Source organism: Lichenostomus cassidix, chromosome 4 (assembly GCF_008360975.1).
Source record: "Lichenostomus cassidix isolate B80296 chromosome 4, HeHo_3.0, whole genome shotgun sequence".
NCBI lineage: Eukaryota > Metazoa > Chordata > Aves > Passeriformes > Meliphagidae > Lichenostomus > Lichenostomus cassidix.
This window is the reverse complement of record NC_139484.1, coordinates 24,716,653-25,264,302: the sequence shown is the minus strand read 5'-3', so window position 1 is coordinate 25,264,302 and position 547,650 is coordinate 24,716,653. Positions and strand designations below refer to the sequence as shown.

General features: G+C 39.3%; 5 protein-coding genes and 2 long non-coding RNA genes across 9 annotated transcripts; 2 read left to right on the top strand and 5 right to left on the bottom strand.

Annotated features, from left to right (window-relative positions):
* Positions 1–9,255: 9,255 nt before the first annotated feature.
* SEC24B (SEC24 homolog B, COPII component) lies at positions 9,256–56,167 on the bottom strand. 3 transcript variants are annotated; one of them, XM_085058376.1, is made up of 24 exons: positions 55,874–56,167; positions 49,765–50,469; positions 41,686–41,871; positions 36,747–36,851; positions 33,691–33,771; positions 31,557–31,738; positions 29,822–30,006; positions 28,564–28,666; positions 27,574–27,700; positions 26,837–26,946; positions 25,791–25,903; positions 24,286–24,404; positions 23,835–23,890; positions 23,309–23,515; positions 22,804–22,927; positions 22,026–22,184; positions 21,431–21,604; positions 20,672–20,782; positions 19,276–19,451; positions 17,570–17,707; positions 15,352–15,456; positions 14,217–14,309; positions 12,648–12,751; positions 9,256–11,460 (listed from the first exon to the last, which is right to left on the bottom strand). In XM_085058376.1, exons 1-24 carry the CDS (start codon positions 55,992–55,994, stop codon positions 11,346–11,348), a joined length of 3,699 nt encoding a protein of 1,232 aa, XP_084914502.1. In that variant the 5' UTR covers positions 55,995–56,167; the 3' UTR covers positions 9,256–11,345. The 3 variants fall into 3 exon arrangements, with proteins under 3 accessions (XP_084914502.1, XP_084914503.1, XP_084914504.1); XM_085058377.1 differs by lacking the exon at positions 36,747–36,851; XM_085058378.1 differs by lacking the exons at positions 36,747–36,851; positions 41,686–41,871.
* A 42,282-nt stretch (positions 56,168–98,449) lies between these two features.
* Positions 98,450–396,785, top strand: COL25A1 (collagen type XXV alpha 1 chain). The gene is made up of 39 exons (XM_085058375.1): positions 98,450–99,527; positions 100,046–100,115; positions 244,906–244,950; positions 247,037–247,044; positions 277,497–277,514; positions 294,967–294,993; positions 295,159–295,185; positions 307,264–307,335; positions 308,203–308,310; positions 311,152–311,187; positions 322,571–322,597; positions 325,033–325,077; positions 334,822–334,875; positions 336,441–336,467; positions 338,798–338,842; positions 343,192–343,224; positions 343,380–343,415; positions 347,242–347,286; positions 358,418–358,480; positions 358,986–359,054; positions 359,960–360,004; positions 361,975–362,019; positions 362,561–362,638; positions 365,592–365,615; positions 366,514–366,558; positions 368,127–368,171; positions 368,464–368,544; positions 369,313–369,375; positions 370,971–371,021; positions 371,386–371,412; positions 373,500–373,580; positions 375,440–375,475; positions 376,349–376,402; positions 380,854–380,907; positions 382,059–382,085; positions 382,821–382,874; positions 388,227–388,304; positions 390,186–390,224; positions 391,544–396,785. The coding sequence occupies exons 1-39, from the start codon at positions 99,135–99,137 to the stop codon at positions 391,577–391,579; spliced, it is 2,211 nt and encodes a 736-aa protein (XP_084914501.1). The 5' UTR covers positions 98,450–99,134; the 3' UTR covers positions 391,580–396,785.
* A 5,304-nt stretch (positions 396,786–402,089) lies between these two features.
* On the top strand, positions 402,090–415,953 carry ETNPPL (ethanolamine-phosphate phospho-lyase). The gene is made up of 13 exons (XM_085058373.1): positions 402,090–402,265; positions 404,055–404,173; positions 404,336–404,495; positions 405,368–405,442; positions 406,917–407,010; positions 408,029–408,145; positions 409,857–409,939; positions 410,438–410,663; positions 411,539–411,693; positions 412,092–412,181; positions 412,408–412,538; positions 413,414–413,481; positions 414,366–415,953. The coding sequence occupies exons 1-13, from the start codon at positions 402,210–402,212 to the stop codon at positions 414,495–414,497; spliced, it is 1,506 nt and encodes a 501-aa protein (XP_084914499.1). The 5' UTR covers positions 402,090–402,209; the 3' UTR covers positions 414,498–415,953.
* Positions 415,954–418,213: 2,260 nt separating this feature from the next.
* LOC146438085 (uncharacterized) lies at positions 418,214–439,947 on the bottom strand. Its single transcript, XR_014851662.1, has 3 exons — positions 439,838–439,947; positions 432,131–432,244; positions 418,214–420,784 (listed from the first exon to the last, which is right to left on the bottom strand). It is a non-coding gene; the product is annotated as an uncharacterized LOC146438085 (long non-coding RNA).
* A 7,556-nt stretch (positions 439,948–447,503) lies between these two features.
* Positions 447,504–451,606, bottom strand: OSTC (oligosaccharyltransferase complex non-catalytic subunit). Its single transcript, XM_085058371.1, has 4 exons — positions 451,348–451,606; positions 451,045–451,138; positions 449,293–449,490; positions 447,504–448,166 (listed from the first exon to the last, which is right to left on the bottom strand). The coding sequence occupies exons 1-4, from the start codon at positions 451,484–451,486 to the stop codon at positions 448,148–448,150; spliced, it is 450 nt and encodes a 149-aa protein (XP_084914497.1). The 5' UTR covers positions 451,487–451,606; the 3' UTR covers positions 447,504–448,147.
* A 2,857-nt stretch (positions 451,607–454,463) lies between these two features.
* RPL34 (ribosomal protein L34) lies at positions 454,464–457,932 on the bottom strand. The gene is made up of 5 exons (XM_085058372.1): positions 457,866–457,932; positions 457,213–457,286; positions 457,017–457,116; positions 456,181–456,284; positions 454,464–454,590 (listed from the first exon to the last, which is right to left on the bottom strand). The coding sequence occupies exons 2-5, from the start codon at positions 457,275–457,277 to the stop codon at positions 454,506–454,508; spliced, it is 354 nt and encodes a 117-aa protein (XP_084914498.1). The 5' UTR covers positions 457,278–457,286; positions 457,866–457,932; the 3' UTR covers positions 454,464–454,505.
* Positions 457,933–458,540: 608 nt separating this feature from the next.
* LOC146438082 (uncharacterized) lies at positions 458,541–545,150 on the bottom strand. The gene is made up of 4 exons (XR_014851661.1): positions 545,047–545,150; positions 466,443–466,554; positions 460,447–460,528; positions 458,541–458,658 (listed from the first exon to the last, which is right to left on the bottom strand). It is a non-coding gene; the product is annotated as an uncharacterized LOC146438082 (long non-coding RNA).
* Between the last annotated feature and the right edge of the window lie 2,500 nt (positions 545,151–547,650).

The following is a 547,650-nucleotide window of genomic DNA, read 5'->3' as shown; positions in this document are numbered from 1 at the left end:
TATTGCCTTTTTTTCGAGGACCGCGACTATCCGCTGCTCCTGGGTTTCAGTGAAATAAACACATCCAGGTACCACAGAAATGAACATCAAAGCAACAAAAGAAAGACATTCTTGTAGTTCGTCAGTTTACAGTGAGGGTTTTGTTTACAGCAATAGAGCAATTAGCAAAGCTTAATCCTTTCCTGTTCAGCTATTTGTTGGGTATCACCTCCATGCCCACAAACGCAGGTTTTCATGTTCCCTACAAACCACCGAAGCACATCAAACCTGTGGCACTTCATTAGGGAAACACCCAGGAAAATCTTGTATTCCTCTGCTTTCTCCACGCTTTAATGATGCTCCTCCTAAGCATTGCTCCACAAAACAAAACTTTGCCTGGTGATGACAAAAGCATCCTAGTAAATGGGCTGTTGTAGATCTGAAAGTGTCACTGTAATGGAAAAACTCCACAGCTGCAGACTTGATGGTTCAGGGGGACAAAATAACACCTCACTTATGTTCATCTTCTGAGCTCTGGAATGGAAACCTTCAGCAGCTTGGACCTTAGGTCGCATAGACTCACATTTCAGGGTCACTGTGGTCTATTAAAGTGAATGTGATCCCAGGAAACAGTAGAGGAGCAGTTGCACTGTTAGCAGGCAGTGACTCCCAAAGGCAATTTGTGATACAAGCATTATTAATATTTACCACAGCAAAAATTAGTCAAATTTTACTGGAGTAATTTTCCTTCAATAAAAGAGTTAATTTCTCAACCTTATGTGCCTTATTATGTAAATTATATTAAGATCCACAAAGTACCCAAAGGTTGAATAAGGATTAAATGGTTAAATATATTAAATCAAAATGTAATATTTATGGTTTTATCAAGCAGAAGTAACCAGGTCGTAGCAATTAGTTTATTTTTTTTTTGTTTTAATACTTCTACTACATAATGATGGCTTTATCAAAATTATCTTCTTTGGGGAGGAAAAAACAATGCCAGTATTAGAAAACAGATAATTTAATTTTGGTCATTGTTTAATGCTATATTTATTCTTTGTACTTTGTTTTAAAATGTTGATAGGAGCAAAGAAGTACTGATGCTCACAACAACTTGTAGATGTTGGCTTATGCAGGGGACTGGGAATCAAGGCTCATGTTTTTATATACAGGCAAGAGAAACAAGAGAACATTAGTCACTGCCAAGTTTAAAAATGTGACTCTGACGCTTTGAAAAACCTATCCTAAATATACCTTTCACCCCTGTACAATTCTCTCATGAGGCAACTCCTGCATTGCTGGCTAAGCAACGTGTTTTGTGTCTTACCGTTTCCACTGAAACTACTCACTGTCCACTGTAATTTAGTTGGGTTTTTTTTCAAATGATATCTCAAAATGCATTTTCTTGTAGTTCACTCCTAAATTAACAACATATATAACCAACACTTGACAAAGAAAATTCTACAGAAAACTGTCATTGTATTTATCTGTTCATAGCCACTAAATAAACATTAAAAAATGCTATGAAACATCACTGTGGTCACAGATACCATAAAAATGCCTATAAAACGGAGTGAAAGGCTAAGTTTTTTGAGTGTAACTGCTAAAACAGGGTCTCAACTTGAAGTGTGTTCACTGGGGACAACTTTTAGAATGACTTGCTGGTTCCCAAATTTTTGCCTGTTCCCCACACCCCCTCCCATGTTTACAGCATAGTTGGTAAGAAGTTGCTGAATTTTATTAACTTGCAATTATCTTTGAATGAGTTTTCTTGTTCTGTGAGATGCAGATTTACCTCTTCCCTTTTTGTATCTATGTGCTCTGCCAACAGGAAACAGCACTTCAAGGGAAGTGACTTAGGCATGCACAGCATTAGGGTTCTCTTCCTATCATGCAGATGTGACTGACCCCAGTTACAGTTAGAAAATTACTAGGAAAACAAGCAGATCATCACAGAATTAAGAGCTGTGCTTCAAGTTAAATTCTCATGCACACTTTTTAAAGGGAGTTCTAGGGAAGCATGAAACTAAGGAGAAATATGAAGGACCCTGCCTACAGTGCTGCCAAGTGGCAAAGTGTCTGTCTTGTAATTTTCATTAATTTCAAAATAAACTTTAAGACAGGACAGAAGGACTCAAGTAACCTTCTGAATCAAACACATCTTCCCTGGGCCAAATATCAAGTTCTAGAAAAGCACCCTAACTCTAAACATGTTCCGCCAACTGGATTGTCAGAAACACACACCCACAAGAGCAGAGATCTCTACCCTGACCCCTGGGAGGAACGTGACTGAAGGTGATGTGCATTATATTTCAAATACATACAGAAAGGAAAGGCACACAGACTAATTACTTGGTGATTACTGGGATAAAATTTTCCAATGCATCTTACTTGAAAACCAACAGCTACAGGTTTTTCTTCCAACTCTTGTACACTACAGTTCAAAACAGAAAATAGAATGGCATGGAATATAACTATTTGATGTATCTTCCAAAAAACATCACTATACTCAGATTTATCTTGTGTCTGATGATGAAAAGCTGCTGCAAAATCTCTCCTCTTCAGCAGCAGAGCTAAGATGTCAAGCCTTGGTTGTAGAACTCCAGGTAAGATCTTTTACAAGTCATTAGTAAACAGCCTGAATTTTCCCAAAAGTCACAAAAATGAAACTCAAACTCCTATGTTTCCATGAAGAGGGGAGCACATATGTATTCTTTTGCTCCTTCTGGACATGGTATCAGCACTGTGCCATTCAACATAAAGACAAACTTTTTCCTCAGGAAAAATTATGTTCCCTCCCATGACACAGAGCAAAAAATCTGTCTTCAATGTATAAAAAAGAGCTCATTGCAAAATATTAGCTCTGCCAGTACTAATATACTAATCCTCCTGCTCTAGTAAAGAAGGAGTGAGATGAGACCCATCACTGCCTTGCAGAGAACACAAACAAAAGGTCTGTTTTTTTTATAGAGCAGGGGATCATGCCAGTAGGATTTCCTAAATAAACTGTTGACACAGCATGACATCACATGAGAAAATACCTGGACTCCAGTTACAGAGAGGAATTCTTACTCAAGGCATGAGAAGTGCTTAGAGGTGGAGGATCATAAATTACACTCTTATTGCAGAGTTGCCAAGCTGTCTAAATTGAACTGAAGTATTAAGTCAGCACAGCAGAGACCCAAATCTCGGTTAAAGGGAGATGGCATCATTCAGTCATTTCTTTTTCCTCTCCCTTCTGAGTCTTTTTACTGCGTGTCCTCTTTTGCTTAGACTTTCTTATAGGCTTTCCCTGGCTTGTAAATGTATCTTTGAAGTAGTTGCACAACTGTGGATGGAGGGAGCTGGTCAGATAGTTTGGGGACAGGGCAGAAATTCCCCTCTGGACACCACTGCACAGGGAAATCAGCCTAATCTGCCTAGAGAGCCACAGCTCTAGGGAGAAATACACAACAAATGCGCCAGAAAGATATGGGTGGAGATGTCCCATTTAGACTTTCAATTCTGGAGCCACTCCAGGCCCAGCCTGTGCTCAAGGCATCTGTCAGCAGAGAGCAGTAGCACGATGGAAAAGTTCAGCTGTTTTCCCTGGATACACAATCTGCATCAGCCAGAGCTTTGGCCATTTCCAGGCTCTGGTTCCTTGTGCACCACTCTGCCACAGAGACAGAGCTCAAGTCTTCAGCGTGGCACCTACAGGATTAAAGAGATCATAGAAAGTGGTTTTCCCCACTCAGGCAGCCTTAATGACTTACACTACACCTGAAAGACTGATGGCTTAAAATGTGAGAACATGCAAATTTAATGTCATTGGTGCTGGACAGGAAGCAACGACTTCAGAACAGAGCACAGCCCTTGCGGTGAGGGCTCCTCAGTGAAACCTCTGCTAAGCATTCAGTGCTAGTAACTGAGAGTAACAGCTATGCACTGTTCAACACACTTCACTCAAATACACACAACATGGAAGGAAGGGGAAAAAGGGGAACTGAAATAAACACTTTTCAGTTCAAACCTGCAAACAGCAGTAACAAATTACTCCTCAAGCAAACATAAACATTCATTGTATTAGAGAAAGTAATGCACAGCCCTAAAGCAGGTTCTTTTTGTTACTTTGCATTGTCCTTTCTTTCACACTAGTCATTGCAAATGACCATTGCAAAGGAGTACAAACTCCATGAGTCACAATCATATACAGTCTAAAAATTCTGACATCCCGTTTTATGCAAATACTCGGGGTTCTGAGCATATGCTCCAAACCCCATCCCTTCCCAGGACATTGTACTCCATCTGCCTGTTCTTCAGAGCATGTTTGTGCATGGGTTTTTGTGGTAATATCCTTTGTTTGGGTAATAGTCCTGTCTTCCTTCAAGGTGATATCATGATGTTTGCCCTGTTACTGTTTTAAGCTAAGGAAGAAAGGCTGCCAGAAGCACAGCAATGTGATTGAGAAAACGCTGGCTCCTAAGCCATTTTACATTTGATTTATGTAAAATTCACAAGTTGAAGCTGAAGGACATTCCTAGAAGTCCCAACTCTTATTTCAAGGAGTCTTGCAGTCATGCCTAGACCTTTTCTACAACATGCACTTTCTACAAGTATCTACAAGATTTCAGTCACTTCAACCTGGGTTATTTTTTTAAATCCTAAACTTTGAAGGAGCTGAAAAATTCTTTCTCCAGTTTTAGGAAACTGCCACCAAGCAGGGCTGACAGTTCACAGGTTTCTGGTTTCATTTTTTTTAAACTTCTCCATGAAGCTGTAGCACAGAACTTATTTTTTATAACACACACACTTACTTATTTAAAGGCATGGGTATTACTGGTTAACAAAGTTCATGGTAGCAAGAAGCTAGGATGAAAAAAGTAGAAAAGGGAAAAGATTGGTGATACCCACCTTTATGTAAATCAGTTCATACAACACTGTGAACCCTTGCATAGCACCCGGCACCTTACCCCAAATATAATTCTAAGAGGTGTGGAAGGACAAATGAACATGCCAACAGAAATTCAAACACACTGTGAAACTGAAAGTCGTAGAGAGATTACTCTCTAATTAAGGAGGTGACCTAGCAGTGTACTAAAGAAAGAAGAGTACAGGGCAACTGGCTACCTCCTGTTCTCCCCATTTCAGGAAGCTACAGAGCATTTGGAATCTTTCAGAAAGAGGAAAAAAAAAAACTTTTCTCCACAGGTAATTAGATTGCAAAACCTTTCATTAGAAGAAATTAATTCAGTCTAAGGTCAACAATACTCAGTTACTCCAATGAGCAAAAATGCTGAGAGGGTTTTACACGTCCAGCTGGTCTCCAAGTACGTAAGGTAGAGACGCATCTCAGGGTAGGACAACTTACACTCGAGGGATTTCTCATGTTTCACCCTGACCATTGGATACCAGTCACTCTTAAAGGAGACAAGATTCTGGAGCAGGTGGATGGGCAGCACTGCTCGATGATCCAGCTGCAGCTTGACAGCACTGGAGCAGCTGACAGATCCCTTGCATGCTGCTTCTCCCAACATCTGCATTCCTCCTGCAGAACCGATCCATCCGCACTGCTGGAGATGCCACAGTCCTTGTTGCACAGGCAGTTTCCACTCTTCTTCCAGGAACTTAAAAAGTTTCAAAACATGTTTGGAAGGCAGGAAGATTTCATGCTTGCTGTCCAAGAACAAACTGCACTTCCACGTACATAGTTTTGGTAATTAGAAATAATAACATGGATGAGGGAAAAAGGAAAAGTTGGAATTTCAAATGGCTTTTTATTTTGAATAAACATTTAAGACTCTTTGAAATACAGCCATAGTAAGAAATTCCTAAACTTGATCACCTGGATAGAAAAGCACCACTGTCAGAAGCTCTGCACATGCTCAGTAAGCTGGATGAAGACATCCAGCACATATACCAGTGATTTCAGTTTTACTTCTGGCTTCTCCTAAGCTCTAGTTCTGATAACAAAGGCATTGTATTCTGCCACCAAAAAGGAAACAGCAGAAAGAATTCCTTAGCTACAGACAACCACTACATAACTTTTTTTTCCTTTCCTTCAGCATTAGTTCATCAGGTAATTTTTTGCAATATTTTGTATTCACAGAAGCTGAGATTTAAAGCCTGCAGAACTTTTTGCAAGTATTGTATCTATAGAAGCTATTAACAGAAAAAAGTATTTTCCTAAATGTCACTTTCTCCACCCAAATGATGTTAACATTAAAATATTTTGTTAATTTTTAAAACATATTTTCAAACAATATAAGAATAACATTTCTTATGCCTAGCAGATTAACAGGATGGTTAGTTATCACCAACTCTTTCTCATACTTGAGGATTCTTATGCCAATAAACACTTTACTCAAGAATCTCCCAAGGCCTCAGTGTCTTAAAAGTGGAGACTTTCTACTCTTATTGATAAAAGTATTATACTACTTGCCAGCCAAATGGTGCTTCCTTCCAACACTCCTGACCTTTGTAAAATTGACACTTTTCTTTTAATGGTAACATGATTAAGGGTGTAATTGGAGATCTGTATTTGATGCTACCTCTGGGGTAGGGGTCTCTTAACATCTGAAAAAAAATCAAATAAAAGCCATGCATGTAGCTTTAAGTAAATATAAACCAGAAAATCATAACAGTAAACAGGTGCAAGAAAATGAAATCTTAATCCTTTCTTGTTTTAAAAAAAAAAAGTGAAATATTTCCAGGAGTTCTGCCACCTCCCCTATTTATCTTCTGTACAAGTGTGCACTGACTAAAATCCTGTGCATGACTGGTACTTCTTATTAGGCAGACCTTTTGCTAAGGTCTGCCAAAGGAAAGTAAGAAATATTTTTTTCTAGTTATCAAAACTGTAAAGGAAAAGACATCAAAGGCCCTGCAGGTGGATTGAAGAATAAAATGAAGAAAGATCTATTATGTAGTTACTTGAACTGTCATTGCTGTTGTAATTATCTTTTACATGATGCTAATCATGTGAGAATTCTCTTGCTACACTCAAAATGAGTAGAAATGCCTCTGAATTTTCCATGAACTGGAATCATCAGTGTGTTGTGAAGAAAAATAAAATGTTCTGAAAATAGACTTCAATCCCCGTTATTTGCAAAAGTAACCACACTCTTCCTGATTCCTGAATCTGGACGTAACATCACATCAGATTAAGTAAATACAGGGAAGACTGATTGAAATGGTTTTCTTTTTTTAATTCTAGAGGCTGAGAGGTAAAATTGCATCAATAAATCCTTACAGTTTCCCCATTCCCTTTAAAATTCCCAACACAAGTCCACCAAAGATCCTGGCACGCCAAAAATCAGAAATATCTGTGATTCTGATTATATCCTACCACCTTTATAAAAATCTGAGATGCAACATGAAATGTAAAACCCCCTCCACCCTTTTCCAGAACTAAATAAATTACCAGAAAATACTATATAAAAATTTAACATGTATTAAAATATGAAAAACTGCTTTTCAACAAAACCACACTTAAGTAATTTTTACATAGTAACAGATACATTATTTGAGATATTGGATAAATTCATTGCCAGCTAAGTCTCAGACTACCATGCTCCCTTCTCCTGAAACTGGCTGCTGAATTTCTGCAGGGTTACATCCTGCCTGCTTTCAGAATACAATGCAGAGACAAAATACACTCCAAATCTAAAATCAAAACAAGATCTTTCCAGACTCTAATGCGTAAGTTAATACTTCTAACTACAGAAGTCAATGACTGAGGTTGCAGTTACTTCCTCATTAACCCACTTGTGTCCCATACCTTGAAACTTCATCATAAATTTTTTCAAATCTACCTGGTCTGAAAAAACTTGACTCCACATTTGGAATTACTGAAGAGCTCTTGACTCTCAGGATTACTAACAACTGATTTTGGCTTTTTACAAACACCAGCCATGACAAAACTATATTTTCAGTATGTGACAAGATTTACAGAAAGCCAAGGCAAAACAAACCACTGCAAGAGCTTCAGGGGCCCTAATTTCTCCCAGAGGAACTTCCATACTACTTAGTTGGTGAAAGAGGTGCAAGATGTTGCATTTAGAACTAAGACATGGAAAGGGATGCCCACTGTCAGTATTTAAAATACTGAGAATTTGAACTGATTGCCTGAAGACTTAGCTGGGGCTGGGTCACAGCTTCCCTGGGAAATCTTACATTTCTAATGAAGTGGATGTCATTTATATTTACGCAGTGTGGAAGACACTTTTGGAAAAGTTCAATCCCTAGAATGGCTAGAGAGCTACTTTGGACAGTTCAGCACTTTATTTAAGCAGATACAAAAGCATGTCTTTTACCTCTTCTCCAGAACCTAAGCAGGCAACAAACTTGTTGAGCTTTGCAGTACTTCCCTTGATGGGATTAATCTTTTGCTTTTTCTTCTGGTACAGTGGTGTGATCCAAGCCACTCTAAGAAAAACTGCCTTTTAGATCACAGAATGCTTAGGCTTGGAAGGGACCACCAGCGGGCTTATCTGGTCTGACATCCCTGCTCAAGCAGGGTCATTCCAAGGCACATTGCACAGGATTGCATCCAGATGGTTTTTGAATTATCTCCAGTGAGGGAGACTCCACACCTCTCTGGGCAACCTGCTCCAGTGCTCAGTCACCTGCAGAGTAAAGTTCTTCCTCATGTTCAGCAAGTTGAACTGAACATCAGTGTCCTATTGCTTGGCACCACTAAGCAGAGCCTGGCTCTGTCCTCTTGTCACTCTCCCTTCAGGCATTGACAGACATTGATGAGATTCCCTCTCTGTTGTCTTTTCTCGAGGCTGAACAGGCCCAGCTTCCTCAGCCTTTCATCCTAAGAGATGCTCCAGTCCCCTCACCACCCTTGTGACCTCTGCTGGACCAGGAGCACCATGTCTCTCTAGTGCTGAGGAGCCCAGAACTGGACACAGAACTCCAGATGTGCCTCACCAGGGCTGAGCAGAGGGGCAGCATCACATCCCTCAGCCTGCTGGCAATGCTCTTCCTAATGCATCCCAGGATCCCACAGGGGCACCGCTGGCTCCTGGACAGCTTCTTGTCCACCAGGACCCCCAGGTTCTTCTCAGAGAGATACTCTTGCCTTGCCTACAGATATTCTGTTGATCAAAAGACTAAAATCAGTACCCTGAATCCTGAGCTGCTTCAAATTCAAGATATTTTCATGAGACTGTCTTTTTAAAATTTAAACCCAGTATCAGTCAGAATGGACATGTGCTCTATAATTAATTAAAAATAACTATATTCTCTGTGCTGTGCAGTAATTTTACTGAACAAATAGCTCTCAAGATGTACTTTTCATACTTTTTATATACAAAAACTATACTAGAAGAATAAAGCTTTAAGAAATGATTTTACAGAATATGTTGCAATTAATCATGGCATAACATGTTCCCAGATAACAATACCAAACTCACAAATCAGAAGCATCTGTCATGGAGCATTTAAAATGCTAACATGCTCGTCTCATCTTTGCAAATACAAACGGTTTTTAAGATGCCCCACTCTTTAGCAGCACTTAGCTTTCACCCAATGCACATTAATTTACAAACAAGCACTGAAATCCTGAAGGTCTGATTTCGGGACAACATTCAGCATTGCCTCAGACATTTATTACATGATAAATTAATTTACTAAATGGAAGGTTTCTCTCATGTAATTCTTTGGGTAACTTAAACACATTTAGTTAAGGACAACACACAAATATAACTTATAAGGTAACTTCTCCAAACAATGAGTTTGTGCTAACATGCAGAGTAATACTACTTTGCGCAATTTAGCTGTTGTAGCTTTTAAAGCACTTGCAAACCATAGCTAGTACATTTTCTCCTTGGCTATTTGATTCAGGGGCTATAGCAGTTAAAATACAATGTTAGCATTTTCAAGGCTACATTAAATTGTAATCATACTAATTATAATTAACTTTTTTGTACCCAATTCTTCCATTGTAGTCACATTTCATTAAACCAAAGAGATAAACAAAGATAAGAAGACTAAGTATGAGTGATTGTGCTTTATGCATTAATTCTAGTGTGTCTCTAAAAAAAAAAAAGCCAAACAAAACCATCCCAACTCTTAACAACCAAATTAAAAAAATCTGTCATAAATCTATCAAAAAGCCCAAACCATCGAGTTACCAAAACATTAGCAAGAACAAGGTTTCTGAAATATGCAAGTATGATTACATTTTGAATTTTGTCATTTTAAAGCCTTTACTTTCACTGATGTAAGGTAATTAATTCTTACATCCCTTCTTGTTTTTCTTTAGATCACAGCAGAATTCAAATCTTCAAGTGTGAGTGATTACCCACACTTACTCTAAATGGCAGACAACACAAGTTACAGAAATCTGGACCAAGACTATAGTAGTTACAAAATGCAAAACAAGGTTAACAGATATGCCTGCTTTAGGATAATACATAAGAAGGGGTTTAGGAACTCTATATCAAAGCTAATTTCAGATTATGCAGTGTTCTCTCCTCCCTTCCACAGGTCTGTGAAATAAGGTGGTAAACATGTTCTCTTCAATATTCAGTTCAGTAAGAGTTTAGCTAAAATTTGATAATAGTTGCATAAATATAAAACCACATGATAAAGCAAAATATTTTAATTAGTGAGCCAATCATAAATAAATTCACCTAAAATTAACAGAAGCAGCAGCTGTATTCCTTCTACACTGATACGTTTTTTATCATGTTTTAATAGTCAACTTCATTGTCTAGCCTGGGACAAAACAATTCATCATCATCAAGCACTCAACAATTCTGCACACCGAGCTAGGTCTTTTTTTTAGTTACATTTTTTACATTTTCTTTACAAATGTAATACTTATGTACATTATATATTTTATTTCTACAATTGATTTACTTTACTGAAACTCTACAACTTTCACAGGGAATTTGCTGAAGTCTTTAGTAAATATCATTCCTTTTAAAAAGAAATTCATATAAACAACCAACATACATCACTGCCCTTTGACATCTCTGTTAAGGATTTGGATCTGGAAAGGCTACTATAATAAATGTAAGAAAAAAGGCTTTACTTAATTGTACATTTTGTTAAGAAATATCATCCCACATAGCTACATAAATTCACCAGCTTGCAATAAACAGAGCACCATACTGCTGCACAACTGGAAACGTGTACAAACCAATTTTAAAGTTTACTAGTGAAACAGCTTCATCACTCGTAGCACTTTTAGACCAAAGGAAATTGGCAAAGTTCTTTTGGAAATGTATACTCCTTTAGCTGTAAAGCTTCCAAAACAGTGCTGGTCACTGTATATTGTGAAGAACAAGCATCCACTTCTGTAACTTCTCATATGCTTCTCTTGGCCCATGCTTCTGTCTGAAGTCAGACTTTTTCCTCTACCTATTCCTTGGTCACTTACAAATTTGCTGTTGAATATTAAGTAGGAATTCATAATACGAGAAAGCTGCTTCTGTCCGATCCTCAATTAAATGCTGAAAAAATTCTGTTTTGGCAGGGTTCTCATCTCTGAAAGAAAAAATGAAGGTATTGAGCAAAATCAAACTTTGAGCAAAAAAATCTACTTCAAATTTAAACAGAGGGGTAAGTTCTAATGAATTGCTTACTGTAATTTGGAATATAAATGCAGTCCAAAGATACTACAATTGCAAATAATTTGAAGTCTAGAAAAAAAACTTGAAGTTTGCAATACAGAATCAAACAACAGTATCTTTTAAAGTATATAAAATGGTGGAAAAGCAGGTGAAATACAGCACTTAAAATATCTTGTAGAAACACAAAAAAGGAAATGTAAAAATTCTTTTGTTTTTGAAGCTAAAAAATGTGCTGGTGACAGTGAAAAAATGCAAAAATTACATCTCTGTTTACATGTAATCTCAATCTCCTCCCCACACTTTCTTACTTAGCAACAGAATAGTAAAGGTAAACATGTCAAAGACCTAGTATTCAAAATTATTGCCCCTATGAAAATCTGCTGTGACACAGTCCTCTGTTCTGGTAATGTGCAGCATGCAGCAGAAGCTCTCATATTCCTTACAGGCTCTCAGAACTTCTTGCAACTCAAGCAGCAGTCACAAAGCCAACAGCTCATGAGCTTCATGTATTTCAGCATAATTTCTCTGAGCAAGTCATCTTACTCTGTAAAAAGTGATCTCCCATCCAGCTCAGTAAAAGGAGTACTCTACAAGTGAAATATAATCTCAAGTATAATAATTTCATAGAATTTAAACCTCCTTAAGCAGGTCATGGCTTGAAAAGGCTTCAGAACTTGCCTCATCTATCATAAATCAACTGCTGTCCGAATTTTGGCAACAAATACATATAATTATTAAACCATGTACAGATTACTAACTTAAATCTTTTTTATATGCATATAATGAAATTATAAAAGCTATACCAGAAATTTAACCTGGTTAACACCACTGATCATAAGGACATCCACTGCAGTTTAGTATACTCCTAAAATAAATATATGCAACTAATTCCTACCAATAAAACTATCAGCAACTGAATTTACACTAGATTCAAGGATAACCTTTATCATTAGACAGTTTTAGATAACAGCATTGTAGCAGCTGGGAAGATAATGTTACTCAGTTTCTTCCAAGACAATATACTCACTTTTCATCAGTCTCAATTAGAAATTGTAAGTACAAGTTGCTAGTAACAACACAGCACATAACAGAAATACTTACTTTATTACTTGAAGAACTGGACTTAAAGGTCTACTATCTCTAAGCCAAGATATAAAAGATCGGGTCCTTTCTGAAGAAGGTGCATCCACCTCAGGAAGCTGTGTCTGGTTGAAGGTAATTAAAAGAAACCACCGCCTTTTATTATCAAAACTATTTAAAAAAATAGATCCTGAAAGTCATAACATGAGTAAAGCCACAACTTCTATTAAGAAATTACCAATCATGTATTTACATACACAGATGTTTTTCTTCAGCTTAAAGGGCAATATTTCATAGTATCTGTGGTGCACTCCCATCTAGGAAGGAGTACATCTTTAACTTAAACTGTGTTTGAAGGGCAAAAGATTTTAGACAGCAAGGTCGTCTTTTCAAAATGCTGCTTTTGCAGTCTTCTTGCCTGTATCTTCCTCTGACAATCAAGTTTCTACATGTTGCACTTTGCACTACTGAAGAAACAAGAAGTGAAATCTGAATTTTAGGTAAGTATCAATGGAGAGATGCTAGTGGACTATTTGTTTAGGGAATAAGATGAAAAAATAGATTTAAAAAGACTTAATTATCATCCCTCCTTTATCCAAGTTCTTCCTGGAAACTCTATTAACTAATATTACCATCATTTACTGGTCAATTTATTGACCACAATATTACTAGTCATAGGGGACAGTTTTAAATTGCTAATACATGCAAAATACAAAACTCTGAACAAGCAGTCCAGTTTTATCATAGTCTTATAGCTTGCCACTCTTAACGTGTTTTTGTGACTTTTCTCCTTGATACTATGCAACCATAAGCAGAAAATATCCACCTGTGTGTTTCTATACTAATATATTTTTGGTACCACCTGGATGTAACCATTTGATTCTGAACTTTCCTGGAGTGTCTTGAAAGGGTCCATCCTTACCTGCCAATTGTTGACATTATGGAATCACTACTCACTGAAGCAGAGACTTCTCTTTAATTGCTGCTCTGTTTCACTAGGCTATAGGTACAGTTTAATATAAAAACCTCCTCACCAAAACACACATCCAAGGGTCTTTGATGTTCTAATAGCTAAAAGTCTCTCTTTTTAACATTGAGTCAAGGCTTGGAAGCTGAGCAAAACTTAATTCTTACACTTACTTACAGGCCTATTGTGTCATACCACAGACATGGTATCTTACACCAGATTCAGAGAATACATGGCTTCTGAAAACTACAGCATCAATAAAATAGTCTTAACCACTAACACATCTGAATAGATAATTTTTATATTCATCCTGTGAAATTACTTCCTGTTCTTGTGAGTGCACATGTACTTCCATTAAAATTATAAGAGCAGTTAGGTTATAGAGCAACTGTTTGGCACTTCATGAATGCTAAAATTTACATATTCACATTCTTTCCTTGAAGATATCTGACAACTTCTATCTTGCTCCTACGAAGCTGACAAGCAGTTAGAAGGTACCTAATTTAAAAAATCCCAGTCTAACTCATAGTTACATAATTAATAACTGAAAATGCAGAAATACATAGATTAAATACATATTCTACGTGTAAGCACAATACAGCTCAACTCATTAAAATGCCTACCATTTTCTGTGGCACTGATGCATAGTTGGGGTATCCAAGGACATCTTTTATGAAGTTGTTATCACAGTTTTTTCCAATCCAAAGGTAAAAAATCTGTAAGATATCAGAATCAGTTTTAGTAAAGGCCCTGCATACATTTTAGAGAAACAGGTAAGTGGTGATGTAACAGGAATAATAACAGAATAGTAACTTTCATGCAAACGAATCACTTGAGTGCTCCAGTTGCACTTCATACATAGATGTCTATATCCATAAGTAAGCGTGTCAAAAATCAGTACACTGGTAATACTCAGAGGAAGATCATCATATATATATAGGTAGAATTCAAATACACAAAGAATGAGGTTGCAGGACACATTTAAAATGGAACAGTTAATGCAGTAACTTCCCACGTTACCTCCTCAAAAGAAAACCCTCAAATTATTTGCAGTCACAGCACTCTGCTGGTTACTGCACACTGACTTCCCAATCTAAACAAGTTGTAGTAAAGCATCAGTTATCAAAGCTTATTGTAGTAATTATTTCAGAGGTCTGGAGACAAAAGCTAGTTTCATATTCATATTTGGCCCTGAACTCAGGTTTAAAGCACCTTCTATATTGCCACTGGTAGAGCATAATGCTTTATCCAATTGAGTGTGTTTTTGTGCAATTTCTACAAATACTTTAAGGTGTATCTACAGATTTTGTTCATTCTCCAATCCCCTCACACCTGCAACTCTTAACACAGGTCACAAATCATAGACCCACTCTTTGTGTGTAACTGAGAATGTTCCTGCATCAAGTGTTTCGTTAAACACTCTAGTACTATGCAATTTAACAGCCATTAAAAGAAGTTTCGGAAAATAAAAATATATTAATTCCAGAGAAAACACCTTGATGTGAGCTCTAGGTATATTGTGATCAGTCTTAAACGAAAAAAAAAAAATCAATCAACCTCTATAGCCTCAAAGATACTTCTCAGATCAAAATATGAAAGCTTTTCACTGGAACAGAGATTACCACCAGGTTACCTGGAATGCTGATTCACAACAGTATTATTGCTGAGAGCTGACTGGTTTTAATAACACAGCAGGCATTAACTTTTTGTCCTCCCTTAAAAATTTTTAAAAAAAGAATGTGTAAAATTTTAACTTACTGAACCACAATCCATAAGAAAAGCTCCTTCTCTTGTCAATTTCTCTGCAGACAACTTCTGAAGAGGTGGCTGAGGAACAACTCTGTCATTTACATGTATTGTACTCTGTAACAAAAAAACCAATACTCAATAAGACTAGAATTTTACCATTAAAGGTAAAACAAAACAGAAAAAAACAGTGTTAATCTCTAATAAAATTTTGAGGATTCTCATATAACAAAATACTATGTTAAGCCTAAAATGTTTATGTACAAACCGTTCTAGAATGTTACTTATCTGAAAGGCTACTTTAATGCCTTAAAACATCATAACGCAAGTTAATTTAAGTTGCTTATGTAACATTTCTGATGCTACAGATGTCAACATTTCAAAAGAAATTCTAGTGTTGACACTTAAGTTTTCTACAAACAACTTCTATTGTTTTTTTTTTATTGCATTCAATTTCACTAGAAATGTTGCAAGAGCAGAAAACCATCAAATTCTACTCCCTATAAGGAAGGGTTCAGTATTTTACCGCATTCAAATAACAGAGTCCCCTCAGGGCACATCCTGCTTGAAGTGATCCTTGGGTTTGTCCACAGAGCACTATGACTGATCTGATTTAAAGAATTTGGCTGTTTGCACTGACATTATTTAAAAATACCCCACCTTCCTCCCCAGCAATAAACCAACCAAAAACAATACTAAAAAAAAATGAACCCAACTCCGCAGTATTTTCAGACTAAAGGAGCTTGCCCCTCCAATACAAAACCAGGCCAGGTATCTCAAGAATCCCTGAAGCATTCTGCAAATAATATAGGGAAAAAACACTCTACTGACTAAGCACATATCCATGTAGTAAAAGATTATTTAAAAAATTACTACTTAAAAGAATTCATTCATAGCAGCTTTTGGGGATTTATACATAATTATGAAAATCAAGCAACTGAATTCCACTTGGGAAAGTTCCAGGCTTTACTCAATACTCTCAAGAATCAAGTGTTAAGAGAAAGTAAAACCAGGAAAAACATTTTAAAATAATTACGTAACATATCACAGAGTTTTTTAAAGAAACAAGAAAGTAAAGAGCAGCTTTTGTCACAAATACTTTAAACTGAAGTAGTTCTAAATGAGAGGTTAGCATTCTGTTATGATTTAAAATCTGGTTTGTCAATTAATTTCAGTAGGTAAAATAAGCCCTAATTTTTGTATTATTCTCCTTGAAATAACTGAACTGAAAACCTTTGCTAATAAAACTGGATCTCCTAAAGACACTGCTGATTCTTTAGAGCACAAGCACACTGAACACAGTGTTTCAATCTAAGTGCCACAAAAAGAATTTAACAAGAATAGTTGAAGTTGGCATCTCAAAGACTGGGAGGGGTGGAGTATAAAAAGAGTAACTAATCAATTCCACTGAAGTATACTGAGTTTAGACTCACCTATTTGAGTTCATGAAATACCTTAAAAGGAACTTCAGGACTACAAACAGCTCAGAGGTTGTGCTGCACAATACCACTGCCACAAAAACTATTCAGTTTACCATATAATCTTGGTCACTCAGAAACAAGCTCCTACATATATTTTTCCAAAACTAGGCACTAAAAAACTTGTAAAATCTTACTTATAAACTCCCTTATTTTTGCAATTATAATTAACTTTGACCTTAAACAAAATCCCATATTGCTTTCTACTATTAAAAAAATGCATCCATTTCCTAGGCTTCATCTGTAAAAGATGAATTAATAAAACCTGGTTTCATATATGAAGTACTTTCCCAGTCTGATCATAACCATCTAGAAGTACAACCCTTTTTTATCCACTTCAGTCTGAGAAACCACTGGAAGGTTGTTAATGCAGGTAACTATATCTGATTTCTGTATATAAGACCCTGAATCATCCATCAGATCTTCTACACCCATTTACCCCAGCCAGTTCTACATAATAAAAACACACTGAAGATGTTTCCAATACATACTGTTTTCTTTACTTTCTTTGTATAATAAAAAAATGTGGAATTACTGTGATCATTGGAACAAGATAAGGGAAAACAACAGTTGTGCTCCTACCACACTACTGTACTTGCAACTCAAAACTTGAAAATGTTTTTCTTGACTTTTTTATAACTTAAAGAAACTGCTCCGTCTATATTACAATCACATAAAATTACTGCAGCACAACACCAAGTTCAACAGGCCATTAAAACTAGAAAATGCTATAACCAGGCTTCATACATTACCTCATCAGTCAACTTGTCTATTCTGTACAAGTTGGGATGTATCATCTTCATCAAATGAACAAGAGGCTGGCTCTTCATCTGGCACATTGCATAGACACGATCATCCAAGCGTGTACTTGTGCCTGTTCTGAAGGCTTTCTGCAAGAGAACAATGTTACTACTCAAACAAATCCCGTATTTTATGTCACATGTAAGGGTGAATTTCAGACTTTTCAAAGTGTTGAGCAAAGGTGGCAAAGCTTTTGTAAAGAAATGTATCTTACTGATAGAATCTTAATCATAGAGCTTGAGCAAAATATTTTAAAAATGTAATCCACTGTCCCTCTTTACTGATGAAGGAGAATAAATTTCTCCCTCAGTTTGTCTAAAATCTGCATGCAGTTGGGCCAGCATTTTTCACTTCTATTCTTGACAAATGCTACTGGTCTGTGAAACTCACCAATGCAAGCCATCACAGGAAAGATATGAGAAAAATAGAGTTCAGGCAATATACTTACAGTGTACAAGATTAACTCTGATTTTAGAATAGTATGGATTTAATGTTAAGGAAAAGCTTTGGAAGGGAAACATTCATGTTTTATAGCAGAAACTAGGCTCTCATAGGATAAAATTCTTTATAACTCTTCCCTACTGAATTTCTCATATCTCCTTTAGAAGCAAATGGTAAACAATTGCTGTGAGAAGCAACACAGTGAAAATAAACATTATATTCTGACTCAATGGAGACTATTCCTATAATCAAAGTTCATATTCACTTCTACAACAAAGCCAAGTACATCACTCCTCCCTGGCTGCCACAAGTATTTTGGTTTTGGTTTCTCTAAATTCCGGGTTTAATTATTGTTAATAAAGATAAAAAAACCAAACCTAAACAACTTCTCAGCCACTCCTATTTCTGTCTTTTACACAGATCTTCTTGATAATAAATAATCTTTTTCCCTACCATTAACTGCATTTGTTATGCAGCATCAAAAAATCATTATCAGTGTATTAGAGATTGAAGTAATCACTAAGCTAAAGAAAATAATATCGTTAGATCTCTAACAAAACTTATATAAAGGTTTATTCATCCTAAGAGAACCAAGAACTGTCAGACATGAAAATCTTTAAGCTATGAGATTTATTCATAACAAAACCCTGTAGGAAGCTCTCTCCTTATAAGTATGATGTTTAGTAATCCAAACAAAGATATCATTAAAAAAACAAAAGTAGTAATTACTTTTATGTGAACTTTCAGCTATATCACTTGAGTTTCTGTAATAGATTTCACCATATCACCATGGAAACTCATTTTTCTTCTTTGAATTTTAAAGTACAAAAAATATGTATTGAAAAATACTTATTTTTTGCTTTATAAAATAAGAATGAAAAAGTACTAATAAGCAGTTTCCAACAATCTTTATGGGCTACACCAATTAGCTGCCAAAATCTGAGCAATACTAATTGTAAATTAAGTATTTATTTTCATTGTAAAACAATGTAAGACAAAACATAAGAATCAAGTAAACTAATAAATGGCTCAGACATTAAAAATTTGAAGTAAGCTATTATAGTAATCTTCTACATTAAATTCCTGTCAGCATAAAGATAAACCAGTTTTCATAATTTTAGAGAAGTTCAGACATTGGCTGACCTAGAACTGAAGAACTGCTCAAATGGAACAATGAACTAAAATATCAAACAATAATCCACTTGATGATACATACCTGTTTGAGAAGAGCCAAAATATAGAGTGGAAAGAGCTTGAGGGAATTTGGTGCTATCAGCATGGACTGCTGCAGATTTGAAGCAGTTGACATGTATGCTGCCAAGGAATCCACCACAGCATTGACTAAGGCATCTCTTGCATCTGCGAGACTGGATGAAACTGAGCGATCCACAGCTGTTGGGTTACAAGGATAGAGGAAGTTACTAGAGATGGCCTCACTCATTCCCTTGAATTTTGAAAATTTTAGTTGCACTTCTGGGTTATGTTTTGAGATTAAAAAAGTCCCCCAAACCACATCTGTGGTCCCAATTTTTTTCAGGAGTAAATTAGATGACTATCCACACAGAAACTCTCTTTCACGATGCTGAAAAATATAGTGCAGTTAATTTTGGCTTCATAGTTTGTAGTCTTGGAGAATTAAAAGAAATTTTTTAAGCAGTCATATATAGTTGAGTCTAAATATAAACCCTGTTTTGAACTTTATACAGACAACTTAGCTATCGTTGATATTCTGTTGCCCAACTTCCAAGGTAAGATTTGCAGCAATTAATTTTGAATTCCCCCCCTCCTTCAAGAAATTTCTTCCATTACTTCAGTGGCATAATTGTGATTAGTGTAAATGCAGCTTCATCTTTCTCTGCTGAGCAAGGGCTGCAAATCCTCTAGGTGGAGGAAGCCACCTGCTGGACTGAATGTGTATTTAAGAGGAGATCACAGAATGGGGTTTCGGTTGGAAGGGACCTTAAAGATCATCTAGCTCCAACCCCAAGAGGTATAGTACTACTATTTATTTCTTCTAATTGATTTCACTATTAACATACAACATGTTAATTAACATAAAAATATACTAAAATGCTGCACAGAGTCACAGACATTTAACAGAAGAGCTCAGTCTATGAAATAGCTACTTATGACCCACAAGCAAGGGATAGTAAGAATCGTCAACCAGGCAGCAAAAGCATAGGACAGAAAACCAGCATCTCAGATACGCTGTTGCCAGAAGCTCCCTTTTAGTCTCCAGCAACTCACTAAACTGAAGCACTCCGTTTCTTAAGTAATCCTACATGGTTTAAGTTTGACTGTACAGCAACAATGGTGATGATACAAAAATGAGAGTTCTGATCCAAGTATATTATGATTCATTGTCCTTTACAGAGAACAAGGTAAGACGGCTCCTTTTAAAAGATTAAAGTCAAGTAAGTATTCAGAACAAGGAATATTTCAGTTCACAGTTTCAGCATCTTTGATTATGTCATCTTTTACACTCTCAGGCTTCAGTGTGCTGCACTCCAATCTTTTTTGTATATCCAGGCTCAGTTCACTACTTCTTTTAAATGGCTGGTAAAATTAGGAACACTCAAAAACCCATTTCAATCTTCCTGGTCTGTACTCACCCATGTTTGCCAAGAGGCACACGACTGCTTGTACATCTGCTCCTGCATACACATCAGACAGGGAACTCACTACGGGCAAGCAAAGTGTGTGCACTCGAATTCGACGTTCACCTAAGAGAAGTGGAAATCATTATGCATTCTCTCCTGGTAGAAGTAAACAAATTCAGTCATTATAGCCAGCATTTCCTCCCACCTAAGATGCATCCATTCTAGAAAACATAGCAGTCACGAAATTGCTGCAACAGTGTCTCCCATTCTGGTCTCAACCTGTTCAAATTCTGCTCTAAAGCAGCACAAACAGGTAAAACAAACTAGCAACATCCACAATAAGTGTCCTGATCTTACAAATGTAGTACGCTGACATACATCCCAAAATTTTGTGGGATCTTCCACCACAGAAATTAGCTGCCATTCTTTATGCTCACCCAAGGTAGTAGCAACTCATTCCAATCCATCACAAGTCTGTGTATTTGGACAAAGTGCCTGCCAAACATGTTACTGCTTGTAACAATGGCCAGACTTGTAAGTAAAAGAGTCTTGCTGAATCAGCACTATGTCAGATGGAAATAAAATTTTCCCATCAAAACAGTGTTTACAGGGATTTTCATTATGTGATTAACTACTAAGTAGACTTACTAGCTCTGACAAGATCATCTTAGATTATAGAGCACAGCAAAAAGCTGTAGAACTAACTACACAAACATTACATTATAAAAAGAAACAAAAAGCCCACTGACCAATTAATTTGAATTTATTTACCTTTGCTGGAAGTATACAAAAGAGCTGTTTGAAAACAAACCAAAGATGTGTCAGTCAGACTTTCCTCTATGGACATTTGTACTGCAAATCCAGCATCAGGATTGACATTGGCAAGGGACAGTAAATCAGTAGATCGTACAAAAAAATTCCCATGGAAAGTGTGTATTGAAAGACCTAGAACCAGATTAAATAATTCAGAGTGAGGTTAAAACAGCATGGAAAACACTTACCAGTAACTAAAACCCACACCTCTGAGGCTAGGTTTAAGAAAACAGTAAAAATTCTATCATGTAGAACCAATTCCATGAATCATTAGATGTTTCAGCATGATCCTGTAGAGTTCATGTTCAATTCTGAACACTCCAAAGTGAATGATGCCCTTATACACTACACGTCAACTTACAGTGAGATGATACCATCAACCAAAAAGACAAACAAAAAAAACAAACAGCAAAAGCTAACTTAACATAAAGAAGGTAATTTACTCTTCAAAGACAGAGAAAGAACATTCAATTTAATGTTGCTGAAGACGCACATTCAAAATGATCACTAACAAACACCAACCTTTCCATATGAATTAGTAATTAAGACATACCTTTTGTACATCTTATGCGCATAACTGCTTCAAATCCAATCTTTCTTGTAAGGTATCTTTTCAGGTCTTTTTGCAATTTTTCAGCCTGAGCAGGATTATGGGTACGATGAAAAGATGGATAGTAATAGATGCATCCAGCAGAATACTTGGACATGCAAGCTGTGAAGTAAGAAAAGTTATAGTTAAGAAGTACAACTAATGTGAAGTCAGGACATAAAAATCACGTCAAGACTTCCACAAGCCATATCTATGTTCATCTTCTTAATATCACCCACAACTGTGAGACAATGAGAACTGGCCCAGACTGAGGCCACTGAAGACAGAAATTCATCACCCCAGTACATAATGACCTAATTCTACAGCAAGCTCAGTAAGCACTCTGCCTTTGACAGCTAAGACCGAAGTGCCTGCAGAAGTATCTAATGGCGTAGAGGCAAAAGCAAGTGTGTGCAGATACACATCTTGGATAATTACTAGAAGACGAAAACTCTGTTCTACCCCTATAATTATACTTCATTTATTCCTTGCCATGTTTCTGTTTCCTGTTCCTGAGCAGGAGAATACTTCTCATTTAAAACTTTGAAATCCTAAAATAAGTTGTCTGATATGACCAATGTAATACTTCTGTTCTTCCATCAACTTCAAGGTCAATTCCTTTGCAACATGAGCTGCAATTACATAAGTGCTAAAATAATTACATGATTTCAGAATTCCTGAGGTACCCTGTCCTTCTGAAGAGAGACAACAGCACAGAAAGAGGGAATGATGAACTCCTTACCAAGAGAGGCAAGATCAGAATACTGTGAACTTAAGAGAAATAAATCCACCGCAGTCTGCTGGCCGGAGCAGTCCAGTGCCAACTTCTTGTAAAAGTCTGTTGCTGGACCAAGATGCTGGACCACCTTTATTGAATAAATCATACAGCAAAGAGTTAAGACAACAATCATGCTTTTCATACTTCATGAAAGCAAAGACATACTATTCAGCAGCATCTGAGTAACATACATCTCAGTAGTAACTGAGTTGCAAATATTTGCAGCTTCTTTTGCTTGCCAAGAAAAATTATGAACCAAAGGCCAAAAGACAGCTCCTGCACTTCAAAACAAGTAATACCACATACACATGTATAAACTAGTGATCTTAAGTGCATAAACACAGATATAATTAAAATTTAGTGAACTCCTATAAACAAAGACCAAACACTGATCTGCAGAACTATGCAAGTCAGAAAGACATGGCCAATCTTTAGTCTCTTGCAATGAGTAGTAAGGGAAGTTTTTTACCTTTGTGCTTGACCTTTGATTGGGATCTTCTCTGGAATGCAAAAGCCCTGCTCCCAAAGATGGTAACTGAGTTTGAAACACAGAGATCCGACCACCCGTTGGAGACATCAGTTTAAATGCAGCCTGAAGAGCAGGGCCCAATGCACTGTGTGTTTCTCTTGTATTGGTGAACATATTTGGTAACGCATTCAGAAGATCTTTTATAAGCTGCAGAACAGATTGAAAGATGTTTTATGAGATTTTGCAAGCTTGAGATTTTCTACTGTTTCTAAAAAGCTGGAATGCCATGACTTAAGTGGCAGAATTGGTACCAAATATTTCAGTTTAATTTTAACACACTAAAGAAAACAAAGCTGTAGTTTTTAAAAGCTATGGTGTATCAAAGAAACAACACGTAATACTTCCATAATTAAAACTAGCACTGGAACTACATTATGAAGATAACCTTGAATTCAAAGTTAAACAGGAACATCTACTTTGAATATTTAACATCTTAAATTTAATGATGTATTTTGAGCAACCATACCTCTTTGCTTTCATGGAGATTTACAAGTAAACTATCTGGTGTAGGTAAGAAAATATCTGTAGAGAGAACAGAAAATAAACATTTTATTAAAGAAAAAGAGAACACTAAAATAGAACAAAATATTTCACTGCCCCCTGCTACACACACCATGAAACAGTTTACTTTTCTAACGTGTGTTACAGAGTTATACAATCTATACAAAGCTTGTCTTATTCAAAGCAAAATGAACTTTTGAATCTCATATTTTAAACACCACCTACTCTGTAGTTAGTGCAAGACTGTTTTTCAAAAAAATATTCTCATTCAATAACTCAATTGAGTTATTCAAATTCTATTCAAATTGAGTAAATTCTCAACTAATACCAAAGAGTTGAGAGATTCTAACCTTTGTTCTAGGAAAAAATAAATAATAGGTTCTCAAAAATTCAGCTTCCATTTTCTTTTTACTTACCATCAATATCTGAGACAATCAGCATCTGAGGCTGTGATAAACCTTCTTGCAAGTTGTAAAACTGAACAGTGCTGTCAAACGTTATGAACCCTATTCTTGTTCTTGAATCTCCAGGCAGCCTGAAGCATTAAAAAATAAACTATTAAGCCCTAAATCTCTCTCTCAAGACATACAGATACTCAAGGCTCCTGCTGATGTTAGCAGAAACTCAGTTCATATGTAAAGAAGTGAAGGGATAACATAAGAAGGAAGACCTGAAACATGAATACTAGTAATATTCCCTCAACATTTTCTGAAAACCTGGGGTAATGATACTGTTTATAAGACCAAGTGTTACAGATAAGCACTCACTAACATACTGATGGTTTTGCTCCAAGAGAGAACTTAATAGGTTCATTTAAATATGACACTGACACATGAAAGAAGGCAGCCTTCTCAGTTCTTTAATAAAAACCACTGCACTCTGCTCTTCCCTAATTCAGAACCCCCATTCACTAATGTAGTTGCAGAGTACTTATACCTCTAAACCAAAACCCAATGTCTCTACAATGCAACATACTTATTTCTCATGAGGACCATATTTCAATGTATGGCATTAAAAATACAAAATTAAAGACTACATGGGATTTCTCAAATAAAATATAAAAAACATCATGAAGTGCTGAAAACCATGACAGTGACCAAAAGTAATAGAGGCAAATATTGTTGTTACCATTTGGGTATATAAACTAAGCAGACACACTGATTCTCCTGTAGACTTTGCATGGGATTTAATGGATTTTCCTAAAATAATTAAGCATGTTTCTGAGAATCTGTTGACAAACTAGCCATAAAAATGGAACAAAGAAAGACTGAACCAAAACATGGAAGTGAAGATTTTTATTGTTCATGTTGATTTCTTTATGAGAAAACCAAGTTCCCCAAGAAAAACTTGTAAAAAGGAAATTTCAAGGCAAGACCTCCACAGGATTAGTTGTCAAAAGGAATGAGCACAGTGAAGGTTATTAACCCTCGCTCAAAAAGCACCACCAACAATCCCACACATGCTGTATCAATACAAAAATGGAAGCAGACAGCAATTGGCACAGGCAGATCTCAGTAAGTGTGAGCTAAAAAAACTAAACTGACAACACAATTCACCTAGGCAGTCTCACACTTGTAGTTACACCACTACAGTTTGCAGCACCTCAGACATTTCAGCACAAGAACCAAACAATTCAACCTCTGTGATTTATTATTTTTGTTGGTCTTGGCAGGGGAGAAGAATGGAATATAAAAATCTTTGTACAATCAACATGTTGCTAGAAGTTACAGGTAAATATGCTTTGCAGATAAGTAAGTAAATTATATGCAGATACACATGCAGGGAAGAAATTCCAGGCAATGGAACTTCTGCCCTTTAGGGATAGAATGTTTAGACACTTTGAAATTTCCTTCAAAATTTGAAGTTACTATTCTTTGTAACAACATGTTAGCTGTTTTGCAAAGGTTATTTATACTCTTACTTGTCTAGGTTTTCCAGCAATGACTGGCAGAGTATTGTCAAATATCCAGCCTCCACTGCATTATGAGACACATCTAAAACAAATAAATATACCGCAGGCTGAGGAGGACGAAGCTACAAAGTAAAAAAAAATAAAAATAAAAAACACTCAAAAATCATATTCAAAGAAACGTTAAAAGTGATTAGTCATTAGAAAGGGCAGTGGGAAAAGGGAGTACTTAAAAAAATGAAAAGTATACATTATGCAATAAAAGTAATTTACTGAGCAATATGTGGATAGACTTAACCACAATCCCCAGTGGTTAATAACTGCCATTTGTAATAAATATACAGTGTTATACATCAGAGAAGAGAAGGGTATTTAAGTCCCTCCTTCTAAGAGTCAACTCAACATGATGAAAGATATGCACTTCCATCTTCTAAATTCCACTGTTCTTTCAGTACATTGACAACGTGATCCATTAAACAGGATTCAAGCATTCTACCTACATCTTTTCCCCACCTGTGTAACAAGCTCTGTTTATTTGCTGGTATATGTTTCTGCCACAATGTTTTAATTCAAAGACAAGAGAACAATTTATTTTTGCTGCTGCTAATAATGTCATTATGAACTAGGCCTTTTCCCAGGCAGATAGGACCAGCATCACAGCAATTGCAAGCTGACTCCTAGTAAGAATCATTTGTTGACAGTCACTAACTAGAAATTTGAAGCTGAGCTAATTTGCTCATTATTCCATTACCAGCCTTTCAAAACCTCCTAAAAATGAGGGAGAAAGGCAGAAATTAGGTTGCATTAGATTCAAACCTGATTGTGCCACATTAAACTACTCTGGATGACAACACACATTGAATTACCTTTAGCTGAAAAGCTTCTGGCTGTTTACATCAGCCAAAACTCAAAACATGATTTTAACTGTTCTTTGGGGTTAACAGGAGCTTCACAGGAAAATTAATACACACCACTGGAGCAATATGCAACATTAATTTCAAGAACTATTACATTAATATGCAATTCCTGTTGAAGTTACCATGAAAACTTTTTTTTACCATATAGTCTGAGGAAGCAATAAATTCCACTGTAGAATTTTGCACCTCTGGCCGCTTGTGAGGCTCTCCATAAGACCGTGTCAGAGGATTATACATAAATTCTTCAGGAACTATTAAAAAAAAATTCCCCCCCAAATACAGATTATATTTTCGTCAGCAAATCAAATAAAACCATTATTGCAGCTACAAGCAAAGTAATGTGGGCACATTTCAATTATTGCAACAGCAAAAAATTCACGTTAAGGATACATAAAACAAAAGAACATTTCAAATATCTCAAGCGTATCTTTAACAAAGTTAAGTAATTGGAAAGAAAAGGTTTATTTCAAACAACAATATATCTCCAACTATAAACAGCAATGAAAGTAGAGCATTTCACAACAAGCAGCAATCAGTACTGTTTCTCAGGACCTCTGGCCTGGATTGCAGTTGTAGCTGTCATCATGTTTCCATTTGCATATTGCAGCAGTGCTCAGTGGGATTAGCTGATTTCATTATACAAGTAATCAGCATAATATGAATACATTTTCTTCATCTCCCAGAAGATCGCACAACAATCTTTTACTTCAAGAAAAGACACAGCACATCTGACTTAAGATGTTTTTTAAAATCTCTGGGTCATAAGAACACTGTCACTTTAGTCTACATTTCAATCTAAAGTATCCCATGGACTGATAAGATGCAAATACTTGAAAGAGATTCTATAAACACAAGCATTTCCTGCTACAGTCACTTACCATCATTAACTCTATAGCACAGGTTGCATTTCCACCGCCTTTGATCAATGAAAGAAACAAAAGGGTTGATGTAAGTCCTGCAGGATCTGCATCTCACTATTGTGCTTGATGTTATTACTGGTAATTGCTAAAAAGAAACAATGAAAAGCTGTCACAAAGGTATATAATACATTTTATGGAAAACATCCCTTTGCAGTACAGTTCATAAAAGCTTCATAAGACTACATTTTCCATCATCTTTCCTTTTAGTTGTTTAATTGGTTTTCATAGTATAATTATACTGCCTATTAAAAACAACCCCCCTGTTATAATCAAAAGAAATAACCTGTAATTATTGTCTTAATCTAATCTCAAAACCAAAGATGCAGTAAGATCTTAAATGTAATTAAATCACTACTATGGCAAAAGGAATTATGAAAGATAGGACAACTTTGAGCAACTAAATATGAAATATGACAGACAGCAAACCTTACAGAGAGAACACACATTTTATAAAAATAAGTTATACCAGGCAGTTATTCACCTTTTTACATAAATGCTAATAAATTAGATGGAGAGGATTGCTGCACAGTTCTGAACATAGCCTCAATCTTATATTGTGCTTACATTCCATTGACAGCAATTATCAGGCCAGTTGCACATTCAAACTGAGCACCTCTCTTCAGAAGAGCTCTGTAAACACCTTTTCAAAAGGTATCTGACAGCTGTAAGCCCAACACACAGAGCAGTAATTCTGCAGAGAACTACAGGCAAGCAAAGATTTCCAACAAGAAGAAAAGAATTTTGAAGGACTTCTCCAAAGCTTCTCTGTTATGAATTTCAACAAAGTAGCAATTTCAGTTTTTTCCCTCTCCTCCTCTTTAAGTCCCAAACAATTTTTTGGTACTTCTGTTAAATTTAAGACTTTGAGTTCATTTTTTTATTGTTTGAATGAAAACATAATAAATGCATATATTAAATAAACACACTAAAAAAACTAAGATACTTTACCGTTAGGTCCCTGAAGGGATGCAGCAACAAACCCAAAGGGAGTTTAGCTTTGTTTAACAAAGCCTGTGTCTGTGGAATATTTGTCAATGTACATCGAAATGAGCTGGAAGGAAATAGAAATATTATGTTGAAAATGAAATTTTAAAAGATGTTGAAAATACTGTGTTCACACCTGATTTTACGGAACTCAGAAATTTGAGAAATCCTATGTTTTACAAAGATGATTTAATTAAAAAAAAAAACAAACGCAAAAAGATTTTAAAAAAGTCTTCCTAAAGAAACAAACAAAAAAAAAAAATACTCCCCTGCTTCCCAGTTTAGTAGTTCAGCAATGCAAGTACACCAAAACTAACTTGCAATCAAGAAACAGAACTGCTCTAGGTACAAAACTCAATGAAAACTATGTATTTTTCTGCTCATTACAAAGATTTTTCCAGTGAAGGAATTACAGAAGCAACACATTATTTACTAGCTCTCAGAATGTCATATTTACATTAAAAAAACAGTAGAAAAGGATCCCAAATACTGAGAGTCAAAACCTTTTGTTTTGGGTAACATGGAGGGACACAAAAAAGCCCAATGCACAAATAATGCTGTCCAAAGTGTTCCAAACCTAAGAATGATTTCTAGGCCCTCAGTTTTCTGATTTCTCTTTTCTAGTGGGACCATGCACTGTCGCTACAGCAGTAAGGATGCTGAGTTGCTTTGGGGTAATGAAGAATATTTATTTTGGAATTACAAATAAAATCTTTGGGGAATAGCACTTTGATTTGTACTTAGCTGCACTTGACTTGGGATAGCTGATAATGGTAATTAGAGGTAAAAGGATGTATGACTGCAGAACCACAATAGTAAAATATAATTTACTAAATGTATTCACGGACAATCATAATACATTTGTGGAAAAAATCCTATGAAATATTACAAAAATATTCCATGAAACATAGTGAATAACATTAGGGTATTTATTAAAAGGCCTTTTGTTTTAAAATGGGTAAAACAAAGTGAAGATAAAGCAAAATTCTTAAAATATTAAGAAACAAGCTACACTCACACTGCATATAATGTACTCTGATGCAGGACAGTTTCAATATCTTTGTAAGGATTCAGAGGATAAACTTATTTTCAACTGGAAAGGGTTTTATTAGCTCATGACTAAGATTTAAAGTCAGAAGTCAGTTTACATACTTTTTGAAACTTTAAGTAATTATTGCCCACTGAAAAATGTAAGACACTGTCCCAGACAGAGTAAACTTACTCTGGACTGCAGTTTAATTTCCTAAGATCAGAATTCAAGTTAGGCACAGGTGCTGGAACTGAAGACACCGGTAAAATATTTCTATCATGTGTAAGGTTTACTGGTCTCAAACTTTCTGGCTGCTGAGAATGCTGTAGACTTAATCCTCCTAAGGAAGAGGACAGCTGGTTCACACCTGGATATTGCTGAAAAAGGTAAGAGCATGACAAACAGGTAAACATTCAATCATGTTAAAATAACAACCTTCAATCTTCTAATAGTCCCCTCCCTTCCAGACACTTATTAAAAAAAAGATACAGCAGCTGTTAGTAGTAAGCCCAGACAAACAAAAAGAGAGTCATACTGTAGAAATTTAAAAATGCTAAGACACACCTTCCAAATATGTATCATTGGACAAAATTGAAATTCATTACATAAATCAACACTGGAAGTCACACATAATCCTTCAATCTCTCCAGGCATAAGAAAACAGGTTACTAAAAAAGGCTGACACAATTTCTCTCCCACTCTTCTCTGCAATTTAACTTCTGTTACAGTAAACTTTTCCTAGTTACAGACACAGCATTTAAGTATTCATTTTTAAATTAAAACAAAACACCACAGAAGAGACGGTTAGGTTGGAAGGCACCTTTGAAGTCTGGTAGTCTAACCCCTTGCTCAAGCAAGGCTAACTTCAAAGTTAGTTTAGGTTGCTCATATAGACTTGACCAGCTGTTTTAAAAATATCTAAGGATTGACAATTTCACAGCACAATCTGTTCTAGTGCTTCCCCACTCCCATCCTGAACAATTTTCTCCTTATATGTCCAACCAGAATTCACTTGAAGCAACTGCTGTTCTTTTACTGTGTGCTCCTGAAAAGAGCTTAACTCCGTGTCGCATTATAGTAAAGATGAAGCCAACCCTTTCAATTAAAAGAAAATAAAATTAAGTGAAACATTTCTTCCAAGTCACATTTTACATTATGTCGTGACACTGAAAGTGTTCCTGGATATTATATGCAGTAAGGAATTTTGATCACCTCCCACAGCAGTTTCACTATCTTTGTGAGCTGGCCCTTATTTCAGAGAGCAGCATTTGTGTATCAGCTTCTTTTTCTAGACCCCTTCACACATTCATTTCTCTGCACTTCAGCATTTGTGTCTGGCCTCAGTGTCTGGCTCTTCTTTGGGGTGTTCACATGTACAACAGGAATCAGGTAATTGTACAGAGTTTCTTGGGTGTTGGGTGCTCTCTTTTACCAGGAAAACAGAGCAGATGCAGGCAGCCTGCTCCACTACACACACCCAACACATGCTCTGCAGAGCTCTTTTATCTGAACCCTATGCCATGCCTTGCTCATAAGGTAGCTTATGATATCTCATATTAGATAGCTTGAGAGCACAGGCTATAGTAGTGCTCTGGTAGATGCTGATCAAATACTTCATTATGCTTCTTCATGGTTTACTATCAATAAAGTCCAGCTCTTTCAAACACCAAACTCTGTGGAGGTTGCTACTAACTGGTGAAGCAAACTTGTTAAGCTGAACTACTTGGAGGCACACTTAAAATTTTCATTCAAAAGCCTTCCAATAAGTTTAGAACCAAAGCTATGGCATCAATATTATACCTAAAATTTATTGTCTCAGAAATTATAAAAATAGGAGGTATGAAAATAAAGAGGAAATATATCATGCAGAAAACAGTGTTCCCAAGAAGTCACTTCATGAAGTAATTTTAAAATTAAAAATACAAGCCTGTGGATAGTGCTGAAAACCAGGATGGTGTCCTGGATTACTGGGCTGCACAGGAGTAGGCGGTGTTGCATTTTGGTAGCCAGGCTGCAGTGCTGGATATCCATAACCAAAGGGCTTAGAAGCTTTTGATGTTTGGAGGGCTGATGGAGCAGGAACTGGGCTGCTGGTCACAGAACGTGTCTCTGGAAGGACAGAACAAATGCCACAGGTATTGTATACCTTATTATTTCCTTCTTAATTTAAACGTAAATTCCTAAATGCTTTACAAACAAAATTTCCACTCAAGTTTTTTCATTATCCATCAAGTTATTTTTCTGCACTGAAAAAAGAAATTAGCAAGGTAGGTTACTTCAATAGTAATGACAAAGACAATGTATATGGAAAGATGACCAAAGACTTGTGTCACTACAAACAAAAAGTAACTTTACAAATAGAGGCAACTAAAAAAAACCAAAACTATTTCAATTGAATAAAAAAAGAATAAACCCTTAGAACTGCATTTCATTCCAATATATACATTTGATATAAACCCCAAAAGAGACCATTCATGCTTAGTCTCACCTGTACCACTTCTGAATGACTAGAATCATTCTATGATACTACAATTACCTCATGGAAAGCTGTGTCTACAGTTAAGAATGGTTCAGTTGGCTTAGCCTTATGTTTTGACAGTAGTCATAAATGGTAGAGGAGAAACTAAGCATGGTATTTTTGAAGTTTGTAACTGATGCAAGTTTCTCTTGTACATCCCCCTCCAGCACAGTTTAGTTCCACTATTTTTAAAGGTCAAATTGAAACTAAGACATAGACCTAAATCCACAGTGAATTTAATAGCTGAAAAGAGATGAAACTACTTTTTAGAAACATCTACAAATGTGAATTAAGTTTTAGAAGAATTAAAGCTTGGTAAATTCCACTGAGAAAAGTGCAAACAAAGAAATAAAGCACTCAAGAAACCAACTGCCAAGAGACTATTTTTGGCATGAACACGCCATCAGGGGAAAAATCCTCAACAAAACAATTAGAAAAACAAAACCAAACAAAAAAAGCCCCAAAACAAACAAGAAAAAAAACCCAAAAACCCAACAGAAACCAACCAACCAAAGAAAACGACAAAAAAAACCCCAAACCAAACCAAACAAACGAAAAACCACCACACCAGAAAAAACAACTCACCAACCCAACCCCCAAAAAAAAACCAAACCAAACAAAAAAACCCAAAAAACCACCAACCCAAACAAATAAGAAACTTAATGTTGACACTGTTTATCTTTAAGGAAAAAAAGAAGGAACCAGTTAGTTTTACAATATGCCTTCAGCAGAATCAAAATGGGTAATTATCAAGCCAGAAGTTAGAATTTGTACTCCTGCTAGACTCTATGTGGATAACAGTATCAGCTTTTTAAGTGAGAGACATCTCACTTTAATCAGGAACCCATCAAACTAAAGCAAACTACTGTGACACTTTCAGGGGCCAGAACAAGGCAAAAGAGCCAGAAGGGCAGGCCCTCCAAATTAATCCAATTATCATTTCAAATACTGACTACAATACTTTGAAAAGCATCTTTTCCACTTGCTTTCAATATGGCAGCTCTACAGATTTTAAGACCAAGACAGTCAGCCAGTAGGCTCATTTAGAACCAATCTGACAGTCCTGATATTTTTAGAGCTAGGAGTAAGCAAAATAGCAGCCATTTTCTTTAAATGAAGAAAAATAGCAGAAAATAACGTGATCCAAGCATCTCTGCAAGCTGATATTGTTGATCTCCCAAAACTTCTGTAATGTGTCAGCCACTATTACCAGCTCCTAATGTCAACAACACAATCAGGCATACAGGATAATCTAGAAAAAGATGCTGCTTTCACACTTTGCATATTTTCAGCACTACCCTCAATACTACAATGGGAAGTATGACATGATTCAGGGAAGTTTTATTAAATGCTTATATGAACTGCAGTGTTAAAACTGTGGAAAATGATTAAAAAAGGCATGCATGTTTTCTCTGATGATTTCCTCTGCTCCTTTCATAGGCACTGCCTTTCATCTACTTGTTAATTAACAATAAACAACATCAGAAATAATAAAAAAACACATTTAAGTACCTAAACAAACAATCCTAAACAAACTGCTTACCTGGATAGCCACCTCCTTCCAGGGCATCATAATTGTTCAGAACAGGAGAGGCACTGCTTGTAGTAGAGGAACTATCAAGTGCTAGGGAAGGAAAATATTTTAACTTTAGGTATGTCAAAAATGGCAAACTTTTGATAAATAAGAGACTGAGATTTTTTTTTTTTAAACCTTTGTAAGAAACTGTCAAGAAAGATCCTGGAAAAAACCCACACCACTTCAGCCCTAAGACTTGAAAACTATTACCACTGTAAAGAGGAGAGGGAGAAAGTCTAATCAATATGATATTAAAACCAAGCAAACACATGCCCAACAAACAGCAAGAGAGATCAACGGAAAAAAGACAAAAACAATGAAAAAAGTTGTTTCTTGAAATAAATATTTTTCTTTTACACCAAAACTTGTTTCTATACTACATCATTTGAAGCCATGCATATTTTAAAGATAGTCCATTCATGACTTCCTTTACAACTGCAAACAGAAGATTTCTATTGTCTTCAGTGATTACCCACCATCCCCACCTTCAAGCCAAACTCTCAATTACTTAATTCTTCGCTCCCTTCTATACTGTTCCAATTCACAGCTTGCTTTCCGCTCAATCGGAAGATTTTATTTTCCATTATCATTGACAAGAGGTCTCAGCTTCAGCTGGAATAAACAATTACTCTTGGCTCAGCCAAAAGTAGCTAAGCAAAAAGTAACTATGTAAAAATAAGTACCACAAGTTAACTAGACAGACTCAAAGAAGCACAATGAGCACATACACAGTTGTTAGTACTGACGAGACTCTTATTACTTAATTTTTCGTTCAACCTATTGAACATATTGTGAATATTTTATTGTAAAAACTACTGCAAACAAAAAATTTTAAAATCTCTTCCAATGCCATTTTACATAAATTTCCAAAGAAAAAAGAGCCAAGAAGATTAGATGTATCTGCTCCTTAAAATGCCAAGCCATGAAGTGCGATAGGAAAGAGTCTATTTAAGTACTAAGAAAAAAACTCAAAAATTATATATATAATTTTTGTGGCAGAACAGATTCAAAAGATTCACTAATACTGTTCTACTCAGAGGGATCAACCATGACCAAAGTCAGTGCAAAGCTGAAAGCATTTCAAGGGAGAACTTTAATGGTTGAACATTTGAGATTTCCAAGTAAAGAGACTCCTGTATATGAAAACATAACATCACTGACATTTGGGACACAGCAATACCATGGCACCATCCTGACAGTAGAGATAATTTTTGAGCATTTTACCTTTAAAGCATTCAACTAAGAAATAGAAAAGCTATTTAAAAATCCAGAACACTAACAATAATCTATTATTTAAAGGAAAATTTAATGCTGTGACATTCATATAATCTCAGTTTTCAGCTTTTCACTGTAAATCTTCTTTTTTTTTTTCAATCCTGGAGGTTATAAAAGAATGTAATTGCAAGATTTTATTTTCTATTCTAGAAGCTGAAGGAAACAAGATGTATGACTTTTTTCTTACCCTGATCAGGACTAGGGCCTTTTAAAGCTTTGCTAAGACTTACTACAGAAAAGTCAAAATACACTTTTGTTAGGTCAGAAAAACAATTAAGAAGTTACACAAACACAAGCAACCAGATTTCCAGCACCTGTTCTTCATAAAACCACTGTGACAATCTGAGCTAGAAATCTGCCTACTGAAATCTGTTCAGGATTTGCATTAGCTCCTGGTGACCGGGCAATGAACAGGACACTGCTATATTAATCAGGCAGCCTCCGTATCAAGCCTGGGTGCCCTTCCACCCTTTTCCACAAGATACATTTAAATGCAAGGATACCCCCAAGGCTACAGGTTTTAGCGAAGTACAGAACTTGAGAGAGAATGATGGTAGGGAGTATGAAACTTTGTTTAGGGTACAAAGGACAGAAAGGTTACAATTGGTAAAAAACTCCAATGAACATCCTTTGACTGAAATCTCTGTACATGAACCCAACACAATGTTCTTAATTTTAAACTGGATGTGATCATTGGTTTGTTCCATTCTTTATATAATTATTATGAATACATTATACTATTTTCAGAGTATTCTAGGTGATGATTTAATTATTTTAATAAAAATGAACTACATGGCACTGATTTTTTTCTGACTAGTTACAATATGAATTATAAAACTAAAGAAAAAGCTACAGACGTTTCCAATTCCCCATCAATACTAAAAGCAGGCAGTAGTATATCAGCACAAGGCATATGCTGTTACTTCCATCTATTAACAAGAGTAGTAGTCTAATGTTTATCTCAAAAAGCTTTTTATACTGTTACCACTCAGGCAGACAGTAAAGACTTCCCTAAGTTTGAAGAAAAAAGTTGCCGTATTTCAAGAAACTAAACTGGTGAAAAACATTAAATTCACAAAATCAGGTAATTCTGACAAAACAGGCAGAATCCCTGCAACCAAGTACTTAACAATTCAATCAGTTAGAACAAACTGCTTCTTAAAAGAATGATCAACAAACTTTGTAAGTCTTCCTACAAAGCAAGCAGATTAGAACTGAACCTGTGTGCCTGACCATTGAGATATACACTTTAGAAGAAGAAAAAAACCAGCAGAGATTTACTGTCATAAAAAGCACACTTACTACCTCTCAGGATTTACTTTACTACCGTAATTGTATGAGTTCCTTATGCATAAAATGAGAAACAAGGTAAACACTGTTTAATATACTGATACAAATGGCTTCTGGTTGGTTAACTTGATCAATTATCAGTCTAAGTTCTACAACTAGTTACCTTCAGCTAGAACTCAGTGCAAATTAAAATATTAAAAATATGAGAGTTGCAAGTTGTGAATATTACTTTATTACATTCATAAAACATCTGATATTAATATGACAAAAAAGGACCCATTTGTTGGTCACTACTGAAGTCCTTTTTGTATACTAGTAACAGCTGGGAAATTTCAAGTTAACTTGATGAGTCAGAGTAATGCTTCATCTTAAAGGAAGAGAAAGTTTCAGGGGATGGAAATATGGAGAAAACCTTGAGTAGGAAGAGAACAAGATACTGGTGTAAAGCTAAAGCCAACCTGCTTCCTCATCCTCCTCATCCTCTTCCTCATCATCTGAACTTGATGACAAGGGAGCTGGTGCAGAGCTAGCTTGATTATTAACATATCCACCATACTGCATGCCTGTGAAGTGGAAAGCACAAACATCAGAGTCAGACGGACAGGAAAGATGAGAAACGAAAGTCACAAATCATTGCATTAAAAGTGAGAGAAATTAGCTGCTCTGGAGAAAATCCCAACATGCAAAAAGTTAAATCTACAACCCTAGAAGCAGTTTTTAGTGGGCTAGTTCAGCAAAGTATTAGTAGCACATGGAAGTTAGCAGAAAATTTTTATTGTGTATGTGCATGTGTACCAGGAAGTTAAACTACACACACTTCCTGCATCTTTTGAATATCAGTTTGTCCAGCAAAGTAGTTTCATAAATTAATACACAGTAATTAAGGAGTTATTTCCACCTAAATTCAAATTATGTTACGAAAATGTTTAGTATTAACTTTTGATACTTTTGCTTGGCACAGCTGCTCCTTTCAAGACAAGAATAATTCATGTTGGAATTCTGTCAGAAATGAGTGAAATATACTGCTGTTGCCACATGCGAGAGTACAAACACACATACAGAGAGCCCAACACAATCAGGGAAAGTAAAGCTAGGTAAAGCTGAAAATTTGGTTTGTCTTATATTTAAATGAGTGCCTAAACTCAGGCTTGTAAGCACGTAATTACACCATGCACTCCTAGAATCTGGTGACAATGCAACAACTATTACTGCTGTTACCTCCACAGCACAACCTATTAGATTTTTTTTTTTGTTTGCTTTTACAATATCTGCTCTAAACATATGTGAACAATACACGAAAGCAGCACATAAATATACCATTTTAAAACAGAGTAAAGCATGAAGCAATAATTAATTTCCTACATTACTTGTTATTGATGCAATTTCAGCATCTCCAACAAATTTTATGCTTCTCTTGTGACAAGGCAGGGTTAGCAAGGATTTTAAATATGCAGTCAGGCAGTGACATCCTAAATAAATGCAAGTGGTCACTGTTTTTCTCTTAGCAATCTAATGGATTGCTATGACAAGAAAATATCCTAACTATTCAAAACTTCTCATATTTTTGGGAGTTTGGGGTTTCTTTCCCGTGTAGAAGTACCGTGGCACACTGAGTTGCATTCTTTATTTTAATACTATAAAGCACTAGAGAAGCATTATGCATAATCTGAAACCATTCATGGTAACTAATAATATCCTCATCCATTACTTCAACCGACTATATCAACCTATATTTTATTTAAAATATGGTCTATAAATGCTGTTAGTTTCATGGCTTTTTCAAAAAGCATTAGCAAATGAACCCAAGAGGAGCACTTTAATTTCACTTAAAAAACCCCAACAGAATCAAGGTGAGGAGCATCTACTCAAATACTGGAAGTAAAAAGAAAACAAAGTAAAATTATATAACAACATTCTTGAGAAGGTGAACTTGCATACAGAGATTACTGCAAGAATAGACTGGCATTATATTCCTTTATCCAGTGCATTAATACTTGTACAAGTCCAATCAAACTTCCCCATAATTCAAGTAGTTAGAACAATGAAAGAAAAATCATCCCAAGCGCACCTGAGTAGATACAGTGCTTCAGTTTTTCCAAACTGCTAAAATACAGGGCTAATTTGAGTAATTTCTAGTCCCATCTTTTACGAGGTTTACTGGATGCACTTGATAAGGAGAATACAAGAAAATCATTATCTGTGCGCAAGAACAGACTAGAGCTAACAGACTATCTTTTAGTGTTTTCTCAGGCCCGGGAGAACTATTGAGGAGTTAGACAAAATAACTGCATCATCATGAAAGAGAGAGAAAAAAAAAACACATTGAAGTAATTAACATGCAAGTAAAAGTGAAAAAAAATAGTAAAAGTCAGGATGACAAGAAGAGCTGCACTGTAACAGCGAGAGCCAAAGTAAAAGTAGATGTGCCCAGTGTGAGAGTGCAAAGACAGACCTCTAACAAGTATGTATATGGATAGGAAGAAGAAAGGAAGGTATCTACCTGGGAAGTGCATGCCAATGCAAAAATTCCAAGCATGCACAGATGAGAGAAAAGGACTGAATTAGTCATTCTATAATGTTCCTTTAAAGCCTTCATACTATTTAAAAAAAAGAAGCACAACAAAGCTTCTACTGCTAAAACTCCCCCTTTTTCAGTTACTGGTCACATACATTAAGAATGCAGGTGTTCGGAAAGAAGACAGAAGCAAAGTGATTGAAAAAATATGCTAGTGATACAGAAATTTAGGAATCATGAACTATATCACTATGAATGCTGTGAAGACATGACTGCTTTGACTCTTACCAGCCTTATGAGTTCGCATAGATTTATTTTCATTGCCAACAGTACTACAAAGGTCTGTCTGCTTTTAAGAATCACCTGTGTTGCGCTAGTACAACTGTCCAGCCAAACAAAGCCTGCTGAGAATAAATCTGGACAGCCTAATTTAAAAAGTCATTTTCGGGGGGGAAGGTCTCCCATTCTAGTTCACTGCCCAGCAATGACCATTGTAGGCCAACACAGGGAAGAGAGCAATTGAGGACAGAAATGGGTGGCTGCAGACAGCAGTTCCAAGTGTGCCTAATCGTGTTTTCGGCTGTGACAACTCAGTTGTGCTTAGTATCTTTTACAGATTTCATAACCATGTTAAAATTGCCCACTGTGAAAACTGCAAAAGCTAATTTTGAAATCATTATTTATTTCAAGTCAGGTTATTCCATAAATCTGGCTTAAAATGCAACCTCAATTTAAATCATCACAAATTTCTTGCACTGGAAATTTCTAAACTCTGCAACTAGTGTGGTATAATAATACTGCACTCTAAGGCTTTATATCCCACTATAATTTACAGACATCTAGAAATGTAGGTGGCAGGACACAGAAGATAAACTGGGATAGCAACTCATTTGCCTGTGAAATAAACCAACTATTTAGGCATTTTAAGTTCAATCACCCATACCATGAAAGCCTTTGAAACATAAAGTTCACATTAAATTTGTACAGACAGTTCTGTAAGATTAAATAGGCTTTAATGCATTTTAAGGTTTATGTTCCATTAGAACATAGCCAAGTAAACAATTAGAATTTTTTAGTTTTTTACAGGAATGCCCCAAGAGTAGCCTAAAACAATGAAATCCTCTTTAAAAATTAATTCAGACTGGTTTTTTTCAGAATGCTTTCATGTAGACAATGGTATCCTATAATTAAAAAAAAAAAAAAAAATTAGTCCATCTGACCTCTCCATGAGAAAAACACTTGAAATTCCAAACATTCAGTACATGTATTCATGCAGGTTCTTTTCCACAATAAAGTTACTACATTTAATTGTTCATTAAAAAGTTGTTGATAAAAAAAGCAAGAGTACATTACTTATTTCAGACTCCTCAAATGAAACTCATGAAGAGTCTGAAGTCTTCCAATATTCATGAAACCATAATCTGAACATAGAAACTTAAATGTGTGATGACATGTAAATGGACAAAATTAGATCAATACAAACTCCTGACAACTTAACTTTATACTGCCAACATACTGTTTGTAAAGTGTGCTCATTCAGCTACTTACTGCATTGACCTTCACTTAGTGGAAGAATTTGAATGTAGGGAAGAGTTCAGCAGCCACTGCACCGATTTGTAGCTGCTATACCAGGTGTTCACAAATCTCACAGGTATCACTTCCAGAACACACATATTGGACATGAAGGCATTCACAGGCAAACAGCTTAAAATCTTTTTCTCATTAAAAACATGGTTTGCAATTTCTTTGGAAGAAGCAGAAGCAACACTTTTTTTCTAGCAAGCACACCTACAATACAAAGTCTATCTAGCACTAAAATCAACTATAAAACTGTGTAAGAGCTGCAGTTCCAAAATTTGACATATTTTCCTTAAAATTACACACTACACAGGACTTTATAGCAATGAACAATTATTTTTTTGCCTCTGAGATATATGGAAGTTATTAATGGACAACCTGTATTGTCCGTTCCACCAGAAAAAGGAGGAAATAAAGGAAAAGGGGTAATTTACTTGTTTGTGTCAGAGGATTTTATAATTTAAAAGAATGCACTGTGACAATGACAACCCATGCTGTTGACAATTATTTTGAACACTAGAGGTATCACATTGTTCTGGACAAAATTAATGCATACTTCCACCCATCACACAGAGTTCTTCAACCGTAAGATTTCAAAATTCTGAAATTGCTATAGAAAATATGGCCAAAAAAATTTCATGCAGTCAGCTAGACTTGGAATACTAGATACAGAAACATGTAACAATCAAGAGGCAAGTCAAAACATCAGTGTAAAATTAAATTTAATTGAAGAAGGCTCAAGGGCCAACTGATTCTTTGTCAAGATGTTGCCAACATCAGAGTAGGAAGGACCTTATACAGAAACTCCTTTTTTCCCCCTCAAGAATTCTTGCAGCAGCTTTCCATAGGCACTTACAGCTAGGCAACAGGAAAACAATTTTACCAGTTTGAAGTTAAACTCACTGCTTCTGCAAACAAAATAGCAAATTTCTACCTTACACTTCATTTTTCAATACTGACTAATTACAAAAGCTAATTTTAAGACCTTCTTCTAAGAAATTAAAGTAGTGAGCAGCTTTTTAGAAGAATAAGGGTGCTAAAAGAATGGGTACTAAAAGAATGAGCAAGAGACATGTATGACTGCCAACAAGACAAACAAGCCAAAGACAACACATGGACAAAGCAAACACAAGCACTAAGAGAAGCTAGAACCAAGGTGACACCACTACTAAGGGAGCCTGATGAGATGCAAGAAATGCATTTCAGTCAAACACAGAAAAGCAGAAATAAAACTTCCAGCATTCATGTGTGCACATGGAATAGAGCAGAAGTCTCTGCTGTAACTTCCCATTCCCTTTTAGTACCTTCCTGCAGGGCCAGCTCTGGTGACTGTGTAACAGATGGTGAAGATGGTGGCTGTGAAGACAGGCTTGAAGCAGGTGACCTTACTGAAGACATCACAGCAGAGGAAGCAGATGTTCCAGCTCCAGGCTTGGTAAATGGAACATTCTGGCTCACTGACTGCACGGGCTGTGAAGAATCAATGCCACCTGAAAACAGCAGAGAGCAGGAACCCTTTGTATGTACTTGCACAGACAATTACACAACACAAGCAATCACATTCAATTTCACAGTTAAGTACAAAAAACAATACAGTACTTCAAAGAGAGATGCCTGCAAACAAGTATCTATGGAAAGGCTGGTTGCTTTAAAAGATTAAATATCTATGGTGCTAAAACTCCTTTATAATGAACAAACTGCTCTGACAACAGCAAAAAAAGGAAAGCATGATGTAGTAAGAGCAAGACTAAGATGAAGCTTATTTTTGATACATCCCTACAACTCTGTGCTTTTACAAGTTACTCTTCCCACGTAAGTGGAATGTAATTCACCTGAAACAGGCCCCCCTCAACATTCCCTCCACATGAGGAAACCTTGTACAGTAGACCAATATTATGCCTCCCTTGCAGTGCTGGCACTTTGCAATTTGAGTACTCAATGATGAGATCCATATTCCAAGTAATCTGTTTCAATCAACACTGCGTATTCCACAAAACTTCTGATGTGCTTTAGATATCTGGACTAGATATACTCTGCTTTTAAAAAAGCCAGATTAATGCTTTGAGAGATTTGACAGTCACTTCAAACTCCTATCAGACAAGGACAACACAACTTCAATTAAATTAGCTCTTAACTAAGGGCTGTTCTTTGCTTACAAATTGAGAAAATTTGTACTATGATTATTTCTAAAAATACCCTGAGAGACCAGGCTGTTAATAATAAGAAGAGAATGGAAATGGTTTTACCAAAAATACCCAGTAAACAAACACAGATATTAGTAGAGTACTTGCTTAAGTTACAGAATTTGCTAGAGGATGCAGAGGTAATATTAACTTTGCTTCTGCGCACACATCTGTGTAGTTCATACACTCCCTGACTCTTCCTTGAATAATGGAGGTCATACTCAAAGAACTTTAGGGGCAAGTTGAGGTTTCCTTTAGAAGGAGAAAAAGAAGAGGTAGCTTAAAATAATCCTGTTTTTCTTATTTACAGTAAAAATTAACAGCACATATCTTTACTATCTTAAGGGAATTTTTATATATTTTGCAATTTGCAAATCTAATGTTGAGCATACATATGGCTTTTTTGCAAGTCTTACCAAAATCAAAATTATGTCTTTTTCCAAGGTACATACAGAGCACTTTTTTATTGCACTGTACTTGCTATAACCTTTGCTTCTACACAGTCTTGCAGATTCCCCATGACATCAGCACCTGTCAGCAGGAATTTTCTTATTACAGGAGCCAGAAGGCTTCCTCAAGCAAGGTATGCAAGACAACAAGGGAAGTTCTTTGCCACATTCACGTGCTTACCCAGTTTTTGTAGCAGAGCTGTTTGTAGGATGACAGTATTCTCCACATTCCAAGCCAATATAGCAATACTGGCAGTATCAAGCACTGCTGTAGAGAATTCTAAATGCTGTAATGTCTGTGTCACATGCTCAAAGCCAAAACCAATTTACACCTGGATTAGCTAAAGATGTAATACCTTCCTGCAAAGTACTAACATCTATTATCAAACAAAGGTTATCCAACATCCTTAAAAATTATGTGAATCCTATAAAAGGACTGGAAAAAAAGTTTTAAAACTCTGAGAAATAAAATGTATTTTTTTCTTTGTACAAAAATCCAACCTGCAAAATTAAATGCTAAACTTTATTTGGAGACTCTGTAAAGGTTTTGAAAGCTGTAAGTAACCAAGACCAAAGGAAACACTTGGACAAAGTTAATATTTAAAAACACATTTTTGGTAACTGTCATCACATGAAACAATCTATGCTTAGAGAAATAATGCTATCACATGTTTTTCCCTCTGGCCAATGAGAAGATTGCATTCTGTCATATAAGTAGTGATCATTTTAGGACTGCTTATTTTAGCTCAAGACAAAGCTGGACTAGACACCAGTTTAGAGCACAAGTTTCGCATCAACTTATCCAGGACAAAAACAATCAGGCTATGAAATATTCCCATCAACTGATGTCATGAAAAGTCAAGAGTTTTGTCAGGCTGCAATAAATATAAACACATCATCATGAAATTGTTACTTAATTTCTAACTTGAGACCCAGAGGTCATAGTTTAAAAGTATCACCACAGCATCTTCTCAGAATGTCAGAAGAGATGGAACAATCGTCTTTCTTGAGTTGTTCAAGGTGCAATCTTGATTTCTTGCCCTCACAACCCCACACACCCCCTGCACCCACTATAACACAATTTCTAAGGAGAGAGGTACCACCTCCCTGCAGCTTGTTTTTCAACAGCATAATTTGCCCCGAATTTCAGTACTGGCTGCAGTCCTTCCCCTTTTTTTCAACCACACCTATATTAGAAGATTTACAGGATTATAGCCTACATTCCTAAGGAACTGGGGCAGCAAGGACTTTACATCCTGATCTGACATAAGGGGAAGTATGTGCATGAGATAATGAAATTAGAGTGTCTCCTGTTCAAGCATTGTCCATACCAGGATTCAGAGAAACCCATGCCATACAGCCACAGGAGTTCTCCAGCTCCCTCTCCTGAGGGAGGAGTCCTGTAAAATTTAGATATCCTTGCTGACATTCATGCAAACTTAGAAAGCACCAAGAATAATCAGAAGGCTCACATTTCAATTGAAATAAGCTGGAAAAACATTAAAGAAAGCTACTGACCTAGAAAGACAAAAAGCCTAAATACTACAAAGTATGTCATTTACGTAGCATAACACTCCTGGACAGATTTTTACCAACACTGTTCTGCTGAAATATAGAATTTACAGCTAGAAGAGGGTGATTTTGCAGGGTTAAACTAGTTTAAACCACCAAGGAAAAAATCTTGAATTAGAGATATTCATATTCTACTTTATTTGTACTTCCTAAAGCAAAGAAAATTATTCTCACTGGCTATTACTTTTCAAGAGCATTCAACTACCAGCAAAAAAAACCAACTCCCCTTAAATTTGTTTTTTTCTAGTGAAATCTCAGCAAGCTTTGCTGAAAATATTTCAGCTATATCAGAGAGGGGCTGCTGAAGTTTTAGGAAGTTACTTTGTTGGAGTTCTATGTCCTTAGTACATGACATACAAAAGTTCAGGGTTTCGACCTTAGTAAATTCAACATGATGGAGGCTTTGCAAGGCTATGCATAAAATTTGATTTTAAAAGAAACCAATTTAAGTCCAGTGGTGACAATTTTTTTTATTCAAGTGGAAAACAATTTAGAAATCAAACAACTTCTGAAAAACTCTTACCAGCATAAGTTTCCTGAGTAAATCCTGTTTGAACACACAGATTTTATTAACACATCATTCTTCTACACAAAGGTTTCATTTTCCGCACAGAGAGCTTTCAGTGCTGACTGTACAAAGCTACTTTTGAAAAATACATTAAAACTCTAGCATCCTGACTGACAGCCTTTCTGCAATTTGCTTATTTATAATTCAAAGATTGTAAGGGTCATCTTTCACAGCACAGGGGCAATGACAGCAAACTGCCCTATATGCACCCTGATGCATAAGAGGATACCCTATTCTAGTTTCTTTACACAAACAACCACAGAAAGTACACTTAGGAATTTCAGTGTATTTTAATTTTTTTTCCAAGTAGTTTAGCTAAAAACTATGCACAGAACAGATGGCAACTGTTTCCTATCATTGTTCCTGAAGAAAGCAGGGAGGATGAAATATTCAGAAAATTTCCTTTCAACAGATCTTTCACTATTTCCTTATGCTCCTTGTGTATTGTATTCAGACACTTTCCAAGGATGTAAAAGAACTGCCACATAATTTTCAAAATCCAACTCATTTTTTAAAGGCTGAAAAGAAAGAGAGTACTATAAATAAAATGACTCCATCTGAAAACAGTAAGACTGCACTGGGAAATTTAGAAAGCATCTCAGCATCTCAAAAGCAAACCAATTAAGCCAGAATCAAACCATTATTATAATTACTTTACAATTTTATTATTATGCATTTATTTGCAATTTTTTATATAAGTATTTTACTATTCAGGTGTTAAAGCAATTGGATTTTCAATATACTTTAGCCAAAGATATTGAATTCTAGATTAAAAGAAATCATATATAATTGGAGGCAGTTTGTTTAGCCCCAAACATCAAAAATGGTTTAAAGTGTTCAAGATTTAGTAATAAAATTGTCCAGCTCTTCCTTCAGCCTTGCTATCAGTTGCTACCTTTATCTGCTTTTCCTCATCAGCAAATACAGAATCATTCATGTGCAGAGGTTGAACCAGGATTCAAAAGGAAGAGAAAAAAAATATTTTCCAGGTAATTCATTTCCAGAAACCTGTCCACTGTGCAATGAAGCACAGGGCATGCTTCTATCAGCAGCTTTACAAGCCCAGAAAGAGTCTGAATGTGGTTTACCTACTGATGCTACAGTCTGGCAAACCAACGAAGGACTGCAGTACTATTACCCAAGAGTAACAGAAACAGTGGATCAGTGTTTATTTTTGTAACTGCAAAGCGAGTTTCCATGACACAGCACTACCACAGCCAATTCTATCGTTAGTTCTTTGAAATTCAAGTGTAATATTACTACTTTTTCTTGAGACCATGTACTAACTCAATCACCCCTTCAGGAGCAGAATTGAATGGTTCAAAAACAAAACTACTTCTCATCCTCCTCTTCACCAATGGAACAGAGGTCAGATCCACTGTTTCACCTTTAAAATAGCTGCTAATTACAAAGAAAAATTGCTATGAACAAATCATTTCAAGACACCTCCACAGGAAACTAAATTAACCAGCACTGAAATTAAAAACTTCTGTAAATTAAACACTAACAGTTTGAACAAACAAGAAGTTGTTTTTGTATGCCTACTGCATATTGTACTATTCTGGAATGATACCTGCATTCTGTCAAGTCCAGCTGCAGATTCTGTGCTCAACAGAGTCAACCCTTTCAGTCAGTTCTTGAAAGAATTAATTTTTATGCTCAACCACAAAATGCCAGTAACTTCAGGAGCTTTTCAAGGAGCTCCCTATTTTTCTTTTTTGAACGATATTTTGTTTCATGATTTAAAATACTGGAGAAAATTACAGGGAGCACTCATCAGCACAGAATTCAAACCTACTAATATTAAAAGTAATAAAACTGAGCTGAACAGGACTTTCTACATGCTAGTCTGGGGGCGGAGGGGAGGAGCCAATACTGAAGCTTAATTCAAACTGTGGATTGGATGAGCTTCATTTAAGCTTCACTGCTTTTCCCAAACAAAGCTTTACCAAAGCCAAATTCTTTCTGAAGACCTTGTCTTAGAAAACCTATGCTACAAGGACTCCTAGAACAGTTTCACTGTTACACTATCATCTGAAATATCTAGCATTAAAAATGAAACCTACAGTTATCTAGTATCTGTCTTTAGTAGAGAAAGCAAGCTGCAGTCTGGCACTGCTTACAAGTCCAAACCGCATGAAGTCAGAAAATTCCCAGTTTAGAAAGAACATCAGAATCTTTCTGCACAGACTATTGTATTCTCATCTGCAGAGCAGGATGTTTCAATGTGAAGGTACACCTGTATCTCCAATCTCTTCCACGCTTCCTACTAAGCACAACCTCGTGAACTAGCACTCAGTTTTCCTATGAAACAGAAGCTGCAAGTACTAGTGAGGATTGAGTTTACTTGCTCTCAACTGGCACCTTCACTTTATAGCTGCAGCCATACTAAAACCATCAAGTTGTTGCTAACAAAAATCAGCTACAACTTCTTAACTCTTTCAGAAGCTTATAAAAAAATATTCATTAAAAGAACCCAAATTGATTCCAAACCCATCCAGGGTTTCATTTTTTTCCTGAACTTTGTGAGAAAATGCATGTTTGTTTGTTAAGATCCAATTATTATGGCTAGCAGAGAGATGCCTCTGCCTGAATTAAGGTGCAAACGAGATCATATACCGAAGTCAATCCTACGAATTTTATTTAACAGTAAACATGAAGGAGAGAGAGAATAAAATAAAAAGAGAGGGGAGGGGAGAGAAAGAGAGAAGGAGAGACAAGTGACAGATTAAGACCCATCAAGAGAGTACCTGGCAAGGGGTAGACAAGAAAAGTACCTCAAATCCAGCAGACACTGCCAGGCTGAGAATGAAACATGCTCCCATATCATTGGGAACTGCCCAACTGCGCATGATGCAAGAATTAAAAGGCACAATTACATATGTGCACTGTTATCAAAGGAAGCAAAAAATTCAAGATTGGAGTGCTTCAGGAATCCCATATAAGAGATGAAAGCAATGAGTTATACATAGAGGACTTAATTTTCATGAAGGAAATCCAAGCATTCATGGTGGATGTGACTGTGATACAAGTGTACTGACACATCTTTAGAAGATGCCACCACAGAAAAAGTAAAGAAATACCAACATCATCCAGGAACACATGGAAAAAGTAAAGAAATACCAACATCATCCAGGAACACTGTACAAACACATCCAGGAACCTGCAAATGTGGCAGACATTGTATTTGTGAGCTTTCCCCGTGGAGTGCAGGGGAAATGGTACCACAGAAACCAAGAACTTCTGAGGGCCCTGGGCTTCTCCAAGTCAAGGTAGCAGAAGACAGCTTGGGCCTTGGCCTCCAGAGCACCCTGTACTTCCTGTACACATTGTACGTGTGTTTGTGAGTAAAGCATGTGCTGTTTTATCACCTTAACTCATAATGAAGTTTCAGCAAATGCCATGGGCAGAGGGCAGCCACAAGCCAGCTGACACCAGGCCTGGACAGCACGTGGGGATAATGGATTCATATCATGAGGTGTCTCATGCCATCCAAATGGGACAAAACTCTATGGATTTTCACTGAGGAGGAGAGGCCACCTATACTTAACTCAGATAGGGAACATATATAAATTATATGTGTTCAATAAATAAATATCATCACCTGGGAATCCAGACAGTGTCCTGTTGGTCCTCTTCTGGTCTTCTTGGTGGTGGCAATCCCACACAATAAAGTTCAATCGGTTAATTCTGTTCCAAGCACTTTCCCTTGGATGTAGGGGGGAGGTTTTACACTGTCTTTTGCAACACTGTAGATTATGCCCAGTCCTTTGGTGGAAGGCCTCAGAAATGAGTCTAGGGCCACCTCGGGGGTCTTTTTGACCCCTTTCAAGGCACGAAGCTGCCTCTCACATCAGTGCAGTTAAACCAGTCATGGCTCATCAAAACGGATGAGGACCTTCAGGCCTAAGCGTGACAGCTGTGTAAGGAAGGACAATTGGCATAACAGAAAGCACCATCCTGCCTCCACAGGGTCTGCTTCTTATCTGGCTCAAAACCCAGCTTGTAACCTCTGGTGGTGAGTGTTCACCTCCTTTGTCTTCTGTGGATTGAAGGCTTTGCCATCACACACCACACCCCCAAAAACTCTCCTCCTCCTCCTCCTGGGTAAAGTGTGTAACCTGGCCTCAGCAAAGCACCCTGCTGCCTCCACAAATGGCTGACTCTTTTCAGTCATTACCATGAACATTTCAGTTTCTCAGTGTCACTAGGGCAAAATTTAGAGAAACAATTTAAACCGTGACTTAGAAAAATTCTCCAGCCAGAAAAGAAAAAAGTATCTTTGTGATTAACAGACATATTTCATAAATTATACATAACTTCGGAAAGGCATGAAAAAACTCCCATCCAAGGCCACTTACATGAAAAACATATCAATGAACTAAAACCATCCCCTAAAGTGTATTTTTCTGTATCTCTCAAAAGAAAGAAGTAGCTGCTACTGTAAGGACTGCGATAACCAAATTAGAAAAGCTACAAAAATGAGTGACAGAATTCAAAATTACATTACAGAATCGCACACAGTGAACAAATACAAGCCAACAAGAGCACACGATTACTTATGTTTCCCAGACAAATCTGAAGTTCACTATCTTTCCAGTAATACCATACCTGTATTTATTTGGTTGTTTACTTTAGTAACCGATCCAGTGAGATTCCTGCTGAGGTTGTCTTGCACAGACTGAGCAGATGAAACAGTTGATGAAGTTGTATTATATCCCACGGGAATGTGCTGTTGAAGGGAATGAGGTACTGATGTGCTCTGGTTAGAAAACACATTTGTCTCTTTGAACTGTCCAACAGCAGGTAGACTCTGAGAGGTAAATGTCTGCCCATACACACTGCCAGCAGCCATGGCAGGATAGGAAACATTAGGATACATGGCACCAGAAACCACAGGCATGGCGTAGTGATCAGAATTAAGGGGAAATCCCTGAGATGCAACTGAAGAGCTGACAGAAGTGCTGTAGTGATTATCAAATGCTGAATATGACTGCTGAGCACTCATATGCAAGTAGGATGCAGCTGATATTGCTCCTTGAACAGGTCTGTCACTGGACCCCCCTGTATGGGGAGGAGTGTTGTTGTACAACTGCTGTGATTCCTGTGCATTCAACACATTGCTACCCACAGATGTCATAATGTTTTGTGCTGGTGCTGAATAGTAATTAGGGTAGTAACCGGCTCTATACTGATTATCCAGATGTGAAGCAGCAGCTTTATGGGGCACTTGGGAATAGTGTCCTGAAGGCGCACTGTAGGTTGGAAGATGTGAGCCATAGCCAGAGGGGACCTGCATCTGACTCTGCATAGGACCTAAAATGAAGAGAAAACGTTACATATATTAAAGGTGCATCTGCTACTAGAGCAAATGGACTCTGTCCTTGAACTAACAAACAATTGCTTTCTTCTTTTCTGTCACTATTTTTGAGTTTCACTCCCATCAGCAGAGAGAGAATAAACCAAGTATAACAGATGCAAATACAGTATTTGAAGTAATTTGCAAACACACATGAAGTAGCAGAAAATGGATTGCTTCCACTCTTGAAAGAAGTTTCTATGGCAAGATTGTCTGCCCCATTTGCATTTTGATTATTTTTAAGAGTTTTTAGGAGGCTAGTACTTTTAAAAATAGTGAGAAACAGTAAGCACCAAACTGATGTTTCTAAGTGATTGAACACAAGTTTGCCTTACAGAAACTGCCTGAATATGGAAACCCAAAAGCTGCAGTCAAATCAGTATGCCAATACATAACAATATAGGTATTCTTTTTCACAAGTCTTCAATATAGTAACCAAGATAAAGAGTTGCAGGGCAGTTATATTTGTCTTATATGTTCTTACGTATCATGCTTTCTGGAAAACTGAGGTTCTCATGAAACTACAGAGTATTTGACAAGGCACATCATTTTCATTTACTGCCTGATACTTACATCAGGTGTAAGACATGTTGATATCAGAGAAACTGACTTATCGCTGCAACTGGCCCTGCAACATTAGAGATTAATTACATACTGGCCCAGCAAGGGTCAAACAAGTGCTTGCTTGCTGGAAACCAAACTGATTTTCTCAGCAACAACTGCTCAACGGGAAATCTCGAAGTTCTTCCTCACATTCTTTTCCTTAACCCTATTTTTATTTTTACTGAATCACAAACACTTTTGTCTGGATAACTTGCTTTCTTAAAATTATTACACTCTATTGCTTACATCACACAGAATGACTATGCTGTTATTTCCCACTCCTTGGTCAATAAAAACACAAACACAGCACTGTCCCACTCACAAATTAAATGGCAGCTGAGGTAATAATGAATAGTTCATTCCCCTGCTTATATTTACAATGATTACAAAACTTAAGCATTACTTCTCTTGCCTTGAAATTCTGAAAAATCACTGTTCTCCAAGAAACACTCAGATATCCTACAATTAACTTGCAAGGCAAGTCTAATAATTAATTTGTTATCAGACCCCTATAAGCAAGGAACATACTGCCCAAAATTGCTTTCTGATAAAATTAAAAATAAAAATACCCTTTCATAACTGACGGGTAGTTGAGCAGAAGAGAAAGGAGTTTAAAAAATGCAGAACAGTAATTCGGTCTGCTGGGTCAAAAGACAGAGAGGCACTTGGGAGAAAAGCATAAAGAGCTTAAAAAAATATATATATCTTGAGTTTTGAGGAGAGCATGTAACTATGCTTCTGATTCACCTTTTTGTTGAAAAGGTGGAAGCTGCTTCATAGAGTTCCATAGCTGTTTCTCTTTTAAAGGAAAATGAGTTAGCAAGTCATTAACAGCTACATGAACTTCATCAGACTTTTGACCTGCTTTTTAAAGTCTGAAAAAGCAAACCCAAAAATACATCAATAACTTAAATATGTCAAGGCTTATTGCTTCAAGCAGCCATTTCACTTAAGGTGGCAAGAAAGATATTTTATCTGAAAAGCCTGTGCATCTGTTCTACTAATATATGCAGATTTAACTAACTGAGCAGGTGTAATTTAGAAACTGGTCTAGGAGCACCTGACTTCTAAATAAAAGGTTGCATATCAAATCATCTGCTGCAAAGTCTACCAGTATCTAGCTCTTGTTTGAAAACACACACCATAAATAGAGATTAACTTACCAATACAAGGTATCAGTCTCTACACTATAGAATGCAGAGTCCTTTTTATTCACATTTTTAAGCAGAAACATCTATAAACACACATATGAAAACCTCACTGAGACAGACAACATCAGAAAAATCGTATTTTTGATTTTTAACTGCACATCCTTTGAAAGCAAGTACTACAATTACAGCTGAAAGATTATTCCCATTATCTGAAGTGAGCCTTTTGTGCATTTGATTACAAAGAATATGAGTAGAAAGTAATTTTTGCACTGCAATTAGCTGAAGCTACTAATGGTGATTAGATAACTGGACAGTTTGCAACACTGGAAATCGGAATACATCTTGAGTGTCATTTTGAAAGCTGGTTAACTGCACAATCTGTCCTGAAGTCGTAGGTACTACCTCCCTTCAAAACACCTGACAAATACCTCAAAATATTCTGTGAAAGGAGCTGAAAACCTGAGCTGCACAAAGAAGGTGTATTTCTAAAACATCATCTCTAGAATGAAAGCAGTGAACCTCTCCTTCTATGGACAAATCAGTACTTTATATAATGTTCTAATGTGTAATTACACAGACGTTAACAGGTGAACCCCAAAATCTTAATGCTTTTTAAGGGAGAGGGGAGCCACCACACAAAAAACTCCAAACTCCCACAAAAAAAGCAGCAGTGCTATGGCTATACCACTGTATAAATTAGTAAAGCTTTGCTTGCTAATGCCTTGTTTGGTTTTTCTGTCTGTGCATTCCCTCAGCTGCATAATTCAACCATCTGCCACACACCCTACCTATGGAGTCTACGGATGCTACAGCACCAAACTTCCTTTCTATCCAAAACCACCTGTGAGCTTTCTGAAACTTTTAACATCCTTTCCCCACCTCCACAGAAGACTCCCACAGCTTCCTCACCTGTCTTTCACTCCATGGGGAGGGGGAAGCCCCACTGTCCCTTGTTTGCTGCTGGCAGACAAACCAGCTGATCAAGCTGCTGCTGAGCTCTCACAACAGCTCAGCCACAGAATTGATGTCTCCTCCTTCATTCACACAGCTTCCCATTTTCACAAAATATTCAGGAGGTTCCCATCTTTCACATCTCTATTCTCTTTATCAAATTGATTGAAACTATCCAAAGATCCAAAGTCTGAGAAGGGATGAAAAACAAGGCTAAATAATGCAATAATGAAAATATTTCTTCCAAAATGCCAGTAGAGATACCAGTGGAAGCCTTACAAACCAGCTGTAGACAGCACTAGACAAAACTCTTCTAAAGAGCCACAGGAATTCAATACAATTATCCTTTCAGTGCTGCATTTCAATACATTAAATTGTTAGCTCTGAAGTCCTCCATCACTACTGAAGAAATGTATCATCTTTCAGTACTGATTTAACAAGAACCATTTCGTTATGCTGAAATTAAGAAATAGGTAATTTTCCACTAAGATACAAACCCACTTGTAAGACTGCTACAAAAAAAGCTTTTCAAACTTGTGAGAGACAAGGAAGAAAATAATACCATACATACAAGAAATTACTTCAAAAAACCAAACAAAACAACCACCCCTAAGTTAAACTAAGGTCTCCAAGGAGCTCAAATGGACTTGGTCATTGAACCAGGCCAAACTTACTAATAACAAAGCTGAACATCCTTTTTAATATCACCATATGTACAACTGGTTGCTTGCTTTCTGCAAAAAGCAGACTCTCTTTCATCAGATTACAGCAACTACAAAATTCTACCTGAAAAATTCAAATTTTAACAAATTAAAACACAGAGCACTCTAAACATCTGAAAGGATACACTGGTGTTTTCTTTCAGCCAATACCGAAATGGCTCAGTTCACTTCAGTACCTTAAACTCCACTACAGTGACATAAAATTAAATTTTAAAAGCAGAGACAATTCTCTTTGTGAAATTTAGTCTCTATTAGACAAAACAGAAATTTCCACTAGCCTTTTTCTGCTGCTATTCCCTTCTATTTCCCCTCCTGTTTCCATTAATAGAAACCCACAAAATCTCAAATCTGTGTTACAACTTCAGGAGATTAGTACTCAGACAACAGACCATTCTAAAAATTTTGGAATGCTATTGCTAGATGTCACAAAATGAAAAATTCAGAGCTACTGACTAAAGTCATCAGACATCCAAAGGAACACAGAAATCAAAGTTATGCAATAAAAATTCAAGTTTGTTATTGAACAGTGTATCCATTTCTCAGAATTAAGAGTGTTTGGCAGAAAACAAATGGTCTATGCCGTGGTTTTACACAAGCTGTTTCTAAAAATATTAGCAGCAACATGGAATTACTTAATTAAAACAACAAACAGTAACGATGGCTCTTCAAAATTACTACTTCATTCAGCTAAGAACATAAAGAGAAGATACGATGTCAGTTTTTGTTTCTGTAAAACACACTTCCAGCTTATTCACGCTGTAGCACGGTGTCCGGATAATGGCATGTTTTTTGATTAAAAGCCATGTAAATTGGCATTTTCTGAACAATTTTTACAAACCCCAGCATGACAATACCAGTTTGAACACATCTGAGGCATCAGTATCTCCTTAAAATCTACCGTTTAATTACTTTCATTTTCTTCAGTGACTGCCTCAACACCTAGTTAATAGGCATTCAAGCGCTTAGCACATAACTACCCCTTTGGACATGAGAAAAAGTCACAACTCACGAGTAAAAAATAGTGTAGGTCCTTACCCTCCATACTGATCTGTTCAGAAAACACACCTGTGCAGAAAAAAGCCTGACTACAAAAGATTTAAGAGTACGAGCTGGAACTCTATGCAAATAAGAGGCCAAATTTAGATACCAAAGGAACATTACATGGAGAAGATGATTACAGAGGGATTTTGAAGAGTTAACGTGGTGTGTCAATAAAGAACTGATTTTACAGCGCACCAATTTAAAAATGCGGAAGTGTACGCTCATTACTTTCATTCATAGTACAGTCAGTCTCACTACCTCTCCACCTGAAATGGGAGTCAGTATTTTGCGACTTTAAACTATTCTGCCTTTGTTTTTCAGTGACCCACATTTCACTGGTCCAACGCTGGCTGTTCAACTCAAACCCCAAGATCCGGTTCCGTGAACGCCTACCCACCTACTACTTTTAAGTTCGCACACAGCTACAAAGTATGTACTCTCGCCCACAATACGCGATTTTCTGCCCATTCTCAAGCACGACAGCCAGCCTCGAGGCCTGGAGGTGCCTCGGCCTCCAGAGCCTTCCTGAAACGCCACAGAACAGGCGCCACAACACCGGGCAGATCCAAACCCGCGAGGGGAGAAAGGCGCGGATATCCCCTCCCTCGCCCCTTTAGCGAAGCGCGAAGAGGCTGCGCCTTCTCAAGTTCTCTCCGCACGCAGCCGCGGGGGCCAGCACCTTCCCCGAGCGGCTCCGCCGGTCCCGCTGCCTTGCAGCCGGAGCCTCGCTCCGTGCCGATCCGCCGGGCCCACGCCCGGCCCCCGGAGGCAGGCAGAGCGCGCAGGCCCCCGGAGCCCACAGGGGCATCACCCCCGCGGGCGCGGCCAAGCTCGTCCCGGGGACCCCGCGGGCGCCTTTCCCCGCCCGCCCGGGCCCCGCGCAGGCCCCTCACCGTTCTGGCAGCGCGGCGCGCCGCTCGCAGGGGCCGCGGCCTCCAGGGAGCTGCCGGGCCCGCCAGGGGGAAACGCGGCGGCGGCGGCGGGCCGCGGCGGCAGCCCGGCGGGCGCGGACATGGCTCCCCACAGCGCTTCTTCACCGCGTCCCACAGCCGCCCGCTCCTCTTCCTGCTCCTCCTTGTCCGCCGCCGCCCCGATCCGCAGCCGGGCGCCGAGCGAGGGTCGGGAGCCGCGGGAGGGCCCGAGCGCCGCGCGCGCCGTCGCGGCCCTGAGCGCCGCCGCCCACAGCGCCCCCCGGCGGCCGCTCCGCCGTGAGGCCGCGCCCCGCCCGGCTCTGCGCGGCCCGGCTCTGCGCGGGCACGGAGGGTGGGGGGGGCCGAGCGGGGAGGATGGGGTGGGCCGAGCGGGGAGGATGGGATGGGCCGAGCGGGGAGGATGGGCCGAGCGCCCCGGTGGGGGCTCACCTCAGCCGCTCCCGGCCGGATCAGCCCGTGTGGGGGATAAACTGCCTGCCTCGACCCGGCCGCTTAGTTTGTGACTCTGTGGGCAGGCCGGGGGAGGGTGAGGAGAGGCTCGAAGGAGGTGATGCTGCACCCCTGCTCGGCCTTGGTGAGGCACATCTGGAATGCTGTGTCCAGTTCTGGGCTCCTCAGCACACGAGAGACACGGAGCTCGTGGAGCGGGACCAGTGAAGGGCAACAAAGATGACTGAGGGACTGGAGCATTCCGTATCAGGAATTGCTGAGGGAGCCGGGCTTGTTAAGCCTGGAGAAGAGACAACTGAGAGGAGATTTCATCAATGTGTATAAATATCTAAAGTGGGGGGCCAGGGGAAGGAGCCAGGCTCTTCTTGGTGGTGCTGAATAAAAGGACACAAGGCAACAGGCAGAAACTGATGCACAGGAAGTTCCACCCGAACATGACAAACAACTTCTTTGCTTCATGGGTGACTGTGCACTGGAACAGATTGCCCAGAGAGGTCGTGGAGTCTCCCTCACTTGACTGTCAGGAGATACTCAAGAAGATACATCTGGACTCAGTCTTGTGCCATGTGCTGTAGAATAACCCTGCTTGAGCAGGGAGTTTGGACCAGGTGAGCCACTGTGGTCCCTTTCGATCTGACTGATTCTGTGAGGCTGTTCGTGTCCCTGCCTCAGGGCACAGACATGTACATGAACAATACAGACACCTCTCATCATTTGGCTTAAGTGAGACATTTTTGTCTGTAATATGTGCTATTTGAGGTATATATATACCCTGGAACACACAAAGATAATGTGTATGTTCTGCACAGGGAAAAAGGCCTCACAAGGTGAGGCGAGGTGAAAACTCTCCCTCTGTAATTATTCTTGTACAGACAGAAAAGCCTCACTAAGATGGGGTCAGCTGAGGCAAGGCTTTTCTTTCAGTGTTAGGAGTGCACACTGTATTCTGTCTGTCTCCAGTGTGGATATATGCTATCTATAGAGACAGGCCTTCACAAGGAACAGCGAGGTGAGGTAAGGCAAGACTTTTCAGTCAGTGTACAGAATATACACTGCATATTCTCTAAACAGGAAGGCAACTGTTGGAGAGCCACTGCTGTGGTTTAACCCTAACCAACAACTGAGCACCACACAGCCCTTTGCTCACTCCCCCACACCCCATCCAGGTGCAATGGGGAAGAGGATCGGAATTCTAAAAGTGAGAAAACTTGTGGGTTAAGATAAAGTCTGTTTAATCAGTAAAGCAAATGCTCTGCATGCAAGCAAAGCAAAACAAGGAATTCCTTCACCACTTCCCATGGTTCAGCCACTGCCACCTCCAGGAAAACAGGGCTCCATCATGTGTAATGGTTATTTGGGAAGACTAACACCATCACTCTAAATATCCCTCCCCTACCCATCTCTACATTCTGACCATACTGCCACATTGTATGGAATCTCAGTTGGGTCAGTTGGGATCAGCTATCCCAGTTGTGTCTCCTCCCAACTTCCTGTGCATCCCCAGCCCCCTTGCTGGTGGGGTGGTGTGAGAGGCAGAAAAGGCCCTGACACTGTGTAAGCACTGCTCAGCAGTAACAAAAACATCCCCGTTTTATCAACACTGTTTCCAGTACAAATCCGAAACACTGCTCATACCAGCTACTATGAAGAAAATTAACTCTATCCCATCCAAAACCAGCACATCCTCCACTGTTGGCTGCCGTTGAAAAGGTTTTCTGTTCAGTTTTGCACTTTCCACAGTCAACCACACACTAAACTGTATTAATTTTGACTGTTTGTCTGTATCTATCACCTATCTATCACCTGTCATTCATTCAGACACTACTCAAGACTGAATTAATTGCTCAGGTTATTTAATTAATTATCCAAAAAATCGAAAGCATGATAATATACTGGTGATTATATTGTCAACACTAAATCCAGCAACACTGAGTCATCTTTACTTGTTGCATACATTTGACCACTTCCTTCCCTGTGTGTATACTCTTCTTCCTACTGGTTATTATGCATGTCTGTCCTTAAATACTTTTTTAATTACTCTGCCTGTAAATTTTTTAATTACTACACTCAGCATATGGCCCAGCTCTGATTGTTACAGTTATTACAAAGCACACAAGGCATCTTTTAATATTGCAGGAGCTGACTGTACTGGAACGTTTCTCAGATTCACACCCTATCAGACTATGTATAAGTGTCTTGCACAGGCTTCCATTATTCCTTTGATATATTGTAGACCCATTTCTGAAAGAAAGAGTTTTTTCGTCATGACATAATAAACTAGGGCAGTAAATAATGGGTCCAAAATGCAGCAATGTTCAGGTGAGCTATTAAGAAATAAACATTATCTTAAGATACTAAAGGACTAAGTGGCATGGGAATGGTGTGACATTGCTGTAATTTAAAGACTCTTAGCAGGGTTTACACAAACATCTTGACAATCAGCCTGTCAACCAGCTTTGGTGCAAGTGACCTCTTGAAGTCCCTTCCAGGGCTGTATTGTTCTCTCAGGGTTAACAAATTCTGCTGGTCAGGTTGTTCTTCCTTCTTTGTAACCCATGATTTCCCTGCTTCGTACTCTATCCCACACAAAGTACTTGTGAGAAATGAATGCATGACAGCAAAAGAATTCAGAAATATGGACAGCCAGTTGATTTGTCTTTTCATTTTCAGTCCTGTTCTAGAAGGTGTGTAACTGCTTCCTTGTACTACAACTATATTTCGTCACAGCATGCAGCACATATGAATCTGTGTTTTGACAAAGGTTTATTCTTTCCAAAGTCTTGTTTCTCTGCCTCCTGGTACTGTGAAACCGTAAATATATCCTATATCACAATCTTTGAAAATTACACAACAATTTATGATCAAGCAGATCCATTTAGCACAATAGATCATTGTGCTAAAAGCAAGAGGAGGCAACTGGGAATTTCCCCATTTTTTGAATGCTTTTACAAAACCTTTTACATGGCTTAATCAATTATTTTCTACAAACAACAATGGCACTGTGGTTAAACCCATTAATTCATAGGAAATCCAGATGAGTTGGCGGCTAGAACAGAATCCCCCAATGGAAATTCACCGTAAACTCCAACCCATTAATTTTGTTTTCCTCATTTATAATGAATCTGAAAGCATTAGCAAGAAATGAGTATTAATGTCTGCTTTTTATGCTACCATGCAACAAATAACACAGAAGCTGTCTCACCTAGGCCATTGCTTCCATCTAGTCTAGCAACAAGCTTATTATAGGAGTAATAAATTCTTTGGCCAGTTGATGAGACTTAATTACTAATAGATTTATTTTGACCTTTCGTGGAGCAAACAATGACACAAAAATAGTCCCTCTGCCATTTGGGTTTGCAGAGCAAATATGAAAGTGCATCTTGTTATCCATAACCTGGTAAATGAGGCGTTAAATGTCCAAACCTAGAAAAAAAATGTTATTTTTATGAGGAGGAAGACCTGGGAACAAATAATTATAAACTGAATTAGAAATAATTTTGAGCTTTAGCAATAACTAAGCCAAGTTTCTTCCGCTTTGTCACACACTTCAGAAGGAGAATGACAAAATTAGGTGCTTTTATAACCTCCATCAACAAAATATAGCTGTGGGTCACTCTATCTCACTAATAAATTTCTAATTATTGTCCTGTATTTCTAACATTAGGAACTGGGCCACTTCAGTGCAAAGTAATAAGGCTTCACATTTTCACAATAAGAGTCTCCAATTGTGTTAACATCATTGTATTTACGTAAGTTGCCTCTAGTCACTGCAGTGTGATTGCTTTCCAGAATGAGAAGGGCAAATCAAGACTCTTGATGTCACTGTGAAGTGTGCCTCTGCTTGGGTGACCTCTGCATCTGGCCAAAGGATAAATCCCTGCATCTGCCGGGTGAGATCTATGCTATACTTAATTTGCAGCTGGCTAATTAGTACAAGAGGCCCCGGGGTAATCATGCTCCACTTAAAATAAAAATCTTTTAAACTTCTAAAAAATACCAGAGAACAAGATATCAGTTATGATGCTGCTCAGTTTTCTTACACATGTACAGATTTACTTTTCATATAGTTTATTTTTTAAATTATCCAGATAACTCCAGAGGAGTTTTGTGTCTCAGCAATGAGCAGGACTTCTGTTTGTCTGCCTGAAGCACTTGGCATGTATTCTGGCTGGGTGCACAAGACTGAACTGTGCTTCATTTTTGTGCGGGCTTTTTTCCCTTTTCCTTCCTTTTTTCTTTTTTCCTTTTTTTTTTTCTTTTTTTTCCACTGGGGTATTTACACCTGTAATGGAAAAGGCTTAAAAAACAGCAGGATCTACCTGGCTGTGGTTTCACCAGCTCTAAGGAAAACCTTACACTCACATACTCTGTTTGGACATCATGTTTACCAATCATTATACAAAATATAGGATAAAGGGGTCTGCTACTACCAGCATAATGGTGGTGAGCCAGCCACCTTTGACTATCTTGGCATCAATAATAGTCTAACTGTCATCATCCTAATGTGGCTGTAAATGATGTAAAAGAATGATTTCACTCTTTGCTGGACCAAGACAATGAGCTCTGCTGACTGCTACAGCTGATAGTTGCTGGATACAGCTAATCGTTACGGGCTCTGTGTCTGAGACTAGAAGTCAGAGTAGTTCCATTCTGTAACCCCTAATGATGGATGTCGTCTCTGATCATACTCTAGTCCACAATTTCTGTGATACCTCTTCAAATCTGGATATATGACATAAATTCTCACTTAAATTGATGCTCTTGATTGGCAATTATGCCTGGTAGCATACAGTGTATATAAACACATACATCCGTAACTAGACTTGTAATATTCCTGGGAGGTTTCATCAGTTGCAAACTTCAGTCTATGGCAACAGTACTTAGAAACCACCAGGCAACGTATGACTAAGGAAGAACCTCAGCTGTATCCTGAGATCTAGATATTTTCATGAAATTATCTTCAAAGCCAAGCTCTAGCCACAAGCTTTCATATGACCTTGGGGCACAGCTAAACAACAGCTAGGCAGTCTGGGAAATTTCTGTGGCTGGTGTGCCACATCCCAGCTGTAGAGGTATAGTGGTGCCGTGATCCAAACAGGCTGATTTAAGCTCATGAAACCTTTTCAGTTTTCAGCTATTAAAGTTTTATGGTTTTCCAGTAATTTTTATAAGACCTGTAAAACTAATAAGCCCCTGTAAGATCTTTTACTCTGGCAGTTTGATATTTTATAGGTTTGCCATTAAGAGGGAACAATGACTTATCTAAACCGCTGGAGCTCCCCTTCTTCTTCCTGTGGCTCCAGATGTGCCACTTGCTCCCAAAGCAAATCTTGCCCTCACTTCTAAAAGAGAAACACTCCAAATATGGGAACTTGTGTGCAAAAATAGTTTTCCTGGATGTGTATGTCACTGGTCTCCAACGTATCTTTCATTACATAGTCAGTAAGAAACCAGCTGACCCAACCATAAGACTTAGTCCCTCCTTTACATTATCTGACTGCACAGGCTCCACTGTTTATTCACATCACCAGTCCTGAGGAGCTCAGACACATGATAACACCCTTGGCTTCAAAGGGTTTCTCATATGAATAATGGCAATGAGATAGGCTCATGTGAGCTGTAGATCAAACCATCCAAAACTAAAATAGAAGATAATTAAACCATTGAAGCACACTTAAAAGTCCCATGCTGCGGATTAGAAGCTTAATGCTGTAAACCTCAAGGACTTTGCAGTAACACTTTATAAACTCTGGCTTTCTGTGTACATTTGAAACAACATAAAAAGCTGAAATTGTATCTATCCTTATCTGAAGAGACTGTTTTCCTCTGAAACTAATTGAAAAATTCCTCTCACAATATGTGGCACAATTTGGGAAGCTTGTCATGCCAACTAAATATCATGGGCAGTGGCTGACCGAGGCCAGATTCTGCATTGACTGCCTTGCCCTCTTGTGAGACCAGCTGAAGGAAGCACATGAAGCTGTACATTGTGGAAAAAACATTGCTAAAAGGCATCACATAAAGTGACATATTTTCTCTCTACAGTTGCAGTACCCCGTTAAGTACTACTAATTAAAGGTCGGACTATTTTCATGAGTAGCTGTGCATTGTTTTCAGCCAAGGGAACGCAGAGAGTGATTTTCAATGTGCAGAATGAATGAATAAATATAATCAATAAATAAACATACAGATTGATTCATATAACATTATATGCACGGAAAAAATTAAACAAGATGATCTGTTTCATTTTCAAGTGCAAGCTAAGTAGTAGCATTCATGGAGTAAGTCATGTGAACTGCCCGTCTGAAAAAATGTTTCTGTGCTTATAGTTACTCTGACCACCTTACCAGCTCAGCCTTACTTTGAGCTTTTTGAATGGTGGCTTTTTACTGTTTGTAGCTTGTTTGCAGCTGTTGCCTCCTAATTTAATTTCATTTTTCATAGTGGGTGAAATTCACATTTTATTTTTACACCTCTGACTTCTGTTGAAACATGTGGTGGCATTATCATTTCATGAAATTCACTGAAACAGGAAGCAGTGGGGTGAGCACCTCTGTTTAGCACATCTTTTGCTAAGACAGCAGTATTCATGACCCCACAGCACAAAATTATAAAAATAACAATAAAAGTAAATGACTTCCTTTCAGTGATAAAGTGCCTACATCTAAATATTTTTTCTAACATAGACTGTAAATTTTCATACACAAAGAACAACTTACTTTTGGTGTGATGCTTTTGCTTTAAAAAGAAGTGAAAGTAGGTCTTTTCTACCTTATCTTTTAAGAGCAGCTTGTGCTGTGTGGTTTCACTTTGTACTAGAAATAGTGGCAGATTCGAATCACACTTGCGGGAAGCATTTTGTTTACAGGAGAAGAAGTAGCACAATTTTTGGGTGTTATTTTTTAAGGCAAACTACTTTTCTGCGCATGGTTGCTGACTTGGGTCAGCAAGACATTGCTGCTTCTTAGTCCACGGTGAGAAACATGTCCATTTTTCTCCTCTTCTAACCTCTATCAAATTGCTTTTATTGTAACTGAGATCCCAGTTTGGGATTGGTTCTACAAGAAGAATATTTACTGACAAATTATTTACTTAGCTGCAAATAAAACAGCTCTGGCCTGACAGCTCTTAGAAATGTGATTGAATATTTTTGGTTTAAAAAGTACTTCCTTTAGCATTTTGCCTGCTGTGTAATGCAGTATAAGAAAAGGTGTTGAAAGGAACGGTAGCGTGTGAAATGCAACTCAATGATTTATATTGAGTTCAGGTCCCCTCACCCTTTTTTCTCCTTAATGTCAAAAAGCCCTTTTTTTCATATCAGTGTGACTCAAAAGATCTGTTTATTTATTTGCATTTTGGCCAGATGATCAAACCAGGAATTTTCTTGAATTCCATTTAGTATTTAAACAAGTCTTCTGCTTCAGAAACATGTGTCCAAAGTTAACCATGTGTCCAATGGCCTCTAGATTAAGGATGTTAAGCATAAGACTGAATATGTACCTGTGTAGCTTCTGAGGACAAAATACCTCCAGAAAAATCTACTGGACAGGCCCCATTCCCCGAGTTTGCTTATTCCAAAGAGTGTGGGATTATGTTTATAGGAGATAAATTAACCTGATGCATTCTGAGGTCTCTGAAAGTGGGAGTAATCATGTTTGGAGCTGTTCAGGAAGTAGCAAATGCAATTGTTCAAGTGTGTTTTTTTCTTCCCAGCTCTTTTCTTCCCAGCTCTAGGCTAGACTTGAACAGTGCAACTGGTGGTAAATTTAGCCTTCCTGTTCAAAATTCCATGCTGTTAGATTCCTGTAGTTGTGACAACTTCTGTTGCTCCTGTTGCACGGTGTTTGGTTTTTACACATTGGTGTTGTGACGCAGGAGCAAAATCTTATGTATGTGTGGGGTGGAGAAAGCAGAGAAATTTGGGAATCTCTTTTCCCTACTTCTTGGAGACCTGTGAGCAGCTAAGAAACCTGTGCTGAAAGATTTTATTTTACTATTCCCCAAGTAAACACATTCATGGAGAGATCTGGTCAAGCACACTGGGAACATAAATAAAGTGCCCTCTGAGAATAGTTCCAGGCATTTGCATTTTCCAGATGCAGGAGGTGTTACCAGCAAGGATTCTGGTAGTTTTGGGCATGAATCTGTCCACAGGATTCACATTTAATGTGCTAAGGCCATTAGTTCTTAAGGTTTTCAAGTAGAAAATGCACTGATTTTCAACAAATGGCAGGGAATAATACTGAATTTTTTTAAAATAATTTTTTTAAGCTGATAGTTTATGTTCAGAATTTAAAAGATAATGTGCAGTTTACTGAATTTTTTCCCTTCCATCAGCATATAGAATGTCAGAAGTAGTGTACAGTATGACAAGATTACTGACAGTCATATAAGAGGAGAATCAGTAGGATGTCCCAAATTTTAAATAATATTTGAACTGAAGCAACATCACCAGTGAAATTGGTTACTAATGTTATATATGGGCTTTTATTTGTCTCATTTGACAGGTTGCACAATACTTCTGAAAATTGATTGCCGTGCAATCTCTGCAGCAGCTTCCTTCCATTTCATAAGGACTCCAGAGATAATCCTGCTCCTTTTGTGCAGGACTGCATTCTTTGGGCTTTGAGGAAAAACAAGAGAACTAGTTTAGATTCAGATTTAGATGGGATTTATCTACCTGGAAGAATACAATACAGGTAGGGAGACAGGCAGAGAGGATGAAGGGCTTTTTTGGCTTTAACATATCAGCACTTAACGTGTTTCTAATTCTTGCTTCAGACTGATGAGATATTCAGTTATTTTCAGGACTTTTTTTGAATTCTACTTATTTAAGGAGCACCAATATCCAGTCCTCTCAAAGATTTCATCCCCTGGTTCTTCAACAGTACTTAGTCTTTCTGGGTGCAAAGATAAAAGCATTTTATCTGCCTTTTCTACTTTGCAGTGAAATCAGTCTACAGTTTTCCCCCAACATGCTTCATCTTCTAAGACTTTTTATATCTATTTGTTAAAAAAAAAAGGAAAAAAAAGCCGGCAACTTTTAAATGTAAATGGTGAATTTTTTGAGGTTCACGTATTTGGCTCTGATTGCCTGGCCAATGACTTTAAGCTGTGTTGTTTTTCCAGGCTGCAAGACTCTTGAGACAGAGCCTATGCCTCCCTCCAGGTATTGTAAATGTCAGTCACACAGAGAGTGCTCAATAAATGAATAATGATGGTTTTTTTACTGCTGTATGATGTTTCCCTTGCCAGAGATATTATAATGGAGCCAAGATCAAAATCCATATGGAAAAAAAAAAGAAGTACTCTGATTTATCTGTGCAGAAAACAGGAAACCGTGCAAGATTGCACTCCTGCACAATTTCAATGTTACTTCTTTGCTTCTTTTTTGACCTCTGGAGATTGAATACTAAGTCTGGTTTAATGTTCTTCAGCAGGCTTCAGAGAAAACAATACCAAAGCTCTAAACATTTGCAGATTGAGGTATTGCAAGCACGGATATAATGACCAGGATTAGCAGTGAATTTAGTGGGCAAGTTCCCTTCCAAACAATTGACTTGACTTGACTCTGGAAAGTCCCGAAACATGTGTCTGACATTTAGTCTCGATTTCAACAGGAGTTAAGTGGGGTTTAAGCTGCTTTGAATATCCACTGTCTCTCAAATATGGACTTCTTGTGCTGTGCCCAGAAGTGGCCACAGGGAATGCAGTGGATGTCCAGTGGCTCAGAGGATTACCCCTTCCTTGTGAGTGTTGGAAATGCTGTGCTTGGTTCTGCACACACTGATGAATCCAGCTCTAGCCTGCTAGCTACAGATGGGAGCTGCAAGGTTAGCAGCATCTCTCACCTCTCTGCCACTTCCATTGTACTGAAATCCTCTGCATCTCTCTGTTCTTTCTACAGAAAGTACTGAAGCATTCCCCCAATTCTTTGTCTATCTGGAAACTATCCTCAGAACTTCTATAACTTCATGCAGCACCTTTTCCAGATAAAGCAGGGAATACAGTCTTCATTATTAACTGCTCAGAAAGTAAGTTTTAATTTAATTTTTTCATTTCATCTGATAAAAGTCGGGAATGCAGTAGTGTTAGATCTGATAGTGGATTCAATTCTCGGAGAAACTCTTCCCACAGAGGACCCTCGGACAGGGCTGTTCAGCGAAGTCTATCCTGCCTTTTTTGTCAGGAAGGATTATGACCCTCGCATTGCCAGGTCCTGTAACTCAGGGGCAGCCCACACTTCAACAAAGATAAATACTGCTTTTTATTACCAACACCTGGTCCCAGCTGATTCCTTTTACTAAACAAGCACCCGGAAATGTAGTGAAACGGTGGAATACACAAATTTCCCTCTCGGCTGCCTTTCTCACGGAGCAAAGGCAGGACGGCCACTAGGAGATGCTGCTGTACGCGGAATGCACCCTCCGCTGCGGGAGACAAAACCGAAGAAATACTTCAGACTGAGGCCATGGCACTTTTCTTTTTTTTTTTTTAGGCATCTAGAGGGGAAATTTGAGACAGAAATATGTACAAGACTGTTGTGTTGAGTGAAACACTAACTCACAGTTTGCAGTAATTTGGGAGGACTACTTTAGCACTTAAAAAAGGCATTGCCTTTTAGTTTGATAGAAATTACTAACGCAGGAATTTACATCTCTGATCTAGAATAATGACTGCTGGGATTTGGGTAACAAAAAGGTCTGTGTCTCTGTATGTGGAAGACTTTAGCCCACTCAATAATATGACTTCAACATATATTGACAAAAACCTTCCAGGATAAAATGAAATTAAAATTCAGGGATGTAATTAAACAGAGAAATTAGAAATCCACCTGGGATTCAACTGAGGGGATTTTCTGTGTCTAGGAAGAAACCTGATAGGTTTAATGGTAATTCCAGTTCAAAACTAAGGTGTTAGAAAAGCTTTTACTGGAGCTCTGCTGAAGTTCTTCCAAAATATGAAGATTAACTGAAAACTCCATTTTTATGTTTATATTTGCTTGTCACTGTAGCAAAACTCCAGCTGCTGTGTGGCTTTATCACCCTGCACAGTGACTGGGGATGCTGTGAGTGCTTACATTGGTCATTTGCCATCAGATAGTATTGTTTTCTGCTGGCTTATGATGATTGCTGCCGTAAAATGAAGAATGTGAAAATTAGTAAAACAATGTCAAATTTGTATTGTCCTTTGGCAACACAAATGGTTATTCATCTGCAGAGAGCCTAGTTATCACTAACAATCTTTCTCTGTGCCTTTCTTGACATATTCACTAAACTTTGGGAATTTTTGTGAAGGTTTTTTTGTTTTCTTTAGTTTTGCTCAGGGTTCTTCAAGGGATGGGTGGGAGAAGGGATTCTTTTTAGGAGTCTGTTAGACATTTAAGTCACTGCAATTCTCTTGCTCCTATTTTATAACATAAGGCTAATGTCTTCATACTTATGTGTTTATTTTTAGATACCCTGTTTCCATATTTAGTAAATGCAGTTCTCAGTATTGCAGGAAAAGAGGCCATTTATTTGTGTATCTAAATATATAGAATTAAAAATCCAGAATAGTATATAAATGAGCATCTCAATTCCCAGTTAGGCTCAACTGTCTGTTCATTTAGCTCCACCCTCATCCTCCCTATGGAAATACTTAAAACAAATGTGTACTCTTTAGAGTGCCATTTTAGAGGACATTATCCTGTGACTTTCTCCACAGTTTCCATCACTGCTGCTGCCAGATCCCACTTGTTGCCTCTGCTGAAGGGAGGCCTGGCAGCCACCCTCTACCCTCAGCTGCATCTACAGGAAACAAGGCATTGATCTATGAAAACTAGCAGCATGAGAGGCAGGGGTGAGATGTGGGGAGTGGGGGTCTGAAGTTCCAAGGCAGATGGGAATCAGTTTGGTAAAAGAGACACACACGCTACATGATATATTTGATATTTTTGCGAGGGTCAGCAGCAATCAGGTGTTACAGCACAACTCCAGGCCAGCCTTGCCAATAAACCAACTGTAATTCTGTGGGGCTTTGCAGGGAGAAGACAGGGAGTTAAATATATACTGAAAGGATAAAGTAACTTTAAATGGGTAAGCTCAAAAACTTGCTCTTGAGCAGAAAGCCTATGCTGATAAGTCCTAAGCTTCCGGGAAAAGTATGACTTGTAGAACAGGCAGCATAATGAAAACTAGTTTAATTTTTGTTATTTCTTTTCTATAAGGTTTGCAGGTATTTCTTGTATGTGAAGTGTACTTGTGAGGCTTCAAAGTGTTGCTGTATATATAAATAGAGGATAATATAAATATTTCCTTTTTTGTTTTCTCTTTAGAAACTGGTTGGAAGATTGTGCTATTTTCTTCAGCTGTTCCACTGGCAGGACCCAGCTGAAGCTGCCATTACTGCTTCATCCTGCATTATATCACTGTCTGGTTGCTTTTTAGGGGAAAGGAAAGGGGATGATCTCTAAATACAAATAGACTGCAAACAGACTGGGTCCTGCTACAGGCAGCATAAAGTCTACTTTAGGCTCAAGTTCCTGATATTACTTTACCATAAAGTGGGTGCAGATGTTATTGGTGAGCAGAGGAACATTGGAAGCCTTTCAAAGGAAATGCATTTAAGTAGGGATTTGGAGGAGGAAGTGGCAGGAGCTTTTCACGTGAGAGGTTATGATGAAATGTTTATATTTGATCCACAAATGACAGGACAACATTCAGAACAGTGTCACCAAACAAATCATAGGATATTCAATCTGCAAGTGTCAAGCCTGAAAAGTCCCTTGGCTGCTTGTGAGAATTTCACAGAGAATTCTTATAAAAGTTAACCTTAAATGTGTTGCCTCCTTTGGAAGGAGGATTAACAGTGTTCCTAGGAGTATCAAAAGTAGAAGACGTACTCAGTTGGACAGGAATCTTGATGAACTAGTCTACGGTCTCAGGGAGTGAGAAAGAAACTAAAGATAGTGGTTGATGCCAATGCTGCTCTTCTTGCAGACAGGTCCATTATTCATGTTATATGAAGCCTTTTGCATGAAAATAATTTCAAAGATACCACTGAGGAAATGGAGACCCCTTTAATGTGAAGATGATGGTATTTCCAGTGCTCATCAGAGCAATCAGGAACTTCATGGTGCTGAGTTTGGACAATTTTCCTATGCCTGATACAAGCATGACAGCACCACTTTAAACTTTCTAAAAAGTGCCTTTTCCCTGGTGATTAATTTGCAAAAGAAAAATACACAGGCTGATGGAAGGAATAAAATAAAATGTAAGAGGAAGTAAGGAATTAGAACAGTTAACTGGAGATTCTGGTCAAATCTGTTCTGCGCTACTCTCCCATTCTCCACTGTTTACTTTAACTGCACCCCACCACAAAGTTCAGCTCAGTGTGTATAAATTTATAGGGAGTCTCTTCTCTATTTTTAACACATGGACGTATCTAAACATATTTTCACAGAAGAAGGGGGAATTTGTTCTTACAACCACTTTTAACATTAATGGAAGCCCTGCTTCTCTGTCCTTCAATTGCCTTGAGACTCTCCAGATGGGGTCAGATCCTTGTCTCCTATCAGTTTTCTACTGACCACTCAGCTGAGTGAGTTACTGCAGGCTTATGCAAACAGGAGAACTGTGGGACTGGGCCTTTTGGTTCTCTGCATATACCCTGCTGTGTTGATGATTAGTCTTTTTAAAATCAAGAGAGATGAGATAAGAACAGTAAGCTCTGCTAATACAGCCAAGTTGTGTATAGACATTGGGTGATCCACTCCTCTTAAATCACTGCCTGATTCCTTCAATTATTCAACAGCTAAACCCAGAAACTAATCTATCTATGGCCAAAATATTTCTCTTCCTAAAAAAGCCAGACATATGCAGATCTGTGGCAGTTTTTGCTGTTATGATTTTAAGGTGATGTCTTCTGAGTAGCTGCCATTTCTCATTGCTGTCAGAGCAGACTAGTAGTTCAGACTGTTGCTGCTGGCACTGTGCCTTGTTGCAGAAATAGTTTATTTGTATAGGTTTCTGATTCTTCATATGTTGGAGACCTAATGCATTTTATTCATTCTTCTTCTGGCTGAAGGTAGCCAGTTCTCATTCTCCTTTTATAGTCTATATGTAGTTAACAGCTACCAACTGCTCTCATGGAATGAGGATGAGGGTTTGTAGTAATTCTCTCCTCTACTACTGCAAAGAGCTCGCTGGGTCTGTGCCAGCTTTTTCAGTGCTATCCCACTGTGATCCCATCACTTGTGTTTCAGATCCCTTGGTTTCTCCTTCGCTATCTGATTCTATGCACTTGCTTTCTGGCAAGCTCTCTCAACAACATGATACCAAGGAGTGAAGCTAACACCCTCCATGCTAGTTTTTTTTAGGAAGACTTGAAAGAGCTTCTTCTGTCTTGACAGGCCAGCATCCAAAAAGAGGGAATGTTGGCAGCTTGCTCTTGGACTGGCCATTCTGGGGAAAGAAGCTTAATCTCACTCTTAATTTTTATGCCTTTTACAGTCTCATGTGTATGGAGTTTTACTTCTTTTCTTGGTGGAATAGATTACGAGCTGTTGATTAGGCAGAGACTGCATCACAGTTGGTTGAAAATCAAAGGTCAAGATTTCCAAAACGTTAAGGAAGATGAATAAGCAACATGCTTCCTTTGTAATTGTCTGAGCTGCTGGAGCAGAGAATGTGTGTAATTTGGGCCATTTATTCACATTCCCAAATATGACCTTTTGAGCTAACTTTAGGTACTTCTGCAAAAAATCTTGGCCAACTGTCAACAACATAATCAACAAGCAGTGAAGCTAGTTCTAAGTAGACCACCCTGAAATAGTTCTGCTTTTGCTGGCAATTTATATCATTCCCCCCTGGATCTCTCCCTTGAGCAGAATATCCGGTTGGATTTATTGTGGCTTCACCACAAATGTGGTAGCAAAATTCACTCTAAATTTTCTCATGAGGAAGGAATAAGACACAAATGAGAAAATAAGGTGTTACAGATAGCATAGAGCTTGTTGAGCTTGTTTGTAACCTTTTTCTTGAAAGAAAACATCTTCCACTATCTTTAAGCCCTACTTTTTGAATTCTTCATCCTGCAGGACAGGCAAAACTCCGCTAGGCATAGCTATTAATAAAGAATCAATAACAAATATTCTGACTTTACACAGAGAATTTGAAAAGCAGTGTATCTCAGTTGCAGTGGAAAGAAAAAATATTTTTAGAGGATATTTAGACTCCTGTCTTACAGCTGAGAGCTGCTTACCTTCTTTTATGGAAGACAGGACAGCACTGAATTCCTAGCAAACCCACAGGATGGCTGTTAGTACAGATGCTTCTGATGCTTTAGAGCAAGGGTACTCCAGTGGGCACTCTGGCATGGGAGAGGATTTTAAGCACAGCTTGCCCAGACCTCACTGAGGTCTCAAACTGACGTGGGAAATTTTTTGGTATTGGTATTTACTGCCAGACCTTACAGGTCTCCCAGGGGGCAGCTGAAGTTCACTGCCTCAGTCCCCAGCTGTGGAGGTGACATGTGGTACTTTTTCAGGAACCAATCTTCAATAAATCTAACAGCTGGCCTGTTTTGGGACTCTTCTCACAGGTCAGAGTTGGGAATGTACCAATATTAGTTTCTCAGGAGTCATGAAGAATTGTACCATTTCATTAAATGGTGATAGGTTTTGTAAACTAGATCTTGAAATAAAATTTAATCTTCCAAAAGGTTTAAATCAGCAGTGGACTATTTACTTATTGATGAGTATGATGTAGAGACATTAGTATTAAGTGTTGAGGGGCATTACATGACCTTTTGTTTACTGCTGGATGGGAAGCATCTATTAAATAAAACCTGTGATGGAAAGGTTGAGAGTCAGATGACTGGAATTTGGTGCTGACACTGAAGAGATAATGAAAACAAGAAGGTATACAAAGAAAAATTTAATAAACCCCGTGATAATGAAGTTAAGTACTAGTGTGGTGCATATTCATACATTATACTCCATGAACCTCTAGTGCTAACCACTCACAGACAGAAAAAAACACTAGTAGAATGTGAGGAAGCAGTTTCAGTACTAATAGAAATTGCACCTCAGGTGCAAAATACTTTAAAAAATAGATATATGTGGGAAAGTGGTGTTATTTGCACTAAATATTTTTACAGTAGTGCGTGTTAAAAAATAATGACTTTCTGCTGTAAGGATAGCTGGGTTTAACAAGAAAATCCCATAAAATATTGCCTTCAATTAAATTGGTCTTCTAGACACATGGTACAACTTATTTTGTGAACTGATTTTTACCTTTCTTCCTGCCTCTGATTAAATAAGATTTCATTTTGGTATCTTTTGCATCCACAAAATATCAAACCTGAATTTACTTCACAATTTCATGTTTGTTTCTTTTCTATTCATTTACAGCTGAGTGATAAGTAGCAAACCCTTTTTTTGTCCCTATTTATTTCAGTTCAAATAGTGTGGTGGATGTTGCAGGTTCTCACCACTCTTGGCACTCTATGTGCAGAAAACAGACAAGGATCTTTGCAGGAATGCATATCCCAGTGTAGAACACATCTGCTAATGTGATTCAGGTGCATGTACTCATAATATAGGAGAGTAAAAGGAAGGGAAGGCATTCTGTTGGCTAATGGCTTTTGCTGGCTTGGTAGGACTGTGGTGGTTTCCCACTTTGTTAAATTGTTAGCTGGTGTTTGAAAGGAATGGAAACTCATCATTCCAGAGGTTATAGGAGAAAAAGAGGAACCTGGATTGTCTCATAATGAAGAACAGTGCAAGGAGCAGGGTGAGCTCTTGAGACACAAACTTGTGTCAAGTCAGCAGACAGATTTGGCTGAGGCAGTATTTTAAATTCACAGTTGGCTACTGATTATTTGAGAGCCTTGTCCCAAAGACTGAAAATACCAAAAGGCTCCTGAATAAAATGCATCTGGAGAAGAAGAACTGTTCAGGATACTGGTTGCTGTAGGGTTCAAGGATGCATTATCAGTAGGTCATTGTTTCATTTTCTGGTGTAGACAACTGCTCTCTTGGAGGCATTTCTGTTTGTATTCCCTCTAGGACCACAATTTTTCCTTAAAGAAGGGTTACTACCAGCACTGTCTGCACAGCTTTAAATCTAAGCAAGAACAAAATATATTGAAATTGTAGACCTGTTAGAAGGAGTCATCTATTTCTTATTTTCAGGGAGTTGGACTCACTTAGGGCAGGTCTGAATTGGTTTTGTAAATCTAGGAATTAGATGGATCTAGAGATACTGTATTTTGCTTAATTTCTTCCTACAAGATGACTTTTACAATATTTTGATAACATCTTTGTATGGAATAAATTTAATTCCTACCTAAATTAATTTGGATTTCAATTTGTTAGCACATTCTTCTATTGAATATAAATCAGAGAAATGGATTAATCAGTATTAATGTTCTGTTTTCTAGCAGTGTAGGAAGCTAACACAATAGTGGGACAATGAATGACTATTTCCCTGAAGTTTTTTGAGATCCCAGGGCTGGACTGTAATCTCCTCAAGGTTTAACATGCATTTACTAGCAGAGTAAGTTCTAGCCACAAAGCATATGATTAAAAAGTGCTGAAAGAAATGTTGATATTTAATTTCCTTTACATTAGCAGTGGAATTCCAAAAAGAAATAAGAGTTCAGAAACTGAACAAGTAAAAGGCATAGTTGGGGAAAAGTTTCAGTTTTCTACTGTGCATTTGATTTTATTTAAGGGAATGTGATTTAGTTATGCATGAGGAGTGAGAAGGCAGCAGTACCTCTCTGCAGGATCTTGGAGTAATTGTGCCCTGCTCCTGGGCATGTCATTGCCAGATGAGTCAGTGGCAAACTCATTGTATTGCTTTTCTCTGAATTCTCTCCAGTTGTGGTCTGCAGCAAGCTTGCTAAGCAATAGGCAATATGATATCCATGTATGTTAGCCAAAGCAGTAAAAGCTGATGGGAATGAGTTAATACAGCATGAGTGAATAATGTCGGTGAAATTGAGGTCTCTGGTTTGTGATCCCTGTCTGAGTTGACAGTGGCAGCTAAATCCTAGCTGCCCCAGCTGGCTGACCTGCCCTTTTTTTGCTGCTGCTGTGGTAGTAGTGATGGAGCTGCTGTACCTGCTCCTCAGCAGCAGTGCACTGCTCAGTATCTTAACATAAACTAAAACCAATGCTGCTTTATGTTGATATATTGTGCACTGTGGTGTCAGTGGAGCTGATGTGTTGCCTGCTATGCTATCTCTGCCATTGGGGCAGCAAGTTTTGACAAAGGGACAGAGAGGATTTAAGAGGTAGCAAAATTTTGTATGTCATTACTGCACATGCTGGGAACTGTGTACCATAGTGCTAAACTGGGAAAATGTAAACTGTGAGAAGAGGGGAAATATAATTCCCTATTAGTGCCATATTAGAATTTTATAGCAGTCTTACATATTCACAAGGCTCCCTACTATCTTTGACTTTAACTGTAGCTTGATAGTTTGAAATTATACAGTGGAATTCCACTTGAATTCTGGTTTCCAAAGGCAACTGGCAAGGCTATTAATTTATCAGACTCTTTGCCATTTGCTTGACTTCATCACAAGTGTTCACAACATTTTGCAAGGATACCAAATACAGTCCTAGCTTCAAAGGGAGCAATAAACAATCAGACCATGACACAGAATTAAATCAAGGGATGGATGCAAGTCTTTTTCGACAACATGGTATACAGCTTGCCACAACTACATTATCTGAATGAGAAATTCTGTGGCTGGAGAGGAGCTCAGGCAAGCTCAGGAAAGAATAAGCTGACCCTTCCAACCTTACAGATTAACCATTTCAAGAAAACCATCCAAAGACACACTGTCTGAGAGCTGCAGCAAATAGAAAGGGGTCCCAGGCCAGAGCAGGACAAAAGATGACCAGAAATATGGCTTCCATTTCTTGCACCTATGTTTCACAAAGCTTTAAGGATCCCAGAAGTTGAAGATTCCACAGGAGAAGACCGCTGTTTTTCCTTCACCCTCAGGAAGTAGGACAGAAAGTATCTCCTTGCGATCCTTCCCATGAGAGTGAGTCTCCACTTTTGGTCAGTGGAGACACAGAAGAACAAGCAAATAAGCTTAGGTTGCAGAGGGAGGGTGAGACCCTCAACAGTCATAATGTTCTGAACTGCTGCCTGTGCATGGAATTTATTTTGCATTCCTTGGAGGTGTACAGAGATTTTAGCAGTGCCGTTTTCTGCCTTTGAAATTGAACAAAACAAAACTAAATGCAGAATATGTGAGATCCAGTCCAATAGGCAGAACGACTGGGGTTAGTGTGGGAAAGCTAAATATAGACAGTGCCTCTAATCAGAGTTGGAAGGCCAGAAATGGAGCAGTATGGCACACAAGATGCAGAAAGACATTCAATTAACCTTAATTCAAATTCAAGGTTTCAGTCTGTGCTGCTTTGCTGGCTGAGAGTGTGCGTCAAAGTACCCATGATATTTTGGTGAGGGCATTGCGATCTGTTGAGATTTTCACAGCCCACATCTAAAATCTATTTTTAGACTTCAGCTCTTAAAGGAGAAAAAAAAAGGGCAAGCTAGGATAATTTTCTAACCAAGTCTTAGAAAAATATTCATTGCTAGGCTGACAACCTTAATGGCCAGTTACGGATGAGCTACAAACCCCGGAAAATGAGGCTTATAATGGAAACTGCAATTCAACCATGTAACGATAGCATTGCAGATGGGATATGGTAACACACAGCCATTCCCTGCCTGACTGAACTGGCTGCCTCAGAGTTCTGAGGAATTTACCCACTCTGTACCCATCTACTCGGAGCTGGAAGGGAATCAGCAAACATCTCCTTAGATGCTAAGCTTCAAAAATGTCAGTGTATTGAGTAGTATCATGGCTAATTTCAGGCCTTGAAATAGGAGAAAGACATTTGGAATAGAGTGTAAATAGTTGGCAAACTACAGAATAGCTTACTAGGAGAGACAGGAAAGGAAAGAGGAAAGAAGCATCACTTCAGTGGCTTAAACCATGGCCATAAAAAACAGGACAGATGTTTCCTATTGGAGCATCCCCTTATAAAACAGCTTCATCCCTGCAAAGCAGCACACTGCAGCTTCTATATATAACTGCAGAGTAACACAACATAGCTGAGGGTTTACAGAAGCTTGTTTACTTGTAAAACATTAAAGATAAAATCAGATAGCTAGGAGCAGGTGGGATGTCTCTTGATAAGCACCCAATATTTCCATGTACAGCAGCACACTGGTTTTGTATACCTTCTCAGAAAATGCTGTTACATTGTGCAGCCAGTGATGGTTGTCAGTTCTGATTGCTACTTTTTGCATTTTATGCAAAAGCATCCAGGAGGTTGAGATTTAGGCCATCCAAGGCCAGATAATTGAGGGCTAATGTAGTCTCCATATCCTTAAATCTGTTTCCATGCACAAGTGCATTATGGTGTTTCATTACCAGATCATATAACAGTGTGATGTGACAATGTGACATACTATTCAGCAAAACAGGAAATGTTGAGAAACCTTTCTGTGTTATTCACATCAGCAGCTTTCAATAAAAAAAGTGGCATGGCCTCCATGATGGAATGAGAACAGATGCATTAGTATTCCTCATAGAGCATCACTCTTGTCATTATGATAATGACAGATTTTGCTTGCTTAACCTATCACTTATAAAAAGAGCATGTTTGTTTCCACAGAACCAGATTGTTCTCCCCCCACATGTACTCAAGTAAGTGAGACAATTCCAGGATTAAGGGTCTCAGTAATGTCAGTAGGATTAAAGCGAACATTTTTCAGAAGTGACTGGGATTTGTTAAAAGCCTCTTTCTTTAAAAAAAAAGTTATTAAAAAGAAAGGGTTATTTTTGATGCATTCCACCAAGCACAGTTTTCACTAGGTTCATCCCATACTGCAGTGCCTGAGCTGCAAAATCTGGATCCAGATTCATGGCTGGACCAAAATCTCAGGTCTTCTGCCCTTCACAGAGAAAATAATTTGTTTTATTATTTACTATTTATTACTATTTACTATTTATTATTACTATTTACTATTTATTTACTATTTATTTATTATTATCTAGTTCTATTTTATTATTAGATACTAAGTCCAGGAGCAGGACTTAGTATCTGTTGATTAGGACTCCTTCTCCAGATACACTTTCAGGTACATCATTTCACTTGTATTTCAGTTTCACCATTTCCAGCAAAAAGGCTAAATAAACTTTTGTGTGTGGTGAAAGGGAATCATATCTGTGGGATACATAAAGCATATTAGCAGATCTATATTCGAAGTGGTATTTGATAATATAAAATATTACATCTCAGAAAAAAGAAAAAATTGCCTTGAGGATACTGTCCCAACCTTATAAAAAAGTCCAGACTTATTTGTTTCACAAGCATTCCCATTCAATCCTTGTTAATGACTTCTGTCCATGAGGTCGCACAGGCAGCTCAGTCCCAACAGGGTATCAGCATTTGGAAATGCTTTCTCTGACTGCAGTTGGCTTGCAGTGCCCCTTGCTGAAAAAGCACTGCTGTGCAGTCAGCAGGGGCAGGCAGGATGGTGCTCGCCAGCCTGTGAATTCACAGCGCATTAGCTGCTCTCCATTAACTCCTGGAGTAAATGTGTCATTGTGCTCACAGGAGCATTCTTAGTACAGATTAAGGCTATCCACACAGGAAGCCAGTGTGGAGTAGCTAGGGCTGTATAAATTCACACCTTAGCTTAGCTGGTACTAAATTTTCCCTGTAGACAAGCCTGCTGTCTATCCACCTATTTAGTTTATGTGGATTGCAATGCTGCTTTTCCTCAATTGCCTCATTTCTGAATATGATTGTGGCTCTATCTTCTTTTTGTCCTTGAGGGTCATATGTTGTATGCTACCCACCAGGCAAACCTTCAGTTCCTGCAGCTGCTCTCACATGTAGTACCAATGGTCTCTGAGCTCTCAGCACTAAGCTGGAAAATGTGGATGCCGTAGGCTGACAGCTCAACTTAAACCCAATGCCATATTTCCTACTGCAGCTGGTATTCCCTCTGTGGCCATCCTCCTCCATCCTTCACAACCAATTTCATCTTCATCTGCCTCCTCTGCAGCTCTTTTTAGCTGGCTAGTGTTAGAGCTGTGTGAGAAACACAAAGTCTTAATGCAATCTAAGCATGAACTCACTGATCCTGTATTCCGAGAGCAACATGCTCAGGCGACCACGTGGAACTGTGCCTGAGCAGAGCTTTTATAATTTAATTACTCATTTTACAATTAGCTCAGCAATTCTAAATTGTGTGGACACCTTTGGCTGGGTATAGAGCTAATCATTGTAACCCAGAAATGCTGTAAACTTGCACCTGCTCTGCCTCACTGCTCGCTTTTATGCTGTTGCTCAGGCTTGTTGCCTGGTGGTTGCATGGTAAGCTGCTTGGGACAGGATTGATGTCCTTTATACTTCATCAAGGTCTGGGAGAATGGGGGACCCCTATCCTGTTACACGGGGCACAGCCGCAGCACAAGTGATGGTGATCGTGATTACAGCTGACAACTGAAATAAATGGTGCTCTGCAGACCTTGTCCACTTCAGCTGCATTCACATGAAGGGCAGAGAATACAGCCATGATCCCAATGTTGAAAGCTAGGATGAAACTGGTAGTGTTGCAGTTGTATTTTCCCTCCCCTTTTAGCAACCAGATTACACACCTTATTAAGAACATTTTCCTGCATGCTTCACGTTATTCCTTTGCCTTCAATGGTGAAGGAACGCAAGAGCAAGCCTAGCTTTTCTATACTTTTTCTCTTCCTCCCTTGCTAAAGTATGTGAGACTCGATGTCTAATCCATGCAGTTTCTAGGGCATGCTTCTCAAAGAGAATACACCATTATTAATAGAGGACATCACCAAAATGCTTGAACAATGCCCCATTGTGAAAATGGAGAGAGGTTGTTGATGGTTCAGCTCCAAGCCTTGAATTCTGTCTGCTAACCCCGCAACTGACCCACGGGAACCTTTTCTCCTTTCCTGCTTCCCCACTCTCTTCCTGAAGAGTCTTTGTTGCCTTTCTGTTAATAAGGGTCCTTGGTGTACTCATTTGCGTGGTGATTTGCACTGCCAGCTCACAGATAATCGATAGCCAGGAAATTGCTTGAGTTCCAGAAATAAAAAAAAAGAGGGCCCAGAGACCTAAAATATTATATTCAAGGATATGCCTTGCAGAAGAGAAAGAAAACTGTTCCCCCTCTGCTCTCAGCTTTTGCACTGTATCTCTCTCAAATACAGGGTTATTAATTCAGTAAGTGGGAAATTCTTCTCAAAATCCTCTCTGAAAGCTTGGTTAGGTATATGGCCACTTCCCTGTAACTCAGGCAGGATTCTAACTTTTTATCACAAGACCATGATAAATAATGGATTTTAGGGGAAGTTAAAATCATTGTTAGGAAGTCTTACTGCTCCACTACCACAGATGGAAAGCTCTTTAAGATGGACATCTTGTACTGATTTCCTTGCTGAAAACCTTCATAAATGTGGACTTTGGCTTCCTACCCAGAGCTTTGAAGAAATTGCTCTTATGAAATCTCTCCTCCCCTCCCTGAGAGTTCATTCCCCCTCCAAAGCTACCAGTGTCTCACTGCAAGTAAGTTTAGCCAGGATGTTTGGCAGACCATATATTTTGAAGAGGGTGCACCGAATTCTCACTTTTGACCCTGCAGGTCTGCACTCAGGCACTAAAATTACAAGCTGCCTTAGTAAAATGCAGTTTTCAAATACCCAAGTGAAAAGTCTGTGTGTGTGATGATTCCTGGTTTCCAGTAGGTCAAGTTGGTAAGACTTATGATGGTCTTAAGTTTTAATTTCCACGTTTCAAGTAAACACTTATTACTAGTTTTGTAAACAATGTGATAAGTGTATTTCTTAGCTTCAGCGACTTAAACTTCTTTGATAATATTGGCTTTTAATTTATTTTTTTATTTTTAAAGTAAGTATAAGCAGATTAACTACTGCCAGTGTGAATGTTTGGATTTATTGATTTGACAGGTTAATATTGACCTCTTGTCTTGGTCAATATTTGCCTAGGAGGTTATTAAATCTTAGTGTCTGTTACAAATGTCAGTACATATATTGTAACTAGAACAGAAGAAAATTGTAATGCTAGAAGTTTTATTAACCAATAATGAAAGTTTGGTAAAACTAATTATTTTCAGGTTAAAGTCAAATTAATCAAACCACTGGGCAGCTTTTTAAGAGTGGCCAAGCATCTTGACCTGCAATTTAGAGATGCTTAGTTTCAATTTATCTAAGTTTAATAAAGGTAAGCATGGCAGGAGGGGGAGAAGAACCAGCCAAGATGATTGATTTAAAGTGAAATAAAACATTTTGTTTAACCACAGATGAATATATTTGTTTGGATGTGGAAGAAAAGCCCACTGAAGGAATGAAGAGAAAACCACAATTATTTTCCTCTCACTTCAGCTAACAAACAGAAAAAGTAATGCTCTGAGCAGTGCTTGTTATTGCATTCGTTATATTTCACTAGACATATCAGGAAATTTCTCTACATTATGGCAGTCTGACTTAGATTTTAAGAAAACAAGGGAAAAAAAGACAGACAAACATTTATCTCAAGGGAGGAAACAACTGATTCAGCTGCAGCCAGCTGTTTCCATACATTTAGCAGAGTACATTCCTCCAGGGCTCCCACACTGCTGACCTATAAAAGGTGAGTGCAAGTAACTTCTCGAGGTGTTGTCTTTCCAGGCTAGACACAAGACTGTTAACAACATGAAAAAGGGAAATAGCTTCCCTTGTTCTCGTTGCTGGAAGACTCATTTTCCTCCTTCCAACAGGTTTCTCACAGCTCTGCCACTTAATAAAAAAGGGAGATGGTACTGGTCCCCATCACACATTCTTCCCATTTCTCTGGGCATAGGTATTTAACAAAAAGGAATGTTCCTCTAAAGTTTTGCCTAACTCTTCTCTGAATTACTGCAGGATGGCTCATGCCATTCCGCAGCTGTTGTCTTGTTTACATAGCATGGTTTAAATGGACATTCCCATCATGGGACATATGGAGCATGGATGTTACATACTGCATTCTAGAATAAGGCTAGTTAAATCCCACTTTTATGGCTTGTGTTTTTAAGTCCCTGTGAGACTTTGCTGCAGGAGACTGACAGGAGGGACAGGTGTATCATGGCTTCAGCCTGGTGACAAGTTTTCACATTCAGCTGCATTCTTACAGCAGCAAAGGACCGAGCAGCTGGCAGCCCCTGAGCCTCCTTGCCTCTGTAGGAATGCCTGTGGCAGGGACAAGAATGTGCTGCGTCCCTGCCCCGTCACGCAGCTGCATTGCAACACAGGCACGGCTGCTGATCCTGCCTGTCAGGTGAGGCCTCCCTTGGATGCAGCCTCTGCTACCCTCATTTACCCTGAAGGTGGGCCTGGGCTCCTTACCTGGAGAGAAGCTGGGCATTTTAAGGCAGTGAGCAGATCTCATACCACAGAATATGCAAAAAATGGGGCTTGCTGGAATCAGATCTGTTTTTGCAAACAGAAAAATTTTCAAGTTTTGAAATGGAATGAAAACTAGACATAGTTTATCATGTTTCCTTGTTTGCTTAAACAGAGATTTGAATAGGAATATATTACACCAGTTTTTGCAGGATACAGTGTGAAAAGGGTCCTTTGGAAGCCCATTTTCCTGTGAGCCAGGCAACTCCACTAAGTGAGCATTCCTAGATATAGACACCATTTGTGTGCCTATATTAGGAAGCCCTTTTGAGGAATAGGTGTATAATACAACTAAGAAAGCCCAAAAACTAATAAAGTCTGGGCTTCTTTTGGTTGCATTGCAGCTAAGGGCAACAAGAAATTAAGCAAAGGACTAAATCATGCTTTGTACTACATGGATGTGTTAGGGAGGCAAGTACAATCTCCCCACTCCCTTTCTCTCCCTCATGGTCTGCAGAAATGTTCCTTCATAGTTTAAGGGCAGGAGTTGGCACTGCTGGCCAGGATGAGATGTTTCTGTAGAAGCATAAAGTGAGGGTCAGCAGGCTGGGCACTGACAGAGTTGGCACAGGGAAGGCTCCCTGCAAGCCACTTCCCCCAGCTTTCACCCAGGCTATCCCTACTCCATTTCTTGTGTGTATTTGTGGTGCTATAGCAGTGAGCAGGATGAAGTACTGCACTAGATCCCTGTCCTAACTACTCAGGCTACGAGCCCAACCATAGGAAAAATAGCCAAGAAAAAGCAGAAACCAATCACCTTCCTTGGCTGTAAAAGAGGAATGGTGTGAGAATCCAGGATGAAGTTCCAGCCCCACACCCCATCACATCGGCTATAGCCAGCAGGCAAGCTCTCTTCGGAGTCTTTTCTTGCAGGATGTGTTATAGGTATTTCTGCATACAAGCTATTTCCTCTTTTTTGTTTTCGCCTTTGAAGGTCACTGTAAGGGTGAGCTGCGTCATAGCACAGCTCAGGAAAGGCAGGTGCTACAATTGCCTAGTCTAAAAAGTCAGGCAAGAGCATTAGCTCTTTTGCAAGAAGGGCAAGCATCTGGAATCTTTCTCCTTTCACAGTAATCTCATTTGCTGTGGCATGATTGAATTCAGATCCCTGAGTTTTCCTTGAAGACTGTCTTCAAGTACCAGCCAGCTGATCTGCAGCAATCTAGAGGGTAGGTGACATACAAATCTCCTTCATTTATGGCCACCTTCCTCCCCCGCTCCTCCAAAATCATATTCTCTCCCTCCCAACAGCAGCAGTGACGGATGCATCCATCCCGCGGCAGGGAGGACAACGCGGGGCTGGAGCTGCGGTGTTGCCTGGTAACCACCTGGGCAGAGCGCGGCAGAGCAGGCGCTGGAGCCCGAGGTGCCTCATCTCTCAGGCAAGGGGTACCTCGCAGCTGGCCTGAGGATCAGCAGTGCTCCACGCGGGCCCCTCCTGCACAGCAGTTTCGAGCTGGGCCGTCTGGTTGTAGCGTTTGAGAAGTTTGGCTCCTTTTCTCATCTCTGCAATTGATGTTGTGCCCTTCAGACATGGCTTTGGAACAGTGCAAGTTCATAAGCACGATGTGAGCCTATTCTGTGCAGATGGATAGGGATCTGGCCCTGCACCCTCAACACTGTGGCAGAAGGGCTCAATGGCACAAGAAATCATTTATTTATGAAAACATTCCTGTTTGGTTATATTTACCATATAAATTTTCATGATGTTCTGGGAGCCTGTTATGTGATATACTTAAAATACCTTTTGGGATTGTGACATATTTGGATTTGGTCAGATGTGGAGCTTGGCTCCAGATCAGAATCTCACTTACATTAAATCTACTTGCGGTATGAAACCCTAGAACTGGGATTTGTATTCAAACTAAACAATACTAGAATCCTACAAGCAGTTCCTGTAAGAGCCCAGCTATATTTGGTGGCTACCTGAGCAGCTGAGGCTTTAAATAAAGCCAGTACTACTTGCTCGACTTTTACCACCATGATCAGCTGTCTTGTTAAAAAATAAAAAGAAATCAGGCTTATTTATCTTTTTTTTTTTTTTTTTTGAAACCTAAATGGAATATATGCTTTTCCCTTAAAAAAAAGAAGGAAAATTTGGCCACATTTTGGTTCATATAATGGAATTAAATTAATATCTCTTTCTAAGACTTTCCTTTCTCTGTAATTATCTTAGCCATGAATGAGCCGACAAGTTAAAGGGAAAAGATTTCCAAAGCAACATGAAGTAGCATGTATTTGATGGCGTTGAACACTGATACCAAATTTGTAACTGTGCACATTACTGGCTTAAAAATCAGAAGGAAATCCAAACCAGAATCAGAATGTAGCAGAACATTTATTTTGGCACACTGAACATGAAGGCACATATTTAGAACAGCTTGCAGAGGAAGAGTCACACCTTAAAAAACAAAGCCCGTGTTCACACCTTACTTGTGAAAACTGGACCTAAAAATAGCACAATGGTTTCACTACATTAAGCATTCTACAGCACATGGAGCCATCAAGAACTTCCTTAGTTCCTGGAAAATTCTGCCTGTTTAAGACCTGTTCCTTGCCGTGATCCCTTCAAAGACACAGGTCAGGACCATGGGTGCTTCTGACACAGCACTGACATTGTGCAAGCTTCAGGGGCTTCCTCCCCAGCTTCATCCCCAGCCACGTCATCCCATTTTGTCCCAGCAGGGAGGCATCCAGCCTTGTGCACCCAGATTGCCAAAGGAACACAGTAATGGAAGGTAATCAGGCAATTCACTTGGAAAGCACACTCCTGGTCTGAGCTAGACCATTAACGTCTGCCCAGCCTGACGTGGCAGCAGCTGCTGAGCACCTCTTATTGTAGCTGTAGTTAGGGCCACAGCCCAAAGGTGCCCCTTTCCCTTTCTGCCTCTCTGTTGGTGATCTGGTAAAGCCTTAATTGGTTCCTGCCTTCCCTCTCTATGCTCAGTGCCGCTGTACACACTGACATGTTAGTGAAGCTCTGCACTTGCCGATGAAGCACAGCAGGCAGTATGGAAATGCTCCGTGCTCTTTTTGACAATTATGCCATTTTATTTAAGAGTGCACTGACTAAAGGCTCCCCTGGATGTTGTAGATAATAACCCCATATTCCATCCTGGTAAATGAGGAGAATCCATCTCATTTCCTCCTGGTGCTGCTTCCCAGGAGTTTCTTTTTCCCAGTCTGAGCTCCTCACACTGTCCAACAGGTCAGGCATGATGAGACTCTGCATAATGTTCAGACAAACCCAACCCTTCTGCCTCCTGATGTGGAAGAGGAGTCTGCCTGCCTTAGTAAATGTGTTTGTGGTATCAGCAGCAATGAGAACAAACTAGAAGGTAAATCACCTATTTGACCAATGGGAAGAACTCAAAAAGCACAAATGTGGCAGGTCTTCACAAAAAGGTGATGAGACTGGCTCTAAATCTTCACAGCACATAAAACCAATTTATTTTCAAATTCACTTATGGTTTGAGACTTTACTACTCACATTCTCAAACTCTTCTGAGATCTGGCAGGCAAGAACTCTTCTCACTCTCTTTCTCCCCTCTGAAGGAGCTGCCAGCTTTGGTGCTGTCTTGCAGAGAAGGACCAGAGGAAAGTGGAAAGGACCAGAGAAAGCCACCACACAGCTGTGGCGGCTCTACAGCAAATGTGAGCCAAAACTCTGTTGGTGCTCGCAAGGCCACTGTTAACAGGAGAGGGGAAAAAAATAAGAGCAAAAAGCAAACAGAAGTGTGGTAATTTCCCCCTCAGCACTGAGGCTATTACTGGTGTCCTTGTGTATGGCTCACACAGCTCCTATAGTATGTACACCTTTTAAACACTATCTTCAAAGTCCATGTTCCCTCTCACCTTCTACTGCTGTAACTTTTCCAGATGGAATGATACTTTATTTAAGCACTCCTACATTACACTATCAGCTACTTCTCTCACCTGGGAAATAAAGGTTAATTGGCCATGTACAATTACTGATTCATATCACAGGCACACAAGATAGCCAAGATAAACTAACAATCATTGCAAAAAACGGCAATGACTGTACTAGAGATGCCTTGTAATCCTCACACAAAACTAAAGATTGTGACCAGCATACTACCCAGGTAACTGTGACCTGTGAAGTCATACAGACATTTCTGGACACTAGCTACATGCAGTGAAGGAAGTCATATATGATAAATTGCAACATCCTCAAAATCTCAAACGTTAAATGCCTTCATTCTAGCTTTCTAAGCTATGGCTAATATATGCTCAGACAATTTTCCTTTAAAACTAAATTCCATGCAAGTGACCTATCCTCCTCCTCCTTAGTATTCTGTTTCATTTTGTTAGCAATTAGTGCTATAGAGAAGACATCTTTAGTCCAGAACAGATTTCCAACTCATTTAACAGTTCATTGTTGGATAATGTAAAAACAATTGAATCAAAGACTAGAGCTAAATGGTTCATCTGAGTACAGAAATGCTGTTTATTATTTTGGAGATGCGTAGAAATGGCACTTGATAGCTCAAGCTGTCATTTGAAGAAGGAAAGAGCACATGAAGCTGGGTATTAATTCCTCATTCTGCCTGCCACAAACAGCATCACTGCCCATGGACTGAGACTGAACTTCATGGGAAAACACTTCCTATCCCAAATGGACCCACATGAAGCCATCTACTGCAACAGGGCCGCCCAACCCTACAGCCCACAGCACTTCTCTGTCAGTGCTAGAACTGTAACTTGTGAAGTACTTAAGGATGAAAGACACTGTGAAAAAAAAAGAGTTGTATTTTTCAAGCTCAAAGAAGGCTAATAAATAAATGAATCTTTATGGGAGTCTTAGAACATCATATGGCTTCAGGCAAATACATGTTCCTTTTCAGATCAAAACAGAGGGGAAGCAGTTTTGGTCTCTGAATGAAAATGGGTTTGGAGGGGAAGCAAACAGCATCTCTTAAATGGAAGCGAAAAAGAAAGCAGCACGAAGAGCCATATGCCTGGCATCAGTGAGAGTCCTCAGGAGGGGAGGGAGGGAGTCATGTTAGAAGGGTAGGATGTGGTCTATGCTTGTGGAGATGGGGAAATAAGAAAATAGCTTCAGGAGGTGAGAAATGTCAAAGAAATAAAATAGGTATGCTAAAAGAGGTGTTAAAGAGGATTATTTTCCCTCAATGTATTCCCTGAAAGCCTATTTAATATTAATGGAACTTGAATACACAGCTCCTGGGAAAAGAACCGTAATCTTTGCAGCCTTAAATAGGATCCTACAAAATTCAGATCAGCACAAGAGGTACACAAAACAAGTTGCTTAAGTTCTAAAAAAATGCAGACTTTAGATACACAGAATAAGCCATCAGGAAAACAAAATAAGACCAATAAAACAGAGGAAATGAAGAGATAGTTGGTATGACAGTCATACCCTAAATTCAGGTAACTTCTTTGTCTTTAGTAGATCTCATGGACCTGTATCAGTGACATTGGATGTGTGGCCCATAAGGAGCTCCGGCCAACAGATAACTGCAAACATGTCTCCCTTTCCGTCAGCACATCATTGTTTCATATAGCAACCACCAAAATAACTCAAGAGACAGCGTTGCAAACATTTGTACTGAGCTACAATCCTTCTCCAAGTGTTCAGGAAGATGTAACAGGTCCATCTGCAGTGGGTATTTGGCAGCGGAGCTCTACAAAAACCTACAGATCATGGATGGGGTGGTGTTGCAGCTGCAGTTGGAAAGGGGGAAAACTGCTGGAAAGAAGGATGCTGTCTGTGAACTAAGAGGAAAATGATACAAACTTTTAATTGGTGGAGGATCACAGGAGCCACGAGAGGAAACAGTGAAGGTGTGACAAACACAGAGGGTGATTTTGATGGGTCCCAGCTCTTGACTGTAATAAATCAGTACATGTTAACATCAGATGTGGCAGAAGTAACATTGGGGCAGACTCCTTTGAAATACCAATTGCTTAAACGTGTCCTGATTCACAGTGGTATGAATGGCAGCAACATCAGTAAACCTGCCCACAGCTTATTGGCATTTCTTTGTCAATATATCTTTTCAAATCAGTTTCTAGTGAAAAAAACAAGACAAAAACCAAAACCCAAACAAATCAGCCTCCAATGAAAGCACTAGGGTAGCATGCAGCTCCCCTGAGAAGCAGAGCAAGAGTTTGGTTATGGTTGAGTGTTGAGAAGCAGCTAGCCTGCAGCACAGCTACCTAACCAAGAGGCTGCAAACACCCTCGGACTCTCATATTGGTCCAAGAAACTTTACATCACGGCTGTAGCTCATGAAGTTTTACAGCTGATTTATAGTGGTTTCATAACTCCTCACTCTTTTATAAGTGCATGGGACACTTCCTATAAATACGGATTGAGAAGAAGGCTTTGGAGTGTTTTTTACACATTGTAGTCACATATAGGCATGCTATCACTTGAAAAAAATAAATTTCCCTCTCTCTACGTGTGTATATATATTTATATATATTCCCCATTTTATTTTAAGCATATGGACTGGTATTCCTGTGGGTAAACCACCTAAAAATTAGTTCCAGAGCAGACACATTAATGGAGACTCAAATAACTAAAATCTAAAGTACAGCTGAGGAAACTCTGGCAGCAAAATATTTGAGCATTGCCAGAAAAAGTAGATTCCCACCTTACAGCCAAATTTCATTACCTTTTGATGACCAATACTACCAGTTTGCCTTGTTATTAGTAACTTATAAGTATTTCTTACATGCTGGAGATTAAGGTATTGTTGCTTGCAGTCATAACATATAGAACTGTGATGCTGTGAGATTTCAGTGGTGGAGCTGGGGTCAGCTGAGCTGGGGCGTTTCCCAGACCTGCCCACATGGTTGTGATGGGGCTCATCAGGAGCAGCACGGCCTGGCAGCCCTGCTGCTGTGGGCTCTGCTGCTACCAGCCTGGTTCTGTCTCTCTTCATGTGGCACAGAGCTGACAGGTGCTTGCTCACAGCCATTAAAGATTCCAGGAGGCATTTTATAGATGACTGAGAGTTGTAGATGCCTATTTTCTGGTTTCCTGAGGGAAGCTGCTCTGATGCTGGATTTTATATACATCACAAGGTTCATTGGAAAAGGTATCTTCACTTCCTTTCCGATCAGTTTTGCAAAGCGTCTGGCGTGCTTCATGCAGGCTACAGCTGATTTCTTTGGAAGGGAGTGATTCCTACATAGGATTTACACATGACAGAGGGCAGGCAGAGAGAGTATTGAGGGCCAGGCTTAATCCTCAGCTGTGCTCCAGCTGATATCAAAGAGCTTTTATATTTAATAAGTCTCAAGTACTTACAATCACAGAGGACAGACAAGTACAGAAAAATACAGCAGAACCAAACTATCCTCAAGGGCAAGATGAAACAGAAAATTAAGAGCCCAAGATTTCTTAAATGAGTAGAAGTACATATTCAATAAAAATGAAGAATTATACACAAATCATCCTGCTGTTTCAGGAGGATAGTTAATCTAAATATGATGTCAAGAAAAAACCACTGGAGTACTGATGTTGAGTAGGTATGTGTCAGAAAGAAGACATACAAGTAAGTACCCCGGGAGAGGACTTCTTCCCAAACCCTTTTTTTCCTCTCTTTGATTCAGGAGACCAAACCCCAAAATTAATAGATCCTTCTCCAGAGAGCCTTTCTGTGCTCTGCAGCTCTGCTCACCCACCTGGCCTTCCACATCAAGCAGAAAATACTTTAGCTGCAGTGATCAAAAACATTCCCTTTCCTGCCCCACTGGGGGAATGCTGCTGCCAAAGCCACTGGGGTTGTTTCTGCCCCTCTAACACAAGCACTGTTTTAATTTTAGACTTAAACTGTTGTTAACCAGAAACATCAGAAAGACGTGTTTTTAGAGGTTTTAACCAACCCAGAACAAAGTTCTCAGCTGGAAGACACTCTTTCTTGAGTCCATATAACACTTTCTTACTACAAGACATTCACAGCACTGTGTGCAGGGCAGTCTCTCCACATGCGAGAGGCACCTTCTTCATCTTGAGATCTGCTGAGCCCAGACAAGATGTCTTTATTCTGTCCTCCAGTTAGCTGGTAAAACACAAGTCTTAAAGTTCCTATATTTCCTCACAGTCTCTGTATATATGAATATCAAGTCTTTTGTGCCGCTGTCAGATCTCTTATGCCCCTCTGCTTTTTCACCCATAATGCTACCATACCCACCATCAAAGCCTGTCCATTCTCTTCTCTTGGCCCTACTTCTGGTCCCTCAAGAAAGAGCCTTCAGGAGAATTGTCCTCAACTATAAAATGCCATACTAAATTTCCCTCCTTCATATTTCCCTCATTGTTGCTTTCTGCAATTCTAATGCAGGGTAACCTTCTTCTCCAGCTTTCTCCTTTATCAGCCCTCACCAATATTCACATTTGCTGTCGACCTTACATGAGCAGTTGCCAATATATTCCTGCTCACCTACAAAGACAGGGTCTCACAACTCCCCAAGAGACTGAGACAGAGAGATCATTTAACTCACACGTGACTTGCAGTTGACTGTTTTTGACAGTGCAGTCTTGCAGTCTTGGAAATTTAGAGGAGCAGGAAAGTTTGTGTTGATGTCTAAACAGACATCTATAATGCAGCGGTGCAACTTTCTGGAAAGTGTACCTATGAAGGGCTCTGGGTGAGAAAGAAGCATAGCAGGGCTGTGGAAAATGGAAGCCCTGCAGAAGAGATCCAGGACTGAGGAGGATGAGTAGTTCTTAGGATGGTAAATTGAGACGTTACCTAGTAGTCCCTCTCTCCCTTAAGTCAGTACTGACTGGGTTAGACCTCCATAGCCAGCATTATCATCAAAGACTTACATTTTCTTATACGCACAGAAAACGGGGGAGACAAAATAGTTTTACTTTACCTTTGGAATAAAAATAATACAAGTAGTGTAAAGAATATGACAGCTACAAGAAGTCTATGACAGTAATTTGAGGAATCTGTGCCCCTGAACGATTCAGTAAAGTCTCTGGCAGCTGGTGGCCTGATGGAGCTGAGATGATGCAGACACAGGGCTGGGACCTGTAATCCCAAGCAGCCGGGCTATTTTATAGTGCTTAATCTTGTGAAATCTACGGGAGAGCTATGGAGTCTTTAGCTGATAGTATCTCCTGACTGGCCTCTTTTATCTCTCTACTTGCAGCAAGGAAAAATGTCCTAAATATTCATGATCAGGTTTCAGACACTTTTCTGATCACCTGCTTAATTTTTTAGCTCTGCAGCTCTCGGAGGCTGTGCTCAGACATCTTAGATCTGTAATTTTCTTAATAACAACTTAATTTTTGACTAGAAATTGCAGGTTCTTCCCCATCCTCCTTCTCTGATAATTTCACATGGAAGAGATCACAGTGCTGTTCATAGATGGAAAGACATGAGAAAGACATATCTAACACTGATTTTTGGTATCAGCCTCAACGGTTGACCATCCCATTCCCTACAAAACACCCTTTCAAAGATTTTGCAATTTTTCAGCATTCAAGAAATTGAGCTTTTTTAAACTCCTTTCTCTCTGTAGAGAGAAAGGGAAATCTAGATAGTTACAAAGCCAGGAGCTCTGGAAAGCCTGCTGACCATCTCCTTGTGCTCCCACTCTGCAGAGGCAGATTGAAGCTCATTGCAAAGACAGGGAACTGGGCGATCTGGCAGCTGGCAGTTTGGTGGGGATAAAAGGTGTAAGAAAACCAGGATGTCCCCCCAAAACCTCTGAAAAAGAAGTGAAATCCATGACACACACTTCTTTCACAGCTTGTAGTAACCCTGTTGTGTAGATTTTGTTGTGCACTTGCAGGCATCTTAATATTTACTTTGTTCTGATCCGGAGAAAATAGGCAGTTATTTTGCAGATGTAGAAAAGCCTTTAAGAGAAAGATTTTCTGTTTGTTTGGGTTTTTTTGTTGGTTGGTTGGTTGGCTGGTTTTTGGTGTGAGTTTTGTGTTGGGCTTTCCCCCCCATGATGCAGTTGGGCATTTTTTCTTCCCAGGAAAGGAGAGCCTATATACAACTGATCTGAGCATGATCAGGACAAAAAGATTTTTCTTTGGAAATTTTGCATGAGCAAGCAACAATTTCCCAGCACACTGTATGTCCTTCAAAAGTTCATTAAAATCTTCAGCTGCTAATGGCAGAGCATTTTGAAAATATACTTGAATAACTGTGGAGGGGACCACCACTGATAGATTTAGTCAAATTACGGATTAGCTCAGGAAAAAAGGTAACAAAATAGTGATTTATGTTGATCGAAGTTTGATCTGTTTGAATTTTTTGTATTTTGTCCAGAATCTACCCTCTGACTGAATTCTGTTTGTCCTTAGAACAGTAGGATAAATTTGCCTGAGATAAATCGTCAGATCTCACTGAAATAATGAGAGAGTCAACAACCAATAGGAAAAGACAAGTCTTCTGAGACCACCACTGCCTTCTTCAGGCCTAGCAACATAAAACAGAAACCTCAAGAGGTGTCAGGGACATCCTGATAGGGATTTTCATTTGATAGCATCACAGTAATTTGGTTAAAGAGAGGGAAGGGCATGGCCCTGAGCAGAATTGTGGATGACAGTGCAAAATGATGGACTGATAGTCAGATATGCAGTGCTTATAAGAAGAAATTTTATTCCAGATAAATTACTTAGAATATACTGATTCCAGACTGGGGGGGGGGGGGCAGAATATCAGACTTTGTCTGTCTTTAAGTCACTTGGAGGACACCACTCACTGAACTAAGGGAAGAATTTCTACTGCACCTATCTTCTTCGCCCTCTTAAAATCCCTTCAGAGATTTAAATTCTGCTTGCTTCCTGGCTCCTTCCTTTTAATTTGGTAATCAAACCTTCCTCCTTCTGTCTTCTTCCTTTTATTATTCCTAATTGTTTGTTCTACAATAATCTTATCCAACTTTGACCCACAACGTCTATAGATTTCAGAAACTTCAATCTGTTTTAAGTATGTAAATCACTGGCAGTGCTTATAGAAATGTCAGTTTATCTGAATTATGATGATTCTATATTTGTATTATGATGATTCTATATTTGCCAATATCCTGCAGGAATTTTACATTTCTAGTAATTGTGTTGGGGCATAAAAATATACTCAGAGTTACTGCTGCCTTTTTCAGATGGGGTTTCCACTGAGATGTCTCAGCAGTATACTCTTTATTGTAATAATTTCTCTGAGAAAAAAAAAATCTCTTCTTAAAAGTAACCTCTTCTACATACAAGAAATTTGGAATTAACAAGGTGAAGAGTATTTCGCTGCTGTATAATTAGCTTTTTGTGCTGGATCCATCTTGACCCTTGTGTTGGCATTTTTATACCCTCCAAATACTCCAGCACATGTGAAAGTTTACTTCCATGACTAATCCTATTGCTTTGGATCAGACTACACACGTGAGTGAAGTTACATGTTAATATAGGACTTTGCAGGCTCAGAAACTCTTAGTCCAAACTTTGTCCTCCCAGCCTTTCACTACGACCCAGGAATTCCAGTGGTGTTCATTCATACACAAATAAACAGACCAGGGAACCAAGGGATATTAATTGGCCTGGATCCAGGGCAAGGATGTCTTTTTTTTCCGTCTGAGGTTCTCAGGTCTGGTCTCCTTGTCCTAATTTCTGATGACGGCTCTCCTTTCAGTAAAATTCTTGCCAGAGCTTCCCAAGAATCAACTGCCTTCTAAAGCAAGTATTTGAATCTATGAAAAATGTAAGACAGTTGGTTTATCTGTTATGAAGTGTTTTGTAACACATTCATGTGAAAAATGCTTGTGAATTTTAGTAAAGAATGACATACAGGGTCTGAATTTTGTCTTGAATCAGTTTGAAGGTCTAGGAGAGCTGGTTTCATCATGTTGAAAAAGGAAATCCTGTGAAATATATTAAAATCCAGATGTAAGTGTTTTTTTAAATTTTTTTTATTTTTAATAACAGGTTTGCCAAAATACCAGTAAGGTTATGAAACTAATAAACTAAAGCTTATGCTCATGTGACTCAATTGCCTCTGGTCTGAAGATAAGTCTGAATTAAAGATTCAAATATATGAAGTGTTTGTACAGTAGATGTGAAATGAGCATATCTAAGTATTAAATCACAAGCAAGTGTTATCCATCTGCTAAGTATATTAATGTGCTGCATCATGTATACTGTAATGTGCTTATATTAAATTTAAAGTGACAGAAGGCAATCAATTTGGATATTTAAAAGTGAAATGCTTTTCCAACTTTCTTCCAAAACAGTGAAGTAAGTTGTTTTTCTGGTGATTCTGAGCTATCTTGGCAGATATTATGAGCAGGTTGATGAGAAATACCATACTACCTAATCTGCCAGGGAGCTGAGAAGTGAAGCAAGCCCCAGAAGTGCTGGATTCTGCTTCCACCTTACATTTTTCCCATATAAGTATAAAAAAGTTGAGTAAAATCTCATTTAGGGTGCAGGATGCACTCCAATTTGAAGGCTTAACTGAGCAGGAGAGAGATGAATGGAGGAAGAAGCAGAATGCAGATATAAGTCGACTCCACATGGAATGAATAATATATAAGCTCCGTTTGAAAGCGGGAACCTTTGCAGAAGAAGGGTTTGCATAACCATTATTAACCATTCAAGTGTTTGTCTTTGTGTGTGTCGCCTTAGCTCTAACTTGAAGTCCTAGACTCCAATCCCTATTCCTATTTATTCTCTGCCTTCTGCCTTTCCTGATCATATATGCAATATATATCACAAATTGAACATGGCTCGTTGTTTCAGTAGATGAATGCTTATTTTTCACTCATCTGGTTTTGCGTAGTTTTAGCCACAAGTTTATTTTGTGTCTGGTAAAGAAATCTAGTAGTGGACTGTGCATTGGTCAGCCAGAATACAGCATGCTGTAGACATAAAAATATGGAATGAACTCCAGACACTAGTCCTGTCTGGTGGAAAATTGTTGTCCACAAACACCATCCACATCTTCAAACACAGACCCATGAAATGCAAACAGTAGCATCTTGTGTCAATACCTTTGGCCTGGTCATACACAAGGTCTGATGAAATGTGGCTTTAGAGATTTGAATATCCAAAGTGAGAGCACTTCCCTCTTGGTGGGAAGTGTGGCTGCCTCAGGTCTGTGTGCATGAGTGTTTCAGCAGATCTTACTTAAAATTCTTCTCCTTTTGGTACTGTTTGAGTCAGAGTGCTGCAGATTTGCCATTTTTTATACTGTATCTGTACATGTAATGGCCAGCTCAAAATACCTGGTGTGCAGTTATTTCAAGCTGCTATATTCTGGCTACCAGACACAAAATAGGCTTTTAAAGCATTTTAAGTGTTTTGTAACCTAAACCTGCATGGCATAACATCTTAAATGTGACCAGCAACATCTGAGATACACTTCTTGGCAGCAAGCAGTTAAATTACTGCTTGCCCATACAAACTGCTGTCCGGTTTACTCCTGGAATAGGAGTTCAACTCCTTAGACCAAGTTACTCTCTCTAATTCAAAACCTATAAATGTTCACCAATAAAAAAGGCAAAAAAAGAGTGGCTTTTCTTAAGACAGAGAGAAAGAGAAAAAAAAGAAACCCTGTTCTTCCATTGCATGGATAGCATTCTCAAAAGTGCTACAGCAATCTGGTTTTAATCTTAGTTATGATCCTAAGTAGATGCCTTCTTGACTCTGGCATCATCATAGCTTCAAAATAAGAAGCAGGCTCACTGGCACTGAACATATGCATGTCCTGGATTCCCTCTGCCTCCTGCTTGTGGAAAGCTGGCAAAAGCAGCAAATGCTGTGTCTTAACACTTTTTTCCTCTGGTTTATTGTGTTTAGATGGGACAAGCATACTGCAAAGCTGCTGGTTGTCCACTTGATGGTATCAAGTAACTGAGCATGGGAGGGTATGGCTGCTTAACGCTCTCGACTCGGGCAGATGTGACTGGAGATTTTTATAACAGGTAAAACATCTGCGTAATGTTCTTTGCCTACACAAACAAGTCCTGTGCTAGATTTAATCAGGCTGTGCATAATTTAGCTTGCTACTTAGATTCCACAGTCCAGTCTGGTCTATTCTGGACCAACATTGCTGTGAGGTGGATAAATAATGCTCCATCAGGAAAATCACCATGGTTTTGCCGCAAGCAGAGGACACTGCTAATTTGCATTTTCAGAGACTCTCTGTTATCTGTTTCTAGGTGAAAACACATTAGGAAAAAAGCAATTGGAAATAATTTGTTCTCAAGCTCTGTCATTACCAAATAATTTCTATGCATTGAAAAAAAAATAAATTAGCTGACATCTTTCCCAGAACCAAGCTTTAGCAAAATGAAAAATGTAACTTTAAGCTGGAGCAAGGAGGAAGACCTGACACTGTTCTTCATCCTCTCACTCTTCTTCATCATGTTTCTCTTTGTCTGGGGGTATGTTTGGACAGACCCATGTACACACAAGCATGAACCTCATCTCCTTTCGGAGGTGAGACCAGGCAGGGCTAGCATTTTGCCCCATTGTAAAAGGAGTATGAAAGCAATCTCTTGGATAATTTCTTAGAGTTCTGCTTTCCCAGTTTTGGACTCCAATTCCAGTATGGCAGATTTTTCTATTTGTCCCAGACAGAAAAAAGAAAGGTTTCTCATCATACTTCTTCAGAATAAGAAACATCTAGCATGAGATTTGTTATTCAGTAGGAAAATGGCTTTGCACTGTGCCCCACAGAATCATGGTGATCTGGCTCATTTGGCAATCTTTCTGATGGCAAGTACGTGCAAATCTAATGTAACAAGGGACTGTCTGTCTCGGGGTATTTAATTTCTGATGCAGAACATGCCTTATCCAAAAAACCCCCAAAAATGGATGGCATGCTGCTGGGACAGAAAGATGCTTGGGCAGAAAGATTGCATCATTTGGCCAAGCAAAACATCGAGCCAGGTCTCACTGACCTGTGGGTACAAGGTTGTCTATGCCCCATATGGGGCACTGAAGCAGCCAGAGGATGTCTGTATCTGCCCTGAAATGAGAAGAGCTGATCTCAAGAGGAAGTTTCACCCTGGCCTAGATGAGCAGCACCCACTTGCACACCACGCAGGCAGCAGAGGGTGCGGGCAGCCGTCCTGCTCCCAGCGGCGCCTCGCTAACCGCCAGCATAGAATGACAATCATATCTTGAGGGTTTGCAGGGTTACTCTGCTGGATGTCACCACGAGCAGGGGTGACTAATGGTGCTGGCTACTAACACCAGGGGGTAATGTGAAGCGCTGGAGCTGGCGCCGATGGCTTCCAGTGCCTCGTGGGCTGCCAGCCACTCCGAGGCGGCCTGGGCAGCTCATAGCATACTCAGGGAGCCCATGCTGTGCACCAAATAAGAGCATGTGGGTATTATTTATTTTCTTCTGTCAGTTTATTAATTCCAAATAGTATTTCAACTTCTTATTGCCAACAGATAGTCTGGGAGCAAGTCCTTGTTTTGAAAAGTGCAGTTGTTATTCACAAGTCCTGACCATAAGGTATGTGCTGCTCTGTGGAATTTGTTTGCAAACTGTCCATTGCAACTCTTAACTGTTTATTGTGAAGAAACTTTCACCTAGGGCTATGTAATCATGATTCTTCTCCCTGACTATAGTACACAAAACTTTTTGTTTAGAAAGTGGACACAAATGATGAAGAATAAATGACTAGCTGTGAACTTCTGGTACATTTTATTCAATGTCTAAGTAATTAGAGGGCAACCCACAAAGCTTTTTGGATCCACATCTTCATGGCATGAATCCACATTTGGATCCACATGTTCATGTGACTGCTTGAATACTTGGGAAACAATAGGTAATAAAACTGCACAAATATGATTCCATAAGGAAACTTGGTTCATAGTATAAACCAACATTCTTAGTCTTGTCTGAGAAGTGCCATAGTTGGACAGATCTCTTTCTCATCCCATATGTCTTAATATCTTGTAAGTAGTCAGTGTGCAAACAAGTAAGTGCCAAAAAGGATGAGCTACTTGTTCTTTCAATGTCTGGTCCTGCTTTAAGAACTTTCTCTGGTTCAAAATGCGTACCGAACACAAGAACTCTCGCACAAAAGTGCTATATAGGAGATCCACTGTGGTAATGCCAAGATGAGAACCAAACCACAGCAGGTCAATGCAGCATTTGGAAGGTAAGAGGCAGAGAGGAAAGCAACAGGAACCATCAAGCTTCCCATCAGGCCACACCTGCAGTTCTCTTGATGTTGATGCTCCTTTTCTAGTCACCGAAACCAGGCACAATGAAAACTGGCCAGTGTGCATGGAACAGTGAAGAAGCAACTTGACAAATAAACAAGCAGAAAGAAAAGTGGCTAAAATGAAACCTTCATACAAGGGACGTTAGTGCATGCTGCTTCTTTGGAAGCCAGCCCTCACGTCGCCTGCCTGCGACGGTGAGTTATACACGTTTATCCTCCCCACTCTAAAAAAAGAACGGGACAACGGAGCGCTCCCGTGCTTTATGCCCGCACCGGGAGCATGACAACCCAGCCATAAACCACTGTAAATTTGCCCGGTGTTCCAGAGCTTCCCCGGCGGGGCTGGCAGTCCCTTGCAGCCCCTTGCCCGGTACCGCCCGGCGCGGGCGCCCCTCCAGAGGCCTCTGCGACCCTCGCCCTCCTAATCTACGAGTCTGATGCCCTGCACGTCGTGCACACATTATGCAAAGAGAACTCCCCGCGCCCCGCAGCCGCCCCTCTGCCTAGGTGAATAAATTATGCCGATGAGGGCGGGGATGCGGGGCGGCGGCTCCGCGGCTGACAGCGGGGCAGCGCGGGCTGCCTGCCGCCTGCGGGCTTCCCCGCCTGGCGCGGCGCGGCTGCTGGGCGCCGGCAGGCAGGTGGAGCGGGAGCAACAAGTCCTCGGGCGGCGGCGGGGAGGGGAGCGGGAGAAAGAGGGGGGGCGCTTCCCGCCCCGCGCCTGAAAACCTCTCTGACAAGTGGCAAAGCGCTCGCAGAGCAGGCTGCTCCCTCCGAACGGCGGCTGGGAGCCGCGGGGGCTCGCTTCGCACCCGGTCCTGCTGCCGGCTCGTAGCTCGTCGCCCCCGCTTCCCGCCGCCGCCCCAGGCGCGGGGTGAGTCGCGACCGCTGCCGGGCGGTGCGCGGTGCGTGAGGGCTGCGGAGCGCGCCGCCGCTTCGCCTTCAAAGTCTGAGCCGGCTGCGGGCTTTGCTCCACTCACCGCTTTTTTTTTTTCTTCCTTTCCATCGGTATTTTGCCGTTTTGTTATTTATTTTCTCGTACTTCGTTGCTATTATTTTTGTTACCCTTGTTTGTAAACTAATTGCCTCCATGGGGGGCGGAGGAAAGGAAATCAAAGCTGCCGCAGCTGAAGGGTGTGCGAGCACGCTGGGGAAGAGCCGAGGAGCCGCAGGACAGGATGGCAGCGGGAAGCCCGGCGGCAGCGGGAAGCCCGGCCTCGGGAAGCCCGGCTGCGGCGGGGAGCGCTGCCCGCGGCGGGCCGGGCCGGTGGGCTCCGCGCTGGCCGCGCTCCTCTCGGCGCTGGCCGCGGCCTCCTGCGTCTACCTGGGGGTGCGGACCAGCGACCTCCAGGCCAGGGTCGCGGCCATCGAGGGCGCCCGAGGGAGCTTCTCTGCCGCCGCCCCGCTCCCGCCGCTGCCCGGCTTTTCCTTGGAGCAGCTGAACGCGATGATGCAGGAGAAAGTGGAGCGACTTCTCGCCCAGGTGTGCGGGACGGGGGTGGCCGCTGCGGTGCGGTGTGCGCGCGTCGGGCATGGGGACGCTTGGGGCGGCCGGGGCGAGCTGCTCGGGTGGGAGGTGGAGGGGGAAGCGGGGAAAGTGAGCCCGCATCCCCGGGGGGCGGCGGGGCCGGGGCAGGAGCGGGCCGGGGGGCGCCCCGGGCTGCTGGAGCGGGCGGGATGGGGGTCGCAGGGGAGCCCCGGGCTCGCCGCCCCTGGGGCGCTTTGCTCATCTGGAACTTGCCGCCGTGCCTGCGCTTCTCCACCGCGCGAGTCGAGAAGGCAGAAAGGCGGGGCAGAGAGCCCGGGGTGTCGGGCTTGGCTTTGCCCATCTGGGGCTGGTGAGGTCAGTGAGACACCTCAGGCCATCCAAGCAAAGAAGGCACCGCTAGTCGCGCAGCCTCTGGCACAGCGGTAAATTCCAGTTGGCGGCCGCGGTCGGGAGCGCTGCCTGCGGCGGAGCTCGCTCGCCCAGTGCCCTCATGTTGCTTCTCTCGCCCCTAGAAATCCTACGAGCACTTGGCAAAAATACGAGTAGCGAGAGAAGCGGCTCCAGAGTGCAACTGCCCACCAGGTAACAGACGCAGCTTGGAAATCTCTCGCAGGCTTGTAATTCTGAGGTGTTTGGTAGCCCGTGTGTTTGAAATACACCTAAGTCAGATCCAGAGCATGTCTCCTCAATCAAAAGCTCATCCTTGGGTGGAAAAGGTGTAAAGCCCAGAGTCATTTGTTTTCACTGTGGCCCTAGATTGGAATTAATGCTGATAAAACCCCCCATTAGGCTGGATGTTGCCAAACAGTAACACTTAGGAAGAAGTTAATGATCTACTCTAGCAGATGAATATATTCTGTCTTAAATGGGGTAGTACTGAATCAAGGCATTATGTGCTCAACTTGGGAAGTAGACCAAAAGTTCCTAGCAAAAATATGGAACAATTTATAACATGGATTGAAATAGGTGTTCTGTTGCAAGTTAGCAGTAATATATACATGAGCTTTTTTCAGTCTTGTTTTTCTGTAGTCTTGCTTGAAAGCAGTTTCCCTAGGAAGGAATTGCAGGTTTTTCTTACTGAAAGTTCAAAACTGTGTGTGTTTGTGCAAGCAGGGATATTGTTTGACTTTGGAAATGGGCCCTTCTAATACTGCAGTCAGGTGTTTGTAAATTCATGCTCCAATGTTTCCTGTGGGCTTTGTGCCCCTTTTTGGGTAGTCTGATAACTGTCAATGTTGTTTTAGCTTTAGAAGCTTCTTCTAATGTATGTCCAAGTTCATTTAGCATCTTAGAAGCTCAGAAAATAATGCCAGTGTTTCACAGGGTGACGTAGGAATGCCAGCAGCATCCTCTCTGGTGAGGCACATTAGATGCAGAGGATGCTTTACATATCCTCTGACTCTCTATGAAAAACAATCTCCTTTACAGGTGGAATATCGACTGTGAACAGGACATGAGCTGATTATGCTTGCCAGCAGGATGTGCCATAGTACTCGTGTATAAAGTAAGGAGCTCCCTAGTTTAGGATTTAATTTGTGCTCTTCAGTCTGAAAGGAGTACCGAATCTCAAGTGTTAAAGCTGTCTACAGTGGTTGGCACACTATTTTGCTGATGATACAGCTGAGAGCAGAGTATTTACTGGTTGGTGTAGGAGTTGCCATGGCTATCATGGAAAGGACAATATATATATGGTTAGACTGCTTCAAAAGAGTGCATAGAATTATTCAACTCCCAGTTAGTTTTGGTAGGGAGCATTGGTTTCCTGCTCTAGTAGGAATGTATTTTTTTTTCCTTCAGGGCTAATGTAAGCAAACTGATCTTATTTTTTCTGTTGCTTAACTGCAATGAATTACAAGATGCAAGTCTGTGCACAGAAATGAGAATTACTCATCATGTTGTTTGCAGAGATGCATTCTGTGAGCCTGAAATGATGTAGAATTTGATGCTAAGCTCTTGCCCTTTTTCTTCTTCCTTGTTTAAATCCATCTGTTATGATGTTTTCACTTACTGTTTTCCTACTAAAGGTCAATATCTACTTTTTCATGGTTGGTGTTATGTGCTGCTTTACTTCTTCACTACCACTAGAGCTCCACATTATACCAATTTTTATCTGACCTTTTCTCTTAAGTATATTTTATCAAATAGATAATGAGCAACAGAATATTTCTCACATGCATTGTAAAAATCCTTGCTACGTGAAAGTTAAAGCGATTTTGGAAACATTTTCAAGGGAGCAAGTATCATAAGACCAGGAGATCTCACAGGAATCATTGCAAAGTAAAAAAATATAAGTTGCAGAGAGGAGGGATTAGAAATGTGATATGGAGCTTTTCACCTCTTGGTAGCTGTTTCAATTTGGAAGTAAGTCTTGTGACTGAAAGATGTTGCCATGTGGTAGCCTCATTTTGCAGTTGATGCTCTCATGCTTGTTGCCAATGGACAGGTGTCTACCTCAAAATGGCATCATCTTGGGAGCCTTGTCTGAGAGAGCAGGGGCTGAGTGGCACCACCACCTGAGCACAGTGCCTTCCTAACAGCAGGCATTCGGCAGAGCAGGAGGGGATGGAGCAAATTCATTTGTTTCTTCATTTGGTTCCCTCTGTTAGAATTCCTTTTTGACTGCACAGGATGGGCTTTTGTTTTAATCCTTAATGCTGCTATTACAAATAGTTATGTTCAAAAAGGTATTTGTTTTAACAGGAAAAGCATAATGGTAACTCAGTGGTTTTTCTCTTGCCTGCTATTTGCAAAGCCAGAGTACATTGCCTCTTTGCCACATGGTTCCCTTTTGCTTCTTTTTTCTGCTCAACTTATGCATTCCTTTCCTTTGTGTCTGTAATAATAAAATACATGTCTGTTAGAGATTACTTTGGAAGGCCCTCATGGTACAGAGGTGATTTTTGACATGTCCCTATGCTGTGAGAAAAAGTTGCTACCAAATGGCCACCAGGACAGTCTTTATAATCCTTCTTTTTAAAGGGAAATAAAGATTGTTTAAAAGTAGGTTACATTGTTCTCTACCAAAAGAAGATAAATTCAATCTGCAGACAGGAGGGTGAGAATGTGGCCTTTGGTTCAAGATTAAAGTTATGCAACTGGTGTAGATGTCATTAGCTTGAGATTTTCATCCCCTTCTGGCTCTCCATGGTCGGAGCTGCACATTCAAAGGGAAGTGGGTTTGAATGGCTCAGACACCTATGGAAGGTATCTGCAGAGCAGTCCATGCGTAGATCCTTTTAATTCAACAGTAGCCTTGAATTTTATCTAGAGTGAAGAGTAATCATATTTCTCTTTAAAAACTGTTTTCACTAAGTGTGATTTTTCATATTCTGTTCTCTCTTATTCTGTTTGCTTATGAAAGAAATGTGAGGTGAGATGATGTGTGAATTTTGGTTTTAACTCTGTGCAACTAAAATCAGATACCAAAGATTTTGTAAATATTTTAAAAATTACAGTAACAGGCATTCTTCCTCTTCTTAAAGCAGAGTAATAAAGTTTGAAAAGTAAATTTGTGCTGACATCCCTCTTAAATTACCTCAGCTCTAACAAGGCTACCAGTGTCAATCTTGTATTTTGAACTGGTGCTGCAGTCACTGCTGGTAGTTGGCCTTCTGCACATAGGACTGGGGGGGGGAATTGACTGACTGAAATAATTTTACGTGAAATAAGTTAATTTTCACTTGCTAGATGTTTTTTTATTGTAAATTAATGTTTTTCTACTTTAAAAGATGAACAGAAAGTGTAGGTGTGTAGGTAATTATTTCATACTTCTGAATCTTCCTCTAAGTGGCTTTGGGAGCATAATCAGCTCTTATGAGGAACAGTCAATCGCCATGCTGGGTACTTCTTACTAAGTGCCAAGAATTACACAGTTGTGGAAAGAGTAACACATGCAGAAAGCACAGGGATACTCCCCATTCAATAGAATTTAAAGATTTTTTTTTTTTTTGTAGATTCTTTCAGGTTTTCCTCTTCCCAAAATTATTCAAATATGAATGTAGCTGTAGACTTCAAAGAAAATGAACATATGCTGACATGTTTTAGTGATCTGATCCTTTATATACTGGAAGGGTCAAGTTCTGACACTTGCACACACATGCCATGATGTCTCATTGTGTAAGTGGTCCTTAGAGCCTGCTCTTGGAGTCAGATAATGCAGGCAGGAGTAGCAATCAAATCTAGTAGTACAAGAAGATCAAGCTTTTTCAGCAGGAAGGCTGGCAAGTGATAATGTGCAGTTTTATATGTCCCTTTTGACCAGGGACCAGTTTTAGGAACCAATTGTGTTTCTTTTTTCCCTCTCTTCTCTTTTGAGGAAGACCTTTATAATGAATTTATTCTTTAAAAGAATACAGTTTTTTTAAATTCTGTGTTGACAAAGTATAAGTTACATAAGAAATGTCTTTTAACTCTAGCTATAAAACACACTGTGTATGTATGTTCACTGTAACTTGCACGTAAAGTTATGGGGTCTGTAGGTTTTGAGATTTGTTTTGGGGCTTTTTTTCCCTCCCCAGAACATTAGCTGAACTTCAGTGTTGGGCACCTGTCAAAGTTGACTGCAAATTTGCTTTAGTTTTTCTTCAGTGCCACAGGTAATGTTTCTTTCTTTGTTCTTTCTCTTGTATTTTTCCCATCAGGAAATGCACATTTTTCTTCCTCTTGTGACTTCAGTGCCTTCATAGACTCTTTCCCTTTCTGTAGCTTCAAACCCTTTCCAGGCACAGACACTCTCATAATTCTTTCTTTAGCCAGCTATTTTGTGCTGTTTTTGTAATCATGTCATCTTGATTGTCTGTTCCAGTCCTAGAGAGCTTTATGGTTTGGCATTTGAAGTACCTCCTATTTCACGATGCAATTTGCTGCCATCAGGTTTGTTTCAGTGTAGTTGCGTGCGTATAAACATGCTCATTCAGGAGATGAAATGCCATAAGCCAAGGGTGTTTTTTTTTTCTGGGGAATATAGAATACCAGTTGGTTTTATTCTTGGTTGGTTACAGTAGTTCTAGTGTGAAAACGGTGTTCTACAGCTACAGTTCTTCAATGAGATGATGAGTCCGCTATGTGTATTTTGATAGCAGCATGGATGGCAAAAATCAGTGTATTTTCTTTGAATCCCTGTGCTGTTTTTGTTGTCTTAAGCATCTGATGTTTGTTTTGACATGCAATGGAAGTACAATTTAGGCACTCTTTCTTATTTCCACATGTTCCACAAGGACTGTTCCCTGGAGCATTTCAATTAGTGAGCCTGAAAGAATGGAGGAGAAAGCAATTCTCAGGATTAAAAGAATCATGAAATAGGTATCAGCAGTGTATTACTGTTTTAAGTTTTTTTTTTTTTATTCTACTTACAGTGAAGCAGTCCTAGAAAGATTGAAAAGGTTAAGAAAGAAAAGAGGAACTGACTTACGTGTTTACCGGTAGCTAGACATAAGAGAAAATGCAGATACATAGAAAGTATCCAAAGTGATTTTTTTTCCTGTTACTGAAAATTTCAGAGTGTGCTATCTGAACCTAGCTCCCAGCACTACTTATTTCTGCCATGTCTGTATCATCTATTTGGTGAATGCAATGCTCATCTCTAATTTTGTAATTTTTCTGACAGGTCTCTGAGTCCCCCTTTCATACCTTCAGTGGTTTGATATTTTTCATTTCAGTTACTAGATCAAGATGTTTATTGATGTGCAGCAGCATGCGACCTTCTGGGTAGTCTGTCTTCTTTGGATGACTGCTTAAAGATACTGTTTCCTCCCCACAAAATAGCTAAATATATATTTTATTGGCTAAGAGGTGACCTTTTAATTCCCTTCCCTCTGGGAAAGGAAGTAGGGTGTGCAGCATGATGAATGAAACATAATGTGGCTCGGAAGAGAACTGATTGACAGCAGACTGCACCAGAGTTCTATCTTCTGTAATACTATTGATCTCAGCAGTGCTGTAGCAAAGGTTGATTTGACTGCAAAAGTGCTGTTAACAAAAGCTTTTTCTTTGACTTGAGTTGAATAAATTTTAACTTGTGCAGTTATGTCAAACAAGGCACGATAGAAGGAAGGCTTAATTATCTGCGTTAACTGTTCTTATAATATATGAGATTAATATTATATTTGTTCTTATATATGTTCTTATACTTCGTTGCATGTGGTGTTGGTCCATCTCAAACTGCTGCTGTGTCAAAGCAGTTCAAGTGCTGTGAGTGTTACAGTGGGAGAAGAGGCTGTTAAGCCCACTTCTGGAGTAAAGCTTGTAGTGTTTGTGACTGGGTTTTGGTTTTTCTTTTTTTTGTTGTCCTTCTTAAATTGTGAAATACGTGCATCTGTTTCCTTGAAGAGTCTCTAAAGCTTATATAAATGAGCTCTGTTTAGTGATACTTATCCCCTGTCCATTTCCTTAAAGGTTAGTGGGTTCTTAGGAATGTATTGCCAGAAGAGCAGCACGGATAAACCTGCATTACAGCACTCCTCCTCTTTCTCACTCCCTTCTAAATATACTGGCTGCAGCTTACCTGTCTATTTTGTCTGTATTTAGCACAGTAACAACCAGCTAAATCTGAAAACAGCATGACTGACGGAAGCTGTTTTTAAAGGGCTTTTTATGTTACCAGATAGAATCATATAATTAATATCTTCAAGCTACCAACCCTGTGAAACCATCCATCACACTTCAATGCACACAGACCTTGAGTCATGTTGCTAGCTATGGTCTCCTCAGGAAGGCTGGTCTACACAGAGCACCTCTCTGCCTCATCAGTCGATTCCCTAAGTCAGCCACAAAAAAGGAAATGTCTGCTTACTTAAAACTACAAATAAGAAGTAAGAAGGCATAGAATGATACAAGCTGAGAGAAACACTTTTCACTCAATACAGCTAAAGCTGCAGCCTGCACTTAGAAGATACACACACCAGTGAACATGATGCTGAAGGCTTGTTTTTTGGAAGCTTGTGAACTGTCATGTTTTTACAGGTTAGACCTACAGTAGAACAGGGCCTGCTTAAATTCATCTGCTTGGGACTTTTAATGAGATTAAGTTAAGCAGAACCAGCTGTTTGTGAGAGCTTAATCAAAATAAATGTCAAGACAAATTTTCAGAACAGAGTGTCCAACTTGAAAGTGCAAGGTTTGTATATACCTTTCATGTAAACAGTGCTTTTTTTTTTTGTTTTCTGATGTAGACTTGAGCAAGTTTAGAAATGCTGGTCAGGTTGATACTCCAGGAGATCATCTGATGCATGCTACTGGGCTCTGAAGCAAATATATCTAGGCCATCACTGTAGAGTGTTTCCTTCCACCTGGTTCACAACTGAAGTGTGTGGTCATGCATGGCTCAACAAGTTGTTTAATCTGCCTTAATTTTGTGATTAAATGCTGCAGCCTCATGTAAATAGTCTCCTTAGTTAAAAATAAGTGCTGCTCTGTAAATAGGTGAACGCATAGTGCAAGAAATTGCTAGTGCATAGACATGCCTAAGGTAAAATAATCTGCTGTTGAAATGTTTCTGTAAGTTGCCTAGTTTTTAGCAGGCAGACTACAATTTTCTTATTTGTGAAGAAAACCATTTCCACATCCATCATGTTAATGAAGAAAACCTGATCATTGTGCTCTGTTTAAAACAGCTATTAAAATATGTTAGGACAGTCTTGTCTGTGATGCACACTATGAAACTTACACTATCTGCTCCTCCGCTGTTCTTGTCTAGGAACAGATGATGATGGTGCCTTTTAAACTTTTTGAAGAATTATGATGTTATTACACAGCAATCTAAATTTTTTTGCTAGATGGAAATATATGTTCTTATAATTACCAAATATGGGAAGACAGCCCTTTTTAGGGCAAAGAAACAATAAATGGAATGAAGAAATAGTGTAATAACAGAGGTGATAAAACTGGGATATTACTTTTTATTTTAGAATCCTCTGAAAATTAATACAATGATTTCAGTGACTTCTGCTTAGACATGCTCAACCAAGAAGCACTGCAGCTTTTAAGCAATTATATTTCATCCTACACTGTCTTTAAAATTGGTCAGGTGGTTGACAAATATGAAGAAAGTATAGATTTTGTTTCTTAAGGTCATAGATGGAGGTCTATTAAAATCAGAGCTTTTAGGTTAGTTAGGCATTAGAATTATCTTAGTTTGGTTATGCAGGAATATAATCTTGCAATTATTGTGTTGGGCAAATATATCTGAAGATTTCTTGAATAATTTGTGTATTTTTTTTAGATACTTAGGAATTTAAATTTAGGATTTTGGCAATATGACTTGCAAATTTTTTTTTCCCATAGATGTTTACCTTTGCTGATTTATTTTGGTTGGGATTACAGTGGAGAGTGGATCACAGATTAACAGATTCTTGGGGAGGCTGGAAAGGTAACTGTACATTGAATAATGATGGACTCTTAAAGAGTCTCTAAAAAGCTTTGCTTCCAATTCTGTGGCTCTTTTTCAAGTTCAGCTGAAGAAGTACTGAGAAAAGGGTGTCAAAAGATCATTCTCTTTGATCCTTGGTCCACTTTTTAGTGCAGTACACAGGACTGTATATCAGTGTACTTATATAGGAGTATGATGTTTTTGGTAGTTGTACTCTGATGTATCTTGGACACACAGCAGGCTGCCTGCCGAGTCACAGTGCTATAGTGTACAACACAGCTCACCTTAGCGAGGAAAACCTGCATACAGCCAGGGGGCTGATCCACTGCTCAGGTACTGCTTCAGTCTCTTGATACCTGGGATGTGCTTCCTCTGATCAGCAAAGATTTGTGGGAGGGAAGTGTTTTTCCTGTCTCTTTTTCTTTGTGGGTTTTTTTTTTGTTTGTTTGTTTGTTTTGTTTTGTTTTTAAAAATAAAAAAGAAGTTCATGAACTTGGCACTTTCTACCCTTGTAAATAGTTTTCATTCTCCTAGGATTGAGGGGCTGTAAAATAGAAGCTTTAAATCTAATGGAAGAAAGACTAGAAAATAAGACTTAAAATTGTAGTTTTAAGACATTTGCTATTCTACCATTTGCAGTTTATGCCATCTTAAGAACACCCCCACACATTTATTTATCTCCCATTTGAGTATTTTCAATATTCCTTCTCTGAATATAAAAGCACAGAAAAAAAAATGCCATGAGTATATGTTAAAGGTTTAGCTTGTGAATTAGGTTTCTTTGATAAGCATAATCTTTTCCTCAGCACACTGTGCTTCAGATTATGCTGGAAAGCTGCTATTTAAAGGATCTTTTGTAAAATCAGGCGTGGGGAGAAGTGGGGCCTGTATGTTTGAGGAACACAGAAGAAATATTGAAAACAGGAAATTGTATTGAAAATTGGAGACCAAAATGTCTTATCAGAGGTGTGGCTGCCATTGCAGTGGTGACAGATTTGTGTTTGCATATCTGAAAGCAGAACAGCATCCTGTAACTTAAAGGACACTTAATAAACTCTCTAAAAAGGTATTTATGGTCAAGGTCATAGCTGGCTACAAAGGTCTTGCTTGTGCTGGTATTACAAGTTGTGTTGCTAGGAAATGCTGTAAGGTTTCTTATGTGTCCGTGCCTCAGCTGGATGACAGTAGGGTCCTCACAGAGGACTGCAGTGCTCAAAGTTGAAGTGTATACATCTTAAGTGGAGGAGGTATTTCCTTTAGCTGGAACATCTAATAATCTCTTAAGAATATGAGAACCAGCTGCTTGAAGGCACTTCTCCTCTTCCTCCCCACCCTGTGCCCTTAGTATCTGAGCAAGTTCCTGTTCCTATTCCCTTGATCTTCTTAGAGGAAGCCTTGATACCTGAGCATAGGAGTATGGCCACAGGGGATTAAAAGGATAAACTCCATAGCCTGTGCATTAATATTTTCTTCTCCAGTCACAGAGCTTACATCCAGATGATGCCCGATGGCATTGCTGTGACAAATGCTGTTCAGTGTTGGCTGGAGAGTCTCTGTACTGTCAACTCTTCTGGTGCTTTTTATCAAATGTTCCTTCAGTGTTTTTAGTGCCACTGCTCTTCTACTGGTTACTGCCAGTTGAAGGGAGACACATGTTGAGAACCATCACTTCAGCTTGACACAGAGGTGATTAATGCACTATTTATTTCTTACACTTCACCTTTCAGACAGGATAGCCTTCTCAGTAAAAATAATTTCGAACTCCTAATTTGGTCCTTGTACCAGGAAATGTGCTCTATGCACACAGACTCAAGTGTAGACCAAAGTGGGGTCACTGTTTGAGGTGGTCCTTATAGCAGTGGTGAGCTTGAAATCAGCTTTTATTTGTTCTCTGTCCTGTTGGATGCTTGACAGTTTGTGCTAGCTAATGATATGCAGCTCAGGGAATGGCTTTTGTTACAAATGCAGTGGTATCACAGAAATGGATCATGGTGTTTGCTGTGGCCATCTATACGTGTTCATGAAAACATCTCTTTCCAGTAAGGATCATTTTGAATGTTTCCCAAGTGGTTCCTGTGAACAGGCACACAGAATACTGATGAATCACAGAGACTGGAAACCACAGTGGTATGGCATCAGTTTCAAATGAACCACTGCTTAGACAGCCATTGTCAATACTTACTTAGAGCTGGGGTCTTTGTAATGATGACAGCCATGTTTGCAGAGGACTGGAAAGGTTTCTCTGTGGAGGTGAAGTGTTTTTTCCAATGCAGCAAGCATGTAAGTGCACTGTATTTCTTTAGTGTAGGGAGACTACTCTTAAGAAACATTTGTATTTAAGTCTGACAGTTGTGGATTTCACTTTAGGACAGCTTTGCATAATTCCTTAGTTTGAATTCCAGGCTGAACCATGTCCTAATGTGTAGTAGAAGGACTTTTTCTTACCACATTCAATTAAGAGGCTGCACATAAGCCATTACAGTGGCCAATTAAAAAGAAGTGTGAGCCTTGAAATTTGAACCAAAAATAAGGGAAAAATAGAGGAAGACTGAAATCCTCACTTTTTTTCATCTCTTAAAATTGTTTTGCTGCTGCAAGATGGTATTCTGATGTATTTCAAATAATTACAGCCCATTTTGGCATAATAAGGAGAAATTTATCTGTTTTCAATGTTTAGTATAACAACAGGGACACTCTGGAAACACTCTGGAAAAAAGCTCTTTCACAGTGAGTTTAAAGAAGTGCACCTTAGAGGAAATGTTGTGCTTAGTGAATTAGAGCAGAGACAGCTAAGTAACAGTTCTGTATTGTGACTGTATTCCTACACAGGATTGTAAGGGTGGGATAGAATTTCTTCGTATTTGAGAGTTCTTCCATCTGTAAAATAGAATGGATGTAAATATATTAACAAAAGTGTGCAAATGACGAAGTAGTCATAATTTTGAATAAAGTAACTGTCTAGAGGAGCAGAAGTTTATATGTCTCCAATACATTCCTTGCTTCTGCTGTCCATTTTTTTAAATCTGCCCTCTCTGCTCCATTTTGATCCATACTGCAGGACATAATCATCTGGGTTCACCATGTGAACATAGTTGTAAAAACATAAACCTGTGACTATAATAACCTTCTAGGAACTTTTTTAAAGTATGTTTTTGTTTTAAAAGTAAACCATCCCTGAAGATTCTTTTTAATTGAACAGGTGGGCAATATCAGCTCAAATCACCCATAGACAGAAGTAGCCACTTCTGCTACCACAGTTTCTGATACCCAAACAGTATTTTACTTGTAACTGAAGGTAGATGAAAATAGGCTTTTAACTGGTACTCTGACTGACAGTAATCAGACCTAATATGTGCATATACATTACTTCAGTCACATATGCTTCACTTTGGTCACATATACATTACTTCAGACACATTAATAATCCGAAAGATTTTAACTGAAATCAGTAGTTACTCTGAAATCTGAGAGCACAGTGTGGCCTCAGTGTTGTTTTTTTCTCTTCCCTATTTTTTTCCTTTGGATCCTTGTGCATGCCTGTTTGAGTATGCAGCCATTACCATCTACTTTAGCTTTGATATGTAATTCTTTTCCATGATACAAATAATGTTTTTTATTCATTTGCTATTCAGTTTATTGTTTAGTCTTTCCAGTCTCTGAGCAAGAACATTATGTCTGTGTCTATTTCTAAGAATACTGAACAGTTTTGTAATACTATTCAAAAGAGTTCTGGCTGCACTTGGGGATAATCTGAACAGTAAAAATTATTAAACGTACTTATCTTCATGGAGAAATTACATATTCTCATCTCTTAATTCATAGTTCCCAGACCAATGAGTATTATTCTGGGGATTGTTCACTGTTTAGAAGTGATGAGATAAAGCTACTAAAAATTGTGCAGAAGTGTTCAGAGTGCCAGTTCTGAGGGATAGGAAAGAAAGATGGCTATATACAGCTGGACCTTCATTTTAGTTTCCTTACCAACATCACTGAAGTCTGCATATGCATAAGTGTGTTTCTGCTCAAACAGATTTTCATACTTGGACAAGAGGTGGTTACTATGCTTGAAAATTCATTATTTGCTTATCCCAAATGTTCCCTTTCTTTAAGCTGAACAATGTAAGTGACATCAGCAGCTCCTGGTAAATCTTGCCCTTGAGACCTTTCACTGTTCTGCTCACAACTCATCCTACCTTAGTATCATCAGCAAACTTAATGCACGTTTGATTCCTGCATCCAGATAATTTGTAAAAACATTGGGATTGCACACTTTCTCTGTAGCATCTGGGGGAGGTTATCTTAGGCTGGATTTTGGTGTTCTGGAGGTTATCTCAGTGCTTACTGCTCACTCTGAGCAGCGGGTGACAGCAGGATATGTTGAAGTGTCATCTGCTGAAAGGGCTCCTCAAAACTTAGCAAATGTCAGTTCTGTCAAGAAGGAATAAAAAGTGACACATCTGTGGGGTATCATGTCTGAAGCACATCTAAGATGTATACTCATCTAAGATGTCCAGATTTAGTGGCTTAAGTGACAGATTATGTGGGGACTTAACCAGTGGCACAAGATGGGTAAGTATCCTTTATTTCTAGGTTGTTTCCTAGATGATGCGTATAGTCAAGTAGTCATGGCACATCCTCATCTTCTGGGAAATGGTGAGTGAGGAGAAGGCATAGCCTGATTGTTGTGCTGACAGAGGGTGCTAACATGCTGTGTGGTGCTGACAAGGGATTTACAGGAATATGAAGACTAGTGGGAACTAGCAGTGAGATATTCTCTAAGCAAAGCACTGATTTTACCTCCTTCCAATACTGCATCACTCTCATCTGGTCTGGCTGTAGGAGTACACAAGCAGAAGCACAAAAACAGTGCATGTGCTGGCTTCCTCTGTGTTAAAGGCAGTGTTCCTTGAAACCCATAGAAACTATCACTCTCTGTGTTATCTGTTGAAACGTGTTAGATTGTCAAGGCCAATGGTCTGTAGTAGAAGTTAACATTGAGGTCCTAAAGGCACACAGATGGGCTTGAATAATTTCAAAAGCTGTTCTCATCCCTTCTTGTTTGATCATGTTGCTGTGAGTGCTTTCTCTCTCATTTCTTGCTTTGTGTAGAGCAGGAGGGACAGCAACTGGGGTGTGAACTCTGATGCTTCCTATGGACTGGCATTTTGCTGGAAGAAAACTTTAGTTATAGTCCTGATTTTTTTCTTTCCCAGACATGTAGTTTATATGTTTAGCTTAGTAACCTAATGACCACATACTGACATAAGTAATTTTCCTAAAAACACTGCAAAGTACAACTACTGATGTACTGATCAGCAGCAGGCAAATCATGTTAATTTGCATTCATTAAATATGCTTCATCTTCTGTGTTTGTCTTGTAAAGTGTGGGACTTGACAGAAAAAGAGTGGTGGGTACAATAATACTGTTTTGCTGTTAATCATACTTTGAGAGGGACTCTGATGATTTAACTTAGTTACTAATAAGAGCACTTTGGATAGGGATTAATGCAGCCAGAATTTTTCTGATCCTTTCAGAAAATGCCTGCAGGTTCTAAAGAACACTTACCTTTCAAATGAAGACAGCTTTCCCCTCAAATAGACATCTCTAGCAGCATGGTTTAAAGGCCATTGAAGGCAGTCATAAAGAGAGAATGCTTGGGCATCTGAAAGAAAGATGGCAAAGAAGGTTACTCACATCTCTGTATTGCAGTGTTCAGACACGCTCATATTTTTGTTAATCTGTGATTTGTCAGCTGAACCCTATGAAACTGCTGAGTAAAAGTGGCTCAGACAGGACTTTGGTGACACAGCTTGAAGTCTGCAAGGAACCTGCAGCGACCTGTGAGGAGAGGTTCATGGAGCCCCTTTTTGTGGCCGATGAACAGATGATTTCCTCCAGCTGAGATTGTGCCGATTATCCCATAGCAGCAGCAGCACTCGTGTCCACACCGAGTGGGGTTGCAGGGCTGCTCCATGTTGGTAGCATACCCTTTCCATAGGCACAGCAAGGGGGCATTTACTTGTTGCTGCTTTACTGTCAGGTGCTTTGTTGGGAGAATGACTGCTCTTTTATGAAGTGGTGCTCTTAATAAAACAACAATTTCACAAGGAATAATATTGTAAAAATATATATCTTCTAAGTAACTGGCCCCCATCTTCTTTCTGAAATGCAGTCAGAAGGAAGGTTAGAATCAGTAGTTCCAAATCCCAGATTTTTTGTGTTTTGGTAAAATACAATTTCTTTTTTTTTTTTTTTAAATTGTGCTGTCAAATGATTGAACTGAATAAAATGACTTTTTTTCCCCCAGAAAAAGTTAATTACATGCTCTTTGATTGGCGAAAAAGGTACTTTAATTTTCCTAAACATGCTGCAAAATGCAACTACTGATGTACTGACCAGCAGCAGGTGGCTCATATTTATTTGCATTCATTATATATGCTGCATTTTACCTTTCAATCAGTTTTAAATTGGGTACAAAATATGATCCTATGACATTGGTCTTTTCAGAGTCTAAACATGCTTCTTGGTTTAACTGTGAAGAGAAAGAATTCATTACTTTTTCTGCTGTCAGTTAGGAGCAGTTTCAAACAATGACATGGAAGTTAGTAGTATTTTATGCTTACATGACATACAAGCTAGTATGATTTTTTTCTTTACCACAAGCTGAACATCTGTTATTGGGGCCACTGACAATATTTTTTACTGATAATACATCAATATTAATTTGATTTGCCCATTCACTATGTGCATCAGGAGTGAGAGTAAATATAAACCTAACTGGTTTGCTTGGTTGCCAACAGCTGAACACATTAAATGGAAACAATGATTAATTTTTTTTTTCCCAGAAATTAACTGTAGTATCAAGATGTACTTAGAAGTATTTGTAGATAAATTCTCCTTCTAATGTGTTCTCATATTTAGTGTATTTTTTCAGTGATTGCTGTTCCAAAACTTGGAGTTTGGCAAGGACATATGATTGTGTATTATAGATAAATAAATGTTTTTTTCTTAAAAAAATTCCTGAACAGACTATCAATTTTTCTTTTTTTTTAACAGAAGAACTAGGAAAATTCTTATACCTTTGGAAGTTATAGAACTCTTACCAAAAAATTGGAACTTGAAAACTCTTAGAACCTTATTTGCCAGGAAAGGGAATTGAAAACCACAGAAAATTTGTCTATGAGCAAATACCTCTCTTGACATGAAACTTTAAGAAAAGCCCAAACAAGCCAAACCCAAAAAAGCCCCCATTTTTACTAGAAAGCTTTTCATTAAAATTTTGATAAATGGCTGAGTGAAACAAGAGATTGGCTATAGGCAAAAAAGTGTCCCCCAGTGCTGTACAGCATTCCTAGATGCTTGTGGTCTTACAGGATATCAAGGGAGTGAAGGCAAGGAGTGCTCAGAGTTTTATTACTGTTTTCTTCTAGCCTTTTTACAGAAGTCATTGACCTTCTTATCCAAGTGTGTCCTCTTAAGTTGCAAGGAAAACCAGTTCCTTGCAGCTAACTTTGTGAAATTTTATCTTACTTCCATTAATACTGAATCAGAAGTGATTTTTCTCTGGACACTTGCTCCCTCATTACTTGATTTGGTAGAAATATTTTAATTCTACTTGAATGAGAACTGGATAAAGTTTCAGTACTTCATATGATGAAGTAATTTTTACAGGGTTCTTGGAATATACTGCAGTCATTGAAAAATACTGGCCTTTATTTATTGGTGTCCTTTGCTGTTTTGTTGTTGGGCTAATGAATCCAGTGTTAAGGCATTACGGATTTAATGGTTGATGATGGAGTACTACCCATACTGAAATACTTCATTTTCAAGGGTTACAAATCTGCTTTGCACAGTGTACAAGGTCTGGGTTGTTATTGGGCTGAATTTCCAGTACATTGCACTTACTCTAAACTCCTTGTATTCCTACTACATTTAACAGCTTAAAATAGCTCAGTGCTCTGTTCTTCCTGATATACCTGGGGTACTATACTTGTTAAACTGATCCTAATTTTGAATTAGAAAATGTATTTGCTTAAGCCAATGTAGTTAAGATGCATGGGAGAAAAAGTGACTTTGAAAACACTAATTCTTTGTCATCCATACATGTGTTTTGTTTGCAGATGAGAGACTGATTTTTCATTCTGTTTGACAGCATTGCAACTCAGCTAACAAGTGAAAAATAAAGCTGTATTCAGTGTAGTTCCCTTCTCCTTGCTTCCCACCAGGAGCCACTTTCAATAATAACACTTTTGAGGTAGTGCTTCTGATGAACCAGGAGGTAGAACAAGGCATTTGCACTTTTGCTGCTTATTTGTTTTCTAGGGAGATTCATCTTTGCATGTAGAGATGGCTGTTGAGATGTAAGGATATGTAAGCAGGGAAGAAAGCCTTGCTTAATAAAGTGAGACATTTCTAAGTTACTTTCTTGTTTTCCATTAACATAATGATTTGACTCCAGTTTCTAGGATGAAGGTGCAAGTTCCCCAAAGAGATGTATATTGCTGTTGGCTGGATGTGTTAATAGGGTAGGTATTACATATATATGAGGTGTTAGGTGCTTAGCTACTTGACTTGCCTGTGCAGCCATACAAATATATTGGCACGCTCCTGTCCATGCATATATGCTTATAGCCCTTTTTTTGGGTTCAAGAATTTAGATTAGCACTTTAATCTCTGCTTGTCACATGCAGATTTCTGGGGTTTGTAGTCAATCCCAAGCAAAGCATAAATTAAGCGGTGTGCTGTTCTGAGAAATGACAAGCAGCATGTATATCAAAACAGGCTCTATGTGTGAGATGGTTCTTTCTCTCAGTAATGTATCATTTTCAAAATTTTGTCCTATTCTAGGAAGCATTTAAATGCAAATGTGACTCAAATGAGGAGAGTCCAAGCACAGCTACCACTGCCATCAGAAGAATGCCTGTAGATAGAAATGGACTTTCTGGAGTGGTGTAGATGAGAACTGATACAAGTGAGGTGAGGAGTAAGGTTTCAGAGACTTGAAAAGGAAATTAAAAAAAAGAGGGAAAACTAAGTGATGTGCGATTTCTTGTTCTCTCTGCTGAAGGTAGTAATCACTGGAACTGATTTTGTTTGATGGCTATAGCATTTCCATCACAAGATATCTTCAAGAGCAGACTTGTAAGTATCTGTCAGGAGTGGCGTGACTTTTGCCCTTGTTTTACGGACTTATTTTACGGAAGTTTAGTTGATCTTTGGAAATTACTTCCAGTGTTGTTTCTCAGTTGTTCAGATCCTAAACACCTTAAACACCTTAAATACTGTTTCATTGTTTGTGGTACATAACATTGCTTCATCAGCTCTTTTCATAGGTACTATTGGAACTGCAAGACTTGTTCACTGCCATCTTTCTGCTTGAATTCAGTTTAAAAGATAGGTTGCCTCTTGATGTAGATGATATCAGAAATGTATATTTTTATTGTCTCACATTCGGAAAGGAGAGAGAAAACTCAAAAGTTGGGGCCGAGCATGGCTTGTCTATGAGAGAAAGGTTGCAAAGAGGCCAGAGATTGGCAGCATTCTCTTTTCCAGTTTTCTCTTGTTGCACAGAGTGGTAGTATTGAAACATTACAGTCAGATGATTTTATTTCATGGTAATTTTCTTAGTTGCCAAAATAAAAAATAAACTCTGCTGCTAACTCAGTTTGGGGGAGAGGGGAGTACTTTTTGGACATGTATTTGTTTTAGTAGCAGAAACTCAAGTTTTATAGACCTGCTTGCCAGTGTTGGGTTTCTTTCTGTTTGGCCTGTATGTGGGATTTTTTGGGTAAGAGTTTTAACTTCAGTTTTAGTGGGGCTGTGTATTGCTTTAGTGATATTTTTACGTGTGAACCAGGCAAGTATAGCTCTAGTAAGTACTTAGTTGGTAGACTGTCAAGTTACAAAAGCAAACATGCCACAGGAGATACGACAGCAAGTTAATTTTCATAGTGTTTTTCTCTACTGTGCTGTTGCTGACTCAATATGCTACGGTGGTGTTTAGAGGAACTGTATAAAGTTGGGTTTTTTTTGGTTTGTTTTTTTTTGTTTTGTTTTTGTGTTTGGTTTTTTTTTTTGCAAAATGCGTATTGAAATCGTGATCACTGACACAGCAGCTGTAATTCTGCTTCTAAAATAACCAATAAAATGTATTAATAAGAGTTATGGTAGAATATACCTCTCCAAATCCTCAGTACTTCTGAAAATATTAGGAAATGTGTTAGGGGAACACTTGGGCAAGTCATCCTTTTTACATGTGTATAGAACCTGGAATGGGTCTGCTTCCTGTATTTCTTTAGTTCTCTTTCCACACAAACTTTTACCTGTGTTGTTCTTCACAAATTAATTAACTTCAGTGGGAAGTTTCCTGCAGGATTTGCCAGACTCTGAGTGTGATGTGTTTTTCCTCATTTCTTCCCACGTCTTCCTTGCACCTTTGAAAAGCTGGTGTGGCTAGCTAACTGCCAGAGTGGTGGATGAATGCTCCTTAGGTTCAGAAAAACCAAGGGCCTCACAGCAAGGGGAGCCACTATTTAGTTTGAGTCACAGTTTGATCAAGCTTGGTGCTTTCAGTGCCTTTTATGAAAAAAGCTTGCAGTCAAAAACATAGAGCTGTTGGCATCGTTTCTGTATATATGAGGTGGCAGCAGTGATTAAACAAACATGACTTTAAAGTGTGGCTGAATTCTAAAAACGGACTTGTAAATTAACGCCTTCACTGACTGTTTGCTCTCTATGTGTACGAAGACATGAAGTATAATAGACAGAAGAGACAAAAACACGATTATTCCTAGTCCTGTCAGCAGCAGAGTAAACTGGCTACTTTTTCTCCCTAAGCGTCGTCAGAATTGTGTAAGTTACAAAGCTAATGATTCTTACCCACGCTAACCCTCACAAGCCCATGTTACAGAGGTCTCTGCTAATTAAATAACTGATACATTTGGGTTCACACAAGCTGCATGACAATAATGTGCATGGAAATGGGAATTATCTGCTGTTGTGATTTTTCTTTTAAAATTAGTTATAGACTATTCTTCTTAATAAAATCTGTGAATTTGCTGCTATATCTCTTAGCCAGGAGCAGATCTGCAGAAAGACATAGACTGGATACAAATTTGTTTATGTGTAAATCAGAAAAACAAAATGGAAAACCTCACTGTTGGCTGTGAGCACACAGCACCTTTCAACAAAATGCACTTTCAACCTCCACTAGTTTTCTTTTTGGAGTAAGGTTCAGGTAGAGGCCATGTCTTTTGTGGTGGGCACTTACAGTTTAGCATCTAAACTAGTACCCAAAATTATGCTTTAAAATACTTTCACCTGAAATAAGCATTATAGAGGTGGTTGGTGACTGCTAAAACTTGCTATTTGTCAATCAGCCAGCACATAGTACATTATTTTTGAGAAATTGTACTTACATTGCTGCTGCAAACTCTAGGGATCAGGATATCCCTATAAACCAAATAAGCATTACTATGTGCATATCTAAAATGAAGCATCAAGACCAGGAATAGTTACATTTCAGGCCTGGGAAATATATTTGGGGATTTCATTAGAAATATGCGATTTGAAATCTAGATGCCAGTTTGTAGACTAGCCTTTCTATTTTGAGAGAATGATAAGAATAATAGCAATTTTTGATGAAGTTTGAGCTTTGCTGTTGCTAATGATTATGCCATTGTTATTTATGCCTGTAAATGAAGGTTTTAAAGATGAAAAGAGATGAAGCTTCAGAGGCAGCTTCTGGGACTCCATCCTCAGAGGAGTAAATCTGAGATCGGGGCGGGTCCTTGCAGGACCCTGCTGTTCCTCTCACGGGTTTCTCTCTCAGTTGGTTTGCTTTTCAAAGGAGAAAACTGTATGTATTACACTAATTAATATATTTTAATAAGAGGAACACTATTCCCCCTAGTTCCTCTGAATTAAAGCCCTTCCTGGTAACCTTGGACAAAAGAAATGCTGTAAATGTTTTTATTACAAGTGATTTTGTACAGGTTTTATGGGATTCTCATTACCTCCCTTTCTCTTAAAAGTAAGATTAACATTTCTGCAAGGGAAGGCCTCCATTTGGCCTCATTAAGTTTGCTTTTTGCCCTTGGTACCCCTGTGGTGATGGGAAACTTGTCTGTAGTCTTTTGGGGATTTGTTAGTGTGAGGGGGAAAAGAGGAAATGCCTTTGTGATCTAGATTCATTCAAATGGGAGGGTGGCTGTTTCTCTTCTATGGAAGTGCAAAGGCGCATAAAAATTACTTGAATGTGTCAGTTAGGGGGCTGATTTTTGTAACCAGTGGATTATAGCCTACCTTAAGATTTAAGCAATTTAACTTCTTAAACAAATTATATAAAGGCATATTTTAGAACAGCACTTATTATTTTATATGATCTTAGAGACGTGAGTCTAAAATAAGAAAATTCTTAATTGTGTTGTAACAGTTTTGAAAAGGTAAGTAATGACTTCAATGAAATTGTTGTGAGAGTGCTTTTGTAGCCATCAGCAGTTTTGGTGTGGTTTCAGTGTTGGTTTTATTTTGTGTTCCTTTTTATTTAGAGCAGACTTTTGATGATATTTAATGAATTCTGAAGAATGCAGCAGTTGCTGATCACTTAAAAATGAAACAGTTTCTCACATCATAGCTGTGTGCTACAAAGGAAACTTTATTATGTCATCAGTAACTTTCTGGGTATAGGAAATCTTGGTGGGTCTCTCTAAACCATCTCCTGATCCCAGTAAATATAATTGGCAACAAGCTGCTGAGAGAAGTTCTCAAAGAACAGTTCTGGCTGCCTGGAAAGGTAGGAATATCTTAGTAGAGAGGTGGTGTATTTCCAAACACCATACTGAATTCTGTTACCATTTCAAATTCAGTTTATATTACTAGGCAGTTCTTAAGGTGCTGTTTCCTATGTAGAAGAGATTACAACAGTGATTAACAAGTGATATATCAGTATAGCCTAATGTAAAGAGTATTTATTCCTTTTAGTATTATTGTAATGCTTAGGAACTCTGCTTAAGACCAAGATTTTGTTGCCTCAAATATTGTATCAAGGAAATGGAAAGGTGAGTGAAGGGAGAGGCAGTTTCTATTCCTGATGGTTTACAATCAGTGTGAAGAGAAAAAGTTCAGTGCAGACTTGTGGAGACTTTAAGAAAGATAATTAGGAAGCTTTGCTGATCATTGAAAATGTCCTACAAAATGGCAGGGGGAGGATGGAGGAAGCTATTTTAAAAGGTACTGTTTTGAAAACTAGAAATAACAAAAGTGGGCAGACACTGCTATTTGCTGTTTCGGCATCAAGACTGATGTTTTGGAGATGAGATTATTTGGAATGTGGAAGAACTTGATTGGTAAGCATTGATATGCGAGAAAAAGAGTGCCAGCAGAGATGGAGAGACAGGACATTTAGGCATAGAATTCTATACAGGTCTTCACATCTCCCTTGAAGCCAAGATGATGTGCAAGGTAAGTTCCTGGGTGACCAAGAATTTGTACACTACTTTTGGATTGAGAGACATGGAGAGAAGTCTTGTGAGGGAAGGATGAGGATGCCTGTTCTTATTCTGAGTTGAGAAGTAAGAGATAGCTAAGCGTATGTTACCTGTTATCCCTGGACACTGATATGATTTCAGTGTGGAATTCTCCATCTTGGTCATACTATTGAACTGGAAATGCTGGAGACAACTTAGAATATTCATGGAAGTAGAAATAGTAAAAACCAAAGAAAGAAAACAGAGGCTTCCTCAGCCAGCCTGGCTTGAGTTGCAAAGAATATTTGAGCATCATTTGAACTGAACCTTGTTGTCTTGAAAGTTGTCTGTAACAGATGGGTGCTTTACCCAGTTTCATGGGTTTGGTTTGTACAAGTTCTGTGTTTTCATAATACTCATGTATTTTAACTGGTTTTGATAAAGTTACTACTTTTTGTGTAGTTTCTAATTCTTCTGAAATGCTGCATGGCCAATAATTTTAATGAAAGTAGGAGAACTGGAATTTTAAGTAGCAAGAGAAGGTTGTATTTCTGAAGCTGTTTTGGAGAAGCAGCCTCCTTCTCACTGACTTGACTGAAAAGGGCAGTAGGTGCTGAAATCAATGTACGAGCACCTCCCTGCTATGTGTGAAATGTCTGCCTTATGAACACACACACTTTAAAAGTCTGTTAAACCAGCGCCAAAATGTAAGAGACAAGTATCTATTTTTTTACCGAATATATGAAAAACACACTCAGTTCCCCTTAGAAGTCTCATGCGTGACTGAAAATTGCTATTCCATTGGCAATGATACTTTGCCTGTAGCACAGCCCAGTTGTACCAGACTTAATGACAGAAGCATCAAGCCAAGAGCATTAAGTCTAGACTCTGAGTATGTTGGACTCTTTCATTTCCAAAATATTAAATTGGTCAATGGTCTGTGAAGACAAACAAAAAATAGCTGCACAGATAGAGCATGGTTAGGACTTAAAATTTGGGCTATTTAAGTCAGGTACTATCACATTACCAGGCTCTGCTGAAATGAGTAAATCTCAGACGTCTCCATCCTGGTGACATTGTTCAAATTGAAAATGCCACAAATGTCACCATCTGAGCATAATGCATGAACGTGGAGCTTTAATTACATTTCTTAAAAAATGAGTTTACAAATGATCAGATTTGCTCGGAATTATGATGAAGTCCTGCTGCTGTTCAAGACCAAAATGAATCATCAGTTTGTTTGCTGAATATTCACACATCCTTCAAGCAAGAGACAACATGAATTGCTCTGAAACAATAGAAGACATTTATAATTGGAAGATAGAATGCACTTGATAGTCTGAGACACAGTGATGCATAGGCACAGGACTTCAAGCTACTATTTCAAGGCTTGAGTCTTTAGAGCAGTTGCAGAAGAAGAAAGATCTGTGTTTGGGGCTTTTTCTGTTTTTTGGGGGGTACAAATATGGCAGAGCTTTGCAGTGGAACTGCTGTATACTTATTAATTAAATTAAGGGCTGTAGAGTTCTCAGAGTGGGTGGAATAAGAGGATTTGAGGAAACTATAAGGAGTTGTCCACCCCCTGCAGACCTCAGATCCTGCATTTATTGCATTCAGTATTAAAAGCTTCTAAAAAGCACTTTTTGTATGAGAATGAAATTGCTGTAAGACCTTTTGTGGGGATGCATGCCCACATGTTGGGGTTTTTTGCCTGTCTAGGAATGCTCTGACAGTTTAAACTCGCCAATCTCAGTCTAAATCTAAGTTTAGCAAACTTTTGGTGAAGAATGAGTTTTGATTTCTGAGGTGAGTTTGTGAGAATGTGAGCCAGTGTGTATTTTTAGCACAATATGGTATTTGCAGCTGAGATTTTTTTGTTTGCTCAAGCTGAAGTTTGAATCCAGACTCTGGGATTGGACCCTGGCCAATTAATTCCCCCCAATCTGAAATAAATCAGCACAATTATAAAAGGCTGACATGATTATAAAAAACGAAACCATCCAAAACGAATACAGAATTTCTAGAAAGTGTTACTGGCATTTCATTACACCTAAAGTGTTTGGTAGCTTCTGATATTATGATGGGACAATTCTTCTGACTTTGCATTACAAGATTATTTTCATCTCCCTCCGAAAAATGTGTTCAAGAGTTATTTTCATCCTGTGAAATGAGAAGTTGATGTTAGCAGTAGGGGTAGTAGGAGAGGCTGTTGTAAATACAGATGAACAAATGAAGAGAAGCTAGAGGGGAAGGATTGTGTCAATGACTTGTCTTGTGATTTGTGAATGTTCAGGTTCATTTTGCTTCTTCACACATCATGACAGTAAGCATGAGTAAGATGCTATTTTATTTTTGAATTTTGACTTGTTTTCCTATGTGTAATGGCAATTTCAGTGAAAGGGTCATCACATAGTTCTCATACCTTTTAAAATGTCTCAGCAAATCAGGTGTCTTTGAGCACATTCCTCCACAACTTGTGTGTTTTCTTCAAAACAATGAAATGTATTTCAGGAAAACTGTTTGCCTTTCCATTTTACTCTCGTGAAGGTGATGGAAAGTACTGTAGGAGTACCCAACTGCAAGAGGCCAAAACCTCCCTCAGCTAATGCAGTTGCCCTAAAACAGAATGATGCCCTTGGAGTTGTGTTGCAGTGAACCAGATGTGTTCCATGTAGAAATGTTTCATTGGTCCCAGTTCCAGCACTAATCTTTCCCAAATTTGAGATGTGTTCATGATATGTCATGTGTGTGCTTTGTCTGATAGGGCTGCTCAACTTGAAACTGTTTATAGATAAAACTGCTATTTGTGAACAGAAAGGAAAACTCGTATCCCTATCTGCAGTTCCAGATAAAACTCACAGGCTGTGAAACATACCAACAAGCAGGAATTCTGCACACCTAATCTGGTGTCATCACTGTCTGATGCACTAGTTTGTGCCTCATAGAATATTAATACCAGCATTAACTCAGGTGTGTGGATTTCACTGGCATATATTGCTTTTTCCAGTCTGAGGGTTGTTTTTCTGAGAGATGATGAAAAGCGGGTAAATGTGCCTCTGTTCAGCCAAATTTATCCATAGTGGTCTTTTGGCTGGCAAGGAAAATGTTTTAAAATTGAATCTTGTGTACAATTATGGGTACGATTGGGTGTTAAATAAGGGCACTCAAAGTTAAGAGGGAGGGGTACCTCGTGGTACCTGCTCAAAAGAAAAAAAATCCAAACTAAATAAGACTTTTTTCTCCATCTGCATGTAACTGCTCCTGACCATTGGCCCTAGTGCTGCCACTGAATGATGTGATTGCAGAAAGTCACTAAGTGAACTGATTTTGCAGAAATGCCCAAAATACAAGAGGTGTTACATCTTTCTGTCTGTGTATGTATATTTCTGTATTGTCTGCTAGCGAAGGATAGTTTTGTTATTCCTCCAAAGTGATGTGAACTTTGGAGGGGAAAAGAAGTCCATTACTTGCAGAATTTTTTTGGAACACCAGGTCTGTACAGTAAGTGGATTTGCTGTGGTTCTTATTGCCCACACTAATGTGATAGCTTTTCTACTGGTTCCAGATGTGTAAAACACAATATGGGGTGGGAGGAGGAAAAGGTATAATGAAAAACTTCTGGATTTCCATATCATAGACAATTGCTGTAATTTTGCAGAGAAAGCTCGTGGATGTTCATATGATATTTAATGGAAATGCAGTTATTTGATTAGATCTCCTCAAGGGATATAGAGGAAAGAAAAAGAAGCTGATTCTGGACCCTCCATATGGGCCACATGAGTGCTACTAGACAGTTTGCCCATAAAAGCAACTTGCTTGATATATGAAAAGGAAGATTGTAGACAAGAAATTGTGCTGTAGGTGGAAATGCATCTGAAAGGATTCCTGAAGTATGAAACCATAGAGAAAACTGATGACAGTTATCATCCTTCCCTCCATGCCAAGCTCTCCCAGTGAAAGCAGAGCTTTCTGGACTCTGCTCTAACAGAGATGATTATCTTAATTCTAATCTGATTGTAGGTAACTGCTAATTGTCCCTGATGCCCAGAAAGGTGCCACCATTTCTGCTGTCATATCTGTGTCTGTAACTTTGGAGTATTGCCATGTGTGTCAACAGCATTAATCTGTTAATTTAATACAGTCTAAAGATTTTGCCAAATATACACACTTCAGGAATACTGTTGATCAGTAGCTTAAATATTTAGATTAACCTGTGCCACCTTGTAAAATCTGAAAAACTCATTGGTTTCCACACAGATCAGGTTAACGTCAAGAAAATTCAAAAGTACATTTCCCTAAATAAAAGCTGAACTGAATAGAAGCAGCTATAATACTCCATCAGTCATATGGAGAGCTAGGGGAAAAAAGACTTTTAAAACACTTATGATCCCTGAGAACCATGTGCTTTCTTCTCTAGTCTTTGGAGACAGGTCTACTTAGGTTTTTGGATAAGTTGTAATAAAAGATGTAGATGCAGAAAATATCTTGTATGAACTCCTCAGCTTATTACTGTAAATTCATAACTGTATAGTTGAGTTAACCACTGCACGTATGTCTTATTTTGTGGATTAACATATCCTATTATTAACTGGGGAACGGGTAGAACGTGTTTTTTTCACTTGTATAACTGCAGGTGCATGTTAATAGCTTTAAAATGCTAAACTAAAACTTGAAAGTGTTCTTAATGGTAAGGTGATTTCCTTCTTAATTGCATTTCAGACAGAGGGCAAAAGTTTGTCTTTGAATTTCACTATGAGACAGCTTTCAAATGAAGTTTAAAAAAAAAAGTCACTCTTGAAATGACAGATGACAGGACTCTGTTTATCATCATTTAGGCAAATGAGGCTGGCTTAGTGACACAAATCTTTGTAATGGATGTAAAGGGAATAGTGCAGAAAAAAACCCAAACCCAAGTGGTGCTATGAAAAAAGTGATAATAAATGGTATAAAACTGCAAAAGTTACTTACTTAGAAAATAATTTGGCTGTAAATGGGATGCTTTTTATATTGAAATATGTGTGTCCTGAGATGTTTCAATGATCAAACAGACCTTCAAAATACTTTATCCTGGCAAATGAAGGAGTTGGATACAGGCTGCCTCTCAGATCAGTTTGTGTGAGATGTTTCCTGCCTTTACTTTGACAAATAAGAGGGGCTTGTCAGAGGTAATGCTTTCATCACTTCAGACACATTGTTATTCTAACCATCTCAGTCTGTGTGCTCTTAAAACTGAGTCTTTGGAAATAATACGTGGTTTTAATAAATTTTTAATGATGTAGCAGAGAGCAAAATAACCATAGTTTGTCTTCATTAGCATTCTGTGTGGTAAGTATGAATTTTCACGGTATTGACTAACATGGCTCCAGGGAATTTCCTTTATACTTGTTGGTTTTACACTTCAAAAGTGATAGGAGTCCCAAAACTGTTTCAGAAAGCAAATTGATTGTCAGCATTTTCTCCATGGAGGATTAAGCTCCTTGTTGTAAGAGATGGTGTGAGGATGCAGAGCATAGGACGGACAAAAAAAAAATTGAAAATGTCTCCTAATTGTTTAATAGCTTTTGAGGTGTATTTTTTTTTCTGTAAGTTTTTGTAGGAAAAAGCTTTAGGGATGCAGCTAAAGGAGATTATGTTGGTATGGTGGCGTCCTTTACTTCACAAATATGAAATTTCAACCCTTATAATGAAAAAAATCCACCTACAAAAAAAGACCCTTAATGCAATAATTAACAAATATGTGCTTGTTTTCCCAAATTTTAAGTTTATTAGCTCTCTCTTTTGTTTTCTTTCTATATGGTTTATGGGAGATGGGGAAGAAGGGGTGGTTACTTCTGTAGCTTGTTGCATAAATTTTAATGAAAATAATTTTCAGATCAAGTTCCTGGCCCTTATAGAAGAATCTACTGCAGAGAAAAACAGAGACTTCAAATGTTGAAAGGAAATGGGCAGTCTGTACCGTGGAGGAATGAAGCTGTTCAAGTCCTCAAAGGTCACTTTAAGACCCTCTCTAAATCACCAGCAAAACAAAGTCATTCTTTGGATCCTGAGGCTTGTGGGATTTGGAATTTCAGGTGCCACTGCTCAGGGTCTCAAGTGGGAAAGCTGTCTTTTTCTAAGAAATGAGAAAAAAAAATGAAAATTTATGCTATAGTTAGACATCAAGGATTGGCTGAATCCCCTTACTAAAAGAACATGATGTTTCCATGAAAAATCAGTAGCTAGCAATTGTGTGTATTTGGTCACTGCAGAAGCCCAAAATATGCTTTATGGTTTATTATTAATAAATCAATTTGCATCAGTTTTATGTGCACCAAACAGATTGCTAGATTTCTAGCAATCTAGAAAGCAATGTATCATATTTATTCTGACATTGTTTAAGGGCACTGACCTGTAATTTTTTTTCATGGGAAGGAGGATTGAGGAGAGAATAATTAAGCAGGACAGTAATTTTCAAGGCTATCATCTGATTAATGCTGAATTATCTGATGTGTTGATGTCTGAGGTCACATCTCCCTTTTTAGAGAGTATGAGCATCCAAAAGTGCAGTAAGTTTTTGGTAGAGTTTATGAGGAGAAACAGTTTTATCTTAGATGTTCAGTTGGAAATTTTTAGTTGTGGTAATTGCTTGCAAGAGTATAAAAAAAAAAATTGAAGAATGGGTTTACAAAAGCTGGACTGAAAAGTAAGTGATGTTTTTCATGCAAATGTATGTGGGGAAGCAGTTTGTTGCTGAGCATTGCAAGAGAGTTATTGAGATGAAGAGACTAAAGAACTCCTGTGGTACTGGATGTGGCTGCAGGTATGTTTATTTCCATGCTCCAAAAGTGCCAGGAATTTATTGCAGGCTTAATGGGGTTCTGTATAGCCTTTCTTGACTTCTGTAGCAGGAAGAACTTGGAGATTTTTGATACTTATACATGTGTGGGTTCTCCTTCCCTTCAGCTTTTTCTCTCTCACCTTTTACTCTCTAATTGTCTGTTTGCACACCCATTTTTATGTAATGGAGCTGTAGAAACAATTGCTACAGAAGCATATTACTCGACGCACAATTATTTTAGTGATGCTGAAAAAATAGACATAAAGCAGAGTTCAGTTTGTGACTGGCTGATGGACTTTGCCTTTTTGGCTGAAGCAGAATTACAGGGCAGGGGAATGAGTTAGGAGAAGAAATTTTAAGTGATAGTGTGACAACACATACACAGATTTGTGTGTTGACTTGGTGTTTTCCACTGAAGTACTTTTGATGGAGTTTTTTTTCTAGTTCTTTTCAAGGATCCAGGCAAAACAGCTCTTTTATGGTTTGTATTTAGGACAGGTTATCAAACTAGTCAAGCTGGTTCATTTTTTTACGCATAGCCAGACATCTGCCATGTCTCCCTTGAGAGTGTATTATGGAAAGCATTTTCCAAAGGGAGCTAGATCTTTGTGCCTCCTGAAGCCACTTAATAGTCTTTTTGGCAATGATGAGCAAACATGTGGCCATCTTTGGTGAGGATGTGAGGGTTTCCCTGTGGATGTATGCAAACCCACACTTCATGTTAGTGTATGTCACCATAATGGTAATTGGAGTGATTTGTGTGTGTAGGTATTGGGGAAACCTCCACTGTTACAAAATAATTCTTGTTGTTTTTAGCTTTGATCATAAGCTATTAATAGGTTTGTGGCTGTTGTACAAAAGTAAAGCACCTGCTGTTAAAAATACTAGCTAGAAATGAGAATGAAGATCAGTATTAAGCCCCAGAGGGCTTGTGGGTTAATCATGCTTCGTGTCAGTGAGCTGTACACAGGGCACTATTTTTTGGCTGTTGGCTTACAAGAAAAGCAGACTGATGGGATGCGTGAGAAGTGTGTCTCAAAGACATATGGTATCCCACTTGGGTGCTTTGGAGCAGTGATGTTTCTTCAAAATGTGATACGCTTGAGAGAAAAAGCAAGACTGTGTTAGTAACACTCGGGATGAAGTTTGTTGCCTGTATGTGTTACTCTCTGTTTGCAGAACTGGAATAGTTCAAAGGAGGAGGATGCAAGAATTGAAAGGAATAAATACTACTTTGTGACGACACATATTTTATATAAAAATTTATTTTGAGGGGTGGAGTGCTAAGGTACTGTGGAAGCAAAGTACAATTGTTACAGTAAAGAAGACTTACGAGCCCAACAGAAATTTAAACAGGTAAATTATTGATATTGGTGCACCTGTCTGGGGGTGAGATCTGAGTTATTGGGGTTTTCCTTATGCACCTTGCACAACAACAGTTGCAAAATATCTCCTGTATTGTAACATAGAAAATAATCTAATTGAATTAAGGCTGTCTGGGAGCATAAAGGGTACTGAAATTTGGGGGAAACACCAAGGTGCAAGCATTATTTTTGTATATTTATATATTTATAGCTGCTTGTTTTCAAGGAAGGAACTGTCTTCAGAGCAGCACAATGAATAGAGTGATATAATTACATCTTATTTTGCAGTCAGTGTTTGCTTTTTTTTTTTTTACATTGTATAGTGTCGGAAAAGATGAACAGGCAATTTGCCTGTATTTGGGGAGAATATTGCATAAATGTGCATATTCCCTTTAGATAGTGAGTAATTGAAATTTAGATTTCATTTTGAGCAGTGTGCTGTACTATGTGTACTGCAAAATAGCGTACAGGTCAGTGCAAAAGGCTGTAGGTATTTTCAACATCTGCACTTTAAAACTCATAAAATTACAAAACTAATTTTAGTTCCTGTCGAACCAAAGGTAGTGTTCAATTTTTGTGTTTCTAGATGGCAGAGTAGAAGTGAAGTTTCACTTGACCTGGCATGGTTTGTGTGACTAGAGGCCGAACACTTCATTTTGGACATTCTCTGTCCAAGTGAATAAAAATGGAGATTTGACCTGCTGAGAAGGCATCTCCTTTCACCTGATAGCTTGGGCTTTGTTTTAACTGCCCTGGAAGTGCTAGGTGGAGCCCAGGTTTCCCACGTATCCACAGCACTCTGACTGAGATATTGGGTAAAGAGGGAGCAATTCCAGCCAGGTTTTGTGACACTAGCTCTCAGTTTGTTTTATCCCAGATGAAATTAGTCAGTGAATTTGACCTGGATTCCTTAATCCTTTCAAGCTAGCTGAAACCACATTTATTGAAGGAAAGCCTGCCTGCTCAAGCCAAATGCCCTTGTCTTGATTGCAAATGGAGAAAAAGTAAGAACAGTTCTATTAAATAGTCACAGATTCGTAAGATCAGCTTCAGCACTGCTGCCATCCTGTTAGGAGGGGGAATTGAATTGAGCAGGTTCTTATCTAAATTTCCCACACAAATTCTCTGGTGTAGCCCATGGTGTATCTACTGCTGAAAGCACTGTACTATTGAGAGCTAATTTTCTTTATTTAGGTTCAGTAGTTTGCTTATCCTGCTACAGCTGATAAATTCACACACAGACTTGAGCTTTGATAAGCAAACCAGGAAATATTTTAAATCCTGTGGATGTGGAGAATGACAGTATTGCTCTGTTCCATGATAGTTGAGTAACAGAGAATTTATTGTGTTTTTGAAGTAAATATCCACTAACTTTGCAGTTGTGATCCATGGAGGTGTGTCTGTGTGCACATATGCATGTATGTATGGCATGAACATTGTTCCCCTTTTTTCACATACTGTATGCTAGGATTAGATTCCCAGCTGAGAGCAACTGAGATATGTCCAACTTTAATGATGCTGTACTGATTTAAGTCAGCTGAACTCTCTCTTAAATCACTGGCTATTTAGGTCATGCTCCCCTAATTTTTAGTTGAAACTTATTTTTTGATTAATGCTACCACAAAATTGTCAGGGACACCTGGATGTATATACTTGCAGTTTATCATCACCTCAGCTAAGAGTGGGGACAGGCATTGCAATTTTTGAGAGAAAATCCTAGAAGAAGAGAAAGGTGGAGCACCAGAAAAATCCTATAACTGTCAGTAGACAGAATTCCCCCTGTCTTTTAGTAGGAACGGAATAGCTTTGCCCTTGTGACAGTGCCTGGCTGTATTTTAGGTGGAAAATTCTGAAATGTTTACACCTTGTCACAAACCACTTCTGTGGTTCCATTACAAGAGTAAGGATGTAGATAAACTTTTCACCTTGAGTACCTAACATGAAGCACACCACTCTGTATTTGGACACTTATGTAAGCAGTTGATTTCAAAGTGTTCCTATTGACTTCAAAGGAAAAATGTATCTTTTGATGTATACTTAGATGCCTAAGCGTAAAAACTTTGGCATCCAGAGTTTTTAAAGGACTACATTGTCACTGATGTGTAGCACATATATATATTTACACTTATATGGGAACAAAAAATTACTGTCTTCCAGAACATGCCTAAACAGATTGGAGGCTGAAGGCAGACTAGTTGAGTGTGGGAAGATAAAGCTTCAGATTCTTCTACGAGCAATGTAATCTCTTATAGGGACATCAGAAAATTCTCTTGCATGGGAGGAGTCAAAAGAAAAGGCATGCATTCTTGATGTGGAAAGCCTGCTTGTGCATTTCATGTTGACCTCTTTCAAGAGCAGTGTCCATACATAGAGGAATGCAATGCTGACAAGTTTAATAAAGTTTGTCTGAAGTGCTCTAAAAAAAGTGGTTGGAGGGGGAGAATTAAGATGCAAGATCTACTTTTTCCTCACAAGTACCTTTATCAATTTTTTTTTTCTGTCTGCCATTGGATATAAGTTAAGGCGATTCCCACCCCCCTTCTCATTTTATTTAATTTGACTACATAACACTTGCGCAATAAATTCTGTTGCGGTGAATTCCGTTTGACCCAGCCCTGGAAATGCTTGTATTAGATGTTCTCTGGATGGTACCCTGATTAAATTTAATAAATCAGTTCCTCTGCTGTAGCTAAGGTATGCAGAAACTAGACATCTATGGAGAATGATGTCTGAAAGGTCCTTTTGTTTTGCAGTCCTATTTGATGTAGCAGTACAATGCTGCCATAGCTTTTCTCATCTGTTATATGGAATGTATTTTTTATATGATATCTCTTATCTGGTCAGAAAATTGAATTGAATGGAAAATGTAAATGTTAGGAAAAGAAGTGCAATTGCAGCATAGAAGTGTACCACAAAATGCATGTTCCAAAAAACCCAGGTGTGACTACATGGAGAAACATTTGAATTCTTCTATTTAAATCTAATTGAAATGCTTGTAATGTTTAATTATGGTGAAAGAATTAAGTACTACTAATAATTCAAGATTACTGCTACACTCTGCAATCTGAAAGTACTTTGGAAAAAAAATATTCTGATACATTACATATGTATGTGCTTTCCAAATATGAAATGGGAATATGGACTTCAATTCACACATGAAGTACCTCTGCTCATCTGTCCAGTCAGATACTGTGTATTGTTTGCTGAGAAAGTCTTTTGAGTGGATCTGTTCTCATTTGCACTATTTTACAAGCGCTAGCATTGGCCAATAGCACCGTGGAAAGGCATCATTGCGCAAAGATTGTCTAAAAGTCCTTTTCCTACCACTCTTGTGATTTCTCTTGTATTCCAGAAACAGTTATGTCATGACGGAGGCTAGCTGTTCAAATGAAATGATCCTCCTGGAGCTGGTAGAAAGAGCACTTGCCTTACATTGTTGTTATTGGAGCACTGGAGAAAGGTCAGAAAAGACGAGGGGGAGCAGTTGGCCTGGGTTTGCTTTTAGAGAAGGGATGGAAGTTTTTTCCTCATATAGAACAAAAATTGAGTTTATTCAGTATGTATAACCATGGTGACAGCAGTTTTAGTGATGATAATGATAGCAGTAAATATCCAAAGTCTGAATCACAGTGTGATTCAGAATGCTTTATAAAATATATGTATTTCATTACTCAGATGAGTCAGCCAACCTTTTTCTGTGCTCTTACATGTACATATATATATATATGGAGAGAGATATAAGCTTACATGTTCCAAGATTAATTAAAGGCTTTTCAGTGGTAAGGGTAATGATCCTCTCATGATAGTGCAGATTGGGCCATGGGTAAGGTGCAGTGGCTGTCTGGAGGAATTGGATAAATGCCTGGCAAGTGAGGTGGCCTGGAAAAGGCAGGGGGATTTTGAGTTGGGAAAGAGTAGGGAACCAGGCTCTCTGGAGGTATACACCCTGCTTTAAGGAGTTACAGGTATGAGCATGGGGTCTTTGCATAGTGTATTCACCTCTTCTCTTGCATTCACTGGGTCGTGGGTCTGCTTTGGACCTTTCAAGCCATGGAATCACAGTTCCCTGCTTTGCCTGTAGGCAATGTCCTGCCTCCACCCTGAAGCCCTCACAGAACCTCTTGGGCTGCTGGGGAGGAAAGGGGATGTGGGGAAAAGGGGCTAGAGCCATAGCTGAGTTCTCCTTTCACCAGAACAGGAGGGCATCAGGTAGAAAGGGAGAAAGGTCTGTTGCAGGGAGAGCTAGTAAGTGCTGTGTCCAAAGAAGGGAGTTTCTGTTCCTCAGGTTGCTGGGCGGAGAGCAAAGATGACAATTATTCCTGCTCTGGAAAAAAAAAATAAAGGAAAGAAAATAACTTTGAAGCTTCAGGAAAAAAAAAAAAAAAGAAAATTGTTTCAAATCCATAGTTGTGCAGAGTCTAAATTGCACTCTAAATTGCTACCTGACAAATGGCAACCCTGCCATCTGTACAGTTTGCCTGCAGGCCATGCTGCAGAATGGCTTTGGGAAGAACTGTGAATCATCAGTATTAGCACTTGTAGCTCTCTGGCTACTCTGAGTAAGAAATAACCCAGAGGAGCTGTGTGTGAGGTCTTAGGAAATCACAGCATCTCAATCTGCAGCCTAGCACTTTCGTGTAAGGAAAGATCCTTTTTTTTTGGGTTTTTTTTTTTAATTTAACTCTTACACTGGTAAGAAGATGCATTTTCTTTTCTAGGATGATGGGAGACTATGAAATAAAGAACCCAATGCAATTTTTTCAACAGCTTGACTTCCTAATGTGCTGTCAGAAGTACTTTGATGTATGGTTCATCTTTAATTCAGAAATGATTCAGAAAAAGTGTCCATCTACTTTTTATGTTGTAGTGATACTTGTCCAAATAGTCACCTTCAGTAAACCAGTATTCTTATCTGTCCAAGAAATAAATCACATTTTAAGTAATTTTTTTAAATGTACAACTATCTGGTTATCAATTCAAGGAATGGAGGTATTGTTATCATGCTCCCAGGACTGTTACAGAAGTTGTAAGTAAAACAGAACACAATCTAAGTTGTTCTTTTTCCATGACTGGCTTAGATCATACTGATTAGAGTTTTTTAAGGCTGATGTGTTTTCCAGAACGACAAGGACACATGGGTCCTATGGTAGCTCTTTACAGTTTCTTTTATCTGGACCTCAGTTTGCAAGAATCTGAAACTACGTCAAGTTACTTTTCCCCATAGTGAAAATATGTTTAATGTAACAGCTTGCAACAGTGTTAGCATTCATTCATTCATTAACCTCACTGCTGTCTCATAGTTGAATTGGAGTGACAGAAACGAACTAAGTGTTTTTAATTCTTTCCTGGGGCTGATGATGTTGAACAGGAAGGATATTAAATGTCAGATTATCACTTCACACAAATTGGAGTAATGTCACTGAAATCAAAGCACCAATTTCCACCTGCTGAGTGTGTTTCCATAGTGTGTCTATACTGTGAATATGAGCATTAATTTCTCCACTACTTGCCTACTAGTTCTTTCAATAAATTTTGATTTGCAGTTGTCAGAAAGGGGAATTCTTGCCTGACAAATAACGAATTCTCATGAGCTCTAGCTTGCTTTGCATGGGCTTTCTGTTGTCAAGAAAACTGTGATAGTTTGGGACTAACAATCTCTAGAGTCTTTGCTTATTCAAGTGTTGATGTAATTTGATGAAGAGTTTCATAGGATGTGTACTAGTTACTAGTATCCTCTAGCTTTTTGAATTTATGAAATGTACAGGTCCAGTGGTCCAGTCATCCAGTGATGACTGTTGGCAGAGGCTTTTAAAGGCATGTAGGAAGTTACAGCCATACTGGGAGTTTTAAATCTCAGTTAACAGTGCCCTTCCAGCCTCAGTTTTTTGGCAGTTGGAGGACCAGAGATCTCTTTTTGAGAGAAAATTGGTTTTATACGTCACTTATGCAATATATTTAGCATTGCACTAACCCATTTTTGTCAATAACAAAAAATGTAGCCAGTTACATGTATGCATCAGGTAGCACTCTGACAAGATGAAAAGCGGGTGCCATGCCAAAAGTTCAGATTCTTTGAAAAGACTAATCCCATTTTGAGTGCACATTCAAAGCAGTTACAGGCAATTTTAACACATTATTCTACAATGACACCCTTTATTTTGAAATGTAAACTGTTCGAGAACTTAAACGGAGAGTAGAGTAATAGTTTTTAGATGACTGAAAAATAGCAGGTTGGTAGGGTTATTAACTTGTGTCAAATGGAAAACGTCGACGTTTTATTTAGACTTTAACTGTGACTGCAACTAGAACTGGTAAAGCCTGCAGAATTGTGAGCCTTCAGGTTCTTTTTCTCTGGACCTCTGTTAACTGTTAGCAAGTCAGTGACATTGGCAGTGCCCAGGAAGCAGAAGGTATGTCTGTCTACAGTTGGATGGAGCCATATCCTCTGTCACTCCAGCAGTCTATTACTTCCTCTTTCTCACTTGAGATTGCAATTAGCACTTCTTAATGTCTTTGAAATATTAGAAGGGGAAACTGTGATGGATAGCAATGCAGATGCTTGAACTTTTGAGGAACATTCTTTTCATGTAATGGTGGTGTCAGCTGCTTCCTTGGCTCTATCTGGTTAATATTTTTTCTCTTGGTGGATTTTAAAAATGAATGCACACTGAAACGAAGACATCAAGGTTATTTTAGGGCTAACCTCAGTAGAATAACTGGGTGACTTAAAGTGCTTAAAATGCTTTGTTCTTTAGCGATGGACAGAAATTTCAAGGCTTACCTGTCAGTAATCATCCTGTCAAATATAATATATTACAGTAGTACATATAGTGTGGCTATTAACTCTTGCATCAAAACCCATTCTACATGTGAGCAATTAAGAAAATCTCCTCTATGGTGTTTTCATGAAGGATGTGGTTCCCTCAGCTCTGGCTTTGTTTGTCAAGCTAGCATTTCTTGAAGATCTATTTAACTGAGTGCCTGCCACCTTGGTTCACAGAGTGTAATATGCCATCTATACATGTTCTAAGAAAATCATGAGACTAAAATATTATTTTTTCTGTCAGTTAAAATTGCAAGTTTCTTTCCAATATGTTCAATAAAATTGTCTGTTCAAAAATATAATTTATTTTTTAATAACTTGGATTTTAAAATCAGATTTGCTTTTAACAGAAACTAGCTCAATATAATGGCAAGATGGTCAGCTACTGTAGGCTTCTAATGAGGTGCTTAAGGCTGTAATTATGTATTTTTTTTTGAGCTGAAAATTGCACTATGGGCACTTTTACTGCAGAGATGCTTTTAATCTTTGAGGAACAAGACTTGGATAATGAAAAGGTGATATAGGAATAATATAAAACTTTTTCCATGAGGAGCAGGGCAGAGGTGTTACAAAGGCTCAGGGTGAGGGGGGTGATGAGAAAACTAGCTAGCAGTGTCTTTAATGAGTTGCTCTGGCTGCTGATAATATTGAAAGACATGAAAAGGCATCAGATCTTTTTTGTACCTTAAAAGTGACTGAATAACAGTCATCTTTTGTTGATTTAATTGGGAAGGCCATAACCAGTTTTCAAACAAACCCTTTTAAAGTGACTTAGAATGTGACAATGTGGTTTTGACAGGGGAGGTGTGAAAATAGATTTTTGCAGGGGAACTGCTCTACTTAATGTCAGTGCAGCATTGTCAAGTGCAGTGAGACTGTAGCATAATACTCCGCTGGTGCTGGGTAAAGGTTGGATCAGGATCATTCTACTGATCTGTGAAAATAACAGCCATAGCTGCAGGAAAATGCAGTCCTTCAGTCCTATCCCCATTAACTGTATGGAAATATTCCTACGGAATAACAAAGCTTAGATTGACACTGGACTATTTCATATGTAGAAAAAAGAGCCCCTATAAATTTTACTGGGCTTGGATATCAATGAGATCTCATTACTGTCCCTAATAGCACTGCATGTTAATCTAATGGTTAAAGAAAGGGGATCCCAAGCTACCAGGACAGTAAATCTTCATAGCTTAATATTGAAGATGTCAGTCAAGACCCAAGTTTAGGAAGAGTAAAAAATCATGGCCTAATATTCTGTCTATGTGGAATTGAATAATTTTGCCAAGTCATTGTCCTTGGGAGATCTAAATATCAGCTACATTATTTGAAAACTGCCAGATCAGTAAATAGTAATAATAATGATAAAAAAGATAAATGCATTGTCCAAAGGGGATAAATGTGTTGGGGTTTTTCCCCCTGGGGAAAGGTTTGTTGATCTGGGATCAATCTAATTATTGCTTTGGGGTTTTTTGTTTGTTTTGTTTTGGGTTTATTTATAAAGCTCAGTAAAGTGGCTGTCAGGCAAGGTAATTTTTTTAATATAGCCTCTGCTTTACTTGTTCTGTGAAGTACAAGATTGTTTCTGTTACTGTTATAACATGGATGAATCATGTGGAAAGTAATATAGAAAAGAAATTGTGGTATCATGGCATAATTCCTGGGTGCATATGTAGTCCTGGTCCTCTGTCTCAAAAAGGATGAGGTAGAACTAGGAAAGTCCTCGGAAGGAGTGAAAGGCTGGCCAAAGCTGTGGAGCTTGTTCTGTGCAGGGAATGACTAAGACTGTGTTGAATGAGGAGTGTGTAATGTCTCAGTTGATCCAGAGAAGGGAAGCAGATAATGACAATTCAGTTGTTTCGTTAATGAAAGGTCCAAACTGCCTTGCTCACAGAAAGCAGACGTAAATGACTTCTGTGCAATATATGGCTTGGCTGTGGAAGTCCTTGCCGCAAATGATGGATGCTGATGGTGTACATGGATCCAGAAAGGATCCTTATGAATTTATAAAATAAATGTTTATGTCTTTAGGCATAAACCCTTGCCTCAGAAATTGCCTGAGCTGCAGCGTTGCTGGGACAGTTTTCTGAGAAACATCATTATGTGCTACTGCCCTGTAACAGCTATCCCCAAACATCCTCCTGTGGTCTGATAAACAAATTCTCGTAATGGCCTGAAACTAGTGAAGTATCTTCAGAATTGCATGGCACATTTAAACTTACTCCAAAAGTTTAGAAAAGACACCTGTACCACCGAGAAAAGTACACAGTCAAATTTAGAAAGCTGCATTCTACAAATAAGTTGATTAATTTTCACTTCATATGGTGCTTTTTTGCTTTGGCTTTAAAGAGCATTGGAAAAATGAGTGAGCAATGTTAACACTGGCTACACATGGACTTCCCAAAGAGCAAACGATCAAACTGTGCTTCTCGTCTCCCATGTATTCACACAAATTTCTAAAATTTACCCTATAATACAGGGTTCTAACATGATGCCTAATTTTAGTAGTGTGTCTTTCTCTGCTAGGGGCTAGTTTGGTGAGAAACAATGCATTAGTGAAATTGCTGAAGGAAACAAATCTTGATTCCTATTATGCCTCTTTTTTTATTTCTAGAAGTGGTTGTAATTTAAGAATAGGACAGCATGAAAAACATAGTCCTACATGTCTTCCATGCAGAGAAACTAAGTACCTGCATTAGGCTTCTGCTTGAGTTACATATCTGAATAATTTTGTACATCTTGAGATAAGTGTCGTGACAGGAGGCACACAGGTGAATCTGTGTTGAATTAGAGAATTGTTGAATTTTTAAGTTTCCTATTTAAACTTCATGTTGGAAATTGTGTGAACCTGCGTTAAAGCAGAAGATTTGTCTACACACTTAAAATGGTTCCAACTCTGAGGATATGAATTGATCTCCATAAATTAAATTCTATATGATGGACTTCTATTTTCTGAATGTAAACAGTTTTGGTACTTAGTGAGGTGCAGCAATTAAAAGATTAAAACTTCAGTACTGGGCAATTCTTCTTTAATGCCCTAAAATTCAGTGTTTGTTCCCAGTTAATAAACTAAAAATTTGAATTCTGCTTTTAGAAGCAACGTCTTCTAGGGCTGTACAAAAAGAATTTTTTTTTTTCAAGTAATGCCATTTATAATGTACAGAACTACAGAATAAGGGAATAATTAGGTGATCTGCTATGGAAAATAACATTTTAGATATCCCTGCTATGGAAAAAAATACTTTAGATACTCCAACAGGCAAAGATTGATTTTATCTAATATTTTTATTCAGTGGTACTGCTCCTATATTGCAGTATTTCTCTTTCTATATTTGAGGGAGGGGAGGAACTTAAAAAAACCACCAAAGCCCCCAAAACCCACCCCCAACCTCTCCTATACTTCTAGGCTTTTGCAAATAACACAACTAGCTGGTTACTCCCACTAATTTAAGCAAACAGTAATAATATTTTTTCATAAATCAAAGGCAAGACTGTCCTTAGGTATCACCAAAATAATTTGAAATATCTTTATCTTTGAGGTCTTAAAACACACTGGAAAGTGAGATAGGATTTTTTAAAGGTGAAGTAAGAATCACCAATGATCAAAAACCAGAAAGCAGTAAATCTGCAAATGTTTCTTTTTTTTCTCTATGACAGAATGTACTGTTGAGGAGTTGCATGACTTGAGTTTCTAGTTGTTAATTTAGATATGCTATGTATTAAATTGGAAAACTACACGGTGCAGAAATGTTTCTGCTCATTACTACCATCAGAATGTCATTGAAAAATATTGTTTATCTTTTTTCCCCCCCCTCATCTAAGCATTCATGGATTTTAAAGTCTTGATTAGATGTTTTTGTTCTAGGAAGGAAAACCCAATTTGAGCTTTTACATCACTTTGATTACTTTCTTCCTTAGAAATTACACCGTAAGTCAAGGATTTTTATTCTCTTCATTTTCTCCTGTTGAAGGAGAGATTTAAAACAAAATAATAGTAATTAAAAACTGGAACATATATTTTGATTGGGTGGATTTCCCAGCAGTTGATGCACTTCAGTCAAGATCAAACGACTTTCAAAAAGATGTGCTTTATCTCCACTAGAAATTACGGAGCTGTTCAAAGCATCAGCTGGTGAAATTCAAGGGGTCCAATTAGATGGTTAATCATAACACTTTCTTCCAGGTTTCAGTGTCTGGATTTATTGAAGCTACTGGGCTCTTTATCAGCCAGTTCAGTCAGATTTCGTGAAAAAGTCCATAGAATAGACAATAAGTCATCGTAACAGCCATAGAAACATAATGCTGGGACAGAACTCCTCGCAGTGATGCCCCAATTACAGCCTGAATAAGGATTTGCTTTCTGGAATAAGACCTAACAAAGTGTGAATTGTGCTGCATAACTGCGTTTCCAGTGCAGGGTTCGGCAGGAGGTCAAAGGATGAGTGCCATTCACATAAATATGAGTGCGAAGTAAAGGAATTAATTTTGGTTAACTGTGCACAAAGGAATCAATGGAATTATTAATCTCAGCAAGCTATTCATTGCTGTTTACTCTTGTAATAGCTATAAACCTTCTCTCTCTTTTTTTTTTTTTCTTTTTTGTTCTTTTTGTTAATTGAAGGGAGAATTCCAGCTAATGGAAGTCTCGAGGGTTTTTCTCAGAGGATTTTTGAAACATACCTTTGGAAGTGTTTGACTTTGGTTTGGTAACAAGCGAAGGCTTCTAGTGTGCCATGTTCAGACAGTAAATGGGAGAGATCTTGAAAATAGTTTATTTACTTTAACAGGTGAATTGGTATTGTTCTAGGAGCCGGCTTCACTCTCAACCCCAGAGTTGCTGCAAAGTTGGTGTATGATTTGAACTTGTACCAGTGGTTCTTTTCATAGCAGCCTAGGGTAATCTAAATGAGTCCTGAAGGACAGTTGTATGACATACCTCCACTTCTCTGTCACATTTTAGTTGACAGATCTGCCTCTCTAGCTGACCTGTGTGCAGTTCTCGGAAGCACAGGTGTACCCTTTAGTAGGCTGTTCAGGTGAATTTAAAATGTAGGGGTTTTTGTCTTTAGAATGGTGCCTGGATTTAGGAATGCATCACTAGATTTAACCTGAGTGTGCTAGAGCATCTGAATGAGAAAGTACATCAACGTTGTGCACCTCTTGCCTGGCAGTAATCAACTGCATAAACAGTTTGGCATTTCAGCTGACCTGAAACGGAAAAAAAAATGTATTTGGAAATGTGTAGCAACGTGCTGAATTAGCTGGGGCAGCTCAGTCCACAAGGAACTGAATTGTAAGTGTGTAATTTTACCTTGAAAGTACCTTTACTTCATTATGTGTAGCTTACTGGGCTATACTGCAGATCATGATGATGCCTTGTTATAACTGGACATACTGAAACCTGATGTAATCAGGCCAATATAGTGTTGAAAAAACTCAGAGTTAAATAATGCTGTGTGCTCACCCTACAAAAGGGAAAATTGGTTCCATCTGCTCAAATTAAATGTTGATTTAGACCTCATTTTCTGAAATGTAAACCATGCTTTTGAAAGGATTGCTTGGTAAATACTTTTGGTTTTATTACATGGATTTAGAAATAAATTGAAGAGAACTTCAGGTCTGCCTTGTCTTCCTCTGGAAAAGGTTTCATTCAAGTGAGCGATGTATTTCAATGTAAGTATATACAATACAGCCCCTTTTGTCAGCTCAGCACTTTGTATACCTGATTAAGGGCTATTAAACTCAAATTTGATGCACTGGCAGAGTTAGCTGAGTCTTGTTTAACGTAATTAAAATTCTGTGGTCAACTTTTTTCCCCCTGCATTCCACAGCCAAGAAAGCCAATGTGTTCTGCATGAATGGCCTTTGTAGACAATCTGTTTGTCTCTACTGAACTGCTTTTGTTTTTAGTAGATGTCTTCTGTATGGTCATTTCTGAATGTCTCTTCAGTGTGAGTTAAACTGCTAATACAAGTACCTAGAGTGATCTGGAGGTCTGTTCAATCTCAAGGAGCCTTAAGGTTCAAACAAGGGTCTACTGAAGAGCAAATCAGTTAATGGTTAAGACAAAATGTAGTGAGCCAAATAAAGAAACTACAGTTCACATAGCTGACATCATCCTATAATATCTCCCAGACAACACTGTGCTTTTCTAACATGTTTGATCCTTTTCTTTCTTCTGTAAGCACAAAGATTTCAATTGACTTGAGTGCTCCAGAGTCCAAATTCTCAAAGGTATTTGGGTACTTCAAGATACACATAGAAATGTCTTGGGATTAAAAAATAATGCATAAGCACTTAATTCCCATTTGTGATTTTAAGGGCACTGATTTGCATTTCTAGATACTGAAATACTTTAGAAGTCCAATAGGCAAGCAGGTTTTCCATTTTTCTGTGTGGTCTCTCAGACACCCATTTGCCTGCAACACAAAACATCAGTGTGGAAAGAGGTGAGAAAAAAGTGGAAGCTGAAGAGCTGATGTTACTGAGCTTGTTTACCACAGTGAGCAATCCATTTGACACGTCTGGTGCTTGTTTATGGAGATGTGATGTGCAGGATGAGAAACTGTGACTGTCTGATGTTTAAAACATGATGGAACACTTGATCTCTGACATGCTTAGTGTTTATGTTGACAGCCAGCAAATAGAGAGAAGTCTCAGACATTGCCTTGTAGCACAGCCTCCTCTTGGATACTCCTAAGAATCACTTATGAGGCTTTTACCAGCTCTTGGACAGCAAAGAGGGGCTGTCTTTTCTCGCAGAACTACTCTATTCTCCCAAATGGTGGTGAGGTACTTCTCAGTGAGCATGCTCCTGCTGGGGTTTTGGTTTTTTTTTTTTTTTTTTAATTTTGTTTTGTTGGTTTGGATTTTTTGGGTTTTTTTTGTTGCCTGGATTGCACCTTTGAAGAGAAAATGTTCTAAAAATGCTGTAGGAAGGTAAAAATGTGGCAATTTCTTTCCTAGTAGCCTGAATATATTAAAATAAAGTATTTCTGAGTTGAGGTATAAAACCCCACCTGTTTGTCAAGCTGCTTCCTCTGTGGTGTTTCCCAGGCTGGGTGTTCATACTTTCACTGACAATGGCTGGTTTTCAGCCACTGAAGAAGCTGTGCTGCTCAGAAATGTCAGCCTTGGAGAAACACACAGTTTGAGGACAGTCCTGCCAGTGTGTCTGAAGAGTTCTCACGTGGCCACAGATTGCCTTATTTTACGTCAGGGAGGAGTCCTTTTATATGTAGTGCTCTTGGTATCAAAACTTTGATCAGCTTTTACATTAGCTTTGTTGTGATCTATCATGATCATTTAACTGTCATTTAACTTCCACTGTCATTATGAATAGAATGTGATTTTTATGCTGGTTGCTTAGGCTAATAATGCATCATTGGGATGGTAATGATTAAGTCCATGTCTAGGCAGTGCAGAATGAAGTCTCAGAGCAGTGCTGAGTTACACTGCATACAGCTATCTGGAAAATAGCTTAGGTATCTGTTCCAACTCTTGTAATGATATGAATATATTTGGAACTGAATTGATATTGATAGCTATTGTTCAGCAATCCATTATGTTACAATCTCTTTATGACTTGGGCCATATTTTGTGTTATGAGTACATTTTTAGAGTCTTATTAACTTTTTCCTTGCTTATGTCATTAATAAGCATCATGGTAATGAACATGTAAGGTTTCTGTATATAATAGAAACCCAGTCAGAAAGTACAGAGTTTCAAGGAGACAGGAAAAAACATCCAATGGGAGCCTATTTTCAGATTGTCTTGCTTCTCTGGAAACAAGCAATTTGCTAGTTTGAAATTGCAGTTGGTGTTGAAGAGAAAGTGCATTTAGGGAAATATGTTTTTTATTACAAGTGGCTTTGCATATGGGAAATTGGAAAATATTGTTTTCAGTGATTTCTCACAGTAAATCTAAATGCTGTGGGGAAGAAAAACAGATGAGCTATCAGTTTGGCATTCCTGTAGCAAATCTGAAGGGAAAGTTCAAGTCACCAACACAACTGTGGAGCTTACCAAAGCCCAAAGGGTGATTAAAGCATTTCAGCAGTATTTTGCTTAGGTAAGTCTGCCAGTTAGCTACACTGATAACACTTCAGGAGGTGTGGTGGTGTGCATGGGGGTATGTGTCTGGGGCTGGGAAGAAAATCTAGGGAGAGGCAAAAGAATGTATCAGGACATAGGATCAAGTTCAGTGACTTGTATAGGACTGCTTTAATAATAATCATAATGAAGTTAATTAATTCAGTCTTTGGGTCCTCCTAGGTAGTGATATAATAATAGATTTTAAGGACTGGCTCCTGCTTTGGTCAATGCAGAGAATTTATGGTTTTGCTTTTAAATTCATCAGTTAGGATTGAGATTCTGTTGCACTAAGTCCTGTCTAGCAGGAGAGAAGTTGCTGCTTCTTAAAAAATTCAAGTCTTGCTGTGAATAACTGTGCTTTACATTGCTGCTTTCTGTTCTTTGCTGGCTAAACCTGGACTGTTTCTTACCTCTTAATCATTACAGACAGTCAAGTCTCTCTTCATCTGTGGGTGAAGATAAAAAATACAGGGTATAGATGGATGTAGAAATTGTCTTCTAAAGATCAATTCATGTCCACAGCCATTGCTAGCTCAGATAAAATGCTTTTGCAGAAGCAGCACACCAGCATTCCTCTGCTGAATCAGGTGTTATGGAGCTCAGTCATTGGGATGTGCATATCTCATTCTTCAAATTGAAATTGAGTATGAAATGAATTTATTTGTACTGAGTACAGAATTTATTCAGAAATTCAAGTACAGCTTAGACTCATCAGCAGATGGGACAGTGTGTGGATATCAGCACAGATATTGGGAGTTCTCCTCCTGTGAATGTGATGATGTGTTCAATCTGCTGGAGGATAATGCCATTTGATGTAGTTTTGAACAGTTGCAAGTATTATTCTGTTTACTTCAGTGGCAATTTCAAATTTAGGATGGAGACAGTGAGAATCCTGAGCTTCTTGAAGCTTATCTTTTGTTTATTCCCTGTGGGTCTGGAGAGCACTGCAGGGGAAGCAGTGTGGGAATGTCTGCTCTTTGATTCATTAGCAGTATTCAAATTATAGCAGCTGTGAAATGAGAAGGGTAGGTAGGATTCTGGTTGGTTGAACAGCCCTTGATTACTTCCCTTAATAGTACTGAAAGCTTTATGATTCCAGGTCCATCTCTGAGAATAGGGAAATGTAAATATAACATGGGATGATTGGATCCTATCAGCCTCATATGGAAACAAGTGACATCAAAATGCAGGCCTCTTCCTGAGGAGAGCATCTTAAATGGGAGAACTTATCCCATGATGCACTTTGTAAGGCCTTCATTAGCTGGAAAATCCCAGCATATCTTAAACGTGACAAGCAGAAACATGAGTACAGCCTGTGTATATGGAGCTGGACTTATGTGAATTCCTGAGTAAATGGTTCTGTGTATAACTTCACCTAAGTTATGCTGGGATGCTGCTTTTCCAATTATGTTCCCCTTTTGAAATTTTCCTGATACTTCTGTAACTATTTATCAATCAGAAGCAACCATGTTAATAACAGCAACCATGATAATAACAATGATGATGCTTAATTTTGAGTAACCATGGGAAAGGACACAATAGCAATGGTGTTACTATTGCCATTAGAATACCCTGATGGTTACAGTTTGGCTTGTAAATATGGTGATGCCCTCACTGTACGATGGCAGCTGTTTTTCTTAGGGAATGTCATAAATTTCGGTTCTTATTTCTTATCTGAGCTCAGTTATCTTTCACAATTTCTTTCCTTATGAAGGGAGATAGAATCAGAATTCAGAAATGAAATTTTAAGGCAAGTTAATTGGTTGGAGCTCAGTTTTTGGAAGGAGGCATATGGTAACTTTATGTTAAAATGGGAAATGAATGGAAGGATATACAGTCCAGTTGGGAAACCGAGAGGGAGACAATGTATGCTTTTGCTTGGTAGACACTTGGAAGCTTCTTGCCGATGCCACAGCAGAGCTCAAACATGAGCATGTGTAAGAAAGGGAGTGGCCACTGTTTAATAGTAAGACCTTGAATGTCCCTTCTGCTATTCATGCAGGCACTGATATTATTTACATCTCTATAACCATACCTTAGGGCTGTGCCAAGATTTTAAGTCTCCCCCCTCCAGCTAATTGATTATCTGATGTGAGCTCCTTTGGCTTGGCAGTATCACATATACACAGAGTGAGGTACAGGGGCAGCTGGCATGCTCATTTCTAATTTCAATGTTTGGCAGCTTCCGATATCAGCACGGGGCTTACTGAAATGCTTGGCACTTCACCCAAAAGCAATGAAGTCTTTCACTTAACCCAGTGTGAGGGTAAACAGGATGTTAGCCAGAGTTGCTTTGGTGTCAGATATCAGATAAGGGTAAAACACACAATAATTGATGGACTAAATTAAAAGTTCCTCTTTTATGATTTCAGTTTCTGTTTACATTATTATTAATCCATTTGTATGTTTTCTTTGTAGTGAAGTTGTAAATTATTATGTCTATAGGACTACAAAAACAATTGAAGTATTTCTTTAATATAAAGCTAATTTCTTCTTCCACTTGACAAAGTGAGGAGAGGATACACATTTTCCCTCACAGTACACATGCTGTGGCTTCAGAATTCTTGTCTAACCTTGTGCTTCTTAACTTTTGCTTCTGTAGACCATTGCCAAATTTATTTTATATGAAATGCCAATATAAAACTAAATTATGCAAGGAAGAGATACAAAAAGTATGGATGCATGTAATGGCACAGAACAGAAATTTGGTTTATCAATTTATGAAGTATTTACCAGTAATAATAAAAGTGATTAAGAAAGTACTGGCAGAGGTGATACTTAAAATTGCTTTATAATGTAATTGTCTTGGTGAAGACAGAAGGTATAATTGGTCTAATGTGGACTTCCAAGAATTTGGTAAGGACCTGAGATATTGCTAATTTAGCTGTAGAAGATTCAGTTAGTTCAGGAAATGTATGTAGCAAAGTACACAGGAAGATAACAGAATTTTGCAAATATGTATACTGTAAACAGAATTCTACTGTTTTCATTCTATCCTCAATGAAATTTTATTTGATATTTTCATGAGTAAAATTAGCTCAGAATACAGATTTCTGTCTATAGGGAGGAAAAAGAAATTAATATCATAAATCCAAAGACAATCAGAGAAACATCTATAAAGAACTGAATGACTGTCAGCACTAGAATAATAAGATAGAGATAAAGCAGTCTATTTCAGAATGAAAAGTCACGCATTTGAGGACTAACAGTCAACACAATTTCAACTGCAAGATGGGGGATCAGTAGTGGAATCCCTGAGAAAGGAGAAAAACTTAGATTTTATTCAGTGAAGGACTGAACCTTCAATGTGTCATTTCTGTATTTAAAAAGCCAAAAAATCACTCCCCCCAAAAAAAACCCCAACAAACACAACACCCCTTCCTCCAAAAAAAAAAAAAAAGAAAAATCTGGAGAGAATACTAGTGCCATTTTGCAGGGTATGTTGCCAAAGCCTTACCTGGAGTATTGTATTCACCATGTTCAAAAAGGTGAATTCGTGCTGGAGCAGGGGCATAAAAATTGCTGTAGGGAAGAGAGCTTGGCTTATGAGAGGCTATAGAAACTAATTTCTTTGGCCTTGCAAAGTGAATATGAAGAAAAATGCTTCCTGCCTATAAATGAATTGAACAGGGCTATTCACCAGGGAAGAAAAAGATATTTAAGCTCGGGGATAATGTTGGCACAGGAACAAGGAGGTATAAACTGTTTACAAATGAACTGAAGCAAGAAACCAGGAATCTGTCGATTCAAAGAGTTTCTACATGTTCCTTCAGTAGAAGTAGGTCTAGGGAAAATAGAGTAACTGGACTAGGTAGGTAGATTGCTTTATGGCAAGGTTCTTGGGAGCCCTGAGAAATTGTATGTGCTTGACAAAAAGGCATACTGAGCCAGATGAGTTCTCCTAAGTCCCAGATTTTAACTGTGAAAGTTCAGGTCTCTGTGATCAAGCGTGGCTTGATTTCTGTGATAAGTCTAAACAGATAAATCCCAGGCCTCCTGTGTCTGGGATAATTGCTGATAAACAAAACAAACAAACAAAGACCAGGTTTCCATCTGTTTTCAGTGTCAAATGCTTTCTTTGTCTCTGGCCTTTGTACAGTGTCTACTTTTACATGGCCTGCAGCCAGATCTCCTTAGTCTGTGATTCTGTGACCTTGCAAAGTTAGCTTGGTAGTATACAGCTGGGAGGTTTCCAGGAAAAATCTAGTTTTTGATAGGGTATATTGGCACTTCAGTAGGTGGCACTCTTCACTTTGGGTCTTGCCTTAAATCTGATTTTTCCTTAGGAATGAAGAGGTTGCAGTTTTGCCTGTGGCCTTAGCTAACTACTGTTTTGTCAAGTGTTCTTTGATCTCCCTGAATTCCTCTCACTGTATTGTTTCTGTGCTCTGAATTTTTCTTCAGTGAAATATTTGGAGTAAAATCATCCTAACACTGGAATTAAATCAGAAGAGGACCCAACAAATGGGACATAATCAACTTCCTCTTGTGCGAAGGTTCATCTTGCAATAGCTCAATGGTTTCTGTTAAACAGTTCCAGATGGATTTGGGTAGAGCTGAACTGTAGTTGTCATTACTCCTTGAGAGTATTTTGTGTGCTGTCCAGGCTACTGTGATTGGTGCCACAGTATTCAACCCATGGTACACTTAAATCTTCGTGTTGGTGGTCTGTAAAGGAGCCAGCCCTGTTTATTCCCCTTACACGTGGGGTCTTGGTCTAATGTAACTTAACACAAAGGAAAGTTTGTAGTGAAGCTGCCTTTAGAGCACCCCAAACACATGGGCTCCACCACACCATTTCCTCAAGCTCTAATGTTCTGGACCATGGTTTTTCAGTGCACTTTTCAGGAAATGTAGAAAGTAAGAAATAGGACTTTCAAAAAGCCCTGGAGAAGTTCCACAGAATTTTTCTGAAATCTATACAAATCTTGTCCTATCAAAAGAAAACTGATGCACACCTCAGTTTCTTCGTTTTCTATTTCTCGAGGTTTGGCCTTAATTGAAGTTCCTGATCCCTTTGCTTGATTCTCACCCAAACAATTATGTTTATCTCTCTTAATCCTTGGTGATCTCACTCTGTATTTGGTCCTCTATTAAAGGACCAACTTTTTCCTTGAAATAGGAGAGGAGGGGTGAAAAAAATGAAAAGAAATAAAAATGTGGCTTTTGATTGCCTTGTTACCTTTGACTTTTAAAAACATATCATCTTCACTGTGTTGCCTCTCTTATGTTTTGATGTTATTCTAAATCTCATTGGATGGCGATATATAATAGTAAATTAAGATTTCAGTTTGTGGGGACATTTAGTCCCTTTTCTGTTTTCAGTACAGTACAGTTAGACAAGCAGAAGAAACAGTTTAACTTATTAAACTGTTCTTCTGGTTATAGTCAATGATAAGATCTTCTTAAGCCTTGTATTGCATATTCAACCCTGAGGCATACAGTAAATAATGTAATAAGTTGGTGTTGATGAAATGGCCATGTTTCCCAAGATGATCAATCTTTATTTTCTCTTCTACACTGCTGCTTGGTGTTTTCTGTGTACTGACAAGCAGTTTTCATAAAGGTGATAGCATGAACTGAGCTGCATTCTGTGAAAGAGAAGACTCTACCCTGATGACAGCTCCTGCTAAAGTAGTACTTCCATGACTCTGTAACCTCTCAAGAGTGGTATTTATCTTGTTTAGAAGCTCTTACTTCAGAGAGTATATGACTTGAAACAGTTGTACCTTCTGACGTGGTTCTAACAATTTTCAGAGGTCTGTGCCTTGAAGAATGCTTGTCACTATGTTAGAGTTTGTTCTGAAAGCCTTCATGTTCTTTCTTGCTGGCTTTGCCTGTGTCTGGTCAGTTATACTGTAACTTCTTTCATCTCCATATCATTCATTTTATTATAGGATTAGGTTGATGACATGAGAGGTCAAAATTCTTTAATCTTCCCCCCTCCCCTCAAGCTTTGACTTTGTTTTTAGAAAAGTTTCTGGGATATCTGTGCGCTCTCACCAGTGATAAAAGCAACACAAAACGTGTTGCTTGCTGTGTGGGTACAAATTTTGCCATGGCTGTGGAAGTTTCTCCTTGATGTGCCTTTTGCTGTTACACAGTGACAGTGGAATTTAGGCTGTATCCTTGTAGCCATCAACTTCCGTACAGAGATTTGTATTGCAGCTCTCTTGTGACTGATAGCTATTGTAGCATGCACTGAAAACATGCTGACCTTTAGCAGTTCCCCCTCTGACAGAACAAAGGGGATGTCTGTTAACTCCAGCCTGCTGAAATTCTGCATTTGCTTTTGAGCTGTTTCAGTGTATAAGTGTAGATTTAAAAGCTTGGAACACATTTTTAAGAACTGAGTTTCTAGGACAAGAATATCTATGGAACATCTGTATTTTTTTAAATCATTCTGTGGCTGTGTTCATGTAATAACATATTTACATGAGCAGCCCCTTCTTTAATGCTGTCAAAACATTTTGACTCTCATCACTCTGACTTGTGCATTGAAAAGATGTGCTTGCTGGAAAAGTGTAGGAATAGTGCCCTTTGCAAATGTTTGCCCAGATCCTTTAGCAGTAAGCAGGCAACTTCCCAAAAGTACAATGTCAGCTTTTGTTGTCAGGAAGTTTTAACCAAGCAAATGTGGATAGGGAACTAGTCTGATTTTCTTTAAAATTACGAGTAAGTGAGGATTGAATTAAATCCTTTTTGAAAGGAGTAGTTTTTGTTCTAGGTTTTTCTTACCCTGATTAAGATGGTTAGGTCTGTTGGCAGCAGTGAAAGAAGCCAGTGATTTTGTATCTTTTCTCTCTGGTGTAACCTTTTTGAATCACTGAATTATAGCGAGTGGTTCCTTCAAATCCTGCAGAATCTCACTGGAATCTCTCTTGGTGGACTGTGCTTTTCAGTAGATTGAGATGTAATCAGGTAGGTTTGAGGTTTTTAAAACCCATTTTCTTGCAAAGCTAAAGGTGTCTTAATAATTGTGATTCACTTGGAAGTGAAGTTAAAATTAAGTAATATTTTTTTATCACTTTTTTTCTAAATTAAAGTTTATCTGGTTGCAATCTCAGTTTTCAGGATGAATTTTACTTTCATTTAGGGTTATAGATCTCTGAAGGAGCTTGAGTTGCTTCTAAATTGGCTTTAAATAGACACGATTAAGTTTTGGCTGCAAATTAGTAAGAACTTTCTTGTCATTAAATCAAAGGTTTGGAGTGGTCTTCTAATTAGAGTGTTTGCATAAGAAATCAAAAATTGTTTTGAAATGGAGTTTGTTAGGTTTTGGTGGTAACAGTACAGCATTGAACTTGATGACCTGAGAGTGCTCTCATATTTTTGTGTTCCTAAATGCATCCTGTTGTAGCCTGAAAGTACAACTTGACCTAGTTATCAAAGTAAACTGTTAACTGGAAAGGATGGAGTAATTCCATTTCCCAGGTTTTAATTGTGTGTCTGAAGTGTGGGGAGCTTACTTACTGAAGAGCTTTCCTGGGTGCTTTGTAAACAACAAGAAAATTGTGTACACCTTCACAACTGCAATAAAACAACTGGAAGCAAACTTAAAAAGGAAGTAGAACTCAATATATGGAAATATGGAATATTCTTTTGAGAAGCCTAAATAAGTAGCTAAATGTTCTTGTCTTAATTTTGTGTGGAAACAAAATGCTGTTGGAGATAAGTAAATACTATTGAATATAGCTATCTATATCTATATCATCTATATCTATGTATATATATCAGTAATAAATAGCTGTTCCCTGGTGGATTTTAAATATCCAGGGAAATCTGACAGTAGTGCTTTATAGTTTGTCAGATTCTGAGAGGGAAAGAGGTAGGAGTTTCCTTTGCCAAGGGCTATATATCTACATTGTAGCCGAGCAGCCTTGTTAGTTCCCTGGAGATGTAGAAAGTGCCAGAAGAGTCACTTTATCACATCATTTGGGGAGAAAGAGAATTTTCCCGAAATTTCCTCACAAGACTGGATGGGTGCCCTTAGAGGATTTATGTGTCTTACAATTATGTCCTGGAATATTGGCCAGAAACATGCTTTCAGTAGGTATCAAATTGCAGCTATCAGTTCCCAGTCATGGATCTGCTCCTGCACAACTGAAGATTTTTTTAACGAAATCAGAAATAGTTTCTAGAAGTAATTATATGTGCAGATGTACACACAGTTCTGTTGACATATTCACTTAAATATTAAATATAATAAACTATATATTTATAGTTTTTATAAATACTAAATAAACTTTAAACAGTATGTGAATAATCACTATAAATGTGCTAGGCAATACCTGCATGTTGGGGATTGTCATCTATTAGATTTATAGAACAATGCACAAATGTTCGCTAGACAGGGGTGTGAAAAATCAGGTGGCATTTAATGAAGGAATTAGATGAATGATTCATTGTGCTAACAACACAGAAATAGGCAAGTTTTGTTTTAGTAGCATGTTGATATTTTAAGTGGTAGCTCATATTACTGGACAAAGAAATTATATCTAGTTCCAAAATCTGTATTCAAACTTTAACATTAAAGTGTAGGCTTTGAAAGGTGATTTAGATTAATCAGATTTGTGCCTAAACTGTGCTTAGTTTAGTAATGAAAAATAAAAACCTGTTTTATTAATCTGGTCTGTTTATGCTATTAATTTGACTATACTGAGGTGTACTGTTTAATGTTAGGAATGTAGTGCACAGAGAAGATAATTTCACATCCTCTTTCTTCTTTAACTTTTTTTCTGTGCTTGGTATGGGAGAGCTGTCTAATAGTTCTGTTTTATTCACATGCATCTCAAAACTGAGGTATGTGCAGCAACTTCCTCTTTTGTGCAAGTGGAATGCCCTGGGACAGTAAATTGTGTAAAGGTATCCCTGTAACTCACTGAAGGAAGCTTAACTTGCTGGAGTCGATGGCACTTCAGTCAGTTGCTTATAATAAGTAAGTGTGGGTGTGTATTCTTCCAGAAGATATGTATTTACTGTACATATGGTATCTGTAGAGCACATAATTCCGGGTAAATCAGACTTCTCCCTTCAGAGTAAACTTCTGGGTGACAGCCAAGGTGTGCAGTCATCTTTATGTTGCCGATTTAACCTTGTTAAAGGGAAAGGGAAAGCTGCATGCCTGTACTGCTGTCAGTTTTCCTCTGCCAGGCTCTCCAAGTCCAGCATCATGTCTTGTTGATCCAGTACATGTACAGTGTTTGTTCTGTTTACAGTACACATTAATTTATCTCCACATGTGTATTTCACTGCCAGAGTAGTACCCTCAACTAGCTTTGCATAGGTGACTCTTCAATACTGTCTGCTTTGACTGGGAGTGAGGGTACACCAAGAAGGAAGAGGAATTGGCTGCAAAGATGGGCACTAGTCCCCCTGCCCCCCAAGCTTAATAATAAAAAGAATATGGACAGAAGCCAAGTATATTTTGTACCAAATTCACTTCCTCTGCAGAATACAGTTAAATGAAAAACATCTGGAGTAGCTTGTTGAGTTGATTTTGTTCTGTGCTTTGTCCTGGTAATGGATTTGTTTTCAGAACTGAGCATTCTGCATGTTTCTTGGTGGATGCTAGTAGGCTTGGAAATATCGCAGCATGTGGAACCCAGTAAAACATGAATTCCGTTTGTTTTCCTTGGCTTCTGTGTGTCATGATGTGTTCAAGATGATAGGGCCTGGAAAGCTGTACATTTTAGTTAGGTCTCAAGTATGAATCCTGAGCCTTGTCTTCGTGTTGCAGAGGAAGTCTGGTAGTTGGAGGAAGGCTGTTCACTCTGTTCCTGAGGGTGTACTGTGCAGCCTATGTTTTGTTTACATTAGAGGTATGCTGACAAAGCTGCTGGCTCTAATATTGGGCTTAATAGTTTTGTTTGGGTTCGCAGCTGTGTCTCTTATCCTTTCACTCTGCCTGCCTGCAACTCTTCACAGAATTATATACTGCAGGAGCAAATTGCACTCCAGTAATGCTGCTGAGGCCAGGATTCTGGTGTATTTCTGTGTTGTTCACAGAGTGTGCCGGGAAGGTTAAAAAGATGGAGATAAGTGGATGGGCATCTGTGTGCTCTCATTGTTTTGTGACCATTTAAGGAGTTGTGAGCTGAAATGAGCCCTATGACTGTTTTTGTTTCAACCTTGTTCTTGAGAAATTAGGGTTGGGGAAATGGTGAAGATGGGGTTCCTTTACCTTATTCAGCTAAGATATGTGGTTCATAAAAATTAACAAAAAAAGAAGAAACAATAAGATATAAGATCTTGGACGGTGAATGAATATGGAATAGAAACCCCTGAAATATGTGGCTTCACTTCTTAAAAAATATGTTAAAAATTCGAAAACTAGTTGCTTAATACTTGTATTCTAAGAAAGGCTGCAGTGTTAAGGGATTGTGTTCATATTTGAGTAGTATCAAATGACTCACAGAAAAGGCTGATGGACCAACATTTTTACCTTACTTAAAATTACTTACTTTTCTAAATAAATATGAACACTTTTTGATCTAGTCAGCAGGTCAGATTAGAGCACAGGTTTTCCAATCTATTTACATGGACCTCAGTGCAAAGCTGACTGAGGTCACAAGTGAGGTGTGCAAGTCCATACCCTTAACTGGTGGTCACAAGTCACTGCTTACAGTTCCCTGATTTGGAGGTAGGGATTTATACTACATGGAAAAAGGCAGTGGTGTTTTCAGTGAAACTACATTATGAGTAGCTTTCACTTAATCAGCTCTTAGTTTCTATCTATTGCTCTAATTCCTGGAAGTTTGATGAAGGCATTTTATCCAGCCCATCCTGGTTGATTGGCTGTATTGTGTCTGGGATAGTCTTTCTATGTTGGTCGCAAAGGAAAAACAGATTTAGAGTTTGGGCACTGGCGAAGCTTAGGAGTTTGCTTGTTAGTTTATGAGTACATGGTCTCTTCAAAACAGTAGCCTAAGCTCATTTCACTTTTCTTTGTTTCTTGTTGGGTGATAAATAAAATCTCTTTGGTGGAGAGAAACAGAGAGAATGAAGACACATTGGGGTTCACAACTTTGCCTGTTGAAGTTCAGCACCCAAATCTGATAACTGGGATTCTCTTGTGAGTTTCCCACAGGGTGTTCTTCCTGCCAGCCTACAGGGTCATATGAATAATTGGGTATTGCAGTGAACATTCATCTAAATCTGCTCTGCTCATATGAAGAGTAATCTGAAAGGTGACTTCCAGTCAGCTTGGTAGGTGTATGTACCTACAGTGAGATTGAGCTCTCCAACACTTCTCTAGTTTTCATTGCCCCACCAACGCAAAACACATGGAGGGTAGTTGAGGGTTGGGTTTGCTGTGTGATGGCTGCTGTCTCTGCAGACAGATAAAAGCCCAGTAGCACAGTTTTTCAGCTGTGTGTTGCAAACAGAATGGTTTGGCTGGCTGGTTATAATGGTAGATGGTAGTTATAATGGTGACACATGTCCTTACTGCTCCCTGGTGCAAATGACATTGGTTCTGACTTCCTGTATCACAATGACTCCGCCTGCCCTCAACACTGTCACCTTCTGCACCCCTGCTTGGGTACAACCCTCATTCCTCATTTCCCACTTCACTAAAGCATACTGAATAGAGGCTGTACACAAACCCTGTATGGCACGAGGTCTGCAATGCCTTCTAGATTTATTTTTCTATCCTGCTGTAGCTGCATTAGCTGCAGCTACCACTTATAGACAAATGTTTGTGATGCAAAGATGTGACTACATTTTAATGGCCACTCAACTGGCATTTCTTGGAAAAGCCCCAGTGCTGAAGTGAGACGATGCCAATTTGTACCAAGTGTGGATCTGGCCACCATGCTCACTTTGGCTTTGAGCTGGGAGCTGTGTGAAGCATGTTCTTTCCAGATGGCAAAGTGTGGCATTTCTCCCTATCATTAAGTGGAGTAGGTCTGTTGGGTAGAGCTCTGTTTACAGTAGCTGGAAATTTATGTGGAGAAGATAGGTTCAAAAGGTCTGCAAACATCGAAGCAGAGCTTGAGTAATGGCCCCTTGTGGTTTTCCTGTGTAATGGCACTATGTTTTTCCAGGCGTTTAAACTATGGGGAAAAACAGAAGTCAGGCTTCTGTTCAGATAACATTTTAGAATTTCTTTCAAGCATTGATTTTGAGCTTGTTCAGCAAAAATCAGTTATTTTTCAGAAGCTTAGTTTCTGGAAAATGCTTGAATGAGGTGTGGTATAGAAATACAATTTCAAAATGTAATGGTAATAAACGATGCCTTATTTCTTAGACTTACATAAACTTTTATCTACTTCCTTGAAGTTTGGATGCCAGCTTTTTGTTCCACAATTGTTCCACAATGAGCCTCTCTTAATGTGGCTACAGGTTGATACCACACAGTGTTATCAAGCTTCATTAATTAGCTGCTTTGACAACTAATGCAGCAGATTGCCCCAGTTTGGACGGGTGCTTAATCACACTGCTAACCGTAAGTCCATGGTAAATCCCACTGCTATTACTGGGGTTTTGTGAACATCACCTTGTATTATTTGGAGTTAAGAAACTCTTGTACTTCTGCAGATGTTTTTCGGACTTTGGATAGTGCCTCTTCAGACTGCAGCATTACTGTTTTGGCATGGGGAATTTTTTAAAAGCACAAGATATTAAGCACAAGATGAATATTCTGAAGGAGGAAGATTTTTTTTTTCCCGTTTGTAGCACTGTAATGTTTCCTGTAATGAATCTGCTTACCTGGCTGCTAAAGAAACGAAATATGCTGCAACTCGCAACTTATTTTTGGCACAGGTGCAGAATGGTTATGGGCACTGGCCACACACTGACATGTCAATTGGCATTCTGGCACCCTTTGGCTGTTATTGCAGCTGCAATGAGACCTACACTTTATCCCAGAAGGGGCAGTTACACTCCATGGATTTGTAAGGGAGCCCTGCTGCATGTTTGCAGACAAATTGAAGTTTCCCTCCTCCATGTAGCCTCAAGGTAGGAGAAACAGACAGGAGAGCAAGCCATTACAGCAGTATCATAGAACATGCTGAGTTGGAAGGGATCCTGCAGGATCATATAGTCTAACTCCTGGCCCCGCAGAGGACATCCCAAGAGTCACACTATGTGCCTGACAGCATTGTCCAGATGCTTCTTGAACTCTGTCAGGCTGGTGCTGTGACCACTTCTCTGGGGAGCCTGTTCCAGTGCCCAGCTGCCCTTTGGATGAAAAACTTCTTCCTGATATCCCACCTAAACCTCCCCTGACTCAGCTTCATGCCATTCCCTTGAGTCTTGTCACTGGTGACAAGGATGAAGAGATCAACGTCTGCCCCTCCTCTTCCCCTCACAAGCTGTAGACAGATAGGAGGTCTCCCCTCAGTCTCCTTCAAGCTGAGCAGACCAAGTGGCCTCAGGCACACTTCATACAGCTTCCCCTCAAGGTCCTTCACCATCCTTGTGGCTCTCCTTTGGACACTTTCTAATAGTTTAGTATCTTTTTTAGACTGTGGTGCCCAAAACTGCACACAGGACTTGAGGTTCCCAGTCTGTACACATCCATCCAGGGTTGCCTCGTCCCAGGTTGCAGAGTCCAGGACTTGCCCTTGTTAAACTTCAAACTTCAGGTGATTGCCCATCTCTCTAATTTGCTGAGGTCTCTGTGCAGGGTTTCTCTGCCCTTGAGTTGTGCCTGTTTAATGTTTGCAGCAGCATGCTGTTCTACCTACCCTAACTCTGCCTTTTGTGTTTTGGGCAGGCTGGTGGAGCAAAGTGTTTTCAAAAATTCAGAGGCCTCACTGGCTGATGCACCCCTCATAGCTGTCTGTATAAGGCAGTCAACTTTAAGCTCTCAAAGTATTTGTTCCCAAGAGTATACAGATTTCAGTATTACAGGAGAGTAGAAATTTGCCTTTTAGCTTGTGGTTTAGGGGTGACTAACATCTAATTCTGGTAAACAAAAAAGTGCCCATATTCATTACTGACTTAATGCATTTCAGCTGCTCTTCACATAGCTCAATGTCTTTAACAGATGGTTGCTTACAAAAAGGCTAGACAATGTAGAAATATGTGAATTATATTTGAAGATAATACTGTAAGCATGTGCCTAGTTGGAGACTGTGGTGAAAGGGATCTCCTTACCCAGAAATTATCCCTACAAGTATCTCTGCTGAAGGTGGAATCTGCATTTGACATGGTGAAGTATGGCTGTGAAGTTGCTACATCCTGATCCTGTTGAGCTTCCCAAGTACATCTAGTTTTTCCCCAAAGTTTTGACATTGAAGCCTGTTCAGTCTGTGCTTTAAGTAGTCATGACTGCTTTTGGTTATGACAATACCAGTACTGCACATGTATACTAAACACCAAGGGACTGTGCAGGAGAATTATTTTCTGCTCGGCCCTGTAACACCTCATTAGAATGGGGTTGTGGTCCTCAGACTACATGCCAGTACATCCATTTTATTACAGTGCCAAAAAAGAAGAGAAAAAACCCCGAGGCTATCTTACTGATAAGCTTCTGAAAGCACTACCTGACTTTCAGAGAAGTATTTCAACAAGCATTGTGGACCTCTTAAGAAATTTCCAAATAAAACCAGACTTTCTTAAACTTACAAAATGCATTAGCCACTTAATATTTAGTTCACTATCATCCTACAAGCAATATTCCTTGAAGTCTTACTACTGGAACTGATACATTTGCTTGGTGACAGGACCACAAAAGCCAAGAAAGCCTAGCTTGCCCTTTCTGGGGTGTGTTTGAAAAATGAGGGGCATGGAGAACAGGGTGACCTGGCTGCTGCAGAGATAATATACATAATCCTTCCAGTTTTGCCATGGTTTGGTTATAGTCTGTCTGAAAGAGATTATTGCAGGTCTCCTTAAGAAGACTGATTATTTTGCCACCTTTATTCTAAATAGCTAATTTTCTATTGTTTTCATAAAGACCTGAAGAAGCAGCTTCTGCAGTGTCTTCTGTTTGTAAAAAGGCATGTGGAACAGCTGTCTTCTATGGAGTCTGTACCCTGCATCCTTTTAAAAGAAGGTACCTTCACTGGTGCAAAATCCAGGCAGCAAACTCTACATGATGTTGAGCAGTTTGTTGGGGTCAAACTCCTCATTTCTCTCTCTTGTTCCTCTGATGACATAATGGTGAGGGGACAGCAAAGTTGGCAGCTGAGAAAATAGTGGTCTCGTACAAGGCCTCCCATATCTGTTACACAAGAGGTCACTAGGCAGGTGACCTCTGAAGTGGGAATAGGATCCAAGAAGGCAAATGGAGAGGTAGGAAAACCTGGCCTCACTCATTAGCTGGGAAATGGGAGCTCAAATATGAGGTGAAGGGCCCACAGCTTTCTTGCCTAGTGTTTTACAGGAATGTGAAAATGATGGTTTCGTTGGTCTTTCTTGGTATCTTCATATTAGCAATCTTCTCTTCCTCTGTTTTCCCTTAGTACAAGAAATACCTGGCTTGGTATTTGGATAAAATGCTTAATTTATGAGGACTCATTAATTAGTAAGAGTCTGACAGCTCTTTTTTATTTCCTTTTAAATAGCTCGTGCATTTCCTTATCTCTGCAACAGAACTGTCATGCAGAAATAGCCAGACACACAAAATGAGTCACAATGAAGTGAAGCCCACTTTGGCCTTTCTTTCATAAAAAGGAAGGGATTTTAATATAGAACATGACCAACTCCATGTAAGCATAGGAAAGTCAAGGGAGCCTATAGCCTCTGTAATTAGCTCAAAACTGCTGGTGGGCTCCCCAAAGATGGTTGGTGGAGCACAGGTTAGCACCTGACATGCAAGAAGAGATTCTGAAATCTCAAAATACTAGTAAAAGCAACAATCCAACATTCTGTCTTAAATGTGACCCTTGCCCTGCTATACTTGCCCCTTTGCCAAAGAGATGGAAGAAGAGGAGGAGAAATATATGTTATCATTAGGATTTTTTTTAAAGTTGTTTTAGGTTTTCAGTAGATAAGACACCCAAATAGCAGGCCAGGTCTTATATGTTAGAGTATCAGAGACAGATATTAAAAGGGGTTCTAACAAGAAGGGGATACATGGAAGTTCCAAACAGGATTTAATTTCTGCAGTCCCAAGAAGATGTAGCAAATGGTTGGGATTGTGACAATCTATCAGTGGTCTTGGATGCCCATGGTATAACCAGGATGAGAGCAGGATGCATAGTTGAACAGAACAGGGCTTTGAAATCCGCAGTGCTGGCAGGAGCTGTCCAAACAGTTGTGGTGTCAGGTGCAGCTGGAGGCAGCCATGGCAGTGGAAAGCAGTCTGTGAAGTGGTGCAAGATGTGTTTTTGTCATTTTGGAGGAATTCCCAAATAGCTGTCCAGCCCATGAAGCTGGTAGGGCGCAGATGGTGACTGCTGCCTTTGGTGGTCACAGCCATGGCAAATGCTGACTTGGAATGAACAGAAAGTGCTAACAAGGTATGAGGAATGACAAGAACATGCTTGTAGGAGAGTGGCAGAACATGTTCCTAGTTTGTCAAAGAAGAAATTCTCTCTTGTAAATGAAATAAATCTCTAATGGTAGACCAAGTTAATCATGCTGCAACATATTTTTAAAAAAGTCCAAATAGTTATCCAAACAAGACAAAGATTCCTGGAACAAAGGCCAGTTCACAATTTGTGGATCTCTGAACACACTGCCAGTTGTCAAAGTAGAGTGTAGTGGAGGAAACAAAAGAGACCCCAAACACTTGTGTGTATGTGTGTGGGTGTGTATTTTCTTATTTTAATAGAATGGTCACTCAGTGACCTTTCTTGCTGTTCCAATTCAACTTTTATTACACTACCTGTTCTGTACACTGTGCCAATCTTCTGTGGTGTGTGGAAAGATTGGAATCAGTGCAGAAGTGAACACTTATCTGTCCATGTCTATTAAAGCATCTAATAAAATTGCAAAGCTTCCTATCCTGAGTTACAGGAATTAATGGACGTGTGCCAGACAGATACTGTTGCAACAAGTAGTATAGGGATGCTGAGAGTGTACCTCCATTCCCAACTTAGTGTTGTGCCAGGGATTTGCATCAACTCTGGAACATCTAAATACAGTTTTCTGCTCTTTGGAGTTGCTGTTCAAACTGGTTTTCAACTTCGCAATTCTTCTGTTAGTGCCAGCTGCTCTGAAGAATAAGACTGGTTTTATTCAAGTCTGGCAAAGTCTCTTTGATTAAAAATTGCACAACTTTGGTGTATTAAACATTAAAAGAAAAAACAAACGAACAACACAAAGCACACACAGCCAACCACATCTGAAAATCCAAACCCAAGCTCACTCTTAGGTTAAAAACTCATTTTAAACTGACAAAAATGTTGTATCATAATTGGATTTTCAGCAGTATTTGGGATCAACAGACTTCAACTCTTGCAGTTAAGAATGGATTTGTCAAAAATACTCGTTTGTAGAAAGGTAGTTAATGGTAGTATTTTCCAAGTTAGACTAGTCTAACTGGTTTTAAGGACTTACAGTAAAGGCACAGTGTGGCATAGTAGGACCTATCACCAAAGACAGTGTGCTAAATATTTTTTTCTTTGTTTTGAAGCACTTCTTTGATTCACTTCTGCCTTCCTGAGTGATTGGTGTTGGTGGTACACTTCCACGGGCAAGCTAAAAGGGAAGTAAGGATAAGTATTGTCTTTGAAAAATTTCAGGCATAAATTTAGTCAGCAGTGCCCTTTATCTTTGAAAGAAGGCTAAGCATTCACACATGAAGCCTCAAAATCAAGAATATATGAAATGTATATAGCTTGTGTCATCAGTCTTGCTGATGCAGATGAAAAAAAGTTTCAAGTTGGCTTTGCTTCTTTTTCCTTTTGCATTATTTATGAAGTTAGGTCTGATGATGATTTTGCAGTCTGCGTTTGTAGTAGATGCCTGTACATTCTGCTGGCACTGTCATTAAACAGTGAATTGTGTTATCTGGCACACCAAGCTCTGAAGTTTTAAATTATTCAAAAATGTTTTTGTTGTGAGCTGGCACATTCTCATTAGCATGTATCTGGTCAGCCAGGCTGAATCAGTCATGCAGGGAAAATTTGTGAACTGCCAGGCTTGTCACCTTGTGTTAACTCAGAAAAGAAACTTGGCCTGAAACAAGTATTGACTGGGAAGTGTGTGGACAGTATTGATAGCAGATGGTATCAACTCCATTATCTCTGAAGGAACTCGGCTGCACGTTGATGGGCCAGGCTGAAGAGCAAGGACATGGTTATGAGATGATTTTGTTACTCATTTGAATATGCAGAGATAAAGGAAGAAGAACTTACTGCCTTGTATTGCTGAAGAATAACTGTGAAAACTTCAGTGATGTAGACATCTGTCACTGATTGGTTGAATGCAGTACTGCTCTGGAGAGGTGATCGGCACAACTGTGCTCCATGTACCTAATTCCTCCTTAATATTCTGGAATTGAAGAGAATATTGCTTACTGTTTGTATTACTTTAAATATGAAAAATCCCTTTTATTCTCGTAACTTTAATCTAAGCAAGTATTTACATGTTTGTTTTTGGCAAGGCAATGAGCTCAGTAGCCAAGTCTAACTTTAATTTGCATGAAAATTGAAGGCATCACAACGAGGAAACAAACAGCAAGGCTCTTTGCTTTGGTGCTGGCTTTCATGACGTATAGTGATATTGATATATTTGGTATAGAGGATCAGATGTTGGGTATTGTAAAATCCAAGAGTGGTTTTACAATGATATAAAGAGGGGGAAATAAGAATTTTATCCCAGAGACTACTGCCCCCAGGACTTCCAGGATTTTCAACTAAAATGAACCATAAGGATGATGAGAGAATGGTGTTTGTGTAGACATGTAATACTACAGAACAGAATTATGCTTTTTGCACAGTATTTTGGTCTGCTGTGAGGGAAATGATGAAGATCAGAGGTTTTTTTTGTATACCACATCCTTTTTTTTTCACTGCTTCAGACTTCACTTGGTAAGGCTACACCTGCAAATAACTGAGACTTAATGCAAGTTTGATGGCTGACTCTGACAGAGCTTGATGTTTTATCAGCAAATTAAAGCATGAAATTTAATCTTTATTTTCCTTCAGTAAATAATATTTCTGCATTGCAGAGTTGTGGCAGCTGCCCACAAATGAATCTTTGGTCTGTTGTCTAGACTTTGCTTAAGCTTTCTTTCAGGTTACGTGGGGAGCAGTTAAATGCTTTCTTTCTACAGCAGTATCAGGGGCTATAATAATCTTTTTCAGGACCCTGATTAGTATCACAGGAGACTGAAAGCTATGTCAAATAAGCCAAGAAATTTTATAGGGGTGGTCTCTGTGGGTAGGAGGTCAGGTCACTGGTTCAGAGGTGATAGAAAATCCATGGAAGGTAAAGTGGAAGAACTAAAGACTGGATATCCATAAGAGGGAATGGCTTTGCAATTGGCAAAGAATGGAAACTAGGCTTGAATTTCTCACCCAAGATACTTTCTTCTGCTGCTTATTCATTGGTTATAATATTGTAAATAAACTGAACAGTACCAAATAAACAGCCAGCTTCATAGTTACACAATTCTCTTTACATTGGGTATGACCCTGCAATATTTTAGGCTTTGACTTATTTGGTGGGTCAACTAGCAATTTTATGTATATTAATACACATAATATTGCTATTTTTTAAAAATACAAGAATTCAGGTTATTTTCCTGATCAACCTTAGATGCTTTTTATTCTGTACCTGGAATAGAGAAGTCATCACTTCTCAGACACTGCAAGCGACTGCTAGAGAGTATTTCAGATGGCAATTTTCCTGATTTGAAAAAAAGAATAAAATTCCATAATGGTGATTTGGCAGTCTGAGGAAGCCTCAAATATGAGCTGCCAAACCGAGATGGGCTTTTAATAGGAAGAAAAATATTGAAGACAGAAAATTAGCAGGAACCTTGTATTAGATGTCCACACCAGAAAACGTGACCTGACTGGATTTGAAAGTAAGTAATTATTGCTACTCTGACAGACAGTACTCATAAATGGAATAGCATCAATATTGGCTCAGTCACTCCAGCTTAATATAATGGTGCACATGTTTAAAGCTGTAGATTAGTGTTGTGTGCCACTGTTAAATGTCTGACAATCAGAGTCTGTGTCATAGTGATTTTTATGCAGAATGCTGAGCAACTGATCACCTATTACAGCTCCATTGCCTTGAAATTAAATCAATGCTGCCAGATGAACTAGCAGATTACTTGAGAAAATAATCATGTAGGTCCTTGGGTTTTTATTATCCCCCTTTCTGCCCTGCTTTGAAGGTCCAGGAGCTGAATCATGAGCTGTGCCAAGGCAGCAAATAGCATTTCAGCTGTTGGGTGGAGAGAGAGGTGTTCCCTGTGTGTCTCTGGAGACCATTTATTAATGCTTTTTTAAAACATCATGAGAAGTTTTATCTGGAACATGCCAGTAACTTCACATGCAGTAAACACTGTCAGCTGTTCTGCAGCTCTTTATAATACTTCCATAACATTTGGATATTGAGGAAAGCTCATAGCATGTACTCATCTGTAATGATGAGTGACCAGTTCTTTGGTTTCAGAGAGCTAAAGAGCCATGTTGAGGGTTGATTCCAAGCAGTTTTAAGTCAGAATCTGTAAGAAGTTATGGGTGCATTTGTTTTATTGTACATATGATTACTGGTAATATCTTGTTCTGCTTCTTTCATAGAAGCCTGAATATTGTAAAATAGGTGTGTGAGTACACATACAGGATAAGGATTAGGCTAAAAATCAATATTGTGGTTAAACTAAGTAGTTCAAGTACTTAACAAAGGAGGTATGTTACCATTATGAAAATGTCATGGATGGCTAAATCTTTATTGGATATGAAGTACATAAATCAGAAGGCTCCCCTGACCTTTAGTTTGGTTATGGACCTTTTTGTTATATTAAGAATAAATATATTAACGTTATGGAGAGAATAAAGAAGAGAGAACACGTTTTCCTACATAAAATAACATGACTTTTTCATTTAAACATCAATCATTCTCAGAGCATTAACTAGATTTTATCAGATTGTTTGACCTTTGCTGTCAAGGGAGTAAATGTAATTTTACTTCTCCATAATGAAAATAACATCAGGAAATATATGCAAGAAGGCTTGTTTAATTTCCTTCTCCCTGCATTCTTTCTCTGGAAAACTATGAACTGTTGTCTCAGTCCTATCAAGCATATTTTGCTTGGTCTCGACTTTAAAATATGAACACATTTGGTTTTACTTCAGGATAAAAAAAATTAAGTTGGTTTTAAATGAGGAAAACAAATTTGTATCTTTCACCATTTAGGGAGTGGAGCTAAACTACTTGTTAGTCTTATTATTAGTGTTTGTAGATTTATGTGAATGTCTGTATATGCATTTTATCTTTAATACATTAATATGAACAAGAGAAACTAATTTACATAATGGAAAATTTAACTAAGTGATGAATCTGTGTTCTAGAACTAAGTTTCTCTTCTTGCAAAGGAATATATCTGTGAGAACCTGAGTGCAGCCTGAGAGAAGAGGAGAATATTTGTGAATGCTTATGTCTTGGAGCAATTGAGAGAATCCTAAAATAAAGTTATAATTAAAACAAAAGGGGAGAATCCTGGAAGAGTTTCAGGGTCTTCAGAGAAGTGGAATGGGAAATCTGGAAGAGGAGATGCTTTTGAAGTAGACATACAGTTAATACGAAATCTAGCTAGTGATAATGAGAAGCAAATGTATTCCCAATTCCTGGTACTCTATGGTCCATCACGAGTGGGAGCAGTGAAAATGATCCACTACACCTTTCCTCCCAAACACCTTCTTGGAGAGCGGCACTTGGCAGTACCAGCCAGATAGCAGGGAAAGCACAACGTCTGTTCACTAAACATCTTGTAGATGTATACTGGGCAACTTCTGGTGTTAGTGGGTAAATGAAAAGTGCAGAGAGAACAATTTAGATGTTGAGAGAACGTTTTGCTCTGCAGTAAAAAGAGCATGTTGTAAATACGTTTGACATGGTGATTTAGTATTAGTTGGCAAATATATGGCGCAGAGGAGACTTAACAGCTGCTTAATGGAGTAATGTAACATATCCAACAGAGTGTATGACTAAGAAAAACAGGAAAATGAAAAGTGTGGAATGAACAATTAATATTCTGTCAAATGCATCAAGGGATCAAATAATCTCAATAAAACCATTGAAGTTGTATTACTAATTGTGGTGAGTTAGTAGCAAAATTCCCACATAGCCACACTCTCCACACTCTCCACACCTTGGTTGGAAGGGAAAACCAGGAAACAAATATAAATCAGAAAACTTGTGGTTCAAGATAAAGGCAGGGGGATTTCTTACAAATTACAGTTGTGGGCAAAAAAGGACTTCCCTTGGGGATAATTAACTAAGTGCCAATTAAATTTGGTTTGGATAGTGAGAAAGAAATAAATGTTAACCATCTCTTCCTGTTCCCCAATCCAGACAACTTCAGTCCTTTGCACTCCTCTGCATGGCCCAGGTGGCACAAGTGGGATTTAGGAGGGGATATAATCAGCACACAGCAGTTCTTCTGTCCTGCTCCTTCCCTCACACTTTTCTACAGTTCCAGAGGCCATTTCCTTCAGGAAATATCTGGGCATGGAGCTCCTCTATGGGCTGCTGTGTAGATGTCTGCTCCGATGCCTGGAGCACCTCCTCCTCTTACTTTAGCCTATGCTCAATTCTGTGCAATTGACTTAGTCCACTGTGTTTGGATTTGATGATCTCAGAGGTCTTTTCCAATGTAATTGATTCTGTGAAATTGTCTTCTAGAAAACTGAAAGGAAATAGGCAGTCGGGAATAGAGCTGTTTTCAGTACCATTTTTGGTATTTTTAGTGTACAGCTATTTTGTGGGTATGTCATAGAGGGTGAAGGAAGAGGGTTTTGTGTCAGAGGGGACAGAGTTTTTGTTATTGTATATATATTATAAAGGAAGTGGTTTTGGCATTGTATTACTCGTAGCTTTAGTGTTTTACTGATGACAGAAGGGTTCATAACTCAAGAGAAATGTTTCACCTTAAGAAAGTTTTGTGGTCTTAGAGACCCTCATGCATTAGCTGACAAGAGTGAAAACACTGACTTGCAGGCACTCACTGCTTTATTCTGCTTGTCACTCGAGACCCTAATGCTCCAGACACTGCACAAAACTTTAAGAAATATTGTCATTTTGAGGATCACTTGGCTTCTAAGCTGCACTTTGCAGACAAGTTTTCAGTGCAAAATGATTGCTCATATGGCAGCATGTTTCTGAAAAAGCTCTGATTTATGGATTTTGTTTTTACTTTTCTTTAGATACCAAGCTGGAGACGGCATATAGCTGGTCTGGCTTTGGAAGATACAGGAAGTATTTATTGTAGTCCTGGTATCTCTTACCCCAGTATGATACAACTTTTATAGATCAGGAATGTGCCAGGAACATCCCTGGGCAGGGTCCTGAACTTTCCAGGGCTCATTCTTGCTTCTTCGTGTCAATAAACTAAAAGGTTGCAATGCAGTGTGATCTCAGCCAGCTTTCCTGAGCCTCACCACTCTGTAGCCCTGCGTGTTCTCTCTACATCTCTAGCTCCATGGGAAAAGAGAATGAGAAGAATTAGATAGTGGTAAAGACAGAAAAAGCTTTAACAAGAGTTTCAGAGAGAGTACTTAGTTGAATGTCATTTTTTGTGGTGTAACTCACAATGGGGTAATTGCATTTGTAGCTCTAGATGAGTGCCTGTTAAGCCTTTTTTATGATATAATGGAATTATATGTGTTTAATAGATGTTACAAAACCTCCCAGAATTTCTTGGATGTTTTTTGAGACTGTAAAGGTTGGGATGGGACTATTTCTTTTGTCTGGCTATAATTTATAAATCAATTCAAGAAAGGGCATAGAACTCTTTACTTACTTCTCTGAACTAAAGACTCCTCAGGACTTGAGAGTCTTGGTCCTTCTGTACAGATTAAAATCCTAGACAGTTTATGGTCCATGAACAGTGATACACATCTCGGGAATCTGCTGTGGAGATAGATGTGTGAGACAGAGAAAACATTGTTTTCCTTGTAATGCTGCAGAAGTAGTTAGTGTAGACTCATTTTTGAAATGTGAGTATAGCAGAGGGCAGTGTTCTACCAAGAGAGTATATGTGGCTGTGGCTTTGTCATCCCTATTTTCATTATTACTTTAGACCTAAAAGTTTTTTCCCCACAGAGGTAGAACAAGTTCAGTAAATGGAATCTTTGATGTTTGCCTAGTTGATGGTACATGGTATGTATTCCTTAGTCAACATAAGGTTGGTAACTCCAAGGGCCAAGCAGTAAACTAATGAGAAATCAATGCAGTCTGTTCTCTGATGTACATTGAGAAGAGATTACTGAATGGGAAAGATCACTGTACCAATTTCCCCTCCCATTGGTCCAGAAGTTCTGCTCTGATTAGATAGCCACTTTTGTCCCTGCTGTGGTACAACCAAGAAAACCCCAAATAAATTCAAGAGGACAAGCGTATTGGTAAACTAGAGCTTAGTATTTCAGTTGAGAGCCAGAAACAGAAAGGCTAACAGAACTGCAGTGAGCATGCTTATGACACTCAAATTTTACTGACTTTGGAGTCAAAACCAAGGCACAGAAATAGTCTATTATTCAGTGAGAAAGGTGTGTCTGTGTGGGAACTAAAGAAGTGCATTGCAACAAGATTGGCAAAAAGAAGCTAATGAGTTTCAGCTGTATCTAAAAGAAAATCTTTCAGGTTTTGAAAATCAGCTAGTGATGGATGGATGGAGGCTGCAGCAATTGACATAGTGGTGGTGCCAAGTGAAACACATTTGTTACCAACAGGGAATAAAATATGTGCTACTGAAACTCTTTAGCACAGCTTGGAACTTAATATAAATAAAGTATATTTTAGAATTATGCCAACAGTCATTCCCAAGAAACAATTTCACTCTCTTTGATACTTTTTTTTTTGCCCTCTCCCTTCTGAATCAATCTGTGCATACATACATTTTTATATTATGTTTTAATAAAGAGTTTCAGTCAGATATGCTACCTATTACCCATCCTCTACCAGTCTGAGTTGGCACTGCATCCAAGGATATGGCAGAAACACAGGCTCTCCTGAAGTGTTAGGAAGTCACCATCCAGTTGGTTGTGGATAATCATTAGTACTCCAATTTTTTTTTTTTTTTTTGTAGTGTAGAGGTGCCTAGAAGCTCCAGTCATAGGGTGGCAGAACTCTTGTCAGTCATGGCATGAGCATGGCATAAGAAGATGGTAGATCTCCTAGAGAGCTCGCAGTATAAGCTTCCATACTTTGGTTGTATTCTTTTTGTTAGAATTTGCTTTTCTTTATTTTATTTTGCAGGATTCTTCTCCCCCCTGCCCCTCCCAGTCAGAATAGGATTAAAAGAGAATAAATAATCTAGTGCTGTCAGATATTGTATTTCATCACTGTTTCACCTAAATTTGAATTTCACTCCTGGTTGGTGCACTGTGATTTGAAAAGATGGATATAGCAGGCTTAAATCAATTAAGTAACGTGCTCAGTCTCCAGGGTTTTGGAGGGGGAGAAATAGTAGACAGAAAGGAAAAGAAAGTCTTTTTTCCCTCCTGTACTACTTGATTGCTCTTTTTATGGGGAAAATACATACATAATTGAAGGAGTAAAATAACCGAAATATGACTTCAACTCTTTAGTAATACAATGAATTTTTAAAATGCTATGTAACATGCAGGTTATATGCAGTATTTGCAGCGAAAATGTAAAAATCAGGACAAGAACCAGGGCAGTAATTATGGCAGTTTCAGAAGCTTTTAAAATCTTATTCCATGGTTGGTCTCTGTGTGCCCAGCAGCTGAGACTGCTCTCTGTTGGTAAACACGTGTTGAATTTGAATGGATTGATAAAGCTTATGATTAATTGCTGTTCTGCCATCCAGCAAGTAAAGTTTCACGTGGAATGCTGTCAAAACTATCAGTCTACCAAAGGCTGCTAAAATGCTACCAATGTATTTTCTCCAACAAATCCCTTAGCGTTATGAATGGGTCTTATGCTCTGCAGATATTTGAAGCAAATCTCTAACAGATAGACTGAAACCTTTGAAGAGATATGACTGAGCCTAGTCTGCAATAAATCTTTATATTACTTAGGCTTTACTTTTACTTTCAAGAGGCTTATTTACTGATTAGTGCTTTGGATTGCTCATTTACATCTGTGAAAGTGCTACATAGGATATTGATTGCTGTAATACTGCTGATCTCATGTTTTCTAGCATTTACTTTAGCAGGCAAATATAAAGTGATGTCCTTTTTAAACAAAGGAACGTGTCAGATGACCATGTGAATGTAGAACTGGATATTGTGCTGGTTCTAGATTGTGGGGATGCAGGCAGAACACATTCAGCAAATTTGAGCTGTCTCATGGAAGTGAGCATGAAGCAATTACAAAATTAAACATGAGATCTCAGTTCTTGGAGGAGATACAGAGAATGATGTTGAGTGCCAATAGTGTGATTAAACAAATATATCTTTTTTTTAAGGTTTGTATGAACTTATGGAGCTGTGAGAATTTGTATTTTTGTGACTGAGAGCACTCTTGGGAGGTCAGAAGTGTCTAAGAACTTGAGGAATTTTGATTTGAGATGCTAATTCTGTTATTCTAAAAGTGAAAATGTAGGGGGGGGAGGGTGCTTTTAGCCAGATGCCAGCTTAGATGGTTGCAAGCTCTTATTTGTGTTTGCATATCAGCATTTCTTGGAATGTTTTGTACCTAAAACTTAGTGGGAGTTGGGAAGGAAGGATGTGATACAGGGAAGACCAACAGATTTATAGCCACATTCTGCCATTCTGAAACGTTCTGAAACATCCAAACATTCTGAAATCCTGTTTGTCCTTCATGGTAGTAGTTAAATGTATCTGCTGCCATATTGATAGAACTGAGCTGATTCACAAAATGAACCGTAAATGCTCCACTTAGAAGAGTTAGAGGGGAAAGAGGAATAAAACATCATATAAAGCGATGTTTTGTGAAAAATGAGGACTAGCTGATGGTGTTAGTGAAAGTAGAGCAAGATGTGTTTTCTGCTACCTCCAGTCCTTCTGTTGTGGCCTGAGGAGAAAAACTTGGCAGCTTTTAGGACTTTGGAACGGGGAGTAGCAACTCAATCCACCAAAACTAAGGAACCAGGTGACTGAAAAATAGTACTGAATAATGACTCATAGCAGTTGAAAACAATTCTGACATTCTTTTCCACTCTGAAGCCTGTTTTTATGGAGCAGTTTTAATCCAATATGTGAGCCAATTCATATATACAAGTTTGGAACTACAGATGCAAAAAAGAAGCAGAAAATGTCAGGAGTTTAAACTTTTATAAAGGCTGACAAGACAGAGAAGAGAGAGCAGTTGATAAGGGCAGCAGTCTTAAAGAGGAACCTTTTAAGCAAAGATTGCCTGAAGATAGTCCAGAGATAAAAAGCTGATTTTTAGGAAAAAAAAAAAATCATACAATGAATAAATCTTTCCAAAAGGAAGGGAATGGCTATTTTTAACTGCATATAAGAGCAAGTAAACATTTGCACTTTAATATTTTCATGTTCAGTTTGAGTGATTATGCATAAAGACGCTACAATTGCATTAGCATTTTACGGATGCAGATTTCTAAATGTCACTTTCCTTTCCAAAGAACTTCTTTGTTATTAATTGCTTTTAGTTCGAAGACCGTGAGATGTATCTCCTGACATTACCTATAAGTACCGCTCAAGATTAAATACAACTAAAAAAGAAAATGGATAAAGCATTTTTCATAGTATATAGCACTGTCAACCTTTGTCCCAACCAGGTCTTACCTGAGCGATCAGTTAACCTTTGCTTTTATACACTGCTTAGCATTTTTCTGTAAAAATTTAATCTTTGGCCTCATAGGAAATGACATACTGAATTCTTGGACTGAATGCAGTATTTCGTGATTCCATGTTCTCACTTTTGCAGTGTATGGATTCTCCATTAAACTCTCCAAGTAACCTTTTCTAAATTAAGTTGTGCAGTTACTAATTCAGCTATCTCCATTGATATATGCAGAAGAGTATTACTAGTGACCTCGCTAGCTTAAAAAAAAAAAAAGATGGACAAAAAAATTTGGCTGTTAGGTAAGAGAAAACCAGGTGCCCAATCATAGTAATTTCTCCAGCAGTTCCAGAGATTTTCTGTCTAGTGCTTCTGGAATTCGAGAGATTTTACCCTCTTTTATTTGTGGTTCTCTAGGGGTGTATCCATTCTAATGACCTGGTGAAAAAAAAAGGTATTTTGGAGGTATTTGCATACGGTCATTAAGTTGACTGTGGGACTCTTGTTATAGGATATGCTTTCCTTCAATGGTTACATTGTTCCATAAGTGGCAGAAACCCTGACCTTATCCTAGGCCATGAAACCATTTAATATGCCGTTATCCTGTGACCCAGTGTTCCCTGAAGGCTGGCAGGTGCTCTGCTCACCCTCCTTGCTGGAAAAGATGCTGAAGTAATTGTGAACAGAAATGTATCAGACATGATTCAGAAGCCAGTTGCACTGAAACACAGCAAATGTGAAGTACAACCTCTCATGCAAATTCAGTGCCCAGAGGTTTCAGATTTAGGAGCTGATTGTCTTCTGTTCACCAACGCATTACATAACTTCTACATTTAATTGGAGTTACCTGTAATGTTAACTTTTGGTGACTAGGAAAAACCCAATGCTTTTACTAGGATATTTGGGTCTTTATCTCTTTAAGTTTGTCATCCCTTTCCAGATTAGAGAAGTTATGAAGGGGAATAGGGTGGTTTTGCCAGCAAACTGTCACATAATGGTGACATTAGCAATATCCTGTCAAGAAATTACTGAATGCTTTCTTGTGTTGTGAACTTGTGAGCTACAATGTGTATAAACTTTGCCTGTGCTGTGTTAGAATAAAGGTTGGTAATTCATAATGCTGAATTGCTCAATTTTTGGCATGGCAAGCATTTTGAGTTGACGGAACAGATTGCTAATGCCTTCAAAATAAAAAGAGGCAATTGTCTCGCTCAAAAACAACTTGAGAAAGCATGCTTAATTTTCTAACAGTTACAGCTTGTTAGTTATCTCTTCTTCTGAAATATCTTCCTTGGAATTCAAGTTTTTGCAAGCAATGCTGGGATGCTACAGGCAAAACTCACTAGCTGGAACCAAAAGTTCAGTATAACAGAGAGTTATGAAAGTCACCTTTGCTTTGCAGGTAGGATGTATTTTAATTATCTATACCTTTAATCCAGAAAGTTTAACTTGAATTCCTAAAATAAAATGAGAAATGTTTCCATATAATTCCCAGTTAGAGCAAAGAAGATTAGAAGTTGAAAAGATATCTGATATCTACAGGTAATAAAGCTAAGTGTTGGGGGCCTGAGGTTTTTTTTTGGTTGAGCAATTACTCATTTGGCCTAGCCTGAGAAAGCCATTCATCATAATGACCATTTTTTACAGTGTCTCCTTTCCTTTGTAGGCTGGCCTGCAGAGGTCATCACCTCATCATTCAGGTCAGTGGAAAGGTCACATGTCTCCTCTTGCTTCGCTACTGGCCAAGAGTGCAAATTGACACTGGGTTAACAAATGACCACTCTGCTCCTAATTATAGGAAACGTGGCCGGATTGTGCCAATGGACAAGGTTCAGACTTATGGGAACATACTGACAGTGGCAGGAGCTGTGCTTAACAGCTAAAACAACAATGTAAGCTGAATGAGTTTCACTCTCACCTGAGCAAACCTAGAGTTTCTTTAATTATTCTTAAATATGCTTTGGCAGTTTCTTCATGTTTGGTATAAATATAGTACAGAGGGAAAATACCCCAAATTCAAATTGCTCATAGTTTCAAGTTTTAGTTTGTTTTGAGACTCTGACTCCTTGAAGATTTAAATATCATTATTTAAAAACTTTACTAAATCATGCCATTAACAACACTTGTTTTTTCACATTTATACTATCTGTGTGGTCATGTGGTGTATTCGTCTTAATATCTTAATGACAATGTTTGATTTTAGTAACATACCTGAAAAGAGGGTATTAATCACACAATATCATTGAGCATATGAAGAGTAAATCATATTATAAGCACGACTTAAAGGAAAAAAATCTAAATACCACTTGTTTATGCACTTGTTTCTGAGATGGCATAAGTTCACGTTGGTTTTGTTTAAGCTTTTGACTGATGGAAACATATGGTGGGAGGAAAAAGAAGCTCAAGATTTTGGGTCATCTTCCCGAGGTTGATTAGATGATCCCTAATCCCTAATTCCCTGTATCATATGTGCGCCTATCATCATGTTTTAGGAACGTAGTTTTCCAACAAATACTCACAGTTTGTAAGGTCAAATCCTGAGCAAAGCAGCGTGGGAGCTTGTGACAGCAGTGTTACAAGAAATGTTTTGCAAACCGTGTCTGACTGTCTTGTGTGAAGTGTGCCAAGGTGGCCATGTAGGGGCAGCGGGAACTGGTGAGCAGGTGGGTGGGAATGCTGTCACTGTGGTGGGAGCACAGATCCTGTTGGAAATGTGCTGCTGGTTCTGATCCTGCAACTTCCCTGTTGGGTGCAGTTTTACTTTTACTTGGCTTGTCCTTTTATTCCCTTTGCAGCAGTTGGCTGATAGTTAAGACCAAATTGCAGTTTAACTTATTATATTCTTCGGGGAGCTAATACAGTATCCTGTCACCTGTAAATTGCCTCAGCGTGATGCAAGTTGTCATTTCAAATGGGAATTTTCCTATCTGAAAGGAGCTGTGTGGATTAAGATTCCTTTCATTACCTTGAGAAAACTTACAAACGATTTTTTCTGTAGTCTACTTTCCAGGCTCTGCTAGGAGGAAATGCATTTGTAGGAAAATAGGCTGCAGACAATATGTGGTATCAGGTGCTTTGGCAAATCTATTTCTATGCTTCAGGGTGTATTTTTGTGTCTGAGTGTTTTTAAGTGCCTGTGAATCAGTCAGCATATTTTCATCTTTTAATAACCTTGCAAGCTTGGTTTTGAATTATAATCTACTTCTTATTTCTGATATTTAAAGTTACTCTTATAATTCAGTGAGTTTACTAGCTGGCCTGGCTGATTTTCGTTTCACATCTGTTTGTGGCTCTGACAAGACCAAATCAGTCCTATTTTTGCTTCAGTGAAGCCAGCAGAAGGACAGAGTAATGAGAGTAAGTGATTTTTGCAGAGACTTATCATGCAAGCTTTATGCAGATAGGTTAGACCCAGGCTCCAATGCAATACCTAATGATTGTGCTTCACAGTAATCTGTGCTTTACAGAAAAGCTAATGATTTTGCACAATGGATATGCAAGTTTCTCCCTCTATATCTGCCTCAAGATATAGAGAAGCTTCAGAGTTATGCTTAAATGGGTCAGAATACACATCCATATTATTATTTTTTTTTTAAATCCATGTAAATACCCTGTGATTTAGGGCAGTCATGAACATTCACAGGACACTGTAAATGTAAAGGATATTTAAAAAATGAAGGCGGGGTGAGCCTACAATTTTTTTCACAGGCTAATTCATTGCTTTGTGGTTAATGGCTAACTTAAAACTTTTCCTCTGAGCAATCCCAAAAGTTCCTGTTGCAGGTGTATGTCTCAGTGAAAACTCCAAATCTTAGACCCAAGTTGCTGCTGTTTTAGCGTTTTCCGTAAGAAGCAGACCTGGTAGTACTTTTCCATCCCTAGCATATCCAAATTCAATGACTGCTGCTTTTGTATTCTGTGCATAATGCATTGTGCATTATGTATTGTAGTGAAGAAATGTTTATAACAAGTGAATTTGACTTACTCCTTAAACTCTAGGCTGCATGAGTTGTTCTCTGCATGTGGGTTTTTTGGGGGGGAGGGGCTTTGTTTTGTGCTCCTTGGTTTTATTGCTCTCACATCTGCTGCTGTCTGCTGCAAATAGCTTTGCCTCTGCTGCTGTTTTTCTTGTAGATCGTTCTTAGGTCTGCCTGGCCACATTCTCTGTCAGTCAGCTCAGAACACTTGCAAAGACCCTGTGCTCAGTAAACCTGTGATTCTGCCATCTGAGGTGTCGTTTTCTGTGTTTACAGAAGGGTTTTCACTTCTATGCTCTTCTGGACTCAAAATCAGACTTGAAGTCTTCTGTATTTACCTTTGTTCTGGAACTACCTAAGTTAGAGTGCAGCCAGAGCACTTTGCACAAGGCTTGGGTTATTTCTAGGCTTCACAAAAGATGATCAAACTAGCTTCAAATCTGGCAGCTGAGTAGAATGATCTGTGCTGTGGCTCTGTGCAGCTTCAGTTATAAATAGATAAATAAATGTACCCTCAACATTTAGACCTTCACTACTAGTGCAAAGCTACTTGTATTTGCCACTATTCTCTTCTGGTTTTCCTTCTTCTCCATTCTTCTCCCGTAAACAGAGTCATCCCACACAGTGCAGCTGCCATGTTTCTTTTACTGCAGAAACCAGGAGAATAGGGCCATCACTCCAGACTTTTTAAATGTTAGTTTCTTTCAGTTCCTGTCTTCTCAAGCTGTTTCTCTGCTCTCCAGGTCAACTTGTTCCTAGCTTTTAAAGGTAGGTAGTATTTTGGTTCTGCATATTTAATGAAAACCATCTGTTAATACCTATTATCCCATCCCATGTCCTCCAAGTGCTTGGAGCTGCTGAATGTACCTCAATTTTGCCTAAATACCTTCTTCTGTAGTGATACTGAGATACTGCAAAGAAATTGTGAATCCCATTCTGTTCTAGGAACAGATTTTAAAGATTTTGCATGTTCTTATTACATGTATGGTTGACCCAGCTAGCAAGTCAAGCAATACCCTCTTTCATTATAATGCAAGCAAGTGCATGTGCAATTAAGTCCACAATTAGAAAATACAAAGTTCCTAGATATGCCTGCATTTCATTGAAATGAGGCCATTCGTTAAAACTGAGATCTTTGAGATTAGAATGCAATTAAAAAGGTTGAGTTTTTTAAATGTGGATTCGTAATTGGATATACAGTCTTCCACTCCTGGGTCACCAGTTCAGATCCATCCCAGGTCAGTAGTCACTGAATCCTGGTACCATCTAACAGCTGGTGGTTTATGTGAAATGAGTAGCCTGTCTTACTTCAGTTTGTACTGAACAGGTGTCCACATTGCAGAAAAGTTACTACAATTGTTAGCTTAGCTAACAGTCTTTGTATGGGAGCAAAAATCTGTGGTGTTGTAAAATTAAACTACCCTGCAGCCCTTAAAAATTATTTCTCCAAACTGGCATTGAAATTTATTAGTGGGCAAAATGATACAGTTTATAATTTTCATATTCTTTTCTTAATTTATAAATAAGAGGAGCTAGAGCACTTATTATGGTTACCAATATGTCTCTGTCAGAAAAAGTACAGAAACTGTACTTCTATAAAGAAAGAAGAGCCTCATCTAAGTAGCTAAAGATCAGAAAGCACCTATTACCAATAAAAAGATTTTTAATGCTCTACAACATTACTATTAGAACTTTGAAAAGCCAATGAATTAAAATTCAAGGGGTTTCCTTGAAATTGTCTACTGTTCTATGTTGTAGTTCTCATCTGATACTGTCTTCCAGATCCTTTTTCCCAATCCCAGACTTGTGTTGCAACAAAGTTATAGTGATATTTGAGCTTACTGAAAAGCAAGTACAGAACATTAAAACATGGTATGTTCAGCAGATATACACCCTGCCTATAGGTGAGAGAGTCTTTGAAAGATGAGAATCTAAAAAAAAATACAAATTAAAACAGCCACAGAGCTGGATCATATAATAGTTTTATCTTGCTCACCTTTATCCCTCAACTTAGGAACATGACACACAGCCTGTGAATTTTTTTTAGAAGCTTCTTTTTCAGTGAAACCCCCATTACAGCTGGGAGCCTCTTCTCTCTTTCCCCTATAATTTTGTCCCATTGCAGCAGACAGGAGACACAGCGCTCGAGGAGAGCACTGAGAGCTGCTGAAGGGCTGGCAGGAGCTGTGCTGCCCCTGGAGCGTGCCCTGGCTGAGTGAGGCAATGTGCTGCTCCAGCCAAGGCCATCGCAGGGTGCCAGCAAACATCACCCAGCTCTGCCCTGCCTCCAGCACACACCATGGTGAGTCACACACCAGGGTGCTGTGCTGGGGAAAAGGAAAAATGTCAGGAGGGCACGCAGTGAAAGGTGGCCTCACAAGGGCACAATGTTACTCAGTTTTTCTTCAGCCTAACAGGTGGCTTGTCAACATAACTGTAATTTTATATAGAGGTATTCAGAAGCTTTAGAGACATAGACTATGGCATTTCAGTTATGTCCATGCCTTTGATACTGGCGCTACAGTGTTGGGAATGGTATGGCACTATTTAAACTCGGTGTATGTCAGTGTTGGCTACATGGTTGTGTGCCTGGTGCCAGCTCAATACTTTCTTGTGTCAATGACTGCTCATGCTGTGCATGTAAAAGGCAGCTGGAGTAGTAAAGCTTGGGTTTCGCAGATTTGTTGATAATATGGATGAGCACCGTGTTACAAACATCACAGTAAAAAAAGCCTCTTGCTAATGCATGACGTTCCATCAGCTGAACAGAGGAGTTTAATAAGTAGAGAGATAATCACACATGGTTTAAAGTATCACCTTTGTTAATGGTTCTGGTCCATGGTGCCTCTGAGTGTGTGTTCTATTTTTGTTGTCTCTCAAGAGGATCAATATGACATTATTACATTCTCTGAAAGTTTAGGAAGAAATGAGAACACTTTTTTTTTATCTGAAGAGTGGCTTAAAAGAGTGTTTTAAATCCCTGGACTATAACAAGCTAACTAACTTGAAATCTGTAAGATTTTTTCAAATTTGTAAATGGTACTATCTTTTATTCATTTTTCATTCTGACAGATGATTTCTTTCTCATCTCATTTAGATTGAGTAGCTCTACTGACTTTCCTAATTTGTATTAGAATGCTTGAAAGGAGAACATGATCACAAATAAGCGCTTTTACTTCTGCCACATTTTCATTCCTGTGATAGCACCAAGGGTCTTTAATGTGTTTAAAGTCTGATTACATCTCTGTAAAAGGAACTGATTAGCAGTGAGCCTGATGTTGTTTCCTTTACGGTGAATAGAGGTTTTTTGCTGGTGATATCAGAGGCACTTGATGCAGGCTATGCTGCTGTGCCTTTTTTATGAAGAATAAACTGTGAGATTTATATTCATTACACTCTGCCCATCAGCCTGAAATAAAATCATGTTCTTCTCTGATTTCTGCCAGTAGGTGTGAAAGGAAGGGAAACGAGCTCTGATAACTGCTCATCAAGATGTCTGTGGCAAAAACAGTTACTTACCTGTTTTAGCATGAAAATTTTCAATTAAATCTGAACTGTGAATTTCCTTGTTTAGTTGAAAGTCCCTCAATAACATTAATTTAACTTAAATTTTTATTTGCTTTATGGTTGTTGTAGCCTTAAAATCACACTGCAGAAAAAATACTCTTCTATAGTAACGTCTTAACTGTAATTACATTGGATTGCTAATTTATAGTCACTGAAATAATAAGTAATCAATTCTAATGCTTAGTTTTTTATTTCATTTGCTCTCGAATTTTGCTTGCTGGGTGGCTGATGGTCTTCTGTGAACTCTGTGGTTGCTTCTCCCTTTTCACTTGCAGCTGCTTCGTTTGATGCCTTGGAAGCTGTAAGGAAAAGAAAGAGCAGTGATTGCTTAGATCTTCCCCAGTGTTGCCTGCAGCACTAAGAGCAGGGAACTGACATGAGAAACACTACCAATTTGAAATGGAATGAAACCTAAACACCTACTTATTATCGAGTTTAGAACTTCAGAGAGGAAAAGACTGGGCTTTCTTTGGGTATACTAAAAGAAGAACAGATGGGAGGAAAAAAGAGCAGTGTGAGGGTACCTGAATATAGACAGAAAAGTCAATCTCCTCACTGACTGGGGACATCATGATGTTTCTTCCTGTCTGTTTAGAGCACCCTATTAAGGAGTAGGAATGCCAAGAGGGAAGATGAATGAGTACTTTGAGCCTGTGTAGTGGAGCAGTGCTCAGTGCTGTCCTCTTACTCTGTTGGTTATGCAGCTGCTCGGCAGTGTGAAGAGGAGGATGTTGTAGTTGCACCCCTGCCAGTGGATATTCTCTTCCCACTGTGTGGAGTGGCCTGAGTGCCCAAAGACAAGAATCAAAACTGTTGAGCAGGAGACAGGATAAAAGATAGATACTCATTTTGACCCTTATGATACATGCCAGGGTGGTGACAAGTTCTAGTGTTGGACACTTTGTCTAGTGTTTGCTGCACAGTGCTAGGATTGCTCTTTGCTATTCCAGTCAGACTTTTTTTGTCCAAACTCTAGACGTGTGTTTTCCTACCATAGCTGCTGGATTCTGGGCTTTCAAGTCAGCAGAGATCAATATTAATTTAAAAGGTTAAACAATGTGCCAGTTAATGAATTTGGGTGTTATAGGAACAGAATCACAATGTCATCATTTGGTGCATATAATAGCAGGCCTTTAAATGGAACAGATATGCTTTTAATAGGTGGTCACATCTGGAATTATCGATAATGTAAAGAAATAAAAAGCTGGAGAAGTACCAGTTTCAGGTGAGAGTGTGAAATGAATGATCTATTGTAGCTTTTGTTCACTGACTGATCAAACTGTTACTTTCCTCCATAAAAGAGAAAGTTGTGCCTGGATGTTCACCTTGTGCTAGCCTGAGGTATATTATTTGAAGGCCACTTCAGCTTTAGTGAAAGAAAAAATGCCATAATGGAGAGCTGTGAACTTAGAGATCAAACCCCCTGAATTGTTGACATTCCAGTACAGCAGCTTCTAGAGTAAAAGATACTGGTTAAAAGATACTAAGAACAGACAGAGGATTACAGATTCATGATTTATCTGGGAATTGACAAAAAATTGACTCCTTTGAACAGCTGCTGTGTGTAGCACTAACACAGGAAATAATTTACTGTTATTAGAGCAATCAGGAAAGTTGGAAAAAGGAAAAAGTGCAGTCCGTGAGATCAATCATCACAGTTCTTCAGAACTGCAGTGGTTGCCTAAGATTGTGATGTAATAGGCTTGTTTTCAGACTTGGCCTTTTCATTGCACTGCTCACCTAGAAAGGCAAACATGATTAAAGGAGATATTTAATATATTTTATTGATAGGTTTTTTTTTTTTTTGTTTGTTTTTTCGTTGTTGTTGCGAAGACAAGCTGTGATATGGGCAGGTCTTTATTGTCTGTTTAAAGTGATGCAGAGAGTTATCTTCCTAATCTCAGACCCTTTGGGAAAACCTGTAGGGACTGTTTGTCTCACATGCTGGATCTTAGATGATGCCTTCAGAAAGAATGGCTCAGTGCTTACAAGCTCCACCTGAACATGAGGAAGAGCTTTACTGTGTGGGTGACTGAGCACTGGAACAGATTGCTCGGAGAGGAGTGATATGTCCCTCACTGGAGATACTCATGAACTGTCTGGATGCAATCCTGTGCCACGTGCTCTAGGATGACCCTGCTTGAGCAGGGAGGTTGCACCAGATGAGCCACTGTGGTCCCTTCTAAGCTGTCCAGTTCTGGCATTCTGCAATGCCTTTTATTCAGTCAAAAGCAGCTCCCTGTATGCACTGAATCTCTTGTGAGAAGGATTATCACAGAAAGAGCTTGATTATTAAGATAGTACAATAATAAACGGCAAGCTAAGGAGTAACTCTGTATTCCCTCTGGTTTTCTGCCCAACAGATATTGATAAGGACTCGTGTTACTCTTTGGTAATGGCTAAAAACATAGTAACACCTAATATGTGGGTGCCATCCAGCTCCTCCACCTCCAACTGTCCTTTCATCTTATGCATCTTCTTAGTGAAGGTTGGAAGGGAGTTTGACACTTATTTGTCTGTTTTATATATTGGGGACATAGCCACCTTTTTTGTGAATTCAGCATTTCATGTAGACTGTCTTTCTTAGTACTGTACCTTAATCTGTATTAGTCACATGGACTCTTCTCAGTTGGGATCATTAGAGGATTACCCTGCCATAAATCTACTGTAGCAAGTGTTTCATGCATAATCACTGGTAGCAAGTACATCCTGTACAACTGTTGAAATAAAAATAGGTCTTGCTGTCATAATCCATTCAGCAGAAAAGGATACTATTCAGGTTTTTTCATTTTAACATTTTTAAAGACAAAAAATTTGAACATTATTTCATGTTTTAAAGGTAAAGGAAGTACTAGGGGAATGTGTGTTTTCCTTACCCAAGTGAAAACTATGGCTCAAAATTCCTTGTGCAACTGGTTAGTGTGCACTACTATATATTGAATATTGTATGGGTGAAAAATGACAGTGTGGAGGGACAGAAGACAGGATGACTGTCATCACAGCTATCAGCATCTGATGGATTTGGCTTTTAATGCATTATCTACAAATCCATGTGTTTTATTGAGAATGGGGAGAACCTGAGTGGGTTGCTAACTTTCATTTCACCCCAGGAGGCTGTTGAAATTTAATTTATTTTCTCATATTGGTGACCTAACTAATAAAATTTTCAGTCTGTGTGACTATATAGTTTTCACAGACTTCTTGGTCTTGCTTGTATCTGAAAAGCTAGGAATTTTTGATGTTGGATTTATCAGTGTTAGCCTTTGACAAAGAGGATTTTGTAAACAAAGCTGTACTTAAATCCCTGCGGCAAACATGAATGAGTGCTTGAAGTGGGGTTTGACTGGAAGGTCATGAAGACATTTTTTGACTGCTGAACTGCATCAAGTAATCTGTGTGGCTTTTTGAAAGATATCTGTACAGTTCTTTCATCTGGTAGTCATGTTAATAGTAATAATATTATTGGAAAAAATTAAAAAACAGAGACTGGACATATTTTGAAAAAAGAAGTATTAGGCCTATGAATAATTGTGATAACTTCTTTAACGTGTTTCTCACTGTGTGTCTGCAGTGTGGTGTGTATCAATTCTTGCTTTCAGAGCTGTGTTCATCTGGTACTCTGGTAATGTCACCTCAAACTTCTCTCACTGAAACAGTTTTTCCTTGTCTGCCAGGGCTCAGATAAAAAGGTGTATAACTGAAATTTACACTTAATTTTGTCTTTTACTAGTTTACAGTATGGAGTGTGCAGTTTACAGTTACATGGATTCTGTGTGAAGTCCTGTCATGTATTTTGTAGGCCAGCTTTGTGCATCTGTATGATCTGATTACTGGTGTGGCATTACTGGCAAGATGCTGTTTCAGAAAACTGAGTTGAACCAATGCTTACATCTAAAGCTATCTCTGATGCTGTAATACTTTACATTACAATATGAATGTGATACAAAGTACAACTTCAAGGTGCTTGGAGATAGATCACAGATGCATGAAGATGCCTAGCTGCATTGTTCTTCAGTTGCTTGATCTTTAAATACCTACAGGTCAGAGGAAATGAAGATATGTTTTAGTCTTGTCCATGTTTGAGTCTTGGGAAGCCCACTTCAAAAGCTGGGTCTTAAAAGGTCTTTGCTTTTATCTGGAACACACAACCCCCTTTAGAAACTGTCTTTATCTTTTTGTTTCACTTGACGCCTACACATAAGCTGAGCCAGTGTGCTAAATGGAGATGTTTAAATGTTTCCTTTCATGTGTTTCTGATTGGATTTTTTTTTCAGAAGGGTCAAATTAGCACTTGCACACTCTGATCTGTGACAGTGACAACTGACAGGACCAGCCCAGTTCTGTCTCTTCAGGCAGAAAGTTGGAAAAGCATCTTTTTAAATATAACCCTTATAAAATTTCTTACTCTGAAAGTGCATCTCCTAGACATGTTTGTGTTTGCTTTCCTGTGGACTGTTTTCTTACCTTAAATGTAAGGGATTTTGTCCATTTGGTAAGATCATATAAATATAGTGTCTTTTCAATAAAATTTGTGGGGTGTATATAGATGTGTCTTTGTATGAGAGAAACATCAGATAGAAGGGGTAGGTAGTGGATAGCTCCCAGAAATTTTTAAATGTTTCTTTTAACCTTATATAGAAGAATACTTTGACTTTTTTCCTATTTTACCTATTTTCCTACTATACTACCATTCTAAACAGAATTGCTTGGGAGGACTAAGAGTAGAACTTAAATCTGGAATTAATATGTGTATAGTATTTTTGTACTTCAGCATGAGTTTGAAAATACATTAATGAAATGAGAGTAACAGCATGAAGTAACTGGTTCAAATAGTGCAGGCAGGGTCAATGGAATGCTTTGTTTAGAAATATTCTGTTAGTCCATACAATATTATTCATGTAGGATCAAACTTTGCTACCAAATGCTGCTTCTCTTTTCTCTGTAGCAAGGGCACTTCACTTATGAGTTACAGCTGTTGAAGCCAGCTCTTACAATAACCAAATTTGGTGTGGTGGTAGGATGTTTAAAATTGATACCTAAGCCTGAATAAACTTTCTGGAGTTCTAAAAATTTTACTGGATTATAACCTGTTGTTTTATAGCATGAAAAGTAATTTATGGTGGTTAAAATAAGTGATAAATGGGAGTTTGGAATGTGCTGCTCCTGGTAGGCTAAGGGTTAGCTGTGGAGGTCAGACAAGCTGTACAGGCAATCTTGCCTTTTCTTTAGAATGCCTCAGTGCTTCCAGTTTGAAACAATCCAAAAACCCAAACAGGTCAATTGGCTCCGAAAAAATTAAGAAATGGATTCAAGGGTCTTTTATTTTTTCCTAGTGTAAATTTTAATTTTACAAGTATTACTGCCTTTTGTTGTGAATTTCCAAGCCTGTTGCCCGTGAAAGCATCATCAAAATAAATTATGGACTTAGGTTTTATTGAATGCCGTCATAGTATATTAGTTTCTGTTCGGTAATTGTGGGGAGAAAAGATCAAGTTCATCCTGTGCGCTGCCTTTCCCAGGTGGGATGGCTCTCTATATATGAGCTGTCCAATTTTGTTTAAATTTATAAAAGCGCTACTAGACTTTTTCCGTTTTCATTGGTAATGAAAATCCATTCTGTGGCTTTTTCCTTGTTTATCTGTTTCCAATAGTCTTTGTGGATTCAGTCCTTAATGATAGGCATTAGAGAAGAGCCACAGATAGACAAACTGGAGCAGTTCCTTGTAATGACAGAGGATGACTGGATTAGCTTGCCGTGGAGGATGGGTAGCCAGCCTTGCATCCATGATGGAACTCGTGATCGAGTCTCTGATGCAAGCTATGTGCTCTTGAAAGTGAAGGTCTTTCCTGGCAGAGTATCACATCCAGAGCTACCATCACCAAACTAAACTGCTGTTCTCATTTGCTCTAGCAGAACTGGCAATTAGTCAATTTTGAGACTGTTATGAGGCATGTTGATATGTCTTCAAATACAAGTATTTCTGCTTCCAAAAAAACTTTGATGGATGCTGCATTTTTCTGGGTGACTCTTGATTTTTTTTGTAGGCCACATGGGCATAAATTATGCTGCACCATCATTCTCAGTGCATAGATTCTGCAGAAGGAAGCTGTTGATAAATACCTAGATAAATATATTTGTACTTATTAGGTCATTAAAATAATACTTTAGGTGATGTAGCAGGTGCAGTTGAATCAGTTTTATTTGTATTTAGTTTTGAAGCAGTCATGTAATTTAGTTTCTTTACAGTGATTAAATGTTTCAATTTAACATCTGTATTACTTAAAATAAGATGTAGTCCTACTGATACAGGGAAGTACAGTAGAAGATGGAAATACTTTATTTGAGAATTAAATGATTCACTAAATTGCAGAGTTTAAAATTAGTTTCAATATTTTAATAGTAACATTGGTGGTGTAGCAATTATTTCAAAATGGTGTTTGATCTGCTGTCTTATGTATTTGTTACATTATTAATTCCTGTATTACTGAAGCTAGTGGAATTCTTTGTTCCATTCTTCAGTGCATGATGAGAAGTCTGTAAAGTTTGAGGAGTCCTAACTAATTTAACTTTTATCCCAGTGGAACATCTTCTCTAGGATATTAACAAAATAAACAGTGAGGCTAATGAATTTTCCCCTAAGTTCATTATTAAAATGATTTCTTAATTGCAAGTAATTATTATGCAGCCAGTTTTACATATATGGTAATTATGCTTTATACAGAACATTTTATGTACTATAAAACAAACATGCTTTAAAGCATGCACCATTATATCTAAATGCTAAGTGGAGAGAAGTATCATATGTGGAATAAAGTAGCTTACCCTATAAAATATGTTTTAATTAAATGCTGAATAACTTAATTGCTTAACAAATGTGGGCTGAATATGACTTAGTTCTGACCTGAGACTCTTCTCCAAATACAGTATTAACCACCAGCAGAATCTGGTCTTGAGTCATAGATCCTCCAAGACTGTACCTAGCAATATTTATATTAGGATTCTTGCAGTCACAGCAAAACCTCATCTCTTTCCATGGCTCCTAAAACAGAGATCCCACCCATCAGCTTGTCACGGTCTTTGTATTAAACAGAGTGAATTGATGAAGATGTGGGACCTGCACACAGCATCAGGAGCCAGGGGCAGTTCCAGTTTTGCTGACCAAAATGGCCCAGACAGTGAAAGTTAACAGGCTGTGTTTTTTCTGAGCAGATGTGGCTATTACTGGTGTGGATACCCTCTGAGAACATTTCCCTCTGGCTGTTCACAGACTGTGTCTTTGGCTTTACTGAAACTGAGTTATTATAGGACCTGGACACCTGTGCTGCAGTCAACAGTTGTTTGCCTTCTGCTTGTGTGATTCCTTGAGCAAAGCTGTGTTTCTAATATTGTTTGATCACTTTTACTGAATAGCAATGTTTGTTGTCAGGACAGGATTAGTGCAGGCAGCTTCTGCCAATCTGCCTCAGCTGCACTGCAGAATGACACTTTTCCAGGACTCTGAGGGCAATCCATTCCTCATGCCAGTCATTGGCCTCCCTGCTCAGGCTGCCAATAAACTCCAAATTATGATGGTGGTTTTTGTGAGGCTAACAGGTGTTCCTGAGGAATTGGACCACCAAACCATTTGACACAGTAAGGGACAGAAAAGACTGAATATTACTCTATATGTAAATGTATTGCTATGTATATTTAGTGTTTATTCACCATATTATGAGTTTTCCAGGGAATGTTTTAAATTGATACAATAAAACATCGCAGTTGGTTTTATATTATGTGTAAAAACTCTAAGGCTGAACTTGTGTGACAGATACTTCCTGTTTGTGAGCAATTTTCCCCATTTAACACACTGCAGGAATAGGTTTGATACCAGGAATGCACAATAGTCATGAAAGGCTGTTTTGTAGCAGCCTACCTGTTTCCTCTCGTGAGTTTTCCTGGTGCATACCATCCCTAGAAATGAAAGCCAATGCATATGGACCACCCAAAGAGATGTTTCTGTGAGTTTCTGGCAAAGGGACGCAGTGCATTGCTGGCCACGTTCTTCCTCAGATTCCTCCATTTTGCCCAAGCATGGGATGGGCGACAGGCTGTCCTGTGGTTTAGGACAGACTTGGACAACACATAGCCCTTGGTGGTGTAAACCACTTCACATCTGATAGCATGGTGTTCTAATGTTTGTTTATCACTTCATTGCTATGGCATTTTGAATGTGTTCCTAATTTCTCTCACAGCCCTCTCGTGGGCTCAGGTTATCACTGTGTATTTACATCAGCCAAATGAACTGCCAGCATGAGTCAGAAAAAGTGCCTTGAATATTCTTGTCACACTTGCAGTATGGTAGAGAGAGCTGGAGGAGTTGTAGTTTGGTCTTCGGGAATTTGTACATTTTGTGTCTAAGTCATGCTTGGCCATATGAAGCATGTTGTAGGACTGAAAGATTAAAACGTTTGCTTTTGAAAACCTTCGGTGAGTTTCTAGTTAGAAAGATTCCACAGCCTCACAGAATTTTTCACTTAAAACCTCAGTTAACTGGCGACTGAGTTGCTATGAACAGCTTTGGGTGTTGTCCCATTAATTTGTAGCTGTCTGATAGGAAGATGACAAATTGTTTTGAATGATGCTGGATTATGTGACAGTGAAGTTGAAATCATTTAAATGTGAGAGTGATGATACCTGTTAAGAAGTTGACCAATGCATGGCAAAGAAAATAGCCATTACTGAGTTCTTTTTTTGGCATTTCCAAATCTACTCATTTGGTTCAAGGGAGTTTGCCCACTGCTGTCCTCCATATGCCACTTGGCAAACAGTTGTTTGCAGAATGTGAAGCCATAGTACATTTCTTTTCTTTAGGAAAGAAATAGAAAAGCCAGTTTTGTCTTCATTTTACCTACCCTGAAAATCGGTGTAGTAATGCTTATGTCATATGCAACTGGGACATTGCCTTAGCTGCTTATGTACTTTGAGATCTCTGGCTGTAGCATTTGCTGCATAGTGGTATATGGTTTCTAGTGAATATTAATATAAGGATTTATATATTTGTCTGTGACTTCAGCATACTGTGATGGTTGTTCCTTGGAGGTTTAGAGTACACTTACAGAAGTTATTTCCTTTTTTGGCACGTAATTACATTTCCCCTGCTCATTCTCTTTTTGAACTGAACTATTTCTGATGCATGCTGTTAAAATAAATTAAAAAGTTGCAAAGATGTTTCTTCAAGTAGATATATTTATTTTTTTGCCAAACAAAGTACTGTTTCAAAGATTCACTCCTGGGTCTTATCCCACGCAAAAGGACTATGTCATAATTCCTTGAGTACACTGAAAATGGGATTTTTAGATGTCTCAGAAGAACACTTAGGAGGTATTAGTTGATTAACTGAGTTGAGTAGAACTGCCAAAGACTTTTGAAATTCAAGAAGCCAATTTTTTTTTTTTTAAATTTTATTTTTAGAACTGCACTGGGGTAAGCCAATTTTCAAAGTATTTGCAGCAAGATTGATCTTGAAGTATATAGTTATCTTGATGGTTCATGAATGAACCTTTGTTTTCCCAGCTTTTTGTATTAGGCTCTAGTGTGAGATGACCGGAAGCTATATTTCATCTTTCCCACCAGAATTCATCTATAAATGAGATTGTAACTTATATTTTGATACAGTATATATTTAAATGGAGGTGATTGAATTATATTTTTATCATCTTGTAGACAAATGAAATGCTCTCGATCATGCTTTGCTTTTCTTGTTGTTTTGGTCCTTTTCTTTCTTTTCTGGTTGTGTCTCTTGCTGGGAGGCTGAATGCAGAATTTGACTGAAAGAGATGCAATTTAAGTGTTGTATTGCACACATTAGTCTTATGTCTCACAGTACACTTCAGGTTTCTTTATGTATAGCACAGATTTATGTGTTAGGTATGATAGCTGGGCAGTGGTTTGTTATCCACATGCCTCTGTGAGGTTTAATAAGGGAAGGAATGTTTTGACTTGACTATGCAGCAAGAGTGCTGACTTTTATGCTCTGTGTTTGAAACCAGAAAATCTCTTTGGTCACACAAGCTGCATGTACCTAGAAAACAGCAGGTTCCCATGCTGGAGAAGCCTTTAGTGGGGAAATGATCAAGGTCTACTGCTGGTGAGGTACCTCTTTTGACTTCAAGCCCATGCTAACAGCTATGTGAAGTTTAACAGTATGTGGAGGTGTTTATTCTCTTTCACTTCTTCTCCTTGTCTGTTACACTGTGAGTGGACTAGGAAGGCTTCCCAAGAGCAATCTGCTGGTGCTTCAGCACAAGAAGAATGTACTTTGCTCAGATGCATACCTGAGTCAAATTTCAGGTCTTTGACTCAAAGACAGGCACAAACATCCTATAGAGTCTTTCTGCCCAGGCTGTGCAATCAGTACCTCCACGCTCTCTGATTTAAACCTGCCTTAGATAAACTAATATGAGTCCCAATTGCTGCTGTGTACTGAAGAGTTGCATGGGTCCCTCAGGTTTGCCTTTTTGTTTTTGTGCCGCATAGATCTTTCTAACCAGGAAACACTTGTGGGTGTTTCCTGGTGTTCTTTTTCTGCATAATCCACCACCAGAAATTCTATTTCATACTATCTCTCTCAGACCCAGTTCAGCTACTCGAGCTGTGCAGTCTAAGTTAGTCTAGGTTAGATTGAATGTCTTTCTGTTGCAGCCTTCCTCAAACCTTGCCTTCCACTTAAGCCACAAAATCGTTGCACAGACAGCATCACAAAGGCCAAAAAGAAACCTGTTCAGGGCAATCTAACCCATATTATTTACACAGTATGCATGAGGTAAGCATATCCTTGTGAGGTTTTTTAACAGGTTTTGGAATTTTTCCCATAAAAAGGGAGAGTTTAGCCCGAAGTGGCTAAGCAACTGTAAAAATATGTTTAAATAGTCAATACAAAGGACATGGCAGTTGCAGAAGAGATTTAAGGGCTTACAGTTATGTTAAAACCCACAGATTTTAATGTCTTTAAAAATGACACACTTTTTCTTTCTCCTGGGATCCATTGTGGCAAAATGATGTTCTGACCTCTGGGCTCTGATACCTCAAAAGGCAGTTTGATCTGTCTGCTATTAGATCCTTCTCTTCATTATTCTCACATAATGAACTGTTGCAGGAAGTAACCAACTCTCTTTAGATCAAACTGCTGATCTGAAAGGTGACTGGAAAATCTTCTGTAAATAAATAAAAGGAAAAACTAAATACCTTCCTTTAAGCAAATAATCACACTTACTTTTGTCAAAAGAGTGTATGTATAGAGCCAAAAATATTTTAAAAACATTTTTCAGTATCTAGCATTTATTTTACCATAAGTGTAGAAAAACTGCAGACATCCTTACTCTAGAATTACTGTTCTTTTCTAAGTACTTATATATCTTCTTAAAAACTATACATGGCAGACTTTCATAACAATACAATACTTCTAGTTACCTAAGAAAATCCCTTTTTTATTGTTTCAGATAGGTTTTAAATAGTCCATGATATGAGCATCACTCTTACACACTACTGTTTATCTATTTACTTGTACTTGGCCTTGCATGCACACATTTCAAACGAACTTCTGAAAAATAAACCAGTTTTCATTATTTTTGGTCAGGATTTGAATTCTCAGGACAGTATATAAGCACAGTTCACACATGGTCTTGTTTTTGAAGCTGTAAATCTCTCTGGAGTGATCTGGTCTCTGTGGCTTTCACCAGCTGAATGGAACCTTGTTTCTTCTGAGCACTCTTTTGTGTTGGTTTTATCATTATGTGCCTCTTACATGTTAAAAGCTTCTTGTACACAAAAGATGAATTTTTTCTGTGGGACTATTCCATATGTCAGAAATCATTGGCGAGAAATCTTAAAGTTTGGAAAAGTGTGCATATATTTTAAGGGCAGAAAAATGAAGGAAATGATTAAAAGAAACCTGAGGCAGAGCAAGTACATGGAGAACTCTCTGTGTATTTAAGGGCAACGGTTGTGTCGGGCCATGGTATGCATCACTGCTGCCTCTTGACAGGTTCACCGTGGAGAGACACAAATTAAATTCTTTCAGTTGCAGTTTTGAAGCTAAAAGTGTTTGACTGGTTCAGCCCCTGAATGGTGTTTAAGGAATAAAGGGAAAAAGAGCAGGAAGTTCTAATTGGCAAATTACTTCTTGTTATTTAGTTTGGCTTCCAAATTGGAAATTACGATAATGAGGAGCTTTGTGGGACTTGCCCTTGAAGAGGACCAGGCAGCTTTTTGTTCAATTACCATTTAATGTGAAGATATTCAAGGAACATATTGTAGCATTTAAGCCATCACTTTCTATTAAACAAATATTCTAAAGTAATGATTTTTAAATCCCTCTCTGTGGATGGCTTTTGTGATTTTAAGATGTCTAAGTGAAGTATAGATTGCAAACAAAAGCTAAAAGGATTTTCTTGTTATGTAATATTTAGGAAAGTGACTTTCCATATATTTCTCAAGGATCTGACTCTGGAAATATGTATGTTAAATTGCCATTAATGTGTGAATTTTACCTTGCAGATCAAGGTTTGAAAATTGAACTGTTTGGTGTTACTTACATTCATTAACACAAGGAAAAAAGTCTGAAAATAACAAAAAAGAAGATGTGGAAACTTAGTTCTCTGAGAGACTACAGTGAGAGTTCTTATTTTCTTTAAACATGCTACTAGCAGTAGGATTTTGGATATTTCTCTGTTTGTGGAACAGAGAAAATCCAGTTTATGGGTCCACAGACACTAGACTAGGATTGTATTCCCTGACATGCTTTCATTCTCCCTCTTTTGTGCTTTCTTAGTGCAAGTGACTTATTCAATTTTTTATCTTTGCAATGTTATCTACTTTTATTCTGTAGAGGAGGCTGCACACCTGCTTGGTAAAAATCTAAAGGTTTTTTACCTCCTGAGCAAGGAAATGGTGTAGGCAAATCCGTTACCAAGTTTGGTTCAAATTCTAAAGGCAGAAAGTATTTAGTGATGATGCTTCTAATGGACCACTAAATAATTTTATGCTATCAAGAACCATTTCACACATGCACATATTTTCTTGCTTATGGTTCCGTAATTGACCCCACTTGTTAAGTTGCAAGCTCAGAATAAACAATCCTAGCTAGCTGACTTTTCACTTTTCCATGTTCACATTAATTAAAATAGTTAAGTAGAATACTGGAAGAGAGTTAATTTGTTCAGCATGTTTCCTTCTGAATTGGTTCCTTTCAACCCCAAATTTAGCCTAAAGCAAGTGCACTTACTGCCATTTTTTTAAAACCTCTCAAAACAGAGGCATGTGATGGCAACACAATTCCTGAATTCCAGCAATGATGCTGGATGCAGTTCTCAGACTGTCTACTATTGTTTTGGTCTGAGTAGATGACCAGTGGATGATTCATAGCCTCACCCTCCTGTCCAGCACAGAGAACTGTTTGAGAGCAAACACACAGGCAATTTACTCCATGGTTTTTCTTCTGTTTGAGCTGATCCAGGAAGAAAACCAATTCATCAAAAAAATCCAAAACAGTTTGTTGTGTACACTGTTACACTTCTGTGTTAATTCATGTGAGCACACAACTGTGGAGCAATGTGTATAGAAATTCACATGTACATGCATGTGTGTGTACACATATATGGTACTAATGAAGGAAACATCAGCACATTATAGTAGTATAGTACTTAATTTTCTGGTGTCATGGACAAAACCATTATTTGGAATTAGGCCCTTAAAAAATACTGTAGTTAATATCAAAGTTTCATAGTAAGGCCATGAAGAGGCTTCTAGATAACCTATGCTGACCTCTTCCTGTATATCACAGGGAATACCAGAGACCATAATGAAAATATTCCTCTGGAAATTGCATGCTGTAAGTGGTAAGCAAGAGTGACAAATGCATTGGTAAATCTCTGAGCTTGCTGTATTGTTCAGGTTATATAGAATATATATATCCCAGTGACCCCAGGGAAAGTTTCTGTTCTGTTTTGGAGGAGGGAATAAGAAAGCAGACCAAAGGCCCTTGCTCATCTCAAACAGGGGAAATCTTTTCATATTGGAACAGTCTCAAAATCAGTAATGCCTTGAACATGTGAACTGGTCACATACCAGTCAGGTATCTCCCAGGCGGGTTCCTGCTGCAGTTTTTGAACAGTGGGGCACTTTATCTTCCATCTGCTTTGAACCTTGGCTAGTCTCTGGTGGCCCTTGGGAAGACCTGCCCAAGTAGGGTGAGCTGACCTTGCCAACATCTGGCTGAAGCCCTGGAGCATGAGATTCAGCCACACTGACTGTTGCAGAGTGTTACTAGCATGAGGAGGTCAAAGCAGCCAGTTTTATTCTCCCCTTTTGGCACTTGCTAGATGGAGATAGGCAGGGAGTGTCATAGATCATGAGGTATCAAAGCTAAAAGGACAGCAGCGTCCCTGCGGCAGGGCCCCTCACAAATAGACCATTGTTTGGGTTTGGTATTTCTTTTTCTCCCAGGAAGTAGAGGATAAAAATGTCTTAGATATTATAGTCTTTCTTAGAAGATTCTTGTTAAGGTCTTACAAAGTTTAACATATATGCAGATAAAAGTAAGGATGAGTTTAAGTAGGCCTTGTTTTAACATACATAAGCTGCTTGAGAGATACTGTGTGGGGAGTTGCCAATTTAATTTGTCTTGGCAGTTCTTGCTACCAAATCTTGGGGCAGCCTTGATTATGAATATGTTCTGCTGTGGAACACAGTCGTGATTAATTAATGACACTAAGGACAGAACATCAAAGTACTGCTCAGTTATTCCATCTCAGACGTTACTGTATCAACTTCCTGGTGATATGGCATTTCTAAATATTTTTTTTATTGATAGAATAGTTTCTGTTTCAACAGAAAGAAGCCTAAAAATAACGGGGGTATGCGTGTGTGGGTTTGAGTGGTACTCTAAGCATAATGGGTTTAGACGTCTTGGGTGGTGTGTGGAGCACCATCTAATCAATAAACATACTGAAATATCTTTCCTGTGCTCTCAGATATCCTTGTGGCTCTTGCTAAAGGAAGAAGATTGAGCTTACTAAATAAAAATAATTCTTAGTATTGTTTTGAAGTAAATTTGTTATGAAATAAATACATACTGGTTGCTTTTTTTGTAGACATGAAAGGAAGAACAAGGGCTAATGACACTTAATATCACAGAAAACTAGAAGCATAAAAAAAAGAGGCTTAAACATTGGAGCTTAAAGCTGTTAAGAGAAGTGGTGTCTCTCTGTTTTAATTGCCATCTTTTTATTACTGAATGCCTGTCAGGAAAATGTGTAATAGTGAAACATGGGGCCCAGTACAGAGGAAATTCATGCAAAGGAAGTTGTCCAAAGATGAGTAACACAAAACAACTCCCTAGCTTTAGCACTTCAGAAACACAGTATGCATAATTATTTTTACTGTGCTGTTTGTTTTCCATTGTAATCCAAGACATGATTATAATATGTCTTGACAGTATAATAGATAGGATAGAAAAATGATACTTTAATCCTCTATTTAAGAATCACTTATGCTACATGCAACTTTGGTTCTTGGTTTCTTTTCAGAAGTAATGCATGCGGAAGATGGAATATTTAATGCTTCTGCTGAAACAAAGGTGAAGCAGTTAGATTGTTGTCATCCTGGTAGAAGATTTCATGTCTCTTTTGAGTAATTCTGAGATCTGAATGCATAATAAGTAAGCAAATGATCAGGTATCATTATGATGGTATCTTTGAGAGGTTCATAGAAAAATTAGTGCCCTTCATTCATTTATTTATCTTTGTCCTGTGAATGTTATAAATGAAGATGGTTAATTCTTCTATCAGTAACCCTACTTCAACTCCAAAAGCAGCAGCCCTGCAAACATTGTAAATGGAAATTCACAGGGGCAGTGAAGCAACAGCACAATGTCTCACACAACAGGCCTCTTGGTAAAGTGAAAGGGCTGTCACTTGTAATTTATTGAGTGAAGTACACCACAGTTTTGGAGCCAAGAGGATTTTTTTTTTAATATAGCTTTAATGATGCTGTATCATCATTCATAAAATCCTATCATTTACAATGTGCTACGTAAGCTTCTGGCAGGGAGGGAAGGTGCAGAGGAAAGGTAACATATTTTGTGCTTTCTATTTTGGGTACTGCATTTTTGTATTACTTATTTTGCTATTGGTTTTCATTGTCCATCTTATTTTTATTTGCTGTGTCACTGAGAGTAAATTCCCCTTTCCTTTTGTCATGCATTTTTATTGATTTTATATGTCTAGTAATAACACATGAGTACAGCCATAAATGATGGAAAACCAAGTTTTTTTTAATAAATAAGTAGCTAAAGTTTAGTTTGTCTTTCTACTGATGGTTCTTACACTCTGAATATATATATATATTAAATTAAAAGATATACTAACCACCTTCCAAAAAATCAACACTTGGGTTTTCTGTCCTAAGTCCTAAAAAGTTGTGTGGCTTAGTCAGATAGCTTGGTAGATGGAAGAAAGAGCAAGGAGTATTTTCATCCAGGAAAATCTCATTGAACCACCTCCTCTCTGCCTTTTTGGGAAATTATTACATATCTATGTAAAAGAGGAGGAGAACAGCACAGAGAACTGCAAAAATAGTAAATCCTCTTGGGAACAGGCTTATCCATATTTCCGTATTTATTCATATTTCCTGGAGGTATGTGGCAACAAAAGACAGTCAGGAAGCTGAAGCAGTTGCAGGAGCCAAGCACAAAACAAAACCCAAACCCAACATAATATATACCCTGTGGAAGGGTTTAATTACAGACACATTCCACCACAAAAATACTTCACAGATGCAGAATGCCTCCCTGTGTTGTCACCATGTGATTTTTCATCAGCTTCTGCTGACCTTTATGTCACCAGCATTGCCCAGTGCCTCATGAACACCAGAATTCTCCACCTTGTTATACTTCTCTCATGAGCCATAATTAGCTGAGAAGTAAATACAGTAGGATGGTCCTTTGACTCTTCTCAGTCCTGAGGGTCCCAGCTCAGCCCTGTACTGTCTGTATCCACAAACTTAGACACAATATTATGTTAGTTCTCCTGCACTTTTCTGCTGCTTTTTAAAATTTCTTACTCTTGAAGAGATGTACATTGTGTTGTTGTTATTCCCTGGATTGCATTGTTGAAGAACACAAGGTTTCTATTCCTTGTTTTTTATTTTCTATTCCTTGTTTTCATTTTTAATGCATCTTATGACTGCTGTCTGGCTATCTTCCTCACTTTGAGGTTCAACAGACTACTCAAGAAAATTAATTTTTCAGTCACAATGTAATGCTCTGTTGAATTCATTGTTTGAAAATAAAAGTAAAGAAAATACTGAATGCTGTACACAAATGCAAAAATGATTTTTTTTCAAACACTATTAAGAATATTAGGTCTATGCAGTGAAATATAATAATTTTTTAATATCCTGCAAAAATAACAGTAACGATAATAGTAATAATTGAAGTAAAGCATGTATTCTAAGGAGCTAAATAGGACCACATAGGATATCATGGTTTAGAGCATCTCCTCTCAACTGCTTTTTTCCATAGGAATCAGATCACGAGCAATTACATTGGCTTTGTTTTTTAAATGCATTATGCTATTTTTTGCCTTCTGATATCCTCTTTGGCAGTTGTTCTGAGTAGGGATTGAGAGTTCAAAGGAATATAGAGCTATTTGTCAAAGCAGATCTTAGTGATGCAGAAGAATTCAAGAGTGAAATAGTTTTTTCTTGCTGCTACCCGAACAAAGATACACAAAGAAACTGTAGCATGCAGCATCCTGAAATGTCACACAGCTTTATGTTACCCTGTGATTATTGTGTTAAGCCAATACTGCAAAGAGAAAGAAAAAGTGCCAGAACTCTTTAAACTTAGGGATCTTACTGTTCACGTTTTTTTATCCTGGTTAAATTGTTCTTTAGGCCAGAGTTTTATAGTGAGAAAAGTTTGTAAACTTTGCAAAAGCGTTTTAAGACTGCTGAGGTTTTGTGTGTGCTTCTACAGACAGTTTTGCCTGTTCACATCTATGTGTCAGTACTTCAAAGTGGAATTGATTTTAGACAGAATATAGATGAGGTAATGGAGTTGCCTTCTTTTTTTGACAGCTCCTTACTGGTGTGTAATTGCCCAGTGCTTTGTGTTGACCGAATTGCAGCCTGAAGTGAAAATGTCACTATAATGTGATGGCTGTGTAAGGTGGTAAGGACAGCTCTTTTCTTCTGATAACAGGCCATATAATTTCATCTGGTGAATACATATTTAGACAATGCTTGATGGCTATGTGCATCAGTGTATAACAAAAAAAAAAAAGTCTTACCCATAATGGTTAATTCATCTCACTTAAACATTTATATTTTCACCTTTTCCCAGCTCTTGGTTCTAGCCATGCATTTTTCTGCTGGAGTAAATGGCTGTCTAATCTAAGGAGTCTGTTCATGTGTAGCTACTAATAAACCATAATCAGGTCACATCTTAACCTTCTCTTTGATAAAATAAATAGATTAAGTGCTTAAGCTTTTCATTCTGAGGCACATTTCCAAGCCTTGACTAATACTATTTAGCTGTTCTCTGAACTGTTTCCAAATAGTCAGATTCACATGTTAAAATTGATACTAGTACTGACCTCTTAATTGCAGTAAGGATCTAACTAATGTTGTATGAAGTACAAGCATTACCTCACTACATGTGTGAGCAAGAATGGCTTCAGTTGCAGCATCTGCAGATGCTCCTCTTGTTTGGGTTATTAACCACAATCATGATGACCTCTTTGAATTCATTGCTGTCTCTGATAAGGCTATCCTGCCACAACTCTGCCCCTCATGCTCTGCTGTGAAGACGTGACTTTGCATTTGGCTGTGGTCCAGGTTTTTCTCAGGAAAAAAGTGTCTGTAGACAGTTGTTGATTCAATCCATTTTCACTTAGTACCTGGGAGCTAAAACTATGCCGTAACATAGAGGTACTCTAGTTGCTGATTAACACTAGCAAATTGATTTCTTTAAAGTGCTGGAAAGTTCTGTGTGTGATCTAAGCCAGTAGGGTCCAAGAGAAGCCCTGCTAAATCAGGTCTGGGAGATTGCTGAAGCCTTTTTTATATTTAAAGCCAACTGAAATACAAGGCTGATCACCACAATGGGAAGTTCTCATTTCTAATTGAAATGGTTTTGTCAGTGCTGAGTAGCAATTCTTCATAAAGTTCAGCAACAGCAAAAGAAGTTAGCAGATGCCTGAATACTGGATATTCAGAAGCTAAATTGACCTGATTCATTGACCTGATTCTGCTGACAATGAGTTTGTGCTCAGCTTTAGAGAAGCTCGCTGTGGTCAGTGGCAAAGGCAGTTCATCAGGCTCAGCATGGAACACCCAAGCATGATGGATTACTCTGAGAAGCACAGATCGAGTCTTACCCCTGCAATGGATTCTCTCAGAGCCAGCTCCTGGATCTCTACCCTGTACATTAGACCTTTGACCTTTTGAAGATCCAGCCTGTGCTGTAATTTGAGAATTAGAGGTTTCTCCTGACATTTATGCCATGTTAAGTCCTTTAAAATCTATCTTAAAATGTTCAGTGATTATTAAAATCAGTCTTTTTGAATACTTAATCTTGGCGCAGGGTGGGCAAATAGACATCTGTACACATGTTCACATGCAAACATTTCCAAGCATAAATATACATGTGCATGCAGTGTAACTTCTGAAAAACCCACCACTTTTATAGCCTGGTGCATTCTCAGCTTCACTGATCCATTATAATGCCAGTGGGTTCCATGGACAGGCTTTTGTGGAACTGTTGTTGTCATAGCACTGCGATTATACTGTATTTGATATTCTCGGTGTGGGCAGAGGTGACAATGACTTTGAAGTAAACACTCAATGGTGTTTAGTCAGCTGTGTATTAAATGTTATGTATCACCATACCTTATTGTTTGGAGATTTACATTCTTGCCAGTACTAACACCCAGTGGCTTGGCTTTAAAAGAAGATACAAGTAAACAAAGCATATTCACAGACCAAAAGTGGAATGTGTATGTGAAATATTTGTTTGCTTTTCATTCGTTGGAGGAGGAGAAAGCTTAACAATTACAGTAGATTGACATTAATAGGTGACAACATGAAGCTGTTGGTATGTGAAACTGAGATGAAACTAAAGGTACTGATTTGTTCAGATTTAATAATCTTGCAGAATTGAGGTCTCTCTTTGTTTACAGGGTCAAAACCAGAGCCAGCAGAGTTCCTCATCATCTTTGTTGAAGGATTTGTTTGTGTTGTAGTGGAATTTCCCTAGTTTTTCCTCAGCTAGAATGAAGAATAACTTTTCATTTACATAGCTAATAGCAGGGAAATATCAGCAACAGGAGTATCAACAAAATTTGAATATAGATAGAGTGGTCTATACATCATCTTAATTTGGATGGAAGACATGCTTTTTTTTTTTTAATTATTAGTGAATGTACAAAATCTCATGTGTGAAAGACTGATTTTCTGAACTATGACTGTCTCTTCCAGTGTCTCTTACTGAAAACATCAATCCTCTCTCAGAGAATCCAGTGTGATGTGGCTGAGTGAAACATTGACTTTTTGATGAAACAGAACTGTTTGCTGTGTTGATTAGCTGAAAGCATAAAATTTTACTAATTTCCTCCACTTAGCCCTGAAACCATTTAAGATGATTGTGCATTGGGACCTGTGCTTTCCTTCCTTGGATTGAGCTGGGAAAAAGGGGGTGCTACAGGTGTGGTGAGTGGCCTGTTCTGTGAGGGTGATGTGCCCAGATGCTGCTGGGGATGTGAGTGGACTACCTGTGAGCAGTGTGGTGAGGAGCTGGGCTGCATCCCTGCACCTGGGGCTGGGCAGTGACTTCCCTTGTGGCTTCTGAAGGTGGGGGATGGCTGCTTTTAGACCCAGATTTTGCACCAGACCAAACTGCATGTGGATAGAGAAAGGCCAGATGAATCTGAAATTAATATTTTCTGCAGTCTTTTGAAAAAACATGTGTTTTCTGTGCATTTTTTTGAGTTACAATAACTTCAGGTCTAATTTTTCCAGCTCAGTTAGGAACACAAATCCAATTAGGATTTAAAAATACGTGTGTCTTGCATCTGGAGGAGTTGATCTGTCTCTTCAGAAGAGATATACCCCCTTTTACGACACCAGCTTCTATCATTTGAGGCTTGTTCCCTTGAAGTGATACTAACTAGTGAGGAGAGAACTGCTGCTGCTGCTCCTCCTCCTCTCTAGTTCACAGATACAAGTAGTGGCTGGAGCTGTAGGCTTGGCTTCATTTGTACTTCAGTTTGAGTTCTGGCTAATGAGCTGAGTCTCCTCAAGAAGATTTAGCATCTTGCACTTCTGAGGTGTGCTGGCTTTTGGAGTAAAAGACTAAGATGTCCAATGACACTCTGTCCTCGTCCCTCTTTTACAAAATTATATTTTATATAAGTGAGTGACGAAATACTAACTCTCAAACGCAGTGAAATTTGCAGAAAGAGATAATAAAACCCCAAAATGTTTCTGCTTAGGAAACTAAGCAAAGTATAATGCAAGAATGTATAGTCATGGATAAGCTTCTGAATAATATGTCTGAGTAAGAAATGCTTTCAAAATTAATGTCAAAGTCCTGCAAACTCCCTTTTCCATGGCAGTGTAGGAATACATGTCCAGTAAAACATGTGCCAGGTATTAACACTTTGTTCTGATCCTCAGCAATGTACCACATTTTTTCTGACAGAGGTTTCCATTGTAGTGTTACATCCTGAAGGAATGTGCTCTCTACCACTGAGGGTAAGGTACGTGTTAAATAGATTACAGATTTTATAGCAATAGATTTTTATCACTGTGTTCATTAATTATGCAGATGCATCGAAGTCTTTCCCCAATGGATAGCTGTCTGGTTTGTCTTCCTTCTCACCACCCAGGAATAATCAAGGAAAGCTTAGGTTTTGAAACCCCTTGGACATACCTTATGGAAAAGAAAAATTATTTCCATCAACTATACTTGAGCTCTTCTCAGAAAGTATTATATGCTTTTTCCCCCCCTTTTTCCCCCTGTTTTCATCAGGATACTTTTTCCTTGCTTTATCCTAAGTATAGTCTGAGCTGTAATCATTCAACTATTTGTTCTGAGCAGCAGTAGTGGAGAGAATAATATGGCCAATTTGCACATGGGTTTCTTGCTCTTTTTCTATAGTTCTGACAATTTACTACATGGACTGCATTTGAAATGTAAGCTTTCATAGGGTCCTTTATGAACTGCCTGAACCTGTGGACTTGATAAAAAAAAAAGAGAAAACTACCTCTCTTTCACACAAAGTTTTCTTCCTGTGCTCAGTGGTAGACAAATACTTGTCTATGTCTATGTCATATGTCATATGAAACACCTGAATAATGCCCTGTTACACAAATGGCAAACAACAATCCCTTACATAAATCCCCTTTCTAGAAGAAAAGTGGCATTTTGTAATGAAAAGTGTTTGAAGTAAAAGAATCATTCACTAAGTCTACTAGCTTTTGGTTGAGTGTTTCTTGGTGTTCATATATGTTCTCTGTTAAGAACCTTTCCCTTTTGGTTGTCATGCTCATAATAATGATAGCTTCTGACTTTACAGATAAAAGGGACAGGGTTATTTTTATTTTTTCTTTAATGTGGAACCCAAGGCTAGTGTCCTTGGCATACTACGTGGCAAAAATAGTAGCACTAGTAGTTCAAGTGATTATGGACGCTCTGAAGGTTACCATAAGGTTTGGAGCTTCAGTAATATAGAGAAGGAATAGTGAACCATCTCTTTTCCTTTGTGCTTTGGCATATTGCTGCCAGCTTTTATTACACTGTTCCTGAATAATTATTCATTCTTATTTTGCAGCACTAAGATCTGTAGAACCAAGTAAGTGTAGTAACACTTAGTAAGAATATTTGAAACATTTTATTCAGATTTTATTTGGCATTTGGCGCAAGGCAAAGTCTACATGCTTTGGTATGAAAGGTGCACTTGCGTGCTCTTAATTATAAAATACTTTGTATCACTCGAGGGCTCAGAGCACACAGTATATGATCACATATGTCTTACTCCAGAACTTTCTTCTCTGAAGAATTACTTAGGCCTTTTCCACACACTCTCTTCTAGAAATCAGCTGTTTTCCCAGTGTATCTTTATTGGAATTGAGAATTATGTTTTCATACTCTCTGCTGTCTGTATGGTAGGAAGGACGATGATCATCACCTTCCCAGGTACACAGTAGGGTTTGTTAGAGAGAGGTGATGTTATGTTGTTATGATGTTATGAAAGTTGAGAAATTCTGGGAAATCATTGTTTTCTGAAGGATAGATAAAGTATCACTTAATAAATTGACAGCAGTGTGTTGATAGTCGTCTATTTACTTATTAATCAGAAGATTAGCAGTTACATGATCCACCTAAGAGCAGGCATAGAAGACAGAAGGTTTGAATTTGTCGCTATCTAGGGCTACAGGGCTTAATATGAATTATGTTCTTATTGTGATGTGCTAGAGCCAAATACGATAGAAGTATGATTGTCATTATCAAAATCTGTTTTATTGCAATGCTTCAGTAAAATATGGCAGTCCATGCAACGTGTGATCATCCTCCTGAGGACAGAATATGGTCCTGAGACTATGTATGCATCTTGGGTTTAGATGTCACAAACTATTTCAGTTTCTGATTATCCTGGCTGTAATCATAATCCTCTTGCTGTGTGTGCATGTGGACATATAGTTTACATTTACTGGTGAAGAAAGTATGCTCTCCTTGCTGCACACATTTGGTAGTTGGTATGTTAATGGAAGCCTTTGTATAAACTGAGGGGAAAATATGAGTCACAGTTTCCTTTCTTTCTCTCCATATACCCTTTACAATAATAAGGCATATTACTATTTAATATAGAGTGCTCTTCAGAATCGATAGTCCTTAGCATATAGCTTCTTCCTGCCCTTGCTGCAGTGTAAATTACTTTCTCAGATTATCAGAGGGAGGATGAAGGAAATAAATTAGTAATGAAACAGTTAAGCAATGACTTCTGAAGTGTTATGCTCTTGCTGTGTCTGTAAAATTCAGGAAGTTGTAGTCCCCATTCTCTAATACCATATCCAACGACACTTGTTGGACCTCTGATTAGCCTACAAAAGAGTGAAGAAAAGCTCTCTGCCCTTGTAAAATGCTTTATTGTTTAGTCTCAGCTGACTTTTACACCACAGGTGGTGATCTTGTAGGTGTCAAGGTATATTTCAGATGTATAGATATTGGCATTTGTATTGGTGACCTAGAGACTCTTCTTTCTTTTTTAGCTGAGAGGTGTAATACTCTGCATGCAAATCACCATAATTAAAGTGTGGTGCCCAGTGAGTATGTAAAGGAGCAGCAAACAAAAAGTATCCTTGTAAAAAACATTACTCAAATTACTCCTTTTAGGACTAAACCAGATTTTTCTTCCAGTTCTGTGCATCAGGATGAATTGCAATGTGTGTGGAAAACCATATGCAGGAGTTGAGCAGTGCCTGCAGCACCTATGGCTCAGACTCACTGTATTTGATGCTCAGCTTCTGGCATGACAAATCAGTCAAAATACTGCTTTGTATGCTAATGAAAAATATTTTACAATACATTTGAAGATAGATCCATTAGAAACTTTCTCCTCAGCTTGTTGCTTAGAGTCTAAATCATCATTAACATCATAGGAAGCATATTTTATTATTCCTAGAAGAAAGCATAACCTGAGGTAGCACAAATAAGGTTGCTGAGACAGTGTCATCTTCTCAGTTCCCACATACAAGAAGGTTAAAGATAAGGCCAAAGGCAAAGTGATTATTTCCACTACAGACTTTACATGAAGGAAGAGGCTTCCTGTGTATCTGTGTTCTCATTCTACATTTTCATTTAGAAAACTTTTATCTATCAAATCACAAAAGAATGTAACTGATACATTGATTCTACCATACTTCCATTTGAATCAGAGGGTATAAGGCCTAGACAAAGATGTCTGTGACAGAGTCTTCTGTCATAAACAGAATCTTTTTTGGTAATGACAAGGACATGGAACAAAAACCATGAAGGAACTTAGCCTTTTCACTTTCTGTGCTTTGCTCATCATTGGGGTAAGTGCAGCTTTCATCTGCAGTTAGCATTCTGGTGAATGCTAAAATTGTTCTTATTCTCCCTCTCACTTCTGTCTTATAACGTGCTTACTGAAGGGGAAACAAGAACCCAACCCAAAAAAGCCGATAGAAATGCACACAGAATGCAGACATAAAAAGTATTTAATGTAAGTACACATAAGGTGGCTTGGGGGGGTTTGATGATGTAGCAGTTATAGCTACAATTAGTCTTTCACTATTTTTTACTGTTCATACATAAGCTTTGTCATTAATTGGAAATGCTTTTTAGACATCAATAATTTTAAACCAGATTATAGACTCTTTATTCTTAGTGTTGAATAGGAAGTCATTCAGTTGAGTGATTTTATTGAATGTGCTTTTGAGAAGTAGAGACTTGGAAATATATTTGAGCAAATGGTGACAGACATAAAATAAATAATTCTCTTCATTGTGTAATATTGATGGTTTTCAAAGGAGTTTAAATACAGAACATGTTTGGGTTTTTTTTTTTAATTGGTGTCTGTTTGGGGTTTTTGTTTCTTTTTCTATTTTTTTATGGCTGAAGAATTCAACTGAAAACTAGATACATAATGTTTAGAGGTTGTATGGTTTTTTTTTTTTTGCCAACAGAAAAGGACACTTCAATAAATCGATACTTTCCATAAAGTAAAAAACCTTCGTATCACCGTGGAGCATGCCAAGGAGAAATAAAGCTGTGATCGTGGAAACTGCTGTGCTGTAGTTCTATGTAATATCAAGCAGGGGAGATCTGTTTTGCACATTCATGGCAAATCTCCCCTAATAGCTATGAAAAAACTTGGTTCTTTCATCAGGGGTTTAAAGAAGGAGTTGTCTTCCTGTTCTGTTAAGAGAAGTTTTATCCACCCTTAGTTGTTCAGGGATATACATCACAGGAAAAAGATTACTCACAGTTGTCCAATACTTCTATTACATTTCCTTTTAAAAATTTGTCTTTTTGTTTTCTCTGTTCATCCAGTGTTAAAAAAATACAGAACTTCAAGTGTCATCTTGTGAACTCATTTATTTTTCCTGTCTTGCTGAGCCATTTTTTATTCATAGGTAAACTTGTGAAATCATTTGACTGAAAGAAATGGGACATTTTTTGATAAATGTGGTTGTGAACCAAGAAACAAAGTTCATTGTGTGTCTTGACTAAATGCTGTAGTCTCCAGAGTTCTGACTTATTTTAGATGTATGGTTATCTTAACATGTAGCCTCACTAAAGAGCTTTTGTGGAGAATACTGTCTGGCATTTTGGATATGCCTTCAGCCTCAGTAAGTGATGATTCACCATGGAGAAGACTATTCTCCACAGGAGTGTTTGACAGTTGATAAAGCAGAACCTTTGGAGAATAAATTTTTAGTAATTTATGAGTGTCCTTTGCTACATTGGTTGCCACTTCCTTTTGAAAAAAAAGGAAAATAAAGGTTGAAAATGATAATTTATTTTCAAGTATGGGACTCCAGACTTTCAGTAGTAATTTTTTACAGGGAGCAGGAGTAATTCCTTACAGAAGTTGAGATTCAAGGGCAACAATACCTACTTAATAATTCAAAGAAACTGATTACAATATTGTTATGACCTGAGAAATGAACTAGTTCCAAGTATTTCTTTTTGTTAAAAAAGTACTGGTTTTATTTTGTTACTAGGATCAACTGAGACAAGAGAAGTGGGAAGGGTGAGAGAGCAGATACTGATAGCTTAATGGGGCCAGAAGGTACTGGACTTGCTGAAATGGAACTGTGAAGGAATTCTTTTTGCTACTAATATTTTATTTTAGAAAAATGTTTCTGGCCTAGCTGTTACCATGAGAGCTGTACAGCTTTATGTATACATAGCCTTTGATGGAATTGAGAAAATGAGCACTCATACCTTAGGAAAGATTTTATAACCACTATGAATAATTGCTATTTAAAAGATTCTCTATTACAAGAATTTTTATTGCTGTCTGTTTCTTCTCTTAGGACCTGAAGTGAACCTAAGTATATTTTATTCTAATATACTTTGTGAATTTTAATATATGAGATTTTATTTTGCCACCCTTTTATTTTTAGTTAGAAATATGAAATACTCAACTATAAAGCAACCAGAAAAATAACCAAATTAAAAGCTTGAAGTGATAGTTGATTTGAGACCTTATATAATTCTTTGTTGTACTTTGTTGCAGGGGTTTTTTTGCTGACTGACTGACATGATACATGGATTCAAGTTAACTTTCTTTGTTTTGACAGCTTGAATATGGTTTTACTGATCCACTGCAACAGTGGTACTGCTCCCATTACAAAAAAATAAACAAACAACCCTGCCAAAGACACACATACACAAACCCCCAACGAACCAACACCTCCCCCAAAACAATCAATCAATCAATCAATCAATCAATCAAACAAAAGCCCTACAACACAACCACCATCAGAAAAAACCCCAAACCAACCTCTCTGTAGTAGCCCTCTCTCTTAACACTTTGTCTTTCCTGGTGTAAGAGGTGGGATGGTGATGAGCAGGATGGCTTGGACGCTGAAAGAGCAGCACAGGAGAGCTTTCTGGGCTGTCACTGGGCATTAAGCTGAGTTCTCCTGTGCTGGACAGACCTGCTGGGAGTGGGCAGGATGCCTGCCTTTCCACTGGCTGCCAGGCTCAAGTGGTAGTGCCAGCAGATCTCTACTTCCTGGGGCTACTTTCGCAGGTGGTGGGAGGGTTTGTCTCTGATGTCCATAGCCTGTGCTGGTAGTATTTTCTGTCCAAAAGTGAGAGAGAAACAGTACAAGATATATTCTGCTGAAGATGTTTGTCATTTTTCTTGCTTCTCTCTTTTGCCCACTGTTTGCCAAGCTGCCTGGACCCAATCCAGTGTTTAATGAGCTGTAATGGGATGGAGCTTCTTAGCCTGGCTTTTTCGTTTTGCAGTTCTTTGAAGTGTTTACCTGGGAAACTCTCTGCTCTGATAAAGTCCTTAGATCAGCAAGGGTTAACAGACAACTGCTGAGGCCAGCCTGTCCTGGAGCCTCGTGGGGAACTACTCTTGAGCTGTCTAGCTTCTCTTGACTATATGGAAATTCCGAGAAATGAAGACCTTGTTTAAAGGAAAATATTGTCAACATACCATTGCTCAATGGCAATTTTTTCTGAAGGTCTGTGCTTTGCTGCAGTCACTCAGACATGCATGGTGTCAAAAAATTTGTGTAATGAAACTTACAACTGTTGAAGCAACAGGTTAATTATTTCCAGAACCCAGATGACAAACGATCTCAGCTGTAGACTCTTTTTGGCTGCATTCTTTTTGCAGTGGATGAACAGTGCAAAAAGAGATTGTATTAATTGCTGAATGACCTATTCTCTCTGAAGAGAATGCTTAGAGGAATTGTAATTGGAAAGAGTACAGGAAAGGAAACGGTGATGGGAGATCATGACCAAGAAATGTGGAATAAAGTTCTGTTAATGAATAGAATCTAGGCTATCCGGGCTTTTTGGTGCGGTTGGAAGGCAATGAATGTACAGATACTTCCCTGCAGTTCACCTTGTGACAAAGCCAGTGGAAAATAATAGGGCATCTGCAGCTGGTTTCTTACATTGGTTTTGAAGGTGTAGTTAACAGTCACAGCCAGTGTTGTGACAACTTCAGATCCTGAAGTAGCACATCTGACAAAAGGTTGGTGTTGGGCGACAGTCCTCGATGTTCACGTATGAATGTAAGTAAAGACTGGAATAGAAGAGCTCTCTCTTCTTGCCAGAGAAGTATTCTGTGCATCTTGAAAAAATGTGTTTGTAGCATATTCACTGCATTTGCTTAAGCTATGTCAGTTTAACCTCCTTAAAATTTTAGTTATAAATTAATCTCTTTAACCTGTAATTTGATCTTCCAGTTAGTATTTGACTGGATATAGAAAACTTTCAGTGCCTGGTTACTGTAATATATGGGAAAACATAAAATAAACTGAAATCTTGTAGATAACACTGTCTGGAAAACAGAAAACTGTCCTAGACTGCATCTGGACTAATCTGTTCCCTCAAATTTACAAGTGGAGCAGAGTATAAATTAAAACTATACAGAATTTTTCAGCACAGCCAAACCAAAAAACCCATGACAGAAAAAAAAAGCCTGAATTCATCATGAGGTATTAAAACCAAAGAAAGGTTTTACGGAAGAGTCCTGTGTGAAAAAAATCAAGAGTTAAGTAGCAAAATGCTGCAAAACTTGAGTGTTTTCTTCAGCCTAATTTGCTTGCAGTTTCAGTGACTGAGCTATAATTTCTTGTTTAATGGAATGACTTAAGAAAGGAAGAGGATTATGAATACAAGTTGAAAATCTCTTTTCAGTAACATTATTGCCTTGTCAAGCAGTAAGACTGTATTTATCACACTTTCTCCTTAGAAATATTATCTGGGTGCTGAAAGGTACTGACTTAAAATCTTGCAGAAACAGTCTTGACTAGCATTCTAATTAGGACAAGTTGTGGCTATTTTTGTGAACAGGGAAAATTACTAAAAACACATTTCCAATTGGAAATCAATTTTTAAAAAATAGATTTTTTTATTTGATGCTTTATTTTGTAGAGGAGCAACTTGTTGATACATTTTCTAGTTCATTTGGTCAACTTGCAAGCAACTGTACCATCTGAGTGTGGCATGGTATTTGTGATTTTTCTTTGTTTTTTTTAAAAGTAAGCAAGGAAGGATATTCAGATTGTTTTTGCTTCTTTTACTATTTGTTGCGGGAGCAAATTTTTATTAGCTCATGGAAACATTTTGAGCAATTCTTTTTGAAATTTAGTAAACATTTAGAGTTCTCATCCCATTAGAAACTGAAAGACATCAATGAAATGAAATGTGACAGCTTAATGAGGCAGTATCTACTTCACCTGCTAGTCATTTCTTTCCCCATAAAAAACATCAGTAAGTCTCAGACTTGAATAATTTCTTGAAGCAAGCTTTATTCATGTGTTTATTCTATTGGTAGTGTCTGCTTCAAAATACCAGAGAAAAGAAAGAATTGAATATTATTTATGCTACATACTAGCAATATTTTTTGAGGAAAAATGCTTGGCAGGAGGCTTTGCTATTTTATTTTTTAAGCTTTTCACTAACAGAGTTTGAGCATCAGAAAGACAAGACTTTTTGGTGTACTTCACATGAAGGCTGGAACGGGAACTAATTCCTGTCTTTTATTACCTTTGAGGTGGACTTGTGTTGATATTGGTCCTGGATTCGGTTTGGGTTTTTTTTTCTTTTTTTTTTTTTTTAATGGGTAAAGTAATCAAAAGTCTGTCAAGTAGTATTTATGATTTCTAAAGTACATGATTAATTCCTTCACTCTGTGGCAGAGAAACCATTAGTTCTCAAGCATGTTCCATAAAGCTATCAGTCGTGGGGCTCTCTATCTATTGATAAAGCATGAGGTTTGTTTGGTTTCCAGATACTCAGTACTTAGTTGGAATGTCACACACTGTAGGCAGCAAACAAAGCATACAATCCTGTACCTTTCCTGTGCAATATGACTTCTGCAATGTCTGGAGGTGATTAGGAATATGGAAAACAACTTCTCATGAATATGACCACATCTGTCTTTCTAACCAAATTCTCCTATGGGGTTTGAAATTCCTGTGTTCTGAGCTCCTTAGAAACCCTTTCAGTAACTGAAGGATTTTTCAGAGCAATATTTAATGGGTTATGTGTAAAGAAAATGTCATGTATTGCAGCAAAACAGAAGGGAAATAGTGTCTCAGTCATCAGCTACAGGAGCATTTCATGCTTCCTTCCTCTGTAAAATCAGTAGGAATTTTAACTGCAGTTTTCCCTTGGGCAGATACAACCAATTGCTTGATCTTTATTCTTTTTTTTTTTATATTTCGTTTCCAATGGTCTAAGATTAAATAACTTCTAAGTCCAAGTTCTCTTCATTTATCTTGTGTATCTTAATCTGTGACACTCAGGTCAAGTGGAAGGTTAAGTTCTATCATGGAATTAACTATACTCTGAGACAGTCTTACAGTGATTAAATACTACTGTAGATTCCTTCTATTTCTGCTCAGGAGTATGTGTGTAAAATAAAGCTCTGATTTAATTTAGTATTTTTATTTCCTCGTAGTCATAAGAGCTCCTGAATGGAGGGATGTGCTGCAAATATCAGGACGTTACATCAGTCCTGAGTGGCCGGATGCTCTCTTACTGTAATAGCTGCTCATAAAGAAAAACAACAGCTTGTTTGTCATGAGTTATGCACACTGAGGGCTCTGACATGGAAGGCACTTGAGTTCCAACATGGAATTCTGCTGTTTTCTACCATTTTTCTGATTTTTTTTTAGGTTTTTTTTTTGCTTTTGTTTTTTTTTTTTTAGTTTTCAGTAAAAATTAGGTAGCCAAATAAGCTTATATCAGAAAATCCAAAGAAAAAATGGGCCCTTGAGGTACTGTCAATTTCCTCTGTGGATTCAGCTCTAGCATTTCAGTGAGTGACAGAGCACATTGTCCCACGTTGAACATCTTACAGCAGGCAAGAGATTAATGTACAACTTCTGTGATTGCTCTGAATACCAAGGTCCTGGTATAAATTCAAGAATTCATTTTTCTTGAGGTTGAATATAAATTCTAGAATTAATTTTTCTTGAGGTTGAGTCTAATGCTATTAACATTAAATTGACTATTTTGAATTAATTTCCTTGTACTGGTGTATAAAGGAGAACCATATGAGATTGCCTTTCTGTCAAACTTTATTACAAGGGCCTGGATGTGCCCTGATAACATTCTTCTTAAATGTAAGTGAGACTGGAGCTTCTGAGACTATTACTAGTTTTCACTGGTCTTTGATAACAGAACTTCTGAAGAGTTTGTTGGAGGAAACAGTACATATTTAATAGTGTTTAATAGTCCAAAAGGTTAGGCTTCATGTCATTTATTAAAAAAAAAAAAAGTAGCAACTTCAGCATACATTTCCAATAAAGTGAGACACAAAGAACTGCTGGTTATAAATTTTTCACTAGGGAGAGAAAAGAAAACTCCATCAGTAGCTCAGTCAGCCTGGTGTGTGTGCAGGGAAGGCCCAGGAGAGGCAGAAAGAGATAGCCAGATGTCAGTTTGGTGGGGAAATTTTTATCCATTTCTGTTCAGGTTATGGGCTGTTTCATGAGAGAATGAACGGTAAACATATGGAATAAATTACAGGGAAGTCATTTTGAAGCTAAAAGAATAAATGAAGTCAAAAGACACCTAGATTTCTTTCTAGAGGAAGGCAATATTGAGGGATGTTGTGAGAAAACAGGATGGCTGAATTAGCACCATCCCAAAGTAAGGAGATATTGAGGGCCAGCTGGCCTTTTAATCCTAATGTTTCTGTGTTTTTTTCTTTTTTTTTTTTCTTTTAATTCCTTGAATACTTGTGTTCTGAAGTATCCATCTCCAGCCTGGTTCTAGGGAAATGAAGTTAAAATATGGACTTCGTAGTGTTCTTGGTTTGGTAATGATTGTATTGCTATGGACAATAGAGTAGAGAACATTTCATTATTAGTTCACATTTTTATGGTCTGTTGAGATGTCATGAGTTGTGATATTAGTTTCAAGATATGACAAAACTGACAAGTGAACTGAGACTAAGGTTATTGTCCTTAGGCAACTGAAGGCAACTGCCCTTCACAAGTAAAGTACCATTCCACATCAGGCAGAGTGGTGTAGGGAATGCTGTGATGTATGGGATGGCTAACAAGAATGCTCAGTATGGTGATCAATTATTACTCAAGGAGAGAGTAGGGCCATTTTAAAAACCTGTTCTCAGTGTTATTTTGGTCCATTTTGAAGGCTACCTATTTACGTATTTCATGCCTTTGGTTAACATCTTCACAGAGAACATTGGTTTGGTCTGGTCCTATTCTGTTGAACATAACTAAAAATAAACTTTCCTGTCAATGTAATTTACTCCTGTCTGAGATCATCCGAGACTTATGTCTTAATTGTACTTTTTTATAAATGTGATGTGGTGCAAATGAGGCAAAAGGAAATACTCTCCTTTCCTGCTTGGGGACCATCTCTCCATGGTGCTGTATGTTTCATGACCTAACTTCCAATAAATTTGTAGGGGGCTTAGTTTGCAATTATCGCCCTCACAGTCCTGTGCTTACGGCAGAATCAAAGAATTGATTGAGTTGTAGCTAAGAGAAAAAGCTTCTTCACGTTTAGTGTTACAATTATACAGTGTTCTGTACCATGGTTCTCACATAAAAATTGCAGAAAAACAAGTTGTTTTTTTTTAACTAGCTCAAAGGTTATTAAAATCTGAACAGTTCATTATTGCTCTAATGTCTCTGGTTATATTTTGTTTTCTACCAGAAGCCTCTCTTGACTTGCAGTATTTACATTCAGAGCCTTTGCTTACAAATGGAGACTCCCCAAAGTAGGTGATCATATCCTTGTCTGACTGTGCTTTTGCACTGACAAGTGTGAAACAAAAGCTTTAATACAAATAATACAAGTAAATGCACTTAGTGTGCATTGTAAAATCAGGAAATTTATGTTGATACTTAAGTACTAAAAGATCTCACTGTATAATTGTTTTGAAACAGAGTGAAGAAAACTTTATGTTCATGTGGACTACTGTATCTGGCCTCTTCTCCCATCTGGCCTTCCTTCCTTCAGTCTCATACTCCAAGGGCCTCACACAGTTGCTTTCCTTGCATGTAATCTGGCCCTTGAGCTTTATTATTTTAAATTATTCTTCACTTACACGAGTCAAAATCTGGAATTCCACTTCCAGATGTTTTAGATCAAGAATGAGAGATAGGAATAAAAGAGAGATTGGTGGTAGCAGAAAAAAGTCAGCATCTCACTGCTTTGTGAGCTGAAGCATCTAATTGTAACTAGAGGGGCAAAGTAAGTTAGGTGTCAGAATGTGTTAGTATTTCTTTTTGTTGGTACTAAGGCAGCAATAAAAGTAGCAGTCTTACATGATGATGGGAGAATCAGGAGTAGTATTTGGTGTTTGTTGACTAAAGGAAATAGGATTTAAATGTAAATATCTCCCTGGAAGGAGACACTAATTATGTGGCTCCTTGGAAGAGGAGTTCAGAAAAGCTTTGTTAATTGTTTGAATACAATTCATGCCAGAATCAGCCATTTAAACCATTATTGCCTTTCCCTCATTGGTAAAGCACTCCAAAACTCCTGATGAAATTACTCACTTACAGGTGCTTAGAGGCTGCCTGTAGCCTACTGAGGTAATTTGTGCAGCCAATGATGGCATCATGTGTGGGGATGCTGAAGGCACATGATCTGATCGTGGGCAGTGGGAGGGAGGGTCAGATTCCCTCTCTTTCCCCCGGAGGAGGAAGCAGCTGGGAGAAGATTGCCGAGGGTCCAGTTGATTCACTTCTGAACCCACTGCAGTGAAGTGCCTGTGGGAAGGTGAGTCTGTAGGAGAGAGCGGATGGAGGGCAGGAGCAGCCGGGTCCTGCTGTGCCTGCTCAGCCAGTGGGACTCAGCTCTGCTGCTCCAAGGCCATGTGGCTTCCGAGTGTGAGAGCATGAGGCAGCTGCTGAGGCGAGCAGGGGCATAGCAGTGCTGTCAGTGGCACTGGGGCAATGACTGTGACAGTGCCACTGACAGTGGCACTGGGGCCACGGCTCTGCCCAACTGCACTGACTCTAAAGCAGGAAAAAACTTAGCTGTCCTCCAGGGGAACTTCCTCTTACCTTTGTGAGGGTTTAAGTACAAAATACCATCCCAATGCAGGCTTGGCCTTGGGAGAAGGCAGAGATTGAGGTTACAACTAGTTATTAGTGTTCCTGCAGAAGTGAGGGCTTATTCTGTTGAGCACCTGGGCAAGTAATAGTCCCAACCTTAATCAATTAATCCATTTTATTTTTTTTTCCCTGTAAAATAAACCAGGTGGCTTGATTCCCAGTCGCTTGGCTTTGATCTTTAAACTATATGCCTTTTCAGACATACGAGTCTGAGTACCCTGTGATAGGCAAGCCAAGTGGATCAATGGAGCTGTGTGTTTTCTGGAAGTTGCTGTTAAGTTGTGGAATAAAACACAACTTATTTTGAATTGACGCAAAAAATATATTTCTGCTTCACAGCGAGGAATGGAATTGGTTGAGCACTGGTTTTGCTTCCAAAAGTACTCCTGCTGTACTTCAGACTTCTCCCAGTTTCCAGGGAACCTCGTGCATTTCTCTCTCATTATATGTATAATGTCATATATGTGTGATATTGAAATATGGCTACGGTATTATCTTGTCTAAAGATTAGCATGACTGGCTTAATGAAATGCTTGTAATACACTTGCTTTTCATTAAAAGCTTGTTCTTGTTCCTTTAATGGGTATGTAAACAGCACCAAAATATTGCATCTCTCTGTCTAGACATCAAAATACTGGATTTGGACACTTCATGCTAACACTGAAGTTGTGAAATGAGCTCAGCACATGCTATCCAATAAGTTAGTAATCTCTTTTTCTGTTAGGCTTACCTTTCCCAACCAGGCAGTAGAATCCTTTGAGCTCAAAGTGAAACTGCTTTCCTACTGCCTGCCCACCTTCCCCCAGAAAGGGAAAGTATTGTCAGTAGAGCAGCCGTTACATAATACCCTGTAGACAAAATACTGGCAGCAGCACATTGTTCAGTAATCTGACATGTTCCTTTGCCAAACAGTGATTTCCATGAAAAAGCTTGTTGGCATAAGGAACTTGATGCATCATGTCACTTTATCCCTGTCTCTCCCTCCCCGTATGTATTAAATTTCTTACAAACAGGTGAAGTGATCTGAGTGAGATTAGCCAGTGTTCCAAGTTTGCTAAACAAAGAACTGGAAACAACAGGAGTGCTTTCAAGTGATGGTGATGACGGCTGGTGTAAATTTGGGATCAAAGCTTGTTTCATACTAAAAGAAAAAAAAGTTTAATTATTATTGTGAAAGAAGGAGAAATGGAAAAGGATACCTATTCTGGCATGCCCAAGATAATTAAATTAGATTCAAGCATACTTGCTTTTGCACATTAGGAAGAATTTCCCTAGCTTGGAGCGCAGCAGGTGGTTCCTCGTGTCTTCTAAGTCACTTCCTTTGGATGAGTGGGCTTTGACAATATATTTTGAGAGAACAGCACTAGCAAAAGGTAATGCAAATCAGTGGCAGCTAGGTCAGTGAAAATTGTAGGTGTTCCTTTTATTCCCTATGGTCTTCCAGGTTAAGCAAAGCCATTCCATGTCAGCTACAACTATCACTTTGTGATTTTTCTGACATAGTCAGTTGCTTGTGTCTTGCAGAGCAAATGTCATTTTTAAGCAATGTAGCAGCAGTGCATCTGCTTTAATAAAAGCAGTGTGCCATAAGTGCAGGAATTTTTTCAGGAAGCACATGATTTTGATGGAGGACTGTAAATTACTGTTCAAAGCAAAGAAGGCCTAGGTGTACAATTCATCATAGAGTGATGCAGTAGCACTGCACGGAGGAGGTCTTTGGAAAGTCGATAGAGCATCTGTCCCTCTGCGGATGTTGTTTCCTCATTGTTTCAAATGAATTTCATTTACTGCTCTAAGAATGGCATTTCTTATTTACTTAGGATAATGTAGTATCTATTTAGGGAGTTTGCATGCCAGCAGCATCCCCATGATCAGAAATAGCTCCTTGCTGTGAAGTATTGCTGCGCTGGTGGTAAATTCCTGTGCAGAACTGCCAATAATATGAAAAGTAATGAATATCTTATGTAAAGCCTTGGAACACCTAGAAAGGGAATGACACTATGACTCATCAGTAAGTTTTTTCCCTAGATGTTGTTTCAAGTCAAATGACAGAATTTCTGTTTGAAGTAATTAGATCAGGAAAACAAGTGCTTGTCCTCAGGAAGCAAACCTCAGGCTTCAGCTGTGTGAAGAGTGTGGACCCCACCTTTCCACACTGGTCATGTGGTATTTACCTTGAGCCCAGGCTCTGTTCTTAACCAGGTCAAAGGATTTTAGTATTATGAACTTAAAGAAAGTAATACATACAAGTTTCCTCTTTCTAGAGATTATTTTGTGGGAGTTGTGTTGTTAATTCTGTATGCTTGATGCAATCAGTTTTTTTTCATGAGCCCGTACCTAAAGTAAAATTTCCTCAGAAGTTCTCCAAGTTATGAATAGACAAAAGCTGCAGAGCCTAGAATTAAAATATTATCAGATTTTTTTAACCATTTTACCTGATTCTCTACATATGGCAAATATAAAATTAAACTAAGTAATATTTATTTTTTATCTCCTCCCCCAAAGGTCTTGAACTGTAAAAGATCTCTCATAATTTTAAGTTAGTGCTTGGTTTTGTCTAGTTTGTTCACCTGACTTATAGATGATCCATCAAATAATTTTTGTGGGGTTTTTTTGTAGAGTGAATTAATACTACAAAGCTTGCTTTGCCTTGTGGCTTATTGGAAAATGAAGTATCACAATATGCATGCAGTAAAAATTAGTAGTTCTGTCTGACTAATCTCTGAGCTATCAAAACTTTTCAAGCAGATGGCATGAAATGTATTACCAAAGCCCATGCATTACTGCTGAATGATGTAAATTATTTAATTGAACTCTGACAACTTGCTAACCAAAGCATAAACCTTACCTTGTGCACTAGATACACATACGGATTAAGATAAACTCTTCTGTAAGTAATAATAAATGAAAAGGGATTCCTATATATGTTGCAGGAAAAGTTATAAAAATATACTGCTAATATTGTTTAAAAGCAAGCCAATCAACCGCTATTAGCGTACCATACTGCATATAGGTGGTCCAGCCTCAGGAAACCTGCTTAGTGGATGTGGGAAAGGCTGTGGATGTGTCTACCTAGACTCCAGCAGAGCCTTTGACACTGTCTCCCATAGCATACTCCAGGAAAAGCTGGCAGTCCACAGCTTGGACAGGTGCACTCTTCACTGGGTTGAGAGCTGGCTGGATGGCTGGGAACAGAGAGTTGTGGTGAATGGTGCCACATGCAGTAGCCAGCCAGTCACAAGTGGTGTCCCCCAGGGATCAGTGCTGGGGCCAGTCCTGTTATTTCAGTAGTGACCTCTTACTTTTTTCTAAGGTCTTTAAATGAGGTTTGATATTGTTTCTCACTTATGTAATCTGGTTTGTATTTATGTATTAAGTACAATAAGAATATATTCCTGTAGGGGAGAAGATAGCTGTGCTAGCTTGTTACATAACTGACCTTACAATAACTACAATGAACAGTTCAGAAAAAGTAGTGAATATAAGTTATAGGGTTTCTCTGTGTATGACAAGGTGCAGTTTCTATGCGTTGGGTTGCTGAACATACAGACTTAAGCTTGTTTGCTGAATGGTTTGGTTGAAATAGCTGTTTACTTCTTGACAGGTAAGGAAAAAAAACCTGAGAACATGATATATGAATCCTGCTATGAAGTATAAATAAAAGGAGAATTGGAACTGGACTTTTCATAACCTCTGGATAATTGCTTTCAAAACCAGAAAAGCTTTTAATTCATATTACTCAGTGAAGACTAATGTCGCAAACATCTATCCTTTATTGGGGTTTGGTATTGGATACTGTGGATTACCTTTACACAGAGATGTAATTTGTTCTGAACATTCTCTTTCTGTAGCTACAGTGCTTTGTCTCTAAACATGCTGTTCTGCCTTCTTTTCCAGCAATGCAACCTTATAATGTTTTCAGCTCAATACCTGACTTCAGCTGTCCTAGCAGATAACTGGAAAGCTGCACTTGATAAAGTAGGAGAAATGTAATAGCAATCACAGTGTTGACACAAAGGTAATGAAGGGCACAGTTTTCTAGAAAATGGAGTCAAGTAATAGCAAGAGGATTAGAAAACAGAGGGGCATGCAGCCTGCAGAGCTCCCTTGAGACTTTTTCTCCTAAAACTACTTGGAGAGATGAGCACTTACTTCCAGCCACGTTCATGAGTATTTTTATGAATGCTTAAAATGCCATTATGAAGGAAATTAAACTGAAAACATAATTAGTTTATGAAATAAAAATAGAAGAATAAAATGCAGGTTCAGAAAAGAACCTGCCAGAATCACTCAGATACAAGTCAGGCTATATCTAAAGCAATATGAGTATTTCTTTAAGGTGAGAATTGATTTACATTTTCTCCTGTTGCTCTTGACTGAAGGATATTTATATCTCACAAAGTATTTAAAAGATAAACAGAACAAATGCACGAAAACAGTTTTTTAAATCCGTCTGTAATATGTTCTCATGCTGTAGGATGAAAGAGGATAAAATTTATATTTTACCAGGCTTTTTATCTCTGTAGCTTTGTTCCAACAGAATAGTGTTAGGGACAGGTATTTCAAAGCATAAAATATGTATGTGCTTCTTAATATTTTTATTGAAACTTCTCTTTAGTTTGTGGACCAACAAGTCTGTTACAGAGTTTCTAAGAATTGAGCATTAAAATGCATTTTCTTTTTTTGGGGGGAACTATTTTTAATTGCTTGGTGTTTCTCTGTATTGTTTCTTTCAAGCAGCAACAAATGGTGAATACATTTCCAGAACTGGCATTCACTGGAACTCAGAGAATCTGACATACACAGTGCTGAAGCTAAGCTAGGTTTCATGGAGAATGAGTCTGATGCCTTAGTAACTCTCCAAGTCAAGAACACATGCATGTTCACAGTTGGTTGCTGTCACAGGACAGTCAGGAAGGTCTTTTGTCTCTGGACAAAAAAGTGACCAAAACCAGAGAGGACATTCAGTTGCTTAGCATGCATTGCCTTCTTCCCAAGCTTTTTTTGGTGGGTTTTTAGTTGTTTTTTTTTTTTTCTCTTTTATTTAGCCTCTGCTGCTGTGGCACTGTAAGTAAATCATTCCTTGCAGAGGAAGAGAGAGAAAGCCTTCTGATAGAGGCCAGAGTCAGTTCCTTTTAAATGCAGTATAAAGTAGATTCTCTGGAGAAATTTCTTGTGTTATTGTGAAGCTTCTAGAACTCATAAAATAGCTCTAATAGCTCTGGTTTCTCAAAATAGCTCTACTGTGAGACTGCAAGGTATTTGTTTGTTTTGTGGGCTAGGTGCCAGGTTATTTCTGAATAGAAACACGTTTGAAGAACAGCTTCACAGGCTTTCTTAGCCCTCACAGGACATTCTGTATAAAAGTGCAGTCTCCTCTCTCTCCACATTTGTTAAAATACTTTTGATTGACAGTGAATTTATTTGCTAAATTTAGAGGAAATAATTTGCTTTTCATAAAAAGAAATTATCGTGTTTCTCAAAGCCCATCCATGTGCAGAGAGAGCTGTCACTTTCCACAGCTTGCATTGACATCTTTTCCCAATAATGATTCTTCAGGAGTTCTGCCCACCCTGTGCCAGGAAGACTTGCTTTGAGCGCACCTCGTTGAAGCTTTGGTTTGGCTTTGTGGCTGGAAGGTTGAAGGTAGCAGGTTGGCTGAGTTATCTGCAAGTTGTGTAAAACCAAGATAAATTGTGTTGGTTGACACTGGTCTGTGGGACTGTCTGAGCACTAGGAAACATAGATGTCACTCAGCAAAGAGTTGGGAAGGTACTTAGGTTTTATTGGTGGGGCATGGGGGGAAAGAGCTTGGCAAGGCTTTAGTTTTGAGGAGATACTTCTGAGTAAGAAATGGAAAGTTGTGCAGACTTTGATTTAGTCTGTAATGTAATGCTGATTTCAGTTTTTTGCATTTTTCAGTGCTAGTCAACTCTGACACATCTTTAGAGACAGGCCCTTTCTTATTACAAATTATGTCTCAGGAAAGATAAAATTGCCTACGCTAAAACCTTTTATTCAGCATTAGTGGTTTTCTGTTCTGGTAGAGGTGCACTTTGTCAGGTTTTTGGGTTTTTTTTATCAGGGGGAAACCTTGTTAATACTAAAGAAATGTTTGTAATAAAGAGAAAAATCTGAAAAGAGTGAAAATTTGTTTCTCAGGAGGGCATAGCCTTTATCATCAGAAAAACCATCTGATAGACCCTTTGCTGACTGTGGAGCCATTTCTGAAAGCTTCCCTCCTTCTGGGGACTGACTGTCTGGTGTGGCAGAGCATTGAAAGGGAAACCTCTCAAAGTGGGGACAGCAAAGATGGTGGATTAAGTGGTTTTTAATTGCCCTAACACAAATAAGGAGGATATTTGGTACTTTATGAGGTCCCTATACCTTTCCATTTGCAACAGAAGTACCTTCTGTGCAGTGGCCTTTGTCCATGCTGTGCATACAACAGTGACTGGTACTTAGTGCAGATAAAGAAAGATTGATACAGTTATGGTTGTCAAAGCTCTGAAAGCTCCACCTGGGGTTTGCAGACCCTGCTTCAACTGTGGCACAGCCAGAGAATAATGTGTCAGGAGTTGTTGAAGATGGGTTGAGTTGTGAAAGAGAGTTTTTTAATCAGAATCCATCATGTGCTCTGTTACTGTGCTTCATGGGAAGACTTTTTTGCTAGTACCTCAGTACCTTGTCTTTGCTTTTATCTGCTGACCAGGCTGATGCTTTTGCATGATTTTATGTGATTAATTTCTGGGAGATGTGCCAGCTGTGCCTGTAAAAAGTTTTCTATAATGATATTTTGAAAGAAGAAATAGTCAAAGGATGGGATGACATCAAAACAAGGTTTTTTAAAGTAGTGGAAGAACACTACTGAAGATAGGATGAAGATATGATGAAGGGGATTCAGTCAAAGTTGACCACCCAAATTGGGAAAGTCCTATCCTGCTTTTACAAATTTAGCTAGTTGCCCTAGATAACCAAGTTCAACTGTCCATAAGTGTTTGTGCTGAACTATAATGATGTATATAATTGACCTTATTCCATGCAGTCATCAAATTCTTCCATTCCAGCAAATTCAGTGAAAAACTGAGTACATAGATATCATTAGTTATCCTAATAACTAACCTTTTTTTTTCCTGGAATGGGAAAGGAATTGAAGTCCAGACTATGGAACTTGCACTGTAAATTTTCTAAAGGAGAGTTATTCATAAAATGAAAATATCTGAAACCAATTTGGATATCTGGATTATCTTATTACTAAAAAAAAAAATTTAAAAATCTTTAGAACTTGGCATGTAGTGATATGTAAGAGGAGATTTGAAACATAAAATGAAAAAAGTCTCTTTTCATAAAATGCAGTACTTTGTTCTGTGTTTTTAAAAAATATCTCTAAGTATGGCAGTTTTGAGTTTTGTGCTTTCATCCCAGTATAAGCCTAAGCCACCCTCTGATCAAGTAGTTTGCCAAACATAGTTATGTTTCCATAATATTCTGGATGTGTGCCTAATCTCTTCTTCACATATGACTCCTGATTTTTACAGAGATTGACATAAAGAGGTGTTTTTGAAGTACAGAAATGTAACTGATACCCACATTTCTTCTTCATAGGCTGTTGACATCCAGGCAAAGGGTCTTATTTCAGTAATAACCTGAGACATTAGGTTCTTTGGCCTGTATTTGAGCACCTAGATAAATGCCATGGCCCTCAATACCATCAGGGGTTCATTAGCTTTCAGTGTTTATGTTAGCAAGTGTTCAGATTTTGGGCTCATTTCTGATGTAAGATATTCAACAGCAGAGTGTTGTCCTTGGAAAGTCTTTTACTCAGCTTGCTACATGCAAGTCTGGTGACAGACTCTTCAAGATAAGTTGAAATGCATCAGCATGTTTGAGATTGTAACTAATTCAACTTAATCAATTTCTAAAGAGTGAAATTAGTTAAATGACTGTTTTAGCTAAGGAACTGTCATTTGTCACAGAAGGTGGAGTATTTTGCTACCCATTATACTTAGGCTGTGAAAAGTTGACCCAGTTGACCCTACAGTAATTTGGTGACCTCAGAAATGACATGGAAGTTACTCATGTCTTTCTAAAGCTCTTACAAATACATGCTGCAATTAACTAATTTTTTTCCCCTCACAACATCAAGAAATTAGGAAATGATTCTACACACTGGCTAGTGCAGTTATAGAAGGTATTTTTATTCTTTGGGGTTTTTTTTTTGGCTAGTATGTGTGTTAACCTTACAAAGGATTCTTCAAGAATACCATATGCATTGGTTTTCCCAATGTGGAAAGTCTTGTTCTGTGTCTGTCTGCATCCTTTTGCCTTCACCACTCAGTACCTCATACTCAACCCAAAATAATCACTCATTTGAGTGATGTTAGTTTTAAAAGCTCAGATGATGTTGATTGAGAAAATAAACTTTCAAGTATAATTTCAATGTAGCGTATTTTTCTAGACATTCAAGCTGAAGTGTTAGTATTTCAATTGAAAGTGACAAGGAAAGTATTTCTTTGGAACACTTATGAATAAATTACCACAATGGTAACACAACAAACTAGACATGAAGGAAAGTGTTAATTTACATTTCAGTGATTTTAAGGGTGGTATTTTAGTGGTTGCCTCATATGCCAGAAATGCGCCTTTTAATTTACTCTTAGGTAAACACAGATGAGTGGGACTTTTTTCACCACCAGTTTTCACTAATTTCTGATGAGCATGGTTAAGTTTGAATGATGGACTTGTTACTTGCTGGGCTAATCAGTGCGTAAAATCACTTGGAAAACTAAAAAGTAATTATGTGGGGTAGAATATGGAAGGGAAATATAAAGTAATAAAATAAAGTTAGGAAGCTGTTTGAAGATTAAAGCTACAGATTAAACATTCATGAATAAATTATCAAAGGCTTTATCAAATGGTTAAACTTTGGAAAAAGCTTGACAACACTCCCATGTCTGTTTTTCTTGTTTGTCTAGAATGCTTGCTGTATATAACTGCAAAAAGACTTTCTTGTTCAAGAGAAATCATTTAGTTTAAAAAAATTCTGACTTTCTCCACAAGTGATTTCTGTCATTTAAAGGAAAGTTTTGTTTGTAAGAGCATACACCTGGCAAGTTTTCAGATGTAAGGCACAGGGCTCTGCATTTTCTTTTAAGATTTTTTGTTGTTAGCCTTTCCAAAAGAGAACGTGGTGTTAGTGTGTGCAGACTTCATCTGCTTGGGTTTTTATGAGGCAATTTAAGTACAATTTTTTTTCTTTCTTTTTTGTTTTTCCTTCGTGTTTTTTATTCTTCTAGGAACTTTTATGAAGCAGTTCTGAGTCTTTATATTATGATAGTAATGTACTGAGTTGCTAGACACCGCAGTAGTCATGGGAGATTAGTGAGGTGGCCACTGGGAGAGAATCCCACCCCACGTTGACATTTGATCTATAATTCATTTATTTGGCAGGATAGATGCAATAGGTACAGTGATCCCTATTCTACAAACATGCATGTATCACGGATTAGAGCTTCAGTGCCACATTTCATACCTGTCCTGTGGCAGGGGAATGGGATGCTGCCTCAGCCAGGTGACATGTGAGGTGTGTGGATCACAGCTCAGCTGCTGCGTGTGGCGGTTGTTCTCATCAGACTGAGATTCTCATCAGATCCTGAGAGGTATCCACAATCCAGGCATTGCATTGCTCCCTTCTGACCACTCTGCACACCCTGCGACCATTGTCTTAATTTTTTATTGCTCCCTGCATTAGATCATTGGTGCAGTCACGTAGCCCCAGGCCAATCTCTCTGACTTCCTCCTTCCTTGTGGCTAATTAGTGGTTGCTGCTGTGGTTTCTATCACCCTCTGGCTGCCTGCCTATATGTGATATAAGAAATGTTGCCCTTGTTATCCAGCACATGCTGGATTCATCTAGTCAGTTTGAGCTGGGCAGGTTTAGTTAGGTCTCATTTTTTTGGGTGGTACCTTGGGTATGTTAACACCAGGTGTGGTGTGCTGAGTAAATCAGAATTCTGGGCAGAACATTAGCTAGAGAGGCTAATGGCAGTTCCACATTAAAGTGGTACAGGTGCCCTGTAGTTATGGATATTGTAATAAAGGGAGTATTCTGCACTACCCATCTGTGGTTCTGATCTCCCCATCCCATCCATTCCAAGCTCTGTGTCCTCGTATGGAAAGGAGCCACAGAGCTCAAGCAGTTGAATGGTTGGGAATTGGATTGTCACAGGTGTTTTGTAGAAGCTTTTTTCTTCTCAAGTGTCTTTGCCTGAAATATAGTACTTCCCCAGTAATTGAGTTTTGGCAAGGGGAAAGGGTGCCTAAAACAATATTCTTTTATTTTAAGACTGACTCTGGAAGCTGGTTTTGTGGTTTTTGGTGACTTGGATAAATTTCTTCTAGTGATTTTAAGTTTATTCTTTTTGGGTAGGTAGCAATGGTAAATTGGCTGAAAAACCTACAGAACATCAGAGAAGTAGCTATTAATTCAGTGGCACTTGGCTGAAATCCTTTCCAGAAAGCAAGACAGTATCTTTCAGTGCTGACTACTTCTGTGCTGCCAGCTTATAAAGTCATTTTCTCAGGGACCTTCTTGCCTGTAGACAGAGATGTAATTAATTTGTTCTAAGTGTATAGTAATGGTCTGAAAACCACAGTATGCCTATCTTCTTCCTAACCCAATATAAATATATTAAATACACAGTTCCCATATAAATATTGAACTATATGATTCTATAGTAAAGAGTAATTTGGACATATTTCTACTAATTCTCACGTTTTTGAGACTTAAGATGATTCAGGAAAGAAGTGTAGAGTTTTTTGACCTTTTTTTTGCAGAATGTACCAATGCAGTAGGTACCAGAAATCTTGCAGATCATATTCAAGAAAACATTTTTTTAAAATTGGTGGAAACTTTCCTAGAATAAAGCTGACTTTGGAAAGAGACAGAAATGCTGATTCGGATTCAGAGGGGAACTCTCAAAACCATGATTAGAATTTTTTTTCTCCTGTACAGTAGTACCTTAAGCAAAGAGAGAAAATTCAGACTTTTGATTTTAGTGGGGCTCTGTATCCAGCTCCTGTAATCCTTGTCTGTAGGCCTGTATAAATGTTTTCCTTTACTTCCTTTGAGATGCTGAGGAAGCAAAGTACAGAAGAGGGCCTCTAGGTCTTAACCACACATCCTGTACATGACAAATGAGCAGCCCTTAGGTTATTTCCACTTAGTCTGGAGTCCTGTCCTGCACCTGTGCAAATGATAGCTTGGGAGGTGGATCTGGAGTAAAGCACTGGGTCAGCATGTGGCAGTGGATCAGGATGGTATTACTGAGGCAGTGTGTCTGGATGTTTTGCAGCACTTTTGTCTGCACTGATGGTTCAGTTTAGAGATATCAGTTAAAATTCTTTTCAGTGCTGAAAAGCTGTAAAAGTGACAAAAGTTTTGAGTAGTCCTGAGGGAGCATTTTGACTCCATGTATGGGACTCACACTGGAAGGTTTCATAGAATTTGAGAATAATACCCACAGCATGAATCATTAATGCCATCGCTGAGTTGCTGGGATCCAGCCACGATTCCTGCATTTCTTGAATGTTGCTACTACATCAGCTTCTCAGGACATTTTGTCCAAACACCAGGAGGTTGACAGACAGGCCCATGTTTGGCCTGCAGCATTACTTACACTCTGGTGCTGTCAGTGATGAAACTGTATAGCATGGACTTAAAGCTGACTATAGGTGACAGCAGGTGTTCCATTACTCACTGTCTGATAACCCTTTTCTTGCCTCAACCCCTGCTGACCAACACAATGCAACACACTGTTCCACTGGACCTGTGATTGAATCTGTTTGTGGCACTCAGATAATGCTCTCTAGGTCCCTGAAAAATGCTGGTGGGGCCTTTTACTAGCTCCTTGAAAGATCCATGGAGGTATTGTGATTTTCTGTATTGCTTTGCTAAAACTGGATTTCCTAGCATGGAGCAGCAGATGATGATGAGCAAGTCCTGGTTTGCTCTTTTGAAGTATGTTAATCAATTGTCTCAAGCTGCTTAGCACACATCATATTTACCAGCATCATCCAGAGTTTGGGATGGTTGTGCCTGGGACCTGGAGAGGTTTTACAAGCAGTTTAGAATCGCAAAGAACAAATAAATTAAGAATGTGGAATTATCTCCTTCCATGATATTCTGGCCTGAGTGTGTGCTAGCAGCACATTACATACATGGTGTGCAAGGAAGATTTCGTATGGTAGCCCACTTAGCAATTTTTAGGGCTTATTGGTGCTGCATGCTGTAGACCTTTGCAAAGACAGAGGAAGCAGCCTCTTGTCTCACTGTGAACAGCTTTCAGGTGAATTTAATACGTGATAGTGTACCCCCCACAGCAGGATCTGTAGTGGAAAGTTACCCCTTAATGGTGTTTAAAATATTGGCTGTTCGTGGTTAGTTATATTTGTAATATATGTGCTGTTTGTGGTTAGTTATATTTGTAGAAAGACATATCTTCTAAAAAGATATTTATGTAAAATAATTTTGGTGGATTTTTTTAATATGGATGCACATAACTTTTTCCTACAAAATGTGCGTCTGATATGGTCACAATATTTATGAATTTTTCTGCATGAAATTATATTCAAACAGTGGATTTTGGTTGGCGTGGGAGGCACAGAGCAGATTCTTTCTTGTTCTTTATCCAGGACTGTTTTCTAGACCACACTGTGTTGGTTATTTTCCCCATTTTTGTGAACCAGACAAGATGCTGTATATTTCATAGAATCGTTTTGGTTAAAAGGGAACTTTAAAAGTTATCTGGTGCAATGCCCCTGCCATGTGCAGGGATATCTTGCACGAGCAAGGGAGCTTGCACTTGGCCCTTTTGAACCTTGTGAGCTTCCCTAGGACCCACTTCACAAGTTGGTCCAGGTCCTGCTGAATGGCATCCAGTCCCTCAGGCATCTCAATTCCACTGTCTGTGTTACTGATGAAGACATTGCAACCAGCTTCTTAATGTTCACAGTCCTTTTGTCCATTGTGCAGAGTATTACATACCTTATTTAGAGACTGCAGGTTCAAGTATGTGAATGGGCAGTTGTATTTCATTTATGGTTCCACAGGTATTGTATTTTATTAGTGTTGCATTAATAAGTGTAAGCCTTGGGAAAACATCTTGGATCACACTGCATTCCGTGGTGGCTGAGTAACAAGGAGATATTTGGAAGCCAAAAGACTTCTTTCTGGTTGTGAATACAACTGGGAGCTATTGCTGTGGATGACTTTTGTCTACTGTTTCGAATTTCAAAGGCCTTTTGCTGTAGTCGATGTAATATGTGATCTTTGATCTAATAAATGAAGGGGGATCCTATTGAGGGGCCTGTTAAATTCAATGTTCCATTCTACTTGCATGCTACTGTTGCTGTTTTGTCAAGCGGGTTGGCTGTTCATATCTTGATTTTTCTCAAAAACACTGCACTGTAATAGTCTGTAAGTTTGTTAAGCACCTGTTCAGGATAAAATGCTGGCAGGGTACACAATAGAAATTGCTTTATAATGTGACCTATGAAAAGGGCTGTAGAAACACATTACAGTGCTTTGAAATTGGCACAGTCCTGTGCCATTCCAGCTTGCTTCCAAGAAAAAAATACCATTAACTCTGGCAAGATAATGTGCCCAGATATGAAATCCATCACCTTAAACAATGAGAAGCTGACATAGCATTGTAATTGTACCAGTGTGGGCATTGTGCCCAGCTGCAGATGTCTTTAGAGTTCATTGCTTTAGACAGGAATAAAGTCCCAGTCTGCACGTTTGCACGTGGCTGTTGTGGAGTTGGCATGAACTCCTGAAGAAGAGAGCTGGCTATTAAAAAAACAGTTATGCCTCCCGTAGCGATAATGTTAAGTCACTGATGTGAAAACATGCATAGCTATCTGGGCTGATACCAGCTGTTGCTCTGGAGCAGGGGATGTTTAGATGTGGCCTTTTAAAGCTCTTGCACTGCTTGGTAAATGATCCCTCTTATTAGCACTAGTGAATTTTGAGAAGTAGATCTTGACCTTAAAATATTTGAAATATATATTTAAAAAGATTTTAATGTTGAAAGAGGCAACTTGAAAATACTATGGGTTTGTGGGTTTTTTTGGTTTTTTTTTTTTTTTGTTTGTTTAATTGGCTGGGTTTTTTTAAGCTTTGAGAGTCTTGTTTAGATTCATTAAATACCAGTGTGTATTTCTTAACCCTGTTGTTGTAAGGTTAGGCTTGAAACCTGTCCTAGAGACTGCTGTGATAGAGCAGAAACTGTACATTTTAATTCCAGAAATACCCACAATACTGTGAGGAGATTAAGTATTTGCAGGCTTGAAACGTGGAGTAGTGTATTATTAGTATGAACATTCTGGATACACAGGTGTTGGCCTTGCACTGACAGAAACAGTAAAAAATGTAGCAATGTAATTTTATTCTCATGCATGATAATCCTATTAAATAAACATTTCAGATTCAGCTTATTATGGTTTGTGAATACAAAACACTTAATCTCTTCCATAATGTAATAGTTTGGATATTAGAGAAGTAGAGACAATCCACATTGGAAAATAGAAAGTGGGTTAGATGCTTTTAATGTTACTTGACTAAGATTTTGCAGAAGGTGGCTGATCTAAGAACTGACAGTAAATCTCCTATATCACATGCAAAGCATGGCAGTTGTAAATACTGAGTGATGCATGTTTCTATTTGAGCTTTTAACTTCTTTATTTTTCCAGTTCATTTGGTGATGACGTGATCCTGAGAGCCAGAATGAGTGACTCCTGATAGCAGGAAAACAGCAAATTACTGCAAAGATGTTAGGTGTATTGAAAAGTTTCAGAATATTCACATATGCAGCAGGATTCTAAAGTAGATACCATTTTCAGTCTCAATTTCTTTAGGCTTTGAAACAGAGTTTTTGTGTTGAGTGAGAAAGTAGTTTGGACTCTTAAAAATTTTCAGTATAATCCTTTGATATAATGCTTTGTCACTGTGTTGATGTGAAGGTAACAAAATAAGGGTTGTGTGCTTGTCAGATTTTCATTACTTTAATAAAAAACCCCAACAAAGAGCTACTAATTTCCAATACTACACATTATGTCCTTTTATCAAGAATTCCCATTCTTCAGGCAGGTATTAACTGAAGGAAATTTTCAACATATGGTTTGGCAGTTGAGAAGATAAATTGACAGTTGCATGTGATGTTCTATGAAATGTGAACATGGGTTAAGGAGACTGCAGCTCTCAATCTGATTTTTTTGGTTATTTGCATATGTGACAGCATCTTGAGTTTGAAAAATTAATTATGTAAAAAAGGTGTGATGCCTATGCACTTTACTGCTTTGGTATATCTTGACAATCTCATGCAAGGAAAAAGTGTTGAGATAACTTTGGACAACTGGCTAGCATTTTCATGGTGTAAATGTGCTATGAAGCACACTTCCAGATGCAGACAGGTGCTCTTAGGTCTCATGGAAAGCAAAGAAGTGTCTGGAAGATGGCTCTACATGGAACAGCAAGCAAAAATGAAGTAGTTCAGAAAACTGAGACTGAGTCTTAATATGGATGGCTAGAGGAGGCTGTGACGACTGTTTGGATTTCAGGGAGAGGGTGGAACAGAAAAATACTTGCACCTTTACTGTAATGAAAGAGGCCTTTGTACTCCTGTGTACTATTTTCTACACTGTTCTGTCTATATGGTGCAAAATTTCTTAGTGGGGCAAAGATATTTTCATAGCCATGACTGAAATTTTCAGCTCTCTATGATGTATAAAAAACACAGTGATCAAGATTTTACAATTCATGCTTAGCAAATTACTTGGGTACCAGTGCTAATTCAGTACATCTTGATTTTCTGTATGATAGATTCACTGTGAGGGAGAACTGCACAACAGCACTGAACAAACTCTTAGAGTTGTTTATGCAGTTTAGAAGACTTTGGAAGGTAATTTCATTAATCCCCTGCTGATCCTGCTCTGAAAAATCTGTATTAGCCAGGGAATATAAATACATGAAGATTTCCAAAAGCTCCACATACCTGCAATTTTATGAGTGCTAGCAAACTGTTTTCCATATTCAATCTGTTTCTTCAAGCAGAATTAATAACCTGATTTCAAATAGCTTTGCCACTCCAAGCTGTTTTTCCTTAGGTATTTACATAGATTGCATACACTTGCATAGTTTAACATAACAATTTTTGGATGCACACTTCCTGATTATGAAGAAGAAATAATGACTTAATAGCCTTAACATCTATAGCAAAACTCTTCAGAGGAAATAAGTTTTTGCTATGCATGGCAGTCTGACAAATGAGGCAACTACTTACGAATTTGTTGTCTCAGTGTTTCTTTTTTACCTCAAAGTTATCTGGTTTTAGCTTACTTTATTTTTTTCATGTATTGGATGGTGAAAGTTACATTATTGTGCTTCAGAACATGAACTCAGTCTTATTTAAGACGGACAGTGTACCAGTGGCACTGCTAGTAACAGCGACTGGGTTTTATTTAAACATTTTGTTCTCTAGATCTCAAGTGCTTTATAGAGGAAATTTTAATAGCCTGTATACTAAACACGTTTTTGTTGAGTTTTATTTTTAGAGGAAAGTTTGCTTATATCTTGTTATACCTTAGAAGAGGTAAAACAGTAACATCTTACTGAAAACCTGAATAATCAAAATCAGGGTTTGATCATAGGGTGCTAGTTGCATTTACTGATTGTTCCATTAGTGAAGAAACAATCTGTTTCTTTGACTATTGTGATAATGAGATACCAAAAGGCAAAAATCTTCTCTTTCTCCTCCCTTTCCCCACCAAATGTTTGGTTTTAATAGGTAATAGCCACATGACTCAGTATCTGGGTGTCAATGTGAATTCAGCAAGAGTTTCAGAACTTAAGAATGAATAGGCCACCCCTAGTGAACTCCTGCTGAGCCTCTAAGTGACCCTGTTGCAGATATCTGTCTTCTCAGCTCTCCTCATCCAAAAGCACCTTTAATGATACATGCCTGACATCACACCAGTGTCTGAGTGATGTTCTTTTGTACAGGAATTAGTACAATTTTTCAGAAGGATAGATCAATAGCTAGAGGTCTGCATTTATCTAATAAGTGAATATTGCCCTAATTTTAAATTGTTCGTGCATTTGTTGCCTCTAAGATTTCTCATGACAGTTTCTGAATCTGTCTGTCGTCTAATTCAATCAAGCTTATTTGGACTAGAGACTCATACTCACTAATAATGCAATTTGTGGTGTTTTTTACCCTGATAGTTTTTAATTCTTAGCTTGGGCAACATGAATTGTTTGCTCTCACCAACAGCTTTTATAAATATATAAGTGAGGAGCTGCAAATAACAGCAGTAAAAATCCTTTGCTTCTCTGAGTTTCTTAGTGTGTTATAGTGAAATTGCTAAGCCTTATAATAATATGTTTAATATTGGCTGTCTTTTATTTGTGTGTGACTTAGCTGGAGACCTGGTAGACTTTCAGATCTGCCATTGTGTGGACCATGGGAAGGGGCTGCCTCCCCTGGGTCTGCCAGACCTTGCTTCCTTGGCTCTGTGTATGTGTGTGTGTGCTCTGGGGCTGTGTGTGAAAGGCCCCAGCAAACAGGTGCCTTTCCAGTGTCTCTTCAGTTTGGATAAGCTTTTGCTGATTGCATTCACTATCCCTTTAACTAGGGTAGATATTGTAGTCTTAATGTGGCAGTGATGTTTGGGCTTTGATATTCAGCATATGGTCATGACCTTGTACTAACATCTGAGAAATATTGCCAGACCCCCTAGCATGCCTGCTCATGAGTGGCATCGTTAGTCTGTGCCTTTATCCAAGAGAAATTATTCCAATTGCTGTCTGGCTTGCCAAGTAGGTTTATATGCAAACTATAACATGTTCCAAACATCATTGCCAAGTTAGTATTTTGTTCAGGAACATATGAGTTCATGTCACTGATTTTGGGATCTAAGTAAAGCTGTCGCCTTTTTTTTTTTTTTTTTTTTTGCCTGAGAACTCTACACAGATGTTTTCACAAGAAGAACACTGGACACTTTTAGCAGATCTGTGGCCCTTGCTAGGACATAGTTGTAGCTGTAAGGGGGTATGAGGGTGACTCACTTCCTGATTGAGACAGTCCTTGAAGTTTAAACTTTAAAAGAAGATTCTTAGATTAATTCTTAACCTTGACAGGGGTTACAAATATAACTTTTTATTATATGATGAATATAGCATTTCCTTGCCTCTAGTAATATGCAACACTTAGTCATAGCAAAGTGCTAATGTCTAACTTCTTGTAAGTTCTACTCTCAGGATATTTAAGTACAGCACCATATAAATTTATTAAGTCTAGCCAGCATTTTAGACGTAATGCAGAACCTAGTGCTTTTCAACATCCCATTCTTTTAAGGCTGTGTTAAGTCATGCTGTCCAGTCTCACTAAGAAAGATGTTTGTAAAAAGTGGTTTATTCCTTTTGTGACACATTGCATATGTCACATCTGGGCAGGTTAAGAATGTAACTCTTGCTCAAACATCTGTACAAGGAACAGCCTTCCACTATGGTCAGCTCCCTGAAGGTTCAGATGTGATGCTGAGAGCCAGGTTTTCAATAGTTCTCCACATGTCAGACTCCTTGCAGCTTGACTTGCAGGTAAAAAGCCAAGATCTCATTGTTTCAAGCTTGTTATGCATTACTGTCATTTCACTCCAAATGCTGTTGCTACTTACTGGCTGTGGAAAGCTCAGTTGTGTTTTGTAGATCGAAGACCAAAAGCAGATTGCCCTGTTTGCAGTGAGGTGTGTTTCCTTTGCAGCTGGGTTAAATTCATCCCCGCTCATGCATGGACACAATTACAAACTATGCTGCTGTCAATTAATTTGATTAACTCAATCGACTTAAGTCCCAGCTTTTACTCTGTGCTAGTAGTAGGAATGAAAAAACTTTATTAATGTCTTTATTCTACTTTCTGAAAACACTGTGAGTAAATTTTGCACCTAATCTTCACGTATAAATAATAATGGGTTATGTGTAACTGGTGTGTTATCATCTTATTTACAGAGCAGGATGTGTAAACTATTACATGTTAGAGGACAGTCAGTTTTGTAATATATTACCAAGAATATCCATTACATTGCTTTTACTTTGAAACTGTGCCAAATCTCAAGATACTTCTTTTAAATTCAGCAGTTGTCCAAGTAAAAGCCTCATAGCTTCAGGGGAAGATTTACCTCAGTCAAAGCTGATAAGGCCCTCTGGAATTGCCTTTAAGTAGAAAGCTCTTCTCTGTGTGTACTTGATTCTGTGTGTATATTTGTGTGTCTGGCAGTCTAAAATGATAGATCAACTCCATGTGCTTTGCCTGAGATGGAATTTTTTTACTTGTTTGTGCTGCTAGTCCATTTTCTTTGTACGGGTAAAGGAGGAGCTATATAAATTAATACGAGCAGTCATTCAATTTTTGGAGTCTCTAATTATGTCATGAGAAGGATCTTGATAAAAGAAAAGGGCACAGGTTCCACCTGTGAGAAGGCAATAATAGAGTAGCTTAAGTTCTTTAAGTTCAACATGAGGTTACAGTTGGCTGACAAAGTTACAGCATTGGATGGTTTCCAAGCTACCGTAGATCCAGCTGGTCACAGAGAAGCAGCTGAGAGCATCCATTCTCTTGTGCTCCTTTCTGCAAATTTGCTGTATGTGAGTTGTGTATTAAGATTTATATTTATATTTATATTTGACAATTTCTGAAACTTAAAAATACTTGGAAAGATACAACTAAACAAATCACTACAGTAGTATAAGAGACTTTTATCTGTTAATTCTTTAATCTTACTCTGAACCTGACCTGGTACAACTTCCCTTGGTTGATCTTTTAAATTATGAAAGAGACCTGCATGGCAAGAATAACCCAAGTTCTGCTTGTTTTGGCATGTGCTGGAGTCCTCTTTCATTGTCATTATGCACTGCACTCACATCTCAACCTGAAGTAATGTCCAGTGGATGAAATACAATCTGCTGTATTTCATGAGTGTAGTCTCACAGGAGTGTTTAAAGAATGGGAGATTACCCTTTCTTTGAAGGTTTTTTGGGGGAAAAACTCTTATTATTTCCAATATTTGCTATTGGAAATAATCGGGGCTAAGGAGCAGGACATAGCCCAGGATAATAAAAATATTTTACCAGTGTCTGTCGGGTTGAATGTGTGTTTCCTTAGGAACCAGAGCCTGTATCACTGCTGCAGTTCACAGGCAGCTGTAAGATGTAAACCAAACTGAATATATTGCTTCCTATTATTTTTGGTCTTTTGCAGTTGTGTACCTCCTGTGTTAATGCAGGCAAAGTGTTTTGAAGCATTTGTCTGCAGTTTGTTGTTTTCCTCTTCTCTAGGTGAATGGTGCATCAAGAGAGGGAATGTTTTTGTAGATTATCCGGGAGAAACTGACATTTATAGTTTAGCAGTGAGGCAATCCCAGCACAATCTTTATTTATGTATTTACTTTTCCTTGTAAGCAATAATTGTGCTGCTTTGCTGCTGTTATGCAATAGAGACTTATTGAACCTTTTAAAATTACTTATTATTTTTTTTGTAATTAGAGCTAACTTGTGCAGCTGTCACTAAGCTCCTCGTCAGATGATATATTTATTATACTAGAAATGAGAGGAGGCACGTGAGTAAGACTTTGAAAGGAATATGCACTGCTCAGGGTAGGGTTTTATGTTTAAATGGGTGATCAGCATGTGTGTGAGATCAAGATGATTGCAGCACCAGTGCCTGACTAGTTATGTGTTGCCTTTAATCCTGTGATATTGTATTTCATTGTCTCCCAGTACACTACTGTCACAACTGAAATAAAAACCCTCTAAATTCAATGAACACTTTAATCTGTCATCATAATCACGAACTCTTGTCAATCATGGCTTAAAAGTTAAGCATGCGGATCAAATCTGCAGTAAGAGGAGACACCTGGACTCCACAATGTAAGCGGAGATAGTCTAGGATGCTAAAAATTGGTTTCATTTGCACTGTACAGTTTAAACTGAATATGATGTTAATGTTGTTATTCCTCATCTTTAAAAATTTGGAAAGGTTACTCAGTGACTTTTAAAAAGAAGAAATTTTTTAGAATAAAATAAAAATGATATGACAAACTATGTGATGGGAATTTTACTTGTTCATGTCAATACTTTGGATTTTAGGTTTGGTCTTCAGCTGAGAAGAAAAATCAGAATATGTGGAAAACTTCAGTACCTTACGAAAATATCCTGAGTTTTACAAATGGCATTAAAACTGAAAAAGACTGTAGTCACTTGAAGGCACTTTTATTAATTAACATCTGCACTTGCTGAAAATTGTAGCAACACTCCCATTCTGTGATGAGCATTCAGAGTAATCTGAATTGTGTTCCTTAGGTAATTTTATTTTCATTACTGCCAGTGAAAATAACATCACCAACTGTGATCATGGTTGTGAGGACTTATTGTTGTTTTCATTGCCTCTCCCTTGCCATTGTGAGACAGGGTTTTCAGTGCCTTACCTTTTTGCCAAAAAGCAACTCCAGGCTGTTGTTTTTTCTTTGTAAGCAGGACCAGATGTTTAAGAATGAAAGCTAAAGGAAACGTATTCTGGCTTTACTTTTTCTTTGTGAATTAAGTCTCACATAGCTGTAATTTGGAGTGAAAGATTGAGATTTAACCTTGACTGATACCAGCTCTATGTGACCTTCTGCTATTGTCATGTGTGGGGAAAAGATGACAACCCAACTTTCACAAAGTGAGTTACAAGCCTTGGAAAAATCATCCTTTTCATATGCTTAACACATCCCATGTTTGCATTGAGGTGAGCTATCCCAACTGTTCCAAGGCAGAACTAACAGCCTGTGTTTCATCTACCAAGAGTACTGAGAGTGTGTCTAATCCTGATGTGGGTGCTTGAGCAGGACTTTTTTCCTGCTGTTGTACCTAGCTGCTGCTGTAGTGGGCCTGGCAGCTGAGAGCCATATGGCCAGCAAGGAAAAAGGATGGGGGAAAAAAAAAGCAAAATCAGCAAACAAAGTGAGATTGATTAAATGTGAAGGGAAAAGGACCTGAGGAATGTGATGGGAAGTTATAGCAGAAGGAATAAATTGATGTAGGACTTGTGAGGGAACAGAAAAAGCCTTTTTAAATCTACCGTGGTGTGGGGATTTCAGCCCTGGTAGGTTTAAATGTGGTATGATCACATCTAAGCCTGTGATCATACCACTGTGACATGGGAGAGGTGTCCTTTTGTCTTCAGGAGACAACAGATGTACATCTGTGGTTGCTTGAGGAAGCTTTGAGGCCATGGCTTTCCTCAGGTCTGAGTGAACCTTCAGAGAAAGGGATGACCACAGTTTCCCATGCACATGCAAGGCCATGGAAGGCTTAGATGAAAACTCACTCAGACTGAGTGTGACTCGACACAAGAAACATGAAAGCCACAGCCAGGATGGAGGGTTGCTCCGTACTTACTGCATGGAGCCACAAGCAGTGGTTCCAGAAGGGCAACCAGCCATTCTCTGGGGTTGAGGAAGGTACTGACCGGCGTGGAGAAGTCCCCATTTCTCAACTACACTACCTGGAATGCTGTAGTCCTTCTCTGTCCAGACCTGTAGCTTGCATTACTGTGTAAATAGAAGGGAAGGAATGACTTATTCTTGGAAATTATTATTTGACCCTCCGCTTGAGACCTATTGTGTCCAAAGCACTGCATTTGAGAAGGATAATATACTTTACATTGTTGTTTTGTTACAATCAATTGTCATTTTCCTGCGGGTAGAACTTTGACACTGAGATATAATATTACTTCCTAAAGGTGGGTGGAGGATTAGCTTTAAAGGACTTCTAATTCTGAAGTTTTTTCTTTTATATGACTACAGTTTTACCATGTAGTTACTTAAACATCTGGTTAGCTGTGTCCCCTCAAACAGTGTCTGAATTTCTTTCTAAAGGTAATTTAAATACTGTTGAGGGAAGAATAATTTAATTCTGATACCTTATTTCTTATTTCATCCACATTATTATCTGAAAAAGTTAAATAAAGCTTAAATAGTTTTTCTCTATATGACATATGCTTTTTGCATCATAGAGCCAACTATTGATATGTCATGATAGTAATACAATGGAATGGACACTTGAAATGATAATACTTTCATGCCTTGGTCGTATAGAATAGCTATCCCTGCATGCTTCAGCTGTCCCTCAGCAATATTTGTCAGCCAGGTGATAGCAGCTATTTCTGTGTTTCCAAGATGACCATATGTGCTTGGAGTGTTACATGTTCATTAAAATAGTTTAACAGCCTTACCAATAAATTTAGTCTGTAAGAACCATCCAGCTCAGTCTCTTTCTGACTACTTAAGCTAAATAGATCATAATTATATCTGGATGTAAATACTGCAATCTGACATGCATAATTTCACTGGTTGCCTTATAAATGTGAATCTTCAGCTCTGACAGTATTTTAAATATCATCAATTACTTGTGTTCTGGCGGTGATGCAGTAACCTGTAAAAAATGCAAAGTTCAAGAACCCATTCTTTCCGCACTGTAAAGTCTTCCTAAAATGAGCTCACGTGATCAGCAGTGTTTCTTACCTCAGTCCTTCTACCCCTGAACAAAAAAGAAAGAGAGAAAATGTCATTATGATTGAATTTTGGGACTGCCAACGCATTGTGAGACTCTTGGGATTCAGTAAAGTTTTGATATATGTGTGAATAGGTCAGTGAAGGCACTCCTAAAACTACAGCTGTGCCCAAGGACATGGCAAAAGTGTTGGCATATGTAGGGATGAAGTATAATGCAAAATATGCTGCAGCTCTGTTAGGTACACCAGTGGTTCCACTTTTGCTGGAATGTTTGTCGCTCCTATAGAACATGAAAATAACAATAATGTAAAAATGCAGAAAATAAAACAATGGGAGGAGGATTTGCAGGTAGAACAACTTGCTCTCACACCTCTTACCTGTGTTAACAAGGTCATGTGTGGTATCACATGTGATAACCCCCCTTATATTGTCACTTTAGGAGAAGATACATGCATCTGATATTTTATGTAGGCTTCAGATTGCGATGGAAACTGGTAACCAGCAGAGCATCTAAAGGGGGAATATCCATTAAGAACTCAAGCATCCAGCCCCAGGGAGCAGCACCAGAAGCATTTCCAAAGCTCTCAGGCAGCTTCAACCCAACAAATTATCTGAGAGCTTGGCAGGGAAATTCTGACTTCAAACACCCCAGTGCCTGGATCTGAATAGAACCAAACAGGTGGATGGAAAGCTGGACATGAACTAACAGTGTGCTCACAGCCCAGAAAGCCAACTGTGTCCTGGGCTGTGTCTTAAGTGTGGCCAGCAGGGTGAGAGACCTAGAGGACTGTGTCCAGCTCTGGGATCCCCAGCATAAGGACATGGGCCTGTTGAAGCAAGTCCTGAAGAGGCACCAAGATGATCTGAGTGCTGTAACCCCTCTCCTGAGAGGACAGGCTGAGAAAATTGGGATTGTCCAGCATGGAGAAGAGAAGGCTCTGTGGAGCCCTCAATGTAGCCTTTCAGTACCTAAAGGGGGCTTATAAAAAATGAGGGAGAACAAATTTTTACACAGGCAGATAGTGATGGGACAAAGTGCAACAGTGTTAAAGATGAGATTTAGATTAAATGTTAGGAAAAAATTCTTTACTGTGAGGGTGGTAGAACAGGTTACCCAGAGAAGGTGTAGATGCTGCTTCTCTTGAAGAAGAGAGGGCTAAGTTCAAGGCTAGGTTGGATGGGGCCCTGATCATCTGATTTAGCAGGTGGCATTCCTGCCTGTGGCAGGAGGATTTGAACCAGATGATCCTTAAGGTCCCTTCCAAGCCCAGCTTTTTTATGATTCTGTGAAAATATATCTGTGTGTGTCTGTGTGCAGGTCTGGCTCTTTCACAGGTGACAATAATGGGATTCTTCCTTAGTAGTATCTGGTACTAGTGAAGTCATGTTATGCTTGAAGTCTCTAGTCAGGTGGTATTTAGTATGTACAGCAACAGTATGAAGAATCTCACTTAGGGCAGTCAGGTTGCTTTGCTTTGGGAATCAGACAAACTCATTTTTGACGTTCCCTCAGCCAAGTTGCATAATAGCTTCTGACATATTTCCAAGCCCTGCAATGCAATGTTTCATGGTGAGCCAAATAGATGATGTACTGTGTGTGAAACAATGAATGTTATTTACCCAGCTGAGGCTTGAAATGAGATAGATAATTTTATGAGGTAGGAAGTTCAGGCAGACTGTCACAGACAGACTGAGGTACAAAGACTGACATGTCAGGTGCAATGATTATGCAGAGTGGGAGGAAAGAAGAGTCAAAGTGTTACATGAGTTTAAAAAGCTGAGAAAAGAGGGAAGAGCAGAAAAGGCTGATGAAGTAGCCTGGAATAGATCCATACAGAGTTTATAAGGACATGCCCAGCTTTGGAAATCTTCCCTTTGATGGCAGTGCTATGAGAAGGGACCATGGATGTGTCTGTTGAATCTCATGTTGCCCAGACAGACATCCATCGGATGAATGCTCAGCTCACTGGGATGTTTCAGTGCTCTTTGCTGTTTCCATTTACAGCTTGGAGTGATGGAGCTTGAAATGCAACCATCAGCAGTCATTTTACCAGTGTTAGAGTTGAGTCAGAAAGGATGGTTTGGTTGGTATAGATCAGCTGACTTCTGCATATTTTAATCCCATGATTTCAGCAAGGCTGACAGTTTCATGCCTGCTGATACTGAAGTATTTCTACTACCTTCAACAAAATTGCTGAGGATTTACTCTGAGAATGTGATTGGGTTAATTAATTTTTCTGACTTGACAGGCAAAACCTTGTGTTGCTGGGAACTTCGTGTGAAATGGGATGTCCTTTGAAATAGCCAGGAAAATACTGTTCTTCTCATCTCCACATGGAATAGTTGTTACCTTTAGCAGTAGCTATGTGTGCATGTATGAAACAACAAGTGAGAAATGTCCTGGGCGTCAGTGAGAGAGGGAGCAGCATTCTGAGCTCTTGTGTTACTCTTAGATTGGTGCATGGTTTGGTGAAGGAGCTCTTACTTGCACTGATGATGAACAGCTTTTAGAGTTTGTTATAACCAAAGATGGCTAAATCCTTTCCTTTGGACTTGATAATGCCACTGTAATTCTTTCCAAAATTAGGACAAACAAGACTTTCTAGATCAGCTGGTGACCAAATGGCAAAGCATTTGATGTTCCTAGCAGGTGCTGATGGAGGGACTCTAGGTCTCACCCACTAAATGTGGTGGGATTTTTTGCTTTTTTTTTTTTTTCAGTCTGCTGCTTCTGAAATGTAGATTTTGTTTGCTGTAAATGTATAGATAAATTTAAAGAGTATGGGTGGTTTTGTCCATTTTGCATGAGGTGGGAGGGTTTTTTTTTGCTATTTGTGGTGTTTTTTTGTTTGTTTGACAGACTCTTATGGTAGGTAAGAAAGGCAAAACTTTTTGAGTGGCTGACATTTTGTGCTTGGGAAGATAAATTGAGATAAATAATTGGCATTTAGCTTCAATTAGCTTTTAGTTTATTTAAATTCCAAAATTCCCTTTATAAATATGGAATAGCAGTGGCATTAAAAATCTTTCTAAATCTTCTGTTGATAAGAATTAGATTCATAGATGGTTTTGGAAAAATAAAATAATGTCAAGTATCTTGAAACTAAATTAAAAATGAAAACCAGGTGATCTGGCATTTTACTCTTACTCCCTACCCGTAGCTAAATGCAGTGATCTTAGAAAAATTTTGCCAAAATTGGGTACTATAAACAAGCTTTTACTTATTGCTCAGTATCACTAGTGTTTATTATCCCAATGCGCTCCACTGAGACTCAAACTCCTATTTTTCTTTCTAATATTTGTATTTCTAATATGAAAATATACATTAAAACAAAATACCCTTAAAATACTCTGGAATAAATTCAGTTCAGAATGGATTTCTGATACTCTTGAAGGGACTTTTTTTTTTTTACCCCAGGCAGGAAAGTTCAGAGTAGTTGTGTCATATTTTGAGTGTTTTGTGCAAGCTGTAAAAATCTGTAGACTTGATGTAAGCTGACATTGTCTGTAATACAACTCTATCCACTGCTCCTTCTGCTGTGATGAGTCTCCACCAAATCCTCCAATTAGTACAAAGTTATAAAATTATAGACAGATGGAAAATTAATATTTATAGAAAAATGCTGGAGGTTTTGATAGCTTGAAACTCTTGGAGCTACAGATTATATGTTAGCAGTTAAGATTTAGAGAAAGCAGCCTGTTCAGGAAAACATGAAAGCTTGTGTACTGCTGAAGCAGTAGGTCATCTAGCAATGACCATAAATTTCAGCGTTAGTTTTCTGTGAATTGAAACCATCTGTGGTAAACAGTTTAAAATGAATTCGTTTGTATTGGTAAAAAGTAAAAAATAGATAAATATATAGAAACTATTTCCTGAAATGGTCACCAAAATCTAACAGAAGTTTGGAAGATCCATCTCTCATCTCACATTTAGAGTTTTGCAAGTGCCACCACCTTGACAGACTTGAATTGTGCACAAACCAAAATGGCTTTTAATAAGAGGGAGAAATGATGAATATCACCCAGTGGCCCTTAAATACTGCTGGTCTGATGGTCAGGGGCAGTGGTATGGTTTCATTAATACTGATCTAAGTGCAGGGTAATTTTTCTAACCTCAGCAGTGTGGTTACCTTGGAAACATAATAATTGCAATAATTTTTCTGACGATTCACACATCTAAATCTAATAATCTTTGAATAACAGCTTAGAAGGGGTCAGCACTTGATTTCAGAGGAGAGAGCTGAACTGGAGCCTGTTTTTTGCTGTCACTGTACAGAGCTAAACTAGCAACTTAATGCTCTATAGAAGTCTGATTTTCTGGACAGATTTAATTCCTTCCTAAATTTCATAGCTTGAAGTGACCTTCAGGGTTTTCTGTTAATGACTTTAATGTGTTTTGCTGGTCTGTAGCTGAAATTTTTAGTTTCAAAGTGCTGTTCCTTTCTCAAAAGCAAACCTGGTAGTATACTTGTTCATGTGTTTGCACACCTATAGCACAGTTAAGGTTTTAATGAAATAAAGTATTACCACCTTCTTTAGCAGAATATTACTGCTGTATGCACAATGACATCCCAATACCTGGAGAGGAACCTTTAAGTTTGTCCTGCACATCCATGTTCATGTTGAGCCCAAATTGCTCTACAGCTGTTTTGTGAGCTTGGGTACAGCCCAGGAAATCTCCACAGAGAGTCTCTGCAGGGCTGTGTGCATGCAGGGGGACTGAGAAGTTTCAGTGTTGGTTGTGGGGGGGAAAAAGGAGGTACTCATAGAAACTTGTGTCTGTAACATGCTATTTCCTGTGTAAGAAGTTTCCATAGACACCTCTGGCAGAGGCTGGAGTGTTTCAGGAGGAAATACTTTTTCATGACACCAAAATATTCATGCTATTAATTATGACTATCCCATGTCATTCTTGCCTTGTATACTATTGTTGTCTTAAACTTGTGTTGCATTATGCCACTACTGTAATTATTAGAACAAGCAAGAAGGGTTTTAGTAAAATTTCAAATACTCTGATAGGAATAAACCTCTCTACATTCAAGAGAAGAGCTGCTTGCCTATTTCCTTCCTCCCTTCTCCTCCCTTCTCCTCCCTTCTCCTCCCTTCTCCTCCCTTCTCCTTCCATCTTCTCCTTTCTCTTTTCTTTTTTTTCTCTTTTCCCTTCTTCCTTATTTTTTTCTTCCCTCTTCCTCTCTTTTTAAATCAATAGTATTTTATTTACCTGGAAAACTAATGCTGTGTCATATATATCTTGAAATTGTTTCACTGATGTTCCTTTTCAGCATCTTAGTCTTTTAAGCCAGATTGCTGCAAGTATTTAATGCAAAGCTATTTAAAAGCTATGGCAGGATACTTCAGATGGTTTGTAAAGTTTAAAGTAGCAGACTATTTGCACAAAATCACCTGTGCATCTCCTATCCATTACAAACGGTGAGATACAGCCGCAGCAGAGGTACTTGTGCTCCTGCATACATTGCTGCTTCTGGAAATTCCACCCTTGTGCTTGCCTCTCTTCGGCAGCTTTGAGAGTCCCACCTGTGGTTCTTTTTTCAGAGCAGCCATGTTTTGGGACTTGTGTCACCCCCACAGCTGCTGCTTCTCCTCCGAGCTGTACAGGGAGAAGTGCAAGTGTGCTTTCCTGGCATTTTCAGGAACCAGTATGTCAAGGTCACCAAGAAGAGGGGGGAAAGTGTCTGCAGTCTGACATCTGAGTGCTGCAGTTTTTAGAAAAGGATATTGAAGGCAGAAATGAGGGACAAAAAGGACTTTTCCTTTTTTTTATCAGAGGCGACAGCAGATGCTGGTTGTATTATGTAAATATTTGTGGAGAAGGGACAATGAGAAGTAAAGATTTCTCAGCAAAAAGCATTCAGTGACGCAGTCACTGTGTTATGGCTAACAAATATAACCTGGAGGCAAAGCACCCTACACTCTGTCTGGCAGCAAATGCATTGTTGTTAAGTGTTTAGGGATGGCAAGCCTGGTGATGATTTCTTCATCTCTTGAGTGTTTTCAGGTAGAGGCTGAAAACAAATTCCAGGGGATTTACTCTTTTAAATAAATACTGATCTTTAGGCTTAATACGGGAATAATTAAATAAAACTAAATGTCCCACAATGTATTGGGTTTAGGATGGCTGGAGGAATGGTGCAGCAATTCTGAGAAATACAGGGAATTTTTTGAGAAAATAAAAGGGACAGTTTCTTCTCAGGTTCATGGTGGAAAGCATGAGAATTAATGGGCTTCAGTGCAGCAAGCTGGAGAGAAAGAAAAATGTTCCACTTGTCAGAACAGTGAAGTACTGGGGAAAAAGAAACACCTGTGGAAGTTGCAATAACAATTTAGATATGGTTAACTTTTTTCTTGAAGAAGAGGGATGAACTGGATGACCTTTAAAGTTTCTCCCAGTCTTTTTTCAGGGAGCTTGGATTGTGATTACCGTAGCTGTCAAATTCATCTCCAGCTTCCTAAATCTTGCTAGGGTTATCTTTTACCCCTGCTCAGCCAAAGTCTCTGAACTTCATGTAGTACCTCAGTCTAATGCCCTTACATCCAAACAAATGATATTCTACATGTAATTTCAAGAAAGAAGTTACAATCCACCATCTTCTTTTTAGGTCCTCCAGGGAAAAGAGGTAAGCGGGGAAGAAGAGGAGAGACTGGTAAGTTTTCAATTTTGTAAGATCTGTTGGCATTTGACGTCTGTTTTTGTGAGGATGCATACCCAGCATGCCTTGATTTTTAGTTGTATTGCATGTGTGCTCTGAAAAAGAGTTCTGAAACCTCTCTGGTAAAATATTGTGACCCTTGGCATATATCTGGTGACCTTCCAGATATTTTTCTAGTCTTGGGCATCCTTAATTTGTAGGCACACTTCATCATGCTCTGTGCAGTACCTTTGGTAACACATTTGTGACCCTCAAACTATTTAGGGGTGTTCACATACTTGCACAAGTCAGAATAACTCCACTTAAGTCAGTAGTTGCAATACTATGTCAGTGTTACATCAGGCCCCTTGGTTTGAGGAGAACAATTTTATAAGGAAATAAAGAAGGAAATAAAATCCCTTATGTCAAGAATGTTGGTAATTAGGGATATAATGTGATAAGTGGACTGCTCTGTATGAGAGAAGTTGTTTTATAGAAATGAGCAGTTAAGTTCTAACAGAAATAAGAAAAACATTTGTTGGTTGGTTACCCTGTAGAAGGGAGGTTGCTGTTGATAGAAACCTGCTGGTGGTGTGTAGCTTGAAATTCCATTTGAGGCAAAGTTGTGCAATGCTGAGTATCTCTTGCTGTTGACATTCACAGGAATTGAATCAATTACCTTTTGGGATTGAGTTTTTCATCAAGGTGAACTTTCTGGAGGCAGTGCAGCAGAAAATGAGCATTTCTATTCTCCTTGGCTGTGTTGTCTAATCTGCCAGCTAGGAAAGTCTTCCAATCATCTTGATCTCTCTAAATCTTCTGTAGCCTTTCTCATCTATGTAAATGATAATTTATCTGGCTCTTAAAACTATTTCCACATCTTCCTGAATCACAAAACTAGCACCAAGCCCTGACAAAGGTTGATATAAATCACCTTGGTGTTTCCTTTGAGTGTTGGCTTAGTATTTACTTCAGAGAAAGAGGCTGTGATACAGAGGGAAATTCTGTGGTCAAAGATTGAATTACAAATGATCCTGGAAATTACTTTGTGGGATGCTCATTGATTCATTTTACATCTCAAATAAACACAAGTTAAACTATTAATAAAGGAAATGGATCTCTCATTTAAAAACAGACCTGCACCTTAAAATGCTGTTTGAGAATGTTTGCCAGAATAAAGAAATTAACTTAATTGCTGGACAATAAAACTTGCATTGTTAAAACCAAAAGGCTGTCAATATTAAAAGCAATCTCAAAGTACAGCTGCTGCTGGTTTATACTCCTTTTGCACTTCACTTTATTCAGAAATTAGAGAGAGGCATAAAAGCTTAATGAAATGCCATTGATTTGGGAGCTGCAGCTGCTCAACTTAATAAGACTGAAATAGTAGATTTGATTTGTGGCCCTTTGATAATGTTTCCAAGAACTGCTAAACAAAAGTCTTTGAGGTCTAAATAATTGAAAAAATGTGCAAATATCAGTTCACGAAGTGTGACATTTTAATGGGGAGCATTTTATATGTGTGCCTTGAGAGAGGAAGGTGATGAAAAGAAAGTTCAGCACTGTCAGGTGGCCACTGAAAACTCCCCTCTCAGGGAAAGCTGGAAGTCTGGAAGATGGTGGTACATGTATCCTTGAAAAGGTGCCCAGGTTAAATGCCAAGGGTATTTTGTGCAATTTTGCAGCCAAGCTCTGAGCAAATGCTCACTGTGTGGTTAACTGAAACTGGTGGTGTGGCTACATGTGCTTTATGTGGAGACTGACAAAATTTAGTACACGGCTGGTATTTTTGGACTGGCATGAAATTGCATGGAAATGAATGGAGAAGCAATTTTCATAAGATTGCATGACTGTAATTGAAGATTTGTTAAGGTAAGTGCATGCATTTAGGCAGTAGCCATATTTACAAGTTTCAGAGCACAACCAAAGCTCAAGATTACTTGAATGGGAAAATGTGTGCCCTGTATTAACAGTGCTGCTCAATGACAGCCCTGAGGTCTTGTGCTTGACTGTATGTTTGTGTCTTTCTTCAGCAACTTCATAAGCTTACGTGTTCTTTTTTCTCTTTTTTTACCCTTTTTCCCCTCTCCCCCACCCACAGGACCTCCTGTAAGTACAGAGATACATTGTTGGTTCTTCCAGAATCAGGGAGAAATCTGTTAGATCCTGTTAATTTGTCAGCGTGATAAAATGGTCATGTATACTCAAGAGGGAATTTTGATATTTATACATACACAGTATCTTGGAGCTGAGTAATTTAATCAGAAAGTTCCTTAAGGAAAAAAGTCTCTAAACCAATAAAGCTTTATGTTCAGCGCTCCAGACTGCCATTTGGATTCACAATTCCACGTAAGTATGTTATGTTCATTTTGCCTGTGACTTCATAATAGATATTTTACTGCAGTATAAAAATGTGTGAGTATTCTGTCTTAAGCCCCAACTTGGCCACTTTTGCTGGGTAGTAACTTTCTCTGCATTAATCACAAAGTCTTGAGGTACAAGCTCCCTGTTCTTTGGAGGCATGCAGGCTTTCCAGCACATTTCACTGTAATTGCTACTGAAGCCAGTAAGTGTTTGTGTAAAATTATTATTAAATAGTATTTTGAATTTGGTAAGTCGATTGAATCTTGTGCTAAGTCTCCTTGCAAGAGAACATTTTCTCTCTTCTGGGGTTTTGAGGTTGTTTTGGTTTTTGCTTGGGTTTTTTGTATGTCTTTTGTTTGCTTTTTTGGTATATACCCAGAGTGGGTCAAAAGTCTGACTTGAAGGACAGAACTAAGCCCATATATCTGAAACATTTGTATTTATATTTGTATTTGTCATGCCATCCATGGGCATCATGTGCTGTAAGAGTGTGACTTCAGCTCCCCACTGTTTCAGTATAGGTACATTAAAAAAACCCAAACAATCAAACAAATGAACCAACCCCCCCAAAATAAGTCTTAATCTTGGCAATATTAGCACAAACCTGAAGTGGGTTCCAAAACTGAACAATATTAAGAAGTATCTGACTTTAAATTCCAAGTTTTATACTTGAAACCTACAATACTTCATCTTGCTGACAGGCAAAAATGTTTTAGGTTGTTACAAGGCATTAAAAAGTGTAATTTCTCTTCCTAATTCCCTTCTGTGTTTACACAGACACTGGCTAGGGGCAACTTTTGTGAACTTAGGTATTGTTTTCACCTGGGAGACTGTGGTAATAGTTTTCATTTAAAATAACAAATATTTGTACATCCCACATGAAACTGCACGGAATTAGGTGTTGCTGTAATTTCAAAGGCTGCTGCAGTGCTCTGTTTATTTTCCTTGCACATGACTACTGAGTGGCACATGTAATAGCAGTCAAAGGCTGGGGATTTTCAACTTTTTAATGATCATTTACAGCAATATCAGGTTTCTTCTTTGGCACCTATGTTCTAGTGGAATCGAACACTTTACTGCCTAAGCACTAAACCTTTATTTTTTTAAATTAACTATGTATTGCCCATCAGTTTACTTGGATAATTCTCTTCATAAAAAACAGTATTTCAGTGGGCATCAGAAGTAGCCAGTAGCCTTTTAATTAAAGGGTTTATTTAAGTTAAAACACATGATTTCATTTGCCAAAGCTTTGTTTCTTCACTGTGTAGTACCTATCTCATATTTATTGGTTGGAAATATCATCACATACAAAAAGAAAAAAGCAAGACACAAATTATAATTTCCTAGTAATGTACTCTGCATGTTTGTTATGTCGTATGTCATGACTGTGTTGTTAATGTGTCATACCATTTCATCTCATTCAACCAGGGTCTACCAGGGCGAAATGGCTATCCGGTAACTCATCATATATTTATGATAGCAATTTATGATTACTCTAAAATCCTGTTGGTATATTTTGTTTTTTCTTTATTACTGTCAAAAGGACCCTATGCAGGACTTTCCATTAAAAACAAAGCAAAAAGCCTTTGACATGTTTCTGAAAAGAACCAGACTATTTACAATGCATAAATGAGATGCACTGTGTTTTTGCTGTTGTACATATTTTGTTTTGAGTTTCTTCATTCTTGCGTACAAAATTCATAATTAATTAATTAAAAAACTTATTAAGATACTGCATCTCAATTTTCCATATTAGAAAGCTGTAGTGTTGCCATATGGAACCTCTGAGTCCTTTCTTTTAAATCTGTCCTGTTTCACTTGACTGCTTTGTTCAATGCATTTTGAGCAAAGTGAAATATTATGACAGAGATCTTAGCAATTGGCTGCAATGACTATCACAGAGTAATTTTTGATAGTGGATGCAATTCATTTTTCTATAATTTTCAGTCATATCTTTAGGATTTATTGCCTGAAAAAAAATATGAAATAATGCATCTTTCTAAAACCTAATAATAATAGATTTCTTTCTAGTAGTCGGGCAACCTATCTGCAGTGTCTCATTCATTGAAAGAAGTATATGCCTGCTGTCACGTGGGTATTAGAAACCAAGTGACTTAATGTGATATATATGTGCACAGCATAGTGACTGTTGAAGTATAGGAATGATCTTACTTATAGCACTTGACAGTGTAGCTTAGAGGGCCCTCCCATATTGATTTGCCTATGTATTTCAGACAAAGTATTTAATTTTTCAGTGAGTTTTAAAAAAATTTCCACTGGTAGAATATAAATTGCATTCCTTGAGCACTTGCAGTTCGAGGACAACTTAGTAGAATTACAGACTCTCAAAATGGTTCAGGTGAGAAAAAATATTATTGGATCATTTAGTTCCAATCCCTCTGCCATGGGCAGGGAGACCTTCCACTAGACCAGGTTGCTCAAAGCCCCATTTAACTTGGCCTTGAACACATCCAGGGATCAAGAAAGCTTCTAGGGATGAGTCATTCATAGCTTCTCTGGACAATATGTTCCAGTATTTCACCACTCTTACAATAAAAAATGTCTTTCTTATATCCAGTATAAACTTACTTTCTTTTGATTTAAAATCACTACCCCTTTTCCTGTCACTACAAGCCTTGGTAAAAAAAAAAGGTATATTTCTCCACACCTTTTTTACAGGCCCCCTTTCAGTACTGGAAGGATGCAATAAAGTTTTCCTGGAGCCTTTGCTGAACAACCCCAACTCTCTCAGGCTGTCTGCATAGAAGAGCTGCTCTGTCCCTCTGATCACCTCTGTGGTCTTCCTCTGGACTTGCTCCAACAGGTCCATGAGTTTCCTTATGTTGGAGGCCCCAGAGGTGGACACAATACTCCAGATGGGGATCTCACAGCAGTGGAGCAGAGAGGGAGAATCAGTTCCCTCTACCTGCTGGGAGCACTTCATTTTGTGCAGCCTATTTCAATGTTTGTATCTGGGCAGGTTCTGTAGTTACAGAGTGGTGTCACCAATCATCATCCAGGGTCCATCTTTACAATTACTAGCAGCTGATAGTCAGCTGGTGAGGAACTGCTTATTGGTATCAAGAAACCTTCTTGGATGTACTGAAACCATTATCAGGTTTCCAAGTGCACATTCCAATTAGTTTTAGAGTGATTTATCTGTGTAGGTGAGTACGAGTTAGTTTTCTTGAAGAGATTCTTTGTGGGATCTGAAAACAATGAAGGCACTTCAGAGCCATGGTATGGGAATTGCTGGTCTAATAGCAGTGTTGTGATGGACAGACTTTAGTCTGAATGCATTTCTCTGCATGTGTGCATCCGTCTGTGCGTGCACAGGCAGATGTGAGCCTTCAGCAGTGCTTACCACTTGATTGAGCACTGCTTCTTCCTGCTTGAAAATGTCTGGGAATAAAATTTGGCCTTGCTTCTTGAAAGTTGTCGCATGGCTGGATGTTTCAACCTTTCCGGTTACAGTCATATCCTCCTGCTTTGAATGGGAAATGCATAACTGCAAGTGCAATGTACCTTAAAAGCATTTGTACAGCCCTGTAGAGCTCTGTGAGAAGGCCATTAGTGCTTGAAGTTATTTCTCCAGAGTCCTATTTAACTCCTGTAGAAGCCTTATTGCTTTAATCTGTATTGGATTTTATGGGATATTCTGTGAGGATAGCGAGGTATATCTGCCACATATAACCTAAACCTAGTGTAGCTCTCTCTCTCAAAAGCAAGCATCTGTTTTCTCCAAGACTTAACTTTTCTTTGCCTGTGTTTATTCTACTTTTTGAAGGTGCTTTAGGAATAAATAATTGTAACAGTAAAAGGAATTACAGTGAGAAATCTAAGTTCCCTGGAAGATATGGCATCAAAAATCAATAAAATAAGTGGGGCTTACTGCTAGTGAGTAACACAGTTATTAAGGGGTTTATAAAGCCATGGTTAACTGGTTATTATTTAAGGCATCAGGAATACTAAAAAAAGTGTACAGTGGTACAACTCTTTTTTTTTTCTTAATGGCAAGCTTTGTATAACAGACAGTGACCAAATTTAGAGTTGTGACTCTTTCAACTTGAGGTTAAAATTAACTATCACATCTACTCGAATAAAAGAGGGAAAAGAGTGCATAAACATTAGAGAATGAGATGACAGGCATTTGTTTCAGGCATTTTGTATGACAGTGTCACTTTGGAAATAATGCTAGAACTTGGAAAAAAGTACACCCCCCCCCAAAAAAAAAAACAAACATCAAACAAAAAACCACAACAAACCCTCACCTCCAGAAATTATGCAATGATAAAAAAAAACCTACTATCTTGTGAATGCAGTGAGGAGGCTAAATACACAAACCATGGGGTTTTGTAAACCTCTGTAGGTTGAACGGGTAGCAGTTATTTACTGTTTTCCATTGAAAATTGAATTTTTTCCCTAACACTTTTCCCGAGCTAGGGCACAGATCAAGCTCAACATCCAAGTAAATCATCCTGGAAATTGTCACATGGGTGGTGGTAAAGCTGCACTTCTTCAGAATTAAGTGTCAGAATGTGGAAATACCCATAGAGCAATTCTTCATATAAAAGAGAGGAGTAGGGAAATCTCTCCATGATGTCAGTCTGCAGCGCACTTTATATGTTTACAAGACTTTCAGGAGGAGTGGATGGTCATGGCTTCTCCAGGTGACCATGTGCCTTGTATTAAATCCCATTTCTCCTAACATCCTTGTTTCATCTTCTAGAAAAGTAGACAGATTCGTCTCTTGCAGAAATAGAAAATGTGTCTAAATTGGATATTGTTCTTCTGTAAGTGTCAGATATCATCACTTGATAAAACCTGAAACGTAGATCTTTGAAATTTCACCTGTCAATTAATTTAAAATTTTCCTAGCTCTGCAAAGATTTACCTCAAGATAACAAATGGGCAAAGCTTAGGACTGCAGGTAGAGAACTTCAATTCTTCTTTAGCCTGATATAATTCCTTCTAGATTACAAAATGTCTTTGTCATCACGCTTCTGATTTTTGCACCCCTAAAAGCTTGTCACAATATACCATAAGAAAAGCTGTTACCCTGATCTGTAAGGGATTTCAAGTTGCTGTTACAAATCACTGCTTTCTCCTCACCTCATTTTCTGTTCCTATATCACAAAAGGCAAAGAGAATTCCAGGTAGAGCAGTGAAGGTCTGTGAGGCATTTGATTTGGAAGAAATAGGCCTGGTGGGGAAGAACATGAAAACCACCCCTGTGAGAAATTGGGAAAAGGCATTTTTTTTATCCTGCTGTGTTGCTTTGTCTTTGATGGTGCTTCATATTTTGTTTTCTTCTGTTTCTCCAGTTAGAGATGGGGCTGCCTAGGCAAATGTGTAAGTAGCAGTGCCTCTGGATATACATAAAATCAATCCCATCCAAGTGCAAGTTTTTCAACCTCAGATACAATGGCAACTCAGGTGCTGTAAAACAAATATAATTGGAATAATCAAAAGAGAAGAAATGAGCAAAGGTCATGTTTTTTTCAGCTGTGATTAAACACAGCTGTGATTAAACATGGCAATACTAAGCATTTTTGCAACAGCTGTTGTGTTTCTAGTAGATGGTCAGATCTCCTCTTTCTCAGAATTGTACAAAAATATAACTGTCTAAGCTCAAGGAGAAGCTATCTCAATTCCTGACCTTACCCCGAGGATTTGGCTTGGTGATCCTATAGAAATTTCCCACTCTACAGCATTTTTTTTCTCAACAAGTGTCTTCACAGACCACCTTTTATTTTTGGCATTTGCCCAAAGTAACTCTTAGGCATATATCAGCAAAACTTTTGCAATAAATTTCAGGTTTGGTAGTGAAACATTGATAACTATTTCAGGTTTTAATTTTTTTTTAAAATGAACAGAAAATTCAAAACATATGGAATCTCGACAGCTTATTTGTACCACGATTTTAGTATGTGTTTCCTTGGTTTATATACTTTATTCTTGTATTCAGTCACAGCAGAGGTGATTGACTAAGGAGACATGGGGTTTTCATTTGATCCATTTGCCTCAAACTCCTTGGTTGTTCTCAGAGGGTGGAAAGAGATACAATTGGTCAGCTGTCCATCTTAAAAGATTCCTGAGTTTACAGAGTTCTTTGTTTTGAAATGTATAAAATAACAGTATCCTCAGCAAACCTCAATACTATTCCCAAATAGATGCTTCAGCTTTAACAAGTGCTCTGTAAGCTTGCTGCCATGAAGGTTATCTTTTTAGTATTTCTGTGCCACGAGAACCAGAGGCAGATGTAAAAATGTAATTTTTGTAAACACACAGTAGGTGAGGACATACTGATAATATGTAGCAAATAAACTGCCAATTTTTCCTACAAATTGTGGGAGGATATCTAACTCTGCATGGCTAAGTACAAACCGTGGCCTTTGTAATTACATCAGTCACATTCCTACAATCATGGGTTTTTATGACCTTTGTTTCTATAAATAATATGTAATACAATTCATGAGTTTAATTTTTATGCCAATATTTTCACAGTGATTGAAGACAATTATAAAAGATGGCTCTAACAGAAAATTTTGAGACCTCTTCAGATTATAGTTGCTAATAATTTTGTGTCACAGATGTGAAGCTGCACTTCAGAACACATTTATTAGTCTCTTGCAAGGCAGTTGCCATTTTGAAGGAACTGTGGGCTGAATCCTCTCATTCGTTATATTTGTGTAATGCTGAGTGCATAAATAAGAGAAGGCAGTGTTTATTTCTGCATTTCCCTGGAGGGAACTGAGAGAGCCCCAAGCTATTCCTTTTCTGTGACTATGACAGTGAAGGAACAACTGCTTCATCTGCAAAAGCCAGCTATATAAAAAGATATCTGTACCCTTTTCCTCACTGATAATCATAAAAATAAATTGCCTTTGATAAGCTAAAGGAGAAAGTTCACATGGTGACTTAAGAAAATTACTTGTGCTGCAATAAATGCCTGCTTAGATAGGGTGTCCTGGTTTAAACTCATTAAACTTTCTCAGTTATTTGAGTCCATTCTATACATAGAATTACAAATAAAGATGTAGAAAACTAACAGAAAAATAAAGCAACATTATTATAAATAACCTCAGTGTATGATTAGTAATACAGACAATTGTTACCATATGCTGGAACCACCAAGACCATCTTTGAACTAGCAATTTCCATCCCATATGCACAGACTCTGATATTGTAAAATCCACATCTCTGCATGGGACTTTCTAGATGTCAGTGTGTGATTAAAAACTGAGCACAAAATTCCAGGATACTGAAGGCTAGTGTGAGTCAGGACAGCTTTGATTCACAGCTGACATCAATTCAAAATGACACAAAACCATATATCAGATAAATAAAGATTTATAGCTGATGGTAGGTAGATAGGGTAGGTATAATTTAAGAATTAAATGTATTTTTTCAGTACTTCCCTCTGCAGACTTAGCAATTGCCCTCTTCTCTTTCATAATAAAGTGTCTGTAGGTAGAGAAAGGAATTAAGCTGCTTTGTCATTTTTTTGACAGCATACATACATTTCTGGTCTCTCTGGGCTACTCCACTGAGTTCAGCTTGGCAGCATAGCAGGTGCCACGCAGAAGGCTGTGGTTAACATCTTCACATTTACACTTTGACAGGCTTAATTAATGCTTGAACTGTACCTAAGATCATTCATACTTGCTTTTCGTCAGGCCTGCCACTTGAAATTTTCCAGTCATTTCCTCCCAGTGCACGATGCAGCTTGCTGGTGTAACAGAACAAGCTTTATTTATGAAATAAACCACCTTGGAGCAAAATTTTCTGTTCCAGAAGATTTTTATTTCTAGGTCTCATTTTTCAATTTGTGTTTGACAGTTGCATGTGGATGTAGAGTGATTAACCAGTGGTGGTTAAAAATGCCTCTTGGAATTTGACTAAACTACCACTTTCTCACGAGAAGCTTTGAAATTCAAAGGCAAGGTTAAATCAATTACAGTAGAAAAACTGTATTTAATTACTTAATGGTTGGACACGATGATCTTAAAGGTCTTTTCCAACCTAAATGATGCTATAATTCAGTTCATATCTGTCAGAAATGCAAAGGCAAATCCTAAGCCTCCCTGTAAGAATTTTTAAATCATCAGTTCCTTCCCATGGAAGGGGGGTTGCAAACATGATTCTGAGAATTTCTTTCATGCTGGATTTTCAGTTTTGATTTATGATATACTGAATGATATGTAAAACTGTACTACCCATACAGCTCCCAGATGACTAATCCTGTGTAGGTGTTTAAGTGCATTGTTAATCCTAGTTGAGGTCAAGGGGTGTGAAATTTCATTGAAGAAACTTGTTCCTAAATTGCTAGACTAAATGGTTGGATTCTTTGATTTCCAGAAAGTGCAGGGTGGAAGTGTTTCTTGAAGCACTTCTGCTTCCCCCTGCAGTCAGTGTTCAGATTTTGTTTAGGAGAGAGGCGATACGAGGAGAGGAACATCTGGTGCAGGCAGGTACCTGAACTGGCTCTTCCTTACAAAGTTGAATGAGGAACTATTTCCCTACTGGGAATCAAGGTGTTTTTTGATATGCCTGTAGTGAGCCCCACACTGGTTAGCATCATTCAGTAATTACACCAAAAATGATTTAGCTAGTTTTTGTCAAGTTTAATAGTTTCTCAGCTCTATGGTTTTGGATTCCTTTTTTAATGCCATGAGTTAGCTGGTAGATCAAAGCCTTTAAGTACTTTATTCCTCTATTATGGGTATCTTCAGATAGGCACATTTAGTATGCATCTTTGCCTCTTGAACCACAGGGATAATTCTAGGCTGTTTCTTGGACAGTTCTTATTTTAGGTTTTTTTCGCTTTTCTGTCAGTGCATATCAAAACCAAGATTAGTTAAAGTTATTTCAGAAAGCAAACATAGCTGTCTGGAAGGAAAGATGTATACAAGCAATGTGGAATGTCAATTGGAAGGTTTTTCCATGACTGTGTAGGATACAGATGATAAATCACCATCACAAAATGGTTTTGAAATTTTTTTGTTTGGTTTGGTTTTTGGGTTTTTTTGGGTTTTTTGTTTTTGTTGGTTCCCTCTCCCAGCCTGCGCAGGAACTGCTTAAGGTAAAGCAGTTAACATTTTTTATTTTTGCTAATAGTGAGATCTACAAAGTACTGATAATCTAACAGAGAACCATTGAGCTAAAAATTCTTTTTGAATTGTTTTGTTCATGATAGCTATTGCCAGTGTAAATGTGAGGACTTTAACCCTTTGCTGCTGTGACTCATGAAAAAGCATCATGTGCATGAGCACATGAGTTTGATGTAGGAATCTGTTTCTTTCTGCAACATGATATTGTAATGAAAATAAACTGCTGTTGGAAGGCTGAAATTCTAGCAAGTGAATAAACTTAGGAAAAAAATGGAAATTTTTTAAAGTTACACTATTTTTTCTGTGACAGTTCTTCATTTTACAGATCTGTTGCAACTAAGATAAGCCAAGTTATGGGTAGATTCTTCTAACTTCTCAGTACACAGGTTTTTGTGAAGCAGAAGCTGTATCATTATACTGGACTTTCAGTTCAGTTACATTCAATTACATATTTAGTTCAGTAGTATTAGATATAGGATCAGTAGTACACAGAGGCTGTTGATTCCAGCAACTGGAATGATCTTAGTTTGCCACTTGCAGTTAGTTTCAGAGGGTGATATTAATAATGGTACAGTTTTCCATGGGTGAGAATGAACTTTGAAAAAAGGTACTCCAAAAGAACCAAGAGTAGCATACAGCAGTTCACTGACTTTCATAATGCATAATCTAAATGTAACAGTATTTGCATTCCTAGTCATTGAGAAAGTGCAATTGTAGCTTCCTTTTTTAATAGGAAAAAAGCACGAGTGAAGCCTGTGGTTTTCATTCAGGTACTCTTGACTGATTAGCCAGTCTCCAAAGAGAAAATGACCTCAACATTTCCACTTCCAGCTGTGTGGATCAATTATCCTGATTTTTTCTAATCTGCTCTGGATACAATAGGAGATCTCTCATTTTAGGTCTCTGCCCGTAGGGTATGTTAAGTGTAATCTGGTATTGCCATCACATAAAATTTTTTTCTCCCTAGATGGGAATACAAAGAACCACTTTTTTTTTTCTTCTTCATGCTGTCACCAGCTTCTGCAAAAATACTTTTATAATCTTGAAAACCAGTTGTGTCAGAAGAAAGTAATGAAAACGTTTTATTTGCAGGTATTCATGCATGGGTCACAAAATTTAAAAAAATAGTCTAGAGAGTCTGAGATTAAATGAACTAATGAGTTTGATAAATGCTTGGAAATTTTAAAATTGTTTCACTGAACTATATTCTGCCTTTGGACTCACCTGTTCAGCTCTAGTGGACTTCAATTTACCTTGCATAATTTGACTGAAATTTGGAAATAGCTGAGAGGAGTGCATGATTTGCTGCAGTATGGCTCAGAAAGGCACAGGTATAACATATCTGGATTTTCAAGTTTTTTTCACGGGGGGGTAGCCCACGTTCTGTTGTAGGTCAGATTTCAGTAACTTTTGCTTCCTTGGTTAAATGTTTGGTTGTTTGAGCTTACTTGTTTCTGTGCAGCAGTTGTCAAAGAAGAAGGAAAGATTTCTCTTTGACTGTGCAGTGAGGCACTGGCTGTACTTGGAGTTTAAAGGGAATTTAGAATCAAAGTATTTTGTGTGACAGGCCATTAGGGCTGAGGTCTTAGATTGATGGGACAGGGTATTTAGATAGTAAGTGAAGTACTATGCAGCTACCCAGTTAATATATCTAATAAAAGCACGAACTTGCAAATAAAGATGTTTAAATAAAATACTTTACTTTAAATAAAATATGCCTGTCTGATCACTTCACATATTTAATGAATTTTTTTTTGAAGTCACAATAATAGAAGTTACTCCTGGAAACTGATGATGATTTGTGTGAAATATTTTTTTTTCAAGAACCGGGAATAATCTTTTCTTGAAATACAAATTCTTTTCCTTGCTACATCCCTCTTTCCTTGTTAAATTTGGGAAATAGAACAGTGGTGCATCCCTGAATTCTCCTTTTTTTCCATGATTGAAATAATCTTTGTAAGTATGCTTCTTATGGTTTTTTCCATTATGCTTTATGCTTTTTGAGAATTTACTGGATTCAAGTAACTTTGGAGGGTGCATAGTTCTATACAGCACCAACCATTATCAAGTGATTTAGGCTGTATTGTGTTTAGAACACCAGTAGTGTCTCTACAATAGCTGCATGCATATTTGTGCCTTTTAAATCTCATAGTCACATGCCGGAAGTATCTGAGTTGACTTGCATATACAGAATTTTCTGTTCCAATAATTGACCACATATGGCAGCCTATAGCTGAGAGCACCTGCTTTGGAGTTTAAGTTTTAATGTAGTGTATCTGCACAAGTTTTTTTTCCTTATCCTGGAATTCTTCAAACAAAGCTTTCTTCAACCTCATGATAGTTGAAAGAGATTGGAGTTTTATCTCTGTGTTTATTTATACATGCTTCAGTACCTTGGCTCTTATTTTGTTCTTTTAAACCCTTTGTTGTAACTGTTCTCTTTTATGGAGATGTACCCACTCTGGTTGATGCTCTTCATTCCAACTCAAAAGAGAAGTATCTCTATGGCCGCTGTATTTTTTTCATAATTCCCTGGGAGACTCATTCAGAATATTTTCCTTTATAGGCAGATAAAAGGAGTGTGATGGCAGGATTCTTCTATCCTAATGGAGCAAAAATCACTTTATGTTCTTGCTCCTGAGTTTGTCAATCTTCCAAAGGTGATGTTTCCACTGAGGGAAGGTGAAAAAATTGGTCTCTGAAGGTTACATCTATATGTCTGTGTTACGTACCCACTATATTTTTATTTTTCCTTAATAGACCTTACTCCCCCTAAAAAGAAAAGATTTATAGAAGCCAAAAAACAAGTTGACTGAAAGAAGTGAAATGGATTTTTTTTTCATATTCTGCAAAGCCATCAAAACACAGGTAATAAGAAAGATTGTTCTTTAACAGGGTCTCAGTGAGCAAATGGATTTGCTTCTGTGGTGGTGTGTGGAGACCGATTCTTCAGAACCATTCCAGAAGAACAAAAATCTAATTCATCAAAGTCATCATGCCACAGCTGTTACAACAATCTATCTCCTACTGAATGCTAGCCAGCTAATTTCTGAGAAGTGACATTTTTCACAGTTTATTGTTTTCTCATCAACATGGCACCAGCCACATCAAATATATTCACACATTGATGTTGGCATTGATGAATTAGCCATGTGCTTTCTATTTACAGATATAGGAGTTCCAGTTTCTTTGGGTGAAAAGAAAAGTTTTAGGTAGAATATAGGAGCTTTTTCTCTGGTCTGTGTGTATGTTTTCATGTTCAAGTACTTGTTAAGCTGTGCTGGAATTCAGTAGTATAACCAAGTATTTTTATAGAAACACATAGTTCATAACTTCTAGTTATTCATAGTGAATAACTTCACGAGTCTGTTTTAATGAATTATGGATAGGTGAAGCATTTTGGGTCCATCCTTTACCATAACTTGAACTATGTTGCTCTTACTCTTTTTGGGGTCAACAGTGGTTTCCCTCTGCAGTAATTTATAATACAGATATGACTGTACAAACGCAGTAAATGCTGGTAAGAGGCACAGGCTGCAAGGAGGAAAACTGGAAATAACCTTCTTGCTGGTCTGATGTATGAGGACAACAGAGGTACTCTAGAGTTTGGGATTCACAGTCATACAGGGTCCTTTTTTATATATATATATATATTTGCAATATGTTGCATTTTCTATGCAATGTTGGCCATGATAAACAGAAGCATGTCCACCCACAGTCTTTGAGAAGAGTTCCTTCCAACTTGGACCTGTCCCGCTCTTTCTCATGGTTTCTTACATATTAATTTCAGCATCAAGAGCAGCTATAGTTCTCAGATACTCAAAAAATGCATCTGCACCACAAGAAACTGCCTTTCAGATCTCCTAGATAAACTATAAAAACAAAAACTATCTTGGCAATTATTTTTCAGCTGTGAAATATGCTTTTGTAAAGCTGTGGCTGTAATTTTTCTTGCACAGAACTCTTTGTACTCCCTTATTGCTACCATATGCAGAGTTTTTTGTAGTTCAGCCACTCCCTGAATAGCCAAACTCTGAACAATTTTTTCTTCTTTAAATTGCTTACTTCTAGACATAACCAGTCCATCTTATGATTGTGAAGGAGTTATTAAGAGTATTCAGAATGCAAGGAGGGCTCCCAGCTAAGAGTCTTGCATTGTAGAGTGAGCACTAATGTGTAGTGCTCCGATAAAAAGTTTTGGAAACTGTACCTGGCACTTCTGGTTTATTTTGGAATATTTAAAACTGTTCCTCATCTTCCATATTATTCCATTATTAATAGTTTTCATAATCTAATTTAGCTTAATATGGACACTAGAGCCACTTAATTAAATTCATTGATTCAGGTCACATGTCCTTTTATTTCTTAAAATTCAAAGGAACTAAAAAATATGGAAAACCAAAAACATTTTCTTGTCTGTAACAAGAACAGCAAGATATGTCCTAGACTCCTGCCACTTGTGCTCAGCAGATAACAATTAATACTGGCTAATTGCTTTACATGTGCATGCTGCATATTTTTCTGTACTGAAGGCATTGCACTTGACAGGTGGATTAAAATATCAATTTGAATAACTTCTGATTACCTTTATGTTCAGGAACTGAAGTTTCAATGCTGAGAACCTAGTTTAGGCATGGTTCTCTCATAACTTTTCTGGCTAATGGAGCCTTAATCATGGTGCTGCAATTCATCACTCTCCAGGTTTTATCAGGACCTGGCTTCCAAGACTCTTCTGTGCTTCCACACTATGCTTTGAGAAACTTGTTGGTTTGATAAAGGCAATCTTGTACGAGTTTTTTAAATGAGAGTTAATACATGACTTGCAAACAAGTGAGAGAATGCTGGGATTACAGGATAATGCTATCAAAGTATTAAGAAAGCCTTTCCATGAAAATGAAATCAGTGAGGTGTATTTGGGAGGGGTTGTAGTTCAGATCTTGAATGATTAATTTTTCCACTAGTGTTTTGAATGTCTAGGAAAAGCAAGATGTTCCTGAAGGTTGAAGGTGATAAAGTCTCAAGCAGTTAGGATGGCATGTGAAAGTTTCTGGTCAAGAAAATCAAGCAGCCTAACAGAACCATGAATTTTTTAAAGAAACCCACTTCATTTCAGCTTCTATGTCTCAACCTCAGAATAAAGTTATACTTTGCAATCTCCAGGTGATGATCCATCTAGCTGAAGTTTATGTCCCAGGTAGTGACTAATACAAACTGCTGGAGGGAAGAATTCAGGAAACTCTGAAATTGACTTTTTGGAAAGAGCCTTGTAGTGCTTCATTTGTCATTGTCAGTAATTTTGCTTTTTGCAATAAAGGGGTTTTAGAAAGGCTCAGCTCATCTTTCTTGTACTTTTGTAGTTTGTTCTTTTTACAGTAAATTTTTCTCCTGCCCAAACGATCAGGATTATTTGTTTTTTGTTTGGTTGTTTTTTTTTTTTCCCAGTAATGTCTGGATTGCTTGCCAGAGAGTTGTTGCTATTTAATTTAGTGCACTTTTCTTCTCCCAGATGTGGAACAGGTGACTTCTGTACCTGGGCTGTTGTCTCCCAGTGATCTTAACAGCAATCATTTTCAGTAATTGAAAAAGAATGAATAATGTTTCATCAGTAGGAGAAATTTAGCTTGTTGATGATCTGATCATGCTCATTGTTCACAGAAGCTCTGAAGCAATATTTCACTGAAAAGGAATATCATCAGACTTGATAGGAATTATATATCCTTGCTAGGAATTCTGTATTAAATCTAATAAAGTCAGCCTTGATAAACCTATAATTAAACAAAGGGGAGAAGAAGAAAGAAACCCATCATTTAATGAAAGAAATCCATCATTCTGATGGTATCAGGATGAGGAAGCTTAACAGTGGTGGATTTTTTGACTTCTATCAATTTAAAACTGAAACGGGTGTTTTGAAAAGGTGATGTGTCATCTTTCACCTCACCAGAACTTAGTGGGGATGATGTGCAAACCTGCTGTTTGAGACAGATTTTATCTCTTTTTTTTTTTCCTCCCTCCACATAGGTATTTTTAAGCTCAGTCTGACATAGTAACTGGCATGCAGCTCATAAAGCTGCTGTATATGTGATTTTTCTTTTCTCCTGAATCTCAATTGTATGTGTATTAATGTAAGATATTTTCAGACAGCTGCAGGTAGCAATCTAACACTCAAATTTATGGTAAATTGTCTGTAAATGTGGAATAACTTTAGTCGCATAATTTTGTCAGAGTAAGAGTTTCTGAATTCTGAAAAAGACAAACCAAAACAAAATAATAAAAAAAAACCAAACAAAAGAAACCCTTTCTTTTATTTAGGGTATGTTTTTTCAGTTTACAAAGAAGGATTCATACTTATTTTCTCTTTATTATATGTACTGGTTCACAACTCAGTGTTCTGATAAGTATTCCTTAAATGAAAAACATTGCTGAAATATGAATGGAGAAGTTAAGAGTAAGAAGATAATCCATACCTTCTCCATTTTCTTTCCTTGGCGGATTCTTTTATCACACAGTAAATTCCAGCATTTGATATCTTTCCTTATCTTTGCTTTTCAGTGAGAATTTTTTAAGAAATGGTTATTATATTAAAGCTGCCGAAAGTAATAATATTGTCCATCTTTTCAACAGAAACTCTCCAAAGGTTTCTGATATCCTTGCTTACATAGTCGTGTTCTAACAATAACCCCTAAAATCTGTAAAATGTTTACCCACAGAGCAACACATATGTAAAAATATATTGCTTAAATGGAAAACAACTGATTTTGTAAAAAATTGCAAATCTGATTAAAAACATTTTTCTCTGAGAGGGATCCTAGTTACAGTATTCTTGAGGTGTGGAAGCTACTTGGGGCAAAACCAGACTGAAATGGCACTCATACTCTACTTCCTCTTGTGTGTTGTCTCTGTCCATAATAGGGTTATTAGACAGGTAGTTAAGTGCTAAGTAAATACCTGGGTACTATTCAGGGAAAAAAAAATCTACTGTACAAACAACTTCTGAAGATTCTGAAAAAAAAAAAAAGTGTGTAACAGTGTAAGTAAATATCCAGTGTCATGGTCTAAACCCAACTAGCGACTCAGTGAAAAAATATTTAGTGTACATCTGTTTTTGTATAAACCTACTCATCCAGTTCTTCTTCATGATGCATTGTCTTGTCTAGTTTTCTAAACTGCGTTACAGGGATTGTGTTGGGGAAGACCAGGTATATGGTGCTTCTTGTCAAAAACTACTTGCTAATCTGTAGTGGCAGTTATTTTATAGAACAGAGCAGAAGGTAGTTTGATCTACATAGCATGGCTCTGAAGACATTCAGGTTTAGCTTGAATTCAGAATAGCTTGAATTCAGACTAGTTTAGCTGGACATTCAGACTATAGCTTGAATTCTTTCTCTAAAAATGAATAAAAAAATTAAACTGTCTTTATCTCAAAAGAAAATTACTTGGAGTATTCCACGAGGCTTCCAGTGAATGTAGTGAATTTCAATAAATATTTTCATATATAGGATTTTTCTCAGTGCATCCTGAAGTAACCTCATGTACTGTTTCAGCTTATCTTTCTCAACCAGCCTGTATTTGTTGTGGCTATTCTAATCGTTTTCATTTCTAAAAAGTGCTTTTTCTTTATTTCTAACACTAGATATATATAATTGAGGAAAGAAGGAAATTGCCATGTTTGGCTGTTAAAGAGTCAGTGTTTTATGATGAAGAAAGAGTATTCTGTTTCACAGTATTTTTTTCTTCTGGAAGGCAGTGTATTTCAAGCAAGTTTTGCTTTCTTCCTGTAATCTACAAAGCAAATCCCAGAAGGCATTTTGAGACTTCAGACCAAATAGCCCTGCTACAAATGGAGTCATGGGAGAAATTCCCATAATATTATAAATAATTCCCATATTATTTTCCCCTGTAAGCAGATGCTTCTCTGCAGCCCGCTGGGAATTTCTGATATTTCTTTCTGAGACTCTTTGAGATGCTACATATAGTCCTTTAATTCAAGTAAAGGAGCTATGTAGCATGGGTAAACAGTGGGCAAAAGTTAAAATACCTATCATTATAAGGGAGCACAAACAGTATTTTTTTCCTATGATAGAGAAACATTCCCTGAAAACTGCTTATATTCACAATGCAACACTGATACAGGTGCAAGAGCTGTTGATTGGCCCCTTTAAGCCAGTTTAACCCCATAATCTTTCTTCTACAAATACTAGCATAATTATTTTCTATATTCATTCATCATAAGGATAATTAAATTTTCTGTGCTAAACTTGCAGCAGACCTAACAATTAAACTTCACTGCTGTCCCACAAAGTCCTGTGGGGAACTTTATATACTTACCATGACCTCTCTATTGAGTGTCTTAACTGGTAATATCTCTGGTTTTGAGAAGTAGAGTTATTCATAGCCAGATTTCATCTCAGCCTTCATTTTTATACCTCCAGCAGGCTGCGTGTATAAATATTATTAGGTAAATATCCTGTAGCAGCCAGTGCTAGAAAAAATCTGGGATAACTAGTTACTTGGAAACACCTGGATTTTTGGGGTATATAGTACCATATTTAAAAATCTGCTAAATAATTATGAGAAAATTAGTAAGTGCTTTATGTGCTCTGCATGTGGGATCAAGAGGCACAGAGAAAACATAATAATAAAAGCTATACTGTTCTAATGCATTGGAAAGTGTTGCTTTCTTCTTCCTTGCTACCAGGGAAGGACTGTTGAGAGATAACATTTGAAAGATACTGCAGGTCATCCTGACAGTCAAAACTTCCCTAGGATGTCAGCACATTCTTAGGTAGTGGTCATGCAGACAGCCAGGATACTGATGACCCATTTTACACTCCCAGCATGTCATCTACTCACTCATGATGTGACAGGAAACCACAGTAAGAGCTGGCGGGAAAGAGAGGTAAGGCGTTTTATTCCCATAGGGCTTCCCAGACACAGGAACTTGTTATTGGATCTGACAAGTAGGTTAGTGCACAGGCTTCTTACAAAGCCAATGCTGTACCAAAAATAATGAGTTTGACAATGTGTGCATCCAGCTGATGTCCTTGGTCATGTTAAGTATGTCTGGAATTTTTGGCAGAGTCCAGGATTTAGGGTGGGAGAAGACAGATAGTTAGGGAACTCACTAGATGATATGGCAGCAGTTTTTCATTATAATGAAAAACTTACAATTTTCTTGATAGCTTGTTGAACTAGCTCAATATGTAGTACATATTAGTAATAGTGCAGAAGGTATGAATATATACTCCTGAATGAAATAGTCACCAGAACCCCTGCAGACCTGATTTAGACTTTTACACCAATTGTTAACCCACAAGCCAAAGTAGTGCTTAGGAAGGGGGCTAAATGCAGCAAGGATAAAAGAGATGAACATAAAACCAGCAAATATATCATGTGCTGTGTTCTCAGCAACAGGGATACAAATGCAGCAGTGTTGCAGTGAACTAGCTTTGAATTTATAATTTCTGTTCCAGAATTTTCCCCCGGCTAAAACATCCCATTGGTTAAAAGTCATGTACCGTCCCCTACAATACTGTTACTGGTTTGTAAGCCTGCCCTTCACCCTAAGACCCTTCCTGATAGGTCCTCTGGGTCTGGACACGCCCCGCGCTCGCCGCCCTTTTAACACCGTGCAGAACCGGGCTCGGGGCTTCTGGGTTTCCGGATTCTAGGATACCCTTTCCTTTACCTTGTCCTCCACCCCCGTTCCTATAATAAACCCTCTAGAATCCCAAACGCAGGAGTCTACGCCTCTTTCGTATTTACTGCTTTCCTAAAGTGCTACCGTTCTCCTGGAAGCCGCACTCGCCTGATTGCTTCATCGCGGCTGCGCGCCCGGGCCGTGTTCAGCGCTGCCAGCCGCCTTTCCGTTGCTGCTTTTGGGGCAGCTGGCAGTCTTTCGGGGTCAAAGCAGCAAATGGTGCGTTGGCCGGGAAACGTCACCAGACGCCTGTCTGCCACCAGCTGCAGGGCGCTTCCTTGTCTTCCCCCTCCCCTTGTCTGAGCAGGACTGCGCAACCTGTCCAGTCGTCTATCCCGAACCCGTTCACCTCGCCCTCTTTCGCCTCCCCTTCTCCCTTTACGGAACTAAACCAACATGGCGCCGACTGCATTTCTACTCCAAATAGTTTGTGGCAGCCCCTCGGGGCAGCTTCTTCTCCCCATAATCCCTTTCGCTCTCCCGCCACTAACCCTTCCACCTCAGCACCGGCCCCAAACCCTGCCCCCTCGGTGTCGTCATTCCCCGCCCCGATTGCGTCAGGGGGCGGGGTGGCAGCGAGGGAAAACTCCACCCTTGAGTTCCCCGGCCCGGGTTCCAACACTGCGTCACCAGCCGGGGCCGGAAGTGCAGCTGCGGGGGGGGGCGGGAGTGTATTTCCTGCGCCGGTACGTCATAGCCTAGAGGGCACCAATCCTCCCCCACAGCATAATCACCCTAGCCAACCAAATGCTGTGAGCTGGCAGGAAATTCCCTTCAGCCTCATTAAAGACTTGTGCAAAGCAGCTAAAGAATATGGGAAAGATTCAGCAATTTTTCAGTCCTATTTACAAAGAATCTTAAGCTCCGAGGCAAAGTGTCCCCATGATATTAAAGCAATTATAAGAAGTATATTAACAGATGCCCAATATGAGATGTGGGAAGAAGCCTGGAAGGAGAGAGCTCAGGCTCTAGTTAGCTTATATAAAGAAAACCCTGAGCGTCAAAATTTGACACTTGACTGTTTGTGTGGGGAAAAAGGCTGGGAAAAGCCGCTGGATCAAATTGCTGCTTTGCCCCCCTCTGTGTTATCTGACCTAGCCAAAGCTGCACAACAAGCCCTAAAGCTTGTCCCCACTAGCTCCACATCATATTTACCTTATACCTCGATCACACAACGCCCTAACGAAACGTTTATCGAATTTATTGATCGGCTTACTATCGCTATTGAAAGACAATTTGTGGGAGAGGAGACCCAAAAGCAAGTTTTATTAAAAACTGCTATGCTTAATGCAAACGACCATTGCAAACAAATTATCAGTGCCCTCCCTCCCACTCCCCCGCTCACTGTTGGTAGGCTCATCAATGCCTGCATGCGTGTTCCTATAGCCCTAAACTCCAATACCCCTTCCAAACCACCCCCGGGGACCTCTAAAGCTTTCCCTGTGAACCAGAGAAAGCCACCTAAACCTCCCCCCACCCCGATTGTCTGTTACCGGTGTAATCAACCTGGTCACATTGCCAGATTTTGCCCTGTGTTCCCGCTATCTACTAACGACAGTTCTGTGAGTTATGTGCCTGCAGAGCAGATGCCATCGCATCCAGCATATACCAAGCAAGCCTACCAGCCAGGACCAGCGCAGCAGCCACCACCTCCTACCTGCGCGTTCCCAGCACCGCCACCTCCTGCTCAGCCAGCTTGGATTCCACCTCACACCACAGGAACCCAGCCAAAAAACTGATTGCAGAGCGCGGAGGGACGTCGCGTGTAGACACAAGTAACGTTGCTGCCACATTAAACGAGCTCACGGCAATGACATCACTAAAAGACAATAGACTGGACCCTTGTAATTCGTTACAGGCCTGGTGGACTGAGCAGGTTAACTCACAGAGGCCTTATGCTACTTGCACATTATCAAACCAAGACACGTCTACATCAGTAAGGGGGCTAATCGATACTGGAGCAGATGTTACCATCATATCCAAAAGCGTATGGCCCTCACATTGGCCCTTGCAGAACACCACACAATCCATCAGTGGGGTGGGGGGGCATTCCTCTGCACAACAAAGTGCGGAGAGCATCGTCATAGTAAGTCCTGATGGCATTCCTGCCCAAGTCCAGCCGCTGGTAATGGATGCCTCATTCAACCTTTGGGGCCGAGACACCTTGTCTCAATGGGGGACTCAAATTCATATCCCATCTCTCAAGTCGGATTTTTAGCTGTGGCCACTGGTGAGCGCGCTATTCCACGTTTGAATTGGCTGAGTGAAACACCCGTGTGGATAGACCAGTGGCCTATTTCAAATGATAAATTGAGCGCTCTCGAGTCCCTTGTAGAAGACCAGCTAGCCAAGGGTCGTATTGTACCAACTAATAGCCCTTGGAACTCCCCCGTTTTTGTCATCCGAAAACCTAATAAAAATGAATGGAGGCTTCTTCATGACCTCAGAAAAATTAATGAAGTTATTGAGGACATGGGTCCCCTGCAGCCTGGAATGCCATCAGCGACTATGCTCCCCCGGGAGTGGAAGCTAGCAGTAATAGATATCAAAGATTGCTTCTTCCACATCCCTATCCATCCTGAAGACGCCCCTAGATTCGCTTTTTCAGTGCCATCTCTAAACCGTGAAGCCCCTATGCGCAGATACCATTGGACAGTTCTGCCGCAAGGCATGAAAAACAGCCCCACCATATGTCAATGGTATGTAGCCAAAGTTCTCACCCCAGTCCGCCAGCAATCCCCAGGAGTGATGCTGTACCATTATATGGATGACATCCTCATTTGTGCACCCGATAATGAACGTTTAAATGTTACTCTAGCACTAACTTTTCGAGTTCTCCAAGAAGCAGGATTTCAGATACATCCGGACAAAATACAGCGCTCCTGCCCTGCTAAATACCTTGGTGTAGTAATCAGAGAACGAACGATCATGCCCCAGCAGCTTTCCATCCAAGACAATCCAAAGACCTTGCGAGAATTGCACCAACTCTGTGGATCCATCAACTGGGTTCGCCCACTGCTGGGGATCTCATCAGAAGATCTAGCCCCCCTGTTCAACCTACTGCGCGGCAGCGATGACCTGGACTCTCCACGCTCCCTGACACCAGAGGCCCGAGAATGCATCGCACGTATACAAGATTCCATGACCCAAAGACAGGCACACAGAGTCGACCCACGACTCCCATACCAGCTCATCATCTTGGGAGAAAAACAATACATACATGGACTGATCTATCAGTGGGACAGTGAGCTGAAAGATCCACTACTGATCATTGAGTGGGTCTTTCTGCCTCACCAAGTTTCAAAAACTCTAACAACACTACAAGAGTTTGTATCTAAAGTGATTATAAAAGCCAGGTCCCGGCTCCGTGCCCTGGCAGGCCAGGACTTTGCATGCATCCAAGCTCCATTCACAAAAGATTATTTAGAACACCTAATGCAATCTAGCGAAAATCTACAATTTGCTCTAGAGGGATACTCTGGAAAAATTCATATTAGCCACGGAAAACACAAATTGTTCAACACCAATTTTAAATTAATTCAAAAAACAAAATTGGCAAACACCCCTATTAAGGGAGCCCTAACAGTTTTTACGGATGGCTCTGGGGCTTCTCACAAATCTGTAATAACATGGAAAGATCCTAAAACACAGCAGTGGAATGCTGATGTTGAGCAAGTCCCCGGGTCTCCGCAACTCGCAGAACTAGCGGCAGTTGTTAGGGCCTTCCAAAAGTTCCCAGAGCCCCTAAATTTAATCACAGATTCTGCCTATGTTGCTGGAATTGTATCTAGAGCAGAAAATTCTGTACTTAAAGAAGTATCCAATTTAAAATTATTCAAATTACTTTCAGAACTCATAGAAGTTCTATCCCACCGAGAGCAACTATACTTTGTGATGCATGTAAGGTCTCATACCGACCTGCCAGGCCCAATTGCCGAGGGCAACAAAAGGGCAGATGCTTTAGCAGCCACAGTCATAAAGCCATCCGTCCCAGACATATTCGAACAAGCTAAGCTGAGCCATCAGCTTTACCATCAAAACACCTCAGCCCTTGTAAGAATGTTTCGGCTAACCAGAGAAGAAGCTAAAGCCATTGTTAGCACCTGCCCTTCATGTTGTAAATACCAAGTTCCCTCCTGCAACCAAGGAGTTAACCCCAGAGGGTTACACAGCTGCCAACTTTGGCAGACAGACGTGACCCATATTCCAGAATTTGGCAGACAAAAATATGTACATGTCTCTATTGACACGTTTTCAGGAGCCATGTATGCCTCAGCACACTCAGGGGAGAGGGCTACGGATGTCATCAAACACTTCCTTCTAGCCTTCTCAACCCTAGGTGTGCCAGCAGAAATTAAAACAGACAATGGCCCTGCTTATATCTCAAAACAATTAAGGGAATTTTTTACAAAATGGGGAATTGGGCACTCCACTGGAATCCCTCATTCACCCACGGGACAATCAATTGTGGAACGAGCCCACCAAACCATCAAAAGAGTCCTCTCTCAGCAGCAAGGAGGAGCAGAGATCAATTCACCTGTTGCACGTCTCTGCATGGCTCTATTCACCATCAATTTCTTAAATAACTCCTTTGCTGAACCTGCCCCCCCTGTGTTCCGGCATTTTGCCAATGATGCCAGGGCAAAATTAAAGGAGCAGCCACCAGTGCTGATCAGAGACCCTGAATCCCGACAAGTCAGAGGCCCTTTCCCGTTAGTAACCTGGGGTAGAGGGTATGCCTGTGTATCCACTCCTGCAGGCCCCCGGTGGATACCCAGCAAATGGGTGAAACCACACACTCCAGACCTTCCAGGAAAACAGGCGCATTTTGCCAAAAGCGACTGTCTTCCAGATTGGAAGACACTCTCCACTGTAGCATGGAAAAGGAGAAAAAAGAAAAATTCAGATCAAAAACCAGATAATAACCCAGATTCCTGGATAGAAATTCTACAAGCTGACTTATTTCCCACAGAAATTCCCCTCAGTCCGAGTGTGTCCTGCATCTCCCTGAAATTTTTGTTTGATGAAGCCTAACATGTAAACTTCTCTTTCCCTCCCTATACAGAGATCCCTTTTTTCCCCCCGTGTTCCTTATAGAGAGTTCCCATTTTCTCGTTTGTTGTAAACAGAAAAAGAGGAATTGTTGCAGTGAACTAGCTTTGAATTTATAATTTCTGTTCCAGAATTTTCCCCCGGCTAAAACATCCCATTGGTTAAAAGTCATGTACCGTCCCCTACAATACTGTTACTGGTTTGTAAGCCTGCCCTTCACCCTAAGACCCTTCCTGATAGGTCCTCTGGGTCTGGACACGCCCCGCGCTCGCCGCCCTTTTAACACCGTGCAGAACCGGGCTCGGGGCTTCTGGGTTTCCGGATTCTAGGATACCCTTTCCTTTACCTTGTCCTCCACCCCCGTTCCTATAATAAACCCTCTAGAATCCCAAACGCAGGAGTCTACGCCTCTTTCGTATTTACTGCTTTCCTAAAGTGCTACCGTTCTCCTGGAAGCCGCACTCGCCTGATTGCTTCATCGCGGCTGCGCGCCCGGGCCGTGTTCAGCGCTGCCAGCCGCCTTTCCGTTGCTGCTTTTGGGGCAGCTGGCAGTCTTTCGGGGTCAAAGCAGCACAGCAGTGTGAGCAGTCAGCCCTGAGGGGCCATATGCTTGGGAGAGGCAGCCTGGAGAGGGGTGGCTGTGAAGCTCCAAGGGGGGGAAGCCTGGATGCATTTAAGAGAAAGCTTCTCTTCAGCAGACATAGTGTGCCATTTGCATAGAGTAAATACCTGAGAGCTCACAATTTCAGCCTAAAACATTAATAGCAGAAAAAAACCTACTCTGCCTGCTCTTATTCCATTGGTAGTGAAAGTTAACTTGACTGCTCATTGTCAAAAGACATAGCAAATACGTATCAAATCTAAAATTAATCCAGCTTTCTTTAGCCCGCTTCTCTCTCCTCTGATCACCTAAACAGGCAATTGATTGATACAAGACCAATTACTCAGGTACAACAGTATCCATCCACTTTAAATCCTTTGTATAATTTGGACTCATGTAACTGCAACAAAATTCTGGACTCTGAAGAAAATAAGTAACTTGTACTAGTGAGGAAAATTCCCATGTTTCCCAAGGGAAAAAAAAAGAAAGCAGGATAAGGGACAGAACTTCTTAGACAAAGTGTAGGTGGAAATCTTTAGTACCCCTGGGAACTATGTGAGCTAAATTTTCTTATTAATATTAATTTCTGTAAAGTTACTTTAAATACAGATTAGTTAGGAGATTTTTTGTTGCAACCACATAAATAAATAGGCTAAGTAAGTAGCTGTTTTATTTAAAGAAAAATACACAAGCAAGATGCATTATTTCATATGTTTGGTTATGTTGGACCACTGTCATTTGCCAGACTAACAATTCCTTCACTGCACGTTGAACTTGTCTTTTGTTAAACACCAGCTATTGCCTGGCTACTTCCCACCATGCTGTTTTTATTAATTCTGTCTTAGGTCTGCTGCTTTTGTTGTTTCTTTTCTGTGCCTTCATTCTCAAAATATCTTTAAGGTATTGCATTTAGCTGCTGAAATAGAGTTACTCTTCTTCTGAAGTCCACACTATTCCCCAAGTCTATTTTTTTTCCTCATCTTCAGTGTTCCTTTGATTTAACTGTTCCATTTTGTTTTGACTTTTGATTATCCCAGGGTCCGATTGGTATGGATGGAAAGCTGGTAGGTGATTTGTTCAAAACCAGTGTGATTTAGGTCTTTCACATATTCCCTTCTTCACTTTTAAAAAATTACTTATGCTGAAATGTATATTAATCAAGTACTGGTTTCCTTCAGCATAACTTAGTTCAACTCTAGTAGCGTGGATTTTTAACAAGATGCTGAAAAGCTGCTTCAGTCTTTTGTGTCTCTGCAAGGAAATGGAGTTCAGCTCTGCTGCACCAGTTTCCTTACCCTTTTCTATCTGAATAAGGTTGGAAGATAGATGTTCCTCCTTGGGTCCTCTGTCCAAGGGTAGTGTGGTGGTGTCTTTTTAATAGCAGGGCATCACTTCTGATTACATTTCTGTGACTCTTGCTGCTTTCCTTCTTCTACAAAGTCTTAATTGTGTTTTAATTTCTGTGCCTGGAATTCATTGGCTGATTAAATCTGAATAGCCTCATGTCTCAAAATAAATGCATTTGTATGATATTCCAGATATTCTTTAGGGGATGTGCTGCTTGAATGAAGTTAGAAATAACCTATAATTTTATACAATGCATTTGTTAGTGCATTTGTACTTGTGTGTATATTTGTATAGCTTTTATGTTTGGATGTATGAGCCTGGATGTTTATGTTCCTAGCTCTTTAAAGATTAACACCATGGCAAAGGTGTGAAAATCCAGTTTCGGCACTTTCTCATGCCATTGCTTTTGCTCCCTGTCTTTTCTCCCTTCCCAGGGCAGCCTTTTTCCTGATACCCTGGATACCTATTTTCTTTTCTATCCTTTTACTTACTACATGCCCCATTTCCTTTACAAGCTCAACTTGTTAACTTGCAGCATCAACTTTCATTTTCTTCTCTGCTTTTCCTGTGCTTCTTCTGGGTTTCTTTCTGCTGTTAAGTAACTTGTCTTTAAAGTCTGCAGCATGCAGTCAATAGGCTTTTTCTTTAATCTCTTTTAGGGGATTGATAGCTTACCTGTTGACTGCACTTCACACCATGGATATTTTATTTTTGTTTTAGTATCTTTTATGTATCAGCAGGTAATATTAATTTCAGTTGCTAGGAAGGGATTAACTATCAACAGTAGGAGACCTTCCATCATAGCAAGTAGAGTAGGTTGCCAAACATAACCCCTTTGTTTAGCTCATTTAGCTAGTAAATAGGAATAAAGAAGGGAAAATTGTTCTGGAGATTTTACTGAAACCATGACGTATTATGCAGTTATACCCACTAGTAATTTAAATTAAAAAAAAAATAAAATTCAGCATTCAGTTTGGATAATCAGGTACGTGAGCAATGATCCAGAGGTTCAAAGCAGCAGCCACCAATATGCATCTGGTCAGTCAGTGGTTTTGGGACTGGTCCCTAAATGCGTGCAAAGACAGCAATTAGTTGGTAGTTAGAATCAATGAATCAATTTTAGACTATATAACAGATTTGAATAAAGAGATGTTCATTAGAAAAGATCAGAGTAATTCTGACTTTTCAGTCTTGAACAGTATTTTCTCTTTGTTGGTTGTCTAAAATTTAGAGAAAGACTTCCAGCTAAAACATTTTAATCCACAAGTAACATGAACTGGGGGTGATTTATGCTGCAGTGAACCAGACTGATTTCAGCAGTCCTGGGGCCATTTTGGAAACACAACCAGATAAATTGAAATTGAGTTTGCTCAAATGAGTTATAGTATCAGATTGAATTCATGTTGGAGGGTTTTTTAATGAACAGCAAAGTAACTCATGGAGCTTTATTCCTGACCCTTTCACAACATGTAAAAAATGAGAGAGGGCAAAATTAAAAGCCCCTTTTTGTCCCACAATTTGAATTGTTGTTGCTGACAATAACCCCTTACTATTAAAAGTGTCGGTGTTGTGATGCTTTTGTGCCCAAACCTTTGTAAGGAGAGCTGATGAAGTTCCATAATTCAGTGCTTGCTGCATCCTCTGGGTAGTGTCACTTACTGGATCACTTGGGAGAAGGGAAAATTCTACTGTAACTGGCTAGTAGGGCAAGGAGTAGATAAAATCATACAGAAATATTGAAAAATTGGGAACCATTATAAAACCCATAAAACAATTACTTTTGCTAATGCAAAGTTCCTTCCATGCTAAAGGAGCTTATAGCCAATGGGTTAAAAAATCCTGCTATGAGTACTTTTGTATCCAGCATCTGCATTTATAGCTAAACACAGGATAATTGCAATATTGACAGCATATATAAACTAAGAGTAATGCAGCTGTTATATTCCCGAAATTCTCATAGAGTTTTCTGTCTACATGAAAAACCATTGTCCTGTAAAAATTCATTTTCCATCTTTTTTCTGTATTGCAGACGTGAATGAAGAGTAATTATAAATGCAGTCTAACAGAAAGCCAAACTAGTAATGCTGTTGAGAGTGAGAGTAGAAAACACTTTCATGGAAGCATGATTCCAACCATCACATTCAATTCAGGATATGTTTGTGTTATATGTGTATGTGTCTTGTATGTTGTACGTATAGCATTTGCCATGTGGACACTTAGCAGCCTTTATGTCGTAGATTAAGAAAAAGGTCACTTTTCAAATCTCATTGTTAAAATATTTATGCATATATTCTATTTATTTGCTTCCTATTGCTTTAAATCAACTCTTCATTAAAAAATATTGGTAATTTCAGACCTCCATTTAAGTTTTAGCTTTTTTAATATATATATGTTGGAGACAGCCTTTAATGATTTGGACAAAATCTATTGCAACTTTAGATATTCTTGTGAGCAAATATATTGTGAATTTTATGTATAAAGTTTGCATGCATAGGCCTCAGTTTAGATAATTTATACAATTTTATTGTACTGGCTGCCCAATACTGCATCAGTTAGCAATTCCTGGTGATTTTAAGATCAGGTATAGTATATAATAGCTTAAAACCTGCTGTGAGGGGAAGATTGAGGTAACGTCTGAGTGCTGAGGAGTCTCAATCATATTCTTTAACCCAGTGTGATGTGCAACTTCACAGAGCTCACTAACTCAGAAAGTTTTACTTAATATTTGAGCTGACAAACCTCAGTCAGTAATGTTTTATTTTTTTTTAACCTCTGTGGTACTGTTTTGTTCTAAGGAACGAATGGAAAACTGCAGCATCCACCACAAGGAATGCTTTAGGCTGCATTCAGTGTAAAGACTAGACAGCCACAATAATTCTGTATTTTTAAATTATTCTTCTGTATATTAAAAAAAAATGAAAACTTTAATGCAAATTTTAATGCCTTTTTCCTGTTTTTTTAATTAACACAAAAAGTTTTATTAGTTACTATAAAAAGCATTGCTTCAGCTGCTTTTCTTATTGATAGCTCTTCCCAGTTGAAATGCTTTTGCCCCCCATCCCCTTTAAAATCCCACCAAATCAGAGGATGATTGAAGTTGGAAGGGAGCTCTGGAGGTCATCTGGTGTAACCTCTCTGCTCAAGCAGACCTGTGTCAAGCAGCTTGCTCAGGATGATATCCAGATGGTTTTTGAATATCTTCAAGAATGGAAACTCCACAATCTCCCATGTTCCTGTGCTTGGTTAACAGCAAAAAAAAAGGTTTCCTGATGTTCAGACAGAAAGGTTTCAACTCTCTGCAGAAGTACCTTCTAGCTAAACTGAAGTGGTTTTATAATATTTAAAAGAAGGCTCCACGCTCAATTTCTTGTCAACAAAAGGAAATGTAGTTTCAGTTTAACTGAACTATTATTTTAAGTGTCATGAAACATCAGAAGCAAAGCTAGCCCTAGGAGTTTAAAGGAATCCTCTCTTTCTAGGGAGAAAGATGTAATTATTTTTCTCTGGCAGTGTGAGCTGATTGTCTGGGTCATGTTGCTTATAGTCACAGCTACTGTGCTGTTTGCTAAAATAATTCTGCTTCATGCAAGTAATTTCTGTTAAGGGGGCTAAAATAATTCATGACTTCCACTTTCCTGGTCCAGGGAACCCAAGGATAGGAAGTCTGCTCTGTAAGGGCTTGCAGCAAGAAGAAATACAGTTCCTCAGTGTGCAAAGGGTACCTCTCCAGGTCCCCGGGGAGATCTAACAGGCATATTGGTAAATAAGAGAGAGGAAATTTATCAGTGTATCTTCAACTGACTAAGCTTCATTAAGAACCTTTCAGACTTGCTGGTTTAAGCATTGGTTTCCACTTGCTTAAAACTGTGGTGCCTGAAGAGATGGCAAAAACTCTGCTGTTTGTCCAGGCATTTGTTCTTCCAGTTCTGAGACTTTGTTCATTCAGTAGGCACTAAGAGTAAGTAATGAGCACCCCCTTGAAACATGGAGGTGAGCCATAATAGAGAAATAAAAGAGAAAAAAAGCACAATACCTGCTTCTGAATCAGTTCAGCACTTGTGGATACTTTCTCACTTAAGAACTGTTAAATTAGTCTTCCTGTCATTTCTACATTGTTATGACTATCTAAAATAAGAAGTTTCTCAAATGCAGTTTCAATATGTTGTTATTGATTTCTAGAATCAGTTAGTTGCAAGAAAGTTCATCAGTTTGAAGTAAAACACTCAAATTCAATATACACTTAAGAGTTCAAAATATGACTTAAATGCAGTTACTCTATATTTTGTTAGCTCCTTCTTAGACAGTACTGTAACTATTTTCTACTATTTAAGGAGTTAATCCTTGTCATAACTTTTCATAATCTTTTGTTTTTCTGGTTTTTTTTCAGGGTCAGCCTGGTCCTCAAGTAAGTGCCATCTTATTTTCCTACATATGTAATGGCTAAATACAAGGCCCACCATGCTCAGGTTGTCTACAAAGTATTTGAAAATATTATTTGATCTTACTGTAATAAGATAGAAACTGGTAACCATTGCATAATTCTGTAAGACAGATATTTCCCAAGAGAGAAATATGCCCCCTCCATATGGTTGAGTTCCCTCAGCTGTCTGACCAGATGGTGGGGTTAACAACATAATACTGAATAAAGCAAATCTCCTAACTATGGCTTGAAACTTTGCCACCAAACTTTAAAGCAAGATAAAATAACTTAGCAAATGTGTAGCAAATGTAATACTTCAACTGCTTATTAATCACATGCTAATAATGTTACTCTAATCCAGGCAGCCCTCAGTTATTTTAAATATTGCACTGCTAGCTATTTTGATTAATTAGATACACTGCGTTGAATTAGTTCTGCTTTATTTAAGAATAGTAGAACTTTGTGTTGTGAGCTGTAATTGTAGACGTGGAAATCCAGGGACCTAACTTCAGTTCTAAGGGAGAAAAAGACCAGCAGAAAGGAAACATTACATATAGTAAAAATTAAATGTGAATCACTTGAGTGCTATAAAAACATGGAAGAGCAAGGAAATAGGAAAAAAAAAATTAAAAGCCAGTAACAATGCCATACTTAATGAAATCATTTGGGAAACTCAGCCCTTTTGTATGCTCCGTACACTTTGTGCAAAGTATGCTTTGGTCTGTGGAATTGTCTTAGCACAAGTTAGTTGCCTGAACCAGGATTTCTGTGATCACCTTTTGTATTTTAGAATCATAATTGAAATTTAAAGATTTACCGCATTGTTGACGGTAATTTTTTTAAGTTAAGATTTTCATTATGAGAAGCAGACATTTCTTTTAGATTTTTTTAGTTTCTAAACATCATTTTCTGTTGAAAGACAGATTGATTTACAAACCCCCAAACCACTTGGCCTGAACGCACAGTATCCTTGCAGTGCCAATTTCCATTTAACAGAATTGCATAACAACTCCATATGATACTGGAGATGACCACCCCCCACAGCACTGATGTTTCACAGTAGGCTCTTGGTGTGTGGACTACTCAGAGAGGTATCTTCAGCCTCTGTGCTGCTGGAGGTCAGTGAAGGGGGAGATTGTAATCCTGTGTGGCACTGTAGCTCTGAGCAAGCTCTGCTGAGGACCTGAGGCTGATCCTTGAGCCTGTGGGCTGCCCTGTGGTTGATGTTAACTTGTGCTGCCACCCGTGTTCTTTCCTTCTGGGTTTGGACCCCCACCTCCCACATTTCCATTGCTCAGAGAGTGTCTCTTGCCTAATGCTTGTAAACAGCTGCTCAGTCTTTGGAGCTCATATCTCTGCACGAAGTGCCCTGGGGTAGCTGTAGGCAAGGAACCACCATGGAGATGGCAGCATTCGGTGCCATTTCAAGGGCAGAAAGGCAGAGAAATCTTGTCATGGGTGTAAGAGAAGTGAGCTGCAATCCATAGGAAAAACCCTCTAAAAATGTCCCCCAGACTGTTTTAAGAGAGAATTGTTGCATCTTGACTTCAGTAATTCCTCACAGTGGAAATGCTCACCTCTGGGTCATCACCATTGTTATCATTACCATTTACCATTATTCTTAATAATGCCTTTTCCTCCTTTTCAGCTCAAGATGCTCTTATTGTGTCAGGAGAATATGTGGTTACTCAGTCATTTCATCTAGCTGATTGAGCCCAGGAATAATTCTTTGGAGAGTGCTGGTGGGGAAGCCACAGTGGCATGAGATAGTCAGTCGTGTTCAGGTTTAGATCAAGATGCCTAAACCCAGAAGCTCGTGTGTAGGTGTTGGCATGGGAGGTGTGTAAGCACTCTTTGCAGTCAGTGAAGGTTAAGCCAATCCTCAGTCCACCTAGAAGCCTGTTCAGCTCATGGCAAACTCCTTGGGCTCAGTTGCATTGCCTGCATCAGGCATTTGTTGCTGTGTGAGCTGATCCAGCACCTGCAGCCACAGCCGCTGGCTGTTTGATGTGCACGGGCTGGAGCCTGCATTGGACCGTTCTTGTAGCTGTCAGTCACGGGCAGCTGTCTTGGGTACCCAGAGAACCTTTCACATGACACTGTTGCACACATTCTGCCTCCTAATTCCATGTTCTGGCTGCAGGCAGCTATTGAATCAGATAACCATGCTGCTGAATTGCTTTCTAGCTGATGTTGACATCTACGTGTCTCAGGCAGCTACGTGTCAGCTGTACATTTAGAAGTGTTTCCTCTTAAACTGAAACTTAGATCCAGACCTGAGCATTTTTTAATATTGAAAAGCATTTTTTAGTATTGAAAGCTGCGTTTTTAAACATTGAAAGCTGTGGTTGAAAATCTCAAGACTTTTAGAAACTGAAGTATCCACAGAAAGCAGAATCTGTTCACATACAGATAAAATAATTCAAACCCCCTTGGTGTGTCATTACGTAATGCAGAGATTTCAGCCTATTATGATTGTCAGCAATTTGCCTGGTCTTAATGGTGCCCATGAGAAATTGAAAATTAAAAGTATTGGTCAGTTCAGTTAAAAACTTCCTGGCTTCAAAGAACAAAATTGTTATGCTGACTGGAGAAGCACTAAGAAAGTTACGGGTGTCCTAGCCATGCAAGTCCACACTAATATCAGAAAAAGATTCTAATCCTTTCTACACTCAGTGTTTTACTAATACCTATATTTTTTTGCTATGGTTTTCCAAAAGTATGCACTAAATTTACCACCCATACAACTAATTACTGGATACAAATATAAATCTGTAATAGATCAGTAATACCTTCTATAATTTTAACTTTGAATTTTTTATTACTTATTTTTTTTAAAAATCCATGACAAAAGATAATTTTGCTTCACATTTTCCCATCTTAACTAACAAGAAGCTTTATTACAACTCACAGGAGCTGTTTCCTTTTCTTTTGGGTTTTTTTTTTGGTTTTTGGTTTAGTTTGGTTTGGTTTTGTTCTTGGGTTGTTTTTTTCAGAAGAAGAAGCTTATGGTTCTGTTGTATCTCTGAATAGTAAAGACCATAATAAAAAAAAATGAAAGAATTTCTAGCCTAATCTCAAAAAAAAAAAATTAGGTCCTTCTCATGATTTTGGTTTTCTGTTAAAGAGAAAGCTATTTTAAATACCATGAAAACTGTGTTTCTTTGTAGAAGAGCAAGTAATAAAATATTTAATACTTTTGCTGAAATCAAATTTTGGCATTTGAATGACCCAAAACAAATCTGCTTTTTTTAATCTGGAATGTAAGTATGTATTTAGATTATTTTCAACCAGAAGGGTTCTTTTCCCAATAAACCTGTACAACCAAATTCTGCCCATACTTTCTCTTTTTAAAATAATAGAAGTATTCCTGCTTGTCAGAGAACAAGGCTTAGCTTCTAGGCTCATGTTAATTCCATAGGAAATGTACTATCTGGGTAAAGAGAGAAAGCTTGCTATTTCAAACTTTTTTTGTTGTTTAGAGGCAAAGCTCATGTAAATACTAGAAGCCATGCTTTTAATACTATGGTGAAGGAAGACAAAACAATCCTTAAAAATTTTGCTGAACTACAACTATTACAAACCATAAGTGTGGGACCAGGATGGTGTTTCAGTGTGGCTTTGTCTCTGCTAGCCAACTATTTTCTCCTTCGGGGCAATATCTTCTCCCTGGCCTATCTCTAGCACAACGTACTTTGTCTCTCATGTCAGCATACATGATCACTCTCTGTGTGGGACTTTGAGATACAGCAGCCCCACAGATGCTTCTCCTTTCTCTCTGGCAGCCATCCAAACCTGCATTAGAAATGGACAAAATATTAATGATTGATACTTGTTTTTATGAGACTCGTTTTCCTTTATGTGACATGTCCATGGATGTGACATTGTAACAGCCTGAAATTTTCCAGTGCTTTGTGCATGATAAAGGGTTTCCATAGTGATTGTGGTGACAAATGTATGTGTGTCTCTTTTTCACCATCGAGCATCAGGGTATGTGACTGGAGTATTTTTAATTTCTGATGACAGAGATTCTGATTCATGGTTAAACTGGCTATTACTGGCTTGTGCTGTCAACAGCTGGTGGGAACCATTCTAACTTTTAGTTTTCTGGTTTTTGTCAAAGGACAGAGAAACACAGCTGACTACAGGCCCTAGTTTTGAGTGGTTTTGGAAGGCAGCAGTCTAGGGAAGATGTTTATCACTTCCTGGAGAACATGGTAGGGAGACTCCTTGATCTTAGAAAAGAGTTGAATATCAGGCAGTAAGAAGGATCAGAAAGGGAGGATAAAAAAATGTATTTTAATTTGTGCCAAGTTTCCCTTTCAGTTTTGTAGTTTGGATAACTGTCTGCGTTCCATGGCCTGTTAAATACTCCTCTCAGTGTATGCATTCAGTAGAAGGGAAGTTGATAACATCAAGTGATCATGTATGTGTTTTTATGGCTTTTAAAGCTATGGGCAAGGTATATAATGTCCTAATGACCAGTGCTGCACAGTGGTCTCTACTTGTCAAATGGTTAGATTTGGATATGTTTCTTTTGTTCTGAACCACTGTAAATTGAGATGTAAGCTCCACGTTCCTTTTTTCTAGCAGTTTGCTTTCAGGAATGCCTCATGACTCTTTACTTGCGTGGAGAGTGGGGCAAGGAGCTAGAAATACACTTATGAAGGGCAAAATCAGCTTAAAACTGAAGAAATAGCTCATCACATTCAGATATCCAGTGCAGTAAAGTTACTCCCAGTGGTTGTACCCAAGCCATCAGCTGTTCTCACTGTAGAGAATCACCTTGTGGGGTGTTTCTTCTCCTAGAAACTGATACCCTATGCTCCTTTGTAAACTTCTGATTCGGCTGAAGGATTGTATAACTAAGTCTGAATACGCAAATGTTAAGCTGCTTTTGGGTTACAAGTTGCAGGTCAGATTCTGCTGCCAAACTTTGACAATTAGTTTGTTAGCATTAGGTAGCAGACTTGTAAAAGTGTGTTTCTTAATTTGTACAAATAATAAAGATAAATCCTTGATGCCTTTGCTACTAATAACATTCTACTATAAATTATGAGATCAGAAATTAATTAATATGAGGGCATCCCATAAATAAAAAAGCTTGTACTGAATTGCATATGTATTTAGCAGGCAAAACTTTAGTTTGCTTGCTATTCTCCTTTCTTAAATGGTAATAGCATTTGTGAACACTATTGAAATGGTGAGATCTTTTTAGGAAACAGCCCATGTTGATTTGTGAACATGAAGAAACAAATGCCATTGTCATGGCTTTTCATTTTTTGTCAGCTGCTAAAATGAACCACATCAGAGAATGTAAGAGGAGAAATCATGCTCAATACTTCATTTACAGTATTCCAAAGTGTTTATGACATGAAAGATGCCAGAAATGTGTCTTCTCAGAAGAAGATAAGGCATTTGTTTTTAAGTATGATGCTTTCTCAGCTTTGTATGTAATAACATAGAAGTTAATTTTTTTAAAAGGCACTGAAAACAACAATGAGCATTTTCAAAAGATAAAACAACAAACGAAATTCATGTACCATTTGATATGGTGCTCTGCTTCCAACATATTTTTTTACTTGTCTTTTCCCACCCTTTTGTCAAGAATTGCAAAGGAGCCTCTAATGGCAGATTGATGACTTCCCTACAGTGCCCTGCTAAGTGAACTTAGTTGGGGATAATTAGACTTTTTACAGCTCTGCTCATCAGGCTCTGTCAGACACTGAGAGGAGGGCAGACTCCTACCCCAACAGTGCTACTGTGTTTTTTACTTACTCTGGTAGGCATGCTTTTGAGCTACAATTTCAGGAACTATCTGGTGCTGAAATTGCAAGATGTTCAGATGTTCCATAGCACTTCCTGGAACTGATAATTTATTTCCAATTTTTGTGCTTGATTCAGAAAGTATCGGAGTTGGATTCTGTTAATTTTACAATTACTGATTCAGTCTAGGTTTTGATTTTCTACAAACACAAAAATAAGAATATTCATTGTACAGAATCCTGTGAAAAGGGCTCTCATGCAACATAATATCAGCTCTGGGTGTCCTTGTAAAATAAATTGTTTTCTCATGAAGGTGGCATCTGCTACTGAATCTGAAGATCTCATTCCAGAGTAGCTGTATGCAATAGATAAAAAAAGCTTGGAAGATGGGTCTTGAGAACAATTTGTTTGGCCCAAAATTTTTAGATGTTGATTGTGGCTAGCACAGGCTTTTCCCATGAGAATTTTTCTTGTGTTTTATAAATAAAGATAAAGTTTGGATGTTATTGGAACAGTGTCCCAGAACTTGGGCAGTACAGGCCTGGCCAATCAGGCCTGGGGGAAGGCTTCTGACCGACCAATCTGGGTGACTTTTGAGAACTCTATATGTGTGATGAAATCAAAACAATAAAGGTCATTCCTTCTTGCCACTGAGAACTGGTGCCTTCATTACTCTGCTAGCTGCTCAACAGCGACAGTTGATCTCCTCTTTTCATAGTTTACCTAGCGACAATTTACGATACTGTTACTGTGAAAAAACAAGCCCTAAAATAAGACAATACATAGAACTAACATATAAAACTCTAAAAGAAAATACTCACAACAACTTTCTATTTGTAAGATGTTACCAACTTTTCTTCATGGTGGCATCATTAATTTTTGAAAAAACTGAGTTTGTTTTAATTAAATAAACATGAAGGTCTGATTCACTGGTTACATATGGCAGCATAAATGTTGTGGGGAATCACACATTAGCTTTCCATCTATTAATCTAGAAGTTCCAGCTGTCACCAGGGCATAGTAGATCTTCTAACAGCAAGTGAGAAACTGTGAATCAAAAATTACTGGCAAGCCTTAATTTGGTAAAGCATTGCTTAGCTTAACAGAGTACATATGAGTACAAAAAAAAATTGCAAACCTAGTACTGTGGTTCCATTATGATATTACAAAGGGTTGTCAAAATATAATTAAGGACTCTGAAATATTTCTTCTATTCCTAAATCATTTCTTTATCAAATGACCTTTGTATTTTCTTTCTCTTATTCTACATATGGCAGAAATACACTAGTGTGTTCTGTGTTCTATTAGGGATTATGTCAAAGCAAAGTATTGCACTGTGTTCGGGAATATTATACAGTATTTTACTATCCTGCTGCACATGTTTTTAATTTGATATTAAACTCATGCTGGCTTATTGTTTTTAGTGATCTTCATGCTGTATGTCAGCTTTGAATTCCAGTTCAATTTGTTGCAGATCCCAGTAGTTTCACTAGCTTTAATAAAATAAAAAAAAATAAATTAAGAGTTGTAAAAATGTGCATTTCATCAAGCTTACTGTGACTTGAAGATAATGCTGTGATGTCTAAGACATTAGTCTTTCACAAGGTTTTCAAAATATCAGAGTTTCTCGGAAAGCCATTATCAGTTCAGAGACCTGGTGTTGTGTTTTGCTGGATGCTTGAAAGTCCTGTAAACTTGAGCAGACCTGGGAGATTTGCATCTTAGGCTACTAGATGGAACCTTCAAAACATATTTTCCATTATGAAGTGACACTCCTGTGAATTGAAATTTTACTTTAAGCAAATGTGTATGTTAGTAGAAATGCTTTAGGTTTTTGTGTTGGATTGATGCTGGGATAAAGAACTGTGCTGATATGTTATTCTTTCCTGTAAGTGCAAGTCAAGTTTAGAGGACAGAGAGAGGAAAAAACCAAAGTGCAGCAGTTATTTTCATTGGAGTATTTTGGGTACTGCCAGTAATGTTGCTAATGACCATGGCATGGAAGTGTCCATTCTGTTTTTGAGCTTCAATCCGGACTGCCAATTTCAAAAATGCTTTGTCTGTCCCTGCAATACCGTAGGATTTCCTAATATAGTTTTTTGCTGAGATCCATCAGTAATGTTCAAGAGCTGTGAGCTGCTGAGAAATATGTAAGAGAATCACGTATTTTCAGAAATACAATCCAGCTATATTGCCCACTATGTCTGCTAGTGATCATTTGCCAAAAAGAATGAATATCCATTTAAGTATAAATATACATATGTGTTTAATTTCCCCTGAAGATGTTCTGAATTTTGTAGACCATACTATTAGTCTTGAGGAGAAAACAGTTTTGTTTTTAATAAACTTTATGTTGTCTTAAATCGCTTCCTGTATTAAGATGTTTCCAGCCTTATAGGTTATGAAAATATATTCAGTCATCTCACTTTTGCATATGTCTACATAGTAAAGTATGTGTATGTTTGTAGTTGATAGAAAGATTCATTTGCATTTATCTGGTGTTTCATCTCAAACTTCACAAATCTGAGCAGTTCTCAAAATAGCTCTATGAAATATGTCATTTTAGCTTTCCCCTTTGTAGATGAGGGAATTGCTGAAGAGAAATGAAAGGTTTAGTTCTTCTCCTGACATTTGCTTGTCCTATTGTGACTTAAATATTACTTTATATGCTATTTTTTGTGCTTTTCTTTCTATATACTGTTTGATTTTAGATAAATTAATCTGTGAGTAAGGGTTGAGACATCCTCATCAAGATTAGAGTGATGACTTCAAGTCTTTGCCTCTTCTAGCAATGACTTGTACCTGGGATAGTTCAGAAACATTTGCAGTAACCTGATACTTGCAGGTCACCCCAGGTGGACTTGTGCAGTGTAGCTTTTATCATGATTGTTGGACAAGTTGTAAAAAGGCTTTTTTGGGTACCAATGAAGCCCATGCACAGGAATGATTTCAGGGACTCCAGAAGTTGCAAGGAGGGATAAAAAAGAAAGAAGAATAAGATCCTTGGAGGAATGTATTGTATTTTGCTGAAATACATTTTTCCCAAGCATTAGCATACACTGAAGTTTAAAAAGTTGCCTAGTTTCTGAAATAATTTCATTCCTTTTAATCTGTGGATTCTCAGAAGCCTTTCTATCCCTTGTGCTATTTGTTTACATGGCCTTGCCTTTATACTACTATTTTACTGTCATTTTCTTTTAACCATTCATAATTTAGGTAATCTAACACATCTTTCACAGCAGCACTCTACAGTAGCATTTGCAGACAACTCTAAAGGAATATCTAAATCTTTCATTGACATTCTACTACCTTTAATGAAAAAATGTCTCCTGTACCGAGTAGCAAAATTTGGAAAAGAAAAAACAGTGTATGGACATTCTGCCTTGTCTTTGAAATACTGAGTGAAACTCAGAACATTGTTACTGAAACTGGTGTGGAGTCACCACAGTAAATGGAAGAATGGAACTGGCCTTCCCTATTTCAAAGTCTGTGTTAAAATCCGTTTGCTGAAAATAAATTTAGTGTTGAAATACAGCAAATACATGTTAGTTGCAAAACCTTGTTCGGATGTGAGCTATGCCGCTTTGCTTGTTTACACAAGTTCAGCCATTATCACTTTACAAATTTGCCTTGCTATGATAGCAGGTACAGGACAATTTTCTTCAAAAAGTCTTGCTTTGAAACTAGCCCATATTTCAGATAGATGGATGGAGAGAGTGGGGGTTATTTTTATTTTTTGGTTTTTTGGGGGTTTTTTTTGTCATTTCAATCATCTGTTTCTGTGTAGTTATGATTTTTTTGTAGAGCTGGGCCCTGTGCAGCATCTGTTAATGAAGTACATAAATCTCCTAGACTCAGCTGCTGGCCAAAGGAGGATATGTCTGGTAGATATTTGAATGCAATTTCATTGCAGAGTAGTAATGCAGACAGCAAAGTTGAAATAGCCAAAATGCTGGAGAGCTGGAAGATGTATTGCTACGACCACAGGTACTTCTCTTGTAGGTAGTGAGTGGCAGTGGTGAATCTGCACTGCTCTGAAACTTCCCCCTTCCCTTGTTTTCATCCTTTGTTCTTTTCAAAATATTTGAAGTTCAGCCTGTCATCCTCATCAAAAAGGTTCTTTTAAATCAAGCAAAAAAAAGATTAAATGAGCAAAGAGCACTGTCATCTCAGCTGAATTATCTACCAGGCTAGCAAGCAAACAGGGAAGTGCCAGAGGTGTTTGAATTACAGAAGCCACTGTTCATGTTTTAGGCTAAAAATTAGCTGAAACATTGGAATATGAGCTAATGTTTTTGCAAATAAAAGGAAGTTGTTAGCTCCCAGTGAGGAGCTTTTCTCTTACAAAGCTTTCAGACAGAACTGGTCTATGGATAAAAATCTACCAAAGGAAGTATAAAAAGTACTTAATGGTGATTTTTTTTAATCTCAGAAATCTGGAAGAAGGATTTCATGAGCTTGATTGGCAAAATATGATTTTTTTTCTTTTCAATTTTGTTGTGTTAGGAAAGAAAGCCAGAATGTAATTTCATAATCCCAATGCAGTTTTATGAGCCCTGAAATTCTCTGGACTATATTGAACTTTCTTTTATTAATCCTTTTTCTTTTTTTTTTTTTTCCTTTCTTTTTTTCCCCTCAAATTTTCATTTCTTTTTGGGACACATTTATTGTTTCCATAAAGTAGAATGTTTTGATTGGGTTCAAGGCATCAGTGCCCAAAGTATCTCCTTAGACCAGGGTGCCAGAAGTATATGAGTATTTTTGAGCAAAATAGCTCTATATTTGTACATTCTACTTAGTGGCTGCTTACGGGTGCAGTTCTCACTGGGTAGTGCAGAAAACTCCTCTGGAGTGCTACTATGCCACTGTTATTATAATAAATAGAGATAATGAGAAGGTTAAGCAGTGATAGTTATTTTTTCTCCTTTGTTCCATACCACTTTCAATGTTCAATGCAAAATAAAAGGCATGAAATCTGTAGCAATAAAACCAGTTCAGAACGATAAAATTTTTTCCAGCTTCAGTAGTTTGACACAAAAATAATGTAGTTCTTCTAAAGAAAAGGTGGAGCAATCAATGTTGAAAAATCTTTGCACTCTAGTTCTTTTTATTGTAAAATTTGAGAGTAGCCTTTAATTATTCTTGGCCTTCCTGTTTACCAAGCATTATATTTTATAGATTTTTAATTCATTGAATTCATGTGGCATCATTGCTGTTGAATGTAGTGAATACTTACTAAAAAAATTACAAGACTCTAAATCAGCTACACTTTCTTTTATTCTTGAATCTTACAAACTACTGTATCTTGTCAAAAATCCCATGACTTGTGAGAAGTATTTTCTTTTGTTGACACCAGACTAATTTTTATCTATTCCATAGCTACTATGCTATATATTAAATTTTCTATCCCTTGTGAAATAACAATTCTACTATTGAGTGGCTGCTGACATAAAAACTCAGTATAGTTTTTAAATTCCACCACCAGCATGCGCTCTCTCTCTCTCTCTCTCACACACACACATGTAGGTATGGATGTTCCTACTGGAGAGGGGATAAAAAAAATTCTGCTGCATAGTCATCTAGTGTAGGATCAAGTGGGGAAAAAGGAAGAGGAAGAAGAAGTAGGGAGACTCTGTGAAAGTGAAGGAGTACAGAACAGCCTATCTGAGATACCAGAGGTTGTTGTCTTATAACATGAGAGATACAGCAGTATTAGATTTTATCATCTGTATTTTTATCTCCTGTTTTAAGTGTTTACAAGAGTGGAATTTCCTTTGTGGTGTTTTTTTGGGAATTTTTTATGATATTGCATCAGTAACCTTTTGCTTATCTAACAGGTAGGAGAATGGGAAGGTGCATGGTAGACAAGACAGTGAGGGCTGAAATTCAGGAAATACATGTATTGCAGTGCATTGAGCAGCAAGTGAAAGTCAAAAGTATTTTGACTTTACCAGAAGCCCTTTTCTTTAATAATGTGCTGTTTTTTTCTGCCACCATATAATTGGTCTTACTGGCGCATACAGCAGCTACTTGACTCACAAGAAACTTAGCAGATTTGAATCATAATATTTACTTAAATTCATTTGTGGAAATAGTAAAGCTGATCTTTGTTTTTTTGTGCTCAGGCAATGGGTACATAGTCACATACCCTCTGTACCATAGAATCTTTACAGGACTGTGTAATTTTGTAGGTTTTCAAAAAAATCCAGTATGTTTGTAGAAGGAGGGGGAAGGGGGAGAGAAGATGTCAGTCTTACTGATTAATCAAAGAAAGAAAGAATGTGAGAGAAAGGAAGAGGAGATCCCCTTCATCAGGTTCTTGCTTGGGACACTGTGCCTCGTGCTTCTTCCTGGGTGCTGGATTAGTCAGAAGCGACCCTTCTGCAGCTCCCAATGTGAGCTGATGGTTTTTGTGAGCAGCATTATAAACTTCAGAAAAAAGCACCCCATCCCAACCTCTGCAAGAGCACTGCATGAGACACGAATGTCTAAATTACAGTCTAAATGGTTTCTTGACACATTCTGGGTAGACTGTGTTCTCCTGCCTGCAGTTTATAAACCTGTCTGATTTATATATTGCTATAAATTACTGACTTCTGAATACAGTTATTTGAATTTACAGCAGGAGCCATTTACAATTTGCTTGTTATGAATGTTAACTGGGCTGTTTATCTAGATTGCTGTATAAATCAGTTTTATGTTTCTCAGGTTAAATCATTTACATAATGTTTTTTAAGTCAGTCACTATTATTGTGTCAAAAATTCTGGTTTCTTTTTCTCTGCCTTAGGATATTTTAACAAAAACTTTAGAATATAAGGGGAGGAAATAAAATTTGATAAGAGTCTTTTGGGAGGTGGTTGGTTGAAGTTTTGACTATAAGTCATATTACGGGGGAAGAATAAAACGTGAAAAAGAAAGGAGTTCAGCAGTAGAAACTGTTCAGATTCACTGAAAATTCTTCTGAGTACTTGTAAAACTGATGTAAGGTGAAATGTTGGCATTGTAAACTAGCATATGTAAACACTGGCTGAAAACATGGCCAAGCTCAGCAGATGCCAAAACCACATCGTTCAGAAGTTCAGGGCATGCATAGTGGACACAACACTGAAATGAGTGTAGGAACTTTGAGATAGTTATGAAACCCAGTGGTGTTTCATAATACTCTGTATAACCTCCTATGATTCAGCATATCTGGTACTAATATTTTGCGGCAATTCTAGGATAGACTGTGGACTGTTGTTCCAGTCAGATTCCTGTAATTTATGGAAGTCATGAGTCAAGTTTGAAAGAAAGAAAGTTTGACTTTTGTATCTGATGATTTTGTTGCTCCATGCTAAAGCCACCTTTTACCCTCAGAGTAATCTGCAGTAATTGAATTAATTTAGGCAATATATGGCACACTATTTAGTTGTGAAAACATGATTAAACTAAGTTGGCAAATTGATCCCCTTTTTGGATTTGTCTGGTTGACACTGGAATAACTGCTTCACTTTTCTGCTCGTCTCTGCAAGACTGCTGGTCCCACTCTCACTGTGGATGCTGTAGCTGCTGGTAGGGATGACTACACTGTATGCTCTTCGATCCCAAATCTTTTGATCCCAAAGGCTGAACCTTGCAAACTACAGTCAGTCCTTCAGCTGTCAGTTTGCCATAGCCTCTGACTGTTGTGGTGGGAATGCAGGAAAGCAGTGGCTGTGTCTGAAAGGTTATTATTACCTGTGTCTTCTGTGGTAGCTGTGCCTGATGGGAGCTGTCAGGTTTGACATGTCTTGTTCCTTAGGAGCTGTGAGGGTGGATGATCCCAGTGGGACCAGGGACTGTCACAGTCCAGCTCATTCTGTTGGTGGGTTGGTTGGTTCTCACCTGCTTGTGTCAGGCACTGGCAGGTCCTTTTTACAGAGGCACGATGTGGGCTGTCTAACAGTCAGGAAAAATCTCTGTCCTGACTGTGGAGCTTTCTACAGAACCTTCAGCACTGCTGTTTCTTTGAACCCTGTACTGAGAAGCCCATACCATTTTCAGTTCTACCATCCCATTGATGCTTGGAGCCTTTTGGGTGAGTTTACTGCAGACCTTCTTGTATGATGGCTAAAGGCAGATCTGTAGCAATAGGAATGTGGAGAGAATAGATCTATAAAAGAATTTTGATAAATATGAATGTTTGTAAAACCAATGCAAGTCAATTACTGGCTTGAGGTAATTGACTCAAGGTCCTCTGAATGTAACTTTTACAAAACTGTATAGGTGGCGATGGCCTAAGGGTGGAACACAAAATTAGCATCTTTCAGGGAATGAATTTATGAAATTTCAGCTGTGTGTAAAAAAATCATGCTCATCATCAGGTATTTCTAAGAGGGTGTTGTCTGATGAAGACTGCAAGGATCAGTCTCCTGTTTGCTAGTAATGCATTCTCTTGCCCTTCTATTCTTGTACACATATTTATAATAATGTAAAATTTCATCAGAGAATGGAAATGGGATTTTGATGTTAGAAAAAGAAGAAAAAAATGGGGTCATCTGTCAGTAATCCTGAATGTGGCTGTTTTTTGTATTTGACCCTGATTTCAGCTTTGTTCTTGGCTGGCAGGTGCCTGGAGGCCTTTCAGTCTGCTTCAGAAGACTGTGTTTTAAAAACAGTAGTATTTTTCGCCTAATTATGAATGCAGATTTTGCATGTGTTTGAGATTTACAAGGCCTTGCTTATGTGAAACAGGCTATAAACTCTCCTTGGAAAAGTATAGTAGCCTGGAGTAGATAATTACACTTTGAGAAAAGAGCCTCTGTTTCCAGTGAAAACACTGTAAAGTTATTTCAGAAATGCTCTGACCTCAGACGTTTCATATAACTTACACAAAATGCTTTCACATTTGTTCGGCAGCTCGCGGCTTGATCTCTGCCATCTCATAAACGAAAGCACAGAAGTCTCCCTGGGAAAAAAGCTGCAAGTCTACGCTGTGGCCTACAAAACTAGTGTTATTTTACTCACTCTGTGCTTTGTGTCTATACCCTTAAACAGAAGAAACCTTGCCCTCCTTTAAACAAATCTGTCTCCTAATCACATCCCACCCCCACAAACCAAACTTCCCCTCAGAGTTTTCTTCCTCCCTGCCTCCACTCTGTACACACACTAATAAACTCTGCAGTAAAAACCTTGGGAGAATTTCGCAGCACAAATGGAAAGAAGATGTCAAAGGCTGAGGATAGGAATTTTCTGTTTAAAGTTGCAAAAACAATAGAGGACAATTGAAACAGTGGGGGAAAAGCCAGAGATGGGTGAACAAACCATGAAAGTATTGCATTAATTTTTATTTTAATTAAACCCCACTGGTTCACTTGCATCCAAAAGACCTATTTTTGTTTGAAATTGTTTGTTTGTTTTTCAAGACTCTTGTGGGAAGCAAAAGCATTGCAAATACAAATGAAGATACTTGTGAGAATGCTCACACCAGAAATGCTCTTGTGGCCCTTTGAAAAGCTGTTTTTAACTCCTGATACAATAAACTGGTCAGATATTTATGAAGACTTTTTTTAAGAAATTGTGTGCTGGAAGGATGACTTGATAGAGATGATGGTGTGTGCCACTCGGGGAGAGAAAACACCAAGCAATGAGAAAAACTAAATTCTCTTTATGATGTGCACAGGTCATTTTCAGAAAACTCTGCACAGAAAAAAGGGGAAAAAAATTGGGATATATTATTCAGTCTTATTAAAGAGCATGTTGGGGTATGGATTGTGCTTTCAGTGAACTCTTAACAGAGGAAAATATGCAGGGTAGGGGCAGAGGCCACTTCTGCAGCTGGAGATGGCTGAACATATTGCCAGCAGTTGCACCCTACAGATCTGGTGGCTGAACCCCTCATGTGAGCTCTAAGTTGCTCCTGTTCCAATGAGCCAGCTTAGTTCAGGCAGCTGATGTGATCTCTCCTGTCGTAGTTTCTACCAACAAGCAGAGCTGCGGAAAGCATGCCTCAGAAAAGTTGTGAGCCAAAACCCATCAGAAGCAGAGCCACTCTTGGGCATAAGAACAGAATTAAACATCTAAATGAAGGCACCAACAGCTCCCACCAGACAGCATATGTTTACAGTCCCAGTCAGGTCATGTTATCTCTAATTTCATGCCTAAGGCCCAAGAAATAGGATTCTAACTTGCAGCAGATAGGGGTCATGCTATTTGCATTTTGCAGCCACTAAGATATTCAGAGCCAGAAATAGCATGATAATTCAAAGAGGTAGAACACATGAACTGGGAAAGGATAATAAGGGTTAAAGTATATTAAAAAAAATAGATGGAGAGACCTTAAAGGTGCAGCCAGGTTGTATCTATTCATTAAATTATTTTGCTTAATTTGTTTTTAAAGAGGCCAAGTGCTTGCAGGGCAACATAAAGTGGACAGGGGTCATAGTTAATTGAGCAGTTTCCACTCAGCTGGCAGTGAGTACTGTCCTTGCTGAAGGAGATGTAGAGATGTCAGGAGGCAGACTTGTTTCTGTGTCCTCTGCAGCAGACAAGAGATGGCAGGCTATGGTAGGAGAGGCATATGCTTTAACTCCTTGAAAGATTTAACAGCAGATGCTCTTCTCTGGCATGCATCGGAAACCCTTAAAACTAAGCAGAAAATTTGGCTACAATAGTCCTGCCTGTGGTTGATCACATCTTTAATACAGAGCAGACTGACCTCCATTCCACTGCATTTATGTGAACCACATGAATTTTTACCAGTGTTGTTGGTGACAATCTTTTCTTGTTCCGCATGCATACACCCCCACAAACACACTGCCACACAATCTCTTTGTGTTATAACAGTGAACCATGCTGACTTGAATGGCTCCTTCTCTGTTTACAGCTGCTTTCATATGTATCTCAGGTCCTTCTTTGTAATGAAACACCTGCATATCTTTCAGAAAGCTGGAGGTAGAGTCTGTACTGTGTAAGCTGCCAGTTTTCTGCAGACTGATAGCATTTTTATTCACAAGATACTAACCTGAAAAACTAGTGGTTCAGAAAGCCGCTGGTAGCTTTCTAGAGAGTGCTCAATAAAAATGGAGTAGGAAAGGACCTCCATATTTTGTGATTCTGTCACCTTACTGTTTCTTGGTTGGTAAGTAACAAAAATTAATACTCCTGCAAAACCATGTTATACAAAGAGCTCATTTTGTCTAAACAGCGTGCTTGAGACTAAACATTAGTATTGCCAAAGGAAGGAATGAAAACCCTACTTTTAGATTTCCTAATCCATTTTTCTTTGGCAATCTAGGAAGGAGGGTGCCAAAATACATGACAGATTTATAAGTATTTGAATTTATTAAGTGCATTTGCAAAGAACTTTTACAGTCTTAGAAAACTTTTTTGTTATCTGATAGGAGATAAACTGTTGTCCCTAAGTGAAATCAGTAGAAATTTTGCCATTTCAGGCATAGCTTTGCTTGTCTAAGTAGATTGATTCACACACAGGGTTAGCAAACTATTCAAGAAATGGTGTGCAATTATTAGTACAGTGAAAAAGGAATCTCTGGGATAGCCCTGGCATGTGGAGTTTAAAATTATAAGGAAGTACATTGTTGGGAAGAACTTGCAGGTTGGCAAGATCTGTTTCTGAAACAGATTTGTTTCTTGCTGTGTCCCAGGACTTCATCAGCATCAGCAATTAATCTTTGCCTTTGTTTCTTTCAGGGCCCTCCTGGTCCAAAAGGCGAGAAGGTGAGTTGATGTTTGGGTGATTCTTACAAGGTGCCTGGAAAGCCCTCCCAGCATGAACTCAAGAGACTGTTTGTATTGATGCAGTGAAATGTCAGATTATGTAAGAGAGCTGGGTAGCACACAGATGCTGTGTTAAACCTATCATCTCATCTTTCCACTTTGCAGGGAGATCAAGGTGATCAGGGCCCTCGGGTAAGCATCTTAAAAAAAATGTTACACTTCCCCTTCGCTGAGTAGGCAATTAGTCTTTAGTGCAAAACTAAATCAAAATACACTGTCTGAGCTAATTATGCTTATTAGCTGCATTTACCCTGCATGTTGAAGTGTCTGCAGGACAGCAATATTGAACGTGAGCAGGGAGTGTCTGGGAAGATTTGAGTAATTCAGTAGTTTCCATTATGGGTAGAAGCAGGTTTCACAGTGATTTTGCTCTGCTGTACAAAGCTGGCTTTCCTAACCAAACCGTTCAGTTTCCCCAGCAATGTGTTCACGCCATGCATGGGCTTCCACAATGCAGAGGGCCAGTGAGCTTCTAATAAATGTACTTCTGGATTTCATGTAAAAATGTTTAGCTAATGTTTAGTGGATTATAAACAAACATAATGTATGCATGTATTAGCTCTTTTTCCTGACATATATATATTTAATATTTTTAATAATAACCATATTATCACCTTGTAGTTACAATCCAGACGGTTAGGACACAGTTTAGTTTAGGAAATGTTAAGGTTCTTTTAATTTCTAAATATCATGTTTATTTTAACAGAGAAATAGAGGAGTACAGGAGTGTAAGTTCAAATAGATTGGCTGTGCTAGTTCACTCTTCTTTACATCTGTGCTTCATTAGAAAATGGTTGGTTACATTGTTCGGATGATATAGTAACTCTCTTTGGTTACATGTTTGTAATTTTTTCCATAACAGTATGTTCCATGGATTATTTTCGTCTGTTAACTATGTTAAATATTTTGAATTTGCAGTTTTATTTTATTCTACTGTTTTGTTTCATATAATTTGATTTAATTGGATTTTACGTTTTTTCAGTCAGTAAGATTATCCAAAGTCACAACATGCTTATCCAAAGTCACAACATGCTTTTACAGCTGATTTTGATGTTCTGTTAACTCCCAGGGTGTCCTGTTATGCTTAATGCTAGGGCTGCACATCATAAAGACAGCGCCCTGAGAGTGAGCAGCTTTCAATATTATTTCAGTTGAAACTCAATAAGAATTGGAAAACTATTTAAATAAATAAAAGAAAGTAGAGAGTAACAACGAGAGCAATGTGCTTTTTCACTAGTCTAACTAATATATGAACTGAAGGCTCTGAATAATGTAAAAATTTCCTTTTACTTCTAAGCAAATTTAGTGTATCTCAGAGGCCATACTGGGCTGTAAATGGTGTCTCGTTCTGTGCTCCAGAGCTTCATGGGGAATGTGAGGAGAGAGATGACAGGGGAGGAGAGTGGTGCAGGGCTGTGGCTTAGGAGAGGATGCTCCATTTGAGTGGCATAAGACAGACTCATGTGTAAATGCTTGCACTAAGTGGCCTTACATGCAGAAGAATGTGTGTTCTTACATACACAACTGTTGCCTTATATTAAAAAAAAACAGAAGAGCAATTATGGTGGAGGTATCAGAGGAGGATGCAATAACAAATATGGAAGAGCAATGTTGTGCAGAGTGTTACATAGCAGAGGATAAGAATCTGGAATTATCCCTGTTAGAGAAGTTTCCAGGGAAAGACCCAGAGGTCTGAACAATGGAGAACAAATGAAGTGGTATCAACACAAGGGAATGATGATGCAGAAATCTTGGCAAAACGTTGAAGAGCTGTGAGAACTGTTAAGTAGTTAAGCATGTGTGGCTTTCAGTCCCTAGTCTGGAAGTGTTGGCAATGCCCAGTAAGAAGATGCAGGTTTGGTCAGTGTTATTGCAATGGGACCTCTGCTACACAGAGTGTTGTGTCCCACTTTGCCAAGACATGTTCCCTATACTGGAAGGCAGTAGAATCCTTACTGAGCCATACAAGTCATGATTATGATCACTTTGTGGGTTTGGTAAATCAAGTGCAGATAAAAAGCAGAAAACATCCAACCTGAGGAATTCATTTAAAAGGACGTCACAAAGTTGTATCTGCAGCAGCAGCTGCCACTTGAGACTGAATGCTGTATCTGATTACAGAAAAGAAATTCAATAAGGTCAGCAGTGGAGAGGAAGAAGTGGTGACTAGCATCTTGTGGACAAGCTCAAACTTCACCAACTCTTCAGTCAATGCATATTGTAGTAACATACCTCTTTTTAAGTATATGGGTCTAACTTGAGTAATGTGCCCAGTGTTGTTGCTTTTCCCTTCATCTGTTTTGAATGTGTAGTGCCTTCTCCTTTTTCTTCTGCATATTTCACAAGTAATAAGTACTATGAAGCCTCTGACCATTTTATGTTTCATGGTACAGCAGTTATCTCTTCTGATGACTGTCTTCAGGGTGAATCTACTCAACCTGCTGTGCCAGGGGATTTACAATATAATTAATAGAAATTTTATGTGTAAGCCACTCATGCACCAAATGAAACTAAACCTATTTAATCCTGGTTGGCTACCTTTGCACATAGTTTTCCATCACCGCGTGTGTAGAATAAATGGGTTTGGAGGTAATGGCATACAACATTATTTTTGAGAAATACTGTACCTGGAGGTAACTGGGGCATGACATAACACTTGGATTTGACAAGTTTGCAGACAGATTGGATATAATACCTGAGAGAAGTTATCATTTTAAAGCTAATTCATCTTTTACAGGTGAGGCACCTGAAGTTTCTTTGGGTTTATATTTTTATATGTCAGCTTGAAACAAGTGTTTAACATAGCAAAAATGGTTAGTGTTCCAAGCTGTGACTGAAATTTCAAACTTACCCTTATTCTTTAGAAAAGCTTCTTTCATTCCTCCAGGCATTTTAGTAAAAGAAATCAAAATAAAATGTAAAGACTGTTCAGGTCAAGGTGAGACCTTAAACTTCCAAAATTCTGCTGAAAAGAAAAAAAAAAAGATACTTGTGAAAATATTTTGCAAGAGGCAAAGATATTGCTGTTTGCTGTCCCATCCAGGTTTTCATCTTGGGCCTTGAGATTTTTGAGGGATCCTCCTTCCTGAAATAATTTCAAACCCATAAAAATAGTAATCAGTTATCTGAAAATACTCGCAGTCACTGGACATGTGGAATACATACTGAACTGCTTTGAAGTTCAGGTTTTCTTGAAAATACCTTCAATAAAGTCCTACACTAAGAACTCAACCCTGCAAATACCACCCTTGTATTTTTAGGCACCCTGTATTTTCAGGCACTTTTGTTTTTAGAATAATGTGCCTAGTTTTTTGTGCTGGGGTTTTTTTTAAGAATCTGAGAAGTTTCATTAAGTATTCAGAAGTAATCTGTGTACAGTGTCCCCTGCAGAAATGGCATAAGGGCTCTAGTTCATAATGCCATGTGGCTTGATCTACTTAGGTCTGTACTGTCTTTAGAAAATATGAGCCAAAACACATTCTAGTAATGTGAGGGGAATTGAATTCATACCCTGAGTGTGAGTTTGAGCAGCAAGTTAATATAGCTTCTAATCACATGAGACCACCAATAAGGTAGTGGTGGTAAGTCCTGATCTTATTTGGAAAAGAATCATTTTTTATTGCTTTATGTATTTTATATCAGATCTCTAATTATTCTAAAGTTCTGGTTGACTGAACATTTAGGTCAAATGCAGAACTAGCTTTCCTCGATACCAGTCTAAGAAATGGTAATGTTAGTGTATCTTTTGGATGCTCTTCTTTTTGTGGAGGGCATGGCTTCATGAAATGTCCATGGAGATTTGCTTTACTGTACTGAGCCATGAGAAAATTAAAAATGATGGAGTTTAGCCTGTGGACTATGAGGATAAATGGTGATATCAAGCTGCTCAGTTCAAGTTGTTCAGCTCTACTGCAGTTTAAAAAAGGCCTTTGAAAACTGTATAATCGTAGGATTTCAAAGGATATATTGTCCAAGTAGAGACTGCACTTTGATAATAGGAACAGGTCTTCAGAGGTGAATGTTTGGGAACAGAGCAGCTAGTACAGAATGTCTTCCTGGATGTGGAGGGGACTTTGTAATCAAGGATGAGGAAAAGGCTGAGGTACTTGATTCCTCTTTGCCTCAGTCTTCAGCAGAAAGACTGGTTGTCCTCAGGGCAGGCAGCCCCCTGATCTGGTAGACAGGGATAGAGAGCTGAATAGACACCCTGTAATCCAGGACAAAGTAGTGAGACCTGCTGTGCCCCTTGGACACTCTGAAGTCCGAGGGGCTGATGGGATTCACACAAAGGTACTGAGGGAGCTGGTGGAAGAGCTCACCAGGCCACTCTTCATCATTTATCAGTCCTGGCTAACCAGGGAGGTCCCAGGCGACTGGAGGTTGGCCTGTGTGGTGCTACAAAAAGGGCCAGAAGGGAGATCTGGGGAACTACAGGCCTGTCAGCCTGACCTCAGTGCTGGGAAAAGTTATGGAGCTGCTCATGTTGAATAACATCACACAGCACATCCAGGGGATGAGGCCCAGCCAGCATGGATCCAGGAAAAGCAGGTTCTACTTGGCCAGCCTGATCTCCTTTGTGACCTGGTGACCTGCCTACTGGATGTGGGTGGTGTTCAGTCAAAGGTTGGACTTGATGATCTTGAAAGTATTTTCCAATTTTAGTGGATCTATGATTCTTAGTCTTTTCTCATCCTTCTTTAAATGACATAATAAATATCTTCTGTCCTTCAGATACATGGGAGTTTTCTTGCTTATCAGGGCTAGAAATCATTAGCTAGCAGCTGGTTTTAAATTGGTTTTGGTCTAGGTGAAACGAGATACCACCCAGAAGCCATATTTAAGTATTTTCATGAAATAATTTTCTCCTTTTGGTATGTTTAAGTAAATTTTCCTGTTGGCTGGGATGGCACAGAGCTGATAATATCTCTAAAATATCTTAAGCAGGAAAGATGGAAGTTCTAGAAAATACAGGAACTGAGAAGTTTATTTTATTTTGTTAACCTTTATTGACTTGAAGATTAAAAACATTCCTTGGGTCCTATTAAAACAGTTAGGTTCAGATAGAGATATAATATTCTTTTCTAGTTAACCCTTTCCCCTGTTTACTTTTAATATATTTGCTGCACTTATGCTTCCTGCTAGAGAGAAATCATTGCTTTGCAAGTTCTACTCTTCTATGCTGACTATTTCAAAATTACCTAATATTGACAAAAATAGTCCTGGAAGCAGTCTGTTTTTTGAAATAACTAAATACAAATGTGTGTGTATATATAGACATAAGCTCTCTTTTAAAATGGAAGTATTGCTTCACTTGTTCTATTATAGACACAACTTTTATAAACTATCCCATATTAAAAGGAAATTAAATGTATGCAAGCAGTAAATTTGGACCTGATTTTTTAAACGAAAATTTAAAAAAGCCATTTTAAGATATGTATGCATTTTTATTATTTAATATGTTTCTAGGAAATATATAATAATTATCTTGAGCCTTTTCTTGCTCCTAATGGCAATACATGGAAAACCTATATTCATGTCCTTAGAATCAGTACCTTAGACATAAATTAGAAAACATTAGTTACTGAATGATGATTAAACCATGACTCTTAACTTTTCACCCTCCTTTAAAGCCATTCTATTTTGGACTATATGGGGGAAGTTGTTTTTTGGTTTTGTTTGTTTTTTTGTTGTTGTTGTTGTTTGGGTTTTTTTTGAGAAAGGGACAGGTTTGCTTCACAAAATAAATAGCAGTATGTAAATCTCATTTCCTGCCTTCACCAAAAGCAAACCTCAGTTTTTTGGAGGCATTGCTGACTCTAACAAATGTAGGTAAATCAGTTGCGTTAAAGGAAGCTTTGTTCCCAAACATTTCATGCTGATGATTTTTATCCTCATTCAGCATCTTGTCAAAGCAAAAATGTATAGTATTAGAGTCAAAGTATTTTGTTAATTAAATACAATTTTGCATAATTTAAACAATACTCTATGAAAGTCTTTTGCTGTTGATGATTCATATTTATGTCTAAAAGCATATTTTCTGTTTTACTGTGTGTTACTTCAGACATATAGCACACACAGAGTGCTGCTTTAATTTCATACTTTACCAGTATGATTACACTCATGGTTTTTCTTCTGTTGTTAATTGTCCTGTGTAAATCAAATTATAGATCAAGTTACTAGCTGTGTCTAGCTACTGTTTCAAACTGCACTCTTAGTGTGCCACAATAAGAATATTAAAAAAACATTAGTGATTCCTTCTGTTAACGTAACTTTCATTGAAGCAGAATCATTGAGAAAACCACTGGACATCTGGTTTAATGCCAATTTGTCTGTGAGCAGTTAATTTAACTTCTAAGACTTTGTTTCCTTGTCTGCCAGAAGGCAACAGGGGTATTTACCTACTCCATTCCTGGGACTAATTATCTGTTCTACTTCACTGGCGTTGGGCTGTTGTGGCTCCCCTGTTTTCCATTAAGGCAAAACTAGGGTAACAAATTGGAGCAAGGTAATTCGGAGCTCTGCAGCTAGGAGAGGTTAGGAAAGAGCTCAGATGGTATTGGCTGCCAACTTTGTCTAAAGCGTTGGGACACTCAGACTTGAGAGTCAGAGTTCACAAGAGTGTCCCTTTGGTTGTGAATGACTCTCTAGGGCTGAGCTATGCCTTTGATGTTCAGCTCCTGAGGTTCCCTTGGGGAATGCAGAACAGCTGTGACACTCCAGAGAAAGTGCCACATACCTGCTCCCGAGATGAGGATGTTGTCATTCCTGTCTTAAGAGCTAGGCACTGCATGTCTTCTCTCTCCACCAGTTGCTTTGCATCTTGCCCCTTTTTAGTAATGCCAGAGGAATGGTGAGGAAGGAAGTCTCTGTACATCCTGTTCCTTTTTCTACAGCCCTGTCTGTGACTGAAAATACATCATGTAGTTGTTGTATCTCAAACCACAGCTGTCACGCAGAAGTGCTGCAGCACCGAACATTTGAGTTAGACAAATTTGATTAAAACAACTCTTAAAAAAATTAAACCAGTCCACATAAACATCCTAGAAGAAGCTTGAACCACTTACCTGCATCTCATAACTGCAGCAGGTATAAAATTTGAAGAGAAACATGAGGAAAGACAGAACATTTTTTTCTTTGAGAACCAAATTGGTTATGGACCAGCCCATCTCGCTGTTTACTGGATGCCTACCACCACTTTTAGTGTGAGTAGCAGGTTTGCCTTCAGGAAGGATATTTTGTGTAGGTCAGATGGTGATCACTCATCAAAACACATAATTGAGTTGTGTAGAAAAGATATTTGCCTCACTGGAAATTCACCTAATAATAGGACCAAAGTAGAGAAGTGTTGGCTTTTTCCAGTTTTATTCAGTTTGAATGTAGTGTCAGGTAAAATTCACTGTGACTATGGAGGTTATTATAGGAAAAAATGCTTTTAGAGTGATCTGTTTATACTAGATCTTAAACATTACATTTTTATTGTTTTAATACAAAGTCTGCATTGCTATATAATGTGTTCAAATCAAAACTCTGCTGAATGTTTGCCTAAGTGAAATGACATTTTTGGATTCTTGTCTTGTTGTGGTATACTGTTAGCAGATTTGCTGCTGGAGAAAACAGCAGCTATGATAAAAGGGATCATATAAAAGAGCTCCTGCTGAGAGTCCATGGCACTGTACAGGGTGATACCAAACACTGTATTCCCCAGGGCAGGTACAATAATTAGCCACAGGACTGGCACACAGTCTGAGGGATTAATTAGAACTGGAGGTGGTGTTGGAGAGAGGCAGAGCAGCCATAAAGAGTGTCAGGATCACTCTGGCCTGAAGCCTGTGTGATTTGATGTGAAATAGCAGCAGCTGGCTGTAACCTTAGGAAGTGCAAGAGAACAGCAGGTGGTAATTCCTGTCTCATTTACCATGTCTTCACAGGAACATGCAAGCTTGTGCAGCTTGGGTTTATTGGCAGGTCAGAAGGAAAATCCTAGGGAGGACTGTGACATTTACTATACTGAGGAAATGCAGTAGTCAAAATGGAGTGTATGCAGCATAGTGTAAAACCAGGAACACTTAAGGTTATTGTACTTGCCACGTGACAAGGCTATGATGACCTTATAATATTGACCTCATGTGGATCAATGGACAAAGCTGAAAGCACTGTGAAAAATCTAGGGCAGCAAGTGGGAATTACATCCTTCAAGGCTGTGATGAATGTAACAGGAGAACTGTTTTGTCGAAGTAAAAAAATCAGACAGGGGAATGGTAGGATGTCCTGGCATCCTCCGGTTTTCTCCGTAGCCATTGTGTGGGGCAAGTGGGCTTTACCTACACTCCAGGTAGGTAATGTGGTCTCGTGGCTGTTAGCCTCCATCAAGCATCGTGTTTTGCTTGGCATTTGGGCAAAAATGGCAGTGAGGCATGCAACAACTGTGCTAATTTAGAAATTGTAACCAGCTAGCATTTCAGGGTGAGCTTGAGTAGCTGTCAGCAGAGGAATTTAGGAGACCAGTGGTCGCTGTTGATGACTGTAGTGTTTTGTATTCTGTTTGGGCCTCCCAGGGTGTAGAACAAGAACCCTTCCTATGTGCAGTTCAAGAATCAAACCAAATAAAGAGAAAATTGAGTAACTTTGAATCTGTCGTTCAGAACAGCTTTAGATAGAGAAAAAATGAAACAGATCCAGGGGATATTTGTGGCTATATTTATAGCAGAGTGACAGGAAAGGAAGGGAACTCATTTTGTGGGAAGGATAGCTCTTTTTATGCCTTTTTAGAATCTTATTGTGTGCCCACATTATCTTTCATGGATGCCAGAGGGTGCAAAGCCTTCTAAAGCCTCCCACACATGCAAAAACTATGGACCCATTGTAGTTTCTTTGCAGGGTTCCATTTAGCGTTCCCGTGTTTTTGGCTCTCTCCAAAGATGTGTGTTACTCGTGGGGAGATGATCCAGGTCCAAACTGGCATTGTATGTATCTGTTATGCCTAAGATTATGGCTGCTTTGGGCAAAGGAAAGAAAGCTTTGTCCTACTTGGGAACAAGCTGAAAGAAGTAACTAAGCTGCAGATGGAAGAATGGGATTGTCTCCTTTTCTCACGTGTTGTTTATGCAGGCAGAAAGCTGCAGTACTGATAGCTAATCTTGAACTTGCCTGGGTGGTGTTGGGAAGCTTTGAGAATGCTGAGGCTGGACTGTGAACTGCTATATGTAAATGATTTTGTGTGCAACTACACAAATCTTTCCAAAGTCTTTCATTTCTTCTCAAGGAAAAAATAAAGTCTTTTGTGACAAACCAGTATATTTTCTGAATAAGCTCCTTTCTTAATTAATTGTCAGTTCTCATTCACATAGAAGATTAAATAAATCAAAACTAGTATGAGTTTAAAACATCCAATTGCAAATACGCTATTTTAGTGGTAACTGAAAATTACTGTGCTGTAATTCTAAAGGCTGATGAGTAAACATGAAGTTGTATAAAAATTTTCTGTTTATCCATATTTTCAATAAATGTAATTTATTGCTTGCTGTTCAGATTTTACTTCTTATGTAGGTTTCTTGTTTGTGCTCCTTTCCATAACATGGGTATTGTAGTTTTATTTTGAAGAGAAATGGACCATGTGCACAGCAGGGCTAATGAGTCACAGATGTAAAGATTCTGGCACATTACTATCTAATAACTTCTTAAACTTATATTCCATAATAAGATAATTGCAAATTTGATACATCTGTTTCCTAAATGATGTATCATTCCAGTCTTATCAGTGTCTCAAGAGTCCATTTGTATGTTGTGAGTTCTAGCCTTTTTTGGTTTTGTTTTCTGTTTATTTGTTTCTAAAGAGGAGATTTCAGGTCACTGAGCAATGCAGTTAGCCGCACCACAGTTCATCCCAATGAAGTGGGAAGGCTGCATTTAGCCACTGGCTTTATGGGATCAACTTACAGGGTTTCAGCTTCCTCATCTCACAGATGTATAGCAGGAATAAAGATGCTAAACACAACTCCAAGATGTTCGTGAAGAACATGTATGCATCAGAAAGTTACTCTGCCTTTTTTTGTAAAGACTGGAACAGTCTTTGTGAACTAGAGGATCTCTGGTGTGATTGCATGTGGAGATGAACAGAGCAACACTAAAAGAATCTGCTGCAGCTTAGAGCCCTGGCAGGCTGCCCTGGGCTGTTGGTGCTCCCTACCAGGTCAGCCTTCCCTTTAGGAGGTGCTGAGCTCCAGGAGGAGCCCCGGATGGGCTTTGCTACCAACTCTGCCTTGTAGAGGTGGTCTGTTGGCTTGTAGGGGGCTTAGAGCTGCCCGACTATATTTTATTCTGTGTTCCTCAGCCCTGATGTCTCTCTGCCATTGAACTAGCCTCTGCTTCTGACAATGTGCTATGTAAAAGCAAGGAGAGGACTTGGGGATTTCCTCCTCTTTAGGAATTCACTGCTCGACTGCATAAGGTTTTGGCTTTATCAGAAGGTTTAATTCACACACTACAAGACAGCTCAAGAAAGTTGTTGAACTGAGAGCAAAATTCACCCCCTTGTATTGTGGCAGCAAGCCACAGTTACCACACTCTTCCCTTTTCATACTGGTGCAGTACAAGTTCTGCACATATTGGTAGAGCAGAATATGAGAAACCATATGTGGCATACAGCACTTGAGGGGGAAAAATGGATGTGAAAATACCTCTATTTATGTCCTGAAAATTTTGACCATGGCCATTATGGACTACCCAAGATCTAGCAGTAGATTTATGTTCAGTGTTTATAGCTGTGTATGTGCTACCAGTTTATGTGCTGAATGTCATATGTTAAACAGAATGTGAGGAGCAGGATATTAATTATGCAAAGCACTTCCAAGCATATTGTCATTGCTGTCAAGTTCTGCAGCAATCCGGAGTCCAGGCTTTCTACATAGATCTCTTGAAGTGCTGTAGTACATTTTAATTGAAAACGGCTTGGTCATCTGCTGCCTGTTTAACAACTGTCAAATGATCATAACAATTTATTGTAATTTTAAGGAGAGACACCTTCATGGGATTGCTCCTTCTAAAATCTCTTGATATGCTCGTTGTGAAGTATTAACTTGGATCTGCAGTGCAGTGCAGACCTAACTCTGTTTGCCATATGACAGAGAGGCCATTTCCTGTCAGTAGGCAGTGTGGGGTGTACTAAGTGTAGTGTTTGTTCTGTTTGTCTGTGAGTAAACTGTCTCTGTGGTGTTTGTTTTGTGCTGTTCTCGTACCATGTTATGCTGTGTCCCTAGGGTCTGCCAGGCTTCCCCACAGTTGCTGCTCTGCACAGTAATCAGATCCTCACCGTCAAGGTTTGTGGCTGACATGTACCTGTTCAGTCAGGTCTCTCTGTATCAGCATAAAAGTGCACATGAAAAATTGTTTTTAACATGGAATACCAGTGAATCCTTATGGACATAAGTCAACCCTCACTGCCTTTGCATTGATCTAAGTACTCCTGATGCAGAGTGTGGAATCAAATCTATATCTGTGTGTAGTGTTATCCCTGGAAATGCCTACATTCTCCATGGTCTTGGTCAGTATTTTATTTTCAGATGAGTTTTTTCTGTTTTTCTGCTTCCCTGAGGCATACATGAGTGTGAAAAATGTCAGTGAACTCTATCCTGGTTACATGTAGTGTCAGATATTTTTGTTAGATATCAGAGGTTTAATCTCTACATCTGTACAAATCTGTAATCTGTACAAAAATACACATATTTTTTCAAAGTGGATTTGCAAATTAAGCAGGAAGCAATCTGGTCAAACTGAAACTTCAGTCCTTATAAAAATAACACCATTCTTCATGGCACAATATGCTGGTTAGAAAATCTGACTGAAAGTTGAACTGGTGCTTTGTCTCTAGAAGCTTTGCTGACAGAAAAACATGTGAAAATAAGAATTTTTAGAGCCCATGTAATGAAAAAATTAATACATGTGAAGAACTCTCATGCAAAATCTGGGGAGAAAACAATTACCCATTGAAGTCGTATATGATTTAATTCATAAGCAGTATGTCCTGTACAGCAGAGGTAATTTTTTTCCAAAAGAAAATGCACAGTTTCTTTCAGGCAGGAGCACCAGTTCATGTTATATTACCTATTACAAATCTAATGAATATGTCTTTATTTCTTTCTCGGGCCTTCTGATGTCTATTCTTCAATTCTCTCATCTCTGATCTTCAACCTTTGACCTCACCTGCCTGATCAGATGGTGTTTCCTAAAATCAATCATGGGTTTCTCTCTGCTGATCAGCAGCTCATTAAACGCCGCCTCATTAAGGTAGTGCTTCATCTCACTGGAGTCTGGTTCTTCTTTACATTCAGTTTGCTCTTTGCTGTACCTTTTTGTCAGATGCCTTCTAATGGTAGGTTGTTCATTTGGAAATGCTTTGAAATGAAGTGACCGTTAATGATATTACCAGTTAAAAGAAGGTGGGTGGCTTTGCTGAGTGATCCATCTTTGAGATGCAAGCAGCTTTTTTCAGCAGTTTGCAGTGATGTGCTGGAAATAACTAAAGCACCATTTTGGGGTGTCTTTTCTTTTTTTAGAGGGGAAGATGATATGTTTTGACAGCTCTCTTGAAAAGTTTTTTTACAAATCAATAGGTAAAAATGAAGTTAGCTAATTGTCACTATAAAACAGCCTCCCAAAACAGATGGAAAATTATTTAAACTTCACGAAAAAGCAGTAGTTTTCCATGCTCATTTTGGAAATCTATCCATCATTCACGGGCTTGGAAAATTGCTGTGCAAATCCGTATATTCTCAGATGCAACTTTCCTTTTTTGCTTCAGCTTCATTATGATTGTGCAAATCATGAAGCAAACAGATGCTTATCGAAAACAGTCACTTGCTCTGGAGAACTAGATGAGTAAAATATTTCAAGACTATCCCAAATTTTGGCATATGTGCTATGGTAAGACAAGCAGTTTAGAATCTGAACCTTCTGCTCTGTGGCTGATTGCACCAGACAGATACAAACTGCTGGTCTTCAAGGCAAAGTGCTGTTTCTGCCATAAGCAGTGAAGAAACCACTGTCCAGCTCATGGCAGCTTCTTCCAACCTTTCTCTTTATGGGTGAATTGATGTCTTTTTGTGTGGTTGATGTCTCTAAAGCAAACTTGTGATGAGTTTTTTGTTGGTTTAGGGCGACCAAGGCCAAGCTGGACCCCCTGGACCTCCAGGGCCACCAGGACCCAGAGGTCCCCCAGGAGATACCGGCAAAGATGGTCCTCGTGGGATGCCTGGCTTAATGGTGAGTTGGCCTCTTGCTGCCATGGTGTCCAAATTTCTCTCAAGTGTGTGCCAGCATAGTTTCAAAGACATTTTCTGAGGTAAGGCTGGCAAGTCAGGCATGCAGAAGCTGAACCACAGGCAGATTTCATGGTGTACCTGAAGTCCCACACACACAGAACAAGGGTATAGCAGGGCCAGAAGTAACACCAAGGTTCCTTGCCTCCCACCCCTGGCAGTTTCCCCACACATTCTAAGGTTTCTCAGTTGCTCACTGATGTTTAATAGCTGTGTGAGGAGACTCTGCCCCTCTCCACAAGTAATAAATGTTTCTATTCAAACTTCAAGATAAAGCTGAATTTGAGACCTCATGGCATGGATGGGATTGACTTCTCACTTCTTTAATGGTTTAACCTCAAAAGTCATGGAATAAAGTAATAAACTGCTAAAGCTGCCCAAGGTATGATGAAGTTTGGAATTAGGTTCTGCCATCTTTATACAAGTAGAACAGTACCATTTTCTTTGGCTCAGCCCCCATATTTCATTAGGACAAGCAGTGGAATCCAGTATATTTTGTATTGTTTGTTTTAGGTGCAGGATCAATCCACTCTTTTTAAACAGATGCCTAAACAAATGACCTTTTGGCAAAGTATGTGTTTGATTTTGGTTTTGTATTTTGTGGCTTCCTTAATTTTAATTCCTTTGAAAGAAGTATCTGACATTTCAACATGAATGCCACTGTGTTATCAGTGTGGAAATGGAATCACAGACAGGAGGGAGACATGAAAAATGAAATGGCACATTTACAGGTGCACACACACCTTCATATCCATGACAAGTAAAGATTGTGGCCAAGGAGTCACATGGAGAGGCAGCAAGGTGAGGACCAGCACAGGAAACAGAAATTTGTTTCTTGAAGAAAAAGCATGGCTTGGTACATGGGGCTAGGACAGGAAGGCATAAATTTTCCTTCAGGGCTATTTTAGGTAAAAACAAGAAAGAAAATATCTACACTCCTGTTCTAATCTTATTCAGGTGTTAACTGCCTAAATGCAATATAGCATGATAATGCTAAGATGCTGCTAAAATTTCCTGTGAAAATCCAGCACAGCTTGCCAGTTGAGACCTCTAGGACTCCAGGACTGCTGCTGCTGTTGTTATGGATTGGTTTTTTACCCCTACTGCCCTCATAAGTTCCAGCTCAACATTATGAAATTATATTAAAAGTCTGTAGCTCTCATTGCAATGCTTTACTTTGGCAACTTACTCATTTCTTGTTAGTCCTGTGGCACATCAGGCTTTGGGCCTCTGCTGGGTCTCCCTTGTGTTCTTTTATTGTGGTTAAATGGACTTGGTCAGCAGAGTTGCTGCTGGTTTGATCTAATAAGGGCAAGACTGAAACCAGAATCCATTTCTGAGTGCAGCGATAGCTTTTCAATAATTCACATGCATGGGGCTGGCAGAATCAGCTGGCCTTGCTGATTACAGGGTGGCTGCGTGTTGCTTTGCGCTTTTTAGCAAAGGGGTCATTAGCGGTTCTCGTAACAGGAAAGTCATGCATTTTATGCAATGAGGTAATTCAATTTTGTTATAGTTCTGTAGTGATTTTTGACTTTAGATGGCAAGAGAGAGTTGCTTTTTATAGTTTTTAAGCTGTGGCTATCTTAAGCCCGTTATGGAAAATCAGTTCATGATTTAGAATGAGATGCAATCAAGCACTCTGGTAGAAACCATCCAGTTTGCTGCCCCTCGCTACTGTTCTGTACCCTCAGGTTAATGTTTCTGATCCTCAAAAGGCTTGGTAGGGTTAGACAAAGCAGGGGCTTCTCCTCCAGTCTGTCCTTCTCATGCAAGAAGGTTTACAATCACCCCAGTATAAGATGGTGTTTTGGGTAATGGCCAGTCAGAAACCTGTGCCTCCATGTGTTACCATTGAAGCTACCTTGGTGTGTTTGCAGATGTTGCGTGTTTGCTTCTGACTGCAATGCATGCATACCCAGAAAGCAGTTCTGATTCCCTTCAGTTGCCAAGAACAACGACATCAGAACAGTTCTCATCAATTTTATGACAGGCTTTCTTTTGTGACAAAGCTGCTAAAGAAGACCCTGCAGCTGTGCTGATACAATAGTGCATGGACTGCCCTATGCTCGGTTGGATTTTCAAGAGTGATGTATAAACCAGACCACTAAAATGATAGGAGCTCTGGTTTTTTTGGATGGGTATTTTTAGCACATATTGTATGATTGATACATTTTACTGTCTCTACAGACAGATGTATTCATATGGGAAGAAAGGGGAGAAGATAGATTCTGGCTTTATGTAGAGTTGTGCCCACAGAAAGAGAACACATTAGAAAAATGATGGGTTACCATTTTTAAAGCCAATCCAGGTATTTAACAGCCGAGTCATTATTGCATGGCTTCAAAATCCCAATATTCACGGTTTTATGGAACACTGTAATTGCCAATGGTAAGTTATGCCTGCTGACTGAGGTGATGACACAGAGCAGGAATCTTGGAATATATAAACTGTGGGATACAGCACATATGTGAAAATAACATTTCTCAGTGTCATTTAGCACCATGGAATGGAATATGATGTTTGGAACCAAGGGACAGAGTCAGAACACCAATACTTTAACTCTTGCCTTGAGAACTATACCATTACTTGATTGTGAAGTAGTACTTCTTAAGATGTCTGTGATTTGGACAACTAGGTGAAAAAGCAAAAAAGTAATATGTTTAATGTGCAGTCATCTCCATACCTGTTTGAGAATGAAATTTTAAAGATACTTTATTACTAGATAAAAAACTGGGTTCAAGACATGTTGCTGAAATTATTCACTCCTTTTTTTTATTCAAAGGGTGAGCCAGGAAAACCAGGAGAACAAGGATTGACAGTAAGTATTCTTCCAGTTTGCAAAGAAAATATAACATGACATGTACCTTTTAAAATGGGAAATTCCAAAAAGCTTAAAAAGCTTTATAGCTGTGTAATTCCTAATCTTCCTTTATCACAGGCTATTTCAAGCCTTATTTGTGAAGAAAACACAAGAAAGAAAACATCCTCTCTTGGTATAGTAACCTGTCACATAAGGCCAGCTTCCTGAAGCTTGCAGAAGCAGAGGGAAATATAATGCCTAAGGGCACAGTGAAACAAAAAAGAACCAAGCCAGAGGTTCCCAGTTCCTGGCCCCCTCTTAGCGCTGTTTCTGAAGTTGAGCTGCTTCTACCTTAAGACCCTTTAGCAGCACAGGAACCATCTACTTGTTTTATGGGCCAAAATTCAAGCTGTCTCTGTGGCAAGGGCTCTGGACATTTGTCTGACAGAACAGTGAAGACACAGCACTGAAACTCTCAGAATGTTCTCTTCTGAGGTTTTGGGTTTTTTCCTCTGTGTGTGTCAAATACTTCCTATTCATTTGGAAGTAAATTGAAGCTCCACTGGTTGTAAATCAGCTTTAGCCACAGGTTAAGGCATCGTAAGTTTCTGCCTGTCACATATTCTCAGAACTATGAAACATGCAGTGATTTTTCTCCCATAAGATCTCCCTAAACACTCACGGTCATTTTTATTTTTATGAGAAATGACAGATTGTAGCCCATGGCATGTGGATTTGATTCCTGAGTGCTTCTGAGGAGGAAGAGTATCAATAATAATCAGTTAACAATCAGTGCACATATGACTGCTATATGAATTTATGAAGATTTAAACAGGTGTGATGATATTTTACCTTGACAAATTGCAAAACATTTTTAGTTGACAAAATCCAGTATCTTGTGAAAGACAAAAACTAAGATTCTGAGACTTGGAAAAGCTGCTGTGATCAGGTGTTAAAATCCTGTACTTTTTCATTTTGCAGTAAAGGTTTATCAATTTCAAAAGCAAAGCCTCCCAGAGATACTACCTTGTGTTTTAGCGTGCCTCTATGCTCTTTTTCACTCTGGATTTCTGAGGGCCGGTGAAGAATAGATACAATGCCTAGGAAGGGAGCTTTTTCAGGTTCTTTTCTTCGATTTGGAATATTCTCCTATTTGACCTATTGACAGAACTCACTCAGGTTCTGCAATTCAAGACCAGATTTGCAGAGTCATAGGATCCTTGAGGGCTTTTAATCCATCACCTTTTAGTCTCCATGTTCAGAGCATTCCCACTGCTCTAATGTAACCATCTGTGTGTAACAACTAAAAAACTGCTACTACTCTTTCTCTAAGTGCAGATGTGTTTAGATAGGAAGAAAAGGTGTTTAAAAATCAAATTAGCAAGCTTGAGTTGGAGAAAGATCCCAGATTACATGAATTTCCAACTCCAAATATCTGCTAGAAAAGCCAGGCTGACAGCTTAAATGTTAGGTTGTGTATAGATCAAGTAAAGAGCATCAGCGTATCAGGGAGGTAATTAGTTTCTTTTTATTCTTGGTGCTTCTGACATACTCTATGCCAGTACAGATTTGCAGACTCTCTTCCCTGTGGAAAATGTTACAATTATTCAGGGACTGTCTAGCTGCTTCTGACAACTTCTGTCATGCATTTAATGAATTTGCATATTGGAAATTCAGATACTGCTGTGGGAATAGCTGATGTCTCAACATCTATATTGGAAGATTGCATTGCTAGAAAAAATAGGTATATTATGTGGTGAGGAGCACAGGCCTTTTCCTGCCTGAGTTTCTTTTTGTGCATTTTTCACCTATTGTTTTTTCAAAGTAAAAGAAAATTGAGATCTCTGCCCAGAGGAGCTTCTAGTGTAATTCTGCAGGAATTCTTTTGGAATTGCCTTTGTTTAACACCAAGAGTCTCCAGTCTGAGTTACCTTCCTGTTTTTCTTCCTGATGAAACTGAAACCGGGAAGTCAATGAGTTTCATAAAGTAATACCAGTCCTGGTCTCCCAGAAGTCCATTCGTTGGTGTGTGCCATGGGTTCCTACTTTGCCACATGTCCAAAACCCTTTCCCGTAAGAAACAAGTACTGTGGCATATATTCTGATTCTTCCTCTGAGATGGAGGCAGGATGCAGCCAAGAAGAGCACCAAGTGCTGTGAAAGAATCCCTCCAGTTTGGGTCCCCATGCTGAAGGCTGTGGAAGATGAAGGCCATTTATAGCCTATAGGGTCATTCTCTCTGGGCTTTAAATCCTGTGCTGCCACTGGAGTTAAGGAGAGCAGCAAGCCTAAACTGTGGATTGTAATAATGGGGGCAAAACGTTTTTCTCTTTCAAAGCCATTTTTTAAGCCTGTATTTGATAGCATGCCTTTGTGTTCCAGATGAATGTACATGTTATTGATTGAGCTGGCAATCTTAATATGAACCTGGGAACCAACCATGTCATAGCTTGAAATTACTTATTTTCGATTTTCTCAGAAGAAGGGGAATATATTTATTGAAGAATACAGGATATGGCAACAGAAATGGGTAGCAGTGTTTTCCAGCTTGTTCCTCAGGATGTACCACAAGCCTGTGGCACACGCTGAGTACCGCGTGACCTGCTGTTTGTATTGACTAATACAGGTAACCAGGGCAACCACGAAGCCACAGCTGAAATGCAAAAAGTAGATTTATTTCATTACCTCGCCAGCAACACTGGGCAGCTGAGGCACACAGAGATACAGGCTCCATTAGGTTCAGTTCATCCAGTGAAAAGAGACTCACAGGGATACAGGCTCCCTTGGGCTCAGTTCATCCTGGCACACAGCAGGGGTGGGGCAGGGCTGCTCCTGGCCCCAGTATATCAAAGGTTTCATGCAGGAGCAATTTATCACAAGGCTGTGCTTCTATGATCACTCTCTCTCCCAGCAGAAGGCTCAAGCATGTCTGTGAGAGTGTGTTATCTCCACACAGGAATTCTGCTGCTCAAAACAGGCAGAGGATAAACAACAGTAGACATAACAACTGGAGTTTCCCCCCACCAAAATTCTTAGTGTTCCCAGCTTCAAGGTCACTTTGAGTGAAATTATTCCGCATCACCAAATCTTGTGGGTTTAACCCTTTCTTACCAACACCTGCTCAAGCAAGGTGGGCCTTGATTTACAGAAAGATGAAATTATTTTAATGCTTTTGGAATTCTGGGAGTGTTCATGTTCTCCTTTCAGTGAAATAGGAAATCCAGTGACTCTGGTGAAAGGATGGCAATGTGCTTCAGCTGAGAATCTGCCGCCATGTTTTTCTTCATATTTAATGTACTAGTAAATAAAAATAAAATAGTGTTTCAGGGTGATGTTGTGAGACAGTAATAACCTCTCCCTCTCAGGCAGGAGAGGTTTGCTTGGGCCATATACAGAGAATGATGGTGTTTGAGTTCTGTGACATGAATTCTGCTTTGGCGCAAGAGAGTTCAAGACAAGGAACAGCCTTTCTTTTTCCCTCTTTCCAGTGTACAAAAAGGTGTGGGTTATGGCATGGTGGTGGGATGATTAAGGATGTGGGAGATTAGTTTTTTCTTCCAAGAGTCTCTCATTCTCTGTTAAAAATCGTTCCAGGTTGTCTAAGTGCCAGTGTGCTTCTTTTGCTCATCTGTCGTTGAAGTTGAGATGTTTGGGAGATCTCATTGCAAGGGTTTTTTGGATCTATATGTTGCTGTGTCAGGAAGAATATGTTTCCTCTTTAAGCCAAGAAATTTCGATTTTTTTTTAGGTGAGGTGGAGGTTTAAGTTATAAAGATGTGCCTGCACACATATTTAATGTTAGAAGAGAATGAAAGAATGACTAGTTAGTTGAAAAGTGTCTGGTTTCCATGACACTTGAAAGCCCTGCAAATGTACTTCCTTCAAGAGTTGAAGGTATCATTCCTCTGTGCAGAAAGGATTAAGAGAATTCAGAGGGAGGCCAAGCAGTGGGGTAACCAAAGGGATTAAGTTTTAAAATATTATGTGGAACTAGAAAAACGTATGCTACTAAGAGAGAAGGCCAGTAGTTTCTGTAGCTTTTCAACCTTTCACTTGAAATTGTGTTCTGCCTCTCATAATTCATCCTGCTTCCCATGCCATTTGTCTGCAATTCTTGGTGATAAGAATTCTTAAATACCATACAAGAGTTTTTCCAGTTTGTCTTCTCATTTTCAGAGTGAATAATGGATTTGTGTTTCTTTTCTACCAAGGAGTTATGATTTCTGCAGACTATTCATGAGAACTTAGGGTCAGTGATGGAAAATATTAAAAGTTGACACTGATAGACCAGGATTTTCAGATTCATGAACTGAAGTGGTATAGAAGGTGTGCATGGGATGGGTTTGTTCCGAATTTCCATATGGGAGATTTTTTTGTGCTTTTATGAGAAAAGCATTTTAAGCTAGTTCATATTAATAAAAATTGGAATATTAAAATCTGCTATGTTTTCAGAAGTGAATTTAGACATGTTCAAGTGTACAAATCAACCACTTCTTGTCAGTGAAAGAAAACCTCCATATATTATTTTTCTTCCCTTAAACTGGCTTTAAAGACAGATAAGTAATTTTGCAGATGTTTTGCATGAACAGAACACTCCAGAATAACCAGACAACTCAGGTAAAGGTGTCTTTTTGCAAAAGAAATCTATACTATAATGATTAACCCAAATGCAAAATCCCTGTCCTTTAAGATACGTTGTTTTCCAAACTAGTACCTTTTGTGCTTATACAGACTACCTGGGCATCTGTTCAAGAAAATAAAACATAATGTTATTGCATTTACTGGTTATTCAGAAAAAGGAGGATGTTCTTCCAAAGGGTATAGCCATATTTGTGAAAGACAGGGGAAAAGTGTAACCTTGCAGTTAAGTCTGCAAAATGTCACATCTTTAAAATGAATTAATACTATTTTTTCATCTTGGGTTAAAATGAACTCACAGGGACTAGGCAGAATTGTCTGGGAAGTGCTGCTGGTTTCAATTCAGCCTTTCAGGCCAATGGTCAGGGCCAGATTCTCAGCTGCTGTGAATCTTCATAGCTCCTCTGGGAAGCTACTAATTGTGACTTTGTTTTCAATGGCCAGAGTTCTGTAGGCGCTTTCTTTATTTTATGCTGGTAGCATGTTCATAGTAAATTTTATAAGGTGTTGTTCTTAAGCTGTTTAGCTGCAAAAGTTTATGAGAACTAGCAGATGAAATGGAAATTCTCAGCCTGTGCCTTTCACAGCAGCTTTTCTTTTTTTTCACCAGTACAGTTGCATTGGGCTTACCTTGATGGAGACCTCAGGAAAAATAGTCAGGCATTTTGTAACCTCCCACTTCAGTAATGGCTGCCACAGCAATGACTAGAAGAATGAAGAGAAGAAGCTTTTCTTGAGTACTAATTAATAGTTACTCCAGCTCTTTTCATCAATCAAGGTAGATAGCATGGCAGGGTTATATATAACTTCTTATAAAGCAGAATATAACTTCTTATATTCTGCTTTATAAGAAGTTATAAGAGGTTTTTCATCACAGTTAATCTGTTTTCTTAGCTGATCATTCTTCTATCTAGGCGATTCATCAACACCACAGCAGTGATTTCAATACTAGCATTCTAGAAACTTTAATCTTTATGAAACACTCTCCAGCTATTCAGGTACATATTTTCAGAATTTTACACAAAGGAAATGGGATCCAAACACAGGATCCACTGAAATGCAGTGAATCTTTGTATGAAACCTGCACTTCCTCTTCATGCTCATTTGCTAGTTCAGGTTTCCATTTTCACTTCTTTATTCTGTTAGACTGGTAAGAAATTGATTTGTGAGAATAAGGAAGGGATCATCCCCCTGTACTTGGCAGTGGTGAGGCTGCACCTCGAGTGCTGCGTCCAGCTCTGGGCTACTCACTGCAGGAAGGACATTGAGGGCTGGAGTGTGTCCAGAGAAGGACAATGGAGCTTGGAATTCCCACCATGTAACGCCTGGGAGCTGGGAGTGTTTCGCCTGGAGAAAAGGAGGTTCATGGGGGACTTTCTTCTTGTCTGCAGCTCCCTGAAAGGAGGTGTAGCCAGGTGGGGTTTGATCTCTTCTCCCAAATAACAGGTGAGAAAAAAGTAACAAGAGGAAAGTGCCTCAAGTTGCACTTTAGTTGCACTAAAGGTGGAGGTTTAGATTGGCTGTTAGGAAAAATTTCTTCATGGAAAGAGTTGTCAAGCATTGGACCAGGCTGCCCAGGGAAGTGGTTGAATCACCACCCCTGGAGTTATTTAGAAGGTGCATAGATGTGGCACTCAGGGACATTGTTTAGTGGTGAACTTGGCAGTGTTAGGTTAACAGCTGGACTCTATGATATTAAACATATTTTCCAATCTAAATGATTCCCTGATTCTATTCTAAGTGTTTAATGATTCTTACAGGCAGCAAAGGAGAAATATCTGTTCTCAGGAACAGTCTTGGAACTTCTTTTTTTCACAGAAATACAGGCACAATACTTCCCAGAGGCCTTCTGGTTACAAAGAGCTTTTACTTTCATAGAAGGTATGGAAGTAAAAAAAAATTCCTTTTGTTGTTTAGTTGTTCTTTGGTTGTTGATTTTTTTTGTTTGTGAGGCTTTGGAATAGGAGAGTTTTTGTATGACAGTGTATTGCACCATTGTGACCTATTTTGCTGCATAACTTACTCAGTACACAGAAACATTCATGTTTTCATTATATTTTTGTTAGGCACTTTCATTTGGTGTTTGTGCTCATTGTCCATGAGCTCTGACACCTTGTAAAACAAATCATTATTCCTGCCCCAGACCTGCAAATTTAAAATGCCCCAACTTTATATTTCATACATTTCTTCAAACATTAAGCAACTGAGTCCCTAGAAGTTGAATACAAAAGTACTTTGAGAGGATTGCTAATGTATCACACCCTGAACTACTCTCTCTCTCTCTTTGAATCTGCAGCTTTAACCTTTACAGGGCAGCTTGCTAAAACACAGGGAACATATTAAGCATAAAAGGAAAATATAATTGTAACATTAGAAAGGAGGTGTAGTAAGAATGCTGGACCCCAAACCTTGTTTTAACTATACTTAGGTAAATCTTTTCAGCTTGGTTTGGTTTTTGGAGTTTTTTGGGGGTTTATTTGTTTGTTTGTTTGTTTGTTTGTTTGCAGGGTTTTTTGTTAGCTTTTGATGTGTTTTGTTTTGTGGTTTGTTTTTTTGTTTTAATTTATTCTGAATAGTTATTTGTTAAGGACCAACTGGAATGTCCAGCTTCATTCAATCGCTTCTGTAATGCAAAGACTTAACATGCTACAATCTCTGGAGGTCTGGTTGATCTCCAAAAGCAGTGATTGAGGAATGGCATTCACAGTGAAAATATTTTGGCTTTTAAAAATACAATTGCATAGAAGACTTCTATACACATTTGTTTATACTTAGTTACCCAGTTTTCCAAGTGTTTAAGTGTTATCAAATAATTCTCCCTCTCCAGAGGAGCACAGAGAGCAGTTGAATTTCTTTGGAGCAACACACCTTGTTTTTCCATCCTCCTACTGTAGAGTTACTTGAATGAGAACCTAATTCAGTGAAGCCCTGTACTAAGTTGTCACAGTTTACTGCCTAACTAGTTTACTCAATTGGACATTATGGCAAAGGGTTCTTCTGAGATATTCATGATAGCTGAAAGTGTATGAACTACTTTTTATTTATATTTAGCTGTCTTCCTATTTTGGACAAGTCTTACAACAAAAATTTTCGTTCTTCTCAATCGAAGTTTCTCAGTTAATATATGTCAATTTGAGGAAAAGTGGCATAATCCTCAAAAACTCTGAGCAGTCACTTCACCTGAACAGTTTTCACAAACTTTATTTGGAATTTTTGAAGCATAGATGCTCTTCATAAAACAAGCTTTTTGACATCAGTTGCCAGTGGTTTAGGAGTTGATTCTAAGCATGTCTATGTGGAAACTCTGGCAGCTTTCAATGATGCAGGCAAAAGACAAATACTTGCTATCAACATAATCTGCACAGACTATTGTGGAGTGGTTTTTTGATCAATGATAGATATTTTTATACATATATATATATATATGTAGTTAGGAGGTGAGGATCCTGGGGCAAAGGGTCCAAAGGGAAGCTTGGCTGATCCTGCATTTGCAGAGAATCCCTTTGGTTGTGCTGGAGCAAACAGCAGCTCTAGGATATTGCTGCAGCTGTTGTGGAGCACAGAACACAAGAAAAACAAAGAAAAAAAACCAAAGCAGGCTAAGGAATTGGTTGGAAACTTTCATATATTTCTTGCCTTCTGCTTCTGTCTCAAGACCTACGCAGAGATTTTGATTGCTGGTCTTACTGTCTGTTCATCAAGTGGCTACCACAGCATGCTCCCCAATGCAGTGGAACAACATGGGGGGAAAATCCGCATGTTCATATGGAGTTTTCTACATAGATTCTTTTAAAAGCTGTCATTTATATCCCTAGAACTGAGCTAAAGCCTTGTTGGATTTTTTTTTTTTATTATTACTATTTTTTTTTCTTTCGTGTTCTTCTTTTTCCCTAGATTTTATTTACGTATTTCTCTCTCCAGAGTCATTCTGTGCCTTGCTCAGAGATTGTATAAAAATAGGCACAATTCTGGGGTGTTCTGCTGGTTTGTTTCTTTTTTTTAAAGTAGTTTTCCGTTAGAAACTTAATTTCACATTTTCTATTAAGTGGCTGCTGGCAGGCTTTGTTGGGGGAGGGACGAGAGCTGTCAATGGATGAGCTTTCAAGTTTCCAGTGGCTTTGAGCTTCTTTCCCAATGCTAGGGAGAAATGCTTTAAAGAAAATTTTTTCTATTCAGGTATATGTTGTGGTCTGAACGTTCCAAGGATAAGAAGCACTTGTTATCCCCTATGTATTGTGAAATGTAGCAATTTAGGTAAGCTTTTATTTGAAATTGGTTTTCTGAGTCAAGACCATACAATTTGTGAAGGTAGCTGCACCATTGAGGACTGTTCTTGTCATCAAGTGGCTCAATGGATGCGAAATGACTACTTCCAATCTGAGTAAAGTTAGCTTAAGTACCAGAAATGGAAAACTTTTAATTGCATAAGATATTTGTTGATATGTATCTGCTGCTTCTTTTCTCTGAATGATTCATTTTAAAGGCACTGTAAGAGCAAGGCTATGTTACTATATAAATATTTTCATATTCAGTAACTCATCTGGAGAAGCTGGAATCATGTCAAGGATGAAGAGGAAATTCTGGGAAAAAATCTTGCAATGTCTTGAATTATATCCATCCCACAGGCTGACAGCTGCAAGCACCAGGCAGAAAGTCCTCAACAGAAAGCACATTTAACAAGTTGCTTTGGGGGATAATATTAGTAAGTGAATTATCATTTTACCTTCATACAGTAGTATTGTATTAAGGGCTCCCAAATGGTAACTTAGTATAGCTGAAGGTCTTTAGAAAGTTTTACTAGCTTCCTAAGTAGGACAATATCCATCCCTTGGACATAAAAATCGCTGGTGTGAGCTACAAAGGTGGTCTTTGGTTGTTCTGTACTCAGTTTGGCCTGCTGATGGAGGGATTTTTCCTAAGACCTGAAATAACCCCAAAATGTAGCAGTTTGGTATGCAACAGGTTAAGAGACAGCTTATATCCAGGATGGAGACATCTGAGCCTATTTTGATAATGTTGATGTAGGGAATACACTAGTCTGAGCATTAATTTCTTGGAGTTTTTAAAATGCTAGACACACTTGTGTTTTTCTCACAGAAGAAGAGAAGGATGGTGTCAGGCGCTCGAAGAAAGGGAAAAGCACTGTTTGTGGACTTCTTGTATTTGTGGTTCCTCACCCAGTAGATCACTCTCAGGCACATACTGAAAAGAAGACTTGATTTAAACAGCAGTTTTTGTGAAACATGGTGAACTGGGGACATTTTTCTCCATCTGAAAAAGCAGATGCTCACTAGACTCATTTCTCTGATCACCACCAGTGCTTAGTGCTTAGGTACTTCTGCTTTCTTTCGAAGACAAGGGAGTAAAAGTGCCACCCTCCACCCTTAGAGGGGTTTCTTTTATCAGAATCTGTCTCTACAGTCTGAAGGAAAAGCTCACAATACTCTCTTTCTGTTAAGACAATCAGGCAAAGGTTTGAAGAAGCAACATTGATCCATGCTGTTGCAAGGTTTGATGCCAAACCTTCGACATATGAATCCACATTTAAGACTGCAAGGCTTTCATCACATCAGTGGATAGAGCACCAGAATTACCACCAGTGGAGCTTTTTCTTGTTATCAATTTAAAGTTGAATTTGAGCAAATTTCCAACAAGCCCTGCATCTATCAACAGTGGAGGATTCTGCCTAACTTCACACTAATTTGAGAATAAAATCAGAATCAGGTTTGAATGCAGCAATCCTTTTGTTTTTCTGAATAATTGCAGTTCTGGTATAAACCAGTTCTGGTATCAATCAGTTCTTCTTTTATTCTTTCTCACACGAGAAGGCTTTGTATTCTCCAGTCTGTGTGTTTTGTTTTGCACCCTCATGGACTCAGAATTCACCTTGCTTGATACAGCAGCAGCCCCACAGTTTACACCAGTGCCTGTAGTAGGAACCTGGGGACAAAGGTGCTTAGAACTGTGGTGGTCATGGTCTGGCTGTTAGCAAGACATTTCCAAAGTGTCAAAGACATGGTTGTTGGTCTATTTTCTATCTGTTTCCCCTCTCCACTGTGGCCACCTGGGTACTTCAGAGACACCAGATGAGAAATGGGTCCTCTTAATGTCAGTGAGACTTTGACTCCGGTATGACATTAACCAGTTAAGCTTTCATGAATTGCGGTATCTCTTCCTGCCTTCTCAGGTCATGGGGAAAAAATGATGGTTCTTCACTTCCCAAGAGCACTCTTAACAATTTCTGCAGTTAATGGTTCTTCTCTTAACTTGCAAATGGTGGCATACATGACAAGTTGGGTGTAACACAGTCATGTGTGCTGATATGCAGAAGGTGAGGAGATTTTGAGGTTTATGCGTCTCTCTGTCGTAAAAATACTTGTTTGCATAAACCCTGTTTTTATGCTGCTAAGCTGATATATTACTGTGGACACACAGCTGGCTGTTAGCTGATATAAGAAAGAGAAAAACCACAGTCATCTTAATACTGAGAGATTTGTCAGTATTAGAAGAAACAGATGGCTTGGAAGAGAAAAGATTAGAAGAGGGAAAATTTGAGTATTCTAGTTAGTAGTTAGAACAGTTCCAAAAACAAAGAGAAAAGATTCATTGTGCATTTTGAGCATAAACTTTTACTTGATTTATAAAACATCAGCTGGTTTCAGTCCAGTATCAGAGTGCTTACACAATAAGACAATCTTAATTAGTCATTTCAGTTTAAATTGGCTGGAGTTTTGATGTTAATTGAATTGTTTTCCCTTTGCAGGGACCTCAGGGGCCTCCAGGACAAAAGGTATAGTATAAACAACAATACTGTGAAAGTGATTATTCCTCCTGGTGCCAAATTGCAAGCAGAAAAGGTGAATGGAATAAGCTACTGTACACTGTATTGAATCAATTAACTTAGGGTCTGAATTTTGTTTTTGCCAAATAAAGCCATATAATGTGAGACACAAGATTTCTCATTTCCCCCATCATAGGAAGTTCAAGCAATGCAGAGCAGACTGTTTTCAATCTGTCTCCTTAACTTTCAGGTGAAAAGGTCACTATAATTTTCTTATTCATACACTGGTACGATTAGGAAACCAAAGTTAAAACCTTGTGAAAGGCGGGGAGATAAAGTTTCTGATTAAATGCATGTCCTTACTGGAGTAGATCAGTGCCATATGACTAAAGAATTGACCAGCAGAAACAAAGGACGTAGGTGTTGCTGATAAATAGTGTTTGGCTGGTGGTGTTCAGGTGGTCTGCCGGTGTCTTCCTGTTCCTTCAGTAACCTGAGACCTGACTTCCTGGGAATGCCTTCAGCGTTATTTACACTCATTAAAGCTGACTGCCTCACTTTGATTGAGTGAGTTTAGGATTTATGGAATTACACCATTAAAACAGCCCTTGAAATATCAGCAATAACAGCTAGTGAGTGGTACTTTTCCAGCATCTGACCCACATATCACCAAGGCAAGTAATTTTCTAGTTGATTTCAAAAGATTGAAAAGCTGTGTGAAAGATATTTAAAAGAACAGCTTTAATTTGTATAAAGGAAAAAAAGTGGAAGGAATAAGTAGTATTGACATACGAGAGAAGGATGCCTGTTTTTCTTTTTCTGAGATAGTTATTTAGAGTGAAGATTTGCTTGCATCTGTTAAAGTGAAACTTTCTGAACAAAAGAAAAAAAAAACCTGAGATATGTGAAAACATAATCCCAAAGTATACAAATTTTGGCAGCTGTGAGCTTTACAGAGTTTGCAGGCTGAAGGAGAAGACTACTCTTTTTGTTTGGCAGTGCAGGAATGTGGCATTTTAAAGCTATGCTCAAGTCTAAGTTGCCATTTTAAAGCTATACCCTAAGACTTGAGGAGGAGGATATTTTGCATATACAGCATCAGCAAAACACATGTGCTGATGAACTTTGGAAAATCTGATAAACATTTACTTGACACAGTAAAATCAGTTCATTTTACGCTAACATCATGTGTTTCATAAGAAAAATCATCAGCTGCCACTGAGAGGAGGAACTGTTATACATAGGATAGTTTATTGAGGCTGGTGGTTTAATGAACTCCTGGGCTTTACCTTCTTGTTTTCTGGATAAATGGTACAGATATGTAAAAATGTTCACTCAAGCCCCTTTGTAGTAGCTAAAAGCAAAAAGAGACAACAAGAATGCCAAAGTGGAAGCTTTGGGGGAAAGGAGAGATCATTCTGGGTCATGGAGATATGCTGGGATGCAGTGTGTTATTTCTTACTGATTCAAAGCTCTGTTGCTGGCTCTTGGATGGTTTTGGAGACCCTTATGAGTTACTTCCTTTTCCTGTTTCACAAGATTTCCCAACTGTTCATTGACAAATGTGCATCCATTTTGGATGCATTTCCTTTGGGTGTTGGTGACCTTTGACTAAACCATTTTTAGTGACACCTCTAATCAAAATAAAAGGGGAAATGCCATGCACCAATTCTTTCAGTTTCCTTGTTGAGCAGCACCATCTTTGTCAAATGAGAGGACAATGCTGTGTAAGCAGATGCAGTTTTCCTGCTTTCCTCATGCATGATGTTTTCACTGAACTTCCATATCAAGTTGCACAAGGTCCTTCAAAAAACTTCTCCATCACATAGAAACTTACAGTATGACAGCTTTGTAAACAAGATCCCTCCAATGTAAGAAGTCATTGTCAATATTTTGTTTTCCTTCTTTGCCCATTGTGTTTGGCCTGTATTGACTTTTTAATTTTGATATTTGTGCAACTTAAAAGTGTATCTGTAATTTGCACTGTCAGACTGAAGTACTGCAGATTATCTCTTAAAAGCCTTGAGATGGATTTGTGCTACAAGTTATTGAGCTTGAATGATCCCTCTAGAAGCATTAATAGTTTTGCTCAGGTGCTCTGTTCGATTGCATGGGATCAATCTGAAAATTTATTGAGAGTGTTAAATGGAATAGCATTTTAATTCTTACATTTCTTGTGAAGCATCCACGTTACAAAACATGAGCTTGAAGCTTTTTTCTTGAAAAGGCCATACAGCCATTAAATTGTACTACATGAGAATATGTCTAATTAGTATAAAATCTCAGCTAAAGGAGAGCTCAACTTGGATAAAACTGAGTTTTTGACAAATTTATTGCAGCTACAATAAGCAAGTATTCACTGTCATTTCTAAGTGTTGTATTATGAGATGAATGGTTTCATGACCTGTTTAATTTGCTGAACACTGGCGTCTGTTTCCCTCCAGGGTTCTGTCGGAGTGCCTGGTGTTCCAGGGAGAGATGGACAAGTGGTGAGTTCTCTGACTTTGTTAGCACTGCCATTATTTACAGAGTGGATTAAAGCAATTTTGGCCTTGTTCACATGAGCAGTATGCAACCTTATATCCAGAGATGTGGTTTCAAATTGGCTTCATGGAAAAGACTGTACAGTGTGCTTTGTGCTCGGAAATATTTTTTTTCTAGTTTTACCTGAAGAAGCAGCAAATGTAATTAATTAAGCTGAAAGTCTGGTGTTCAGATTTGATGATCACTGATAGGTTTTAGAAAGCAATGCATATTATTAGTGTGTTACTTCAGTCAGCATATTGACAAAAGGGTTTTATACTTTTTGTTTACTCAGTCCCATGATGCAAACACTTACGTTGATATTGGGTATTGATACGGTGCAAATACATTGTTAGTACAACCTATAAATAGAGAAGTAAAAAGAGATGGAAACAGCTGGAGAATAATGTGAAATTGAATTTTGGGGATGAAGACACAGAGAAAAAAATCAAACAGAAATATTCTTGAACACAACCAGGAGGAAATGCTAATTCAGGCAAGTCACTGTCATCTCTTAGTAAAGCCATAGTTCAGAACAGCCCTCCATAAGGAGAGGTCACAATAAAGCAGCAGGCCTGTATTACAGCATTGCTAAGGTTTCTTGGCAAATCTGAGTGATGAAGTTTAAATAGTATCCTTCCCTGACTGAAAACAGGATTATCCATCTGTTGTTCTCACAAGCACTAACATTCCTAGTGAACTTCAAAAGCACTGGCAAGGGATGCCAAAAGCAAAATGTATGATATATATGTTCACCAGGTTTAAGCAGCAATAGATGGTAGTGTATAGGGATTGTATTACACAACCTTCTCTTCTGTTTGCCTCACCAAGAGCCCTAGGAATGAAAGTGTTAAGATGGTTCAAATAATTTACTTTTAATTCTTCTTTCCTTAAAAAAAACCAAAACTGTTTATAATAGCATAAAGCACAGTATTTGACCAGTTTTGAGAGTGGTTATAGGAAATGATGTAATAATCACTTTTTTCACTTTAGTGATAGTGATAGGAATTTATTTTTAAACTATTCAGAGTATTACAACTAATGTGAAACAACAAAATAAAAAATATTTAGAATTAACTATACATATATATATATATATCACACGAGAATTTATAAGAAAATAATATTAAACAAATTTACATGAAGTCCTCAGATTTTTTCCTTCATATTTTATAGCCGCATTCAATTGCAACATGAATGGTAGACAGTGCTTACCAACGCAGATGCTGTTGCTGTACATAATTAAAATAATTTTTGTGGCCTAAATATGACTGAAATGCTGGTAAAAATATACCTTGTAGCATATCTGGGTATGTGGGAATGTGTAAGAAGACTGGATGGGGTGAAGCTGCAAACCACATGGAATAGAACACTACTGATGATTCATATTTTATTCAAGAACTTTATTTTAAATGGTAATCACACGAACTGCAGCCAGAAATACTCACTCAGATGAGCCCCAAAAAAATTATATTAATGAAATGTGTCAAATATGTGATTAATATGTCATTTTGGGAGACAAGGAATTTTTTTAAGCTCTATGGCAAGGTTGTTGTATGTCTGTTTTCAGGAGACCACATAGACTTACCTGCAGTCATGTTTCAGGGGGCATAAAGAAATATGCAATTGAACATTATGGGAAGATGCAAACACAACTTTAAGTGTTGATTATTAATTTTAAATTGTGCTTTAAAAACAACTCCAACATTTTCAATTTATGAGCTTAAATTTATTTGATTTACTTCAACATTCATAGCATCTATAACTTCGAAGACATTTTTACATTACTACCACTTTATTAGAGATGTCAGCATGTTTTTAGTATAGCTGGACTGTTTTACTTTTAAGAAAAAAGCTAAATTACTAAAGTAAAACATAGGTACCAGGACAAAAGTCACCCAGATAAAAATGAATTGCTGTTGCAGTCTTTAGTTTGATTTCTCAACTGTTTGTTGATATTGACTAGAAAGCACTTCCTTATTTGCAGAAAAGATACTATTTGAATATAATACTAGGCAGATGAAAGTTGAGTGTTGCTATCTCTTTGAATAAATAGATAAGAATATTCTGTTAGCTTGGAAACAGTGGTAGAAAAGAAGTTAAACAGAAGTAGTGTTTGTCTAAAGTTAGAAAGCATAATGCAGCCTAGAACTCCCATGTCAATATTTTCTACCAAAACATCCATTCTTCCATTTTCTATCAGAAAACAGATTCTCAGTGCAATGTGACAGAAGATATTGTTGAATGAGGACCAGAGTGGTGATTTTCAGAGTTGGGCTGAACTATGAGCCAGCTGCTGGCATTCCTGCCTTTACTCATCCACATTCCTTGTGATACACAGAATAGTTGAATTCAACTTTCATGTGTGATGCAAGTCATCCCCTTTTTAGAAGCTGCATAGTTAAAAGACTTTACAAAAGCCTTACTGTCTCAGTTGCCTTTTAGTCAGTGAGCTCACTCTCTCAAACAGCAGCATATGCAGTGCACTAAGTTACAAGTTAATATTTTTTCTTCGTTTAAAAGGCAATGAGTGTTAAGCACATGCTTAAAATTAAGTGTTTGAATGCTTTTCTCATCTGGACAATGAAGTATTTTTCAGCCAATGAATGTCAGCAGTGAATTAGCTGTGCTCTGTCCTTAAGCAGTTGAACAAAACAGAGTTAGGTCATCTCCATCTTCTACATGTCTCTGTAATTTCCCTTTTTGTTTCCTTTCACCTCTTCTTTAATTGAAATAGTGGGTTATGGGAGATGATTGACAAGTCTGACCAGTAGGTCTGGGAATGAGATCATAAATTCTGAGTGCACTTAGAGCAGTTTTCTAATCCCAGAACATATGAACCACTTCTCTTAGACAATCTCTAGATATTAGAGTAAGTGTAATTTTACACAACCCACATGTTTTTGCAGGACTGTTAACTAGCAGATTTTTCTTATATTCAGAGTAGCAAAATCACTGCCATAAAACCTTCACACATTTTTTTCTTTTAGACCAAACCCAGTGAAACATTACAGGTAGTCTTGCAAGGACATTTCCAATCTTCTTTTTTTTCCTACATTTGAGAAACTACAGCAAGTTTATCTTGAGAATAGTAACTGGAAAGGAGCTGCTTAATAATACCTGCAGCTGGAGAGAGTGTTTTACCTGGGATGGACCAAAACCTGCTGAGATAAAAAGGGCAGTCTTTGTGAGTGTTCCTACATTAATCATGTTGAAATGGCCACAAAGGGCTTCTTGGAAAGTTCAACTTGGCAAGTATAGAATATGTATTCTGGTATTTGTTAAGTGGTACTGATTTGATAAGGACTCTCAGTGACTGCAGCAGTGACACAAGGAGAAAAGCAGAGATTCCTTGAGTCAAGATGGTATTTGGCCTGAAGGAACCCAGTTTCTTTGGAGTCTGAGCAGCTAATTCTCTCTTATAAATTGGAGTTTGTCTGGAGTGCATAAACCCCTGACTCCATACTTCCGTAGATTGCTTTTTCTTACGTAGTACTTGATATTTTGGTGGGGTTTTTTGTAAAGGTGGATTGAGAACAGAATGAGTGGTCAGAATAGATCCCTTCATTTCAAATTCTTTCGGTAGATTGACAATAATAATTTGATAAACCTTAGAAGACTTTCCCTTCTTATCAGTAAATTCAGAGTCTGGGTATGCACATTTCTTACTGCTTTCTTCATACTTCTCATTACTCTAATTTACATGTATTTCCTTATAACTGTGTGCAGTACTGTGTAGGAACACATTCTGAAGGTAGCAATATCACATTTCTTTAGAGAAATTAGGAAGGGTATACATTTTTTCAAGTAAAGGGAGGAAACATCATAAATGTAGTTCACAAATTCTCAGACAGGTTTGCAGGTCAGCTGAGTCTTGTTGAAGAGCCTTTCCACTTAATTTCAGCTGGTGAGTGGGCCAGGAGAGATTTCCAGTTCTTAAAGAAACAATTTTAAGTTACTTTTGGGGGATGCAAAAAGCAAGTTGAAAGGAGGTAATTCAACCCTGGTTTGAAATGGAAATCATAGTAACATATCTGAGAAACCACTTTTTTACCCTCTGTCCTTCTCTATGTATTTTAGAGTAAAATTAGACTGGCTTAGGTCTGGGGCCTCTTGTGTTTCCTTATCCTTAAATTGATTACATTCTAGTGACTGAAAAATATAGCAATACTGACAGCCTTTCTTTCAGGGTGAGGTGGATATCAACCAGCTGGTGTAGAGAGTTATGCATCTCACCAAAACAAAACCTATTTCAGAACAGCAGCCTCCAGGCTGTTTTTCCTGTTACAAACAAGAAAGGCTGGGGCCTGAAGCCATGTTATTTTTGGCTGATTAATTCTGGTTATGAAGGTATATGCCTCAAGGGCACAAAGCACTCCAGTAAGGAGAAGCATGCTTTCAACTGCCTTGACTCCTTTGATATTGACTCTTGTGGGTAATACATTTCTACTTCAGACCTGGACTGAAGTAGATTTTATGAGTTTGTATTGACAGATTTTTCTCATATTACCAGCAGAACCCAAGCAGTGCTCTATACATTTGAGTTCTCCTCAAATTCAGATTCACTTCAGTGTAAGCATTAAGACTGCCCCTACCATGGGAGTATCTGAGGAAACCACCACACCTATTTACTGAGCAAGGTGCTGAAGGTTGTTCCTTGCCTACAGGAAAGACAGTGAGTCTGTCAATGTTAATTCAATTACACAACTAATACAGGCTCAAGTGTCAGGACTTGAAGCAGGGTGTTCTGGTGTGTGTCCAAAGGAATATCCTTCTGGTTTTTCATCGAATTATCTGAAACTCCTGAATTGAAAGAAAGAAAAAGCCAAACACTTTTGAGACTTAGAGCATTTTGTTGAAGCCATTTCTAGAACTTACATAGAATTTGAATAGCTAATAATGATGCTCATTTAACTTGTTCAGTCATGCCTTGACACTGCACTTTGCTGACGGAACAATCTTCTTTCTAATTTACTGCAGTAGTGACAGTAATTTAGTTTGTTAGAGTGCTGCTATTTTTGAGGAACAAAAGTGCTTTTCCTCCTATCAGGGCATTTGGGGTTCACATGTGGAATTGTTAATGGCAGCTCCCCATGCTCAGGTTTGCTCCTGAAACATGGTAAAGACTTTCCTGTTATTGACAGTAAATAAGCATTGCAACATATCTCTTTGAAAGTGAACTGTCAATATTCCACTGATGGGGACTCTGCAATTTCTCTATAGCATATAAACAACTGCAAAACGATCCCACTGTGTCTGCGGCATACTTCTGTGTAAGTTGTTATCAAATAAATTAGTGGAACATTTACACGCTTGCTGAGTTAAGCTGATTGATTTTGAGTAAGAGAATGAACAACAGAACATTTGCTGGAAGTTTTTATTTCCACCATTCTGAGACAATTTTTGAATTCAGAAAATTATCTGAAAAAATTGGATGCTGGTGGTAAATAACTGGAGGCTTCAGTGTCTCTAAGGGTTCTAAGGGTGGTGTCTTTCTCTGCAGTAGGCAGGAGGCTGGAGAATTGCCTTCTAGCACTGCATAGTTTATAGATGAAATTTGGGAAAAGGAAGCTTTTCTAGCATTTTCCAGTAGTTTATCATCTATTTGTGTAGTGGGTCATGCAATGAAAACAGAACTCTTCTTTTGGGGTTGGTTAAGTTACACAAAGGCAAGAGGAAATAACTTTATATTAAATAGAAGTCAAGGGCTATCTAAACAGTATTTCTAATGCAATTATTTGCATGTTTAGCAGTGTGGGACATGACATTTGTGCATCCCATAGCTTTGTTGCTGCTTTGGTTCAGCAGAACCTTGGTAGACAGTATGTTCAAGGAAGATGGTGCTGGTACCATTTATTTTGGTAGTTCCATACATGGTTTAGCTGAGGATAATAATGCAGAAGGGCAGAAAGGACTAGTAGCAATTCCTTTAAATTGAGTGCTGAGACATTTCACATATCCCCACAACATCTTCCCTGCTGTTCATCCCTTTTAGGGAAATGTTTCAAAGGGGATGCTCTGAGGGTAGCTTCACACAATTTCTTTGGGTCTTACACATTTTTCTTGTGTGAGGGTACAGTTTAACCCCCATTAATTCTCTGATTGGGCTCATGAGTTGGGTTTTATAGGCACTAGAAGGTTTTAGAACATGATTGCCATCACTGTGTTACTGTGTGATAATTTATCAGGACTTCCTGACTGGAGAAGAGCAAGTTTTGAGCTAAAGTCAGATGGACTATGGACAAAACTACTCTTTAAATGGGAAAAAAATTCTATTGAGGCCACTCTTGGAGTACTGTGTCCAGCTGTGGGCTCTGCAGTACGAGAGAGATGTGGACATACTGGACAGAATCCAATGAAGGGCCTCAAAGATGATCTCCAGAGGTGCCTTCTAACTTCAACCATTCTGTGATTCTGTGAAAGAGAAAAATAAAATATACTGCCTTGATTTGAAAGTGAGTTGATGTGCAGAAGACAGTTGTTTCTGCAACCTAACAGCTTTGTTGTGAATGCTATTAAAGAGAGACTACAATAGGAGTCAGGAAAGACATTACCCATGGCCTGGTGAATGTAAAAAACATGTGACATTAAGGATCTAGCTTTATAGCTTCTTTCATTTGATCAGGTTGAAAAGCAATCTGATTTAAATTATTTTGTCAAATGACATTGTTGAATGTCTGGTGTTCCCTTGCATGCATCTCTCCTTGAATAGCAGTGTCATCGTCCTCAGCCTCTTAAAGGTCAGCTGTGCTTTTTGTTCATCTCCAAAACACTAACCTGTGGGGCTGAAGTCTATTCATACAGCATTTTACACTCCAGTTTTACTCATACAGCATTTTGCACTCTGTGCTTTCAGTAATAAGTAGATAAATAGATAAAAGTGACTGAATGGAAGAAAAATAAGTAACTGCACTTCCTAACAGAAATATTTTTAATTCTTTTCATGCCAAGAATCAAAATTGTCTTTTGGGACCAACATCACTAAAATGACACAGTATTTTTTAGTGTGTAGCAAGGAAAGTGCTACTTCCTTGCAATCAAGGAATCAATCTACTGGTCTTCAAAAGTTAAATGCTTTTTGCTTTGTAACTACTTTTGGACTTTCTTAATAGATAAGAGGTCTCTTAAGGCTTTGCTCTCTTTTTGGTCTCGGGGGGAGCATTTTTGTTTGTGTGCTGTGGTTTGATTTTCTTGTTTGTTTGGGGGGGCGTTTATGTTAAGGCTTACTGGAATTGTAAAAATATCTGCACATAAAGCCAGACCACCAAGCCTACAAGACATGCAGAGTGACAAAGGGAGTCTACCTGGCACAAAGCGTGTTTAGCTGTGCACTGGGAATGTTCACCAGGGCTAGGACATAGAGCAGCTTATGGGTTGTACATTTTTACATCACCTTATTACTCCCTTATTCCTTGTATGGGCAAGAAAATAGAGATCTAACATAGGGAAAGGAATATTTTCCCTGTTCTTCTGAACATTAGAATCAGAATGATTATCACTTCAAAAACAAAAAGGCACAAGGTCATTTCTGTGTTATCCTTCTAGGTTTGCCTTCAATCTTTCCCATTTCCCATTCCTAGAGCTAGTTTCTGCACTTCAAATATCTCTGCCTAGTATTTCCAGTACTCTAAGTCTAGTGCTGAGCATAGAAAAGTTGCATATATGTCAGAAATGAGATTGCTGGTATGAATGGCAATTTATTATGACTAGGTGACAGGCTGAGGTTTTCACTTCTTTCCAAAGAGAATAATTTTTTTGGTTCTATTTTTGCAGTCTCCTTTTTGTCACAGTAGTAGCCCTCTGCATTCATGACACTGATATGTAAACCTGTGAGGGAAGTGCAAGCTTGGAACTTCAACCCTTTGATTAGAGAGTTAAGCCCCTGAAAGCATCAGCCAACAGCAGCTGTTTGAAAATGAAGGGGTCAGAAACGAGCTTGGTTGGGGTGTGGGGATGAGCAGAAACAAATGTATATTCATGGATCCCTTCTGCTTCATTTTGTCAACTGGCAGTTTTCTCCAAGAGCCTTTTAGGTCAATCCTTGAGGACATTCATACATAATCTCCAACAGCTTCAAATCCTGACCACTGGTGTATCAATTGCCTGTGCCACTGTATCAGCCTCAGCTTCTGTACTACAAAGGGGCCTTGAGAAAGGGCTGACACAAATGGCTTTTTTAATTCCTGGTGGGCTTCATGGATCCTAATAGTTTTTCTCTGGCTTGGAAAATACTTCACCTGAGTTTTGCTAGAACTTTGATAATTTGGTTTATTTTATGAAATAGTCCATCTATTAATGAAATAAAAAGGTAATTATTGATTCCGTTATCTAGTTTAGAAATACAATGGAACTTGCTTTCGTGGAGAATCAGAGTTAATATATCTATGATTAAATCTGCTTGAGGAAGTAAGAAAGAGATAAGTCCTTTCTTAATGGAAGGCTTTTATGGAGGACTAGAAAATACACCTTGTTTTGTTTGGAAAAGCCTTTATCTTAATGCCTCTGTAACTTCTGAGTAGAGGATTAGTTGATCATGCATACTAAGTCTGAACACTGAAATTTGTTCACTGAGTTTCTTATACAAATTGCTGTTTAAAATTTGATTGCTGTGTTAACTACTGTATTTAACGTTTCCACATTTTTATACATTTACATAGCAAAGAGCTTTTAGAAGAACCTAGTTGCAGACATTTTCATATATTTTTTTGGCTGTTATTTTCATGTGCTTTGCCATGCCAGAAGTGTGATGCAGTTCTCTGTGTGAGGGTCATTAAAGGTATTTCTTGTGAAACTGAGACATACGTCTGCAGAAGCTTTTACATAATTAGCCATAAGCTCTAGCCATTTCAAAATACAGTCTAATCATTGCATTATCATTTTGTCTAACACGAACATCTGAGTTTTTCCCATAAATATGGGGTATAAATAGTAAGAAATACCTTTAAGTGTTTTGGTTTGGTTTAGGTTTTTTTCTTGTTTGCTTCTTTCTTTTTTTTTTTTTTTTAAATATAAAAGAGTGAAAGAAGATTGAAAATAAGTATTATTTGCTGATGGACTTATGAAAATAATTTATGACTCCTTGAACTGTAGAAGAATAATAGACTATCTACTAAACATACCCAAAATTTGGAGAATTGATGTAATGCTGACAGTTTTTGAACCTTTTAAAACCATTTTTCAGCTAGTGGTATAAAGAGAATAAAAATGGATAAGCAAAGTATATTTAAAAAATTGAAAAGCTCTCTGTTTTTGCAAATTCTTCCATTTCTGAAACAGGCCCTTCTTATTTTCTTTCGTTATCTACTTTCTGTCTGAGACCAGAAGCACAAATGTCAAAATAAATTAAGATAAGCCTTTCTCGCATAATTTCTTAGTTGTAGAGAAGAGGAAAGCATTGGCAGTCTTGCTGGGAAAACTGTGCTTTTAAGGTTAATTGGACAGATTTTAAGAATCAGGAGTCACAGGTCTCCTTTCTGTTTAGTTTGACATCTGTGTGTTTCCACCACCTTCAGAAGAATTATTTCTCATCTTATAAGGGTTAGAGTTAATCCATCCTAACAGATGAAATAAAGCATTTTAGTGCCCAACTGTGGAGTACGTGTTTGCAGAGTCTTCTTAAATTTTGTTCATCATTACTCATCCAATATGAGAAAATTCATGTATTTCATCATGTCTTTCTTAATGTCATCTTTTGTTTTCTTTGCCTTTAGGGTGAACCTGGTTTGCCTGGCATAGCAGGAGAGAAGGGAGAAGCAGGGCTTAAGGTCAGTATTGAAAATGGATTAAAAACAGAAGCACAGAGTGTGTGAGTGCATATGTAGATGACAGTCGTGCTTTCCAGCTTGGGTTTGTATTCTGACTGGCTTTTAATGATCTGCTGCCTCCAGTGATCAGTGCTGTAAGAGGCTTTACACATCTCACCATAAAGAAGCATATTCTTCTGCTGTGCTTGTGGAATTCCAGTCAGTGGCACTGACACACAGACATCCACTGCCAGCTGAATGCAATATGCCTGCAAGTGTTTGGGAATTTGGGGACCTTTTCAGAAAGGCTTTGTTTATGTTTCTTACAATGTCTTTCAGGCTTCTTTTCAAGAACTGCTGCGGTCAATTCTTTGACAAATGTCAGGGTTAAGTCTTGAGGGCTGATCCTGCTATTATGGAAGTTAGCAACAAGCCTCATTAGGAGCATGTCTCAGCCCATATTTGTTACATCAGAATGACTTTTTGCACTTTATTGTTATATAATTTGTTCTGCTGTTTTAATATTGAAAAGTGAAATAGAACATAAAGCTTATGATGACTGCATTTAAAAGAAAACTCATCATATCTGAGATGATGGGATCTGTGGGCCTCTTGGAGGGGATAATGCTAAATTCTAATCCCATCAGCTGCGAGTGAGCGTCTCTGGTGAACATGTGCTCCTCAGCTGATTCTGTGCATCATGCTGCTGCTGACAGACGTGCAAGACAGCCTCTTTACATCCACTGACTGGCTGCTTGTCCATCAGGAATGAAAACAAACCACTGGGGAGCATGACCTTTTCTTACTTTGTATACAGAAGAAGCCAAATTATGGCAGTTGATGCTTAATTCGTATTCACAGCTGTAGTCTCTGGGTTGCCTAGCGACTGCCAGCCATCAGAAGGGGCAAAGATGGGCCAGAGTGCAGCTCTGAGCACAGATGACTTGTCAGGGTCAGGCTGGTGTGCAAAAGTGCTTTTGCAGTTTTTCAAGCATGTTTTAATTTTGAAATAAATAATGGCTGCAAGCCATCTTCTTGTTACAGAGATTGTTACAGAGACTGTAAGGAGCACTAAAAGCTTTTTACTCCAAAACAATTATGAATTAGTTTAAGACACTTAAGGCATTTTCTCTCTCTTGAGGAGCCTTCTGAGCCATTGACAGAATCATAAGACTTCCCCTTCACATTCAGATCTTGTGTTTTTCCTTCAGTTGTTCCCTAAACAAGGAGAACCAGACATAGGAGGCACCTAGGTCCTTGCAGGCTACTTCTCATAGATATATGCCTGTTTGTCAAGGTGTAGGACAAAACAGAGGGGAAATTCTTCACGTGCAAATCATTGAAGCTTTTAAAAAAATGTTCAAGTTGTGTTGTCCATTGAGGTCTATTAAATTTACATATTTTGTTGTTTATTGGAGATTTATTGTTGGATTTTACCATCTGAGACATTGTCATCAGTAGTGACATAATTATTAGTAATGACAGCAATACTAACATTAGTAATTACTAATGATAGTAATACTAACACTTTGATTTTTGCCTAAGTTAGTAACTTATGACTTGTTTGCTCCAATTATTTTCCTCAGGGTGACCCTGGAGAAAGAGGAGAAAAGGTGAGACGTTTCACTTCCTTTGTTGTGGGTCTGTTTTGGATAACTGCTTGGAGAATGGCCAGTGCAATGATTCCAAGTTTAAAAATAAAAAACCACAGCTACTACCTAGAACTTGAGCAGTACTGTGCAGCCTTTCTGAGGGTCAGATAATACCTGCTAATGGAAGTTATTGATCTGTGATTACTGCAGTGGGATTAGTCAGAGGGTGCAGTGATAAAGGCTGCATATCTGAGCAATCAGGCAACTAATCCTAGCTGTGGTGAGTCTCAGGAAATGCTGAGCCTGTCTGAATAAATTAGAGATCCACTCATTTCTCATAACTTGGTTTTGATGCTCTGACACCTGTGTAGGATAAAACAATGAGGTAACAGAATGATAGCTACATAGACTGTAAGCTCTCCACATACTAAAAATGGAATGCTCCATTTGTGTTTGGGTCAGTTTCAGTAAGAACAAGGGAATCTGTCCTCAGGATCTTCAGCGATACCGTCTGGAGAGGGACCAGCAGCACAAGTGGATTGCTGGTGGTGCTGTTAATTGCAGTGAGTTAGAAAGAAATTGCTTCTCTGATGTCCAGTGACACCAGGGCAGAACAAGGGGGTGGAACAAGCTCCATGCTGCAAAAGAGGATTATAATTCTGCTCTTCCAGGGATAATGGCTGGTAGGAACACACTGAATTAAAACTTGAGCTTCTGCATCTGCACACAGGGCAGTTTGAGAAATAGCATAAGCCTTATTCTGAGTAGGAATCTGTGCAAAGCCTCATCTTCTGCAAGTATACTGAGCTTACTTTTAAAAAGTGAGTTGCTTGTACTGAGGTGCAGTTTGCTCTTCAGAAATGTTTACCTGCGTCTTTGCAGCTACAACTGAATTTCACTTCCAGATCCATGTAAATCTGTGTAGTCGCAGCTGGAAGCATGCTTTGCCAAGGGAATTAATTTCACATTTTCAAAAGCACGCCATAAAAATAATCCAGGGAAATCTTGAAAGTCTGTAACCCAAATGCAGGAGCATGTAATCATGAAATATGCATCATGAAATAATTTCTTCTGTTAAAATTATATTTTTTAAGTACTTCAGTAATCCTGTGTTTTCAGACACGAACGGAATAACAAGGAATTTTAACATATACTGAATTACTGTTACATAAAAACATTCTATTTTTCCATAATTATCCTTTGTCTTTTTCTAAAACATGTTGGTATAAATCCCCTCAATATGCTTGATCATGTCCAATGAACTTGGGATGACATTCCTGAGAGTTACTCTTCTATGTTTTATCTATGTTTCCTTTGTTAAAGTGCTGCTGGATTGTTAGCTAGTTCCCATTGTATCAGTGACTGTGGTATATGAATTGCTAAGCCCTTTCTGGATGTAATTCCACATTAAGGTTTTCAGAACAGTATGACAGATACTGAATGAGTAATGTTATTTGAATAGTAGTACCGGTTATCTGACTAAGACCAGGGAATGGTTTTTTTGCCTACTTAGGCTCTATTTTTATCAATATTTTGGGAATTTTAAATGTTTCTTGCACTTCACATGAACTTGAAATCCCACAGAAATTTTTAGCCTATATTCTTAAAATATAACAAAGATTATTTGATGTAGTCTGGACTTCTTATATGGTTACATGACTGTAGGCGGAAATCAGGTCTTTTTTTGGATAAATATTGTGAAATTTTTCTCTTAAAAAATGGGCATTTTTTGAGTAGAAAATGTTTACTCAGACATGAAGAGGTGTTATCTGAGCAATCCTTTTTTAACAATAAACAGTGCATAGAATATATTTATGGATGAAGTAATTTGGTAGCTCCTTGAAAGAGTGATATTTAGTGAATTTTTTTTAGTTTGTGAATCATTCACAAACTAAAGAACTTCAGACTCAGATAGTATATGCTACAAATTACTTGAGAATCCTAATAAAAAGTACTGGATTTGTGTAACTGTCATCTGAATTTTATTAGATGCATCTAGGTGAATGTCTCTGTGTTGGGAAGAAAAATGTATTGATAATTTAAGATGCTGAATCATCACAAAATCATTAAATCATTCCTTCCTTGCTAAACTGCAATGAACTGATAAAGCTGGTAGATTATACAAACAGGTATTTTGACACTTTGGGTGGGGTTTTTTCAGATCTGTGAATGGGGTCCCAGTTATAGTGAAGAGTGTATATAAGACATAGCCACTTCCTGACCATGTCACAGAGAGACTGACTATCTGATTAACAAAATCAACTTGCTGATCATGTTGCCGTGCTGACTGCTCTCTGCATACTGTGTGCTTACATAAAATCATGAAAATATAATGTATATTCTAATTACAGGGGGATGCTGGTGAGAATGGACTGAAGGGTGACACAGGAGAAAAGGTACACTACTTCTTAGCAGAGAAGAAAATGTGTGCCTTAGGCATGCTTATAGTATAACCAACTAATGAAAATAATTTGTTTAAAGCAAAAACACATTTTAAGCTGAGGGTTTTTTTTAAGGTGAGGGATTTGGTTGAGTTCATTTTGATGAGCAGCAGAAAAATTGTGAATATTTTGTCCAACTAAGCATAAGATTTCTGACTTTATACAGCAGTAGCTTAGTACAGAATACATCAGCATGTTTCTAGCTAGCAGTCCTCTCTGTTGAAATTTGCATCATACAGAAACTTTGGTCACAACCTGCCAGTTGGAACTGGTCTGTTGAGTTATAGCCATTTCTTCTGATATATCCTTTAACTTTTCCCTTTCTGTGTTTCCCTCAAAGAGAGGAACCAAACCAATATGAGACAAAAATTATGGTATCATGATAAGGCAACTTCCCTCCAAAATTGGCAGCTGGAAAATCAAGAGTTGACAATGAACGTACTTTCAAAATCTTTATTTCAGGTGACATCAACAATAGCCAAACTTTATACCTTCTTAGTTCATTGTTGCAAAGTACCAAGGTGTTGTAGAAATAAAAAAATAGATTTTGTTAAAATTTTTATTTTCCTGAGTTTTGTTTTATGTGAGACTCACACTCAAAAAATTGAACTGGAATTTTCAATGTGGTTTCCTTACATGAGTCAAACTTTAGCAGTCAGGGTAAAGGCTGTGTTGCACATGAGGAAGGGTCAGACATATTGATCCCTGCTGGCCATCACTTTTGAACTCATATGCTTCTAAAAAACATTTATTTTAGTGACTGCACTGGGCAGAAGCATCAACATTTTTTCTTGTACATCTGCATGCATAATGCTTAACTAGCTTACATCAGTGAGTGCAAGGAGAAATTTGTGATGGATTTATCAAGCTGGTAAGGAATGCATGCAAATCCATCAGGACCTGTCACTTGAGTGCAGTAAAGCTGTACTTTGAAGAGCACAAGGATTTTAAGGCATTTTCTAAAATCAGCAATTAAAAATAGACATTAGATTTAAGAATAGTCAAGTTCTTTGATTCTTGGAGTTAATTTAAATAATACTTTGACTGCAGTCATGCTTATTAACCCAGATGAAAGTCTTAAGAACCTTATTTACTTACGTACACAATATTTGCTGGTAACATAATCTTGATCCACTTTTATGTGATTTAGGAATATAATCTGCTACAAGTATGAGATTGTTGTTCAGATAGATAGCTCTACAACAAGTACATGGTAGATTTATAATCTCTCTGGGAAGCCTAGTGCAGCTTCTTCTGTTGCTTTTCTACTTCCTCAGCTGTGAGAGTGAGCTTGCATCCACTAGAATGCCCATACTGCCCCATGTGTGTCCCATGTGCACACACCACCCCCAAACCACATTTGGGATCCTTTTTAAGGAAAGAAAAGGTCCTCTCCTTCTTTTGGTGGGAGATCCTTTCTGCCCAAGTATAAAGTTTTAAATATTGCTGTGTGAGTTTTCAACAGTTAGGCAGTCGAGTTGGGATCAATTTGTGGAAAGTATAGGTCCTCAGAAGACTTATATTGCCGTATCTGAAGAAATTTCAATACACCTGTTGAATTTCATCATGCAGAGGTCTTCCATCTCTTCTAGGTTTCATGTGAGTTTCAGAGATGGGGTGGTGACATGGGAATGTATTCTGTCTGTTTGGAGTGCATTGCTTTAGCCATAACAGGTTAGAATCCTCTGTATTAATTTTTGCCAGACTTTTCAGAACTGTAGAACTTCATTGACTTTCATTATTTTTCTTCTTTTTCCCTGCCTACAAGACAATCTGCCACCCAGAAAAAAAAAGAGAATTTTTGGAGGAGAGCTGTAGCTTAAAGTTTCTGATAGGTAGCTTTGCAAACAGCACTTTCTAGAGAGCTTAGGAGGGTGTTTTTTGACAGATAATGTAGGAGTAAGCATTAAACATGGTGTCATTACTTTACACTTGAGCTACTTAACAGGGTTTGTGTTCTTCCCTGTTCTTCAGCATAGGGGTAAACCTTTGCTCTGTGATCATTCTGTACAATTTCAGCATGAAGTTGCCCAGCAATTGCTAAGCATTTAAGTGGTAGAGGAAATCAGGATGACTATTTCAGACACACCTAATTAACATGTTCACAAAGCAGTCATGACTTTTTTCCATATTTGTATTTCTGTCTGTATTATAAGACTTACTAAGGCTCTTTAAAAAAGACTGTTTTTAAAAGAGCTGCTGAATGTACTCAGAGATAAGTCTCGTATTCACTCAGTTCTAGGTGTTCAGCCATACACAGGTACACACCCCTCCTGCTCAGTAAACAAGCCTTTAATTCTGTGTAAATAAGTCCAGAGAATGTTGCACTAGACCATAATGTTACCCATAGGCTTAGGAGATTTAATCCATTGTTCATAAAACTTAAAGCTTAAATGGTGTTTCTGTGAGATAGGTAATAAATTTTTATTCATATGATGAGAGAGAAAGAGAAACCACGTGACAACAGGTTTGGACTTGGTTTAGGAGCAGGTTCCTGTTTGTGCAAGTAATGTAGCTTTGTTTTCTGAACTGTTGTACCTAGTGACACTCAGAAATGTGAACTTGGGCCTTTAATTCTTGACCTGAGACTTTAGCATTAAAATGTTTTGTTGAATTGTCCTACTTTAAAGACAGTGTCAATGCCAAACTTGAGCTCTTGCTAGTAGTCTTCCAATGTAGCCTTGGTCCCTAGAAACTACCAAGTATCTTCCTTCTTTGTACATGTTCCCCTGCTAAAGTTTCTTCATTTGCAAACTGTCTTGACTCATCAGTGAATTGAGAACATACCGTACCATAAATTTTTCTTTGAGCTGATACTAGTTTTTATTCTTGCATGAAGGTGGGTTATTAATATTTTGTGTCTTACCTTCTCCATATCCGTCATTATTACTCTTTGAAATGTTTAACCTGTTAATGTGTCTTACTAGTTGTTTTGCCCCTTTATAGCTACAAAAGGTTCTTGAGGCTTTCATTGTACATGCTTGGGAGGGCTATTAGCAGTGTCACCCATGCATGTCTATCAAAATGAGGCAGCTCAGGTTTCCATGCATGTATCAACCCTTCATAATACTGATTTTTGTGTTTTCTTCACACAAGAGCAAGCTGCAGTAACTATGTATTCCTGTTCTTCATAGGCCAGTGAGCTTGTTAACTGGTAAAATTTAATTTGATAAGAGAATACCAAAAAGGCACCATACCCAAACCAGCTGTAAAGCTATGGCATTCACAGAAACATCAGAAACAGGCATTACCTCTTTGAATTTTAATACAAAGAATACTTTTCTCTGCTTACACATCTTCAAAGTGTATCAAAGTACTGACTTCTGTTCTACTTATGTAAATCACTGGCAGGCTGTTGAGGGGCTGGAAGATGCTGCTCTGTAGCAACTTGCTATTTTCAATGAACAATGTACATTTATTTTGAATAACAAATAATTAAACAATTTTTCAAATGGGAGCATGCTAGATATCTTCAATGGTATATCGTTTGACTAGCAAACTTCTCAGTAGTTTTTTCTTTTTTCTTTGATATATTGTTTAAGAAAAAAAAATCAGCTGATCCTCTGTCCTGTGCATATCACTGCCTGTGAAATCCAGTCGACCTAGCAAAATGTAGGCAAATCTTTTTGAATGCTAGACGCCTCCTCAGATCAGAGACCTTTCCTGAATACATAAATTACCATAACTCTCTCATCCTGTAAAATACAACACTTCATGCATTAATCTATCTGTTTAAATATTCTGGAGTGTTGAGGAAATAGAGCTATCACCTGTCCTGATGGAGATAAACTCATAGGTCACTGGAGTTTTTTTCAAGGTGAATTTTCATTGGCACAAAAAATTTTGTCAGTTGAGACCTGACACTTGCCTTCTGTAAAATTAGGTTAAAATGGTTGCGCATATCCTTTGTAAATAGCAGTAAATTATTTTTAATGTAGATCAGCAATTTAGAGATGTCAAAGTATGTCCCATCTTCTGGCTTTGTGAAGTACATTTATACAAGATCTGCAGTTATTACATCTACATTATTAGTTGTGGAATTTGAGGTTAACTGTAATAGATGTTCGGGTGAGTGAAGCTAAATCTCTCTGCATGGTCTTGAAAACAATACTGTTCCTTTTCTGAATCACACTGATTTAATTAATCAGTTAAATTCCTATGTAGCAGTACAGAAAACAGGCAGTTTTGCTATGCAGTTATTTTGCTGTATAATGTTTCTATACTCTTACATGATTTGTTTTATGTGTTTCCTGGAAAACTGTTTATGTAGTAAGAGTGATTATTTCTTGTGGATTTTGTATCAGGGTGACCCTGGCTCTTCTGCAGCTGGAATTAAGGTAAGGTAGTTCTAAAGAAGTTGTGCAGGGAGAAGAGGGGTGGTTGCTCCATGTTACTTTACAGTGCCACAGACATTTGGGTATCATTAATGTTGTGGTTTTCCATCTTTAATTCATTTTCTTAGATCCCATGTCTTTCATCTATTTTCTTTTAGGGTGAGCCTGGTGAGTCTGGACGGCCTGGACAAAAGGTACTACTTGGAAATGCTCAGTTTTCCTTTTCTGCTGGACTTGTGATAAATGATGTTACATCCATGTTACCAGTGGCACCTACCTGTGCTGGGATGAGTCCAAGGCAGTGCTATTTAGCATAAGCTCAAGGCTGTACACATTTGGTCTATAATTGGTTTTTATTTTAAAAAAGCACAGGAATGATGATACTAATTAACATGAAAAGCAATTTTGATTAACCCACTAACCCTTCTAGCCACAGCACACTTCTTGCATTGAAAGCTTACCCAATTGCCGCTGAGACTAACAAAGAATAGCTCTACTTCTTGAGTGATCATACCTAACCGTGCATGTTTGACTATTAATCTTCAAACTGTGCTACATTGTTACATCTCATTTGGAAGAAAATAAATATTGATTAGAATCCCTTTCCCACACGCCTGTTAGGGAGTCACACCATCAGAGTAATGCTGCTCTGCTCTTCCTTCCAATGTTAAGAAATTCCCCTGGGTGCTGTGTGGCTGAGGCTGCTTCTGCAAAGAAAGGTCCCGCAGGAGTTACAGTGACTGTGCTGCTCGAGGCCCTCTGAAGCTGGGGAATTGCTCTTTGAATCCATAGTACGTCAAACACAGCTAGTGCTGTGCCTTCAGCTCCCTTTCATGAGAGCAGGGGGAAGGTCCTGCAGGGAGAGCAAAGAGGCAATGAGAGAACAAGATTTTTGCATTGCAATACTTGGTTTCCCTCAGGAGCCATTGGCACTGTTCTTACCTCTTGCAGCATTGAAAATTAGCCACTGCACGCTTCTGCCAGAGTGGAACAGAGTCCTTCTGCCAGTTGAGATATTCCAGACAGACAGTCAAGAGCTAAAATTTTACGTAGTGGATGGCAAAACAACCATTTTCTAATACTCAAGGCCTTTAGGTGACTAAACAAAACCCAAACCACGCATAAATAAGAAATAAATAAGAAATTAAGTCTTTTTTTTTAAGAAATTACAACTCTCATCAGAGACTTAACAGAGACTATTATGGTTGCAAATGAAGTTCCTTAGTAAAGTGCAGTTTTAATTAGGAAGGGTAATCAAAGTCGTTTAAAGTTATCTAATCCAGAGAATCATTCAGTGTGTGCATTCTGCAGTGTGTGCTTTGCTTGGGTAATAAACTAGAAAATGCACTTAAGCGCCTGTGGAGATCCATACTCCCATTAAGTGGCTGCCATGGGGGCCAAACTAGCAGTGATTTATCAGCAGGCTCCTGGTTCTCGGTCCCAGGCACTCAGGTTTGGTCTGGTTGAGGCAACATGGATGAGTGAGAGGTATGCAGTTCAGATTTTCCATAATCTCACTTTCTTTTTCACACCAAAGGGAGCTTAGTGTCTTCCTTCCATTCACCTCGTGAGTTCCCAGTGTGCCACACTCGTGTCCCAGCCCAACCATCAGCTCCCATGATATGCCCAGTCAGTGTGCCCCATGTCTGCTGCTCTGCACCCCTGCTTAGCAGGGACTTCTTCCCACCATGGGAGGTTGTGGGAGGCTCTTTTTCCAACTGGAGGCACATCTCTCCCATGTACATCATCCCAATGCTTTTCCCCCTCTCTGTGTCCCATTCATATTTCCTTCCTGTGTCTTCCCTTCTTTCTTTTATTTTTATTTTTCCTCTTCTTCTAGTTGTCCCATATCCATCTTCTGAGGACAAATATATTTTGAGCTGCCCACCCGAATACTCTTTGTATGAAATGAAATGTGACAACATTTCAGCAGTCTGACAAAGCCTTGTTATGGGCCATATTGTGTGCAGAGGTGACAGAATGACCTGCCCTGTCATGTTGTAATAGAGTTAGTATACAGCCTTGGTTTCTTTAAAAATCATCCTTCTCATAAATCATAATCAGAATTTTTATTTTAGGAAAGGTCCAAAAAACAAAATGCTATGCATTCACCTGCAATGATAATTGTAATTATGAAATAGCAGCTGATTTCATTGTGTTTCACATTGATGTATTTTTGAAGGGCATTTTAATTGTTTTAGATTACTGTGACTCTGAACTGGCTTTAGTGAATCCTTTCTACTTATTATGTGTAGGTGTAGGGGGGTTAGCTCTGTCACAAGACCAAATAGTGACCTGCTGCAGCAATACTAATATATTATCAATTCTAAATATTCAAATTTTGTGCTTACAAGTGAAATTTAGTGCTTTCACAATTCGGTGAGAAAAGTTGATGGTAGTAGTTCTGTATGTATGGCTGCTCATGCAAAAAGTGGGAAGACAGAGTAGGGGTTTGGAGTTAAAATTCTGTTAGTGCAATGGAGGTCTTTTAAAGCATTATTCTTTTGCAAGAGTAATAACCCATTTACTGCTTTAGAAAGTGATAGTCAACATACCAAAAAATAGGTGTTTATTGAAAATGGCATCCTAGCCTCAATTCTTGCATCTGATTTTACAGTTAATATTTTGAGACTGGAATCTTTCCTGTGCTTTTAGGTGATTTGAACAGTTAGAACTTTGGAGAAACTAAAACAGACAAAGAAGCTGTTATCAGATCCTTCCATACCACTTAAAAATCTTTCCATTTGGTAAAGTGATTTGCAGCCCCTCTGTTATGTTTTTCTGTTTGTGGCAGAATGTAATTTTGTTAGGAGCACTTCAAGTGTATTTGTTATCTCTGCCTCCAAGAAGTGTCTCTGGGCAGTGCAGTTTGATGAACACCTAAATTATGTGTCCACATGCTTATGTTTGTGTGTTACACATGTGTGTACATGACACACACATGAATGAATGTGTGTGTGTGTGTGTACACAGACACATCAAATATTTTAAAAGCACAACCTGTAGGAATCAGCCCAAACTACACAGCTGAAGTCTGGATTTCTGTAAAGCTTATGAGTGTATAAAATCTGGAATATAGTTCAACTCATTATGAAGGTAAAAGTTGGCTTCAGAGTTCAAACCTGAGCTTCCAGAAAGTTCAGGGAATATTCAGATCCAAGGTGCTGGTTAGAATCCCTCTCTGTATTAAAATAAAATCCCCAGCCTTTAAAACAATGTTTTCTTCACATGTTATTGCTCTTTATTTCCCTAGACAACATCTTTCCATTTAGCTGATATCTCAAAATGACCATTTGTGAGAATGCTGTCATTCTTGTCTTAATTTCGAAATTATACATTCAGTTTTCAATGCTTGCTACAAAATTACCTTGCAAATAGAGTTCTATAGGTCTTTTCATTGTAATTTTAAATAAGCAAGGCTTTTCTGGGTAAAGCAGTAAAAGGTTACATTCCCACTATCCTTCATGACACCGTGCATACTCACAGATAGAGAACAAGCTCTGAAATGATGCTGTGGATAGTTCTATAAAATTGATGGCCCAGTTATAATTAGGCAGTCCTGCTTGAATTGTGCAATTTAAACCACGCTCTTCAGAATTGCTTTGTAACTAAATCAGGCAGTTACACAGCACAATGTCTAGCTCAGAGTTGAAAATGGAACAGAATTAAACATCTGCCGTAAGTATGGAACTTACATGGCAGTGTGTGAAATGAACCAGTGCTGCTTGTTTTCTTCCCTTTTGCTGAAGGCTAATGTGAATTCGTATTTGGCTTTCCTGACGCGGAATTTCAACCTGTGTGTCATCTTGACATTAAAGGTTCCCGGAAGATATCTAAGTTCTTAACATGACTTTTATTAATTGTACATTTAAGTCACTCATTTTGGAAAAATCAGTCCTGCTGAAGCTGACTAGCAGCCATTCATGCTCTTTTATCTTGCTGCAGAATTTACAGGGCTGTTCACTGGATAGTGACCATAACTGGTTAATGTCTGTAATATTATGTAATTTTCCTGTATAGGGTGAACCAGGTCTTCCTGGGCTTCCTGGACTCCCTGGAATAAAGGTAAATAAATTGTAGTATCTGTTGTATTGGGGGGAACACCACAAAGATGGGGGAAACGAAAGAATGTGGCTCAAATGGACTTACTGTGCATGTCTTACATCTCCTTCTGTGTCTCTGGTATTAAACTGGGAGTTGTCACAGAAAGGTCTCACATGGAAAATTGTTTAAGTGTCTACGGGTAGGCAAACAGTGTATCTAACATTAAAATGTGAGGCAGAATATTCTAGTTATTTTTTAAAGAAATCTAAAATAGTAGAGGTTTTTATATTTTTTTATTTAATGGAAAAGTCTTGTCATCAAAGTTTTACTTGGTTTCCACTTCGATGTGTGCTTTCCAGTAGCAATATTCTACTGAATTGACCAAATCTCCAGCCAGAGAACTGCATTAATTGTACACAGGCTGTGGAGACCTGGCTCTGTTGACAAAAATACTCTGTGCTCCGTTACTTAGCAGTGATTTCCACTGTCAAGTCAAAATGTTTTAATAATATTCTGTTCAGTATAAGCTGCGGTCCCTGACACAATACCTGGTTTAGTCCCTGGCTTCCAGTTTGTCTGGAATCTTTAGGTGAGTTGGCTGCAAAAGACACGTAGTCGGTTTAGTTCTGGCATAAGTGGTTGCATTGGGAGCTGCAGACACTTGCACAGTTTTAGCTGTAAATGTACAGTTCTGCCCAGAGTGAGCAGATTCACATATCTTGAGTGAGCACAGATCAGAATGGTCACTTTGGCTTTGTGGCAAAGGCTGTTCTTTCAGAAGACAAAATCTCTTTGAAACTTTTCCTTTGCATTCCAGCATGGGCCTGTGTGTGTCTTAAGGAGAATGTTTAGAGAATTTTCCCCACAACAAGGAGGATAAATCAGAGACCAAACTCTTGTCCATTGTGGTAGGATTCAGGATTGATCTCATGGAATGTAACATTTGCACTGATTTTCTCAAGGGACCTGTAAATTGCCACAGCATTGAAGCATAATGTCCCTTCTGTGTTACTACTGAGTTATGGGAAGAATTGAATGTGCGTATTAAAGTTTGTGTGTTGTAACAGCTGAAAATATAGTTCCCAGGGAGGTTGTTCATTTTCTGCAAGACTGAACGCTGTACTGAGTAGTGAAGATCATGCAGGGGAAGAGTCTTGTGTGATTAAACTGTTTTCATAAAGGCCTTTGGCAGCAATCCCTATTCTGTTTACTTTAACTGTGAGCAAAGAGGTAGCTCAGTTGGAGGTCAGTGGGGCTCTTGCCTGAGGCACTCGTCCTGGGGACACTTGCCAAAAGCAACTGGAACTGTGGCTGGTCTTTGGAGTTTCCATGTTCATGCAGACCACATGTCCATGCATATAACCAGTAAATAAAAAAGTCTACATCTGAGTGGCTGCTCTGGGAAAATTATTTGTTGGCAATAAGAACGTCTCAGAAGGGCAGCTTCCAGAATTACCTGAAAGGCAAAATGTGAAGTGAGAAATGGATGAAATGTGGGAGTTTTGCCCAGTGAAAATTTGTTTCCAAATTCGGTGGATACAGTGGAAAAACAGTGCAGTTGCCTGCAAAATAAAATGGAATAATTTGGTCAAATATTAATCATTTAGGAAACACTTTCTCCTGTTTAAAATCTAGTCTAGAGGGACACTGGTGGTGTTTCAGTGAAGAAATTTCATCCAGTGCAATTCTGCATTGAGGTGGCTACCAGTGACCTGGATGGTGACAAGCAGAATGTGCACAGGAGACAGCAAAGCATGTCTGGTCAATATGCAGTCACTGGAGCAGTGACTTTTTTCTTTCTTTTTTCTGTTTATTTTTGATTTTTTCTTTCTTCCTTTTTTTTTTTTTTTTCCTGAGTGATCCTTGCTGTTTGTTACAATTTTTTCAGGGATTTTGAGATCTGTTCCCATTTGCACTTTATAAAACTCTCCAATATATGTCTTTGCTATTCTATCTTAGTAGTGTAGGCAGTAGTGGTATAGCATAAAAGACATAGCACAAGCCTCTCACAATGTCATTGCAACACCTAATAACTTACTACAAAATGTAAGTTTCCATAAGGGAAATTTTTCCTAACAAACAGATTACACCATTCTCTTGCATTTGCGTGCCAGCCCAGTAGCTGTTGGCAGAGATTTTTCAGGCTTTTTCCAAACTTTGTGAGAGGTAAGGAAAAGAAGATCAAGATACAGGTTTATTCTACACATTGAAAATTCCTGGATGTAGTTCTTAAACGTTAAATGTTAAGTGCCCTTTTCATTAAATCTGTTAGTTGAACCTAAAATTGCTTCCCCGTGAATGTTTCTCTACAGTGGCAGGCTGTATTACAAGATGTTACTGGCTCTGCACATGCAGAGCACTCTTTACAAATGCTACACCAACCTGAGCAAACACAAATTCTGTGCCAGGCACAGGACTATAGCTGTCCAGCGACACCTCATCTTCCTTCCCATGGCTGAACAAGCTTCCCAAGACATTCAGTCCTGTGTGCTTCAACATACATAAAGGATTAATGCATACTAATCACTGAGAAGCTTCTGCTTCTTATAATGCCATTTCAATTAATTAATCAATGTTCCTGGGAACCTGTTAGGACTTGGCTGAATGTGATACTGGAGTCTGAATGAGTGGCAGCATTAGACAGACATGGAAGTATCATGTCTGAATTCAGGGTATGCAGCAGGGTCTTTCATTACTCACTTTTCTAGATCCATTCACTATGCACATGCAGATGTTTTGGGAGTTCTTCCTGTTCCTTTTCGTTCTCTCCTTGTTGTCAGTTGGTGCCCTGGAGGAAACACAAGCACAGTCAGTTATTTCCAAGACAGTGAAGAAGCTGTCTGTGACTTACTGGAGGAACGTTTCTCAAGCACCTGTTGCTGTTTAGGAATGGCTGGAAACTTAATGAGCCCCTGACTGTGTTCCACTGTGTCACTTGGGAAGCGAGTAAGGCACCTAAACTCAGAATATTAACTCATCGCTCTGCTATCCCCCAACTGATGCCAAGCAGACACAGAAGCCTGTCTGTGAAACACAAACTTCATATATCTGTTTTATCTCATAACTTTTGTAGGAAGATACGTACAAAGCAGCCCTTGCTTATGTTAATGGAAATCATGCATGCCCTCATTCACTGTAATATCAGACGTCTCTCAAATCCATTGCCTTGCATTTCCTGGAATTTGGCCTATACAGGCCTCAGTTTCTTCACTGCAGTGAGAAGCCAACTCAACCTCTTCTCGGTAACAGCACTTTTTGCAGGATCTAGGTTTTCTGTGGTATTTCTGGCATTTTCCCCTCAGTTTTTAAAACAAATACTGAACCAAAGCTTATGAGCACATATAAATTTTTGTTTTATAATGTTCAAGAAAACTGAACTGTTGAATGGTTTGGCATGAGAAGAGAAAGGCTGCATAGCCCTTCTGCTTTTGGGAGTCTGCTTTAGCTCCTGCATTTTAAAATCCAGTGGAAGTGGCTGACTCAATGGACCTGCCAGTATGCAGTGTCTTATATCTTTCTATACAGTTACCTTGGATTGACTTCCCCGGGACTGTGCCTGAGCAAGGTCTCAGAAAAACCTTGGATAAGGGTATGGGCATTTGAATAAATTTTATATCCTTTTATTTTTCTTTTTGTGGAAGCAAAAGCAGTTCTAATTTTCTTCTGTACTTAAATTTCATTTTATTTTCTATACCTATTCAGAGATCTTGCCCTGTAAAGACTTGAGACTTTCTGCTCCGCAGAATGTACTTTTCTGAAGTCTAGAAGAATTGATACTACTTTCACCCAGTCAGTTCTGTTACAAAAGAGAAATTTCAGAGAAAATGAGAGAGAATTTTCAAGCTCGATGCATAGAAGTTATTCTCCTAATTAAACTCTTGTAGAAAAGAGAGCAACCGTTGTTGAAGCTTATGTGTATAAATGCTGCTCTTACTATTTGGCAGCAAAATGAAAGGAAATCTGAAGTCAATGGTAGTTCTGAGCAGTTTGGTTTGGAGTCAATGCTATTTACCACCTGTAGGAGAGTTCGGTAAATTCCTCTTTTCTCCCAGGAGTTCTTAGGAAAGCTGTTCATATTTTCCTAAGGCATTTTTCCTTTTCTGTATTTCCATTCTTCTTCCTATTTTTATTTCTTGATAGTGTTAACAGGAAACCTATAGGGTCTATCTCTCTCTCTCTCCATTTTCTCCACTACTCAGATGCTCTTTCCCAGGCTTCAGTTCATTTTTATCTGATAGGTCACCATATTCAGAACTCTTTTTAGCCTGAACTCAGGAGCTGGAAGGGGCCATCTAACTTTTGACAGTGGGTCCTCTGCCTGAGCCACGGAGAACATGTAGAGTAGTGCAGGTTAAATACTGGAGAGTAGACTAGAGGGATGCACATTCTTGGTGAAAATGGGGACTGATGTAAAAAAATACAACTTAGTGCCCACCTTTGGTGGGCTAGGTTTCAGAAGTATTTCTGTCCATGGGTAGGTAAAATACATTGCACAACTGTGCAATGTGTTTTGAGTGTTTGCTTTCCATAGTGGAAGTATAGATAAAAACATATTTCTGTATGTTACACATCTAGCTTTGTTTGTTGATTCCTGGCTGTCTGCTTTCCATGTATTATGGCAGTAATCAGTTGCATAGGGCAGACATGTAATTTCCCAGAACTAATTTTGAGAATAAAGGCCAGAAAATTAAATCATCATTAACATTGGACAGTATGTATGTGTGAGGAGTGCTTACAGCAATGTTCTTCAAGATACATGCTTCAAGTTCTTACTAATCTGTGAGAAACCATATCCTCCGAATCTCTTCTTTTCTGTCCTGGAAAAAGCTAAAACATAAGGAACTGTAACACAGAGTGTTGTTTCCTCTGAAGCTATTACTAGTTGAAAGACTAAGAATGTAAGAACCGTTTCACAGCATGTTTTATAGCATAGTTTAATTTTTCTTTGTACAAAAAAAAAGCAAAAAATAAAAAATTTTGAAAATAGTTGAATAATCAAAGTCCAACATCCTGCTGCATTCAGAAATCAAGTACTTTGCATCCACAATGAAAATTTGACATCAATAATCTGAAATTATTTCTGTGCCTCAAACGCACATTTTTATAGGTCAGAAATGAGGGCATACAATAAAGCTTTTTACCTTTCAGAAGAGCAACAAAAATTCCTTAGATTTGTCGTCTAACTGTTGGAAACAATTTGGGGCCAAACTCTTCATCATTTAGCAGTTCAGTCATTGAAAAGAATTAAAAATTGCATGCTCATTACGACAAGTATTTTTATTCTAATCCTCAAAAGTAGTTATCATGCTGACTTGAATTACAATTAGCCTTTAAGTAAGAAGTGCCTTATATGATGAATGGATTCAGCATTAATCAGAATCATTACTGGTTCTGATAGCACTCTCCCAAAGCAACATACTTTCTAAGCAGACAGAGCTTAAAAGCAAGAAGAAAATTAGGCTCACTAAAAAGCAATTATATGTCATACAAAGTGAGGCTTGTTGTGAAACTTAAAGGTTCTAGCCAGGTTGTTTAGCCAGGTTTTACTTCTCTAACTGCAAATGAATCATAAAGTCTAAATACGCTTTTGGAAATTCTAAACCACAATTGTTTTTCTAAGTTTAGAGACCGATTAGGGAGTAAAGATATTGTTTCAAATGCGATGAGTGAGCCAGACAACCTGTTTTAACTGGAAGTTTCTGGAGCCAATTCTAAAGTGAAATTAAAAGCCTTAAGAAAGACCTTATAAAATGGGGTTAGGGTTTGGTTTTTTTATCAGATTTCCTTGTACCTTGTTCATTTCCTTCTTAGGAGCTGAATACTGTAGTCCTCCTGAGAGGAAAATTCCCATGGACATCATGCTATATATAAAGTCTTTCTAAATCCCTTCACACTGCCAAAGTACTCTCTGACTTGTATGGTCTAAGGCCAGCTGGGTTTCTGAGGAACTGCTTCCCTGGAACTAAGTGCTGCAGGCAGAGGGAGGGAATGAGCAAGCACAGCTTCACTGACCACTGTGGATTGCTCTGTGCCAGGATCCTGAGAATCTGGGCCTCACTCCTCTCTGGAGTGGAGGAGTTGCAGTAGGTTGGTTAGATAGCAACCTCAGGAAAAAAGTCCTAGGGCAGCAGATGGCAACTTCTGGAAAACCCACAGAGGTACTCATGAGCTAAATCCAATTCATTACAGCTTCATAGCTGTTCTCCAAATGATCTTGCATCTGGGTTTGGCATCTTTCTAGACAGCTCTTCTATGTATCTCCAGCTTTGCAGGATTCTTTAACTAGAGTTAGGCATGGAAAGGACATCATACTCTTTTTGTTTTAAATATTCTTGTAAGTGAGCCCGGGTAACACTGGAACATTGATGTCTTGATGTGATTCAAATGAGGACTCTTCCACATCAGTGCTTTTCAAAAAGGACACTTTGGGGTCTCCCAAAGTCTGTGACTCTTGAAGAATTTGCAAGCTGGCCCATGCCAGACACAGGAATTTTGGAAGGACCTCTAGACCTACAGGCAGGAGTTTGGAATCTCCAAACCTGTCCAAAGCTGTGTGTTCAAGCATGGTTGTGGTTTTCCTCCAGCCCACACAGCTAGGTTTTCTGTTTATGGAAAAGGTGGGGTGGATCTGCCTTTCCAGTATCCTCCACAGAAATTCTGGATGCTTTGGCATGGATTGCCAGCTCAGAGGTGTGCACCTGGAGTTCTGACCTTGGTATATTTGGATTTCCAAGAGAACACCAGGGAAAGGTGTGTGTGTTTACTGCCTTGAGGCAGACCTGCCAGTCAGCCCAGGAGGCACAGAACTTCCATTATCTTGGCACTGGGGCCTACATTGAACAAAATATTTCAGGACTAGTGAACTAAATAATAAAGCTGAGAGACATTTAAATTTCTCTGGCTAATAAGAATAAGGATTGAAATTACATTCTCTTTAAAAATTCATGGTCTGAAGGTTGGTTTAGTCACATTTCTGTAGCATAGAAAAAATAATGTAATAATCAGATGTAGCTGAAATATAGTAAGGTAATCATGAGACTTACAAGTAGGATAGTAATTTCAGAAATGGATGTGAATTTTTGTTTCGTTGTTATAGGAAAGTTGTGGTTTGTATGTCTTTCTGCAACACAGGTTTCTTTTTTAGGAATTCATTGATCTGGATGTGAAAATGTGTGGTATAGTCATTAGAAGAATGATTAAAGAAGGGAGAACCTTCTGTGGGAAAACAGTGTGCCCAACAACTGCTTTTCTCTGCTAAATGCTTGTATCGGCGTAAAACTTTGTATTTCAGGCACTGGGAGGGGACTAGGCGTGTCTGTGAGAGCAAAGTTTCAAATAGTGATGGTGTTGTGTGTCCCAGCTGGACAGTGAAGGCTAATTCTGACCAAATATGGTATTAGAACTGTATTGTTAATGACCATTTGCCAAATTAGTGATGTTTAAAACAGAAAGCAGCAGTGAAAATGGTATTTCTACTGCTGTACCTTTTTTAAGCAAAAGTCCAAGTTTTAGGCAATTACGGGTTCCGTAAAACTTAAACATGACAGTGAGAGTGAACTAAAGTGCTTCTTAGGGTTAACCTCTAATATCAAAGCTAGCCTCTACTTCAGCCCATAAAAGCTTTGATCATCATGGAAACTACTTATGAATATGTCTGGAAAATAATCCTCATAAAAATCTGACTATCCTCTGAAGTAAATTACAAAATTACTTTTAAATACTAAATTCTGATTTAGCTCATATTATACTAGGTATACAGCATGCCATTATAGGGCCCTTTTCTGCTCCAGACTGTTATGATACAAGGTGAAAAATAACGCTAACCATGTTTGTGAATGGTAGTATATAATTTTCTGTCTGACCCACTAGTATTTCCACAGTCAACAAATACTTGAGAATGAAAATGAGCATGCAGGGAGGTAGTCTCTTAAAATATTAATACATAAAGCCACTAAAATCATTCTTAATATCATAACACATCACTTCTGTAAACTAGAAGAAATTCACAAACTTCTCAAAATTTTTGTAATACCAAGCTGTCTGTGTTATGATTAATACAAATTGCTCTAACAGTAGATGAAGTTTGAATGCTGAAATTTGCCTTGTTGACAAAGATATCAATGTGCAATGCAGTGATCTCTAAGCAGTAATTTCATTACTATACCAAAGGGTTAAACTAAAATGCATGAAAGAGTCATCACTTGCTGATGCCTTTCTATAGAGCTGCCAAACAGTATTTCACATGGAGGAGTTCCTGACTTTTCTTTCAAAGCATGCCATTAACTCTTCTTTCCAGATTTTTTGTTCCCTGCCCAGCTTTAGCAGGCAGAGAAGATTGTTGTACATTCTTACTGGATAAAACTTCAATTTTATTGTAAGAAGTTGTAGTGAAATGTTTGGAAAAGTATTGTAAATCTTGGTTACTCTCATTCCTTGTGTTCCTCTCAGCATTTCATGGTAGTTTAGAACAAATTCTGAGTTTGTTTAAGCCGGACACTTCAGAACAGGAGATGCTTCAGTGAACACAAGAGCTGCAATGTTACCAAACCAAGGTGCCCTCCCAAGCAAGCCTTTACTTTTGCTTTCCTGCAGCTATGTGCCAGCTAAATCTTACATGTCATATATTTACCAAAACAAAAATCTAAAAACCTTAGCTCTTGATTTTCCAACCACATTCTGCTATGGCTCTGGAATCGTATTTGTTTCATGGACTAATCATAAGGTCTTTCCCTTGCCTTTGCATAACAGGGACACCAGCTGACAGGAAACTTTTTTTTATGTTTCACATCACATTTACAGTGCCAATTTTGATAGATTCTTTTTTTTTTTTTTAAGTGTTACGGCAGGATGCGGAAGTATACCAAATGAACATTTTACTTAATGCCTTATGCTGTGGTTACACTCAAGAGATTTGAAATCCTAGAGAAGACATGGTTTAGTTTCAAATCATTCAAATGTGTTGTCTTTTTACTTAGAAGCTTAGTTCAGATGGCAAATCAAATCTGTCTTTTAATCTACTTACCCTCTCTAGCCCTGGATAGAGGAAGAAATGTGTGTTTTTCTTACTGTAGCCAGGTTTTAACTACTGCAATTTGTCTCATGTGTGATAAGAATACACTGTTGGATCATGTTCAGCTTGGCATCCCCCATAACCTCTGCATCTTTCCCAGCAGAGCTGCTGCTCACCCAGTCGGTTCCTGCTCTCTGCTGACACACCACTTCTTCCACTCCACATCTGAAAACGTTTTAAAGCTCTGTGCCATATAAGACCTCTATTTTACTTATGCTAATTAAGCTGCCAGCTTATGCCATTATCAATTCCACTAGCTTTTGCAAAGCATCTTTTTCTTCACTCTTTAGAGATTTTGGGGGAAGGTGGGGCTTCTTACTGGACTTTGGCCAGAAATTTTCTTGTGGTATGCAACTGGTGTAGTCCTGAGCAAAGAGAAGAATTTGACTCAAAGACTGCATCAACCTTTGAGTGACACTTCTAAGCCTTACCACTGAAAAGAATCATGTAGTCACTGCCTGCTTTTTCTGCCTGAAGGCATAATAAGCTGGCCAAAAAATTAGCCCTGGCAAATTCAGTATTGAAACAATATGGGGCTATTAAGTACCCCCTCATTCTAAAATAAATGATTGAAGCTACATTGTTCTTAATTTACTGACATTAAAGTGCTTCCATCTGCAATGACAACCTTATGATACTCTTGCTGGTGAGTACTAAGATGAAGACTTATGTAAACTATAAGGTTTTTTTTTTCTTCTGAGAGCAAAAAAAAACCGCACCTGCTTCTCTGTGACATGTTTTTCTCAGTTTATTTCTTTACTGTATTTTGAACCATGGCCAGCTGGAACTTCATGTGAGAAAGCTCATTATTTACTTGTATTTTTTTATAATCTAAATGGAGGTTTCTGGGTGCTCACTTGATATAACCACAGGAAAGATTTCTCTGGCTTTGAACTATTAATGACGGATTGCTGATGAGAGTACTGATGAATGTGCAAGAATGCTTCCTAACTTGCTTACCATGTGCAGCATACCTGTATTTGTAAGAAGGGAAAGAGGTGAAGAGAAATGTTATTCAGCTGCTCATATGCACTGTCCCTGTATATTGTTAGTAGTGATATCACTACAGGATTATGATCTATCTGTCTTTTAGCTATTTGAAGAGGCATTTGATGGGTAATTTTTAGTCATTAAGTTCAGGTATATTGCTAAAAGACTAATAAATATTAATTTGGTTACATAACTGATTTTAAAATTTACAATACCTTGTGGATATATCTTCTTGATTCAAATATGTCTGAAAAAAATTCATGATTAAATAGCTGGAAACCTGACTCAGGAGAGTTTGTGAAGGAAAGCATATGGCTTATTAATCTTGCATTATCTCCCTTCAGGTATGGAGATAGGTAATAAATATGGCCTTACTCTTCTGCTCAGTGGTGCTTCTGCTGCAACTCTGCTTGATTCTTGCTATTTGTCTGTTCTGTTTGTACAAGAGAATGTGAAGAAAAGGGGCAGAACAGAGATGGAATGAGGAGAGCTGTGCCTCATTTCCAGCTGTTCACAGCCAGAGAGGTTGTCTGGGTGCAGAGAACTGAAGTATTTCACTGTCAGAATGAGGAGGGAAAGTGCCACGGAACTGCGAGTCTCTGACTTGCGATTCAGCACTTTACAACAGCACTATCTCCATTTGTCATTACTTTGTGACACTCTTACCATTTCTGCCCATCCTTTCACATGCTGCAGTAGAAAACTACCTCATAACACATGACTGAAGTGAAATGTCCCTTTTTAAATTTAGGAATGCTCAGATCTCTCCTCCTGCTTCCAGACTTGCTTGGCTTTTACTTTAGTATGCTGCATTACAGACCAGGTTGCATATTAACAGACCTTAACCTCATAAAACCCACGTTTGACACCTTCTGCTTAATTTGCATTCCACGTGCTGCGTGGTGGCTTGCTGCAGGAATTTATGCTGATGAAAGTTACCCATGATGAAAACTGCCTTTATGTAACTTGCATCACAGCTGGAGAGCTGTAAGCAATACAGGGGAAAATACTATCTGAAATAAACTCGTGTTATTGTAATTGCATACTGCTAAATAAGTAATCCAACGTTCCTCTCCTGTTGTATTTTTAAAGGGTGAACCAGGTTTCATTGGTCCACAAGGAGAACCTGGGTTGCCAGGGCTACCAGGAACAAAGGTAAGGGTAAGGGGCTAGTGCTCTGGTGTGAAGCCCCTAGAGCTGATGTCAAATTCAACTTCCTCAGCAAGCAGCAGAGGCTGAGACTACTATTGGAGAAAATGTGAAAAGTCAAGGACCAGTGCTATGAGATGGATATATAGGTAGATAGACATATAGGTATTCATATTGGTGCCCTCAAGAAATGTGAAGGCATATGTAACATCATAACTTTAATTAATAAATCATCCTATTTTTCATGTTAGAATTCCAAAACTTACTTGTTCAAGAGGCAGAATAGGCATGATTGAAGAAACTATATTTTCATAAATATGGAATTTTTTAGGAAAATAGCTTGAAAGTGTGTGCAGGGAGTAGAACTTTGATACCGCACACCATATTCTGAAAACACAGGTAGACTAGACCTCTGTTTCTTCTGTTGTCTTGGTTTCTTTGATCCTGCTGAGTTGGTGGTGTGCTAAAGGCTGCCCAGTGTTCTGTGATACATGTGTGTCTCTTGCAATAGGGTGACAGAGGAGAGGCAGGCCCTCCTGGGAAGGGTGAGCGAGGTGAACCTGGAATCCCTGGACCAAAGGTCAGTCTGATTTTACATTGGAAATGTTTTGTTAGTTTTACACCTATGAACACATCTTTGCCTGCTGAGGAGTAGAACAAAACTTGGTGAGTGAGCTTTTAAATGAAATTGCTGTCAAATACTCTACTTCAGTCCAGAAGACAATGGCAGTTTTGTGTTCACAGCTGTGAGACTGCAGTCTGAATGGACTCTTATTTGGTCTACAAAGTAAAGACACTACCTACATACACTGTCATGGAATTGGCCTAATTCGTTCCAGCTGAAGTACTGACCTCCAGGTCCCTCACTTTGAGCATCTAAGTTTGAACTCTTTGACCAGTGCAGCTACTGAATGCAGAGAAAATCCATTTTGCATGCTGTTTTCTAACTCTCTAAGAAAGAGATCAGTCTAACTACATTTTAGCATTGTCCTAGTGTTTCCCCTGGTGTTGATACCATCAAGTTTTTCTTTCCTAATGCTTTTTGAAAACAATAAGGACAATTTTTGTGCTCCTTGGCCAGTTAGTTTGTATTCATCTGAACTGTTGGGAAAAGAGGTTGCAGTAACACTTTATTTTCATCTCCTTGTGTTAGAATATTTAACTATCTTCTCTATCTCTTGGCTATCATTTTTCAGGAGCAATGGAATGGCATAGTTCATTCCTGAAAACCAGTGATAATGATGCCTACTCTTTACTAATGCCAATACTACTTTTCCTTTGGAAGAGTGGAATGTGTGACAATTGCACTCTGCTGTTAAAGAATATATTAATTGGGGTGCTATTAAATTAAGTGCCCTTAAAGATTCATTATCTTGGTAATATCAAATAAAGTATTTCTGCTATTCCAAACTGTAGTCACTACTAATTTCTTCTTCTCTGCACTCCCATTTCTCTACCATTTTTTTCCTATCTTCCTTCAAACAGGGGAAAACAGGTGAACCTGGATCTAGAGGCCCCAAAGGGTCAAAGGTTAGTAGTAAAGAAACTGTCTTTAGGGGATTAATTAACATGATGATTCTTAGATCAATTAGTTGTAACATTTCACAGAAACCTCGCTTCTCTCCTTAAAAGAACCTGTAACAATCTGCGGTGTTCTTTGTAAGTGAAACCTTCTGACCTTCGATTTTAGCTAAAATATTGAGTGAGATCATATGGGTTTTGAACACTGTGTTTCTAATCCTTTTTCTATTATAACATCCATTCCACTCTGCTGTTCTTTTCCTCATGCAACTTGGTTTCTCTCTGTGTAACTGATGTGTGTTTCTTCACCCAACGCCTGACACTACTCTTATTGGGTTTGCAATAATTTTGTCAATACACACTTTGATGAGTTAGGAATCAGAGGTATTCCAAGTACTGCAGGCTGAGATGTGGTGGCCACAAGTCCTACAAAGGCAAGAGGTGTTGGTTGCATTACAGTTTTACCTGCTTTAAAAAGCCTGTTTTGATTATATCTCTCTGCCCATCTATCTCTCTATAGATAGAGTTGGTTCACATATATGGAGAGATAAAATGTGTGTTTTTCTATTCCTTTATCTGCTGTTAAAATACTGTTCCCATTGGATTCCTTCATGTTATATGGTGGAGTCAAAGCAGAATGAAAATATATTTGTGTGGGTGGTTATTGAGTCTCCTGTCAGAATAAGGGTGACAAGACAATGTAGGCTGGTGTGATACTGCTTGCAGCACTTTTAAGGTCCTTGAAGGGTGACCTTGAGTGCTTAAGGATGTGATTAAACAAGTGCCATTTAACCTCACTCATTTCCCACCAGGAAGAAGCATTGGAAGGCAAGGGAACTGATAGGGATTAAAGTATCAGGGTGAGAGCAGAAGGGTAAATCAGCCTCTCATTTGACTACAGTACTGGGACACCTCCCAGGTGCATCAAAATTGTAAAGATATCCTCTTTAATTCCCTTTTTATCGAAAAAGGATATATGATTTTCATTTTACCTGCATACCTGTCAGGAAAATCTGGCCCACAGAAGTCAATCTAGTGGCTGGGAACTTCATTTTTTAACAGTTCTATGACATGATCACTAGCTGCTGCCAACGGAGCACTGAAAGGAAAGGCAGATGGCACAGCCTTGATTATGACCTGCCACCACCCTGCTCCCCATATGCCTTCATTAGCTTTATGAAAGCTCTCTGGTTTCTGTGTGTTCTGTTACCACTGGTGAATTAATCATTCTTCCCTGACTTTTACCAAAGTCCTCTAGATTTCAACAGGAGCAAAAGTTACAGTTCTTACCCATATTAATTTTGAGTAATATAAAAATACAAGTGCCTGTGAAAATGGAATGAATTGTGGATGCTGGGTTAATGCATACATGTTTGAAATGCTCTCCATCCTTTATAACATATTAATAGCCAGGAAGAAAAAGCTATGTGTAAGTTGGTAGTGGTCTTAAGCCTGTCACAGAAAGGGTGTCAAGAAACTCTAAATCTGACAGTACTGTTGTGTTTGTAGGGGAGGCAATGACTCAGAATAGGGATGTTTAGAAAGTTAGTGGAGGCATGATCACAGAAAGAAAAGTTTATACATTTTGAAACACACATTTGAAGAAGTTTCAGACAGTTTTCAGATTGAGTGATTTCATTTCTCTAGTGTTCTCTTCAAGCTTTTGATAATAGTCTCATCAAGAATAGTGATGTTATACAAATTGCTTAATTCATTATCTGCCCATTTTTTGGTTCTTTGGGATTTTTTATTGCAAACCAATACAATACTTGAATAATTCACACAGAACTAAATGCATCATTGTCAACTCTACCACTGCACAGATTTTGAAGGACTTTTTCTTTTCATTAAATAAGATTCACATTCAGGATGAGAGGCCCTGTAAACCAATATATAAGAAAACATTTTTGAAAGGGAAGAACCACGTGAGATCTTGTTAAATGGCATATATGTTTTTTTCAAATATCATTTTTATGTAGGGTGATACAGGTGACAGAGGCGACACAGGATCTGCAGGTCCACGGGTGAGTCTGCTTGTCATCTAGCTCTTCGTTTTGTGCTCTTAGATTCAGTCCATGTGAATTGAAACTGTAGCAGTAGTTCTAGTTCAAACTCCATGTGAAACTGGGCACTTGACCCTGTTGGAACATGGTTCCTAACTGGCCTTTAATATGCCTAAAATCACTTGCCACTATTTGAAGCAGTCTCTTATCCACAATTTGTGGGCAGGTGGTTACTAGCCAGATGTTCTGACATTGTTCACAGCCGACACAGAACTAGAGTGTAGGAACTGCTTAAATGTCTTCCCTTGGAGGTTTCATGTATTTGTTTTCCCACTGCAGCATAAGTCACTGTCTACTGACTTGCTTATTTGTCTTTATAAAAGAAAATGTTTTGCTTTAAAAGCAATCTCTACTTTAATTCTCATGCTGTGTTTTGTAGTAGTATATTGTAAGTACTGTAAGAGTCCAACACCACGGTCAAGTCAAAGCATGCGCCAGTAGTTAAGAGTCTAAAATAGTCTTTGGCAGTTGTCTCAAAATTTTAATGGAAAATGTATTACAGGGACCACCTGGACAGAAGGGTGATCAAGGTGCAACAGAGATAATTGATTATAATGGCAATATCCATGAAGCTCTGCAGGTATGCAAACATAACAAGGTTGAATTGGCTTAGTCTAGTCTAGGAAAAAGTCATTTGACAGCATTGTATTTCTCTTTTGTCTAGAGCTTGGAAACATTTTGTGTGCAAAGCTGTTGAGCTTATTAATTAGGAATCACTTTCTATATTTGGAAACCAGGTTTTCTGTTTGGTGCTAGACAAACTGTTTCCTTCATACTAATTAGCTGAGCGAATTAGTTTCATGTTCCCTGGAGAGGACTGACATCATCTAATGAGGACAATACTAATTCATTGCTGACTTCGGTGTTTGGTGCTGAATTCATGTAAAAAACCACCATACACAGGTTCAACAGAAGTGTCTGCTTTTCAATTAGTTTTCTTTTTTTCCTTATTTTCCTTCACCTCTTCCTAAAACATGCAAAGAGCAGAATATTTGAGATTTGGAAAGCATGTAACATGATACCATTAGCAAGCTGTGGATTCAGTCAGCAACTTGAGTACATTAAGTAGACGAAGCACCAGTCTTCTCACTTACTCGTTTCTGGAAAACCTATTTTGACTGGTGTGCAGAAAAGTGTGGAGGATTAAAGTGGGGTTACAAAAAGAATGAATGAGTGTTTGCATAAAAGCAAAGGACCAAGATGACATATGTCATTGCAGTCAAGGTGATTTACATTGCAGCATACTCAGATGCAAATTCTGTGCATTATAACTCCACCAAAGTGAATGGCTTGCTTATGTGAAACTGAAGACTGGATTTGGCTTATTGTGCATCTGATTGCTTTCTCACTGAAGCCAGTGAACTTTTTTCTTGCATTTACTCAGTGGGAGTGGGTAAATGTCTGACCAGCCATTTGATTTTCAAGACTCTTTCAAAAAATTTAAAAAAAAAATCTCACTGCCTTTACTAAAATCTGAAAGCCTTGTATGCTGCTAAGGCTGAGTCCACTCTTTGATTGTGTCTATGGGGAAGTCTGCATAGGCATGTTGTGAGGCTCTGCATTATGTTTGCCTCATTTGGTTTGCTTGTAAGGGAATTCAGACACAAAACTTTCAGTCATCTAAATCCCTCTCTGAGTTACATGCCTGAAGTAGCCTGAAATTAATGTTGTGTCTTACCAGACAGAGATTTACCAGGGGCTTTAGCCTCTGTATATCCTGTATTCTGTCTTTGTATCTTAACTCTGGCACCAGTGCTACTTCCAAGCTTCCTCAGAAAAGCTGCAGCACATAAAGAAGCCTTAAAAGTGGACTAAAGCCTTTTGCAGTGGTTGAAACATATTAGGAAGCCTTTATCCCATTGCAAATCATTCCAAATGTCATCACCTTCTGATCCAGGGCAACAAATAAATGATATTAATGGGAATGGCTGTGCAAGGAGGGTGTAAGTAAGATTATATAGGATCAGTCAAAAATATCCTTGCCAAATCCAGCTCAGTCCTTTCAGATGGCAAACACCCATTCCTAAGTCTCCTGGTGCCAAATTCTTAAGGGCTCTGAGATTTGCAGTTCTCTCACAGAAGTACATGAGAACTTCCAGTTCTCAGCTCAGCTCAGAGCTGTGAACTTCCACAGAATTTGGCCTGCGGATTTAAGAAGTCAAAAAGAGTTTGCAAGATTGTCTCATGTTAGAATTTAGTAATAAATCATGAAGCATTCTAGCAATTTAGTTACTTTGCCTTGTGCCTCCTATTTAATCTCATGTGTGATCTTAAAATTGGCATTGTGGTTTGATCAAGACCCGTGCTGAGAGTATGTGGCTTTTCTTGGAGGACCAAGTGCAAAATTCATCTTTCTGTCAAAATTGCTCTTCATACCTATTTTGCAGAATTTCCCAGGGCAAAACACAGTGGTTTCAAAGGTTTCACCTTTGTTGAAACTACAGCATTAGATATTAAAATATCTGCCACTGTAAAAGGATCCATTACTGTGAACATGTAAGCAGTGCTTTGCAATGGTTATTTTAGGTTTTCATACCTAGATAAACTGAACTTTTCAGTATTTTTAAAGTTCTTGATATATTGCCATTAATATCTTGAAATACAAGGAATATTAGTGTATTAAAGCCATGTGTTAGAAAACAATTTTGTTCAAGTATTTTGTTTTGTATTGAGTAGGCTCCAGATCTTTGCCAACAGTATGTATTGTTGCATTAACATATGAAGATTCTTCTAAAGCTTAAAACAGGAGATCTCAATCCTTTATTTGCACATTGGATAATAATTAGCAAAGCATCATATTTCTTGTTCCAAGTAGGCCAGTATGTTCTTCACAGGCAAAAGGAAAACATGTGCAAGCTGCAATATTTGGGGGTTTAAAAATATAGACAAGCATTTAAATTACTTTTAAATACTTTTCCACTTGCTTTTAGATTCTTTGGCAAGAAAAAAATAGTGACAGGTCAAGATATTTTCCCTCCTTCCATGAGGAAAATATCCTTTTTCTTTCCAAGCATTCAAAGCAGAATTGTAGTATGTTTAGATGGGTTGTGGACTGGCAGTTTTGGATTTAGAACTTCATTTTTACAGGAAAGTGAATGTTATATCTCCACTCTAAGAATCATATTTATTAGTTAAACATTGATGCAAAGCCTGCAGGGATTACAACATGTAGGGCTAGTCTTTTGGTCGACTTCAGACACTAACTCATTATGTTTTCTTTAAAAGTTTAAAAAATACCTTTTTGAAGACTTTTGCTTAGATTTTGCTATTTAGTAATTATTTATTTGATTTCTTAAATTGTGCAAAAGTACAGTCTTCTACCTATGTAAAATCCTAATTCCCACAGAAACCAAGCAGCTAACACACCACCAAGAGTTAAAAATAACAGGGGGTTTTATTCATGTTTTTGAAGGCATGGTGTCTCCCAAATACTGCATAGGTTCTGTAGCAATCATAACTGTAACAAACAGAATTATTTGTATCATTGTTTAATTCTGCTACTGACAACTCTTGTTAATGCATTTTGCCAACAGAGGATTGCCACCCTGACTGTCACGGTAATTCCTATTGCATGACTTCCTGTGTGTTGTAAAACTCCTTTGTGTTGTAGCATGTTTGTAATTCTGCTAGCTCAGGACATGTCTTCATTGGGTGTCGACCTGGTTCATCATAACATGTATTGATTTCTTTGCTTGGTGTTCCCCTAGCAGAAAACCCATTGTTGAAAGCCATCCAACAATGAAACCAATTCTGCTCCTGCTGAATTAATGGCAAAACTTCAGTTCATTTAAGTACAAGTCTGGGAAAACACATTCTTCTTTTTTTTTAATTTAAGTTCTTCTCTACAAGATTACTGTTAGGCTGTGTATTTTCCCATCTGTACATAGCCTTTCTTTATATCAGTAGAGGGGACTTTTAAATGTTGTTTTAGGGTTTTTTTAAGCCTTCCCACTATACACCATCCAGGCCAGAATTTGATAGATGACTCTGCATCCAGAGCCTGAGGCAGAAATGAAAGAAACTGTTACAGTTTATTCCATGGCAATTTCACAAAGCACTGAGTATCCCCAGCTGCACTTAGCATCTTTTAGCAGAATCCTCTTTGCGATTGGTTGGAGATTGTTTTGGATCAGGCAGTGAAGTTTGACAGATATGACTGAGGTGAGTTTTGGTCTCCCATTAAGGAAAGCATTGCCATTTCATCAATAGGAGCAGAGGATTTTATAATAAAACATGAGCTGTACTGTTACTTTAACACTGTTTTTTGTGATAGTGTTGTGGTTGTTGAGAGCTGTCAGAGGTTAACAACTTGTCCATAGCTGCTCTTGCTTCCCCTTGTGTTAAAAATCAAACCCATTTTGTTACAGTAGCTATATTAACATTTACCCTGTGCTAACACGGTAAGATCTTCAGGAATTTATTTAAAAACTGAGAGGTTTGTATGTTTCTGTTTAGGGACCACCAGGACCACCAGGACCTCAAGGGCTGCAAGGGTCAAAGGTGATCTTCCTTATTTTACTCATTGTGTCCTAAGGGTGGAGTATTCTCTGTTTTTTGGGTTTTTTTAATTATGTATGCACACAGGTAAATGGAGCTTTTCAGTACAGTTTAACCATAAATTTATCAAATATGGCATGCTCCCAATTTCACATCCCAGATTCTTGAAATGTAGCTTTCCAGAATAGATGCTTTGTTTAGTTGCCCCACACAGATGCTCAACTAAGAACCAGCAAAATTAATTAGTACTGAAAGAGTGCAGAAGCATCTTGCTAGTCCCTAGGACTTTGCAAAGTATCCACACAACCAGACAGTGGCTCCCATGCCTCACTTCTGGCTGAGTGGGAATGAGGTGGGCAAAACTGGGAGCAAGACACCGCTAGGCACTGCATTAGTGCATGTGAATGCAGCTTTTATATCCGGGGGTACCCACCCAAATAAATGCAGTATTGTCTAATGTCAGTGAAAATTACAACATTCACATGTGGGTGGGAGCCTGGCTGGAAACACAAGCCTGCCCCTACCACCTGGCTGGTGCTTGTATGTAGTACAGAAGGGTTAGTGAGCAGCCCACACAGACACAATCAGTACCACATGCTGCACTGTTCTATAAAATTTAAATAATAAATTGGCCTATACTTTAAAAAAAAATAAAAAAGTGTGGAATTTAGTGGACTCTCCCTAAATGCTTTTAAGATAGTTGAAATATTTGTCCTATTTCTTAAATACTAGATACTGCATCTTCTCCTGGTGTCTCTAAGCTCTTCCAAGAGCAAATAGGTGCATCTTCAATGACAATACTAGACATTTCAATTTTAGACTTCATCCAGTATTTCATACAGAAACGTATCACAATACACATATTCATTGTCCTAAGAAATTGTGAGAAACAAGGTTCATTCTGTGTGAAAATTGATAATAGAGTACACAGTTAAGTGTGCAGAAATTGCTTTTTGCATTATCATCTGCCCAGCGTTTCGACTTCTTCTGTAAAACACAGAGAAGTTGGAGTGTGGAAGAGGTTGTGTTCCTTCGTATAGGTGAGTGTTCTCATTCAAAATTTACAGTGTAAAGCAAAATTCAACATTACAGGAGTTTGTTTCCAATATCATAGACTCCACCTGTCAATGTAACTTGCTCCCTTAGAGAATGCTACTCAGGAACTGGTCACAGGACAATGTTGTGAACGTGACTCCTTCACTGGGTGATTTATAATAGTCAGGGGAAAAAAACCATGAAGTCTCTCTCTTCCTTACATAAATCAAGAGGCATGGTTCCTTATTTATTCCAGTAGGGACCAAAGTTTCCGCTGGGTTGGGGTCTTTTCACCTCTGGGATTTTGTCTTCTCTTTCCTTTCTTTTTATGCATTTGCCTGGCCTTTATACAGCCCCAAGTTTATGCAGTGTCATGATCAGCCAGGGTATTTATTCAATATAGGTATTAAATACATGCTGGATTTTTTGACAGAATAGTCTCTGGCTTTATTGTTGTTACTTTGGCAATTTCTCTGGCTCTTTCCTCTAGTGTTTGGGACAATTGGGATAATGCAGTTCCATCTTATCTCTTGTAGGGTGAACCAGGGTCCCCAGGAACTCCAGGAGCTGATGGAGAGCAGGTACATTTTGTGTAAATCATGTAGTGAAGAACATGTGAACAACTGTCGTTTGTTTAGAGAGATTATTTCCATGATACCAAGATGTTAGACTTCATAATCTAAATCATAGGGTGATACTAATAATTAATAAAGATCGTTGTAGTGTTGCTGCATACTCTGAGATCTGATAATGTCTGCATTTTAATAGCAAAGATGTAACACACACATGACTTCTGCTTATTAAGATCAAAGCTAGAATTCTGTTGGTGTCTCTAGTCTTTTATATGACTTGCTGAGTAAGTCCATATTTTAGGGTCCTAAGGGCTCAAAAGGAGATACAGGTGATCCTGGAATGCCTGGAGAAAAGGGAGGAATTGGACTGCCTGGCCTACCAGTGAGTATGAAAAAATCATTAATTAATTTTAGCAAAAATACTTTTATTTTTTCTTTCTTCCATTATCTGGAATTTCCAGCAGTGCTGATAAATTGCAAATGGGACAGAAGTTACTGGGGAGAAAATTCTGAGAGTGCTCTGCAGCTAATGTAGGAGAAGATTGTCAGAACTTTTCATTCCACTTACAGTGAAAAAAAATACTGTGTCAGGAAGAAAGAGATTGGTTGGCAGGCTGACCAAAGCTGTACCTCTCTTGTAATATATAGCACAACTTGGGCAAGTGTAGCTTTTAGGAGAAAGGAGATATGTTTTGAAAAGAAATTTCAGGTGCCATGCATTGAGGAGACAGAGAAAATGCATGAATATTTAGGGGATGCATTCGTCCTATTTATATATATGTGTGTTGAATATACATATATATATACACCTACATATAAAGGAAATTTCTCAGTAAAAATAGAAACAATTTCAAAATTGTATCCATAGTACAATATATCATGAATGGAGTGCCAGCTTAAGGAATTGTCATAAATATAATGCCACAATTAATAGCTATCAATATAAAAGCATATGTTTGTATTCATTAAAAATTATTTACAAAGTAGTGCCAAAATTTTTAAAGGATTTCCTTTGTATGTGTGTGTTTCCTTTGTGCTGTGTTATTCTTTTTTAAAATTATAATTATTTGGAGGTAATTATTATCATTTCTAGATTGATTGCTAACAAGGTTAAAGCTGCTTATAAATGCTGTTTTGTATGATTTTGTAGGGAGCCAATGGCATGAAGGGTGAAAAAGGAGATGTTGGTTTGCCTGGTGCCCAAGGTCCTTCAGTAAGTCTCAGTGTGGCATTGCAATGGACACAGGAGTCCAGCAATGGTTGTGCAGCTTCTGATTCTGAACAGCACTTGATATTCATGACTGATCTTTCCTGGGAATGAGCAGACTTCTGGTCACAGAGCTAAATACTGTTTAAGACATTTTAAAGATTTCATTTCTGTTCTGTTCTATGACTATGAACAAGTCTTGCTTGCTTCAGTCAAAGTGAGCTCTGGGTCTGAAATGAATCAAAAGATAAATGGGGAAAAAAGACAAAAAACCCAAACAAACCATAGTCACTCTCAACACCTTCTATTCTGGAAATCTCAGATAGTCCAGTGAGCACCAGACTAGACTGACTTCAGATATGTGACCTAAGGTAGTGAGCTAGTTGTATGAGATCAGACATTCTCATGATTTTTTTTTTTTCAAAAATTGTGTAAAGGCATTAAAAAAAGCAAACAAAACCAAAAACCAACCAAACAAAAAACCACCACCAAACACCACAAACTCCTACATGGTACATTTACGAGATGGATGGCTAACATTGTTAGAGCACAGTAAGGTGGGAGACCTCAGAGCAGAGGTTGGTGACAGAAGCCATAGCTTAGCTCTGAGTCAAAGATGTTGCCCTGTGCTCTCACAGGACAAAAAGGCACCCTGCATCTCTGGGTTTCTTTCTATGAAATGAAGATTAGCTTGTTACAAATTAATTCACTAACTCATTCATCCTGTTCTGCATATTTTCACTTGAAGGAAGACAGAGTTTTCAGGATATTCCACAGATGGTGGAATCTGTCTTACATTTCAAAGTGCATCTTGCTGCTCGTGCCACCACCGACAGCTACTCTGGCAGCACATGAGTCTGGAGACCTGATTTAGCATCCCTGCTGCCACTCTGCAGGTTATGGCAGCAGCCCTTTGGGATTAAATCCAGGAAGAGAGGTGATGTTAAGCTGGATATATCATCTTGAAATTCTTTCCATGGATTTCTTAGGAACACAGAAAACCAGTGCAGAATATGTGTGCACTAAATGCTGAGCAACCTGATTACCTATTTTAATGACCTCAGAGAATTTTAGGTACAAGTGGGCTAAACGAAATAAAAGGAGAGACAAAGGGCAGTTTTGAAAATACGCCAAAGCCTAGCTTGAATTTAGTATCTTTTCCATTCATCAGTGTTGAGGAGGAATAAAATAACACATCATCATCTTCTGGCTCTGTAGATTAAGTAGTACGAGAGAGCTAAAGAGCACATACCATAAAATACTAAAAGTTCAAGCATCCCTGCTCAGTACTGTTTGTTTTACACAGATTTGTTTTTTTTCCTCCTTAATGTCTTAAAGTGTATCATAGACCCTAGGAATAGGAATCTGGAGACAGGCACGCTGCCATATGGCACAGGCAGATCTGCACTTTGGGTACCCTGTCTTTCAAATCAAAATAATTCCCATTCCTAAAGCCCTGTCTAGATACGCTGTCAATGTTCACTGTTGCATTGCTATTTTTGTAAGTGCTTGCCAGCAGAAGAAGGGTCAGTCTGACTTGTGGGATTTTTGTGGGAGTTCTTTGCTCTGCATGATTTAATACCATTGTTTTTTATCTGTAGATGATAGGACCACCTGGACCACCAGGGCCACATGGTCCTCCAGGCCCTATGGTAAGCTTGGGAGGAACAGAGGGGCTAGAAATGGTTTAAGCCCTCTTGGCATTTTATTGCCTGCTTACTAAAAGTGTTACCAGAGTATGTGCCATTAAAGAGGGAAGCTAATTAGGAAAATTTTTTGCATGTCTTAAAATTCATAGGACATGGAGAAACAGATTGCACCATTCTTGTGTTAGTGTTAACATGCTAGTGGTCTGGTTCCTCCTCAGAATCAGGTGTTTACAGTTGCTTTATTGACAGCTGCATTTCTTTTGAGAGTACAGACATAGAGGGATAACTTGCATCCCTATAAAGCAAAATCACTCTTCAAAAAAGTGTAGTGTATTTTAATAATGGAAAACGTTATCTTCGTTTTCAGGGACCTCATGGACTGCCTGGCCCAAAGGTAAATTAATATCTGTCTTGAATAGATGGGCTCTTTATGCCTGCAAAGTGTCATGCCTTGCTCTTGAATGCATGCAGCTATATTTTGTCATGCCTCATTTAATAAATGTTTCTGATATTCTTAAAGCACATTTTCATATTAGCAGCTTAAAAGCTTTTTAAATTTTCTGTGATTGTTTCTGAGTAGTATTTCTCCTCAGCATTGGCTGAGTCTATTTTTATATGAATATTTTGGATGTGGCACTAAATTATTTAGCTTACTATTTATGGGCAAGCTACTTTTGCACTTGGAATTACTTTGGAATACAGAAGCATGTTACAGGCTCAGGAAATGAAGTTAGATAAACTCTTCATTTATGCTCTCTTTTAGCTCCTGCTTCTTCCAGTGTTCATGGCCTTTGTTAGGGGACAGATATTTTGCTGGCCAGCTCCTTCACATGTTATGCTGGTTCACTATCACAAACTGATGTGTGTATTTCCATGTTTTCCAAACTGGAATTCATGATCAGACAGGTCTGCAAAACACTTTGAATATTTTCCATAGCATAGTACACAAAGATATTCTTTAGGGGTTCTCTTAGCCCATGAGAACAGCTGAGGAGAGTAGAAGTAAATTTTGGCAGAGTTGGAATATTTTAATTTTTGCTTTAATACACTAGTCACCAGTAAGCTAAAATTCAGCTCGACACTGTAGCATAGCATTCATGAAGGCCAGTGGTCTTGTCAGGCACAATCATTTAAATCACTATGGCCCCCTAATCACACCTTTCTCAAAAAGTAAGGAAGAGGAGGAGAGGGGGGGTTTGTTTAGTTTTGGGGTTTTTTTTGGGGGGGTTTTAAAGGTGTGAGACAGAAAATCACAGGTTTCACCCCTTATGAGACTGTTACCTTGGCTCAAGAAACCTAAGTCATAAATCATTTTTTGAAATCCAGTATGTTCCATCTTAGCACCAGCCCTGCTTTACCTCAGGCTTTTGGCCTGAGACTCAGGCTTTTGTGGGATTTCTCAGGTCTGTGTCCAAAACTTTAGTGCTACTGCTCTGAAAGTCACATCGAGTCAAACAGAAGAATGAAGAAATGGCTGCTTAGGGTGCAAAGCAGGCAGGTGATGTCTGGAGTTACTTAAAGGAGCAGACTAGGTTCTACTGAGATTTTTTTTTTTTTTAAATATGAATATAATATAAGGTAACATAATACATCAAAGGGAAATCAAGCAATGAGGCCATGGGGAGCAGCCTGGATGAAATACCCACGTATTTCTGTTTCCCAAAAGGGGCAGGTGTGGTCAACATTCTCTTTGACTGAACAGCCCTCATGCTGATGCAGTTTTTCATTATGAGAGAATGATTTATTGGCAACTCTGGGCCCAGCATTATCATCTTAGTTATGTTTAATGTAATAGCCTATGCATAATTTAACAATCATAACAAGTGCCACTTCTTACATTGTTAAAATTTCTCTGTTGGAACACAGAAACTGTGGACCTCCCAAATAGCTTGGCATTGTGCAACCTGTACTGTTTCTTTTAACTTGTTACTGTTTATTATGTATGCTTAAAGGTTTAAAATATCTTTACGTAAGATTTTGCTGCAAATTCCAGTTTGCTGTAAGGAAAAGTATTGCTTCCTTACCAAATGTACTTTCAGCAGATCCCACTGTAGAAACCTACAGTTTTGAGGCTTATTTTTATGAACGTTTTATTTCAGTTTGAATTATCTGCATAAGGCGGTTTATGGGATTTGAAGAATTTCCAAAATCCCCTGAAACTCATGCCTAATTCAAACCATCTAACTATGGTGATAATTATTAGGAAAAGATTAAAAAAATCTGTTGCCCATAAGTTTCCTGTAGGTTTTTTTCCACACATTTTAAATCTCCAGCAGACACTTCCCTAGTACTTTTGCCCACTATTAAATCAGTATGTAAATTATTTTTACTTTTGCCCACTATTAAATCAGCCAGTAAGCTGAGAAGCTTGAATTTATTTCAAACTGGAATTTGCAGCTATTTCTGAGACAGGCTTCTTCTATCCCAGCTTAAACACCCATTATAGCACCAAAAATTTGGCATTTATACTTTTACGTTTAGGGTGAACCAGGGTTAAATGGTCTTAAAGGATTGAAAGGTGAACCAGGTCAAAAGGGTGACAGAGGGCCCCTTGGTCTTCCAGTAAGTAAAAAACCCCAACTATTCAATTTCAGTACAAATCACAAGCATCTCTTTCTACTCCTCATGAGCCACTCTGATTTACTCAATAGAATAAATAGAATATACCATGTAGGAGCAGAGCATCAGTCTTGTTTTGTTTTGTCCCAAATCTGTGCTATCGTCCCAAGTAATGTCCTGTAACAACCCAGTGCTGTCAGGGTTTTTTTGTTGTGTGTCAGTTGAGAGTGTTCAATGTCACAAGGATGTCATCACACCCCATTACATTAGTCATATTTAAGTGTTGTATGGTGTTTGCATTAAAAAAGGAGTCTTCCCATTCCCCCGTCTCCTCAGTTATTCTTCCTCTGATTGCACTTCTGCAGTTAAAATGGAGAGGTCTAATTGAGGAAAGCTAAAAATTGGTTCAGGGAATTTAGTTGTTATTTTTTTTCCTGGATTTTTATTTTTGCCTTGTTCTTTAGAATAGTTCCATTTTGAGTGTTTGTTTAAAAAATTAAGAACTTTAAAAATATGAAAACATCACTGTTCTTAAAATTTAGGTTGATAAAATAAAAAATACTTTATGTGCTTGAAAGCATGCTGAAAATGTGGCTTTATTTTTTTTTCTCAGAAAAATAGTTCATTTTTCCTTTTTGCTGCTGTTGCTATTGTATGAGGATTGCTCCCAGTGATTGCATTGTTAACAGTAAAATTGAGAAAAAGTACTTAGGTGACCCAACAGAACACAAATCCCTCTGATTAATATTTTCAAAAATTATGTGCAGGGCCTCTTGACAAGGTCAGCTTCACTGAGAATTTTAATTTATTATGAGGGGAAAAAAGCTCGTTTAAACATTTACCATTACATCTCTGTGGAGAGTGAGCTTTGGAGGCTGAGTAAATGCCCTGAAAATGGCTACAAGGTAGAAGAAACTCCAGAACAAAATATGCTACAAGGTTTTCCAAATTTGCACAGATCTTGTCTTGCTCCTGCTTATTACTTCTAAATGCCATTTTCAGGAGCAAAGTCCAGGTGTTTGACATTCCAAAAAATGGCTCTTTTTATTGACTTGGCTGGCGATTTTAGTTGGGTTTCTCTGGGGTTTGGTTTGCCTTGTTTTTTTCAGAAGGGGGGTGTTCCCCAGGTTGTTCCCTGTGTCCCGGCTGGCGCTGTCCCCTGTGTCCCACATCCCTGCCCGCGCTCCGGCTGCTGCTCTGTTATTCCCGCAGAATCCACGCGGGGTCCCTCCGTCCCCAAGGATGCTGAGGCTGATCTGCCGAGCGCCTGCGGCTGCCCGCTGCAGCCCCTGACTGTGCTCTGAACTGGGACTGAATCGGGAAAACAGGAAACGTGATTGTCTCCCGGCCTCTTGGAAATGAATGAGGCCATTGTAGTCAGGACCCAGATTTTGTTGGTTGCATAATGCAGTATTCTTGCACTTAAATATTTCCTATCGCAGTGAACACACGTTTTCTTCCTTTGTGTGTAGTATTCAGTATTGTTGCTATTTACAAATTAGAAAGCATGCGAGCAAATTACAAAGTAAATATTTGTGTGTTAAGGCTCGAAAACACCAAAACCCTAACATCTGGTGTTTGTAGTGCTCCTTTAGCCTGACAATATTCTACTTTAATATACTGTGATGTGAGGGCAGGGGTGGGTCAGTGATGTTATACTGAAGGGAGAACAAAATCAGGCTCTTGGTGTTTTATGTGAATTTTTAACTAACATGCTGTAGTATTGTGATACCCACTCCAGAACCCTGTCACAGCTTGTACTGTACGTTTGAATTGTGTTTATTCATCAGCACCACTTACTAATCTCACGTTCTTGTCATTCGTGTCGTGCCCATCATCCATGCTTCCACCTCACCACACAGGGAGCATCTGGCTTAGACGGAAAGCCAGGAGCCCGGGTGAGTCCCTTGTCTTTCTGTGTCTCCCTTCGTGCCTGAGTCCATGTGCCTCCCAGGGGCTCTGCCAGCCAAGCTCACCCACTGCACACAGGGAGGAAGGCCAAATGGTGCAGGCACTTCCCATGCTGTGTAACAGGGGGCTTCAAGCAATCTTAGGGCAGTATGTGTGGGAAAGGGGATGTAATTCTCTATGGAAGGAGATCTGAACCTTAAAAAGGCAGCGTAATTTTGATTTTTGGTTGGACAGCTGCCTTGGTTGGGTTGCTGATTTTCCTGAGTAAGGTTAGGGATTTAGATTACAGGAGAACTTTCCTGTTCAGTGCTAATATGGAATCAGTGAAGGAGATGCAGATGTACTGGGGTTCATCTACAGGCCTTGTTATATTATTCAACATAGATGTTACATCTTTTGCTTTCTTTAATGATAAAAAAATCTGCACAGTGCAAGGGTTGTATCTTGGAAGTAAGATTCTTATTGATCCCTGCAGTAGGTAAGTCCATCTTACAGGTAGACATTTCCATTCAAAGAATAATCAATTTAAAAAATAAAACAACAATAATAATAATTTAAAAAAATCTTTCTTTGACCCTTCCAATCTTCTTCCAGTCAGTTTAAGATCTTTGTAAATCTAATTGCTTCCATGAATACAGTAAACTCCAAACAGAAGAAAGTCTGCCTTTTAACAGGAGAGGTTATAGGTGGAGTCTTGAAAGCCAAATGGATTTGTTCAGCTAGGTTGGATCACAATTAAGTCCAAATTTTCAACCAATGAAGACTGATTCCATGTTAGCTCTTGTCTACAAGACAGCTGTTAAAACTAAAGAGTTATCAGAAGAACACCTCTCTCTTACCCTTCTTGTTCCTTTTTGCAGGGTATAGATGGCCCAGTTGGTCCCCATGGCCCTGCAGGTCCCAAAGGAGAGAGAGTAAGTATATGTTCCGTGTGCTTGTCTTTACCAAGTGCCTGCCCTATGGAAAAATATCATATGGGGACTCACACTGTGCCTAGATGTTACTAAACATAACAGCATCTCACCTATAGAAGATCAGTCCAGAACTTTATATGTGTTCTAGTTACACACACAGTTATCTGTTTAAGGTTGACATTGTAACTCATTAACTTCAGGGGAGCTGGTCTTTTGAAATGACTAATCAGTAAGAAATTGACAGGACTCTCTAGTTCACGGTGTCACACAGAACATGATTTTCATTGGTTTCATTACTTTGTGTAAATTGAGAGAACAAACTGGTACAAATGAAGATAGTGTGATCTGATAATATAAGAATGCAATGGTAGAAAAAAAAAAAAGAGTGTTTCTCTCCTCTCTCCTCTATGCACTTAAGTGTTTTTATCCAGGAGAAGCATCTCCAGCCTCTGTAAAATTTAAACTTTTCTTCTTTTTTTTTTCCTTAAGTTTAGAAGATAGGAGCCCCCCTATTTAAATTGAAATATTCACAGTAAATTTTCTCCAGTGAAAATAGGGTAGAAACCCCTAACTATGAGCCTGTCACTTTTAACAATACAACCATCAACTTTCACAACAAACAAGAAGATGATACCTTATCCTAACTAAAACCTCCAAGGAGTTGCCAGTCCAGATCTTTGTCTCTTTGACTTCCTCACTTTAACAAAGCAACTTCAGACTAGCTGTATTAAGGACACAGACACATGGCAGAGGTCCAGTTAGCTTCAACAGCAGTACATCTGAGAAAGGTATGATTCATTTTTACAGAGCTGTGTACTGAGAGATAAATATGAGACATGCAGCATAGTCCAAAATAGACTGTACAGTAGACTGTAGTTTCCACTCAGGCTAGTTAAGTGCCTGAAGGACTTGCATATTTTTTCTGTTTTTTAGGGGATTACAGATTCCATTCCTTTTTTCTTCAACTAGGACGTAATATTTCTTCTGTCAACTCTGTGAAAAGATAGTTGAACATCATCCTCTGATCATAAGTAAATAATTTGGATGAGATACGCATATAGAAGTATATAAAAACACCATACATTTTATTCTTGCATCATGAGCTTTTATGATAAAGGATATGCATATGTACTACCAGTTGAAATGTCTTTGAAAAAACAATGAACTATAATATTCTTCTAGTCTGTGGAAGAGAACTACTAATATTTTTTTCTCGTGAGAGTTTTCAGGGTCATAAGAAGCCATACAGCTGGATCTGGAATAAGCCCTACTGTGGCTGTTGACAAGCAGTAGCTACAAAGGGGATGGGAATTGCTACGATGTAAATTATTTCGGTAATTGCAGGAGCATAGAAGGAGAACTCTGCAAAAATAGAGAGACCAAGGTGTGCAAAAAATTCCTACACACCCACCATTTTCTGTGGAGCTAAATGAATGGGAGGAAGTTTACAAGACAGATGGAAAGATTTTTCCCAAGCAACTAGCAAGATTATTGCTGTAATTGTTCATTTAATTATTCAATACCATTTGGGAGGAGAAGTTGTTTGTAGCATAGTTGTGTAATAGGTGCCCAGTGCTGATATATGTCTCATTATTTAAATAACAAACCATGTCTTTTTAATGCAGTTTTACAACTTGCCCTTGCAACTGTTGAACTTGTTTATATGAAAGCAGGAGGAAAACATTTTTGTCTGCAGATTTCAGACTTTACTTTTTAATTAAAAACAGTGCATAGGGCCACTGCCCACTGTCCCTGGATAGGACCACATTTTATCTGTATTGATAAGAAAAACCTTGGGCCGGTGTTAATCTAGAAGGGCATTGGGTTTATTTTACAGGATAATCACTGATTCACTGTTGCATAGGCTGCATTTGAGGTGATGCTGAACTACTACTCTGAGGTAGAACAGACTTGTGCAAATTAGGGTGGGTTGGTTAGTTTTCAATTTAACCATTTAAATAAAATAGAAAATGTCAGATCATATACAAAGTCTGTTTAGATGGTGACAAGGTAGACTAAGAAAATCATGCATGACACTGTAATGTTGTTTTATACATCTTTTAATAGAAACTGAAATGATAATTACTAATGAGAATTAATATAATTTATTAGGCTGGTGTCTCACAGTCCTTACTAAATTCTTCAGTTATCAGTATATCATTTTGCCAGGTTCTTAGAGAGATTTTACCAAGACCATCTTTATTAAATGGAGTAGTTCATCATAACAAGCCTCTGAATCTGACTGTGTACCTATTAATCTGACTCATATACTGTATTGAGAGAAAGTAGAGAACACTGCAAAACAGATAGACATGTTCAACTGCTACTAATGAAAGGGAGCATGTAAGCCTGAAGGGTGGTGACAGGCATAATGTGTATCCAGCTTCTTGACCAGCTAAAGCAATCTGAGAGCATTTTCTTTTTATTTCTTTTTTTTTTTCTTTTCATTGATGACAAGGACCTGGTTTTGAGCTTGATTTTGGCTTTCAGATGTGTAGCCTGTGCAACACTGTCATCTCTACACACATTTAGTACTAGTAGGGAAAGTGCATTCTCTTTAATTTTATTGAAGTGTTTCTCACCATGGCAGTTATGAAATTTCCCTATCTATCCTAATGGAGAGACCAATTAATCAGCTTCATTGATGCAAATGGTAACTCATATTTTTCCATGATTCAGGAGACTGAAGTGAAATAGCAGGCAAAAACATAGGTTACAGTCTCTGTTCTTTGGACACTGATGGATTGTCTCACAGAAAAATATTAAAAAACTTCCTGAAGTTTGCCAATATCTGCTTCCCTGAAGGAAATGCTTTATTGTGATGGTTGAGGGCAGTATGCTCATGACAGTCCATCAATCTGATATAATCCATGAACATTCAGGACCTCATCTGATATTCCAAACATGTTTCAGCATGTGCTTTCTATTGGAGGCAAAACATTCTGAGATGCAGTTCTCCAAATATATTCTTACATAAGAGATGAGATTGTTTCCTAGACTGATACATTTGGTATCTTTATGTCTACCATATGTTTAGTAATGTTCTAAGCCTATCTTGAGAGGACTTTGTACAGTCATCTTGCTGTTGAAGATTAAAAAAAAAAAAAACTTAACTAGTCTTGACATATTTTGAGTATTGATCAAAGAGTTTTATAGCTCTTGCCTACATAGGTCAGCACATTGGTTTCTTCTTAGCAGAAATTTTTAAATCTGCAAGGGATTTATTGTTTTGAAAATCAGCCATTACTTCCCAATATCTCCTATTGTTCTGCCAGGGTATTCAGCCTAAGTGCTGCTCAGAAATTAGCAAGGGAACAACAGAATCCAGAAAGATCTGACATTGGGCATCTAATCATCACTAGGATAAAGTGTGCCCACCTAAGTAAAAAATATGAAGTATTTAAAACAGATCAAATGTCAGTTAGTCTGCAAACTACTTCTTGCTGAGATTATTCAGCCACAGGCTAAGGTTCAGTTTGTTCTGTTGCCTGCCTTTTTGTATAATTCAGTCAATGAAATTTAGACTTAGCAGCCCATTTTCAGAGCTGTGCCAAGTACTTGGCTGTGCCAGTGAACACCACTATTAATTAGGCCTACATCTCTGTCTTGTGATTTTAATGATAGAGTCATTAATGAATTAATAACAAGTAGTAAATAACCCAGAGGATATTGTACAGAGAATGAAAAGGTGATTACTACTGTCAGCCTGAAATTTGTCGCCTTGAAATTCCATTCCATTTGGAAAAGTTTTCCCTATATTAAACTTGCAAAATAATTTTGGTATCACCCCTATGAACACTGGTGATTTTTCCATGGATTTTTGTGCATAATGAGATCAGACATCTGGAGTAATCTCTGTTGTTGTTTGTCATGCATACTAATACAATTTTGATTTTAATAAACCAGAGTTTTTATTTTAATAAACCAGGGTATTTACATCACTTATCTAGAATCCAATAGAGGATTTAGCAATACAGCACAGTGCATAGGATGATCTTCACAATGTCACTGTTAATACCATTGCCTACTCAAATACAGCCTTTGACTGACACCTTATTTTTGCCTGTCACTGTGTAGCATCTCAGCTGCTGTGTTGGAGCTTGATGCTGTGTGTCCTCAGTTTTCATTACAACATTGTTTTTTTTACTGACAGCAGCATTAAGCTGTTAAAAGCTTAAACTTGACACTGGTGCAAGTTCAGTTGAAAAATATTTTCACTTACTACTGTATTTAAAAATGAATATGATATCATATGCCTAAAAAGTCATTTTGCCTAGAAAGCAATACACACCTTCTCTTTCCTCCTTAAGCATTTAATAGAAATGAATGAGCTTGGGTATTTTTCACTCAAAATACTTAGGAATGCATAAACTTTAACCTCAAGCACTTGGTGGAGATCATTGCTGAGATAGCCAATGTTTTTGTTTGCTTGTTCTGTAATCTTTTCTTAGGGTGAGAAGGGAACTGTAGGTGACCCTGGACCCAGAGGACCATACGGCTTGCCTGTAAGTTCCACGGAGTTTATTCACACTGCACTTTTCATCCCTTCCTGATTAAACTTCGTGTGCCTTATTGCTGATTTTCACCTAGCAGTAGAGCTAGTTGGAAAAGGCAAAGATAGATAATAAACCCTGACAGTGCAAGGTCAATGGTCTATATCACACTCTTAGGTTCCTAGCCAAGCATGTAACAAAACAGACCTGATGTGAACCAGCAAGAGAGAGGAAATGCAGAAAACAGGTGCTTCTGTTTCAGCCGCCTTTGGCCATCAGCTGCCTGGGGACCATGCCAGAGTGCCAGGAGCTCAGGATGAACTGTGGAAAGCTGTGAATTTCTTAATGTCATTAACCTGTTTGAATTTCCATACTGCAGGGCCCTTTCACCATCATATTTTTGGTTTGTTTGTCACTTCAGAGACCTGTTTTGTTTTCATTTCTGTGCCATCTACTCAGAAGCAATGTGAGAAGTTCATTGTTGCTCATTCGTAGGTGGAAATTATGTGCTTTAAATCAATAATTTTAATTATAATAATTATATCACCCATATCTAAAATATGAGGGACATCTTCCTTTGGGCTGACGAGTATATCCCCAGTAAAATCAGTTGACTTTCCCTGTTTACACTGCTAATGACTGGGTCAGGTGTGTACATATACACATGTCTGTTCTGTATTTTGATGCAAGGAAAGACATGTAAATGTGCTTGGCCAGGCACAACCACCCTTTCCAGGAGGCTTTCAATGTTTCCATACCCTCTCCAGTCTAATCTCTTTGATTAATTAATTTAAGCTGGAATACAGACCTGTGGTTTAATTGGATCCATTTAATTGGATCAGGAGTCACTAGCTAGAGATAGTTTTCAGGCTCCATGGAGTGTTAAATTAGCTCGCCATGCATTTTTTTCTGAGGGTCACTTTTGTGAGTTAAATTGAAAAAAAAAAACCAACCAATTTCTGTTTCCCATTCCTGCAAACAAAAAATAAAAAATTTACAGGCTTTTCTGTATTTTTAGCTTGCTCCTGGAATCTGCCTGCAAACAAAACTTTACAGTCAAGCAAAATTTTGCTGCCAGGTTATCAGTTCCTGGAAATGTTAAACACGGGCAGCAATGCCCTTGTCTGAGGGATGCTAATGCAGTTCCTGTGGTTCTTTGGCAGGGCAAAGACGGCGAGCCTGGCCTTGATGTAAGTAGTGTGTGTGACCAGGGCACTCTTGGGTCGGTAAGAGTCTGCCAAGAAATCCCTTATGGAGCACAATAGCTTTGCTGCCCTTCAGTGTGCATGCAGTGCCTGCAGAGAGTGTGCTGAATGCTGCCTTTGCTCTTGCTCTGTGGCAAGGAGGACAAAGATTGTGCAATGTGCAGTCCTTATCGACAGACACCACCAGATAGTGGTGCTTAGCAATTCAAGTCCTTTGCATGTCAATAGGCTGGAAAACTGCTTGCTGAGAAAATATTCAGATGACTCATTTTCAGACTAGCAAGCAGTCACTAGCACTTAGTTAACTAAATTTATTCTAATTAAAGAGAATAATTCCATAGCCTGTAAGGGCTATGTTTCAAAACATAGTCTCTTTCCTCGGCATGCTGAAAAGACTTACTGGAAGTTTTTTAATGTAGTCCTACACTGAAATCCCTAACTGGGAGGAGTATTTTTCAGGACACATATATGCTTTGTAGCAAGGATGATTGCCAGTTTGAGTGGTGTGATTTCTTTCTGTAGCTGCCAAAATGTTTCTGCCAATCTCGGTGACTAACTCATCTCACTTGCTCTTGTGTCCATGCATGTGTCCACACATAACACACATCTATGTACAGAGCATGTAGTAAAACTATCTTTTTAGGTTTTCCAAGAGTGTTTGAAAACTTAACCTGCATGTTAACAGAAGTCAACCTGTCTTTGTCCATTTTGTTTTCATAGGGTTTCCCTGGTCCTCGAGGAGAAAAGGGTGATATAGGAGAAAAGGGAGAAAAGGTGACCACAGTGTTACTAACTGTTGCTTGATTCCTCAGCTAATCATTTCTTCTGTCTTTATGCTATAAATTGTCCCATTAAAACTTATCTTTGTTTTACTGTGTGCCAAAAGGCAAGTCACAGATACATGCTAGAGGAAAATCATGAAAAACCACAAAAATGTATATACAGAACTAGAAATATCATGTCCCAAAGCGCAGCCCTTTTTTTGGGCTCATTTTCTCCAATCCATCCTACACTTGTTGAAAATCCTGAAATATTTAATGCAGACATTTAGCCATTGTGGTAGTAATTATATGCTGAAGAGCCCAGCTCTGTTGCTTGGCAGCATTTGCAGTATAGTGGTTGATGCTGTTGTACTGTGCCTGTACATGCTACCTGTCCCACACCAAGTGGATAAGACAGGAACTGTTTGAATTTTTTTTTTTTTTGGCAAGGTTTTATTTGTAATTAAGTACTTTGTGATACTTGTGGATTGAAATTAAATCATATACTCTTCCATTTGGGTAAACCAGCTAGACAGTGAAGTTAACTGAAAGAGCCTAACTTCATTTTCAGTGTCCAGACACAGTGACTTGGAAATCTGTTTAGTAAAAGCAATGCAGGACTTAATGTGTGTAGAGAAACCTCATGAGTGAATCTATTTCTATCCAACACAAAGCCCAGTTGCTAAAACTGCTGGATTAGCACTCACACCAAACCACCTAATGTAAAAGTCCATACATGCAGCAGATGATTTTTCTAGGTTAGACAAATGTTTTTGTCAAGCTAACATGTGCAGGCTTAAGCTAGGTCCATTCCTCATTATGGTGTCCTAAAAAAGAAGAAGGGTTAAAAACTCACCATGAGTGCTAGAGTTCATTTCTTGACACTGTTAGGCAGAACACTTCCCAAGAATGAATTGAGAAGGGTATTATGAAATATATACTTCCCTTTTGTGCCTTAGCTCTTTGCACTAAGTGGGAGTTAGAGCAAGTGCTAAATCAAATGAGCTTAACAGTGTGTTCTCATCCAGGGATACATTTGAAGAATTGTGTCCAGAAGATAAAAATAAGTTGTTATTGCACCTCTCTAATCCCCAGTGAGGTTGCTTGAATACTGCAGATGGTCTTTTGAGCCTCACAGTTCAAGAAAAATTTGAGAAATTGAAGAGTGAGAAGGTTACCAAGCTGGCAGGGGTGTGGGGCAAACACAATCAATAGAAGAGTTTGGAGGAGGTGGAGTGGCTTAGTCTGACAACGAGGAGGCCAAACTGCTTGGGAGGGGAAATACAAAGATGATGGAGCAAAATTCATCTAGTAAATGCAGGGGGAATGCAGGACCACAAGCTGCTCCTGAGAGGTTCAGAGTGATTGTTCATGAGGAGGACAGCAGAGCATTGGGTCAGTGCACATGGAGAGGAGGCTGAACCGCAGCCCAGGGAGCACTGCAGAACCTGCTCTGCTCTGACCTGACCTGGGCTCAGGAGTCATCCTGCTCACCATGGAAATCTTAGGCAACCTGCAGGACTCCCTTGCAACCAGACTTTCTGAGTCTGTGTTTTCATGCACAGCTAGAGATACAGACAAAATCCACCTCTCAGCATATTAGCTGAGATGTCTGTGGGAGAGACTTCATTGCACAGTTTTAACACATTTTTCCCATAAATTAGGGAATATTTGTATAATGCAAGCAAACTTGCCACACCAAAATTACTTTAGCTGCATCAATAGTTCCTTTTCCAGATCTAAAGCTGACTGTCAAAAGACACAAAGTAATGCAATTAGTCCAAGTTCTCATTGTAACAAATCTTCTGTGTTTTGGTGGTTTTCCTTCTGTAAATTACCATTTATCTATGACCAAATTGGTGTGAATAGCACCAATTTCAACAGATAAACCAGTTTGTAAAAATAGATAAAATCTGAGCATCCAGCTTATGATTTCTTGGTTTTTAAATATTTCTACTGTATTGGTTGTTGGACTGACATCACACAGATTGAGATTAGTGAGTTTCTAGTTGAGAAACTTAAATTGCACTGCAAAAACATATATCATTACTAACATTCTAAAGAGAACCAGTGGCGCTTACTTTTTGCGTAGACTTTCAGGGAAGAAATCTTAACTTCTTAAGTTTGAGATGGGGCCTAGACTGCTGATCTGTATCAGCCCATCAGCAGTTCTGCTACAGTGAAAGCAATTCAGTGTGTGCATTATAATGTCTTCTAAACTTAGCTGTGAAAATATTTTAAAATGTGTTCTAGCTGTAATTATTCATATAAAATTATTGTCCAGGAGCATTCATCACAAGAAAGGTTTGTACAATGCATTTTGTATTTTCAAGTTGTATGGATAGAAAAAGAAAAATCCTTTCAAAAAGGAATAAGATTTAACAAAAGTTAGAGATTGTGTTTTGGGGAAAGGGAGGGAAGGGGCCCCTGGTCCCAGATGCACAGTTGTGAGTGTTGTTATAAATTTTGACAGAGTATGATGTGTCTGAACAGAGGATGAAAAGGCATTATCCTTTTCCTCTACACTCTGCATTGATGAAAATCTGTGCATATGAGGATTGTAGATTGTTCCAACCATAATGGTTTTGCAGAAGTGCCACAATTTTGTATTTCTCTGGGCACCAAGGAAGTACAGAAAGGAATTATTTTTTAATCTTTGTCAGATGTAGATTCTCTGTATCTCCCATGGGTTTCTATAGTTTAGGATAAGGAATAAAGATTAAAGATTAAAAAGAAAGTACTCAGTCTGTGGAAAAAGTAGTGAAGTACCCAGGAAATTCAGACTTTCTACACAGGTGACTGCTGCATTGGTTTGAATAAGATCACAGATCTGCCTGCAAAACTGGAAGTTGAAAATAGTTATCTGCTGACTTGTAAAACAAGAAGTTAAAGAAATACAAGTCCTAAAGATTTAAAAAGGAGTCAGAAACCAAACTGTACAGTTCATTTTCAGAATCGTTTTTGGAGTATGCCCATGCTTTGTGCTCACATCTGCTCACTGCAAATATATTGGTGATACATTGAGCACAAATAGGATGAGATTTGACCCTAGGTTGTTGGGTTTCTCTGCTACGTTGTCATCTTTGTAGCTTTAAGATGGACACGTAGCCCATTTATGGTTCTTGTCTTGTGAGGGTTTTTTTACCTCACAGCCTTATCACTTGGTAAGGACGGGAAATGTATGGGTTGCTGTTTTTCCAAATATTATCCTATGACCTTTTGGCACACAGAAAAGATAGACAAGTAACTTTGCTTCTATTATGACATGAATGCAGTATGTTTTGTTCGTGGAACATTTTGTTTTATTTGAATGTGTCAGGTATGCTGTTATATTAAATGACTAATGTACTTTCCTTCCTTTTTAAAATAAGATTTATATAATTATTTTTACATGTAAAAATTATTTTTTTGTCTTGTTAATGGATTAAGTCTTTCTGTACTGGTGTGGAACAAGTTAAATGTCTATTTAATATGCTTCACCAAAATCCGTCTGTCTTTCCAAAGGGGCATTCCTTCCTTCTCCTTCTACCCTCATTCCTTGCAATTCCTCTGTCTTTTTTACCCTTTTCCTCACAGATTAAATCCTCCCAATCGCCACAACCTCACTTGCTGATTCTCCAATGTTATACTAATTTTCCTATTACTATTTTTCCCATTTCTTTGTGATATTCCTGATTTACTCATCCTTCCTATCCCATTTTTTACAATCCTAGTCCAATTTGTTAATTTTTTTAAGTGATCCCTTTTTGATTTTTGTGAAATTGAGAGCAACCTGAAACTCATTTACCATTGTGATCAACTGGTGTGAAATCAATTATAAAATGAACTCAAACCTCTTACACTGCTTGAAGGTGAGGTCATCTTTGCAGGTAGCTTTGTTGAGGAGAATCAACTGATTTCCATGAGAATTAAAGTACGGGAAGTTTCACATTTAAAAAAGAAAAGTCAGTGTGAAATCGAAGGACTGAATTTTGGTAAAACAAGTAGATAAAACATTGCCTGCAGAAGGGAGACTATTTGAATGTTGAAATGCTTAAATAAATTAATTATAATTTCTTTTTACTTTATGATACCAAGACAATATGAAGTAATTTAAAGTGTCACAGCACCTCTCCATCAAGCAGTTTGAGTGTTTTGATTCCTGTAACAGGGTTTGAAATGGTCATATTGCATTTGAAGTGACAGCAAAGCACCCTCAGTGATGTCAGTGGGTTTCTATGGACACAGCAGAGAACAGGATTTGTTCCAAACTCTTCCCAGAGTGCAGAAGGTCAGTTAGCAAAGGATGCTCCTGGCCAAGTTCACCCTTGATGTGACACCATGGAAGCTGATGGAATGGAGTCAGCCATCCCTGTGAAGCATCTGTGCCACAGGTCCTTTTTCAAAAGACTCTGCTGATGGATTCTGCTCTCCCAAAGTTACTTCAGATGAGTGACAAATCCTCTGGGGAAGCTGACAAGTTCAGCTTAGTGTGCCTGTGCCCTTCAGTGCTATCACTTATCAAAATAGGCCACCTCTTATTTTGGACTGTGGATTGGGGGGATTTGCAGATTTGCCTCTGTCTCAAGAAGTCAATGATTTCAAGCCCTGTTCTAGGTTTCAAAACATTCATAATACTGATATGAAATACCAACACAAACTAATAGAGACTGATTGCAGTTCTTGCTTGTGATCATATAATTTATTTTTCCACATAATGCACCATCCAAACCTGAACACAGTGGTAAGTGTCCTTTCAGCTCTCCATTGGCTTAAAAAGAAAAAACCCAAACTTTAAACCCAATCTTTCTTTATTTTTTTTTCAAAAGAATGAAACTTGTTTTATCCAAACCATTGTATCCACAGGGGGAAAAGGGAAAGAAAGGCAAAAAAGGGCCTAAAGGGGAGAAAGGAGAACAGGGTGCTCCTGGATTAGATGCACCTTGCCCATTGGTACGTCTCACTTGTGTTTTGGAAGATCAGTCATCCTGCTGTAAACTGATGGAATAAGAAATGAGGGGAGAGGAACAAGCACCAGCTACTGTGTAACCTGTCACCCTTTGTTAGCACAGCTTCATCTCGAGGTCTGGCAAATTCTGGAGCAGACTTTGTCAACCTCCTAATTTGGTTTAAAGCACCAGACTTAAGACCTTTGGGCTGCATTTTTGTGGTTTGATGGTGCCCTTTTTTTTTTTTCATTTTTTCTGCAAAATACATTGGAAAGGAACCAAATTTGGGGTGTGCCGGGGTCAGTGCCTCACAGGTTTAAATCATAAGCAGTCAGCTTGCTCCTCTTGCCTCTCTCTTGTTTTTTGTTCACTCCATTTAAGTCAATACTGAAGGCATTTCCTTGACAGTAACATTGCAAGTTAATCTTTACAAACAGGGATTCCGTGGAATTAAGGGGGAAAAAGGGGAGCCAGGCCAGCCTGGCCTGGATGGGCTGGATGCCCCTTGCCAATTGGTACAGTATTTCTCTTTCCTACCAACCCTGCATGCAATTCCTTTGTTTGTAGTCAGCCATTTTCAATGTAAAGTAATGTTTTCCTGAGCTGACTTTACATTACTCACGTAACACATGCATGTGCATGAACAAACCAGCTGCTTCAAGTGATCATAACCGCAATGACAGAACACACATCCTTGTTGGCACCTTAAGCCTAACTTTCAGCAATTTGTTCCCACATCACATGGTAATTTATCAGTTTGTGTCCTTCCTCCATTTCCTCTGAGAATCGTTGGTTTGTTACTTTCCTCGCAAAATACCCATTGCCTTACTCACCCTGAGTGGAAGTTGTAGAAACCCAGCACAACATTCACCTCTAATCCAGTCTGGTGACTTCTGTCTGCACTGGCTCAGTTCCACACCCTGGCCTGCCCCATAGCTGCTCTGCACCCTGGACTTCCTTTCAAATCCATGCCGTCTTAGGGGCATGTTTTCACAATTTGGCCAAAATGAGAGCCATGAACTGAAGGATGTAAATACTGTTTCTAAAAATCAAGGTTTCCAGTAAGCCAAGCTGGAGTTTGGCTTCCAGACCATGCACAAGTAATATTTGTGGTGTCTGGCCTGTTCAACATCTGGAAATAAAAAGCTTACCTGAAGTTTGTAAGAAGATAACGGTCTGCAGCCCAAACCCTCACTGTCTTCCTTATTTAATGTCTTCAATTTAATGGTCCTACCCCTGGAACTTACCTTCCTGGAATACACACAACACTCCCCACCCTATGCTAGCATGAATTCAAGTTCCCACCTCTACTAAAATGCTACTTCTTGACCCTCTCCCTTGTACCAATCTGGCAACAGTGATCTTTATTTAGTGGTAAAGTAAGTTGGAACTCTTTTCCATTTAAGAAAGGAAAGCCCAAATGAATAATGCATACACATTTCCTGAAAATACAAGGAGGATTTTATTTTTAATCGTTCACAGCAAAACTTGATCTGCATGTTCTGATATTGTTTGGTGGTTAAGCACGGTTCTCTAAGATGAATGTTAAATTAAGTAGATTTTATTTCAACTATAGCACTTCTAATTTGAAGCCAGTTGTTTTTTAATTGTAGATACATAGTCCATTAAGATTATTCCATAGTCCATGTTGTTTGCTTCCAATTAATGGTAACCATATCTCATATTTTGTTGGGGATAATCAAGCATGCTTTTGTAATTTAAAAATGTATCTCTGTCTCTGTATAATCATTTATATCTGAAGATTCACTAACAGTCTTGATGGATAAAAATATTCTGTTCATAGATAATTGCTAGAACAAGTTGCTTTGAAAGCAGCACTTTCTCTTGTTTAGGCAGCAAGTCATTCATATCAGACTACATTTATGTATACTCAAAAATCCTTATTAACCATGATTGCTGCTTCATTCAAAAACTAATATTGAAATTGAAAAGAAAAGATCCTACTCCCAGTCAAGTCTTGCTGTCTTATCACAGGGTGCCCTTTCTATGAGGGGCCCATAAAACACAATATTGTCCAGATTACAGTGATAGTATTTTTTTTCTTGTTGGTCTTGTATAAAATAGATTCTATTCTAAGTAACATCTAACCTGAGCTCTAGCAGCAATAAGAAACCGATGAAGATGTTCTAATGATTTAGAGAAAAACAGATCTTTATAGCAGAGAGGTGCAAATATGTATTTTCAGTGTAAGCCTTCTCTGCTTTGACTTTTCCTTCGTTTTGAGAATAAGAGAGGAAATAACTTAACTACTTTTTAGATAGAAAGTCAAAGCTGCTTCACCTGTTCTAACACATGTTGGTGGAATATCTATCCTATCAAACTTACCTATGCTTTCTTTCTTTTGTTTTTTTTTTAAATTACTCCCCTTGAAACAGGGTCCCGATGGATTACCAATGCCTGGCTGTTGGCAAAAGGTAGGATGGGCAAGTTTTTTTCTTTTCAAGAGCAATATGTCCTTAGCACACAGAACTGCCAGCCACAGTCTTACTGAACAATGTCAAGATACACTTTAGAACCTCCTAGACAGACATACCCAGCAATGCAAGACCAGAGCTCTCCATGACAGTAGCTCATGTGATATATTGTAATTTATGTAGAGTAATTGAGTGAGGCAGTTGTGTAGAAACAGTTGGCATTAGCTTTCAGGAAAGTCCAAGACTTTTCTTTTTCACATGATGACTCACACATCCTTTGGTTTCTGCAGATGATTAGTACTTCCTATTTATTGTAAAGGCTCATGGATGTGGCATTTTTGTCAAAATATTTCTGCTGATCTATTATTATATTGATTTTCTGGGATACTGAGAAGGATGGTGTATCCCGACCTTTTCTTTGCCTTACTTTTCTGTTCTTCAATATATCCTCCTGGTGTTTGTGTTTTATGGCAATATTAACTAGTAACATTATTTTAGTAAAGAATTCAAACTAGATATTGCTTGATTTAAAACCATAGCATTCAGAATAATATAGGTGGAGGGAGGGCATATAATATATCAGAAAACATGAAGCACAAGTGAAATCCTGGGTGTATTTATCTATGAAGAATAGTTGGTGCTGAGGAAATAACTATCCATATTTGCAACTCTGACTTATCTATGTATTTGTAATAGATGTCTGAAATGCCTTACTAATTTGATTAATATGTATCTCTTTTTGTCTCTGCAGTGATGAATCTAACCTTACAAGCATGAAGTTGTGTATATAGTGCTACACATTTTTTATTTATAGTTGAGAACTGAAAATTTGATTTACAAGTCTGAGATATGTTTACATGTAGCTGCTTCTAATTGTTTGCAATAGTCCATACATACATCTTTTTTTCACCTACATCTGCAGTTAGATGATACAATAACTGCAGCATAAACCTGCAAAGATTGTCTCTCTAATGAGAGAGAGAGATCTCAAAACAATGATCAATAAGAGAAACTAATATTTCTCTAAATTCTTGTATTTTGGCTTGTGGATATGCATGGACAATGAGTGCCATGAACTAGTTTACAAGAAATTGTGACCAAATAAGAGCAAAATGCTATGAAATGTACTGTACCAGCTGCTGTTGGAGTTTACTGACTTGGCTTCCATGTCCATCTTATACATTCGTGACACCACATCTGCTCATATGAACTAAAAGCATGAGTTTGTGTGCCAGACCTGCTTGTTGTGTGATCATGAGTGGCTGCTCGCGGTGACCTTTGATTCCAGCTTCTGAGTCATTTCCTTTTGTCATCTCAAGGGAGTCACACCATGGCTCATTGCTAAAAAGAGATAAACCAGAGGAGCATAGAAAGAGGCCTTGAATTTTTGGGGAATAGCATTCCAGCTGCAGGTGGATGGCTTCCAGTCTTGCGGGATACTTGGCCCCTTTGATCAAAGAGGGTCCCGTCTGTTGATCAGCATCGGTTTGCCTTGCACTGCTCAGGGTCGTGAAGACATTCACGATAGGCCCTGTCGAGTCCTTAATCAAGAGGGAAAGAAGTTTGAAGAAGAAACCAGACTTCTCTGTGGGTTGTTTGAAAAGGTTACAGAGGTGCTGCGGGGATCATTTGATGGCAGACACCGCCTGAGACCAGAAGCTTCTCAACCTCACTCGAGGATGGACAGAGTGTTTACTCTGCGTGTTGTGTTTTGGGACTGCTGGAGGAAAAAGCATTCTTGAGGTGGGGATGAATCAGATCATCCTCCAGAGGAGGGTAACAATGGAACTGACCAGAGATGCATCCATCATGGTGTGGTTTTCATGTTATTCGCTTCAAATTACACATAACCAGCTGAACTTTGCTGTGGGTTTTTGGAAGCAATGGTTAATTTTGTTTCCTTTTCCTGTTACTGTTGCCACAAAGAATGCATTTCAATAATCTATTCAACATTAGTGATGACGGCATTGAAGAAAATACTTTCAAGCCACATAATGTTGTTTCAGTATTAACAGTTTTTATTTCAGAGTCTTTGAAGCCTTGAAGTCTAGAAAAGAAAGAGTTTATTTTTGTGTTTCACAGAATGATGTATTCATCTTGTTCCTTTTATGTTGTTACAGTGATTTTAGTGGACATTATTACTCAACATTGGAGAGAAACCATTTTGTGTGATTATCACTGCACACTTGTCACCATGCTCCACTGTTAAATGTGTTGATTTCTCTCCATTTCTGTTCAGATGGCTTTTTAGAGAAACATTTCCTTCTCCACTTTTTTTTTTTTATTATTGCTAGAAATATGTAATTTGTGCACATTTGTAGTTTTGCCACGAGGTACTTTTTACAATTTTGAGTCTTCATATGGTGCACTGAAGTTAGTTTTAGAGATTAATTTATGAGAAATGGTGCCATATTTGGCAGATGGAAATTCTTTTTATATCGCTAGAGCTCCTAATGTGTATAGCAGGATCATCACAGACTTTTTTAGTTACTTTTCAAAGAGTTGTCTTTCATATGTAGACCAAAACTAAAGTTGAAGAAGTCAGTCTGTCTCCATTCATATGTGGGCACCTTATGCCCTTCTTGGAACGCACAGTTTTCCTTGCTCCATTGTTTCTAAGTCTTGTGAAGATGGGGTCACACCTTCTGTATTGCTTCACAATCTCAGATCAGTGGAAATGCCACTATAATGGAATATTTCTCTTTGATGTATCTTTATTGTCATTTTGGTAAGTTGGAGTCAAACCCAGCTTTTCACTGAGGAAAAAACAGTTTTTTAAAACAAAAAGTTAATTAAGTGGCCTCCAATTAGTGGTGTCTTACTAATAAAAACAAAAATCTGACACTATATAGATATGCACACTGAATACATATGTATTTTTACTGCTCAATTCCATCTCTCCAATGGTAAGAAATAACACAGATATTAGGAAATATGTTTTGCTTTCCCTAAATTTTCAGAGATGCAAGTATCAACCTGTTCGAATAATCATGATTATAGTAAAAACCTTCACACGGCACAGACTGAATATAAAATGTTAACAGTCAGAGTGTTACAGCAGTAATGAGAATGAGGGCCTTTCAGGAGGAGGACAGGAGCAGCAGCTGCTTTCAGTCTGCTTGTGTGAGAAGCATGCTCTCCAAAAAGCAGCAGGCTGAGGAGCAAGCTGCCTGCCTGCCTGGCAGAAAAGAGTCTCTTATGTCTGCGTCCTGACTTGCCACTTTGGGCTGGATGTATCATAGATGTGAAGACTGCAAGCTGAATGTATTTTAAGATATTGAATACTAGCGATCATATAGTAGGATGAAATATTTTTTAAAGGTCTCTCAGAATATTTACATGTAAAATGAAGTAGGATGTTTATTATCTGGCTAGGTGATTTAGCAACTCCATATTGAGAGCGTCCACAAACAAAACTAATTTAAGAAATAGCAACAGGATAAAGAGCTATTAAATGCATGCTGTCATTAGCATTTTTTTTTAAATTTAATTTGTGTACCTGTATTTTTAAACTGCCCTCCTAGCATCTATTTCCATATGCACCAGTAAAGCTAGCCTTGGTTCGTGGTTTTTTCATTCAGGAAGTAATTATAGACACTGCTGTTAAGTGTTAGTGAAAACTCAATTCTCCTTTAACTCCTTGACACTGAGACCCTACTAAAGAAACACTTAAGCACCTTTATTTGCTTTCTTTTCTGTCTTGTAAATTAATTTCTTTAATAAATTCCCAGCAGGTAGGAATATTTCTTTTTTTTCCCAAATGATCTTACTTAGCTTTTTTAGCCTTTGTATTGTTCAATATAATGAAATGTTCATTCCTTTTAAATGACCATGAGTGAGTAAACAATTTAATTTGACAGGTTAAACTACATATATAGATTTGACATTAATATTTGCATCTCGAAGATTGAATTGGAATTAAACTTAACCATATCTATAAAAGTTGCATGGTCAGTACAAGAAAAAAATTAATATGAAACATTCATATTTCATCTAGAAAAGCACCCTGTGAAGACTTGCAACATGTTTATTTTGTTTAAAAAGCAACTATTTCTGGTGCTAGTATATATTTTTCCTTTTGATGGCAAAGCTACAGTTTGAACCACCAGTGTGTTGTTGTGTCTTTTAGTGGCATTCCTCCAGATAGATATGATTTGTTTTGTTTAGTTTGTGACAGGAACAGTAGTTCCTCTACCAGTCTTTTCAGTTGAAGAAGTGTGTAGTGGTATTAGTCTACACAGTTTCTTTATCCCTGACTTTTTCAGGTATGATTAATTGTTGTTTCTTTGAGAGTTTTCAGTATTTGTTTCATATGAAGTTTTGTAATCATCTGTTACTCCAGTGCATTAAAACCACATTGTGCAGAAGTCCTGCTACAGAGGCCACAAGTCTTTTAAGCACTGTATGGAATATGTCTGACATACATGGTCCTTGTCTTCATATTCATGGGCTAACTAGGGGAAAGCTTTCTTTCAGGACGTTTTGGACAACTTTTTATTTTTTCCTGAGGTAAAGCATGAAATGTAAATCACAAAGCAATGATACAATGTATTTTTTGATGTATATTTTTATTTATTGCTGATCTTGATGTCATACTCTGATAGTGTAGCAAAGCAGAATGATACTCTTCATCCAGCTGTTTATATATTCTTGTACTCTATGGTGTAAGTAGTATGAATGAGTTTCAGAATGATCAAATCCATATATCTGCACATGTGTGGAGTATAGAGTTCGAGAAGGATTAACTCTTTAAGATTGATGTACAGTGTGGAAAGTTAGCATTGGCTGTACTGAGCACTGCACCTATGGATGGGGTGTGTGTGACCACAAGTTACCTGGTTATGCCACAAGAGAGACAAAGCAGCCCCAAATGAGACCAGCAGACCTTTGCTCCTCGTGGGAGGGTGGTGCTCATGGGGCTGGGGCTGGGGCTGTGCCAGGGCAGAGGCTCAGACCTGCATCCCGGTGGGGTGTGAGAGTTGTCCCCCTGAGCACCCCAGAGCTCGGATCCTAGCCCTGGCTCAGCCTGCTAGGCTCCTCCCTTGGCTGTGCCTCCCCATCCCCAGCAACCAGCAGGGCAGAGAGGTTTGTCCTCTCCTTGCAAAGCTCTTGGAGATACGCAGGAGCAAGGAGCTGGGTGTTGTGCTTTGAAACGAGGGGAATATCATCAGCTTCAACAGTGGGGTCGTGCCTAAATCAGAACTCCTTCAGTAAGAACTGCAGAGATATTCTCAGCCTATTTATTGAAAGTGATGAAGAGGTTCAAGGCATGCAGAAGTTGACCTTTCCCTTCAAATTTCCTGATCTCTTCTGCTTGACCATCTTAAATTATATTTTAAAATCTCTGTTTTTAACTTACAAGATTCCTAACTTTTCACACTAAAGACTCACACGAAACATTAATACCTGCAAAGAAAGTGGTCAAAAGAAAGTCTAATTTGTAGTCATTGCAAACATTCTATTTCAGTGACTGGAATTAAAACTAACACTGATTTTTTTCCTTTCTACAACTTGCTTTTATGGATGTCAGTGTTGCTGTAATGTGCAAATGAAGATTTTCTTGCACCCTCTGTTATTAAAGTATTTTACGTGGTGCTTGGATTCATTAAATGCAGTTAGAAACAAGTGCCTGCCACCATCATTTCTGAAAAAGGTACTCTACAGAACAGGTGGAGTTTGTATTTTAAAAAGGGATTTGGAGTGTTGTTTTTGTTTCATTTTGTTTTTAAATGCATACAGTTATCAATGCTGCTTGGAAATTGAATTTTCTTTGAAAGCAGGGGGCCTTAACTTAACCTGGGACCGTTTTACTTGTTTCTATTTAAAAAAGAAATTGTATGAATTTCCCAGATCCCATTGGTACTTGCACACTTCTCTGAAGTATTATGGAGAGTTGGGTTGGTGGAAGAATGTTTTACATATTGTTAACATATATGTGGATATTCTTATATTATTGTACATGTTTGGGAAAATATCACACAACTTTAAAAATGTTGCTAAGATGTATGTATCTGACTTTTTCCTTTGGAAAATATTATATATTTTTATTTGTATTTTTTACTTTTTTAAGTTCATCTATATGTGCCGTTATTTTTGTATTGCAAATGGTCTCATAAATGAAGTAGAAGAGATAAAAATACAAAGAGTAATTTGGCAAGGATTTCAATGCTTGGGGGGAAAAATACATGGGTCAGCATCATATTGTCAATACTAGAAATATTTTGAGTGTCTTAGCACTGTAAATATGTCACAAGACCTCTTTTGATGAGTAGTGTAAAGAATTGCAAGGTTTTAATCACCCATTTTAATTTGTTATTATTTACCACTTTCTTGTGGCCACTGGTCTTGACTTAATTGAACCCGATCAAACAGCATGCTTTTGTTTTTATTATTAAAATTGCTTCTTGTTTTTCAGTTGAATATTGTTTTGTTTTCTTTCAGTTTTGTACTTCAGGTTTTGTTTCTTGCTTGTGAGAAGTTGATCTTCAGAATTATTTTTACACTATTTATGATTTATTTTCATAATGTAAAAAGTGTGTAATTATTAAAATATTAATCCAACTATTGGTGCTGATTTTGAATAGTTATAAAGTTCTTAATGTTGGTGCAAAAAAAAAAAGTGTTCTGGTCTGTCTGGATTGGAAAACGTGTGTGCTGCTTTGTGCCAGCATGGAGTTTGAAGTCTAGAGCAAGTTGTGTCAGACATTCACACAAAATTCAGGGCTTCTGCCACATGTTCCGTTCTCCTGCAGTGTGCAGGGAAAAAACTTCACCTTCCTCTTCCTATTCTTAATGTGTCTTTCCCCTTCAAAGCAGTGTCTCTTCAATTATCTTTCCTAAACAAGGAGCACAGGCTGTGGGCATCCACAAATTATGTAAGGAAGAAGCTTTTCGGCAAAGCTTAGAGCCTTTCCTTGCTCTGGGAAAGTTTCAAGGATCTGTGTTATTAACCAGAAGGTGAAACTACTGCTTAGGCATGTTCAGAGGCACCCTGGAATCTAAAGATATAAAGTAGAAAATCATCAGTCTCCCAGTTCTGTAATTCTGAAGGTGAAAATAAACCTGAACTGCTGAGAAATAAAGATGTGTGCAGGCAGTGTCACAAGTAACAGTGCAAGCTAGAAAATGTGAAGGCTTGTTTTCCACAGATCCAGTTTGTTCAGAAATGATGGAACATAATAATTATTGCAAAATGATATCTTTTTAAGCACCCTGATTTAAGACATACATTGAACAAAAAATTTAAAAAACAAACATGGGAGCAGCTTTAATTTCTTCAACACATTATTTAGATGTTTGGAATTTCTAAATCCCAAAATATTTCAGACAAACAGAATGCTCCACATTGTTTCCCTTTCCATCACCTCAAAAATGCAGTCATTGTAGGTGGACAGAATGAAATGGTGGGTTTGGCCTCTACTATTAACTCTTGCTAATCCCCATAAATGTCCATTAATCTTATCAAGCTCTGTTTTAGACTCTTGGAGGGACTAAAAATACCTTTGCTCCCTTTCCAGGATGAGGTACTTCCAGCTTAACCCTGTGCTGTGCTCTGCCAATCTGGGCATGTGGCCCCAGGGCTGTGAGCACTGCTGCTGCCACCAACCCAGGTGACATCCTTGCTTCAGCTCTGGCCACTCTTGTCCCTCTCATGCTTCCATCTTTCTCCTTTCTTCTGCTTTCAGAGAGGAATGCAGTTCTAGATGTCCTGCCAAAAACAAACGTGTGTTCTGGACTGCTGCCAGAGCCAACACTCTGGGTTTCTCATTCAGTGCTTTGACAGCATCCCTATTATTTTCCAGCACTGTGCTCCCTCCAAAGCCAAACCTCAGGTAACCAATATCCTATAGCCTTCACATCCTGCTGCACTCATGGGACATGCCTTTCCTCTGGCATTACCTCCTGTTCACATGCCTCCTTCGTAATTTTGTGATGTGCCAAAGCACGTGCAGGACTGCATGTGAAATGCTTGCCACTTCTGCCTCTGTTTTTTTAAATGGAGCTTTAATCAAGTACTTAAAGGCTATTATGCAACTCTGCTTTGTGGACCTACTAAACCTCCTAATCCCTATCCAAATAAAAAATAATGCAACAGAAGTGGCTTTTTATGTCCTCATCTCACACAGCTTCACCTTGTGGTTCAGTTTTAATGACCACACACAAATGTTTAAAAAAAAAACAAACAAAGAGCTGACGAGGCATTTCATGTTCCAGCAAGTAGTAACAACTGCACCCAAATAAATGCTAAAAGAAAATAAACAAGGGAATGCCAAAACATTTAAATCATGTTGCTGCAGGCAGTCTTTCTGTCTTCCCAAGGTTACTAATTTGTTTTCTCTCCCACTGGCTTCTGGGAATTTCCACACTGAGTATTCAGAGGGCATTCTCCTCTCCCATCTCCTAGATGCAGTAAAGAAACCCAGTGGTTTGCTTCATATACACATATATGTGTGTGTGTGTGTATATATATATATATATATACGTATACACACACACATATACAGCGATACATATATACATATTTATGTATCTATATATGTCTTCCTGTGTCTGCAAGAACATACGTGGATATGTGTATACATATATATATAGATGTATATATATATATATATGACCAGTAGAGCTCAGACAATACTTTACACAAACCTCTTCAGAGAGATCACTGTCTGCTGATATAGTTGTACTCGAGGTACTTTAGTTTATCTTCCAGATCAAAGGTGGGCTCAGCTCCTGCCACATAACCAACATGCAGGGTTTTTTTCATGTGCTTGCACCAAGACAGAAGGTTCAAGAGCTAATAAATATCCTGATTTTTCTTTATGTGCAGGTTACAGCTTGACTGAGTTTTTAATGTGCACACACCTAAACAGAGCAGTCACGAGGTCTTTCTGACATCACCTTTGGCTGGTCTCTCCTGGAGCTAACAAGGATCTGGTAACTTTTTGCCAGCTTTTAGGAGCTCTCTTCTCTTTGGTATATTAAAATCATTGTGAGGTAATTGATTCTGGGTGAGATAAAACTGATAAAAACAAACGTTCACACACCCTGTGCTTAACTCGCAGGCAAGCCCAGTTCCCTTCCAGAGCAAATGCCAAGCAGTATGCAAATCCTACCTTGCAGACAGGTATGGTTTGTCCATCTTTCAGTTTCTGAACTGAAACAGATTTTTGGTGCAGATCAATTTCCACAGCAAATTCATCTGCAATGGGTTAGCTTCTCAGGAAGAACCAGCAATATGTTGTTTTTCAGAAGAACAGTAACTCCTTCGCAATCAAATAGGCACCTTACTTGGAAACTTTGGCCCTTAGAAATATTCACTCCATTTCATCCTTCATACAGGAAGCCAGGCTGCTGGTTTCTGGGACCATGCCAGGACAAAGCCCATAAAAAAACATGGAAGAAAGTAAATTGAAATGTTTGTAAAGCAAACGGAGCAGGAAGAAGTAAACAGCATGATTTCATTTCAGTTTTTGGGGTTTTTTTTAACTAAAACACAAGTTTGGTTTTTTTTAAAAAATGAACTATTTTAATCCTACTGTATATCATGGAGAGATAGCTGACAGTATTTACTGCACAGCATTATGTGGGTAAGTGGTGCTGCAAAGGCCTGTGTCTGGGTCAGGGTCTCTGCTAATCTTGGGACAGAGACCTCCTCTGCTCTACACATGAGACTTGGCACTCCTGCTCCTGGTACCAAAAGAGTGTCAAAGAACGATGAGCCAGGAGGGAAGGATATTTTCTTGATTGTTCAGCCCCTTTCTATGGCTTTGAAGGAACAGAGAAACAACCTCTCCCTTCTAACAAGCTACTTCACCTTCCACTTCAAGCTTTCCTGGTGAAGTTTGCTATTGCTTCAAGCAATTACTAAGCTAGCTGAGAGCAAACTTGCTTTTGCTAAACCCAGAACAAGAGCCCTGACACAAGGCTGTCACTGCATGCTTCTGAAGAAGTAGCAGCACAATATTTTGCACATGCTTTAAATCTCTTTGCAGTCCAGGGTTTCTGTGTGAGCAAGACCTGGCAGGTCGGCATGAGCAGCTGAGATTTTCTAGTGTTGGCATTGCCAACAGCCCTGGAGAAGGACAAGGCTGTGCTCGGCACCGACAGAGGGCAGGCACCAGCCTGGGGCAGGAAAATCATCTCTCCTGAGATGCCTTGGGACTCACAGATTTATATGCTGCCATTCTCTGCCCGGCCCCAGGCTTTGTGTGCGCTGCTGGTACAAAGAGATTGCCAGTAAGTCCAGTATGCAATGAGTACTACAACTTGAACTGCATCTACCCTATGCTAAATGTCATTCCCCAGTTTTCAGAGATGGAGGAAAAATAGAAAAGCATTGCAGAGAGCATTCCTGACAGGCTCTAGCATCTGTTTGGATGTTAGCAGACCTAAATGCATGTTCTCTGCTTGAGAATGAATCTCATCATTGCCTGTAAAATAATGACCTAGCTGACAGTTCTGGCAACTCCCTCATGTCTTTTTAAGTCTTTCTGCCTGGACAAGGCACTGAAGACAGGCAGCAGCTGTCTCTGCTGGGATAAAGAGGTGGAGCTGCTACAGCTTCTGCTACTCTGTTGGTTGGTGAGGTGAGGTTTCTGATAAAGCAGCAGTACAGAATGTGAAAGCTTCAAATTTAACACTGAGGAAGCTCAAGAAGTGACTGGATGGAAAGAAGTGCTGTCTAGAGAAGCAGAAAGGTGGCTTGCTGGCAGAGATATAAAAAAACTCGTAAAAATTAGGAAGTGTGTTTCTCCAGTCTGCAGAATTTTGGGATGACTTGCTGGATACTGATCAAGAAAAAGCAAGTATCATCAGCACAGGAAATTGTGTGGCTTTACATATGCTCTCTGAAAACTCTTCCAAACATAGTGCTGCAGGTGGCACAGACGAGCTACAGAAGGGGTAGCAGGGCCGTGGGCGAGTGTTCCTGCCATCTGCTCATGCAGCTCAAGGAGCAGCCTCCAGAGGAGACGGTGCTTGCTTGGCAGGCAGAGGGTAAATCTGAGGTGCTCCACCAGCAGCTTTGCTGTTTTGAAATGTGATGCCTCTTGATGTGAATTCTGTCCTTCCCCCGTGTTACCGTCCCCTCTTTTGCTTGCAGGCTTTGATGTCCAGTGAGATGGTTATTAAGTGTAACCATGAAGAAATACCACATTCAAGCAAGTCACTTCTATCTTGCTGTTGCGGTTACAAAGCGATCATAGGACTAAGTATATTTAGATGTCGCCTAGACTTGAGGGTGAACCAATGTATTTGAGCACCAGGGCTCTTTTCTACTTTATAAAACCTGACAAACCGTAGCTTTCACTGATTTGCCTCACTTTACAAGAAATACAGAAACACTAGTATTGGCTTTGATGGACGTATATCCCAGCCTACTCTTAAAACAGATTCTGGGACATTAAGAAGCAGAGAGAGACATTTAATTATGACCCTGATTTTGATTAAGTAATCTGCTTTCTGTCGTGCGCCCTCTCCTCCTCCCCCCCGAATGTTTGTGGCAGTGGCGCTGTGACAACCAGAGTGACCGGCGCCTGGCAGGAGTGGCAGGATCGCCCGTGGGAGCCAAGCACCCGCCCGCCTCTCCCGCCGCCCCACGCACCAAGCCGGCTGCTCTGCGAGTCTGTGCCGGTCTGCACCCTAGAGAAAAAAACCAAAAATCCAACAAAACTCCAAGGCACAGGGCTCACCCGCGGCTGGCCCGCCTCTGCTCGACAGGAAACGCGAGTCCCCCGAAAGGAAAACCCAGGGGGATGCGGGAGCGGTCGGGACGGGACGTCCCGTTCTGTCCGTCCCGCCGGGGAAGGCGGGAGGGAGGGAGGCGGGGAGGAGGGGTTTGGCCGGAGCCGGCGCTGGCATAAGAGGCGGGGAACCTGCGGGCAGCCGTGCCGTGCCGAGCCGTGCCGTGCCGTGCCGTGCCGTGCCGAGCCGAGCCGAGCCGAGCCGAGCCGAGCCGAGCCGAGCCGAGCCGAGCCTGCCGGCGGGATGGAGGAGCGCTACAGCAAGGCGGAGACCCTCGCCCTTCGGAGGAAGCACATCGGGTAGGGGCGGCAGCGGACCGGGAGCGGGGCAGAGGGGAGGAGGAGGAGGAGGAAGGTCTGTCTGTGGTGACAGCGGTGTCGGACAGCCCCTCCGGCCCCGCGGGGAGGGGGACATGGACACACACAGGACTTGTCAGCCCCATGGCTTGCTAAGTCTTGGGACCACCCGGCACTGCCTAGGCGGGCAGAGGATGCTGTCATTGAAACACTGCACATCAAACGCTGCTTCACTTTCCCAAGAGATCAAAGCGAGCAGCCAGAATGTGGTCCCCAGGTGCATGTCTGCCATGAGGCTGTGCAGGGCTGGGGCTCTTTTGTGGATGCACCTGCAAAACAGCCCTGTGTGCTGAATGAAGCTGTGGCTATTCCTTAAGCTGAGTTTAACTGAGGAACATGCAGGAGGGCTGCCAGAGGTTGTGACCTGAGTGACAGTCCTGGCTGTGCCCGTATCTGATGCCTCTGTATGGCAATGTTAGTTCCTACAGGATGTGCAGCTTTAATTCTTTCTTCAGTAGGTGTTGCCAAGTGAAAAATAAGTCTAGGTTGTAAAAACAGCTGTTTTGCTGATCGCATCTTAAATGTGTAGCATATACAGAAAGCTTACTACAGATTCATAACTCACCAAACATTCATTAAAGTCATGGCCTCATAAAGAGAGGATATCAACTGGTCTTTAGGGACCAGCTGAATTTTAAGGGAGTCCTGCCTGTGCAAGGATTGTAGGATTGAGCAGTGCTGGGTGAACAAAAAGAAACTTTCATGGGATGAACTGACCGGTTAGAGAAAAAAATCTGTAGTCAAGAAATGGCCAGTGATGATGGACACTGCTTTCAAAGTATAGCGGAGAAATAGCTGAAGATGTCAGAAAATATCTATGCAACAGGGCTAGAAGCTGTGAGATCAAAAGCAAACTACTTCACTTTCTAGGAGTCACATTTAAGCTTTACCAGTTCGTAACCTCAGTATACCTAACAATAACTCTCAGACTTACCTGGAAACAACTGTGTTTATCCAAGGACATATAAACATAGCTAAAAGTTCTGAAGATTTTCCTTCTGCTCAGTAATACCATTCAATATCATTTCCTAGCTAGCATATTGTGCAAGAGTGAAAAAAAAAAAAAGAAATTTAAAAAGAGTGTTTAAAGAGTACCTTGGTTAATTTTATAAGGAGCTTGAGTTTTGATGGAAGTCAGTGTGATTTAGATGCTTATAAAAAGCTGCTTTTAAAGATTTTACCTAAAGCAGACAGGGTGAGAATGTGAGGGGTTTAGGACCTGCTCAGCACCTCTGAAAATAAAGCCTGCAAGGCATTAGTGTTTTGTTCTTGACTGTGACCTCTATATGGTACAGTCATCCGTTGCGTAATGATTTTTTGGCTATAGTATAAAACAGTGCTTAGGAGCTTACTTTAGTCCCAGTGAGTTACTTGGCCATAGATGTCTGTAAGGCATGTAAACAAACAGAGCTACAGCCTAGAAACACAGCAGGACATATAAGGACCTGGAAGGACGTGCAGACACTGTTCTCCTGTGAAATCAATTGCAGGCAGAGTCAAGCTTTGAAAACACCCTTATTAAAGAGCAGCTTCTGTTCCCACTCTTCCTGGGGAGGTGCATGGGTTTTCACTGTGAGCAAGAGTCCCTGCTTGACCACCACCTGAATGACTCACAAGCTCTTTGCAGAAGGAGGCAATTGTCTCCAGAGCTGCAAAAAATCAACCCCCTCAACACTCAAAGGAGGGTGGGAAATGGGAAAACTAAAATAGTATTATATTTATTATGTTCCAGGCCTTCCTGCAAAGTTTTGTATGCCAAGGACCCTCTGAAGATAGTGCGTGCTCAGGGCCAATATATGTTTGATGAGAAAGGAGAAAAATACTTAGACTGCATCAACAATGTTGCACATGGTAAGCAGTTTGACTTGTGAGGCTGCTTCCATTCCTTAATTTCTAATAGGGATCAAAATGTGTTTCTGCCAAATGATGATGTTCACAGTGCTTCTCTGAATGTCCTTCTGTGGTTCAGTAATTGACTGCTTCCTAGTAATATCTAATTATTTTCTTCTTTAGTGGGCCACAGTCATCCATATGTGATAAAGGCTGCAACAAAACAGATGGAACTGCTCAATACAAACTCCCGCTTCCTGCATGACAACCTTGTTCAGTATGCACAGCGTCTCACAGCCACCCTGCCTGAGAAACTCTCTGTTTGCTATTTTGTTAACTCTGGGTAGGTCTGAATTGTATTTTTTTTTTCTGAATTTTATTTTATGACTATTTTGCTCCTGTGTGAGATGGACACTCATGACAGCTTGGTCTAAATCTTACAAAGTAGGACTTAGTAAAATGCAACAAAACTATTTCCAGCACTGATGAAAACTTATTTCCTATTTGCAGTCATCATATTTAGAAGGATGGCTCAAAAGAAGAGAGCCAAAACATGAAACTGGCCTGCTCAATGCTCGGGAAAAAAAAAGGGGGGGCGGGGGGGAAAGCAAGAAAAGGAAATTAAGACTGCAACTTGGTGAATGTTATGTACAGACTGGTGAATGCCATCTGTAAATTGACAAACAGCCTTGGAAACAAGTTTGCTTTCTTTAGGCAGTTTGGTAGTCTGTGATCACTTGCATGTCCAGAACAAACAACCTGCAGGGACCTGTGAGCAGAGAGGCTGTGACAGGTCAGGCTGGAAGCTTGAGTCTTCTTCCAGGGTGCAGAGTTGTGATGGTGCAAGCACTGGGGACAGTGAGGTTGGGGAGTGTGGGAGATGGGGCATTGCTTTTTGAGGGTTAGTGGCTGCATTGTGTCCTCAGCTGCAAATCAGCCTCCTTTGTACCAAAGGGAGGTAAATATCTACAGGCAAACTGGGGGAGGGAAATAAAGCATCTCTTTGTTTGGCTGTTTATACAAAGGGCTGTTTTTCTTTGCCCCCTAACATGGCACTTATAGTCTCAACCTTAGCATTGTAATCTGTAGAGTAACAGAGTCTGCTGTGTTGATTTATTATATCCATGAGTCCCATGCCTTGTTTTCTGTGCCAGAATACCCTTTTAACTGGATGCATTTCTTCACTGTTTTGCTGCTGTATCTGTTATTATGCAGGTCTGAAGCAAATGATCTTGCTTTACGACTGGCTCGGCAGTACCGTGGGCACCAAGATGTGATCACCCTGGAAAAGTAAGTACCCAGAGTAGCTTATGTGAACTCAGCCAGCAGCTCCTGCCATTGCTTCAGAAGCAGCTTTGCAGCAACCCCCTGCTGTTTGTACTCCACTGCCTGTTGAAAGAAAAGCTTTGTTGCTTTTGTGTTAGAACAGGTCAGGAAATCCAATTTTCACATTTGGATAAACACAAGTTTTGAAGATCTCTGAAAAATAAGCTTGTCGGTTACCCCAGAAGGTCACTCACTGTTAGAGTGACTGAAGGTCAGCCCTGTTAGAGGGCATTTCCCACAGAGACTCCCAAAACAATTCAGGCCAGAGACTTAAATGCTGGTTTTCAGCAGCAGTGAGTGGTCTGGCTACTGGGCTGCTCTGGAAGAGGTCTTTCTGTTCGTTACACATTGTTGGACATATTTCATTTTGCACAAATACATATTCAATGGTCAAGAAGAAAGATCCTGTAGTTCTGCAACAGTGAGGCAGTGATGCTCAGCTCACCTCCAACGAACACAAGTGTGTGCAGAAAACCATGTGGCCCCAAAATCAGGAGGCATTGACAGGGCTGCCTGCCACAGGGAAGGTGGCCAACCACATTCCAGGGTTTTGCTGTCCTAGATGCAGCTGTAGGTTTGGTTATATTGCTGTAGTGCTGAATTTTCTACTCAGGTTGTGATTAGAAAGTCCAGCCAGAGCAACTGCAAGATCTCATGTCTGTATCTGAACAGCACAAAGCTTGTTTGACTCAGCTGCGTTCAGATCCCTATTAGCCACACACTGATGTATGTGTGTTCTACTAAGAGATCGTGACGTGACACATCTTTGAATTGTTTGAGGTTTGCTTTGCTTCAAGTTTATGGCTGAACAAAAGTGTTTATTATTCCCTGAATAAAGATGCTACATGCTTTAGGCTCAAAAGGCTCTGGTTCCTCATTTCTAAATCAATTGGCTTCAGTAGTAACCAGCTTCAGCATACTCAGCAGTATAAAACTTTTATATTCAAACAATATCCTTATCCTGACAGTGGCTTCTGCCAAACCATCTCACCTGCAGAGCCTTCAGGGCAGACAGTGGTGGGCTCTTGCTGCACAGTCCCCAGTTCTCAATGCAATGCACACTCCTGAGAGCCTTCACAATGGTGTTGGGGCCCTAAGGTTGGAAATGAAGGAGCTGGATGCACCCTTCAGCTCTAGGAAAGGCTGCTGGGGCAGCCCCCTTGAAGTCAGTGCAGTCCAGAGGACATCATTTTGGTCTGTCCCCAAGCCAGGACTTGATTTTATCCTGTTTCCAGTCTTGCTAGTGAATTAAAGTCAACAGCAATTTCATGTTGTATTTGAGAGAAAGCCTGAGTAAATTAAATCAAGATCCTTCACAAGCAATGCTACTGTGTTGCAGATACAGTTGCTTATTCTGGATTATGTATAGGCACAGTTGTAAATTTAGCTCTTCAATACATTTGGTGGAAAGTGACTTGGATATTTAACACTCACGCAGTGCTTACCATGGCCATGTTACATCTCTGATTGACATCAGTCCCTATAAATTTAATCAGCTGGGAAAGGACAGCAAGAAGGAGTATGTGCATGTGGTAAGTGTGGTTTTTGTTTTGGGGGTGGTTTTTTTGGGGTTTTTTTTTTTTTTTTGTCATTTTTATGCCTGTTATGCAGCATATTGAATTACCCACTTCTGGTGTAAATATACTTTCATTCTGTTTTGCTGATGCTAATGTATGTGTGCTTGGCTGGTTTTCAGTGAAATAAATACAGCAAAATTGTTTGCTTTTGGATTTCTAAGAAGGTATTCAGCTGTGAGGCTGATTTCCTTCATTGTGCTACAGGTTTTCTTAGTCACTGCATTGCACAGTTACACAGTTTGGTGAAATTAGCCAATGTCCATTGCGTTGGTATGGCTAAAGATATGCAGGACTTTGAGTCTAGTTCCAAAAACTGGAAAGGCAGAGTGTACAAGTTTACACAGATTTGGGTGTAGGACTCATGGGTGTCTAAGGGAGTGTGAATTTTCCCCTAACCTTGTGTATCTTAAAAGACAAAAATTTTTCTCAGTCCAGAAATGTACACCAAGCAGGTCTTTCTATCTAGACCTGCTTGTGTTAACCACACTGCCAAAGTAGTATCCAGCTTTTTATACCACTTCCTTTCTCTGATTTACTGAACCTTTCCTAACACCATATTTAGAGGCTTGAATGTCATACAGATTTGTACCATGACTAAAATGCTGGAAGGGAAGTGACAGACAGGAAAACCCCACTCTCCAGTTGCAGAAGTGGATCTTCTGCAAGAATCTGAGATAAGATGGTGGATGGGTACTCATTATGGTGTCTTCAAGGGGAGGAAGGGCAGTCTTGAAAGGTGGATGAAGTAGATGATGGTTCTTAATATAATTGTGTTCAGTATAATTGAACACAACAGGCCTAGATTGAGTTTAAGCTCCAGTAAAGATTTTTGCAATTCAAAGCAAACATCCAGGCTCTACTAACTCCTATTACCTATTTGTGTGGGAAGCCAATAAAGTGGAGCAATAGAAGAGAAAGTAAATGTTTCATAGAAAGATGGCCTTTAGAAAAAAAAAATAATTGGTCTTTTCAGGCTCCTTCTCCAGATATCTACAGAGGGAAATATAGGGAAGACCACCCAGATCCAGCAAGTGCTTATGCTGAAGAGGTGAAAAAGATAATTGAAGAAACACAGAAGAATGGACGCAAGGTGTGTGTTCAGTGCTCTAGAAGTGCTGAGGCTTCATCTATTTATTGTGGCATGGGGCTTGTAACAGGCAACTAAGGACTTTTTTCTTCCCCAATTTACCGTGCTTCTCTCTCCCTTCATTCTTCTGTGATGGGTTCTGTGTTTGAAATAGACCATTTTTCTACCTGATGCTCTTATAATAATTTTTCTAGGCATCCATAAAAGGATCAATAATATAGTCGTATGTAAGCAGATACAATCAAAGCTGTTAAATTTCCTCTTTTATGCATTGAATTGGTAGATTGCAAATATCTTAGGGAAAGTTTTGAGGTCAGCTGAGAAACTACATCACAAATTCTAGCAAGGATATATAAAAAACTCCAGGACATGGAGAAAATCTGCTGGATAAAACTACATTTCTGAGCTTATTATCTTGACATGACTTTGAAGTCATATAAAAAGGTGAAACTTTCAATCATACGCAGTCTGACCTTGATAAAAACAGACCATTTCTGAACAGGTATTCCTAAAATGTGTGTTAATGTTTTATATGATGTCATTAGTGTGTTGAGAGATGTAGGGCTTGATCCAAAGCCCGCTGAAGTTCCTGAAGACTTCAGCGGAGACTGGAACATGTTCCCTTCTAGTCCAATGGACTTACATCACTCTTCTTTTAGTTTCTTCATCAACTTTTTTTTATTCTCCACTAACGGTTAGTTTTGTTTTTTCTTCCCTTGTTTCCTTTCTTTTGCATATTTCTTAGGTTTTGGTGACATAGACCTGTGGCAGGACAAGGTGTGCTAAAGGCTAAGCCTCACATGCTATGGGAAGCTTCGTACGCTTTGGCCGTAGCATCCCTCTGCAAATATAGCGTACGGTTCTTTACACGTTACTGCTCGGCCTTCTTTCCAGCAAGACTGCACCAGCACAGAGACCTCTTGATGCTCAGGGAGGGGTTCACAAGTGGTGTGGGGATGCAATCCCTTAAATAGCAGACTTATGCTGAGACCTTGGGGTAATATCGTATCTCTGCTGCATAGACCTCTGCTGTTGACAAGAAACGAATTTTGATGTTGCAGTGTGTCTCATCTGCTGCTCTTGCCCTTCCTGACTTGAAATAACTTTCTTTTTCATTCCTAGCAACTGGAATTATTTCATCTGTAGAATTTTTCTCTTGTTTTGTCAAGTGCCTTGTGCTGACATTTTACTTGTGTAGTTATTTGCATCAGGCAGGGGTGCCCAAAGGCTAGCCACAGGTCATCTTACAGTTCAGCCTCTATCCACCTCTACCTGGTGTTCAGGATTGAACAAAAAGCCTGGTCACCACATGTGCCCGCGAGTTTCATTAATGTCTTAGGGAAAATGGCACACACTGTTGTCTGTCTCCTGCAAATTGAAATTTGTAAATAAATTTATGTAGTGCCCAGGAGAACATCCACTGATGCCAGGAGGTGTCATCCAATTCAACAGCTGTAGAACTTAAAGGGCTTAATGGACACCCTTGTGTTCCCATCAGGCTGCAAAGGTGGCCCTGGCTACTGCAAATTTGGGCACCCCAATTACAAAATGAATAAATTCTTTAGTGATAGCTGTTTTCAAGAGCTCTCAGTTGTCCAATCCATTGTGTGATTAAATTAAGGCACACATTTAAACGTTTATTTCTAGACTGTTAGATGTCTGTGCCAAGGCCAAGCAGATGAACACAGCTCTCACATGAGTTTGTCTCTTGTAGATTGCTGCCTTCATAGCTGAATCCATGCAGAGCTGTGGAGGCCAAGTAATTCCACCTGTGGGCTATTTCCAGAAAGTGGCAGAGTACGTACAGCACTTCTAAAGGGCATTATGGGAAAATTAACCAAAGAAACTGCTTTTTTCACTATAGACTTTTCTAATCAATTCAGCTATTAACCTCTCCTGTTCTTAGCTATCTGTGGTTCCTTTCTACTTATTGAAGAGTGTGATTTCCCTTCAATTTCTTTATAGAATATCAGCTAATTTTTTAGCTAGGTAATTGCTATTCTTTTCCTCTCTTTAATCCTCAGTCATAAGTTTGATGGAAGATGAAGCTAAATCAGTTATAATCCTGCAGTGCTATTACTGTACCTCTATTTGGCATTAAAATGCCAAATTCTTTTTCTTAACATGTAGCATACTAAAAATTTCATAGCTATAAAATAGCTATAAGTGTATTCTTTCTTTTTTTCCTAACTTGATCTCACACTGGAGAATTTCTGTGATGCAGACTGCCTTGTCCTTGATTACCTGCTTGTGTTCTGCAGCCCTAGACTTTCAAGCTATTGTGTTTGTTCTCAGGTATGTGCATGCCGCAGGTGGAGTGTTCATAGCTGATGAGGTCCAGGTTGGCTTTGGCAGAGTTGGGAAGCATTTCTGGGCATTCCAGCTGCAAGGTGAAGACTTTGTGCCTGACATTGTCACCATGGGAAAGCCCATTGGCAATGGACACCCTATGTCTTGTGTGGTCACAACAAGGGAAATTGCTGAAGGTTTTGGTGCTTCTGGACTGGAATATTTCAATACAGTAAGTTCGTAGGTGTAGCTTTGCCTTTATTTTTCCTTTTGGTCTGCACTTGGCAGTTAGAAGTTTCCCAGGTGATCCAGGTAACATCTGCTATGCATCCATCACTGCATAACATTACTAAGAGCTTGAGTCAGCCACAGTCTAATATCTAAAAGCAAGTGGAGAGGCTTTGAAATATGCTCTGTATCAAATGATACATCATCACATGGACCAGCACAAGCCCTCCAGCAGGTCATGCATCTCAGCTCACATCAATAGAGATTAATTCATCTTTATGTCTCTTCCCCTCTCCCCACTCTGAACTGTTGATTATGTAAAATTTCATTTTCTAGGATAGGCTCTGTGCTGGTGGAGCTCATGCCCTGGCGGACCTTGCTCTGCAGTTGACACCTAACAAACCAGTGACCCTTTACCAGGAAACATTTCATCTATATGCATGCCACAGAGATGCAGTCTTCTTGTTTACTGAGCTCTCTTTCTGCTCCTGTGACTCAGCCTTCTTCCCAGCTACCACGAATTCCCCTATTTTTAATGGAGTTTACACTCTCTGGTTCAAAATATATCAAATCTGTCATCCACTGCTCTTCCCAGGAGCATTTTACCTGCACATGCAATCAGCTGAATGCTTCAGTCCTGAAATCTTCAAATTACTGCAACCTGAAGCCAAGGAAGAGGGAACTCTTCCCTTGCCCCAAGTGTAGGAAATGGTGTTCCACAGCCTGAATGGTAAAATATCCACAGCTTTTCAAGCTTTCCTCATGACATGCCAAACAGGAGAGGGCAAGTGAAAACCACATGAGTAGACACAGATGAATGTTTTGATGGGTTTTGATTTTGATGATGTGTTTTGTTTTCCTGTTTGTCTTTGCTATCAGTTTGGAGGCAATCCAGTGTCTTGTGCTATTGGCTTGGCTGTGCTGGATGTAATAGAGAAAGAAGATCTCCAAGGAAATGCCACACGTGTAGGAAATTATCTCCTGGAGTTGCTGGCTGAGCAAAAGGAGAAACATCCTTTAGTGGGAGATATCAGGTGGGTGTGTTACAGCAATGCCAGAGAAGAAAGTAACTGCTAGAAAAAGCAGCAAGCTTGGTGTGAGTGGAACACAGAAACATGTCATGATTTTGCTACACCTCTCTTTTAAAATGGACTACCCAAAACTGGTATTGTAAGGCGATATATTTTTTGGATTTGGATATATAGCTTTAATGAGTCAGGTAAATTTATTTATCCAGAAACATCTGCTCTCCCATTTGATTGTGTGAAGTAGCCAAAAGGTGACCAAAGACAAAGTCTCCTCTCTCATGCTCCTTCCTGCATTTGTACTCCAGAGAAGGGAATTACAGTTGTTAGAAACAGGTATTGCATTTGCAGCAGAAGGCTTGGGTTACTGACACTGGATTTCACTTGTCTGTACTTTTCTATTCCAGGGGTGTTGGATTGTTTATTGGAGTGGATCTGGTGAAAGATAAGCAAAAGAGAACACCAGCTACAGCTGAGGCTCTTCATCTTATTTACAAGTAAGTAGTTGAAGACTGTGTGCAGTGATCAAACACTCCTAATATTCTCCAGCAGTTAGTCATTAATTAAACTTTTGTTTAAATTAACTAGTCATTAATTTAAAACTTAATTTTAAATTTGTGTAGTTTTTGATAACATAGTACAAATAAAGAAAACTTTCAAAATCTCAGCCTGAAGGAAGTGACAGGACACAACACAGTTTTATACCTGTGTCTCTTTCCACAGACTCAAAGAGCGTCAAATCCTTCTGAGTGCAGACGGACCCTACAGAAATATTTTAAAATTTAAACCACCAATGTGTTTCACAATGGAAGATGCAAAGCATGCAGTGGAGACAATTGATGCACTTCTTACAGGTATGTGTGCTTTAGGGCTAAAAGGAATTCTCTTCTTCGTTCATTTCCCAATGAAACACCAACCATCACATCCTAGGCTATTACATGCAAGGGAAAGTAATCAACTACATTTCTTACTACTCATCAAATTGCTGTTCTTAATGCCAGTTATTATAAATAAATACAAAGCCCCATATGTACTTCATCCAAACTTTGAGGCCAAATCCTGCTCTTGATGCTTTCTCTCACAGACTCAGTGTTATTACTAATTTCTAGTCTCATGTGCTGTTTGTTAAGGAGTGAATATATTAATTCAGCAGAGGCCCAAAAGACACTGCAGATACAGTGGTGTAATTTTCCATAATGTGCTCTATCTTTTCTTTTTTTCTTTTTCTTTCTTTTTTTTTTTTTTTAAACTAGCGTACCGGAATGTGATTGTTTCAGAAAAATTTAGCCTGAAGGTTTTCAGGCTCTGTTTATCTTTTACCTGAGGACTAACCCACAGAAAAAAACATGTTATACTGTTAGCATAAGGGTTCTCAAAGCCTTTTATACATTGAAGGTTGCCATCTTATGAGAATATAGTGACTAAACTTAGGACTTCCACGAACCTGCTGGACAAAGGCAGAATTCCACTCTGAAAAGTCTCTCTGATACCCTGTGCTACAGTCAAGTCACTAATTTTATTCTTTTCTCTAAATACCCCCAAGCTACACAGTCCTGATAGATTAATCACATTGCCTCAAAAAATGTTTTAGGAAGTATTCATCACTCTTCAGTTATTCTTCTGTGTGATAAATGCCCAGAGTAATAGCTGATTTTTTAAATTCAGACAGCTACTAAATTGACTGTGTGGTTACTTACCCCTGCTTCTTTTTAATTTTTTTTTTTTTCAGAAATGGAAGAGGCCACTGGAATGAAGACAGAAAATAATGCATCTACAAATGTACCGTGTAAAAGAAAAGTATGTTTCAAAATTTTTTAAACTCCTTTTTAGGGAGGCATTTGGTAAAGCAAGTATAAATTACTTTGGTAGAGCACGCCTTCTTTTTGGGTAGCATGAGAGGCTCTGTGCCTTGAAACTGAGCTCAGAGCACAACTCGCTGCTAGAAACCCGAGAGGATTTACCCTGTCTCACTGGGGTAAATCTAAAAAGAGCTGAGTAATTCAGACCTACAACGTGGTATGGGCAAGCCCCTCACCTTATCTGCCTGTGCAAACAAGACCAACCAGACTTTGGGCTGCACAAAATCACAAGTGCGGCAGTCAGCAACTACTGGTTCTTGGTATTACATGCTACTGGAAGATATTTGGCTTTCTAAGCAAGCCTGCAGCCTGGAAGGTGTCCAGATTTTCAGAAAGTTCCAAGGATTTTGTTTCCACCATAGCTCTTTGAGTATGAATGGCTGACACGCATCCAAGTTAGGACATCTTAGGTTGCAGCCCCAGCTTTGGATGAATCACATATGATTTCTCACACCTTTAAAAACGTGTCACCTTCTATGCAGGAATGTTTGCTGAACTGTCCCTTGGTGTGTTTTCCAGTGGTGCTGTGGGGGTGGAAAAACAATAGCTCAGCTGCCTATGGGTGTAGTAATTATGCAGAGACCTGATAAGTTATTGGTTATATATCTAGATTTTATTAGGTTTGGTGTGCAAGCCTACTCTTACAGACATTTTTACACCATCAGTTTATTTCTTTCTGAACTAAGAAGCTATGGCAATAATAGACAGCCAAGCAGAACTACCTCATGGGATCCAAGTCCAGTGGCTGCCTGGTGGAAGGCACACACATGCTTCCACTTTTCCTTTCTGTTTCAGACAACTGACATTTCCTTTCTGTTTCAGACAACTGAAGAGAGTTCTCAAACAGAAGGTGCAAGTGAAAGCAATGGCCACGTGAATGGAGCTGCCTGCCGACAAGAAAATGGGATTTATTCAAAAAAACGCTCAGTGCCAAGTAAAAGAATAAGAACATGAAGAGGGAAAATTTCTTCATTCGGTTTGAATTTGTGTCCATCTTGCTTTTGAGATGAAGAGTGCAATAGTCTGAGTCCTAGGATCTCTTTGAAGCCTAGTCATGCCTTCCATAAACTGGCTGAATTCCTATTAGCTTCAGTAGGTTTAAAATACCTTTTCAGACACATGAGAACTGTGCCATGTGGCTTGAAATCTAGATGTGACAGAATGGACAAGTGATACAAAAATACCTTGGTGCTGATGGCAGGTGTGACATAGGTACATAAACTTGGTAAAAACTGCAGATTTACCCATATTATGCAGAATCTGATTTGCTTAACTGCCATAAAGCAAATGCCAATCCTATTAAGTTTAAAAATATATGCTTAACGTGCTATTTTTACAATATTTTAAATTTCAATATGTAATATTGAGATGTTAATTACTTCCCATGTTTTAATGGCTGAATTCACTAAACAATGCTTGAGAAAGAAATCATTATTATCTTCTAGTGTAACTTAGGTCCTATGGACCATATTCCCAGCTGATGTAAATTGGAGGAGCTTTGCTAATGTCAGCAATGCTCTACTTAGAGTCTACCACTCTATGTGTAGAGACATGATGTCTATGCAGGGCACTCTCACTATAAATTCAAAGAAAATGAAGACTCTAATTTTCTATGAATAAAGACACTTTTATAAATATTTATATAGAGTAAGATTTTAAAATTTCTTTTCCAAAAGTTTATGGATTGAATCCTATCAGTCTATAAAATATGCTAGTAAAGTATATATCATTTCAGACACACTGATTGACTGAATTTAACATGAAGGTCTCTCCAAATGAGGTGCCCGGGGACAGCCCAGCTTGCATTCTCATGCATTTTAGTTGTTTTGAGAGTTATGGGAATGACTGCCTGATCCTGTCAAAGCAGTGCTGGTACTTTTTGTCAGTGGTGATAAAGAGTCACACAGCAGTTGCATGGGATCCTGACACATGAATGCTAACACTGGACAGATTTCCAAAAGGAGAGGACCACTGCAAAAACCATGCATGCAACCACCAAAGTGTCTGTGCTGCAGATGCTTTAGGCTGACTTGCCTCATTGTCAGTGTTAAATTTCAATGGCAGCACACAAGCCCTGCTTCTTTTTCTTCATACATGCACAGCTCTATGCTATGGAGGACACTGAGGGCTTTCCAAATAGTTTGTACCTCAGAAAAAAACACAAAATGTATTTATTTCCTCTTTGATTTTAATACCTTAAATTCTGCTGTTTCCTAATTGCTGCTAATGATCTTACTGATATGAGTGACAATTGAGCACTTTATCTAAATTCATGTTTTCCACAATTTGCTACATTAATATTGATGTTTCTGGTGTAATGCCTTCCAACATCCTCAAGCTGGCTTATTTTCTGTTTCATGATCTTTGAACAATTCTTCCATAAAAATAAATCTCTTCTTTGCAATTACAATGTCCTACAGAAAGAGGGTTTTTCTTTTGTTTTAATTTTATTCTTCAGTAACACCTATGTGCTGAGGGAAGTAACTTCAGTTCTAGCAGGAAGTTGTCCCCATGCCAAAGCAGAACTGACTAGGCTGTTTCCCTGAGGCACTCAGCTGTTGGCAGCTCTTACTCTTCAAGCCAAATGTTCCCTCAGCTGCCACAATTCATTCCCTGCTAACTCTGCACCAGGAAGGATACCACAGGTCTTTTCCAAAATGAAACTACACAAGGAACTAAGTGAACCTAATTTGGTATGTCTAAAGTCACAGTTTAGGTCATTCCCTGTTTGGAGTGCCACTTCTTGCATTACACCTCAGCCACTGTGTGCAGCAACAAGCAAGCAAATACTTGTGTGATTTATTGGAAGGCTTAAGCTCAAAGGCACAGAGCCCACCTGTCTGCACTGTGACACCAGCTGTTGTGGCAGGTCATTAATATTTAATTTGCAAAAGTATGTCAAAGAACTAGACATAAAAAATCCGATTAGCCTGAATCTGATGAGGGGTGGTTTGAAGATTGCAACCTCATAAACACATGGGGCCTGTGTATCTCTGCTTCTCCCTGTACCTGTGCTTTGGCTCTGTGTGTGTTTAAATATTTGGAACAACCATTGCTCCAATTCACTTGTGTTTTCTGCCTAGCTTCTCCTTCACAAGTCAGGAAGTTCTCTACCTGTTGGTTCTGCTCATTTTGCAAAGTGCAGGTTACCTAGAAAAACTAGGTGTTCTATTTTCTTTAAACAAGAGAAGATATCACTCTATGATACACACTGAAAAGAGCCATTATCATTAAATGGAGGAACCAATCCAGCAATTACCAGGAGTTGAGCTGGACCTACTAGACTTATTATTACATCAGTGTTCCCACAGTATCTCAGAGTCCACCTGCGAGATTATGCATAATCCCTACTGTGAAGGCCTTACTAATTAGAAGAGCCTGATTAAAGGATGAGAGAATGGCAGCAGAAATAATTAAAGCTAAACACAGAGAGCACAATTCCAGTCAGCTGAACTGATCAAATATATTCCCTCCTCTAAACAGGCAAAGCTTTTTTTCCCCTTCCCAACTCCATTTCCCTTTTTCTTCTTTCTACCTCTCCTGTCCTGGCTATGCAATTCCTGGCTTTAGCCATGTGTTTCAACCTCCACCCTAGCCCTTCCAATCACCAGACACCTCCATAAGCAGTTCCACACACTAACCCTGCAGAATAAAAATAACACCACCCCTTTTCCCCCTAAGTTTTCTGCAAGGCTAATGAACAGGCTCATGCAGGGGTAAGAGACAGTGGAGTGAGGGAAAGGCAGGAATCAATTCCAAGTGGGCATCATGCTGGAGTTAGTTACCTGTATCTTCACTCTAGCTCATCCTCCTACTGGAATCTCAATCAAGATAATTTTATTGCATTCTCGTAGTTTGCCACTGTTTTCATCACTTTTATATTGCACTTGTATACTTTTAAGCAAACAGACCAGTCAGAACAAGGGAACAAGAAAGGACAGTGATTTCTGTAAATATTGATGAAAAGGTGACACTGAGAGCCTGAATCCATTGCCAGTTAATTCTGCTGCATGAAAGAAAGCAGGACTGAGACTGTGTGGAGTCAGAAAGCTGTGCCTTGGACGGCACTGTTCTGGAGAGAAGAATCTGCATTGAAAGTTGCCTTGTCAGCACAACACTGGAGAACTGCCAGGGAAACAGAGTATGCCACAGGTCCTCATCTGGGGAGAAAAGCCACAGTCTTACCTCCAAAAAACATTGCCATAGGACTACACTGAATAGAAGAATTATGCAGAGGTATTACATTTTGTCTGTTGCTTTTTAGATTAATGGTTTCTTAGACATACCACAGCCTTTTCTCAGATAATACATTTATAATCTTCAAAACTGTTAAGCTTGGTGGCTGGAAACAAACAGACAGCCCCAACACACCAAAGTTCAGAGCAGAAAGGTCCCCACACACACATCCAGAAGCAGTAAGCTCTGATTATATCTCACAAAATAAGGGAGGTAAATGAAGGGGACCAAGGGACAACCCTGAAAAACTTGTTTTACATGTGTCATTGCAATGCACAAGGCATTTTGATTTTATAAACAAAACAAAACAAAAAAACCCAACCCCCCAAAAAAACCAAACAAACAAACAAACCAAAAAATCACAAACAAACCAGAGAAAAATTCATTTTTAATATGGTAAAAGTCTAGGTCAAATATCTGACTGAGCCAATGATTTCAGCACCAACATGCAAAAAATCACACCTGAAAAAAGGTGATAAACACCCATCATAAAAATATAATGAGGTGGATGCCTCTTGCAAAATAAAAGAATTTGTACAGGTATTTCTTGGACAGTAAGCTCCCAGTGCTGCAGCTACTGTAAGCTAAGAGCTGAAAAAACCAGAATGTGTTAAAAAAAGAAGCAATTTTTAATATACTAGACAAGACCAAGCAAGTCACTGGGATGTACAGTTATGTACTGGATATACACATTGAAGCATATTATATCTGGATCTTTGACCTGCCTCTATGGGCTTGTACTCCATTTAATAAAATAACTGAAAAAAACCAAGCCACTTGTGCTTGCAAGCAGGGCAAATTAGCTCATAGCAGCAGAAAGGTTAGCTCAGTTTTCCAGGTTTTTCAGTGATGGCTTGAGCAGGTGTCCTAGCAGTGTCTCTCTTCAACCTGGACTTGGCCTGTGCTGCTGCCAGCCAAGCTCTGCCAGAAGGATTATGCAAGGGAATGCAAGGCTAAATGACTGTGACAGGATTCCCCTATCTCTGCTATCCACACACATTTGTATGTTCCTACCTGGAACATTTGATTTGTTGGTGCCTGTGGTTCAGCAGAAAAGCTGAATTAGGAAAGGCAAGTGATATCTTTGCATTTCCCATGGACCTGTTGCATGCCTGGACTGTGTCATGTTGTCTCTGTAGGCTTCAGCTTCCAGAGATGCAGCGTGTCTTACAAAGTCCAGGTGAGACAACTCTGCAGAGGAGAACTCTTCATGTTGATATTTCATAAGGAAAAACATTTGGACTTAAATGAAAACCCTGGATACAAAGCACTGAAGGTTTAAAGCCTTCACTGAGCTTTGCAGCTCAAGAACAGTGTGCACCAAGCAAAACAAGTCTTCAGTCTCACCCACCTCTGCTCACAGCCATTCATGTGCCTTAGGTAAACACTGCTCCAATATCACAATGACATACATTTACAACAATACGGAATTAAAATCTAAATTAAAGGAAGTGGAAGGGGAAAAACATGAAGAAATGTGTTTTGGCACAGCACTGAAAATTGCTAAAAGTCTTTAATAAACGACAGGCAGAAAGTCCTGGGGTCACACCAAAACCCGGAAAGGATTCCTGGCTTCAGCCTGCTATTGATCCATTACATAGCTCAGATAGTGACTTAACATCTTTACGTCTCTATTTATTTTCACATGTAAGAGCAGCTGTAATAACTTTTATTATGGTTTGTAAAGGTTAATCAACTTATCAGGAACAACACTGATGATACAGGACTGCAAGACCCAAAGTACAGTCAGCTCAATTTACTTATTTGCAGCTATCTCATTCCTCACTAGCATGTGGGTTTTTTTAGGGAATAAATCTCTATGATGGACAGTACAGATTGATTATGTGAAATATTGGGAAGCAATGAAGAGACAAAACCACAGAACCTTGGGGACACTAGCAGTCTGGATAGCATCTCCAAGGAAGCTTAAAGGTCTGTAAATACATTTTCAGTTGCCACAAGACGCTTCTATAAACAAATAAAAATCTTTTGGTGTCCATTCCGTAGTTTCCTTATTCTAGTCACAAAATAAGGCATGAAAGGAGTTCATCTGGAAAATGTGCTGCTAACACGCTCCAGTGGCTGGCTCTTGAGAACAAAGGTTTTTGTTCACAGAGCTATAACCAGCTCTCAATTAAGTTAGCTTTAGTCTATTCTCTATTAGGCAAGACACGGAGTTTATAAATCATAAATAAATGAGACTATAAGGACAGACTATAATTTGCACGTTCACCTTTGAAGAACAGCAATTGAGTGCAGATGAGACCTACAAGTCTCTGAGACAGGACCAGATTCTCTTCCAAGTTATGCCTCTATGCAAAAATAATCACAGCATTTAATGCTGCTTTTTTAACTCACAGTTAAATGAGGACACTGTTTTTTCCCAAATGGCATTGGAAAAAGAATTACTTCCAGTGTAAGCTGGTTTTGATGCAAGAAAGTTTTCTTCTGATATAGATGTATAAATATAACAAACACCTAAAAGTAAGGACTGCATCTTCATTCTTTTGTCTAAACTGCCTTAAACTACTTCCAGATTCATGAGAGAGGCTGGAGAGTTACCTGCAAGCATTGTATGAAACTATTTGCTCACAAATGCACATGGCTTCACATAAAGTTCAGGAGACTCTTCCTTCACACCTCTATCTAATTATTTGCTGCATCCCAGTAAGAGTCATGTTCTCTTTTTACTACACCTACCCAACACCATAAATCTTTTCCCAGTTTGGATTTGAGAGCAGGGAGATGCGACACACTGGAAAGCATGCCAAGAGAGCACTTCATATGGCAAACATTCCCTCCTCCCATAGTACAGTCAAAGCAGCAAAAACCTTCAGGTGCTGCTGGGTACTCATCTCCAGGTGTATTTTCTGCTCACTTTATTTTGTCTTCCAGCATCATAAATTTGGCAAACATCTTCTTCCTCCTCACCTGTCAAAACTTTGCCAGCTACTAATAATACAGCCTTTGTATAAACTTGCTATTTTTCATTCCAGAGGAACAGCCTAGAAGAACAAATAGCAGGTGTTTATAGTAGCACTTCTTTTAGAAATAATATGTGTACATGTGCAATATGCATATAGGAGTAGGTTTGTGTATATATATACATATGTACATAAAACCATACAGAAACATGTATACAGATGTGCTTCCAAGCAATTTATCTGTGAGGCAACCTCTTTACACTCAATAAATGTAATATGAAACAGAGGGAACCTCCATTGGACATATTTTTGAGATGAAAAAAAAGAATTTTATGAAGGGACAGGGCTTTAGTAGAGACTAATAACTGCAGGTGAACCCTTTAAGAATACTTCATCATACTGCTGTCATGGGAAAAGTTATTTCCACAGGTAGCAAAGAAGAGGAAAAGCCAGTAAGATATCTGTAGGCCAGTGCTGGAAAGGAACGAAATACCATCCAAGTACAAATTCTGAAAAACAGGGACTTAAAAGCATGGTTGAAAAATTAGACTACATTAACAACAACATGAACAAAACCCTCACTTAAGAGCCTAATTTATTGCATGCCATTCTTCAAATTGAGAAATTCTTATTATATGAATTAACCTGGTTTACCTATAGGTTTAATACTGTCAGAAACAGATTTTTGTGGAAAACTTTGCGGCCAAAAAATGCATTAAGAGATCCTTGGAACATTAAATGCCTGTAAACAAAAATAGCAAGGCTTCTCCATGCAGTAAAATTGTCGGAAGTTGCAACCATTTTGCAACTTTACATGCAGTTCTCGTGGCAGAGTTTATCTTCCTTGCTAGAACGTGTCAACATGATGTCTTAGGCATCAGACTTCATGGATTTGTTCTTTCCTAAGGCAGAGTAGCTCTGCTCTGGAGGTGAGCATGGGGCTGTAAGTCTCTGTGCCTGCAATGATGCTCCAGGTTGCAGAGTTCAGACACCTGTAACCTGCTGCTCAAATGTCTGAGACTAGTGCTCCACATGGATTATTTAGCTTTCTGGAAACAAAATTCTTTCTCAACATACAAAACTACAGCACCTACGGGAATATTTACCAAAAGACCTAGCATCTTCAAAATTGCCTAGATGAAAATCATCTTTCTTCTTACTTTTTCTCTCACTCTCCCACTACCTCCAAAAAAAAGTGTCTGGAGAGAAAAGAGCACAGCTAACTTTCCTCATCTCCTTTATCAAAGGCCATTCATAGACTGCCCTCCCTCCTGCTTTGTTTCAAGGCTTCTAGGCCATTTGCTAGGTGGCTGAAAGTCAAAATGGCAGCTTTGGCATGTCCAGCAACAATCCCCCTGTGCTTGCTGAATGGTGAACTACCTCAAGACAGTCTTATCTTTCTTTCCTGTTTTTCCAGACTGGTTTCTATTCAACTGGCTGCTTTATACTTACACAATAAACAACTCCAAGATTTGCCTAAATACAGTGTTCACTTTGCAATAACATTTGTCAGTCACACCTGCATTTTCTACCACTATATTTTCTGCCTTCTCTAGATGAATGTCTCCTTGCAGAGCAATGTCTCCTTGCAGAGCAAACAGGGCTTTAGGCTCCTTTTGGCTGATCATTACTTGCAGCAGGCTGCTCAAGGGAGAAGGTTCATGGCAACTGAACCACAGGCATGAAGAGCAGATCACACAGGGAGAAAGTGATGATACATCCCAGCCCGTGGGCAACAGGCTGTCTTAAGCAAGAGGCAAACAAGAAATAAAAACAAGGAAGCAGAGGAGTCATATGACTTTAAGCACCTTCTAAGTGCACAATAGAAAGACAGATGGGAGAAATCTCTGCCAGTCAACAGAGCATGTAGCAGTGCCAGTGTATTTCCATACCATGCAAATGTCTGTCTGAAGATTAATGCAATGCAGCTCCTAGTATGGACTTGCTGAGGGCCCTAGAACAGCAGCATTGCCTCACCTCAGACTCAGGAACCTCTCCCAGTGATGGCTTTCTTGAACTGGTTGAAGTTTTTTGACAGTACACAAGTGTTCCCTCCACAAAAGCCTCTGCAACTCCTAATGGTGCATTGTGTCTGCCTCACCCCTACTGCTACTAAACAAAACAACATGCAGCAATCCTTCAGTACCTAAGTTTTCCAAAAGCTGATTTACTTTCCATCAGAAAGAGATGCACTAGCAGCTTAGCCAGATCTAATTCCATTGGTCTGAAAAAGAATTTTATTTTTCACAGCAGCAGGAAATTTAAGTTTGCATTTCCTATCCTCCAAAATTTTTCAAGTCTCGTAATTTGTACAATAGCAGTGGAAAAAAGAGTCTCGTGACTCTGTTATCAGTCCATTTTATGTAACATGTTTGCAGTGAATGATTAAACAAAAAGATTATTGCTTAGTAAGTTTTGAGTAGTTGCCCAGAAATCATGCATGCAGAGCCAAATACTACCGTTGATGTTTAAGCACTTTTAAAAGGATTAACTAAAGTAGACATTGCCAAAATTCATCCTTTGAATAAGGAGGTGTGCTTGCCATTGAAATGTCAATGACAAAGTCAACATTGATTTGAAACTTGACACAAAATGCTCCGGGAACGTCATTCCCCTGTTGCTTTAGAGATCAGTGCTGAGGTACACTGAAGGACAAATATGTGGTAATGAAGCTGGTGATGGCCATGGTCAGGCAAATGGGGATGTGTAAGTCTGTGCCTTTGACAGTTCTCTTTGTGTTCCCTTTATGAAAATTGTAAACATTCATGTGACCCACTGGGCTGTTCAGGAGTAATTTACATCTGTAATGCTATGAGTTCTGTCAACAGAGACTTCATTATTTAGGTTTCAAATGGTCCTTAAGTTGCTGATTCCTTAACAATTTCCAGTTCAGGCATATCAAACATTCTGCTATAAATACTTGGGCATATACTATCACAGACGAATTGACAAGGTTCCCTATTGCTTAAAAAATAATGGGGGGGGGGGGGGTTCAGTGCCAGCTCACAAAATGTGGTGAAAAGAAAAACCAAAATGAGCTACAAATGCTGCTTCAGATTTTATATCTAATTATCTTTATTAAATGTTATTGCAGTTTGCTCAAGTCTAATGGAATGACTTGTCTGTACTTGTAAGTTAATTTTGACCAGGACAGAGTAAATGTACATTGCAATAACTATTGCAGAATAACTCATGTGTGAAAACTTGTTCTGAAATCAGTTTGCCTCATTCCACTTTAGATTAGTTCACTCAGTCTGAAAGGAAGAGGTCTCAATTCTGACACGTATCAGGATTGAGATCTCTTTTTTCAGATGTACTTGAGTTCGATATTTTCTCTCACTGTTCTTCCCTTTTCAGCAGGCTTTTTGGCATACATTTAATTCAGCTCTGCAGTGAAGATAAAGGGAATAATAAAAAAGAAATGAGTCTTTACAGAGAACCTCTTATTGATTAATTCCTGCTGACATTCTTGAATTTTATAGCAGATGCTGAAGCTGATGTTCTTAGGGTATCTGTCCCTTTAGATTCAGAATGTCAGGACCACAGTACCCAAGACCCTTCTGTAGTTTGCATAGCAGACTCTGTCTCAAAAACACTGAAAGTAGTAGGGAGAGAATCAGCTTGGACACTACAGCTGCACAATGAATCACCATGGCATCCAATAACATAACATTTAGAGATATTCATAGTCTTGCTCAAGATTTTGGTAAACATAGTCTTCTAGACACCAAACAAAGCAATGATAACACTAAGAATCAGTGGCCCTTTAAGACAGTGTTTTACTCCTTTTGCCCTCAAGAAAGATTAGAAATGAGCATGCTCATTTCCAGCACCACCTAGCAGGCCAGAACTTCTTACATAATAACTTTTAATTCTTGTAGAATGGGATGATCAACCTCCTTCAATGGGGCTCATAAAGTCACAAAGGAAATATTCCTCTGTGTATGCAGCCACTCTTTCTATTGGGAGTGTTTGAACAAAAAACATATACGAAAAATAAACACAATAAAAATTCAAAGTAATGTCACTAGGTGAGTTCAGATCATTCAAGGCACCCTGTATTTTTTTTCCCTTGGGTCTAGTTCTGATGGTCCTAAAAGCTGGTGCTCTGAACAAAATGAGTGTTTGTATCCTAGCCCTGGGTTAGCCAGGCAGGAAGCCCAGTTTTCAATACTTTGCTCTTGACCACAAAGCATACACCTGGGGCCAGGATTTTATGTGACAATTTTAGGTTGGCTACTACCAGATCAAAACCACTGTGGACACAAGCTACTCTGGGCTGATTCAGTACATATACAGATTATTAAATTTTGGGGACAGAGAGAAGGGAAGCTTGTTTTGACAGACATTATGCCAGATCAGGCTTATACTGTCCTGCTGCAGATACCATAGAGTCTATAAACTCTGTATGATGTGCTTTGGTAAATTGGACAGAAACTGGGTCATCAGGTATATTCACCCCATCTGTGGGAAATCATGGCTCCAGAAAGTTTCAGAAGTGAGCAGAGCCAGTATCCAGTCCTGCATGATGAGCCCTGAGGCTAGGAAGTTAGATACCAGTCTGATACAGATGCCCAACAGAGGCATTCAGCACTCTGGCAAAACTGCAGCTATAAATGACCACACCAGGACTTAGGTGATCCTCAGATTCTGATGATGAAGAATGCTGCTGCAGGTGATATCCAAAGCATTGTCACTGCTTTGAACATGACAATCATGATGATTTTCAGTGTAAGACAATAAAATGAGAAAAAGAAGAAGAGAGGCAGCATCTCTAGAAGTGTTTCTACACTTCAGCAGCAGTACTGGATGTAAAATGGCCAGCAGCAAACAGTGCATTTTAAGACACATGAAATCTCAGTGCACCCCCTGTGGCTTGGGTAGGGAGCCACTGTAAGGACTTTCAAATAACCTGTATGTGCCCATGAAAATATCTAGCCAGAGCATGATACACACTGAGTTCAGGGATATGGAATAACAGCAGGAGGTCTTCCACTGGTGTTTCATTGTAATATATAGTAGGATCAATCTAAAAGAGACAAGGTGTTTCAGACTATGAGAGACTATCTGCATTGCTTATGACTTCTGCAGGGAAACATCTTGATACCTGTCCTTCATTAATTCCTTGCCTCCATGGACTGTTCATTTTTTAAATGCTAGGAAACACTTTTCCTCAGGAATCTAAGCATCAGAATCAAAGGTCTGGAGCAATCTCACAGAGTAAGAGAGAGAGAGAGAGAGAGAAGAGTGTGCACGTCCATTCTGAAGCGTGGATGTCAATATTTGAACCTTACAGAGCTTTCCACATGAAAGGATGTATCAAGCTTCTGCTTGCTCATCAGCTCTATTAAGCAAGTCTTAAATTTGTTAGCATGTATCATATTCCTAGCTGGTATAAATTACTGTGGCATTTCTGGCCTCAGTGTAGTCATGCAAGTCACAACAGCCTTGGATCAGTGTCTTCATTCACAGCCCTGCATCCCCAGTCCCATGCACCCAAACAACTGTATGAAACACGCAGAGTTTGACACCCAAAGCACCCAGATAGCCTGAAGTGCAAACCTACAGTCCATCAGTCTGCACCAGCTCTCACACTCTCAGGCTATCTTGCACTAACATAAAAATAAGTCTCAACACCATTTAAAAAATGGTTGAAAGAGCTATCAGTTTGGCTCGTAAACAAGCCCCATGCTGGATCCACTTCATTCCCAGCATTAATTTCTAGTGATATAAGCATCTGTAAGTGCCTGAGAAATTATGGTTACCTTTCATCTGGAAAAAAGAATTCTCCTTTGCAACCCACATCCTATTAGAGGCTTTCACTGCATTCACATTGCCCTTTCCATACATCCTAACTCCTCCTCTGTTGGCAGAAATTATGAAAGGGAAGGGGAGGAAGAGAAAAGGAAGAGAAGAGAAGAGAAGAGAAGAGAAGAGAAGAGAAGAGAAGAGAAGAGAAGAGAAAAGAGAGACAAAAGAAAATCAGTAATTTGGAAATGCTTCTGTATTCATATTGTTCATGGCAGATCAAAATCTTTGGCACTCAAAACCTTTAAAGTATTCATTTTTTCCCTCTGATGTGCTCACAGTCAATGTAATACAAGAGAGCAACCTCTACTATTCTGTAAAATCTACTTGATTCATTCTTTGCTAGACACAAATTATCAAAAATTATGAGTTGAGATCTCCAATAGTCACCATATTATAAAAAAAAAATTTAATGTATTAGCATATTTCCTTGTCTTTTCCTTCCAGAGTGTGTTCAAAAGCTTTCTGTGAAGCCACTTCAGAAACCTTTTTTCAGAAAAAATCGTAAAGAACTTCTCCAATGTGAATTGCTTCATGTGTTAAACTTCAAACTGCTATTGCACAGACCTAGGAGCAACTTGGGAAATGAAAAACACCATTAAGACCCATAGGATTAGGCTAAGCCTCATTTCCTAAATCCCCCACACCCCTTGTCAAGCCCACACAGAATCTGCTATGGAGTTAGGTGTCTTCTGCACTCCATGACATTACTCCCTCCCAGTGCTGTTCAATGTGACCAAATATTTCCCTGCCCTCACAGCACCCAGCCCTCCTTGCATCACCCTCTGAGAAATACCCCAACACTTCACATGCTCTGGAGCACATGGCTCATCAGGCAAACTCATACCTGCTCAGTGCTGAAAGCTCTTCATGGTCACGCTCAAGGAAATAAAAAAGCCACCAGGAAAAACTTGTAACTGCCTATGAAGCCCTCAGGCCAGAGAGACTGTCAGGATAGCAGGGGCTATCTGGGAAAAAAAACAATTGGTTCCACTCTACAAATGGCAGCAATTGTTTCACTGAAGCAACTCTTCCATCCAAAACACCACAGCCTTGCAGGTAGCCATGGGGCCACCAGACCTGGAAGTGCTCAGGGCACAGATTATTCCCCACCATGGCTCCAGAACACAGGATATTGTTTTAGGACCTTTTGCTTTTTGTTCTGCTGTTCCCCAGGTCCCTCCTGGAAGGTTGTGTCAGTTTTGGTTAGGCTGGTAGGGAGAAGAAACTTCTTCAATGTGAGCAACCATGTTCACTATCAACAGTGCAGGAACGACCTCGTTCTTTTCAGCTGGAAATAAAGGTCGGATAACTTTAGGCTCTGTCTATGGCTAGCAGAGCCTGCAAACAATTTCTGGATAAAACAACTCAGCAGTCTGCCCTATTAAGTTGTTCTCATGATGTGTTGCACACATGATGGTGGGCCATAGCTTTTTCCAAACTTTCCTGGATAAAATTAAGGAGTTGGTGCAGGCAGACCATTCCCAAGTCACAGGCTGGATGCACTCATCCTGCTCTCGGAGGCTAACATCAATGTGAGCCATTCTGGGTCACAGGAGCAGGTGACAAATGACTTTAGTATAAAATTACTGGGTCATTTGCAGCCTTATGTCTTTTACTACTCTTATGTCTGCTGCTTTTAAGATTGAAAATACAAGCCTTAAGTCCTGCAATTGTTGGTCTAACTTTACATGGGAATTTACAAGTTAATATAGGAACAATTGTTTTTTAAAATCACTTAAGTGAACCTGAGTCTCAGAAAAATGTGGATCTCAAAGCAAACTTTGTTGCTTGAGACCATGTCTAATTTTACTATAAAGCAAATTATGCAACAGGATAACCTGCTTACTGTGTTGCTTGAGTCACCTTCACCACAGGCTTTCACAGGAGGTGATATAACATCCTTGTTAGGCTTACAGAATTAATGACTCTGCATTGACTGTGTGACAGGAACAATGTTGGACTGGAACACAGAGAGGATATCATCTAAGCTCTGGGTATGTGATTTCTGTTTTCATACTGCAAAGCCCTCAGGCACAGGGAAAACAAACATAAAATGATGTGCAAGAAACCCCACACTTCATTTGTATTCCCAAAATAACGCAGTGATCTGGTTTTTTGCAGCACATATTAGACAGCTAGTAACACCTGAAAAAAGCAGTCTAAAATGACTGACATTGCTCTTTGGTTTCCCCCTCCCCAATTCCTAAGTTCTTGAACCATCTTGGGACTGCAAGGGTTCAGTGATGCCTGTGCCCTTCAGGAGCATCAAGCCTCTGACCCCCCTCATGCAAGAATTTCATGGAATCTGTAATCACAAAAGCTGGCTCTTTTCCTGGGTTATGTATGATTCAGGCTAACCAGAGGGCAGAGGGAGCATTGGCCAGCAGATCCACCCTGCAGAGGTGGTGAAAGCATGACTCAAACACAATCCCCAGAAGTTACCATTTAGCTGTTTTGCTGCATTTAGCTATTGTAAATTCTTCTGTTTGATGTTTAATTTCTTACTGAACCTTGAGTGACCTGGCACGACAAATTACATCAACCATGAGTAATCATTTGTTTGTAGCTAGTTATTGTTAACACTACCAGGTAGCTTACACAATAATAATAAAAAAGGCAAAAATACTCAATAAATACTCTTTACCTGTATTTAAAGGGTGTCCTTTTTGTGTCTTTGGTGATTGAGGAAATTAATAAACAGTGTGGAAAAGGTGGACATTATTGTGGAGCAGAGCTAGAAATATATAAATCACTATATATGTGGATTTGTATCTGTTATGGTTTGTATCAGCTGCTTGTGTTGATGCTTGATACTGTTTGTCAGACTTACTCCAGAGCTGTCCTGCTGCAAATTTTTTCTCTGATCTCTCCCACTTCCTCCTTCCTTGTTTTAAAACAAGTGTCTGAATGCAGCATTTTCTGTGGTGGGTACTGAGGTACAGAATTACCTTCTGCTGACATCCAGCTCATTTTTCCAACTCCAGTTTCCAAACAATACCAACATCATCTATCTATCCCTCTATATGTATGTCTGTCTACTCAAAATTGTATTTCTGTGACCAATGTTAACTCCAATTCCTTTCTCTGCTGTTTCTTCCACTTAACTGTATTTATTTTCCAGCTCTTTCAAATAAATGCTCCAGTTTAGCTGGAGGCTTCAGGCATGGTGTAGGCTTGAGTGTAGTAATAAATCAAATCAGGTAACCTTAACTGTATTTCCTGGTCCTTTACTCCTATGAATTTACTTAGAGTTTGTCAGTATAACACTAAGTGGCTGCATCTCACTATTGAATTGCTTTATTAAGTTTCATTGAAAGTTTCTGGGGAACTGTCATTTTTCTGTTTGGTTTTGTGGTACCTGGAACATCAAAATCCTAATCCGAGTTTATGGTTCCTACAACTGCTACTAAAATATAAAGACCAATCATTCATAAATGTCAGTCTCTGCAGTACACTGGCAAAGCCCCAAGTGGTTTTGGATACCAAAATAAGAGAAAATATTATTGTGTTTTTAGACAAATACCATGTTTTCCTGGATTACATAACTTGCACAGCGTGTCTTCATGTCACCAAGAAGCCCAATTCAGTATTGCATTAGCTTAGATGTAAATAATGAAGAGATAACCAAATTTCAAAGCACTTATAGGAGAATTACTGTAATTTGGTTCAGGTTATCTAAAACAGTTTGCCTAATTTTAAGATGGGGTAGCAACACTCACTCTTTTTTTCAGAATCATATCAAATCTCCTACAAAAAACCCCAGGATTTTTCCCAGGAATTTTCATGGAAATATATTGGCAGCACCAGGACACTACAGTGCTTCCAGGTACTAGGAAGGAGCATAGTTATCAGGAGAGTAAAACTCCATGCCTTGTTTGAAAATAATTAAATAATAGTTTCACACAGTACAGAGTGGAGGTACATCAACAGCCCTTATGCAGGAACAAACTGCCAATAAAATTTCTGATTAAAACAGCTCCAAAACCATACAGCCAGTTCCAGACCCAGAGAGGCATGTAAGACCGAGATGTGATGAGAAGGAATCACTACAAAAGTCCTGTTCTGTGCAGGAATCTTTGAGTGAGAGAGCCATCCCTCCTAGCTGCCTTACTATTATGCTGGAGCTACACCAGGTCTGTTTAAAGAATAGATTTTTCTTCAGAAACTATTTTGTCAAACTAAACACATTTGTTCAAACTATCAGTTTCAACGATTTTGACTAGATTTTGCAAGTCCAGTGTACATAAAAGAGAAACACTTAAATAGAGAGACTGACCTTTTCACTCTGCAAGCAGAGGTTTCAACAAAGTCATGTCTGATTACAAGTTTCAGAAGATTTCAAAAGTTTTGAAAGACTTGGAGATATTTGTGAAACAGAACCTGCTTTTTTATGGCTTTTTCCAATGCTGACATGCTCTGAGAGGCAAAGCAGAATCTGGCACTCCAGCTAATCCAGCAAGCTGAGTGAGAAGCATATCTGGAGACTAAGACTCTGGCTTACACAGACTAACAGTTGATAGAGTATTTTGGCCAATCTCCCTACTTTGTTGTCTTCTATTTTCTTTTCAAATGTAAAGTGAGACTTTATAACTAACATTATTACTGCTGCATCAGAATCTATGTCTGCATTATTTATTTCCAGTACAATCTGCAGTAGCAGAGTAAATATCCCAGTCACAGTCTCTCCTCTATGCTTGTATCAGGCAACAGTAAATGAGTTGTTGTCTTATATGGAATTTTGCAGATGATGTTGAAGAGGAGATACCTGTGAATCAAAGATGGCACCAAGGATATTTCACTTGCAATGAACTATGTTCCACTTAGAGGTTTCTAAAGAAACAAATACAGACTAAAGATGAACCCTCAAAGACCTGCTTTCAGGCATACAGCAAATGAGAAGGAAATGTGCAGCAGTTTAACCAAAAGGATATCCAAATGAATTAAGACTGTATCAGAATGAGAGCTTAATCATTTTTATACAGTTTTACCTGAATGTAAACTGCTGGAACAATATTGATTCAACAAGAGTAACCATTAAATACTGCTATCTAAACAGAAGGATTTCCAAAATGATCATGAAGGTTCCAGAGTCTCTCCTGCTGCCAAAGTAAATTAAATTTACTGCATTAACTTTATTTAAAAATATCTCTTCAGTTGGTGGGAGAAATTTGGAGCCAGCTGCCCTCCCTCTCAGTGTATGTAAGTGATAATGACAGGTGAATATGCACTGTACAGTAGCTTCATATTTCTACTCCTAGAATCCATGTCACTTTCTATTTTTGAGAGCTGACTGAGTGTTTACTAGGCTACACTTCATCCCCCTCCTTCCTCTGTACCATAACCTTGTAACCCAAGATGCTGGAGGCGGTGTTGGGTTTGCAGTGCTCTGACCTTTTGTTCCTCTGCTTGGAATTGCCTGGGTTTATCCTGCAAGGATGCTGGTTGGGTTACACTGATAACCTTTCATGACATGCCTGGTGAACTTCCCAACAGAAACAGGAAAGGACCATGGCTTACCTGGATTCAAATAGCAGCAAAGTTGGATTGCTGTTAGGCTAAGATGTTAGATGTTTCTGAGATTACCCTGGATACACATGGGGCTGCAAAGGGAATTACCATTTAAGCCTTTGGGTGACTGATCCACAGGTGATGTGGGCACTGAATTCACAGTGTGGAACCCTTTCTCCAGTCATTATTCAGGCAAAGTACTTCGTGAACTTCTTATTCTACCTAGTAAAGACAGATCAAGCCACTTGTGGAATTATCACATGTATTTAACAAGAAAAATCAATTTTTTAATCACTATGCCACTGTGTATCACTCCATATACACACCTGTCCCCAAAAAGATAACCAAAGAAGGAAAGAAATGACTAATGGAAAAGACAATTGCTGCTATTTGTTAGTAAAACTCTGGCTTTTTTATTTATTAAAAATCTTTCAGTCTATCTAAAAGTAAAACCACAGATTTGCACCCTTTCTCCTGATTTCTGATGTGCATCTGAATTCATATTTCCATATCGCACTCATTTCACTTCAGAAATGTCTTATTTTCTATTTCAATTTTCTGTGACTATCCTAATCTGAAATAGTAAATGTTGTGTTCTTTTTTATATGCTACAACTCACAGGGGTGAGCACAACGCCCAGAAAAAGATCACAAATGATCCTATCAACCAGATAAACCCCATTATTTTAAACCTTCCCTTTGCGCAGTATTTGAGTTTGTTTTGGCTTTGCCATACTGTAAAATTGTGCCTTACTGAACAGTTAGTTGCTGCTCAAAACAATGATTCCTCCTCCTCTGACCCCTGGCTGTGTCTTCCCACCCTTCCCCTTGGCCAGCATGGGCACCCAACTGATGCAATGGAGAACCAAGCCAGGAAGCTTAGCTGGCAAAAGATTAATCACTCTTTTTTCATGGTTTAGTTTTCTGCTCTTATGGTTTGAACAAACTCACTGAGGATTCAGAAAACTGCAGAATTAAACTAAAAAAAGCAGCACACTGTTAGACTGGTTCAAACATTTTCTGGATCTTTACTTTTACTATTTGCCAAGAGTAGAGCATTTTTCTGATATGACTAGAAATACTTCTATCTTGCCACTTTTCCAGGATGTGGTCTTGTGCATCACCCCCAGATTTTGACAGTTCTGGAAAGCTCAGTGGACAAGATTTGGATATCTTTTAGCACATATCTCCATGCTTTGCTTTCCCTCCACCTCCAAAACACATTTAATTATACTCAAGGCAATGCTAAATTTGAAAACTCTTACACATAACTTACTAAAAAGCAAAACCAACTTATTTTGCCTTTCAGGTATTTTAAGGAATTGTTAAGAGTTTTCCCAAGCGGAATTCTTTACTTTTAATCATTACCCTCTTTTTAATTCATCCCTTCTTTGAGGATTTAAAGTCCTTTTTCATAAAGCCATAACCTATCAGTGGACTCTTGAAATACAACTAACTGGTTTTTTCCATACATTTCATAGTCATATTTTATAGCACTTGATTTTTTTTAATTGGGTGCACATCGAAGAGTTTCTATTTACTCATACATAAGACTCATTGTCTTTGATTAAGTATTCCTGAGAGCAATTCTGATAATTCTAGCATTTCCAGAGACGAAATGATGGTCTTTCCCAAGTCACTACATAATGGATGGCAGCAGGGGAAGCCCAGTGACAAGGTCTTGTTGAATTATGCCAGCTTCCCAGCTGAGCTGTCATTCCCAGACCTTTACATTTGGTTTGTCTGCCTGACCTGCCAGTTAACTGGTGGTTAACAGTTAATGCATTTCCCAACAGTGTCCTGTGATAAAGGAACATGCTCATGGTTTCATAATGCATATTTCGTTGCAATTGCTCTCTTCATCAGTCAAAAGTCTGTCTTTTCCTGTTTACAATAGGGTTATAAAGCTTCACTGATTTTCATGCTTTGGAAAACAGTAGCTAATAAGTAGTACAAATTGCAAGCCTTTTCCCCACGTATGTGGCTGCTTTAGAGCTCAAAGTATCATCCTTGATAAGGATGAGAAATGCTGGCCTGGCTCTTACATGTCTGATAAGTGTGCACAAACAGCTGAGCGAATTAACAAACCAGGGCCAAAAGGCAAAGATCATGCATGGTAGGCAATGATCCTCCCTGAAACATGGTATTTGATCATTTCATTTTGAAAAGGCAATATGACTTTGAAGCTCTAACAGGATTTTCCATAGAGCTGAAAAGTAAAGATGACAGATGTCCTGCTTGCTCACTATCTACTGTCAGAGCAAATGCAGTTTCCTTGTCACCACCTACAAATCCCAGGATACAGCTGCCTTTCCTTCCTCCCTCCCGTTTATCCCTCCCTGTCGAACTCCACATTTCCTCACCACACCTGTTCTGCCAGAGCTCCCATCAGCTTCCCTCAAAATCACTGTCCCCAGTCCCTGATGAGCTGCAAGTTTCCTGAGCTCATCTGCAAAGTCCCTATCCTTCTTTTAATGGCTTGTTACTGTCAAGCTACTAACTGCAAGCAACTGAACAAACACTTTTATACAATAAAAGAAAGAAAGAATGAATTCCTAGGATAAATCTTGGAATCAATGGTTTTGCAGGGAAAGCTTGAATTTGGTCAGGATTTCACTGACACGCGCTGCTGATTTTTATTTGTGTCAGTGGGAATCTGCGTAAGGCTCTAACTCCGCTTGCAAATCTTAAAATAGGGTAAGGAGATAATAACAACAAAATGAGGCTCATAAAAAAAAATAATACAAGAAAGTTATTACAATGCTGGCAGAGATCATTCTGTGAACAGCCACCATATTTTGATATTGGACCTCAATTTTGTTTCCTAGTCCTCTGGCTGGGAGGAATTTTCATTCATGGATGCTACATCTGGCCTGAAACTGTTCTGCAGACTCCAGCAATGATATTCTTTCTTTCCCCCTGTCAGGCTCCTCAAGATCTTAAGGTACACCTTTCCAAGACTCCATCACAGTCCATAGATGCTCTGGCCAAAACTCCACCTACCTACTCCCTCACAACTAATTTGTCACAAGGAAATTCTCAACCTCAGCTGCTTTACTGACAGATTAAATGAAATATACAGGCTATGCTACACAACGCAATTAAGATCTAGGTATCACCAAGTGACTCATTTTCAGGTCTTGAAGCAGCACAGTACAGTGAACATTAGCACCTAAATACTAAACAAGTTTTTCTATCTGTGTGGCACCAAGCTGACACAGCTGTGCCATGCAGAGATGTGCAAGCATCTCTGCGTGGCCCTGTCTCGTGGCACATGGATAACCTAATCCATGTCAGCATCCACCTGGTAGCTCTGCACTATCTGAGACACACCTACCATTGCTGCTCCATGCATCTGAAACACGAGTGCAGGGCTCCAGCTCAGCTGCCTAACTCCTCCTCAGAGCCTTTTGCATCTTCCACAGCAATACAAGGTGAACTTCTCTTCAAGCATCACCTCTAGTTATGGAGTTCCCTTGCTGCACAGAACTTTCTTTTTGAGGAGTAGGAGGTAAATACCTGTGTCTCCTCCTGCCCTTCCCCTGAGGTTTTATCATTCTCCTCTCTTCTCTGCTAGTTACAGCAGATAAGACTGATTCAGCCAGTCAGCAGACTGTGTTTCTCATGAAGCTGTATAGTTCTCTTTTGCCCGGTACTGGATGTCCTCTTTTGGACTCAGGAAAAAACTATGTTTTAGTGTCTGAACTGGCTGACTAAACATTTCAGTATTTAGGTTAAGTATAGTCTGCCTTCCTGCAGATGTCTAATCCTGTTGGGGCTTGATTAACCCTTTACACTTACAAGATCAACAGTCCCATAGTCAAATGACATTTATACAGAAGCTATTCAAAACAACCCACTTCCTCTGTTATCCCATGGTCACTCTATGGTGAATTGAAATCATATGACAGATCTCTGACCAAGATAGTACACTTCCCATGTCTTTCTTTTCATCAGCAAAGAAGTACTGCATTAATAAGAAAAGTCAAAAGTCATAATAAAATATAATTATATTTCTCAGACTGTTTGGCTTTAAAAGAAGTCTGTGTTCACAGGGTGCAAAACATCCAACTTTCACAGACATAAATACCCACAATGCACCCAGAAGGAATTCCCATCAGGGAATTTTTCCCCATGCCCCTAGAGGACAATGTATCTAAGGAAAATGTGGAGCAATGAGGCTCCATGCAAATATCAGCAAAGGAGAGATCCTCCCAAAATGCAAAACCAGGTAAGAATTAATGCTTAGCCTACATTTCTCAAGGAGATAAGAAAACATATCAAATGTATGGTGAAAGTGCTTCCTGAAATGCATCAGAAACAACCTTCTGGTAGATACCAAAAAGTTTCAATTCCACAGCGTATGCAAGTCCACCTGAAACTTCAGGTTGGAGGGAAGGAACATGTAGTACATCTAGAGGAAGAGCTCTCTAATCACCAGACTCCTCTTGCCTCCCCACCCAACCTCCTGTCCACTCAGCAACGCCATCCCTGGTTTTGCACAGCCAAAGCAGTGAAACCCAATGGGAGTTTGCTCCTCTAAGCATTGCCACAGAGCAAGCCATGACCGCATATTTTTAATAAGGGTAACCTCAAAAAGAATGCTCTGTAATCAATAAGAAAATACAAATGTGAAATGGGAATCATCAAAGGCCACCAGTGTCAGAGGTTATGTGGAGGGCAATTAGCATGGAGCTGCCTTAAAGCTCAGGTTGTAAACCCAGTGTGCTCTGTAGGACCCAAGGATGTTTCCTGCAGTGCAGACATATCACAAATCTGCCCATAATAAGTCCCATCCAAGTCCCCAGTGCAAAACAGGCAAATATGTACAGGGCAAGGGAGTGTCAGTCACAAAAAGCCTTTAATAAAATCTTTTAAAATCATGTTATGGCGAAGCAGGAATGAGTTACAACAGCTTCCTTTTGCCCACTCATACTTGATCTATGTGCAAGTCCATTTAATAAATGAACACAAGAGAATACTGGAGACTTTTCAGGCAGATATAATTTGTTCTGAATTTATTAGGGCAACATAGCAACTCATAGATCACCACCTGAAGTTCAGAGCACAAATTATGGTTCCACTGTGTGCACTGGGGAAGTCTATGAACACTTGTCCACACAAGAGAAAAGCCTTAAATGATATCTCCAAACGTGGTGCCCCTGTGATATATTTCTGGATGCCAGTCACAGCTGGGACATGACTGTCTTTACAGCTGTCCAAACCAAAACCTTGGACTCGTGTGTATTCACACCATAAAGAAGTTTCTATCTCAGTCAGGAAAAAAGCTTTGGACTATACTCCAAGTTTATCCTCAGTGGATGACTGGTCTTTCTACTCAGGGATATTTTCTTCAGCTAGGAAGCGAAAAAATCAACAATAACTGAATATCCTGCTGCCCCTGCAGTTAAGTACTAAATCAGTAAATTCCTGCAATTTTTCCTTCTCTTCACCATTTCGGATGGGACAGTCACTCAGCAAGAATGTGCACATGTCCAGCTGCACTGGAGCTGCTGTAGCTTCATTGCCACGTGGCTGTTTGCCTTACTCTGGGCAGAACTTGCCTCTGCCCGTGGTGTCAGCTTGGAGTACAAGAAAATGTAACATGCTTTGTCTCCCAGATTATCTACCCACAGTCTGCACGTTATTCCAGCAGTCTGCCCAGGCAAGACCTGTCCAGCTGAGGAAAGAACTCTGTTCCTAAGTGAGAGGATGTGACTATGTGGGGATTGTGAACGAGGTTATCTCAGGACAGGCAGCAGACCAAAAAAACAAATTGCGTCAGCATGGAAAAGGATTGGGCAGGAGTGGAGGGTGTGTCAGGGCACGCTCCCAGGCACAGAAAAGCTCAGAATAAACAGGGAGAAAGTTGCTGGCCCGGGGTTTGAATAAAGGCCTCAGAAACGCAAAGAAATTGGCAGCACTAATGAGGGCACCAGCATTTCCCTGCAAGCAGAAAGCTGGGGAGGAGGGTGGAGGAAAAGGAAAGGAAAGCTGGATGTGGAACACTCTGGAAAAGTGGCAAAGACAGCCTCAGAAAGTAATCTAAACCTCAGTCAGACAGAAATAAACAGTACAGTTGGTCAGGAATTTGGTGATAGGGTTTCGTGTGATAAAATTAAATTAATGCAATATCCACTATGGGTGTAACCAAAGTGCTGAGGAGTCCTTAACATGGACAAGGTGTGGCAGAAACAGAGGCTGCCCTTGCCCCCAGGACAAATTGCCCTTGGGGGATCTGCAAACAGACAGGAGGAGATGGAGAGGCACCATCTCAGCACCAGAGCTGGACTCTAGTCCCCTAATTTTGAAGCACCACAGGATTGGAGGCAATTTCAAAGCAAGGTGTGCTTGGAAAAGAGTAACATGATATTTCAGCAGAAGCGTATGGGGCACAAGGAAAAAGTCCAACAGAAGTGAAAATTTGACAGAGCTCCTTTCAAAATCTATCAAGGGAGAAAGTTTAGCACAATGAACTAACTGGAGAGAGCTGGAAGTAACCATTTCAATAATATATGAGTTGTGAAGGAATGTTCTTACAGTGAAACAGTCTACATTTCAGGAAACAGAAGAGACAGAGCTTGTCAACAAACTAGTAAGCGGGACGTACTGTGCTTAAACTTTCAATAAAATGTTGCTGCAATGTCTTTTTCTACTGAAAGTGTCCTTTGACAAAAGCATTTAAAAGCCATTGTTACCCTGAAAATATCTAGAATTTAAAAAATAGTGGTAAAAACTTCAGTAAATGCTAGCTGCTGACAGTCCCTAGTGCTGTTGGTAGGATGCAGAACTGACAATTAGATCTTAATGTTATTCCTAGCACTGTGATTAAGCTGCTACATAACTTTAAGCTAGTCACTTTACCCTCTCAACATGACATGTCTAAAAGGGGCACAAAACCAGCCACCTGTGTGACAATAGTGTTTTGAAATGCTCAGATGTAGGCATCTGTAAAGAGTGTTAGAAAAGGTCTTTTCTGCAGGCACTGATAACCACACATTCTTCTTCCTATTTTCATTTATCTGGCTTTCACTTTTGCAGAGACATCTACAGGACTTATTTGTAATAATCTGTCATATAAATTTCTATCCAAGCAGAAAAGTAGACTCTCACTGCCTTAAAATATACTAGGGTGAAACCCTTTCTGCCTTAGGGAAATGCATCTTATAGTCTGCAGTATTTTATGGGAGCTGTGTCAATACTTTTTCACCTTTTGCTTCCAGACAGATGCCAGCATGGAGAGCCTCAGGTTTTGGCAGGAATTTTTCTAAAACATTGTGGCAGTAAACCCACCCTACATAACTCCCACCCTTTATAATCACATACCCAGAAATCCTGGTAAAGTCCACATGGCTTTCTCTGCAATTTATGTTTTGACTTCTAATTTAAGGACATCAGTCATAATTTCAGTACTACGTAGTTCTGATCTGCATACCTACTGTATTTTAAATAGTCCATCCTCACTATCTCCATACAGTGGATGTTCAATCAAAACACTAAAGCCTTTTTTTTTATCTTTCTAAGTATGTCCAGTGAAACTATGTAATTCATACAACTTTGTAAAACTCCAGATTTTTTCCCCTTTTATGAGCTACGTATAAAGTCAACCTGTACACACACACACACATATTGACTTCTTAATTGACCTAGTCTGTGTAAAGTGCTTTGAAATTATTGGCTGGATTGATCCACAGAAGTGCAAGTTGTTAGCCTCTTGCATGGTTTTAAGCCCTGAAGTATCAATTGGAAAATGGATTTGAGTGAAAGACACGTAGAGAAAAGTAGCAACAAGAAAAAAGAATGCAAATATACTCACGGCTGTAACATTTCCCATACACATTCATGTGCAAAGCAGTTTGAGATTTCAGTTCGCTGCTTTAAAGTCGGACTTGCCTTCCCAGAGCGAATAACGTTGCAGGCACTGCCATCCAGTGGGGAACCAACAGCTTAACACGGGATTGGGACTGCAGAAAGGTAAAATTTGAAAGTGTCAAGACTGAAAAAGATTGAGTAGTAGCTAATGACATTGCTGGAAGTACTAATGATGGAACAAATTTCTTTAGTCAGCTTCAGATGACTCAAGTAAAAAGCACTAATTTTCCAAATGTAGCTGCACAAAAGCTCGTACTGACCGTGTAAAGCAGGTAAAACTAGGTTTGTTCAGTCACAGTCACAGTCTAGTAAACAAGCCGTGGTTAAGCACAACCCTTAGACACATCTACAAGCATTGTTTCCATCTTTGCCTGGGTCTGTCTCCATTGATTTCAGTGAAGTATAGCCTGGGTTAGTCTAGGTGTTAGATGAGACAAGAAAATATTCAAGGTCACTTTGTTCTTCTATTGCCTTTTAAAACACTAGAGTGAAAAAACTTCCAGATACGTCTGAAATTATTCCTCCTTAGGCTGTGGAACCAAACTATGATTTAAATGTAGTTTGTTAACAATTTTGTTAATTAGCAGTGGATTTAGGCATCATGTGCCATGTGTACCTTTAAAAAAGGTCTGATGGAATGTTCCCTTTCCCTGGTTTTATGAGCTTTCATATTTATTGCCTTGTCTACTGTGTATATGAATCTTGGTATTTGTGACAGATTTTTCTTAGTTTGTTCTATTGTGTACAGACCATATGTTGTCTATGCTCATAAAACACTCAGTAATTTTATGTGCAGAAAATAATTTTTTTCAAGTTGATTGCTAAGAAACTTAAGAACTTGCAGGTTTATCCCTGCAGAGGTGTTTTTAAATCCAGCCCCAGGAAACAATTGCCTCCTTTCCTTAGAGTTGTGATGAAGCTTTGGCAGGATTCTCAGATGTATTTGGCAGTTAACTTCTATTGATTTAAGTAAAAATTATGTACCTGAATTCCATGAGGACCTTGGCTTGACTGCTGTTGATGTAGATTTTGGCGTGCCTTCGTTGGCTCCCTAGTGTAATGATTGGGAATGCAGTAGGACTTTTATTGTTTTCAGGATGAGTCATGCAGGCAGCAGCACAACAGATGGTGTGGAGTGTAGAACAATAAAGACAAAGATATGAGACAGCTAAGAGAAAACTGGAACAGACAAAGAAACAACCAGAGGATGAGAGAGGCTGAAAGCAGGAGAGAAGCCAGGAGGTTAAGCTTTGCCACAGATAGCAGGAGCTAATGATGTGTGGAGTCAGTGCAGGGTAAGGTAGCTCAAACAATGGCCAGCAGGGAAAATTAAAGGACCTGTAGTCAGACTGGAAGGGACAGAGGTAGGAATACTAAGAAGAACAAGGCTCATAGATGGCCAAATGGCTGGTGGGCTAAGTGATGGGTTTCAATGTGATAAATGAGCAAGTACCAGTGAGAAGGGATAAAAAAGTGGAAGAGCTGAGGAGACTGATAAATAATACCCTTTGAAGGCAGAAATATCACAGCAGTTAGAAAGACAGCAATCAAAACCAGCAGTGGTGTTCTGAAACTCAGAAGTCTGGAATGACAGCAAAGAAACAACGGATGGCAGCTGCTGAAAGACAATGGGATGAAGACCTCAAAATCCCAGGCCAGCATCAGGCAAGCAAAAGCAGACGAAACACAGTATTCAGAGCTGGTTTAACAACCAATTTTAGCAGAGACAGGCAGACACACTTGGGGGAAACACAAAAGAAGTTAAATTCCAGAGGTCAGTGAAGCACAGTTGCTGAAAGGAGGTGTCAGGAGAAGTTCATGTAATGGAGAAACACATCAGTGTCTTACTGCTGCTACAGCTCAAAGGAGGAAAAAACAGAGAAAGCTCCATTAGCAAAATACTTCCTGGAAATATCATAGGCTCCTTCAGCCCACTCATCACCCTGTTCTAATACAGCAGCTATACTGACAGCTGCCTAATTATAAAACATTTCAGGTGAAGGACTAACATGAAAATTTGAAAAGAAAAAGGCCTTCAACATTCCTACACACACTTCTATCTTCCTTATCCCAACAGCTAATTCATTTTCTGTTCTGGCAGTTAATGGAGCCACTTTCTGCTGTCATATCTAGCTCTTATAACCACTTGATTTTTCAGCCTGAACCAAGGCCAGCAGGATTCTGTCCTACAACTGCACTGCAGGGATATTTTCAAAGGACACATTTAGCCATTAACAAAGACTTTTCCACAACTATTTTTAAAGACACAGAGCCTTGGTGTTTGGAAGGTCAAAAGTTTTGTTCTCAACCATGGAAAAATAAAGATGGGCAGTTGCTGAAAGACACCTCAAGAAAGCAGACACTCATCCCAAAATAAGCCAAAGGTACCTGCAAATTTTAAGAGGCATTTGTCAAACCTGTTCTTAAAGCTGCACACAGCAGAAATTCCATCACTGGCATAGACTACCTAGTCCAGTAGTAACCTATTTTACCCTTATAAAGATTTTTCTAGTATTACCCCAACTCTTCCTTGCTGCTATTGAAGCTCTATCTACTACTGATGCAGAAACAAAATTGATTTGCTCCTTTTCACACTTAATTTTATGCCTCAGTACTTGGTAGTTAAAAGTTTTGCCAGTATCTCCATGTGATGTATTGCTGCACAAAAGTGTACACAAAAAAGTGCACAATCTGCACTCCTCTTCAAACTTGTGGTGCAGCAGAACCCAAGGATTTACTCCGAGGCATCCCACTTTTTGTCTGTTATTTTACTTGAGTAGCATTGATACTTTGCACTTGTTCCCAGAAAGAACAAACCAGCCTAGTTTTTTTAGACCACTCTTTGATTTGTTAGGCTCACCATACACCCTAATTTTGCTATCCCAGCAGTCTCTGAGTTTTATGATTTCTGCTTATTTAGTCAGTACACCCTACTCAACACAGGTCAGTGGGTGTTGAACAAAACTAGCCACAGGACAGACCTAAAAAGTAAGATCTCTTTCCACTTTGATATAAGGACATCAACTAATCAGTAAACACTCTCTGAAAATGCTTTTCAAAGTACTTTGGAATTCAGCTTATAGCTGTTTTAGCTAAGCCAAGTTTCCAAAACATGCAAGACAGTATCAAAATCTTCAGCCCAAACATCTGCTTTTCTTCTATCCATGGGGCCCATAACTCTCATATATGCCTTTTTCTTCATGACTTAATCTTTAAAAATCCAACTTGGCTACTCATCTTTTTGCCATTTTCTTCCAGATGCTTAAAATGCTTCCCCCACACCCCAAAACCTCTTCTTCCAACTGCAGTTATGCTTATTTTTTTATTATTCCCCATTCATCACAGTCTCCATCAGCATTTAAAGATAGATAATACACTGAAAAGCTGAATGTAGTAAACATATTATCTAGAATCCAGGATCTGTCAGAAATACCTAAAAGTTCTGAAATTATTTAAGCTGTCTACTAAGTAATGGAGAAAAAGTTTCACTTTCACAGTTTACTTTAGAATAACACAACCAGCCTGAGTTCTTCCAAACTTTTTTTCCCATTTCCAGTTTAAAGCATATTTCCCCCCAAAACAAAGGGACACCAGTCCCCCCATCCACACCGATCTCTCTAGTGAAAACTGATACCAAAAAGAGAAGGAAATTACAAACGTCAGTCTTTCACAAGCATAAGGCAGCAGATGATACCATATTGATCTGATTTACTCCCAGATAAATACTATTTCTTCCAAGCTGCAGGTAGAACAGTCTAAGAGCTTTGACATTTATGGAATCCATATGGGATAGCCACATGATGAAGTGTAACTCCATCTTATTCCTGAAGAACATTAGTAACTAAACTGATACCATCAGACAGGAGCTCAGCAAATTGCCTTATAGACTCAAGACACTGGACAGCAGATTGCAGTGCCTTGCATCTGCATCTCTAATTAAAACATGGTGGAAACCAGACATGCTTGACTTCCATTATAGTGTCACAGCTGTTGCTCTAAAATGAGCTCATGGTCTCAGTCCAGCTCTTAGCTGACAGGTATATTCATGTCAAACAAAAAGTACACCAGCACAACTAGTTTTTACCAAAGAAACCAAATCACCTAGAAACTCCCATATTCCTACTAGCCACTTCCCATGAAACCCTACCCTTCGAAAAGTGTTTGATTCATTAGTTATATTTTTGTTGTCACTAAAATCCAGATTTCTCCAGAGTTCTCCAAACATTAGTATTGCTGAAAGACCTTTATGTGACTGCGAAGCATTACAAAACATTCTTCTGATATTTCTACAATTGTTTCAATTAATTTCTTCTAATTATTTCAATCCTCTTTTACCATTTTCTGGAAGAAAAATATTCTAAAGAAACTGCAGTGTTGAGAAATGGCAATTAGAAATTCTGAAAATAGGCCAGAGTTATTGCTGCAACACTTTTTGGAAAAATCATAGTGTTGTAGGAAAAATACAATAATCACATTTAGAAACATGCAATACGAATTACACTATCACAGATGTTGCTCTGCTGTAAGAAAACAGTTTCCACTGCATGCAGGATTTCCTTGTGTGTCAGGAAAATAAATGAAAATTGCTGTCTTTCCCATAGGCACATTCACTCCCTGTACTGGAAGCAGCAGAAGAAATTTAGGATTGTCTCAGTTTATAAGACTCCAATTCTTAAGAAGTCTAACACACAGTGCTTTTTAATTAATAAACCAAGAACATATATTTATGCATATTTCTTCAAAATGAATCATCTTCCTTCCTCCACAAATTGTTTCAGTGATACAAACCTTCCAAATATGTTAGTTCTTAGAGAAGTAAGGAGTGGGGGAGTCAGTAGAACTGCTGTGTTGGGATTCTGGAAGGCAAACTTTGGCTTGCTTATGGCCCAGATGGACAGAGTCCCTTGGGAGACAAAGAAGTCCAGGAAGACCTGGCATTCTTCAAGAAGGAAATCTTAAAGGTGCAGAAGCAGGCCATCCCAACATGCCAAAAGACAAGATGAGCAGGAAGAAGACTGTACAGAGAGCTTTGGCTGAAAATCAGGACAAAAAGGAGAGTTTATGACCTTTGCAAGAAGCAGCAACTCAGGAGGAGTATAAATATGTCAAGAGGATATGCAGGGAGAAAATTAGAAGGGCCAAAGCCCACATAGAACTTAATCTGGCTGCTGCTATAAAAGACAATTAAAAATTGCAATTAAACGTATAAATACATTAATAACAAAAGAGAGGCTAAGGATAATCTCCATCCTCTACCACATGTGGAGTGAAATGTAGCGACAAACGATGAGGAAAATACTGAGGTACTTCATGCCACCTTTGCCTCACTCCCTAAAAACAAGACCAGTCATTCTGTGGGCACCCAGCCCTCTGAGCTGGAAGACAGGGATGGGGAGCAGACCATAATAAAGACCCCATAATCCAAAGGAAAGTGGTCAGTGACCTGCTATACCACTTGAGCACACACAAGGCTGTGGGGTTGGATGGGATCTATCCAAGGATCCTCAGTAGAGGCAATTGATAGAATTGCTCACTAAGCCACTTCCAATCAGTGACCAGCACCTCCATCCCTGGAGGTATTTAAAAGACATGGAGATGTGGCACTCAGGGACATGGTTTGGTGGTGGCCTTGGCAGTGCTGGCATGATAGTTGGAGTTGATGGTCTTATAGGTCTTTTCCAACCTAAATGATTCTATGATCTCCACAATATGCAGGAGTCTGGAAAATATATTGGGGGGGGGGGAAGAATTTAGAATGTCTGTTCTTTTTTATCTAGAGGTATTTTTCAGCTTAACTCAATTAAAGATCATTTAAGGGTTCATATATGTATATACTAACTTTTAAAAGCTATGCAAGTTATATATGTCTTCCTGACTATATTGACTAGGCACCATCACTCAGAGATTATACTGAAGCCACAGATTCAGTATTTTCTCCATCAAGACAGCCAGAAAATCAGGACCTCTACACTTCAGCCTGACTGTTGCACTTGGAAGCAGGCCAAATTTCTGGTTTTAATCAGGAAAGATGTGTTCCTGTAAGCCCTGCTTTACCTTTACCTTGTTTTTAACCTCTCACCCACAATCCAGTTCAGTTGAACCTTGAAGATATGAACATTAAACACAGATGGATATTGTCACTAGTTACAGGAAGTTTCCTTTCAGTCACTGAAATATTCCTTACTATTCCAAGCCCCTGCACTAGAGGCCACCTGCTGTTACATATAAAGAACAGCAGTTACAGAAAATACCAGCCCTTCTTTAGCTGAAAGGGGTTTCCTCTAACACACTGCAATACCTCTTCTTTGCAGTTTATTTGATAGTGCTCAGTAGAAATTTTACCTTGGGTGACCAAGAAGCCTCCAAACCACATTCAAAATGAACCCATCTCCAGTAGCACATTCCGCCATCTTCCATTTCTGGGTGGTCCATCTTCTGCTCTGCCTCTGTTTTCCTGGCTCTCTCTGTGCCACAGGCTTTGGCAGAGGATCATACCAGACCTAGCTAGGAGACTGTGACCAAAACCTATGATGTTCATCCAGCCTTATTTGTTACAAAGAGTCACCTAGTTTCGCTCTCCCGAAATGATCTTCTCTGCCTTGCAGTTATGTCTGCTTTATTTGTTGTTTCAAGTTACACCACCTGGCATACAAGTATAATGAAAGGCACTTCACAGAGCACAGGCACTGAACTGTGCCTTTAAAACCACTGTTCAAGAGTATGCTCATTTAGAACCACCTGCAAACTTGGGAGGCTGAACCTGAACTGCAGTACAACAAGCAGTGAGCAAAGAGTCTTGATTATACTCAGTGAACTGACTTTCTGGTTTGACTTGCCTGTCAGAGTATTAAAAAGTATTAAATTGATATTATGTATTTACTTACATAATATCAATATGGATACATAATATCCATACAAATGATGGTAAGCATGTGTCTCATCAAAACCAGAGCAACCAAAAGATAACTGATTCGAAAAGACTAGAAATTTTGCAGTTATAAGCCTCATAAAACAGCTTAAACTACCTCAAACCTTAATGACAAATATGTAAAATGAAATGCAAAAATGTCACACTGTATATAAAAATGAGGTAGTGGAAATGAGATATCCTGAGAGCAGATGATTAACAACTAGCTCAGAAATTTTATAGTATGTGAACAGTAATACTTACTTCACAATAAACAACTTTTCTATTTTATATTATTATACTGATTAAAATAGTGCTTCAAACACATATGGCTTGCAAAAAAAGACATTTATAGTGATTCAGAGGGATTTTTCCTTACCCCAAAATGCAACACATTACTTGAATGAAACATCAGCAATGCTCAATCTTTTAAAATTAAGACAAATTAAATTGGAATCTTGCCTCACACAAAAAAGCAGCAGCTTCAGAAGTTAGTTTTCTTGGCTACTGATAACAGTGTTGTTTGCATACAGTACAAATTCATGGAAAATGAGGCTTCTTGTCCCTGTTATTGAAAAAAAATCATTATTCAACACTGAAAAATAAAGCTGAAATTATGTGGTCATGGTATGGCACCTCACGTCTGGATGTATAGGAGTCCATGCACACAAGAAAAACTTTTACAAGTTACACAAAATTAAAATAATTTTTTAGAAAATAGGTTTTATTTGGCTCCTTTTGTACACTTTTTCTTAAAAAAATGCACATTCATACAGTTTGCCTTTCCCAGTGCATGTCTGGATTTGCTCACATAGAGCATTACTATCATTAGTATCAAGGCAAAAGGTGCCTTCACAATAATTTCAGACCCATTGTATTCTGGCTGTAAAGCATCCAGTTACCAATTTTCTGATTATAACTTGGAAATCAATGTTTTGGGTGTTTCTGCTCTGATTCACATACATATTTGTCCCACACAGGGAAGAGGAGACAGACCTGCAACAAAGAACTGTCAAGTCAATGGCAAATACTCATTTCAGGTAGAGCTAAAGGTAGGTTTTCTACTTCATACTGAGATGGAATATAAAAAAAATACTCAGCTATATAACTTTCTCTTTTACAAAAGCTCTACATCGGAAATGATAAAACATTGTTTGAAAACTACAGATCAGCCACTGGTAGTGAGAGTTTGTTTGCAGAGAAAGCACTCTTTCCCTAGTTGTTTCACTTGGCCAGGTCTCTTTGCTGTTGATGGTGACTATGGAACTTGTTTCTTGCTGCTGCTTCTTAAAACACTTCATGAAGAGGAGTAAATTCAGCTCCAACTTTCACACAGCACAAGAGGTACTAACCCATCAAGTAGCCCCTACAGAAAAAAAATTAGTTTTGAGAAAAAGTTAGCAAACATAGGCAGTACTCCTAAAGAATCAAGAGCCATACAATCTTAAATCAAAACTTCAGCCTGCAAAAGCCTCTGCTGATGAAAGCTATTTGGCCATCTTAACTACACACTCCTTCCTCAGTTAATTTTCTTCAATGAACACTGAAAATGCATTAGCCTATTCTCAATCCAACCTTGGTAATTGTTTGGAATTTTTGAAGCCCACATTACACCCTATTAAAGGTTCTTTATTTGCACTCTTTACACAAACTGCAAGTGTTAAGATATTCAATATACCCTGATCTTTTCTGGCTCTCAACACAAATCTGTTCTCTCTTTCTCTTCCATTTCTCTGAAGCCCTGTTCTTTACATTAATTTCAGAATGAGAACTGTTAAGACACACAGGTACTCAATGAAACAAAAAAATATATAGCATCAATGAAGCAAGAAAATAGAGGGCAGGTCCCTATTCAGATACCTGCTGCCAAGGAACCCATGACTTCTGTATTATGAAACAAAAATTTTTAAGCACACTGCAGAGGCCAGAAAAAGTATTTAAGGACAGAAGAATGACTACTACTATTAATTAAACACTTCATGGAGATACTCCAAAAATTAGGTAGCAGTACCTCTAAACATCAGGTTTCAGCTATTCTAAATTAAATAGATGGACTGAAAAATACAGAGGGGGAAAAAATTGGAAAACTTGCATTTGGATTTTGCATAGCCTGAAAGCTACAGATCTCTTCCTCCTTTGCCTTTCTTCAAGTACTTTAACAGTTCCATTTTCCTCAAAGCCCTACTATGTAACTACTTACCTGACCAGTACAGACAGTGAATTTTAAGGTACACTGAGCAAGTCAGACTCACTTATCGTATTTTCTGACATATCATGAACTGCCACTCTTTTTTAACTACAGCACAATCTTAAAGTAGCTGGCTCTCAAAGTGTCCTACCTCATTCAAGGTAGCTTGTTCCAAAAAAAGCACTGAAAAAAGCAACTTATATTCAAGCTGAAGATCACTATATTTTCTGTTACTCTTAAATTTAACACAGCACACATGGGCCACAAAATAGAATAAAGGCTGAAAAATAATTAAATCACTTACGGTAATTTCATCCTCATGAAAACTCTGGCCATGAAGAAGCTCAAAAGCACACTAACAAATCCAATGAAGAGCAGAAGAAACCTATTCAGCTTGGGGATATTGGGTGCATTGGATCGATCCAGAATTATGAATCCTAGGCCACCCATTGTGAAGAGGAAGCTGGATGCGAGGCCTTCCATAATATACTGTCCATTTACTCTAAAGAAAACAAACAAAAAAAAAATGAAAAGAGACAGAAAAAGATTAAAGAAATTATTTACATTTCAAACCCTGTCTACTCAACACACTGTAGCTGTACAAACACACAGGATGATTAATTCTGATGGCTGACTTTCTAACTAAAAGCAAGTAGGAAACTGACATTATACAATTACATCAAGACTTTAATACGTAATTTATCTCTGGAACTGAAAGTCTGCAATGTGCCCAGCCCAGCACACGAGTGGATTCCCACATATCAGTGCACACTATCAGCTTCCACCCAGGCTCACTGGTTTGCAGAAACACCTAGTGCAAGGAAGCCCCTGCTCACACAGATGGGCCCAAGGCATGGCACCGTGACGTCCTGATTTCCATCCTGATGTTTAGGTGGGAGGGCCTGAATCCTCATCTCAGGACAAGTCCCCCTCAAAGCACTATGACAGTACATAAAGCAGAGCTACTGGTTCCAGCACACATCCTAGAGGATCTTTCACTGCCTGCTCACTGAGCCTGCACAGATCCACTGCAGGGACCCAGCCTGAGGGTGCCCCATGGGGCTTCTCTGTCAGCCCAGACAGCTGGGCTTTCCTACAAATGGGAAGAGATGGAGGGAGAGGAAGACAAGATTTAGAGAGAATATTGCACCTGGACCATAAGTCTCCTGCTTCCCACAGTCATTGAGTCATTTTCCTATCCTCCTAATTAGCAACCTCATAAAACTGGCATTGATGAAACTACGGTGGATGCCCATACAGAAATAAAGATTATCATTAGTGTCTCATAGCCTGGAAACAAACAAGTTTGTCTTCTTTCATCTTGTTTACACTGACAAAGTACAGTGCTAGCTACTCCCTGTAGTAACTTGATTCATGTATATTGCAACAATCCAAGCCAGTCTAAAACACGTCTAGTCCAAGTCAAAATTTGTCACATCAACCAGATCACAGACCTCACAGATTCAACCAACTTTTCTGGCATTTAACAAAAATGATTATTGTTTCTACATGCATAAAATCTCCTGTTACAAATGTAGATTTAACCCTAGTCACACCAATTTGTTACAAGCAGTGTGTAGCTTATTTTCATTAATAGAAGCAAAGTTTTCCAGCAAGACCCTGTGGTTACACATTTGCAACTATGTTCCCCACCCTCAGACACAAGAGTCCCAAGTATGTACAGGAGAGTTAAAAAGGCCAGAACCAAAAGTTTCCCACACATTACATATTCTGCAATAAAAAATGAGCAAATGTATCTGCACCCACTATAAAACTCAACTCGAATAGCAAGAAACAGAAGTGTTATGAGCCCAAAACGATTTTTTACCAGACTTTTCATTTTTAAAAGTTTTAGGACAAAGTTTTTCCATTTCCACTGGTTTCAACGCTGGTTTGGTTTTTGGGGGATTTTTTTAGTATTTGCAAACCAAGAACTGATATAAAACAACTTCTGCTTTGCAGACAAAGCTGAAAGGGGAAAAAAAAGAAGCTCCACAAGCCGGGGTTTATGCCCTTGTGCTCACGCATTTGCAGCACGTCGCCATCCTCCTCTTACCTGTACGCCAAGAAAGCCACCGGCCTCTGGTGCCCGTGCTCGTCTGTCATCGACCCCACGCTGGGCGGCTCCACGATCACGTCATAGATAATCCCTGCGGGGAGGAAAGCAAGCAGCGACTGTGAGCGGCAGCAGCGAGAGCTGCCCTGACACCGCGGGGCGATCGGGGCTGCCCGAGGCTCGCGTTTGACGGGCGGGTCGGACCCGGACAAGGGGCAGCAGCGCTCTGCCACCCGCAGCAGGGGCCGAGGGAGAGCTGCTGCGTGAGGGGGCATCCCGTCCAGCGCGCCCCGCCGGGCTCACCTCCGGTGATGAGGAAGTAGGACACGACCACCAGCGCGTACACGGTCATGGCCGAGGGCATGTGCACCCAGCTCGGCCGCTTCAGCTTGATGTTGGGGCACTCGAGCACGGCGAAGGGCAGGCGGTACAGCGTCTCCATGGCCGCGGTGCGGTCCCGGCGCGGCCGCGGCACCGCTGCTCCCTGCCGATGCTGCCCGCTCCGTCCCGCCGCGGCCGCGCTCCGCCGCCGACACGAAGGCGGAAACGGAAACGGGCCGCCTCGTCCTAACAGGGCGAAAACCATCACTTTTAAATAAGACAAACTAAACAAAGCACTAGAAATTTGTGATCAGGGTAAATGACAGAGTCAAAAAGACTTTATTTTTCTACATAAAAATATTGAAACGTTGCCCATCCGCCGCCGGGGGGTGTCTATCCGCCTTACTCACCTGCCAGGACCCAGCAGCCCTGACGTGTCGCTGCTGGGTAACGGCGCCCATTCGGGGGCGTGGCCGGGGGCGTGGCCAGGCGCGCGGGCCCCGCCCCGGGCTGGGCAGCCACGTGGCCGCCGGCTGGTCTCGGTGCCCCCGGTGCCACCAGCACCGGCCAGCGGGTCACCCGCGGAACACTGCCTGCAGCAGGGGCAGGGCTAGCGCCGCAGCCCCTGCCACGGGGCAGGAACACCCTTTGGGCACCCGTGTGCTGATGCAGTTTTCTGGCAGGGGGAAGGAAAAGCCACGTCCCGTGTGAGTGTGAACAGTCAGGCTGGGCAGATGCAGACCCGAGGAACAGAAGTTCTGTAGTAGGCTTTACCCAAGACCCCGTGTTTGCAGGGGAGCGTGGGGCTGGGAGGTCCCTTACCCGCACCATGGGATGTGGTGCCATCCTGACCCCCAGCCAGAGGAGACCCGACAGGTTCACACAGAGTAGGGAGGGAAAGGCACGTCACACCAGCAGCTGGTGAGAGCACGCAAGGCATCGTGGGTCACAAACCATCGCACACACTCCTGTAAGGGTGCAAACACCTCATCGGCCCAGCCCAGCCAGGCCCCACCTGCCACTGCCCTGAGCTCACTTTGGAGAGAAGCACCCAGGCACCACGTGAGAAAAACTTTTGAGTGGAAGCTTGTCTAGGTCCTCCTGCTTCAAGGGGCAGGGAAGAACTCTTCACTCCAGGTTACAGGAGTGCATTTAAAAGCATATGCTCCAGCTGAACTCACCCCACCTCACCAAGCTACCCAGCCTACTTCCCACAGCACAGCCCTGCCCCAAATGACTGCTCCCATTCCTGCACTAGAGCCATCTACTCAAACTGTTTTTTAAACAATTAAGGGCCTTATTACCATTTCTCCTCATAACTGTTGCCTTTTGGTACAATGATGTTGTTTATAGCTAGCTGTTTTCAGTCTTACTCTTCCATTTGGAAAAATCTCCCTCTCAGTGCCTGTCAAGAGATGTTTATGACATTCATCCTCATTATTCCAAAAGTATTCTACCTCCACCTTGCCTCCTTTCCAGAAGCCCAAACAGGAGCACTTCTGGGGCAGTTTAGACATACTTGTCTAGTTGCACCTTCTGCTTTTTTTTTTTTCCCAGCATGCCAAAGTACTAAGGTTTGTACTAGGACAGTAAGACAACTGAGAAAATGTTAATCTTGTAAACTAACTATAGTAACAGCACCTAAAAACAGCAGGGTAGTACTGCTAGTCTCAAAACCTCCTTTAACGAGCTATAGCCTTTGCACCCAAGCTGAGAAGAAAGGTTTCATATACTTCAAGCTACAACATTTATCCATTTTGAAAATACTGATACAATTATTTTAACTACTTGGGACACTGTGAAGAAATCCTTGGGGAGGTACAGCTCCTTTCACCATGCAGTGTTAAGTCACTCACCCTGGACCAGAGCCACCTCCTGTTGTCACACCCAGGAAGGAGGTGAGTTGCCAGGCACCTCACCCAAAGCACCAGCTCACTGCCACTAAAGGACTTTTCAACTCAGCCTTCTGTCCTCTGTCCCTTGGCTGACTGCACAGCCTGACTGTACAGCGTGACAGAGAAAGACAGGGTAAAAATGAGCATGCAGTCAGGAGGGAACTGCACACATCTCTGAGCAACAGCCTAAGCAGACTCCACAGGTGACCTTAGAAACCCCTTAAAGTGGCACTCTTGCTGCTCCCAGTAAGCCTGTGTGCTCAGTAATTATGTCTCCTCCTTCCTTATTCTCATGGTGGAGCTCACTACGTTTTGAAAAAATAGTTATTGGTTAAAAACAGGTAAAAGTAGATTCCTGTCAGATACTAAAAGCAGATCAAAATTCAGAGCTGTGTGTGAGGAATACCACTGCACTCACAGGTAAAGCAAGGATTATCCTCTGTTAAAGCTCTCCTGGATAGTGTTAAGACACATTTAGAATTCTCCACAAAACAGAAAGAAGCAAAGCCATTTTCAATGTTTACACAATTACACTCTTGATGACAAACCAACAGAACTCGTGTTTGAATTTCTATACCAGAGGCCTAAATTGCTCTAAAACCTGATCATGAAACCTTTAAAGGTCTGTCCTAGCTCTGCCCTGAACCTCTGCTAGTATTGTACCTCTAATTGCTGACCCAGGAAGCACCTGACAGGATACAGCAGCTACAGCTTTCTTCCAGGTCCAGATGTAGCAGTATGCAACTGTCTGGTGGATAAACCACAGACTTTGAGAAGCTGAGACTATACTCCCCACCCTCACTTGAGTAATACCACATACAATTAAAAAAAAAATTACCTTAGGCCTATACTAGTTCTCCTTCACTTGTCTCTTGTCTTGTCTTTCACCATTTTTGTTTGCTCTTTTTCAAAATCCTAGTTTTCTTCTGAGCCAAGTTCTCCAATGACTTCATAAATAGCTGTTGAAAGAAAACCTGCATTGCTAAAAGCTTTTCCAATCCCTCTACATGACAGAGCCTGAGCTGGGAGTCCTGTTTAACCAGACTTCCTTCCCTCCTGCTTGATGTCCCTGTCAGCAGGCAGCACTGAACAGAGAATCCCAACTTACAGGTTTCATTGCACCAAAACCCAGCTCTGCACTGTATAAGCTGTGAGAAGCAGCAGCTCCTACCAGCTTTGTACCTGGAATGACAGGACACAAAAGAAGTGGAGATTTCATTTATTGGACTGAAACTACAAATAGATTCACTTTGACTTCTGGCTCTGTGCTTGTGCCTTCAACACTTTCACAACGATCTTCTGCTCCTCAATAAGAAAAGCTCGTTTGATCCTGTAAAAGAAAAATTATTTTAGGATGTATGTCTACCTACTAAAGTAAAAACACAAAAATAAGACAAATTACAATTAATTTTGCCATCTCCGACATTCATTGCACATGTGGTGTTAGTTCCACAGTTACATAAAAGGAGAACCTATTGCTGTTCTTGCCAGCAGCAAAAGACAGGAACATTGGCACAGTACAAATGCAGCAGCAGTTTGGGGAAGGTGGCCTACAGTGCCTGCAAATTTAGGGTAAGTGGCTTGGAGGCAAGCAACGTAATACTTGATGGCTGAACATGGGAAAATTTACCATCTTTAAAAACTTCAAAGGCAAAAAGAAGAACTCCTAGCGGTGAATTAATTTAATTCTGTAAAGTCAGAATTGGTGTGACCAGTCGTGGTCAGCTCTCTGCCTCAGAACTACAGGAAACCCTATGTGCAGCTAGCTATCAAAAACAGGAACACTTTCCCTGTCAGTATCAGAGCTCCTTGCACATCAACAGGCAAAAGCCTAGCAAGTCAAGTCATGCCCAAATATGACTACTTCTGAAGACATGCAGAGGCCATCAGGTAGATGGGACAGATCTATGCACCAGCACTCACATACTCACAGCCTACTCGGTGGTTTTGAGTTAAAAGCACAAGCATATCAACACACTCTTCTAATTTTAAACATTAAAATACCTTCTGTATGTATCTGGTATGTATGGCTACTTCTTCAGCACACAAAGCCTATCAAAGATGCCTAAGCAGGTGCAGGAGAAAACCTGACCATTACAGAGCAGGAGGTGGCTGTCACTTTTGGTTTAGGCAGAGTTAGAGTAAAATACACTCATGCACTACTAACTACCTATCAAGCTCATAAAGTGTTTGGGAAAACACTCGGGAAAAAATGGGTTTCAACACCGAAAGTTATTCTGTGGCTCTGCAGCTGTAACAACTCATCTTTGGTGGTACTGAATGCAATTTATCTTAGAACCCACATATACCAAAAAAAAAAATGCTGGCACTACAGATGAAAAAAACTGGCCTTAGACTACTAGGCCCAGAGAGCTGCTTTGAATACCATTCAGAGAGATGACATTCTCATGTTTTTCCTCAATGTTACCAAAGAAGGGTAGAATATACAGTTGCTACACAATAAAACTGAATTCAGTGAGGTCTAGCTAAAGCTTAACACACAACCAAGTAATATCTCTGAATCCCAAACCTCTACAAAGAAGTGAAAAATTCAATTAAATTTACACCAGTGACTTTGCATAAGGTAAAACAGGACAACAGAATAGCAAAATCTTTCCTGGGGGCTCAGTACAAAAGATAAAAATCTAGCGTGAGCAGACTGTTTAGCACCAAGGCAACAGTGCAGTAAAAATCCTGAGGAACATTAAAGTCTCCACAAAGGAGCTCCACATGCAGTAACTCCCTCAAATCCAAGGGACAAAATCACACACCTTGCTGCTAATGTGCCCCACACTCTCCTTCTCCATTTCCCTACACCAGTGCCTAACAAAAGCCTTCAAAGTTTTGGTCCATGTTATGGGAATGGAGAGAATCTTGTAGGAAGCAACCTCAGGAATAAAGCTGCCTTTCTGTACATTACCTGTCACGGACACACTTAGCACACATGGAACCACCATAGGCTCTGCTAACGTGCTTCTTTGTTTTTGACAGCCTCATCAGGACTTTGGGGCGTACAGCACGGACCTACAGACAGCAAAAAACAAAAGAAGGGTGTTTTAAGACAGCAATTTTGGGTAACAGCCATATAAAAACCAACATGACTTTCACAGCTAAAAAAAAAAAAAAAAGCATCAACACCTGAAGTTGACTATTTAAGATGCTAAAAAGTGACCAAGGTTGCAGCTCATTGGATGTGTCATCTTCAGCATTCCTAAGCTCATCGTTTCATTGTACCATAGCAGTTCACCAACAGGGTCATTAAAAATTGTTTACAAAAAAACCTGGTTTTTTAAAGATTGGAAAAGCATTTCTGCAACTGTCAAATGCAATGACTTTACTTCAAGAATACATTCTGAGGAAAAACACTTTAAAAACATTAATTCTTTTTTTCTAAAACTAAAAGTTTTCTAAGCTTGACTTAGGTTTTTTTTCTGCAAGTCTAATAGGTCCAATTTCCATTTTTAAATCTGGTACAGAATCACCTTGTCTAACTTCAAAAATTTTGGAGTTACATTTTCCAAAACAAGAGGGTTCATATTTAACAAAAATGTGAATCATGAGCGTTAAAAAAAGTTTTAGCTGCCAAAGCTTATTTTACCAGTAAACTTTGTAACACTTGATTAAGAGTATTTGAAAAGAATTATTTCTACAAGAAGTCATCAATAAAGAGACACGTCATATTACTTGAAAAGGCTCTTTTTACTGAAAAAACGCTGCTGTAGAGAAACATCTTCAGGTGTTTATGATCATACTTACACCACGAAGTCTTCCTGGGCAAATACCACATGCTGACTTGGGTGCCTTTCCCACTTTCTTGGTGTAAAGGTAAACAATCCTGTTCCCGGGTGTTCGGGACCTAAGCACAGCAGAAAAACACTCAGTTAACGCAACAATCAAAACTGAAACATCATCTTTTCACAGCGGAAATTTTCTGAGAAACTGTTTTACTTACAGTCTGGTCTTGTTGGAAGCTGTGTTGTAGGACAACCTACGGCGGTAGGTCAGGCGCTGCACCATTTTTCACCCCTAAGAAAATCAAAAACAAAGCGGCACTAGTTAAGAGCTCCGTGTCCCCACGGAAGTTCACGTTCACAGGACCATCTGTACTGAACCACCGTGCCAGATATGAATCAGCAGATGCCGATTCTGGGGTAATAAAAATTAAAGCCTTTCCTCATCAGTGACAACCAGCACAACTATAGCAGAGAACAACAAGACGCGTGACAGCGGGCACGACGCGATTAGCAAGGAAGATTCACTCGAACTAACTTGAACGCTGTTCAAAGATTCTGGTCTTGCCGGGATGATGCCACTCTCTACTAGGAAACTGGTTAAGGCTTTTCACAGTATTTTATGGCCAACATAAGCTTCATCCGCAGCCCCGGCAGAGGCGGGCCCTGCTCGGGAGCTCCACCGCGGAGGCCTGGGGAGGCCCAGCCCCTCTGCCGGGCAGCTCTGCCCCCCGCTCCAGCCCAAGCGCGGGCAGCAGCGGCGCCGCCGGTCCCTCCCCACAGCCCCCCGGGGTTCCGAACAGCCCTTGCCGCCCGCCGGGCCGCGGATGGAGGCGGATGGGCGCCCACAGCCCCCTGCCGCCAGCCGCCATACCTAGCGCCGCCGGACCCGGAAGAGGAAGCAGAAATGCGCGGGTCAACATTGAAATAGCGGCGGGCTGGAGACAGGAAGAAAAAGCGACGCCTGCGCACTGTCGTCTGTATCCCAGTCACGAAGGCCAGTGGGCGCCGCCATGTTGTACGGAACAGACGTACAAGGGTGGCGACATGTTGTACGGCTGAAGTGAGGCGGGGCGCCGCTCGGCGGCGGGACCGGGTGCAGCAGTGATGGGGGCCCGTTTTATTTATTGTGTGTTGTACCGAAAAACTGTTCTAGTAAAAAAACTCCTGTCCTCAGAGTTCTAAACTCTGAATTACAAGTCACTCGTACACGCTTTTCCCCGGCAAACTGGCACACCTGGAAACTGTGTGTCTTACACAAAACTTCCACAAGGCAAAGGCTGGTCTGCCAGAATCTGTCCAGAATCCCTCGAAAGCTTTGCCTGGCGCCCTGCAGGACTGTCCTCGCCCTGCTCCGTTCCCCTCGAGATGCCTTTGCTCCTGCCCAGCGCTGGCTTTCCCTGCACTGCCCCAGGCTGATCCCAAAGCTGGGCCCTGTGGAGTGCACACAATACCCTCGTTTATTTGCCTGACTCCTTCTCCATGTGCCAGCAGCTGCGCCGGTAGCCTTGGGTGGAATATCCTTGTGCCTGCTCCCCAGGATGTACTCACTGTGCCATGTGCTCCAGAGCAGGTGCTCAAGTAGGAGCATGACGTTACAAACCTGTATCTGCTGGTCAGCTCAAAGCTGGACCTGACTCAAACTCCCATTTCCAGGACACAGACACCTAGCAAAAGCATAGGGGAAACAGGACATAGCTAGTGGAGCTTTTCCTTAATACATCATCTCCTTGTGCATCTGTCAGCGTCATCCAAGTTTCCTGAGCTGGGTCACGTTTTCTGACTTTTGGTATTTTTTCAGTTGGTGAGAGCATGGTGCTAGTAACACAAGGTTATGGGTTCAATCCCTGTATGGGCCATTCTCTTAAAAGTTGGACTCAATGACACTTGTGGGTCCCTTCCAACTCAGAATATTGTGTGAAATCTATTTAATAGCCTCTGGTAGAACCCTGAGAAAAGAAAGGAAATTGCAAGAGCTAATGGAGTATATGATGGCTTGTCAGTAGCCAGAAACAGCATTCCAGTGGCGCAGATTTTATTATCTGCAATAATAAAATCTAAATGCACAAAAGGTACTCCTGGCAGTCCCTCATGTTTGCATCAAGCGCTGTGTTGATAGGAAGGAAAGGAGAAGCACTCCCTGGGCTACACTTCTCCCAGATGCTTGTTTTAGCTCCCATCCCACACACATGGGTCCCTGTCAAGCTGAGGAGCAAGCTGAAAAGCAGAGGTGGCCTCTGTGCTCTGAAATCAGCATCTGCCCTCCTCTATCCATTTGTGACCTCCCTAACAGATCTGGATCCCACCCTGCCACCTGGCACTGACTCATGAAAGACCAAGAGATTTTAAAGCACACGTTTCCATCACCTCTGCTCCCCAGCCTCTGGTGGCAGTGGTGGTGCTCCCACTGCTACACCAAGTCCATCCCCTCCTTCTCACAGCATGTGTGAATGCCTTGTGACCACTGCCATAATTGATGCTCACCCACACGGTCAAAATCTCACAGCATCAATGGGAAATCACCATGTGAGAGGAGGACAGGGTTGGGCCCACTGTCTGTGAGCCTTGAAATGGTCTCTTGCTCCATTGACCTGAGCACTGTTCCACAATGATACCCAGGGATCCAAGCATTGAACATGTAGGGTGCTGCTGCTGCCATCGTTAGCAGCTTCAGCTCTGCTTTTGGAGAGCAGCGGGTGCTCAGAAAGCTTTGATGTGTGCTCCTGGCCTTGTTTATGGGTTTGTAACTCTCAGTTTGTTGTACTGCAGCCTTCCTATTTTCAATCTATAATTATTATTTTGGTTAATTATTGACTCTTTTTAAGTGCAAATTATGGACACCAGAATTTTTTTCTAATTCATGAAAGAAGAGAAAATATGTATGAACTAGATTTTAGGGTATATTTAAAATAGGAGCATATTTTAGAAGACAAGTAAATTTCAGAGCAATTAGAGTATTTAACATGAACTTTCTAGGCCCAGAACCCTGAGGGGAATAAGAAAGCCAATTAAATTAGATTAAATAATCATTCCCAAATATAAAAGTGTAACAGAATCCAATTGTTAAAGAACAACACTATTAAATTATGATAGAATAGTTTAGATGTTGTCAGTGCAACAGGTAACTATTTTATTATTGAACAGTAGTATTGATACATTTTTGAATTTACCCATTTAGCCTCTAAATTCAACTGGTGTAAGTTTTAGAAAATGTCAATTAAATTCCAGCCATTCACTTCTGCTGATGCAGTGGCCTAGTTTTTCAAGCATTTTCAGTTCATTTTTTAAGAGGAACAAGGCTATCAGGCAAACGGCTCACCAGAGCATCTAGAAATGTTAGCTTAATGACAACTGGTTTAATGCTATCTAATGTGGGGATAAGATTTGAAGCAGAAGCTCACTAAGCCCATTTTGTACAGATTAGTCAAGTAATTCATGTTCTGTGCTACTCCTACCTCTTCACAGGACCAAAACGTCTCTTTTGGGAGCAGTCATTTTCCACATCCAACATGTCTCATTTCTGAATTTTCTTCTTTCCTTGAATACAGCAAAGGGGATGGATTAGCAAACGCACAACCCAACAATGTGGAAAAGTAACAGTGGCATCCTATAAAATCCATTTTTTCCCCTTCTAAGATATCAGCAGAATCACAGCACCTGAGTTTGGGGGCCTTTTTCCTTGAGAAAACTGGAGGCTAGCTTCCAGAGTGTACTTGCCTATTGGCAATGCAAAACTGTAAAACTCTTTTTGACCAGATACTATTAGAAAGATAATAATCTCTGATGGCAGTTTAGTAATGTAGTGTATTTTGCACCAGCCAGCAGGTTGTCACCATATTCTATTTATTGCACCAGAAGAATGCTTTGTTCACAATTTAAGACCAATTCTTGGTATGTTGACCATCCTTTCTTTCTTTTCCACTTGGTCCTCTCTTCATTGGTCTTTTTACTGAAATCTCCTATCTATGTGCACAACCATTTCCTTGGTTGCATGGGAAGTTCCAACAGAGTGACAGCAAGAGTTCCCAAAGGCATAAGGCCTGATTAGCCTGGCTGGATCCCCTTTACTTTCCTTGCACTTCTGTACCACTTCCAGGAATCTACCAGCTCCAGGACGATTCCACTGCCCCTACACAATGTCACAGATCCTTCTAGGACTTTTCTCCACCATAAACTTCAATTAAAAAATGAGAGCTATTTTCACTCACATTCACTTGTTATTGTGCCAGTCTAGACTGGCAAATTCTGAGAGGCATGAGAAGGAAAGTGAGTCTGTGGGCAAGCACATACTGGGTACTGCAGAAAGGAAAAAATGTGATAGCTGAGGGATATGCTGCTCCTTTTAAGTCACAGGCACAATACCATTTCCATGAAAAGGGTATGAATATGTGCTTTAAAAAAGTCTCATTGAAATCAGAATCCAGCCTTGAGTGCTGCTTAGATACAACCAGCAGGCTTAGGTCCATAAATGTGGAAACAAGAAACCTCCAAAAAGTACTAGCAACTGTTGGAAAGGGGAGAAAGAAAATGTCCTAGGGTCCACTGTCTCTCCAGAGCTAGTTTTTTCTTAAAAATCTCATTCCCTTTCCTTGTTAACTATGGGGCATGTGTCACAATCTGATTATACTAATTTCTATCAACGTAACCTTCCACAACACAGACCTGTGCAAATTACGTTATGAGAAGCTGTAGTTCATTTCCATTTCAGTGGAGCTTGTTAAACAAGCAAAATTATTTTGTAGCAAAGGGAAAAACAATTTAGTGGAATGCACTCCTAGCATAGGAAGTACATAATATCGTATTTGGGTTGAAACTTTTTCTGTCAAAAATGTCATAACCCTGTAAGAAAGAGAATTAAAATCCCGTTATTTTAATTTACATCTAGCCACGAGATAAGTAAAGTTATCATTGAAATTCTAATTAAATAGGATGATTGACTAAGGTAGGACATCAAAGAAGAGAAGTGAATATGATAAGTCAAAGTCTTATTAATTAGTCCGCGTGGAAGAAATTCCAGGGACGTCAAGCTGAGGCTGCTGCAAGGAGAAAAAAAGCAGACAAGAAAATGTGTGTTTCTTTGAAGTTAGGAACTGAGATAGTGATGGAGGTAATTGTGTCTGACTGGATCCAGTAATGAAGAGCCATAAATCAGACCTAGGAATCGGAGGAAAGATTCTAGTAACGAATGTGGCTGCCCCCCTGCTGCGAAGAAACAGAATGCAGAGCTGACTAATTGACCCAGTCTATCTCCCAGTAGCTCTCTGTTATTATTTATTAATTTTTAATTTCTGAATTATTTACGTTCTGGGAAATTATTTTTGACAGCCTGTTAGGCGTGCCAAAGTTAATGGAGGATGAAAGGACTGGTACTAGAATTAGCAGGGATGTAGTCACAGGCTACTGAATTTAATGATTTTGGAAGGGAAAATTGATTTCACACAGCGTGTCACTTTATACTACTTTAGGGATACACCAGCTATTTGATTAATTGAGGAATAACCAACTCAAAGTATATTTGAAGTGTAAATGAATCACAGTGCTCAGCTGTTTATTTTTCCCCTTTTCTGATGAGAGCACTGAGTTTGCTTAAAGTTGCTGATTAAAACCAATACAGGTAGGCCCCATCCTCACACCTGCTTATTTTCTTCTGCCTTGGAAAAAAAAAATCTTTTCACCATCTGGAGGAGACACGGAATCCTCCATCTCACTTGGGATAGAGTTCATCCTTCCTACACAACGCCTAATTAAACAGGCTTTGTGTGCACTCCCCCTCCCTTGTGGAAAGTGTTTAAGATGGAGCAGATTACTGAGCCCGTGGGCAGCACATGCAGCTGAGATGTGAATTCTGCCTGGTGACAGCTCATGTTTGCTTTTCATGAGCCCCCAAGCTGAAGTCAGGGTCCCTGGACTACAACATCCCCTGTTGTCAGTTCTCCTGGTGCAGCTGTGATAAATTGGTCCATGGATCTTCCACGCAGAGCAATGGAAAGATAAAGGGGCTCTGCACAGCTCTTCCAGGCTGTGAGAACTGCATGTCACCCTTGGTGCCAAAGGAAGCTAAACCCTGTCTGCTACTCATGTCTAAGCCTTCTGGCCATCCAGGAATCAAGGGCATGGAGGAAATCCTTTCCCAGCACTGTGTGCAATGCTGTAAGCATCTCACATCTCCAGCAAGACTCACACTGGAAATATCTCCAGAGCTGCTTGGGAATCATCACCTCACACTGCTCCTTCCCCCAACAGCAGCCACCCAAGGTGAAGGGTATGGCCAAATTTTCCCTGACTTACAGGGAGGATGTGCCCTGTGCCCAGGATCAAAGGGGCAAAACACCCTCACTGGCACAGTTTCCTGTGGAAGACTTGGGTCAATCACTTATTTAAGGGCAGTGTAATCAGCTGTGTGGGCACTGGTGGTGGTGACCGTGATTTTGGATATCTTTATTGTAATGTCTGACTCAGTGTTACCTCCCAAACACCTCAACAATCAAGTTACTTAATTATAAGCCGTAACTGGTTTAAGTTCAACTTTTCCAGTTTTAAAATAAGTGTAATTGATGTTACTATTTGATAAAATCTCAGGGACTGCAAAGAGAATTAGAATTCTTTATCTGCATAAGTTTTGGGGGAGTAGTAAACACCAAATACTAGGAGTAGCTGCCCCATTCCATAAGAAATTGTTCAAAACCATCTACCATAAATTGACATGGATCCCATGAACAGGTGAAAAAGGTATAAGTTAGACTCTATTTCAAGTTCAATAAACAGTAAAACTCCTTTGAAATTACTGAGACCAAACTACTGAGTGAGAGGTTAAGTGTCAAAGTGATCTGGAATTTTGGGCATTTTGATGTTGCTTTGTTCTTTAAAATAGGAAGGGCCACCTCCCATGGCAAGTGTTGACCATATGGGGATGAAGGGAGAGATAAAGAATGAAGAAAGGTCAATCACACATTAATGTACCGATAAAAAAATTATATTTGCATTAATGATTTAAAGATACATTAACAGTACAGAAAGGTTTTGCTCCTTAAAGTTCTCTGAGGGGTTTATAATTAATATAAATATCTCCCTAGTTGGGTTTTTTTTTTCTGAGTACTTCAGAAACACTAGGAACATTTCTTTGTGATGTTTTGTCAAGTCAAACATGCGAGAAAAGCCTGTTTTTCTCAGTTACCTTTTGGATTATACCAGTGGCAATTAGCTGTGCAAGGAGAATCAACTACAACAGACTGCTAAAGGAGGTGTGTGACCTGTGGCCTCTGCTCTGCTCCAGGGATTTGTACTTTATCAATTTTTTCAGCATGTGAGACTGGACTGGTTCCTAGAACAAAAGCCTGATGCAAGGATTATTTTTTCTGGGTCTCCCAAATCTGTGAGAAATCTTTGGGTTTTTGATTTTTTGGGATTTTTTTTTGAGATTATTGTTAACCTTTCTAAGGAAGGAACACCATGTATAGTGTTGATGGAACAACATGAAATATATTTTTTTGAGATTGCACATTTTGTTAGTATGACTGGAAGCACACTCACAGCCATGGAATTCTGAAGAGTTCAGTTCACCTGCAGCAGAACTGGCTGCCCCAAAATACGTAGGAATGTGATCTAAACACAATAGCTTAAGGGACAGCAAATTGTTTCTTCAGATCTTACAGAACAATTAGGCAACTTATGTTACTTGCAGCTTTACTTTACAGTTTCAAAATGCTCAATGGAGAAACAAGTACCTTTTATAGCATGTGTAGAAATTAACCCTAAAATATTTACATTCAACAAATGCAACTTATTTCAATGAAGATGATTTAGCGTGCTCTGCTGTTCTATAGTGGAATGAATCCATCACAGAACTGGTTTCTCCCTGTTTCAATATTAAAACAAAAGGGATATGCTTGCAGTACAGCACCCTGGGAATTCAGCTCAGAAGTCCAATTAACAACAACTAATTCCCCATACTGCCTATTTACCCCTAAGATTTGGCTAGATATAATAAGTCATGCATTTTGCATTTAAGCTTTTAATGCCCAGAGGATAACAAAAATCTATCCTGATCACTTTTTATTTTCATCATTTGAAGAGAGAAGAAAGCATCACTCCTTCCCTCTTCAGTTAAGTATCCATATCTTAGTGTTGAGTCTGTGAATGAGCTGCCTTCCTGTCTTCTCCCTATGTCTCTTTACCCTACTTCTCCACAAATGCCTTCATTCTTCAAGAAGACACGAAGGTAAGAATCCCTTTGGATATGTGCTCTGTATAGCTAGCTACCTGTAAAATTATTCACCTTCAAATGATGATCTACTGCACATTCACTGGACCAAGTTTCCTGCCCTTGAGACAGTTACACTCTATTTATTTTATGCAGCATACACTCCCCTCACACCAGATTTCACTGCAGGAGCTATCAAGGTAGCTGTTCACTGCCCAGCTGTGAACATATTTTAACAGCTAAAACTGTAATATAGTGTAAATGGTAACGACCAGGCTAACATACTATAGACCAGGCTATAACATACTAAAGATTAGGCAAATACTTCCAGTGATTAGAATGATCTTCTGCAACTCAATTTTGCTTACAATGTAAATCAGATTGAACCAAATTCTTCAAAGGTAAAAGCCCAGCACATTACTATACACTTTAGATGCAAAAGGGAGAGAAGCAGAGAGAAAGCAAGCAAGCAATTATGTGCACGTGAGGCTTTGGAAATTCCTTGTACAACCCAATGTACAACCCAAACTGTTTATTAATAATTAGGGACACATTAAAATATCTCTATGTCCAGATACATTTTTACTGGTGTTCAATAGGAAACAAAGCCTAGAGTTATCCCTATACATCTATATTTATGAAGTTTTGTAACAAAGAAATAATGCAAATTCACCTTCTTTGAAGGGAAATTGGAAGAAAAATTAAGTGGTTTGAGAAGCAAACAATGGAGCATATTAAATTATAAAGCATCACACTGTTTGATAGAAACAGAAAATGTGGCACTGTGCTGAAAGAAATGCCTGGATCAATGTTAGGTAGCCATGCCTGCAGAGCAGCAGGATACTGTACAGAAAGCTGCCTACAAAATATGTAGGCAATATCTGCAACACTGTACTTTGCTGTGCATGGCAAAAAATGCAGAAGGTGTTATTTTTTCATGAAACTGTGATGAACTTGGCTTATGCTTGGCATCAGACTGGCTGCTCCTTATGGGGATTTCCGATCTGCATATTTGCAGATTCAAGGCCAGATTTTCAGAGGGGCTCACAGCCAGCTTTCCAAGCGCCTGGCTGCCAAGCTGCAAGGCTGGCTTCTCACAGGTCCAGGAATCAGAATGACTGAATTTGAACCAATCTCATGTGAACATTCCAGACTGACTGGCTGATTTCTCTCTCAGCAGATATGCCTGTGAAAGAAGCTGAGACAGCTGAATGCAGTATTTCTGACGTAGTCAGATGTGAATTTCAGTACCTGTGTGTACAGCGGTGGCAGGTGCAAAGAAGGCCTTCTCTGAACTTCTGAAGGAAAGCGTTGGCTTCACTTTTTCTTGAGCAGATTTTCTGATTGCTTGGCACCCTCTTCCCTGTGAGTAGCAAAAAGAGCAAAAGTCTGACAGGCTGATCCCAAACAGGGCTCTGTGGAGAGCAGCACAACACCCCCATTTGTGTAACACCCCATGGTCAAACTTCCTGCTCACTGGAAAGCAGAGGACAGCAGCACTAATGATTCTCCCCCTTCTAAAGCTGCTAGATTTTAAGTGCTTTGAGGAGATTGAAGACAAGCATTAAATTTTGATTAAAGGGACACTGCCAACTTACATTAAGCTTAGAATTTAAGGTTTGTAACAGGCAGGCAGAGGTAGATGAGAGCTTGCATTTTGGGTGTAAGTATTTCTCTGCAGCAGGATGAAGACCTTATCTGCTGAGAACAGAAGGCATCAAAATTAACTTGAATACAAAATAACAAGGTCCACTTTAGTTTTTCTGCTGGGGGAGGAAGAATGCAGATGGGGAGATACCATGTAGCTTCCCAAATGTAACAGCCCACCAGTTAAATTTTGTGTGTGAAAAGCTTGTTTGTTTGTTGCATAATGTGGGTTTCACAGTGATAAAAAGCCACGCTAAGTCCTCTTTCAGAATTGACAAAGGAGTAGAGTGACAGGAAAGGTTAGTACAGGTGAGCTGGCACATGGACCAAATGCCTTTCATCTGCTTTTACTTTAGAGTGAATACTTAGAGATGGCAAAGCTGTCTAGCGCTAAATGTACGGTCCACTGCAACTGATGAGAGAGTAGCTAATTACTTTCAAAAATCAGAGATATTTTCAGCAAATCATTTTGCCTATAATGAGATCCAAATCTGAACCAAGTTTTTCAAGGGAAGAGCCTAAAAGACAGCAACTCACTGTAACTTTAATGTACACTAGCCTAATAGAAAGAATATTCCCCAGAAATGCTCGTTCTCAGAGCAGCTATGGAAATGTGAATCCAGATCTTCATCTGATAAAAACCAGCTCCCTGAGCAGTGATATGTTGATTTACAATAGGACTGACCCCACATCCCAACAATAATTAGCTACAGTCACAGAAGTCTTCTGCGGTAAAGATGTAGCTCAGTTTGGTCTTGTCTCAACCAAAAGCTGGGGTTTTGCTGCAGAGTTCTCTGCTGTCTTTGCAATATTCATTTGAACAAGCCTTTCAAAAGAACAGGCCAAATAAATCAAAGTGAAAGGCAGCAATGGCCCTGATTTTCTTTTGGTTCTCTGTAGAGTACAAAGAAAATGAAGCAGACCTCAGATAACAAGACCTGTGGCTTCAAATACATTTTGAGTGCAGTGACAGTACCCCATCCCAGGGTCCATGCAGCAGATGAGAGGTGTTTCTCAAAGCTGGAGCAGTAAGTATATAGGATTTGTAACAGGAAGCATGAAATAAGGCCATGCTACTGCACTGGAGATAGCAGAGTGCGGAAGAGTGCTGGAACACAAATTGAAAACTACTTGTTAAACAAGGTTAATTTGTTCTCCTTCCAGAGTATAAAATGGCTTCAAACACTTCTAAACTAGGTCATTTGACTGCTCAAGAAATACATGGTGCTAGTCAGCTGTCTTTAGCAACAAGTTTATTGGAGAGTTTGATTGCATCCCAAAAGCATGCTAGATATTTCTGACCATATCAAAGAAAACTCAACTATGTTATCAAGGCACACTAATGAGGTGGTTTGTTTAATTGAAATATTTTAAGTTTCCATGTAGTACAGCATGAAAAAATCATTATTTTCATTAGATGAGCTACTCGTTAGCTGAAAATCTAAGTTACAAAATATCACAGTGTGAGATAATAAATACATTGTAAAATGCATTAAATCCAGGTTATTAAAAGGAAGTTCTATTTAAAATATAGAGCCATGTTACATGGGCATACTTCCTTGTATTAGGAGTCAGCTTTGGTTCTTTGAAAAATATAACCAAACCCAAAGGACCTCACCACGCTTTCATTGAAATCACTGTCAAAACTCTGACCCATTTTAGCCTGGATAAATTACTTCATTATTCTGTGTCACAATTCTGTGGTAATGGAGTTTGCGTGCAGCAGCTGGAAGTTCTGAGGCTCACTGAAAGACCCTCATTTTGGCCTTGAATTCGTAACTGCTCTGTTTGATGCAATCATTAACAGCAAGTCAGGCAGCACCTTATAGCTTGCATTTTTAGGGGCAAATGTTTACCTAAAAGCGTAAGACACGGAGGATCTGTGAACTTTATGTAGAAACATGCATCTCCATGGGATATTCACATGTGTTTGCTAAGCAGGAGTTTAGGAACTGTACTGATCTCATCAAGAGGGTGAAATTTGAATCCATGGTGAGATTGGGTGTAAAGGGGAAAAATAGCGGGAAGGGTTCTCTGGAGCCCATCTAGTCTAACCTCTCTTCTCAAAGCACGGTCAGCTGGAGCACTTTGCACAAAACTGCATTGAGTTTGGTTTGAAATCCATCCAGAGACAGTGACTCCACAACCTCTCTGAGCAACCTGTTCCTGTGATTGATCACTTTCATAGCAAATACGTTCTATTTTAAATATAAATTGGATTTCTTTTATTTCAGTACTTCTTTTATTTTGGGTTGTACATTCTTTATTCTCTCTTGCTCTGTATTTTTACAGATTGGTAAGATTTCCCTTGAGCCTTCTCTTCTTGAGGCTTAATGAGCTCAGTGTCCTACTGAGAGTTCTTCCTCATCACTTGCATTTAAACTGACTTGGGATGAGGACGTAATTGTATTTTGATTATCAATTCACAGATGGGCTTGGTCCATATGAAAAAAAGACTAAAGTAAGATTCTGGTCCAACTATTGTATTATTTATTTTTACAATGGGGTCAAGTTTTATCCTTTGTCCCTGCATGCCCCATGCCACCCCCATCTTTTCTATGTCTTAGACTAATGAGAGCAAGTCGTCCTCTATTCTCATAGCAATGGCTCCTTCCTAACTTAGTGCTACACATATGCCAAGGGATCTTCTCTCTTATCTCACTCTCACTATTCCTCTCTCTCCTCCCCTGCTGAGGGATTAGTCCACCAGCCCTGTGAAAGTGTCCTTACAGAATTACTCTGTCACTAGTCCAGCCAGCACAGGTCACCAGGGCTGCAGAGACAGCCACAAGATTTTGAAGCCACATCTTAATTCCTGAGGAGTCCTGGGCATGCATTCAGGTTGCCTCCACATGTTGGCAGCCAGGGATGTTGACACATCTTCACAGCTATTGCTCTCCCTGTCAGCTGGAGTCAAGTAAGTGACACTGAATGGTGCCACCAGGAGCCCAAGGACATGGAGGAGATACAGCAGGAGTGCTGAAAGATCCCCTCAGCCAGTGAGCCAGCCAGAGATTCAGGAGAGCATACGGATTACAGATGGTATAGTAATCTCACAACTGGCCAAATTTGGAGCCTAAGAAATACTTATATGGAGATGAGCATATATTAAAGGCTGCCAATGTGACAGCAGAGAGGGCCAATATTTCAGCTTGCCCGAGAATGGGCACCCTGCCCTCACAGAGCCACCTGCTGAGATCACTCATGCCAGAAATGCAAATAATCCTGGTAAGGCAGGTGCCTGAGGGGATCAAGTCCATAGTCAAAGCCAAAAAAAAAAAAAAAAAAAAAAAGGCAAAACCTTGAGCCCCAGGCCACCTTCCTACACCTGGCAAGAGCCCCTCTGCAGTCAGCCTGCAGACTGTAAACTCCAGAGGCTGGAGCACAAAGGGTGAGAGCTGCGCCCCATACTCATACCTCTTTGCTCAGTTATGAAAACAGACTTTTCTTCCACAAAGTTGCACTTTTTTGAGTTATCTCTTACTCTTCTCATTTTCTCTGGGTTTTGTTAAACATTTTGAGAAGTCTTTCTTTTTTTTTTTTTTTCCCTACTGGGGCCAATAGGGATGTGGCTTGCAGATTAGTACAACTGTTAGCTCCCTTTAATAGGGCTTTTCTTATCCCATTTAAGTAGAATAAAGAAGATTCATTTGTTAGCTTAAAAAAAATCAGGACTTTAATTCTTGATCATTGCTCCCAAGTGAACCCAGTTGGAATTCTCTCATCATCACTGATCAAGTCTGAACTTTTTTTGTTTGCTATTCAATTTCATTCGCTTTCATCATTTCAAAGCACTAACAGGCTTTCAGCCCTGCTGAAACACAGGATGGGGCTTTAAGTACATTGCAACAGTCCCTGTAGCAATGCAAACCTGCTGCATAGCATTTAGCTATGTACTATCCCTTCAGTAAAACCTGCATTTGCATTATATTCAAATTAACCTGCTGAATAGTTTAATCATAAAAATAAATACTCCATTTGGCTCTTCATGTTATTTATTTGCTGTAGAGAGACTGTCAGTCAATTCCTCTGATTGCAGACCAGAGAAAAATTTTGTCTCAGAGCAGCACAGAAATCTTTCTGGTTTCTAAGATGCAGTAGATTGCCATCTGGATCCATTGCTAAAATAATATCCATGAAATGTTTCTCATGTCATGGATAAACTTGCTCTGATGTTTTATAAATGTTGGGGGTTTTTTCTTAAGACATCCCAAGATGAGCTTGCAAGGAAGTTCAGCACAAAGAGTAAGCCAGCAGAAGTTTTCCAGTTAGGATACAGTCCATCCAGGCCCCTTCTCTGGTTGCTTGTGCCTATCATTTCCTAAGTGAGGAGATGCCAGGGCAGTTTTTGAGTAAAATCTTTCTTAGATCTGCTCTGTGGGTGCTCCTTGAGGACTAATGTTGCCAAAGCTGTTAGCCCTTGCACATGGAGGTTTGATAAACTGATTGAGTGTAAGCCACTGCTGGAGCACTCCTGATGAGACGAATGCAAAGCCTATCTACCTGTTATCATTTTTGTTCTTCAGAGTCCTTGTAATTTTCAGTATGGGCAAGTCCCCAGTTTCTAGATAGCGTCTGAGTAAGACAAAAGTGCTCAGTCTGCTCAGTCCCTGATGCTTTTCAGCTTAATTTTTGTGCTCAGGGTGCTCATTTGTGTTTCTAGGTTTCCCCCAGGTGTTTCACGCCTTACATGCCTGAAGGAAGTCATCAGCATCGATTTTGGGGGAATTAAAGATGTTTACCTGGCAGAAACAATACAAAATACATTTCTTCAACCACAGCTGGCAGAGAGATGGACACTGTTGATGACTTGAAAGCAGGACTGTACCCAGAAGAGAGCCCAAGAGAAAACAGGCACACTGCTCCTTCTCCTGAGCAGTGGCTCAACCTCAGCTCAGCTGGTACCACCCAAATGCCCCAGAGTTTCAGTGCTCAAGGTCTGCAGTCAGCTTGTGGTTTCTCCTTGGAGAGCTGGACTGTGGGAAGAGAGCTCCCTGCACCTTGCCAGAGCATGGGAACAGCTGCAATTTGAAACATAGAAATACTTTTTTACCCCAAGCAGTTTCCAATTAATGTGCAGATGGAAACCACATAGATGGTCTGTGGGAAAGAATCTTTGCTTGGCAAAAGATGGATTATTGCTTTTATGAAATGCCATAAGAGCCCTAGGAGCAGAGGGCTTTGTTTTTAAAGATCCCAGCTCCCCATTCACGGAGCTCAGATTTAGCCTGAAGGACTAATGTTTCTGGAATGTAAACCTGTCATTTTATGGATCTGGAATGAAAAAGATTGTCAAGAAAATACAACTTCTGTAAAAAATACGCCACTTTGTGTACAAGAAGGAAAGAATAAATTGGGCTGGGAGAAGCCTGTCAGAGTTTAGTTGTCATTGGCAGAAGAGAACCTAGAAACATCAGAGGGCACCTATCAAAATAGTGGGGCAATGAGGAAAGCCCAGAGAAGTGAACCTTCTCCCACTCTTATCTGGAATCAGCATCCAAAATAGGTGGCATTTTCTTGCAAATTCATAATCAAATCATCACAGCTTTATCCAGAACACATAATTTTTCACTCTTAAATTCCGCAATGAAGAAGATGTCACAGTGGGACACTTTCACCTCAAAAAATACTAGGTCATTTGATTTACCAATATGATTCCCCTGCCATCTTTTACATAGGTGAAAGTGCTACACACCTGTGAATATAAAACAATTTTTGTTTGAAAGGACAAGAGGAGATGGAGGATTCTAGTTTTAGGCTTTAGACCTCAACACTTTAAACTTGATTTATTTTCCTCAAATTTCCCTTTACGTAAAACAAAACCAAATTTAATCTTCTCTTGTCATTGTGATTTTTGAGATAATTACCTCCACATAATGATTTTGCAAATAATTAATTTGTAAACAATTACTTGTAAGCCTTTAGATCTCTTCAGATGATAAAGTGATAGAAAAATACAGGACATGATAATCTTTTTTATATTCTTTTTGCTAGCATCACTATAACTCATTCTGTTCCTCTACATTTTCCACAAATGCTGCCAAAGAAAGAATGATATTGCCAAGAATCACATTGCCAGAGAATGTTTTTAAAGTCAAGAGGCAAATTTTCTTCTTTTCTTTTTTTTTTTTTTTTTTGGTTAGGTAAATGCATTGTCATTCTAGTTTCCAAGCATGACTAGTATAGCTAATTGCTCTTTCATCCACTGACATTTGAGCTGATTAGGTCAGGGTGAAAGTAAAAGGCCTTTGCTACAATGTGTGTGAAACACATGGTATATGGAACCCTCAAAGCAGCTTCCACCTGGCACCATCATGTCCCAGATGGATTATTTTGGGATATCATAACAGGTTGGTTATTAGTTGGGTTATTAATATAACAAGTTCTCCACAAGCATATCTCAGGAATTGAATGGTTAATCCGTGGAGACTGAATGGTTAATTCATTACAATTTTGCCTTCATGCATGGAACCTGCAAATAACTGATTAATAAATGTGTCAAAAAGCAAAATTATAAGCTTTGTTTGGAACTGAACATATGGGCTTTAAAGAGTTGTTATTTTTTTGTGGGATAAAACTCTCTGCTGAATTTTGTTGTTAATAACTACAGTTTGTCTTTTTTTTCTGCAGATGGATCCATTCTCAATAGAGGGCAGTAGAGTATGAAAATGTAACTCTTGGCCTATTCACTTTGCTGTGCTCAGATCAATTCTCTAATATTCTTTTAACTAGCTTTAAAATGGACCCTTTCATCTTGAAAAAGAAGGAAGCAGGAGTGTTGGCCATCTGGGAGACACTCTGCCAACACCCAGATGTTCACATTCTTCTATACAATTTACTCAATCACTGTAACATCAAGTGGTGCTGGATGGGTGGGAGAGTGAAAGCATGGGAAGAAGGGAATAGAGCTTTCCTTGAAGGGGAAAGTCACTAGTCCTGGGCCTTCACAAGGGTCAAACCCTGTCATTGCTTCATATCTGCAGTCTATTGGATCATAGTAACCCTGGAAAACAGCGCTGAATTCTCTCAGTGAAAGCATACGAAAAGGTAGAAACTTCCTGTGCATGTGTCATTGTAATTATCTGCCAGAAACAGTAGCACACTTAACTAGCCAGAGGTTCTCCTTACAGCTGGTGAATTGTGCAGGCTTCAGCCCCAGATGTGCAAGCCAGACTCCAGCTGGGTGCTGGCAGGAGGTGGCACTTCCCCTTGAAAGCAGGGGGGAATCTTTGCCTTGACAGAGTGACTGCTGTGCTCAGGGCAGGGAGAGCAAGCGGTTGAGATGGAGCTAGGAAAGGAAGCCAAAGCCTGACTGAAGGAAGAGCTGGGACGTCTAGGAGCTGGGGCACAGCCAAGGTGGGAAAGGCTGAGGTGGAGCAAAAGCAGGGCAAAGTTCTGAGAAGCCCTTTGGATGTACTGAAGTCTAGACTACCATAATGGAGACTCTGCCTTTTGCTTGAATCCACAAGCACCTCTGTGGAGTGTCCCTGACAGAAGTTAGGCTATCTTGGATACATGGCTAGGATTATACACATGCTTTGTTGATTTATGATGCATATCACAAGAGCATAATTCAGTTCCAAGGGTTAAAAATAGCACAGTCCTTTCCACGATATTCACTGTGCAAAGGAATGGTGGGATGTAAACACACTTGTAACATAGAACATGAGTCTACCTTTTTGTACCTGCCAATCATAGACATGTTTGCTATCACAATGCCTTCTTCTCCATTTCCCAGCTTGCTCTCCCATATTCATTCCCTGATTTCCAGGGCCCTTCCCATCACTGCTGTCTCAGATATGTTACTTCTCTTAGTTCTGACACATGCAGCTCCGGTGCTGACAGCCACATTATCCTCTCTGTATTATCATCATGTCATGCCTGATCTATCATCACTGGCCATCCACCTCTGCTAGATCCCCATCATTCACACTTAGTCTTCCCAGGTCTTTTTAATCAACTATGGTAATTAAAGCTTGTTAGAGACCAGGCAAATTACTACATATTGTAGCTTTCTGACTACTCTTCTTGTTCCAGTGCAGAACAGCAGACAGTGCCTGAGGTGAAACCTCAGTAAAGGTTGTGTATTCAGGTTTATCTTTCTCAGTATTTACTGAGAAATGCAGCAAGTCTTCTCCAGCTGACAACAAAAAGCAAGAGAAGGATAGGAAAGAGGAGTCTGTTGTGAATTTAGGTGGGGGACTTCAAAGAATTTGAGGTTTTCAGGAAAAGGTCTTTTTGGTTCAGAAAGTCACAAATATTGGATCAGAACTCAGTTTAGAGGCAGATTGTGAAAGGCCCTTGGAAGATACATAAGAAGGAGAGGGAAAGAGTTTCCTCAAATTGAAGAGGATGCTCATTTGGAAGGTATTCCATTGGAATCTGACAGAAACATAATGTGGGGTAGAGAGCAAGCCCTAATCCTCCAAATCTCTCACAGCAGCAACCAGAGCTGGGCATCTTTCCATAAAACACAAACAAACACATGAAAACAGAAAGGCAGAGACACCACTCAGTGAATAATTTTTGGACAGGTATCTGCCTGCATCAGCCAGAATTTTACTGGTGCTCCTTCTCCATTATATCCTAGGTACCAAGCTTAAATGGGCTGCACTTAGAAAAATGGAAAAATGACAATCTTTTCCTAAATAGCTCACTTTTCTGCAAATGCCAACATGAAGATGGCCAGAAGGTTCACTAGGGAGAGAGGCAAGACACTGCTGTCTTCCCACTCCCCGGTGGCTGAGCTCCTGTGCCTGATAGCTACCCTGCTGCAGCAGATCTGTTCAAAGCTGAAGAACTCCCACTGGTGATGCTGGCACACTTGGGTCCCAGCGATGAGAGCTGCCTGCTCCACATGCATCAGCACAGCCGCCTCAGTCGCACATTTTCCCGGGAGATGCTAAGGCTGGTTGGGACAGTAAATAATTAGCTTTTCTGCCTTTGGCTATAGGAATGATTATGAATTTTTAAGCAATGAGAGTGATTGAAGAACTTTCTGTTTGCTTTCTTTTAGTTGTGTTGCAAAGTTTAGCTTCAAGAAGGAAAATACCCTCAGAGGAGGTTGACAGACAGGTGGGAAAATACAAAGATGCCAAGAGATCAGAAGAAATTCAGTGAGCATTAAAAGCTGGGGGAGAAGGTCCTGATAAATGGGGGTGACTTTCATAACAAAGGAGTTATCTTTCTTGTTCAGTCCTTCCTTTATCTGATAATAGGCTATTCCCTGAGAAAGTTGGCTCCTGGGAAGTTAGTTTTAAGCAGAAGTTGAACATGAAAGTTCATTTTTTGGCAGAAGTTACTTTCTCTTTAATTTATTTATTTTTGTAAATTTATCCTAGCTTTTTTTTTTTTTTTAATTAACAGAATGCTGAAAGATACTATAGAGAGAAGTTGTCTCTTTTAAGACACGTAGGATTTAATCTCAGAAGTATACTACCTCCCCTATGGCCTGCTCAAGGCTGCCTGTTTATTTCTCCTCTGTTGATGGCAACTCTGCCTCCAGGACTCTTGTCCTCTCTGGCAGACTGGCAGTAACGGGTCCCCTGATGCCACATTTTGCAGTCTTGGCTCTTGATCAACCTGCTTGGCACAGCAATGAACCTGGAGGTACTTCACATTTTGCACACAATGCCTCACACTTGTTAACTTTATGTCTTGCCTTGTCAAGTGAAATCAATATTGATAATAATAAATCCATTAGCAATTAATTATAAATTAAATAGCATTTCCCTGAAAAGTACATCTAAGGTAAAAAACTCAGTAAGACATTTTCTAAAAGTTCCCTGTTTACCTCCTCTATTGCATAAATGTTTTCTAATGGTTTTTAAATCCTTACTAAAACACTCAGTTTTTTCATTTGTTCCTCCACTTTTCCCTTGACCCACCAACTGGCTGGGTCAGAAGGCACCTTTCCCCAGCTTGATTTTAATCTTACTGTTTTACAGGCACAGCAAACACCACACTCCTTCTGTTGCTGCAAATGGGGCTGCAAATCTGACCACGCAGCAGTGGTTGGTGCATGCTGACAAACCCAGTACCATCTTATCAGATGAATGTGCATTGAAAACTTCCTCAGGGTGGCAGTGAGGGCCCAGAACAATTTGCCTGAGGTGTGATACCTGAAACATGTAACTGTGTTATCCCACCATGGCACCATGAGCCATTTTCCCCACTGGAAAGACTGGATTGATTGTGATTGCAGATGGAGGATTTCTTTCAAACCAGTGGGAGAAGCTGAATGAGGCTCCTCCAAGTCCTTTAAGCAGGAGACCAAAGCATATTTTACATCTCATGAAGGAAAGTTAAGAGGCTGAACAAAGAGGAAAGAGTAACTGTATGGCTTTAAAAACTCTTCCCCAAAAAGCTGACACAGGGAAGACTGAATTTCTTACTGTTAAAGTGCCATGAGGGTAACTGGAGTTACCAGTCAGAAAAAGAATCTACACACTTACCCAGCTCAAGTATTTTCCCTTCAAAGTCCTTCTTTATAAATTTATAAAGCTGTAAGTCTTGGAAAGAACCTCCACAATCATTTTGTCCTGTACCTTCCCCGTGAGTCAGGATCAGGTTTAGCCACAACCTCCCTGTAAGGTCTTGGTCTAACCTGTTCTAAAATCTGCCAATGAAAGGGCTCAATATATCCAGACAAATCCTAGTTCCCAAAGCGTGGCTTAACTTTTCTTTTGCTGCAAATGACATTGATTTATTTTTATCCTTCTCACGGTGGCCATGGAGAACAAATGATGGCTGTCCTCTCTAGAGCAATTGTTTACATATTGGAAAACTCATACGTTTTCCCTCATAGTCTTTTTCCTCTAGACTAAACAAACTCCATTTCTTTAACATTTCCTCATCACTCATGTTTTATAAAGCTTTTATCATTCCTGTTGCTTTCTTCTGGACAGTGTCCAATTCATCTATATTGTCAACTCTGCTGGGTCCTGCTTGGCCATGGCTGACAATCTGTCACTAAGAAAGATGCCACACTTCTGAGTGAGACGTTAGAGATCTGTTTCCAGATTTAGTATTTTTCCATTGTAGATGTAAGCATTTTAGTTTCTGTTGGTACTGATAAATAAATATATTTATAATAAACAAAACAACACAAAGTCTCACATTCTGGAGGGTGATTTGTCAGTTCTGCACTTTAGTGACTACTGTCTTTATAAAACACTTACACATGTTCCATGGCACTTTCTCCACCTGGCAGTATGGCTACTGAGGCAGTCAGAGGCCTTACAGTCAGAACCCTTGTAGAAGAGTCCCTGATGAGGCAACGTAATTAAAGTCAGCATTCAAACACTTCAAATAATCAAAAGACCTACCAGCTCCCAAACAGAGGCAAAATCAAAGAGCCTGGCATGGAAAGAAACCCAGCAACCCTGAAGGCATGAGCAACCAACCTGAAGAGATTAAATGCCAACAGGGGGAAATATGGGAGGAACTAATAGCATCAACAGTTGAAAAACAAACAGATCCAGGAGACTTCAAAAAGGGAGTTACTGGGATACCAAATTACATGTTTTGTAAGTATTTGGGATAAGGAGGAACATGTGTGGTTAGAGTGTCCAGGTTTAATCCTGACCATGGGAAGCATTGGGAGTTTCCTCCTTGGTGTCAGTCATGGCTACCAGCAAACGTGTGTAGTTTTGAGTGGTCTCACACTCACAGTCAGATCAGAAACACACTTTTGTCTTCTGGCTAAGCCTAGAAAAGGAATTGTGTGTGCAAAAGCCAATCTGTTGTATAGATTGGTATCAGCTACAAACCTCATCACAACAATATCCTTAAGATGTTGTAGCTGCGATTATGAAGCTTGCAGCTTTTACTGGTAGGTTGTTTACTCAGGAGGAGCACACAACTCAAGAGCAGTCTCATTTCCAAAGATTTCTTTTTCTTCTGTGAGCTGACTGAGGTTGCACAAAACTCACAGCAAAATACAGAATAGGCAGCTCATATCTGATTTGAACTCTTTATCAAAGTCACATCCTTGACTTCCTCTCCCAGGCAAATTCATGAATCCCTCCACATAAAGTCAGGGATCTGTTCACCAAGCTAAGCAACAGTTTTATCACCCATACATTGGCTCCTTCTGTATTTCTACTGACTTTAGGAGAAAAACACAAATTCCACATTGTCTGCATCATGAAGTTCTTTTAAATGGTAGAACTGAGACCAACTCATCTTAAGGGCAAAACCAGCAAAAAGAATTTGGTGCAATTAATTTAGCAAGCCTTCAGCCTGATGATGCTTACTTAACCAATGTGGATGAAAGCAAAGTTTCCCCACAGCCCCTTCTAAACACCTCAACTAAGAAAATAAGCATGAGTGTGGTAAAGAGCATGTTAATACCCCAAGGGACCAGAGAAAGTGCAACAACAGAGTGCCTTATACAGAAGGGGGAGTGTTAAGCATGTTTAAACCAAACATTTCTTTCCCTTTCCTTTGGGATAAAACTATTTCCCATGGAAACTAAGGCTGTGCCCCTACATGTGTAGCCTGGGGAGAGATGCTTTGATGTGAAAGAGAATCCTGGTAAAGTACCGGATGCAGAAGCCAATGTGGAAATAGGAGGGACTTCCAGAAGCAGGAAAGAGCATTGTCCCAGAGGGGCTTCCATCACCCCCCCCAGGTCATCACTCAGACTGTCTGGCTAGTTTCCTCCTGACGGTCACTTTGCCATAAGGAAAGTCTTGTCTCAGACATGGGACAAAAGTTTATAACTTTTCCTTTACTTCAGACAGCTAAATGAATGTGAGATTTTATGGCATAATCTAGATATAAAAAACTAAAATGAAAATATCACGAATTATAAACCAAATGCTGCTTTTAAGTGTACCACAAAAACTCAGAGAAACCGTGAGAACTTCAGAAAAGTAGAAGTGCTGCAAATTTGATTTAGTCTGGGGAAAAGGGAGAATGATTTAATTCTGTAAATTTTTAGGAATAATTCAAAGACATGAATGTGAGAATTAGCATGAAAGTCTTACAAGTGTGTACACTCATATGCTATTGGAGCTATATGGTCTATATGAAGGGAACCTGAACATAGCGTGCAGATTATTTGCTTTAGGTTTTTGGTAGAATAGTCTCCAAGGCAGATGGTGTGGGGGATCTGCATGTAAATACTAGCCTCATATTGCAGGACTCACAGCCAAAGAGGAGCCTGTTCTAGAGAAAAAGAGTTCTGTGATGATTCTCACATCTTGGTCTTTAAAAGAGCTAAACGTTATTCTCTGCTTTCTTCAACTGTCACTGAGATGTCACTCCACCAGCGAGCTTACACAGAGGACACTGCTGGTGCTACCACAGGACAGAGAAGGAGCAGAAGTCCTCCTGCATGCCCATGAGCAGAGTATGGTCACATGTGGAATCTGCTCGACACCAGCAAAGGAGAGTATGAGCCATGATAACTTGTTATTGTACAATAAGTTCCTCTTCACCCTCCAGGTTTTCACCATTGTAATTTCTTTTGGGTGCTAGTTCTGAAACAGCTGAAAGGAAACTGAAGTATCATTTGATCAGAAGACCTTATCTAGGCACATGGGCCATATCTAAGCAAATAGCCCTATGATGGCAATGGGTGAGACTTTTTCCTGTAAGTATTTCAGCACGAGGCTCACAGACAATAAACCACCTCATCGTTTCTTTGTATGCTCTGGCTTACAGTGACACATCCAGTGCAATTTCTGTGACAAAGGCTTTGTCAGTACTCCCTCCCAGAGTAAAATCTGGCACCTTGTTTCACCTTCAGAACAATGTATTTGTTTTAACTACTTAACTAATTTTGTTGAATTTTTTCCTTGGTGACTAGAGAGGACTTCATACTGGTGACCTTTGAGGCTAACAAATTAGGTGTATTTATTACTGAGTTTGGACTTGGTGCCTACCTCACATAAACAAAGTATATTAGCTATCTTTAACATCATTTGCATTGACTGTCTACTAAATAGATTACTGCTTTACCCCATGTTCTTAAAGATTAATAGAATATTGGTATATGGATCTCTAAGCAACATCTCTGCCCGAAGATATGGGGCTGCAGGAGGTCAGAGTTCCTGAAAACTGAGCCACATGATCAACGCCCCAACTAAATCTTTGTGGTCACAGCTAGAGCTGATGTCCAGCTGGCCACTCAAAGTCCTTTGAAATAGGACCCAGAGCTTCAAGAAACTCCAAGCCTTCCTGTGCATGGACTGGTTTCCTCTCTCTCTTTAGTGGGAGTAAGAGTATTTTATTGTTACATAGGGAGCCCCGAGGTGTATTTAATTAATTCTCATTATGAACTCTGAGAGGAGGTTGAGACATAAACATTATTATAGCTTCAAAGCCTGTGGGGATCACTCAGGTTTTACTCAGCTCCCTTATGCTGGCAGAGTTCTTTCTGACCTCCAGACAATCCAAATATATGGAACAAAGTGTTCAGAATTTGGCCCATCAAGTACCTGTCTCTCTCCTGGGCTGGACTTTGCTCTAATCTGTCCTACATTCTTTGAGTCCCATCTATTCATTGACTAAAGCAGCAAGAGCCTTCCGAGGTGTTGCTCCACCAGTAATGGTTCTCATTCAAACAGTTGCTCACTATCCAACAGTCTGGCCCTATTAATAATAACTTTAAAGAGAACAGAGAAAGAGGAGACAAGAAGTAGATTCTCTTTCACCCAAGTTTTATGTTCCTTTCTTTTATCTTTTTATCAAGGCAACTGTATTCCGAAAAGCCTGAGGGTACAATAAACAACAGAAGGTGATGCAATGGCTGCTCGTTATTGCTTGATGGGTGAATCATCCTGCTGGCTGTTATCTGCGTTATTGGAACAGATCACTCCAGGGCTGCACTGAACATGGGCCACAAAATGTAACGCTGCACTAATATCATGATGTGACATGCCAGCCTCTTCATTTCTAGATGAGTTCCCTTTCAATTGCACATAGATAAAATCACAAGAAAGGGTGCCCCATGGGATATATTAACAATTATAACTGGGCCTTATTTTTGACAAAGTTCAGTTGGTACTGCATGGCCAAATCAGGCAACCTGTGCTTACACCACTGAGCAGCTGTTCATGCAAAAAAATTCCATTGTTTCATCAGGGCATCTCAAGCAAGCGACTGCTCCCTTTTCAGAATTAGTACTGAGGTTTTTTCCTACCCCACCCTGCTGTTTTACACAAAATGCCACATCCTACTTAGTTTTTATGGTATATTAGGGTACTCTTTTTTTTTTCTGGGTTTTATGAATATTGTACTGCTGGGACTGAACTGAGAATGAAATGTTTCTACAAGCGATATATGAGCATTAAAAAATGCCGATGTAAACATATTTTACAAAAAACAAGATTACCTCTTTTATCTTTCTCACACATGATGCCTAGTCTACCTGAAGACTGCCATAATTAAGATCCTAAAACCTGCCTTGCCTGGCAGAAGAGGCTATTCTGTGGGTTTGTACCTGAGATCCTCTAACCAAATGACACTTTTGACATAATAATACTAACTTTTGGTGTTAACTATACAATTTAGCAGTTGTAATATGCTTTTGGTTTGGATATTTAATTATACTGACCTATTGTCTCACATCTGGAGTCCATGAAAACACTTCAGGTCCTTCAGGAAACAGGCTCAGAGTCAGCAAAGAAAATTTGTGACTTTAGGAAGTGCCTCTGCCGAGCTGTCTCTAGTCAGCCTCTGCAAACCAGATCTTGTTTACTCCACAGTATTTTGTGGTATTTTTTCCCCTTTGTTTCTTGCAAGTCTTTGTGTGCCTTTTCCCAAACCAAAGTTTTCAGGGTTTGAACTAACAACTGCAGTACTCTCAGCTGTCCCCTGGGAGGGGGATGTGGTACTGCATGGCTGTAATCAGACCACAGAGTGCCTAGAGCAGAAAGAGAGGCTTACACTTCATGCTGAGCTATCTGTGAATAATGGGAAATCAGGACAGCATGGACTTAATGAACCTATGCTATTGCTTAGAGACAAGACCCACTGCGCTGTCCAGTATTCACATAATGACATCTTCCCTCTGCACCAGGGAAGATATTTGTAATGGCAAAGGTGTCTAAAAGCCTTCGTTAGCCATGTCACCAATGAAGGAAATTAAGATGACACTCATAGTAACCTGGCCCAAACCAGCCATGCAGTGGTAGAGCAAGGCAGGGCCACAGCACTAGGGCTGTAAATGATAAATGGCATGGCTGTACCATCTCAGTGAGATCTCCCCATGCAGGGGCTAGCAGCTGCAGAAAAGGCCAGGATGGTGTCAGGACTGGTTGCTTGAAGCTCTGTTAGCCAGCCTTTCCTTCCCTGTGAATAACACATCCCTAAAGGAGCAGCACAAAGTCAAGGAATCATACAATCATTTAGTTTGGAAGAGACCTTTAGGATCATCAAGTCCAAACATTAACCCAGCACTGCCAAATAGACCACTAAATCATGATCCCAGGTCTTTAAAATCCCTCCAGGAATGGTGACTCCACCACTTCTCCGTGCAGCCTGTTTCAATATTTCCTTACGATAGCTACAAGAAACATGCAAGTTATCACCAACGCTAGTGATTCCCCTGTTTCTGTTGCTAAACTCAGTATTACATTTATACAGCTGCTTGGATTTTGCTGTGTAAGGCATTGTCCACCAGCTCCCCAGCCTTCTCACTGCATCCCTTCTCTCACCACTGAGAGCTCACAGCCATGGCCAACAGGGACCAACACAATTGCACTTGGTGCCAAGGGCAATTTAGGCTCCCTTCCAGTTTCTCTTCACTAGATTAAATAAAGTCATGTTCCCACACTGAACACAAAGTGGTGGGGCTGAGCACACACCTCAAAGCTTCCAGGAGAAATTCACCACTTCAGAAATCACTGTCTATTAACCTGACCCCATCACAAGAAATAAAATGTCCCTGAGCACTCACTCACGTGTTCCTCTTGTGCCTTAGCCCAGCTCAAGGCAGAGACAGGGCTGAGGACTTGGGAACTGCCCTGCCCCATCCCCACAGAGCTCTGGTCCCACCATGCCATGAACTCAGACAGGCCCAAAGGACAGAAACAACAGCAGAGTGAAGCTCAGCCACGATTCAGTGACCATCTTCATCTGGGTGGTACAACACAGTCTGTATTTGGAAGCCAGAATGTGGCTGTGCATATCTGCCTACTGCTTGAATTCCTTTCAGCTGCAGGTTTTGAAGACCTATTCGCTGTCTACATTTTGAATTGATGTCCAGTGGAGAAACTTCTCAGCCAAAAGCCCTTTCTCTGCTTTGTCATTAGCATTTTTCACTCTCTTTTGCTTTAAAAGATTTACAGTGATGGCAATGAATGTTTATGCATTAGAAGCAAGTGATGCCACTAATTCTTTACAAAAGAGACCAGAAAGAGACATTGTTGTGATTTTTATTTAGCTGATTTACCTACGTCTTCTCTATGAAGGAGTATTTTCAAGATGAAGGAAGTTATTGTAAGGTATTCTCCATTTTGAATCCAGAAAGTACAGGAAGCTGAGCAATCTCTTTTTTCATCCAGCTACTGCTGCTGATGGAGACAAAGCACGTCATGCATCTACATAGTCTTATGCTGATTTTGCTTTTCTTAGACAAAAGCTTTTTTTATGGGTGGGGTTAGTCAACAAGGATGGAGGAAGAGGGATTTGCAGTTACAGCTGAACTGCCTTCTGTGTGCCCTTGGTCAGCTTTCATTTATTTCATTGTTGTGTACACTAGACTATGGCAAAATCAGTCCAGAGAGAGAGAGAAGGAAATTTCAGAATAATGCTAACATCCTGGGAGAAAACTTGCCCACGAAGATAGGGAGCAACAAAGAAGCCCTGGCCTGATATACCCTCCAGCCTCCACAGCTGCAGGGTCTTGGGTGTTAGTTAAGTACAAAGGGGATACTGATGGTTCTTCCCCTTCCCCGTCCATTTTTATGAAATTTCATACAGAAATTTGCAAAACTGTTGACCACCTCTATGACTGGGGGAAATGTTTTTGTAAGTGGAGCCAAAGCCTTTTTCCTTGTTAGTTCTTAAGAATTCAAAGGTTAATCAAGATTTCAACCTATGATAAATTTCAATCAATACTAAGAAAGCACAGGTTCAAACTCTTCTGGAAGAAAACTTGAGAAAGAAGATTTAGTGGCAATTTGAGAAAATGAGTGGATTTCACTTACTCAAAATGGTTAAATGCTACAGAAGTTTTCTCCTACACTTCAGCATTTTTTACATCTACTGGAAAAATACAGCAGAATGAATTGTACAAATTACATTGTATTTACATTAAATAGATGTTGTGTGGTAAGCAAAAATAATAACAATAAAAAAGCCAAAATAGGAATGAGGCAAGTTAATTGCATGACAAGAATAGACAGGAAAGTCCCATGAAAACAGAAGCAATGCAATGCTGTCCCTGTGCTCTCTGACCTGAGTCCGGAGACATGTGTTAACAGCACACACCGCAGCCTGAGGCACAAAAATGTGATGTGGTTGACAAAACTGTGGCATGACTAAAGACAGAGCATGTGAATTGTATTTATGTACTAGTCTCTGAAGTGGAGAGCATATTGTCAAGCAGCCTGAGGGAGCTGTATCATGTGTAGCTCCGTGTGCAGCACGGTATAGCTGTATCCCATTAAGATGCTGGGAATGGAATATATTAAATATCCTCTTGAAGGCTAAGGGTCCAATCCTCCTGCACTGAAATCAATACAATTTTTGCAATTTATTTTTAATGGGAAGAGACTAAAACCCTTTCAGCTGCTACTCTTCTGAAGCATTCGCATGCATACACAACAACCAGTAAAACTAGCAGAGAGCTATGTGCTTTGCACTCCCAAAAATGCCCATCCATGGTCAAAACAACTGAGGATAGGCTTGTCTAGTGACAGATCCACCACTGCTCTGCCTGGACCCCACCCAAAAGCCAGGAGACCCATTCACAGAGCAAAAATTGTCAAATGTTCTCTTTCAGAGCAAGCAGACAAGCCTAAACCACAGAAATTTGTTTACTGATTGTAATATACACCTAGATGCATCCTAAAAGATCGTAGCATTTTATAGTCTGCTGTTACAAAAGCCATCACACACTGTTTTCATTCACTCCCTCCACAACATTCTTTTTTTTAAATCATCTTCATAGCTCACCTCCAGCTAAATAACTTATGTGTACTATTTTGTTTCCAGATCTCTCAGGAAATACACAGAGCCAGAGAAATAATCAGAGTTTAGTACACTGGCTTCCTGTTCTGTTTCTTGAGGAGAACAGACTGGGTCCTGTTCTGCCTTCCCCTGGGCAAACAGAGAGGACTGCTGATGGTGTGGAGCTAAATGAAGGTAAAACATCAAAACCCAAAAAAAAGTGATTCACAGAGGGGATTCTGGGCTAAAAATATGAGACATGTTTTTAAAAAAGCTGGCTATTGGCTTACAGAGAAATTTCCTTTGAGCACAATACAGAGTTTAGTTTTCCATTTGAAATGAACTTGAAAATAAAACTCAATGCATCCTGAAGACTCGGAATTCCTGTTGGCACATTAAAAAAATGCCATTAAAATAAAAAAATCCCACAATGTGTGTAGGTGTGATGGTTCATGGGCAGGTGCTTGAGGTGGACAACAGTGGTCCTCCTCACTGATGGTGGTGTCCTGCATCATAACTGCTTCAAAAGAGAGGTTTGGGAAGGAGCCAGCTCTGAGCTTTCTGAACAGGGGCAGGAAAACACAGACAGTTTGCTGTTTCTCTTCAAATGGAGGCAGCTTATTTGTGTTCCTGCTGATTCAAAGGACAATTTGTACAACCACAATGATGGACTTCCCCTTTTTAATTTGTCAACAGCATATTCCAAGCACAGACCCAGTGTGCAACAGGGCATTTCTGATTAAAGAAAAACTGGACATTATATGAGCTGAACACTATTTAAAAAAAAAAAATATATATATATATATACACACACACAGTATTGATGCTTTCTCTGCACCTCCAGGGTTCTCAGCTAGGCTTGGGGCAAGAGAGCAGATTGCACACAAGACTTTCTCCTTGTTGGAGTGGAAGAATTTATGCAATAGAGGTACAGGGAAAGTGCATTTGTCTGCAATGCCTGCCATAACATCATTCATGAGTGCTTTGTATAGGACTAGGATTCACAACCTCATCTGAAGGCTTGCTGCTCTTATTCCATCACCTTTCACACCTCTTTTTCTGGGAAGAGCAGGAAGGGCTGGTAGAGCTTAGAACCTGGCTCAGGAGAGCTGACTCAAGGCAAATTGTAGAACTTGAAACCAGAAATAGCACAGATTTACCAATACAGTAAACCACTGAGGCAAAGAGAATGGCTGACCTGAGATCCTGCAGTGTCATGGGAAGTCCTTAAATAGTCCAAACACCAGGAGGGAATCACACATAAACAAATGTTGACCAATGGCATTACAAAACATGGAGAGATGCCCTAAATTCAGCAAAAGAGCAGGGTGGCAAGACCTGCAGACTGAAAATGCCCACATTCAGACTTCCTGCTTGGAGTGAAAAGTGTTTCACCCACAGCTGGTGACATCATTTGGATCTTCCCAGCACTGAAGTGAGATATTGTCTGAACACTCACACATGAAAGTAAAATAATTTCTAAGCATTTTCATATTTTCTGTGTTATTAAAAATACTTTAAAATATATCCACAATAATTTGATTCCAAAGAGACAAAATAATTTCTGAGTTATTTCTATCAGAAATGTTTATTCTAGAAACAATAGCTTTTCACTAGTAATTCTTAAATTTTTAGCTTCTAAGTTATACAGATTGCTGTGAACTTTCTTAATTTAGTCTTTTTTTAAATCTACATTGCAAATCTTATTTTCTTTTTTTTCTCTTTTCTGTTTTGTTTGAAAAATTTTATTTGCAAGTATTTTTTTTTTTAAACAGGAGAATCCTCTTTTCCAAATGTGAAGCTCTGACTTTTGTCCATCTGAGGAAATGTTTCTCCTCAGTTTTCAGTTAGAGTTTTTAATTCCTTTTAAAATTTCTTTCCTCCAACTGATTTGGCCCATAACTTTTTCAGAGAGGCATCATCTATTCTCTTTCAGCACTACCAGCAGGTCTGGAAATACCCATGGGAAGCCTGGATTTTTCATGCTACACTAAAATAAGCAGTGTTTTCTAGACCACCAGGGCTAGCTGGCTCTCCAGTCAGCTGGGGTTTCAACACATCTTTGACTGGTGACAGAGAGGCCACTGTCTGAAGAACATTTCATGTGGCTTCCTGCACATATTACCTTTCCTCAGTGTAGGAGGAGAGCAGATAACTTTACCAGGCCACAAATATTTAACAAACAGCATTTTTGTCCATCAGAGCTGGGACACTAAAGAAACCCCAGCATGCATTTCTCATTTTTTGCCTCAAAACACTGACTGTGATCTCGATATTTGACTTTGTGGGAAGCTGTTTCAGCTAGGATGAGCACAGGGGACAGTTTCAATTTGTTAGGCTCATACACAAGAAAACTGCTCCTACCACATCAGATCTCTGGCAGCAGAGCCTGTATCCTACAGCTAAGTGAGGAAACAGGGTGAGTTGGACTTTGCTTCTACAAATGGAGCTCTGCAGATGGCACAGTGCTTACAAAGAGGCAGAAATATTGTCTTTTGATCTCAGTAGGAGGGTGGGGACAAAGAGGGGGAAATCTGATATCACCCACAAGCTGGGGAAAGTTTCAAATCTCTCACTCAAACAGGCAAAGTATTTGCTGCTGAGTTTCTGCTTTTATCCTTCTCATCACCAAAATTAGCTCTTGATGCCTTCTTGGTTTTTTCCACAATGAATTTGCAGTAATCTATTAAACGAGGTTTAAGATACATTGGAAGATGAGTGAACTCCATTCTTAAATTATAAACTCTATTAGAAAAAGAAAGACTTCTAAAAGCATTAACTAGTAAAGTATATTTTACTAATATTAATTGTTCCTTTCCATGAATAATGATTTAAAAAATCCTACAGCTGAGCAAAATTTCTGATAGGATAAGTGGGAGATTTGTTTGGGCTTGGGCAAAAATTTATGAATCAGCAAAGCTGATTTAATTTAGTGAAAGCAACAGATTTAAGATATGTATTTGATAAAGCATCTGTTGGAAGAAGGATATGCCTTCTCTGCTCAGTTTAACCACAATAGCAAATAGCTGTAGTGAAGTGAGTAATATTGCACAGAAAATTATTACAAGAATGACAGGGCTCATTCTATGTGGTTTTGTAATCTGTTGAAAGGAACATCCTGAAACAAAGTCAGATTGATAAATAAAGAAAATAAAAAAGCAAACAAAATATGTCCCAATAGGGACTGGTGCTTTTTTATTAAAAATATTGCTTTTATGTATTTTTTATGGTTTTTTTAAACCTGAAAACAATTATAAGTGCAAAATACCACTATTCTTACAGGTTTTAAAAACATTGAAATTCTCCAAAGGAATCTTGGGAATTTTTGCTTTCATTTTGTGTCAAACACTATAGTGAAAATATCTTCTAAAATAAATCCTAATCGTTTAAAAGACCAGTTTGTTTATGTATGTGTGTGTATCTCAGAGAAAGAAGGAAGAGCCTTTTGAGAGCAAAGGCAATTAATCAGTAGATGAGCAATTCCCACACCCCACTAACATAACAGCAAACTGAGAGGACTTGTGCTTGGCCCTAGAGCAAGGTAGACAGGTGTTACCCTCTTTTTTTATTACATATTTCCAGTCCTACCAGCTATATCTACATTGTCATGGAAGGTAGTATGATTTTTTTAATCTTAACTTACACTGTAAAAGATAAATGACAGCTTAAAAGCAACCTAGCTTGATTTATAGGGTCTCAAACCTTTTGGCCACATTTGTCACTTAAAAAAAAAAAGTCATTTAACTTCTCTGTAAAGTTGCATGTTAGAAAGAGAGAGGGAAAGAGTGTTTTCATATGGCACAAAGTTCTTTACATTTAAAGCAGAAGAAAACCTCATCAACATTCAAAATTTCTTTTTTGTGTACTAAGAACAGGCTGATATTTATATGTGAAAAAAGCAGAAGAGGTGGAAAAAGTGGAAGAACAGCATGTGAAACCGTTACCAGAAATCCCATTCATACAGATAAAATAGCATGGATGAGCTGACTTTGTGGTGCTTTTGCATTAATTGGCTGTGACACTAGATATAAGGCTCAGTTGCAGAGACCAGTGTTGACTCTCCTGAAAGTTTGAATATTTAATCCAAATTCTCCAAAGAGAAATCTTTATACATGACCTGGGCTTAGAACACATGAAAAAATCTGCATGCAAGTTTCTTTGGTTCATGAATATTTTTGTAAAGGCTTTTTTTCAGTAGGTGAAAAACTAAGTAAGTGAAAGATGCATGAAAGTTTTGAAAATTGCAAAACCTGCAAAGTGTATTTATGGTGCAGGATGTCTAGTTCTTCATGGAAAATAATAAGCCAGTTTTGATCTCTTGGGCTGGAACTACTATCTGGAGATTATTCTCTCTTTCTCTTCACTGACTACAGAGGGAGCCAAGTTTCCTCAGTTAGCTCAGGTGGGTGCCTGAACTTTTGTAGCTTAAATTCCCCTAAATTTTCTAATGTAGAGAGAATAAGTGAACTAAAAATTTTATTCCCTTCAATAATTTTGGTGACACAACCTTTCTGTGTGGAAGTGAGATCTTCATTTAATCTGTTTCCCCTCTTAATGTGTTTCAATGTTTTCAGTTCAGAATTTGTGTACTTTTCTGATGCCAAATAAAGAGCAATAGCAAAGACAAGATCCTAATGTAGCTAGCAGTAGCAGCAGCACAAAAAATTCATTACACAGAGTGAATATAGTAAATTAAAAGCAATATAAGCGTCAATTAAAGTTGATTTAAATCTATGTAGTCTAAAAATCTATCAAAGTGGTAAATCTGTGTGCATCTGGGGAATCAGTTACTAAATTTTCTGTGCTTGCTTTTCTCCAATCTTACAGATTCCAGAAGAACCTGGGTGATACTCTGCATGCAGGAAGCCACTTCTGAAGGACATCAACATGAAGAACATTGTGGTGGCAAACACCTAAGGCTGTGATGTTCCACATCCTCACAGAAAGCTCTGCTAGAGGAGACCTGCACTGCAAAATAATTGCCAAGACCTGCATGAGCTGCCAATCAGTCACATCCTGGTGAGGAAGGACAAATGGGTCAGCCCTGTTCACAAACAGCCAGAGGATCCCAACTCCCCAGGGCACGTAGGCTGCAAGTGTTACAGGACCAAATGCTCCAGATCCCTTGGGATATGGTGAAAGATGGATACCTCATCTGCCTCTCCTTATTAGCACTTTGAACACATGCACTAGGGTGAGATCATGTTGGAGGAAACTGCAAAAGGTGGCACAGGAGTGCTTTGCTCCAAGGAAGGAAGACATTTGGTGGACTATTAACTATTTACTCCACTTTGATGCAAATGGGAAGAATCACAGAATAATCCTATTGATGTGGCTTCTTCTTGGACTTCTTGAGTGTAACAGCTTTGCCACTCAGTTCCTTTAAATGTCACAATATTTTTTGGTGCTACAAGATTTCTGATGGAAGTAAGGATTTTTAAGAGCAAATAATCTTCTGAGATGTGAGACACCTTTTGAACAAAAAAACCAGATACTTCAGTTCTTCTGGCTCTGCACATGAATGACATAACAGTTTGTCACTAATTTCTGAGCTGCCCTGGGCCACTATGTCTGACTCTGCACAAATAGGAGAAGAGTCCACTGCTAAGTACAGACCAATGTGATGCAAAAAAAAGAGGCAACAATATGTTTTATACCAATTTTGACATCATGATTATGTCAGAAAAGTAACGTTTCACTGACAACAAAAGCTGTAGGACACAGACAAGATACACGTGCCTGGGATAGTCTCTGAAGACAGATTGCTAGACATGTTTCTATTAAACCTTACCCCATCAGTTTGTTAAGAATGAAAATTTAAAAATTTATTTAACCTTCTGTGGTGTGGGAGTTAACCAGAAAAAATGTTATGTCAAAATCCACACTTACGAAACAGAGTTGTGTGCCCAGCTGCTCTAGTCAGGTACCACTTCTCTGCTCATACTGTCTTGCCTGAAATTTGAAACACTGTGTTTCAGGAAAAAATGTTAATTTAACTTTCACTTAATGAAAAACTTTGGGAATAGTGACATCAGGTGAGCACCTGCTCTTCTGTACCTTCAGTACCACAGATTTCACCTTGCTATAGCTGCAGACTCTTAACGTTTTCACTTTCTTCTGGACTTCCTCATAAAGGTAGAGCAAGGTTGCCCACAGCCAAAAGCTAGCAATTCCAGGTCATGCTGTTACATATGGCTGCATCAGACCTCTTTCCATTTGATTAATGCTTCTGGCATTGCAAAAAGTAACATGGCAAATCCCTGCTTTGAGGTAATGCAGAATTAGCAATAAGTGGCTCTGTAAAAACCTGAGGCTGGTGAAGGGAATTTGGGTTAAGACCACAACCAAAGTATTTTTGGCGCTGTTTTTTCCACACAGATGAAGACATGCACACAGGGATATCATAATTATGCTTGACATGTGCTTACTATTTTGATCTTTGCACCTGTATGTGCATCTCTACAGACATTAGCAATTATACTCCTCACTACAGAGATAAACTGATGTGGGAGTGCATAAAGGGGTAACTGATAGAATCTTTTCTGATAGAGTAAGGGTTCAGAGGATGTAGAAAAAAAATAAAAATAAGCAAGGCAGCAAGTGTTCCCTAAACATCTTGATGCTCAGGAAGATGTATCATTCCTGTGGACAGAGGAACATCTAACACAAAAGGGAGCTGTTGCAATTGCAAGCCCACAGCAGCACAGGGCTCTCTCTGCTGGTGGCAGGTCTGAGCACTTATTTCTGCTGTTGACATGAGACTGAAGAATTTCAAATGCATTCCAGTTCACAGACTTTGGGAAGTAGAAAGAGAAATATTTGATCACTTTTCTACTGATATGCCTTTCTCCACTCAGGCCTGTGATTTCTTGGACATATTTTTAAATTAATCATGGATGCAATGCCCAGTGAAGCCAATTTTCCCCTAAAGCACTCTTTCAATCTACTGTTTACATTTCTTTGGTGAGGAGACCATGGTTCTGAAGAATGAGGTCATACAGAAATTGGACAGCCCAAAAGCACAGAGAGAGGGGGCACATTCCAGTCATTGCACATTTACTTGGGATGCAGATGGGACTACATCTAATTCCCCTGAATGGTGGCAGATGGGGTGTGGGTAACAAAACATCTAGCAAAGCAAATGGAAGGATTTCCATTGATTTCCAAAATTTCCACCAGGTCTGCAGTGGAAATGCATGCTGCCTCACATTCCAGTTGGAAGAAGCAGAGAAGACACAAAAACACTAGAGCAGGACAGGACCTGAAAGAAGAAAGTGCTTTGGGAACAAAGTGATAGAAGGTGATAGGAAGGGAACTGCAGGGGCAGATGCTGTTCAAAGAGCAAGGCTTGCACCCCTTTCATAATCTTGAATAAAATCTTCTGATTCAGATAGACATATTTCAATGATTCTGACTCATCTGCAGGCAAATACACCTCCATGGCAACTCCCTAAACCTTGCTATACAGCCAAGGAATATGTTTGGAAATGCTGTTAACTCGGTACCATCCAGCTCAGTTCTTAATTCTCTAGAGCCCACTTAAAGAAGGATCTTTCCTCTTGAAATAAGCAACTTCTTCAAAGAATTGATTTCTTTTTGCTCCAGAATATACACAGGAAATACAGTGGAACTGTGGAAAAAAATCAAATCCCTTCTGAAGAAATGAACTCATTAAGAGAAAGAGAAGATTGAAGTGATTCTGCAAGCATGATCTGATCAAGGAGGAGTTTTTATGAAAATAATGAGGACCAGTTGTTCACTACTTTATGTGAATCTACTGTAAACAATCTCTGGAGAAAAATATGGTTTTATAACAGCAAGAAAGCGTGATTCCCAGCCCTCACTCAGAGAATCCCAACAAAACTTCTTTGCCCTGGGAAATCATGCAAAGAGCAACAGCATCTGCTGACCCCCAGAGCTCAACTGACTAGGGTGATCTTGAAGTGGGAGAGAGACCCCATAAAAACCTTTCTACCATCAGCCTCCTTTAAACACTTTGAAAATGAAATAGATCCTGTACAGTAGATCTTTACATGGACACAGATCTTGTGGAGCAAACTGGCAATGTGCTTCCACCTCATATTCCCTCCTCTTTTTGTTATGCCTTAACCCCATTTGGTGCCTTGCCTATTCAGATTTCACAGGTCTGTACTCTAACAGCCCAGAAAAAAATAGCCCTGTAAAAACAAAGTAGCTTCACTAAGAGTCAATGGGTTTGGTTTGTGTTTGTAGTGCTAAAATTCAAAGCATTGCAATTTTGTGTATGTATTCAATACCTCTCTCTCTAAACACTTGTTCCCTGTATCTCATTGCATATCACATATAAAAAATGTCTTTCCCAAAAAGGCATATAAAAAGCAAAGAAGCTCCTATCTCTCATACTTTTTCCTGCAAAGCTAAATTGATGAGAATAAATTATGAATGCCTTTCAGTTCAGCTTTAAAAATATGGGGACCCAATTCCCTTCAATAATGTTAATTAATATGGAGCATGCATATGTTCATTAGAAAACATAGTTCATCAAGATAGAGAGACAATATTGTGATTTTTCCATTTAAGTAATAAAGTAACTTTTCATTTAAAAGCCAAATGGGCCCCTACAAGGACAGCTTACATGGGAGAGAATAGAAAATATTATACAAAAGTAGAGACACCTATATTGCACAATCTTTCCACTTGTTTGTAGGGCATGACGGTGTGTTGATGCTGTTTTTCTTCATGGATTACACAGCTCTCCAAGTTTTTACATTGTCTGAAACATGATAAATGTAGCAACACCATTTCTAATGCAGACACCTTTGACTATAAAGCTAATCAAACAGGACCAGAGACCTTTTATGGCCTAACCACACCATGCAGCACTTTCCAGAATCTTTCATAGGCTCCACAGATGCCCTGAAGTCTAATACATAATTACTACTTTTAATTTATTTATTTATTTCAGTTCAAAGTGTGATCATACTGTGTTGCAGCTTCCGAGATTTCATAGCAAGATGCTGAGGTTATACCTCGCACGGCCTGGGGCAGGTAGGCACAGGGGGCCTCCCAAGGGTGCAGAGCCTGGCAGTGTCATGGATGGAGTCAAGCAAACCACAGAAGCTGCAAGGAGCCAGACAGCACAGTGTTCAACGTACCACACAGCTGGGAATAGTCCTTGTGTACACTTTTCCCTGGCTGGTGTCAGGAGTGTGCTAATAATTAGGCAGCAAAGGCAATCTGCAGTCCAGCTTGCTCCCTGGACCTGTTTGGTTTAGCTGCCTAGATGTACATATGATTTCGTTGATACAGCACTCACAGAGACAGGAATCAGACCCTGCCTGGGAAGACCCTGCTGATAAAGGCTGGAGATGCATTCCCTCCTGGATCAAGATTAAAGAGACTCTTAAGGAGCTGGTTATAAATTCCTGTCTCTCAGGTTGCTGCTATTTCCTGAGCTGAGCTAGAGGAGCACTCTTCTAGCTGGCTGTGGGTAATGGGATATTTTGCATTACATATGGATTGGTGAAACTGGTGATGAGCCTGCCTTCTCAACACTCCCATCCATCCCTTGATCCCCTTATTCTGATGCTGGGTGAAATGGAATGGCATAATCATACTGGCCAACGAGCTCCACCTTTCTCTAGAATGCAAATTTCACCTAAGCAGGTGTTGCTCCGGATTCCATCTGATGTATTATGAAGGGGTGCAGAACTGGGGCAAGGAAATATGATGTTTGTCTAGATATTCTGGGTTTGATAGTTGATGCAGTTTTTAGAACAGTCTTAATCATGCAGCGTTCTGTGATTTCAGCGCTTGTGGTTATTAACATTTCTGAGGTCTCAGTGTGAGTCTCAATTATTGAAATGGCCAAGATTCTGGCAAGAAACCACAGGGAAGAAATCAGTTCTGTGCGGAAGATGCCAGGAGGCAAATATTATTTACATAGAGTAGAGAACTACAGAAATATAACAGTATGTAAATTTCTTGACAGATGCCCTGTTTGGCAGCTGCTCAGAAGCAAATTTCATTCTCAGCCAGATCTGCAAAAACACAGATCAGTAATCCAGGGTAGGAGTGATTTGGTAGAAATTCTGGATGACAACTTACAACTCCCCAAACTACTACTGAATTAACAAAGAAATAACAGGTCAGGGAACTGATAATCTTTGTGAGCCAGAATCAGGCAAGGTCTCAAAGCATGCAAAACCTCAGTGAAGTCAGGAGAGACTGCTGCATCTGTAATCTATCAAAAGACTGTTTGCCTGAATCTCTAATCTAAACAAGGTTATGCTGAAGAAAGTACTGCCTGCTGGGGTGCCCTATTACACCAGGCACAAATCAGGGCACTACTTGAGACCTAAATCCTGTCGTGAAACCAAGATCAAACATTAGTTTATCATGTCTGTTTGGTGCCCTCCAAAAGAGGAATTTGGATAGGTGTGCATCTCACATGGCAGCTGATGCTAGCAGGCACAGTTGTGCCCATACAGCAGACACCCAGGGTGAACCACCTCAGATTATAGGTGAGACATCTCTGGGGGGGGTTCAACTTGTTCACAATCATAACTGCTCCGTGGGTAAACTTAAGCCCTTGTTTCTAATGATATGCACTGAAAACTGAACTTTTACGTGACTTGAAAGAAAATCCTGAATTGTTGTCCCTTTCTTTAGGAAACGCAGGAGAGAAACATGGTGGAATTGCAGTTTAAGATGGTGGGGTTTACAAGTTTTTAATCATATCCTGAGGGCCTCTGAGTATGTTTAACCCAGGATCCAGCTACGACCAGTCTATTAGAAGGTGTCTTCATGTTAGTAACAGGCTGACACGGTTCACTGGGAAGGTCTCTTTGAACTACGACTAAACGTTCAACACACCAGTTGATTGGCAAGGGCTGCTTGCATTTTGGAGAAAGACATTTCTGTTTTTGCTTGCCAGAAGGTTTCTGAGCTCTGCCTTATGCAAATACACAGTGAGTATGATTTTTCTTTGAAACCAGCAGCTTCCTGCAGTGGAACAGCAGCATGACAATTGTGTGCACTCCTGTCATGGGATGCTGGGAACATGGCTCATGTTATGCATCCCTATGGAAGGCCACAGGGAAGTCTTGCCCCCTGCCCAGTAAAGAAAAACTGAAGCAACATCCGTGCAAATCTGTCAGGTTTTATTCTACAATGTATGTCAGGCAGTACTGCCCTTCAGTTAAGGTAAGGGGAAATCCTGCTTCAGTTTTCAGACAGTTTTTGCTTTAAAGTATCTCTACTTCTGCACTCATAGCCCTGGGCATACTCCTAGCACCTGGGCCCTATCCTGTCAAAATCCAGGTGAGCTGCTCCCTCTTCAAACAACCTATTTACTCTGCTACAGAAGCATCCTGCCCAGGCTGTTTCTCTCATCTTCTTTTCCACTGGCCAAGTGTTACTTTTTAACTCTAAATAAACACTCTGCTCCGGCCAGGGCACATGGAGCACAGCTGCCCTGGGACACAGGCACAGCCTTTGCCTTGGTGTGCAGCGAGCAGGATGGTAAAGCCACACCAAAAGCTGAGAGCAAATCAGGCGATAAGTAGCAAAACTGTATTATCAGCAGATCTGAGTTCAGGATTTCGTGGTCATTTGCCTTTATTTATGCCTCCTATTAACCTTACTCAACCACGACATGTGTTGCACAGATGGGAAAGCCGAACCAAAATAACACAGAGGTTTTCCCAGCTTGCGGAGCAGCAGCAAAAGCCGAGCGGGAATACCGGCGAGCCCCGTGTCCAGCGGTGTCCGTGGGCGAGGGGGCAAGTACCAACCCAGCCTGGGAACATGACAAGTCCAGCCGTCTCCACGCTCTTTGGTGAGACCCAGGAGCATTCCCGAATGTGCAGCCCCGGCAGCGGGGTCCCGCTAGATGGTGCTGCAGGGACGGACAGACGGGCGGGCACGGAGCGAGGGACAGAGGCAGCATCCCCGCTCCCTCCCTGGCTGCGGCTCCCGAAGTGTTTCCTCCGGAATGCCTGCCTGATGATAACAGCATCCCTTTCATAGATATCAGGCAAACACGGGCCCAAGGTGGGTAAACACCGCGAGCAGACTCATCTTTCTGCTCGACGCCGGTTGAGCGAAATAACAAGCTGCTGAGCTCTGTTTTCAAGCCATCTCTCCAACAACAAAGCAGCTTTGGAAACACGCGGATTGCACGTTCTAAAAGAAATAATTACGAGCTAGTCATCTGGACTGTCCTTCTGCACCGAATATAAGACTTGGTATCACCCATAAAATCGATGTCCTGCATATGCCAACTCGAATATTTATAGATGCAAAAAAGCATGTCACTTATGTAAGGCTAAGAAATCGTGCACACACATGAATAGTCCCTTGTAAAAATAAATAATAAAAAAGGCTCTGTCAAGATATTAAATTAATTTTCCTTTTCAGTTAAGATCCTTGTATTTAGTTCTGTAAAAGTCCTTTTGGCAGCCTGAAATGTATCCTGTTTAAACAGGAGCTTGTACTCAAACACACTTTTTTCCCCCTGAATACTATTCCCACTTAAGCCCTGCACAAAAAGCATTGAGAAAGCAGAAAACAGGAATAAAGTCATCTTTGTTTCAACTTTTCCTGCCCCTTTTTACTTGAAAGGAAAAGTGAGTATCTGATGAATGAGCAATCCTTATGTGTCAGAGAAGACATAAGTGACCTGTAGATTTGGGGACTATTGGCTGTTTTGTCATTCTTTTAAAGGCTGGGTGACAAAGTGATAGTTATTGAAATAACGTTTTTGGAAAAGGAAAATATTTTATATCTTTTCAGTAAAGATCATTATTTTGTTAAACCACTAATTTATGCAGAGATTCATGACACTAAGCTGAAGTCCATTTTAAATGTTGTTTTTTCTGAAAGCTCAAACCAATTCATCATTTGAGGGATGCTTTTCTCACCACTCCAGCCAGGAGTAAAACCCAGACATGGAGAAGCAAGTGCTGTGCTGTTTCTTCTGCAGTTGCAGTCACAGTGTCAGGACTTCAGTGGCAGGATGCACCTCAGTGCAGGAGGTGTTAGGGAAAGGAGAGAATACATGGAACAATTATTATGAAAAAGGAACAAGCTGGAAATGGAGAAGGTAGCTGTTCATGCAGTGGTGGTTATACAGCATCTCTCTGCATGGAAGTCTTGGAACAGAATATATTTAAGGAGGCAAGAAAAGTGTACATGTCTGCATAGCACATGGTGGGGGATGAGAATAGTGTGGAAGGGAGCACGCTGAGCTGTGTCTGAGCATTTCATTCAAACTGCTATATTGTTAAGACTCTTGAGCAATAAGGCAAATTTTCATTCCAATTAAAGATTCAAGGGTTTTAGAACAATCACCAGAAGAAAGAGAGAAAAAAGGCATATCCTCAGAGGACTTGGTAATGAATAACAAAAACAGTTCTTGTGCATTGTCCAAAATGAATGGTATTCAGTATAACTGCAGAGAGAGGATTTAATGCTACAATCCACTGTGGTGTTCTCTGTGAGTAGATGTGGGATGGCCCATGATTGACAGCATTACTTAGCCCAGGTCAATATCTTCTGGTCAATCTGTAACACAGATCTTTCTTAGTGTTGCTGCTTTCTTGTTGTTGCTGGGGTGGCAAACACTGGAAGGGGCAGAGCCTGAGGGAAATTACCAATTGCTTAAAGCTGTTGGAATGAGTTCACTCACACAACATGAATCATATTGCCCATGCAAATAAAATGGGTAAATAATGGATATATGTAGCAGTCTATCAGCCAAGCCTGCAAATCCACTGCAATGGTGCAAAGGAACTACAGCCTGGGGAGCAAAAGAGGATCAGTTTGGAAGCTCAAGGATGAAGCACATGTTGGAGGAAGAGGAGGAGAAGAAAATCTGTACACTTCATAAATTGTAGTCATAGGTGGGGTTAATCTGCCCTACATTCATACAAAAGCTATGTACAGGACAGAAAAAGTGGTTCAGAGGAGCAAGGCAAAACTTACTGTACCTACTAACTGCATATTAAACTCTTCTAGGGGCAGAGCTGCAGGACACAAAGACTTTATTTCAACCCCCACCTCTTTCCTGGCCCACAGTCCTATGTCTCCATTCTGTGGGTATCCCCTTACCTTGTACTGGGTATAAGGCAAGAACACGGCTGGGACACTAACCACATCATGGGTCCCTGGTTGAGAAGATGCCATTCAAAAGGGCAGCAGATAGGAAACCTTGGGAAAACTCTAAAGGCTGAATAGGATATCTCTGCACATTCCACCGCTTTACTACCAGGAGCAAAGAAGGCTGCCCCAGCACTAACTCCCTTGCCTTGCAGCTGGGAGCCAACTCTGGCCAGCCCATGCCAGCAGTGGGCTGCTGCCTTCCCGTGCCAACCCTGCTGAAAGTGTTCTCACACTCATGGAGTTCAAGAGCTCAGATTAGTTATCTTTCTTCTAGTGGAAAGGGCTCTGGATTAGGACCCTAGAGGCTTAAATTCATTTGTCAGGTTAAGTACAGACTTTGTGTGCAACCATGAGTGAGGTCTTTAATCTGCCCTAGTGTTGATATCCTTTGGAAAGGGGCAGTAATTCTTCCTTAATTCCTGGGGGCTTGGGGAATAAAATTGGTAAATAACAGAGCAGTGCTCTGCTACTGAGAGGATGGCTGGCACAGCTCTCCTGGCTGTACTGAGCTCCTTTGCTAACTACCCGGCATATGTGCTGCAGATCTGGTGCACTCCCAGTTAGTATTTTCATGAAACAGAATATAAAATCAGAAGGAAGCAGCAGCTACAGGGAAATTGCACATCCCCTGACTAGCACACCTTTAAGCATCCTTCACTGTTTTGAAGCATTCAGTGGGGAACCATGCTCCCAAATTATATCTAATGCCTAAACTCAGTCAGATAGCTTAGGTGCTGCCAGCTTTTAAGTACAAACATTCTCTCCTCAGACACGTGGAAACTGTGATAAGGATGTAGAAAATACCAATACCAGAGCAAGACTGCTCTAGTGGCACTTCCCAGAAACAAAATAACAATTGAAGAAGACTGTAGGTCCCTCTTTCACCGGGTTTAGGTTGCCTATTACTTCTCCTTAAACTTTGCCTGCCCCCTTTTTAATATATTTCCCTTTCACACATTTTCTGCATGCAGGTCTGCAATTTTCCTTCCTGCTGAGTTGCAAACCCACTCCTGCTTTATTCCTCCACTCGGCACTTCCCTGCCCCGGCCCAGAGCACGTAGGCTTCATCCCCTTGATGATCAGCTGAGGAGCAGATGGAGGATCAGAGGAGCAGGATGGCTGCTTTATGAGGTGTACCCACGGCAGCACTGATGGAAACAACCAACGAGCGACCACAAGCCAGGATTTCAAATGCTGCAATATTTGAATTTGTGATACAGGGGAAGTCATAGTCAAGGTCACAGGACTCAGGGATTGTGCAGTTTTGGATTTTTCTCAGCTTTCATTTAAAGCAAAGTTTCTAGTGTTCATATTCTCAGACAAAAGCTTGGAAATGGGAAGCCTTGAACATCAAAGAAAATAAAAAAAATACAGAACTGATTTATTTTTTTTTAAATCTCATGATTTTGCCATCAACCTCACATTATGTTGGAGAGTAGCTTGGGATTTTTCAGCATGAAAGTCTGGCAGAACTACAGATGCCTCAAAATCGTAATGAATTGAGGCCACAGCCAGCTTTTGAGAAGGCTTCTCCCTTGCAGCTAAGACAATACCAGGGTTTTGCAGAAAGGTTTGGTCCTCCCCACACAACCTCTTACTGGTGAGCCTTGCTATCGCTGGCCATGGCAGGCATGGATTTTTTCTTTATTCTATCCCAGTTAAAGAGGAAAGGTATATTTTAAGTGCTAAGTGGCTGCCCCATAACACCACTACTCAAGGTGGTGAAGGCTGCAGGCTCATGCAGATGCCCAGAGGAGCTCTCCCAGGCTTTCCTTCAGGGCCAGCACAGCTTCTTGAAGGGACAGCAGTCCTGCATAGTTGCAGCCATATGTTGAATGTAGTGAGGGCATATGGAGCTAATTATGTAAATAAACAACTCGGTCCATGATGATTCTAAATAATGCAAAACATAAAGAGGCAAAACACTAATGTTCTAACTAATGAAAATAGATTCTTAGGGTGATTAATTCACAATAAAGAGACTTTGCATATGTCAAAAATGGTGCGTCATCGTATGATTTAATATAATCAGGCACAGCTGCACTGCTCTTCATGTTCGTGAACAATGATCTTGTTCACCTCCTCCTGCATCTGTACCACAGTATTAAAAGAGAAGAAAACTGCACGGTAGAGCCAGCAAACCCTTGTGAGAAAAATATTTTTAAAGCATCTTGATAAATATTTACTAACCTTTGGGATGTTTGAATGCTTGAGGTTGTGTCAGGAAAAAAACTTGGGCTGATATCCTCAAAAACAACACAAGTGGTCAACAGCCTTCGTACAAAAGGGACTTGCTCAATACAATAGGCCACTGTTGCTGTGACTCTCAGCATTGTTTACCTCTCACAGAGCTTCCAAGTACAAAGCACTTCAAACAAACTACACTAAGACTTTAAACTGAATCCACCCAACAGGTTAATAAAACAAATATTGATTGGGTTTGAGAGTCATTACAGAAAACAAACCCTTTTGGAGTGAAAGAGTTCCTTTGTTCAAGCAGTATTGTCCAGAGCCTTCAAGCAACATATTACAATCTCAACTTAAATACTCAGGCAATATTCTACAGTGTTTGCCCTCAAATCTACTTTTATTTGAAGCATATGTATAAATACAGATACATTAAAAGATAGGGGCAAGTATTCATGCAAGCAAAGGAAAGAAATCATGCCAACCCCAAAAATATGTTGAAAATTCTAATAATGAAGAGCTAAAGTAAAGTTTTTCAAGTGCATATATTGATTTATACAGCTAAATCTCAATCCAAAAACCACAGCTTCTGGAGACTTTTACCTTCACTCTTCCAGAGTCCAACCTCTGCAATGCAGATGAAAATCACATGAGCCTGCAAATGCCCTTTCACAAGATGTCCTGCAAGATCCAATGGACTAGGAAAGCATCTTGACATGGTCCAACACAGAAAGACAGTCCAGATGCTTGAGAGCAAATGCAGAAACAGCAAGGACGCAGCACACAGAAAAGATTTGTTGAGAATTATTGCCTCAGACACAGGCTGATCCAGATTGCTCTGGATTGACCTTGTTGCCTGCTTACTTGGCAGGAAGCAAAGACATCTAAATGAATTTAGATCCTCACCCCACCTTCAAAACCAGTTTGGGTTCCAAAAAACTTTTGTCAAAAGATTACATAAAATGAAAGGAGAAACCAGGAGCTCCAGTGCTGCCACCTTGTGCAAATGCTTCAAGATGGGGATCGAGAACATCAAGCCTGTAGCACAGATTTAGACAAATACCTTTGAAAAGGAATAGGTTCTCCACGTGGTTTTAAAAATTCCATCCACAATCAAACCAGATTTATTCCTACAAGTAACAGGACAGGCTACAAATTCAAACATAACCAGCTGCATATATTTTCTTGTTGTCCTGCAAAATTTACTTCATTCTCTGAACACAAAAGACACATTAGAAACAAGCACAAAAAAAGTGACCAGTATGTCCCTGGCATGTTTTAGTAATGACATTTTAGCCTAGTAATTCCAAATCACGAATTGTTCATACTTCTCACAGTCGTGAAAATGCAGAGAACAGTAAAGAATGAAAATATTTTCAGAAGTTAAAAAAGATGTCCAGTAGTCCCATACAAATGGATTAAGCTCAGTAGTTACAGCAATTCCTGCAAACCCAATTCTGCCAGTGGATCAGGCTCACAATTCCTTTGGGTTAATAAAGTACTGCAGAGAGAAATGGCAAAAAGACAGGTAAATATCAGAAGAGAAGGATTCTCCAGACATTTGAGCAAACCATGGCACAGGTGCTTTAAGTAGCATTCACTGCTAGTCATTACCTCCATATACAATCACCTAAATAATAATTTATTCTCTTTTCCCTGCCATGAAAGCAAGTTGCGCTAAGTATATCAGTCCAGAGCAGGCACCTGGCCACTGCATGAAAACATTTTTGCACCCTGAATTTCTTCAGCATTTAAACAGGCCATGTCTGTCTTTTCCTCACTAATTTACAACATTCAGGAATTCTTGACAGAGAATTCTCAACAGAGCCCAGTCAGCAGTGGAGATTGGTGTGGCACTACACTCTCTAACACGAGGCACTATTTCCAAGTGACAGAGAAGGCATTAAGAAATTACACCATCAACTGAATGAAAATGCAATGTGTACCCAGTGCTCAGCATCTGCCTTAGCTTAAGGGCACAGCATTCTGCAAATCTTGTAAAATCAGGTGCTTGATCTGATAAGATACTCTGCATCACTGGGGCTCTCCCTATCTGGGGACAGAATCAAACCCCATGAGCTTTGCTCAGAGTATCTCACTCGCAGCTAGACTTCTTTGCTGGAAGAGTTATGCAATCTTAGTTTACATCTTATCACCAGCACTGCAACAGTCAGACTTCAGGGTTTGTTGTCTCGCAGGCACCCACTTTATTCTCATTGCTGGGGAGCAGCTTTAGAGACATAGCCTCAGAGTGAAAGAACAACAGGGAGGGAATGAGTGATAAGGAGCAGAGAGAGCTTGCAGAGCTAGCACCTGCACAGCAGACTTAGGCTGAAGCTCACTTCATTGATGTGGGGCACTTCTTGCATCTGGAGCGTAATGATTAAGAGAATAAAATACATGTTCTACCACACTGAATGCCAGAAGTAACTGTCATGTTCACTCAAATTGCTCTCCTTAGGGATAGTATAGGCTGTTAGGCTTGGGTAGGACAAAACATATTTTGAGGACTAATGAAATGCAGAAAGCAAATTTCTAGAACAGAGAATAATATTACATATCCCTAATAAGTGAGAAGTTCAATTAAATGCTCAATTTTTCACAACCAAGACAGGACCTTCTTTAACAAGTATCTATGCCCAAACACTAACACATACACTTAGGCTTTTGCTGAGTTTTGCACTCAAACTCCCTGAAGTTGTGGGTTTTCTGTTAACCTTTTCTGTCCTTCATCATGGTGCTGAATAAAATATGTCAAGCTTCTGAACCATTCACTGCATTCCTTGATGACCAGAAATAGCCAAGATGCTCTTAGGTGAGGAGACATACTCCCTCTTGCCTTGCCCTTTGCTCCTCCCTGTACCATTCCCAAATATGTGACCTGTTGAAGCTGGATCCTCAGTAAAGCAGCAACCTCCTCTGCTCTTACTCTAAATACCACAAGTCCTTGATGCTGTCTCTGATTGCCTGTAGCTGAAACTGTGGGTGCAGCTGTACCACAATTCGTGTCCAAATTTTTAGAAAAGACTACAGTAGTTTGAAAACATAAATACATTTGCATAACCAGACAGTGCTAAATAATCAGTTCTGTCTGCTGCTGTGCATATGCTTATTCTTCCAGTTTCTAGCCCTGGTTCCAGGGGGATTGCCAAGGGTCAGTCTAAAGTAGGGACTTTCTAATGGAATTGAGCTTTATGGTCCCATTTTTTCCCAAACCACGTCAAACCAGCAAAAAACAATGAACAAACACAAATCTAGACCCATGCATAGCCATGGGAAACTCAGTCAGAGGAACAGAAAAGCTCCAGAATAAAATATGAGGCTGCATGTCAATAACAGAAAACAATGTATTGCAGAAAAATTTAGGATTTTTTTCTTTTCTTAGACCCAGGAAAAAACTAAATCTTTATTTTGATCAGATATGGAAATAAAGGGATTAAAAGAAACAGACGAGTGATTTGTAATTGGTCTCCAGACTGTACCTCTTCCTTTAGTAAAGTGCATGCAAGTGTATAAAACTGCATGGATGGACTTTATTAGCTACAGCTTTCCTTCCTCACTCTGGGATTAGAGGAATACTTTAACCTTGCCACATTCATCTTATACTTGCAAAGCTTCACTTTTAACAGTCACTTCTCCTTTCCTCTTCACTTGTCTGGTTCTGGCACATAATTTTCTAAATTAGAATAGGCTACTGCTCTGTTTTAAAAAGAAAGGGAATTCTCACCTATCTTTGTTAGCGAGAGCATGGAGAAATTCAAGATGGTTACAACATCCTAGAAGTCTATTGCAGATGACAGAAACATGGCAAAAGCAGAGGTCTGTATAAGTAAGGCTCTTCGAAGGATGCATTAGTCTGTCCTTTAAATACATTAAAGGACAAATAGCAGGAGCATGATTTTATTTATCAGACAGTAAAGTAAAGCCAAGTATACAAGTTTATGTTACTTATATGTTAGTGAGAAACTGTAATTTTTTTCAAAGCTTCCTTTATGCTAAAGTTTGCAAAGGGATTTTCAAAAGCACTCAGCACTGCCCCAGCTCTGTGCTGAGTAGGATGGATGAATACTGCTCCTGCTGCTGTCCACAAAGGCAAAACTGGGCTGTTCCAGAAAATCCTCAAGAAGCTCAGGGGAAACTGCCAGGCAGCACTACTGGCACACACCTATCACCCACAGACAGCAGAAAAAGTGTCTGTGGAAATGAATACTTATTCAGAGGGCTGGGGAATATGAGAATTCAAGGAAGTTTTTTTATGTGTGCAAGGAAGAGGGTGTTATTAAGCAAAACACTTGAAAGTTAATTGCAGAATAAAAGAATATACCTCAAGGGTACACACTTTCTCGGTACACTGATTTATTATAATTACAGAGTTTACCCTTACCTTTTTTCTTTATCCAGCCACATATTTGAGTTGCTTTAGATTAAAGTATACGTCTTGTTAATTATGGCATTTAGTTCTCATATTGTAATTGGTGTCTGGTGCTAAGCTCCTATAACTCTTCTTGTCACTGTTTCAAGGGTCCTGTTTAATTTGCCTGAGGTAAACTAAAATGGAAAGTACCGTCTTATTTGAGTAATATGAGATGTTTCTTGTGGCTTTAATGACCAAATATTTTACTATTTATGGGGGGGACACAATTCAGTGGGGGTGTCTGTGTGACAATGGGCAGTCTGCTTGCCAAGAACTAATCAAGGTGGATACTCCCGTAATAATTTTTAGGGGTTTCATTACATCTTTTAAGCAGATGAAAGTAACACCACTTAGAAAAGACAAACAGCATTAGACATTGGATAAAAATCATTACAGTGAGCTACTTGGAACTTTCCTGCCATGTGTTCCTTTAAAAATATTTTGCAGGAGTGTGGAAGAAGCTCTTACCCTGCCTAATCACAATATTCTCTTACCATTTGGGAAATGCATCCAGGGCAAAAGCTGAAGAAATACTTTGTGGGTATTTGGAAGGAGAGCACCCGATGACTTTCAGGTGCAAACCAGGAATGGCTGTTGCATCCTCACCTAAAACTACTCCATACTACCTTCCTCAAGGCTTTCCTTCAGGTGCTTTAGGTATTGTCTGATAACTCATCACTCAGGGCAAGGTAAATGGGTATCTCTAAGCTGGATTCCAAAGCTGCATTTCAGCATCAGCCAGATCTGCAAGGCACTTAAGACAAGAAGTTTCCAGATTTGTTCTCCAAGTGGCAATTTACCCCAATAAGCATTTTCTCCCACAGTTTCCCATTAAATTAAACAATTAGCCTATTTTTTAGTTTTGAGGGCCTACTCTTTCTGCATAAATAAAATGTATGCTTTTTTTGCTACTGTTTCCTCTGTCGGCATCATCCCAAACACTTTTTCTGTGCAGCAACTTACCAATGTGGAGAGATGGTTAGACAGTCTAGATAGTAAGTAAAGTCACTCCTGTGGTTTTTCCTAAGAAACTCATACTAGGCAGGAACCAAATCATTCCACCTCACATTCACATGAACAAGTTTCCCTGCTTTTACTCCATCACAATTTTGTAGCTGAAAGGAGATGACAGAAGCCCAAAGTAGTTTCCTCTTTTGTTCACAGAAACATTGATCTTGACAGTTCCTTTCTCTCCTTTGCACTTCCCTCAGGAAGACAAGAGGTTAAAATATCTCTCTGCTTTGGCTTTTGATGGTAAGTATCAATGTGACAAATTATCTCTAAATGTTTCTAGCCAGAAATAGGCTTCCAACAGGTATTTTAAGCAGGCTCACACTTGAATTGCTCTAGTTTCAAAGCAGCAATAATCAATTCTTTGGTTCACAGTCTTTCTACATTCCCTTCAGGTAAGATATGCATCATTATTAGAGCACCTCAATTTTATGTTGCATTAATGCCTATCTGTCTGAGGTGCACCACTTCTTGTTTATAGCAAAAGATAAAAAATCATATTTTATTCTCTTCCTTCTCCCCTTTCCTCAACCAGCAACAGCCAGGGGAATCAGGGAAGCCATTCATTCACTGCTGTAACTCAAAGTGCTGTCAGTGAAAAAGTTTGCTTGCTGCTTCAAGTCTCTGCAATCTTTGCCATAAATAAGCTGTCAAATTTCCGATCATCAGGACTGGGTCCTGCTAAGGAATAGGAACAAGCAGCAAGAATTCTGGAGCAACTGAGAGGTGAAAGGAGCTTTTCAACCAGCAAGCCTTTGCACTAAAAGCTCTGCCACTGCAGGATACAAACGAATGTGCTCTCCTACAGTTTGGGAAGACAACTCTAGAATGGACTGAGGAATTTCAGAGGTATCATGGGATTCTTATGCATGACTTTCACATCACCTTGAAGCCAACAAGATAGACAGTCCAAATCAGAAACAGACTATTCCCTTTGTAGTTCTTTGGAACTAATACATCTGTCATCATCATATTTCTCATAGTTCTCACTTTGCCTCACATGGAGAGAAACAGCAGAACTGTAGCCTTGCTGAAGGCACAGTTGCTGCCTACTACATCGTTAGTCATTAGCCACAGATTGTAATTTCACAAGTAGAATGAGAAAGGCTACCCAGCTAACAAGAGCCACGTTAGCTATCGTACTGCATAATATATCTGAACAATGAAACTTCGGCAGCTTGTGGAGAAATTGCCTCCTCTGGAGATGATGAGGTGGAGGGGAATTTTTGAATCCCCTTCCTTAATGCTACTTGATATAGTGGAAGTCCCTGCCCTTGGCATGGGGGTTGGAACTAGATACTTTTTAGGGTCCCTTCCAACCCAAAGCATTCCATGATTCTATGATTTACTTCACTGTCACCCAAGGAAAGGTCTTTTGCATTGAACAAATGCAAATATATATAAAGGAAATTTATATTTTGGAAACCCCTACAAGCACATTTTGTCATCACAGTTATTGAGAAACCCATTGGAACATTGGGAGCCCAGCCACATCAGTATGATCCGCCAAGAGCAAGCACCCAAGTCTCTGCTGAGGCTGGGGATGACATCTGTGATAGTCTTTATTTAGCAAGACACTCATTCCAAGACATTGAGAATCATTTCTGGAAAGGAAAAGAACCATGGAAAATACAGAAGCTGGCTAATCCAAAGGCAACAATTATTCTTATTTTATTCAGCAAGAAAACGAAGAGACTTTTATTCCATGTCCTTAAAGTGACTTGTATGGGCCAATGAAAAAAGCTGTATAAAGGGAATCAGATCTAGCTGAGGGGTGACATTTGCCAATGGAGACACCTTAAATTCCCCCTTTTTGCATCAACCTGTATAGAAGGGTCAATACCACTCTGTCCTGTCTCTGAGACTACAGGGGTGACTATAGTGAAACCTTTGGAAGTTACAAGGTTGAGTTTTTACTATAGCTCTGTTCAAACACCGTAATTCCTATATTAAAAACCTCCTTGTAGTCAAGCGTCCCTAAGAAAGAGCCTTAGTTCCCGCAAGTACTTTCTGAAAATGAGGAATGTATCTTGCCTGTACTGATCCGTATAGAACATCTCTTCCCCTTCACCCAAAGCCTGGCAGAGAGCTTGAACATCACAAAGAAACGTGCTGCATCAACTGTACCAAGTCAGAAGTCAATTGGTATCATGCAGCATGTGGTAGCCATAAGCACAGTACCACCAATCTCAGCACACACTTCATATCAGCATCTGCTGAAAATTGGCCATAGAGTGTTATTGCTGAGGGAAAACCTGTCATGAAGTTAGACCTACTTGAGAATATAAAAGCAGATCATTGGCAAGGACACCTCAGGACATGAAGTGATGCTATTTAGGGAGACCACTCTCTGTGGTCTCTTTGCCTCTTATCTGTTCAGGAACCACAGTGGTTATAGTGCTAGAGGGCATATACTCCCTTGCCTGTACCTTTTGATATCTCTTTATAGATTTCTTATCTCTGAATCTGCCTAATCACTTTTTGAACCTGCTGACATTTTGCCTGCAAAATATCCGGGGTAAAAATGTCCAGAAGTTCATTACCTGCCTTATCAAGGATTATTTTATATCTTTTAAATTATCTCCTACTATTTTCACAAAGTGCTTCCTAGTTTTAGTGTTACAGGATGCGCTGAGTAACATTTTGTCATTTAGTTTATGCACCACTTTCTTGGGATACAGATCTCAATCATATCCCCCTTCAGCCTTTCTGTTCCCAACCTGAAGAATCTCTGCATTTTTAATCTCTCCTTGTAAGATGATTGCTCTCTTGTGTCAATCATCTTAGTTATCCTCTTCTGGGCATTTTCCAGCTCCACTATTTTATTCTTCAGGTGCAGAGACTGGAACTGTGCCCAACACTCAAGAAGTGGACACATCAGTTTTACACAGGAGAAAAATGTCAGTCTTGTTCACAATATCATTTTTCCTGATGCCTATGACTTCACTGGCTCGTTATCAGTTTCAGCACATTAAGCCAAGAATTTCAGGGAATTACTGGTAATAACTTCAAAATTGCTTTTATGTAAGTGATACAGTTGAGAGTCCAGCACAGCGTAGCCTGGTTAAGATCACTTTTTCCTAAGTGAATGACCTCTTATTTACCTAAAGTGAAATGTATCCACCAGCTTTTTGTTCATTCCATTTTATGACATTTATTGAATGTCCTTCACCATCAGTGTTGCACTTGATTTACTCAAAAGGCTTATCCAAAAATTACAGATTTAACTCAACACTTCCAGTTCTGTCACTGATGATGTTTCAGAATCGATATGGGCCCAGCAGTGATCTCAAAATGTTACTGTTCACTTTCCTCCATCATGAAAAGTAGCCACTAAGTGGCTCTTAGCTTCCCCAACTTTAATCAGCTTTCAGTTTGAGAATGAACTGTTCCTCTAAACCCACAACAATTTGCTATCACTAAAATGTTCTGTTGTGGATCATCATCAAGGATCTTCTGAAAATCCTAGCATAACATGTTGGCTGGATCCCTTTTATCCACAGACTTATTGACACTCTACAGAATGCAATCAGAGTCCCTCTCACAATGGCCACACTAGTGCTTTCTCAGTGGATCATGTTTATCCATGTACTCTTGTTGATACGACCATATTTCTTAGGGCTGACTCTACTAGCTTGGTGGGGAGTCAGGCATCTGCAATCTGAAATTTCTGCTGCATCAATAATCTTGCAATGAATATTCTGCTTTCCAGATATTCTTCAGCAATGTTTCTGCCTGGAGTTGTGTGTGTATATGTTTGCCTGTCACAAGTTTCTGAGCAACTTCAGAAATTATTAAGGAACCAAGTATCTAAATTATAAAGAGAAAATGTAGAATTGATGGAGTTAGTGCCATTCTTCCCAGACTGCTGCATCATTGCAGCTGGCATCAATCTCACAGATACTGTTAGGAACAATCCAGTAAGCCTCTGTGCCAAAATCCAGCCAGGCATTCCTTGGATAGCTTGGTTTCTACCAGAGCTTTCTACCACAGAAAAAGGGTTGAAGTGCTGAACTTCATGACATTTTGTCCATGTGATTTTCATGGCAATAGACTTGCCAGTACATAGAGGCTTTTAAAACTATTTGACAAGTCACATTCAACTCAGTGGTAATTCACAGAAAAAGGCAACACTTCTGGTTAATTGTGAGAAGCTGTATTACTGCCTTGATGTACCTCTGTTTAGAAATGAAGCCCCTACTGCTTCAATCAAGACATTGAAAAACAATAGATAAAATTGTGCATGACTTACAGAGAAGCATTTCCTACTCTTGCAGGAATCAAATTTTTCCATATGTAGCATATACAGTTGTCTGTGAGGTTTATGTAAGCCACAGGTCGCTCCTGTGACTCTCTTAAAATACTCCTTGTTAAATCCATATGAATGCAGAAATGAAATATTTTGCTAGATTTAATAATTTTTCTAGCCAGTAAGAACTCCTAACACAAGTGTTCCAAGCAACCTGCAGCTGCTGATGTGGTCCCAGACTGTGCTGCTTCATTGTCACTGCAAGCTTTGCTGCTGGAATATTTCCTTGCTTTGTCTCCTTGCTCCTTTTCCTTGCTTTTCATGCTGACCAGGTAGCAAGACTGACAGGCAAACAACCAAAGATGCCCAGTTTCCCATTGGCATTAGGGAACAGCCAGCCAAGAAATTGTCCAAAAAGCTCACTTTATTTTTTACACGACAAAAAAAGCTACCTGCTCATAGTGCATGGGGACAGTTCCTTCTTATGCTCAAGCAACTAGCTGACACTTTTGCTACGTTAATATACTGTGTCCAAGAAAACATGGGCATGAAAGTACTGGACTGATGTTGTGTATGAGACCAGCTGAAAAATTCCTAGAGGAGTAACCCACTTACCAAGATCCTTGACACAAACAAAAGCTCCAATATTACTTCTTTTGAAAATGCCCATGAAATACTGATGACACTAACTGATTTCTTGGAAATCAGTTTTAAACTTTATCTGGAGAAGGCTCGAGGTGATTTTTCCCCCCTCCACTACACACAGCTAGTGTAACCGTCTCTGCTCTTTATCAACTATGAAACTTAACAGACTCTTGGATACTGCCACATCTGACCCTAGGATCTCCTTTTAACTCTGGTGGTTTTAAGAACTTCACCAAAAGCACACTAATTTGAGCTGTCACTATCATGCTGTGCTGTCTCTAGGCACATGGTCTGGTTGAATGTAAGGTGCAACCAGCCAAAGATTTAATCCTTTCAAGCTGTTATTCAGGGAGACTGGCTGATGAGGCTTGCGGGGTTCCTCATTGTTCTGCATGTCACTCCTCATCTGACTATTGCACACAGCCCCTGAAGCTGTCCCATTGGACAAGCGATCAAACCATGCCTCACTCGTCACAACCCCAATCTATCTGAAGGATTGCAATACAAGCAGGAACAGGTTTTGGATTCATCTCTGACATCATCTACCTGGCATCCCTTTGCAGCCTGTACGAGAGCGTATTTGCTCAAAGCTACGGACCCGTGCCAAGTGCAGTCCCTTCTTTATCAAGGCCACTGTGTTTGCCTCATTCGAAGTGCAGATTGCCAAAGGATGAGTTGGAACTGCTGTGTCAACTGGTTGATGAGACACCTGTCTTTCAGCTCTTCATGGGCCTCTCTCCAGGGCCTGGGACTATCATTACATTCACAACCTGATAGCCCAAGCTCAGCAAAGCCTTTGCACAAGTGTGTAATACTTCTTTCTTGTTGAGGGTTCATAGTGAGTCACACACCTTACCACTCTTACAAGAAAAGAGTGCAAGTGACAGAGAAGGTAAATTTCCTTCAGATGGCCAGTTATCACTTAAAACACATGGCTTCAAGGTTTCAAGCAGTCCGAAACAACTACCAGAGGCTGTTGTGTTATACTTGGGGGATACTGTTCCTTGTTTATGCAAGCACAACTCCTGCCATAACCTGTTTCTCTGCCTCTCCATTCAAGCAGAGCCCAGAAAGATGGGGGCAGGGTGGGATGGGGGGGAGGATGGGGAGAGTTGGTTGTGGTGATATTTTTCTTGTATTGATGAGAAGTTACATTCACATACCCAGGCTACTTCTAGTCTGTGTGTTCTGCTCCACAAGCACAACAGTGTACATGCAGGAATCCACTGGCTCAAATATATGCAGAAAGCTGTTTTAGGGACAGCTTCTCTTTGCTTTACCCATGAATGACTTCTTAGTGGGATTATTCCACATGAATAAGGAAGGGTTATCTGGTCTGTAGACCTGCTTTCTTTTGAGTCTTGCAAGGGAAACAGTGGAAACTCTATTGTCGAGTCACATAAAACTGGAACAGACAAGTTGCTACGGACAAGGCTGTGTCATTTAGACTCAACCCCTCTGGCTGAGTCTGGGAATCATGTAGAAGGCCCTCTTGTTATGGGCATTTTCCCTTCCAAGGCCTCACAGTTACTAACTCTGGTAAAAGATTGCCTCCCCATGCCGCCGGCCAAAGTGGGAGAAGACAGCCTGCTTGTGGCTTTTCATTCCCCTCGGAGTGCTGAGCTCACTGTGAGGAGCAGGCAGGGAATACACCCTCCCCTTGTCAAAAGAAACAAGCAGCATTACAAGGGAAAGAAGTTTTTGTTCATCTCTGTCCTTTCCAGGTAGCCATGGCTAGGAGAGGAAGATGTGAACCCTGAGAAGAGCATGGAAAAAAGCCCCAGGCTCCTGCAGAAGGGATGGAGGAGAGGTGACGTGTGGGACCATTGTCGTCCCAACTCTGATTGAAACAACACCAGCTTTAGTCAGCTGTCTAGCACTCTAACTCTCCCAGCTTTAATTCTGCCTCCTTGCCCCTATCTCAGGCCTCTGTGGTTGAATAGAACAGCTTATTGAGCACTCTCTATTTTCTTTCTGAATGTGTCACTATATTCTTCAGTTAACCACCTCAGTTTCAAGGATCAGTCACACAGTCACCACATATAAGGCAGATTCTGCTTTTCTGATGACTAATCACAGGCAGCCCAGCTCTGCACACTGACATCAGGATCATTTGGAGAATAGGCACACACAGAATTGTGCACTATACTAGGCCATGCCGAGGTGCAAACACTTTTGCCTGGGTTTATGGTAATTTGTACTGTGATGGTTTCAATGGCAAGGAACAGGCCAGCTGTCCTTAGTAACTTGGTAGACCTGGCACCAGTCTGCAGGGAACTGGGAAACCCTGTAAAGCAGCAGATACAGCAAGGAGTTAACAATCATTAAGCTCATTCTGAAAGCCTAGCTGAAGGGCTGGTGCTCTGTTTGGGTTTGAATTAGTCACTTGACCTCTGTTTGTTTTATTCATCCCAGCCAGAGAACTGGGCACAAAAACACCCTTGCCACAAAACTATACCTGATTAAAAGAGGGAAAACAGAGCACACTAAGAGAAAGAACAAAATCCACTTCACAGTATTTTCATCAGCATAATAGTTGTGGGCTTCAGGTAGTGGGTTAAAAATGTCTCCCTGACTTAGGATGCAGTTTCTCAAGAAACAGGGGTTACTGCTGATACTTGACCAGCATGCACAAGGCAATGGCATGCAGAGGTACCAAGTATTTCACCCTAGACTCTCCTTGTGCTGTATTCAAATCTGAATCCCAATTAAACCCTATTAATGAAGGTCCAGATGCACCATGGTCCAAGGAGTTAGGACAAATATGTAGCTCTGCTGGATACACCCACTTTTTTTGATCCTGAAAATCTTCCTGCGGTAGAATTTGAGAACTTTGGAGATTTGTCTGGAGTTTCTAGACCTTCAGCCCCCTCAGAGCAACACACCTCCTCCAGCACCTTCTGGATACGTGTATTGTCACCACAGAGCCATTGTTGGAACATACCAGCTCTTTCTGCACCAAAACACGCTACTGTGAATAAACTTGTTAGTAAATTCATCTAAATGTGATTTACTGCATGCACACCTCCACATTCTTCAGCAGGGATATACATGAGATAGAGACTCTTCTCTCAGGAGTTCTGAAGAATCAATAGCCCGGGCTCAGTACTCATAACTTTGGTAAAATAAGACCTACAGGGCCAGAATTGGGCGCACTTTATCGTGCATTGTCCTGCTGCCAGTTAGCTCATACCAAGTCAGCTGGAGCATTTCTGCACCTAAGACACATGTGCATCTCTATGGACAAAAGGGCATTTCCAAAAGTTAATTGAAAATTGCAGAAATTTCTCTTCTCTGCCTGTGGACCTTAGGATAACTAAAATAATATCCCAAATCCTTTCTAGAAAGCCAGCTTCCTCTGGAGCAAGGTTTTAAGAGACTCATTTTGAATTCTAGAAAGCTTTATGAGTTGATGGACATGAATAGCATAAGAACGTAAATGATACACAAATGTACTGAAAGACAGCTGGAAAAACTCCATTCAGTATCAAGAACCAATGATATAATGGAGGATTAATTTGCGCAATATAGTTTATATTCACTTTTCACCTTTTCAAGGAGGTGAGTTTACCCTTGGTTGTTTTGTTTTGTTTTACTGACATTTTTTCATTTGCCAGCACATGCACCCACTTGCCTCTCTGCATAGAGTATTTCTGTAATATCTGGGCAGAGTTTAAAACTCCAGAAGCTTATTCAAGGTTTGCAAGGACATGAACATCCTAACAACCTCTTCTGGGGATTTATTTTTGTTCAAATTGGTGGGATTAATTCAAACAAACAAATAAATATATAAAATCATTAAGTAAATATTTTCTACAACTGTTATTGGGAGGTGCCATTAAAGTTAGCTGTAAGTAAACTGAGTTTAACCTGACCAACCTCAGGATCTTTTTGAAATCAATAACACATAGTCACTGCTTGCAAATGAACACTTGCTAGTGCTCAAGAAGCTAAATCTGTCTCTGTGCAGTGGACCAAGTGTCATTCAGATTCCTACTGAAGCCTACCCAGAAGGCTGACATGGAATTCAGCCAAATTTGATGCCCTGTACCAGGTACAGTGCCATCACCCACACTACCCATAACAAAGACAGATAAAACCAAACTGCCAGGGGAAGAACGGATTTTTCTACATGTTTCTTTTGCACCAGCATACAATGCTCTAGTCCTGGCAAGGATCACATGGTGATATTACCAACAACATCAAATCCTTTTGTCTAATGAAAAATAAGAACGGAAACCTTACTCACACGCACACAATAAAATTTTAAAGTTATAGCATAATAAAATTATAGCAAGTTCTAACTGTTGAAAACCACCTTTTATATTTAATACAAAATAATTTTCTTATTACGTATGATGAAATTCAGGTAATCTGAGAAACCCAGAAAGGGATTCTTGAACTTCTCTCCCTCAGGCTACTCATAAACAAACTGATATACAACTTTGGAGAGTTTATTACAAAATCAAGATAGACCCTCATTTTTAAGAGCTGTTCAGAAGAAAATTCCAGCAGAAGACTTAGAAGCCTTCTTTTTTGCACAAATTGTTTCAGGAACTCTTGCCCTTCTAGCACAGTTTTACCCATCCAGATATATAACAATCTGCCAGGCATTGCCTTTACCTGTCCTTTTGACATTTTAACCTATGAAAGGATGGAAAAAGAGCAGGACGATTTTGAGTAGTGAATGAAGGACACATCCTTCAAGGAGTCTGCATTTTCTGCAGGTGGTGGTGACCACAGAAAAGCACACCAGCACATGCAATTTGGGTGACTCTGCATGCACTCTGTTATTGGATTTGCACATGCAGATGGAAGACATTTTCATAGATTTATCCATTAAGGTAATACAAACTAATTTATCCTCAAAATGGCTAGGGAGGAAAATTAAAATTAACATTTTTTTCCCAAATTTTGCTTTCAGAACTCTATGTTCAGAACTATGGATGATACTGCAACTCCAGCATAGAAGCAACCTATTCCATGACACTTAACTGCACATGACTTCTGTCAAGTTACAATGGTATCATTAGACAGAGGCTACTTACTCAGAGCTTTGCCTTTGGAGGCTCCATATTCAGGAATAACAGACTCCAACGTGTATGCAAGTCTAGTCTTGAATCTTTCTGCTGAGTCAGCCATGAGGGAGCAATAAATGCTCGCTGGAAATCAGACTCCACACTCTATGGCTGAGTTACAACTCAAAACAATAGTTCTTTCTTCTCTTCCCCCTTCATTATATACCTGTCTCCCTGACAAATCAGCCTGGAGTGCCCATCCCTCCAGGATGGGGTTACCACCCTCGTCTTCTAGTCCCATTCTGTACAGGATACAGAATGCACCAAAATGTATCTCAGGAACCAGTTTCCAAAGTCCTACACAAAGGAAGAAGTTTTCATCACAAGGGAAGAATTGTGATGTGAACGTGGTGATCACTGGGTATCCCTCATCTGACCTGTTAATTTTAGCAGTTTTTGGGCTGATTCAGGAACAGAACAAGACTGAGAAGGACCGATAGCTGGGGTCAGTAGCAACACCTGTTCCACAGTAGGAATTGTCTCCATCAGCCTATCACTGCCTTGGGATTCATAAGCCATCCATCCCTCCCCCAAACCAAACTTCTAATGTAATCCTGTTCTCACATCAGCCACACTTTGAACAACATCCACTAAGGCCACATAAAAACAAGACCTGATGACTAAGAGAACAAAATGTATTTGCAGCTGTGTTGGTGTAAATGGCAGGAATCTCTTCCCCATCTTCTTTCATGGCTGCTTTCCCAAAGTGCAAGTCCTTAAAGCCAAGACACAGAGTCTTAACACATCTATTTCCAAAGCTGTGGCTTTTTAAACATAATGATTTTCCAAAACTCCAATCAATCACTAAAAATTACAAGCAAATATAAACAAAATATATATGGCCCTGGATTGCCTCCAGAGGCCTGTGGTACACTGCAGGCAGAGGATAATGTAATTAAATATGGGCAGTCTGCCGACTACTCACTGTCGGTTTTGGCCGGATGTGAGCTGAACAAGTTTGCCCTATTGCAAACATTTGTTTTACAGTGCTACAACTTAATTGAGCTTGGAAAGCTTCTGCAGGCATTAGCAATGGCTTACCTCACTAATGAGTAGAGATAATAGGACCACTTCCACTCGGTGGGCAAAATCCACCCTCATATTCATTTTGTAAACTCACAAGTGAAGTAGGCACTTATGGATATGTGTGCTGGGGGAAAAAAAAGAGTGATAAAATAAGCTTAAAATGGTTCCCTGCATTGGAAATGTACTGCTGTGAAGAAGACCTCAGCTGTGTGATAAATGGAATATACAGGCACAGTTTGCCCAAAAACCAATGGGGAACTTCCTCTACACTGCTGATGCTCACCTCCTTTCTGAAGTTGCTTAGTCACCAATGTCAGAAGAGATTTAGCCCAAGGAGTCACAAAAGGGCTACTGAAATATCCTTTTGTAATAGGCTAGTTTGTACTCATTGACTCTTGTTTCCTGACATCACTCTGTGTGCCATATTTACTTAGGAAAATCAAGCACTCTAGCACTAATATACTCAACCAACTTCCAAAAGCAGAGTGGGAACATTTTCAGCAAAGTTTATTTGCTGGGTGGTGCTGTTTCTTTCTTTGATTGGGTTATGAATCGGCATTTATTTTGAATGGAAAAACAAATTAGTTCATTGCCCAAACCGCTCCTTCTCCCTGGGAAGACAGACAATCTACCCACAAGCTTTATCCCAGACTAAGTCTGGAAGCCCCTTGAGGAAGACCCTTGTTAAAAATATTGGCAGTTACTGCAAAAACGGAATTATGGAGCTCTGTCTTCCTGATTTTCAAATTGTAAGTTCTAGTTTGAAATATGCTGCCTAGAATGGCTGCAAAATGTGGGGCAGGTATGAGCGATCTGTCTGTGACTGTAAGCCAGATGAGAGTGAATAGTTGCTTATCTGCTCTACAAAATGGGATCAAAAGGTCTTCCTTTAAAAGTGCTGTGAAAGATGTCAATTCCAGAGAGTGGCTGAAGCTCCCTGAAGTATGACATTTTGCAAGACTGTGGCTGGGTTTTGAAAAAAAGGCCCTGCATGTTTGTCTCTCAGAAGGTCTTTTCACAATGCTCTGTCTTGAACACACACAATGAAGGCAGGCACAGGAAGGAGACTTGGCTTGAGTTTAGGATTCCCTGGTGGTTGGGACTTGAGGGTTATTTTCATTCTGTCTGACTTGTATGCTGTAATTGCACTGGGGCTGCAGATGACAAATTAACTTATATTTGCCACTATTTACAGGTATTTGTTTGGATTCAGGGTGTGGATTTTTTTGCGCATAGGGATGTGTCAAGCATGTATGAACTTTGTTTTTCATAAGGTTAACATTAAGCAATGCACCTGGGAGATGACATAGCCTGCAGTCTGTAAGAAGAGACTTCTGGAAAGCCATGTCTGTGTTATGTATAGAACATGGCATAAGGTTCACACAAAATGGGTCCTTAACAATACTGCCAAGACATATTTGGAATGAACAGGGCAGACAGTTCAAAGCCAATTTGCTCTCGAGCATCACTCAAGGAGAACCTCCTTCTGTTTATATTTGTACATAAGAGATACCAAAAACAGATAGTGTTTGCACCTGGTTTGCTTCTGACTTTCCCAAGTGACTTCCCACCTGACTCACCTGGGTGGAGGATGGCAAGCAAACCATCAGTGAGATCCCTGTAAGTAGGCACAAAAACAAACAGCAGCCTTTTTACTATTGTGCATGAAAGGCAACCCACGTACAAATTTTACCTTGAATAACTGAAACAGGAAGACACTGGAATTTGTTTAGCCTTTCACAGGCAAAAAACGTTGCTCCCCGCTCAGGCCAGGCCTGGGGCTCTCTTGAGACCTCTTTGAAGCAGTGTCATCATGAGTCAGTAGAGTACTGAGGTGAGCACATTGAGTCTCAGAGTGAAAACCATACCTGGCAGAGGGCCTTGGAGCAGGCAGCTCCAGGTCAGAAGCCCGGCATTATTCCTGTTCTGTATCAAGTTTGAGAAAAAGCCTTTAGTAAGTTACCCTATGTGCATCTGCTACTTACACATGCACATATACACACATAAAAACAGCCATAAACATCTGACTAGTGGCCTGACTTTGACGATGGCAACATCAACAGATACTTAAAAAATACTACAGCTACCCAGCATGTGCAGCTGACACTTTTCTGGAATACATACCTACACTCTGATGTCTAGGAACATCACTAGCTACACCCTGACTTCAGGAGACCATCATACATTTCATTTGATACATTTCTCAGTCACTCTTCCAGCCTAGGACATGTGATGCAGAAGACCAAAAAGCTGCAGCAGCCAGGAATATACAGAGCATGAGCAAAAGGCATCCTTGTGGTTGATGTAATTGGGCACCAAGTGGCTTTGAGATAAGAAAGGAAAAAGAAGATGTGGCACAAAGTTCACTGTTTTCCATTCCCGACCAAACATATACACATCCTGCTTTAAGTACAACTGACTGAAATGAGCATTAATCTTTATTAACTATTCCTTTCCCTATACTTTGAATAAGAATTTAATTCAGTAGCTTAGGTACGGTCAGTACATGAATGTTGCTGAGCTCCTGGACACCTGTATCTTTCTAAGCAAACAAGAGTATAGATAGACATATCTATAGTATAGATATAAAAAGACAAAGAAAAACTGTTGCTTTCCAAATTATCAAGAAAACATTCAATTCAAATTTTGATTGAAGCTGAGTTCGGCTTTGCTGTTTGAACATCCTGGTGATAATAGACGCTTCCTGCAATAGTGGCAACAACATTTCTTGTGAATTTCGGCATATATTTTTCCTTGCAAAAGTGAATTTTTCCAAGTCCCACAAAAACAGGAACTGCTCTGCTTACTGTCTTAGTAGCTGATGACAGCTTTGTATTATATGCTTATGCTACAGAAGCATATTCTGACCTCAACTGGACCCTTTGAGCTTAGTACCATGGAGAAAAAAAGTGATAGCTCCTGTCTGCCAGAAACATCTCAGTAAGATCCAGCCATGCCTACTCCTGAAAAAAGGAAAGTGTACAAAATATCACAGGATCTCCTGCTTCTCACAAGTTGTACGTGCAGTTTCCACAGATAAGTTGCAGTAACTCTTCCTACAGGTAGGAGAAAACAGTGTGGGTCACCTGAACAAGAACATCTCCTGCAGTTTGTCCCTACTGCTCCCTTTCACAAAAGCCCCAGTGCACAGCAGTAGCTGAGTGAATTTTCATGGGCCATTCATGTGTTTGATTGGCCTGGAAAAGAGAAGGTTTAGGGGTGACCTAATTGTAGCCTTCCTGAAGGGAGCCTGCAAGAAAGATGAACTTTTCACAGTGACACATAGTGTCAGGGCAAGGGGGAATGTCTTCAAACTGAAAGAGGGTAGTTTTAGATTATATATTGGGTAAAAATTCTTCACTCTGAAGGCTGTAAGACACTGGAACAAATTGCCCAGAGAAGTAGTGGATGCCCCATCCACAGACTGACTGGAGCTCTGAGTGACCTGGTCACGGCAGCAGAGTTGGAACCAGATGATCCTTAAGGTCCCTTCCAACCCAGGCCATTCTATAATTCTATGATTTCTCATGGCACAAAATCTGTAATTTGAGTGCCCTAGTCTCAGGCATCAGGAGTGACAAGAATATCGAGTTCTGTGCCATGGCAGAGGGATGGAATGAAAATAAGTCACTTCTGTATAGCCTTACAGTATGCTTAGTCTACATGGATGAGTATAAATTCAGAGAGCAGCAGGGAGCTTAACTCATCACCAAACTATTATGAAAGAGCAATCTCATTTCCTCTCACCATCTTGTCTAATATTTTATTATTTGCTCATGCCAGGGCTACTCATATGGCTTTCCAGGTTAGTAGAATAGGAAGAAAAGAAAAATCTTCCCACATAATATTTTTATTGTTGTTGATAAATGAAGAAAGAGAAAGAAACATAAGCCCAAAGTTATGAGTCACCTGAATGCACTTGAGCCAGATGTAGAATTAAGGAACAGGCACTGACATGCAGTCATGAGAAAATAAAAAGTTGCTTTAGCCTCTCTCAAAACGAATGCTGCAGGGCAGTAGGACTAAGGGGAGTTTAAAAAATAAAAAGAGAATGGGGGAGGGGGGAGGCTTCTTAACATATAAATCACAGTGTCAAAATCCTTTTATCTTTTGGCGCCCAAATCTCTCATCTGCCTCAGAAAATGCTAAACAAGTCACTAGCAATTCTTTGTGAATTTTTAATTGGTGTTTTCACAACCTTATTCTTGATATTTCTAAGAGAAATTAGCAGATGTTCATGAGAGGAGTTTTAGAGAGAGAAATCTCTCAGATAGGGTAGGGGTGAGCCTGAGAAAGAGCTGAATGTCCTCAACCTTAATACCAGCTCCAATAAAACCTCCTAGCTTTTCCCAGCCTCAGAATATACTCACCGGGAGTAGAAAAAGGTGGGCTGAAATTGCCTACATTTGTGGGAGTGACAGGTTTTATATATGGAGTCTGCAGCACCCAGTCTCTAGTTTGTACATGACAAGGTCACAGCAAGACAGAAGTTTAACCCTTCTCCCTGGTTCCAACACAAAGCTGTTTTATACTGCTCGAGAGCAAAGAAAGAAGTGAAAATTTTAGGATGCATAGTAGATAGCCTGCAACACAGTTCCAAAAACTCCATTTTCTGATCTCATCTACTGATTTGACAGAAAACTCCTTAAAGCGGGAAGTGTTCGGTCTGGTCCTGGAAACAGTTTATTAGACTGCTTACGAAAAGACAGACAAACATACCTTGTGGTAAGTTCTTCAAAAATTGTGTTTTGCTCAAAAGCCAGACAACCAAACTTGAGAAGTTTCACACTTCAATTTCAATTATGCTGGAAAGGTTTCTTTCAAAATTTTTAAAACAAATTTTTCAATTGTCATTGTGCAATGCCATTTTCACTTAAAGGTTGCCCTATGTAAGAGTAGGAAAGAAAGCTAAATAGTCAAAAACTGAAATATTTTTGTTTGAAGCTGAATGAAATTGTCAGCATTGCCTCTAACACAAATTTTCTGATATTAATGTTACACCAATAGAAAGAAAACAAAGCATTTTGTTTGGCCTAACCCAATTTTAAGTCAGACGCTGAAACAAAATATCCATTATTGACCCAACTTGGCTAAATGACTAAAACCTCCTGTTGCTGGAACATGTTGGGTGCAAGAGAAAGTTTTAAGGAAAAGGGAGGGTGTGCAGTCAGTACATTTTTGAGGTTGAGGTTTTGAGTACATTTTTTGAGGTTCCAAATCCTGTATGGCTGAGCAGAAGTGTGAAAGAAGCCATTAAGCCATTCACCATGCTGGAGCCAGGGCTGGATTAAGCAGCCAGAAACTTGGTCATTATCTCACTGTTTCTTCCTCCCTGTTTCCCACTTCTGCATCACAGACTCAAACAGCAAGTTCCTCAGGACAGCAAGCAATATTTCATTTTGTGTCTGGGCAGTATCTGCCTGGTCCATTGCAAAGGCTATTCAGCACAAATCTGTACTGCCACAGGAAGAACAGTTTTTCTCAAATGCAATACTGGCTTTCTTGTTCTCCTAAAAGAAACATGACAAGTTGGTTGAAACAGTTTTATCCCCCTTCTCCCAGTGAAAATATGACTTTAAACAACAATAAAATCCTCATTTTCTACAAGTTGAGGCATCTAGCTCTCTTAAATGAAAGAGGAAGCCCAAGTCTGCACTATTGAATGAAGACACTACTGACCTGAGTCTGGGCTTTTGCTGCACACATCTACTAGCTCCTTATATGAATTCTGGTCTTAGGAGAGGTGGAACTGCAGATCCTCAGAAAAAAAAAAAATTGTGTGGTTGTACAAATATAAATCAGCTACATAATTGGACCCATCTCATTTGGATTTCTTAGCTCTAACTGGAACCTCTGAAACCATGGATATTTGCAGAGTTTTGGGCATGGTCAATGAAAATCTAACCAGACATTGTGATTTTCAACAGGTGCCTATCACAGCTGCACCATCAATCCTGAGAGTAATCTGATTCTGGGCAGTTCATGTTCCCAGAGTCCACCAGCTTTCCCTCTCCTCACCCCTTACTCTTATCCAAGCTGTGCCTTAAAGAGGTTCAAGCACTTGTAAAGTTCTTCTTCCTTTTTTTCATACCCAATTGAGAGAAGGGGGAAAAAAGCACCCTGAAATATGAAAGAGCCTTTCTGTTTCTCACACATCTGCAGCTTATTAAAGAGACTATCATAACTGAAGACACTCAGAGCAAGCAACTCCAGGTTTCCTCTGGTAGGGCATGATCAGACTGTGGTGTCAGAGGCTGACAGGATGCCAGGGATCAACAGCAAACTTGCAGCAGGGCTAGTAGCCAGAATGGTGTGAAGTGTGCTCTTTGGTGCAAGCAGTCCTGGAGGACTGAGAAACTGCCTAAGAATTCTAAGTAATTTGAAGAGATTGTGGCATGTTAGAACCCACAGAAAATTGTTTCTTCAATGCATTATTTATTGCTTTTCTGTATTTATATAATATCCAGCTTCCTGAGAGTAATTTGTTTTGGATTGTGTAACACTGGGCAGAACATCAAACATATGTTAATCAGTGGTAATAAAACACTGAGTTTTATGGTCACTGAGGTATTAAATATTGCTAATAAATTATAGGGCTAGCATTTTAAATGAGCTATCGTTTGGAGAGGAGCAGTAACACCATGTCTGTGAGCATTAATTGCCATTGCCCAATTTCCTAATTACCAAGAGTTTCTAATATGTTTTTAAAGCAATATATCACTCTCTGTTACACTTGCAATGAAATACAGATGAAATTTGAAAAGCTACAATATTGCTAAGTATTTTACCCCTTCAAAGCACTCTACAGACACGAAAACACAGTACCTCTGTGAAAAAGTTAATTATTACTATCCCCATCTTATACACAGTGGAAGCAGAAGTGCAGAGAGGTTAAAAGTGTCCACTGAGACCACCCAGCTAGTCAGGGTTTGCATGAGGGAGACACACATACTCTCCAGTCTGAGAGCACAAGGAACAGGCAGTGCTCTCTTTCCCCAGATGTAGCCTGACTGTGCAACAACAGCAATCCACTCATAGCAGTGGCATCCTGTCCCCACATTGTGTTTTTCCTTCTTGTGGAAGGACTGGAAGACTGGCAAGGGACTGGAAGAAGCAAGAGGCACTAACCTTCTGGAATAACTCACAGAGCAGGAAGATGTACTGCATATGACAGTCTCTCCTGCTTTCTGTACATTTCATTTTGAAAGCAACATTTTTTGTGACCTACTGTCCCAGCCATTTGCCACAGGGTCACAGTGTCTCACAAGTAGTGCCCATCAGTGGAGACAATGCCACTGGGGTAGCACAAGATGCACAGGGTGCACAAGGACACCACAGCACTGGGAGAAGTCCAGATGGATCTGGCAATGATTCTGCTGTGGGCTTTTCTTAACCCAGGTATGAGCACATTCCATGGGACGTGCAGGCAGGTGTGCTGCTAGTGAAGCCATCCAGGTGCTCCACAATGGGACTTCTGCCAGGGTCTTAGGGCAGAAGTTACACCAGGTAACAGCCTCCCTCGTGGAATGGTCCTTACAGAGAACTGCACAAGGGTCAGGTTCCAAAGCAAAGGGGCTTTAGGAAAGCAAAAGCTGGGGAAGCCTGCCACATCTTTTTGTAGAACAGGGCTTACCCTTGTCTGAAGAGGACTGGCCAAAAGTGCCATGGACACGCCACACACAGTAGGTTGGAGAAGCCCGGCAGCACTCAAGGATGGACACTGCTTGGCCTCTGCCTTCCATTCACCTTGTTTTTAGCCCAATTTGCTCTCTGTACAAAAAGCAGGAGCCATCATTCTTCTGCACTGTCCATTAAATTCTCTCCAAGCATAGTCCCAACAAACTAGACTCATGCTGAAGTGCCCTCATCTGCACTCCTGCCTCAAACATGCAGGGGACTTTCACAGAGTCACAGAATCATTTAGGTTGGAAAAGACCTCTAAAATCATTGAGTCCAACTTTTACTCTATCACCACCATGTCAACTAGACCTGAGCACTACATGCCACATCCAGTTGTTTCTTTGAACACACCCAGAGATGGTGACTCCATCACCTCTGGACAGTCCATTCCAATGTTTAACAACACTTCCCATGAAGAAATTCCTCCTGCTGTCAAACTTGAACCTCCTCTGGTGCAGTTCGATTCCATTTCCTCTTATCCTATCACTTGGCTGTGAGAACAGGCCAACACCCACCCAGCCCCAATCTCCTCTCAGGGAGTTGAAGAGAGCAGTAGGGTCTCCTTGAGCCTCCTTTTCTCCAGGCTAAACACCCCCAGCTCTCTCAGCTGCTCAACTTATGTGAGTTACTCTCCAGACCATTCCCCAGCTCTGTTTCCCTCCTCTGGACTCACTCCAGCCCTTCAATGTTCTTATTGCAGTGATGTGCCCAGAACTGAGCACAGCATTAGAGGTGTGGCCTCCCCAGTGCCGAGTACAGAGGGACAATCACTGCCCTGCTCCTGCTGGACACACCATTCCTGACACAAGCCAGGATGCCATTGGCCTTCTTGGCCACCTGGGCACAGCTGGCTCAGGTTCAGCTGCTGTAAGCCATCACTCCCAGGTCCTTTTGCACCAGGCAGATTTCCAGCCACTCTCCTCCCAGCCTGTAGCGCTTCCTGGGGTTGTTGTGACCAAAGGACAGGACCCAGCACTTCCCTGTGTTGAACCTCATAGTGTTGGCCTCGGTCCATCAATCCAACCTGTCCAGATCCCTCTGCAGAGCCTTCCTACCCTCCAGCAGATCAACACTCCCACACAACTCAGTGTCATTGAGATTTCAGGCAGCTCCAGGCACTTTGCTGCTCACCAGACCTTGTGTTTCGGGGCAAGAGAAAACAAGAACAGCTAGCCCTGACTCACCCATAAGTCACAGGGGCTACAATCAAACATGACAGCAAGTCTGCAGTCAGGGAGTGACTCACAGAAACCAGGAGGGGCTGTGGCTCGTCCAGCATGGCCGCATCTGAGTGGGGGTGGGGAGACAGTTCATGCATGGCAGTGGTACACCCCAGGAACCACAGAACAGGTCTGTTCTGACCTGCCTGCTGCCCCCCTTCCAGCTGCTCCTGCAGCTCTGCTCCCTCTCTTCAAAATGTGGAGGGCCACAGAGCCTACCTGTACATCCAGGTACCTCCTTGCCCACCACAGAGCGGGAGAGAGAGCCCTCACCTCACCCAGGGCTGGGCTCCATGTCCCAGTGTGGTGTAGGGAGCCACCAGCCCTGCCAGCAAACCTCCTGCTGATGTGGCAGGGCAAGGAAGAGGCTGAATAATGAGCCCTTGCTGCAGGGTGTCTGGTGAGGCATGCAGAACATAAGGACATGATATTTGGCAGCAGGAGCTTGCCTTTCTGCTTTGTGGGCTCTTTGCTGGCTGCCTTGTGCCTCCTGACGTAGGCGCTCTGCGTGTGGCGTAGCCCAGGCTGCCTCGGGGGCACCAAGGGGCCAGCTGGCCCTGGCATCCCCTCCCTGGCACTGCCACAAATAACACTGCTCCCACTGCTCCCCAGAGGACTCTGGTGCCATCACAGGCTGACCTGTTGGGGAGTCTGGCCTGGGGCTTGCAGCAAGAAGACACAGCTGAAAGAAACATCTTTACGCCAACAAGGCAGCCGCTTTGCTGCCAAAAAAAAGAAAATTATTTAATTTCTCAGGACAAAAGGGAGCTGAAAATTGGGATGAGAAGAAAGACAGAAAAGGAATAATACAAATCAAAGCCCATTCAGACATTTGACAATTGTATAGTGAGAAAACATAAAGAGCCTTCATAGGCAAGCAGTCACAGACATGTTCCAGCCTCAAAATCAAGGATGATACAAAAATTGCATTTAAGGAAGAAGCATTTATCAAATGAGAAGCTAAATTCTGTGAGGGAAGTTCCCTAAGCTTCCTTCAGAAAATATATGTAAACTCCTAAGATGCTCCTAATTTTTTTATTAGTCCTTTTATCTCCCATTCTCTGCACAGACTTATTAAAGAATACACAACCTAGTACATTTGTCTGTAGTACTCTGAGCACTTCTGACACTCATGATCAATGGTGCTATGTTGAAAAATTACATTTTTGCCTTTAAAACACATTTAAACTTATGCATATTTTGCAGCCCATCCTGCCCCTTATCTCCCTGATCTTTTAATCATTGACGACCATTGTATACTCTGGTAGCCACACTGGAAAAGCCATGCAGGTGTTTCTTGCAAAGTCCTTCTTGAATTCTCTGTACAGTGAACGAGATTTGGCCTCAGGTCATAGTAACTGGTCTTGGATTTATAACAACAATGAATTTGAGAGCTTTCCCAGAAGGCTGCAGCCTCAGTTGCACTATGCAGTGCTAGAAGCACATGTGGTCACAAAGAACTTAAAATTGCACATGAGCAATGCTTTGGTATTCATATATCCTGCCAGGATGGGCAAACCCTAAAACTTTTGGGTAGCTGCTTCTGTCTGGTGGTCTGATGCTTGCTCACTTGTGGCTGCTGGATCTGCTGCCACTGAACTCCAAAAGACTTCAGAGGAATAGGATCACAGTGTAGTAAAGAAACAAGATAAAGCCCTTGAACACTGCCTGAATTTGTGCCTGCTGCTGTGTTAACAGTGAGCCCAGTCACAGAGCAGAAACTGCCCTGGCAGACCAAGTGTATGTGAACACCCCTCACAGGCGTGACTCTCCTTGAATACTAAAATCCTAAGGATAATTTCCTCCATAGGCCACCTTAAAACATATATTTATTAAAGCTGCTTTTGGAAACTACAAAACACAAGTCCTACCACAGACCAGAATGACTTCCACATCAAAGCAACCTGATTATTTCACCAGATTTGTAAAGTCTCAATTCTTAACCTTCCTGAAAACCAAAGCACCACAAATATTTGCTTCTCTGTCCAACACACACCTTGGTTCTTGCTTGAGTGTTGCAGGCAACACCATTTCAGTTGTGCCACAGACAGACATGATTTCCTTTTTCCTCCCTCCCTCATGCTCTCCTTTTGGTTCCTCTGGCTCCAGATTCAAGCACAGCCAGCCATCGTATTTGCTGGAAATAGACTGTACGTAAAACTCCTCTTCTGTTCAGTCCAACCTGTTTCTCCTGGGTGGACTAGGAAGAGCCAACTGACCACTTAGGTCGGGATATCAGCAGCCCTACTGTTAGTCACCATTGGTCACCTTGCTTCTGATGTTAACTGTCTTGAACAAAAGATATGTAAGTAGTGAAATCATTTGGGTTTGCTACTATGCAAGTGCCCTACCAAAAACTGACAGTGCTGTTTTACACTGATTATCCTACAACCCTCCTCAGCAGCTGGTGAACTGATAGTTGGATCAAAATTTGATCCATCCCACATAATGCAAAATGTACTTCAAAATTTTCAAGTCCACCTCCCTACTCTTCTACTATCAAAAGAAGGGAAGACAGGTTTGGGCTTCTCTTCTAGTAGCCCTTTCTCTTGGTTTTGCATGTGTTCTTTCATTTCTCGAATATTTGTCTAGGACTTTTCTGGACATACTTAAGGCAGATTTCCCCTCCATCCATTTTTGCTTTCCTCACTTGATAACTGAGTGTCATCTGCTCGTTCAAATCCTCCTGAAGCTGCTTCATGGAACCCATGGAGCTGCTTCATTTCACCGTATAATCCAAGGAGACATATACACCTGTATATTCCTGTATTTCTTGTAGCCTTGGGTAAGGCTTGCAAATAGCAAGGATATAACCAAAAATGCTTAAAAGTGCATATTTCCAATTGGTGGCTATTAGAGATTTAATTTGAACCAATTTGGGAAGGAGAATCCCACTTTTGTATTATTATCACAGGCTGGGAGTTATACTCAATGATCCTTATAGGTCCCTTCCATCTTGAGATACTTTATGAAGTCATAAAAAAAAAAGACTTTCAAAAGCAAGAAGAGAAAGTTCTGGGAGTTTTCCAGTTATTTTTGTTGCCAAGAAACCTTTTTGGTATCCACATACTCAGATTCTCTGTCCCATCTTATCCACATTTCTCAGACAGTGCTTCTTCATGCCATGCCCTAAAGGAGAGAAGTGCCAAACCCCAGCAATGTAAAGCATGTAAATTCCTGAATAAAAGTACTGTAAGGATGAGAAAGCTATATTGGATTAATTTTAGTCTAATTTGCCGTGTAGAGAGGTGCAAGGAGGAAAAAAAAAACAGCTTTATCCAAGGTACTTATATGATCCCCAGTACCGGAGCATCTTAATTCTTTACAATCTCTAATGTATTTATGCTAAAATCATACTTGTGAGGGAGGGAAATATTATCTTCTTCATTTTGCAGATGAGGAACAGGGATTCAGATACTTAAAAAGTATTTATGAGTAAAACTCTCACTCATTTCAGCTGAAGCTGCGTCCCTAAGTTCTGCTGAGAAATCAGCCCAAAGCACGTACAACAGGCACCAGTAACCAAGGGGTTCGGGATCTACCACCCTGTGAACTCTGCTGCCCAGAGGCCACACAAACCATGGAGTGCACATTCCTCAGTGCACTGCTACCCACCCAGCTCTGCTCTCGCTGTTCCAGCAGCTGTAGCTCCTGGTGCTGAGTTTGTCTTCTTCCTTTCCCCCTGCTGAAAAGCATCCTGCTTCCTCCAGGCCAAGCTGCCAATTCACCAAGATCATTTAGACTCCAAAGCTCATCTCTGAAGTGTTCACTCTTCCTTTCTGGCTCGCTGTCATTGCAGAAAGGACTCTCTGTACTCCGCTGTGTAACTGCCTCCCATTAACAATGAAAGCCATCAAGCAGAACAAGACTCATCTCAAATCTCAGCTGTGCTTTACGTATTCCTCCATCTGACAGGGAACTGATCATCATTCTCTGAGAACAGTTTTGCCCCCATTTCTTCATAACATCATCTTAAGTCAATGAAATTTATGCCCTTGAGAATGTCAAACACCTTAGTAAAGGCAAAGTAAGGTTAAATGGTTTTTCCACTTATGAGATGTATTTTCTGTACCTAAGAGGAAATCAGGTCAATTTGACATGACTTTGAGAGATACATATGCCATAGAGCCACTTACAGACCAGAAGAAAATAATTGAGGAAGTCTACAGTAATAAGAATAGGAGTCAATACCTGTTGAACCTAGATAGTTTCCATACTCTTCTAGAAATTTTTTTTTTTTAATTTCTGAAGAATATACATGTTTCTGTTTTGTCCCATAAGTTGTTGAGTAATGGTCAATATACATGATTTTGCTTGTAATTCAGCTACAGACAAATGATTTTTTTTTTCCCAGCCCAACTAATACCTTTTGGAATTGCTGAGTGAGACTTTGCTATTCTCCATTCACTGTTTACAATGACTTCATAAAAGAGATCCTGTGAAACTGCTTTCATTTTAATAATTGTTATAAAATTAAATTATTCTGCAGCAAAGTCACTCAAATATAGATGTAGCAGTGTCACTAAAATTACTGTTAAGAGAAATTGGTAATCTGCCATTATTAAGCTGTCTTCCTTCAGTATGTGCCATTGTGTTCAGTCTTTGGCATGCTAAATTCACATCGTGCAGATGCGCTTATGGAAGGAAATCTTTCTCTTTCCAGTTATTAGACCTAGGCAAAATCTTTTCTGCTTTGGTCTTCGGCTTTTGCTTTCCTCCACTGTTTCTGATGGTTCTCACACAGATTGCAGTGGCAAAACTGTCAGCAGTTCATAAGGGGGCCAAATCCTGTCAGATGTTGTGTACAAGTTTCAGGGCTGTTTTCAGATTTACTTCCTTTCTTGTTTCCTTGCAGATATCCCTTTGATCCACAGAGTAGATTTGGACATCAGATATACAATCAGCACGTGGGACAATTTTCCTACAAACTGGTCACATTCACGGTCATGACTAGTCTGTTGGATCTCCAGAGATCAAAATGAAATGTATCCAAAATCTGCATTGTTTTTCTATGCCCTAGACTGTAACAGCAAAGTAGTCTTGGAGCCTAACTTCCTTAAAGCTGACAGGACACCAGACTTGAGTCATCTGGGCACCAGACTGGATCCAACTCCGGTAGCTGGAGATGAAGACAAATCTTTTTAATTTATCTTAGGAAAGATTAAAAGGTGCTGATCAAAGTGTAAGCACTACTGTCTTTGTCTGGACTACTACGATTATTTCAGTTAAGCTGCCCCTCATTGGCACCTCAACATAACTTCTTTTTTTATTCTTTCCAAATATGAAACACACATAAGCAGAATTTGTTCTAGGCCACAGGGTTTTTTTGTTTACATTGTGTTTCAGGTTTTTTTTTTTAGGACTAATAATCCAGAGAGTGGAGACTTACAGTCTGTGTTCCTTACAGTCAATGCACAGGGACTTCCTCTTTGCTCCAGTGCACGTTTTTGTCCATGCCCTTGCTTGGCAGGTAGGGGGGACCAGGAGTTGCTTTCCTCTTAGGGCAGTGAGGAGGCTTGGCTCTCTCATAGAGAAACCTACAGGACCCCACAGCCAGGCCAAAGGAAGGACAGGCTGCTCAGGGAGGTTTCTTTGTACCAGGCCTAAAATGGAGAGGCAGATACAGCTGAGATTTGGGTATGAAGGCTTGAGATTTCCATGATCTTCTGTACTCTCATAGTTATTCCCAGTGCTCCAAGTTGTTATGCATCAAAAAGAAAAGCAGGTGCAACAATTCAACAGACAGGGGCACAACTAGAATGAAGCCTCAAAGAGGGAAGAGCTTGACCAACACCTTCATGAGGAGTGGCATTGAAAAGGGAAATATCTAATTGTCCTCATTTTTAAACTAATTTCTCTTGGGTTTTTTGACCACTTTACTAGCTTGAGAGATTTCTTCAGTTCCTGGGTTAAGATTAACAAGATTTGCTTCAGCTTTTTTTTTTTTTTTTTCTTGTATTACAGGAGTGTGACATGAGAAACTGAGCACAAATCTTCTATAATTAAGACAGGGAACCTCCTGAAACCAGTCAGGTTTCAAAAGTAAATATATATTTAAGCACAAACACAGTATTTCAGGAAAATTTTAAAAGCTTTAATCATGAGGAAAGGGTAAAGGCACTTTTATTTCAGGCATAGTTCAAGCATCATCCATCTTCCTTCCCTTCCATAAAGGCAAACATTCTCAAGTTACAAGTTTTGAAACATTTTTCCAAGCCTCCATTTTCCTTGGAGCTTGATGCTGTCTTTAATCAAGATTTCCTTCTGGAGCTCTACAGCTTATTTTACAGTCCTTGTAATCAACATCATTTCTAGCTATTCACTTTTCCAGCTTCAGTTGTAGAAAGCAAGAATTATTTTCAAATCTATGATTTCAAGAAAAATGTAATTTAATTTAAAATTATTTATTTTTTTATGCTAACTGAGCTAAATTTTCCTAGCAAATACTTCAACCAAAGTTCAACTACTAAGACTCTTTTTAGAAGGAATGCTCTTCCTTTGCTGTAGAGATTTGTGGACAGGTTTTTTTTTTACAAGTAAAAAAATAATTAGCTCCTGAACGAGTTCCAGGTTTAAACTTAAAGACTGTTCCCTGGAAAATAACAGTCAAGAAACCTCAGGGTTCTGAATAAATCTAGCAACACATATAAATCCTACACATCCTACACGTTTGTTTAAGGGTATATAAAATGTAATTGATATAAACCCCAGAAAAAGGAGCAAGAAATAGATACTTTCAGTTCCTGGTAGAACTACTTGAGATGTATTAAATTCATTCTAAGTTGATAAATCAGGAGAGTTTCTGCAGTAAAGAGTCAGAGAAGCTGTATCATGACAAATACAGCAGAATAAAAACAAACTACAAACAACGCAAAATATGAGGAATGAATGACAAGAGGGTTTGGAGCTGTCTGAGGGGAGGATGAGAGGTGTGCTCCCTCACTACAAAACTGTGCCTGCCCTCAGCAGAGTCACATCTCAGAGGAACTGGACTGAAACACCCTACTGCTCTGTATCTGCTGTTCCATCCTGCCTGGGCTGCAGCATCAGTTCCCAGAGGTAGACATGCCTTCATTAACCCTTTCCAGGCTGCTGCTCTGCTTCTGAATAAACCCATTACGAGCAAAGAAAACTGTATTTGTTTCCTGGACTCACTGCTAAGCACTGTTAGCAAATTTGGTACTGTTTCAAGGATATTAAAACAATAACCAATTGGAGACATGGTAGACAGTGCTTCCCTACTGTGCCTTTCTTCTTCAGGAATCAGCTGCTGCCAGTATTGATTCACTTGCTAATGTGGAAAAGAAAATGTAGAGCCTTTTAAACATATTTTTGAGCAAAACAGTGCAAAGCATATGTTGTGGTTTAACCCCAGTCAGCAGCCAAGCCCCGCATAGACACTCACTCACTCACTCACTCATTCCCCCACCAGCAGGATGGGGAAGAGAATAAAAAGGGTAAAAGGTCAAAAACTCATGTGTTGAGATAAAGACATTTTTAATAGGGAAAGCAAAAGCTGTGCACACAAGCAAGGCAAAACAAGGAATTAATTCACTGCTTCCCATGGGCAGGCAGGTGTTCAGCCATCCCCAGGAAAGCAAGACTCCATTGCATGCAACAGTTACTTGGGAAGACAAATGCCATCACTCTGAATGTCTCCTCTTCCTCCCTCTTCCCACTCCTTTATATCCTGAGCACGATGCCACATGGTCTGGAATATCCCTTTGGTCAGTTTGGGTTGCCTGTCCCTGCTGTGTCTCCTCCCAACCTCCCATGCATCCCCAACTTCCTCACAAACATGGCAGAGTGAAAACCTTGGCTCTGTGTGAGCCCTACCCAGCAACAACAAAAGCATCTCTATATCATCAACCCTGTGTTCAGCACAAATCCAAAACTTATCCCCATCTTCCCACTGTGAAGAAAATTAACTCTAGCCCAGCCAAAACCAGCACAGCACAGAAGGTATTTACAGAAATTAGAGTTTGGGGTGAATTTAGAGGAGAATCAGTGTGCAATCCCTACCAATAGCAGCTGTATGTGGTCAGGCTGATAGATAAATTAAGAAACTGGGAAGACTCTGTTTCCTAGAAAGGGTAAAGTATAGTATATTCCTCCTGTTCAGACAGCAAGAAAGGAGTTCAGCTCTCTTGTCTAGATGTATCCATGCACTGCTACATTTGTGTGTTTTCAGCAAGAATATATTACTCAAGTATAAAGGAACATACCAAAATAGTTGACAGATAATTAAAGGCCACGGAAGAATAAAACATATGAAGATGTTTAGAACAACATATGTTTGCTATCCCAAACATTTCTTGTATCAAGACACAAGGAGATTTCAGAAAAGGATCTGAAGGAGAGATGGGTGACAGGACAGTTTAAGGAAAGTGTTTTCTGAATTTAAGTGATGGCCAGGGACACAGAGGGAAGAAGAGGAAAAACAAAGAGGGAAGATGACAAGCATGATGTGGTGATAGCTGTTGTCATGAAGCTGGGCTGAGTGGGCTCATGGGGCATATTTTCTGACAAGGCACTGAAGGAAGAGCTGAGGATCAAGGAAATACTGAAGTGGAGAGAAGCAATAGCTGAGGTCACTTAAGGGAACAGAGAGGAGGGAGAGGATGCCGAGAGTGACAAAAAAAGTGATAGACATTAATGGATTGGAGGTCTCAAGAGGGCAGGGTGAGGCAAGGGGCAGAGGGTAAATATGCTTTGTTGAAAGAAGTGGAGAGGTGAGAGAGAAAGCGGTGCTCAGACGGATCAGAGGAGGACCAGTGTTTTGGGAAAACAGGAGCAAGGCTCTTTCACTGAGTGGGAGTGTTGCCCTGGGCTTGTAAAGTCAAGGGGGTGAGAGAAAGAAGACAAGGGGCTAGGAAGTCAGGCAGGATGTTAGCCAAGTAGGTAAAGTCATCTTCAGCTGAGATAATGAAGGAAAGCAGGTTTCATACCAATTAGAAGGGGAGAGCAGCTGTGATTCAGAGAGGATGCCTGCTCACCAGTACCTCCCTGCCATGGAAGAGGCTGGCCTGGGCTCTCAGACACACACTGCAGGAATAGTTCAGGGCCTTTAAAAAATCTGGCAGTCTTTTAGATCCTAGTCTCTTCCCACCCACACCCCACCAAAATGAATAGCTCCATTCATTTGGGCCAGAGTATTGATTTCAGAGTCTTCTCTAACATGGAAATTCATTGAGGCCTCTTTGCCTTTGCTAAACCATTTCCTGAGTGTTTCTTCAAGATCAGAGTGTGCCTCCTTCTGACCCCAGGAAGAGGGAGAGCCCAGCCTAGAGTGCTGGCAAGGCTGGTAAAAGAGTCAGTAATGAGCAGATCAGCCCCCAGCCACAAAGGCCAGCACTGCAAAGTCCTCCCTCCTTTTTCTTGTCAGCGCAGCCAAAGTGTGAATGCGCCACTATCATTCCCTCCGTTCCAATGAGTTTGCCACTGGGTACACAGACCAAGGATCTTCACAGATGCACAGCCTGCACTGTTAGGGTACAAACATTCACGTTTAAAGCTCCTGGAGCAAACGGCAGCACTGTGACGTGAGTTTTGATCAAACACAGCGTGTCTGTGTGGAAGGAGCCGATACAACTGCTCTGAGATCGTTATCAGGGCACCGTGAGCAGAGCGCTAACGGTTTGACAGCTCCGCACCAAGACCTCTGCCTGTCACTCTGCTGCTTGTTTGCTCTCACCACTCTTCCTTTTTCTCAGCCTGCAGTTTCTTGCTCTTTACTTACCCCTGCTTTTTAACACTCCAACACTACGCTTTTGCTCTTATTTAGGGCACATCTGGTGTGATGTTGTCTGGCGTGGGGGACATACAATAACATACCATAATTGACAGCCATTCTGCTGAGGTGCTAACTACTCCTTATAGCCTGCATGCAAAAGAAAGCACGTTGAATGTGCAGAGTTTTTAAGTTAAGACACAAGAGAATTAAAAGCACTAAAACAGATACTTCATGCTACAGACAGCTGTTGCAAGCTGTGCCTTTGAACAGAATTTCTAACATTGGCCATATGAAAAGAGGCTTATTAGTATCATCCCAGAGGGCAAATAGAAAATTATTTTGTGTTCTGTCATCTTTTTACCTGCTCTTAGTTGCTAGAGTAACCACATAGGATTTCCAAAGGTTCTATAACTCCCTAAATCTTACACAGTCCACATTATCCTCCAATTGGCTGATGGTTCACTGGACATAATTTTCATGGGGTGCTTTGAGTCTGAGTGTTTGGCAGTTCAATTCAATAACATCATCAGCTCTAGAACTGAAAGCAAAGGGTCAAGTGACCCTGGGCAAAGCAATCACCTCAACGAATTAATGTTTTTACTAAGCTTCTGAAAAGTCAACGTGTTACAGAAGCACCAAGAATACTAAACATAGATTTTCTTCCTCATAGGCCTTTTGCTTGTAGGGAAGTACAGATGATACATGACTCATTTTGAATTTTTGCATGAAATAGCTATGACTCCATTCTTGAAGGAACAGGTAGCAGCTTTGCCCTCCAAAACCCAGCAAAGAAGTTCTCACACAGAACAGCATTCCTTGTACTCTGAGTCTCTCTCTGTTATCCATACGCTTACTTTTCACTGTACGTAAAATTACTTTTCATCAATTTTAAGCAAAGTAAAATGCCAAATGACAGACAGCCCAGGTGCCTAAGCATGAATGCAGAAAGATTTATTAAAAATTCCTGCTGGTATTTTCAGGGGGGTGTGTTCATCAGGCTTTCAACTAATCTCAAAGAAATTTTAAGTCTTGTCTTAATGAGGCTCACAAGAGGTCTCTTGGTAGTTTTCAGTGTATGCATTACCAGCCTTACAGAGTTACAAGCCATGAGAGAACAAGAAAAAGGGACTGCAGGAAGGTAGATAGTAAGAGCTCAAGGATCTTCCATTCAAGCAGTCAGTATGAAAGTTCTTGCAAGACAGCAGTCGTATTTGTGCTGCATGCTAATCCCATCCAGGTCTTAATGTGTCCAAAGAGACTGACAACTAGGAGAGCTAGACTTCAACCCAACATAAAAGTGAGCTACAGTGAGAACACAAACACATGAGTCACAGCATCTTTGGGGGATTGCACAGAGCTGACCTGATTAGCGCTGCAGAGGAAAGAGCAGCCCACAACAACACACTCCGCAGTACAGAGGCTGCAGAAAACCACCTTCTGAATACACACAAATTCTCTTACCATGGCTGGCAGGTTTCCTCTTTTAAAAAACAAACTTGCTGTGGTATCAAAGATACTGAAAGAGGACTACCCCACTGGGCTACAGCCAAGACCTCCATATACATCACCCAGCCTTGCTCCATTCCATTACTCATCACCCAGCTCAGGAATGAGATATCAATGGCCTTGCAAAGGCTTCATGCACTTTTCCTCAAATCATGGAGAAAGAAGACTTGCAACCTGCTCTGCTCATGTCTGGTTCAGAGCAGCAGTGAGTACATTCACACTGTATGGGGATAACTCCAGAATCTCTGATCTCTGATATCCAACAAAAGGTGTGCTCCTTAGATTTCTAGGTAGCTCACATTTCTGGTGCTTGTTACCAGGTAGAGATGTATTTTATAATTGAAGACAGGATTAACTTTTACAGATATTTGAACATCAGAATTTAATAGAGTATTATATTTCCTATTTCAGGCCACAGTTTAATTCTACAAATATGGAGTTATATTTAAAGATTTCACTTCAAAGGAGTCCTTTCCCAACAGCAGAGGACCTTTTAGCAAGGCTTTACAGAAATAACAATAAGATTGGACAATAGGACCCCTAGAGGGTACTGTATGATCCAGACTAGCACTATATTACAGACCAAATGTTCAGACCACCTGACCAGGCAGATCATTATTTCAAACCTTTCACGACCTTTATTTCCAAGTATATTATGAAAATAAAATTCCTGAGGCAAGTAGAAAGGAGATGAGAGAAGATGCAAGCAAGGCCAAACAAATTAAAGTGTGAAATAAATATTTTTAGAAACTTCCATATGGATAGGATCCCTGGAGGAACAGGATTTCCTACCTTCCACCTGTATCCTCCAGGAGACAAAGAGCCAAACACCATTTTCAGAAGAGACAAGAGAGCTGTGTGGCTGAGAAGAATCACAACAGCAGGAGTTAAAAATGAAATATCATTGTTAAAATAAACAGATCTGATTGGAGGGATTACAAGTCTGCCAACTTTTAAAGCATAAGCCAACTTCTAAGTAGTAAGGTTAGGAAAAAAAGAAAAAACTCTGCTGGCTATTTAGCCTACAAATGTCTCTGTAAAGGTGTTTGCCAAAGCTTTCTCGAGGCATTCAAGTACAGTTGAGCAGAACTGGCCATTAAAATCACAGGTGGTTCCCAAGGTAGTTGTTAAAACCCCCATTAGACAGAGGAGTACCCCTCCAGTTGTGCTCATTCTCCTCATTTCCTCCTTGTCATGTTTTTCAGGCTTAGACCCTGAAGGCTTTGGCTCTCCCTTCATCCCCCTACTTCTCATCACAACTCTGTGAGTAGCTGAAGGTGCAGCAGAAACATCTTCAGAACTTGAAACATCTTTTGAATTTTACACCCCAAGAGGATACAGCACAGGGTGTGGCTGTCACCACATCTCTTGTGCTCCACGGTGACTACAGTGGGAAAGCTACCAGAGCAGGAAAACCAAAGCCATCTCATTTACTCCTCTATACCCTCCAATCCAGAGTGTCACACTTCAACTAAGAGCACAACCTAAATAATTAAAAAACAAACAAAAACAAACCCCCAAACCCAAACAATCCAACAACTGAAAAACCCATAAATCTCTTTACCACATAAAAGCTGGGAACAGAGAGAAAGTTAGGCAGGATGCCAACTTCCTGCCACTTGGAAGACAAAGCATGTCACACCTTTAGTTTGGACATTGATAAATAGATTCAAATTGTTGATACTTCAGAAGTCAGTGAGCAGGAACAGGGAAATTTCTTTTTAAACTCCAGTGACTGTGTTCAACTGCAGGGCTGCCATGTGGGCAGCAGGCAAATAGCAGACTTCATGAGACCACTTCTGGCCTCCCACCCAACATTAGTGTCTGCTGTAAGCAGCAGCATATACTGAAAGAGTCATCTCCTTATATCTGCATGGATATTGAAGCAAACTATCAACATAATACTTTCTTAAATGAACTAACACATAAGTTAACCCTTCATTTAAAAACTGTCATGAAAATGCACCTATCTAGCATGAAGGACATTGGCATCCAAATTTGGTGATATTGAGTGCTAGTGGAAAATATTTAACAGAGTGTTTTTTGTCTTGAACAAAAGCAAGCGTAGCCTTTACTGAGGACAGAAGTTTAGGAAAACACTCTTATTAAAAGATTCTTTCCAACATTTACTGGCCTCATACTCATGTTTCTTCTTCTTCAGTTTGTATTCTCTGTGACCAAGGAGAGTCAGAGTTGGGAAGAAAAGTGAGCATTGATATTTCTCAAGTTATCCCCAAAAGATGCTGTGTGAGACTGGCCTGTTTCATTAAACCATTGTCTCAATTTCTAGCTAGCTCAAATATTCCTCCTGCCTGCCACCTCCAGTGCTGGTAACAACTTCATTGTGCACAGACACATCCAGCTGGCTTGGCACACGAGTGGTTTGCATCACCATGCATTGGCAGCCTGGTCTCACATAGCCCAAGCTCTGCATAAGCCAGAACAGCTGCTGCCCAAAGGAGACAGTGGGGTCTTGTACATCAGACAGGTTCAATTCCCTCTCCCTAACAAGTTGTTTCATTATTGTATCCTGCCATTCTCCATCTGAGGAATAATCTTCTTCCTTTACATGAAGTAAGAATAAAGAGAGACTGGTAGGAACTCTGATATTAGAAAAAGCAGGTGAAATGTAAATCTCTCAGATACATTTGCAGCAGCAGAAACAAATCTATAATGACTCTGAAAACTGCTCTTGGGTCCCACAGCTTAGGCTTAACTGCAGCAATTGCCCTTTGTGTATCTAGATGTATCTTTCAGAACAAGGTTCTCTGTATTCAGTCAAGACTTCAGGGAGGAATTTGGGTTTAATTCAAAGAACATGCCTGCTTAAACCTTGCTTCTGGGTGGAGTAATCAGAGGTGGGTTCAGTTATTTTATTTCTCCCATAAATTATGCGAGTCTAATGTGTCAGTCTTAGAAGTTCTTCCATCTGGAGATGGGACTTGTGCCAATTATGTAATCATTTTTCTTGCCTCAAGTGCCTCATATTTATTGTATAGGAATCAAAATCCTAAGCAATTCAGGTGGTGAATAGATTTCCTTGTGACAATGAAGCATATTTTATTTTAGAATTTTGGGCCAGCTTCCTGCCACGACAAAACAAAAATGTGATTAATCATATGTAAAATCCATATTTTGGAATAGAAATAGAAAGAAATGCTACAACGGCCCAGTTTATCTAGGGAAATTCTATTCTATCATTGCTTGACAACATAATTTTATAGAATAAAACCCTTTGTACTCAGGGAATTTCACTTCTGTGTTAAAATATATTTTTTTACCGCAAAGTAGTGTAGGAAAGGCTTGAATTTTGGAAAAGATTAATAGGCTAGATAAGCTCATTCTAAAAGGATATGCCAAGACACTTTTTACAGATGGAATTGTAGTAGGCATAATCTCACTTTAAATGAAAAATAAATAAATGGGTTAATAGAGTTTATCTTTATGCAGGACTGGGTTGGTTTGGGGTGTTTTTTGTGAATAAAAACCACACAGAGTTCTATCTATTACAATGAATTCACAGAAATCCACAGTGAAGAAAATCATGAAAACATGGTACTGTCCAAATACATGTGGCAAGTGTCCATCCACAGAATTGAAAATACTTAAGATTTGATGTAGAGATTTTTACCCAGACATCTCAGAGAACTTTCTGAAGATGGAAAACATCATTTTGCATGGGAACAAGGCAGATAAAAAACAGGGAAGTGGCCTTTCAAGTAATATACATGGTCAAAAAGCATAGGATAGAAAAGAGTTGTCCTCAGAGTCTGATCTCATACATTGAAATCACACACCTTACAGTGAAAACACAGCATTCGGTGGGGGGAGTTTTTTCGGCTACACAACACTGATAGATTGCAATATAGTGACTCTTACCCTAGTTTCTAGCTGATGCTGCCTTTTCTGGGATTTGAAGCCACTTTGTTTTGCTGGAGGAAGGCTTCATATTCACAGGGAAAAGAAATACACTTTCATGTTAAGGCCAGTTAATTTTTGCACTTAATTTTTAAGCTGATTTTGAACACATTGCCTTTCCTGGCACTGACTATCAAGTAGGTCGTCCTTATTCACAGATAATTTTTAGGTGCCCTCCTGAAATATGACAAAGCTTTTCAGTGCAGCAGAGACAAAAAAGTAAAGCTGGAAATGCCACTGGAATATTCCAGAAAGGAACCTGACTATCACATTTAAACCTTGGGTATAGTATACCCTTCATTGCCAGTATTGCAATTAGGATTATAGGTGCATTAGAAGAACACAAATAGCTTTATAAAGAACATAACAAAAAAAATCCTTGAAGACTCCACGCTGAGAGTGTCCTTAAATCTTTTATTGGATTGATAACTTCGCAGAATGTTGTTAGAAGCCTCTACAGTCCGGTCATCTCTTGGCTCTACTCATACTCTCCTATACAGAGTCCTGGCCACTCTGCAACATTTCTACAGCCTGGACTGAACTTTCTAAACCTTATTCCTGCCTTTTAGTTCCCACAGGATACTCTAGTTAAACAATTACAAGAAATCAAGAGCTTTCTAATACAGACAATGCAAGCTGATCCCTTACAAAGGTAGAACAAGCCTTGTGGTGAATGGTCTGGAGAAAACATCAGGAGTGGAACAGCCTCAGGTGTCATTAGACACTTCAGTGTCAGCACTTACAAGAGGTACTACTGATACTATTTCGTATCAAAATTCAACCTTCTGTTGGGGACCAGGATGAAATTCTGTTGCTTGAGTTACATTTTAGTCAGTTTTGGGTGAATCTGGGGATGCTCTGTATACTGAGACCAAGCTGAACACTACGATGCTTTGCTGCCAACACAATCCTCTCCCATAGCTCCAAATTATCTGGTATCACAAGTGTAAATCACAGTTTAATTGTAGATGAGACAAAAGCAAAATGCAATACAACAGTCTTTTTGAATGGGTAATAGAGTTGTAAAATTGAAAGGCAGCATATGAAGACTTTGACTTAAAAATATGCCACAGGTTTTCACTGTCTTCACTGAGTCAACCAGGTTGTGGAGTGGAATGTATGTCTGTTGAGCTCCTGGACCCTGGCATTTCTAGGTTGCCCAGTAAAACCAAGAAAAAGCAGTTGGAAGAGAGTTACTCAGTAACATTTCTGCAGGGATTTCCATCTGGCAATGGAAAAGGTGAACATGAGATTAAATTAAGGGTTTAAGTTCAGCCCCAAAACCACAAAGAGATTATTTACTTTGTTTGGCTGGGAAAAAAAGCCAGATAAAATCTGATGGCTTACAAAATTCTTTTCCAGGTACCAAAACAGTTATGTGAGCAGTTGGTGTTGGACTTCTACCCTTCACATTAGCAGACCATCTTCTGTCATCTTCTGACTGTATTGAAGAACCTGGCTCTAGCCAGGGCATAAGAACAATTATTTTTCTTGCATTGCACCTAAAGTCACGATCCCAACATTGTAATTAGCACCTAGAATATTCTATATGGCTCTTTCTTTTTTTCTGAGTAGAGGAGGAAGACAAGAAATCAGGAGAAGGCTTATTTGTAAAGCAACAGGAAAAATATTTCTTATAATCTAGGATGTATATGAAACCCAGTAACTTTAATATCTTATATTCCTTATATGCCAAGTTTAATAAGCAGATGAGAAGGCAGAATGGCTTTTTCTGTTTATCAATTTCATCTTACATTTGGATTGTGAGATAAAGCTCTATGTCAGGCCAAACTATTGCACCCATCACAACATGTCAGCAACTGTGACTCAGAACACATTACACTCAGGAAGAAAAAGATGCAAAGATAAGATATTAGGACTGAAATCAATACAGGATTCTCTTTTACATATCCCAACAGTCTCATTAACTTCAAAGTAGCTGATATGAATGTAATTAAAGAGCAGAACAAACAGCAAAAGGGGAAAAGAAACCACAGGGCCCTGTTTCAAGATCCTCACTAAAAGGGTATAGCACAAGGCTGTAGCATAAATCACAGGATACACTCTGTCAAGCCTAACAGAATTTTTTTCAGCAAATAATAGTGACACTTTAAACAATGCAAATTGTATAAATGTGGGCATCGGCAGTTTAAACACAAATAAGCTTCGCCACCAGGGAATAACTTTAAACAACAACAAACAAGTTCTTGGTGCTCTAATGTGCTAAACCCAAATCACAGCTGGCTGCTAGAACTAAACCTATATGCTACTCACACAAGATAATCCTATGAAGAAGGAGAACCAGGTGCACCATGACAGAGCTGGATGCTGGAGACTTTCCAAGTCAACTTTGCATGGTCACAACCAGAAAGCACCACTGTGCAGCACTGAAATGCACACCATGGTTAATAATTAACACTATTAACCTGTTGGCTTGCTGTCAGGTTCACAGGCTAATGTGCAAAATTAAATGAGAATGCTTCTGTGTGCCATGGGTCATCCAAGCTGTGCTGAGAGAAAACAGATGTCCATGGGACAGAATTCTGACCTGAAGGGCAGTAAGTGGCAGCAGTTGTGAAGAGGAGGCTGGGTGGGTTGTGTGTGCTTTAAACTTGCAGTGGGCAATGGGCTTAGCTGGGCAGCATGAGAAAGCTTTTGCTGCCACACCCCAACATCCCAGCCCCTACAAAAACAGGACAACTGAGTCCCCAGGCATCAGGAAGGTGGCAGTGACACACTGACAGCAGGCAAAGTGCAGCTACAGGGAAAAGGTGCAGAAGACTTCAGGGGAAAAATTTCCTCCAGCATTTTTCATAAGCTCTAAATTCCTAAATCCTCCCCCTCCTGTTCACCCCACAAATGTGAATCAAGGGATCAACAGATCAATGGGATAATTGCATGGAATGTCTTTAATGGAGCATCAGCCCCTGTTTCTTACATACATTACTGAATGCTCCTACGAAGTGCTAAATTAAAATTTACGGTAGTGCTAATTGAAGTCACATTTGTGTGTGTGCTGCATGCTGTTAGGCAGGAGGAGATTTCTTTAGCTGGAGATTAAAACTTCAGTAATGTCTTTTTGTGCTTTTACCAGTTTAATGCAAAAGCAAAACAATTATAGGAGGCTGTTAATGGATTAGATGGCCAGTGTTGCTGTCTAACTGTGTTCCAGCTTTTCCTCTGTTGGCTCTGTACTGTCTGTTGTCATCTCCTAATTATCTGTTCCTTTTTCAGTTGGCAGCTTTAACATGTTGGGGGTATTACTCAAACCCAAATTAATTTGTGTTTTTCAGGAATTGCTTAAAGAGTAGGAGTTTTATTTGGAGCTTGATATGGCAATAAAATTTTTATCAGATGCAAAAGAGAAATGTTTTTTTTGGCTGACTTGCACTGCCATGAAACTATTCTCATTGATCAGCAAGAGGAGAGAAAATGCTGGTGTTTCAAAATAAAATAAGAACTTCTGAAGTGCTTGGCTGGTGATTTGTTTCCACATAGCCTATCATCATCAGCTCCCACCTATGGTAGTTTCTGAGGGCCGAAATCTATGGCATTTGCAAAAAACTTGGAGAACATGTCTGCTCGGGTCTTAACTGGCACTTGACTGGGACTGATGGCAAGTAAGTTCAAGGATATAAGGAAAGAAATCAGGCATTTAAGTCCCAGGACTCTCATTCATGCAGCCAATGAATTAATAAGTAAGAACACTGTGTAGCATTTTTATAGTGACAAGTCCTGCTAGGTGCTGCAAATTCTCAAGTCCCTTTAGAGCACAGAGCATTGAATGCCTTGCAGCCATTCTTCCTGGTGTGTGCACAGTTGAGCCACCATCCACAAAAAAATACAATGAAAAATAATTACTTACAGAATTCTAAGGAGAAAATAAGTAATGAGTATATTTCCTAATAGATGCTGAGAAAACATGGGGTTTGCAGAAGACAATGGTCCAGATGCACTACCTTCCAGTAGGCTCTGTGTTTACAAGCAGCAGGCTGCACTGAAGAGTTTATTCCAACTGCCCAGTGCCACCTTTCAAACATGAAAACTCTCCTGTGTTCCCTCTTGAAAAACATCTCTTGGAAAAAAAGAGTAAAGAAGGGGAGATGAAGACAAAATAAACACAAAGAGAGTTAATCTGAAACTAATCAAACCCCATTTTCTTCCCGTGCACCAGAAATCGTTTTAATTTCAGTGCTGAATTCATTTTCAAAGACATGCCGATCCTTTTGAGGGGAATTCCACATCTTACAGCTGTGCAATCTGCCCTGCAGTGTACACCTTGCTCACCCACCTGCTCACTGCAAAACACCCTGAACTTCCCAGTGCTGAGGCTGAGCCAGAAGAGTCGTGCTTTAGACATGTCACTGACCTCCAGCAAAGACTATGCTTAACCTGTTATATTTTAAAGCAAAAGTCATAAAATTCAAAACTGCATAAGGCTAGCAGAGCTCTTGTTACCTTGCAGTGTTATGTTGTATTATGTATGGTCATCTGTTAATAATGCATGGTTTTATCCAGCAGTTAAAAAGCAATTTCATTAAACAGTTTCATTTTAAACATCATTTGTTAAGAACGCAGCTTCTGAAAAAAGGCAAAGTTCTTGTTCCACATTCAAAATCTAACCCATATTCTGAGAATAAAGGAACAGTCATACTTTAAACACATATTACAATTCATGCTTTGAAACATCATGTAAGTCTAGCCTTAACTACCTCCCATTTGATATTTTTTTTGCCTGCTTTTGTATTCTTCTTTATTCATGTTGATTCAACAGTATACATTAAAATTTTAAGTTTATCTCTAGCTGTGCATTTCGGTGCCAACAATGAATTGAACTCTACCTGTTTAAAAGCTCATTTACTGGGGCAAAATGATGTC

Coding starts and splice junctions, on each gene's coding strand:
- COL25A1 (XM_085058375.1), top strand. CDS start 99,135: ATGGGGGGCGGAGGAAAGGAAATCAAAGCTGCCGCAGCTGAAGGGTGT. Junction 368,172..368,463: donor CAGGAGCTGATGGAGAGCAG/GTACATTTTGTG, acceptor TCCATATTTTAG/GGTCCTAAGGGCTCAAAAGG. Junction 368,545..369,312: donor TTGGACTGCCTGGCCTACCA/GTGAGTATGAAA, acceptor ATGATTTTGTAG/GGAGCCAATGGCATGAAGGG.
- ETNPPL (XM_085058373.1), top strand. CDS start 402,210: ATGGAGGAGCGCTACAGCAAGGCGGAGACCCTCGCCCTTCGGAGGAAG. Junction 404,174..404,335: donor CATCAACAATGTTGCACATG/GTAAGCAGTTTG, acceptor TTTCTTCTTTAG/TGGGCCACAGTCATCCATAT. Junction 412,539..413,413: donor AATTGATGCACTTCTTACAG/GTATGTGTGCTT, acceptor TTTTTTTTTCAG/AAATGGAAGAGGCCACTGGA.
- SEC24B (XM_085058376.1), bottom strand. CDS start 55,994: ATGTCCGCGCCCGCCGGGCTGCCGCCGCGGCCCGCCGCCGCCGCCGCG. Junction 24,405..25,790: donor TTGCTGGAAAACCTAGACAA/GTAAGAGTATAA, acceptor TTAATGCTTCAG/GCTGCCTGGAGATTCAAGAA. Junction 23,516..23,834: donor ATCTCCATGAAAGCAAAGAG/GTATGGTTGCTC, acceptor TCTGTTCTGCAG/CTTATAAAAGATCTTCTGAA.
- RPL34 (XM_085058372.1), bottom strand. CDS start 457,277: ATGGTGCAGCGCCTGACCTACCGCCGTAGGTTGTCCTACAACACAGCT. Junction 456,285..457,016: donor GCCCAGGAAGACTTCGTGGT/GTAAGTATGATC, acceptor TGCTGTCTGTAG/GTCCGTGCTGTACGCCCCAA. Junction 454,591..456,180: donor GCTAAGTGTGTCCGTGACAG/GTAATGTACAGA, acceptor TTTCTTTTACAG/GATCAAACGAGCTTTTCTTA.
- OSTC (XM_085058371.1), bottom strand. CDS start 451,486: ATGGAGACGCTGTACCGCCTGCCCTTCGCCGTGCTCGAGTGCCCCAAC. Junction 451,139..451,347: donor CTACTTCCTCATCACCGGAG/GTGAGCCCGGCG, acceptor TCCTCCCCGCAG/GGATTATCTATGACGTGATC. Junction 449,491..451,044: donor GTGGCTTTCTTGGCGTACAG/GTAAGAGGAGGA, acceptor TGTTTTCTTTAG/AGTAAATGGACAGTATATTA.